The sequence below is a fragment of the Podospora pseudoanserina genome, chromosome 1 (assembly GCF_035222485.1).
Source record: "Podospora pseudoanserina strain CBS 124.78 chromosome 1, whole genome shotgun sequence".
NCBI classification, from domain to species: Eukaryota; Fungi; Ascomycota; class Sordariomycetes; order Sordariales; family Podosporaceae; genus Podospora; species Podospora pseudoanserina.
Window position 1 is genome coordinate 6,089,480 of NC_085920.1, and position 466,650 is coordinate 6,556,129.

The 466,650-nt window shown below is 52.3% G+C and overlaps 139 protein-coding genes and 11 non-coding genes across 150 annotated transcripts; 85 read left to right on the top strand and 65 right to left on the bottom strand.

Annotated features, from left to right (window-relative positions):
- Positions 1–1,518: 1,518 nt before the first annotated feature.
- On the bottom strand, positions 1,519–6,059 carry QC764_117260 (uncharacterized protein). The gene is made up of 10 exons (XM_062942986.1): positions 5,837–6,059; positions 5,631–5,665; positions 5,310–5,394; positions 3,742–5,169; positions 3,536–3,660; positions 2,586–3,482; positions 2,486–2,526; positions 2,190–2,429; positions 1,913–2,134; positions 1,519–1,852 (listed from the first exon to the last, which is right to left on the bottom strand). Exons 4-10 carry the CDS (start codon positions 5,112–5,114, stop codon positions 1,700–1,702), a joined length of 3,051 nt encoding a protein of 1,016 aa, XP_062806036.1. The 5' UTR covers positions 5,115–5,169; positions 5,310–5,394; positions 5,631–5,665; positions 5,837–6,059; the 3' UTR covers positions 1,519–1,699.
- A 1,197-nt stretch (positions 6,060–7,256) lies between these two features.
- Positions 7,257–10,215, top strand: QC764_117270 (uncharacterized protein). The gene is made up of 6 exons (XM_062942987.1): positions 7,257–8,023; positions 8,087–8,322; positions 8,411–8,776; positions 8,833–9,090; positions 9,138–9,635; positions 9,698–10,215. Exons 1-6 carry the CDS (start codon positions 7,981–7,983, stop codon positions 10,028–10,030), a joined length of 1,734 nt encoding a protein of 577 aa, XP_062806037.1. The 5' UTR covers positions 7,257–7,980; the 3' UTR covers positions 10,031–10,215.
- Positions 10,216–12,153: 1,938 nt separating this feature from the next.
- QC764_117275 (uncharacterized protein) lies at positions 12,154–12,642 on the top strand (the record flags this gene model as incomplete). Its single annotated transcript, XM_062942988.1, has 2 exons — positions 12,154–12,283; positions 12,413–12,642. The coding sequence occupies 2 exons, from the start codon at positions 12,154–12,156 to the stop codon at positions 12,640–12,642; spliced, it is 360 nt and encodes a 119-aa protein (XP_062806038.1).
- Positions 12,643–13,421: 779 nt separating this feature from the next.
- On the top strand, positions 13,422–15,707 carry PDH1 (ATP-binding cassette transporter CGR1). Its single transcript, XM_062942989.1, has 2 exons — positions 13,422–14,160; positions 14,235–15,707. The coding sequence occupies exons 1-2, from the start codon at positions 13,870–13,872 to the stop codon at positions 15,627–15,629; spliced, it is 1,686 nt and encodes a 561-aa protein (XP_062806039.1). The 5' UTR covers positions 13,422–13,869; the 3' UTR covers positions 15,630–15,707.
- Positions 15,708–15,883: 176 nt separating this feature from the next.
- PIN3 (protein that induces appearance of [PIN+] prion when overproduced) lies at positions 15,884–17,322 on the top strand. The gene is made up of 2 exons (XM_062942990.1): positions 15,884–16,095; positions 16,159–17,322. The coding sequence occupies exons 1-2, from the start codon at positions 16,033–16,035 to the stop codon at positions 16,906–16,908; spliced, it is 813 nt and encodes a 270-aa protein (XP_062806040.1). The 5' UTR covers positions 15,884–16,032; the 3' UTR covers positions 16,909–17,322.
- A 71-nt stretch (positions 17,323–17,393) lies between these two features.
- On the top strand, positions 17,394–17,464 carry QC764_0020500. Its single transcript has one exon. It is a non-coding gene; the product is annotated as a tRNA-Gly (tRNA).
- Positions 17,465–18,237: 773 nt separating this feature from the next.
- QC764_117300 (uncharacterized protein) lies at positions 18,238–19,680 on the top strand (the record flags this gene model as incomplete). Its single annotated transcript, XM_062942991.1, has 1 exon — positions 18,238–19,680. The coding sequence occupies one exon, from the start codon at positions 18,238–18,240 to the stop codon at positions 19,678–19,680; it is 1,443 nt and encodes a 480-aa protein (XP_062806041.1).
- A 340-nt stretch (positions 19,681–20,020) lies between these two features.
- SOG2_1 (RAM signaling network component) lies at positions 20,021–23,709 on the bottom strand (the record flags this gene model as incomplete). Its single annotated transcript, XM_062942992.1, has 3 exons — positions 23,368–23,709; positions 22,506–23,245; positions 20,021–22,453 (listed from the first exon to the last, which is right to left on the bottom strand). Exons 2-3 carry the CDS (start codon positions 22,986–22,988, stop codon positions 20,021–20,023), a joined length of 2,916 nt encoding a protein of 971 aa, XP_062806042.1. The 5' UTR covers positions 22,989–23,245; positions 23,368–23,709.
- A 378-nt stretch (positions 23,710–24,087) lies between these two features.
- PCL5 (PHO85 cyclin-5) lies at positions 24,088–29,925 on the bottom strand. Its single transcript, XM_062942993.1, has 3 exons — positions 27,810–29,925; positions 25,853–27,754; positions 24,088–25,662 (listed from the first exon to the last, which is right to left on the bottom strand). Exons 1-2 carry the CDS (start codon positions 28,249–28,251, stop codon positions 26,175–26,177), a joined length of 2,022 nt encoding a protein of 673 aa, XP_062806043.1. The 5' UTR covers positions 28,252–29,925; the 3' UTR covers positions 24,088–25,662; positions 25,853–26,174.
- A 1,963-nt stretch (positions 29,926–31,888) lies between these two features.
- On the bottom strand, positions 31,889–32,431 carry QC764_117323 (uncharacterized protein; the record flags this gene model as incomplete). The annotated part of the gene is made up of 1 exon (XM_062942994.1): positions 31,889–32,431. The coding sequence occupies one exon, from the start codon at positions 32,429–32,431 to the stop codon at positions 31,889–31,891; it is 543 nt and encodes a 180-aa protein (XP_062806044.1).
- Positions 32,432–37,166: 4,735 nt separating this feature from the next.
- On the bottom strand, positions 37,167–38,791 carry SUB2_1 (Suppressor of the cold-sensitive snRNP biogenesis mutant brr1-1; the record flags this gene model as incomplete). Its single annotated transcript, XM_062940056.1, has 3 exons — positions 37,167–37,675; positions 37,730–38,348; positions 38,407–38,791. 3 exons carry the CDS (start codon positions 38,789–38,791, stop codon positions 37,627–37,629), a joined length of 1,053 nt encoding a protein of 350 aa, XP_062806045.1. The 3' UTR covers positions 37,167–37,626.
- Positions 38,792–39,475: 684 nt separating this feature from the next.
- On the bottom strand, positions 39,476–39,703 carry SUB2_2 (Suppressor of the cold-sensitive snRNP biogenesis mutant brr1-1; the record flags this gene model as incomplete). Its single annotated transcript, XM_062940057.1, has 1 exon — positions 39,476–39,703. The coding sequence occupies one exon, from the start codon at positions 39,701–39,703 to the stop codon at positions 39,476–39,478; it is 228 nt and encodes a 75-aa protein (XP_062806046.1).
- A 551-nt stretch (positions 39,704–40,254) lies between these two features.
- QC764_117340 (uncharacterized protein) lies at positions 40,255–40,728 on the top strand (the record flags this gene model as incomplete). Its single annotated transcript, XM_062942995.1, has 1 exon — positions 40,255–40,728. The coding sequence occupies one exon, from the start codon at positions 40,255–40,257 to the stop codon at positions 40,726–40,728; it is 474 nt and encodes a 157-aa protein (XP_062806047.1).
- Positions 40,729–41,174: 446 nt separating this feature from the next.
- Positions 41,175–41,801, bottom strand: QC764_117343 (uncharacterized protein; the record flags this gene model as incomplete). The annotated part of the gene is made up of 3 exons (XM_062942996.1): positions 41,531–41,801; positions 41,347–41,468; positions 41,175–41,265 (listed from the first exon to the last, which is right to left on the bottom strand). The coding sequence occupies exons 1-3, from the start codon at positions 41,615–41,617 to the stop codon at positions 41,175–41,177; spliced, it is 300 nt and encodes a 99-aa protein (XP_062806048.1). The 5' UTR covers positions 41,618–41,801.
- A 685-nt stretch (positions 41,802–42,486) lies between these two features.
- Positions 42,487–46,738, bottom strand: QC764_117350 (uncharacterized protein). The gene is made up of 5 exons (XM_062942997.1): positions 46,470–46,738; positions 45,980–46,100; positions 45,844–45,884; positions 45,307–45,739; positions 42,487–45,246 (listed from the first exon to the last, which is right to left on the bottom strand). The coding sequence occupies exons 1-5, from the start codon at positions 46,504–46,506 to the stop codon at positions 43,521–43,523; spliced, it is 2,358 nt and encodes a 785-aa protein (XP_062806049.1). The 5' UTR covers positions 46,507–46,738; the 3' UTR covers positions 42,487–43,520.
- A 3,002-nt stretch (positions 46,739–49,740) lies between these two features.
- QC764_117360 (uncharacterized protein) lies at positions 49,741–50,797 on the top strand (the record flags this gene model as incomplete). The annotated part of the gene is given in 6 exon segments (XM_062942998.1): positions 49,741–49,770; positions 49,817–50,009; positions 50,102–50,285; positions 50,294–50,375; positions 50,409–50,512; positions 50,572–50,797. Coding segments are annotated over 6 exon segments (819 nt in total).
- A 2,467-nt stretch (positions 50,798–53,264) lies between these two features.
- QC764_0020610 lies at positions 53,265–53,378 on the top strand. Its single transcript has one exon. It is a non-coding gene; the product is annotated as a tRNA-Ala (tRNA).
- A 300-nt stretch (positions 53,379–53,678) lies between these two features.
- Positions 53,679–55,245, bottom strand: CAB2 (Phosphopantothenate--cysteine ligase cab2; the record flags this gene model as incomplete). The annotated part of the gene is made up of 5 exons (XM_062942999.1): positions 53,679–54,304; positions 54,354–54,657; positions 54,717–54,763; positions 54,930–54,982; positions 55,050–55,245. 5 exons carry the CDS (start codon positions 55,243–55,245, stop codon positions 53,747–53,749), a joined length of 1,158 nt encoding a protein of 385 aa, XP_062806051.1. The 3' UTR covers positions 53,679–53,746.
- Positions 55,246–56,189: 944 nt separating this feature from the next.
- Positions 56,190–58,129, bottom strand: MRS2 (magnesium ion transporter; the record flags this gene model as incomplete). The annotated part of the gene is made up of 3 exons (XM_062943000.1): positions 57,342–58,129; positions 56,646–57,274; positions 56,190–56,589 (listed from the first exon to the last, which is right to left on the bottom strand). The coding sequence occupies exons 1-3, from the start codon at positions 58,071–58,073 to the stop codon at positions 56,190–56,192; spliced, it is 1,761 nt and encodes a 586-aa protein (XP_062806052.1). The 5' UTR covers positions 58,074–58,129.
- Positions 58,130–58,212: 83 nt separating this feature from the next.
- Positions 58,213–58,283, top strand: QC764_0020640. The gene has a single exon. It is a non-coding gene; the product is annotated as a tRNA-Gly (tRNA).
- A 161-nt stretch (positions 58,284–58,444) lies between these two features.
- Positions 58,445–65,417, bottom strand: TUS1 (Rho guanine nucleotide exchange factor). Its single transcript, XM_062943001.1, has 2 exons — positions 60,464–65,417; positions 58,445–60,405 (listed from the first exon to the last, which is right to left on the bottom strand). Exons 1-2 carry the CDS (start codon positions 64,169–64,171, stop codon positions 58,747–58,749), a joined length of 5,367 nt encoding a protein of 1,788 aa, XP_062806053.1. The 5' UTR covers positions 64,172–65,417; the 3' UTR covers positions 58,445–58,746.
- On the top strand, positions 65,113–67,314 carry QC764_117400 (uncharacterized protein). The gene is made up of 4 exons (XM_062943002.1): positions 65,113–66,333; positions 66,564–66,743; positions 66,818–67,066; positions 67,130–67,314. The coding sequence occupies exons 1-3, from the start codon at positions 66,064–66,066 to the stop codon at positions 66,923–66,925; spliced, it is 558 nt and encodes a 185-aa protein (XP_062806054.1). The 5' UTR covers positions 65,113–66,063; the 3' UTR covers positions 66,926–67,066; positions 67,130–67,314.
- A 632-nt stretch (positions 67,315–67,946) lies between these two features.
- QC764_117410 (uncharacterized protein) lies at positions 67,947–71,415 on the top strand. Its single transcript, XM_062943003.1, has 2 exons — positions 67,947–68,671; positions 68,739–71,415. The coding sequence occupies exons 1-2, from the start codon at positions 68,458–68,460 to the stop codon at positions 71,174–71,176; spliced, it is 2,652 nt and encodes an 883-aa protein (XP_062806055.1). The 5' UTR covers positions 67,947–68,457; the 3' UTR covers positions 71,177–71,415.
- A 319-nt stretch (positions 71,416–71,734) lies between these two features.
- On the top strand, positions 71,735–73,919 carry TAL1 (Transaldolase). Its single transcript, XM_062943004.1, has 5 exons — positions 71,735–72,181; positions 72,360–72,390; positions 72,550–72,833; positions 72,886–73,269; positions 73,331–73,919. The coding sequence occupies exons 1-5, from the start codon at positions 72,143–72,145 to the stop codon at positions 73,565–73,567; spliced, it is 975 nt and encodes a 324-aa protein (XP_062806056.1). The 5' UTR covers positions 71,735–72,142; the 3' UTR covers positions 73,568–73,919.
- A 206-nt stretch (positions 73,920–74,125) lies between these two features.
- On the bottom strand, positions 74,126–75,983 carry QC764_117430 (uncharacterized protein; the record flags this gene model as incomplete). Its single annotated transcript, XM_062943005.1, has 2 exons — positions 74,126–74,638; positions 74,698–75,983. 2 exons carry the CDS (start codon positions 75,981–75,983, stop codon positions 74,284–74,286), a joined length of 1,641 nt encoding a protein of 546 aa, XP_062806057.1. The 3' UTR covers positions 74,126–74,283.
- Positions 75,984–76,655: 672 nt separating this feature from the next.
- Positions 76,656–77,114, bottom strand: QC764_117440 (uncharacterized protein; the record flags this gene model as incomplete). Its single annotated transcript, XM_062943006.1, has 2 exons — positions 76,656–77,029; positions 77,087–77,114. 2 exons carry the CDS (start codon positions 77,112–77,114, stop codon positions 76,656–76,658), a joined length of 402 nt encoding a protein of 133 aa, XP_062806058.1.
- A 380-nt stretch (positions 77,115–77,494) lies between these two features.
- QC764_117450 (uncharacterized protein) lies at positions 77,495–78,318 on the bottom strand (the record flags this gene model as incomplete). The annotated part of the gene is made up of 3 exons (XM_062943007.1): positions 78,029–78,318; positions 77,662–77,977; positions 77,495–77,608 (listed from the first exon to the last, which is right to left on the bottom strand). The coding sequence occupies exons 1-3, from the start codon at positions 78,088–78,090 to the stop codon at positions 77,495–77,497; spliced, it is 492 nt and encodes a 163-aa protein (XP_062806059.1). The 5' UTR covers positions 78,091–78,318.
- A 542-nt stretch (positions 78,319–78,860) lies between these two features.
- QC764_117460 (uncharacterized protein) lies at positions 78,861–80,181 on the bottom strand (the record flags this gene model as incomplete). Its single annotated transcript, XM_062943008.1, has 2 exons — positions 78,861–79,978; positions 80,145–80,181. 2 exons carry the CDS (start codon positions 80,179–80,181, stop codon positions 78,861–78,863), a joined length of 1,155 nt encoding a protein of 384 aa, XP_062806060.1.
- A 790-nt stretch (positions 80,182–80,971) lies between these two features.
- QC764_117465 (uncharacterized protein) lies at positions 80,972–81,769 on the top strand (the record flags this gene model as incomplete). The annotated part of the gene is made up of 1 exon (XM_062943009.1): positions 80,972–81,769. One exon carries the CDS (start codon positions 80,972–80,974, stop codon positions 81,767–81,769), a length of 798 nt encoding a protein of 265 aa, XP_062806061.1.
- A 690-nt stretch (positions 81,770–82,459) lies between these two features.
- Positions 82,460–84,382, top strand: QC764_117470 (uncharacterized protein; the record flags this gene model as incomplete). Its single annotated transcript, XM_062943010.1, has 1 exon — positions 82,460–84,382. One exon carries the CDS (start codon positions 82,460–82,462, stop codon positions 84,380–84,382), a length of 1,923 nt encoding a protein of 640 aa, XP_062806062.1.
- A 651-nt stretch (positions 84,383–85,033) lies between these two features.
- On the top strand, positions 85,034–85,142 carry QC764_0020750. Its single transcript has one exon. It is a non-coding gene; the product is annotated as a tRNA-Glu (tRNA).
- Positions 85,143–86,287: 1,145 nt separating this feature from the next.
- QC764_117475 (uncharacterized protein) lies at positions 86,288–88,516 on the bottom strand (the record flags this gene model as incomplete). Its single annotated transcript, XM_062943011.1, is given in 2 exon segments — positions 86,288–86,443; positions 86,463–88,516. The coding sequence occupies 2 exon segments, from the start codon at positions 86,895–86,897 to the stop codon at positions 86,288–86,290; spliced, it is 591 nt and encodes a 196-aa protein (XP_062806063.1). The 5' UTR covers positions 86,898–88,516.
- Positions 88,517–88,790: 274 nt separating this feature from the next.
- On the top strand, positions 88,791–92,016 carry QC764_117480 (uncharacterized protein; the record flags this gene model as incomplete). The annotated part of the gene is made up of 4 exons (XM_062943012.1): positions 88,791–88,896; positions 89,022–89,905; positions 89,965–90,249; positions 91,399–92,016. The coding sequence occupies exons 2-4, from the start codon at positions 89,855–89,857 to the stop codon at positions 92,014–92,016; spliced, it is 954 nt and encodes a 317-aa protein (XP_062806064.1). The 5' UTR covers positions 88,791–88,896; positions 89,022–89,854.
- Positions 92,017–93,592: 1,576 nt separating this feature from the next.
- QC764_117490 (uncharacterized protein) lies at positions 93,593–97,132 on the bottom strand (the record flags this gene model as incomplete). Its single annotated transcript, XM_062943013.1, has 4 exons — positions 93,593–94,230; positions 94,289–94,509; positions 94,546–96,924; positions 96,984–97,132. The coding sequence occupies 4 exons, from the start codon at positions 97,130–97,132 to the stop codon at positions 93,593–93,595; spliced, it is 3,387 nt and encodes a 1,128-aa protein (XP_062806065.1).
- A 1,019-nt stretch (positions 97,133–98,151) lies between these two features.
- QC764_117500 (uncharacterized protein) lies at positions 98,152–100,333 on the bottom strand (the record flags this gene model as incomplete). Its single annotated transcript, XM_062943014.1, has 3 exons — positions 98,152–98,923; positions 98,987–99,845; positions 99,895–100,333. The coding sequence occupies 3 exons, from the start codon at positions 100,331–100,333 to the stop codon at positions 98,152–98,154; spliced, it is 2,070 nt and encodes a 689-aa protein (XP_062806066.1).
- An 812-nt stretch (positions 100,334–101,145) lies between these two features.
- Positions 101,146–101,237, top strand: QC764_0020800. Its single transcript has one exon. It is a non-coding gene; the product is annotated as a tRNA-Pro (tRNA).
- A 129-nt stretch (positions 101,238–101,366) lies between these two features.
- GPI2 (glycosylphosphatidylinositol anchor biosynthesis) lies at positions 101,367–103,340 on the bottom strand. The gene is made up of 2 exons (XM_062943015.1): positions 102,810–103,340; positions 101,367–102,748 (listed from the first exon to the last, which is right to left on the bottom strand). Exons 1-2 carry the CDS (start codon positions 103,099–103,101, stop codon positions 101,442–101,444), a joined length of 1,599 nt encoding a protein of 532 aa, XP_062806067.1. The 5' UTR covers positions 103,102–103,340; the 3' UTR covers positions 101,367–101,441.
- Positions 103,341–103,365: 25 nt separating this feature from the next.
- QC764_117520 (uncharacterized protein) lies at positions 103,366–105,862 on the top strand (the record flags this gene model as incomplete). The annotated part of the gene is made up of 2 exons (XM_062943016.1): positions 103,366–105,686; positions 105,742–105,862. The coding sequence occupies exons 1-2, from the start codon at positions 105,208–105,210 to the stop codon at positions 105,860–105,862; spliced, it is 600 nt and encodes a 199-aa protein (XP_062806068.1). The 5' UTR covers positions 103,366–105,207.
- Positions 105,863–107,119: 1,257 nt separating this feature from the next.
- On the top strand, positions 107,120–109,507 carry QC764_117530 (uncharacterized protein; the record flags this gene model as incomplete). The annotated part of the gene is made up of 2 exons (XM_062943017.1): positions 107,120–108,784; positions 108,843–109,507. 2 exons carry the CDS (start codon positions 107,120–107,122, stop codon positions 109,164–109,166), a joined length of 1,989 nt encoding a protein of 662 aa, XP_062806069.1. The 3' UTR covers positions 109,167–109,507.
- Positions 109,508–109,530: 23 nt separating this feature from the next.
- On the top strand, positions 109,531–109,664 carry QC764_0020840. The gene has a single exon. It is a non-coding gene; the product is annotated as a tRNA-Leu (tRNA).
- Positions 109,665–112,454: 2,790 nt separating this feature from the next.
- On the top strand, positions 112,455–115,236 carry FCR1 (Fluconazole resistance protein 1; the record flags this gene model as incomplete). The annotated part of the gene is made up of 2 exons (XM_062943018.1): positions 112,455–114,248; positions 114,310–115,236. The coding sequence occupies exons 1-2, from the start codon at positions 114,027–114,029 to the stop codon at positions 115,234–115,236; spliced, it is 1,149 nt and encodes a 382-aa protein (XP_062806070.1). The 5' UTR covers positions 112,455–114,026.
- Positions 115,237–125,826: 10,590 nt separating this feature from the next.
- QC764_117553 (uncharacterized protein) lies at positions 125,827–126,166 on the bottom strand (the record flags this gene model as incomplete). Its single annotated transcript, XM_062943019.1, is given in 2 exon segments — positions 125,827–126,053; positions 126,070–126,166. 2 exon segments carry the CDS (start codon positions 126,164–126,166, stop codon positions 125,827–125,829), a joined length of 324 nt encoding a protein of 107 aa, XP_062806071.1.
- Positions 126,167–128,189: 2,023 nt separating this feature from the next.
- Positions 128,190–128,476, top strand: QC764_117555 (uncharacterized protein; the record flags this gene model as incomplete). The annotated part of the gene is made up of 2 exons (XM_062943020.1): positions 128,190–128,264; positions 128,411–128,476. 2 exons carry the CDS (start codon positions 128,190–128,192, stop codon positions 128,474–128,476), a joined length of 141 nt encoding a protein of 46 aa, XP_062806072.1.
- A 4,007-nt stretch (positions 128,477–132,483) lies between these two features.
- Positions 132,484–134,401, top strand: QC764_0020880 (uncharacterized protein; the record flags this gene model as incomplete). Its single annotated transcript, XM_062940058.1, has 3 exons — positions 132,484–132,580; positions 133,889–133,910; positions 134,341–134,401. 3 exons carry the CDS (start codon positions 132,484–132,486, stop codon positions 134,399–134,401), a joined length of 180 nt encoding a protein of 59 aa, XP_062806073.1.
- A 399-nt stretch (positions 134,402–134,800) lies between these two features.
- On the top strand, positions 134,801–137,604 carry QC764_117560 (uncharacterized protein; the record flags this gene model as incomplete). The annotated part of the gene is made up of 3 exons (XM_062943021.1): positions 134,801–135,267; positions 135,346–135,992; positions 136,095–137,604. The coding sequence occupies 3 exons, from the start codon at positions 134,801–134,803 to the stop codon at positions 136,229–136,231; spliced, it is 1,251 nt and encodes a 416-aa protein (XP_062806074.1). The 3' UTR covers positions 136,232–137,604.
- Positions 137,605–140,015: 2,411 nt separating this feature from the next.
- QC764_117570 (uncharacterized protein) lies at positions 140,016–143,590 on the bottom strand. The gene is made up of 6 exons (XM_062943022.1): positions 142,166–143,590; positions 141,839–142,052; positions 141,625–141,658; positions 141,493–141,551; positions 141,077–141,141; positions 140,016–140,520 (listed from the first exon to the last, which is right to left on the bottom strand). The coding sequence occupies exons 1-6, from the start codon at positions 142,849–142,851 to the stop codon at positions 140,475–140,477; spliced, it is 1,104 nt and encodes a 367-aa protein (XP_062806075.1). The 5' UTR covers positions 142,852–143,590; the 3' UTR covers positions 140,016–140,474.
- A 141-nt stretch (positions 143,591–143,731) lies between these two features.
- QC764_0020910 lies at positions 143,732–143,827 on the top strand. The gene has a single exon. It is a non-coding gene; the product is annotated as a tRNA-Ile (tRNA).
- Positions 143,828–144,175: 348 nt separating this feature from the next.
- Positions 144,176–146,464, top strand: QC764_117580 (uncharacterized protein; the record flags this gene model as incomplete). Its single annotated transcript, XM_062943023.1, has 1 exon — positions 144,176–146,464. The coding sequence occupies one exon, from the start codon at positions 144,176–144,178 to the stop codon at positions 146,462–146,464; it is 2,289 nt and encodes a 762-aa protein (XP_062806076.1).
- Positions 146,465–146,668: 204 nt separating this feature from the next.
- DIP2 (beta transducin) lies at positions 146,669–149,852 on the bottom strand. The gene is made up of 2 exons (XM_062943024.1): positions 149,735–149,852; positions 146,669–149,679 (listed from the first exon to the last, which is right to left on the bottom strand). Exons 1-2 carry the CDS (start codon positions 149,749–149,751, stop codon positions 146,811–146,813), a joined length of 2,886 nt encoding a protein of 961 aa, XP_062806077.1. The 5' UTR covers positions 149,752–149,852; the 3' UTR covers positions 146,669–146,810.
- Positions 149,853–149,857: 5 nt separating this feature from the next.
- ARC35 (Arp complex subunit) lies at positions 149,858–151,498 on the top strand. Its single transcript, XM_062943025.1, has 4 exons — positions 149,858–150,163; positions 150,252–150,916; positions 150,969–151,118; positions 151,174–151,498. The coding sequence occupies exons 1-4, from the start codon at positions 150,102–150,104 to the stop codon at positions 151,251–151,253; spliced, it is 957 nt and encodes a 318-aa protein (XP_062806078.1). The 5' UTR covers positions 149,858–150,101; the 3' UTR covers positions 151,254–151,498.
- A 2,489-nt stretch (positions 151,499–153,987) lies between these two features.
- Positions 153,988–159,124, bottom strand: QC764_117610 (uncharacterized protein). Its single transcript, XM_062943026.1, has 3 exons — positions 157,783–159,124; positions 156,455–157,312; positions 153,988–156,403 (listed from the first exon to the last, which is right to left on the bottom strand). The coding sequence occupies exons 2-3, from the start codon at positions 157,240–157,242 to the stop codon at positions 155,338–155,340; spliced, it is 1,854 nt and encodes a 617-aa protein (XP_062806079.1). The 5' UTR covers positions 157,243–157,312; positions 157,783–159,124; the 3' UTR covers positions 153,988–155,337.
- A 4,643-nt stretch (positions 159,125–163,767) lies between these two features.
- On the top strand, positions 163,768–164,194 carry QC764_117618 (uncharacterized protein; the record flags this gene model as incomplete). Its single annotated transcript, XM_062943027.1, has 3 exons — positions 163,768–163,839; positions 163,867–164,042; positions 164,185–164,194. 3 exons carry the CDS (start codon positions 163,768–163,770, stop codon positions 164,192–164,194), a joined length of 258 nt encoding a protein of 85 aa, XP_062806080.1.
- Positions 164,195–166,008: 1,814 nt separating this feature from the next.
- NOC4 (Maturation and nuclear export of 40S ribosomal subunits interacting protein) lies at positions 166,009–167,951 on the bottom strand. The gene is made up of 2 exons (XM_062943028.1): positions 166,332–167,951; positions 166,009–166,257 (listed from the first exon to the last, which is right to left on the bottom strand). Exons 1-2 carry the CDS (start codon positions 167,829–167,831, stop codon positions 166,102–166,104), a joined length of 1,656 nt encoding a protein of 551 aa, XP_062806081.1. The 5' UTR covers positions 167,832–167,951; the 3' UTR covers positions 166,009–166,101.
- A 130-nt stretch (positions 167,952–168,081) lies between these two features.
- ATP4 (atp4 subunit B of the stator stalk of mitochondrial F1F0 ATP synthase) lies at positions 168,082–169,409 on the top strand. The gene is made up of 4 exons (XM_062943029.1): positions 168,082–168,207; positions 168,292–168,743; positions 168,805–169,027; positions 169,085–169,409. Exons 1-4 carry the CDS (start codon positions 168,177–168,179, stop codon positions 169,105–169,107), a joined length of 729 nt encoding a protein of 242 aa, XP_062806082.1. The 5' UTR covers positions 168,082–168,176; the 3' UTR covers positions 169,108–169,409.
- Positions 169,410–170,294: 885 nt separating this feature from the next.
- On the top strand, positions 170,295–171,725 carry QC764_117640 (uncharacterized protein; the record flags this gene model as incomplete). Its single annotated transcript, XM_062943030.1, has 1 exon — positions 170,295–171,725. The coding sequence occupies one exon, from the start codon at positions 170,295–170,297 to the stop codon at positions 171,723–171,725; it is 1,431 nt and encodes a 476-aa protein (XP_062806083.1).
- A 469-nt stretch (positions 171,726–172,194) lies between these two features.
- QC764_117650 (uncharacterized protein) lies at positions 172,195–172,660 on the top strand (the record flags this gene model as incomplete). Its single annotated transcript, XM_062943031.1, has 2 exons — positions 172,195–172,218; positions 172,283–172,660. 2 exons carry the CDS (start codon positions 172,195–172,197, stop codon positions 172,658–172,660), a joined length of 402 nt encoding a protein of 133 aa, XP_062806084.1.
- Positions 172,661–172,830: 170 nt separating this feature from the next.
- Positions 172,831–173,733, bottom strand: COQ4 (Ubiquinone biosynthesis protein; the record flags this gene model as incomplete). The annotated part of the gene is made up of 1 exon (XM_062943032.1): positions 172,831–173,733. One exon carries the CDS (start codon positions 173,731–173,733, stop codon positions 172,831–172,833), a length of 903 nt encoding a protein of 300 aa, XP_062806085.1.
- A 456-nt stretch (positions 173,734–174,189) lies between these two features.
- Positions 174,190–175,703, top strand: QC764_117670 (uncharacterized protein; the record flags this gene model as incomplete). Its single annotated transcript, XM_062943033.1, has 2 exons — positions 174,190–174,309; positions 174,536–175,703. The coding sequence occupies 2 exons, from the start codon at positions 174,190–174,192 to the stop codon at positions 175,604–175,606; spliced, it is 1,191 nt and encodes a 396-aa protein (XP_062806086.1). The 3' UTR covers positions 175,607–175,703.
- A 1,495-nt stretch (positions 175,704–177,198) lies between these two features.
- Positions 177,199–177,609, top strand: QC764_117675 (uncharacterized protein; the record flags this gene model as incomplete). Its single annotated transcript, XM_062943034.1, has 1 exon — positions 177,199–177,609. One exon carries the CDS (start codon positions 177,199–177,201, stop codon positions 177,607–177,609), a length of 411 nt encoding a protein of 136 aa, XP_062806087.1.
- A 120-nt stretch (positions 177,610–177,729) lies between these two features.
- QC764_117680 (uncharacterized protein) lies at positions 177,730–179,838 on the bottom strand (the record flags this gene model as incomplete). Its single annotated transcript, XM_062943035.1, has 1 exon — positions 177,730–179,838. One exon carries the CDS (start codon positions 179,836–179,838, stop codon positions 177,730–177,732), a length of 2,109 nt encoding a protein of 702 aa, XP_062806088.1.
- A 309-nt stretch (positions 179,839–180,147) lies between these two features.
- On the bottom strand, positions 180,148–180,720 carry QC764_117685 (uncharacterized protein; the record flags this gene model as incomplete). The annotated part of the gene is made up of 1 exon (XM_062943036.1): positions 180,148–180,720. The coding sequence occupies one exon, from the start codon at positions 180,718–180,720 to the stop codon at positions 180,148–180,150; it is 573 nt and encodes a 190-aa protein (XP_062806089.1).
- A 1,213-nt stretch (positions 180,721–181,933) lies between these two features.
- On the top strand, positions 181,934–188,921 carry QC764_117690 (uncharacterized protein; the record flags this gene model as incomplete). The annotated part of the gene is made up of 9 exons (XM_062943037.1): positions 181,934–182,428; positions 182,485–182,630; positions 182,686–182,944; positions 182,999–183,124; positions 183,189–183,960; positions 184,024–184,198; positions 184,251–184,744; positions 184,809–185,973; positions 186,035–188,921. The coding sequence occupies 9 exons, from the start codon at positions 181,934–181,936 to the stop codon at positions 188,919–188,921; spliced, it is 6,519 nt and encodes a 2,172-aa protein (XP_062806090.1).
- Positions 188,922–189,094: 173 nt separating this feature from the next.
- On the bottom strand, positions 189,095–191,619 carry QC764_117700 (uncharacterized protein). The gene is made up of 5 exons (XM_062943038.1): positions 190,999–191,619; positions 190,908–190,948; positions 190,683–190,857; positions 190,222–190,561; positions 189,095–190,148 (listed from the first exon to the last, which is right to left on the bottom strand). The coding sequence occupies exons 1-5, from the start codon at positions 191,238–191,240 to the stop codon at positions 189,162–189,164; spliced, it is 1,785 nt and encodes a 594-aa protein (XP_062806091.1). The 5' UTR covers positions 191,241–191,619; the 3' UTR covers positions 189,095–189,161.
- A 135-nt stretch (positions 191,620–191,754) lies between these two features.
- QC764_117710 (uncharacterized protein) lies at positions 191,755–193,923 on the bottom strand. The gene is made up of 3 exons (XM_062943039.1): positions 192,726–193,923; positions 192,619–192,674; positions 191,755–192,528 (listed from the first exon to the last, which is right to left on the bottom strand). Exons 1-3 carry the CDS (start codon positions 193,514–193,516, stop codon positions 191,981–191,983), a joined length of 1,395 nt encoding a protein of 464 aa, XP_062806092.1. The 5' UTR covers positions 193,517–193,923; the 3' UTR covers positions 191,755–191,980.
- Positions 193,424–195,408, top strand: QC764_117720 (uncharacterized protein; the record flags this gene model as incomplete). Its single annotated transcript, XM_062943040.1, has 4 exons — positions 193,424–194,430; positions 194,489–194,759; positions 194,815–195,002; positions 195,058–195,408. The coding sequence occupies exons 1-4, from the start codon at positions 194,164–194,166 to the stop codon at positions 195,406–195,408; spliced, it is 1,077 nt and encodes a 358-aa protein (XP_062806093.1). The 5' UTR covers positions 193,424–194,163.
- A 625-nt stretch (positions 195,409–196,033) lies between these two features.
- On the top strand, positions 196,034–196,933 carry QC764_117730 (uncharacterized protein; the record flags this gene model as incomplete). The annotated part of the gene is made up of 1 exon (XM_062943041.1): positions 196,034–196,933. One exon carries the CDS (start codon positions 196,034–196,036, stop codon positions 196,931–196,933), a length of 900 nt encoding a protein of 299 aa, XP_062806094.1.
- A 628-nt stretch (positions 196,934–197,561) lies between these two features.
- Positions 197,562–198,867, top strand: LCL3_1 (putative endonuclease lcl3; the record flags this gene model as incomplete). Its single annotated transcript, XM_062943042.1, has 2 exons — positions 197,562–198,206; positions 198,338–198,867. 2 exons carry the CDS (start codon positions 197,562–197,564, stop codon positions 198,599–198,601), a joined length of 909 nt encoding a protein of 302 aa, XP_062806095.1. The 3' UTR covers positions 198,602–198,867.
- Positions 198,868–198,921: 54 nt separating this feature from the next.
- Positions 198,922–200,006, top strand: LCL3_2 (putative endonuclease lcl3). Its single transcript, XM_062943043.1, has 2 exons — positions 198,922–199,397; positions 199,455–200,006. The coding sequence occupies exons 1-2, from the start codon at positions 199,032–199,034 to the stop codon at positions 199,920–199,922; spliced, it is 834 nt and encodes a 277-aa protein (XP_062806096.1). The 5' UTR covers positions 198,922–199,031; the 3' UTR covers positions 199,923–200,006.
- Positions 200,007–200,837: 831 nt separating this feature from the next.
- On the top strand, positions 200,838–202,397 carry QC764_0021130 (uncharacterized protein; the record flags this gene model as incomplete). The annotated part of the gene is made up of 2 exons (XM_062940059.1): positions 200,838–201,047; positions 202,356–202,397. The coding sequence occupies 2 exons, from the start codon at positions 200,838–200,840 to the stop codon at positions 202,395–202,397; spliced, it is 252 nt and encodes an 83-aa protein (XP_062806097.1).
- Positions 202,398–202,685: 288 nt separating this feature from the next.
- Positions 202,686–206,402, top strand: QC764_117750 (uncharacterized protein; the record flags this gene model as incomplete). The annotated part of the gene is made up of 1 exon (XM_062943044.1): positions 202,686–206,402. The coding sequence occupies one exon, from the start codon at positions 202,686–202,688 to the stop codon at positions 206,400–206,402; it is 3,717 nt and encodes a 1,238-aa protein (XP_062806098.1).
- A 1,046-nt stretch (positions 206,403–207,448) lies between these two features.
- QC764_0021150 lies at positions 207,449–207,550 on the top strand. Its single transcript has one exon. It is a non-coding gene; the product is annotated as a tRNA-Ile (tRNA).
- A 584-nt stretch (positions 207,551–208,134) lies between these two features.
- On the bottom strand, positions 208,135–208,565 carry QC764_117752 (uncharacterized protein; the record flags this gene model as incomplete). The annotated part of the gene is given in 3 exon segments (XM_062943045.1): positions 208,135–208,385; positions 208,444–208,465; positions 208,480–208,565. The coding sequence occupies 3 exon segments, from the start codon at positions 208,563–208,565 to the stop codon at positions 208,305–208,307; spliced, it is 189 nt and encodes a 62-aa protein (XP_062806099.1). The 3' UTR covers positions 208,135–208,304.
- A 1,838-nt stretch (positions 208,566–210,403) lies between these two features.
- Positions 210,404–211,347, top strand: QC764_117755 (uncharacterized protein). Its single transcript, XM_062943046.1, has 2 exons — positions 210,404–210,522; positions 210,578–211,347. The coding sequence occupies exons 1-2, from the start codon at positions 210,430–210,432 to the stop codon at positions 210,926–210,928; spliced, it is 444 nt and encodes a 147-aa protein (XP_062806100.1). The 5' UTR covers positions 210,404–210,429; the 3' UTR covers positions 210,929–211,347.
- A 5,314-nt stretch (positions 211,348–216,661) lies between these two features.
- On the top strand, positions 216,662–222,481 carry QC764_117760 (uncharacterized protein). The gene is made up of 4 exons (XM_062943047.1): positions 216,662–216,979; positions 217,040–219,820; positions 219,880–221,961; positions 222,034–222,481. Exons 2-3 carry the CDS (start codon positions 218,728–218,730, stop codon positions 220,020–220,022), a joined length of 1,236 nt encoding a protein of 411 aa, XP_062806101.1. The 5' UTR covers positions 216,662–216,979; positions 217,040–218,727; the 3' UTR covers positions 220,023–221,961; positions 222,034–222,481.
- A 6,900-nt stretch (positions 222,482–229,381) lies between these two features.
- prp10 (U2 snRNP component prp10) lies at positions 229,382–233,278 on the bottom strand (the record flags this gene model as incomplete). Its single annotated transcript, XM_062943048.1, is given in 3 exon segments — positions 229,382–232,863; positions 232,872–232,928; positions 232,984–233,278. Coding segments are annotated over 3 exon segments (3,612 nt in total). The 5' UTR covers positions 233,057–233,278.
- Positions 233,279–233,290: 12 nt separating this feature from the next.
- On the top strand, positions 233,291–235,180 carry QC764_117780 (uncharacterized protein). The gene is made up of 2 exons (XM_062943049.1): positions 233,291–234,206; positions 234,534–235,180. The coding sequence occupies exons 1-2, from the start codon at positions 233,565–233,567 to the stop codon at positions 235,098–235,100; spliced, it is 1,209 nt and encodes a 402-aa protein (XP_062806103.1). The 5' UTR covers positions 233,291–233,564; the 3' UTR covers positions 235,101–235,180.
- Positions 235,181–235,290: 110 nt separating this feature from the next.
- OGG1 (8-oxoguanine glycosylase ogg1) lies at positions 235,291–236,831 on the bottom strand. Its single transcript, XM_062943050.1, has 2 exons — positions 236,602–236,831; positions 235,291–236,542 (listed from the first exon to the last, which is right to left on the bottom strand). Exons 1-2 carry the CDS (start codon positions 236,672–236,674, stop codon positions 235,344–235,346), a joined length of 1,272 nt encoding a protein of 423 aa, XP_062806104.1. The 5' UTR covers positions 236,675–236,831; the 3' UTR covers positions 235,291–235,343.
- A 102-nt stretch (positions 236,832–236,933) lies between these two features.
- Positions 236,934–239,330, top strand: QC764_117810 (uncharacterized protein). The gene is made up of 6 exons (XM_062943051.1): positions 236,934–237,095; positions 237,154–237,188; positions 237,245–238,423; positions 238,474–238,732; positions 238,792–239,003; positions 239,060–239,330. The coding sequence occupies exons 1-6, from the start codon at positions 237,068–237,070 to the stop codon at positions 239,084–239,086; spliced, it is 1,740 nt and encodes a 579-aa protein (XP_062806105.1). The 5' UTR covers positions 236,934–237,067; the 3' UTR covers positions 239,087–239,330.
- Positions 239,331–240,034: 704 nt separating this feature from the next.
- Positions 240,035–241,282, top strand: RPS13 (ribosomal 40S subunit protein S13). Its single transcript, XM_062943052.1, has 4 exons — positions 240,035–240,454; positions 240,525–240,557; positions 240,774–240,805; positions 240,861–241,282. Exons 1-4 carry the CDS (start codon positions 240,253–240,255, stop codon positions 241,047–241,049), a joined length of 456 nt encoding a protein of 151 aa, XP_062806106.1. The 5' UTR covers positions 240,035–240,252; the 3' UTR covers positions 241,050–241,282.
- Positions 241,064–242,354, bottom strand: SDC1 (COMPASS (complex proteins associated with Set1p) component). The gene is made up of 3 exons (XM_062943053.1): positions 242,110–242,354; positions 241,725–242,059; positions 241,064–241,655 (listed from the first exon to the last, which is right to left on the bottom strand). The coding sequence occupies exons 1-3, from the start codon at positions 242,203–242,205 to the stop codon at positions 241,568–241,570; spliced, it is 519 nt and encodes a 172-aa protein (XP_062806107.1). The 5' UTR covers positions 242,206–242,354; the 3' UTR covers positions 241,064–241,567.
- Positions 242,125–246,630, top strand: QC764_117830 (uncharacterized protein). Its single transcript, XM_062943054.1, has 2 exons — positions 242,125–243,122; positions 243,173–246,630. Exons 1-2 carry the CDS (start codon positions 242,611–242,613, stop codon positions 245,253–245,255), a joined length of 2,595 nt encoding a protein of 864 aa, XP_062806108.1. The 5' UTR covers positions 242,125–242,610; the 3' UTR covers positions 245,256–246,630.
- A 1,330-nt stretch (positions 246,631–247,960) lies between these two features.
- On the bottom strand, positions 247,961–249,034 carry QC764_117840 (uncharacterized protein; the record flags this gene model as incomplete). The annotated part of the gene is made up of 1 exon (XM_062943055.1): positions 247,961–249,034. One exon carries the CDS (start codon positions 249,032–249,034, stop codon positions 247,961–247,963), a length of 1,074 nt encoding a protein of 357 aa, XP_062806109.1.
- Positions 249,035–249,387: 353 nt separating this feature from the next.
- QC764_0021270 (uncharacterized protein) lies at positions 249,388–250,551 on the bottom strand (the record flags this gene model as incomplete). The annotated part of the gene is made up of 3 exons (XM_062940060.1): positions 249,388–249,483; positions 250,330–250,395; positions 250,462–250,551. The coding sequence occupies 3 exons, from the start codon at positions 250,549–250,551 to the stop codon at positions 249,388–249,390; spliced, it is 252 nt and encodes an 83-aa protein (XP_062806110.1).
- Positions 250,552–257,787: 7,236 nt separating this feature from the next.
- QC764_0021280 (uncharacterized protein) lies at positions 257,788–260,287 on the top strand (the record flags this gene model as incomplete). Its single annotated transcript, XM_062940061.1, has 3 exons — positions 257,788–257,841; positions 258,092–258,387; positions 260,248–260,287. The coding sequence occupies 3 exons, from the start codon at positions 257,788–257,790 to the stop codon at positions 260,285–260,287; spliced, it is 390 nt and encodes a 129-aa protein (XP_062806111.1).
- Positions 260,288–260,814: 527 nt separating this feature from the next.
- On the top strand, positions 260,815–261,738 carry HAP2 (Transcriptional activator; the record flags this gene model as incomplete). The annotated part of the gene is made up of 1 exon (XM_062943056.1): positions 260,815–261,738. The coding sequence occupies one exon, from the start codon at positions 260,815–260,817 to the stop codon at positions 261,736–261,738; it is 924 nt and encodes a 307-aa protein (XP_062806112.1).
- A 1,654-nt stretch (positions 261,739–263,392) lies between these two features.
- Positions 263,393–264,432, top strand: LSM2 (U6 snRNA-associated Sm-like protein LSm2; the record flags this gene model as incomplete). Its single annotated transcript, XM_062943057.1, has 4 exons — positions 263,393–263,406; positions 263,679–263,826; positions 263,890–263,992; positions 264,063–264,432. 4 exons carry the CDS (start codon positions 263,393–263,395, stop codon positions 264,092–264,094), a joined length of 297 nt encoding a protein of 98 aa, XP_062806113.1. The 3' UTR covers positions 264,095–264,432.
- Positions 264,433–264,682: 250 nt separating this feature from the next.
- Positions 264,683–264,794, top strand: QC764_0021310. Its single transcript has one exon. It is a non-coding gene; the product is annotated as a tRNA-Met (tRNA).
- Positions 264,795–264,977: 183 nt separating this feature from the next.
- On the bottom strand, positions 264,978–266,870 carry pso2 (DNA cross-link repair protein PSO2/SNM1; the record flags this gene model as incomplete). Its single annotated transcript, XM_062943058.1, has 1 exon — positions 264,978–266,870. One exon carries the CDS (start codon positions 266,868–266,870, stop codon positions 264,978–264,980), a length of 1,893 nt encoding a protein of 630 aa, XP_062806114.1.
- A 1,329-nt stretch (positions 266,871–268,199) lies between these two features.
- Positions 268,200–270,639, bottom strand: QC764_117890 (uncharacterized protein; the record flags this gene model as incomplete). The annotated part of the gene is made up of 3 exons (XM_062943059.1): positions 268,200–268,719; positions 268,784–270,020; positions 270,111–270,639. The coding sequence occupies 3 exons, from the start codon at positions 270,637–270,639 to the stop codon at positions 268,437–268,439; spliced, it is 2,049 nt and encodes a 682-aa protein (XP_062806115.1). The 3' UTR covers positions 268,200–268,436.
- Positions 270,640–270,971: 332 nt separating this feature from the next.
- QC764_117900 (uncharacterized protein) lies at positions 270,972–277,693 on the bottom strand (the record flags this gene model as incomplete). Its single annotated transcript, XM_062943060.1, has 4 exons — positions 272,236–277,693; positions 271,759–272,175; positions 271,145–271,552; positions 270,972–271,059 (listed from the first exon to the last, which is right to left on the bottom strand). The coding sequence occupies exons 1-4, from the start codon at positions 272,448–272,450 to the stop codon at positions 270,972–270,974; spliced, it is 1,128 nt and encodes a 375-aa protein (XP_062806116.1). The 5' UTR covers positions 272,451–277,693.
- Positions 274,144–275,664, top strand: QC764_117905 (uncharacterized protein; the record flags this gene model as incomplete). The annotated part of the gene is given in 3 exon segments (XM_062943061.1): positions 274,144–274,521; positions 274,540–274,645; positions 274,704–275,664. 3 exon segments carry the CDS (start codon positions 274,144–274,146, stop codon positions 275,201–275,203), a joined length of 984 nt encoding a protein of 327 aa, XP_062806117.1. The 3' UTR covers positions 275,204–275,664.
- RIM15 (rim15, signal transduction response regulator) lies at positions 276,764–285,391 on the top strand. Its single transcript, XM_062943062.1, has 2 exons — positions 276,764–279,669; positions 279,728–285,391. The coding sequence occupies exons 1-2, from the start codon at positions 279,190–279,192 to the stop codon at positions 285,080–285,082; spliced, it is 5,835 nt and encodes a 1,944-aa protein (XP_062806118.1). The 5' UTR covers positions 276,764–279,189; the 3' UTR covers positions 285,083–285,391.
- A 561-nt stretch (positions 285,392–285,952) lies between these two features.
- Positions 285,953–290,085, top strand: QC764_117920 (uncharacterized protein). Its single transcript, XM_062943063.1, has 2 exons — positions 285,953–288,181; positions 288,239–290,085. The coding sequence occupies exons 1-2, from the start codon at positions 287,521–287,523 to the stop codon at positions 289,666–289,668; spliced, it is 2,091 nt and encodes a 696-aa protein (XP_062806119.1). The 5' UTR covers positions 285,953–287,520; the 3' UTR covers positions 289,669–290,085.
- Positions 290,086–290,307: 222 nt separating this feature from the next.
- On the top strand, positions 290,308–290,379 carry QC764_0021380. The gene has a single exon. It is a non-coding gene; the product is annotated as a tRNA-Trp (tRNA).
- Positions 290,380–290,903: 524 nt separating this feature from the next.
- On the bottom strand, positions 290,904–294,829 carry QC764_117930 (uncharacterized protein). The gene is made up of 8 exons (XM_062943064.1): positions 293,450–294,829; positions 293,278–293,390; positions 292,371–293,195; positions 292,279–292,309; positions 292,167–292,222; positions 292,038–292,112; positions 291,785–291,981; positions 290,904–291,730 (listed from the first exon to the last, which is right to left on the bottom strand). The coding sequence occupies exons 1-8, from the start codon at positions 293,558–293,560 to the stop codon at positions 290,949–290,951; spliced, it is 2,190 nt and encodes a 729-aa protein (XP_062806120.1). The 5' UTR covers positions 293,561–294,829; the 3' UTR covers positions 290,904–290,948.
- Positions 294,830–295,719: 890 nt separating this feature from the next.
- Positions 295,720–296,514, top strand: QC764_117940 (uncharacterized protein; the record flags this gene model as incomplete). The annotated part of the gene is made up of 1 exon (XM_062943065.1): positions 295,720–296,514. The coding sequence occupies one exon, from the start codon at positions 295,720–295,722 to the stop codon at positions 296,512–296,514; it is 795 nt and encodes a 264-aa protein (XP_062806121.1).
- Positions 296,515–298,839: 2,325 nt separating this feature from the next.
- QC764_117943 (uncharacterized protein) lies at positions 298,840–299,298 on the top strand (the record flags this gene model as incomplete). The annotated part of the gene is made up of 1 exon (XM_062943066.1): positions 298,840–299,298. The coding sequence occupies one exon, from the start codon at positions 298,840–298,842 to the stop codon at positions 299,296–299,298; it is 459 nt and encodes a 152-aa protein (XP_062806122.1).
- A 769-nt stretch (positions 299,299–300,067) lies between these two features.
- Positions 300,068–302,719, bottom strand: QC764_0021420 (uncharacterized protein; the record flags this gene model as incomplete). The annotated part of the gene is made up of 2 exons (XM_062940062.1): positions 300,068–302,010; positions 302,101–302,719. 2 exons carry the CDS (start codon positions 302,717–302,719, stop codon positions 300,068–300,070), a joined length of 2,562 nt encoding a protein of 853 aa, XP_062806123.1.
- A 6,817-nt stretch (positions 302,720–309,536) lies between these two features.
- QC764_117970 (uncharacterized protein) lies at positions 309,537–310,462 on the bottom strand (the record flags this gene model as incomplete). The annotated part of the gene is made up of 2 exons (XM_062943067.1): positions 310,339–310,462; positions 309,537–310,285 (listed from the first exon to the last, which is right to left on the bottom strand). The coding sequence occupies exons 1-2, from the start codon at positions 310,376–310,378 to the stop codon at positions 309,537–309,539; spliced, it is 789 nt and encodes a 262-aa protein (XP_062806124.1). The 5' UTR covers positions 310,379–310,462.
- A 545-nt stretch (positions 310,463–311,007) lies between these two features.
- QC764_117980 (uncharacterized protein) lies at positions 311,008–312,710 on the bottom strand. Its single transcript, XM_062943068.1, has 3 exons — positions 312,096–312,710; positions 311,405–312,031; positions 311,008–311,343 (listed from the first exon to the last, which is right to left on the bottom strand). The coding sequence occupies exons 1-3, from the start codon at positions 312,181–312,183 to the stop codon at positions 311,126–311,128; spliced, it is 933 nt and encodes a 310-aa protein (XP_062806125.1). The 5' UTR covers positions 312,184–312,710; the 3' UTR covers positions 311,008–311,125.
- A 4,501-nt stretch (positions 312,711–317,211) lies between these two features.
- On the top strand, positions 317,212–317,672 carry PTR2_1 (peptide transporter ptr2; the record flags this gene model as incomplete). Its single annotated transcript, XM_062940063.1, has 3 exons — positions 317,212–317,283; positions 317,324–317,497; positions 317,520–317,672. 3 exons carry the CDS (start codon positions 317,212–317,214, stop codon positions 317,670–317,672), a joined length of 399 nt encoding a protein of 132 aa, XP_062806126.1.
- A 3-nt stretch (positions 317,673–317,675) lies between these two features.
- PTR2_2 (peptide transporter ptr2) lies at positions 317,676–318,695 on the top strand (the record flags this gene model as incomplete). Its single annotated transcript, XM_062940064.1, has 2 exons — positions 317,676–318,063; positions 318,118–318,695. The coding sequence occupies 2 exons, from the start codon at positions 317,676–317,678 to the stop codon at positions 318,693–318,695; spliced, it is 966 nt and encodes a 321-aa protein (XP_062806127.1).
- Positions 318,696–322,414: 3,719 nt separating this feature from the next.
- QC764_0021470 (uncharacterized protein) lies at positions 322,415–326,806 on the bottom strand. Its single transcript, XM_062940065.1, has 9 exons — positions 326,150–326,806; positions 325,986–326,073; positions 324,671–325,929; positions 324,442–324,593; positions 324,255–324,377; positions 324,107–324,186; positions 323,841–324,002; positions 323,351–323,748; positions 322,415–323,275 (listed from the first exon to the last, which is right to left on the bottom strand). The coding sequence occupies exons 1-9, from the start codon at positions 326,600–326,602 to the stop codon at positions 322,514–322,516; spliced, it is 3,477 nt and encodes a 1,158-aa protein (XP_062806128.1). The 5' UTR covers positions 326,603–326,806; the 3' UTR covers positions 322,415–322,513.
- Positions 326,807–327,643: 837 nt separating this feature from the next.
- QC764_0021480 (uncharacterized protein) lies at positions 327,644–330,176 on the top strand (the record flags this gene model as incomplete). Its single annotated transcript, XM_062940066.1, has 5 exons — positions 327,644–327,992; positions 328,060–328,090; positions 328,182–328,742; positions 328,829–329,571; positions 329,785–330,176. The coding sequence occupies 5 exons, from the start codon at positions 327,644–327,646 to the stop codon at positions 330,174–330,176; spliced, it is 2,076 nt and encodes a 691-aa protein (XP_062806129.1).
- A 592-nt stretch (positions 330,177–330,768) lies between these two features.
- QC764_117995 (uncharacterized protein) lies at positions 330,769–331,743 on the bottom strand (the record flags this gene model as incomplete). Its single annotated transcript, XM_062943069.1, has 1 exon — positions 330,769–331,743. One exon carries the CDS (start codon positions 331,741–331,743, stop codon positions 330,769–330,771), a length of 975 nt encoding a protein of 324 aa, XP_062806130.1.
- Positions 331,744–333,102: 1,359 nt separating this feature from the next.
- On the top strand, positions 333,103–333,846 carry QC764_118000 (uncharacterized protein; the record flags this gene model as incomplete). Its single annotated transcript, XM_062943070.1, has 1 exon — positions 333,103–333,846. The coding sequence occupies one exon, from the start codon at positions 333,103–333,105 to the stop codon at positions 333,844–333,846; it is 744 nt and encodes a 247-aa protein (XP_062806131.1).
- A 2,580-nt stretch (positions 333,847–336,426) lies between these two features.
- Positions 336,427–339,789, top strand: QC764_118010 (uncharacterized protein; the record flags this gene model as incomplete). The annotated part of the gene is made up of 1 exon (XM_062943071.1): positions 336,427–339,789. The coding sequence occupies one exon, from the start codon at positions 336,427–336,429 to the stop codon at positions 339,787–339,789; it is 3,363 nt and encodes a 1,120-aa protein (XP_062806132.1).
- A 22-nt stretch (positions 339,790–339,811) lies between these two features.
- Positions 339,812–341,933, bottom strand: QC764_118020 (uncharacterized protein). The gene is made up of 2 exons (XM_062943072.1): positions 340,634–341,933; positions 339,812–340,559 (listed from the first exon to the last, which is right to left on the bottom strand). Exons 1-2 carry the CDS (start codon positions 341,301–341,303, stop codon positions 340,168–340,170), a joined length of 1,062 nt encoding a protein of 353 aa, XP_062806133.1. The 5' UTR covers positions 341,304–341,933; the 3' UTR covers positions 339,812–340,167.
- A 579-nt stretch (positions 341,934–342,512) lies between these two features.
- Positions 342,513–344,755, top strand: QC764_118030 (uncharacterized protein; the record flags this gene model as incomplete). The annotated part of the gene is made up of 3 exons (XM_062943073.1): positions 342,513–343,172; positions 343,222–344,334; positions 344,591–344,755. 3 exons carry the CDS (start codon positions 342,513–342,515, stop codon positions 344,753–344,755), a joined length of 1,938 nt encoding a protein of 645 aa, XP_062806134.1.
- Positions 344,756–345,400: 645 nt separating this feature from the next.
- QC764_118040 (uncharacterized protein) lies at positions 345,401–347,592 on the top strand (the record flags this gene model as incomplete). Its single annotated transcript, XM_062943074.1, has 4 exons — positions 345,401–345,893; positions 345,962–346,275; positions 346,325–346,488; positions 346,543–347,592. 4 exons carry the CDS (start codon positions 345,401–345,403, stop codon positions 347,042–347,044), a joined length of 1,473 nt encoding a protein of 490 aa, XP_062806135.1. The 3' UTR covers positions 347,045–347,592.
- Positions 347,069–349,392, bottom strand: QC764_118045 (uncharacterized protein; the record flags this gene model as incomplete). The annotated part of the gene is made up of 11 exons (XM_062943075.1): positions 347,069–347,184; positions 347,273–347,521; positions 347,579–347,686; positions 347,739–347,955; positions 348,012–348,411; positions 348,471–348,591; positions 348,640–348,737; positions 348,797–348,879; positions 348,937–349,016; positions 349,078–349,133; positions 349,193–349,392. The coding sequence occupies 11 exons, from the start codon at positions 349,390–349,392 to the stop codon at positions 347,069–347,071; spliced, it is 1,728 nt and encodes a 575-aa protein (XP_062806136.1).
- A 247-nt stretch (positions 349,393–349,639) lies between these two features.
- Positions 349,640–350,646, top strand: QC764_118047 (uncharacterized protein). The gene is made up of 2 exons (XM_062943076.1): positions 349,640–350,190; positions 350,248–350,646. The coding sequence occupies exons 1-2, from the start codon at positions 350,102–350,104 to the stop codon at positions 350,609–350,611; spliced, it is 453 nt and encodes a 150-aa protein (XP_062806137.1). The 5' UTR covers positions 349,640–350,101; the 3' UTR covers positions 350,612–350,646.
- A 97-nt stretch (positions 350,647–350,743) lies between these two features.
- On the bottom strand, positions 350,744–351,947 carry QC764_118050 (uncharacterized protein). Its single transcript, XM_062943077.1, has 2 exons — positions 351,198–351,947; positions 350,744–351,139 (listed from the first exon to the last, which is right to left on the bottom strand). The coding sequence occupies exons 1-2, from the start codon at positions 351,532–351,534 to the stop codon at positions 350,772–350,774; spliced, it is 705 nt and encodes a 234-aa protein (XP_062806138.1). The 5' UTR covers positions 351,535–351,947; the 3' UTR covers positions 350,744–350,771.
- On the top strand, positions 351,752–352,154 carry QC764_0021580 (uncharacterized protein; the record flags this gene model as incomplete). The annotated part of the gene is made up of 2 exons (XM_062940067.1): positions 351,752–351,968; positions 352,129–352,154. Coding segments are annotated over 2 exons (243 nt in total), but the record flags the coding sequence as incomplete, so codon positions are not given.
- A 1,172-nt stretch (positions 352,155–353,326) lies between these two features.
- On the top strand, positions 353,327–354,745 carry QC764_118060 (uncharacterized protein; the record flags this gene model as incomplete). The annotated part of the gene is made up of 2 exons (XM_062943078.1): positions 353,327–353,854; positions 353,905–354,745. 2 exons carry the CDS (start codon positions 353,327–353,329, stop codon positions 354,616–354,618), a joined length of 1,242 nt encoding a protein of 413 aa, XP_062806140.1. The 3' UTR covers positions 354,619–354,745.
- On the bottom strand, positions 354,739–355,844 carry QC764_118070 (uncharacterized protein; the record flags this gene model as incomplete). The annotated part of the gene is made up of 2 exons (XM_062943079.1): positions 354,739–355,676; positions 355,742–355,844. 2 exons carry the CDS (start codon positions 355,842–355,844, stop codon positions 354,739–354,741), a joined length of 1,041 nt encoding a protein of 346 aa, XP_062806141.1.
- Positions 355,845–356,063: 219 nt separating this feature from the next.
- On the bottom strand, positions 356,064–359,228 carry GLN1_1 (glutamate--ammonia ligase). Its single transcript, XM_062940068.1, has 9 exons — positions 358,008–359,228; positions 357,800–357,835; positions 357,662–357,717; positions 357,513–357,549; positions 357,131–357,447; positions 356,920–357,068; positions 356,664–356,860; positions 356,330–356,598; positions 356,064–356,276 (listed from the first exon to the last, which is right to left on the bottom strand). Exons 1-9 carry the CDS (start codon positions 358,008–358,010, stop codon positions 356,258–356,260), a joined length of 1,083 nt encoding a protein of 360 aa, XP_062806142.1. The 5' UTR covers positions 358,011–359,228; the 3' UTR covers positions 356,064–356,257.
- Positions 359,229–360,995: 1,767 nt separating this feature from the next.
- On the top strand, positions 360,996–362,491 carry QC764_118090 (uncharacterized protein). Its single transcript, XM_062943080.1, has 2 exons — positions 360,996–361,382; positions 361,442–362,491. Exons 1-2 carry the CDS (start codon positions 361,274–361,276, stop codon positions 362,185–362,187), a joined length of 855 nt encoding a protein of 284 aa, XP_062806143.1. The 5' UTR covers positions 360,996–361,273; the 3' UTR covers positions 362,188–362,491.
- An 11,857-nt stretch (positions 362,492–374,348) lies between these two features.
- QC764_118110 (uncharacterized protein) lies at positions 374,349–374,513 on the top strand (the record flags this gene model as incomplete). Its single annotated transcript, XM_062943081.1, has 1 exon — positions 374,349–374,513. One exon carries the CDS (start codon positions 374,349–374,351, stop codon positions 374,511–374,513), a length of 165 nt encoding a protein of 54 aa, XP_062806144.1.
- Positions 374,514–379,719: 5,206 nt separating this feature from the next.
- On the top strand, positions 379,720–383,352 carry QC764_118120 (uncharacterized protein). Its single transcript, XM_062943082.1, has 2 exons — positions 379,720–382,509; positions 382,571–383,352. Exons 1-2 carry the CDS (start codon positions 379,792–379,794, stop codon positions 383,270–383,272), a joined length of 3,420 nt encoding a protein of 1,139 aa, XP_062806145.1. The 5' UTR covers positions 379,720–379,791; the 3' UTR covers positions 383,273–383,352.
- Positions 383,353–387,593: 4,241 nt separating this feature from the next.
- Positions 387,594–390,125, top strand: QC764_118130 (uncharacterized protein; the record flags this gene model as incomplete). The annotated part of the gene is made up of 1 exon (XM_062943083.1): positions 387,594–390,125. The coding sequence occupies one exon, from the start codon at positions 387,594–387,596 to the stop codon at positions 390,123–390,125; it is 2,532 nt and encodes an 843-aa protein (XP_062806146.1).
- Positions 390,126–390,653: 528 nt separating this feature from the next.
- QC764_118140 (uncharacterized protein) lies at positions 390,654–391,283 on the top strand (the record flags this gene model as incomplete). Its single annotated transcript, XM_062943084.1, is given in 2 exon segments — positions 390,654–390,888; positions 390,907–391,283. The coding sequence occupies 2 exon segments, from the start codon at positions 390,654–390,656 to the stop codon at positions 391,281–391,283; spliced, it is 612 nt and encodes a 203-aa protein (XP_062806147.1).
- A 1,097-nt stretch (positions 391,284–392,380) lies between these two features.
- Positions 392,381–394,066, bottom strand: QC764_118150 (uncharacterized protein; the record flags this gene model as incomplete). The annotated part of the gene is made up of 1 exon (XM_062943085.1): positions 392,381–394,066. The coding sequence occupies one exon, from the start codon at positions 394,064–394,066 to the stop codon at positions 392,381–392,383; it is 1,686 nt and encodes a 561-aa protein (XP_062806148.1).
- Positions 394,067–394,848: 782 nt separating this feature from the next.
- QC764_0021680 (uncharacterized protein) lies at positions 394,849–396,940 on the bottom strand (the record flags this gene model as incomplete). Its single annotated transcript, XM_062940069.1, is given in 4 exon segments — positions 394,849–394,899; positions 394,996–395,545; positions 395,561–396,587; positions 396,817–396,940. The coding sequence occupies 4 exon segments, from the start codon at positions 396,938–396,940 to the stop codon at positions 394,849–394,851; spliced, it is 1,752 nt and encodes a 583-aa protein (XP_062806149.1).
- QC764_0021690 (uncharacterized protein) lies at positions 395,071–396,693 on the top strand (the record flags this gene model as incomplete). The annotated part of the gene is made up of 1 exon (XM_062940070.1): positions 395,071–396,693. The coding sequence occupies one exon, from the start codon at positions 395,071–395,073 to the stop codon at positions 396,691–396,693; it is 1,623 nt and encodes a 540-aa protein (XP_062806150.1).
- A 349-nt stretch (positions 396,941–397,289) lies between the features above and the next one.
- CSN4 (COP9/signalosome complex subunit Csn4) lies at positions 397,290–398,552 on the top strand (the record flags this gene model as incomplete). Its single annotated transcript, XM_062943086.1, has 1 exon — positions 397,290–398,552. One exon carries the CDS (start codon positions 397,290–397,292, stop codon positions 398,550–398,552), a length of 1,263 nt encoding a protein of 420 aa, XP_062806151.1.
- A 15-nt stretch (positions 398,553–398,567) lies between these two features.
- On the bottom strand, positions 398,568–400,203 carry QC764_118180 (uncharacterized protein). The gene is made up of 4 exons (XM_062943087.1): positions 399,642–400,203; positions 399,494–399,557; positions 399,239–399,436; positions 398,568–399,184 (listed from the first exon to the last, which is right to left on the bottom strand). The coding sequence occupies exons 1-4, from the start codon at positions 399,850–399,852 to the stop codon at positions 398,893–398,895; spliced, it is 765 nt and encodes a 254-aa protein (XP_062806152.1). The 5' UTR covers positions 399,853–400,203; the 3' UTR covers positions 398,568–398,892.
- A 955-nt stretch (positions 400,204–401,158) lies between these two features.
- QC764_118190 (uncharacterized protein) lies at positions 401,159–402,853 on the top strand (the record flags this gene model as incomplete). The annotated part of the gene is made up of 4 exons (XM_062943088.1): positions 401,159–401,186; positions 401,244–402,566; positions 402,627–402,700; positions 402,761–402,853. The coding sequence occupies 4 exons, from the start codon at positions 401,159–401,161 to the stop codon at positions 402,851–402,853; spliced, it is 1,518 nt and encodes a 505-aa protein (XP_062806153.1).
- A 1,511-nt stretch (positions 402,854–404,364) lies between these two features.
- Positions 404,365–407,000, top strand: QC764_118200 (uncharacterized protein). Its single transcript, XM_062943089.1, has 3 exons — positions 404,365–405,563; positions 405,628–406,171; positions 406,230–407,000. Exons 1-3 carry the CDS (start codon positions 405,415–405,417, stop codon positions 406,584–406,586), a joined length of 1,050 nt encoding a protein of 349 aa, XP_062806154.1. The 5' UTR covers positions 404,365–405,414; the 3' UTR covers positions 406,587–407,000.
- A 356-nt stretch (positions 407,001–407,356) lies between these two features.
- QC764_118210 (uncharacterized protein) lies at positions 407,357–408,994 on the bottom strand. Its single transcript, XM_062943090.1, has 2 exons — positions 408,418–408,994; positions 407,357–408,361 (listed from the first exon to the last, which is right to left on the bottom strand). Exons 1-2 carry the CDS (start codon positions 408,481–408,483, stop codon positions 407,570–407,572), a joined length of 858 nt encoding a protein of 285 aa, XP_062806155.1. The 5' UTR covers positions 408,484–408,994; the 3' UTR covers positions 407,357–407,569.
- PRE4 (Proteasome subunit beta type-7) lies at positions 408,700–410,050 on the top strand. Its single transcript, XM_062943091.1, has 3 exons — positions 408,700–408,948; positions 409,015–409,162; positions 409,226–410,050. The coding sequence occupies exons 1-3, from the start codon at positions 408,919–408,921 to the stop codon at positions 409,873–409,875; spliced, it is 828 nt and encodes a 275-aa protein (XP_062806156.1). The 5' UTR covers positions 408,700–408,918; the 3' UTR covers positions 409,876–410,050.
- GFA1 (glutamine--fructose-6-phosphate transaminase (isomerizing)) lies at positions 410,006–414,178 on the bottom strand. The gene is given in 6 exon segments (XM_062943092.1): positions 410,006–410,597; positions 410,657–412,239; positions 412,303–412,534; positions 412,699–412,769; positions 412,837–413,488; positions 413,497–414,178. Coding segments are annotated over 5 exon segments (2,112 nt in total). The 5' UTR covers positions 412,842–413,488; positions 413,497–414,178; the 3' UTR covers positions 410,006–410,376.
- A 1,465-nt stretch (positions 414,179–415,643) lies between these two features.
- Positions 415,644–417,235, bottom strand: RPT4 (26S proteasome subunit rpt4; the record flags this gene model as incomplete). The annotated part of the gene is made up of 4 exons (XM_062943093.1): positions 415,644–415,973; positions 416,033–416,489; positions 416,552–416,938; positions 417,028–417,235. The coding sequence occupies 4 exons, from the start codon at positions 417,233–417,235 to the stop codon at positions 415,853–415,855; spliced, it is 1,173 nt and encodes a 390-aa protein (XP_062806158.1). The 3' UTR covers positions 415,644–415,852.
- Positions 417,236–417,661: 426 nt separating this feature from the next.
- QC764_0021780 (uncharacterized protein) lies at positions 417,662–421,019 on the top strand. Its single transcript, XM_062940071.1, has 3 exons — positions 417,662–420,217; positions 420,275–420,474; positions 420,585–421,019. The coding sequence occupies exons 1-3, from the start codon at positions 419,700–419,702 to the stop codon at positions 420,839–420,841; spliced, it is 975 nt and encodes a 324-aa protein (XP_062806159.1). The 5' UTR covers positions 417,662–419,699; the 3' UTR covers positions 420,842–421,019.
- QC764_118250 (uncharacterized protein) lies at positions 417,668–419,543 on the bottom strand (the record flags this gene model as incomplete). The annotated part of the gene is made up of 4 exons (XM_062943094.1): positions 419,289–419,543; positions 418,885–419,236; positions 418,403–418,779; positions 417,668–418,324 (listed from the first exon to the last, which is right to left on the bottom strand). Exons 1-4 carry the CDS (start codon positions 419,340–419,342, stop codon positions 417,668–417,670), a joined length of 1,440 nt encoding a protein of 479 aa, XP_062806160.1. The 5' UTR covers positions 419,343–419,543.
- A 3,316-nt stretch (positions 421,020–424,335) lies between the features above and the next one.
- QC764_118270 (uncharacterized protein) lies at positions 424,336–428,361 on the top strand (the record flags this gene model as incomplete). Its single annotated transcript, XM_062943095.1, is given in 4 exon segments — positions 424,336–424,399; positions 424,455–425,834; positions 425,847–427,619; positions 427,736–428,361. 4 exon segments carry the CDS (start codon positions 424,336–424,338, stop codon positions 428,359–428,361), a joined length of 3,843 nt encoding a protein of 1,280 aa, XP_062806161.1.
- Positions 428,362–429,652: 1,291 nt separating this feature from the next.
- On the top strand, positions 429,653–429,998 carry QC764_118280 (uncharacterized protein; the record flags this gene model as incomplete). The annotated part of the gene is made up of 2 exons (XM_062943096.1): positions 429,653–429,832; positions 429,894–429,998. The coding sequence occupies 2 exons, from the start codon at positions 429,653–429,655 to the stop codon at positions 429,996–429,998; spliced, it is 285 nt and encodes a 94-aa protein (XP_062806162.1).
- Positions 429,999–430,600: 602 nt separating this feature from the next.
- QC764_118290 (uncharacterized protein) lies at positions 430,601–431,118 on the top strand (the record flags this gene model as incomplete). The annotated part of the gene is made up of 2 exons (XM_062943097.1): positions 430,601–430,790; positions 430,841–431,118. 2 exons carry the CDS (start codon positions 430,601–430,603, stop codon positions 431,116–431,118), a joined length of 468 nt encoding a protein of 155 aa, XP_062806163.1.
- Positions 431,119–432,386: 1,268 nt separating this feature from the next.
- QC764_0021830 (uncharacterized protein) lies at positions 432,387–433,814 on the bottom strand (the record flags this gene model as incomplete). Its single annotated transcript, XM_062940072.1, has 1 exon — positions 432,387–433,814. The coding sequence occupies one exon, from the start codon at positions 433,812–433,814 to the stop codon at positions 432,387–432,389; it is 1,428 nt and encodes a 475-aa protein (XP_062806164.1).
- Positions 433,815–434,849: 1,035 nt separating this feature from the next.
- Positions 434,850–434,923, top strand: QC764_0021840. Its single transcript has one exon. It is a non-coding gene; the product is annotated as a tRNA-Asn (tRNA).
- A 633-nt stretch (positions 434,924–435,556) lies between these two features.
- On the bottom strand, positions 435,557–436,787 carry QC764_0021850 (uncharacterized protein; the record flags this gene model as incomplete). The annotated part of the gene is made up of 4 exons (XM_062940073.1): positions 435,557–435,944; positions 435,993–436,123; positions 436,174–436,500; positions 436,563–436,787. 4 exons carry the CDS (start codon positions 436,785–436,787, stop codon positions 435,665–435,667), a joined length of 963 nt encoding a protein of 320 aa, XP_062806165.1. The 3' UTR covers positions 435,557–435,664.
- A 212-nt stretch (positions 436,788–436,999) lies between these two features.
- On the bottom strand, positions 437,000–437,873 carry QC764_0021860 (uncharacterized protein; the record flags this gene model as incomplete). Its single annotated transcript, XM_062940074.1, has 2 exons — positions 437,000–437,207; positions 437,242–437,873. 2 exons carry the CDS (start codon positions 437,871–437,873, stop codon positions 437,000–437,002), a joined length of 840 nt encoding a protein of 279 aa, XP_062806166.1.
- Positions 437,874–439,005: 1,132 nt separating this feature from the next.
- Positions 439,006–443,352, bottom strand: QC764_0021870 (uncharacterized protein; the record flags this gene model as incomplete). Its single annotated transcript, XM_062940075.1, has 2 exons — positions 439,006–442,315; positions 442,385–443,352. 2 exons carry the CDS (start codon positions 443,350–443,352, stop codon positions 439,006–439,008), a joined length of 4,278 nt encoding a protein of 1,425 aa, XP_062806167.1.
- A 166-nt stretch (positions 443,353–443,518) lies between these two features.
- QC764_118360 (uncharacterized protein) lies at positions 443,519–445,225 on the bottom strand (the record flags this gene model as incomplete). The annotated part of the gene is made up of 3 exons (XM_062943098.1): positions 443,519–443,902; positions 443,955–445,076; positions 445,136–445,225. 3 exons carry the CDS (start codon positions 445,223–445,225, stop codon positions 443,519–443,521), a joined length of 1,596 nt encoding a protein of 531 aa, XP_062806168.1.
- A 254-nt stretch (positions 445,226–445,479) lies between these two features.
- QC764_118370 (uncharacterized protein) lies at positions 445,480–447,008 on the bottom strand (the record flags this gene model as incomplete). Its single annotated transcript, XM_062943099.1, has 2 exons — positions 446,429–447,008; positions 445,480–446,371 (listed from the first exon to the last, which is right to left on the bottom strand). The coding sequence occupies exons 1-2, from the start codon at positions 446,638–446,640 to the stop codon at positions 445,480–445,482; spliced, it is 1,104 nt and encodes a 367-aa protein (XP_062806169.1). The 5' UTR covers positions 446,641–447,008.
- A 431-nt stretch (positions 447,009–447,439) lies between these two features.
- Positions 447,440–450,643, bottom strand: QC764_118380 (uncharacterized protein; the record flags this gene model as incomplete). Its single annotated transcript, XM_062943100.1, has 1 exon — positions 447,440–450,643. The coding sequence occupies one exon, from the start codon at positions 450,641–450,643 to the stop codon at positions 447,440–447,442; it is 3,204 nt and encodes a 1,067-aa protein (XP_062806170.1).
- A 1,586-nt stretch (positions 450,644–452,229) lies between these two features.
- Positions 452,230–454,366, bottom strand: QC764_118390 (uncharacterized protein). Its single transcript, XM_062943101.1, has 2 exons — positions 452,778–454,366; positions 452,230–452,720 (listed from the first exon to the last, which is right to left on the bottom strand). Exons 1-2 carry the CDS (start codon positions 453,751–453,753, stop codon positions 452,425–452,427), a joined length of 1,272 nt encoding a protein of 423 aa, XP_062806171.1. The 5' UTR covers positions 453,754–454,366; the 3' UTR covers positions 452,230–452,424.
- A 571-nt stretch (positions 454,367–454,937) lies between these two features.
- QC764_118400 (uncharacterized protein) lies at positions 454,938–456,604 on the bottom strand. Its single transcript, XM_062943102.1, has 3 exons — positions 455,924–456,604; positions 455,597–455,869; positions 454,938–455,531 (listed from the first exon to the last, which is right to left on the bottom strand). The coding sequence occupies exons 1-3, from the start codon at positions 456,170–456,172 to the stop codon at positions 455,364–455,366; spliced, it is 690 nt and encodes a 229-aa protein (XP_062806172.1). The 5' UTR covers positions 456,173–456,604; the 3' UTR covers positions 454,938–455,363.
- A 4,781-nt stretch (positions 456,605–461,385) lies between these two features.
- On the top strand, positions 461,386–462,540 carry QC764_118418 (uncharacterized protein; the record flags this gene model as incomplete). Its single annotated transcript, XM_062943104.1, has 4 exons — positions 461,386–461,779; positions 461,835–461,877; positions 461,927–462,105; positions 462,170–462,540. The coding sequence occupies 4 exons, from the start codon at positions 461,386–461,388 to the stop codon at positions 462,538–462,540; spliced, it is 987 nt and encodes a 328-aa protein (XP_062806173.1).
- A 918-nt stretch (positions 462,541–463,458) lies between these two features.
- On the top strand, positions 463,459–465,312 carry QC764_118410 (uncharacterized protein; the record flags this gene model as incomplete). The annotated part of the gene is made up of 1 exon (XM_062943103.1): positions 463,459–465,312. The coding sequence occupies one exon, from the start codon at positions 463,459–463,461 to the stop codon at positions 465,310–465,312; it is 1,854 nt and encodes a 617-aa protein (XP_062806174.1).
- Between the last annotated feature and the right edge of the window lie 1,338 nt (positions 465,313–466,650).

Genomic DNA, 466,650 nt, shown 5'->3' on the forward strand with positions numbered 1-466,650 from the left:
TGATAATAGGACTTAAGCCGATGGCACCAAAATTATAAGGTCAGCAGTGCTCACGAGGATAAAATCCAGCATCCACCCGCATTCAGACATCAATATAGCATGTATTTATCAATATTAGTGGCAGGTGCAATGGGCCTACAGTTCATGCTTTAAATTTGGAGTTCCTGGTGGCAGCTCATAGCTCATAGAAAACAACCAAGATTTCCCCTTTAATTTGATGATTTGCTGCTACATACCTTGCGACATGAATCCATCCAACTGACCTGCAATATAGTCCGGGAGCATGGACACATATATGTCTTTATTGTTTCTGACAAAAGTGTTTATCAGCATTTGCACATACCTAAAATTAAACCTCAACAGCGCTTACAAACAAATATCTTTATCGTTTAAAATCAAAAAAAATGAAACTCAGCAGCACTCACACACAAATATCTTCATCGTTTATAAACGAAAAAAAATGAAATTTAGCAGTGCTCACAAGTGCAAAATGCATAATCCAGGAGTGCTTACACATAAATGAATGTTTTAAATCGTTTAAAGGCAAAGAACAAAATACTACTCACCAGCACTCACACACAAACATCTTCTCCGTCTACAACCAACAAAATAAAACTTAGCAGCGCTCACAAGTGTAAAGTTTAGAATCCAGCAGCGTTTACATATGATGTCTCGATCGTTTGAAAACGAATAATAGCGCTCACAAGTGCAAAACGCATGTTTAGGCAGCGTTTACAAATGATGTCTTAGTCGTTTAAAAACGCAAAAACAAAAACTCAGCAGCTTTCACAAACGATCTCTCATGATAAAGCTTGGATGACGATTGTTCAAACATATTTACCTTTAAAAAATCTATGCAAATTCCATGTAGACTTCAGGCAAAAGACTTCAAATGCAGCATTTTTGACCAGTTTGGGGGAGGCGGGGAGGTAATGTAGGGCTTTGCAGGGCTGTGTGAGACCCCTTTTGGCCCCCATGTCAAGCAGGCAAAACTCCATTTTGGTCGACTCTTACAGCCTCAGTTGTGAACATGGCGTGTTTGAAGCTTGGTATTGAGGTTTTTGGGCGTTGAACTGAGGTGGAAGGGCTGTATTTCTGACTGTGTGCAATGTTTTAATAGCCTCGAAGAGGTCTACCATATGGGATTTGAGGCTCGGGCAATGCATCATCCCACACAAGAAGGCCTCAAAAGCCACTAAAATATGGATTTCTATGCATTAATATGCAACGTTATGTTGTTGAAGGACATCCAACTACCTCTTTCTAGCCTCCCCTAAAGCGGAGAGAACAGATTTCTGTGACGTTTTCAGACCTCGGTTGTGGAAATCCTTGGATTTGATGCCTACAATCGACAATAACGCCCACAGCCAAGGATCACAGGTCTCAAACGTAGGACTGGACGTCCAAATAGCTACATCAAGTCACAAAAAGACCTCAAAAAGTCATAGATAAATGTCCACATGTATTTGAATGTCTACAACGCTATGAATTCCCTCCCCCCCAAAACTCCTCGCCATTTACCCCCTATAAAAACAAAAGCAACATGTCCACAAATATTGCGCCCAAATCGACGTGCAAATTACCCCCTAAGATCTCCACGATATCCTCCGAGGCCTCAGAATGAAACTATTATGCATGGGAAAAACGAAAATTGCACGAGAAAGCCCAAAAAAAAAGGCGACAACAACTTGGAAACGGCTCAGAAGCCGTCGTACTCGAAAGCCGCGGCGTATTCGGGGATGGTGCCCTTCATAAGGGCGTCATCTCTGTCCGCCTGAAGCTCCATCTTCTCCGGGTCGATGAAACGGGCGGTCAGAGCGAACCGTCGCTTTCCCTCGGGGGTGACGGCGTGCTGCAAGGCTGAGTGTTAGAGATAGGTACACAAGTTGCGGTCAGGGAAGGAAGAGCGCACCTCATACAGCTTCTGGATGGTGCACCCAGCCATCACCATCATATCACCGTGCTTCATCTCCACCTCCAGAATATCCTTGTGGTTTTTCTTCCCACCGGTTTTGGTGAAACCATTGGTTCCGAAACCCTTGTTTCGCTTGGGGCGAAACCTCATCGTGCACGGCGACCCAAGTGATAGAGCGGCGACAACAGGGCCAAGCTCCTTTTCACCATCATCATGATACTGTGCAATGATAGGTTAGTACACTACAGTAAAGTCGCCAGCAACGATAACATACATTAATCTTATCATCCTCCATATAGCCCAGGGCGAGCAGCTCATTGAAGCTTTGGCTATGAGCGTCAAGCTTGGTGATGGAATCATCACCAACCTCATGATCAGCCGGGAAGTTTGCCGTGGCAGAAGACACGGCAACATTCTTGGCCCAGTTAAGACGCTTGAGAGCCTTGAGAATGGCAGCGGGGGCCTCGGCGAAGCCCTTGGACTGTACCGAGACTCCAAACTTGTAGCGGGCACCCTTGGAAATCATTGTGAGTTTGATACCCAACAATCTGACATAAGTGTTGGACTTACAAAGTTTTGCTGGAAGTGGCGGGTCAAACCTTCAAGCTTGTCTGGAAGAGGATCAGTATGATCTCCCTACTGGAAACGACATGGAATGAGTATGACTTACGACCAGCGACGGCAGCGGGGTTCCTCTTCAAACCAATATCCTCCACCTCCAAAGACCTGAATAGCTCATCTGGGCCACCAGGCCTGGCATTGATGACCTCATTCGACTGAAAAATTGTGAAGGAGCCAATAATACGTTCCTGGGCGTCGGTCAGGAAGAACTGACGAACGTTATAGTCTCCAAGGCCCATAACAGATGATCGAATGGCATATTTCTCAAGCCAGATGGTGGTGAGGGCATCGTTGGCTTGATGGCGTGATCTTCTGGACGCCATCTGCTTTGTGAAGGCCTCAACCTCAGCCTCAAGCTCTGCCTGAGGGAATGGAGTCATGGGGGCTGCCTTCTTGAACCCGCACCCTGGGATCTCGCACTGCAGCCAGTTCCAGTACCGACGTCTGCAGGCATGATGGCACTGGGGGCAGACAAACCCTCCACGAAGACCCAGCTCTGTGCCGTGGTGCTGAGAATTGACGGCGGGCAACTCGGGCATGAGCGAGGGAATGGTTCCCGTGAAAGGCTGGCGCTCGTCAAGAAAGGCTTGGCTGTAGGCCAGAGCATCGAGGTCGACCAGTTGGCCGGGCAACATCCGATAGTACATGTTGCAGCCGTATTGGAGGCAGAACCATCCAATGGTAAAAATTTGTTTACTCTCCTGGTGACAGGAAGAGCAAACTCTCATGGGACAAGTGACCGGAGTTACGATCTCCTCCTGCCCAGCAGGAATCCACCAAGACGGCGTGAAGGGGTTGGCTTTTTCGAACCGAATACGCCAGACTGAAAAGATCCTCTGAGTCTCAGGGTTTCTCAGAATTTCTTTCCACATGTATGTGATGTGGAACCAGTCGAGAACAGCGTAAGGGGCAGGCGGCTGGCAAGGGTAAAGCGGATGATTCTCACCTTCAAAGTGGGTTAGCATGCTCTGGTTCATGGAAAACCTGAATTTCACTCACCCGCAATGATAGCAATCAAAGTACGTTGCTCGTAAGCGTTCTTGATGGATCGAACGTTGGTGGCGTTGTCATCGGCGTCGCGACCACGAACCATTACGCTTCCTTCTCTCACTCGGCCACCCCCACTGTACCTAAGTTAGCAACCATAGTAAACACTACAAGGGACTACGGACCCAAAGAAGGTGGATGAGGATGAGAGTACTTACACAGTCGAAATGACAACGCTTTGGTCGAAGACATCGCCCTTTTCGACCTCCAAGTCAATCAGAAATCCCTTGGCAAGCAGACCGATGTTGTAGAGACTGCTCTTGTAGGACTTGTAGTAAGGGAGGGCCTCGCATAACCCCCCGCGGAACCTCGAGTGAATTGGAGGCGGGCCACGAGGGGCAGGCCTGGCAACAGGGACACGAGGGGCGAGCTTGACAACAGGGGCAGTCTCTTCATCCTTGTCGGCGACAGGCGCGATAGCCAGGTCAATCTTGATGTTGGCGGCCTGGGGGATGATGTCGTCAATGTATGGGTACTGAGCCACGTCCAAGATAGGACTGTAAGGGTCAATCGCGGGTAGGCCGACCACGGGAGAGCCCACCGCAGGACGACTGGCGACAAATGGGTAGACACTCGAGTCCCAAATTGGGATCTGAGAAGCCAGAGCACCACTGTTGTGGTTGTAAAAAGACAGCGGCTGTCCGGCCTGATGGGCGAGCTCGGGATGGACGAAAGGGTCGACCATCGGAGGGTTAACCAATGGAGAGTTGGCCGTGAGAAGGTTGACCACGGGCGGGATAGCGACAAAGGGGTAGGCGGCGGGATGATAGCTTTGGGTGTGAGGGTTGTACCAGTTCTGGTCAAACACCGGTTCATTCATAAAAAATTGCTGGTGGGCCAAGAAGGGGTCGACGGCACCATGGTGAGTTGCGGCTTGATGGTTAACGATGGCCCTCAGGTTAAACATGATCTTTTCAACGTAGTATTCCGAGGGCACATTGGCCAGCTGCATGTCCATTACGTCTGCTTGCATGTGGAACGGAATGACGGACTTGGCCTCGTGGTTTTCGGCTGCAGCTGGGTAGAGAGGCACGTTTTCGCGCCCCAGGTTGGGGTCAATGTTATTCTCGACATTGGCGCCACACTCGGCATTGACGAGAAAGTCAGCGTTCATGCCATTCCTGACGACAATCTCATGCTCGACGTCAACTTCGTGTTCGGCATCAATTCCGTGCTCGGCATCGATGTCAGTCTCAGCCTCGTCATCGACATCCTTGGAGTGAATCTCAGAAAATTCCCGAGTCCGCAAGCGCTTGCTGATAGATTTGGTAACCGCACGCGAATCCTCAAACTCGGGAGTGTCTTCCCGGGACCGCTTGTTGGCCCGCGGGAAGTCGTCAAAGGCACCAAACCCCTGAATAATGCTCGTCAACTTCTCTGTGGCTCGCAAGGCAGCCTGGCGCTTGGGCCTGCCAGAGACAGGCATGACAGGAGACGAGGGAGCTGAGCTCAGGGGCGAGGAGACGCCGGAAAAGACACCGCCAGCCTCAACGGAGCTTGTGCCGGTCACCTCGGTGGTCATGTCAGACATCGCTGTCAGATGTGTGCAAGTCAGCTCTGCGAGGTCAGCGAAGTAGGTAATTGGGCTGGATGGAGGTTAGTATATAGACTCGAACCAAAAAGGGGAGCCAATGAGAGGAAATTCAGGTGCTCGCAGGCATCGCGATGAACCAAAAAAACACTCTTCGTTGACGTCCCCAATGTGAAAAGAAGAACCAAGACTTGCCTTGTGAGCCCTATCACGGGTTAAGAATAGGGAATAAGACTGATTGCTGGGCAGTCGGGGCTTGATGGCTGTTTGTTTCTTGCTTCTGCTGGCTCTTGTCAAAACAGACTCTGAACAGTACCAATCATTTGGCAAAAGCAGAAAAAAAAAACTGAGACTTTCGCAAGATTTTGAACCGCTCCACGCAGGGAGAAAATCCTGAGTTGTCATGTAGTTGCTCTGCCCATCTCTGGCCATTTCTCATTGGCTGAGGTCTTTGAGATGATATTGGGATGGTATAGAAGGTGGAATGAGGAGTTTTCTCGAAGCAAAATGACTTACCGCAAGGTCCGATTGGGCTGGGAGGATCTGGGGGACTGTAAGGTTGCGCCGTGTTAGCCGCCAAGATCAACTGTGGCTTAAATACTGTTGTGCAGAGAGTACCATTCACAGAAGTCAAAATGAACCGTCGAAGACATTTTGAATTCACGATTCTTTGTGACGACGCGCGCGATAATCGTGGAGGAGTGTAGGGGAATTCAACTTACTCGACATTCACGAACGGTGCTCGCAAGCGAGCAGGCGGAGGTGGGAGGGTACGGTGGTGTTTAGGAGAAGAAGTAGAAAGGGAAAGGAAAAGGAATCAAATGGGTTGGGGAGGGTAGAGGAGCAGGGAGGTGGTCCAGGCCCCAGGTCCCAGGCACCACTCGTGCCTTCCGTCTTCACTAGCAGATAACAATGAAGAAAAACTCTTCGAGCCTCGTGGATAGCTGTGGGAGGTGGAAGGGAAGGAGGATGGACTCTGGTACCATGTAGACTAAGGGCTGGGGCCTGGCTATCTATCCTATGGACGGCTGAGGCAAGGTTTGCTCTTGCTATTCGTCCCATCCTGAGCATTACAGGACAGCAAATCTCTTCAGCAGATATGTCTATCTCGGACGCGTCTTAGAGACTGAGAAGATTAGACGAGATGATACTGGTGCTGTGATGTGTTGTTTGAAAGTGAATAATAATGACGAAGGTTGCTTGTAAATATATTGGTTTAGCTGATCTCTGTTTGATTACTTTGAACATATTGAGTCAGTTTCCTCATCAATCACCCCCCAAAGTGTCTCCAGGCCAAGTACTCCTGCGTCCTCTTTGATAGTCTTGAGTCTATGGAGACACGCAAGAAGTCGAGCATAGGATCACCCGTCCTCTACGCGCAGGGAAAGAGGTGGGTTCTTCCCAAGGTATTTGAATTGTGTGCACTGTGCCATGATCGCCGACAAAGGACCGACCCCTTCCCTTGAACAGGGAGCAAGAGCGACTGGGCTCAGCGGCACCGAATTACGTCATTCCGCTCTTTACTTCGCCAGGCAGCCACGAATTGCAATGCGCTTTTGAAAATCGAGTCAAGTCCCAGAATCATTCATGTATATCTATATTATTGTCTCTTTTCAGCTAGGTGCTGTGAGAAGACAAAAGATAATGAAGGGAGTATGCGAGAGGAACGGACTGCCTACATTGTAGGTGTTGTCTGCTCTGTGAGACATGACCAGAGCGGAGTTTCAGGCACATGGAAGCCTCGTGTGAGAGGAGTCGTCTGAAACCGTAGCCCTGTAGGACTTGAGGCTCTGCGGGAGATCGAAACCAAGCTTTTTCATATCTTGGATCATCCGATGTGGAAGGAGAGATGGAGCCCTGCTACCAACTCACCTCATATGTGAAGTTTGCCCTCTTGGTGAGAGCATACCAACAACTCACTTGTTATCTTCTTTCAAAACGGTAGAGCTTGAGAATCGGCCCAGTTCCCACCAGCTCAACTCTCTACCTGGTTTTAAACCCAATCAGAGAACCACAATAGTCATGGAGAGGTGACGAGGGTGGGCAATTGTTTGTGAATTGTACCTGCCTGGCAAGTTTTTTTCCCCAAACAAAGCGGCGATGACGTATGTTGAGAGAAATTAGGATTACGGCGACGGAAGGAACGGACTGAGGTGGCACCATTGGGGCATCTTGTGGATTCGAACACGTAAATTGGCCATCTCACTCCCACATAGTTTTGTATGTAATTCTGAATTGCCCAATAACAAACCTATTGTTCCTGAAAACGTCATCCAAGTGCCACAGAACACCGGCAATGACTCGATGTTAGCCAAATGCCTTCCGAAAGACCTGATAACCGAGGGGAGACCGGAAGTTGAGCAGTTGGTGGAACTGGCTCGTGCATGTCTCGCGGTCAGCTACCCCGCATGTCAAACAGCGCTAGAAGGGGGGTTTACCGAGGAGCTTGGGGCAAATGCGGGGGAGACTGCGGGGAAGCCTTGCAAGCGAGCAAGCGTTGGTGGGAATGGAAGCGCCAAGTCCTCAATCATGGGGAAAGTGGGCCAGAAACGGGATCGTGAACGGTTCGGGAACCCTTGTCAACTGTGTCCAAGACGGTGTAGAAGGGATCGAGGATGGCTGGGTCGTCGCCTTGTCTCAGCATTCGCATGTTATCACAGCATTGCGTGCTGTCAAAAACCCCCTCTCCTTTTCTTTTACCTCACCGACTGTGCTACGCTGAAAACCGGTTTCGTTGACGCCGAGTGGTTGAGACAGCACCACTGATCAAACACTGTTGTATCAAGAACAACATTCCCAGCCAACAGGTTCGGCTGTGCCAGTTTAACAACTAAACACACTACAACCGTGACAAAACTGCGTCAAGATGGTCTTTTACCCCCCTCCTTGGGTCCCGAAGCTCCCATTCGGTGAGGCTTACCCCAGAATCCGGTTGAGATGTAGGCAAACATGGCTAACTGGTTCATACCCAGACCCCCCTGATTCGATTACCATTGGAGAGTTTATGAAGAATGAGATCTACGGTCGTCGCCCAATTGCAAAGAGCCGGAATCCCTTCACCTGCGGCTTGACAGGCAAGACATATGGTGTAACCGAGCAGCACAACCGCACCGAGCTTCTCGCGAGGGCCTTGTCTAAGGTTATGGGCTGGGAGCCAAATGTTGATTCGCCGTGGGACAAGGTCATTGCTGTTTTCTCTGTCAATACTGTAAGTAAACGAACAAAAGGAGGTCAGGGTGCAGAATCAGGGGTGCGCGCCGAGCTTTTCGCTAACTTATCGCGTGCGTCGCCGACAGATTGACTACCTGTCTGTGCTTCATTCAGTCCACCGACTGTCCGGTATCGCTACACCTGCCAATGTCGCCTACTCAGCCGGAGAGCTTGAGCACCAGCTTCGTTCTTCAGGAGCCAAGGCACTGTTTACCTGTGTGCCAGTTTTGGAGACCGCCTTGACGGCTGCAAAGGCGGTAGGGATTCCAGATGACAAGATCTTTATCATGGATGCGCCAGTGCATTCAAAGAAACTCCCCTACAAGACTGTGGATGACTTGATTCAACTGGGTCAATCCGTACCTGAGCTCGAGCCTCTGAAATGGGTTAAGGGTCAGGGTGAGAGACAAGTGGCATTTTTGTGCTACTCCAGCGGTACTTCTGGTCTGCCAGTAAGTCGAAACAGTTGAGTCTTGGTTGGATATGGGTTCAGCTAACTGGGGCCCAGAAAGCTGTCATGATCTCGCACAAGAACGTTATTGCGAACACCATGCAGTTTTGCATCTACGACTCAGTCTCAAGAGAAAAGTTTGGGGTGGAAACACAAACGGCTTTGGGATTGCTGCCATTCAGCCATATTTATGGGCTGGTGGTCATCGCTCATTCTTCAGTTTGGAGAGGCGATGGCGTCATTGTCCTCCCCAAGTTTGATTTAACAGAGTATCTCCAGGCCATTGAAAGGTTCAAGATCAACTATCTTCCTTTGGTGAGTGTGCTTTTCGCTTCGTTTTCGGCATCTGTTAACAAACGTAGGTTCCTCCAATCGTCATCCGTATGTTGAGTAGCAGAGACATCCTCAAGAAATATGACCTGAGCAGTGTCAGACTTCTCTTTACCGGAGCAGCGCCTCTTGGAAAGGAGACAGCTGAGGAGCTCCTGAAGATCTATCCAACGTGGCATGTGGGTCAGGGATACGGCATGACTGAATCGGCTACCGTCGTATGCACCACCAGCGAACACGATATCCACCAAGGCACATCTGGGTCTCTGGTGCCAGGCACACGGGCCAAGATCATTGATCAAGACGGCAAGGAGATCACTGAGTACAACAAGCCGGGGGAGCTTTTGGTTCAGTCACCCTCCATCACTCTCGGATACCTGAACAACGAGAAGGCTACCGCCGAAGCTTATGTCTGGGATGAGGATGGAAGATGGCTGAGGACCGGCGATGAAGTCATTGTCACCAAGGCGCCCAGTGGGTATGAGCACATTACCATTGTGGACCGGCTCAAAGAGTTGATCAAGGTCAAGGTGAGTTCATCATACCCCCTTGAAAATATCGACATTGAAACTCACAACGTTATTCTGAACAGGCCCACCAAGTCGCCCCAGCCGAGCTCGAAGCCCACCTCCTCACTCACCCAGCCGTCGATGATTGCGCGGTCATTGCGGTTCCTGATGAGCGCGACGGCGAAGTACCCAAGGCTTTCGTGGTAACACCGGCGTCCATGGCCGGACGGAAGGACGAGGACATGGCGGCTGAGATTCTCAAGCATGTCCAGGATCACAAGGCGCACTACAAGTGGCTCAAGGGCGGTATTGAGTTTATCGATGCTATTCCCAAGAGCCCGAGCGGCAAGATCCTGCGTCGCTTGCTTCGGGATAAGGAGAGGGAGGCGAGGAGAGCGGCGGGCGCGAAGCTTTGAGTGGTGGCTGTTTTTGGATATTGAGTATTGTTTTGGAAAGCCATGGTAGTGTTTGCGTGTTGGATAGTAATGGAAGCTAGTATTTCGGAGAATCTTCAACCTGTTAGCCAAATTCTGGAATGCTTGTCGTTCAGAGTGGTTGAGGACTTGATCTCTACCTACAAATCATGTCGCCATCATTCAACGCCGCAGCTGATAAATCTTGCTTGCCGGTAGAGAGAGACTCTGCACAATGACTCCACAGAGCTACAAAAAGGAGATCTGGACGAGAGAGGCATTGCATGCTGAAAAATTGCAGTTGCTTTACTGGGATTTTTTTACTTTAGGCCAGTTCCCAGAACAGAGCACATTCCATCACCTAAGCACCACTTACACGACGTCTCCACCTTCCCAATTCGACCACTCAATCTCACCTCTCGCCACAGGTACCAGGTATCTTTCGACGACGTCTCGTAAGGTAAGCTATGCAAGTTGACTACCGTCCTCCTCATTAGGACTTGGCTAATGACTGGCTTGGTATGGTTGGTGCAGGAAACATGTTGCACTGCCTCGGGTCCGGTGTGCTTTTTGTCAGACCATTAACAACCGGCCACCCTTGCCCAACCCTCTACGCCAGCCAGCAAGATTCCCAAATATAAGATTCTTCACCATGCAGCTCCATGTCTACCAGGCACTATTGCAGTCTTGTCAGCATCTGATGGGGTGGATTATCTGACGGGAGAGCAATCAAGCTACACCCCCGAGGCCATGGAGACTTGTTTAGCTACTTCACAGGGTGGGGGAGACGGGGTGAGATGCCTCTACAGGGGATTTCCATCGGCCGGCAAAGAACAAGAGTGTGACAGGAGGGATTAGCCGGCGATGCTGCATGAATTCATAAACGATGAAGAGTAGGAACCGGCGACCTCGGCTGGCTACCTCCCCGGCCTCGCCGTTGACTCCCCTTCCGCTTCGGTGGCGAGATCAGCAAGGGGTTCCCGTGTAATAAGCTGGAGGATTTCTCGATTTTCGAAGGGCAAGGCAGTGTCTTGTCATCTGCCATGCCCTTATCACGACAGGGATGAGATGGGGTTTTTGAGGATGGCCATCGGGGGTGTGATCTTGACTTGGTGGATAGAGGCCGTCCAAATCACCAGGCAGCTCATAGTCATCAGGAGGTTCACCTCCTAATGTCGTGGAGACGGGGTAGACAAAGGCATCCTTACATTGAAGGAAGGCAAGGAGAGAAAGCAAGCATAGTTGCTTGGAAGGATCAGTCGGTGAGTGAAACCGTCGAAGAGCAGGTTTGAGAGGTTGTATCGGAGGGTGCAAACGAGGGCTGCTCGACTAAGTACCCCTTTGTGACGGACCTCAGGAGTGATATCTCCGGGAGATATGGCCCAAAGCCCCCTGTGCTCCCCAGCAAGAGCAGTTGTGATTGGCAGAGAGGGTCTTTTAGGTTTCCATAACTCAGCCAAAGGAACGTCACCCACCTCATTGCCCGGCGCTACCCTTAGCACCAGCCAGACCTCACTCCCTCGAGCCTATATGGTATGAATTTCTCCGGACAGTTTCCGTGGCGCGGTAGTATAGCGGTTCTTACACTCCCAAGCTAGAGCGAAGATTCAGGTTCGACTCCTGGCCCGCCACACAGCCTTTGATTTCTCAGGAAAACGTTTCCAGCGTTTCCTTTTTTTATGAGCAATAGTTTTGGTTTTATTTGTTCACCACCGCCATACCCAAGGTATAGATATTGAGCCATCCAAAGAATAGATAGCTTTTGCCACATCAACAACACCCACACAGTTCACTCATGTATCGGTCAGGGGTATATGACAGATCCGCTCTCCACCTTGGTCCATTGCAAGTCCAGAATCTTCCTCAACTTCTCGTGCGGCCCGACATCCCGTGATAATCGCCTTACATTTTGCAAATCCTTCGTCGCGAAAAAAACATTTACATCCTGGTCTTGGCTATGTTGTCGCTAGTCGCGTTACATAGTCCTGTCTGTTGGTAGTTGGGCGGCCAAAGTCTTCTTAAAGCCGTTGTAGTTGAACAGGCATGTCTGCGGCAAACCAACAAACCACAGCCAAGGGTCACGATCCTTTTCATATATCGCTTCACTGTTGTTAGGGAAGGTAACAATGCTCCTACTCGACATTGTTTCATTCGACATCACCAAAACCTTCACCGACATGCCGGATAACCGTCGAGGGAGCCATGACACGCCACGGGCAGGTTTTGCCAGAGTTGTGGTACAGGAGCCACTGCATCGTGAGTTGGTGATCGACTGATCATTTCGAAGGAGTAGGTCAGGAAAGTGGGTATAAGTATCGCGACTCGTCGGCCTCAACTCCTGCTCATCTTTCACCATCATCCCCCCTCATCAACAAACCTCAAAAGCCAAATCCAAAATCCCCTCTGCAAAGATGCAATTCTCGGTCACTCTCATTTCCTTGCTGGCTTCCCTGGCCATGGCCGCGCCTGGGAACAGTCCCGCCCCCGACTCCATCCACCTCGACCTGCCCGCTCTCAATGATGGTCTGGGATACATGATCAGCCCGGAGTTGAAGCCCGAGACCAACCAAACCATTGTCAAGAGACGCGAGGGTTGTGTTGCATGCCAGTGGTGAGTGCTTCATCGACCCATCACACCAAAGAGAAACTCACTGACAACAAACCCAGGTGCGGTGGATGTGGTGTGAACCAGGGAATGTGCTGCATGCCTATCTGCTGCCAGAAGAGCTCTATTTCGAAGGAGAGCTGCTTGAGCAGCGGATGGCACTGGTCGACCAACTGCTAAAGTCACGGGACATTTCCACAGGGGGGGTGCGAGCTGGGGAAAGGTATGGTGGTTCATCCTTTCAAGGTGTTCTGCGATATCGGTGTTATTTCGGTGAAGCAGTTTGAGCTAGAGATAGGAAGAATACGTAGGAATAGATCCTGTGATCACTTCAGCCTCCAGCAACCCAGATCATCACCCTGAGAAGAGGATCCACCTCCACTTGGAGTGGAAACTGGGATTTGCTTGTGTACTTCTCTCCACAGGTAGCTGACATTCGCGGGGGAACGCGATTCGTGGACGAACCGGTGGATTTGAGGTGACGCAACCAAGATGTGTGACAGAATTACTCTAGCTGAAGCTATTTCGGGTTGGATGTGTTAGTATGGTTCAGGACAGGAGATGAAGAAATCTGGGAAACCGGTATCGAGCCGCTTGAGACTTTGCATGCGACAACAGCAGCTATATGGCCCGTGCAGTGCTCTGCTATTCCATTATCAGTAATATGAACATATCTAGTATGAGGGCACTCTCCCTAGGTAACCCATGCTGCAAACGGAGCTGCCAAGATTGGCCTTGCCAAGCGCGGGGTGAATTGCAGATCCAAGCATCTTCCCTGGGCGCACAAATGTTGAGAAGGCCGAACATGTGCTCGTTTCTCAAGCAGTTGAGGCTTGGAGGGAGAGGGTAACGATCAGAGCAACAAAACACCAAATATACCGATTCGGAGATAGAGAGTAAGGACATACGATGGAGACGGATCTACGAATCTCAGAAGCTCAGAAGCTAGGAAGAAAGGGGATTTTTTTTTCCCCAGGGTCTCCGAGAGTGGCAAGCCCGGAGGACGAGATGCTGGATGCAGTTGCGGATGCGGGGGTGGTTGGCTTCGGCATGCCGCGGCAAAACAACTGACAGCCTCCGCTCGAGCGATGGTGTAGCTCCCTGTGGCAGCTCGCGGCTTACTTGAAGAGAAGATCTCCTGTTGCATTTTCTTTATTTTTTTCTCTCTCGAGTTGTCCCGTCCCTAATCAACAAACCCACCGTCAGCCATTGCCAGGTGCCATTGCTGCCATTGACGATGTCTGCTGTCAACCGTGGGTTGCGCCAGGCCACCAAGTCCCTGCACACACGCCTTCCCCAGCGCATCTCGCAGCGCTCCGCTCTGCCATTGTTGAGCAGCACATTTAAGACGGCCGCCCCCCTCACTCCCGCCGCCCTCCACGCCCGCAGAAGCAACTTCTCCACCATGGCCTCTCTTCAGTCTGCCGCGACCACGGCCCCTTCCCCCGCCGGGCACAAGGGCTACGATCCTGAGATCCAGGACATCGCCGACTATGTGCACAACAAGCCCATTGACTCTGAGCTTGCCGTGAGTTGAGCCTCCCGGAGCTAACCCCGCTTTGTCCCATCTTTGGCTGATGCTGACCTTTCCCCCCTGAACAGTTCGACACAGCGAGATGGGTGTTCCTCGACACTCTCGGCTGCGGTCTGGAGGGTCTCCAGTTCAAGGAGTGCACCAAGCTCCTTGGCCCTATCGTCCCAGGGACCGTCGTGCCCAACGGCACCAAGGTTCCCGGCACACCCTATCAGCTCGACCCCGTGAACGGTGCCTTCAACATTGGTGCTATGATCAGATGGCTCGACTACAACGACTGCTGGCTCGCTGCTGAGTGGGGACATCCCAGTGACAACCTGGGCGCTATCCTGGCCGTGGCTGACTGGATCACCCGTACCAACAAGGCCGGTGGTAACCTCGCTGGCGGCAAGATCTTCACCATCCGCGATGTTCTCGAGGCTATGATCAAGGCGCACGAGATTCAGGGCTGCCTTGCTCTGCTCAACTCGTTCAACAAAGTTGGTCTGGATCACGTAGTTCTCGTCAAGGTTGCCAGCACGGCTGTTGTCAGCAAGATGCTCGGCCTCAACGAGAAGCAGACTGCCGATGCCATCACCCAGGCGTGGGTTGACGGCCAGAGCTTGCGTACCTACCGCCACACCCCCAACACCATGTCCCGCAAGTCGTGGGCTGCCGGTGATGCCTGCCAGCGCGCCGTCAACCTGGCCCTGAAGGTTCTCAAGGGCGAGAGCGGTGTTCCCACCGTTCTCTCCGCCCCCGTCTGGGGCTTCTATGATGTCCTCTTCAAGGGCAAGAAGTTCGAGTTCCAGCGCCCCTATGGCAGCTACGTCATGGAGAACGTCCTGTTCAAGGTGTCCTACCCTGCCGAGTTCCACTCTCAGACCGCTGTCGAGGCCTCTGAGAAGATCCACGCCCAACTGAAGGCCATGGGCAAGTCTGCCGCCGATATCAAGGAGATCACCTGCAGGACACACGAGGCCTGCGTCCGCATCATCGACAAGCAGTTCAAGCCCATGGATAACTTCGCCGATCGTGACCACTGCATCCAGTACATGTGCTCCGTCATGCTCGTCTTCGGCCGTCTTACTGCCAACGACTACGTTGACGGCAGCGAGGCTGCCACCTCCCCTCTGGTCGAGTCTCTTCGCAAGAAGATCAAGTGCGTTGAGGACCCCCAGTTCACCGCCGACTACCATGACCCCGCTCTCCGCACCATCAGCAACGGCCTCACCGTTGAGCTCAACGACGGCACCGTCCTCCCCGAGGTTGTCATTGAGGCTCCTCTCGGCCACCGTCTCCGTCGTGAGGAGGCCAAGCCAGTGATCATGGCCAAGTACAAGCGTCACTTGGAGCCTCACTACAGCGCCGAGAAGGTGCAGGAGCTCCTTGAGCTCGGCCAGAACCCCAAGAAGCTCGAGGCTATGGAGGTTGACCAATATGTGGATTTGTATGTTAGCGAGAACAGCAAGTTTGTCAACTAGAGAGTGACAGACAGGCTCAAAATAGACTTTACTAAATGTAAATACAAAAAAAATTAATTTTATTTATATATACCCTCATGTTGACACTGTATCGCTGACTCGGGACGTTGTTTCGGCCCGCCCCACTGTCGGGACGGGGTTGCACAGCCCCTGGTTGAGTCCCTTGACGGTTCGGGTACCGGCACACAGTGCATCCCCGGCGCCCGGGCGCCACTGGACTTTTGGTGGGGCTCCGGACTCGTCACAGCACTGCGCCACCCTGTAACCTTTCTTGCAACCTTTGACCAACACCACAATACTTCTGTTGACTGCAACGACAAGCGCCAGACTTGAGACGACATTTCCTTTTACTGCAGAACGAACCCTAACGATTCTCCAGTAAACTTCACCGAACTCAGTCATCATGGTCTCCGAAGACCGCCAAAGAGTCATTGAGACCAACCGGTCTTTGCGCAACATCAAGAATGTAGGCAACTCTCCCCTCAACCACATCACAAACGCCCATCTAACCTGTGTTTTCTGATTATAGGAACTCGAATCCCTCCTCGAAAAAGGTGTAATCACCGACGAAGCCTACGACACCATCTCGGGCCTCCTCCCCGCCGAGTCGTCGTTCAACTCGCGGTCTACCCCCGCCCCTCGCACCAATCCCTCCTCCCTTCCCACTCCAGCTGCCACCCCATCCGCCGCTGTCCCTCCCACAGCAGCAATGGCAGCCCTGTCAGTAGGCGGCAACCCCAACCCTCCCCCTTCATACGCCCAGTCTACCGGCCCCCCTGCCCTCCCGGGTCGGAACCCTCCCCCTGCTAGTGCCCCGACCAAACCGATCATCGCCCACGCGAGAGCGCTTTACAAGTACAATGCCGCCGACGCGAGAGACTGTAGCTTCGACAAGGACGATAGGGTTGCTGTGTTTGAGTATATGAATGCGGATTGGTGGATGGGGAGGAATCAACGGACGGGGCAGGAGGGGATTTTCCCACGGTCTTACGTTGTGGTGGAGGACGAAAAGGCTGCTCAACCTGCGGCGGTTCTTTATCCTCCCCAACAGCCGGTCTATGGTCAGCCTGCTCCGGGGGCGTATGGAGGGGGTTATCCGGGTGCGCCACCGCCCGGGCAGCCGTATCAGCCGCATGATCAGGGGCAGCAACAGCAGGGAGAAGAAGGGGGGAGTAAGATGGGTGAGCATGGGAAGAAGTTTGGGAAGAAATTGGGCAATGCGGCGATTTTTGGAGCGGGTGCGACGATCGGGTCCAATATTGTGAACTCTATCTTTTAAGGGGTGGGATTGGAGATGGATGGGTCTCAATGGACAAGAGACTGTGAAGGGGAAAGGATGTATCTTTCTTGACTTTCACTTATCACCTTTACACCTGAAGCCTTTTTTTTTCCTTTTTTCTTTTTGCGTCTTTGGGACTCTTCATCATATCATGTTAAGCCACGCCATGTTCAGAGTAGGGTTTGGGAGTTTGGGATTCATGTTGATTTCTTACGCTAGGTTGGGATAATCTATCTTTTATTTTGTGAGAGATGCGGGAGTGGTATTGGTTGAATGTTGCTAGACATGGAAAAACCAGATAAAACAGTATTCAAACGTTATGGTTCCTAAAGCGGGATAGATCGTTGCCGGGAGAAGTGTGAGAATATGTCTGTAAGGAAGTACTGATATGATGGTTTGCCAACTTGGTAGTGATTCGGTTTCTGACTGTCACATGTCATCGACATGTAACCTAATTCTGTTGGTCAAAACATGAACAAGTAACAGCATCAGTGGTTTAGTGGTAAAATCCATCGTTGCCATCGATGGGCCCCGTGTTCGATTCACGGCTGATGCACAACAGCTTATCTTTTGTTCTTTCCTTGCATTTTTTTCTTCTCCACTTTGCCCAACAGAGAGTGTCTGATTATTTTTTTGGGGGGGACAGATTGGGGGTTTGATGTGATTTTTGCTGGATTTCCACCCATGTAAAGTTCGATTTGTGAAGGTTGTGGGAGTGGACAGATGCCCGTCGTCGTGGTCGAGACCAATTCAAATTCTCCGTTTTACCCAGCCACAAAGGATGGTGCCATCTGGAGAAGCTATGTTGTTGTTGGTGCGTCGTATAGGCGAAAGCACCTGCTGGCAGGGCGGGGACCAGTCCAGGGGAAGGGGATGCACGCTGTCGGTCCAGACCTTACCCATACCAGAATAGCCCCAACCAACCATTGGAATGCTACTGGGCGAACTCCGAAAAGGGTTGTTGCAAGCACCCTTGTCACATCACCAACCCCAGGTGGAAAATGTGTGTACACAGTCAGCCGTCTGCGGCAGTGCCTTACTTTGGCTTGCCGACAGTTTGGTCTCTTTTATTTAAGAAAGTGAGATGGTCTGAATTCGGCCCTCCTCCTCATCTCAGCTGACAGGTTGGTTTCTTTTTGACATACAACCCAAGTTTTGTTAATCTTCCCTCTCCAACCTTCTCATATGCACTGTTTCGGAGGGCTGTTGTTCTCTTTGACGCTCACACAACCGACATCCCACACTTTTCCAATGTGGATTGTAAAAATACCACTGTGACAAACGAGACAACCATCATCACCCGCTGCAGGGCGTGTGAACCTCGCAGCAATGTCTCGAGATCTCTCCCCGGCGCACTCCGGCTTGTCCTCCGGCGCCGCGGTAGAGTCCGACGTCAAATCAACCCTCACCACCGCCGGCAGCATCAGCAAACGCCCCTTGATCGGCAAACGCCACGCCAGCACCCGGTCTGACGCCTCCGGTCTTCTACCATCAGAACCAGGATCACACCCCGACTCCCCATTATCACCACCCTCCCCCGGCTCCGACTCGGAAGAAGACACCTACCCCGAAGGCGGCCTCCGCGCCTGGCTCGTCGTCTTCGGCAGCTGGCTCGCCCTCTTTGCCTCCCTCGGCCTGATGAACGTCATGGCCACATTTGACACTTACCTCTCGGCGCGCCACCTCGTCGACCACGACAACGGCACCGTGGGCGGGATTATTTCTCTGTACACCATCCTCAGCTTCACTCTGGGGATATACGTCGGTCCGGTATTCGACAAACACGGCCCGCGGTGGCCGATTGTCGGGGGGAGTGTTTGTCTTTTCGCGGCGTTGATCGTGGTCAGCATATCGACCAACTACTGGCATTTGCTGGTGGCGTTTGCGGTGTTCAGCGGTCTGGGGAGCGCCTTGCTCTTCACGCCGTCGATCGCGGCGATAGGACATTTCTTCAACGAGAGGAGGGGGTTAGCCACCGGGGTGGCGACTACGGCGGGGAGCGTGAGCGCGGTGATGTTTCCGTATGTTGTGCAGGAGTTGTTTGTCATGGTTGGGTGGCCGTGGACGATGAGAGCGTTGGCGTTGATTTGTCTTGGGGTTGCGGTGGGGGCGAACTTCTTGATTAGATCGAGGTTACCGCCGGCGAAGCATGCCAAGATCACTCCCAGTGTGAGGGTTTTCCAGACAAAGGGGTTTGGGTTGACGCTGGGGGCGGTTTTTCTGATGCAGTTTGCGGGGTTTGTGCCGCTGAGTTATCTTTCGGGGTATGTGCTTGCCAAGGGGTTCGGGCAGGAGTTTTCGTTTGATGTTGTGACGGTGTTGAATGCCAGTTCGGCGTTTGGGAGGGTGGCGGGTGGTTGGTTGGGGGATTGGGTTGGGGTCTATAATGCGAATGTGGTGTTTTCGGTGGTGGCTTCTATCGCGTGTTTTGCGGTTTGGTTGCCTGTTGAGGAAGGAAAGGCCGGGATGATTGGGTTTGCGGTTTTGTTTGGGTTTACGTCTGGGAGTAATGTTAGTTTGATGCCGGTTACGGTAGGGAAACTGTGTGGGACGAGGGAGTATGGGAGGTATTATGGGACGGTGTATACTATTGTTAGTCTTGGGGTTTTGGTTGCTATTCCTATTGCTGGGAAGTTGGTGTTGGGGAGTAGGGGCAGTTGGGATGGGTTGATTGTTTTGACGGGGGTGGCGTATCTTGCTTCGGCGGTGGTGTTTGCGGTTGCGAAGATGTCGATTGTAGGGTGGAGATCGAAGCCTTGGGTGATTTTTTGAGGTGAAAGGAAGGGGGTGGTGTATGAAGTTATGATCTTGCTTTCGGCTTTTATTTCATTTCGGGAAGCGGTGTCACTGGCCGCAAGCTTTGTAACACGCTCAGAAGGGGAGCTAATCTACGATACCACAGCATGGCATGTATATAAAGTGCGCTCACACAGCGAGTCTACAGTTTTCTTGCATACCAGTCAGGTTGTTTGAACAGAGATACCATATCAAGTCCTTCGCGCGAAGATACACATCAGAGACCTTCCTACTCAGCGAGTTATACACTGGGAAATCCAAATTACTACCTTCTACTGCATGAACGTGAAACATTTCATACCCCCACCTTCATCGCTCAAGGCGAAGAATATATTCCCCTCGTCCCCTCCCCCATCCCCGTAGCCAAGCTGACACTCCTAGGCGTAACTGGCAACCCCATCTGCCCCCTCCTCTTCATGGTATTACTACTACTCCCCCCAAGCCTCTGCCCAGGACTCCCCAACCCAGGACTCCCCAACCCAGGACTCCCCAACCCAGGACTCCCCAACCTAGGACTCCCCTGCCCACCACCAATATCCAACCTCCCACCACCCCTCGAAGCGCAACCATCAACTCCATACACCCCTGACCCCTTATTAACCCCCCTCAATCCCTCCACCATCCCCGGCCCAAAGCTCAAAATCTTCTTCCCTAGCGCCTCCCTGATTTGTATCCCCAGGTTCGTCCACTTGTTGAACAAGCTCTTGCACGTCGACCATATCGGACCATTTTCACTGTAATTGAGCGGCGATGAAGAAGACAGCATTGAGCGCAGAATGTCCGTTTGCTGGAGGACAGAGCTCGTTTTGGAGATGAGGTCTTCGAATAGGGGTACCATGGTGGATGATCGCAGTAAGTCGGTGGTTGTGGCGTTGTTGATGACGGATGAGAAGAGGTTGTCGAGGGACGGGAGGAAGGTGTGGATTAGGGTTGTGAGGTTGCGGAGGGAGGTGAGAAAGGCGGTTAGCTGGAGGGTTATGGGGGTCGTGACGTTGAATGTGGTGTTGGTGGATGAGGGGGTTGGGAGGCTGGGGAGGGGCGTTGATAGGGGTGGCGGGGAGGCGAAACGGCGGTCGTCGCTGTCGTCGTCGTTGGAGGAGACGGCGGAAGTGAAAGAGTCGGCTGATTTAGCGGTTTGAGGGATGACGGCTATGGTTGTTGTTGGGTAGCTTTGGGAGGTGGATCGCGATGATGAAACAGAGACGGCCACAGAGTTCGACTTGGGACGGTAAGGGATATCGGTGCGGACTTGCATAGGTGTCTTGGGGGTGATGGCCGCTCGTTTTGCACGAAGAGACGATGGCTGTTGCGGCTGAGGCGTTTGGGACCTGGGCGTCATTGGCAATGGCTGCGATGGTTGCCGACGACGGACAGAAGGAGGTGTCACTGGTGGTGGTTGGGAAGGACGAGCAGTCAGGATGTTGTTGCGGTTATTCAAAGGCCGGCTGGAAATGGCCACGCGCAGCTCCATGATGCCATGATAAACCTGCATGAGAAAGGTGCGCATATATCGGGGATCTCCATTGTCGACCAGTAAATCAACATTGCTGGCCAGCCGAGCACAAATCTGGACGTAGGCCAATATCAAGGCTGTGTAAGCGCGTTGCATAGGCCCGTAGTCTCGTGCTGATGTCCGACCGCCTGACGACAGTTCAAAATCCTGGATTGCCTGCTCCAGCTCTTCAAAGTACTTGTGGGTGTTGTAAAAGATCATCTCGAGACTGGAGCGCCGTGAAGTCCCGTCGTTGGTCAAACTCATTAATGTTTGTACGCACAAATGGATCTGATAAATGGAATATAGAACCCCTTTGAAAAACTCCAAGACCGGGTCTGGAATTTGAGATTGATAACGACGTATTGGCAGAGCGGAAAGCTCGCGAACACACAGCGGCCTCTGTAGAGACGGTTCTTCCGGACTGAAAGGATTGGAGAAGGTCGGCGCACCACTGTAACTGAAACCGCGAAAATGACTGCTAAGCCGGTTCATATTGGGCACATCTGTCGAAAGGCTTGAAGCCGAAGACGGCGCAAGAAAAGAGCTTGCTGATCCAGGGGTGATAGTCCTAGAAGAGATGGTAGACTCTGTCGTGCGAGAAGATGCCGTATCTGGTCTCTTCGGCTCCGGTGATACGGCCGGCTGCTCAGGCGGGCTCCGTAGATCGTCACTCGATGCCGTCATTGTCAGTGGTATCATTCCCGACGGTCTCCTGGTGAACCCATTGCTGTACTGAGAAAGAGACCGTCTGCTGGAAACCCTCGGTGGTCTAGACAAAGATGCAGATCTCGATCCTGGCGAGGATGCAATTCCGGATCCATTTACCTTGACCGGAAACCGGCCGCCTCGGCGTGATGGCACTCGCGGTGTATCAGCACTCTCACTCGACTCATCCCCCGTCTCTGTATCAGCCATCCCTTCAATGATACTCACACTGACACTCCGAGCTAGGAATTTCTTGATACGCTCAGTCACAACACGGTCTGCCTCGCTCTCGGCCAGAGCCCCACTGGACTGTTGATCCTGGACCGTTGGTAGCTGCAAGACCTCCTTGGGAGGGTAGATGATCGGATTGCCCGTGAACCTCAGCCGCTGAAGGGAGACCATATTCGCCATGCTAGCGGGAAGTCTTGTAATTTGGTTCTCCTGAACCGAAAGCGCCTTGAGCGAAGTCAGCTTGGAAATCTCGGGAGGGAGCTCCCTCAACCGATTCCTTCCCACATCGAGGAACTCCAATGATATTAGATCACATAACTGTAGCTGTGGTCAGCATTAAGGCCTCAGATCCAGGTCAAGCAGTACTCACTGCCAAAGGAAAGACCTCGAACGCATTGTTCCTCGCCGCGAGGTACCTCAAAGATGTACATTGCGAGAACCTCGGTGGAAGTCCCTTCAAGGCATTGTGTGATAGCGCGAGCCTTTCAACCCCTGTCCTCAGGATATCGACAACCTCATCAGGTAAAACAGGAATGTTTTTCCCAATCAAATCTAGCGTGATTCCCGAACCAGTTGCCCCAGTGGTCCCTGACACCGGCGTTCTTGTCTCCTCATCTTCAATCGCTTTTCTCCTAGCCTCCCGAACGAGAGCAACGACCTGATTTGGCGAAAGCAACGGCCCAGTGTTGGCATTACTCGCATTGGGTGATGTACCCCTCGATGTACTCTGCCCTGTCGACAAAGGCGGGAATCGCTGCTGCTGCTGATGAAGTTGATGTGCTCTCGAAAGCGGCATCCCACCTCCAGAGACCGACCGGGCTGCCATCGGGGGAGCCTTGCGATGGGTGTCCATTCTTTATCAATAAGTCAAACTCGATTCAGAAATTAACAATGCAAACCCCAACTGAAAATTTCATCAGTGGCAGTATCAACGGAAACGCATATCTCAAAACTGAGAACCACTGTGTAAGAAGAGAGCTGACTGATCGATCCCGTCGCTGTGCTGTGTGCTGCCGTGCTTACCTCCTGCAGCACCATATCTCTAACCCTTCTGTGCCAGCCTGCCGCGCTGTACAACACAGCCAATCCTGGCACATCCTCGCGTGCTTGCTGCAAATCCCGCCAGCTCTCAGCCGTGTTTCTTGCGTTGCGTTGCCTGCCGCTGGGCGGGTGACGAGCAGCCCCCAATTACACACGAGGGCGCGGCCAGTGAACTGTCATGAATTCCATACCATCAAAGCTAAAGATCACCCACTCCACCAAAAATATACATGAAGCCCCTCTCGATTTGTGTTTGGATCCAAAGCTTCCATAGTGGATATTTCCGATTATTCTTGTTATGAGAGTTTAGCAAAAAATCATAGTTTTGAGTTCGTGGAAGACATCTCCAGCCGAGTCTGCATTATTCTGTAGCCACAGAAACTCACCCATGTGCACGGGCCAACCATGGGTAACTAACCATCACCTCCATCCTCCCACTATCCGTCCGCTCACAACTCAATGACATGAAACTCGGCAACAAAATCACCCGAACACATGTCACTATCATGCGTGTCACCACTTCTTCAACTCATTCGTCCCAGCTCATAATTTTGAGCATTCTATGGGAATCCCTCTCACAGGGGAAGCTGCCTCACTTACATGTCCCATGAGCTGTAGATATGTCGTGCGACGATCATTTTGCCTTTGTGGTGTGTGTTGGCCCCCTCTCACTCGCTCATGTTGTGACCAGCAGCCTTGTGAGCTGGCCCATCAGTCAGTCATCGGATGTAAGTGAGATTACAGCTGTCATCTCATCATGTGACCTCGCTCCTGTTGTGTTGCATGAGGTAGGGTGTTCCAATGACGATGCCCGAGGCTGATCACTCATTATTGAGAGTTATGAGAGGTATGCTTATCTTCATATTGAAGTTGAGATGGTTGTCTTGAAAATATCTTCTCACAAATGAGAACCGGTAACTCTGCACTACTGCGTCGCATCGCATTATAAAAGCTTGATGAGTTGGTAAGCATTTATTGAGCCAACCTTGTAAGTGATGAGTCAACCCAAGACAAAAGCTGAACGTAGCCATCACCACAACCACAAGCGTCAGCCTCTCCGTTTGTGAATTCTACTCATTCACTAACCAGATTTCCAACAGTAGAAACCTGCTTTCTAACCCACCTTCATCAACCCTCCCTTTCCTTACTTACACTGTGTACTTCATCTTGAGTGACAAATATCTCCTCTCCCTTCAACCCAAATAGCCACCAATACGTAAACCACCACCCAAAAACATCACCCCTTGACACTTCACCAAACAACACCATGTTACGGCAAAGCTCAAAATTGATAATGCCAAACCCGAAATAACGTACGAATATTGTAACAGCATTCACATACCAACCAACCGAATGCCCTCTTATACTCCCAAAACCAACGTCTCCACTTGAACACCAAAACTCCCGAAACTCCGCTCATAAGCTATCTACTGTTCTTTGGCGTCATGTTCATCAAGGTGCTTACCTACCTCACATCGGTACCTAACCTACCTGCCGTCCGTCACCCATCACAACAAGATCACGATCGAAACACCCACCTTCCCCTAACATGGAGAGCCGTGGCAATATGTTATCCAGGCAGTCATAAGCATAAGCCAGGCAGAGGTGGGCCCAGATCTCCCATGCCATGCCCATCCTCCCTGTCGTCACCCTTCTTTGTTCCATTCTCCCCGATGAGCGATGGCGGCGGCAACAAATGTCAACCGTCCCTTGTCCACAACTGTTAGGGTAGCCCCGCCAGTTCCGGAACGGAGAAACGGGATTTAGAAAATTGTGTTGTGTCCTGTCTCTTGTTGTGGTGGTGGTGTGGTGTGGTCCTCAGTCCGCCGAATGACTCACTCTGGAAGAGCGACCAACCCGGGAAGGAAGGAACCCGGGCCCCGGAATGCCGCCATCGTGATTCGTGACAAACCCAGCTGGTTGGACAAGAAAATTTAGGTAAGAAATCGGTTGACTTTGGAACGCATTGCATTGGGCTTGGAATTTTCCTGGGATCGGACCAGTTAGAAATGCAAAATGGGAACGCGAGAAAAACGCTGCAAAAAACTGGGGACAAAGGGACGCAGCAAGCAACCAGATCGACCCCCGTCGTTACCACACCAACGATCCCATCTCCAAATACATGGTTGTGGCAAGTTGCTCGGTTGCCTGACCGTCGCTCATTTGGGCGCCCAAACAGGGGGTTGATGGTAAGCGCAGGCAGGACACGTCGGAGGCACGATTGCTTCGGTTTTGAGACAGAAAGGTAGCTGCTAGCTCCGATGATTTTGGCTAATAGCATGGTATTTGTGCGGCTGCTAGTCGCGAGTCGGAATGATTTCCTTGAAGAGGATCAAGTCTGTCCGTCTTGGTCCCTTTCAGGGCCCGAAGGTCTCGGTCTTGGTAGAAAACCTACGGCGTTCCTATAAACTCCGTTTGATGCAATAAGCCTCAGGCCTAAATGCAGAGAGAATTGTTCTGGCGGTTGCAAATCGTCAGTCTCGTTGCTAAACGAGAAAAGGCGTTAGCAGCTGTCCAGCTCTCCGCTGCCCAGTGTCCGTCCATTATGCTCCTAATAGTTCCCAACGCCCCCTCTCTCTGCGCCCTCGGACGCGAGATACTGTGTCCTGGTATGTAATAACGACTTAAAAACAGAAAAAGCACGACAAACAACATCGTACACAAAAAAACACCCACCACCGTTCGCCATCAAAAAATGACCAAGATTCCCCGCCTTCGCCTGTCGCCATTTACCCCAAATCCAGGATGTCGCATGCAAAAAACCCCCAGAACACGCTTTTGCCCATTTTCCTTGAGCCATCTCCAAGCCCTCTGCTAGGGACTTGATCTCTTCCGAGAATTACCACTTCTTCTCCCTCTAGCGAGGGACTGACAAAGAAAGAAAGAATGGTGTCACAGCGAAGGGTTTGGTTGATTGATATGATCGTTATGTGCAGTTGGCGTATGAAACGCAAAAATAATAAACAAGGTGTTTGTCGAAACGTGTGGTGTAAAAGAATTACTGCAGAATTCCCTGCCACATCCCTGGACCTCCTGGTCCTCCGACTGCTGGATGAAGCGAAGAGATCATGTACGGCTGAGCCGCCTCGGTTGAGCAACAGACTCTCTTGTGACTTCCTCGAACCATCGACTCGGGCCAGGCACCGGCGTTGGTCGAGTCCATTGAAAGGTATCCACGCACACTCTCCTGCAGCTGGGCATTGTCCATTGAAAAGGTCCGGCTTCGCTTGGTTCCGATTCTGACCGGGGCTGACGAAGAATCGACCGCTTGACGCTGCAACTCTTGAAGGGCCATGGCCGCATCATTCATCTCACGCTGCCTGCACGCATATTGAACATCCAGCGTGCCATCGTAAAAGTCCTTACCCGCCGGGCCGGTGTAAGACTCTGGCGACGCTGTCAGACAATGACCCTCCTCATAGACTTCGGGAACCGAAGCGATGGTGGGCTTCAGGCTCATCCTCTCACTGAACGACCTTCCATACCGGCATCGCGCCTGAGCATCCAATTTGGCTGACGGCGCGCTAACCGAAGAAAGAGACGAGATCGAAGAAGAGCGAGAAAGACGAGAAGAATCCGATACCATTGACTCGGGCGAGGAGGCGGTCGAGACCGAGTTGGCAAGAGATGACCTGCGGGGAAGGTGATTCATGGGAGACGAGGTGACAGCGGGGGGCCACCGATCCAAGGTCTGAGCAACAGACGTGGAGGAGGCTTGGGCCATGGCGAAACCCATTGATGAACTTCTTCCAAGAATGTGGGAAGCAGCACTCACAGCAGGAGTGCTGAATCCACGAGTTTGGGGAGTCATGCGTGGTGTAGGCAACAGGCCTAATGCAGGCGCAAAGCGGCCAGGAACGTATGCTGAAGGAGGACTTGGCTCCATAACGACTGGTGCCAAACGTGGCTTGAGAGCCGCATCCAGATCGCCCCAAGGATTGGCACTCTCAGGGGAGCTGCAGATGGCCTGAATAGATACCTCCCGAGTGGCCCGCAGCCAAGGAGCCAACTCTTCCAAGTTGTCGAGCGAGGGCGTCAGGTTGAGAATAAGCCGTTGAAACTGTTCGCACTGCTGTTCGTAAACGCGCTGTGCTGAGGGGCTGGGAGGTGAAGGAGGCTGGGGTGTGAACTTGAGAACTGATTCAGACCACTTCTTGTAGGTTTCCTCTGTGATGTGCAGGTTCCAGTTCACAGCCAATATGAATGCCATCTCGTTTTGGTTGATCTCGGATGTTTTGAGTCCAGAGATTCTGCTCCAGGCACGGGCCGAGTAGTTGCGATCTTGCAGATACTTGGACGCCAAGATGAGAGCTGCGAGGAACATACGGCGACCACATTGGAGGGCCTGGCATTCTCGGTTGCTGTCGGGCTGTTCCATGGTGAAATCATGGCTCGGAACGTGGGGTCTAATCAGGACAAGGTAGTACAAGGCAACTTGAAGGGTCGAGTAGCTGGTGCGGGACCGGCGCAAAGTTTCTTGAATAAAACTGCGCAGCGGGAGCACAGCACTGCTGCCCACCTCTTTGCAAGCTGGCGATGACGTAGGCCAGATGGCTTCGACCATGTGGGTCGAAGTGTCTAGAACAACATTGTTGAGCATATATCCGTTACATGAAGCAAGCGCATTCCTTACCGACGAGGTTGTCAACGAAATTGACCTTCCGGTCAGCCTGGCGCACGAGCGCAGGGGGACGCCCAGTCCTTGAAGTCGCAGAGTTGGAGGTTCGGCGGGGGTTCTGGCGCAATGGCGCGCATGATTCGGGCTGAGAATACTGTTCATGTTGCTGGCGAACCCAGGGATCGCAGCTCTTGATGACTGGCTCGCAGTAGCTTCCAAAGGAGCTTACTGAGCTCTGAGAAGATGTGGGCGCAATAGAAAAGCAGGATTCGCTGAGTTCGGAGTCCGAAGAGGGTCCGTTGGAGGTATTGTCGTCTGAGTGCTGGGAGGATGCGTCGGACCAGATCGAGGTGGTAGAAGCGGATGCCAACGCGGCTAAGGGTTGGCTGTAAGTGGCATTGTGGAGGGAGGTAAGGGGGTTGATAAATGCGGGGGACAAGTATGTGTCGAGCTTCATCTTGGGTTATGGTGGGTGGAAGTGCTTCCAACAACCTCCAGTCGCCGTCACGCCGTGATTACCGATTAAACCAGTGTGCTGAACAGATCGTGAAATTAACGAGATGCAAGTCCTGCAGCAAATCTTGAAGATTGCTGCCAAACTTTGAATGTCGAAATGGACAGAAGACTCCTAAAACAGGGTGCTAAAGAGAGCCAACTTTTCACGAACGAGCAGACCGGTAGACGGGACGGAGACGGCGACTGGAGTAGAGTTATTTTTCGCAAGAGGCATCGTGTGTGTGTCCCTTCGCTTTGTTGGAGCGAAAGAGCGGTGGTTGAGGCTATATGGCAGCTAGTTGCGTACCATAAGGGGCGGGAGGCGAGGTGTTGTTGATGGTGGTTGGTGTAAGGGTGCAATCGTGTGGATGGCTAACAGCGGGTCGAGACTCGACGATCGGATTCGCAATAGCTGAAGATGCAGGCGTGGTGGACTAGATGGTCCTTGACAGTGGCAGGCTATGCAGGTACCGATCGGCTGTCTCTCTCCAACTGCGGTGCGGCTGCGAGGCCGACGGACTCTTTAAAGTGAGAGTATGGTGATGGCGACGGCCTGAGGAGAGCGGCAATGTGACTCCTATGAAGCGCGTGTCTTCTGGGGCGACCTAAGATAAGCTGCTGGCTACGGGTGGCCCCCCTGGTCTGGATGACTCTTCCCGTTAGATTCAGAGTGGCGAAGGCCTAACCGACTGTTGCCGCTAGGTGAAAACAGGTGGCCCCAACTGGCAGTGTGCCCCCTGGGGTCTGTGTGGTGTGACCTGGCGCTCAGCAACGGAAGCCTGAAAACGGGTCTTTCAGAAGGGCTGTGGCGACTTGGTAGTCACCGGGCTGGTTAAGTTGCCTGTGCAGCTCAAAAGGGGAGGGGAAAAAATGAGTGGTTAGGTAGCGTTCTCGCGAAGCTCCCTCTTTTTCTCGCCTTTGTTCGATAGGCGGCGGATTCCTTGTTCTTTTTTGACGGGATGGTGTGGTGTATACAGTATTGGAGAAACACAGAGCCAGCGGGGTGAGTGTGTGACGGTTGCTGGCTGTTGTTGACGAGAGCGGCGCAGAGGCTGACTCCGCGGGCTGCTGAAGAAAGATGATGAACTCGGTGGAGGAATGTCTGTTGGTCCTATTTTCCTTTGTCGCAGAGTGCAAGCGAATGCCGCGCGAACAAGAGAAAACGTTGCTAGACAAACAGGCAGGCAATCAGGAGAACGGAAAGATACCAGAGAGTAGAGATGTAACAAATTAAATTAAGAGTAGTGAGGAGAGATGGTCCGTCCAGATCTCACAAGCAGACTGCCAAAGAGTCGCTTCTTCCTAGATCTTGAAGTTGAGCATGATGGCTGCTCGATGGGGAAGAGAAGAGAAGGGAGCGTTTTGGCCTGGCTCCTGGGTGCCGAGTAGTTTTGAATGGGACTCCCTAGGGTCACTGGGAGATGCCCACAAGTGCCAACGAATTGCCAAACCGCCAGCAAGCCCGTCGCATGCACAAGACAACCTTGCTCCCCACTTTGTTATGCACGCTCCACCCCTTCACCAACTCCACCCTTCGAATGTTCCCACCTTTTCCATCGACAGCCTGCACGAGCCACTTTGTTCTTCACTCATTCATGGACAGAACTTCCTTTCACGACGCATTCGCACTTTGTCCCCCCTCCTTTCTGGCTGCAGCAAGACGGCAAGCACAATTTGCCAACATCGGTGGCTGTTCCTATGCCCCGTCATCCCCTCCTCTCCCCTTCCCTCGCCGCCATCCTCAGCACATTCAAACACGGAGGAATAATAAACTATGATGTACCCGATCTTATCGCCTAGCGCCATAGTTTACTTCCATTCTCGTGCAGCCAGGCCAACCTAGAGGTCATCATCGCGAGGATTCGAGTGTCCATCATCAGTTCCTAAGTCCAACCCCTCGCCCCTCCTCCCTCTTCACAAGGCCACCAACTCTCTGCGAGACACTCTTGCAGTTTCAACTCGCCCGTAGGAGGGATGAGATGGCATCGCCTATCTCCTGATTGGCTATGTTACTGCATGGCAGAAGGGGGGCGGGAAATCTGGGTTGCAGGAGCGTGGCCAGTTCATCCATCCAAGTTGCTCACAAAGCAGATTACCCCTGTCTAGCGCCTGGACTGTTCTCAAAACAGCTAGCCCGTAACCAAAGGCGCAGGATGCATCATCACTCATCAGCACGGTGTTGATCCTGCCACACAGTCATCATTTCGTTCATTTCTCAACCCTCCGCCTTCATCAAGCTCTTGATCGAGGCAACAACCTCACATCAATGAAGCTTGTGGCATGAGAACAACATCGCGATGGTGACATCTTACAACGTGGATTTGAAATGCTCGGGGCTTTGGTTGATTCACCGCAGTGGAGGGAGTGACCGAGAGGCCTCATGAGTGATGAGTGAGGGAGTCTTGGCTGCGAAACATCGTCGACTCACTTTCACAGCTGAGTTCGGAGTGTTGCACAGCTGACAAGGGTTGGTCGGAACGGCAGTCTCGAACACCACCAAGTCTTTCGCGACCACCGAGAGGTGTGTCAGTGAATGCGACACCCCTCCTTCATGGAGATTTAAATGATGCCCAATATGGGTGAGAAGAGAGGCATCTGTTTTATGATTTGGATGTTCGTAAATCATTCTCTAAGAGACGTAAACCCTGGCATTGCGGTCAGTCATAATTTGGGCCCGCATTTCCTACCATCGACTCGGAAAACTGGATGGTCGGCGACCGGCAATAGACAGAGTCCGTTTCTCGTTGGCCCAGTGCACGCTACGGAGAAACCCTCCAAGGCAGTGACGCATGTTCATGGATCGCTCGCGCTCACAGCCGCATTACCTCCTCATCTGTTCAGTGTCCCTAAATTTGTCTTTGACCAGGCATTTACACAGCTAAACTCCATATCCCGTTAGTAACCTACCCAGCAATCATCTAGGTCCATGATCACATCACAAGTCTAGCCTGTTCTCAAGATTGCTTGAACACTTGCAGCTTATCTGCTACAGTTGCGCAATCGTATCGGTGCTCTCCCGTCCCGTCACTACCGGCGCCCAGACCTTCTAGAATGAAGTCGCTCCACCATGCTACCACCAGGGCATCTCCGGGAGGTCTGGAGACCGTTTCATGCCTCCGGACAGGAATGAAATCTCCAGATATTCAGAAGCCTCGATACGACTTCCCAAGTATGACTCTCTCGGGTCCTGATACAAATGTTTGTCGATCATGTGTTGAGTCCAAAAATGGCCATGTCCTGGGTTCCCCGCAAAAGGCTGTGCTCGGGAGTCTCAAGCCCCATCAATGCCCCCTCACACAGCCAGTCGGGGTACTATGTACATGATCAACCACTTTTTACGACCGAGAAACAGGAATATCGCCTTGTCTGGACGAACGAATGCCACCGCTACCTTGGAGAGTTATGGGCTTCATGATGGCTTCGTTCATCGTGGGTCGCGCAAGTCGGCCGTGTCCACTTACACAGTGTCCACTGGCTGTTGAAGGTGTTGGCTCCCTTTGCCAACCTCAAGATCTGCCTCTCATTCGTCGCCATATATCGCCATATAACCCTCCTCCACTCATAGCTGTACCAAGTGATGCAGTGTTGTCCTGCACACATCACCAAACCCCCGCCGAGACACTCGATGGCCAGACGACCCAGCTCCTTCGTCGACGCCTATCTGCCTTCCATCCAGCGCTGTGTTGGCACAGTTCGCATGGATGGATGGCCTGGACGCGTAGCACAACCCTCAAAGTTTTTCTTTCTATCAGGCCTGACCGCAAGATTTGGCCTTGTCGCACCTCAACCGTTGCCCAATCACAGTGGGAACTAACTTTCACCCCGCCCCTCAAGGCTGTCACCATGACACCAAAAGAGAGTCGTGAAAGTGGCTCGCGATGAGACGCCCGTTCTTGATGCAGAGCAACCCAACGTCCAAGCACTCCACTGCCAGCGCCTTCTCGCAAGGCAGAAGGACCAGGGGGAATCATCACAAGTGTTGCTTTTTCGCACTTCACGCCGTTCTCGGCCATTTGCTTGTTGCGTACGCTGATCACGCCTTCGGCAGGTTTTATCTTTGCTTCAGTTAATGACTGGTTCTCAAGAGGTCGAGACGAGCTGGAAACCTCTGGTTTAGCCCCGCCCAGACTTTCCTCCACCATGACTCAACTCCAAAGATCACAACTTCCTTACCAAAAGTCAACACATGACCGCGATATCGGATCTTTTGTCTCGGTCCCTGTCAACACTAGAGGGCTGATGCGATAATACACTATGGAATCACCGGCACCAGCCGTTCATGTGTATGGAGATCCAACATCTCGGTCGCCGATAGGATGAATTGCTCTCGGCGACATTGTGGAAATCGCGTTGTCGTCAGCTGTTAAGCATCTCACGGGATCAAACCCGCTGCAGAATTCCCATGCTGCTGCTGTTCCCGTCTCCGTGCGGCGGGTTCTTACCGCGCGGCCCAGCGGCTGAGTGTCTTGTGTGATACCCGGTTGGGGGCGCTTGTGAGGCGGTCACAGCTAGCAGATCAGTCTTGTAGGTTGCTGATCTCGAAATCATTCCACATGTGCACATATTGCCATACCTACTCTTACGAGAGCCTTCCCCTGTAGGTTACCTGGACAATAACCACACGGTAACAGTCTAGAGATATTGTCGCGGGCGGCGCCGGGCTGAGTTTACCTGCTTCGGGTGCCTCGAATAACCGCCAAGGCTCAGATCCGACTTGCTCATCATTGTGATGCTCCACACCAAACAGGCTCTCTGATGGAAACACCATGATGGCCAAAGAAGCCTTTCCAAGGCGAAAGACGGGAGAGATCTAAGCTGAAGCTGAAGGGGGGGGCTCCGCAACAATTATTGACTCGGCTGGCCTCGTCCGGGCGACAAGAGTCACCACCTGCAACACTGATCATCCCCTCGACCAAGACCTTCTATTCAGCTCTTTGCCCGGTACTTGGCTTGTCAAAGACAAGCCAATAACACTGCTCGGATTTCCCGAGGCCGGAGAGCAGCACCGTGAATGGGAGGGAGCTAAAGGATGGTGGTGAGTGGTAATTCAAAAGGTTTGAGTCAGCCGCCGACCACGGAGACCGTGAGATGATGATGATATGGAATATTGCTCTTGGCTTTCCACAGGGTCCTCCTCCTCCTGCTCCTCCTGCTCCTCCTCGGCTTCGTCATAAATTTTGAGGCTGAGTATTTGTCAAACAAGTTATGGGGGGAAAACCTTCCCAGTCTGGTGTTGTTGCTGTGTGGTTTGCTTGGGAAAATTGATGCCCCACATTCTTCTCGGTGGTTCGGAACCTGTCATCGTTCATTCGCTCTCTCTCGGCCGAAGGATGACGATCGCGGGGACGGGGATGGGTGAGGGACCCGGTGAACTACCGACCAGCTTTCACATCCACCATCAATTTTCCAAAAAAAAAATGAAAAAAAAAAATACAAAAAAAGGCTTGCATTGCGGACTCACCGATCGCGCTTTGTCTTGCCGAGGGAAATAGTACAATTCAAAAGGACACTGCCGCCTATTTTGGATGGTGGTTGGAGGAAAGAGAGCATGAGATGCGGTTCATCAAACAGGCACAGGCAACAAAAGTGTGGGGCCAAGGCAGCAGTGGGATTTGGGGGTTGGTTCCACTTTTGACCTCGTTCGTACTGCAGAGCAACACCAGTTATTCTTGACCAGAAACTCCGTCGGGAAGATCGGGACAGGTTCAACTATGGGATCTCGGATGTGAGGCTGTTGTCTTGGTTGTATGGTAGCCAACGTGACAACTGGCCTCGACGAGGGCCATGATGAACTACACACATGAGAAATAGGGCTGGAAACCGGAACCAACGGGGAGGCGAATCACAGATAGGGGATTAGATATTACGAACTTGAGCCATCGGAGATTTGAGTCGAAGGGGAAGGTAGGTGATCCTTTAGCAGCAGTTGTGGTACAAGCTAAGTGAGGCAACGCCAAAGGGCAGGTGAGCTACACACCATTACGGGCTTGGTCATCCAACCATCTCTCACGAAAAATTAGCAGTGGGTTTTGCCCACATTTGCCCTTGAGCGTAGGATACGAAGAATGTGGCGGTTGAGAGCCTGTCATTCTCGCTCAATCTTTTAACCTTGATCCCTACCTCCTTGGTTTCTGAGGGGATGGGTATCTCATGTGATTTCAAGCTTTGAAATTCTCACGAGGGGCGCCGAGGGGGGCGTTGAGTATGAGGATGGGAGGGGAAGGAAGGTAAGCCGAAACTTACCGGAGCTGCTGTTGGTGGAATTTTGGCCCGATCGATCGGAAAGCTCTTATTTTCTGGGTTTGGAAAGTGCGAGAGTTTGAACGCGGCGCAGTTGTCTTACGACAATAGTGAGTGAAATTTCGAAGGTGAGGTGAGGGGGGTTAAGGTGAGGTGGGGGAATGGGCTTGCCGTGATTTGCCTCCGTCACTAGAGTGAAGTCACTTGTTCACTTCATTCATCACAGCTAGCTTATTGCCACATCGGAACCTTGCTTGTGATGTGGGATCTTGCCATTCGCGGCGTTGTGCACGTATCTGACCATGAAGGACACGATGGTCACACAGAGGACACATTGACCTGCGGTCAAGCTCGCATACGAGCTCGCATCTGATCGAGCCTTGCTGATGATGATAGCGGGAAGTTGTGAGGATTTCACTTTACACATGAGCAAGAGCCTCATTCGGTGCGGGCTATTTACTTCGTCACAGTCATACAGGTGGCCAGTCACTCGCTCGTGCATAGTTTTTCGTTCACTCAGTCATACAATCTGCCTTCATTCTGTGGCCCTCATGTGTAGGCCTTTCGATCTGGCTTCACTTTTATTTCCCCCATATCTCAACTGCCAGGCATGATAATCACGCTCGAGATATGAGATGACAAGCAGGCAGACAGGCAACAAGGTGAGGCAAGGTGAAGCAAGCTCACCATGAGGCCTCACACAAAACCAGTCACATACTTCATGACGTTTTCAACAGCCCGCCTCAACCCGAGTACGATCACCCTCACACAGACTGCCTCACCTGCCTTGCCCATCTTCCCGCTCTGTGTCCTCCACAACAAACATGCCGGTAGTTCACAACCCCAGCCCTGTGATAATAAACAGGTTACATACCTCTGGCCCCCTACATTGCCCTAGATCGTAGAAACAGCTCGGCAAACATTCTTTGCCTATTGGCTCCCGGTGGAATGACAGCACTCGACCAAGAAGTGATACCCATATCACCTCACACAAACTACCCAGTGATATGGTATGGTATCATGGTGCCACAAACAAACAAACAAACACTCTTTCCATTCGGTAAGAGTGTTATGTATGAGGGGGTCGTAGACAGATCGGCCGCCTTGCCGCTGCTGAGCCGTGGTGGAAACATGGGGGAGGCCATGTTCGTGACCCATACACACTTTACAAGTCGGCAAAGGTAGGGTCAGAGAGGCCAACCATGGGGGCCAAGGCTCATCATTTAGATGGAAATGAGTGTGCTTTGTTGACCGTCAGTCTGAAGGCCATGTATGATGATGTGGTCATCATAAGGCTTTGCCAACAAGACACATAGGCACGTAAGAAGGGTAGATTACTGCACTCAGATGTGAACAAGCCTGTGTTTGGATAAGTATCTAATATTGTAACTCAGAGCTTGTGAGGATGATTCGGTGAAGCTCTGCTAGGGTGGAAACAAATCATGATGATTCTGCAAGGTACCTTAGGTAGCTATGAATCATACCTGCCTCACTCACCCACATCCTCACTTTGTAAGGGGTAGCTACCGGCAGGTGATCCCACAACTAGAATAAACATGTTATCATCCAAAGTACCTTGTGGCTGCTTAAAGTCATCGTGGATATGTTTACTCACTCATGCTTGATCTCCATGTTCTGCTTCCTTGCCCAAGTCATGAACGAGCAGCTACCATCATCAACCCAATGACCAAGAGTTTGATACTCGGGGTAAGTTCGGTTCATCGTAATAAACTTGCATGACATCCACACTTCAATGGAGGTACACCAGACCCCAAAAGAAGTACACCGTTCTTGCTCGCCGTGACCAGCCAAGTAATGATATCGTGCATATGCCCCCCTCACAAGGAACCAAAAGGGGTAGACCGACTCTCATTCCATCCGGCCAGCCAAAAGTGGAAAGAAGCCTAATGCAATGTTACAGATCATCACCCCCCAGACTTGAAACTGCAATAGTGACATTGTTTCGGGACAGTCTTCTCAACACGACATAATCCACAAAGTATAGACCAAGTTACTCGACAATATTTCCCCCTGACCACAACACCTTCCTTACCAGCTCAGAGTCATACCCCCCTATTAGTCTCTGCCAATTCGCCAGCAACATGTAGATACATCAAGGAGGGGTATCCCGCAAGGCATAACCCGCGAGCCCATACCTAGGTGCTCGAAATAGCTTCCCACGATCAGATACCTACCTACCAAGGTAAGATGGAGACAAACACAAGCCCCCGGATGAGTCAAGCTTGTGTGGTCACAAACATTCGCCATCATCACAGTTACTCATGCTTGTATGACGCATACGGCGTAATAAAAAAACACCTACCTATCGCGATTGAAAGTCGTGATCATTATTCACAAGACTTATCACTCCCAGCTGACTGCTGTTGGGTTGTTGGGCACCGACGCCGAGACTCGCTCCTTAACCACGAAAGCTTCAGGCCAAAAGTAGAGTCAAAACAACAATACAAGACGGGGGTGGGGAGGTTGGGGGACTTGACTTATGATTGACGATGAATCATCCCGACAAGGAGTTACAATTGGGCAGCTCAAGGCCAACAAACACCAACCGTCATACCACATGGAGAAAATCTAGGATGGTGTCAGAACTCTAGTCGCCAACAATGTAACAATCATTGCCAGATAGGAGAACAGAACATATCCATTGAGCAAGGTAACTAACTACCGAGGATGTATACGAGCCTCCCAACCCAAACCAGTTCGGCCACCCCAAGACGAAACGCATCCCACCACCCCTTTACTTGAGACAAAGCGATACAATGCAGTGTTCCAATAACAACCAGTGGCGATGTGTCTCCCCTCATGCAGCAATTGATGTTGACACCAACTCAGCATGAGCACCAGCAAGAGAGAAGCTGTTTCTGAAAGCATGGCGATAATCGATGGTCTGGTACTAATCATACAAAACTAAACCACCTATTGGGCCCTTGCTGCATATATTCTGCCACTTTTGATGCTTTTCCCTTTGCAACCATATCCGCCGTTTCAGAAAAAAAAAAGAGGAAAAAGCAATCGCCAAACTAATTAAAAGTGAGAAGTGGTATGCCAGGGCCAAGCTCAACAAACACCAACAACTCGTCTAAGAGGCCATGTAAGTGGAGGCATCAATACCCTCCTTGGGGAACTCACTAGTAAACAGTTAGCAGACAATTCCGGAAGTTGACTAGGAAGGTATTACGTACGGAAGAGCGACCTCAAAGCGTTTCTCAATGGCTTGGAGGACCTCCTTGTCCTGCTCGGTGGTCACGAAGGAGATGGCGAGACCCTTGGTACCGAAACGTCCAGCACGACCGACACGGTGGAGGTAGGAATCGGCATCAGCGGGCATGTCATAGTTGATAGCGAGGTTGATCCGCTCGATATCGATACCACGGCCGAAAACGTCGGTGGCCACGCAGATACGCTTGTTGAACTCCTTGAACTCTTTGTATCTCTTGATACGCTCCTCTTGGCTGACACCGGAGTGGACGGCAATCGAAGGGAAGTTGCACTCGCGGAGGAGCTTATCCAGCTCGGTAGCGCGCAGGGTGCTTTTGACAAAGATGATGACCTGGTTAAACTGGAGGTCGTCCAGGAGCTCGTTCAGCTTACGGTTCTTCTCCCTCTCTTCAAGGGCAAGATAGTACTGCTGTAAGCCGTGGAGCGTCAACTTGGTATCCTCATCGACGTAGTGCTCGGTGGGGTTCTGCATGAACTTCCGGCAAATGGGCTTGATCTCGTCGGACAAAGTGGCCGAAAACATCATCACCTGCTTCTGCTGAGGAGTAGCACGGAAGATCTCCTGCACGTCACGGCGCATGTCTGATAGATCATTAGCGGTTTGGCCCAAAAAAAAAACCACAAATGATAATCGCCTTACCAATCTGATCAAGCATCTTGTCACACTCATCGAGGACGAACATTCTAACACTGCCAAGACGGAGGTGCTTGTCGCGGACAAGGGCGTTCAAGCGGCCAGGTGTGCCGACAATGATGTGGGGGTGGGTATCCTTGTTCTTGAGTATCTCGGCATCCTTCTGGATAGGAGTACCACCGTAGAAGACGCCGGTCTTGATGTCGGGCATGTACTTGCTGAAGCGGTTGTACTCGTTGCGAATCTGGAAGGCCAGCTCACGGGTGTGGCACATAACCAACACGGAGCACTCGCCGGCAACAGGCTCGACCTGCTGGAGGGTCGTGAGGACGAAGACGGCAGTCTTACCGAGACCGGACTTGGCCTGGCAGATGATGTCACCACCAAGCATAGCCTGGGGAATGGTGGTCTGTTGAACTGTAGTCGGGCATCGGATTAGAACTGGATACGCAAATTTGGACAGAACGATGTGTGGGAAGGTTCATCAGAAGCCCGTCCATCGTCGCAGCAAAGACATGTCGACCACTCCTCCTCCTACACCACCAATCTTCTCCTTCCAAACCAAGGTGTGCCCCGAGACCAGCTGAGCGAGATGCGGAAAACGCGACCACCTGTCACGGCAACGACGTTCCCACGCATCCGCGAAAACCACGACCAAAGGCCAATGGATGATGGAGACGGGGGAACAAGGTCCCTTTGTGAAACCTCCCGAAGGAGTTCGAGGTATGGAGCTCGAGTGAGCAATGAAGCAACCTTGTCGCTTTCCAAGCGCCGACTCAACCCAAGCGCGACAGCCGAGGCCATCTATGAGAGGTTTCTCTTGCGCAAGAGCTCATTGGATTTTCCAGAAGCATGGTTTGCCGCTCGGGGGCGACCCCGAGCGGTCTGACGGTCGCATGGTGAAGAGTCACCAGGTGCTTGCGCAAAGCGCGTCGACGGCGCGCCAACCAATAGCTCCATCCGATGATAGTCTTGTTTCAAAAATTGCTCTGCGTAGCTTTGCCTTTGCTTGCGAGATGGACGGACCCGTGATGATAGGAAGGAATAACGGGATGCTGGGGATGAGATTTGGTCACTAACCCTCCGAGGGATGTTCGAAACCGCAATCGGCAATCGCACGGAGAAGTTCAGGCTTCAACAGAAAGTCGCGGAAACCAGTCGAGTGAATACCGACATAGGAACCCTTCTTGTCGACATTTTGGGCAGCAGCAGCATCCGCCTTCTTGCCGTTGGAAGCGGGAGCGGTGGTCTCCTGGTTGAGCTCGTCGTCGGAGTAGTCGATGAGATCCTCCTCAGCAGACATGTTGGCTAGTTATTTGGCGAAAACTGGAAACGGTCGCAAGGCTTGTCGTGAAAACAAAAGAGGCGATGGCGCCAAAAGTCGTCAGAAGAGTCGCGTCTGGTGAAGAAAATAAATCACCGAGTGGAAAGTCGCAAGGTGAGAAGAAAGAGGCGCGCGTTGGTGATGAATACCAAGACTGTCAGATGGCGAGGGGTTGGCGCGTTGATGAGAAGAGGATGTCAGAAAAGGAAGGGAGGGAGCAGAAAGGCGAAAATAAGGTTGGAGGTCAAGCAGCACGCACAGCCTCAAAACCTGACCGCAATCAGCTCTAACCACGAGTGGCTTAGCCAGAGCCGGAAAGGTGCCGCTTGGCCCGTGCACTGGGCGCTGGTGGGGCCAACGGAACCGTCAGAGCACAGGCCACCCTGTGACAGTTCCAATTCACTTTTGATGTCTTTTTGATTCACTTGGCCTTCTTGGCTGGGCAAGCTTTTTCTGTGTCAGTTGACATTCACAAACGATCGTGATAAAAAGAAAAGACAACTCGACCTTCATTCCGATTTCCTTTCATTATGGCAAAGGCAAAAAATGGTGGCGGCGGGGTGCAAAACAAGGCCATCTATTCTCGACTATCATTTCTTCAGCAAGCAGCCGTTTTCCTCTCGACAGCAACTCTGGACGGTGATGGTTCCAATATCTCAGAGCTCAACAGGGATCAAAACCCCCCACTTCAAGGTGCTGGAAGACGTCTAGCCACTGACTTGCGCGCTGTGTCCCTGAAGAGCCGGATTCGATTGAACCCAGCAGTAAAGCAGAGCATCTGCAAGTTCTGTGACTCGGTCCTCATTGACGGGGAGTCTTGCACTTCGGGAATCGAGAACAAGAGTAAGGGAGGTAGGAAGCCATGGGCCGATATTTTGGTTCGCAAGTGCCATGCTTGCGGCAAGGAGAGAAGGTATCCAGTGTGCACCAAGAGGACAAAGAGAAAGACAGAGAGGCCGGTTGCGACCCCCGATGAACCAGACATGATGGACCAAACTGGATGAAGAATTCCGAACTTGAATGTCAGTTTATAATTTCCTCGGGGATGCATTGGCTTGCTCCTTGTAGATGAGGGACATATTCAAGGCCTAGGTGCCATGTCAGACAGCAAAACCGATGAGGAGATGTCGTCTCGAATCCCCAGGTGCCCTCGATATCCTTCAACATGGTCCTCAGAAGCACCAGCATTGGTACTACCCAGGTGATCAGACCAGAAGCTCTCAGCGTTCAAGAACACCAACTTTCCAGTGCCACCGTCAACAAACTGCAAGGCATCGGATATCAGTCGTTCCACCACCAAGCACCTGCTATCATTCGTCTCTATCTACACAGCAGTAACCATGCTGCCCACCAAACAGTCGAGCCACGCGTCTTCTGTCGCCATATGACAGAACCTCATCCCAGCAAACCACCCGCATTGTCTCAGAACCTGCACCTACCCGCCGGTCCTTCAGTTTGGTCCGCCGCCGCCTCCTCCTCCTCCCTGCTGCTGGTTCTGTTGCACCGACTCCTCCCCGAGGACTTTACTCGCGGCCATGAATCTGTGATCCGACAACGACGGGCGGGTGTCTGTCAGTTTCAACCGTATGTAAAGTACACCAAAGCCAAGTAGGGTTACTCACAACCCCGCATGCCAACTTCCCAGTCCGCGCATGGACTCGGCCTGTACGCTGGTCATACGGAGGAGGTTCTCAGTGTCGGCGAGGTTGTTGGAAAGCTGGGCTAGTTGTTGTTGGAGTTGGGCCTGGGTGGTGTTAGTATCAGCATCAAATATCACAATATCAAGGACAGAGAATGTAAACAAACCAGTTGTCTAGCTTTAACAGCCCCCCCAGATGAAGCCATAGACTGGCGTGTTTGTGTGGGGGCGCTGCCGTAGCCTCGTGATGCCATGGTGTGTGCTGTTGTGGACTGATATGCAGGTGGTCTGATGGCTAGGTAGGCAAAGGACGAAAGGAAATAAAGAATTCCAAAGTGGGCCCACCGCTGTATAGCGGGTTACGTTGTGATATTTCAATGTGGGATTTTGTATGGATGGGAATCCCAAGCACGCGTGTTGTTCAGTGATGCGGATGGAACAAAAAGCCCTTAACACGAGAGCGGGGCCGCAGGGCGTTGTCAAACGCGTTTTTGGCGGGGTAGCTTTGGGGGGTTATAGCAGCAACAGCACTGCCTGGGCGATTCAATGCCTTGGACTTACGGAGATAGATAGATGACTTGAGAGAGGCTTCAGTCTGGAGGCTCGGATTTCGACTGAGAGCATACTCAAGATATGCCTCTTGTTTTCGATCTGGAAGAACCCTATCATCCATGACTTCATCACACCTGAGAATTCAGACGAGACACCACACAATGGAATCCCGAGGAGATCATAGCAACTTCCCATGCAGTACTCTTCAACACAGCATAACAACATCAACAAAAACAACGCCCTCTTTGCTCCCGTATCTGCTCCCCCGCCTCATGCCCGTCTCCCGAGGCGGACAACGTCAAGCTAATTCTTAGTTTCCGTGGCATGTTGCTGTTCTATGGCAGCAGCAATTGATCCCCTCAATGATCAGATCATACGCTCAGATCGCTTCGTCGTCAACCAGCCAACCTTGGTGGGATAATGAACCCTTTCAACAGACGTACCGAGCTGGCTCTACACCTACTTGTTGATTAATTTCTGAGTTCCTGAGTGTTTGGAAGCCTCTCGCCACAGGATCAACAGCACCAAACACATATCAACTCAAAATAGCTAGAATCCATGATCAGTATGTGTTTCAATCATCAACATTGTAATGCTTTGTATTTACCATCCAACTTCTTCGGCAAGCCCTTCCTTCCTCCTTTTACTTCTGTGTGTCCACACACTTCCCTCCTCTCCCCCCCGGCCCCTTCTCTGGGTAGGTATTACATCCCTCCTTGAATCAAAGACCCCAAAAGACAAACTACCGCCCTCTGATAGCCCACAACAAAACAATGCTCGTAGCTGCATAATGAATTTACCACCAATAAACATTGCATTATCGTCCTCCCTTTCCCCCTAAAGCACCCACACCGTTGAAACACACAGACAGAAAAAAAAAAGCAACGTCGACCAAAAGGAAAAAAAGTTGTCATATGTACTTTGTCTCTTTCACTCAACTCTCTCTCTTCTTCTCTCTTACACAATTTCAACCCAACCTCCCGCACTCTTCATCATTTCCCCTCCACCTCTCCTCCTCGTTTTTGTACCCCTCTTCACTCTCTTCCTTCCCATCAAAAAATGCGATACTAGAAACACACAAAAGAAAAAGAAGACCAAAACACAAAGAAAAACTAACATTAATTTGATTTTTGTACGCGCGTTCGCCATGTGTGATTGAGAATCTGAGTGTTGTGTGTCAAAAGAAAAAGTCAAAGAATAGTCCAAAAATATTTCCCACTTCTTGCCCTTCCCACAACACGACATACACACACACAACACGGGTTCTCCCGCCACTCCCAACTCTCTAGACCATAGAAAAAATATGTGTGTATAAAACCTGTAATGTTCGTATCATTTCCTAACCCGTGAGAACGAATTCCATCTCGAAGCTTTGCTCCCCTCCCCGTTCCTTTCGCTCGCTTAATATGTTGTTGTTGCAATGTTGTGACTTTGTGTGTCGTGTGTAGATGTTCAACTTCTTCCTCCCGCTCTAGACCAAAACTGTCTTCTTCCCTCCGATCTTCTTGCCTCAGCTCGGCTCGTGGGTTCGTGGGAGGTGACGCAAAGGTGAGGAGCTTATGTGCCCCATTGGATGGGTGCTCCCTCATATCCAACACCAGCCTCTTAACGCACTCCAATCGGAGGACGGGGGCCTAGGCTGCTCTGACTGCTGGCAGCTGATGGCTCTGAATCAAGGTGGGTGGAATCACCACTGCCCGCGCTAGCACTCGCACTACCGGTCAGACTTCGCACAGTTTTAGTCTTTGGCGGTTGGAGGGCGCTCACCCCAGCGTGCTGTTCCACCTGTTGTGGCGCAACCATGTTTCCGTGACCGGGTGGGTATCGGGGCATGGGTTGTCGCACACCATCCGGAGGTGATGGTCTTCCGTTGATTGGCGGTCCAGCATAGCCATTTGGTGGTGATGGTCGTCCCTTGTTGGTCCCGGCACGCACCGATGGGGTGTAGGGGTTTCCTGGAGACTGGCTGGCACGCCGTACGCTGCCATTCATGCCCATAGGTGGGGGCCCTCCCTGATTGTACTGCAATTCATCGAGACGAGCAGCCGTCAGAGAATTGGCCCTCGAACCTGCGTGCATGGCCCCTCGATCCACGTTACCGTAGCGGTTAGACGTAAAGCCCAGCAGAGGATCGTCTAAGATGTTTTCGTGCAAGTTCGAAATGGCGGGTGTCATGACTTGACTTGAACGGTTGCGTCCAAAGCTAGGCCGGAACCTGCTGCGGGTTGACGGTATTGAGTCTGCCTCTGGGTTTTGGCGGAACTGGGCGGCATTGCTAGGCGCTTTCCTATTCTTCTTTGACGTGACGCTCATCATGTCGAAGTTATCAGGATCGATCATGGGGGCCATCGGCGTGGGGTCGAAGTAGTCTTCTCCGTCCTCGTCATCGTCATCGTACATGCCACCCGGAGGGGGCCTTTGTGGTGGTGGCGGCCCTCTTCGGGGGCCGGGGCCAGGTCCGGGTCCAGGTCCAGGTCCGATACCAGCGGCAGCGCGCCTAAGTCTCATCTCCTGCTCCCTTAACGCAAGTTCCCGTTGCCGAAGCTGAAGCTCTCTTTCCCTGATGGCAAGGTCTTGTGGTGAAGTACCAGAATAGCCATTTTCGCTCCCCTCGGGGATATCATCATAGACCACCAAGTGGCTGAACTCTTCCAGATCCGTTCCTTCCATCGAACCTCGCCTCGAGGGCACACGTGAGTTTGGCCCCATTCCATTTGGCGGCATTCCATTAGGCGGACGTCCGTAACCGTTTGGTGGACCTCCGTTCATGGGCGGTGGTGGCCGGCGCATTCCAGGTCCGGGAGGGCCCATTTGCGAAGGAATTCTTGGACGTGGCCGGCCAGGAGGCATACCGTTCCCGTTGGGCATACCGTTCGGCATCGGTCGGGGTGGACCTTGAGACATCCGGGGCAGTGGGGAAGGCGTAGCAGACGGTGAGCCTGGCTGCGCTGGCGCCATTGTGGCGTCACCTTTCGGCCGGTTGCGATTGACCAAGTTGAGATTGTGGAGGATGGCGTAAAGCGTTTCAATCCGGGGAACTGCGACTCCAGTTTCTTGCGACAGCCTCATGGGCGATCCAAGATACGTCTCGATTTCCATGGGACGTCGTGCAATGTAGTCTTGCCACATGATGTTTTCGGCCCCATTTCTGGCAAATTCGTCGATCGTGCTCTGCTTGAATTCAGGAGGGAACTTACAGCCCTGCGCGTCCGCGAGCGCCAACATCTCGTCGATAATGTCGGACACCAGCTTGGCCACCCCAACCTTGTCGAGTAACGCGGCATAGTTGGGCGTTTCGAACAAGACCGTCAGTGGGTGAAATGCAATCGGGCTACAACACAGTTAGTCACCAACTGATATGCCTGCAGCTCATCAGCGTCCCAAGACTTACCCAATAACTCGTTCGTATTGCTGCTGTCGAATATTAGGCGACACCTTGCAATCGACCTGGCCGGTGCTCAAAGTCATGGCCAGAGCCTGTGCCATATCCTCTTGGATCGTGGGCGGAATGTTGGGGTTCTTGTTGGCAGGACCAACCCATAGTTCGGCCGACCCCTTGTGCTCGAATTCGCTTCCGCCAAGTTGGGCCAAGTCAGCGCCGCAAACGAGTGAGAGCACTACGTTTGTCGGGAACCGTTCCTCTATAGCCGATTCGAGTCCGAGTGCGTGGGTTGTGTTCACGAGGATGCAGGTATGTTGAGGCGTCACAACTGAATCGATCACCGAAGCGAGGTCGTAGACATCGGGGAGAGCTTTAATACAGAGGATGACGTAGTCGAAAGCTCCCTCCCTGCGTGTAGCAGCCTCCTCTGGCGTCCGGACGACTGTATATCAATTCCACGTTTTAGCAAATGAAAAACACACTGGTCGGTCGCTGGTGGGGAGCGCTCATCAATGGGGTGGAGCGTAGAAAAAAGAAGTTGCATACCATGACGGGGCTTAAACCGCTCGTTCCCAAAAACGAGAGATCTGGGCGCAGGACCGTTAGCATACACATCATCGCACGCATGCGTCAAGCAAAGAGGTTGGCAGGGCGGCTGCGTGGGTGAGAGGTAGGTGCTTACTTGAACGAGATGCCGTATTGCGACACATGCTCGTAGCCCGTTTTCCACACGAGGGTGACGTCGCAGGCATTAGTCGCTTGGAGCCTCCATGATAAGAAGGCAGAAACCGGATTCCCACCGACTGTGACAACATTCATCAGCTCATAGTCCGACATGTCTGGCTGCTCTGGCTAGAACACATGTGCAGCAATCCGTTGGGCAGTCTGTTCTTTTTGTTTTTCTGGGAAGAGGGTCGGGGGTCGGGGAAAGAAAACGAGTGTGGTGGTGGTGGTGGACAACGGGAAGGGTGTCAGGGGGAAGAAAGCTGGACGAGGGGAGCGCCAGAGAAGCGATGCCCACTCTTTTTGGGCTCCCGTCCCGGGAATTGAGGTGACACTAGGCTGAAGACGGGGATGGGGTGCACAGGAGGGGAATGGAGACAGAGGGACAAGAAACAGGACGAGACGGCGCAGCTCCAATTGCAACTGGCGCCGGTGGATGGGCTACTGACCTGATAGGATCTTGAGTCGGGGTGTCATGGGTGCCATGGTGGAGGCCCGATTCGGGATAGTGGGTAGGTCAAGTTTCGAAGCTGCGAGACCAGCAGCTGTGTCTGGCGGGCAGTGATCGACCAGCAGAACGGGACAAGAGAGCCAGCAGTGTTCTGCGAGCTGTGGTGGTGGTGTGTGTGTACAGGTGTCCCACCAAGCGCGACCAAGTTCCCCTTTGTGGCTGGCTTGTTCTGCGGCTTCCAATCAACAATTTTTGTTTTCTTTTTGGTCTCTCCCGCTGTCGACTTCGAGATCTCGTTTCCGCGGTGGATCTTTAGTTTCTTTTTCCTCTCTCTGCCTTCTCCAATCTCCCCCACACAAGGCGGTCTCACCCACGAGAGGCCCTCTCGGCGCAGACTGTCGCGAAGACACCGGTCGTTCCCGAGATTTCGTCCAACGGGGCTTGCAGATCGGGGACTTGATGATAGAGCGATTGAAAGATATCACACAGACCCTTCGGGTGCTGGCTCAGCAAGCGAACGAGCTCCCCTCGGGCGCAGTAGTTTAGCGGCAGTGACAATTCGACGATCGTACGTGCGCGCTTCGCAGTGGCGCCGGGGGATCTAACTCTTTGGCTAGCTTCAGGCAAATGCAGACGTAGTGCAAAATGTCAAGCGGCGGGCTGGTCTGTACGCCAGCAAACGAGCGTGACGCCTTGACGCCCAGAAGGCCCCGACACAAAATCTAGGGTATTCCTGGGTTTCGATATGGCTGGATTCGGATGTGTGGCTGGCGGCGGCGTGGGCTGCTTGTGACGAAGCCGGTGATGATAGGCCGCAAGAGTTGAAAAGGACCGTCTTTTCCCCCGTCTGTTGCGTGTTGCAGGCCTCGCCGTCTCACACTGTTCTGCTCAAGAAGATGCGGTACAGGATGCGGGATGCGGGATGCTGGGACAGGTATTCTGTAACGAGCGGACGAGCAAAGAGTCGGGGCGGTCTGGGCAACGATCGAACCACGAGCCACGGGGAAGACGCCTGCTGTAGAGAGACTTTCGAGACACTTTGGGGGTCGGTGCCAAGGTATGTGCCGTCGGCGCCGGTAGCAGCTTGGGTGCAAACTGGAGCGACTGGAGCGGACTGGAGCCCGAAAAAAAGGTATTTGCAGCACACAAGACAGGCAGTCCCGTCACAGAGCAAAACAAAAATAAAATGGCGATAGGATTCGTAGGGAGGGGACCGGATAATCCGACAGAATCGCAGGCATGGAATTGACCTTTCTCGCAAGGTTGCGTGTTTCGCCCGTCGGGAGTGGATTCTCTCTGCTGGCTGCCCAGGGCTCTCGTGTCGTCTGCAACGGGAGCGCTTTCTGCCCTACCCAGCAGTTGAATGCTCCCTGGCCACTGCTTGGATGGATGCTGCGATGGCAGGCACCGTCCGTCTCCATCCCCTCTGTCAATGGTAGACAGCCCATTCGGGTGCCAGGGGTGCTTTACGGGTAGGAAGGCACGCACGCATCAACGCACCCGACATTCTACTGTTGTGGAAATGTGCATTCGGAAGCCCGTGTAGGTAGGTGGGTAGCAGCCACCAGCCACAGCCTACTAAGATGCCTACCTTGCCGCTTGAAAAGAAGATAACAATCTCACTGTCCCTGTCTTCCACGGCGTCGTGGCATTAAACAAAACCAGAATATCTATATTTCTCAATGGTACGGTATCTCGTGCTTTGAAACGCCAACCACCGACCGAGAGGCGTCAGATGTCAGAGAGGAGAGCACCTGAACCGCCAGCTTCGTTGTCAACGCTCCTGATGACAATCGATATTCTCGAACCATCGCCAGCTTCTGAAAATAAAAAAAAGGCTCGCCAGGGGCAGACCCCCACCTGTGGATAACTGATCGCTTGTTCCGCAAGCCGATGCGACCGACAAGACTTGTTCGCGGTCGGCCCTGGACAATTTTGCAGGTGGATCGGAAGGGATGTGAACAGCATCAACAGGGAACAGGGGCCCATTTGGCCTGTGCCTGATCGGTGACGCGGTCTTAGGCGTGTGGCTTTGAGCGGAAGCTAGCCCGTGTTCAATGTCAACATGCCTTTCCAGTGACGTGGGAGGGGCCAAGGGCAACTGAATTTTTTCTCGACCGCTCTGACGCTCTGGGAGGCCGAAAATAGATTGGATGATAGGAGACGGTTTGAGATGGCAGTTTGGCATTTCTCGCCGTCCGAATCCTTCACTCATCAGAGTGCGAATGGCCCGGAAACAGATGTTGGAAATTCCACCTGCTGGACGTTGGATAAGATGACAGCTGGTGTGGTGGGAGAGGCAACCTGCCAAGGCCAGAGTGGGTGGGGGTTTCCCAAAGCCCGGATTTGGCTTCTTACCACGACTCTGTCGCTGTTTCAGGCCAATGAAGAAGCTCCAGTTGAGGGTTCCTGATGGCTCTCTTCGGTGTCCGCTTACCGTCCGGTGCTCTTCGGAATTGAAAGCAACCTCAAGTCTGGCCGACTTCCAAGAAAATCTTGTAGGCACTGTTCTTCCATGGAATTATCCTGGCTTTCATATGGACACAATCTCTCTGCTCGTTCAATAGTCCAATGGCCCAAAACACCTTGGAATGAAGTGGTAGTGCACTAGTTGTCTCTCTGATATCCAGACACTCGTCCTACGCAGATGGATACACGCAGAGGATCCTCTCAAAAGGCTCAAACCAACCCAGACCAAGGACAGAATGTTTGTTGACCCTGGGGACGGCACACCGCTTGTGGATTGTGTCAATTGTCGAACGATCTGATGACACGAAGCAATGCAATGGTGCTGGCTTTTGAGCTCTGCATTTGCTGCATGCATGTTTGGGATAAGTATCGTATCCGTACCTATGTGTACTTGTCTTTTTATCTGGATGGATGACACGGAGTCCTTTTGCCATGTCGATGTTTGGTATCAAACGATAGGCGAAGTCTCAGACATTTCCAAAGGATTGTCTCCTAAGCCGCATATCAATATTGTAGCTCTCACCAGAATAGGATGAGTCTCTGAAAGAGTTCAAGAATTAGAAGTCTATAGTGTAAGACCGCTTATCGAAACATGTTCGGTATTTGCGCCTTCTCCAGCCCCTTGCTGAGCTGATACTGGGCAGTCGCGCTTGGCCGGGTCTGCGGCTTGGCGCCACACACCTGGCGGACCCCTGTCTGTGATTTCAGAATTTCAGATGAATGACGCACGCTGATGGAACCCTTTCCAACTTTCCCAGCCTCAATCAAGCGGGGTCAATTGGCGAATTCAAGAACAGCCAATGATCATTCCAGCCTCGCGACCACTCCTGGTGAGACGCGACCATACATCTTCTTCAGTTTGCTTCTTCAACCTAGAATTTCGATGCTCACAGACATCCCAAAGAGGGACTCCTTCACGTCCGAAACGGGGAGCATGCGAGCAACTCGGAGTTCGGTACTGCAATGCAGCCCCTCTCACATCATGGAGCTTTCCCCATGAGCTCCTCTCTTCATCACCGAACACCCATCACAAAGCCCCATATGCATCTCGATTTGTATTCAAGGCCAGGTACGGATCCTACCTCAACAAGATCCACCGTTCAAGATGGCAGCACTCCTCTGGCAGGTGCTAATTCCGCTGCAAACGCTCCGTACCAATAGCAAAGTTCTATCACTATCCCGCTATCTCTCAAAAGCTGGGTGATAGATTCCCATCTGCGAAACGCCATCCTCCCACGTCTTCCCGCGTCTCAACAGCCTGGGGGTTTGGCCGTTACGGCGCAAAATCTCCGGAAGCAACCCTCGACGGACAAGCCCTCGATGCCGAGCGCTTGATGAGGCCAGTGTGCCCAGCCTCAACACCGAAGAGAGCCTCATCTTGGCAGGGCATCACCACGAAAAGATGAGGATTGGCATGGACAGAGACAAGCCCTCAGTCGACAAACGCCACGGCGGACACCATTGACAGAGCCCTTTCCAGACTGACATCTCGGTGCTGCTTTCCTCTGGCCCCGTCAGCCCGTCCGTGGTGGGTCAAAGCGACACTCGAACCCTGCAGGATACAGGGGGTTCGTCCAGGAAACCTGAATGATTTCCAAGAAAATGGAAATTTGGGTCCAGCTTTCACTCAGTGAATCCGATTATAGATGCAATTGCACCATTCACTGCACGGCAGTATTGCCCTCCTGCAGTTGGGTCACCCATCATTTCCTTGTACAGTTTGATGATCAGGGCACGCAGGACACCAGGCTGCAGTTGGGAACCATTTTGCTGGCACTTCTGATTATCATCTCTTCGGACGCCCAACCGAACTCGACATGCTGCACAGCTCGCGGTCGAGATGGGAGCGGCCAATGAAGAGGCTGTTGGTCAGATGTTTGTGACACAACAGCAACCAAGTACACACAGCGAGAACTCCCCTTGGCAATCTTTCTCTGACACAAAGTTTCCGTGATGCATTTCCGAGCGTCTTACCAACTGTCCGAAGCCTCGTGAACTGGGCCGAGAGTCGTAGGCACCACGGCCGAGTGCAGGTTCATATTGACGCTTATTGCCGCCGACATGCCCCTATCGTCAACATTGGTCCATGAGCTCGTAGCGTACGGCTAATTGTGCAAGGTGCATGAGGGTAAAGACGGCATTGAGGGGGCACGGGCGAATCGGCTAGATACCAACGATCCATCCACAAGTGCCCGTTGTTCGGGACGGCCCAGGAAGTGGTAGTTTGTTCGTCAAGTGTCAAGCAAGGCTTGTTGTTTATCTGCATTGCTGGGTTGGGTCTGGTAGACCAACCAGAAGACGATGCTATGTAGAAACTGGGAGAACATGCCTTGGTTGCTGTTGATGAAGGCACCACCATGAAGGTTACCGGAGCAGGCGGCTAATAGCTGACCATATGTCAAGTCTGCTTTTTGGCCATGATATGCGCTGTCAAATATGGTCAATGTTGACTTTTTTTGCCTCCCTGCTCACCATTTTGGTTCCCTTTCAGGAAGCTGAGGGAAGAGATGGACATTGATTGACAATTGACAGCCAATTGTCGGCATATGGGATTATCGGATGGGAAGCCACCCGTTCCAGCCGCTGCCTCCCCCTATTCTCAAAACCTTGATATTGAGCAGTCTGCTTTCACACGTGGCGCCACTGCAACGTGGTAGAGAATTAGACTGGAAGGAGAAATTCAGCTCCGTGGCTGTTGGGCGTTATTAAATCAGGTAGGTAATATTGACTGTAGGGGCGTGTGGGGGATTGATGACACCGAAAACGATGGCGGCGGCTTTTTTGCTTCTTCTTCTTTCTTGCCGTGTTGTCTATGGCTCGGCCCGTAATTGCGTGGCGGTTTGGACAGTAGGATTGTCAATGGAGAATGGTTAGGGGTACTGTGCTTTGTTTTCGTGGGCTGAAGAAGCTTGACTTCTTTTAGAGGGGGGTGTAGGATGTCTCAGATCAATATTGAGCTGTTGACGTTCAGCCCTGCCCGGTTTTGTAGAAGGATTTACAGAGCCTGCAGAGAATCATGGGAGCCGTTGGGGGGATTGGGGATAGTCCTGAAAGGCGGCTGGGGGGGTGTTGATATTTGTCATTCCGTAGTAGATATGTTTCAATAAGGACGGTAATACTCACTGCCGAACCGAGAGACAAGGTGGCGTGGTGGATTTTGAGGGTCGTCGTACGAAAACTGCCTGCCCGAGGGGGGGAGACATTGATAGGGGGGTGCAGGAGGCATGTCTGAGATGGGAGGAGGAGGCTTAGAAGGGTTTAGAGACATCGACTGCAGATAGCCGACCGCGGAGTCCGAGGGTTTGTCTCTGGGAGCCCCTTTTCTTATCATGGACTGCCTTGGAATTTGAAAGGGGTTTGAGTGGTTGTTGATGGGTGTTTGGTGAGTTTTGGGTCTTTAAGCTTTCCCCCTTTACATGGAGAAGGGACGCATGGTCTGATTTGCTCTGGTTCGTACACCTTTATACTGAGGCTAGAGGGAAGTTGAGAATATCCTGTGTTGATGCCGAGCTGGACTTGCTTGTGATATTGTCTTTCAGTGAGAAAGGGCGAAGAGTGAGTGTGAGACTCCTGGTTGGACATGTGCTTGATCAAGTTGATTCTGCCAATCTTCAACAGCAACCGCAAAAATGACTGGTTCTTCATCAACAGGAGTGTTTTTTTCCAGCTCTCGTCGGCCTCGTGGGCATCTCACCTTGCCGTTTCCAAATCAAACCCCCAGGACTGCAAGTCTTCAGTTTACGGTGAAAGCAGTCCCTCTTCTTCCACTTGTGCAACTGCCTGTTGACAAAAGACCTTCATAGAATCCCATCCCAGTGACTAACTCTCTCCAATCACGACGAGAAAGTACGAACCTATCTGCTCCTGTCGGAACCCCCCTTGAAGTAAGCCAGTTAGCTCTGGACTGACAACAAGTCTCGTCATGAGAGGTTGTCGATAGCTCTAGGTCTAGTCCACTCATGTTAAGGTACCTCATCACACCATATTTCTCACGACAAAACTCTGTGGAGGTAGGCAAACCTGGTACATGATGACTTCGGGAGGCAAAATCAGACAACACAATACCTTATACCTACAGAAGTTTTGTTAAAGAAAAAAAAAAAAAGCCACGATCCTGCAGCTCATACAAAAAACGAAACCTCCTCAACCTCACCACACCTCATCTGCAGGTTTGTCAGAAAGACCTCTTCGAAAATGTTTAACATCGTTCATCATGCACCAGACCATAACCACCTTGCAAAGGGCGAGTAGTTGTGGCTGTCTCCCCCTTCAACTACACTCGAAACCTCTATTCCCAACTAACCGCAACAGCAATAACAAAACAGGGCGTGTGGCTCAGTTGGTAGAGCGTTCGCTTAGCATACTCAAGTCCCCTGACTAAATGTCAGGGATACCCATTGTATGCGAAAGGTCCTGGGTTCGATTCCCAGCTCGTCCAATGAAACTTCGTCTTTTGCCCACTCTTCCCCAGTGGTGTACATCTTTTTTTAGTTTGTGTTGAAATTTCGCCTGTACAAGTCAGCATGACGCTTTACTACTGCGTTGGGGGGTTAGGGATATGGTTAGAGGGGGTTAGTTGGTGAAATTCAGGCATGAGGCTGTCACCAATATCTTCGACCCGGTCATCAGAAACACACAATGGGTGTGATTTCTGTCGCGGAAGCACGGCTAACCTGCGTATACTGCTGTAAATTTCATGCTGATGTAAGAACAGAAAGCCGCCATGCATAATACCCAATTGCCTGCTTCTCATGCCTTGCCGTCTACGTGCCTAAGCCAAATCATACACTGCTTTCTCACCCTTCCCTAAGCCTCCAGCTTCTTCCCCTCCATCGTCTTGATGTACTTCGTGTGCAACTCTGCCACAGCCGGAATAATCAAGCTCTCGATTTCCGCCTCCGGCTCCTGCTCCGGCAAGCTCTTCGGATCCAACGGCTCGTCCTTCTCCGCCTCCTTCGCATCATCCAGCTTACCCCCCTGCGGTATCCGGATCCACTTGTCCGGATTCCCAGGACTGACAAACACCACCTCCCACTTCCTCGTCGACAGCAAGTTCCCAATCACCAGGTGGTGCTGATACCGATCCAGCGAGTACTTTGCCTTGTGCACAAGAATCTTGGGGTCAGTCTCCAACTTGAAGGAGACGATCATCCCCTCTGGTGACCACCCCTCTACCAGATTCTTGAGGAATTTAGGGACGGGATCAAGGTCAACAACGAGACGTTTGCTGCGTGGGACGGAAGGGGAGGAGTCAAAGTTGTCAAAGGTTTCTTCCTCTTCCGAGGCTGATGGCTTTGACGGCTTCTTGCTGAAGGCCTCAACTGCGTCGGTGGATTGGATTTTGTGTTCGGACATACGTTCGGGCTTGGGGTTTGTCAGTAAAGAGCAGAGGATGAGGATAGGGAGAACGTACAGGTACAAAGAAGTCGCTGACTGCCGCGGCGAGATACAGCAACCCTTTAGGTCCCAGTGGCTTCATCAACTGCGCGATGCCGCGGAGCTCATGGAGGTAGTCAGAGATGCTGACAAAGGGGAGGACAAGAAGCATGTTCTTGTCACGAGCCTCACGGTATTTCCGGAGGACGTTGAGCATCTTGCCGGCATCCTCGTCACGGGCTACCACGCTTCCGTTGGGGCCTTCGCGGAGGAAGTCGAGGAAGCAGTCGGTGGCATGGCTGTAGTGGCGGGAGTAGGGGAGGAGGGAGAATTGACGGTGGCTGTTGGGTCTTAGCTTGACTTATACATTTGGAAGAAGATGCAACTGTAGGTTACCCACAGGAAGAGAACCGCATAACCAGCTTCTAGGAAGTACTCAGCGCTAGTCTGAGATCTGAAGTCAGTATTCTTGTCCGTCAAGTTCCACCACATCAACTTTTCTTCAGAGACAATGTCCCTAGGGACAAGAGTGGGAGGACCCCTAAACACCATCCCACAATACGCCTCATCATTCTGTAACAACACCAAAACAAATAAACAAAAAATCACTTACAGCTCCTCTCGTACCAGCCGAAAAGTTATCAATAAACCGCACAGTCTGCTTCTCTGTTCATCACCTCGTCAGCACTCACTCATCTTTCCCCGATTCTCACTCGTCCAGACGTCAACATACCCAAAGGCACAGTAGTACCCCCCGAAGTAACCAACACTAACCTCCTCCCCGCCTTGGAGTGAAACTCGATAAAGTCTTTCGCCAGCTTCATGTGCTTCTGCAAGTCCTTCGGCGGCGGGTTGGCGCTGAAATAATGATCCTCCGCCAACGCGGCAAGGTTGGAAGGGGGAGACTCGGAGGGGGTGTGAGGGATCATCTTGGCTATTCTTTCTTCTGCCAACTGACAATGCTGTGCAAGTGTGCGTGGAATGAGAGCTATCCTTAAGTTAGCTTTTTTGCAAAGGTAACAAACACATGACGCTGCCATGGGAAGTATATATCCCCAAATTTTGATCATGACCCCCAAAAAGTGGTCTGACACTGACTGACCTTCTTCAATCCTTCAACCACGGGATCAAATCAACAACAGTTACTGTCCTTGTCCGAATTGGAGTTGGGATAAAATAAATCTGTGTACAACCCGGGACTGCCGGTCGGTGTAAGCAATGTTGTGTCTGCTCTCTCGAGTATACAAATTGATGCAAGGTGTGTAAGAGATCCAGTCGAATCAGATAAAGCTGCGCTGCGGCAACAGAGGGGCGGCAAATGCGTCACTTTCGGAATATCCCTGGGAAGAGATGCTCGCTCGCTCTGGGGATAGTGGGGTAGGTACCCCATGAGTGGACTGCGGGGAACGCCTTCAGCAATCGACTCAAGTGCCCTGGCTGCGGATGAAAGGGGGGATCAATTGTTAGGTAATTCGCACGTACATTACAATCGACCGACCCGAATGAGCCGAGTCAGTCCCGTGAGCTACGGCAGGTGCATATCTGCATGCTTTTGTTTTGTTCTTATGTCCTGTTCCTGTCCTTGATCATACATACATCAATCAGCCCTTCTCCCCCGCCGGCTCATCCAATATCTGTACAAGTCCTCTACGTCATGATAATACAAAAATATATGCTTGTCCTCCCTGTTGAGATGAGATGTCAAAGAAAATGGCCAATACAAGAGGATATAAAGTGGTGCCTTTCCTTGTCCTCCCTCCAACGCCCCTGTCTATTACTCGCTTTTGCCCCTTTTGTATGCCCCCAAACGCCAATGCCAACAGCACAAAAAGTGAGCAGTAATAATCGCACATGTCGCTCCTCCTTTTCATCTTCAGAATGGCCACTTCTTGGCCTTGGGCTGCTTAGCGTTCTTGAGCATGTTCATCCTCCTCAACCGTTCGCGGTTGGTAGGATCAAGGAGCACGTCGGTGCCGTCCTCACGGTACCAATGGCTCTGGCCGCCTCCTCTTCGCACGTCGTGAATGTTCATCTTGACCCGGCCGATCTTGCGGAGCTTGACCAATCCATACCAGCAGACAATGAGCGAGGCAATGGATGACACTCCAGTGACGGCCCCGAAACCCCAGTTGGTTTCCTCTATGAAATTCTCCAGGTTCATGCCGTACAGGCCTGCTAGGAAAGTGCCCATGGCAAGACCGAGAGTGCCAACACTGAACTTGAGGTCGAGAAGCATGAGCGAGTTGCGGTTGGCATCGAGAATAGCACGGATACTAGAGCACTGTCAGCTGGGTTCGACCAAGAACAAAAAGACCCGATATGCACATACATTTCTTCCGTGTTCCTGATACTCGAGACCAAGTTGCTCGCCTCCTGCACCACTTCGTCGCAAATCTTGTTGTACGATTCCAGCAGCAATTCAACCTCCGTGTGATCGTCCTCCCCACGGAACAAATCATGCGTCTTCTCAGTGAGATACATAGCCGCAAGATCATCATCCGCCTCAAGCAACTCCTCAATAGCGTCCCTGACCAACTTTGCCTTTTGCTCAAACGTGCTAACCCGCTTGGACAAGACGAGCAAAATCCGGAGCTTTTCCCGATCAATATCGTCCTCCAGCTCGCTGAGCACACGAATAACGGGGTCCCGCACCGACTCAAAGTCAGCTTCCAGCTCCGAAGTAACCGACATCAGCACCGCTTCCAGCGCCCTGAACTCGTATGGCAAGCTATTCGCCCCGGCCGCCTGCTTCTGCTGAAGCTTCCCTTGCAAATCATACATAAATGCCGACTGGGGATACGACGACTTTGACCCGTACACATCAAACAGCAGCACCCGATCATGCTTAATCAGCACCTTCAAGTGCAGCAAGTTGAGCAGAATCGCCGACGGTCGAACGAGAATATGTGGCAGGTTGGACGAGTCAATCTTTCGGAGATCGCGAGGTAAGAGGCCGTACTATTTCGCACACAAAGCCGTTAGCCTACCAATTCCCCCTCCCATTTTGTCTTCTAACTTCTCATACCTTCGCAATAAGCTCACTCTTCTTCAACTCGCCATCCACCATGATAACATCCCCATTCCCATCCACCTCGGTACACCTCAACCTCGGATCCAGCGCCGCCTTGCTCGTCAGCGCCCTCCTCTGGAAAATACTCCCCGACTCCTCCTCCAACTGCACCGGCAAGTCATCCTCCTTCAGCAGCTCCCTCGCCTTCTTCGGCGCACTCCCAAACAACCAATCCTGCCACGACCTCTTGCACGCCACCTCTTCCCTCCCGACCGGTGATTTCTTTTCCCCACTACTACTACTCGAAGCCCACCTCTCTTTTGTCGCCCCCGGTTGTTTCCTCAGCTCCAGCTGCGGCAATAACCCGCCCTGTCTCTGTTCCCCCACACCCCGACATCTCGTAGAGACATTGCGCCTCGTCGAAACACCCAAGCGAATAGTATATTCAGCGTAACACAAGCCCTCGGATTGGGCGTGCAAATATCGAAGGAGACTCCGCGATGGCGTTGCTACTGCTGCAGGTCTTAATGCCGGAGGCATCGCAGCTCGGAAAGGGGGGGGGAAGGTCTGGTGCGGCGGTAATGTTTCTTTCTTTTCGCTGTCGAAACTTGGCGAAAACAAAAAAAAAAGATTCCCCAAAGTCTGAACTCTCGATGATGCAGGTCCCCGCAGGGTCGGTCCGTGCGTTGCTCGGCAGACTGTAAGGGTATCTACCACAACAGTCAGGGTTAAGTGTAGGAAGAGCATCAATCCTCGTTATTTTCCACCCTCAGGTAAAGAGAGCTAGAGAAAGAGGTGAACATCTCTGTGTTGCAAGATGGGAAAAGAGTGGTTCAAATTCTGCATAAAGAGATGAGAAAAAAAAAGTGCAAAATGTAAATTTTGATGCATCAGCCGTGAATCGAACACGGGGCCCATCGATGGCAACGATGGATTTTACCACTAAACCACTGATGCTGTTTTATTGGGTGATTGTTTACTGCAGAAGCTGGCACTATGTTTAAATCTGTTGCATGCAGCCCCCTTTCCTCGGGATGACCTGCAAGCACACAATATCTTTGACTACTCTCTTCCCTACAGGAAACTCCCATGATTCATCCACCACGATACACGAAGTTAATACGAAGCTCTCGTACCAGTAAATAATATTATGCATTGTAATAATAACTATGAAAAATGAAGAACCGGGGAATCACTAGAATAAAACCGACGACTGAAGACAGTAAAGGCTCACCTCTGTGGTAAACCCATCCATCCTCTTCGAGAAACAAAAACCATGACACTGAAACGTCTGAGGGAAAAGAAGAACCCTTCCAAAGTACCCCGTTCCATCCTTCTTTTCTACTGTCTCCAACTTGTAACTTTAAAACACAAAAAAGAAACAATACAGCCACACCATCATTACACTTCGTCATCCAACTCACGCACTCTTCTCCGTGTGCCCATCATTCAACAACATCTCCAACACGATCTGACCGCCGGGAACCTCAGGGTGGCTCATGCAAATCTTGACCGTCCCCTTCGAATCCGGCTGCCCGCCATTAGCTGATCCCACCAGCCCGGGTGGCAGACCGCCAGGACCGTTTGCCATGCCGCTTCCTGTCGGCCCCCTAAATCCGTAATCCAAACACCTCACATCTCTACCCGCAATGATCTGTCTCAACCTCCCATTCTCCGCATTCCTCACTTCCACGTAATCATCATTGAACAATAGCAAGTACTGTCCAAACATGGTCGCCGCCTTTGCCTTCTTTTGCTTGCCCGAGTACTCCATAATCAGCGTCCGGCTGATTTCTCCATGCTTATCAACATAGACCGCACAGTCCTCGTATGTAAGCAGGAACTCTTGGTCGTTGAGCTTGAACATGCCTAGCGGTCTCTGATTGATTCTTGAGGCGATGTTGGCAATCGCTGGCGCGCTCAGGTCTCGAGGAATCGACTGCGTAACCTTCTTGTCGAGGGTCAACAGCTCAAAGCCCTTGGCCGAGGCAACAGCAATGTAGGACTGGAAGAGATTGAGAGAGAAGCACTCGGCGGGGATGTAAAACTCGTCAAAATCGCGGAATGATTCTGTGGAGCCGGCGCCGCCCTTACGGCCGCCAAAGAGCCGGGATCTCTTCTCAGTTGCCTTTTGGAAGACCGGCTCGAGAACCTTGAACGTGTTGTGCATGCCCTCCTTGCGCTTGTAAAACAAGAGAGTCCTATCCTTCATGCGTGCCGTGGCGAAGAAAGCGACGTCCTTGGCCAACCGCTGAGGTGCCCGGCGGGGGTTGTCATGGGATGGTGCAGGGAAATTGGAGACGGGGGCAACCACGTCGAGAGGATATGAAATTAGCGATCTGTCGGCGATGAGGAGACAGACCGAAAAGTCTTCCAAGACGGTGATTTGGGTGACTTTGCTGATTTGCACCGTCCTCGTCCAACCGCGAGGATTTGATGACTCCGATATGTACACGCCATAGTCCGTTCCAATGGCGATCATCGACTTACCAAAAGCAGTGAAGGCGCAGGCGCAGTTCACGGTAGCTCTGCAGACTGGTGGAGGTCCCCGACCTGGGCCATACACCTGCTCCATCTCTCTGATGGCTCGATCCAAGGGAGTACCCCGAATCGATACACTCGGTTGCCTGCCCATAAGTGAGATAGAATCATAGGCGAAGGCACCATCAGATAAGATGCGCAGCCGGAATGGTTCCGCATTCTGCGCATGCAATGCTCGTGCGTGTCTGGTCTTTGCTTCAATAATGGCTGAGCACCAAGCCGCCCTTTCCTGGGCCGACGAGGCATAGAGGGTGTAGATCTCGTGACCGAGATGCTTGATACGGAATGGGTAGATGATCTTCCCGTCGTCTGTGCCACCAGAGCCTAGGCGAGTAACCGTACTCATAGATCCCATGGAAGAACTAGTTCCGGCATGCTCAAGCCCAGGACGCTCTGCCCCATTAGAGGCCACCTTATTCAGTTGCGTACCCGAACCAGCTGCGACCGTTGTTCTGGTCAGCGGTGCTGTCAAGCTCTTTTGTTTGGCAACCGGATCGTCATTCAAACTCTCCAAGAAGAGCAGCGGCATTGGAATTGGCTACATCAATTGTCAGCATCAGACATGAGTTGTAAATAATGCCAGGAACATTACTCACCTCCTTTGAAACATCGTACTTCTTGTCACCCCTCCCATCCTTTGAGGCGACACCCTTGGCCAGGATAAAATAGTGATCAAAAAGAAACGCGTGTGTATCAACCCAACGGACGCCTTTTGAGCCCTGTCTCTGTAGCTCGCCCTGCTTGAGTAATTCTCGGCCGAGATGGTCGAGGTTCAGTACTGACTGGAAACCTGGACGCAGCACTAATTGTCCTTGAAGTTCAATCAACTCAACCTTCTTCGTCATCTCAGCAACCTTCTCATCACATTCGTGAGTGACTGCTTTGATTTCCTCCAGAGCCTTGACAAGATTGGCCTTCTCCTCGCTTTCGCCAAGCATGTTCTTTTTGACTGTCTCCAAGAGAAGGCCGTATCGTTGTAGCCGGGTGATGGGTGCCTTCACGAATGTGGTCCATTCGAGACGCTTCGAACGCTTGTGATCTCTGACCACGTCGAGGAACTGGCGGAACAAAAGATTTCTGCTCGCCTCTCTCCTGATCAAGTATGTGGCGTGTGGGAATGATGAACAATACTCGATGTAAATCGGCCTAGCCTTTCTGATCCACTCCCTGAACAGATCACTAAAGCCAACAATCCACGGCCCTTGCTCCTGTTGGCGATACTTGAGCTGAGAAAGGAGGTGTTCTTTGTTGATTTGCTGGACGGCATCGACCTTTCCAAACACGGCCTCGAGGAACTTCTCGAGTCTGTTTGCCGCGATAATCGGTGGCTGGTAGACCCGAAGTTGATCCCTGTAAAGCAGCCGGAGAACATCGAGCTGGTTCATGAAGTCTTCCTCGCCCGTGACAATTTCGTGCAGAACGTTCTGTCTCTCGACTTCCTTCTTGTGCTTAGATTTAATGTCTTCCATGGTCACGCCGTGGAAAGTGGCCCAGTCAAGGGTGGGCGTGTCGTCCTCGGACATCATGTTATCCAGGTTCACTTTCTTAAGCGTCCGGCCGCAATGCTGGGAGTAGCATCTCACAGGAATGCCATCTCCATGCAACCTGGGGACCATGCCCTCATCTTCATGCAGCTTTGGAGCGTAGCACCCAGAGCCAGTAAGTTGCCACAGCACACCGGACAGTTGACCTTTGCCGAACTTGACCCATTCTTCCTCAGGTATCAGGATTCCAGCCGCAAACATGGATTCGACGACGTTGGCGCTCAGAAGCTCAGCGTCGGCGACATTCATGGTCGGAACTTTAGCACAGAAAAGCTTGAGAACGCCCTCTTCGATGGTCTTCCTTTTCAGATCTGGCTCGCCCTCAGCCATCTCGCGGATCCAGGCAGTTATGCCACTAAGAGCCCATGGCTCTGCACACCGCTTAATATCGGCGGCATTAAGCTTCGAAGGAACAAATTTCTTCCGTCTTCCAGTGGGCAGGGTGATCATATCATAGCCAGCCATGGAAGATGGAGTACCCGTCTCATAGCCTTCATATGCGGCGCCTTGTGGGTAGGGAAGCTGGTGTTGCTGCGACATCTGCTTCTGCGCGCGCCTCCGCTCCTCGGCGGCATCTGTCCTAGACCTTGCAGGTGCCACAACGGGAGGGGTATTGCTGTGGCTCGACAAAGATATCGACCTTTCAACTTGTTGTTGCTGGATCGCATGTTGACCTGGATACATCTCGTGGTTATCAGGCGGATAAGGAAGTCGAGAGTCTGCACTCAGAGAATGATTGTGCTGATAACTGGCTCTGTTTACCAGATCTGGGGCAAGGTGGGAGCCACTGTGTTGTCCTTCTAGACTTGGAGGGATGGCAGGCAGAGGTCGGTTAGACAGGCCGGGGTGCCAAAACATCTGATCGTACGGATACTCCTCTTTGGAAGGGGAGTCACTGCTCTGCCGCGAGTGAAGTGACACCCTCTCATCACCCTCATCAAAGCTCAGACGGTGGACCTGGGGCTGTTGGAGACCACCAGTGCCGCCATAGTCTACCGATGCTTCGGAAAAGGGTGCATAATCAGGGACTTGTCCCGGAACTGGGAGCGGTCGTGGTCCGTCATGAGCTGTAGCTGGCGGCGAGTTGATATCGTTTCCATAATGAAGATTCCCAGCATAGCCGCCGCCATACATTCCTAGATCCATTCCACCATAGTCGCTATCAGTGCTAGGCTGCTCCTCCGCAGGCGTAGAAAGCTGAGATCCCAACGGAGCAGGGATTGGCGTGCCTGCTGAAGGTGCAGACGAAGACGAGGGTTTGTAATCAGGATATCCAGGGAAAGACATTCCGCCAAACCTTCGGTCGTCAAGATCATCTTGCATAGCCTGGAGCCCCGCGGCGCCCTCAGGGTCGCTTTCCTCGGAGTCCCAGTTATATGTCGTCGAGATATCATTATTGCTAGTCAGAGCAGAGGAGGCATCGGATGGGTGTCGATTCAACAGGGAGTTCGTCGCAGTTTGCATCGTAGTGCCAGACGCATTAGAGCCATAACGCCGCACCATGTCCAAGTTATTGTCAGACAAAGCGCCATTAACGGGCAAGGGCCGCTGCCCACGGGAAGGAATCCCAAGGTCAGAAACAATATCCTGGATCAAGCTGTCCTGAGTAAGCCGCGTGTCGCTATTACTTCGTCCGTTCGCTCTCCAACTTGCTCCCTCCGTCAAGTTGTCCAATGGGCGATTGGGAAGAGGAGCATTTGTTGGGTGGCGGGATATCAGAGAGTTTTGATACCCATGATTTGGGGGTGAAGGTATTGGCGATGTGTGCGAGTTAGATCGAGAGGCCCGGTTGGCAAAAGAGGTGGGATCTGGAGAGTATCCTGGACCAACTGGAATTTGGGAATGCGTTGGATAAGGTGCTTGTGAGCTCGAGGCAGAGAGCCCAGGGCTCTGTGGGATGTTGGCTCCATTGGTAGCATAAGAATTGGAGTATTGCTGTCCGCCAATATTTGCCGGGTACTGTGATTCACGGGGAGAGCTAACGGATGATGGAGTTGGTGCTTGTTGGGCATACTGAGGACTGTGAAGTGTTGGCTCAAAAGAAGAGTTTGGAAGCGCCGGAGAAGTAGTGGCCGAGGGCTGTTGAGCCCCCCCATAACCTGAGGGCGGAGGAGGAACATAGGCCGCAGACACATGAGGGACCGTGGCTGAACTGTAATTATAACCATAGTTGTTGTTATTGTACCCTGCAACAGTAGAGTGCCTTTGCGGAACCACAGCAGTGGCATTCGCATACGCAGCTGGGTTGTACGCTTGGGGAGTGTAGTTCTGAGGGGGCGCGTTGTAAGTTGGGCTCGCTGTGGGCGTATATCGGTTCGCCGCTGGTGATGGGTGGTATGGAAGTGAGGTGGATTGCGATCGAGCAAAATGCTGGGGATTATACGTAGAATGTGATGGGGGTGGAGGCGGGACGTTGCCCTGGAACTGTCGTTGATAGGCAGTGTTGGGGGTCAGCGGAGGAGGTGGCATGTAGCTTGCTCGGTTCGACGGCGGCGGCGGAGGTGGTGGTTGAGAATCCACCGTCGGACTCGTTATGAAAAGCTCGTCTTCACCCCTTCCCACATTGTTGTTACCGATGTAGAGGGGCTGAGGTCTGGGTGCGGCCACATCCTGATCGAAGAAACTCGAGTCGTCCCCGTTATTGAAGCTCGGTTGTCGTTGAGGGTATCCTGCCGGCTGTTGTTGCGCACCGCCGGCAACAGGATACTGCGCGGGGGGCACATGGCCATAGCGGCGCGACTCGTCCCCGCGGAATGACATGGTGATGATTGTAGAGACAAGCGCCGGCTGGGAGATATTTCTGACACTGGAGAGAGCGCAAAGGCTGAGAGAGAGAAAAGGGTAGGCGCGGCGATACCTCGTCCTCTCGCGCGCAGAGTACTACCGAGCGGTTTCGATACAAGTGGACACCTTCGCGAGGGTGACCTGGTCAAACGACGGCAACCTGGAAGGTTCAGTGTAGGATCTGAAAGGCGAACGGGCCAGGGGCAATGTAGATAGGGTATATGGAGCTCAAGAGTCAATCGTAAGACTCAACCGCGTGGAACCGGCCTCCGCATATGTGCGCTACAAAGCACGGCGCTCGAATATCGATTATCGGCGACGGTTGGAAGCGTCGACGAAGTTATCAAGACATGGTTCGGATCCCTCGTGAACAGTGGATCGATGCCCTGGGTCGTGGGTCGGCAAAGTGGATGCAAGAGGTAAGACGCCGTTACAAGGCCTGCGTGCCTTGTGCCTGTTCGCCGGGCGGCGTGTGGGTGTGTGGAGGTGGAGTCCTCTGGCTCTGGCAAGGTCACAGTCAACCCTGGGCCTTGTCACTGGGCAAGTTGCGAGGTGCTGTCGTCAGATGCTGTCGGGTGCTTCTGTAGCACACCAGCAGATGGTTGAAGAATGGCAAAATGAAGCGCGAAGCGCTGTGGTGCTAGGTTCTCGTGATCGCCCCGAGGTTTGGGATCTCAAACAGCGGCGACCTGTGTGAGGATTGAGTTTGAGTTGTTGACTGCAGGTGAGCCCAAGCCACAGATGGCTTGAGCCTTTTCCTCTTCGTAGCGTCGCAGACGGAGACGGGAGTCAAAAGAGGCGCAAGGCCCGAGGCAGACAGTCAGGCTCGATGGCGACAAAAGGACGGCAAAAGAACCCAACAAGACACATATAAGTTGACACGAAGAACTGCTAATCTTGGCCCTTCCCGTCATTCGGTGTTCCCAAGCAATGATCACTGCAGTCTCCTCGGCTCTTCACCCTCTTCAAGTCACGTTGGCCTGGCGAACAATGGCTTTTGTCGCACAGCCAGCACTTTTTGGCTCGCATGGGTCGGAGTTCATCCTTTCGTGTTGAGGACTTGGCTTGGGACCTCCCGTTCCAATAGCCACTTATCACCATCTGGCTGTTGTTCTCCGTCACATCAACGTCTACAAACCAATAAGCCTTGAATCATGACGGATAACGGCATGTAAGTCTACGTGAGAGACTACAGTCACCAGTCGAATAGACAATCTACCTGTATTGAGCACGTATGTCATATATTTGCCCAGATTGTAAGTCGGGCGCCTCTCGACCACTTATGATTACATGGCGACAGCTTGATGTCACAAGAAAACGGTGTAGAAAGCAGCATGATCCTCGGCACGAGGGCACTCAAAAATATTCGAAAGGGTATTTACTACTCTCCAAGGTCTTGATTCTGCATTGGGGTCTACATTACTTTGTCCACATCCAACGTGCCATACATACCATAGACAGTGGACAGAATCTAAATCAGCATGCATGTACCAGATCTCAGTATGCGCCACATCAAAGTTTGCTCAGATATACATCAACCCAGGTCCTGCGAGCCATGTGGTATTCAAAAATATAGACCAAATATCGGGCCCTCCCACGCTCATCCTTCTCGCGAGATGTTTTGAGGCGCATCTCGAATACATACATCACTTTCCCTGTCGCAGCATTAGGATGAGGGGCACAGAGGGGTTAAGTGCCAAGCCAGGCACTGGCACCTTCCATCTAACACACGACCGGGGAAGCATGGGAGATTCCCAAATACCTATCAGAGGGCCCAGAGAAATCTTTGGGTTGTTTTCCGTGTCGCAGTGCCGCATTCGAAGTTTCGAGATGCTCTGCTGGTAAGCGCCGCCCTCGAAATAAGGGGGATGACGGCAGTGCGGGGTTCAGCTAGGTCTCCGCCGCGGGAGCTCTCTCGTCATCCATTTGGACCCCACTTCACCAGCGATCCGATCCTCGGGTTTCCGAAGTGTCCCCCGCCATTGCTCCCGCGTGTGTCTGGATTTTCCCTTCTCAAATATCGCGAGCTTCCCCGAGTATCTTGTCTCTTCCGTCCAGCTCAGGCACTCCCAATCGATCACTCAACCTCAAGTAAACCTCCAACCTTCGAAACAAAACCGTCAAAATGGTCAAGGCTGGTATGTAGTTTTTGAGTCTGTACAGATTTACCCCACCTTCTGCACACTCCTCGTCCTCCAGAGCTGCCCATCCTAACTGAGCAAGATCCGACAACCTTGATGGGCACTTTATCTGGCCGGAAGGGTTCTCGAAGCCCTGGGAGGAGGGCTGGCTGGACCCTGCAGGAGCGGCCCGGTGCAGAGGCGCTTTGGTCCCTGGACATGCTGTTGCTAACACTGGGGATGTATAGTTGCTGTCGTCCGTGGTGACTCCAAGGTCTCCGGCTCCGTTGTCTTCGAGCAGGAGACCGAGAACGGTCCCACTACCATCACCTGGGACATCACTGGCCATGATGCCAATGCCAAGCGTGGCATGCACATCCACACCTTTGGTGACAACACCAACGGCTGCACCTCCGCCGGCCCTCACTGTAAGTCATCACATATTCATACCTTCAGCCTTGGACTCTGGGGAGCCACTTGCTAACCACCAATTCCTTCACAGTCAACCCCCATGGCAAGACCCACGGCAACCGGACCGACGAGAACCGCCATGTTGGTGACTTGGGCAACATTGAGACCGATGCTCAGGGCAACTCCAAGGGCACCGTGACCGACAACCTCATCAAGCTCATTGGCCCCGAGAGCGTCATTGGCCGCACCGTCGTCGTCCACGCCGGCACTGACGATCTTGGCAAGGGTGACACCGAGGAGTCCCTCAAGACTGGCAACGCTGGTGCCCGCCCTGCCTGCGGTAAGTTTTCTAACTGGAGAGCAATACCCCTGATAGGCCATAAGCTGACCTGTTTTGTTTCAGGTGTCATTGGTATCTCTGCTTAAGTTATTTCGTAGCACTATGTGAGTTGATAAGTCGGTGTTTATGGGACGTGGACCAGCCGGACAATATTACTTCTGGATAAAACCGTAGTAATTGATCCTCTTGGTTGCCTGCCTCAAAGTCACTCGAGATGGCACAAATAAAAATAATAATTTTCCCAAAAGCCATTGCCGCCCTGTATAAGTTGCTTGGAATTACGTATGACGAAATAGGGCGGGGTAATCACGGTGCTCGTGCAGGTATCGACAGATCCCAGGTCTAAGCTCTACTTGACCTCAAGCAGTTTGATACAGCTACTCATAAAATGACTGTCGATAGAAACAACTATCATGGTTCAATGTGAAAGCTCTCCAAACATACTTGCTGTCGTCCAAAATTAAAATACCAGCCATTGATCAGCCTGTGTTCATCAGCTCCTGCACTGTGTTTGTGCTCCCCGCACTTCACACGTCACACGCACTGTGTGGTGTGGTTTGACGGCCCCGAGTCACCTTTGTGCCAGATAATTTTTCGGGAAAGAGCAATGGGCTCGACAACCAATATAAACAAAACATAAGAACTCCTGTAGGCAGTTTATTCAACTCCAGAAGCTAGATACATATGATGGAGTGAAGTTAAAAAAGAGATGCTTCGGTTATCTGGGGCGGCGACTTGCCTATTTTTGCCTAGCTCGGGTGGTTCAAGTTACACAAGCAGCTGGGAGCTTGAGCCCCTGAAACTCGGACGAGTCCCTTGAAGCCTACCCCACAATATGCATATGGAGCCAATCCAAATTAATGATGAAAGCTGTCAAATAGCCACCACCTCACCTCTCACCACGCACCGCCTGTTGAAGTGTAACTTAAGCCTTCTTCAACTCTTTCTGAACATACTCACATTCTTCTTTCTTGCTGATCATCCATCAGCTTTCTTTCGGTATGTACACAGTCAACCCTTCCTGGGACTGGGCATCTCGGCGCCCACCATCCTATCCCATCCCATCCCCAACATCAGTTCTAGGCATTTTAGTGGGGGGCATGACACGACGGTGAGGGCTGCCTGCCCAACGCCTTCGAACTATCACCAAGCCGTTATCATGCTCCGAACTCCTCATCCCAAGAAACAACAAAGAACTGTTTGATTGGAATACCGCCATCTGATGGAACTGTCGACAAGTGATATCAGCTGTGAGGAGCGGTTCAACTGACAATTCACTATATAGAGGTGGGATCGTTGGCTCTCTTGCCACTTGCTTCCCTTATAATCGACACTCCGTTTTCCCACTCACCTGGCCATTGGTTTTCTAAACAACACACAATTCCATCATCATGGCTGCTCACTTCGCCAACGTCAAGTCGGTCCTCAGCGGAGACACCTTTGTTCTCTCCAGCCCAAACAACCCTTCGCAGGAAAAGACATTCTCTCTTGCTTATGTCTCTGCTCCTCGGCTCAGCAAGGACGGTGATGAGCCGTACGCTTTCCAGTCCCGCGAATTTCTCCGGAATTTGACCGTCGGAAAGCCAATCAAGTTCACTGTCTTGTGTAAGATCTCATATCTCCTCATCATGTACCGTTGTCACTGTCTCGCATATTGGCTGACACATCTCAGATACCATCCCCAACTCGGGCCGGGAATACGGTACTGCTCAGCTTCAAGACGGCACCACTTTCCCAGAAGCCTCTGTCAAGGCTGGTTGGCTCAAAGTTAGAGAAGATGCTGGCAGAAAGGAAGAGTCCGAGGCTGCCCTGGCCATGATCGACACTCTCCGAATCTACGAGAGCGAGGCCAAGGACGAAGGCAAAGGTCTTTTTTCCGGCTCTGGCGGTGTTATTGAGGTCCAAAACGATCTCGGTGGGCCTGACTTCCTCAACAAGTGGAAGGGAAAGACGGTGGAGGGCGTTATCGAGCGCGTTATTAGCGGCGACCGATTGCTCGCTCGCCTACTCCTCACCGAGAAGAAGCATTGGCAAGTAATGACTCTGATTGCTGGCATCCGCACCCCATCGACGGCCCGAACGAACCCATCCAACGGACAAGTCCAGCCGGCCGAGGAGTTTGGAGATGAGGCCCGCGCCTTTGTCGAGTCTCGCCTCCTTCAGCGCCAGGTCAAGGTCAAGATTGTGGGTGTGAGCCCACAAGGACAGCTGGTTGCCGCTATCTTGCACCCCCGCGGAAACATTGCCGAGTTCCTTCTTCAAGAAGGTCTCGCTCGCTGCAATGACTTCCACTCCACCTTCCTTGGCCCCGACATGGCTCCTCTTCGGGCCGCAGAGGAGCAGGCCAAGTCTGCCCGTAAGCGCCTCCACAGAGCGTTTATTCCCAAGGCTACCGACAACAAAGAGGCTGAGGCCACCGTCACGAAGATTGTTGGCGGCGATACCATCATTGTTCGCAACAAAACCGGTGCCGAGAAGAGAATCAGCTTGAGCAGTGTCCGCGGGCCCCGTGCCGGGGAGGCTTCAGAGGCACCATGGAGAGAGGAGGCCAAGGAGTTCTTGCGCAAGAAGCTCATTGGCAAACATGTCAAGGTGTCTGTCGACGGGACAAAGCCTGCTACTGATGACTTTGAGGCTCGTGAGGTTGCCACCGTTACCCAGGGCGGCAAGAACATCGGTCTGCAGCTTGTCGAGGGCGGTTACGCCACTGTTATCCGTCATCGCAAGGACGATACTGACCGCGCTCCCAACTACGATGAGCTCTTGGCCGCTCAAGAAAAGGCTCAGGAGGAGAAGAAGGGTATCTGGTCCGGCAAGTCTCCCAAGGTCAAGAACTACGTTGATGTGTCAGAGAGCGTCCAGAAGGCCAAGATCCAGGTTTCTACTCTTTCCCGGCAAAAGAAGGTCCCTGGTATCATCGATTTCTGCAAGTCTGGCTCCCGCTTCACCATCCTCATCCCCCGCGAGGGCGTGAAGCTCACCCTCGTTTTGGCCGGCGTTCGTGCCCCCCGTGCGCCTGGTAGAAATGCGCAGGAGAAGGGTGAGCCCTTTGGCCAGGAGGCCTTGGACTTGGCCAATAAGCGTTGCAACCAGCGCGACTGCGAGATTGATGTTCATGACATCGACAAGGTTGGCGGCTTCATCGGTGACCTCTACGTTAACCGTGAGAGCTTTGCCAAGATTCTTGTCGAGGAGGGTCTTGCCTCCGTTCACGAGTACTCTGCTCAGAAGGCCGGCAACGCTACCGAACTGCTTGCTGCCCAACAGCGTGCCAAGGAGGCCAGAAAAGGTCTCTGGAAGGACTGGGATCCGTCTCAGGATGCCCAAGAGGAGGAAGAGACCGCCCCTGCCGAGTCTGCTGATGCTGATGTCACCATCGACAAGAAGCCAGAAGACTACCGCGATATTGTCATCACCAATGTTGACTCCAACGGCCGGATCAAGGTCCAAGAGATTGGCAAGGGCACCGCTGCTCTTGAGACGCTGATGAACAAGTTCCGCAGCTTCCACCTGAACCCCAGCAACAATGCTGGCCTCAAGGACAGCCCCAAGGCTGGAGACTTTGTTGCTGCCAAGTTCACTGAGGACGGTGAATGGTACAGAGCGCGCATCCGCTCCAACGATCGCACCGCGAAGGTGGCTGAGGTTGTGTACATCGACTATGGCAACACCGAGAAGCAGCCATGGTCCAAGCTCCGTCCCCTGAGCCCAGAGTTCAACACCCAGGCCTTGAAGGCCCAGGCGATTGATGCTCAGCTCTCGTTTGTCCAGCTTCCCGCCTCCCCCGACTACCTCAACGACGCCATCAACTACATCTACGAAATCACCGAGGGCAAGCAGCTTGTAGGCAGCTTCGACTTCATTGACTCCAAAGAGGGCGTCAGCTACATCACGATCTATGACCCCAAGGCTGAGGGTTCCCACAAGGTCACCGAGTCCCTCAATCGTAGGATCATTGAGGCTGGATGGGGCCTTGTCCCACGGAAGTTTAAGCGTTGGGAGAGCAGCAAGGCTTTCGAGTCTCTGGTGAAGAATCTCAAGGAGGCTGAGAAGGTGGCGAGTGATGCCCATCGGGGTATGTGGGAGTACGGTGAGCTCTATGAGGATTGAGAGGAGGTGGTTCTGGGCATGGGCATGGAGAGTGTGGGGGTTGGTGCCCGTTAGGTGGGCGATGACCGGGAGCTACTCCACGGGTTGTGGACGGACTACTCTTAGCAGGCAGGTTCGGTTTGCTTAATGCTAGGTCATTATCATTATCATCATCATCAGCATTGGTAGAATAAAAGTACTAAGTTGTGTTTAATGTTCATATAGCATATGTCAGGAGTCGGTGATAGTGTTGTAAGACAAGATATCCATTATATAAGCTTCTCCGCGCCGAGGAGAATAAAGGGTGAGGTTGAAGGTGGGTAGCGTCTTTTCTGACTTTTGGCTATTTGAGGAAGTGGATCTGGCCTGCAGGATCCAATCATGCCAATGGCTCGCGGCACGCCCGATGCTGGTTGTTCCTGGTCATGGCTGAGTAAGGGGGGGTTCTTGTTAGTGGTCCAAAACCCCACTGTCGGAGCTATGTCGGATGGCCGGGTCCGATGACAGCACTCGCGCGATTCCAAAGGTCTGTCTGGTAGCTGCTGAGCTGAGCTTCTTGCCTCTGCAGTAGCGGGAATAGTTTGGATGGTTGTATGAGTGATCGCCATGTCAAGTCAGCCAACAACGGCCACCCTTCTCATCTGATGTTGAGCATGGGATTGGCTTCTCCGTGCTAAGTTTGAAGGAGGCGGCAGCGGCGAGGGGCATTGACTGCTTGGAAGACAAGGGGGGTGGGGGGGCGATGTCCGGGGCGCTCATGACGAAGATGCCCCGCTAAAAGCCGTAGAGAAAGTAGGATATTATCCGCAACGGTTCCCAACACTCCCTTGGGCATTCTTTCCATTGAACTCTTTTCTGACACATACCAACCTGCGACAAATTCCCTCTCCGTCTTCGTTCTTGCTCCTTTCATTGCAGCAAACAACTCAGGCGTAACTCGTTTTTTTTTTCTATATCGATACCCCCTCAAATTCTAATATCATCAAAATGTCCAACTCTCTTGAGCAGCTCAAGGCCACTGGCACCGTATGTTCCGTCCCTCCCCCGTCCAAATTACCCCGCCAAACCTTCCCCTCGTTGGGGATTGAAGCTTGATGAGCCCAACACACTTCGTCTGGGCGGTGTCGCGAAGCTGGTCTTTTCTGAAGCGGAAGCTTTGGTTTTGAGGACTGGGCTAACATGTTTGCTATTCGTCTTGCTTTAGGTTGTTGTCAGTGACTCTGGTAAGCTACCCCCTGGATGATGCCTGTCTGGCAAGTCTCAACAATGCGGTGGCTAACATTGCTTCTCTAGGTGACTTTGCCTGTTAGTATTACCCTCCATTGCGTCTTCCTCGAACGACGACAACTACCCCTCCGCCTTCCTTTTGGATACAATACTCACATCTCTTCCAGCCATTGCCAAGTACAAGCCCCAGGATGCCACCACCAACCCCTCCCTGATTCTCGCTGCCACCAAGAAGGCCGAGTATGCCGCTCTCCTCGACGCTGCTGTCGAGAAGGCCAAGGCCGAGGGTGGTTCCGTTGACAGACAAGTCGACTCTGCTCTCGACCACCTCCTCGTCGAGTTCGGCCGCAAGATTCTTGAGATTGTCCCCGGCAAGGTCTCCACTGAGGTCGATGCCGCTTTCTCTTTTGACACCAAGAAGTCCGTTGACAAGGCTCTCCACCTCATCCAGGTATGAATTCTTGAGGTCAGAACGTCGCCACGGAAAGCTAATGTTCCCCCAGCTCTACGAGAAGGCCGGTGTCTCCAAGGACCGCGTCCTGATCAAGATCGCCTCCACCTGGGAGGGTATCAAGGCCGCCGAGATCCTCCAGCGCGACCACGGCATCAACACCAACCTTACCCTCATGTTCTCTCTGGTCCAGGCCATCGCCGCCGCCGAGGCTGGCGCTTTCCTGATCTCCCCCTTCGTCGGCCGTATCCTCGACTGGTTCAAGGCTGCCCACAAGAAGGAGTACAAGAAGGAGGAGGACCCCGGTGTCGCCAGCGTCAAGAGCATCTTCAACTACTACAAGAAGTTTGGATACAAGACGATCGTCATGGGTGCCTCTTTCCGCAACACCGGTGAGATCACCGAGCTGGCTGGCTGCGACTACCTTACCATTTCTGTAAGCTATCTCCTTGTCTGTTTCCTAGCAGACTTGTGGCTAATACGTTCTGTGCCAACAGCCCAACCTCCTCGAGGAGCTCATGAACTCCTCCGAGGCCGTCCCCCAGAAGCTCAACGCCGAGGGTGCTTCCGCTCTCGATATTGAGAAGAAGACCTACATCAACGACGAGCCCACCTTCCGCTTCGACTTCAACGAGGACCAGATGGCTGTTGAAAAGCTCCGTGAGGGTATCAGCAAGTTCGCTGCTGATGCTGTCACGCTGAAGGATATCATCAAGGCCAAGGTTCAGGCTTAGATGGTTGAAGAGAGAAAAGGGGTAATGATTAAAAAATGAATAAATACACTCGGGTTTCAAGCACAATTGCGGGTTAAAAAACTGGGATGGAATGACTTCTTTGATGAGCAATGGGCTGTTAGTTCAGTAATTGATTAATGGCTTTTGAGGCAATCTTGATGTTTGTGTGTGGTGTGGTCAAGGCGGCGTGAGAGATAAGATTAGTGTGGTGGTGGCTGATGACGTATAAATGCGTTTTGAGGTCGATGATCTTGATAGTCTAATGAGAACCTTTCGGTATTACATCTCATACCTATATGTATCATGCTGAAGACAGACAATGGCGACATCGTGGAACATCACAGAATATGATTGATAATATCTCTCTCTCTCTCTCTCTCTCTCTCTCTCTCTCTCTCTCTCTCTCTCTCTCTCTCTCTCTCTCTCTCTCTGTGTGTGTGTGTGTGTGTGTGTGTGTGTGTGTGTGTGTGTGTGTGTGTGTGTGTGTGTGTGTGTGTGTGTGTGTGTGGGTGGGTGGGTGGGAGAGAGAGAGAGAGATTGTGTGTTATGGGTATGTACAATCTACTTATACCCAACTTGCTTGCCAAACCTCCCAACCCAATAGCCAAAAGCCAAAAACTCAACGCCGCTATAAATGCGCAATGCTTTGCCTGTAAGCAATAAGCCAGACACCTAAAAACGCAGTGACCGCTTTTCTAATGCATGCAAACAACCCTTTACTGAGCATCATTCCCCGTGCTCATGTCATCACACCCCACCTGGACAATCTCATGCTTGATCTCCCCTTGCCCTCCTTCGGTAGTAGTCGTAACCGGGAGATTGATGACCAAAGCAGTCAACTTCTTCCCGTGCCCACACCCACTGTCCAACCCAAACGCATATCTGATGCCCCTTTCCTTTTTGGGCCGGTTACCTTTCTTATTGGAGCCCTTTTGTTTCTGGAAGTAGGGCGTGATATCCACATGGGGATCGACCTGCAGTCCGCGCCTAGCGTCGTGGCCGTAGATGACGATTGTTTTTTTGGAAGTGTCGTGTGAAGAAGAAGGGGATAGGTGGTTTTGGTAGCGGCTCCTGGGGGGCATTGTCAGTACACACGCTGAGCGAGGGGGCATCAAGGGGGCAAGACAAACCAGGCTTTTGACCAGGGCTCCCCGTCGTCGGTGCTATCTACCGGTACGGGAACCTCTTCTTCTTCCTCCTTGTCATCATCTTTGCCGTTGTTGTGGCCGTTGTTGTTGTTGTTGTTGTTGTTGTAAGAAGGGGCATATATCAAACTCCGCATATTCATCACCGCCCAGGGGTCTTGCTTTTCAAGGTCAAGACCTGGTACCAAACCACCGTGGACAACGACAACTTCGTTGAGGGGGTTCCATGGCTGTTGCGGACCTTCATCCTCTTCGCCGCCATTGCCGCCCTTCTTTTTCTTGCCATCTTTGTGGTGTTTCTGCTCTGTCGATAGCTGGGGGAGGTGCCCCAGCTGGCCAACGTGCAATATCACAGGGCGTTCTGCCAGCCACTTTAGTTGTGACTTTGATAGGCTTTTCGCGACAGACTTGGCGTGCTCGTCCTTTTGGTGCTCCTTTTGCCTGTCACGCTCCTTTTTGCCTTCTGTTTCGACTGAGTCGCTGTCGTCCTGTTGCTGAGGCCAGTAGTCTAGCTTTTTGAGACCGTGGGCTGCTGCTAGGACACGGTCTTCGTGGTTTCCTCTCACTGCTGAGGCGCCGATGGACATGGCTAGGGCGACGACGCCTTTGCTGTCTGGGCCTTTGGTCACTAGGTCACCGACGAAGATGGCGTGGTCACCAGAAGGGGGGGAGAAGTTGAGTTTGGAGTAGAGGAGTTTCTGGAGAGGAAGCAGGTGACCGTGGACGTCGGAGATGATGATTAGGCGGCGGAGTGGGGGGTAGGAAGGGGGAAGGGGGGAGATGAGGTTTAGTGGTGGGGGAGGGGGGTGTTTGTGGTGTTTGTGGTTGCTAGCCGTGAGATCCATTTCTTCCTCCTCCTGACTGTTGGCGGAAGCACCGCCCATGGGGTGCTGAGAGGGATTCATCTTAAGGTTGTGATTGGTGTCCATGTCGATGTCGTGGGATGGTGGTGGTGGTGAGTGAGGTCTGGGTTGGGGTTCAAGGTGGGGTGCACCTATCGACCCTGAAGACGTCATCCCGCTTTGCCCATCTTCTTGCCCCTGCGTCGGTGGTGTCACTGTCACCACGACTTCTCCTGCAGCTTCTAGGTGGTGGTGTGGTTTGTGATGCCCTCCTCCAATCGTATCAAACACTCGTAGTGTAGATAGCTGGTTGAGGATTGGGAAGTGAATGGTGAACATGCATAATGTCAAAAATGACAGGGTGCCAAAGATTATGAACAGTGTCCGCCGTGGTGGTTGGCGGTTGAAAAGGTTGGTTATTGCCGGCATCGTGTTTTGGTCGTGTGACGAGCTGTTGCAACGGGAGTGCTGTTTCTCGGTTTGCTGAAGGAAGGGTTCACGGAACCCCCATTTTGTCAAGGATCAATTGATGGAACCAAAAACCGTTTGAAAGGGGTGATCCAAAGTTGAAGTCGGTGAGAATAAGTAGCAGGTCCACGAGTCACTGACCATTGGCCATGATGCGCAAAAGTCGATGGTGGATATCTGATTTCTGTGCCACGGTCAATCGCTCCGGGGTCCTATTTTAGTGCTGCGTAGCAGGGGTCTCTTTTTTTGACTTTGCGCTGTCACGTTGCACCACCATTGGCTCTTGTTCGTCTGGGTGTTCAGACCGGAGAGGCCAAAGACTGTCGACTACCTGAAGTTTGTTGAAGAGAGTGTGCCTCCTTTGTCTGATGAGTTCTGAAGGGTAGAAGGAATGCTGTACCGGATGTTTGGAAACGAAAGAGCATGCCGTCACCTGCCGCTGACCTCTACCCCCAACAACACACCCAGGTGACAGTCATGCCTCTTTGCCCAGAGTCTGATTTTGTTTTTGCCAAAACGCCTGCTATGCCCTAATGACCCAATTCAAATATAATACAGCTATCGCACATATGTTTTCCTTATCCCATTACATTGCGCAACCCCGGTATCGTCCCATGCTTTCCCATAGGTCTGCTATGACTTCTTCCCAGCAGCTTCCTGTGCTTCTCTGTATTTCCTGTTCTCAGCTTCTCTCCAGTCCTCTGGCGCCTTGTTGGTGCCGTCTGTCTCGCCGCGTGTCCCTGCGAAAGCAGACTTGCCCGCATACAACTGGTATCCCTCGCCGGTGTCCTCTGTCTTTTGGATCTTCGTGAAAGCAATGGGCTGGTTGCCTCTGAAGCGCTTGCGCATGTCGACCATGCCACGGCGGCATTCACCGAAGCCCTTCTTGAGTTGCTTGCACTTGAGCGGGAGGGTATCGACGAGAGGTTCGCGGAGGCAGTCGGCGGCCGAGTTGCGCTGCACCATGACGCATTCAGACTCTTGGAGGCACTGCGCCAAGGCGTCTCCTGGATACCAGAGGTTAGTTTCGAGAAGGCTGTAGCAATTGACAACGTGGAACACACGAATATCTTTACATGAGCTGGTCGGCATCTTGAGGGCTGTGGAGGGGTTGTTGTATTGGTGATCGCTCTTCTGATGCGGCAGGCAAGGAATTAGACGGTGCTCGGCAAAGCACAGGCCGCGGGTGCAAAGCTGGCAGCTCAACCTTGATAAACACCATTAGGGTTAGGGTATCTGCAGTCTCACTTACACAAAGGTACAGAGTGAGTTCATGTATGTTCATATTGCAACTTGTTTATACAACTTTCTTGTGGTCATTGTATCCCGTAGAACTGCCGCAATACTAACCCACCAAAAACTTGTTCAACAACTAAACAAAAGCTCACCCAACCGCTCACTCACCTCTGTCTGCAAGGAATGGACGTCATCAGCAAGACACCATCACTTTGGAGTCTTGGTTTGTCTCATGATTACAGCTCCTTCACCCTCCTTGTCTTTTTCCTTCCCCTGGTGTCCTCTTCATCTGACCCATCGGGTCCGAACACCCCCAGGAAGTACAAACTCCTTACAGTGAAGAGAAATCCCTTTACCCACCGCACGTGTCAGCGAATATACCACAACAATGGATTGAACTTACAGTAGCACCTAAGTTTCCCCAAGTCATCTCGTTCCACCTCAACATCCCAACCGACTCTTCCCACCCAAGAATACGGCATGTAACAGCCATGTGTCCAATGTCAGCCAACCACAGCGCCCAGAGGTAGCTCCTCACGACTTTAATCTCGGTGGTACTGTGAAGGACAAAGAGGCCGAGGAGGAAGGCGAGGAAGTACATGTTTCCTAGTTGTTGGGAGACCAGGAGGGATTGTTCTGGAAATGATAGCATGGGGGTTGGTGTTTGAGCTGCGAGGAAGTAACGGGGGAATACAACGGCGCCAATAGTGCCGGAGATGCTGAGGCATGTGGTTAGTGGGTGACGTCGAGAGCGACCAAAGAGATCTTACAGTGATATTGGCTCTGCTATTGTAAAGACAAATCGAGGGAAGGCTGGAAGTTGGGAGGTCATTTTTGGGAGAGTGTCGTTGTCTATACAGGTTGGAGCGTGTGTATCAGAACTGAATTTCAATGACGCTGTCAACAAACTGAAGTGCTGCAGTTACAGGATGCGAGTTTGAGGGAAGAGCCAATCGATGCGCAAAATGAGAACAGTATGAACTCGAACATAAAAAGTAGTAATATATCAGTCAAGGCTTGTTTTAAACACTCAAGTCATGCCACGACTCCTGAGATCAACCGGCTTTCATAACCACGTCCCTCACCGTCGCGGGTTCTCCGCCTCCGTTCAGGTAACTAGAGGGTTAGGGTCACACCGACACCTCACCTGGCCAGTGCTCACCAGCGCACAGACATTTTGCAGTTTCCCCAGATTTTGCAGGCGTGCACAGACCACTCCCACTCAAGTACAAATTCAGCAAATCCCTACCAGAATTTCAACTCTTGTTTCTCTTTTTCTTCTCCATCCAAGTGCAGGGGTTTTACGCGTATCAGTGAGGATTCGTCCGAGATCGCGTTTTTGCTAGTTGAAAACTACATACCTGACCGCTCCTGCCAGGCTTGTACTGGTAGGGAATTTTTGTAACCTCTCTCTCCTTGTGGGATTTCTCATCTCTTCATTGCTGTCGGTCTGCGGATCGTGGTGAGGAAGACGTTGGTCATACATGACATGTGAAGCACTGGGCCGGGTTTGAAAGTTTGTCCGAACATATAAAGTCTATTAAAATCAAGTCTTGCAATTGGGTATCACATTCTGCTTGTCTGATCAACAGCCAACCATGCCTACGCGGTATCCAAAACCACAACCTCAGCCTCGACTTCGCCAACACTTTCCACCCAGAGCTTATCTCCCTTGTTCACTCCTTCGATGAACGCTCCATCTCCCTCCTTCAATACAGCATCGTCTCTCCCATCCAACCTGATACTCGCCTTCCCTCCCTTGGTCATGGGCAAGTGAACAAACACCTTCCTCTTGTTCTGCTCCGTCACATTCCCTCTTCCTCCCACAATCCATTCAAACTTGTCACCACCAGTGATAATCCCCGCCCCCATCAAGAAGTCAGCATGAATAGGAATTGTCCCTTCGACCACCGCCTCCGCCTTGGCCTCTTGCTCAGCAGTAGCGTCCACACCCCCCTTCAGCGGACTTAAAATCGTCACAAACCCTTTCCTCTTATCCTCCTCACTAAAACGCCTGGTATGATACCTCGGCTTCAGCCCTCTCTTCCAAGGCAAAGCCCAAATCTGCAAGAAGTGGACAGTATCCCTCCTGTGCTCGTTGAACTCTGAGTGAGCGATCCCCGTTCCGCCGGTGGTGAACTGGATGTCACCGCGCTTCATGCGGTAGAACTGATCGGGGGAGACATTGTCACCCTCGGCGCCTTTGGTGAGCATGGAGTCGCGGTGGGTGAGCTCGCCGGAGAGGATGTAGGAGAAGATTTCAAAGTCGCGGTGGGGGTGGGTTGGGAAGCCGGATTGGGGCTTTACGCGGTCTTCGTTGAGGACGCGGAGGGAGCCGAAGCTGGTGTAGGAGGGGTGGTACCAGTTTGCAAAGGAGAAGGAGTGGTAGGTGTTTAGCCAGCCGTGGTCCGAGTGGCCGCGGGTGGAGGAGAGATGGGGGGTGATTTTGGCGTGGTGGAGGGTGCGAGACATGGTTGTTTTGGCGGTGTTCATGTGTGATGGGGTGGTGATGTTGGGGTTGGTGGTTAGGCTTGTGAGGTGGGTTGTTAGGGTGAGGATGGTGGTGCCTGTGTATGTGGTCAAGATCTGAAGAATGTCAGGCTTGTAGTATGTGAGGATGATTGCGAAAAATGCGATGAGAATTGAGAGGAGAAGGATAGGACGCCTCATATAGATTATAGGATTGCTTCTCGATGGAGGCGAGAAGAAGCTGGTAGACACTGGATTGGGAGAGAAATCGTGACACGATGCTTAAGTGAGATTGAGTGATCATATATTCATGTATTAGAGACCTAGGGTTCTAGATCATCATTTTCCGATCTCTGGATTGTTTTGTCTTCATGATGGTTGAGGGTGGTGGAGAGTTGCCTGCCGAGACTTGCTGACCGACGATTACCTCATGATTATCCTTCAGCTGCGGCATCGCGCCTCGGCTTTTGACGGCCCGATGAGTAAGCGTTCAACATAACAACATCAACGTTTCCTACTTGCAGGCTCGTCCATTCTCGTGAGGATCATGTTGAAAATCAACCTTTTGGTTTCGTTACGTCGCAGTATGGGACATTATCTGAACGAGAACGGAGGTGCCACCTGCCCACATAATAATTGACACACAAATAAGTTGGCCTATATTTTATCTACACCTTAAAGGATGACTACTAGGCTTTTAAATAAAGTTAATAGGCTTTCGAGATAATTAAAGGCCTTTAAAGGTATTTAAAAGGCCCTTTAGTTTACTTTCGATGCATGGTTTACAACATCATATGGGCCAACATACTTATGTGTATCAACTATTTGTGGTGAAGGAGGATGCTTGCTCCAAAATCCATTATAGCCACTGCCTCACCTGTTCGCTACTCTCACCCAATCATTTTGGTGACTTTGAATAATACCATTATGACCTCTTTGTCCCTGAAGTTGCCAAGTTACTGTCTGATACTAACGCTCACAAGAGAACTGATGCCGGAACAAAGCCATTGTTTTGACTACTGTCAATAATTCCTGACTACAATGCAGTTATATGCATCAATGATGTTGGCTTCATCTCGTGTATTTAAGGCCAATGCTGGTCGTGATGGCACTACAACAGCATCGTTTCACATCCCACATCTCAGCTTGCTTCAACATTCGTGCTATCGTAAAAGCCTCTCTCAATATCGACCTACTTAACCTTTTGAGTATAGAGATAAAGCTAGCCCTTTTTGACCATCAAAATGTGTCAACTCGAGCACAAGGTTTATACGGTGTGTACACACGTCTACGAACATGCTGTTCCGTGTACGTTGACTTCGAGGACGCGGGCTCGGTGTGACAACCCGGAGGTGATTACTAGTGCAAAATTCGGTTTCTGCCGAGAGTGCCGTGATTTCTACGCGCCTCTTGTAACTGACAGCCCTTACATCATCTTGAGCTACTGGGCTTACAAGGCTGAGCGTGGCATTAATTATGCTGTTCATCCTTCGTATGTCCCTAGTGCTGAGCTTTTCTGGGTATCTTGTGACCCTGCTGAAGAGTACCGGAAGCGTGTTCACTCTCCCCGTAATGATCTTTCCACCCTGGCCAAGGTCCTTCCTCGCTACAGAGGAGAGACACGGGATGAGTATCTTGAGCGCCTTCAGTATATCCGCCACGCTACATTGGAGTGGGCTGGGCGAAGGCGCAGGGAGTGGATTGAGAGTGAGGAGGTTGTCTACCCGCCGGCTGAGAACTCGCCCTCAAGACCGGGTCTGAGTGAGTCGTCGAGGCAATCTTCTCAGAACTCCATCACTGATCGAGAAGCCCCACAGGTTCATGATGAGACTCTGGCTCGATTATGCGGAACCTGGACGGGCATCTCTTCGAAGAACAACATCGCTGAACCCGAGCGAGAGGTACGCTGGACACAACTGAGCGTTGAGTCAAATCAGGCGAGCGAGAACCTTTTTCCCGAGTCCGCTGGGTTTTCTCAGAACAATGATTTTGCTCAGTTTTCTCCTGGAATACAGCCCACTTCTCGGTTTTCATTCGACTAGGTGAACAAGTCTCGTTGTCTGTATTTCTTTCAAGGTGAGATAACAACAAGAAGTGGGTTTGGAGTGAGCTGAGCGTTGAGTTAAATCAGCCTACAAGATAGGACTAACTTGTCTTTCTCGTAATCACGATTCCGCTGAGCTTTCTCTTTGCACAAGCCTCTTCTCGTTGTTCATTTGACGAAGGCAGGTGAGCCGTATTTAGTCGTGTGGATCTCCCTAGGGTAAGGTATATCGGTAGGCACCAAGTGGTGTCTCGATTCTAATAATTGATATTCTACTTTTGTTTTTTTTTTCAATTGAGCCCTCCTCCCTCTTATTAGTTTTATGCAGTGAATCGTATATAGTTTTCTGAATCTTTTTTGTCTCTTTCCAGTGCTAAATCACTGTAAGGGTTAGGGTCCGTAGAGTGACGTATCTCGGTATGACTCTTATCAGTGTACCACTTGGCGATAAGGAATTGCCCCGCGCCACCATTCGTGAAGCTTTGAAATAATGATTTAAAAAGATTGTGTGGGAAAGCATACTATTACTTGGAGCGGGAGATAGAGCCAGGTTTCTCTCAGTCTAATTGTTCCCATAAAAAGACTGGTGTTTGATTGAGCTGCGATCCAAGTCCTCATTCCACGAAACCTCCAACCATCAACGCTCCCTATTATCGCCAGTCGCAAACGCCCCGAAACCAAGCGCGCAATGGCAAAACCACAGGACGAGCTCCTGCGGCGGCCACTTTACCTCTACGATCTCCCACCAGACGTTATTACCACTCTGTCCCTCAAGACCGATGCCGATGCGAGCGGTGGACTGGCAGTTCAAGACGATACCACAACAGCGACCCAAACTCCAAGCCCCGCGACGGCCGACAATGTGATCGGATCGCAAGCTTGTTCCCTTTGCAGTCTGTCGTTTGTCACAGTACAAGAGCAGAGAGAGCATCTCAAGACCGATCTACACCACTACAACCTCAAGCAAAAGCTCCATGGCCTCAGCCCAGTCTCCGAGGCCGAGTTCGAAAAGCTTGTCGATGAGCTCGACGAGAGCATTTCAGGTTCCGAAAGCGAAGATAGCGAAGACGAAGAGGAGGATATCGGGCGCAAGGAGACCACTCTTACCGCTCTGTTGAAGAAACAGGCCAATCTGGCGGACAAGCGCAAACCGAATGACGAAGGTGGCGACGTGGATACAAAACAGAAGAAAGGCACGGGCAAGGCACCATTACTTTGGTTCGAGTCCCCCAAGCTGCCAGAAAAGACATACTATGGAATCTACAGAGCCCTTTTCACCGCCGAGGAGCTGGAAAATGAGGATGTCATCGTGGAGGCGATCAAGAAGAGACAGCTTGCGCCCATCTCCATGCCCAAGCCTCCAAAAGATGCGCAGTCTGTGCCGGCGAGCTACAATGGGCAGCACATATTTATGTGTATGATCGGAGGTGGCCATTTCGCTGCTATGGTTGTTTCACTGGCACCGAAGAGGAGCAAACACGGCACTACAGGCCCCTTGAACAGAGAAGCTGTTGTCCTGGCGCACAAGACGTTCCATCGGTATACCACTCGTCGCAAGCAGGGTGGCTCTCAGTCGGCGAACGATAACGCAAAGGGAACGGCCCACTCCGCTGGTTCGTCCCTTCGTCGTTACAACGAGCAGGCCTTGGTTGAGGATGTTCGAAATCTCCTGAAAGACTGGAAGAACCTCATTGATACCTCGGACCTCCTGTTCATCCGCGCAACTGGCATGACGAACCGGAGAACCCTTTTCGGTCCATATGAAGGCCAAGTTCTTCGCGCCAACGACCCTCGGATCCGAGGCTTCCCCTTCAACACGAGAAGAGCAACCCAGAACGAACTCATGCGGTCGTTTATCGAGCTCACCAGACTAAAAGTCAAGGAGATTCAGCCAGAACCAGAAGCACCGACTGCTGAGCCATCCAAGATTACAAAGTCAAAAGAGTCAAAGCCAGCGGCGCCGAAACTATCAGAAGAGGAAGAGGCGGCCATCTTCCACACCACCCAGCTACAGTCCATCATCCGCCGGTCAAAACTCCCTGCCTTGTTGTCGTATTTGACCAACAACAAACTCGACGCCAACTTTGTCTTCCAACCAAAAGACACCCAACAAAACCATCACACTCCCACCCCTCTACATTTTGCCGCCTCGCAAAACTCGGCAGCGGTAATAGTAGGTCTCATTACCCGCGCCGGCGCTGATCCAACGATTCTCAACTCGGAAGGGAAAACTCCCTTCGATCTTGCCGGTGATCGCGCCACGCGGGATGCGTTTAGGGTAGCGAGGTCAGAGGCAGGCGAGAAAAAGTGGGATTGGGAGGCTGCGCATGTTCCTGCTGCTCTGAAAAGGGAAGACGCAGATAAGCGAGCGGAGAGGGAGAAGAAGGAGGAGGAGCAGAGGAGGAAGGCAGAGGAGGAGAGGCTGAAGAAGGAAGGGCCGGTGGTGAAGGAGGGTAAGCCCAGGAAGGGGGGCGTGTTGGGAGGGGCTCCGCTGAATCAAAGGGAGGAGGAGACGAGGGGGTTGACGGCTGAGCAGAGGATGAAGTTGGATAGGGAGAGGAGGGCGAGGGCGGCGGAGGAGAGGATTAGGAGGTTGCAGGGGGGTGCGTGAGTGAGTGTGCGGTGGATGAGGTGATATGAATAATAGACCAAGATCTGGAGCTTCTTTGATGACATTTTGATGTTGACTCGGTGGTGATTGTTGCCCTATTTTTGGTTGTTTAAGCAATGGGATTCTTAGTCTATATCCAGTCATCGATTTCATCCAAGGGTTGCATAGGCAGTATGTGAAAGAGATTGTCCACAGCACTGAGAAACTTAACGAGATGTGCCTGGAAGCCATGACATATACCACCACCGTCGACTTTTTACGGAGGATGCGGCAGATAAACAGCCGATGTGGTATCCCTGTATGAAATGCGTAAGATATGCCATGATTAGACAACAAATAGCAACATTTTATTTATTATGACTTCTCGCCGACGACTTTCCCGTCAGGTGCTTTCTTACAATACATGTACCTCACTAACGTTCGAGAAGAACTGATAGTTACTGTTGGACAGAGAGCAAATAGGTGCCATGCCGTTTGCCGTATTCATCTTCTGGAGGACTAAAATAATGAAATCCATTACTTGTTGTCGCTCGACATGAGTCTATTGGGGTTTGTTTATCAGGCCTTCGAACGGTGACATACCACCAGAATAATCAACCATCATCACAATACGGAACAGAAAAGAAAGATGGAGAAGCCAGCAAAACGAATTTCCCATACCGGGAATTGAACCCGGGGCTCCAGGGTGGTTCAGATTCCTCTTGACTGTTGGCAGTAGGTAGGTGAAAGCCTGATATGCTGACCACTACACCATATGGGAGTTTATTGCTTGTTGAGGGGAGGTGTGGAAGGAATGGCTATAAGCTGGAAGGAGGGGAAGGAGAGAAGGAGTTGCGGCTGGCAGACGAGGAAGCAAGGGGTGGATTGGATGCTGGGGAAGGAACTAGGGCGGTGGGAAGGAGAAAGGGTTGGTTGGTGAGGAAGGTAAGGAGGGAATATGTGTGAAGGGAAAGAAACGTATGATGAGAAGCTTCAAGCTACGCCGGTCTGTTCAGAATCTCGTCTGTAGCTGATGAGCAGATTTGACTGTGTCATTATTTCTCCACTTGTAGTTCTGATGAATGGCTAGGGAGATACTACGGTGGCAGGCACAGACATGCTTGTCTTTATGAAGTTTTACATGACGTTGAACACACCAGTTCTTACCTAGTAGCCACTAATGCAGCTTGCAAACTGATAGCTTCATCAGATAAGCGGCCTCAAATCAACCAACTTCACGTCGACAAAAGTACCGCTCGACCATAAGCAGGCCCGAATAAAGTTTCCGGAGCGCAGTTATCAAACTTGACCGAATGAGAGGGACATGCTTTAAGGTTGTGTAGGTGGTCCCAATGCCTACAGATCTACAAGGTCTACAAGGCCGGCGGGATTTCAATGCTAACCCCCCACTGAATAGAGCTAAACTATTCTATCTGATGGGTGTGGGTGTGGCGTCTTCCTAATTGTCCTCGTACATACGCCGGAAGACAATCCGGCCGTGTCGACAGGACACGGTACCTCGAACACTTGGCTGAAGGCCGAGACTCGCTTGTATGGATAGTAAAGCTTACAGCATGTTTATGATGGCCAGTTTACCTGATACCAAAGCTGGTTCTTTTGCCTAGCAGTGGCCGGCGGTCACTCTATCAGACCAGCCGAGGTAATACAAACGCCGGTATAATATCACCTCAAACAGACGGAAACGGGCCGGCGTTCAAGCAGACGGGCAGGCAGCTGTCGTTGGACGTTATGTATACAAATTAAGTAGTTAAGAACGAGGCCAGTCGTCCGGGCCGGAAGGAAGACCCGGAACGGGACCTGAAAGGCGGTGATATGCGGCCATCTGGTGTGTGCCGCATTTTTGTGCCCCCATCCAACGTTTGACAGCCGGTGGAGGGAGGATAAAAGCGGCCGATTCGTCTCTTTTTAGGCAGTCCAGATGGTCGGGTTGGCTACGCCGTGCCGTGCCGTCCGTCTTTTGAAGAGGTGCATTGAGCTTTGGATGAGTGATAAAAACATGGTCGAGGACCAGAGGTCTGGTGTAACGAGGTGGGCACGACTGGTTAGGAAGGGGGTAAAGATCTGATCTTTGTTTACTTACAATTTGATCGACCTGGGCAGCGGGCCGGCGCATCAGGATGAATATCCTGCCATGGGTATGACAGATGCAAAGTAGGATTGTAAAGGATCTTGGTGTAGCGTATTCGCCGTTCGTGTGGTGTTGCTTTGTTTCATCCAGACCGCTGGGTTCTTGTTCAGAGCTTTGACTTGGTGTTATCGAGCCGGGCTGAGCTGGGAGGGATCGTGATTTTCCCAACCCAAGAGACGATGACACAAGAAATGCCGAAGTCGCAGCCACGAAGTAGGATCCCCATATCCGTATGGCTGGAATCGCCGCCTCGGTCTCATCAGACATCGGTGTTACCGGGTCTCCAAGACGCTTGAAGACTCCATACACCATGAACTTGTCCAGCGCACGATAACTTTGCGCTTTGAACCAGCTGTTGGTGGCTCGGGCCTTGGGTAATCTCAACATGACTTGGGTGATGGACCACAACTGAATGGTCTCTTTCTCGCAGGCGAAGCTATCTGCACATTCTTGCGGTGGCCAGAGCTTTGGTTCATGTGTGTTCCAGCGTTGGATACGAATGTGATGGCTTCAACTCGAAACAAGACTGAGGAACCCCTGAGCAGAACACAACAAGGGGTTGTGCTTGGCATAACTCTCCACTGTTGCACCACCTGTCTGAACTTGGAAAGAAACGCCTGGCGATGGTTGCTCTTGGCAGTGCGTGCTCCAAGCGAGTTGTGGGGTTTACACCCTGTCCCTGTCGCGATGTCTCGGTCGTCCACCAGTTCTCGTCAAAGTGCCCGGACACCGAGCTATCAGCGTACCATTTGTCATTAGCAAGAAGTTATTCACAATTACTGCGTATGCGAGAAGAATGTCTGTGATGAGCGTTTTTGAGAGTTGTGTTGACACTGAAGGCGGCGTTTCGGGCGGCTCCTAGACGCCTTCAAGGGCTGGGTGGGCGGTTGTCAGAAACGGAGGCTGCCGATCAACCCGATCTGACGGGGCGATTCGCTGGCGGCAGCGCCTCGTGGACCCAGGAACCGCGAATTTGGCGAGCGTCAACCGGGATTTTCTGGCTGGATCGCTCCTATTTTGGGACTACACTAAAACGGCACCAGCGCTTGATATGAACGGCAAGCTATGTTCGTTTTTCGATGATGCCAGTTGAACCCGTGACAGCTGTGTTGAAATTGCAGACTCCATCTCGTCGTCAAAGCGGCCGATACTAGAGGAATTGGCCGTCCAGCAGATATTGGAGATCGGCAGCTCGATGAGTCCGTGGATACCGTTGCAATGTGATCCAGTTTTCCCTATTTCGTTGAAGGTCGTGACTGTGAAAAGCGCACAGGACGCTCCGTGGTCAGCCGTCAGTGTAGCAGTGCATATGATCGTTTGGCCTCTGCGAAATTGAGTTCACGATGCTTCTGGACATCAGTGACATCGTGGAAAGGGAACAATGTTTTAGTGGAGACGTCGGTCCGAGAAAAGCGGCTCATGTTGATTGGTCAGATATCCCCGACCCAGACTCTGATGGGCTGGTCAGACCTGAAACATGAAACTGCTGGCGCCAGTCCAGGGACAACTGACAGCGGGTGCGGTGAAACGCGGCACTTCGATTCTGCGGACACCCGTTTGATTACGGAGTACTAGGTAGCGATTCTTTGTGTTGACTGCACTCACAGACACAGAAATAATACCAGCTCAGCTGACCTCAATTAACGAGTGTATTTTTGAAGTTATTCTGAGCATTGACAATATCTCTTAGCAGCGGAGATGAGGCGACGACTCGGTTGCGAGCCCCCTTTTCCATCAATCGATAAACTCGGTCGATACTCCCGGCGTGGACAGATCGGAGGTCCGGTTGTTGGAATGACGAACAGGGTTGACTCTTGAACAAGCAAGTCGGGCCGTGATTGAGCATCGTTTTGGGAAACGCTTCATTGTGGGGAATAACGAACCACAGCCGTTTTGGGCGGGGGTGGAGTTTTGATGATCGGTTCCTGGTAGCCAACGATCCCAGAGCCGAACGCTGGGGAAATCCAGGAACATCGCTGAAGCAGAGAGGGCTGCCAGAAGTCGAACAATGAAAGAAGGATCAATTGGAAGTCAGCAGCTGCAGCCCAAAATGCATCGTGCGGGAATGGCTTCGTACCTGCAGTAGCGTCACCGTTCGAATGTGGCTGAGCAGCCTGAAGCAGACAGCCACCTGTTTCAAGCTTTTGGGCAAGTCCCCATTTTGCCTGCACCATCAAGGTGCCATCCGCGCGCTCATCACTGCCTTCTTTTGCCGGAATCCCTCTGTGTACGGTGAAGGCACAGGACGTAAAGGGGTGCGTGCTCGTGCTCAACATTCAATATCATCACAGAAAATGGATCCTATCTCGTGTCCGGCAGCATGGCTTTGCTTACCCAGCAACGAGAATAGGGTTACCGACATGAAGAATTCCCGGATTGTAGCACAGTGAGCTGTGACAGAGAGGCAACAGTGAAATGCTCATCGCATTCGCCCTTTTTGCCGCAGGCAGGCCTCTTGCCGCTCACGCAGAGCCATTTATAATTGCAGTGCCTGAACTGACCCTTTTACAGGACAGCAGTGAGAGAGTAAGACATTCCCTTTCCGTTCAGACGTCGAGATGTGTAACCGATTGGGCCACATCGATGGGCAGCTTTCAAAGCCTTCAGCCAACCCCTTGACCAGATCTCTAGCGCACCCCTGTCGCTTACCAGCACCCCCTGCCTGCCGCCCCTGGAGCCGCGCGCCACCAAGAGACAGCAGCGCAACATCGGCCGGGCATTTTCAATGTGGAGACGACTGTTTTCGTGAACTTTGGCCCTGACCTCACCCCTCGCCAAACGTCACATCGCCAAAGGAGCAAAGGGTCCTAGCGCCCACGAAGCCCTCACTGGCTGCCATGTTGGGCCGTTCTGCCCGTTCCCAACGACACAGGGTGTGAACGCAGTTGCTAGGGGATGCTGGTCTGGCTGGCCCACGGCCTTGTCTGGGCCAGACTCTCCACCATGAAGTGACATGAGTTCTCCTTTGCATGGGGGTCATGGACCCGATGTTATGCCCTCATGTTGGTATAAACAGAGTCCTGCCCTCGCCTCCGTTCCCGCTCTTCTCTTTCTCGGTCAGTAGTGTTCAAACGTTTTGTGGTGTGGCATTTCCTTTACCTTACTCTAACGAACAACCGACGGCAAAGTCATTCGCTTCTTTGCCTCAAGCTTCTTTTCTTTTCCAACCATTATTGGATTTCCTTGTCGACACAATCGTTCAGACGACATCAACATTTTAAGCCAGCATTGTATCTGAAGGCGCAAGGTTCGCCCGATATTCTACCGGCATTCATTCAGCCCACCGCCATAAACTATACCCGGTCTATCGTTCTACTGTCTATATTGACACGCAGCTCGTCACCATGAAGAGCTATATCCCCCTTATCGCCCTCGCGGCCGGCGTAGAGGCCACTGTAAGTTGAAAGATCGTCATCTCTTCCACACCTTGCTCAGTCGCTTACACCTCCAACAGTTCAAGAAGGCTCCTGCTTTCACCTGCCCCGAGAACATCGACAACAAGTGTACCCCCAAGCAGCAATCCGGCTTCGACTGGGCTGATCTCATTCCTGGTCCGTTCGCCAACTACGGAGACTTCACCTTCAAGGGTTTCGAGTGCGGCAGTGACGGAAACAAGGGTCGTTTCGACTCTCGCCCCGGCAGCGGCAAGTTCATTGGTGGTACTTGCCACCCTGAGAAGAACAAGTCTCCATCTTTCGGCTGCGGTCCCGTTGTAGACAAGTTCTCCCTCGGCACCATTGTTGTCCAGCCCGAGTTCGACTGCGATCTCGAGTTCCACTATGACATGCCCAACGGCTCTGTCTGCAAGACTCGCCACGCTTGCAAGAAGTCCGGTACCACCATCAAGAACAAGCAGTGCGGTGGTGCCAAGAATGTCACCATCATCTTCCCTCCTCAGAACAAGCCCAAGAAGAGCTGCGCCATCAAGGTCCCCACTGTCTCTTTCGACTGCAACACTGCCTCCAGCACCAAGCCTGTGACCACCAAGCCCGCGACTACCAAGCCTGCCACCACCACTGCCGTTGTCACCACTCCTGCCGATGTGACCAGCACCGCCCCTGTTGAGACCTCGCCCGCTGAGACCGAGACTTCTACTGCTATTGTTCCCGGCGAGACTTCCACTGCTGTCCTTCCCGAGACCACTGCCCCTGCTGAGGAGACTTCCACTGTCCCTGCCGAGGAGTCTACGGCTACCGTCCCCGCCGAGGAGACCTCCACTGTCCCTGCTGAGGAGTCCACCGCCACCGTTCCCGCTGAGGAGACTGCTACGGTCCCTGCTGAGGAGACCACCACTGCTCCTGCTGAGGAGACCGCTACTGTTCCCGCTGAGGAGACCGCTACTGTTCCCGCTGAGGAGACCACCACTGCCCCCGCCGAGGAGACGGCCACCGAGCCTGCTGGTGAGACTACTACTGAGGTTGCTGGCGAGACCACCAGCACTGAGCCTGCCGCCATCACCACTCCCATCACCACCGTGATCACCACCGAGTTCGAGACCATCTCCACCATCTTCACCACTCAGACCGAGACCATCACCCAGTGCGAGCCTACCGTCCCTGACTGCCCGGCCAACTCCATCAAGACCACAATCGTGACCGTTCCCGTCTCCACCACCATCTGCCCCGTCACCGAGACTCTCACTACTGTCATCGAGACCCCTATTGTTGAGGAGACCTCTGCCCCCGCCCCTGTCGAGACTTCTCCTGCCGCTGGCGAGACCACCCCTGCTGCTGGCGAGACCACTGTCCCTGCTCCTGGTGTTACCGAGACCCCCGCCACCACCGTCATTGACATCCCCACCACTGGCATTGTCACCTCTGTCAAGCCCGTCGAGACTCTCCCTTGCCCTGAGGTTGTCCCCTCGTGCTTGAACACCTTCCTCTTCCAGGTCGGCTGCTCTGACAACACTGATGCGGGGTGCTACTGCCCCGATGCCCTCTTCGTCAAGAACGTCTACGACTGCTTGTACGCCCACGGTGGTTCCGATCAGATCATCTCCGAGGCCGTCATCTTCTTCCAGGGTCTCTGCGCTCCTTGGGCTGGTGGCAACCCCGCCGTAGTCACGGCTCCTACTGTCACCACCTACCTCACCATCACCGCCACTCCCACTGTTGCTCCCATCTACACCACCATCACCATCGACACCACCACTGTTGTTCCCTGCACTGATGATGCCGGTGTTGAGATCCCCGGTAGCAGCACCACCGTTGTCATTGCCACCACTGTCCCCGTTCCCGAGATCGGCTTCACCACTGGCACTGCCGGCGTTGTTGATGTTGTTCCCATCACCGCTGCTCCCATCGTCGACGGCGGTCTCCCCGGTGTTCCTGGCAACAACGGTGGCGGTGCCATCATCACTGCCAACGGCACCACCATCTCGGTCCCCACCGGCACTGAAGGCCTCGTCCGCCCCACCCAGAGCGTCGTCCTCGCCGGTGGTGAGCGTGTTGCCGCCAGCTTCGGCCTTGCTGCCGTCGTCGCGGCTTTCGCCGCCTTTGCCCTCTAAATCTTTTGATTTGAGCGGCTACAAAACGTGTACACTACAAACCCCATTTCCTTATTTTTATCAAAAGTGTCTTTTTCGGCGCCCTGGTGGGTTCAGCCTTGATATCCAATTCGTACGATCCTTCACGAACACATAGCATTACTGCATTGCATTATTTGGCGGCTATTTTGGGGGCGGGATTTTTTTTATTTATTTTTTGGCTTTATCGCAAATACCCCCCATAATCTCGTCACCCCCTTGAGTTTTCTTTTTGAAAGTTTACATGATCGGAACAATTGATGGGCTAAAGAAGGATATGCATCTTGGGCAAAGAGAAGGTGATGAGAAGATTCATGGGAAGGGTTCACTTATTATACATGGGACAGCTGGGAAGATATACACGGCAAAACGTATACTGTACATAATAGTTAATACCCCCAAATGGAAAGACCACAATGTTCCGATCAAATACTGTTCAAACTTTGTGAGTTTTGGTGGACACGTGATGCATTATACAATTTTCGGTCAGATCGAACATACCAAACCACTTCCAATCCCGTGAATGTTGATACTGACGTATTATTCACCGTGAAGAGTATCGCAATATCCTAACTTCTTGATACCTAGGTAAATGATTGCCATGAAAGCTAGCACCTATTCGTTCATTCCTCATATCAACCTCAACCCTTTCCTAGAAAACCCACACAAAACCTCCAAGTCTGTTCAAACAGTTTGTTTAGTCTTGGACGGCCCATGTCCCACCTGCGGATATCTCTAATCACCGGTGAGACTTGCCCGTCAATCGTCGAGATATGTCCTCCTATTATCGGGGCAGGTCCGCCGACCATCCACAGAGAATTGCACCCCCTTCCATCCAGCAATCACCCCCCTTGTGCACACCGTACCTATCAAACAACTGCAGGGCACCCAAACACTCTACCCAATGGCATATTTCCTCAAACTGAGAATCAATCGCATCCTCGCCCTCTAAGAGCTCTAGCCACCTCATGAACCGGGGCCCGTCACGGAAATTGCAGCTCTCTCTATCGGGATGAGGGGCTTCCACACGGAGCGAGCGGGCGCGCGAATCCACCTCCCAATCCAGTCCACAACCAACAGTACCTTAGGTATCTCACCCAAACTTTTGACTATATGATCCAACTCGGGCTTGCTTTGGTGTTGGTTGATTGTTGGGGGAGGGGGCCAATGGGTGGTCATTGGTGAGGGTTATTGATATTTACTGGGGGAGTGGCGTCGAAACAAGTCATTGACAGAGGAAGATTTTTGGGACAGGTTTACTTGTGTCGTATGGATGTTTCGGGATATAGTTCGTTGGCTTTACCATACTAAATCGTTCGATTCTTCTTATTGAGAAAAGAGCTGTCGGACCAAGTGGTTATAAGCTCTTGAATACTCCGTGGGCTGTATCACTTTGCCAGATATCGTTATGCTGGAAAGACTTCAGATGGTCGTGGTGGAATGATGTTCACGGTTTAACTGATGCAACATGTCTCATGCTTTGATATGCCTGGAATCGGCGCCTCATTATCATTATTTCATGCCTTTCAATGCTATCATATGAGTACACCAGCCCCATCTACCCCCTCCCAACTCCATACTCCCCAATACCCACCCTCATACCCCCCGTCTGAGCCTCCGTCACCTCCCCAAAAGTAACATATCTCCCCCTCTCCCCCTCCGATCCCTCCGTCTTCTCCCCTCCTTGTCCCCTTCCCTTCCACCATCCCCAAACCCCACCCCTGTTCTCAACCTCCTGCCTCCTGCTATAAACCTCCCCCAACTCCGCCCTCACATTCGAATCGCAAAGATAATACACCCACCCAACCAACCCCATCCCGTCACCCCCCGGATTCACCGGCATATACGGGTACCTCACCGCAACTAAATTCCACCCAAGCACCAAAATCATCAACACCAACGTCCCCACCACCGACCAAGCACACACCTGGTGAGTCTCCCACGTAAGCCAAGGAACAAACGGTATGTTGGACAACAACGGCGGGGTCAGCTTCGACAACACCGTCACAGCCGCCACGGCAGGGACGATGAATGATCCATCCTGGAGGCTGTAAAAGATGCTAGAGGGGGTGAGGGCCTCAAAGACGTGCAGGGGGGGAGGGGTGGTGAAGAAGCGGTTGGATCGTCTGGTGCCGTCTGTCTGGAGGAGGCGGGGGTGGCGGGAGAGGAGGCGGTAGGGTTCTCGGGTTGCTATGTCTGTTGGGAAGTGGTTAGCTATCTGGTTTTAAAGAATAGGAGTAGGTGAGGTACTTACTGAAGAAGTAAGAATCCCAAAACAGCGAGATGATGAAACCCAAACCGGCAAATAAGGCGCGCACACCGAGGTTCTGTGAGTTCATAAAGATCTCAAAGGCCGAGTCGTGAAAGCTTGTGAGCTCATAGTATAAGATCATGATGAGAAAGCCGATGATGGTGAGGAGAAAGAGGACCTGGGCAATGTAGTCTTGTGCTACTGGGTTGAGAGAAAACAGCTTCTTGGTTATAGAAGAAGACACCTCCTCGCTTGTCTTCTTGTCGCTTGTCTTCTTGCTCGCGCCGGGCTGTTTCTGCCCTTCGTTTGGCAGTGTAACAAGGGCCAGGTGTGGCCTGTTTGTGTTCGACCGATTCGTCAAGTGCCTCACTGTGCAATACGGACCATACTTTTTCTGTGACGACGACTGTGACGAGGACAGTCCCAGGGATGTCTCGCTGGATATGGACGTTGCTGTTGGGGAGTGCCTCGGGCTGGGCGGCAGTAGTGGTGCCTGCGCCACTTGACGCAGGGCAAACCTATGGTCGCTCAGTTCCTTGATCATCTTCTCTCTTTCGACGTACTTGTCCGTGATGTTGACTTTGGCCTTGTGGATGGTTTCTCGTGTTGTCTGCTCCGTAAGGAGCGCAGCAACACCAGCAATACTCCTCATATCCGATCCGCAGTTTCTGTGCCAGTTCCACATTGCGAATATCAAAAAGACAACCACAGCTAGACTTAAACTCAAAAAGACCTGTACAAGACGACCCGGCGCCCGGAAGATAGCAATCTCCATAAAACAGCCAGCAAAGCTATCGACTGTACAACCTCCATGGAGTTTAAAGCCAATAGCTTCTGTTGCGAACGAGGCGGTAGCAGAGGAGACAAGAATCAACATCTGCGAGAGCAGCAAACCTGGCTCTCTTGAACGAAACAAGAGACGCCAACTGGTGAAGAAACCCTTGATGCCACCTGTTGTAAGAAACAATGAGTCCTCGGCCGATGACCCATCGGAGCGGCGCGACATGGCTTTCAAAGGTAGTAGCGCCTTGACGTGCGAATCGATGATTTGCGCCAGGATAGTGAGCGGTAACGTGATGATGATGGGCAGGAACGATGCCAAAAGATAAGCACCCCATGAAACCGTGTCCAAGGTGGCGGGATTCCCGTCGCTGTCATCGTCCCAGGCGCGAAAGATACCGGCGTCATCTTTGGGCCACACTGTGGCCACAGGTCGACCGTTGGAATCTGTAATCGTGACCCCCCAGTCGTACGTTGTGGGAACCTGCGTGGTTACCGTTGCCGTGGGAACCCCGTTAGAATCACGCATAGTGATGGTCTTGGGAACAAGAGGAAATTTGCCCGTCACAGTCGTCAACACTCCTTTATCGTCATACCCAGTGACAGTGGCAAACTTCAGAGTCGCAAAAGCAGTGATCGTTGCGATCGGTGTAGTCCCATGCCCACCTGTCATTGTTCTTGTCCGCCATACCCATCGCCCGCCGTTCACAATGACTGTGGCCGTAGGTTTCCCCTTGTCATCGAAGAGGGTTCTTGGTTGGTTCGCTGAGCTCCTCCCATGTCCGGTGATTGTGGCGGTCGGCCTGCCATTACTGTCTGTCAAGGTCATGACGGTTGTTGTGTATACCGCCGTTTCAGCAGGCACCCAAACGGGCGTAGTCACCGTAGTGGTGGGCTTTCCGTCAATATCACTCAGAGTGTAGGTCGAAGGAACATATGACCCCTGGCCCGGTCCTGTCACCACGACATCTTCGTATATGAGCTCAGTGGTTGTGACTGATGGAAGAGGGTTAAACAGAGTAGCAGTAACCGGTCTGGTTTCCACAATATCTGGGGCGACCTTTGCACACGGCCGAGCACCGTCGAATTGAAATTCGTTGTACTCTACCATGATCGATGGATTGAGAGCGCGCATGTCGCGTTGGGCTGTTGCAACCCTTGACCACTCAGACCAACACGAGGGCTCCAGAAAGACGAAGGCAGGGCCGTCGCAAATGATCGTACAGTCCGATTCGGTTGCTTTATCCAGTGGAAAGAAGTTGATATTGCTGATAAACTTTACTGGGGTGCGGACGTATGGTATGTCCCCAGGCCGAGAACTTTTCCAATATGCAATATGCCAGAAGGATAGCCTGATTCGGTATCCCGCTATTTGCCCATACTTGTCCTTGGGCGGCACTCGACGTTGTATCCCATAGGGGCTGGTTCTGTTTGAGCTCAAAGTTCCGTTGGTCGGAACGTGTATGACAGGATATCCGATACGCTCACCGAATTCCATGGCCTCTGTTGGCAGGGCATCCCATCCTGACATTGCCGTTGACGTTGACGCTGAAGTCGACGTTGAGATCAAGATCGGCTCCGGGGTGAACACTGAGCTGCTGGTGTTTTGCGGGAAGGATGTGAAGACCGGAGGAGCCGTGCTTGTTGCAGATGGCGTTCCAGTGGACGAGAATCCAGTGGTTGTGGACAACTGGGACGAGTCTTCCTCTGCTCTAGCCTTATAGAGGCGTGGTGCCAGGAAGGGGCCGTAGGCTCCAGTACCGTCTTCGTACCCGTACTCATTAAGGACGGGCAATCGGTTTTCCGCGATTGTGATTGTTCGAAAACCATATTCGAGTGCCACAATGAGGCCAATGATGCTAGCACAATGAGTCTTGTTAGCGAACCTTGATCATGAAAGTGGAGAAGAGGCACCTACTAGAGACCGATTGCAATCAAGAAAGGAGTTCTGAGGACCAAAGGCTTCGTGTTGTGAAGATCCTCGTCTGGTTGTTGAGACTGAGTATCACTCGATGGCGGCAACCTAGTCCGCAGGGCCTTGAAAGGCGCCTTCAAAATTCTGGACATGGTCGGCTTACAACAAGCACGCCGACTTCCGCGAGATCCAAGACAGTGAGAGAGTCGTGGTCAGGCGTGAAACTCGGGGTCAGGCGGGGGAGAAGCCCACTCCCTTGTATACCCATGAAGAAGGGAAAGCCATCACGTCGATCTGAGTCGTCTGCGGGCCATCTCTAATGCCGTTGCTCAAGACCCTTACTCATCTGTTCATCAATGCAACGACACCATCGTGTCTCAGCGACCAGAATGAGACCCAAGAGCCGCGAGGTGCCGGCATGACCTCTATGCATCCGGCCGGTTAGGGCTACAGTTTTCGGGTCAGTACTAGCCAAGCGTGTGCCGATATTTCTGTTGCCTACCATCTGAGAGGCACAGCCTCGAGATATACACCCATGTATCGTTGCCGTAGTGGCTCGCTTGGGTTGAGTAACCCCTCGGGTAAAAAAAAGCTAGTTCAACAGACAAGGTCTAGGTCGGCGTGCAACTGTGACTCCAGACAGCCTTGCAGATTCGGGAAATGATTCTCGGCGCCGACGACTCATCGTCCACCTATGGAATGCTACGCTTACCGGACGACTAGACGTAGTAAGCTTAGCATAAGGCGCAGCACCAACAAAGGTACCTACTTTTAGAGGTAATTCAGACAAAGGTACCGGCATTTGAGGCCGTTGAGAAGAATCAAGAGGTGATAACGTGATGGAGTCTTTGCGCAAGCCTTTGGGGGCCATGGGGGCAAACCTCCACTTCCGTCCTCCCCGCCCCTTGTTTAGCCCCCACACACTCGCGTCCTCGAACGGCCGACCTGAGCACCTTCCTGTTAGAACATTGGGACAAACTTTGTTCATCCATCAAGATCGTGGGAGCAATAGAGTTGCTGTCACGTTACCAGATACCCGAAATGTAACAACTAGATCATGAAATCAATCGATATCCTAAACCGTCCAGAACAGTGTCATAGGCATCATACACATCATCTCAATTTGAGCCTCCCAATCCAGCCATGCAACGCCGAAACATCATTCAACTTCTTACATATCATATCTCTGCCTCCAACCTCCAGTAGCCACCCGCGGGGCATTTAACTTTTCATCCACCACTCTCCCCATTGCCATCCCCTCATCCTCACTCTCCTCCCCATCATCATCGTCAGCCTCGTTGTACCCATGCACGCTTGCCGTTCCCGTATCATTCGCCGAGCCGTTCCACGAACTAGCGACCAGTACCGGCGCATTCGGATGCCATCCCACATCTCTCACAATAGTGCTCCAGTCATTCTCGAAGCTATGCAATCTATACCGCCTCATCCTGAGTCTCGTGTTGCTTCCAGTGGCTGACTCTGTGGCTTTTTGAACGTCAATGGTCTTCGCGAGTGTGGCGTCCATGTTCCAAATGTATACATGCCCATCTGCACTTCCAGAGTAGACGTATCGACTATCTGTGCTGTTGGGTGGCGAAAAGTGGCATCTGATGAGTGTCCTCTGAACCTTGTGTCCACGGAAAGTCACGACTGAGTTGTCGTGGGGGTGCTGATACCATCGTGAGTCGTCATATTCTTGCCAGCGGTAGTCGAACTGATAATCTGGAGATTGAGTGATGGCCGTTGGGTTTGTTGAAAGGAAGGTGGAGGTAGACATTGCTTTGCGCAAGTCCCACAGTTTCATCGACTGGTCTTTACCATTGGAAAGGATGTAACGACCATCCTGCTTGGAGTCGATATAGGTAAGGCCTTCGGTGTGTCCTACAAAGGCCCCGGCTGGGCGGCCGTCACCAATGGAACGGGTGTCCCATACTTTAATCGTACTATAGAGACATGGCATCAGTTACCATCTCAAGACTTTCTGTGCAGAAAAGAAGAAAACCTACCAGTCATCTGAGCCGGAGTACAGGATGTGAGGCGAGTTCTTGTCGGCAAAGCAAACGGCGTTCACATCGTCGTTATGCCCATGAACGTGATGTAATGTTGTGCGTGTTTCGATGTCATACACTACCACGGAGTCGGTATTCGTGCCCGCGACAAGCTGACGCCCATCGCCCGAGAACCTCACGGAGAAGATAGCAAAGCTCCCACCATACCCAGGCTGACTGTGCCCTCCGGCAAAGTTAAGTGTGTATGAATCGCCGGTATCCTTCGGGTCGGTGGGAGCAATCGCAACTTCAGGCTGCAACGACGTAAACGCCAGCCAGCGGTTATCAGGGCTGAGGTCGGCATCGGTCATCGTCCATTGACCAAACGGGTAGTCGAACGTTTTGTAGTACTTCCAGTCGTAAACATTCGAGGTATCGTATAACCGTACTTTAAAGTCTTTGTTGCAGGTGTAAAAGAAGTTGCCATCGTCGGAGAACTGGCCGCAACAAACGGGATCGTCGTAATGGATAATCATCTCTGGCTTGGATACCGGTATCATCTGTTGCAGCATCATTCCTCGATTCCTCAGCTGCTCAGCCTTGCCGCCCAGACCTAGCTCTCGATCGAGAATCCTCCTCGAGATATCCTTATACCTCCGATCACGGATATCAAACGACCCAAACGCCCCCGACTCCATCAGTTTCCTCCCCTCCTCACTCGGTACCTTGGGAAACCTATCCGGGTCTTGTCTGTTGGTCCGCCGCTGATACATCATCTCATCAACCTCGGCATCATCAAAAATCAAGTCCGTAAGATCATGCCCTCTCAGCAAAGCAAGAATCTGTCGCTGGCTCAACCCAACTGCCCCCGAGGCACCTACAAATCGTCAGCCGGGTCTCATCAATCACCCCCAGTCAACACTCACCATTCCCAACAAGTCTCACAATTCTCCTCAGTAGCTGACCCCCCTCCCTCTCCTCGGCAGTAGCTTGATTATCATCATCATCTTCTTCTTCATCTTCTTCATCTTCTTCATCTTCTTCATCTTCTTCATCTTCTTCATCTTCGTCATCTTCTTCATCTTCTTCATCCTCATCATCCTCATCATCCTCATTACCGACCGGAACCTGCTCCAACACAACCTCCAACTCGAGTCCCTCGGCATCGCCGGACGCATGAAGCCGCTCATGTTCTGCCATTTCTTCCCTCAAAATTTCATCATAATACTCCTGGTCATATTCCTCTCCGTCTTCGACCCGCTCGCGAGTAGCTTCATGCATCGAATACGGGACGTAGGAGGTCCAGTCGTCGGAATCCAGCGGGCCGCCATCGTTGGGGTCACCGCGGTAATTGTCGCTACTCATTGTGGTAGACTGAAAAACTGTTGAAACGTCGACGCTGAAAGTCCAAAGTGTTGTTGTATTTCGACCGGTTGAAGCCAGCTGTGGTGAGAGGCAAGTCGATTGATAAGCCACGAGGGGTAGTTCAAATGCGCTTTAACAGATCGCTTTTCAAAAGCGAGAAATATCACTCGTGACAAGCAAACGAGTTCTCAAAAGCGCATCATGAAGAAAAGAGCAAAGCAATTGTTTCATTGACTAAATGGATGACACGGGCATGGCACCTCACTTCGCCGCCGTTGTACCAGAGCCACAAGCTATCTCACCCACCCTTCTAGCACTGAACACCGGCCGATATATACTAGTGACGACATTACTGGGACAAATCGGATGCTGGGCTCTGGGGAGGTCGCTATCATGCGGAGTTTAGCACCCGGAATTAACTTGTGAGGGGAATGAGTGAGGGGCAATCAATCGGCTGGGTGGGGCGGTGATCGTGCTGACAAAGCACATCTCAACATCACTTTCATCCGAAGATATGATCAACCCTAACCCTTCACTTGAAATCAGAAGGGACAAGTTCACCCAGGTCAATAAACTTTCATCTACTTTATATGTCATATAGAAGATATATTTTATGCGTTTTACACAGCCGGCACTCATCAAAACCACTCTGTCTCAGTATGTCTGTTGCCCCTCTTGACTCACCTGCCGTGCCCCCATAGCATCCAACCCCTTATCGGCATGGCTCCTCTCCTCAGCTGAGAGCTCCCCACATATAATCCAATAAGCTGATGCCACATCTCACACAAACAAAGAACTCCATTGTTCCAAATGGCCGTGTGGTGTAGTGGTAGCATACTTGCTTTGGGAATTCCCTCTCATAAGCTGTTGCAAGTGGTCCCAGGTTCGAGCCCTGGCTCGGCCCCAATGTTTTGATGTTCATTCATCATTATCATGATACCTTTTTGGTACATCATGAGATTCGACTGCATAACCTCACAATTATGCACAAGAGTAAATGTAAAGGGCCATCCATCACACACACAGCATTCATTCCGATAAAATCAAAATCTACTATTTTTCATCTCTATCCAAATATTTACTCCCCCAACCAACATATCCCTTCCATCTAATCATCATCCCAATGCCTCCTACTGATAATGATGGGCCTCGCCGGATCCCACGGCCCATAAATCTCATTCTTGTACTTTTGCATCCCAATCAACCACCAACTGCACCCCCCAATCGCAACCGCACTGATCAAACACCCAATCACCATCCCGGCCAGTCCTCTCTTCCATGGCCACGACGTCGCCGGTGCCTCCCCTAATATGATCCCCACTCCACCCCCCGCTCCCAAAACCAACAGCACAGTCAAAAGAAAATGATACCGCCAGCTTCGGTGCCTAGCGTATGATCTGAAAACAGGAAACAGGCCAAACACCTCGATGCTGAAGAGCGTGAGGGAGAAGACTTGGCCTGTGGAGGGAAGGCGGGAGGCAAGGACGGTGGACGCCATGAGAGCGGCGTTGGTTGACAAGGAAGCGACCGGCATTTTCTTGGTTTTGTGCGGGCCAGAGATGTGGGAGGGGGTGCCGCCTGAGTAGTCGAAGAAGAAGATGTTGATTGCTAGGAGCCAAAAGGACATGGCCCAGATGGAATCGGAGGAGGTGGATCGGGTGAGGGACTTGAGGATGGGGGATAAGCCCAGCAAGGTGAAGTAGATGAGGATGGCGGATTTGATGGTGGATACGCGAAGGTACGCGCGTGTGTTGGGGAGGGAGTCTGGGTCGGAGTCGTGGGTTGGACCCCTGGTGCTGGTTGGGGAGTTGGCACTGTTCTGCGATGTTACCGAGTGAACTGAGGAGACAGAGTGCGAGTGTGAGTGTCCTGGAGTCAGGAGCTTAGGTGCTGTTGAGTTGTGAGAGGTATTATCATGATGCTGGTGAGGTGTCGGATTTGGTCGGTGGTTGTATTGGAGGAGATTGGTAGTCGAGCTGGCTGCTGATGGTAGGTTCGAGGTGCTCGATATGCTAGCTGTACTGATGTTATTCGGCAATGGTTGGTGAAGACTTGGCCCAGGTAAAGAGTCTTGTCGCCGAGGGGGTCGGTATTCTCTGTAAATTCGCCCATCCCGCATGCTCCTTGTCATGTCACCGCTTTCGCCAGCACCGGTCTGGTCCTCCTGTGTCATCCACCAATCCCATAGCAGCCAACCGAGAAACGTCGCAAAGCTCCCCCATCCGACTACCGACACGGGGCTCACCCTCTCCTGAAATATGCCCACAAAGCAAACAATGAATATTATGACGGAGCAGACATGCTGCAAGATGACAGTCGAATCGGCGACCAGGGGCCAGAAGTCATACGGCTGCACCCGTGGGTTGCGCTGTAGGTTCTCGAGAAAGGTCGCTTGGTCGGTATAGTTGTCGGGATCTGCAATGCGCTCGTGTTAGGTCAGGAGCAACCACAAGAGAATGGCGTCCAGTATGCGCACATGATTGCTTCACCCATAAGAGCTTCTGGAAGCGCTTCCGCCTTCTACTACGACTCCTGCTCGTGTCATTACGCCTGATGTGCCGTGGCCGCGTATCGAGACCGGTATCGAAGAGGCCAGGCTGTCTGGGTGGTGAAATAGGGGTATATGCGTCCTCGGGGGCCAGATGGGATGGGTCGGCGCGGTGCGACTTGAGGCTCGCTGGGACGGTCGAGGAGCGCACCAGGGCTGGGAAGGGCTTCTCAAAGTCGGAGGGAATGGCCGATTGATGGAGGCCCGACGGAGGGGCCATGGGGTGGAGTCACTGCTCTCCCATATGCACAATGATATTGTCGATGAATGCCACAGCAGTGCTAAACATGTAGGGGAGGAATCTGATGTGTTCGCCAGCAGCAAAGCCGCATTGGCAAGCCATTGCACTGGCGTGTGGCAGGCAATAGCTGCCCCTTGGCACCGAGCACGCTAAAAAGCTTGGGCCACTTCTTGATTTGTGGGGCCCTCAGGTCCCGCCATCCACCTTCCGTCTCGACCACATCAAACCTCAGGAGAAAGAGTACAATTTTCTGTCATCACTCAGTCCCTTGCTTGTCGTATTTTCTGGACATGCTGTACACGTACGCATGCTCCCACAGACATGGGTAATCAGGGCGATTTAACATGAGCGACTCCTACGACGCGTAAGCAATGATCATCGTCACCAACATATCTCCAAAAACAGCTGGAGCTTTTCACGGTTCCATTCACTTCAAAGATTAAGCATGCAACCTTTCCAGGCACAGGACCAGGATCCCGCCTTCGGACCGCATGTGTAACCCAACAAAAGGCCTGATAACCACCCAAGGTGTACCTCATGCATGAAGGGGTCAGTCAAGCTTTTTCCTGTTCTCCTCCCGAGCGGCATCCGGGCCATGGCTGGCATCGTCAAGCTTTTTAGGTGTTGGCCTCGATCGCTCCAGCCAACGAGTTCCACTGTTTTGGATGCGTATTGATGCGGCGAAGATGTAAGTCTTCAGGGGCTGCATATTCAATTGCATTTCTCGGCGATGGATATACCCTATTCTAGCTCAACGGCCGTGGATGAGCATAGGAGGCACCCGTTGTCAAAGTGGGCCATCAGCAGCTCAGAAGCTCGTGTTACAGATGCAGACGGGCCTTTTATACAAGTGGCGCCTTGCTTCCAGTTCAGAGCCATTGAAACACCTACTGGGGCAGCTGAAGATGCAGAACTTACTTGCCCCCATGAAGCCAAGACAAAGATCGCATGAACGGCGGCTTGCTGGAGAATCAACACGATGGTCAAACGGCGTCGTTTTGGGTAACTCGTATGATGGGTCGTTGGTCCGGAACGGCGACCGATTATTGAAATACGAGATTCTCTGTGTCGCTACGCTTCCCCCCTCCCTTTTCAGCACCCCGCAAGAGAAGGACGAGAAGGACAGGGCTGCCAAGTTGACCCAATCTTTTCCGGCACCTACCGATATGCATGCAACGTGCCGCTCACAGCTTGTCTCAGCACACGCAACTCTCTCGCTCGTCCTCGCCGTCGTCTGGCACATGGCCATTTTCTAGCGTGGGCCGCTCCATGATCGGCTTCGCCGTTTGCCCACCGGTGGCATAATGGTCGCGAAAAAAAAAAGCTGGGGATCCGTTGGACGCCTTCGCCCACAACAGCCGACTGGCAACAAGTCAGCGCATCATCACATTGTTCCAAGAGGTGGTCACCACAGTATAAATCCGATACACCACAGACTGCCTGCCTTGGACCAGGCGCCAAGAGCAGATTGAGATGCACTGCGGCGCAGTGGTTCGGTTGGTGTAGACCCTCCGGGTGCATGGCGGCGTCTAGCACACGGGGGCCTGTTGGCCTGGTGCGCCCTGCTTATGGACGTCGTCCTATGTGAGCTCGACGCTATCGTGAAATGCCCTGCTTGGTGGTGGCTTCCCGTCTTCATAAAGACCCAACCACCCACACTACCTTCGCGGGGCCAACACGCCGTCCTTTTCAGCTTCTCCGACTTCCCCTCCCGTGTAACGGCGTTTGTAAGCTCAATTTCTGCTCTTCCTCCATTTAGCCTGCTGCATAGCATCTGTACTCGGTGTTTCTTGTCTTTCAACATATTGCGCTCGGCATATTCAGCTGTCTGGGCCTGCCTCTGCCAATTACCCGGCCTCACTGACTTTCGAATTTCCTCATCGCTGCGCATCATTGCGCCTCGGCAAGCTCCTGCTCCCCTTCCTTTGTTTGGATTATTCCACTACCGCCCCCTCGGTTTCGAAGCCCGACGTCACTCTTTGTTCTTTGTCGCCGGGGTGCTCCTTAAAAGGACGCAAGAGCGACCAACCCGTGAGTTCTTGGATTTGCCCGAGTTAAATTGTCGCACCTTGGTCACATATCAAAATGAGGTGGTACATTGTGCTTGGCCTTGCGCATATGGCGACATGCTCGCCTGTGCCTGTTTTGTTGAAGGAACGATTGGAAATCTTCTCGGACGCTGCCAATGGAGTGGTGACTGTCCTCCAGTCCCGGTCGAGCGAGCTCTCCAGTGTTATCACCAAGAGGAGTCAAGATGGATCTGCGCAAACACCAATAGAAGTCGCTTCACCGCAATTGCGACCGCTCACAAAACACCGGCCTGCCGCGGAAACATGGGAGGACGAAATGGATGCGCCTGTCGTGACACTGGGCGATGAGGACTTGCTGGAGGTTACCGAGACCGACGTCGATATTACCACCTTTGCGTCGTTCGCCCGACCAGGAATGCCGTGTCGTCATGGGAGGCTACTACGCGAAAACAACGATATGCTCATCATCTATCTTGCAACATCTTTCCTTCTTGTGGTGGTAATGGTGGAGACTTGGGGTAGCTATGTGAGGAGGTAAGTCATAGTTGACAAAGTATGGATGAAGGGCTTCACTAACGATACATGATAGACAAGAGCAAGGCACGATCAGGTTAGAAGAGAGCCCAATTCGAGAGGTGTGCTCAATCCAGTTAGAAGCTGCTCCGGATGTCCCCAAGGATGTGTCGGATGAGAAGAAAGCCTTGCTGTGAAGATGAGCAGAGCATAGCTCGAAATTCGCCTCGATACCTCTTTTCTGATGGCTATTAGGCCAACCTGAAGCTCGACTGTGTGTCAGCATATCATCAGAACCAAGAACGAATGGCCTCAAGACCAACATTCGTGAGGACTTGATAGGGCATGTTCATGTTCCGTTGCCATCGTCTGGCAACCGAGCAGGTGTTGCTTACTTGAATATATCTCGCAAAAAATATAATTATCATTAGGCTCCCTCGTGCACTTGCTTACCGAACAATTTGTGCAACAACACTCGAGCACGTGTGCAATTCCGTATGGTCACTCAGGAGTGGGCCGATGTGAGCTCCAGAAGGCCTCACTGCAGTCCAACGAACCGAGCCCAACGTGTTCCGCTTCCATCCCTCACCCGCCTCGAGGAGATCTGAAAGAGCAAGTTACCTATCTCAAAGGGCGATATATTAGACATCCTATGACGTTAAGTGCGGCTTCTACACCCGTGCCAAGGACCATGGAGGCTGAGCCGGCCGCCCCGGGATCCGCCTTTCTCGCATATCGGCGCCGGAATGCGGGGTTCGGAGGTCCCGACTGATCATTCCTACCCCGTGATGCCAAGCATTCCATCGCCAAGCCCTTGCAACTCCATCTTTGAGGCTGTTCGCTGTGATCACAAGCCACATCGGCAAGCGGCTCATGAGCAAGTCGACACCACTGACTGTATTCATCGCATAAGTCGAGCTCGGGAATGCAGAGTGTGAGAACTAAGATTACCAACGAATACATCGGCGAATAAGACCTCTTGATTATCGTCAGGATGCAGAGAGAGCGGCGTGGTAAATGCCCACTGATGTTTCATGGCTTATGGAACTCTCATGCAGCCCAGCCTCTTCAACCCAATCACGAGCGATCCCAGAAGCCCAACTCAGCACAAACCCCCCTCCCTTGATACCCATGCCTTGCCTCAGGCCTTCAGCCTTCCTTTCCCTGATCCTCATCCGTCAGCCGCCCCCCGACCAACATCTTTTTGCTCTTCTTTTCTTTCAGATAAAAAGAATTCGGTTTCCCTCTTCCTGCAGAAAGTCGAGTCCGAAGCTTGCTGCAACCGCGTCACCTGTATCTTACGCCAAGACCAACTCACACTTGGTTCACCCCGCATTTTGGGTCTCATCCGAACTCCGGGTCGACAAACAGTTTGCCGTGTGAAAGCTCAAACCCGGCATCTCACAGCTGCAAGCCAGCCGCGAGCTTACTTCCAGAAGTAGCAAGACATAATAATGTCTCTGCAGGTTGACGATGGCGGCCGGCGCGCCCGGTCCCGTTCTCCGGGCCGGCGCGCCGATGTGGTGGAAGCGTCACCGTACAGCTCTACCGACCGCGGATTCACGCCCTCTACGGTGACGGCATACAGCGAGTATGAACGGCTCTCACAGTGGGGATCCGCCGCCGATGAGGACTTTTACGGCGCGAGACCTCCCTCGGTGGTGAACCTCCAGGGACAGGGTCATATCTATGGTGATCCTCTTGAAGCTGAGTACGGTCGATATAGCGGTAGAAGAGCAGACCGCGACCGGGACTCGGACAGCGACAGCCAGAGACGGAGATATCCTGAGATCAGAACCGCCGAGCCCTCGTCTTCGCCGAGAGACTCCCGCGATTCTTTCGGGAGGGAGTCCGATAAGGAGCGCCGCCGCAGGGAGAAGAAGGACAAGCTCCAGGATGATCTCGCCTATGGGAAGCTGCCGGGGCAATCCAAATATGATGCTCCTGTCCCCCAGTCCATTCCGATCCCGATCCCCAACCCTTCTGCCTCGGCACCATCGTTCAACTACGCCCAGCCGAGGCCTTACGAGTACGGTTCCGTCTCCAAGACAGACCGCTACGGCGCCTCGCTCGAACCTGCCCCTCGCCCCGGCCGTTCCCCCTCTCCCGGCCCATCATCCCCCTTGAAATCCGCCATGAAGCGAACCTCCTCCCCTCTGCCCCCAACGAATCGCATGTCAACCCTGTCGGTCCACAGCCCCCACCACTCCCTCTCCCTCTCCTCCGCCCCCCCTTCCCCGCTATTGGAAGCCTACCACGGAACGTACCAATCCATGTCACCCATGCCCTCCCCCCTGCTCATGCCCTCCTCTCCCGGACATCATATCCTCGAAGCGCTCTCCCCCCTCGGTTCAGACTCTGAATCCGAACAGAAGAAGAAACGACGCGCGAGGTTCCACGACCCGGTCGACGACGCTGCCAGGCTGGCAAAAGCCCTAAAGGGCGACCGCCGCCCTCCCGAAACAGAACCCCTCATCGAAATCCTGCCAGGCATGTCCCACGAGCAAATCATGGAGCTGCGCCAGGAATACAAGCGCCTTGTCAAAACCGGCACGGAAAGAAAGGGAGTCAACATTGCGAAACATATCCGTGCCAGGCTCAAGGATGAGGATCCCAACTTGATGAAGGCGTGTTACGCTACTGCGCTCGGCAGGTGGGAGAGCGAGAGTTACTGGGCTAATTTTTGGTACCATGGGGATAAGACGCGGAGGGAGTTGCTGATTGAGAGTTTGATGGGGAGGTCAAACGAGGAGATTAGGCTGATCAAGGATGGGTTTAGTGACAAGAAGTATGGGAATTCTCTGACGAGGGCGATGAGGACGGAGCTGAGGGAGGACAAGTTTAAGAAGGCGGTGCTGATGGTGCTGGAGGGGGGGAGGCAGGAGGATGTTTGGGATGGTAGGGAGAGGAGGTGGAGGGTTGATGCGGATTTGGTGGAGCAGGATGTTAGGGAGTTGTACAAGGCTGTCAAGAGCGAGAAGGGCGGGGAGAGTAAGATGTTGGAGATTGTGGTGGGGAGGGGGGAGGAGCATTTGAGGGAGGTGATGAGGGTTTATAGGGAAGTTAGTAGGGGAGGGAACTTTGCCAAGGATGCGCTGAAGAAGAGTGGGAATTTGGTGGTAAGTTCTCTCTAGTCCTGCAAGTTTTGAGCATGATGTTGACGCGTGACGAATATAGGGCGAGGTTCTAGCGCATATCCTCAACGGGGTGATCAACAAGCCCATGAGAGACGCCATGTTGCTCCAGCACGCGCTCAAGGCGTCCAAGAAGGACGAGCTGAGAAAGGAGCTGTTGATTTCGCGGTTGGTGAGGTATCACTGGGATGCCAATCACATGCAGCAGGTGAAGCGGGCGTTTAGAGAACAGTATGGTCAGGATCTGAGCGACGCTGTAAAGGAGGGCACCAAGGATGAATGGGGTGCTTTCTGCAGGGCGTTGTGCATCACACGTATGCCTGATGCGGAAAAGGTTATTGCGAGGGTCGATATTCATCGGAAGTGAGAGAGACGTGATGAGCTGTTGAATGCAGGATGATAAGGTTGGATGAGATCACGTTGGAGATGATGGTTTTCTACGTTTGGTTGTCTATTTCCTTGTTATACCATTTATCCTCTTTTCTTCTTTACAGAAATCGCTTCCTTCATTCTCATCTTATACCATCGGAATTTGCTTTGAAGATTTGCCTGGATTTCAATCGATTTACTTTTGCCACATAGCATTCTCAATACATCCCCATACTATTAGCCAAGGTGTTCAAATCCCTTACCTTCAAAATAGCGCCATAGATATTCATACTTCACCACACAAAACACACACACAAAAAAAAGATATTTATCTTCCGACATGTAGTCTGCTTTGCTAAAAATGACAAGGGTGAGATTCGAACTCACGCCCCTTTCGAGACCACGGAACTTGTTTGCTTTCCTCAAGAGAAGTATCCAAGTGTGGATTAAGGGAAGATCCTTAACGTGGCGCCTTAGACCGCTCGGCCACCTTGCCTGTTTGTTTCTGATGTTTGCCGAGGGCTGGAAGAGGCATTTTTGCACAGGGCGTAGTGGTTGTGGTGGATATGGGGGATCGTGGTGAGGGTTTGGCTGGGGTAGCCCTTGCTGTATGGGCTGTGGGTTGAGTGAAGCCGATGGAAAGCCGATAGCGTGCAGACTCAGCCTCGACACGACCGAGGGTTCTGTAGGTACAGAAAACGTTGAATGTACCTAGGGTAGCTAGGGATGAGTGTAGAAAGATCCTGTCGTAGATCTCCCCCAGAAAATCCTTGTCTGGCTTGATATTGGGAGCTGAGAGTAGACGGTGAGGAAGGATAGGCAAGCAACCTAATAGTGAGGCGGATGAGATTTCTGAAGAATGGCACGTGGAGTTTTGTCTCATGGGGAGCATACTGTGATCGGTATGGAGGATGTTGGATCTCGCTTCTCCCTGCTTCGTGGAAGCGAAGGCGCAGTTTGATGGCTGGCTGAGAGACTGAATGAACCAGCAAAGAGGCCCTCAAACTGGAACGATTCTGCAATTGGACGTTTCCCGGGGAAGTATATGAGCTTGGCATCTGTTATAAATAACATAGCACAGCAGTAGAGTGGACATGTACATGTATGACCCCAGATAAGCGTGTTTCTGCCAAGAGACGGCAGGCGGGAGCCATGAGAATCTTACTCGCATGTTTCCTTGGCGAAACTGTCTCTCCGATGATAGATGTCATTGTTGTCATGGATTTTGGCGATGTCGAAACTCGCTGTCTCGGGCTTGCCGAACGGTGTTGAAAGATGCAGTTCAGATGGCCGATGCTTGGCTTTACCTGTGGGTCCGGCATTGTTAGTGCCAAGCATTACCGGCTAACGCCCACCAAGACGGGATGACGTCAAGCCTATGCGAAAAAGAATTTGGCGCGTCGGCGCCAGCTCCGAGGATCATGACGGCTCGTAATTTGCTTTTTATTCGAAGGTAGCGAAAAACTCTCTACGTATACGCTTGACTCTACGATAATCTATCCTGCACTATACTTCCAACACGATCTACAATTCGGTCGTTCAAATGAATAGGCGGTGTCTTCTCACGTTCGCTGGTTCGCTCTTCAGGGATGGTCACGCCACGAGAATGATGTTTCTCCACTCGATACAGCTTCGAGGCTCGGTAAAGTCTCGCTCGCTCTTCGGCATAACTTCAAGTTTCTATCGATGGGCCAAATCCTGCTCTTTTCAACACGGCGATGAGGATGTGGGGGAGGTCGAAGATCTTTGCCTGATGCCATGTTGCACAGATATACGCTTCACATCATGAATCGCTATCAGTGCCCATAGCGGCAACAGCTAAGACTTTCGTTGTAGGACAACCGTTGTTCCATCAGTATCTCAAACACTCGGATGTGCCAACCGGAGAATACCATTCTCGACGTTTCACAGCGCCGGCAAACATGTTTGGGGCCCTGAAGGGCTGACTCATGCTGTACGCTCGCACTTAAGTGCGAAGTGAACAGTTGCCAGCCACATCGATCGGCAGGCTCTGTTCCCATCTCAGGGTATCTCTTGAGCAGATTACCCCTCACCTTACGAGTCTCATCTTTACCATTATCCAAAACCACTCAGGTTCATGACACCAATCACGAGGGAGCAAATGGCGTCGCTGGTCCAACTTAGTGTCCTGTAGTGCAGTCCCACAGGCCCTCGTATCGCGCAGATTAGTACTGAACCCCGATCTTAGGTTGCCGTTTCCCCGGTCATCTTCTACAAAGACAATCAAGCAATTGCCAAGGCCCGTCAACTCATCCCTTGGGCCTGGAGATGCAAGGACATCATGCTCAAGGGGGACAATGCAATATCGACAAGGCTGTGGCGTCCCGCGCCCTGGGCCAGGATCCGGGGACGGGGACCAGAGATATCGCGACATTGTTATCGTTGTCTCTGGTTTATGGTGGGTACCCTACCCAACTGTTGCAATGCCGAGATTCAGGAAGGCACGGGTGAGGCCAAAACGAAACAAGACTTGGTGATATCTACCAGCTTCGGTGGCTCCAATACCGAGCGACCGCCTTATGGTGAGCGTCAGCAACTGCAACGCTGTCCCCTAATAACGGCGAACAGGAGAACCCCTGGGCGGTGTGAATAGTCTGTCTTAGTCTGACCAACGAAAACGGAAGATGCCGTGCTACCCTGCTATATTGCCTCCTTCCGATACAGGTATCCCACAAGGCTAAGGATGCGGCCGAGGAATGTGACGATGCTGAACAGGCCAATGACAGGTAACGACCCCAGTTTAAGGTAGCCAGCGCTCTCGAAATAGTAGGCTGCCTAGGTCCTGCTTTGCTGAAGCTGAGCTCTTCGCCATGATCCTTCAAGGCGATGCTCGAGCTATGAGTTTGCCGATACATCTGGGCACTTTCATACGGGGACGGACTCTAACAAAGGGGACAGCAGGATCTGTATCTAGAGGACTTCCCAGTGGGCCCATAAGCATACCCAAGGCGTGTCTCGAAAAGGGGCATCACCGATCTGATGAGTGACTGATAATTGGGCTGTTTTTACTTGAGAAATACTTTTTTTGATGGCTTGGTCAGCCAGGCTCAACTCTGTTATTTGGTAACAACATTGTTCCAGTCGGGATTCGGCGAGAGTTGGGCTGTCAACACCGATCCGACTGCTTCTCGCGCGATTAACAGGGCCCTGGTGCTTGCAAAAGAAGCAGGACGTCTGGTGGACGGGTTTCGGGTCTTCTAGGCTTCTTCCATAGCTTTCAGATGCATCGTGTCAAGTCGGGATGAAACAGCCAAGCGGTTGATTGGATCGAGTCAAGAACAAGCCCCTCGTCCGCCATGTGGGAAAGCGCATACAATATCTTCCGTTAAGGGTTCGGAGGTCGGCCTTTGGCACACACGAGCTCCGGGAGGACGACATGGAAAGGCCCCACCCGTACCGAGCCAGCGAAACAGAGAAACCCCCACTAGGGCAAGCCACTCACAATTCGAATTCGAGAAGCACAGCAGCACATCACCAACCCAACATCACCAACAATCGTCATGAACACCACAAGAGGCATGTCAGACGCACAAAGGGCAATTGAGCTGCATATCTTCTCAGACACAGCGACAAGTACCGCCGGCGACACATTTCGACAAGAGTATTTGAATTCTTTTTCTCAAATGATATATCGACACTACTTCCCAGTTCGGTCGGCTCTCGGTTGCGGGAACACCCTGATCGGAAACATCCCGTATTGTCTCCGACCTTGATCATCCTGGTCTTGTCTGATAGCGAGCAAGCACCTCAGACTTCTCCACGTTGGGATCTCCCTTGTCGCCCTGCTTTTCCACTTTCTTTCAATTTCTGGTCTTGGTTAATGGTTTCCCTTTTTTTTTTTTTTTTTTTTTGGCGTCGATTTGAGGACATCCTGACGAATCGAGCCTCACACGGCAGCGGATCAAATTCCCCTGGCCGCAACGGAGTAATCATGTTGAAATGCAGCAGAGTGAAGATCGACGCAGGAGCCAGAGGTAGTGCGGCCGCAGAGGTTCTTTTTGAAGGCCAACAAAGTTGTTGCTGCATGTCATGAAGAATCTTTTGGCTGGCCCTAACGAGGTGTCCACAGTCTTTTCTACTTGGGAAAAGCATCATGAAGTTTGCGCGCTCTCGGGGATAACTAAGAGACCGACTGTTGAGGCCGTTTAAACACCGTCCAATACCACATTAAATCCCCCCACACACACACCCACCACCACGAATACACAAAATCGAACGCCGCAAAGTGATTCGATCATACAGACAAGGTACTGTACGAACGGTATGATTCCATCCAGAAGAGGTGTTAGACCCGGCGCGTGGGCTTTGCCGGGTACACACACTCAACGAGTACATGAGACCTGCAGACATCGCCTCGCGACAAGAAGTACTTGTGCTCCCAACCCCAGTCCCCAGTCTCGAGTCCCCATGTTCCTCATGCCCCTGTCGGTCCCCTTGAACCTTGTCAGCATACCTGATGTACCCGTCATCCATGTCATCCATGTCAGTTCACTCACAGCTAAGAGAGGGCCGCGCAGCCCTTCATCTTTATGTACATTAATAATCCCCTGCTCTCTCCTGCTTCCCTCTGCTTATGCACCCACTCCCCCCTCGTTCTCGAACACTGGTCTTGGCCTCATCCGTGCAAACCACCCCGATCTCATATATTATTTCTTCATCCCACCCCCCCCCTCCAGAACTAGCTCACCATTATAAGACCTCATCTTGCCACCATCGTCTTAACACCTTCTCGGTTCTAGAAGACACGAACTTTGACTTGACAGCTTGACAGCTTGACAACCAATTTCACGGACGACATCAAGCTATTGCCACACAATACCTACACACTCAGCATACAATGGACGGCTTACCAACACCACCCAACGAGGACTTCCTCGGTCACAAGAGACACCACACCATCTCCAAGTCAGTCAAGGCCGTTCACAGGACATCAAAACGCACCAGCTATCACGGCCACCCGCCTTCGCCTGTCCATGACACCCACTCATCACACAGCGGAGATGCCAGACATAAGAGAGTGTGGAAGGCCTGCGAGAGGTGCAGAATGAAGAAGACCAAGGTTGGTTTCAACTACCTACCAACCTGATCTCTCTTCAGCTATCTGACTAACCACTTTTCAGTGCGACGGAGAGTTCCCCTGCAAGAGGTGTAAGGACGACGGCCTTGTCTGCACAGCTGGAGTTCGCAAGAAGACCGAGTACAAGCAACTACCGCGCGGTTACGCAGAGGTGCTCGAGAACACGCAGTTTGCCCTCATTGCTACGGTACACAAGCTTTATGCTATGGTCCGAAACCACCAGACATGGGATCTCGGCGAGCCAGATCTCAACGACAGAGGCCAGCCGGTGATTCACAATATTGCGTCCAAACTGGGGTGTATACGACCCAGCGGGGACATGGACCTGCCTCCTCATGCTGTTTTCCCCGAAGACGAAGCCGGCCTCACGGAACTTGCCAGACAACTAGAGGAGCAACAGAGGAGAGAAGCCATGGCCGCCCCATTATCCAGCAACGGCACCACCACTTCCATCCCCCAGAGCCACCACAGTAGACAAAACACGATCGACTCGCGAATCGACGACCGGGCCAGCTCGTCCTCCCCCGAACTCGACCACTCGGACTTTGAGACTAGCATGGACAACTACCGAAAAGCGACCTTTGGCACCACCACGGGAGCAACCTCAGCGATCACCATGTCACCCGCCAGCCTGTCCTATCACGACTTTGACATGTCCGGCTGCCCTACGCCTTCGGTGGACGGCAGGTTCCCACCGCACACGACGCAGTCACCTACCTCGGCGGGGAGCATTCCCACCAGTCTGAACTGGCTCAACGCGGCAAGGACTTCTTCTACGGCTGTGATGGACGCGCTGGAGTTTACCTCGCAGCCTGCGGCGCACTACGGGGGGTATACGTTGGACATGGACATGCTTAATCAGAATCTGCTAGAGTCCGCGTTTGGAGTTGGAAGTGGGGTGGGGATGAAGGGGTTGGCTTGTGCGGCGAATCCGGATGTCACGCTTTTGGGGGAATGGGGGACACGATGATGTACGGGGGGTGTATGGGGGCGATGATGGGTTGAGGATGTGAGTGAGATTGTGGGGAGTGGTGACGGGACTTTTTTTGGGGAATTTCGGATGTCATGGGGGTCAGTCAGTCAGGACAAAGGTACAGACGCAAGAGAAGAGAATGCAGATTATCGGGTTTCGGTACACGGGTTGAAAGGGTTTTTCCATCCATCTAAACTTTTTTGTGAGGGAAGCGGTGGTGCGGCGGGACCGGGGACGGAGACGGGGAGAACCGTTTAGTTTTTGTGTGGATGCATGTATGTGTGTGTATGTGTGTGCCTGTCAGGGGGGTGTAGGATGTGTGAGGCTGCGGCGGGGGGGGGGTGTTGAGCGGCGGGTTTTTGGGTTTGGCTTACCGTTTCTTTTTTTTCCTTCTCTACACGGGAGGGACATATGCAACTGTTCGGGTTACCTTGTTTAGAACGTTCGTTTCTGTTGTTTACATATTTATCCTTTTTTTTTATTTTTTGGGGTTGGATGGGATAGGTAGGATGGAGTTCACTTGGCGCCTTGTGGGGGTTAGGTAGGGGAGGAGGTATGGTTTGGGTACAAAGGGTTTTAGACAACACAACAATACTCTTTTTCTTTAATTGTTTTCTCTCTCATTGGAGCCGGTTGTCTTTCTGTTCGGGGTGTGTGTACTTTTGCTGATGGATGGTGGGACAAATTGAGGGTTCATTTTTATTACGTTGCAGTGGCTTTTTCGGTCAGAGAGGGCAGGGCTGAGTGTTGGGAGTGGTACCGAGGGGGTTGTGATAGTGAATTGAACGATGAATGATGATTACCACGCTTATCCCACCGTATCTTGTGAAGTCAATATCATCACCGAAGTGTTTCAAGATGAACGTGTGGAGGTATCTACTCGGGTACGTACGAACTGGGGGGGTGGTAAGGCATTTGATTTGCTCCCCCATCTTATCCCGTCCCGTCTTGTGGAATCGTTCTAGAAGAAAAAACTTCCCCGGTTCCTTACCTACGGTTCATTCCCAGCCACGTTGTACGCTCGGTCGGTTAATCATCCACGTTTCTCTTTTCCACCCGCTCCGGTTCAGTCCACTAGGCTTCATCCTACCCAAATTGCTTTGTTGCTTAGCGGCTGGGGGGAATGGGAACGCCCACGCTAGAAGACCGGCGACCCCTTCTAGAAGGAGGTTAAAAAGCCACTTGAATAAGGCCGAAGCCGCTCAGCGGCGGATGTTTCCAGACGAAGGAGGATTGCAGTGTATAAGGCTCAGGCGAAGCCAAGGTATTGGTCGTCAGGTTGGGGTGGTCGTCGGAATGTCTCACCCCGCCTCTTGTTTTCTGTTGTGAACGCAGGCGTTGACTGTTGTGCACCGTCGTCTGCCTTGCTTGTACGCTTTGGTGGGCTGGTAAAGGAACAGAAGGACTCGGTTAATTTAGATTACACGCATCACAGGGGCATGACAGGATTCCGGGTAGGCACTGGACTATTGTTTCTTTTGGTAACCTAGGTAGGTACGTACCGTGAAGACGAAAGAGACGGGCTGAGATGAAAATGCAGAAAACACCCCGATGGACATCACATAATTTTGATGATGCTGAAGGACTTTTTTTTTTTTTGTCTGGGATGTTTTCAGGTTTATTTTTTATTTTATTTTTTTTCCTTGGCCAGATCCTTCGTCACACCCCTTCGAATGGCATGCGTACGGCAACGGCGCGATTGTAGATCCCCGAGCGCCCTTTCCATCACGCTGAAGAAAGGTACGCAGATGCTTCGGTGGTATCCCGCGTCCTTGAGGGAAGTGATCGTCTTTTTTCTATGTGCCTACATATCTAATCACTGGCGATGTAGGCTTTACATCCGCCCGTCATGTCCCTTGTCTCCCACGCAGTCACATTGTTCTATCCTGATCTAGATCCCCCTCCCCCACGGGCATGTCATGGCATACCACACACTGTTGACTGACGCATCAACTCTGGGAAAAGATCGACGCTGTCAGATAAGGCACGTAGATGTTTGTTGTTCGCCCCTGATGCAGATTGAGTTGTAATGGTTGACGGGAGGAGCTAGTGTCGATATCTCCTCAGAGCTCCTTCGGGAGAGAACCAAGATAGGTTGCCAAATCTGACAAGGGCGGAGGTGCTGGTGGTGCGTGTAGATTAGGCACGTTGAATCACGTTCCTTCTGACGACCTGCAGGACCTGCATGTGTTGTTTATCTATCTATGTAGGGAGTTGGTTTTACCAACTTAGGGGACTCCGACTGTATCTGATAAATGTTGGTGGGCTGGCTTTTGATAGGAACGGCTACTGGAGGTTGGAAGATGAGTGAGATCCTACATCCTACATTCGGTAGACCTACGGCAGAGGAGGGAGATATCTTACGAGAGAAAGAGCTGGTAGTCCTTCTGTTCGGGTATTGAGAGGGTGGGTACAAGGGCGAAAAAAGGAACATGTGGTGGTAGCTGGTGTTGGTAGGAGCGGTCCCACTATCGATGATACAACGCAAGGGTTGGTGATCAATGGTCAGATTGACGAGATAGTTTGGGAGCTTTGCTCTGTAGATCAAGGGTCCATTGGTGGAGGCCTTCGCGAGCCTGCGAGCCGATGCTACAACGGCCTCGTGGCTCGGGGATCTGTGTATACTGTAGTCACCACAAATCTCATCGCTAGAGCGGTAGAGGGATGAAGCGAGTGAACGAGCTGTCCAATCAGTTTGGTGACGATTTCAACCCAGCCACCCGGCCGGCCGGCAAGCAACCTAGAAGGGCAGGGTTTTGAGAGCTCCCGTGTATCCTGCTCATATCCAGGGTCTTCAATGAAGTAATAGTTGAGCTTCCGTATCCGTAGAAGGCTTCAGAGCCTGGCTGGTGCTTACTGTCTTGCCATGAGTGCGAGAAGCAGAGACTCAGACAGTGTTACTGCTGCGTTCCAGGCAGATGTCACAAGCATCCAACCTGCCACGCAAGGCTAGAGTACTTTTGTCCACCCGTGTCCGTTGTTGTATAGGTATCCTGTATGTTGCTCTCGAGTCAAGCGGCGGGACGTGCGTATGCGCCATGATCTACACTGTACGTCTGCGGCCGCTGCTTGTAGAAAGTGCTGTGCCTGGTAAAACCGAACTGGGATGTGCGTTGTGTATCCTGTGCAGCTCCATCTACACGGATTTGGAACTTTTAGGCTAACCTGCCACTTCAAAGCGTGTCTTGCTTTCTAGGTAGTATCTATCGTTCAGGTAAGGGAGGGCATGTGTCACTTTGCTACCCGCTGTCAGCAATGCAGAAGCCAAGAAGTTGGTATGCACTCGCAATTAATTTGATGGGGGTGTCATCTACGACCTGATAGGATAGGCGGTGTCCTTTTTGTCTCAGCTTAGTAGGTATATGTTCGGTTCGTCTCTGTCGGGTGCTGTTCTCCCGTTGGCAGGGTTCAAGACATTTTGTCTTCATACAGACCACCCAAGTCAACCTAGGGGTGTGTCTTTACCACATGAGGGAGTGTATCGTAGGCACGTGTGGTGATACAATCACAACATCACAGTATCAGTATTGGCCTTACTGTTCCTTCTTTGTACAGAATGTAGGGACAGCATTGTAGCATGTGGTACGTACACCGCCTCGTCTTTGATCGATCAACCCTTCTCCAGCGGTTGGCTTTGCGGCGCAGAACGGGCACCGTCGATTTCTGCCGAGAGTAGTCCCGAAGTGGGAGGATGACTGGACCAGATTCAACTCTGCGGTTGCTGGTGCTGCGAAAAAATGGATGGGGATTTCACAGAAGGATCATAGGCAAATGTTCAGAATTCCCGTCCTCGTTTGCCGCGCCCCGTCTCCGCCATGAGGAGAAGTCCCGACCCAAAGGGTTCAGATGTCTCAGCATGGCGTAGCCGATGCTCGTATGTGTCTGAAAAATGCATACACCCGCACACCAGCTACAGAATAAGCATAATATATGGTTGGTCTATTCTTGCAAGAATGCTTCTTCAGCCTTCGGCTCACCCGACCGTTGAGACCCGGGAGGATGGGGAGGAAGCTGTCTGTCCCGTATCAGCGGCAATGACAGAAGTCGACTTGTAGAATCAAATGGACTTCAGAGATCCGTGTATATGCACGCTTACCTTCTTGGTCTTGGCCCCATCTTCATAGAATGTCCTTCTTCATTTGGAGGAATGTTTCGGCCACTCGTATAACCTTTCCCACTCACGTCAAGGCTCGGCGTCAAGGATGATATGGTTGATATCGCTGCTGTGGTTGAAAAACCTAGCCTCATAATCGGCTGCGGGGTTGAAAGTTGGGGAAGTTAGTAGATGAGGCGTTGTCATGTTTTTAGAGCAAAGCCACAATCTGCAATTTCCAGCGGACTGGGCAACGATTGGGCGAGCCCGACAAGGGGCCACGCTGGGGGTCAACGTGGTTTGTTTCCAGCATGCGAAAACCGACGTGAGGTTCTTTTCTACCCCAAGAAGGAAAGATTAACAGTCAGACCAAAGCGTTTGTTCGAGAAGATTTCTCATCTTTGCAAACATCATAAAGATAGATGGGCCTTGGGGTTCAAGGCCGGACCAACAGCAGGTCTTGTCACCGCTGTCGTGGTACCCTAGAGCGCAAGTTCCTTAATCGCCGGTTTTATTTCCACCCAGTGATCGCTATTGGACGCAGTTCGCGGGACCACAGAACTCGGACTCCTTTCGTCGTCGGTGTCTCAATCCGGTAGGCGCTCACCTCCACCATCTATTACGAAACTGTGCTCCATACCAAGCTCGCCCAGGGTCGCTCGCTAGGCTGAGATGTCACGATGTCCGCACCTGGAGGCCGAACGGAAAACGGAGTGGTTGATCGACCCGGAGCTCCGATGCCGAGAAGTCGACGGACTTGAAGAAACAACGGGGATGGCCCCACAACGGGCGCCGATTCGATCCTAGTTTCGATCCCAGCAAAAGAAAAGTGAAGCTAGCAAGCATGCTTAGCGGTCCCGTTTTAGCGGCGGGTTTCAACGTCTTGTTCGAGAATGATTGTCTTGGCTCGATACCAACCTTCATCCTACATCGCCAGCGGCGAGGCAGAAGGGGATGCCGTGTGCTGAAGTGAGTGCGCGCAAAAACGGTTGGTTTCCTCAATCATGACATCTTCAAGATGACATGTTTTCGGCAAGGCTGCCGAATAGGTTTATGTCCCACGCCAGTCACTCCCACATAAGCCCGCTGCCTATCTCTGCCGAGTGCTGGTTGCGTTTCAGGGTGAGGTGTGTAACGTGCTTCAAAAGGCGTCGGCCTCGCTCATGATGCACAAGGCTCGACCGCCGATAAGCATGTTGGATCAGCGGGGGCTCAACAGCGCCAACAAGGAGGGTGACGGAAAACCAGCGAAATTGTAAAAAGATCTTGGCATCATCAGGTGGGGGACCACAGCAGAAGTGCCCGACCCTTGAGCTCGGTGTGTTTGGGAGCCTGTGCTGCAGTGATGCGGCGGCATGAGAAGTTTGTGTAGACAGATGGAAGATATTGCCAAGATATCAGTTGATAGCTAGCAGAGCAACCCAAGCCAATATGACAAGCCGTGGTAATCCAGCTCACGGTCGACACTGATGTGACAATATTTGGGCCTCATGTTGCCAACGACCGAAGAATGATTTCAGCGAAGGACGAGATAATAGAGGCTTATACCTAGTCATGCTGCAGAGAACGGCGGTAAGCTGATGCCTCGAAAATAAACTCACTGTTGGCGCAATGATCGCCCACGGGTCCAGATCTCGCTTACCGGGAGAATGAGTTGGTGGAAGATCCATATCCATAGGGCTCAAGACACACGTCAGTAAGCAATTACTGATGGGTGTGAGCTGCTCTTTTCAGCAATGGCCAAGGTCCCCTTCGTCCGCATTTGGAATGAAGGCAATAAGAGAGCACTCCTTGTCATGTTGAACAACAGTCAGCCTCACGGAGTTTTGAGCGGCCCAACAACCGCCCCCGCTTCAACGTACCTATCGTCAAACCCCGTAGGACCCTTTGCCTTCGGTGCGCTTGATTCAATGCAGAAGAGGTCTTGGAAGAAACTCGGCAGTTCATACTGTCTATTCCAATAGGTGGGTAGATAATACTCGGCGTAAAGCAACCCACTCCAACCTCCTCACGACGAACACAAAGCCGCCCGTCAAGACCATCCACTAATCTAGCTTCAGTCAGCGTCGCTGCCCTCGGGCGAATTCACCACCTTCCATCACGGCAGTCATTCCTCGACGACCTCGTAGCAAGTCATTTCCTCACTGTGCTGGCGGCGACGGAACATATACTCCGCGATTGTGACCCTGCCAATATCAATAGCTTTGCAGATCTTGTCCTCTCTTGTCCCGTCCTGAATCCATATCTCTCAGTGAACCTCCCGACTCAAACGCGTGGGTGCCTTCACTATCGTAGGATGTGCGAGGAAGATATATTGGTGGTTGTTGGGCCATGGCACGTTGTTATCTAATGCTGATGCAAGCAGATGTGGTTGTAAGTGGGCCGTCTGGTTTGCGTTGTTGTTGAGCCATGGCTGTCACTATTCGCCTCATCAGTATTCTCGGTGCATCCGCTCTCGTCCCTCATAAGGAGCCGAGCCTAAAGTGAAGTGTAAGAAGGGGAACCCGCTCGAGATTGCTGTGCCCTCTTGTGATTCGCGACCTGGGCGGTGAAGCTGCAACCGAAGGAAGGGCTGTCGAATGGTGCCGATGGCAGTATTGAGTGTTCTGACAAGACGGAGCTCTCGATTTGTCCCGTCTACCCGCCTGCCGGATGGCTGGTCGCCGTCCGGGCGAGGATGTCGGGGGTGTCGTGACGTCGGGGGAGGGACGTGACTTGCATTGCGTGCTCGGGCCTGCTAAAGGATCTGGTTGCTTCCAGAAATCCCATAGGAGCTGGGGGTGGGATGAAAAGGTACCTTCGCGACCCGGCCCGTCATCCAGCGAATCATCAACACACCCCTTCTCGAGCTCCCAGGAGCGGTGTCGGTGCCATCGAGGTTCTTAGCTTACATCCCACGCTCTTGATCTGCTATCCGCTCCCGTCGAGATGTGGCTTCTCACCAGCGCAGGACAGCCGGAGCATCGAAATGTATGGGTACGGCCCGTTCGTTGGATCACAGTGTGTGCTCTTCTAAGCTGTAGAGGAGCCACGTCTGTCAGCCAATGCCGGTTAGTGCAAGTCGCAATCCCGAAGAAGATCGCACCACGAAAGCTGTCTGGGATGCGCTAGCCACTTACCCAGTGTTCTCTGATTATCTCGCTATTGGTCATAGTTGACCTGCGGTCTCGGTGTAATTGTTCCCTATCAGTCGGGCAATGAGGGTAAGCTGCTTTATCGCAGCTCTTGTCCATGCAGAAACAAAGGTACCACCCTTACTGCCCATATTGCACGTTTGATGAAACGTAAACCCGCCGATCAATCCCTGAACAGGTCGTTCGAAGGAGTCTAGAAAGGTTCTTTTCGAGTGCCGAATCTCGTGTCAAACACAAAAGGACCGGCAATATCGTCCTTCAGACTTCTGCCAAGCCATTTTGGCGAGCAGTGCGGGCACCGGGCTGGGTGGCTGGCCACGGTGGGTGGTGGTGTGTGGTGGCATGACGAAGGCCGGACTCCTTTCCGGACGGAGCATCCTCTTCTGGACATTGCTCCTGGATGGGCGCAGAGCTGACAGGTTGAGCGGTTCGGACAACTGCCGACGGGAGGGCTAGCTCGCCAACTAACAACAAGCTTAAGTCAACTCTCGTTCCAACGGTAGTGCTGCGTACCTGTCGATGGTATGGACGGGCATGGCTTCGAGGGATTTGTGAATATGGATATTTTGGACATGGCGCTTTTCCCAAAGCGAATCACGCGAATCAATTTTCGACGCAGTTGACACCCCCAGCCATGTGCTTAGGTGGCGCTTTCCTTATCAATGAACTACCAGTCCGGAGCCGGAGCGTTTTCGCAAGGTCACCAAACCCGTGCCTCGTTATCCCGTTCTATCTCCGCCATTACCATCTCCTACAAACCGTGAGAAAACACCAGCAGTGAAACACCTTTGACGGCGACGACGGGAAGCTTCTAAATTAAATGTCGCACATAACCTTCTTTTCACACAGAACAGAACACACTCGCCGCCCATCATCACCAATGTCACAGTAAGCTGCAGCTAGCTCTCTTCAGCAACAACAACAACAACAACAACAACAACAACTACAACCAAATATTGAAGCCCGAGAGTCTGGGTTGGTGTATCTGTGATACCCACCATAATCTGATCTCCGGACGGTATTCCGTTGCTTCGCTGACCACCATCGCCACCAATCACCTCCCTTCCGATACCACCCTCTCCAGGACCCTGAACTCTTCAGACCGCCGAATCGATCTACACTTCCCCTACTCTGCAGCAACGCCCAGCCTTTTCTTTCTTGCACAGGTCAACTTGATTAGGGCTACTGTGCCTGTTGAGCCTCGTCTTTAAACGGCCACCCACCAGTAGTCAACGCAGTAAAAAGCCACATAACCAAGGTTAAACATCCATGCCCAATCCTTTGCCCCGCCCGTAAACCGGCTGCGGTCGCCGACAACGGGCATTGGGGCGAACCGCAGAATCAGCACAGCATCCGTCCAAAGCCCATCATCCTCTTGCCAACATTGCAGCACACACACCCCTATCCGAAGGGGTTCCGGCCAGCCGGCCGGGGAGGCAGTGCTCTGCACCATGGCGGGTCCCTCTCTTCCATCCCATACTGTCTCTTCCCCCATCCATCTGATATCCGACTATCCCTGTTTCTGTCCCTACATGTCAAATCTGACGGATGATAACAGACGACAGCCTTACAGAAATTCTCACAGAAGTTTCTTTTTGTGAGTGTGTGTGTGGCCTTCTATATGCAAGCCACCTCATCATCTCACCACTCTGTTTTTGTTGTTCTCCGGCTCCGATTGACGACTACGGAGAATAAAATCCTAGCGGGGGAGAGGGGAAAGTTTGTACGACTACCTTTTGGGAACCAACGAGAGGTTTGTGTTAGGGTAGTGGGTTCTCAGTACCTGGATTGGGAATACAAACCCGGTGTTTGGGAAGGGGGATGGTATGATGGCGGCGGTGGTGGGACATAGGTGGAGGTGTTCATCCCATGCTGGGGAGTAAAGGTAGAGATTGTAGAGAATGGTGGGGATAGGATGATCGTGCTCCTGAGGGGAAACGTAACACGGTGCTGAGGTGTCGAGAGGATCTGAGTCGGCAGGGCTGGCAAGGGAAACCCGGAAAAAGCCTCAGAGTTAATTAAATGTTAAAACTGAACTTTGTAGGAATCAGCGCGATGTAACGGGAGGGGAGCTGTGGGAATTGAGATTGTTAGTTGGGATGTAGGAATGTATTGAAGTGAAGATGGATTTGGTCTCCGGGGCCGGTTGTTGCGGTGATGCAAATGGGACTGCAGAGTTGCTGTTGATGTTGATGTCGTTTAGGCCCCTATTCGAGTTGATTCCAATGTGATTCAAGGTTGTTGAACGGAGCGGGCGGAAGAAACTGTGCTTGTGTTTTCATGAAAATGCGTACGGCATGTTGTGCGTATACGTCTGCCTCTGCAATTAGCATGTCCTGCCGCTCGGAAGAGTACCTATTTGGCTTAAATCGTGCGATTGTAGTTGTATTCCTGGCAGGCTCGTGCTTGTTATGATATATCTTGGGGTTGTAGTTCCTGGCTCTGGGTTGCTCTCGGCGCCTTTTGTTGTACCTAGTCGTCGGCTGGTTCCGGGCAGGCTCTCATTGTTGTTGTCGTTCCTTGGTGGGCCCCTATTGTACCTGCTTGTAGTTATAGTCGTAGTTCCTGCACACGTTGGTCAAAACAGTATATGGGCAGATACCTCTCGGCGGCCTTGTTGTAGTTGTAGTTCTCTCAGGATTCTACTTGCAGCTGTGGTCCTTGGCCAGCTGTAGTTGCTCTTATGCGGGTCCTGGCTGTCTCAAATTGTAGTTGTTTTCGGCAGCATCTAGTTGTAGTTGCTCTCGGCGGTCATAGTTGCAGTTGTAGTTGTAGCCTTACTGGTCACAGTTGATGTTTCTCCGAGCACAGAGCGCCCGATGTTGTGAGATTCGATGTAGCCACAACCCCTTTTGGCAAAGTGAAGTCCAGAGCTACAGTGGTATAGTCTGGTCAGAACCCCTTTTCTGTACAAGATGGAGTTGTGATACCCTTTCCATCCCTTTCATCCCCTGTTTAGAGGTTGGCAGCAGCTGTCACGTAGGTATCGTATCGATTGAGCTAACAGGTTGGTATGATCCAAAGGTCAGGTCGGTAGCTTGAAAGTTTGGTCTGGAGATGTCGGTCGTCTTCTCGGGCTCTTGTTGGATTTAGAAGTACATATCAGTGCCAACTCGAAGATATTTTCCACAGCAAGGCATACCTCCAAATCTTGTCTGTCTTCATGTCGACCTAATGTGGTTGGCGGGCAGGAGAGAATACGACGAGCCAGGGATGTTGGTAATGGAAGATGAGCCAACGATGGCGGTGAGATAGGAGTGGTGACTTTTGCCGTCGAGTGCATTGTGGGTTTTGTTGATGGCCGAATGACTGTTGACATTGCCCTGGCCTCTTTCGATACATGTACTGAATGCTGGTTGCTCAGTCATGTGTCTCGGTGCCAGGAACCGAATAAGGCTGTCCGGGACCCTCTATCAATTCGACATTATCTCTGCGGCTTTCCTGGAGATTGCTGAGATATTGGAAGCCCGAGCTCCCATCCAGTTCCGCGCCAGCAGGGGCGGATCCGGAAAGAAGACGGGAGCGCTGACTGTTCGCAATGATGCGGAGCCGGCGCCGAGCTGGCCGGAGCTGAACTGGCCGGAGCTGTGGGTATCGACGTAACGAGAGATTCCAAGTCCAAGGGAATCTCACCAAACTCGCCTGGCAAGGACAAGCAGTTCGCCGGCTCCTCTTCCATGACCATCTTCTTGTACGACATCTTCACCACCAACTAGCCTCCCACATATACCCCTTCTCCCTGGAAGGACGTGACGCCAACTACCTCTAATAAAACTGCATCATCAAGAACTCAGCGGCAGAAACTCCGATCTCTCCCCTTTCAGAAAACCTGTCTATCTCTGGACACACAGGCTGCAGAACACCCCTTCCATGGCCTCACTGATACCACCGCCTGCATCTTAAACGACTCGAAATTAGCCTTGTAGACAACACATGCCTATCAAGCATTGAATTAAAGGTAAGTCGATATCGAACCCAAGCGCTCAGAATAGCTGAATTTGCAGAAAACCCAGTTCCGCTAGTTCCAATACGATCTTTCCTCGCAACATCCATGCCCATGGCACAACGATCAATTACCAATAACCCACGAAGGAGGATATAAAACAGCAGAGATGGAAGGACACACATTCCCTGGCTATGGACTGTAGAACGAAGTCTCCAAACACCAGAAACAATAGACAACCGCAGTTCACTCCAAGTTAGTGTGGGACGGTAGACCGTTCGTTATCCTATGACAACTGAGGACCCTTGATTCGCACAAGAAGGACTCAGGGGGCCATGCTTGATTGGACCTGTCTATTAAGACCAGGCTGTCCAGTACTGAGGTAGAGAGTTAGTTAAACTGTGGTCCTTTGGTGATGCGTGGTACGTGCTTGCCTGAAAATAAAACGAGCTCGTTTGGCACTAAATGAGCTCTTTAACTTTAATATGAGTTTGCTTAAACATTGAACTAAGGTGTGAAAGAGACTACTTTGTCTCAGGTCTCCATGAAGCGGATCACATGTATATTATCGCTGCCTTGAGCTTTTCCACCTCGTAATGCGACGGATGCTAGTGCAACAGACATAAGTTGTGAGCCATATGTACTTGCCTAACCTCCACGAGGCAAAAGTTGTTCCATCAAAAGGGTACTAGTAAAGAATACAGCCCACGTGACGTTATTGGATTGCGCATAGTGGTCCAAAGAAGACGAAAAGACATGGATCCTGCGCACGCTATCCCAACCACAGTCACCAGATAAACAGCAGACCAGATAAACAGCAGGCCAGATAAACAGTAGAGGCGAGACTACCCACCAGACAAAAGAGAGAGAAATGTGATGATATGCAGTCTCGAAGCTACCGGCTTGATATAAAGCCGCAGTACGATGAATGTTGGAAGAATAATAACCGCAGAGGCAGCCCAGGGATTCCATGTGCCAATATCATTCAACCTAGAGTGCCATCGAGGGGACCATGCCATAATGACTGACTGGTTCGAGGTGCCCACTCAGTTCAAGACATGCCCGGGCCAGATATCAATGGATGCCTCAGCAGCAGTCTCGGGCCGCCGGCATAGAGACTCGCACCAGCAGTTTCGCGGAGCCAAAGGTGCCCCGGCGGTACCAGAGACCGAAAGTGATGCTCAGAAGGAATGCAAAGAATTGCAAAGGCGCATAGTAGGCAGCATAAACGATAAGAAAGAGTACTCAACTCGGCCAAAAGATATGTCAGGAGATGAGGACTTTCGTCCTCAACCAGGAGCAATAGTGCCGTCTGCGAGGTTGTACATATCAAGATTCTGGGGTACTTACCGGGAGACCCGCCACCATCTCGGACCCGCGGTCCTGCCGCCGCCGCCGTCGACCTCACCGGGACTTGGCCCCCGGTTCATGGAGGTAGCCAGACAATTTGCAGCCTGGCATTGAAACATAACTTCCCATCGGGTCACCAAACAGCCTTCCTTCGATACCCAAGAGGAGTCCCAAGTAACCGTAGATACCTTATTTCACAGTGATGATATTCCCGGAAGTTTAGGCAGGGCCCAACGCCAAGTCTCGGGTAACACAGCGCTTGGTAAACCTTGTGTAGCTTATCCCTGCCGCCGCCAAACCCGCGTTTTTGCCGAAGTGACCTAGCGCGCACGGGTCAGCGTTGCTTCGGTTGCTGGTGGTGCATGCTTGGTTCAGCCTCGTGTCGCGCCAGTTGATCCATCGCCAACTCCCTTCAACTTTCAAGAGACCTATGCGACGGTCTGATACTCGATCCATACCACTTCTCCCAAGTCTTTACGTGTGCCGGCACCTCTCAAAGAACCCGGTAAGCTGCTTTGATGGACATTCCGGCTCTTCAATGCCCTGTTACAGAGCCCCTTCACTCCTGGAAGAACATGCTTTGTCTACATAGCCATATCTACATCATGGCGCCTGGCCTGGTCTGCCTGCTAACCTGATTGATATCTCCAGACTCTACACAAGACTGTACCCCGCTGCGGACGACGACGAGCCCCGAACCGATCGAATACCGAATAGTAACCAAGGAGGAGACAACTTCAAGGTATGGACATCTGATTATGGTCTTGTTTTAGTTTCGTATCTCTCCCGTCAAGCCGACCGCCCGGATTCAGGGCCATCAACCGAGATACCCCCACCCCGTTCCCGAAGTCTAGCACCCACGATATATGTTCTACCCCCAAGCCCGTCGTCCCCGATTGCACCCGAGAAGGATACACTGCCCAAGACTCCCGCTGAGCCGGCCCCTATTCTGTCAACCTCATCCCGCCGGTTCGTGTGCCTAGTGGTATCAAAGCAGGACTCAACAGGTCTCAGCCCCACTCGCCAGCCAGTGGCTGTGAGACTATTCGGAGGAATAAAACGTGAGCATAGGCATCATGGATGCTTGTTCAGTCTCTAGTGCTTGACTTGCTGCCTGGGAGTCTAGTCAGTTGTTGAGCTCGGTAGTGTCAAAAGTTTGCCCCGAAGAGCCTTTGGCTTATTAAAGCCAGCCCGTGGTTGAGGAAGCTTCATACAAGAGGAGGGAACAAATGGCCGGCATTGATGGACAACCAGGCTCGCCAGCGGCTCGACGTCGTTTATGACTGGGCCAGAAGCTTTGTTGTCTTTGATAGGGGAAGGTTCCCAGAGACATCCACAAGGGCCGAGGACATTGGACGCCTCCACATTTCTATACTTCTGGGGACTATAGTCTGTCAAACTTCGGTTGCTTGCCAGAAGTCCAGGTAATGGCTGGAGGAGTGCCTTGTCACCCAAGACTACTCACCTCCTGGTCTAGGGGTTCAGAGCGGTGGTCCAGGGGTTCAGAGCAGATGACTGGAGGAAACCTGACGGTCGACCCCTCGACGCAAACCCAAGCGCTTGAATTTTCAAACGGCCGCCCTATGTCACTGCTCGTCCTCTGCCGTTGTGGACGACCACCCACACGATGAAGATTGCCCAGCTTTCGTCGACTGGAGCTCGTCGACCCTTCACGTTAGAAGGACTCCTTGGCTTTCATACGCATCTTGTCTTGCTTGGCCGGCTACTCGTGGCTTCGGGATGGGATTGCCATGCAACAGGCTACATCGAAAGACAGGTTTCGTTCGTCAGCGACTCCCCGTTCTCGAGTCGAGTCAACTGTGGTTAGCAACCGCCCTGCCATACGATCCGTCCTCAACTCGCGCACTTAGCCTCTACCTTCGAAAAGCTCACCGCTGGCCCTTCGAGTAGCCACGACATCGGTAGACTGCGACAAGACAGGCGGAGATCACTGGGTTACCACAGGCTCCTCATACTTGTTGGTTTTGTTGCCTCTCGCCAACTACAGCCATCTCCGTGCCAACCAAGAGAATAGGGGAGTTGAACTACACAGACCAGATATATCGTTGGACGTGTTGCCCACACCAGACCACCGAGCAATTTTTGCCAACCTCTCAGCCAGATGCTTGTCGTCGACCATGATCCTTCTCCAGTCTACCAGGAGTACAGACTGCCCCCCAGCAGAAACGACACTCCGCCTCGAACCCCCGCTTTCACAGCACTACCATACCGGCAACTCCCAGAAGGCTTGTTCAAGGCGGGTAGCAAGGACCAGATTCCCAAACACTCAAAGCTCCTGCTCTACTACCTCCACGGCAGCTCTCGATCCTGATCTAGTCCCAGACCATCACCAAGGCTACGCTGCGCGAACTGTCAGCTACATTTGCTTCGGCTCTTTCCCCGTTGCAACCCATGAGGCACTGGACACTAGAGACCCCAGACATGCCTTTGAGGACCCGTCTGCTGCTGTCTCATTGCGGTATCCGCCCCCGAATTCCTTGAAGTCCAACCCAGTCAAGGAGCTCATATCTCCGCCCACGTTCGACCGGAGCTCTTCGTTTTTCAATTACTTCTTGTCCTCCATGGTTACAAGCCAGTGATGCAAAGAAACCAGCAAAAAGCGGAGAAAAAACTCAACCATGTCTGGGGCGTCGACAAGCTCCATGCTGCTTGTTTGAGATTCCACGCCTTCACACAAGCCAGCTTTCCATCTGAGCCTCTAATTGCTTCACAGCAGGACGAGAACACGCCTGATATGTCACATAAGTCACCCACATGATAGTGCTATCTCTCTGTGCTGCTCTCCCTGCTTGTGGTGCCGCTCCACTCCGCTAGCCCGAGCTCGCCTGAGACGCCCTACGCAGCCACAGACATCCTGTGCTCCGTAGACAGCACGTTTCAAGATTGGAAAGAAGATGGGAGCAGGATAACATAGTGTTCTTGGTGCTGGAGGCTTCTACCAGTGGGCATTGGCAGTATGCGGCGCTTCGCGCAGTTCCGCTGAGAAGAGTCCAAGAACCCCCTTTACAGCCCCACCGACCACAAACAAGAGCTTGGCCGCAGTAGCCACATGCCTGGCTTGGCACAGGCGCCTCTTTTACAAGGCTGAGAACCCCTTTCCAGACGTATTACTGGTCATCAGATGGAAGAGTCCGCAATCACCACGAGAAAAGGTCACCAAAAACTACTCTGGGAGGCAAATGAGATGCCTATCAGCCTACCTACCCGCGAGCGTCCACCTTGGCCCAGTCAACCTACCTCTAAACAAGAGCCTGTCAAGCAACCCACGTCTGCCTGACCATCAATTTGAAGGATCCATTGTAGAGCAGAAACAATTACCACCCGACAGACCCGAAACGACTTCAGGCAAGAGTAAAAAGCGGAGATGAGAGACAAAGCTATATCAGACGGAGTACAATGTAGGCACAGAACTAAGGAGACAACGCCCCACTGTCGGTCTTTAATTGCCCTTCGGTCCTACCGGTCTTTTCTTGCCTGTCGGGGCCGAAAGGCCGAAGGTAGCCACCAGAGGCGCGCCCTATCTATTGAGGCTCCTTTCTCTGGGATCTCTTCCCGCTCTCTCTCTTCCTGGTACTGAACCACAGTCAAGACGTCAAGAGAACCCAAGCCGCCAAGGACATCCAAGCCGTCAATAATATCCAAGTCTAAGTACCGATAGTCATGCTGCCAAGACCATTCAGGCCATCAAGAACCCGGGGAGAGCCAGGGCCTAGCACTTGGCTTGCCCTCCATGTGCTTTTCCGTCGGTAGACGGTTGAGCCAAACAAAGTTCATGGAAGTAAGTAGTCCTCCCCGTCATGCCATCATCTCCAGCACTGGCTAACCGTTCTTTCCCAGGCACTCTTCTGAGATGGACATCGTCCTATTCCTTTGGACTTGCTTTGCTACCTCATAGTTCTCACAAAGACGCCGCCCTTTTCACGATCCACCGAACTATTCCTCAACCTACGGCGTGAACACATCACTGGTCCTCCATCCGACGAAAGAGATGACTCCGAACAAACCCAAAACGTCTCTTCAATCAGGATCCCTCCGATCGAACCCTCGACTGTCAAGCCAAACTCTATTCAAAGGCCTCGAGCAGGCCCAAGGCGGCTTGAAGCCAAACTCCCGGAGCCAGTTGCACCGCACTCTAGCTCGATCGATCCGCTCCACGGCAGGGCTTCAGTTCGCATCAGAAACTAGCCAGGACGGATGGGAGGATACTCGAGACGGTACAGAGCCGAGAAGGATTGGCATGCCAAAACGCCCATGTTCTTGGATCATTGCTCTACACGCCGCGACAACCGGACACATTGGAGCGGTTTCGACCGGGACTTCTCTCTGCTTAGGGGCTTTCGGTGGTCCTCTGTTTGTTGTTTTGTCCACAGCCTCCGAGATTGCTTCAACCAGGAACTCTGGACTGGCGTGCTTTTGCCTGTTCAAAGTTGGCAACACTTCTTCTAGGACGGGACCTTGACCTAGACGACGTGGAATACTTCGAGATGGTTGTAGCTGCCCTTGACCAAAGTTGGTTTGCTGGGTGGCTCAGCTGTGTCTACTGCTTGGTTTCTTGTTGTTTCCAGATGATTATTGGAACACTTCTAAGGGTTGGATCGTGCGTCTGTTACTCTGCTTCCCGATTTCCCTGGGGAATTGGCTATGGAAGACTGGACACCTACTTGGGGGTAGTTCACCGCCTGGAATTTTGGCAACAGTGCTAGATGACCTGTCTCTGGACCCCTGTGCTTGCACCTCCTGCTCTCATTGCCTCTGTTACTGGACTAGACACAAAAATAACTGGCCATAATCAACTACTAGGTGTGCTGACCCCCTCACAGGTACGCCACACCGCCCACACCTTGCCCCGAGCTCCCTTCCTCCACCCAGGATTGTTTATTTCTGCCTTGTGGTCGCTCCTCACCCCACACTACCAAAGGCTTTTTCTTCCTGCAACCTCGTTCGCATTCTTCGTGGCATTTCCCCCCCACGAATCACTCATCACCAGCTCTCGCGACCTTTTCTCACAGGTTACAGCAGATTCAGGACTACGACCACACTTGAACCATCATATCAGGTATGTATTCACGATTCTTTGCCATCATCTTTTGGTTTTCCCTTCATCCCCAACTGTGGTCGCGGGCGAGGACTAGTTTGGTCCGGTCTCTTTTGACCACACTGCCAGTAGCAGTAATTTCCTACCTCACCTCTGCTTTATCCTTCTCAAGCTCCTCAGATGTGTTTTCGTCCACCTCTCATTGTATCTCCCCAATCACAGATAGCACCATCGTTCCCTTCCCGGCTGGATTCATTGTTGTTCGTCATTCCTGGGCTTGTTGGTGGTCAGGGTGTAAACAAACAAACAATCATTGTATCATCCTCTTCCAACACCCATTATATCTCATCTGAATGTCGGTTTCCCTCTGTCTTTGAAACACTGCTTTGTTAGCGTGGACTGGACACACATCGGACAACTTTAATCTTCTCAACTTCTCCCCGTTTATATACTCCCTCCACATTCAGCACCCTTCTATCCTATAGCCTACCTATCCACGCGAGCACCCATACTCTCTCGTGGTTCCCTTCAATAGCGATCCCGTACGTCGATGACGTATACAGGACACAACAGTATCGCTTCTCAATTTGCCTCGACCTAACAGTCAGCCCTATCAGCGTTGTCTACCACAACACCCATCCACCATTCAGGTATTTGGAAACCCCCTCTTGTTTCTTTTCCCCTGCACCAACACCTTTTCTTCCACAGCCACAGTTGGACTTGAGAACCCTTCTTCAATCACATCCTGTTCTTCCACCCTATGCCTCGTTGATCTCGAGTACCCTTCACCTTCGAGTCACTTGTCTACTCAGTCACTTCTTCATCAAGCCAAGCACAACTCCAGCAAGCGACTCTCCACCGGGTCTGCTACCTTGACTGTCCTCCCCGTCCGCTGCCTTCATCTTCTTCACCTCCTCGCTACACCCTCCCTGTTTGTCTAGGACATTACTAACACTTGATAATAGTTCCTCATTCCCGTCTTCAAACCGACCGCTTAACTCAGCCATAAGGTATACCATCCATCTTCTATTCACTTATGAAAGACTTGAAGCTAACAAGTATTCGGCTCCCAGATAGCACCGATCTGATCGCAACGTAAGTCTACCACCCATCACAGCCCGATCTTCTAGATCTATCGACATCAAGCTTCAGTCCAGCCAAGACGTTATGTGGTCGTGAAACCCCATCATCCTCTTCACCTTGCTTCTACACACCACACTACACCCCTATTACAGCTGCTGCACTGGCCACGCCCAGTCACTCTTGGCAGACCCGCTTTTCCCACCCCTTTCCCCATTGTTACTTTGGGTGGGGTCGGCGAAGTTGCTCCTAATGATCAATGCTCAGGCAGAAGTCACAAGGAGCTCACTAGGTTTCTCCTTAGGGAGTGTCCTATGTTCGCCCTGCACTCGTCCCTCATTTCCCTCACTTTATCCTACCTTCTCCGAGTGATTCCCACTGACTGCACAGCTCTCACTTTGGTTTCACAGCTTTTCGAGGAGAACAGACAATAACCATGATCTAGGGTTTTAGGCAGGGGTTTTCAGAGTTGGCAGTTCAAGAGGAAGCAAATCATTGGGATTTAGTCCTCATCTTTCACACCTGTATCTCCAAGAACCACACTTGAGAGGGAAGAAGGGCAAACAAAAAGCCAGCACCAGGAGTTCACAAGCACAGAGCTTGACTCCTTGATTTCAGTTTTCGTCGATCGCCACCTTGAAGGTTGATCGAAGTGTACGTATTACAAACTCTCTGCCTTTGTTTTCCTATCACATCTTTATGGATCATCCTTTTCATCGCATCATATTTGCACTTTCACTTGGTCGGCGTTGAAGCTGGGACATGCTGTCTCTAGCCAAGGGTGCCGATTACGAATCGCAACCGTACATTTTTGTTTCCGTTTGGGCATGTATTCTAATCTAATAGCCAGGGCTTAATCATATCTGATTTCAAAGCACACAAGAACTCTCACACAAGCATCCACAATGGCTGAGAACGACGATTTCGTCCTCGACGTCTACGGGGATGAGAAGAATGACCAGGGCGGTAACGATCACCAAGAGAACGGCAACAGCGGTCACTATGACAGAGAGGATGCCCACGCCGGCAATAGCCAGGGCAACCACGAGGACTATGACTACGCCGGTGAGAACGGTGACGAGAACCGGGGTCAGGGCCACAACGGCGCCGACCTGTACGACATGGGCGAGTCTGACGGCCAGGCCCAGCCGCGTCAGAGCCCCCAGCCCAAGCAGGGCATCAAGCGCAAGGAGGGTGAGGGTTCGGATGAGCGCCCTGTCGACCCCGGCGCCACCACCGCGCTGCTCATCAATGAGCTGAACTGGTGGACGACTGACGACGACATCCGCGGTTGGGCTGTTCAGGCCCAATGTGAGGCTGAACTCAAAGACATTACTTTCAGCGAGCACAAGGTTAACGGCAAGAGCAAGGGGTAAGTTTTGTTTTGTTTTCTCTCGCACATCAGATAAAAGCCTTGGAGCGGTTTGCTAACACCAATACATCGGATTAGACAAGCTTATGTCGAGTTCACGTCCCAGCAGGCCGCCACGGCGGTCAAGCACCGCATCGAGTCGCTGGCCAACGAGCCGAATCAGCCGGCGTCGAAGCGTCCCACGGCGATTTACAACAATCCGTCGTTCAACCCTTTCCGGACGCTGCCCAAGGACACCCCCAACCGGGGCGGTGCTCCCAGAGATGGCCAAGGTGGTGGTCGTCCTCCTGTTGGCCCAAACCACAATGATTCGCAGCGCCCGAACAGCTACCAGGGCGGCAACAACGGCTTTGGTGGTGGCGGTTACCGCGGTAGAGGTGGTTACACTCCTCGTGGTCAGATGAACCGCGGTGGTTATAGCAATTACCAGGGCGGCATGAACAACCAGTTCAACCCCGGTAACAACATGGGCTTCAACGCTGGCGGTGGCGGTGGTTATGGTGGTGGTGGCGGCGGGTTCAACAACAGAGGTGGAATGGGCATGATGGGTCGTGGTGGTGGCATGCGCGGTCGCGGTGGTGGCGGCGCTGGAAATGCCATGGGTATGATGCCCATGAACCCCATGGCTGGCGGTGGCATGATGGGAATGGGTGCTGGTATGAACCCCATGATGATGGGTGGTGCTGGCCCAATGGGTATGGGTGGACCCATGGGTGGTATGCCTGGTAAGGACCCCGGAACTGACTTTTCCCCTGGCGGCACTGGGCCGTCTCGACTTTTTCTTTTCTTTTTTTGACCGCCTGCTAACGCGAAAGGACCCATCTCAGCCTTCCAAGGGATGGGCAACCAGTTTTCCCAACCGTTCGGGTTTGGTGGAGGTTCGGGTGGTGCTGGTGGGTTCGGTGGCGGTGGGAACAGCCAAGCCCAGAATCCGCATGGTGCGAAGCGTCCCCGGGGGGAGTAGGACTCCTCTCCGGGCGTTTCTGGACAACAGGGTCGTGGAGGAGGTGGTGCTGGTGGTGCTCCTGGCGGCAACGGACGTGGCGGTCAGGGCCATGGCCGTGGTGGTGGTGCTGCCAGTGCTGGTGGTGTTTGTCCTCGCCGTCAGAACTAGGGTTAAACACCTGGCGAATTGAGGCTGCTGGAGATGGAAGTTTGAGGTTGGAACGAACTGATCATCGCGACTTATTCACAGCACAGCACAACGGGGTGGTTTTTTTGTGGGAAGTGTATCAACATATTGCAACATGGGCTTCTTTCTTCGCGATCTTTTTCCGGCTTTCCCCCTTCACCATCGCCAAATCTCCAATCAATCTCTCGACTTTGCCACCCGACCCCCCTCGTCATCGCCAAACCTCCTCCTCCTCTTATGCCCTATGTCGAACGGTGTTCTCCCAAATCCGGGGGAATAATTAGTAGAGTAAGGGAAAGGAGGAGTGGTGGTGCGGCAAGGGGTCGTTGGTGTTTTGAGATTTGGTCTTCGACATGGCAAGTTCTTTCATCTCAACTTGGCAAAAATTCGTTTGCCAACGAAAAAATCGCTCGGCAACGAAGAAGATTTTGAAGTTTTTTTTCGCTCGGAAACAATCGCTCTGGATGGTTTGCGGGCGTGGCATTCTCAAAATTTTGCGTTTGCAAGCGCTGGGGTTGGGGATAGCTGGGATGATGGGGGAAGGATATGTTTTTACGTTTCTTTTTTCGCTTTTCTTTTTACAATAGCTCGACACACAGTTTGAGAACCAGGGCCATTTTTTATTTATTTTGTGGGTTTTTGTGAAATATGGGGAGTTGGAGTTGGGAAATAGTTGGCTTGAGAATATTAAACTGTTCACCAACATACGACATTTGCCTGGCAACCATAGCCCAAAAGATCGAAAAATGGAGTTGGTGGTAGGGTGGTTAGGGTTGAATAAACTGGTTAATTTGTTTTATTTTTGTGTTTCGCTGTTTATCATTGGGATGAGGATGAGAGATGTGGTGAAGTGCTTTGGATGTGTTTTCATGATTATTGTTGCTCACGGATGGCGTTGTGTAAGCAGTGTGGTTTTTGATGTGGTGGGAGTAGCTATATGTTGGGTGTATGATTGAGTGGAAGGCAGGACCTTAGAATGTGAGTCGAATATGACCGTTGAAGTATCAAAAGGAGATTGGGTAAATGGATAGGACATGTGGGATATCTTTTCAGGAGGTGCTTGGAGTTCAGTTGACAATTATAGAACAGGGGGCCTCAAGAGATGTGGAAAAAACAGCACTTGTTGTTATTATCTGCACTGTAGGTAGGCTCGGTGATGCAAAGGCATATTAAGTGAGCGTTCAACGGTGCTTATTCCATGGAGCCAATATGTGTTGAGAATGTTCGTGGTTGTGAGTCAGTGTTCTCAATACTGTGTCGGTTGATATGGACTACCGATTAAAAGTGATCATTGAAAGTTAGAGCTCATGTGTCAATACCATGGGCTTACCACCTGACTTTGTTTCACGCTGCAAATATGCTTCCACGTGATGATCTGCTTATCAAGGTTATATGTGTCGTGGCTCAAAAGCTGGCTACACTTAGCCTGTCGTCCGAACTTTCGTCCCAGACTTGCCGTTTAGTCATCTATTTCTATCCGTAAAGCTTGGAGATTATAGATTCATGGACGTTAGTTGTCTTTGTGCTCGCCGGTGTGGCAAGGATATGTATTCAGTCAACCGTCCCAGCTTGCACTGCGAAGCACGGTGTATGGGGGTGCAAACTGTAGTTCACGGCTTAGAGATGTGATAATCACAGTTACAGCCTTTACCGAGTACTACTTCCAAGAAATCGCTTACAGTTTCCCTTATTTAAAGCAGTCTTTTCTTGCTTTCAGATGCGGAAAGCAAACACCGGAGAGGAACCGGGGCCGGGCACCAGTGACACGGAAGGAAGCACGAGCCCCGGTCCCGCTCCGGTCCGGCATCGGCCGTCAGGCACAGTTTCAATCTAACCCACAAACCGGAGCCTAGGCCCAAACCCCATGTGACTCCGAAACTTGAACAAGCCTGTGTTTGTGATCAGCAAAACCGCCGACGGATGCCCCAGCCGGGATGACCTGAGACAAGATCGAATACACACGAAAATAGGGACTCATCTATAATCACGCCACAAAAGGGTTGCAGCCAAGTTCTACTACAGTTTGTGGCACCTTACGGGCAGTGTTGTGCTACATTCTCTTGTCATTCTTAGGTTCTATCGGGGGGTTTACTTCGCACCTGGCCATTTAGGACGATCGCCTCTGTCGTAGGGGCGATATTCAGAGATGATTGACAGGGGAAATCGTTTACACCATCCCACCACAGCAAGTCACGAACAAAAAAGGGGTCTAGCCCAGAGTATGACTTGAGTGAGGTTGCTTTCGCCACTCCCAACCTTGAAACGCTGCTTCTGGGCCTCTTGAATGCAAGACCAAGTCCGTTTTTCAAGGTTCAAGTCCGCAACTTCAAGATACTTCCTCTCGCTCGGTCCGTTTACTCCTCCTTAAATGCATACATCCTATTATCTGAACCCCCTCTCCACCTTGGACCCAAACATCGGGATGGGATGAGACGATAGACGGGACCTAAACTCAATTCTATCCTAACCATCATCCGAACCTTGAAAACGAGCTCCCATTCGAAACAGCAACTCTACCTAGTCTCTTGGTAAACTGTCTAGTCTATACCAACAGAAGCAACACGGTCAAAAAACTCCGAAACTAGCACAAGACCAAGCTAATGCTGCATGCCTCTCTGCCCAAAGTAGGTATATGCTGTCAAGCTTAGCCTGGGTACGGGTTCCATAACGTGCGATAGGCTGGACGAGTAGGAATCCATGCCCAGTCTCCTCTTTTTCTTGTCGTCAACTCGCTGTCAGCAAATTCCTCCTCTCGCTTATGATCATAACATCGACAGAGCTTCAGTCATGTTGCACTCGCGCTTTTGCGCCGGTGCTACATAACCTGTCTTTCAACCATCTATGTAGGTCTAGTCCAATACTTGTGCGCCTACAATCCACACATAATACGATCTGGAGTTCCAGACCCGGGCCATTCCGTCCCACTCGAAAGGAGCGCCAGCACCAGAGTGGTATTTCATGATGGCAAAAAGCAGTTTCCCGTCTCACATTGATGTCAACACCATACACAAGGAGTAAACAGACATCAAGAAACCAAAATCCACAGTGGCAAACCCCCCAAGCAGGTAAAGCAAGTCATCATCCATGTTAGCCACATTTAGTGCCTAATCTCTTCCTAAATAAAGCATAAAAATCAATAAAGCCATTCCACTTACCAACGCTCTCCATCAAAACCAAGAAATCTCAAACGAAAATATCACGGAACTTCCAACCAAACCCAACGAACTCCTCCTCTGTGCCTATGAAACGTCCCCGTCTCTCCCCAAAGAAGTGACAAAAGCCATGCAAAACTCATAAAATAGTAAGGCCAAAAATGCCTAAGGGTAATGACCAGACTGTTCAGACCAGACGAATCTGCCTTATTGCAACATGATAACTCCTGTCGCACAACGCCCCTTTCCCTGCTTCAAACATTTTCTCCCGCCTCAAAACTTTCCACATGGGCATTTTTCTCAAAGCAGCATCCCAAAAATCTCACGATACCCGCGCCTCCCCCACCCCATCTGACCATATAACCCCCCCTTGCCTTTAGGTTCATCCAATACCGATTACAGTATGCACTCTGCACCTCCGTGGCAAGGACTGCCGAAACGACAAGGCCATACCAGTGGTTGTTGTTGTTCGGTACCTTTATACAATGTCAATCGCGCCCATCTACCAAGAAACCCAATTGTCCACTCCTTTTTTTTTTTTTGTTTTTTTTTGTTTTTCTCAACAGCCGCCCTCGCCGCCACCTACCACCACTGCTCATCGTCTGTGTATCAGGGTCTCGTCCCCTCAGATCACAGCATATCCTCATTGTATGGTCTGTCCGGACTCAATCAATTATCGCGTGATCCAACAATTGTGATTATAACGGCTTGCCACCTATCCAAAAGGGAATCCTAAAACACAAAACTCCAGACGCAAACCCCCTGAGGATATCCAACTGTCCAGTAAAACCAACCCAGCAAACCTCCCATTTCTCTCCAAGCAACACCAAAAACACAAGGCAGAAAGAGACACAAACCTCCTCCATTTACTAGTCCCACTCCCCCCCCTTCGCCCCAGTCCCGACTTTGTACCACTCTCCATCTCACTTCTTCTTCTGATTCTCCGGGTTGTACTTGTCCTTCCAAATCCTAAAAAAACTCGCCGTCAGCTCTCCAGTCTCCCCCAAACCAAAACCAAACCAGAAAATCTGCCCAACCGATTCCCGCTTCCCTTGAGTAACCGTACCACACCACAAATTACACAGCATCCATCCGCATCTTACGGGCCCGCGATACAAAAATGCGGTGATAAGTAAACACAGCAAGAGGGCAACACACCACGGGTGGGCGTACCACCGGCACTTGGCTCCAGCAAAAAGAAACGGAGACCTGCACCACCCAACCTTACACCACGCCCCCTCCATAAAAACAACCCAATCGGACAAAGGTACATATCAAAGGATATCAACCTCTCAGAATCCAAGACGGTGGAGGGGGTGTGGTGAGAGAACAAAAAGTAGGGCGGACAGAAAAACGTATGGCTATCGAGACAGAAAGAGCAGTTTTGCTCAACCTATCACGCAAACAAGACGCAAGTCATATCTGCAACATTGTTCTGCCGTTGCATAAATCACCACACACTGCGTAACTGCAGTCTTGTGTGGGAAAGAAGAGAAGGAGAAAAAAAAGCCGGATATGTGCTTACCAGGTGTTTCCAATAATCTTGTTTCCGTTTTCTTCGGCTCTCCGGTAGTACTTCGCTGCCGTAAACTGTTGTGTTCATGCAGTTCAACTGTCAGCCTCATGCGATGGACCTTAAAAAGAGTGTGGTGCTTTCCCCCCCCTCACTGAAAGAAGCTTGCGAATTGTGATTCGTCCTTTTCAGGCAAAAAAGCCCCGTTGATGCCCAACTGCTCTTGATTCGACAGGAAAGCCACACTTCCAACCGGCATCACTTGTTGACAGACCGACCGGAAAGTGTGAACATGGGAAGTGTGCCGCTGCTGCTTGTCCAGCTGGCATGGTAACGCCCAGGCAATCTCGATGCCGGCCTTCATGTGTGTACAAGCGACCAAAAAAAAAAGTTGACATCTGAGAAAATGTGAGACAATATTTACTGACCTTGTCCTTCTTAGTGCCGAACCCCTCAAGATAGCACCATGCGACTTCGTTCATCGCGTCTGTAAACAGCAAAAGATGAGCTGGTTAGCTTGCTCTCCACGGGCTTAGTCCAGAAATGGATGGCCAACATACCAGTATCGCCGAGATTCGCTGCCGTTTCGTAGTACTTAGATGCATTGTCAGTATCAACAAAAGATGTGTTCAACCCACGACCCTTCAGGAGGAGCTCTCTCGAGCACACTTGTGCAAAACTGGATATGCATACCAGCCACACGTTGAGACGTCACCATTAACCGTTCGCCGTTGCATTCAAATCAACAAGCAGCAGCAAGAAAAACAAACCTACCTGCTTTGCAGCAATGGGGTCCTTGGCAATACCCCATCCGTGTCGGAAGCAATTGGCCAATTCGAATATGGCCAGAACCAGCTCGCCCTTGGCTGCTCCTCCTTTCTTGAGTCCTGCTTGGAGGGCCATCTGCTCAATCTCGGCGGCGTTGGATGCTGCCGCGGAGAGATAGTTGACAGCGGCAGCAGTGTTCGGTTGGCAACCCCATCCGTGTCTGATATCCGTTAGCTTACGAACATAACCATCACTGGACCAGCCCGCCATTTTGTTGATGCTTTGCGAGATGGACACTTCTGTCTCTAGTGCAGGCATGGCAGAGGCACATACCTGAGGGCGAGACCATAGAGAACCTGGCTAAGGGGGTTGTTGGCCCCCTTAGGATCCGCTAACCGGCCAAACAACGCCGTCGACTCTTCCAGTTTTCCTGCCTCATGCAACCTGATAGCCTCCTGGATATCCTCGTCGATGGCCTTCGATGACACCACCTTGACCCTGGGATCTGGCGCCTCGTCCGCGGACGCATCGCCTAAGCGCAACTGAGGTAGAGTCGGGGGAGAACTTCCGTGATCGGGGGTCCCTGGCCGGCTGCGATGCTTCTCGTTCTCGCGAGCAAGCAGAGTGGCTCGCTTCTCCCATTGCGACTCGGTCCCCTCCTTGTCCTCGACGCCCCCCTCCGGAACCACGATCTCCGGCAGATCTTGCGGTACGATCTCGCTACTGGCTGGACTGCGGCTCAGGTGTAGCCGTTGCGATAGGCGCTTGTGGCCACCGCCTTGGTTGCTCGATGCAGATGCGCTTCGGCTGCGGTTACTTCGGAAGACGTCGAGGCTTCGGCGGGACTTCTGGGGTGTTTGCGGGCCTGGACTGAGGAACCCGTCGTTACTAGCACCAACGGGTTCTCCTGGAGGCTGGATCACCTCGGCACTATGGGTATCGGATCGCACAAACGTGAAATCGAGGGTGCTGTTTCCCTCCTCCTCCTCCTTCTTCCTGAACTTGTCGCGGAAACCCATCTTGGTAACGATTTGTCGACACGAGGCAAGCTAACGTCAGGTTTGGCACCGGGATATGTTTGCGATTTGAGTCCTACGGTAAAACAAAATGAAAGTCGAAGAGTTGGTTTCTTGGGAAGCCGAGGTGTCCGGCAAGGTGGGTTGGGTTATGCTGGGTACGTGTGATTGCCTATAATCTTGCCAAATTCACAATGCGACAGCCACGCGGGGTACAGATATCGACGTAGTTGAGGCTGGCAAAGGAGAAGGAAGGATTGTGGTATTAAAAGAAGAGCAAAACGAAAGAGAGGCTGACTATGTATTGGGACAGTGGTTAAGGTATGTTCTCAGTTGCACTTGGCGCCATGTTTGAAGTCCTCAGCCCGACGGCATTCTTCCTGGAGATTGGATGTCGTCCGTTTGAGATTCAGGCCTTGGGGCGGGGCGGAGTCTCCAACGCGGCGGAGGCTGCGGAGCGGGCTGTGGCACACCCGTGGACCCCTCATCGTCCCCAAGACAAGGGGGAGAAGGTTGAGCGGGCCGCCATAGCATGCCATTGGTACATCAGGTAATTGACTGCGGTGATGCTGCTATGTGATCGGACATATGATTATATACCTAGACGCCATGTAGAAAGCGAAACTGTGAGAACCGTTACAAGCTGCCTCTCGCAAAGCCAAGATAGAATAAGGAAAGATGACGGCTGCAAGAAGAGGTCTGTTTCAGTGCTTCTTGACAGCTGATGTCAGAGTCGAAAAGCTGAAGTGGCTGACAACCGGAAGTTACCAACGCGAGGCAGCAACTATTCCTGTATGGCCTGTGCTTCTTTCATCATAATGCCTTGATTGTTTTGGGCCACTCATGTACCCAAAACGCGACCCCATTTTCAACAAATCATCAAGCCCGATTAGCTCAGCTGGTTAGAGCGTCGTACTAATACTGGTACACACCTGTAAATGGTATGCGAAGGTCAACAGTTCAATCCTGTTATTGGGCATATTCTTATGTGTGTTTTTTTGTGAGCCTGCTCACTACTTTCCTTCTCCTTTTGCCTGCGTCAAAATCCACGGCCACTTTTTTGTCGGATATGGTGGTTTGGGATGTCATGCTGTCAATGTAGCCATGTGGAGCAAAGCCCATATTTGGCGGGCTCTAACCAGGTCTGGAGGAGGCTGTTCTTGCTCACAATAAATTCGGCGCCAGCACGGACCTCATGTTCACGGCCCTGAGCTCAATTGACAATTGGACAAGAGACCGATAGCATCGCAATTGGTTTTCGTCTCATGGCCGATTCTTTTGGATTTGGCCGAGGCAGCGCGTCGGCATTGCCTCCCACGGAACCACCATGGCTCCCACGCCAAAAACTACGCCAATTCGCCGGCCCCTGACCTTGAAAGGAGTCGAGAGAAAGAAGCCTGGGCCAGCGCCGAAACCCTTGTCCGAGAAGCTCAAGGCGAAGGCCCTCAAGCAGATCAAACGCGTCGAACGAAGCTACACCCGCGAGCGCAAGATCGAAGTATTGCTTTATCTCCTTACCCACCGCGTCCCGGACTCTGGCCCCCGAAAAACACCACGCCGCCGGATTGGCCAGCCCCAAGAAGATTGCTCAACACAACCGGTTGTCGAGAATGAGAATGGGGAACTTGTTTGGTACAGAGCACCCACGTACGCCGAAGCTTCGGACTTTTGGAAGATTCCTACGCCAACGATTCAGGGATGGTGGGATTCACGGGACAAACTACTCGAGGGGACGGGTATTGAAGTCCCCAAGGTCGGGCCAGGAGGTGTTCCAAAGGCGTTGGAAGGCTGGAAACCACTGAGCCAGCGTTCAACATTTCGAACCAAAGAAGGAATGCAGCAAGAGGAACCAGTGGTGACGGTTGCGAACCCAAATACGAACGGTGCCACTCCAACTCCCTCGTCATCTGCTGGGGCTTCGTCTGCTGTACCGATAACAACAGCACCGATGACCCCGTCCGTTCGAATCATAGGTCGTGTGAATCCACAACCGCATTACAAACCACCTCCGCCAGCACCTCGACCACCTGCCCCATTAGCCCCCGCTCCGGCACAGCAAATGCCACCGGCTCAAAATAGGCCAGTGGCACAGGCCCCTCCGGTTCAGACCCCTCCCGTCGCGCCAGCAAATCGGCTGGCAGCCCAACCAGCTCCGCATCATGCTCCGCAACCCGGAAAACCTGGCCTCCAACCCGCCGCACACCAGGCTCCGGCGTATCCACAAATACCGCCGGCTTTTGACCCTTCAAACTATGTTGTGCTATACACTGGGCCTCATCCCGGACCTTGGAGCTATCCTGGGCAGCATTGCATACCGCCGGGCACGGTGCTGCCCATAGTTTACGCCGGGCAACCAGTCGAGCTCGGGCCGCCATGTTTTGTGACTGTATATCCCGGCCCACCTTCGTCTGCGCTTACGCCGCCAGCTCCGAGTGGCATGCACAACCGGCCTCCACAACCGGCCCCGCAAGCCGGTCAACATTCGGCAGGTCAAGCCCAAGGCCCACCACAAGCTCCGCATCCCGGACAACAGCAAACTCCACCACCACCACCCGGTTATCGTCCGCCACACGTATCAAATGGACCTCCGCCTAATGCCCAACCTCCACAAGGGCAAAGATCAACTGGACCGTCGCCGCCAGTTCCATATGTAAGACCGTCAGGATACATCGGCCCATATGCGCCACCTGGGTTCGCACCAGCTAACCAAGCCGGTCCACCCCCGCAACCACAGAAGGCCGTATCCCAAGGCCGGTCCTCATTACGGACACCAGGTGCGAACATCGGACGTGCCAGCAAGCCGAAGTCTCGAGTCCAGTCGCCTCCGGCCGTGCCCAACGGTGTCAGTACCCAGCTTGAGTCCGGAAATAATGGTCAAACTCCCGTTGCAGCCCAAGACCCATCTGCGGCCGGTTCTACTTCTAGCTCTGATGCGTCTGTCTCTACACCTGCGGAACCTCAGGTAACTGGTTCGGTCGATGTACAACATCAAGACGCCAGCAACGACAAAAATCGGCCCGACAGTCATGTTCACGATCAGGCCGGTGAACCGACGCCCAGCACTCAGGCGCCGATGTCGCCAAGTGGTGATCAAGATGGGGTGGTGCCAGCAAATACTGTCTCAGGGGAGTCAGCAGCAATAGATCGAGATTCCTCATCTGCGGAGGCTGATTCAGAAAAGGCTGCGGCAACGACCCTAGAAGAAACTATGCAAGACGCCACACCACAAGAAGAGATGAACGTCACTCCCACAACGGCTGAAGACGATACCGCGATGGAGGAGGCGCTGGAGCATGTCATGGAGGAGGCGATGAAGCAGGAGGCGATGCTGGAAGACTCGGCTGGTGGTGAGACACCTGCTTCTTTGTCGGGGTTGTCCTCGCCTAATGATGGCGCGGATGAGACGCGGATGGAAATCGACAGTGAAGAGGCAAAGTCCTCGTCACCGTCACAGAACGGGGAGGCGTATGAGACACCGTATGAAACGCCTGCTGTTGTTGAGACTGACGGTGGTGATGAGGGTGATGAGGATGATGTCATGGTTGATACACCGCCCGAAGACAATGCACAACCTGCTTCGTCAGAGGCGGAGGCAGTGGAGAGTGAAGAGGAGTAGTGGTCCTGATTAATTTGTAAATAATGTGCTGGATGTGGGTGGTATTTTGTTGCCGTGGAAACACAACAAGTTTAGCGTTGATATTCACTAAAGCGAAAGTGATTCAAGGGGGACTGGAAAAAGGGTAGGGGGAAAGATACCATGGACTGAGTCGCAAAATAATCATAATGACAAAAACTGCCAGAGCAGTACAAAGTATCACAAAACTTCAAAGATGTTGAACTTGACATTTTACTCAAATTCAGAAACACCATCTCTATCTACCATGCCATTTAACAAGCCATCAGAAAGCTCCCCACTCGCTTTTCTTCACCACACATTTGCCCCAAACCATCCATTACCAAGTCTAAGAGAGACTAGCAAAAGCCCTCTTCCTCACCTCCTTCTTCTGCTTCTCCTCCTCCTCCCAATTCTCATCCACGAACCCCTTGACACTCCTCTCCTCAATCTGCATCCCCACCACCCTCAACGCCGCAATATTATACCCCATCTCATCCTTCTGCTTCCTCAGCGCCTGCCTCAGATTGACTCTGATCCCGTCCAGCATCTGGCGCATCGTCCTGCTGCTGACAATCTGCTTGTGGTGGGTTTTGAGCATGAAAAACAAGATCCTGCAGGTGAGAGGGATGTTCATGCTCCGTAGCGCGAAGAGGTTCAAAAAGGTGAACAGCATCGGCACTGACGCAAAGGGAAGAACCAGAAGCGCATCGTGGAGCGCGGACGCTTTGATCTTGGAGAGGGTGTTCATCACGTATTGCTCCGCCGTGATGTTCCCCAGCGCCATGAAGATGGCGTGCCGTTGCGGCGGCGCAAGGTTGGGGTTGGAAGCCTTGGCTACTTCCCACTCTTTCACCACGTTGAGGTCTGCCAGGCCGAGCTCGAGGGCCTCGGCTATTCTCTCTCCTGCCATCAACGTCTCAACCGTCTGTTTTGATGCTGCGGCAACCTCGCGGTTTTCATCCTGGGCGTCGGCGTCTTGCTCCAGGGAGGTGGTGAGCGTAGATTCGTAAAGCTCTTCCAGTTCCTTTTCGCGCTCTTCCTCGAGGAAGATCTGCTCGTCCGTTTCCTCCCATACACGAATAGACTTGTCATGAGAGGCGGACACGAGGAAGTTACCCGCGTGGGAGATGGCAAGGGCCCAGATCTCCCCGTGGTGGCCGTCGATACGTTGGATTTGCTCGAATTTATCCCCGTCCCAGTATTTGATCGTGCGGTCTTTGGACGCAGAAAAGAAGTGATGTCCGTTGCCGTCCGAGTTGTGGGGGATGAAGGCTACTTGGAGGATCGAGTCTTGGTGACCAAACAAGGCTTTGTGGCAGTCGCCGAAATCGAGACCCCATATTCTGATGTTCTTGTCGGCGGAGGAGGTGATGATTAGTTTGCTGTCGAAGGAGATGTCCATGCTTAAGACGGGGAGTTTGTGGCCGTAGAGGTTGAGGTAGAGTTTGAGGGAGTCGACAAAGAAGACCTTGACTGTGCTGTCGAGGAGAGACACAGCCAGGAGCTTGGAGTCGGGGGAGAATTTCAGACTGAGAATGTCGTCAGATACCTTGAGTATCCTCGACTGGACCAGCTTGAGTTTTGGTGTGGTTCTCGTGGTGCCAAGAACTTGCTCCTGGACAATCTTGAAGTCCCAGAATTTGGCTGCTTTGTCGGCACCTCCTGACACCACAGACTTGCCATCTGGGTGGACTTGTAGCGCCCAGATAGCATGGCCCTCGTGTGCATTCACGCTCTCCAGCAACGCCGCGGAAGCCACATCGTACAGTTGGAGCTCTCCCTCCTTGGTTCCCACCACTACCACCTTGTCACCTGGCAAAAATGCGCAGCAGAGCGCATAACCACACTCAAATGTTCTAATGCAGGCTTGTGTCTTTACGTTCCAAATCTTCAGCGAACCATTGGCAGCAGATGCCAGCATTTTGTCGTCCGAGCTGAGTGATAGCGAGCGGATGTCTGTGCGATGGCCTGGGAGATCAACACCCAGTGCCTTGTTGTAATCGGCGACATCGGTCTTGGACTTGAGCTTGTCCTTTCCAACAATCGTATAGAGCTCCAACAAGTTGTTTGTGGACCCTACAAGTAATTGCAGGTCCTTGCTCCCTTGTTGTATCGCCCAGTCGACTGATCTGACCTTGCCCGTGGTTCGTACGATAACGTGCTGCGCAAACACATCAGAAATCTCGGCCTTGTTGATGTCGTCGGCGCCCTCATCCTCCATGTCAACATCGGCGCCCTTCTTATTTTTTGCCAGTTTCTCCTTTCTTCTCTTCTTTTTCCTGGCCAAGCTCTTCTTGACCTCTGATTCCGTCCGTATCCTCCAAATTTCAACGTTCTTCTCGACTCCGTGTACGGCGAAGTAATCCCGGCGGGGGTGGAAAATAACCTCGACTGCGCGCTCTTTGCTCGATCGGTGTAATGTGCCTCTGTCGTGGAGGAAGTTTACTGATTGTGAAAGGTCGACTCGTTGCGCCGAGGCAGCCAGTGCCACGACATCCAATGCCCACACCTTCATTTCGCCATCGTTCCCAGCAGTCACGCAGCCGCTCAGATCCGGCGAAACTCCTAGCGCCCAGCATTCGCCATTGCTTTGCGCAACGTGTGTCTCGATACAGTGGCGGGATGAAAGATCCCAGAGCTTAATCAGCGAATCTTTTCCTGTCGTAAGAAGGAATCCCTCTGCGCCCTCGTTGTCCACCGCCATCAACGCCTGCTCTCCATCTTCTTCCTGCACCACCGGCTCCGGCTCAATGAACCTCAGGCCGGTAACCTGATCTTTGTGTCCTCTCAGCTTGTACTGTCCCACCTCGGCCACCAGATCCCAAACAATAACGTCGGTATCCTTCGAACCGGAGGCCAGGCGCACACCAGTCTTGTCGAAAGCGAGAATAGTGACGGCCGACTTGTGGCCGTTGAAGCTCACTACGGAGGTGGCGATCTTGCTGTCCCAAATGCGAATACTGCCATTTTCGTAGCCGACAGCGAACAGATCGGGGTCGGTCTTGCTTTGCGCGATTGCGGTTACCAGAGCTCTGTTGTTCTCTTCTTTCCAGCGGCTGAGGAGTTCGCCCTTCTTGATATCCCAGACTAGCACCTCCTCATTGGCGGCGACGACAGCTTGGCCGGCGCTGCTTTTCGTCTTGTCCTTGGACGACCAGACAATGTTGGAGCTGCTGGATGCGACGACGCCGAAGGACTTTGATGGCTCGAATTTTCTGAGACGGTTAGGGGTGTTATCGAACAGAGCGATGGTTCCAGACAAATACTTACAGGTAGGACTTGACCATATTTGCGACTCGAGATTATCCAATGCAGGCGCACCTCTCAATCGTTGTGGAATGTCCTTGCGCTTCGAGGGAAGTGCTTGTCTTGCTCAGGACTTTTTTTTGGCGGCGATAAGATAAGAATTACAAAGGTGAAAACACCGACACTAGCCACACCCGTCGGCAAGGGTTCAGTGGCTGCGGCTCCAGGAATTGCGGGGCAGTAGCTTCAGGGGAGGGGCCTGGTCCGCAGCTTGTCGCAAGCCGAGCAACGTCAGCCTTCCCAGTTGCAACTGACAGGCCCCACTAAAGCTTTCCCCCAACTTCATCATCAACACCATAGCTACCCGTCGAAGCCGAAACCAGGGGACAAGATGTTGCTGCTCGATTACCAGAATGTGCTGATACAAACGGTGCTCACGGAGCGTTTCTCCGGGTGAGTGTTGTCTTGTCTCTACCAATCTCACCGCCAAGCCCCCCCTGACCATCACCGCCATAGCTAACCAACAATGCGCCCAACACAGAGCACCCCCCGTGTCCATCGACCAGACCGTGTCCGACTTTGACGGCGTCATCTTCCACATCTCCACCCCCGACACCAAGACGAAGATTGTTGTGTCTATGCAAATCCGCTGCTACAAGGACCTTGTTCGTTACGGCGCTGAGGAACTCCTGGCTGAGGAATATGGCCCGTATGTTATCCCGCCCGAGCCGGGTTATGACTTTTCCCTCCAGATCGACCTCGAGAATCTCCCAGAGGACAAGGAAGCCCGCGATGCGTTGATCATGAAGATTGCTCTGTTGAAGCGCAATGCCATGGCTGCCCCTTTTAAGCAGGCGTACGAGGAGCACTACCACCTGAAGGCCGAGGCGGCCAAGTTCACATCCGAGGAAGCGCCACAGGGTGTCAAGGAGGGCGGGTCCGTGAAGGCTATTCAGTACCGTGAGGAGGAGGCGATCTATGTCAAGGCCAGTCATGATCGCGTCACTGTTATTTTCAGTACCGTGTTCAGGGAGGAGACGGATCGCGTGTTTGGAAAGGTGTTCATCCAGGAGTTTGTGGATGCCCGCCGGAGAGCTATTCAGAACGCGCCTCAGGTGCTGTTCAGGAATGATCCGCCATTGGAGTTGCAGGGTGTGCCGGGTGTGAAGAATACCGGCACCGGGGAGATTGGTTATGTTACTTTTGGTATGTCTCGACATAACCGGCGTGGGATAACATGTGCTAACATACAAACTAGTTTTGTTCCCTCGCCACTTGACTCCTCAGCGTATGAATGATGTTATTTCACATATTCAGACCTTCCGCGATTACTTCCACTACCATATCAAGGCCTCCAAGGCTTATATCCACACTCGGATGAGAAGGCGGACGGCAGACTTCCTCCAGGGTATGTTTGTTCCCTACCACTGTTCCCTGAGTATCATCCTAACGCTTTATATCAGTCCTCCGGAGAGCGAGACCAGAGAACGAAGAAAAGGAGCGCAAGACAGCGAGCGGGAGAACCTTCAAGGCTGGAAACTAGTTTGTTTGGGGCGTGTTTTGGAGTTGAGCGTCTTTTATGGATGTTGTGTATAGGGTGGAGCAATGCAAGCAACGGTCGGGTGACTAATTTACAGACAAGACCTTGGATCGCTGCTCCTTCCCACATCACTGCGTTACCGCATCAACCACTGCCACATCAACACGTTACCCCTTCATCATGTCAACACACTACCCCTTGGCCACAGTAATCCATTACCCTTTATAGAATTGGCGCATTGCCTCTTCGCTATCTTATCATACCACTAGTTCTAGTCGCTTTGAAGACTCTCGCTTGTTTCTTTTCGACATATTGACATATCAATACAGGGTAGCGTACCTTGGACATCTTACCTTGTCTTGTCAGGGGCACTTCAACCGCCAGCTGTACTTCCCTTCTTTTCATATCCGGCACTGTAAAATTTGCAAACCCACCAACGCTCTTCGTTTACTCCTCCTTCCGTCTTCGGAATCCCCTCAGTTTCACTCATCTGGCCATACCCCTTGACCCAGAGGGCCAGGTTTCACAGCATCCACCTGGCGTGTTACAGCTTCAAGTCGTGCCCACCGCCGGAGCCGCATGTCCGCTATCTCTTCGTTTAGGGTTTTTTCCTTTCCTTTTACTTACCTACCTACCTAGGTACACGCCCCTCCCACAGTCCCGTCCGCCCCGCCTCGTACTGCCCGTTGCTGCTTGATGCGGTGTTTGCTTTTTTTCTGGTGAGCACGACATACCCTAGCGGTGGTGGGTGGGGGGCGGACACGACATGCGCCCTTCCCCCTTCCCTGGCTGACCTATGCTGTGATCCCTTCATGGCTGGAAACCTACCTACCTACCTTGTCGGTTTCGCCCGTGCTTTTTGGGCTTGTGGTCGGCGGTCTCCGCGTGAGGTATGGGGTTGTGGGTTACAAAAGAGGGAGGACAAAAAGTTGAGAAAATAGATTAATCCGACCCGGGAGTTTGGGGAGGTTGAAAGGGGGGAAGTCTCGGTGGACGGATTGGGAAGGGGATGGTGGTAATATGACGGGATTGTAGAACTATCTGTTTGATAGGTGACATGGTGAGGTTATGTTTGGGGTTGTGGATTTGTTTACCTCTATGACAAGAGGTGTGTGTAGAGGGGTGACGTGATGGATAAGATGAAGCTTTTGATCACGTTATTGACAATTGGTAGTCGATCCGGGCCGATCCTACCGGTTGCCGTCCTCTCTCTCGGTCATTCGAAGAACGTTTGGGGGTCATGTCAGCTCCCCTCTCAAGTTTCAGCCCCCAAACTCCCCCCATTCCGGAGTGCATTTCATCTGCCGAAACGTGCATCCCCCAGGTTTTGATACTGGCTTGCAACGTCACCAGGTGTGAGTGGGCTCTTTTGCAGCTACCATCTCGATGTCAGGCAGGTGTCCCGGGCTCTGTGTGTTCAGGTGTGTTCCAGAAGGGTGGTGTGATCGCTATGGTGCCCAATTACCTCACCACTTTCTCTCTCTCACACACACCAGTGGGTTGGGTATCTGGTGTCCTGGCTTTCGGTCCGGCTAAAATCGCTTGATTGCACACACTTCCCGACCAAAATCTGCCGTCCCCAGGTATTTTTTGTCCAGTCCGGTAGTTTACTGCGTGCAATATAGATTACAGCTGGAAAAACGGCTGGGTCTCGTTGGAAGATTCCGAGACTTCCTTTCGGTCCCGAACAATATATGGTCGGCAGAAGTGGTTGCAGCTGAGGCAGTGCAAAATACTACAGGTCAATAAACCAACTTGAAGCAAAAAGATTATGCTGTGTCTGAAACTAGCAAGTTTGAGAATTCGAGTCTCCTCGTATCTTTTCGTGGGGGATGGAAAGTGAAGGCGGGGGAAAGTTTCACTTGACTGGTGGAAAATGCATCATCGTGAGGGGATACATAAGCAGAATAAAAAAAATGGTGCAATCATTTGCTTGCTCACCCTCACACACACACCAACTTGCCCAGTTTGTGTGTGGGTGAGAAGAAAAGCAGGCTCAGTTGCGTGACCAACATATTGGACTTACGTCAATCTTATGCCTCGCTCAGCATCCCGCTCTTGAAGCCTGTGATGAGTAGCTACCTTATGTCTCGGACTCGGGAGAATACTTCTTATCGAGCCAGTTACAGGCGCCCTTCTTCCCCTCTTCAGCCCTTTTCGTCACGAGCCTTGGCTGGCTAGCTACCAACCTACCCAACTCCATCCAACAGGCTGAACTTCTCTTCCCCATCCCGTGAATGACTCTGACTCGAACCAACCCCCACCGGCCCGCATCCCGACAGGCAGACTGTCAGACTCCGTACCCGGAGCATCGCCCTGAAAATAACCAAGCGCTGACTTCCACAGCGGCCGACAAGGCAGGTCCGTTGGGTGGTTGGTAAATACCTACCTAGGTAGATAGCCAGCCCGAAATCCAGCGAACCCGAGCAGAATCAGAACTCGTCATCAGCTCGGTCGGTCGCATCCCTTTGGGACTAATGCATGAGCTCAAGTCTCGGAAGAGGCCTCCACGGGAACAGTCACTGCAAAAGATGAAGCTACTGTGAAGAATATCACGAATGCAAAAAAGACCAAGGTACAGAGCAGTGTAAAAGTATGTAAAAGGTGTACTGAAAATTTAATTCGCTTTCCTAGCTACAAGAAATATTCCCAAGAGAGTATCGATCGCGGTATCCATATGGTTGGGCGTTCCAGCAACAACCGGACCATGTCCGAAAGAAATGTCTCTCCCCCTTCTTCCCCCCCCACTCCTCCTCTCACTGTTCAATTCCATATATGTCTGGTGGCCGTGAAAAGTATATCCAAAAACGAAAAAAAAAAAAAAATGTATAGAAGAAAAGAAAAACCGAAATCCACAATATGTACCCAAATCCGTCAAATCAAGTCCCCGTTTTCTGGCATCGCAAGGAGGGGGTGACTGCTTGTGGGCGATGGTGAACAGGGTCGGGCGTGTACTTCTTGATGCGACCATAAAAAAAAGAAGACTGCCCTTTTCTGTCACTCCTACCCAATTGGAGTCCCCCTCCTGCGAGGGATGCAAAGTCAGTTGAGCCATCGCCGTGTTACCGGCGACTCGCTCAGATATGACTCCCATCCCTTGCCGCTGTGTTCCGACCCATTTTTCTCCTCGGGGGGCGCTGCGAAGTCCGGCGGTGTGTGAAAGACAACCGCGGGGAGGGCAGGCCCAAAACATGTTTGTGAAAAGTTGGCGAGTGAAGGTGTTGGAGACATAAGAAAATAAAAATCGTTCATGAAGATGGTGTCGTCGTGACTGTGGTGTCCAGGTCGCAGCACGGCTCCGCGTTGCCGGGGCTCTTCCTCCCCGCAAGGGGCTTCCCGCGCAATGTTGACAAGGACAAATGCTCGCCGTTTTCCTTCTCAACCCCAATTTTGTTGTGTAAATTGTGTTGCCAGTCTGACTGTCTGCGAGAGATTTCTCCGCATCGCTGACAGGCCCGCGACGGCGATCCTCCAGTGTACAAAGGAGAAGGAATGATGTCGTAACAAAATAATCAATCCAAATCCGCCAATGTTCGCCGTGTTCCGCCCGCCGACCTCGCAGCAAAAAGCTCTGCTGGAAACAACCCAATACCAAGCGCCATAGGAAATACCATATGAAAAGAGAAGCCGTGTCCGAAATAGTAGGAGAGTAAAGAACATTAATCGTAGAGGAGATGCGTCCAAGAAAAATCAAAAAAGCCAATGCTCGCTTGCTAATTTTGCCAATCGAAAAGACCAAATACAAGGACAACGCAGAAAATCAGGCTGGGAAAATGTCCAAAAGAGAAGAAGAAAAAAAAAAGGCGGGCAACTCCTGTTCGCACAAGAGCGCAAAGAAGTAACAAATGTCGGAGAGCGTGAGCTGGTAGATATCTGTTTTGTGTGTGTGTGTGTTTGTGTGTCGCGGGAGCGGAAGAATTGTATGTGTGGTGGGTTTGAGAAAAAGTCATCCCCGAGGAAAAGAAAAACCGAAAATGCTGAAAGCGCCCAACGCTATGCATGTCGTGTGTGTTTCATGCAGTGTCATTCGTAGGCCGTGAACCTCGTCTCTCGTGTCGTGTAGTCGTCATCAAAGGTGTTCCATAGCTTATGACCGGTCGTTGCCGCTGGAGGCTTGAGCAGAGTTGCTCTCAGCAATCATCTTGGCAAACGATCGGACGACGTCGCTTGGAACCTGGTCCCAGAGCAGCGACCGAGTGTAGACTTCGGCAGCCGACTGCTTATTGGCATTGCGCATGTTGGCGAGAGCCTCGGCGAGATTGCGTCTGCCCTGGCTCGTAGTCCTTTCGGCACCAGCACTAGGGAGGAAATCTTGCGAGGTCAAGTCATTATATTGCGCAGCCGTAAGCGAGAAGATCTGCTCGTTGGTCTGCTGTTCGGTGGGCCGCGTCAGGGCATCGGCCATCTCACCGAGCATCGATGGTGCGACGTTGTCCACCATCGGCGTGGCAAGCGGGAGCGATGAGCCTGAGGCCTGGGTCCAGCTGGTGCCGGATGGCTGAGGAGCCATCGCAACGACCCCCGAGGGGGCCTGGCCGCTGACGCCGGCATCCTTGAGCACGTTCTCGAGGAGGGTCGCGGACGCGGCGCGGACATCCTCGGACACGCGGGGAATGCTGGGGGTCGAGCGGCTCGAGAGGACGAAAGCGCCGACGAGGAAGAGCATGAAGAGGAGGCCGCCAGGCTGGGCGGGCTTCTCGGAGTCGGTCGGCAGAGCGATCTCGGGCTTCTTGGTGGAGACGAGCTGCATCTCCTGCTTGACCTCGGCAGTCTGCTCCAAGGGGAACTCGCCAAAGACGGGCATATTCTCCCAGGAACCATCCATGGTGATGCCGTCCATCTCGTTAAAAGCGCCGGGGAAGCCCGGTGCGTTAGAGGTGGCACCCTCCATGGACTGCACGTGGTTGGTCAGGACGCCGATCTTCTTCCGCAGCTCGCCCGATTCGATCGTGTGCTTGCTGATCAACTCGTCACGCTCTCTCTCGAGGTTGTGGGCATAGGTCTGGTAGTCCTGCTTCTCCATCGAGAGCTTCTCAAGCTCCCTCTGCAGATCGGCGATGGTGTCCTCCAGGGAGGAGATCACCTCGGTGAAATGCTTCTTCTCATCCTCAAGACGCTCAGTGTGAAGCTTCTTGCGTTGTCTGGAATCAAGGCTGTGAAGATGGTTAGTCATTGTTCGCTTGCATGGGGATCGAGGTACATACGCAGCCTGTCTGTTGCGAAGGAGTCGTTTCTGCTGCTTGAGCTCCTTGATCTCTTGCTCATCGGTGGACTGGGCAATCAACTGATCGATGTTGGTCAAGTTGCGCTCAGCGGGGATGTCGAAGCGTGCGTTCTTCTTCCGGATGCCATCACCCCTCCGCAAGTCGTTGTGGGAGCGGATCAAGGGGCTGGCGGGCCGCGGTCGCTTCAAGGCCTGGCTCTTGACATCGTGGGTCATCCACACGTCCTTCTGGGGGGAGGTGGGCATGGACTGAGGGAGCTGCTGAAACATGGCGGGCTGAGGTCCGGGATTGCCAAAGGGCGTCGCTTGCACCTGGAAAGGGCTGGGCTTGGGGAACATGTTCATGGGAGCCGAGTCATATTCCGCTGGGAGGCCGTCGAATGTCTGCATCTGAGGGGTGGCGGATCCAGAGCTGGTCATGGGCCAGGTCTGGTTCGCGTAAACGGCGTGCTGGCCTCGGTCCATCTGCAGGAAGGGGTTGTTGCTCTGAGCGTCAAAGAAGGGGTTGTTCGACGGGACGGCCTGCATGTCCACTTGCTGCCAGCTCTCAGTTTTTGGCGAGAAGAGCGAGGGGGCGACTGCGAAGGAATCCCTTCTGCTATCCGTCATAGAAGGGGAGTTCTCGAAGCCCGAGTCAATGCCGCTCTGGTCAAGAATGTTGTCGTCGAGTATGCTGTCAGCCTCCTCCTCAAAGTATTTCTGAGCATGGTTGGTGTCGACTGATAACGGTCCTCTGTAGAAGTTGTCCATTGGGAATGCTGAGACCATGATGGGCCACAGGTGTGATTTGTGATTTTGTGTGTTGGGTGTTGATATTAAGAAGTGTGTGGACCAATTCCTATTATATGTTTGTGTTAGTTGTTGAGCGGACCGGGGAGCGGTGAGGGCGAAGCCACCGCTTTTTATTTCTGGGAGGCGTTGGGGGTCTGAGAGCAGGGGAGGCTCAGGGCGGCATGGATATGCGGAGAAAAAGAAACCAGGAAAAAATCCCGCTCAGGATCATGCATACCGGGTAGAATTTTCAAACTTCTGACATTCAAGCGGAACTGTTGGGGTGGTTGTGTGAAGAGGGCTTGGAGGGAGTGTTAGGTGGTGTTGTTGTTGTAGGAGGTCAAGAAGAAAGGTGAGAAGATATGAGAGAGAAGATCAAGTGGAGGAGGATTGATACTGGCTTTTGTGGGGGATGTGCTAGAAGAAGAGCGGGAGGCAGGGGTGGGCAGGTTTAAGAGAACCAAGAATTCATGTTGTGATCCATGGAGGGGTCGGAGGAGGGGGCCTTTGGGTGAGAGAAGTCGAAATGTCACTCACTCTTTGGGATCCAAGTCACACTGTCGTTTTTCTGGAAGGAGGGGTTATCAGACCTTGACTGGCAGTCTGCTGGCGATGATGGTTGGTGGTGTGGGTGTGTAAACGATGGTAGAGATCCTCGATCTTGCTTTCTGTGAAGATGAGGAGAGCATACAATGTTCAATGATGACAATGAGGATTGTGGATGGAGAGTGGGATGAAGTGGGTTGTCCTTCCCTCTATGTTATGTACTTGAAGGTGATCAGGGCCTGACTCTCTGCGAGCGCCGAAACAGAGCAGCCCAGGGTACGTACCCGACTTTGCCCAATTGAAGAGTGATGGGAGTGCAGACGGCTGTGGTACATGGGAGTGGATGTTGCGGAGAGGGGGGCATGTGCATGGGGGGAGACTTTTTTCGGAGAGGGGGAAGGGAGGGGAGGGGGTGGTGCATTGTGGGGGTGTGTGTTCGAGGCTGGGGAGTGTAGCGAAGAGAGATCCGATTTGAAGGACCACCCAAACGTGCCGGGGGGTCCAAAGTACTCTCTCTGAAAACTCCCGGAAACGCAACCAGGAAAAGGCAGACTGAGCGTCGGACAAGAAACCTGCCTGGCGGGAAGCGCAACGGCGCAAACCAGGGAAGAAGCTCACCAGACCAACCGGCCTTGCGATTGACTGATGGTGATGCCCTCTGCCCCTCTCACAGTCCGTTTCGGAAGGGTACCTCTTGTGACCGCCCCGGTACTTGCATTCTGGAACGGCAAAGCAGATGCTAACGGTTCACAGGAACGAACGAGAGGAAGGCTAGAGTGGAGATGTGGACCAGTCGAACGGAGCCAGGGAACCTCCCAAATAGGACTGTATGAAAAGAGGAAGATATCAACTGGGGATAGCGGCCAGTCCCGGGCACGCAAACCGTAGCATCTGATATCAAATCAGTGATCGCTTGCTGGACCCGGGCTTCTTCCTGGGAAGCCGCCCCAGCTTTGTCCAGCCTGGCTGGTTCTGTCAGCCGATGTTCCAGCGGGGGCTTTGCCGGAGCCGAGTGATAGGTCGATTTTCACGGCATGGGGAGCGCAAAAAAGGGAACAGGACTCAGCACTGCTGAGTACCCAGGGAGAGGGCCGCTGAAGGGTGGGCGGCAGAGACGCCGTTCTCATGATTGGATTGGGCGAACGAGTGGTTGTGAAGGACCGCCTCGACAGGTTGGGCAGCGATGGCCATATGGCATCGATACCCAAAGTGCTTGCAGAACCAGTCGTCTGCCGCAGACATGCAGCTTCTCCCACACCCCCAAAACGGGTTTGCCAGGGCTCGCTCGAACCTCGTGAGCAGAGAGTGTGCCCCCGTGAGAGTGACCCCCCGTTTTCCGGGCAGCACCATCTGATGGCTCCGGCAAGGCGGACTATCCTATTGCTCGGAGGGGTCAGAGGTGGGGTGATGCCATGACAGTAGTGCTGAAGATGATGGCGACGGCGACTGTGATCAAGACATCGAGATATGAAATCTGGAACGACATGGCGCCGCGGAGGTTCTGGCCTAGCGGTACTAGTAGCTAGCACGCATTGAGAACCCTTGAGGCTATTCTTGCGCGGGGTGTTGGTGATACACACAGTAGGCCGAGGTGGTGCTTTCGCGGGGGACAGGTAAATATCGCAGCGCCTACACTACAAACAATTCGTCAATGGCGTCAGGGTACTGTCACCAGGCATGGGATTCCTTCGTGCGACTGCGAACAGGTTCTCGTCATCGTCTTCAGCTTCAATGGGTGCCGCCAAGCTCTTTGCTCCGCGGCAGAAGCATGAGGGCCACGAGGCGTGGATGCCGTCTTCTGTCTGGAGAATCTGAAGGCTAGAGAAAAAGAGGCTATTTTGGACGAACGGTTGTGGATAAACGGGAAGTAGCGAGAACGGAAGTCTCTGGGTCCCTTTGCGGCACCATCTGTGAAGCTCCGCGGTTCCAATCATGGTCAGTCGCTTACAACGTCTGTCTGATAACGGTACGGTCACCTGACCTGCCTGGCCGAGATTCGAGAAGGCATGCTCATTTCCCCGGTTTTCTCACCTTCGATTCTTCCATTCAGCATCCTAAAACGCGCCCCTCGCCGCTACACAGCATCTCCACGCCCCAACTGACACTTGACAGTCCAATTGTGTGCTCTGTATCACCTCGAACGGTCTCCACGCGCCCTGCTTCGATGGCCAGCATCTGATATCGAAGCATATCGTTCTATCCGCACCCGAGTTGTGGCCCGCAGCCCACAACCTGGCGGCAGTCCAAACGCAAATAGAAAGATACCAGGCCAAAACGGATGGAATGGTAAAAAGTCGGTGGCTGGTATTTTGGAGTTTGGTTTGGATTGCAGCGCGTCGTCTCCACTAGACGGCGAGCCCGCAGGTGCGGAAGGGAAGCTGGCCACTCACGAGAGCTGCCCAGATGCATTTGTGCACCCGGCCGCATATCTCGAGGCCCGCGCCATCTCGACCCAAAACAAAGAGTCCTTTCGTCTCTGCCCAACCGTCGGCCTGTTTCTATTCTCTAACGCGCGGAGGAGCGCGTCTGTCGGATCCAGAGCCGGTCGCGAACGATGCACGAAAACCCACTCTATTCACACTTTTGCTCACTTGTGCTCTTGAGCCTCAGTGGTTGACTGTCAGGTGTCAGCAGCGTTTCGCGTCTCAGAGCATCATCGGCAGCCAGCCGGCAGGCATGGCACCCAATCGATTGTCTAGAGTGGTGACGGCGACATTTCACCTCACTTCACTTTACAGGCTCTTGGTCGGCTGCCATGAAAACATGAACCCCGAACCGAGTGATGAGCCATCAGCTAACTGTGAGATCAACACAACTAGGCGGATTGGAGGGCTTCCCGGCGAGCTACTGCAAGAGCAGTCCCCGCCGTGCCCTTCCTGAGGTGCCATCAGCACTTGGTCTTTGCTCTGGCTCTATCAGTCTGCCTATGCTTTGCCCGCACACATGTGCGGTTCGAGATGATAGGCAGATTTCTCGGTGTTTTGATTCCTGCCCTGCTATCGGGACGACGAGTGTGGGACGACAGCAGCGTTCCGGAGCGGAAGCGGCTGCTGCGGGCCCGTTGAGAGATGCGGCAGCGGACCGGACACGGCCAATCACCACCTTGAGGCGACCGTGCAGTTCTGGGGGCTCATTATCTTCCCACTAAGCCACCGTCCCGACGTTGTGGGAAGTGCCCCTCATAATCCTTTAGGGGCCCAGGCCATGCAGATGGGATCGAACAATGTTGTTTGTTTTTGTCACGAGCAAAGCTATCATTTGTTGATTTTCAGCTTCGGGTCCCACGCCCAGCTCTGGTTTGAGAGACCATGGGATTTGCCCGTCAGACCTGCCCGCAATTCGTCCATATGACGGGACTGTCAGGAGCGGACACGCTCCCGGCTTGCTTGAGCATCTGCAGCCGTCGTTATGCAGGCAATATCTTGCGTTGCGATGAAAGAAGGCCTAATATGCAACCTAGCGAGGCGGTCCCTTTGTGTCGGATCGATATCTCAACATATGCACTCCCACAAGCAAGCAGTTGACGATCACTGCCCAACGTCTGTCCGGTCTGCCAATACGAGCCCATCAGGATACTGGTTTTGAGCAGGTCTGCACGTATGCCTGTGGCAAGTTGACTATCTAGGCCCCTTTTCGGGGACCGTAGCAACCATCCTATTCGTCGCCGATATCTGGGGCAGGTTTTCTCTCGCCAGTCGCGGAAATGACCCCTCAGCAAAAAACGTGACTGACTCATAGGTTGATCTCGCCGATGGCAGAACATCATCAACTTCCTGTCCCAGTCGCACACTGTTTCGTGTTGCTCCTCTATCTCCTACACAAAATCTGCTACGCCATAACCAGAATCGAGTCTTTCTGCCTTGCCTATCACCTACACGGGCATCCGTTCCGCTCTCGGCCAGTGTTCTGGATGGTTGAAAATCTTGAAGATATTCACAGTCGCACGATACATGACGCCAAAGTGGCACGTTCCCTGTTCCCTCTGCTCTGCTCCACCGCGTCTCCGTCGGATTACCCATTCTGTTACTAGAAGCAGCAGAGAATGCCTCCATACAAGCAAGGTGCAGCCATTCCGAAGACGCCAAGAGTTGGGATATTGCACAGTTGAGCGGTGAAAAGGTCACGATGCTGCCTCGGCGTTGCAGAGAAGAGAGATTTTCCAAAACATACCCCGCCGCTCCGAGGCATTATTATTCCTACCTTCCGCATGGTTCGGGATCCGACGACTGAGGGCCGTACGGACGGGCTCATTCTCGGCCGGCATCGCTGAGAAGGGAATGGCATAATGCAGCTATCACGGTCAAGACTTTCGAGAGCTGCATCGTCTTGGAGATTTCTGGTGGAACCTGGTGCTTCAAGAGGCGGATGCTGGACCTCGATCCGGAAGTCTGGGTCACTCGATGTGTGCAGGGTGCAGTAGTCCACAGGCTCTATCAGGACTATCAGGACATTTTGGGTCCGCCGCCACTGCTTGGTCCGGGTTGCTGCATCATAGTAGCACGCAACATGGGCACGAGACGCGAGACTAAGGTGGTGTAAGCAGCGGTGTTGCTTGGTCTCTGTTTTGCATTACATCACATTAGGGGGGTAAAAGAGGGGGAGACCGGCTGATGTTTTGGAGGGGTAAAAGGAGGGACAGAGGCGGTGTCTAATTTTTATTTTTTTGGTCGGCGTCTTTCTCGCGATGTCAAGGGCGGTGTTGAAGTTCAGCTTCATCGTCCTAGTGAAAGCACCTACTCTATCCTACATCACAGATGCAGGGCCAAGCTGTTGATCTAGGCCACGGGAAAAACCTGCTACGGAGTTTTTGTTCCCCGAAAATTGTGCAGAAACGGAGACATTACGACATTCTGCCTGGAAGACGTTTGAAAATCCCCTTTTAGATGCATTTGAGATCCAGGAAAACGGAAATCTACAGCCAGAATCTCAGCAGACAATGAGTAGCGGTGAGGAGGTCGGCACGTTTTACCCCTGGTCGCCAAGGAACCCGCGAATCGCAAATCCCCCTGCCCGCCCGGACTGTGGATTTTGGACTATGGACTTTTGCACACCCTACCCATATCGCCGATCCTGGTGCAGCTGCGAACAGGCCGACCGTGCGGCGATATCACGAGCTTCCTGGAGTGGGCGTTCTTGAAGTCTTTGGTGTTAGTCGATGTTTGTAACACGAGTCAGAGTTTAAAGCCACCGGGTTGGAGTTTTTTTTCGGTCTCAGGGCCGTCTCCAGGTGAAGAACGGCACTCCGCAGGCCTCCGCGAAGAATCACGGAGAAGACGGGATCGATCGATAAACCATGCGAATTTTCATACACACCGCCGATGCAGAGACCGGGGATCAAAACGGTTACCAACACGCTACTCGCAGAGAGCCGAACCAGACTCTCGGTTTTTCTAGTCAACGAGGTCCCCATGCCTGTGTCCGGGGGAGCAAACTTTTTTTTTCTCCTGCCTCCTTGTCCCCGTTTGATTTTTGTGGGTATGATGGGAAAGCTTGGTAGGGAGCGTCATCCATGTCTAATATTTGGGAAGCATGACTTTGCCCCTGGTAAACATGGCCATTGCTCGCTATCGGTGTCAGCACAGCGTCGTCGCGGCTCTCTGAAACAGCCGCGCATCCGATGGATTCCTCCCTCGGCGTGTTGTTGACCGCTAGATCCGAATGACGTTCTCCTGGACGGAGGACTCTGGTGGGCTGGCGGGCAGGAGACGAAGTGAGCTGCGATGAGCTGAGCGGGCCATAGAGTGGCTTCACACTCAGATGTCGGGGGTTTGATGGATGGCGCAGCACATATCTTGATGCCGGCGTATGCTCTTTTGGGAGGTATTTCAGTCATGGATTTCCACCAACAGTATACCATACTGTCGAAAAAGCGAGTCAGGTACTATCTCTGCAGGCATCAGCCCAGAGTAAGGTGATGAAGATGGCAGCCTGTTGCGTGAAAAGATCTCATATCTATAAGCATATCAGAAGGATAGGATGACATCGCTCGTGCAGCGGGAGGAACCATTCACAGCCATGTCAGACCGCCCAACGACCCATCCCATGCAAGTTGGCTTGAGAGAAGAGCTCGGATAGGTAGACAGGTCCTGGCGCTTACTTACGTGCACGCAGACTTCAGAGCCTCCTTTGACCATCGTGCTACGCGGCCATCAGCTTAGCCTCAGCGCTTGCGAGGTTTTTCAAGTAAAGGAGAAGATGGAATGGAACTCGATACTATCAAGGGCTGCTAACACACACACAGCCTCCTCATGGTAAGTCAAACTAGCGAGCGGTTGGCGTTTGTACACAGCCTCAAGGGTCAATCGGTCAACTCCATGATAGGATGTGCTCCTGACTTTCCCCTCCCTAAGCTAGTTCTTGTGGTCAGTGAGCAGTGATCAATCAATCTCACAGCACGAGGTGAAACCAACCCAGGCAGCCCCAGACCAAAGGAGCTCTTACACTGTGACCGCATGAGCAGCTGCCACAACGCTTCCCCGATCCTGATGACATTTTACCACCAGACCACAACAGTTACATGTGTGGATTACACGGTTCTGGTTTCCCATAATCAGGACCATCCAATCTTCTCGACTCGATATTAAAGGGGGGCGTACCGAGGTCTACATCCCGAGAATAGACTGGCTGCTCGCCTGCCATGATCGTCCGGCGTCGGGATGTTTTGACCGGTTTGGATTGCAAGCTGTTGTGGTATATTCTCCTTGTTGGGGTGCTCTTGTGGCTATGTTTGGGATGGGGGCAGGTCTACCGTTTCTGTTTTTGCCTGCCACAGCCCATCACGATGAGAGACGGGAAATAGTCTGTGGAACTTGCACGCCGGTTTGGTTTGCTTGGCCTTGTAAGGTTGAGATCTAGACTCCGATTTGCGCTCTTCGCCGTTTTTAGTTTGTAGGCGCACACCTGGCACAAGCTTTCCCTGGTTGCTTGTGTGATGATGATAGAGGGATGCCACTCAGGAAAAGCTCCGGATCCAATAACTCCTAAGATAAAAAGGAAGGAATTTGAGATACCTGCCAAAGCATACTGTCAGCTCTATCCTCATTTCTGGACACCACTTGACAAAGATATTTCGGACAGAACACTTGTCTGCAGTCCTAAGTGGGAATGAGAATATAGCTCTGTGTTCACGTTGATCATCAAGTCACACAACCTCGGTCTGTTGTCACCCCCTTACCTTAGCCAGGGGGTTACTGGTCCACCGCTATCCGTCCCATGGCTGACAAGCGCTCATGCTTGCTTGCAACAATGACCTTCACACGCTGTGACCGAACCACTCTTTCTCCTTAGTATAGTTGGTTTAACCTACCTAGCCTGTGTCATATTTGCACTTTGAGCCTGGCTTGTATGTTTTGATATCCTTTCATGTGTAACTCAAACATGGTTGAAGAACATCCATATGAGGTAGAATTGGCAAGTGGCAGCCGGCAGACGCGTGTGACATCCATTCTTATTTACGGAGAATTTTTTTTTTCATCGTGTCGTAGTGGTGAGAGCCGACAACCGAGGTAGGCTAAGGTTTGCTGTGTATCACCTCATCGCGAAGAGGTCTTTCGAAAGCAAAAAAGGGAGGATAGTGGTTTAAGTGATCTTCCAGGTTGCATAGGATACCTCTGCTCCGTCTTTCAGCTCGGGGAAACATACCACAGCATCACAACTGTGGCTCGATGATAAGAATCCCGACCGCACGAATATCGAGCAGAAGACAAGCTGCAGTGGGATTTCAGATCAGGACTTGATCACTTGATTATTGGTCCTTTACCCGTGAAAACCCGCCGTCTGAGCTAATGTCCACATTCCAAGCCCAGAAACTGGCTTTACACACATCCCAACAAACAACCCTTCTCAATGGTTGATGGTCTACACCAACTTATCCCTGCATCTCTCCCCACCAGAGTGAAGTAATAATGTACAACCAAACCCGTGCAAAAACGGGAACCGCGAATACGACTGTCATTCATCTTTTTGTCCGCTTGTCTCTTCACCCCTATCACAACAGGCTTGCACAAACGGGCCGGACGACGCCCATTTCCCCTCCGCTGTTGATGTATCCTCCCTCCCGAGCAACCCCTTCCCATCGTCTCGTCTTACACAAACAAGGATGATATGACGTCCTCACGTTGCTTCATCAGCCCATCATGGATAACCCACCCCTGCCAAGGGTAAAACTCCATGATGCGAGTAAGGTAGGAATAACAATAAGCAAATGAACGCTCGGAACCAATAGTAACCTGCTCAATTACTACCTCTCAAGTATGGTATCTTCATCGTGATGGTATCTCGAACCTAGCAACAGCCTCACATCTCTTCCATCTACGCCGTCCCAAAATCCCACAACCCCACCACCAGCGAATCCTTCAGCCCCTGTTTCTCCTCCTCCTCCGTAACTTTTGTAAACACCCTCTTCGGGATCATAAACTCCACCACCGGCGGCTTCTTGATCTCCTTGCCCATCTCCGCCTCGAACAACTGTTACCCAAATATGTTAGCATCTTTACCCCATTTTTCCACAACCACCCCCAAATTAAGAAAAAGACACTTACACTCCCATAACTATGATCCAAAAAGTCCTCCACATTGTACGCCTGCTTGGTAAACTGCTCACTGATAATCTTCGCAATCGTCGCCACATTCGGATGCCAATGCCCCTGCAGCTGCACCACCTCCCAAAGACAACTCTCAATCGCCCTCGTCTCCATCGGATCCCTCTCCCAAGCCAAAAACACATCCTCCACCCATCCCTCCTCAATCTTCTGCTTCTCCTCCTCCGTCCTCGGCACCCTGTGCATCATGAATGTTGTCAGGGGGTGCTTCTTGAACAAGTTGTAAAACCAAGGCACAATAGCCACAATCGCACTCGGGGGCGCGTTGAGTGCCAACCTGGCCAGCTTCTTGATAAAACTTGCCACCATTACCGCTGGCAAATGTGATGAGCCGAGGAAGGTATCAAGCAACCGCAAAAAGCGGGAGCGGTGCTTGGAGTGGAGCATGTCTGCGTCTAGCAGGGAGTAGAGCTTGGTGTAAAACTCTGGGTAGTCGAGGTTTCGTTCCTGGATGAGATAAAAGACACCAGAGAGGGCCAGTAGAGAGATGGACCCGCCGGCGTTGTAGCAGTCTGTTAGGAAATCCATCAGGAGTTCTGGATTGGTGAACCAGGGCGCGATAGAGTTGGACATGACGCTGAGGATCTTCTTGCGCTGGTCTTTGCTCAGACCGAGTTGCATCAGGGCTAGCCAGGCGTCTTGGGCTTGACTTTTGTGTTGGGAGAGGGAGCGGACGGGGTGCCTTTTCTTGGTGGTTGGGGGTTCGATGTAGAAGGTGTCGAGATCTTTGTTGGAGGAGGGGACATCATCGATGTTGAGGAGGAGGTTGAAGATTATGGCGCGGACTGTTTCGTTGAGGTCGGCGGAGGGGTCTCTAAGGAATTCACTGATGGCTGCGAAGGTGTAGAATCTAATGTCGTCAAACTCGTCGATGAACTTCTCGGTAAACTCTTCCCGTAGTTGCTCGACTGGTGACTGGATGATGAAGTATATGACTTGGGTGAAGAAGTATCGTGGGAAGGCGGGTTGGTCCCGGCCATCAAGGTGCTGAGCTTCGACTTTGAGGAGAGACATGGCCAACAACAAAGCTGGGAGTGCCAACTTCTCATTGTTGAACATGCGTAGCAAGACTTCTCTAAAGTCTGCTAGGCGCTCCCGAAGCCATTTTGTGACTGTCGCATCCTTCTCTGACGCTTCCCTTCTCTCCACCAAGCAGCCCATGGCAAGTAACCGCACGAAGACGCGGCATAGTGTCTCCGAGGCGGCGATGGCGGTGGGACGATCCTCGTCGTACTTTTGCGCAAGTTCGAGGAGAGTAGCGATGTTGTTGTAGTGTTTTCTGGACTCGAGGATCTCGGCTTCGAGCTGTTTGAGTTGGGCCTTGAGATCGACACCCTCGTCGCCGCCGGATTTCCTCCGTTTCTTGCACTTGTCTCCATTCTCTTGACGCTTCCTCTTCCCGGCCGAGGCCGACGACGGTTCCTTTGTAGCTGCTGCCATCTTTTATGTGGTTCAATCGCAATATTTCGCGCTCTTGTTGCTTGTTTCCTCCAAATTCCCTGCTCAGGGCTGCTTCGCGGCCATGTCCTCCAGAAAATTTAAGTGGGGCTGTCGCAATGGAGCAGTGGGTTGTTGGAAAATGGAAATTTCACAGCAGGGATCCGGAGCACCGGGTCTTGGCAAGGCCAAACTTAGAATTCAACATCAGCTGCGCTGGCACGTGACCCCGAGCTCTACGGCAAAGAGCCGGGAAGTACGCATTTCGTTAAAACCTCAATTCGCACTTGGCACTTGAGAGCTCCGTCAACGTCGAGCCGTCACCCACCCGATATTCCCATATTCACAATGGCCTCCCGCTTGGCGAGAAGTGCTCTCGGTGAGTTCGAGACCGGCCAACAGTTGCCTGCGAGGCGCCAATTGAGACGGCAATGACAAAGTGACTGACCACCGAGCGCCGCAGGGGCTGCCCGTCTCCGGCCTAGCATCGCTCCCCGCGCTCTGCCCGCCCTCTCGACCGCCATCGCGGCGCGCAACAGCTCCGGTGTCCCCGCCCAGGACCCCAAGTCCAAGGCCCAGTCCCTCATCGATGCGCTTCCCGGCAGCAACCTCCTCTCCAAGTCGGCCATCCTCTCGTCCTTCACCGGCCTCTCGATCTATGCCCTGAGCAACGAGTACTATGTCGTCAACGAGGAGACCGTCGTCGCCTTCTGCCTTCTCAGCGTCTGGGCTGCCCTGATCAAGTTCGGCGGTCCCGCTTACAAGGAGTGGGCTGAGGGTCAGAACAAGAAGATCCTCGATATCCTCAACTCGGCCCGCGCCGACCACACCCAGGCCGTCAAGACCCGCATCGAGGACGTCCAGCAGATGTCCGGCGTCATTGACGTCACCAAGAGCCTCTTCGCCGTCTCCAAGGTAGGATAGCTGGGTTATGTTTGCAGGGAAGAGCTGGAATGGGTGCTGATGCCGTGTACAGGAGACTGCCAAGCTCGAGGCTGAGGCTTATGAGCTCGAGCAGCGCACTGCCCTTGCTGCTGAGGCCAAGACCGTTCTCGACTCGTGGGTGCGTTACGAGAGCCAGGTCAAGCAGCGCCAGCAGAAGGAGCTTGCTGCCACCATCATCGCCAAGGTCCAGAAGGAGCTTGAGAATCCCAAGACCCTCCAGCAGATTCTCCAGCAGAGCGTTGCCGATGTTGAGAGTGAGTTGGCTCAGATCTCCGTGCTTGGAACGAGCTGTTGCTAACAACATATTGCAGAGATCGTTTCCGCCAAACAATAAACAGCTAAATAGCTACCCCAGTCGAGTTTTGACCCAGATCGAGATCCCCTTTGTTGTACCAGTGTCCATACACACCCCTGTGCATTTAGCCAATTCAAAACTTTTGACTTGTTCTATTTTTGATGGCCTCAAGGTGCGCTTTTCGCTTATCATGAGCTTTTGTAGCTGTGGAAGAAGTTAGGAAAGGATCGGCAGGTCCCTAAGGGTTGAGACCTCACAACTACAAAACTGCAAGTCCATGTATTATTATGCTGGAACGCTGTCTCTAGTTGCACAGGGTCGGGTTAGATCAGACTTCTAGCTTTCGTTTCTAGAGACGTATGAGACTGCCCCTCATAGCACGATTTACATGGGATATGCGGGGGTTTTACCCTCCATGTGTGATGTTTTGGAAAATAATGACTTCGTCCCAATTCAAACTACTTCGCAACCAAAGCTTGAGATTCCCACGAGATCAGTGAGCTGTTCCTAAGCTCTTGAAGCTTGTGCCAGTAGTGCCCGTTATAAAACATGGGATTTGCCTTGCAGTCGGGTTGTTCAAGGTGGGGCTCTATGACCCAGCAATTGATGACGGGTCCCAGCACCGGCCAGCCAATCAGCTTCCAGAAGATTTTATTTTTCTGACTTCTTCAAAGTCCAAGCCGAATTGCGCCGTCTTCGAAAAAAGTTTGAGCCCACCCACCTCCACGACGCCCACGACAAGCACGCCACGATAAACCAATTTCTGGATCGGAGACACCAGCAACGACATTGCTTAAGCACTTCTCTACGGCGAAAAGCTCTCCAAAGCCCTATTCAGGCAATACGTCGTCGAACTCACCCAATGCCGTGCCGCATGTCGTAGACAGCGCGAGCTTCCTGCGACGGGTCTCTTCCCAGAGATTGCGACGACGTACCATGCGATCTCCGCAGTCTCCGTGAACACCGGCAACCTGTATCTCCTTTTGGGCACCCGCCCGCAGCTGCGGGTGTTTGCTCAAATACCCTGCAGACACACACCATGGTTTCTCAATAACCATTTGGCGGGCCGGGGGGCCAGCCCACGGTTACGGAGAGGGGCATCGTCAAAGTCCCCGCCTGGGCGAGGATTTGACCCCAATACAAACCACAGACGACGCCCAGCGCCTTTTTCTTCGGAACCGCCACCACGTTATGCGAAGCGTGCTGTTCTCCCAACACATCTTGGAATGCGGCCCGGCCCTTTCGCCGCCGGAAGACTGAAAATACCTCCAGCAGCGAAGCCTTTCAAACCGAGCGAGGTGGAGGAACCCTCTGCGACTGTTGTCGAAACGGAAACGGCCGACATTGAGGAACATAAAGAACCAACTAGCCAGACAACCGACCATGACGAGAACATAAAAGGGGCCGAGGTTAGAGTGGCACCTACGGATCAAGAGGTCCAAGAACAAGACGTGGTAGCAGAGTCGAACCGAATCCTATCTCGAATAGCGATGTGGGACCAACAAGAACAAGCCGTGCCGGAATCTACGCCTGTGCCGGCAGACGATCTCGCACCGTCAGAACACATCCATGTTATGGGACTTGACCCTGTTGGCCGCTACATCACGCATATTTTGGCCAGCTGCGACCACATCCCTCCGGTGCGCTATGTGATGCACACCCCTGGTGTACACAATGTTTTCAAGCAGAATGATCGAAAGTTGACCCTTTACCGTGGCGACCAGATGGTCACCACCAATCGTATCATCGCTGTGAATTTTAACCAAGGCGGCGATTATACGAGTCCGAAGCAATATGCGCTACCAAGCCTCATCAGTAATCTGATAATCACCACTCCAGCCGCTGACGTTGTTCGGATTTTGGAGCCGATCAAGCACAGGCTCGATCACAGGTCCACCATTGTCCTGATTAATGATGGCTTGGGTGTCGTCGAGGACCTCATCAAGACGTATTATCCTTCGTCCATTACTCGCCCAACTTTTATTCTTGGACAATTCACTGGAAAGTTGGGCTATACGGGCGAGCAATTCTCGGTGGAGGAAGTCGAGCTGGGCAGACTTCGCATGTCAATTTACCCCCAGCAGATTCAGCAGTCCGGTGTCCGCATCGTTCGCCACCCGCCGATCGAGCACACGTTGAAGCCAACGCGCCTCCTGAGGACACTGAGTGCGATACCCGACTTGCGGGCGGCAGGTTTCCCCATGGATGACTTCTTCAAGAAGGCGTTGCCAACCATTGTCTTTCGATCCATTGTGGACCCTCTGACGGTTGTTCTCGACAGCACCTACGATAAGCTGCCGAAGAATGCGTACGCGAGGCTGGTCATGGACCAGCTTCTTAGTGAGCTCTGTGGGGTAATCTCCAGACTCCCAGAGGTCAGAGACTCCCCAGACTTCTCTCGGTTGACTGTCACACAGAGGTTGAGGAAGGAGATTTATCACAAGCTGGTGAGACAGCAGACTTCTAGCTCGAGGATGCGGTCGAATGTGGCTCGGGGCTGGGCTACCGATATCGATTACCAGACTGGCTACTTTGTCGAGCGTGGTCGGCAGCTGGGGTTGCGGGTCGAGAATCTCAACTCGCTCATTGCCGAGGTCAAGGCCAAGCAAAAGATCCAGATGGACAGGCAGAACATGCAGATACCTTTCCAACTGTGAGTTCGCTCTTAGGTTAGAAGGGTAGTAGGGCGTCAAAATGGGGCCATGTACAAATTACTAAAATGTATATTATTGCATTGTATATTGGGTATAACTGTGTGCACTTACACAACAATTGGGAGGTTAGATGTTAAAACGGGGAAAGGGGTTTCCACACTGCATATAGGGGGGTTTAAATAGCAATGAATTGGGTTTCTACTGGTTAAAACCTCGCAATACCTTAGAGTTGTTTCATAAGGTGCCTCAACTGCACAGCTGTTGGGAGCAACCAGTATACCTAATTGACTTTTACGTATTAATGGGCTTGGGTGATTGAACCCCACCAAAATCTTTTGACCCCGCGATCGCGATAAACTGCTGCGCTGCTACCACCACCCCCAATCCTGGCATCATACCATTCGCATCCTTGCCCGCTCTACATACCTACAGCTTCATAACCAACCCGAATCCATATCAAACCACTGCCGAAATGGAAGACGCCGAGCTCGAAAAGGTACCCTTTTATCCCTTTCTCCCACCGTCGCATCAACCGACTAACCCCCCTACCCGTCAAACAGATCCGCAAGGCTCGCCTCGAACAGCTCAAATCCCAAGGCGGCGGCCCCTCCTCCCTCGGCAAAGCTGGCGGTGGTGGTAACGCAGGTCCCAGCAAAGAAGCCGAAGCCGAAGCCCGCAAGTCCATCCTCAACCAGATCCTCCACCCCGAAGCGGCCGACCGGCTGGGGCGAATCAGACTAGTCAAAGAGCAGCGCGCGACCGACGTCGAGAACAGGCTCATCATGCTCGCTCAGACGGGGCAGTTGCGGTCCAAGGTGACGGAAGAACAACTGAAGGAGCTGTTGAATGCGGTGGCGGACACGGAGAAGGAGGAGAAGATTGTTGTTGCGAGGAGGAAGGGGTGGGAGGATGATGATGATGATTTGTTTGATCTTTAAAGGGGGACAAGGAGAGAGAGACGGCGGGGGGTGATGATAATGATATCCATTCGGTTTTGCCTCGACGGCATTGTTTGCGAATTCAACAAAACTTGATGATGATTTGAATTTCACAATGCTCATACAGTCATATATATACAATCACACAAAAACACCATAATAGTACACATCTACCCCCTCGCCGCCGCCTCCCGTCTCTTCTTCTCCTCCCTCTCCCGTCTCCTCATCTCCCTCAGATCAGCCGGCACCTCCACCCCCAACTCCTTCCTCAGCTCCCCCACATCCTTCTCGAGAACCTCCTCCCAATAAACATTAATCACCTCCTTCGCCCTCAGTCCATTCCTCACCGCCCAAGGCCCATACACGCCCCAGAACCTCTCCCGTTCCTTCTTTTTCATCCCCACAAGACTAAACACGCTCAGGCCCGTCATCGGCAGCAACGTATTCGCAAACTCGAACGCCTTTAGCGCCACCTCACCCTCCCTCACAACGGGGAGTCCTGTCAAGGCGTGGTAAAAGTCGTGACATTCCCTGTATCGCTGCATGACATAGGCGCATTCCTCGTCGTCAATGTAGCGAACTGGCGAGCGGGTGTCGGGGGAGACGCCCTCGCGGTCAAGCCAGGAGATGTACGTGTGGCCGACTGTGTTGGGGGGCAAGGAGCGGAGGTAGGGGAGGTTGAGGGAGGTGGAGGTTATGCGGGGGCGGTCGCGGAGGATGCGGCGCCCGGTGGGGGAGGAGAGCATGGCGTTGCGGAGGCGGTAGATGAAGTAGGGAGTCGAGGTTGTCTCGGCGAAGGTGGCGATCAGGTCGCCTCGGCGGGGGTTCTTGAGGGAGATGAGGCCTGAGCCGATGGCCAGGGCGGTTTTCTCGACGAAGGAGAGGGGGACATGGCCTGGGTAGTTTGGTGGTGGGCGGGTTAGGGAGGAAAAGAGGGAGTATGGGCGGCGTTGCTGGGGGATGGTGTTGTTGTTGTTGTTGTTGGAGGGGTAGGTTGCGACGGGTCGGAGGGGTCGGAGGAGGGGAGCGGTTTGGCGGGCGAGGGCCGCGGATCGTTTGAGTGTCACCTCCATGGCGGGTTGAAGGTGTAGAACCAAATGCGCATACTGGACTCCAGCCGGCGCAATCGGTGACATTGGGGACGGGTGGTTCGATATCGGGAGCTGTCCGAAGCTCTCCGGAAAGTAGGACAGGGGTGTCTTTATCGATAAGGATCCAAGTGGTGATAGCGATAAGGTTTTGCTAACATGTGGACTTGTGGAGCGATTCTGGGTGACTTCCAGGCTGAGACAAGACCCCCGAGTTCATGGTTGAACCGGCGATTCTAGGCCATAAGGTATTGACAAAAAGAGCAAAGGGATATGGAAATGTGTTCGGTGCTAGTCGGGAAAACCCAGATGCATGTTTATGTGATTGTTTCACGTTCCCTTTCTTTTCGCTAGTTTGTTAGCATCAATGCAAAAAGCATTTCAGCCCCTGGCATTCCGAACTTTCTCACTTACACGTTGTAACCATCGCAATTCATCAACATGGAGGCCTACGACGAACTTCTCCGCTGGGCCAGCAAGCAAGGGATCGAGGTTCACGGTATCGAGGCCAAGAGGATACCCGGCAGGGGAATTGGCATTGTGGCTTCGAAAGACCTGAAGGTACTATTCACTGACCTCCTAACATCATGGCTGAGAAGACAAAGGTGTAACAGCCATACGGGTTGATTGGTTTCTAAGCATTGTCGATTGGCATGTATCATTTGAGCCCAGTCGACTATCTTCAGACGTGTTACTATGTTTCGGGCCCTCACATAAGCAAACAGTTTTCCTCCTCACGTCTACGCATTTTACCTCACTTTATACACACCAGGCTAACCTCTCCTAGGCCAATGAACGCCTCATATACGTTCCCGCCGCCTCCCTCCGCACCCTCACAACCATCCGCCCCGAAATCCGCAAAGCCCTCCCTCCACCAGCCCCCAAATACAAAGGAACCCCCGTCCACGCGCTCCTCGCAGCAGAGCTACTCCTCGAGACCCCCACCATCAAGAAGAAATACGCCCCCTGGCACGCCGTGGTCCCAACTCGTGACGATATCCTGTCCACCCTCCCATTAGCCTGGCCAACATCCGACCATGAGAAACTACACTCCCTCCTCCCCTACGCAGCCCGCGCTCACTTGACCAAGCAAAAAGCCAAATTCGAAAAGGACTGGCAATTGACACGTGATGTCCTCCTTCCAAAACTGTCTCTCTCTCCCAAGGGTCGATATTCCAAGCAGGAGTTCCTGTATCATTGGCTGCTTGTCAACACGAGAACGTTTTACCATGAAACCCCCGCGACGGAGCGACTGACAAAGGATGACAAGATGGCTCTGCAGCCGGTGGCGGATTTGCTCAATCATTCTGATGAGGGGTGTGAAGTGGTGTTTGATACGGGGTGTTATACCATTTCGGCGGATAGGGAGTACAAACAGGGGGAGGAGGTGTATATTTGCTACGGGACGCACTCGAACGACTTTTTGATGGTGGAATATGGGTTTTGTCCGGAGGAGAATAAGTGGGATGAGGTTTGTATTGATGAGGTGGTCCTGGAAGAAATGTCAACCGCAAGAAAGAAGTGGTTGGACGGGAGGGACTTTTTGGGCAAGTATTTGATTGATGAGAGGAATTTGACGGGGTGTTATAGGACCAGAGTGGCATTGATGCTACTGTGCACGTCGAGGGGTCAATGGGAGAGGTGGGTTGATGAGGGAGAGGATGGGGGGGAGGAGGTGCAAAAAATGGTGGATCGGATTATGGTAAGGGTGTTGGAGAAGTATCTGAAAAGGTGTATGGAGGCAATTGGGGAGTTGGAGGGCTGTGGGCCGTCGGGGGAGATGGTGTTGAGGAGGTGGAGACAGATTGAGAGGTTGGTCGAGAAGTCTTTGGAGGAATTAAAGGTTGAGGACAACTAATAGAAAGGCAACTCTGATGTATATAGTTTACCTAACACGCAGTGTTGCGGGTACGGTCCCCTTTGGGCAGCAGTTCAATATGAGTTCAAGGAAATGGTTGGAGGTTCATTCATGCATTCAAGGTGAAATTCACATGTATTACAGACTACCAAAAGCAGATTTAAAGAGTCAGTCAAGTGACCCCCTGAGGACTTTGTCTCTCAAAATGCTTTCTTCATATAGCCAAATACTAATCAAACCAAGCACATACGACCATATGGCGCAGAAAGCTCGGGATCCCGTCCGCTCTCCCCTAGATAAGCTGTGCACAGCCGGACTAGTACTCAGGTGGGTGACCACTGGGGAATCCCCGGTGTTGTATGTTTTGCATCTTTTAATAACTTCTTTTTCTATATTCTCACAAGAATCAGCATTTTGTTTTCGTTGGACACCTGCTCTTACGTTTTGGTGAACTCCTGGTGGCATCAAAGCAGTCATCTGTAGGGCACAGACCAATCCCATACCCGGCCAGGGGGGAATCTCAGGGGCAATCGTACTTTACTCAGCATTCAGTCCACAATAGAAAGGTCTTTCATTAGGTATGCATTGGTAGTAAACGTGTGGGAGGTAATACTCCTGCGGGATTGGGCAGCCAGGTTGCTCCAAGGATTTGGTCTGGGCCAACACATCTGGGAAAGGATAAGGAAAGGTTTTTGCTCTCCGGAGTTGTTCGTTTGATACTTAATAATATCATCAACTATTACAAATCCTCGCTGCCGTACAGCAAAACGTGTATGAATACTTGATTCATTTGACTGTGTGACTGTTTGACCTCCATAACATCATGATTTCCGCAGATAAATAGCAGATGGGCATTAACTCAGTACTGGACTTTACATGCAGCACATATCAAATTAAACTGTTAGCTCAGGAATCTCAACTGAATCGAAGCAAAGTCCATTTCTTTAAGCCAAGTAGCTGAAGAGAGGGCTCAGCAGACAGGTATATTTGTTGATTGTAGGCTACCATTGCATCTCTGTACGGCACAGCCCGCATGGCAAGGTGTAAAGCAGGCACATCAAAATAGAGTAACTCGATATCGTAAAGAGCTAGGCAATGGGAATTTACCCACAGGGTAGTAGTATAACACTGGCTCGTGATGATTTATTCCCTAGTCCCAAACTTCGTTCAGCTCTCTAGTAGTTACTTGGGAGGGAACAGCAAATACCACGATGACGATGGGACCTTCCCAAACAAGAACCGAGTGGTGGCTAATAGGTATCTATCCCAGAAACAGAATCGCCAAAATTGTAGGTAAATTTTAGAGAAAAGATACAGCCCTGTCCACCTAGGTAGGTACCTATCTGGGGTATTTATAATGAGGCAAACTCCATGGAAAAGAACACCTCCTTTATTTACTGATCTTATCATCCAGCTAGCTCTGATACTCTTTTCAGAGCGGAGTCTCGATTTTACAGCACTACTCAAAAAGCTGCCCATCATGGTAAGAGCAACCTCTAATGGCCCTCTATATAGAACGCTAACAAACCACTTCACCACCCCTAAAGATCACTCCGATCATAACCTTCCTCGCTGCCATTACCCCTGGCACCATGTCTGCTCCGGCAACAAACAGAACCGCCGAGGGCATCAACGCACTTGAATTCCTCACCAAACGACAAGCCGTCAGAGGCGACTGGACGTGCCAATTCTTCTTCGATGGTCCAGGCCATGACGCTCCCAGAGCCGATCACGCAGCCTTCAACAGACTGTTTGGCGGCCCTCGCCTTACCGCTCGTGGCGGACAGTGCTATGTTGGGAGGTGCAACGGACGCGACTTTGCGTGGTGTAACATTGCTTCAAACACACGTTCTGAGTACTCCAATCAGAGGAACCTCGTTGCGGATACAAACCCTTATAGCGGGATCAACTGCGTGTATGACTATATGCCTGCTTATGAGTACTACTGGTGGGGATGGGAGGGCGCTTTGCGGTTTGATAACAGTGACATTCGCAGATGCTGAAGGATGGTCTGTGGTTGACTTGTAGCTGGTCTTGTTTTGATGCTGAGTAGCCTAGGTGCAACTTGACGTCAGAGAAATGTAGACTCCCCCCTAAACCCATTAGCTCCCCTCAGGTATCCTTCATGTGCTCCTCGCATCCGTCAAACAGTCCGCCAACAAGCCCCTCGCCTCCTTCTCCCCTATAACTCCCACCTTTGGCATCCCCTTATCCAACCCCCCCTGCCCCGGCCACTCCTCCATCTCCCGTTCAAACTCCGTCATCCTCCTCCAAACAGTATCTCCATCCGCCTTAGAAAATCCTAGATCCACCCGGTACAAAAACCCCTCCAAATCAACAATCTCCACATCTCTCTCCTTTATTTCCCCATCCTGATCAAGCTTTACCCCCCCAGGCTTGACCACCCTAACAAGCGCATACCTCACCCAAGCAGCCTTCAAATCCGGCATCCAACTCATCCCCTCCCCTTCCGGCCCTTTATTCCCGACATCAACATGTATCCCTCTCTCCACGATCACGTTCCAACTCTCCTCTGGTAGTTCCCTCACTTTTGGTGGGTCAGGAGTATGGAAAGGGAGAGGGTCAACCTCCACCCTTGTTTTCTGGTCGACGGTTAGGGTGGGAGGACAGCAGGCGAAGCCCCATAGGGAAGTGCGACTATGGTGTTGTATATCGGTGGAGGTGAGCAAAGAGCGGAGATACATCAACAACCCAGCCGCAAACTTTTCAGGGGTGAGGAGGAGTGGGTTGAGGAAGTGGACTTGGGAAATGGGGGGTTGGCGGGGATGGTGTTGGGTTTGTTGGCGGAGGAAAAGATATTGGAGAGGATAGGGTGAATGAAGCCATGGGCGAGATACAACAGGGAGAAAAGGTTCGCCGATGAAAGGGGAGGAGTAAAGGCCGGAAATGTGTAACTTCTTGAAATGGGCTAGGGGTTTGCCTGGGTGGGTGGCGAGGGCGGAGAAGAAGGTCCTGCTGGGGGTGTCGGAAGTGCGGGTGGGTGATTGGAGAAGGTAGAGAGATTTGAGGGTTGGTCTTGTGAGGAGGGCGTCGATGATGGTGGTTGAGCTGTCGTGAAGGGTGTCAACGTTGAGACTGAGGGAGACAGGTGGCGCCGGGGTGGTTTCGAGAGCAGCGATGACAGAGAGGGAGGAGAGCTTGTTAAAAGATGCTAGGTCGAAATGTAGTTCGTTGGTAAAGGCAAGTCCGAGTAGTTGGCCTGTTTTGGGTAAGTGGCCTATGTCTTGGGAGCGCTTCTGTAGGTGTTGGCGAAGTATAAACTTGGTGTGCGCTGTTCCGGTAAGTTGGGTAAGAAGAGTCTCGGATATTATATCAAGGTTTTGACTTTCAAGCAAAGCGTCGATGAGAGCGGTCAACTCAGCGTCTTTCTCGGCCGGAAATAGGGAAAGGGCAGGCAAGGCAGCGGTGGTCAGCGGCCATATCAGGTCCAAGACTGTCGGATCAATAAGTTCAACTTCGTCGAGCTTCTTCACCAGGTCATCGCAAGCCTCGTACTCAAATTTAGTCAGATACCCAGCGGCGGAAAGGGGTTCCCGTGTCCTATTTTCTTCTAGACGAAGCTCGCGCGGCCCTGAAGGGTCACTGTCTCCCCAGTCGTTGTATTCATCCACTTCTCGAGGGCGTTCTGATACGTGAATCATTATGGTTGACCGAAAGGCAATGATCCCATACCGGATTGCGTTCAAGTCAGTGATGTCCACCACAGCCATCGCATACTCCATGTTTGTGTTGCTAAACATAGTACCCAGTGGTGCAGGCAGGACAGACAAGCCTACTCCGCGCTCCCTGTCAAAAGCCACGCCGAGCACAAGACATGTCGAGATAAACGGGAACTCGCGCACACCGCATTCCCACTGCGGAGAAATGGACTGCCTCATCCATGTTGGTGTGTTGGAGAGCTCTGTTCGATGCAGCCCATTTCGGGGATCTTGGTAGAACTGGGCGGCGAGCGAGAGTTCAGACTGGATACCGATGTGGTTCGATGGGTCAGAAAAGACAGTGACAGCACCCAGAATGGCTGAAAGAACATCTCTGCCTTGAACGGCATCCAAATCTACTAGGCCGCCTTCGCGTTTGACGACTGCCAGAGGATAGTGTTGGCCTGTGCCGTTGGGGCCGAGTTTTGCGACGATGTAGACGACCAACGCATCTGGTGCTGCTGGCGTCTGGCTGTTGGCTTTCACCCAGTACGGTTTGAAGTTGGATGACATTGTCGAAACGCAGCAGTTTCATAAACACTTGCAAGGTAAATAGTGCAGATACACTATTTCGGGCTGATGAAATCGTGGGGTATTGAAGTGGGCGTCACATGAGCAGTCGTTGGTTGTTGGCAAACAAACTGCACAAGGAAGGCGCGAAACAAACATGGAATTTTATCAAGCAAGGTAAGGTACAAAAAAGCAGCAGCGCCTGAGTCGAACGAGTCGAAAGGCAGAAATACACAAAAAAGCCCTGATTTTCCTCGTCCGTTCATCCTCTTCGTCACCACCACTGATACACTGGCAATACAGCCTCCTTCCTCACTGGCCGCTCGACACAACCTTGATGACGATTCCGGTGGGCGTGTAACGATTGCTGACATAGGCAGTCGAATTATACATGGGGTTGGTTCTGTTAACCATGACACCCAGCGAGCCACCGTCTGACAAGCACCCAATAATGGCTTTCGCCTTTTGAGCATCCGTCGCTCCCACGCCGCCGTCGATCGTGGTGGCGACATCTTCGAAAAGGACGGCCGAATTGGCCGTATCGTTGAGGTGCTTGGCCGTGACCATGACGGAGCCACGTTGGTAAAGCGTCCATTCGTCACAAGTGCCGAGCTCAGCCGGGCCCATTGTCAAGAGCCGGCCAGCGCGGACCTGCCGACCATACGAGCGGAGGTAGGAGGCGACATATTTGATATCGTCTTCTGACACCTCTTGAGGGATGCCGCCGTGTTCCTCGGTGTAGCAGTAGAGGTTGGTGGTTTCACCTTCGTAGCAGACACGTCGATGAAGAGTTGGCTTGTTGCTGGGTGGGAGGGAGGCTACCATGGTGCTGCTGGCAGTGAGGAGAGCCAGGCTCAGCTTAGTAAGAGTGGTGACAGTGAACATTGTCGTGATTGAGGAGACAGTACTAAGCACAATAGCGAGTGTTTGGAAGGTGATGAGGTGGATAGGATGATTTGAGTGCTTCAATGGCGCTTCTTCACGGTCATCTTATACCCACTCATTCACCAGTCAAGCCGCCATATAAGCTAACCCAGCACAAGTACATTGTAATAGGGGAGGGTAATTTCTGCCTTGAGTGTTCTCTAATCGGTTCGAGCCATCAACGAGGCCATCGTCAATTTGCCATGACCTCCTGGGTGCCTGTTGCCACTCGGATCTTCCACCTCAAAGAGACTCTATTTTCAAGCGTTGGTCATTCATTCTAGTTATTTACGAGCTGTTGGGACATGGTTAAGTCCAATATTTCAGCCCCGAATGAAATTCTATCAAATTGGTTTCCATACTAGGTGGGTTCTTTAGTCTTTCTGGAGATCATCCATGCATGGACAGCTGCGGTCATCTTGACGCAGGAACATGGCGCAGACGGCCAGTATGTGAGGCCAACAAGAAGAGGCCCATGGTTTCGTCCGAACTTCAGAAATTGTAGTTGAATCAAGCATTGTAGATTGCTTGGAAGATCTATTCACCTACCGGGTATATGACTACTGTCAGGTGGCCAGGCCGTTGGTAGCCCAGGGCATGAAGCAGCAATTTGCCACAACAACTGATAATGAAGGTTAGATGGGCTTTTTTGAAGTTGGTGATGATCTGAGAAGCCATTGGGTGATAAACTCAACTGAATCTAGGGCGCCATTGGGCCAGAACACGTTCAAGGCAAGCCATCTCATTTGGCCACGAAAGATGTATACCGAATCAGTATACACCGGCCGAAGACCTTGTGGCAGGATCATGATAGCCCAAGGCAGTTTCTTGTGAGGTCGTGATGGTGCCAACCATTATTTGGCCTGGGAAGGGTTGAGCGTCAAGATATCCCATTGCTGGCCACTTATAAGGAGCTCTTGTCCCTATACGATGATGTTGTGCAGTCTTTTTGGTCACCGCAACTCTCTTCACCTGTCACTCCTTTACAACGGTGAAGATGCTGCTCTGCACGCTCTTTTCTCTGTTTCTTTATTTCAGATGTCTGAAAGCAGAATGGACCTATGCGGATCCAGAACGCTTTCCACATGTACCTGAATACGGACCCCAGGTGAGGGCTACCATTCTTGACAGTTTTGAAGCCTCTGACTAACCACTTCAGGCCAACTTTCCTTACATGGTTGACAACCAAAAGAATTATTATGGAGTAGCACCAGACAAGGGCAAACAAAATGGCCCAGTCTGGAGATACAGCGAGAGCTTTGCCAAATACATGTCCAACCTCCGAGCCAACAAAGTCATTCGAGGTGGTTATGGTAAAGGACTAACACCCGGAGCCGGGGACCGCCCTCAAAATCACCTCAATGGCACTCTAGGTTCAAATAGCGCCCTATATCTCAACAACACCCGGACTCTGTTGAGTCGTGGCTCGGCCCCACTTCACAAGCGGGCTTCCGATTACTGGCTTACCACACTTGGTCCCTTGGGAATACAACCGCATGCTGGCGGAAACAACTACAAGTTCTACCGTGATGTTGTTGCTGATTACGGTGCTGACAACACTGGTGAGAGCGATGCTTCAGAGGCCATAAATGCCGCCGTAGAGGATGGCAACCGCTGTGGGCTGGAGTGTGGCAACACTTTCACTCAGGGAGCCATCATCTACTTCCCCGTGAGTACCTCGACTTCACCACTGATATCAAAAGATGGGAGACTGACACAACACAGCCGGGCACGTACAAAATCTGCAGCCCCGTTGTCCAGCTATACTACTCACAGTTCATTGGTGATCCGCACGATCCACCAACCATCAAGGGATGCAAGTCGTTCAAAGGAATTGCCCTCTTCGATGCTGATCCGTATATTCCCGGAGGGTATGTTGATATCCTTGACTCTTCGCTCCCAGCACATGAACTGACCGCCATTTAGGGGCGGCCAAAACTGGTACATCAACCAAAACCAATTCTTCCGTCAGATCCGGAACTTCATCTTTGACCTGACGGAGATGCCCATCTCCACGGCCGACAATGACCAGCCCCTGGTTCCCACTGGTATTCATTGGCAGGTGTCGCAGGCAACTTCGTTGGAGAATTTGGTCTTCAACATGCCCAAAGCCACGGATGATGAAACGACAACTGCCGTGGGAATCTTTACCGAGAACGGGTCTGGTGGTTTTGTTGCTGATCTGGTATGTTTCGTTTGCAATGATTTCGGGGTGACAAAGCTGACACCACTTTTTTAGACCTTCAATGGAGGAGCTGTTGGTTGGCGTGCTGGGTCTCAGCAATATACGGCACGCAACCTGAAGTTTAACGGCTGCCTGACAGCCGTTCAGATGATTTGGGATTGGGGGTTTAACTGGCAAGGGGTAAGGCTCCCTCCTTTCTCAAGGCTCATTCCAGACATTCTCCAACTAACATTGCCCACCTCAGATTGAAGTCAAAGACAGCGCCATTGCCTTCAACATCAGCGGCCGTGGAGGAGCCACAGGACAAGGCATTGGCTCCATCTCGGTAATCGATTCCTCCATTACCAACACTCCAATCGGCATCCTGACAAACTCCCACGAACAATCCCCCAACATCGTTCTCGATAATGTCAAGATCTCCAACGTCGCCCAAGTTGTTCAAGTGGACAACGGTCCTTCCCTTCTCTCCGGCACATCTGACACCACAACCATTGACCTCTGGGCCCACGGCCGCCGCTACAATGGGGACAAGGGGTCATCCGAGACCGGACCCGTGAAAGCCCCTTCTAAAGCCGCCGGGTTGTTGGGAGACGACAAGAAGCTGTTCACCAAGTCTCGCCCTCAATACGCCGACTTTAGCCCCGAAAACTTCCTTGTTGCTACCAAAGAAGGCATCAAGAACGATGGCACCGGCGATCAGACCCTCGCTATCAACGCCTTCTTGCTCAAAGCCAAGGCCAACAGCCAGATTGCCTATTTCCCGGCAGGTATTTACCAGGTGGGCGGGACAGTGTTCATCCCCACCGGCAGCAGAGTGGTTGGTTCCAGTTGGTCGCAGATACAAGGGAGCGGGTTTTACTTTGCTGATATGAACGCCCCGAGGGTGATGGTTAGGGTTGGGAACAGGGGAGACTTGGGAACGATGGAGATTACGGACATGCTGTTCACGGTCAAGGGGGCGACGGCGGGTGCAATCTTGGTGGAATGGAATGTTGCTGGGGATGAGCAAGGAGCTGGTGAGGATTCCTCCTTTTCTACCTGGCGATGTCCGTACTAATCTAAACTTGGTATGTTGATAGCTGGCATGTGGGATTCGCATGTGCGTGTGGGAGGCGGCATAGGGACTGACCTTGACATTGACAACTGTCCCAAGGGTGGTTTCAACGATCAATGCATATGCGCGTCTATGCTCCTCCATGTGACTGCGCAGGCCTCGGGGTACTTTGAGAACGTCTGGGTTTGGGTAGCAGACCAGTGAGTACTGATCTATTTTCGGATGGACACTTCAAGACTAACCGACGTGCAGTGACAATGACATGGTTGTCTATGACTCTCCTGACAAGCTCATCAACCAGATCAGTCTTTATGCCGCGAGATGTACCTTGATTGAGTCCCAAGAGCCGACATGGTTCTATGGCACTGGATCAGAACACTGCGTCATGTATCAGTACCAGTTGAACAAGGCGAAGAACGTCTACCTCGGCCATATTCAGTCGGAGACGCCTTACTATCAGCCCAACCCTGTGGCACCTTACCCATTCGATGGCGCGAGGCCCATGGCGGCAGACCCGTCGTTTTTGGAATGCACCACGGACAGCTGTAAAGCTGGCTGGGGTCTGCGCATCATTGACTCGGAGAACATCACTATTCACGGGTCTGGGTTGTACAGCTTCTTCCAGGACTACTATCAGGACTGTCTCGAGACGTTTGACTGCCAGGACAAGATTCTTGAAGTCAAAGGGTCGAAAAATGTGGCCATCTTCAACCTCTTCACTGTAGGGACGGTCAATATTGCCTCGGGTATTGAGTGAGTCTGTTGGACCTGATATTGCGGTCGAGCTTCATACTGATACCACTCACCTAGCGACACGAATATCTTTAGGAATGAATCTAACCAACGGTAAGTCAAATTCGTCGGCTACCCAACAAGAAGGAAATATCAACAGGCTAACAAGAGATAGCGGCTTCACCACCGAGGTCAGTGTTTGGCTTCCCTTGGACGGCTCTGACAATATCAATGTTGTATATGTCGGTCCGGAGATCTGGGACAGACCAACGGCTGCCTGCTCGCCGCCTTGCGTTCTCGTATTACCCACGAGCACCCTGGGCCAAGACACCACCATATCTCCGTCTGAATACACCACATCGCTGGAATACGGTCGCCAGGGCTCTTCAACCGGCCCCGGGGGACAGGTTATCACGACTTTTTATACCACTACAACCACCATTACTATCACTGTACCGCCCATTACCATCCCGAAAAATAGTGGCCTGCCTTACTCCAATGTCAACGTCACGCGAGGGCAGGGCGGAGGCGGCTTCATAGCGACCCCCAGAGTTGAGATCCCGCCCATTGGAGTTCCTCTCCCTGATGGCAATGGCGGCACCACCACCCGTCAAGTATTCCTTCCGCCCTGGCCTGATGTCAACCGCGGTCCGCCAGAGGACTGGGAGTATGATGGACCATGGGGTAATCCTAGCCCTATCCCGAGTGGCGGCGTCGGCCAGGCTTTCCACACCCCGTGGTCGACGATGGTAACGGCCTCCGCGGCCACAGTCACGACCTTGACATTTCCGGCCATTGTACACCCACAGACATACCAGTGTCCTCCGTCAAGCGAGATATCCTTCAACACACCTCGCATGACTCTCACGGTAGACTGTCCTACTCCGACAGAGTTCAAATTTGGGTTCTCGTGCCCAACAACAAAGGTGGTGACGTTTCTGGGACCGTCAGCGGGTGTGTTTACAGTTGACTGCACTGTATCATCAGTTTGGGACTTTCCTCGATTCCCGGAGCCAACACCTGGCCCTTCGGAATCAACAACCAGCGATGAGCCTCTCCCAGTGTGGACTACGTGGCCGCCTGGAGAGATCACGCCCGTGGAGAGAGAAGTCGAAGAGTCAGAGCCCGAGGATGACGGTACTTTCACATCTTGCAAGCTTTGGTTTTTCTTTTTCTGCATTCGCTGGGATAATATCAAGATTGGGGGGTGGAAGTGGACGTTGCCGCCTGGTATCTATCCTCCGTAAGTTGCTTCTTCATATCGAATCTCTAGACGAGATCTGAGAACTAACATGGCAAAACAGAGGGCCTCCGCCGCCCTTCATAAAGTTTCCCTTCAAGGTTGAAGGCACACTGCCGCCATGGCCAGAAATCACCATTGGCCGTGACAGGAAACTTACATACTCCAACGAACCTACGAGCTGCACCACCAAGTCGGCATCGCTCTGCACGACAACAACCATCTTTTCTGTGACCAAGATTGCAGAAGACTCAACCCGGACAACAGCCACTGCCACCTCGCGACAGTGCGAGACGGTCAGGGGCTGCGATGTGACGGACCAGAACACGAGGACCGTGTCGACTGCGGTAGAGTCGTGCACGCCAAAGCCGAGAGTAAAAGCTCGAGACGGCGATGATCCCAGTCTTTTGAACCCACGACAGAACGGCAACGGCAACGGCTGCGGCAAGAATGCCATTGTGTATCCCAAGGATCCCAAGAGCGCGGGCGATATTCCGTCCTTGCTCAGCGCGTATGCCGGAAAATACGAGACGATCGGCGTCCCGGAGTTGAACATTGTCGGTTACTGGTGGGTGCCTCTGCTAGACGAGGAGACCATGAAGAGGTTGAAGAGTTCACCCTTTGTGAACGACGCCTACTATTACCAAGACTGGAACAATGCTGGCAATGGGCCAGACAGGTCAGGGAATATCAACGGTGAGATGGCGCTACCCGCTCATTCCGAGGGTATTACTCATGATGATGACGGTTGGACGTCGCTCGCGTCTCCTCTGTTCAAAAGAGCCCGCACGACTACGGCCACGAATTTTTGGGCGTCATCTATCGTGTCGCTCCCCAAAGGCTGGAACTGGCGAGAAGCGGGTACAGATTCATACGACTACAGCAATCTTGCCAATCCCTATCTGTATCAGTGGGATGACCAAGGAGGAAGCACGGAACACACCATCTACGTGACGGGCGAGGCGAGGGTGTGGACCGATCATCCCGAGTTCAAGGCATCCGAGGGATTTCAGGGTGAACTCGATATCGTGCTTCCAGGAGGCAAATACGACGTCGAAAACGACAAGGCAGATGCCTTTCATGGCACCTGTGTCGCTGCATATGCCATCGGAGCGAAGCTGGGCATCTGCAAGAAGTGTCGAGGTGTTTGGTTCGAGACGAAGCTATGGTCTACCGATGACCCCTATTTCAACCCGAACTTTGTACGCGAGCGCGGCATTGCCCATCTGATGGCCGCGTTTCGAGATATTCATCTCAGGGGAAACGCAAAGAAGGCAGTCATCAACATGTCGTGGTCGTACCCTCCGGGGAAGGCCATTCCGGCCACTCTCCAATCTACCCACTGGGTCTTGACCGAACTGGACAAAATGGGTGTTGTGCTTGTGGCTTCATCGGGTAACCACGCACACGATGAGGGCAGGGAAATCAGCCGGTTTCCAGCTCGCTTCGCCAGTTCAGACAAGGGAAGAAACCCTTACGGAGAGATAAAGAACCTCATTGTGGTCGGTGCCACTCAAAACATCGGTATCGAATACACCAGGGGCCAGACGTCCAATTACATGACCACCTTCGCCCCGGGCGAAAACGTCCCATGCACCAGCGACCCCAACGCCGCAGGCGACAAGTATTCCAGAAATATGGCGTCTGGCACCTCAGCAGCAGCGCCTCAAGTTGCTGGTTTGGCGGCCTACTGGCGCTCCCTTCCGTCTAAGTGGCAGACGCAGCTCGAGGAGCCAGCCAATGTCAAGAAACTGATTCGGCTTTTCCACCGACGATATGGCTTCTGGAACGCTCAGAGGGAAAAGAACTTTCCCATCTTGGCTCAGAGTAAGCCGGTAATCTGGAACGGCCAAGTCAAAGACAAGAACTGTCTTGTTGATTATGACACTCGCCAAACTTGGGACACCACCAAGGCCTGTCCAGACATTCCTGACCGGCTCAGCACCCTCCCTGAGAACCCTGGTGAGTCGGTAAACTGCAACAATCCGGCACCTCCACCCAACAGCAAGAGACAAGCCGGCAGCGGTGGTAGCTGTCCTTTTACCCCCGGCGGCTCCGGCGCAGAAAAGTCCATTGACTACCAGCCCAAACCCACACCCTCCCCAACCTGCCAGTCCAACAACTGCGGCGGCAAGCTCTGTACCGGGTTCTTCTGCCGACCAAAGCCATCCGGTATCCCGCCCGATTATATGGACCCCAAAGATCCCAACGCCGGCAACCCCGTCCCTGTCACCCACATCCCGGGTCCTAACAAACCGACCACCACCCGTGGCGGGGGTGGCACACCTACCCCTTCCCCGGAATGTGACGACAAGTGCAAGCTTGACCGTGGCAACCCCTGCCGATGCGGCGACACTGGTTGCGATGAACAGTCTCCTGCGTGCTGCCACAATGCCTCCTGTCCCAAGTGTGACTGTCCCAAGAACGGGGATGGGTGCTCCAAGAACTCGCCAGCTTGTTGTGCGAGTGGGACTTGTCAGTGGCAGTATACCGGTGGCGGAGGGGGCTTGGAGCCAAACCCAGTTGATGAGCCCGACAGTGGCGCCAACAGAGTTGCTTTACCACCATCGTCGACGGAGACGGTGACGGAGGATCCCGAGCATGTTGATGCCGTGTATGAGATTTATTCGGAGAGGGATGCGAAGGGAGGGTTTGTGGTTAGTGGGTTTAGCGGGGATGTTAACGGGACGGTTGTTGGGATGGGCGGTGTGGAGCCGGATTGGGTGATGAGTGGGAATGGGACATCGGGATTGGAGACGAGCTATAAGGGGGTTGTGGCGTATGGGAGACGGTGTGACTTTTTGGCGGGGAGTGTGAATGGGTATGAGGGAATGGAGAGGCCAGGGATGGTGGTTGGGGCGCTGACTTGTGAGGGGGTCGCGCCGGCTGTTTGTGTCAGGGGAGAGGGAGGAGGGGAGGTGAGGGAGGAGTTGGTTTGTAGGTGGGAGTAGAGGGTGTATGATATTGTCAATCTGTATGATGTTGATGGAGATGGGGGAATTTTATAGATTGAGATGTAGAAAGAATGGATATATAACTTTGGTTTGTTGAAATGGTTGTGAAAGGTGAAAAGATGGGAGCAGAAAGGAAAGCATCAAAGAGGAAAGAGGAAGTAACCTAGAAGCAAGACGGGAAGGAGCGAGGGCATTGTATCAAAAACCAGGTGACAAGAGAGTAGGTATGAACCACCTCTAATAGCTCCAAGGCCTCCTCCCCAACCTCTCGTTCTCCTCCGGCCTCCCCTCTTTGGGGATCTCAGCCTCATCCTCATTCAAATACCAACTCGGATCACCCCCTCTCTTCCCCTCCTCCGTTACAGTCTGGGTCACACTCCACCCATTCCCCAACCACCCCAGTCTATTATTCCCATTTTCCAACCCCTCATAATCATAGTCCTCCCACCTCGGACTCCTGAGCGTCTCCAAAGCATGGAGCGTGCTCCCCGGCCAGAGACCGACGATCCTATCCCCCCTTTTGTACCAGGAATGGCACTTGTCCATGTAGACCGTGTTCTTGAAGTAAGCCTGGGTGTAGGACTCGAAATCGGCGACGCGTTTGGGTTTGGGCTCGATGGAGGCGTAGTCTTCTTTTTGGAGCTTGCGGATGTAAGAGGTTAGGTAGTCGACTAGGGCTTCGAGGATTTTGGTGAGGGAGCCGAAGCCGATGGCGGAGTTGGGGCCGAAGAGGAAGAAGAGGTTGGGGAAGTTGTGGGTTGTGATTGAGAGGTAGGTTTCGGGGTGGTGGAACCAGTGTTGGGATAGTATGAGGGAGTTGCGCCCTAAGAGGGGGAAGGGGGGTGCGGTGCCGACGTTGAAGCCGGTGGCGCAGATTATGGCGTCGAATGCATGGTGGGAAGAGGGAGAGGTGACGATGCCAGTGGGGGTGATGGATGCTATGGGGGAGGGGATTACGGTTACGTTTGGCTCGAGGAGGGAATCCAGAAATCCGGGGCCGGGGGTTACGCGACGGCAGCCGGGGGCGAAGGTGGGGATTATGAGCCGGAGTAAATCGGGGCGGGAGGAGAGTTTGGCTGTCATGGACGAGTGGAAGAAGGCTTGGGAAGAGATCTGGTCCGGGTGGGAGAGGAGGGTAGTTGACTGGATTGTGTTGCCTAGGTCTTCAAAGACTTTGCGGAATTTGAGGAAGAGTTGAGGGTCGGAGCGGAGGGTGGATTTTTGCTCTTCAGAGACTGGAAACATATCAGAGCTGGCCCAAAAGGGGGGAGGGATCGATGGATATACATTTTGTGACCTTGGGGTCGAAGCCGAGTGCTGCCATGCCTTGGTCACCGAATTCCGGAGAAATCCACGTTGGCGAGCGCATGAAGCATTTCAGCTGGGTGCCCGGGATCTTTTGGAGTTGGGGGATGATTTGAATCGCGGAGGAGCCGTTGCCTATGACTCCGATGCGTTTGTTGCTAAAGTCATAGCTCGTGTCCCAGGCCCCAGAATGCATTATTTTGCCGGTGAAGGTGTCCAGGCCGGGGATGGAGGGCCAGGAGGGTTCGCTGAGCTGGCCGCGGGCTGTGACGAGGATGTTGGCGCTGTCGGTGAAGGTCTCGCCGGTTGTTATATTGTGGACTTTGACGTTCCTTTGCCAAACGTTAGCAAGGTGATCGAACCGGAAGGGGAGGGCATTTTGTCAATCTGCTGATGCGGCGAAAGGGCAATGTGTGAACGTGCTAATGTGGAAAAGGGGGCAAAAACACAAACCATTTTTTGGCCACGTTATCCCATTCACCACCTTCCACTCGATGACTGAGTTTGATGAATCTCATTGCCCCAAAGCGGGTAGCTACATCTTCAAGATACTCCCGTATCTCGCTACCAGGGGCATAAAGCGCACTCCAGTTGGGATTTGGGGCGAAGGTGTACTGATAGGAGTATGCTGTCTTTTGTTGGCTGCCATTCTTGGTGGTACGAGAGCAACTGACTTACAAGGAACATCACAGGCCACCCCGGGATATCTATTCGCATGCCTGGACTTGTTGGACAACAGAACTTGAGATCAGGTATATGGAGGACTTACCACACTCCCCCAACACCATCCGCCTTCTCATACACCACCAATTCCACATTTCTCAGTCGCTCGGGGATCCTAATCGCAGCCAGTATCCCGGAAAATCCAGCGCCAACAACGATAACTCGAAGCGGACGGAGATTTTCAACAGGTGTATCCTTCAAAACGAAAGGCCTAGGCTCATGACCATTGATGCCATTGCCATTGACGGCATGTCCATTCAACCCGTTAGGCTCCGTAGAGAGTGTCATTGTATGATATAGAAGGTTTCAAACAAACCAAGGTACCTTGAGTAGAGATCATCGACAAAAGCAACAATACAATCAACAACGCACAAGACACCATCTATATAAACTAGACTTCCATCCTCTGAGTGGGTGTCCTCATATATCCCTACATATATCCACCACCAACACCCAACACGCAGAAGCATATCCGACAGTTAGGTTCGGTACACAGGTTACACAACCGGTGACCCTCACATAAACACAATCAAACTATTGATGCGTCCCCATAACCAACATGGTGTGGCAACCAATGGAACTTGTGGGTGGTCCTAGATGCTTGGGATACCAACGGCCCAAAATGCTTCCTCATCATCGTGCCGAACAGTGCGTGACAGGTGATATGTCACCACCACCTTCATAGTCGTGCGGAGTAATGAGGAGATGAGGGGCCCTCGATCCATCAAAACTCGGCAGTCAATATCGTGCCGGCAACAGACAGCCGGGAATAAGCAAGCTTGCCACATGTAGTTGGAGACAAGGCTGGTACAAATATTCTTCAATTCCTCTCTAGCTATGTACTTTTGGTTTTTCTTGCTCTATAATCCAACATCATCACGACTCGAGGTCGTTGACGGGTAACTCCAGGCTCTCCTGAACAGAACAAAAAAACAAAAGGGTATCGATGCCTGCTAAGAACAAATTGCAAAGAAAAGAAATGGCGGGTGTAACGTATCAGTCAGAGCAGCGCAAGGCACGCATCATCATCATAGTTCGATGAAGTCCTTTTGCTCAGTGAAATCGAGACCACCAGTCTCATCTTCGCCAATGAACTCGTCAACCTCGTCCGAGTCCACATCATAATCGTCGATAGACTCCCCATCGTCGTCGCTTGAAACATCCTCCATCTCTACGTCTTCGCTCTTGGAGCTCGACGCTTTGCGAAGGACGCTTGCCCTCTCTCGGTGGGGGAGCTTACAACCCCGGATCTTACACGTGCCTGTGTTGCTAAAATCGGGGCACTCAAACACATGCCGCTCGGGGCATTCTGCACCTCCTTCGCAGTAGCCGTAGAAGCCAAAGGAGCGACATACGGGGGCAGCTGTAGACACTTTCACGTGAGCATACTTGCAATCAGACTTGGTGCAGCTATCTCGAGCATAGTGCAAACAGGCTGGGGTGCGCTCGGGGGTGGGGTCATGGGAGAGATCGCAGTCATCGCCGTTGGGGCAGCCGCCCAGCAAAAAGTCTTTGCAGATGGCAACCTTGTGGGGGTCGTGGGTATACCGGCACTGGGGGCCTTTGGCGCAGGAGCCTACAAGCATGTTAGATCGTTTCGCTGGGCTTACCGAACACCAATCAGGGTGACTTGGTCCACGGCGTCGGTCGAAGAATATAGAGTTACCCATCATCGAAAACTGTTTGCAAGGCACGTTGACTTTCTTCACGGTGCCAGATTGCCTGGATATGCTGTAAGTCAGCGGTCACACTTGACGGTTCGGGAAGACATACCGCTGGGCCTTGACAACGCCATGCCGATACAGGTTGCCGTTCTTGCTTCTGTAAAACTTGACACCGCCAACCACGGCCATCCTGGGGGTTGCCTTGGCCGAGTTTCCATCGCCTGCGCTAGGATAAGTGACTTCTCCGTCTCCAGTTGAACGCGAGCTTGACGCACCGGGAACCTTGACAAGCTTGCTGCCTTGTTTCGTCACGGTGAATTGGATGCCGTCAACGGTGATAACATATTTGCCGGCGGTTTTCTGATGGTTAGCTGTCTCATAGCCTCCATTGTTTGCCAATCGGTTGAGATGACTGATCAACTTGGCGCGCTCTTGTCTGTTTTTGGCGGCGAGTTGCTGTTGCCGAGTTTGTTCCATTGCCTGGCGACGTGACGGTGCTTCCTGCTGGTAGACCGAGGAGTTGATGATCTGAAGATGGCGGTCATTCTTGTGGACCCAAGAACTGGTAGAGGTATCTGATGAAGCTCCGAGATCGTCGACAGATCTGCTTGACGGAGAGGCGCCATTCAAAACCAGAGTCCTGTTACGATGAACAGGCCTCGGGGCACCATGGTAACCACGGTACGGATGTCCGCGGTGGGATCCTCGGTAGTACCCTGTATCTTTGGGAACATCAATATCGGTGCGGCGGGCACTCTTCGAGTCGATGGACATACGGTGCTGGGCTCGGAAGGGCGGGGGAGGGATGAGGCCGGCCTGCTGATTCTTGTGGCGATTAACGCGACTGGCCAGGCGAGCGATCCTCTCCATGACCTCGCGGTCCTCGGCGGAGGTTGACATGTTGTCGGTGGTATCACGTGTAGCGTATATTTCAAGGTTGTGAAAATCTGCAGCCAGTACCAGCAAGAGTCGAAAGTTGTACGCAAAAGCAAAGTTGCGGTGATGGTCGAGAATGCGAATTCAAGTGGGATGAAAGAGGGAAAGAAATCGGTGCACAGGGCAAGCGGGGAATTGTGGCCCAGCCAAATGGCGCTAAGAGCGACCAATGGGTTCTCGGGGTTTAGTGGCAACTGCCGCTGCCCTTGCGTCATCAACCGAGCGCGAGACTGATAAGAGCACGAAATATGATGATAAGCCCTGGAAGTTTCAAAGAGTAGCCGTAGTAAACTTTGCTGCGTGGGAGCTTTACTGCGATATGAAAAATGCTGTTGTTGGAGAGTTGAGGATAACAAGGCTTGGGGGCAACCCGATCCGTTGATCTCGGATCCGCATTTGTCCAGGGATTCCCAGCAGACAAAAGCCGCTAGAACCGCCCCACTTTCATCGCTACCGCTAGCACTACAGCAGCGCGTGCTTACCTCAGTGGCTGGCCAGGCAGGTCCTTGAATTCAAGCATCTTCTTTGTCTCGACATTCGAGACCATCAATTCTTGCGACATCTCACCGCAGGCAGCAAACACGACTATTCCAACTACATCATAAGAAGCCATGGCTGGATTTATCAAGACCGAGGAGCAGAAGCCAGTCAAGGCTGAGCCCGACGCGGCCAACGGCTCGCCGTTCATGGAGGACCTGCTTGACGAGTCGGCCGATCTCGAGTTCTACGACAAGTTTAAAGACTCTGCCGACACGTACGATAGGATGTACCTGGCGCGTCTCCCCAGTTATCTATGGGAAGCTTGGTCGAAATTGGATGACGATGACGAGATCGAAATTGGCAAGATTCGACAGTTCCAGGACAAAGACGGCAAAATGGTTGGTGTCCCTCTACTGCGCTGTCTCTCGCACTTTTACTGACATCTTGTGGTAACAGCAACTCCAGATGCTCCTTCACTCTAACATTCAGCCACATCAAGAACTTCCCAAGGAGTACAATCTCGATGTCCACAACCCTGACGTTCACAACACCTTCGTCTTCACCGAGCAGGATCTAGGCAGCTACGCGGCCAAGAACAAGGAGAGGGCAAAGGCGTTGGCTGCCGGTATTCCGGCTCATCTTTTGCGTCAGCAACAGCAAAAGCAGTCAGGAGAGTCGTCGGACCGAGGGAGAAGAAGCGGCCCATATACGCGGAAGGCGATTCCAAGTGAGCAGTCCCGCTCTTTGCTTGTAGGTTTTTGTTTGCTAACCTTTGTTTGCAGAGAAAACCAGAATTGCTGGCAGAATCAAGCACGAAGTACTTTGCACGCCCGCCGCCAACCCCGAGACCGAAAGATTTCTGTTCTCTCGCACGAAGAAGACGCAAGAAACGAAGAAGGAAGTCAAGGTGTACGAGGCTGGTACCAACCCTCGAGGCTTGTCTGGAGACAAGGAGTGGGCTGGATATCTCGTATGTTTTCTTCGATGGCGCCCTTTAACTCGCCGCATCGCTAACAACCTCACAGAAAGTTACCGAGAAACCCACCAAGGCCAAGAAGATGGAGAACAAGACCGCGCGCTGGCCCGAGAACCAACTCCTCGATGCCATCGCCGAATGCTTCGGCCGCCACAGATTCTGGTCTATCAAGGCTATCCGCGCCGTCATCCCACAGCCAGAGGTTTATTTGCGGGAGACCCTCGAGAAGATTGCTGTGCTTCATCGTTCTGGGTCTTTTGCCAACCACTGGGAGTTAAAGGCAGAGTACAAGAGCATGCTCAAGACGGCGCAGCCGGAGGACGGTGCGGCAGCTCCACCACCCGATAGCAACATTAGCGACGAAGAGGACGAGGACATCAAGATGGAGGATGTGATTTAGGAAAGACATCAACGGTCAAGACGACACGGAGGATTTGTATAAACAGCCCTGGGAGATGGGAACTGGAGAAAGAGTTTTCGATCTTCAACGGCAGCAAAATCTCGCCGTCGCTGCCGCCTCAAGGACGCAAGGCGCCGTCCTTAGGCACGCAAGTATGGGTAGAGAAAAATGAAAACGAGTGATACCCCTGAGGTGAGGAGAAGGAGTGGGTCTGTTTTTTGTCTGCTTTGTACATTAATGCTGAAAGGGCAGGGGAGGGTGACACTTGGGCGTTTGTTGGGTTTGGCAGCGAACAGCTGCAATGCCTTTGAACAAGGCAGACACACAGAATAGAGATATCTGGCATGGATAACACCAAGCGTGTGTTATGAAAAGTAACCATGTAGTCCAAGTGGGGTCAAAGGTTTTTTGAGTGTGTCTATAAATTGATCAACCCGTTTCCCGCTTTACATGCAGGCCAAGTTTGATTCTGCCGTCATCTCGCATTTGCTGCACATACAACGTCTCACTACTGACTGACTATCTAAAACACTTTGTTTTTTTGTTTCGTTCTGAATCTTATTCTCTTCACAATACCCAAGAAACTTTCACCGCAACCATATACCCCGCATTTTGTCTGGAGAAAATGGCAGGCATAATCATCCTCGACTTTGACGGCACCATCACGACTGCTGACACGATCAACACCCTGGCTTCATTGCCGACATCTCACCACCCGGGGGAAGTGACGGAGGGGCATGAGAAGCTGTGGGAGGAGATTGTGGAGGGGTATGTGGCTGATCATGCGGAGCACACCAAGAATTATGTGCCCGAGGCCAAAGGGAGGACCACGCTGGGGCAGGAGTTGGAGTATCTTGAGAGTTTGAGGGGGCCGGAGGGGGTGTCGATTGGGAGGGTTAGTCGGGGATCACTTTTTGCAAACCTTAGAGAGGAGGACTTTCGGGTGTTTGGGCAGAGGATCGTGGAGAATGGGCGGGGAGGGGAGGGAGAAGAGGAGAGGGTGGTTTTGAGGAGGGGGTTCAAGGAGTTTGTGGGACGGTGTCGAGAGAATGGCTGGGAGATTGGGGTTGTGAGTGTGAATTGGAGTCGGGATTTTATCATGGGGGTTATAAGTGAGCAGTGCGGCGGGTTGGATGGGGTTAAGGTGGTAGCGAATGGGATTAGATACCCAGAGGGGACGATTGAAGGGCCGAAGGAGCTGGGGAGGGAGGTGATGATGACGGCGGGGGATAAATTGAGGGGGATGGAGTTGTTGTCAAAGGAAGGAGGGGAGAGGAAATGGGTGGTGTATTTTGGGGATTCGACCACGGATTTGGCTTGTTTGGTGGAGGCGGATTTGGGGGTTGTGGTTGCTGATGAGGAGGAGGGGAAGTTGTTGGTTACGTTGAGGAGGATTGGGTATGGGGTGCCGCATGTGGAGGGGGAGTATAGGAGAGAAAAAGATGGGAAGAAACAGGGGATGGTGTGGGCGAGGGATTTCGAGGAGCTCATGAGGAGTGGTGTGATTGAGGGGCTGCGGAGGTGAGGTGGTGATGTTGAAGGTGAAGGTGCCAATAGATAAAATATACGGCCGTGATGAAGATGTGGGAACTGAATGTTGAAAATGTGTCAATGTCTCACACCACAGTTGGTGTTGAAGGCAGCTGGAATGTGAGCCATCCAACTTCCATAATATCTCCCTGCTGCTTCCATGACAAGAAAAACCCTTTCAATGCCTCCACAAAAAGTCCCACAACAACCAAAGAATCTCACCTCGCCATCTCCTTACGGGCTTAATTGTGGGCGTTTGCTCGCTCCTAGCGCCGATAACCGACAAAGGGACCCTATCACTTATCACATCGTCCAACAGTCAGAACAGGCGAAACAACAAGAGCTTCAATGCCTCCCTTGGATTGACACATCGTCCATCCAGAATATTCCACCAAAAGCCACATGTTGATACCTCATACTGCTGCACCTTAATACCTGCCCACGACGCCAGCGCAGAAACAACCTTCAACTAGCCCACCGCCTCAACCAAACTCCCATATCTGGAGCAAATTCAACGGCCGCACACACACACACACACACACACACACGCCGTCCGTCATCACACCTTCTCACGTTTTTTTTGGACTTCATGTCACCCCCACACATCACCACAACAAACAATAATGTGCTTCCACAAACGCATCCTCTTCGCCTGCAGCCACTACGCCTGGCTCACTACGCCCGAAGCGACGATTCCTTGCGAGGTCGAGAGGAGGTTTCTAAGGGGTGGGATGCCCGAGTCTGATAATGATAACGAGCATGAGACTATGAGTGAGACTGGAGGTGGTTTTGACAAGCAAAATCTGCTGCCGGAGGAGGGGTGTAACCAAATGTGGTCTCATGGGTTTCACACCGTCAAGGTTGGGGAGGATTGCAGAAGTTGTGTGTACAAACGAAGGAGGAAGGAGTCAATGATCGGGGAGGTGAAAGAGGTTATCAAGAGCTTGAGGGTGAACTTGGAGAGGATAACGACAGGTGCGGAGCTGGGGCAGGAAATTGGTGATGAGGAGAACAACAGTTTTGACGAGGAAGATGATTGGGGTTTGACTGTGAGAAGTAAAAATTCTGACTCGACGAGGAATTCAGCTGGGACGACGGGGTTGGAGTTGACGTCTTCGCCTGGGGGGTCGAGTGAGACTACAGGTACGGGTGATACTTCACTGTCACTGGATGGTGAGAGGGATCATGGGTTGGTGAAAGAGCCTCTGCTGGGAAGTGATGACGGTGATGATGATGATGGTGAGAGTGAGCACGAAAGGATGGAAGAGGTAAGCTTTGTGTTTGACCCCCAGCGGTGCGCCTTGGTGTTTTCTCCTGCTGTCGCTGCTGTTGGGGTGTGAGAGTTGAGAAAGGCTGCGGGTTTTTCTTTCGAGAGGACAGGAGGCTAAATGAACGGCAGGCAATTATGAAGAGAAGGGACCAGATGAGAAAGAGTGAGCTATTTGTTGACGGGATGGAGATTGCGTCGACAATACCAGGAAATCTGAGGAGAGAGTGGAGAGAGAGGTGGCGCGAGACGGGTAGTTGTGGGTATGAGCATGATTACAATAGGAAGTTGATGACAGGGAGGAGGGAGCCGCTTTTGCCCATGTTGGTTTCTATTCGACGACGGCGGCAGACATTGTTGGGAACTGGGTTTTACAGCTCGGTAAGAAGAGAATAAGGCTTTGGGAGGTGGCGCAACATTGATCATGGTGTGCGCGAAGCGGTTTTGCATTGCTGGCGTTCGGTGGAGCGGGTTTTCGTGCTCGAGAAACCAGGATTCCTATATTTCCGATGGTAACTTCTTGGATTTACGGCGTACAAGGGAAAATTTAGCTCAATCCCATGGACAGGGGAAGGTTGGCAAAATATCGACATTTTCAATGTCTAATGAAATAATCTTTAAGTAGTGAAGCTATCGCCAAATCCCAAACAGGAAAACAATAAATAATATGGCCCGTGCACATCCCGCCAAACCGGCGCTGATCTGCCGCTCCACCTGACAAAGCTCGGCACCCAGCTAAGCTCCATCAACCCCGAGTCCGCTGCAACCTCCAACCCGCCACCACTGTTATAACGCGGGGAAGATCACCAATTTGACCGGACTGACCATGCCATGGAGTCTAGGGTCCTCTTCGGCGCCGTCAGGCGACAAAGACGACATTAAATCAAAACTATCCTCGTGGACCAAACCTATACGCGATCACCTCAGCGAAGGCGGCAACTGGATCGCACCTGTCATTGCTGCTGGCGCGACTGTGGGATTTTGGAGCTTCTACAAGACCTACCTCCGGCGCATCCCCAACAGCGCCCATGTTTCCACGCGATACTTTCACCGACGGAGCTTGTTTGGCAAGGTAACTAGTGTTGGGGATGGTGATGGGTTCCACTTGTATCATACACCAGGTGGGCGTTTGGCTGGCTGGGGCTGGCTGAGGACGGTGCCGAAGCTGAGGAAGGAATTGAAGGGGCAGACGGTATTTACTTCCTTGCAGAACGGGGTCTGAATATTTGGCTCATTCTGTGCGTCACAGATCCCCATCCGCATCGCCGGCGTCGACGCCCCCGAAGGCGGTCACTTTGGCCGAACCGCTCAGCCCTTTGCTGCCGAAGCACAAAAGTTTCTGGACAGCCACATCCTCAACCGCCGAGTCCGCGCCTATGTTTGGAGACGCGACCAATATGACAGAATCGTGGCCACCGTTTATGTCCGACGGCCGCCATTCTTTCAACGAAAAGACGTCTCGATGGAGCTGCTCAAGCAGGGATTCGCAACTACGTACGAGGCCAAGACGGGCGCTGAGTTTGGCGGGCCGTCCAAGGAGATCGAATACAAAGTTGCCGAGGAGGTGGCAAGACAGAAAGGGAAGGGGATGTGGTCCCTGGAGAAGGGAGGCGGGTTTTTCCACCCGAGCAAAAAAGCCCAGGCGATTGAGAGCCCGATGGCATACAAGAGGCGAGTGAAGCTAGCGGAGAAGCAGCAACGCAATTTGGATCCGTGAATATAGCGGAAGGCATGATGGAACGTTTTGATACCCATAACGAAGATATGTTGGTTCTGTTTCGAATAGAGCTGTTCCGCACAGCGATCACCATGAACCTCTTGCCGTCACTCATCAGAGTGGATTGTGGTGGTTTGATTCTCGCGAAGAAACGGTTGCTACCTCGAACACAACGAAGAGCAAAGCTGGACATGTAGTCAAGAGGTTGTCTTATGCCGGGCTATACTATGCCATCCATGGTTTTATGGCCAGAATCTTATGACAACTGGTAATGTTTGTTTTAGTGCTGTTTATAGCACTGATGCTCCCCGCCCACAAATGGTAGGTTTGTGGTTGTAGTAGAAACGAATCGACAGGACCACAGCTTGACATTGTTTTGCATTAACCTCCCAATGCGCGTCCGCATCCCGGGTATCAGATCGTGCTTGACAGGCAACGCACGTGTGATCAGCACCGGAGATCTGTCAAGGCGATGATGAGTGGTTCCGGACGACAGAGTACAGATCTGATAGAGCGGTATAGTAATAATGGTATGCTTATATTTCTGAGGTATAGAAACACTTCCCGCTTTCGATTACCAGGTTGACGGCAGAACCACTCCAGTGGTCTACGACAGCTGCTGGGTTGCGGCGGTTGGGCTCACCGCCGAAACAACCCAGAAGCTTTCGGAAACACAAGTCGCGCACTAGCTGCCGGCGTGTGCGCAAGAGTTGAGGTGAAGCTTTCCAGATGAGATGACATCGAGCTCTGCAGCACAGTGGATCTTTCAAGATGCAAATCAATACCAACTCATGCCATTTCGAATAAAGGCCATCAAAAAAGACTCCAAAACCACATCGCGATGATGCTCAGTTGTAGCTGAGGGACAAAGAAGTGGTTGGGTCAACCAACCCCTGCCAAGCCGCATGTTGATGCATGTCGGCCAATGAGATCAACGGTGCCATGTGGGAGCATCGAACGAACCCCGGGAACCCCCTGAGTCCGGCAGCGTGGAATGGCTCCAGTCGACAGCAGAGGACAAGCAGCGGTTTCCCCTCACCCATCCCGTTGGAATGTGAAAATCTTCCTTTTGTCTCCCAGGACGAAGAGGGGTTGAACAAACAAAACAAATCGGGGGGTCACCTAGTGAGGACGACAGCGACACTCTTTTTCTCTGCGGCAAACTTCCGGCTTCCATTCGTTCTTTTCTTGTTACATGCAGCCGGTCGGCACCCGAAACTTCAACTGCTCAAGCGACTCCTCACCTCACATTCTTTCGACGTGTTTTTTCTGCGCTCTGTGTTTGCGTTGCCGCTCATTCTGCCCCAATCGAAACCTCACACAGTAAGGGTGCAACCCCTGATCACCACCACAAGACACAAGTCTCTGACAAGAGCACTCGCAACCCAGGACTTTGCAACCCACGGCCCTACCGTTCGTTTATACCTGGCCAAATTGTCGTCACTCTCAATCGCGATCCGCAGTTACCGATAATCGACGACTGCTACGCTCTATTTGAGGTGTTGAAACCACCCAACCCACGGTCCACCTCCGACAATCATCTCTGAATAGCAACACGTCCCTTCTCAAAGGCAAAAGAGTGTATGACTCGGAGGCTTCTTTTTAGCCAGCGCGTACTTTTGTTGTTGGGCGGACGGACTGACATCTGATATCTGCTATCCACTGTGGCAGTCCCCCCACCCTTTCTTTGGGCGGTCCGAAATCCAAATCATCGAGTCGGAAAGCGATCAGCAAAAGTCCTAGCAAAACTCTGAGTGTTGGGTTGCTAGAAAATCCGAAGGTTCGTGCATCTCTTCAGGTTTTGCATTTCCCCGCCATCACCATCTTCAAGCACGCCTCCAAGACCCTCAAAACACGGAAGGCGAGGTACCTAGCGTTTTTGCATCAGTGCAGCGTTCAGACCTCTCTCTACCCGGGACCTTCACCTTGACCCTCAGTGACCCTGCAGGAGCAATATCGAGCCGTGCGGGTCCGGTTTCTCAAGAGCGACCTCCGGATATCCACGGGGCTGGCCAGCCTGAGCTTGTTTTTCGCTGGGGAAAAGAGGCGGACAAGTCTCTGGAGACATCTCAAGCTGTGAATGTTATCTCTTGTGAGAACAAGCAGGCTGCTTGCTCACTTGCGATCTCATCCACTCACAAGCTGCACTTATCTTTTCTGGAACCTCTTGGGTACCTGGACCTTGCCTGTTGGGGTCTAGCGGGATTGCGCTGGCCAGTAGCAGCGCAGCAGCTCAGGTACAGCGAAATTTGAATCCTCCACCCGAAGCAAAGCAGCGCAACCTCGTTGGCAACGGTAGGCGGGGACCAAGTTTGGTTCAGAAAACAGGCTGGCGCCCCAACACCTCCCACCCCAAGCTCCCACTCACATCCTTTCGTCGCGACTTTTGACGTCGTCATTTTGGCTTACCCCGTGGCCTTTTTAATTTTCTAGTTTCCGCCCTTTGTCACGCTCATTCCCGCAAGTTACCTTTGACTTATTCTGCGACGATTCCGTTTGCCGCCGATTTCAACCTCCACAATTCCTCTCGCGCTCTCGGCCGGGCCCTCGTGCGACAACCTCATTTAATTTCGACGCGCACCCGATTTCACAACGTCACCGATCGACCCATATACCCGCAACAGCACCTTGATATGGCCCCTCATCCTTGACAGCTTGGACTGCCCACCGATTGACCTCGAGCACATCGCCTGCTCGCCGGTCTCCAAGCACATTCTTACTTTTCTTCCTTAAATAATACTCAAATCACCAAATCGATACGAGATGCGGTTACCATCACGGCGGCACCATGCCGCGCCACGACGAATGACCACGACTTCGGCCTTTTTACTTCTCGCCTTGTCGTCATTGTCGAGCGCCATCACATTCACCCCAGCTCCTGCGGCAAACCTCGACTTCTCCAAACTCGGCCGAGTAGCTCTGGCCGGTGACTTCTCGGGGATTTCGCTCTACGAATTCGAGGGGCAGAATGAGAGGCCATACAGCACCAATGGCAGCGAACAGCTCCTCGCGAGGATGCCCAATGGCGCCTTCGCCCTAGTCGCCAACACCGACGCGACGATCCGAACAATGTGCGCCTTCGAGGTCGGCGGACGTACTGTTGTGATGGTTGGCGGGAATTTCACGAGCATTGGAGCGGTTGACTCCGAGGTTCAGCAGTCGCCTGGCATGGCACTTTTCGACCCAGCGACAGCCGAGATTACGCCCTTACCGGGGCTCTCTGGCCAGGTCAATGCAGTGCTGTGCGATCAGCAAGCAAATATTGTGTATGTCGGTGGAAGCTTTGTGGGTGCGAACTCAACCAATGCGATTGCTTGGCAAGGAGAATCACAAACATGGACGAATCTCCCATTTGCGGGGTTTAATGGACCGGTAGCGTCGATAAGCAAGGCGTCCAACGGGAACATCATCTTCGGCGGCAGTTTCACGGGTCTGGGAAATGCGAGTGCTCCAAGCACGCCAGATGGCCAAGTCATCAACCTGTCGACAGCAAGCATTAGCAGCGGTTCTTCGACTTCTACCCAGGGTTTCAATGATCCGAGGAATATCATTTGCAAGACTGGCGGAGCTGACGGCGCAGGAAGCACCTGGTTGCTCCAGGACGGCACCCCGGGCTTCTGGTCCGCCAAGTTCGGATTCGGATTCCAGCCCACCAAATTACGCCTTTACAACACTCGCCAGGATGGCAGGGGAACACAGACATGGCGGTTCACGGCTCTGCCCATCAACGGGATTATGAACTTCACCTATATCGACCCAGCCACCCAGACAAATAAGAGCTGCACGAGCGAATGCCCACTCAGCAACAACCCGGATCTCAAATTTCAAGATTTCCACTTTGTCAACGTCATTGGCATGAACGAGTTCCGCATCGACATTTCGAGGTTCTACGGCAGCGGTGGGGGTTTGAACGGGATTGAACTGTTCGCGGACGATATCTACTCGTATGCCATCAACGATTTCAACGAGCCAGCATGCGCAGGCGGCGAATTCCCATCGGAAGCGACTATCACTGGACCTTGGACAGCTACGCCTTCTCAACAAAGCACCTCTGAATATCTTACTGCCCGCCTTACTGGACCTATTACTAATACTTCGGCGTCTGTGGTGTTCACTCCGGATATTCGGGAATCCGGCCACTACTCGCTCAACCTTTACACCCCTGGTTGTTTGCAGGACAACACGTGCTCTACCCGTGGCCGTGTCAAGCTTACCGGACAGATGACAGCTGATAGCACCAAGAGTGAGCCAATCGACCTAGATCTCTACCAGACCAACAACTATGACAAGTACGACCAGATTTACTTCGGCGCCGTCGATGCTAGCTCAGGTAGCTTCCGCCCCCGTGTCACCATGACCCCTCTTGCCGGACAGTCCTTGGACGAGATGACGTTTGTCGCACAGCGCATTGGCTTCACCTTGATTAATAGCACAGGTGGTCTGAATGGGCTGTACGAGTACACGCCTGGCAGAGCAGTCAATGCGAGCGATTTCATGAGCTCTGCTTTCAACCGCTTGGGAGCTAGTTTCAGGACCGGCTCCGTCGTTAACGCTCTTGCGACGTCAGGTGACACCACCTATATTGCTGGCAACTTTAGCGCCGGCAATGTTCGAAACATCGTTGCACTGCAGGGCAACGACGCCAACCCCAGACAGCTCGGTGGCACTCTGAATGGCGAGGTCGAGTCGTTGTTTCTTAACGGGACCAACCTCTTTGTGGGTGGCAGTTTTAACGGCACTGTCAGCGGCTCCTCAACTGGGCTAAGCAATGTTGCGGTTTACGATACCTCGAGCCGCACCTGGCGTCCCCTGGGCGCTGGCGTCAACGGAATTGTCCAGCACGTGGTTGGTATGACCATGAACATCACCAGCTCGACACCTGAACTTGTGGTTGCCGTCAATGGAGATTTCGATCAGCTGCGGGCTTTTGGCAACAGTCCGGCTGTTGAGGTGGAGGGGTTTGGCATCTGGGTTCCCTCTCAAGGGAATTGGTTGCAGAACTTGGACCTGCCGGTTGAGTTGATTGAAGGAATATTGTCAGCCTCGATTCTCAATGTTGACAGCGAAACCTCCCTCTATGCCGGCTCGCTTGTCTCCAGGGCTCTTGGCGCCTCGGGAGCCGCGATCCTGGGCGAGGATCTCAGCCGCTTCCCTGTCAAGATCCGTCCTACTCCAACTGCCTCCAGCACCAGTGCTCTGTTGAAGCGAGATGATGCCCTGGCGGATAAGGGTCTGTCGGGCATCGTCACTGGCGTTTTCGACTCTAGCAACAGCAGAAACCTCACCATTCTGGGCGGGCACTTTACTGCTACAGATAGCGACGGTTCCGAAATCCACAATCTCGCCATTATTGATGGCGCTGATGGTGATAAGGTCTCTGGCTTCGGTCAAGAAATCGCCCAGAACTCGACATTTGTCGCCTTGGCTGTGCACGGAGATACTCTATTTGCTGGTGGCAAAGTGAGGGGCAATGTGAACGGTGTCAATGTCAGCGGGCTTGTCACCTACAACCTCGCCAGCAAGTCCTTCAACACCCAACCCCAAGCCTTGTCTGGCGATAATGGCACAGTTTCTGCTATTGCCGTGCGTGGTACCACTGGCGATGTGTACGTCGGAGGATCCTTCAGATCGGCTGGCTCTTTGGGCTGCAACGGTGTCTGCTTCTATAGCACCGCTTCGTCTCAGTGGATTCAGCCTGGTCAGAACATGGCCGGTGCTGTTCACTCGCTGATGTGGATTTCCGACAACATCTTGCTTGCTGGCGGCAACCTCACAGTCAACAACACCGTCTCGACTTTCCTTGCCACCTACAACACCGAAACCCAAACCTGGGACAACTATCCCGGCGCCAGCAACCTTCCTGGCCCAGTCTCGGCCCTCACCAAGGGCAACAATGAGGGCACTCACATCTGGGCTACTGGCATCAATACCAATGGCGCAGTCTACCTGGCCAAGTCGGATGGCACCACCTGGCGCTTCGCCGACGAGTCTCTCGAGGCTGGCACAGATATCCGTGGTCTCCAAATCTTTTCTCTCACCTCTTCTCACGACAACACTGACCTGATCGATTCCAGCGAGGCTCTGATGCTTACTGGTTCTATCGTCCTTCCCGGCTTCGGCACAGCATCCGCCGTCCTTTTCGACGGTCAAGATTTCAGGCCATATGCCCTCACCAGCAACCGCGGCAACACTGCCGGTACCATTTCCCGCATCTTCACTGAGCACAGCAACTTCTTTGACAAGGGCGGTTCACCACTGCCGCTTGTCTTTGTCGTGCTCATCGGCTTGGGCATCTCCCTGGCGTTGATGCTGTTGATTGTTGTGGCTGGCTTGCTTCTTGATAGGCTACGCAAGAAGCGCGAGGGGTATGTTCCTGCTCCAACATCCATGTATGACCGTGGGAGCGGCATTCAAAGGATACCGCCTCATGAGCTGTTGGAGAACTTGAGCAAGGGCCGGTCAGGGGCTCCTCAGGTTTAGAGAAGGTTTAAAAAGAGAGAGATTTTCATGCCGCGCATATCTAGGTCTGGTTTTGATGGCGTTACAGCGTTTACAAAAAAGGGGTGCAATGCAAAGGGTCCTGATACCACTGGTTTCTTTTTTATTTTCTTTTTGTTTTAAAGACGGGGGTTCAGCATTTGGCGTTTGGAATTTTCGTATTGATGAGCATCACATCATACCAAGGTCGTCTATGAGAGGGGGTACACCATCATAGGAAGGAGGAGAAGGGGGAAGATAATGGTAGGAGGGGGGCAGAGCAAAGTGGGCGTTTATTTCGTTTCTTACCCATCATTTGGCGTTTACGTCCAGATTTCTTTTTGACTTTCGATTCTTTACATCTTACAGCACTTTACCTTCTTTCTCTTGACGAAGCAAATGTCTTGACGATAGCTGTTTGTCGATGGGGAGGGTGGATGAAGTTTAACAACGGCTTTTTTTCTTTCGATTCTTAATGTTTAACCTTGTAACTATACTACCCACATACCCTACCCTCTCTGTACCATTTTCCCGACGCCAGAGAAAGGAGCGAGATGAAAAGGGGAAGTGGGAGAGAGATAGGAGGGACAGGACAAATTTTGAGGGAAAGGGAGGGGAAGAACTTATGTGTTATTATATTATTTGGGGCTTTGTAGATAGCTTTTTTGGGTGTGTGTGGAGGTGAAAGGGGTTAGCTCTGGGAGGAGTAGGAGAGAATAGAAGATGGTGTATCTTACCTGCTTGATGCCTTTGATCAGTGCTTGTGGTCTTGTGTGTGCATTTCAGCATTTACTTGGGATCTCGCCGATGTCTACCATTTGGTCAAGTCTTTGTCGCGCACGCCACCACCTCAACCGACCTACACAGCATCGGTTCCATTGTTTCCACCTTGTGCCATGACTCAAGTGCTAGGCAATTCTGGACAGCTTGTTCTTTTCATTGAAATGTATCACGAAAATGTTTTTTCAGCCCTGAAAGAAGGTTGGTCGCTGACCGAGTCATGAAACACAAAATCACTCACCAAACTCCACATCAACAACACCCACAAAGCCCGATTAGCTCAGCTGGTTAGAGCGTCGTACTAATATTGCTCTCTCAGAGTCAATATCAAGTCTATGCGAAGGTCAACAGTTCAATCCTGTTATTGGGCAATTCCACTCTCTTTTGGTAGTGAATGTGGGGTGGAGTTGGCTTTTTTTTGAATGATGATGTTTAGGGGTTCCCTTGATGTGTTGGGTAAGGTAGCTGGCAGTTGTGAGAGATACATTGAGGAAGGGGCTTGATGTATACATTGTTAGCTGCTCCAAGAGCTTTGCTCTGTTGTCTTGCTCAGTTGGTTCAGTTTCTAGTGCTGGTCTTTAATCGGGTAATTGTGATGGGGCAAACTGCAGTTCAACAAGGTGGTGAGGATGGGTGAAATATTTCAATACAGTCTTTGACGGCAATAGCTAGGTAGGCTTTTATCGAGAGATAGCTGGCTTTGTTTGCCGAGTTGTGGAGTTGAACTTGGTGGAAGATGCTGGGATTCTCCCATCATGCTCACACAGAACCTGATGTCTTGATTTAAAGCATGGAGCGATAATTGTATCTTGGGTAGCTCTATACAGGATGGTGGGTTAAAGTGGTAATATGTGAATGTGGTTATTTGTGAATGTGCTGATGGACACTTGTGTAAATCTGTTGAAGGGAACAGGTTTACCGCCTCTCTTCCCGAGAGCAAATAGACATCATGATACGGGTGAACTCAGTTTCCATTATCCAAAAAAAAAAAAAAGCAGATTCAAGTGGGGAGAGATTCTTCTTTGCAGCTCATATTACCTCTCGGGTACTTTTACTCTCCTCTGTCGTTGACCTACCATGGCAAAACCTGGTGTTGAGTATCTGGGAGGGGTGGAGTTACTTGAATTACTCTTCACTCTGCTCTCTCTTTACATGATACATCAGGAAGATACTGTATGTGAAGAGAATCGCTGGCGGGATGTGATACTGTGAGGTGGGCATCTGTCAGCGACCAGGCAACTGGGGCAGAAATGATTGCTCCTACCAGTTCGAAGTCTTTCTGGGCACTTGGGGAAAGGACTATTGAGACAGAAGAGCTGTCGTGACAAGAAGGCAGGAGCCACTGTAACAGGAGGCAAAAGCCATCATGGAGTGAGGAGAGGTCATTCTGGTCATTTTCTTTATTAGGCGTGGATGAAAATCGCAAAAGGGGTTCTGTTAAAGCTGGTTTCCCACAAAGAGGTCAGTCCAAAGAGGTCCCGCCAAAAGGGGTCGTGTGAAAAGGGGTCCTCCCAAAAAGAGGTCTGTTAAGAAGGGGGCCCGTTCAACTGAAGTAAGCTATCAATCAATAAGGATCAATCTAGACTGGTTCCAACCAGAAGAGGTCAGGCAAAAAGAGTCAGGCAAAGGGGACTCAGTATAAGCAGGTCTAGACCAACAAAAAAGGTATTGTCGATTGGATGTTTGTCCAGTCCTTGCTACAAGAGGGTCACACCCAATAGGTCCGGTCTTTACTGGTAGATGGAAGTTGAGTGAGGTAATTCTCAAATCAACACCGCCTGTTCACCTTTCATGCTCTGCTTCCAATACAGATACTGCCGACAGATACCTACTCTATTCCCAGGTATCAAGGTGTTTGGTAGTTGGGGTCCTCTGCAAATAGCAGCTGGTATCCAAAAAGATGTTACCTAATCTTTTACCGCCCCCATAGGTAACCATCCTCCACCGTCACCATTTTCCCACCTCAGACAAGACGCAGTAAGCTGTGCAGACACCATCCCACACTAACCCACCCCATTCAAGCCCTGCGCAAGATTTTCATATCCCAAAAGATACACCCCAAATCCAGGAAAGGCAGGTAGACACAACCTTCGAGCAGGCAAAGAAAACTCCGGATTCGTCCTTGTCACACAACACACACATCATCACCGCGCAATCATCCTCTTCGCCACCACGCCAGCCCTGCCTTGTTTCCGTCTGGATGTCGTGATATGCCTCGATGTCTCAAACTAAATCCTAGAGCTAAGCCTCACATGAGGGATAGAGGCTTTGGTCTTACTCATTCTTTGCTCCTGAATTTGGTGATCTTCCTCCCCACTTCAACACATTACCTACCTTTTACTATCTTGGCTGCTTGAGGGTTGGGGCATAATCACTGACGATAATTATGATGACGATGGTGTGGATACGACCCTTTTCCAAGTCCAAGTCTTTGTTCATTGGCCCCAGTTGCTGTTTCCCAGTTTTTCACCTCCCAGTTCCCAGTTCCCCTTTTCCCAGATTCCCAGATTCCGGCAAAACCACCATAAAAAAAAAAAAAAAAAAAAAAGGGGGGGGGGTGTGTGTGTGTGTGTGTGTGTGTGTGTGTGTGCACAGCAGCAGGAAGTAATTTCTCTTACACTCCCCCCTCCCCCTCGAACCGAGTCAGGGGATGTATGATGCTGTAGGGGTTCAGATTTGGAGCTCGCTCAACTCAGAACTAATTTGTCAACCCACACCCACTCTACATTAGATCCAAGACAATAACCGTTATTAGGCCGTTGAGGTTATTATGGTCCTCCTTGCTGGGGTGTGTGAGATGGGGAGGGGGGGCTATGGTATGCAAGCTTGGGAGTAACTGGCATAACGGAAGGATAACCAGGCACAGCAGGCACAGCCTAAAAAGGGGGGGTCGGGGCTGGTGATGGTGGACTGACTCTTGCCGAGCACGAAGGGCTGCATATTCCTGCTGCTGTGCGTGGGTAGGGTGTCTACGGAAGGGGAGTCGGGGGGCAGGCCAAGACGAAGACGACACAACAGTCACACGGCAGTTGGTGTTATCGTTGGTTGGACGGGGAGAGTCAGTGAGAAAGGAAAGATGCTTCATGTACTGTGACCTGGTGTGCTACTGGCTGGCTCGTTGGGGGACGACGGGTTGGATGGGCTGGGCAAGGGAACGGTGGGATGTAAGGTCTATCTGGTGTGAAGGGCACCCCGAAAAGAGGCGGGGAAGGGTCATGCCAGCAGGCTGCTTGGTTCAGTGCCTCTGGCCATGCCAGCGAGAGTACGGCCGCTGCGAGCGGGCCGTACTGCTGACGAGGGAGCAGTAAGCTTCCTCCCGACATCCTCCACCATCACCGCCCAGGTATCATCACCATCCTCACGACCGCGGGATACGAAAGAACTGACTTTGGTGTCAGCACACAGTGATAACGAAAGTACACTTGCATGTAGGCAAGACGTGTGACCGGTCGAAAGTCTCAGAGTCGTACGTTTCTCGCCCGCTCCCCGCGCCCGAGCGAGGAGAGGGAGGAATGGTGAGGAGGTCGGATGGCATCCCACCTCCATCGCGACCATTCATCACATCCCATCCCATCTCATCCCCGCCGTCGACAGTTCCACAAAGCAGCATGATCCGGTTCACCGCAAGTTGCTGCTCTGCCCACCCGTCCAGCAAGCCCAGCCATGGTGATGAAATATTAGTAGGCGATGGACCCCGAAAGGCGTGGTTGATTGGTTTCCGGAAGTGTCCCGGCGGCATCTTCCTTTAACCACCTTCCTCTCTCGTCCTGGCGAGGACGCCGACCAGCTGGAATGATGTGGTGGAGAGAGGTTGGCGGTCGATGTCGTGCACGCGAGTAGGTAGCGAGTGAGCTGACTGGCATGTAGTGTATACATGCCATGCTGTATTCCTGCGCGGGACCCGGCGGGCAGGTTTAGCTACGCAAGACAACAACGCAATACTCCTCCACAGTCAGAGAAATGGCTGGCATGTTGAGCTATGCAAAGAGACCCTGAGTGGATAATGATGTGCAAGATCATTGACGAAATCTTTTGGAGCCACTGGTCAGGTCACCCGACAGTTGGAATGCTGTCGTCGTCGGGCGGTCTACAATCACTTGGCCAAGGCGAAAAGGCGAACACAGTTATGATTGTCGCAGTTTATTGTGCTATTGACCCACTTAGCCAGCTTTGCCTTGTCTTTTGAACTGTCGTGGATAGCGCCTTTACCTTGCTGTCAACTCTTCATCGCCAACCAAAGAAGCTCTCGGTATCAAAACGGGAGAAGCCGCTATTCACGAACTTGCCCATGCGGCTCTCAAAAGTCTCGGTAATTTGTGGCTCTTGCCAAGCGGCCGGTGATGCTCATCATTGCTGCCATCTTCCGAGCATCTGGGGGTTGGAAAGAGATGGCCGGGGCGGTTGTGCTGTGAGGCGTTGTTGATCACTTGCCAGAAGGAGGTGTCACGGCCCCTGTCCACACAACTTAGACGATTGCCGCCCGCGACCGCCGCCTGGCGATACGGCAGTCCGGCTGACCTCCTTCACAACTGCCATGTCTCCACCCCCACAGAATGCAAGCATCCCCAACGTCGTTTCGAAATGTACAATTCGCAGCTTATTTTCCGGGAATAAACGCTGAAACAAGAAAATAAAATTGAGGTCCCATTTCATAATGTAGGGCTCGAGATATCAAGACTAGGGGCCTGCAGTGGTGGCGTCTGGTCGCCTGCAGGAAGCCCACAACAGGGGCCAAAGTAAACATTGTAGACGACGCCCAGCCAAACAGATGGCTGCTCTCCTGTGTGCGGTTCTTTGCCTGCCGCAAGATCGATTCGTGGAAAAGGTAAGATACCGAGAGATGGTTGAGAGAAAAAGAAACCGTCCAAGCCTCGGACGCCCTGCCGCAGCCTTGACTTTCTTTTTCTGTTTTTCAACTCGGCCCGGTTCGTGACTTTTTCGACAAGAATGTCTCAAAGGAAGCTCTTTCTTTGGTTGAGGTTCAGAAACCAAACATTAGCCCTGCATCCAGTACCGCGGAACACTCCGCGCATCCGGCCCCATGCACAATAAAAGGGGGTGTTATTTTTTTCCCTTTTTGCTTCGCCCAAGGAAATGGGGAAAGCACACAAGTGCGAATAGCGGAGATAAAACACATAATAAAAAGAAAGAAGAGTACGAAACGAAGTTCCATTACGGTGACGCCGGCAGCAATGTAGCGTTGATGGGAAATGAGAGTCTGTTTGGGAACTGAGATGATGTGCGCCAGATCCATCAAGAGCCATCTTGCTGCACGACAGATCTTGACAGATGCGCGGGGCGTGTCGATCACGATGCGACGGCATTTTCTGGCGTCGCACCCAGTGCCGGCTCTTGGCTGGTGGTGGTGGTGGTTGAAAAAGGAAAGGTGACTTTTCTCACCTTCAGGGGGGCCAAAGGGGCGCATCAAATCCCAAGTCCCCGCGATTCGTCCATTTAGGGAAACCCGAAGGTTCTTCCAAGATTCCCCAAATCGATATCTTGGATATCTTGACGTCCTCGACGCGTGCACCGACGTCAAGGCTGGCTTGGCTTTGTTAAACAGATGTCTGTATTGACGTCGAAGGGCCGATTTGGGGCGGCTTGATGCAGGATGGCGTTTTTGGAGGCGTTCGGCAAGAGGTTGGATGAACGGCGACCACTTCAAGATGCCAAGAAGCCCTTGCGAGATCCCGTTTGCGGAGCTAGCCGGAGGTGCCGTCCGTCCAGTTGCCAACGACACTGTTGAACATACCCGAAGTCTCAAGCCGAGCGCGGTTCGGAGCCGCGCTTGTCCTCCGCTGTCCTTTTACCTAACCTCAACAAATGCCCTCCGCCCCGTATTATGGCCTCGATAAATATCCACCCATCAAGCGTCTAAATCATCACGGGTGAGTGCTTGTGCAACCCCGCAAGCGCAATTGATGGCCACGGCCCGTTCCAGAGCGCCGTTATACGGAGTACATGATGGGGAAATAATCATCAAAGCGGCACCGCCAAGGTTAACTAAAGGCCCAAGTTGTCGAAGTGGTGTCAACGAGGGGCAGTTCAGCAACAGCACGAGAAAGCTTTTGTCGATCTTGTGTGTGTGTGTTGCTTGACAGCATTGCCTCAAAAGATTGAAACCTTGAAGCCGTAAAGCATAAATGCCATAATCTTGTTCGTATTGTATCGCATCTCAGCATCGATGATTTCCCCATGTCTCGCTCGGGCTTCAACGGCGGCGGATCATTGTGCGCCATCTGAAAAAGCTCCGGTGTACAGACCTGGACTAGCGGGTCCAGCTCACGGTGGAGATAATGGCTTTGAATAGCGGTAGTTGTGCTGTGTGGCTTCGAGTCTCATTGGAGTGAAGGAGGATGCCAAGACTGGAACAACCGCACCGAACCTCGTGATGCTTTGTTTGTTTGTGTGCCAGACGGCTCTTCTTCGCTGTAATTTCACTCAGCCAGCTGCACTCTCGACGGCGAGGCTGTCAGTGCCGACCACCACCCTTGGGCTGCGGTTCAGCATCCGAGTCGGGTTTATCTACGGGTGTGGTAGCTGGTGTCCGTTTTGAGGAAGCCCCTGTCGAATCTGTAACGGCCCCTTGCTTGTAGATCCTGGTCCGTGTGTCTTCCCGCCAGAAGTCACTTGCTCACCCAAACCTCCACGCAAGCTCCTGCCAATTTTGTTTCGGCACTCATTTTTATGAGTTTCTCGTATGCGGACCTTTTCACCCTGCTTGCGCCGTTGTGCGTTTCTCCCTTCTCCGCGGGGAGAATAACTAAAATCGTGGAGTCGAAGTCCCCGAATGTGACCCTCTTGTCCCCGACGGCACCCGTAGTCAGCGTCAAACAACAAGTCAAGTCAAGTCAACCACGACTCGGGTCTCCCTCCCGTTGTCGGCTCTTGACGACAACTGCAACCTTGTCATCTCTCGTACCCAGGCATAGGTAATCTCAGACGCCAGAGAAGCAGGGCTACAAAGAGATGCCAGCCATGCCACGTGATGGCGATGATCTTCAGCATAGGGAAACACTGTCGATGTAGAGGCTGGATGTGCATCTTGATGTACCGTTCGACCGACGATCAAAACCGTTGCATATTGTGGCGACCTTTCGTTCCTGATCCGCATCTGGGTTCCTGACTATCATCCGCCATATGAAGCCAAACAGACTTCGACTCTTTCAGTGTAGGCTTTTGCAAAGTCATGTGAGCGTCTTGTTCTCGCATTATTGGGTTGAGTCGTCCTGGAAAGCTCCGAGACATCTCCGTCTGCAGCCTGCTAATTTGACGCAACTGTCAACCATAAATTTGATGTTCTCACCACCACAACTTTCATAGTTGAGATCGCCGACCTAACCACTTATACAACAGGGGTTTCCGGGGAAGTTGTGTTTCGTGTGGCCCAGAACGGTTTAGTTTAAGCGATCGCTCACTTTACATGTACAGGGTAAGTTGAATGTTCATATGTGAGCACCTGGAAGCGAATATGATCGCCTCAACTGTACCAGAAACAGCACAAATGCTTGATGGAAACGGCAGGGCCAACTCGTGGGTAACTCAGAGCTGCATGTTTAGCCCATAACCCTCGGTTAGCAGAACAGTATCGTGGTATCGTGGGGGAACCAACTTTCTCGAGCGATAAAGGTACAGAGGCCTGCCAATACTTTTATGCAAGCCACTTGAGCCGGTCGACGCCAAGAGACTGGTTAGGACAATGAGTTTTTCTGATCAAAATGAACCTTGCTGCTGCTGTGGTTGGGTTGACAGATCCAGCAGGTGCGTGGTGTCTCTCGAGCCTGGCATAAACCATGGTTCTGTGCGGGTGGACCGACCAAAGCACTCGACAGAGGCTCCGGGCAGCCCAGAATGGCAAGGAGCAGCACACGCACAAATTTTTGAGATGCAAACCCAGCCGGTGTTGCATCGGGCCAGCTCAGCTGGTCCAGAATGTTTGCTATGTGGATATGTAGAGGTCGGCGGACAGAGGAGGCTGAAGGTCGTCTCAAGTAGGATTGTAATATATCCAGCCGCGTCCCGTCAAAACCTTCTGCAGCCTCCGGTAGAATTGTCGCTCTGTGGTTAGAGGAAAATGCCACTCCCCAAGGCTGAAACCTAGAGCAGCTGACCGTCTCTCCAGACTCTCCATTTCGCCATCCCGAACCTCTCTCCCGATGCCCAACTTGCGGTGTCAGAATGGGTGTGAGGGGATTAGGGCCCACTGACTGTTCATGGGGAGCATGAAGGCTTCAAGCCCCATCCGATGTGCCGCCATTGGCTGCGGCTACCGCTGACTTGCAGGGGAGAAGAGAAAGAGCAGTCTGTTGAGCTTTACCCCCCCCTGCTAACCCCGCTTAGTAGGAGCAGTGATGGATGGTGGCTTCTTGCTTGGGGGGGTTTATTCCCGGTCCTCTTTGCGGTGAGTGGCCGATGTCCAGTGCTGGTGGTGGGGTTGTATCCTAAGATGGTCGCCGGGAACGCAGCCCAACTGGCGGAGAGTGGAAGCCATCATCCTCAAAGCAAGGAAAGAGAAGAGGGCAGCAACAGCTCATCTACCGCTACAAGCGCGAGCCAAGCATGTCGACTGGTGCGGTGAAAGTTCTAGGAAGAGTCCAGTGTACAGTTGCTGGTGATGAAGTCCTGGCTATGTCAAAGGCGGAGTGTTGATATCTCGGAATCCGATGAGATGCTCTATATTGCCTGGCTGTTATTGTTTACTTGTTCCGTTTTGGCAAAACAATGGCGTTGATATCAAGGTCGGCACGTCAGTTGAGGAAAGGGTAGGAGGTTAGGGATAATGAATGGACCAGGGTAGTGGCCCAGGTATCTCGCTCGGTGTCGTGTAGAGTTTAGGGTGGTGTAGGGATACGCCATCCGTTTCTGGGACCGTTTCTCTGCGCTGTCGTCAGTTAGATGAACAGCGTCATACAAAGCAGAAGCATGTAACCTCTGACCCAGTGCGAGCCTCATCCCTTGAGCAACTGGAAAACGGCGGGGCTCAGTGATGTCACGTCCCCCCCAGGATGCGATAGCGACCCCTAAAATCGCTGTGTTTAGCACTGAAACACAGGGTCTTGATATCTTCCATTACCCATTCCGAAGAGAGTGACCATAAACACAGGCGAGGGTTGGACAAGAGACGTCACTGGGCCTAAAAATGACCCGCGATCCTTCGATGAAAGAGAAAGGCAAAGGCACAAGACGGCGGCAGTTTGGTGCCCCACTTTTAACATCCTTGCTGGCTCCGCACCTTCCGCCGCCACACCACCACACCACCACTGAAATGGCGGAATGGTTCCCCAGCGTCATCAATTCCACTTCAATGTCACCGACTTGAGGGGTACGAGGGGTAGTTTGCGGTTATACCGCTGAAGAGGTGCGCTGAAGTCTTCTCGCTCGACTTCAGCTACGACCTGACCTAAACCATAATACCCTCAGTGCCTCGCTTTTTCTACACCACTATTACTGCTACTACTACTGCAGGATCTCGATGTAGATTAAATGTTTGGTTCCTGAATCCACAGTGCGTGGGGTTGGCTAGGCAGTGCCAGGACAGTCCTAGTCTGCCTAGTTAACTGCGGACAACTGGAATCTGCAGGTATTGCCTCTTTTGGCTAACACACAGTCTGTCCAGCATCAGCGGTGAGTGGGTGGAGCCCCCAATTGTGCTTTGCTGGCTGGCATGCAATTCCGCAGAATTCGATCCCACCAACTCCGTGCCTGGTCAACCAAAGGTGCCACACACCTCATTCACACCCTGGCATACAGCCCATCCCGTCACAATACATACAACAAAAGCATGATTTGCCCCTCTCTGGGTACCTACCGTCACCTGTTTTGCCAATGTTTGTGATGTGTGCTGATATGGGCGTCAACAGAGAGCGTATGAATTCGAATAGCGTAGCTTATAGGTGACTAGCAAGCAGAGGAAATCGATTTGACCGAGCAAATTAGCAGGTCAGAATGGAGTACACTTGGATTCGGCTTTTTAACAGTCCCTGCATCACGAAGGCCCCCCATCGCAAGTCGTCCTCCACAAAAAGCACAGAAACCATCGGTGGCGTTGTTAGCCGGAACGCCAGGGCAGCACTACCTGTACCTGAAAGCAACTGTACTTTGCATCTTGAACAGGCCGCTCGCTGAAGGGTGAGCTTGAACCAACTGTTCACCGACCCGAACCCGTCCCCGAAACCTGAACGTCATCCTTCACCTTGAAAGCCATTGATGCCATGCCGCTTCCCGCCTCATTCGCAGCTTTTCATCGTGGCCTTCCTCGCACCGCCAAAAGTCATTCCTGGCAACAAAGCAGCCCTGCTTGACCAAGCCGGGACAGACGGACACCTTGAAAGAAGCAATTCTGGAGTCTAATATCTTGCGTCCCCGCCAGCAGCAGGGGGAGCAAGAGAGACAACATTTCTCCACCCCCGTCCCCCGGCAGCCCCCGTCCCCCGTTTCACCGCAGCCCCAGTCGTGGCAGAGACGGTCCCATTCTTTTTTGCCTCTGGACCCCTGCTGCCAGGTCATCCTCGATTCCGTATTCCTTGCAACCTCCACCGGCTCACCCTCCGCTGCACCACACACGCACAGCGAGCTGCCGTCCGGCCTGTCCATTGACTTCATTGCTTTCCCCCTGTGGATAAGTGTGGGAGGGGTTGCTTGTTTTGTGCTTGGCATACCCTTCTTTCGTCTTGACTCCTCTGTCCCATACCCTGCCCTTCTATAAGACCGGTGCCGGCACTGACAGACGGTCTGTTGGAGAGAGAGCATTAAGCATTATCGTGCAGCCATCACCGCCGCCACATCTTCACGCAATTCTACCCTTCAAAAATTTGACCGTTATTAGACCGGATCGTCACCGTCACGGCCCGCTTCTGGACTGTCTCGCAGCCCACGCTCACCTAGCCTTTCTAGTTCAGGCGTGATTTTGCCCATTATCCCACGCCCTCAGGTACCAGCTTCGAACACCACCACCGGCTGCTGATCCTGCCCGCCCAAGTGCTCGTTTTGCCCGATTCAAACCAAGCACCTGCTCCCCACGCCTAACCAGGACCACGGCCGTTCAGAGGAGACCCTCTTGCGGCATCCATCCCACTCGTTTCATCCCAATTGAACCCGCCCTGGCAGGGCCCTTGGGGGACCATAGGGATATTTTGTGCGCAGATCCCTTCTGCCGGAAAGTCGTCACTTGTTGCTGCGTCTCCACCTGTCCCGCTGACCAGAGAGGGCAATAACGTTCAGACGACTTGTGAAGCGATTGGCTTAGCGTGCAGTCTGGGAACTCCATCCTCGCAGGCGCAGGGCTGCTTGCTTGCGCATGCCATCTGTGCTCATCTCTTGTCACACTCAGACCCCCCCTCCCCTCCTCCCAACCCCATACACACCCAGACACCTTCAAAGACACTTAAGGACGCTGATCCGTCCTTCTCGACTGCCCGTGGTCCGATCTTCTTCTCGAGTCCGACCCAGCTTAAAGGAATCACACACCTGATCAGCACCACTAGCATCTCACTTCCAACAACGCTTCGGAAAGGGGATTACTTACACCAACACACCGTCCCATCTCATCATGACTATGACCATAGACACACACAACCAACACCGCTTCGGATCCTTAAACTTCGACCACATGTCTTCCTACTCGAGCCACCCGCACTTCACCAACCCTTGGGTTTCGACGTCGGCCTCTGCTGGCCCCGGACCTCAGGGTGGGAGTCAGAGCCTCTACGTGAGCAGCCAGGACAGCACCAGCCTACCTCACCTCAACCTCAACGGCCTCTCAAAACACCAACATTCCAACAGGCCCAGCGGCAGCACGTCGATGGCGCCATATGCCCCCCTTCCCGTCTCAGCGTCATCAGCCGGAGATGTCTACAGCAGACAACACGATATGATGCCCATGTCCCAAGATCTCCTCAGCATCAACCGGTTACAACACCCAACCACATCGGCTGCCCCTTACGACACCTCGGCCTACACAACATCGGCGTCTCCTGTCACGGCATCCTACGCCACATCACCAACAGCTTATGATCAGCTTGGCTACGCGCCAGCGCCTATCAGGGGGACATATGCTGCGCTCGCGCCTGAAGACAGCTCCAGGAGGTACTCTCAGCAGTCAGTCGCTTCCAGCCTCATGAGCCTCCACTCGTCTGGCGGCCCAGAAGGCCAGTATCAGCATACTTCAGAATCTGACTATGATTTCAGGGGACTTCAACCGGACGACCGGAGAAGCTTTCAAGATGCCCTCGAGGCAAGCCATGGCATGATGTCTCTCAGCCAGGACACACCCCGCAACATCTACGATGTTCGTGCTCGGCAACGAGGGTCGACCGAGTCTTATGGGTTCCCATCCACCCACTCAGCCACCTCGAGCGTGTCCTCGACCGGCTTCAGCCCTTACTATGGTGGTTCTGTGGACGGGTCGGTAAGCGACTACTCGACGACGGGTTCCGACATCGAGTCGCTGTCCGGGCGCACACTCCCAAGGCCCCAGGGTCTCATGTCGAGCCAGCCACCAGCGCCGCAGTCGATGATGGGATCATTCAGCTCCAAGGTCTCCTCCAGCACACAAAAGAAGCACAAGTGCAAGGTCTGTGACAAGCGATTCACGAGACCAAGTTCATTGCAAACGCACATGTACAGCCACACAGGAGAGAAGCGTAAGTCTTGTCGTTCTTTCCACATAGTTGTCTATCCGCTCTAACAGCTTTTCCTGCAGCATTCCAATGTGAGGTTGAAGGATGCGGTCGCAACTTCTCCGTCGTCTCCAATCTTCGTCGGCATAGAAAGGTTCACAAGAACCAAGGAGAGCCCCAGACACCATCAGAAACTGGTTCCGAGGATCACCAATCAGACGAATAAATATGAATCACCTCACTGTCCGATCCCCTATTCTCATCATGTCCGCCATCACGACCTCGCCACAATCATTCAACAATAGAACTACAACCTTGTAATTTATCGTCACTTACACACAACACACATACCACACCATACACATATGAGCATTCAGGGGATCACATCCACCACATCGAACGCCATACTTCTTCATCTACGGACGAGTCAACATCTATCGCTTTTAATCCTTTTTTTCTTAATCTCTCATTGGTCAAAAGAGCGAAGAGCGGCATCTTCCAACAGGAAATGAGGCAGGAGATGTCTCCCTTGGACGATACCCTCATGGCATCGGCGTTACGGGTTGTGTTTTTTTCTTTTTTGTTAAAGGCATGCAGCAAGCTGCATTTGCCCTTCTGTACTGTCGCTTGCGTGTCACACTATACGGATTTTCATTGTCACAAAACGGATTTGGAGCGGACGGCGGGGTTTTTCGGAGGTTAGGTCTCCAGAGTTTGGGACACAACATACACGAGATGTACCCTGGCACGACATGGTAGATATTTTCTAGCGATGAGGAACGAAAGCAGAGCAGGGGCGGCATCACTATCACTCCTCTCCCTGGCCTTGTTGTATTTTGGGTGGACGGTCTGTGGAAAGGCGGGGAGAGGGGAGCACATTTCACACATTACATACCTACACACCTACCTAAACATAATCATGTACTATTAGCACACCACGTGGTCTCTCTAGACCCTGCCTCGCTCGAACCAGTTCGCTGTACGACGTGGCAACAAAATCGATGAACCATCAACCAACCTTGCCATTCATCCTCCCGAAGCTTCGACCCCATATTCCATGTGTTCTTATTCCAATAGTTTAGGCCTAATCTGCCAACGCAACCCGAACACAATGGCCCTGAAAAAAAAATAGCTTTATTCTCCGCACTCAGTTTAAATGCTTCCAATTAACCATTGACAGGATCATCATTCCCTCGGCACCATTTCGCAAGTCCCATTACCCACACTTCATCTAGACGCAGTTTCAGGACAATTGTCTCCCCAATCGACAAGCCTACCCGACAAGCACCGCAGATTCTGTCTGACCCGGAACGACTGCGACGCCCCGCACCCGATACACGCAACCATGCAAAAAGCATGTCAGCATGGTTCTCTGCGTGCACTCGCACGAACAAAGTTTCCACACCAATGACACACCAAAGAGAGATGGATGTACGCGAGCAGGATGAGGAAGCAAGCGTCTTCCTTGGAGCCACCATGGTTGGTTGACTTGGGGCGCGCGATCGACAAGAGACATGCTGCCTGGTCATCACGCCTGCCGTCACGACAAACGTTCGCACTGCAGTACCGACGATCCACTCTATCTTGTACCGCTTCAGATTAGTTACTCGCCGCCTTGTTCTGCGCACCTTCCAACAACAAGCGGTGTTTTCTTGGTACATACACCTCGTTTCTGTCCCGTCGACGACACGCACTGAACAATCAACCAGACATCAGCACATACACGTGTCATCCCAGACCGCCCGCCCCTCGGGACACCTCGAGGCAAGACGGCGGCAAGGTGGACCACGGAGGGAAGAAGGAAGCCCGGAACCGGAAGGAGATCATCGCCCTCCCCCCGGCGTGGCGCCAACCCGGTCGGCCCTTCCACAGCCTTCGCCAACTGGGACTGATGCCCAAGAACCCCAACAAGGCCACAAGGCAAAGACGTGGAGCCCTATATTGACGCCTTACCTTGGGGCGAACACCTCAAAAGGGTGTGGGACAACAAGGAGGAGGCGAATAAGATACTTCGGCGACAACTTTCCTCTCTTGACCAAAGAGGAAGATAACCAACCTTGTCGAGGAACCTTGAGGGCTACGCTATGTTTCAAATCTGCAAATCAGTCTCTTCGGCTCCAAGCCCAGGGCTGCTGAGGAGATGGCTCTGATCATTGCCCTCAATGGTAAGTTCCAATCACACGGCCATCGCCCAGTGGAAGCTTGAATTTGCTGAAGCAGTGCTGATCCGGGGCTAGAAAGCGGGGGTATAACCACCAGAGAACCAAGAAAATCTGAACATGACACCCTCTACGCGCGCTCTCGTTTAACATATAGATGGAGACCATCTTACTCGTCTACCACCGAGGACATGTGAACACGGCCTTCATCTAGCACACTATGTCTGGAACGGGGATGGAGGGTGGGGTTGTTGATGGTGATGATACTGCAAGTCCCTACCGTTCGCCATCGCTTTTCCCAACCGGGTCCCTTCCCTTCACAGCCACAATGGACACCTCCTGATCGCTCTTCTCATCTATGTACATACAATTCAAACCAGGACAATGAAGCGGGACACGATGGGGCTGCAAGATGATGAAGCATAAGAAGAAAAACTGGGAACAGGATGGGTTCCTATTCGACAAAATGACGCAGTCGGGAAGACCTGCCTGCGAATGCAGAGTTCCTCAAGCCGCCCGGCCCCCACAACCATCAACGTTGTTTCGGCAGTGGGAACACACGGAAAGAAAAACAGACGAGACCCAGACACATGGCGAGGTCGGGCAGATGGGAACCTGGAACTCGGAGGAAAGCACCACAGGGTGAGACATTGGGATGTGGGCTTTTGGTGTCAGATGGCGTAGAGGGCCGAACGGTAACGGCTACTGTCAAAACTGCGCCTTCTTTCGGCATTCAGCTTTTGTAGGAGGCTGGAGACTGACATCAATAAAGGGATTATGAGAGAGGCAGGTACAGCATGATTTCCTGCTTGGACCAAAATGTTGTGTTGGCAAAGCTGTGGTTGATATCATCGTCAAACGTCACGACGTGGTGTCGAATGGATGCTTGTGTGTGGTCAATTTGTGGAGTGACCCCACAAATGACGTCGGCGTGCAAGGCTTGGCCCTGGCGACCCAATTGAGGCTTGGGAAGGATTCCGCACTCACATTTTCATGAGCTGAGCCACTGGACTATTATCTCTGATTGATCTATTGCCTCCTCAGGCTGCGACCCGGTTTCCAGTAGCATTATTCGCCGAAGGGCACGCAGCAAAGAGCTATGCCCGCCTTTCTACCTATGTTGATGGTGGGCTGCAAGATGGCGACAGTTTTCCCCGCGGCATTATTCCCCGCCAATCAGAACGGCCCCGCTAACAACGACGGATCTTCAGGGTCCTCCTCCATTTTGTTCACAAAAAAAAAAAAAAGCTGGAAAGCTGCCGAGGCGTGTCCAATGAGTGCTTGATCTCGAGCGGCACAGGCACCAGATGCCTCCCACTGTGCCTTTAGCCTTTTTCAGCTACCTCAGCTTTTGGACAACACGAAGGAAGGCCCACTAGGCTCATTATCAGATCCGGAATCACAGAATCACATTGCATAACACCACCTACCCATGCCCACCAGGACAAGACGGTCTGTTTGAGCTGGCGAGCCAGCAACCAAGTTCAATGCAGTCTAATGCAGTTGCGTGGAGAAGAGGGGGTCCCCGTCACTGTGGAGAGGCAGATGTGTTCGCCGACCTCCAACATGTTCCCCCTCATCCAACCAGAGTATGTACCCTCTTCGTCATGATCTCGCAACTGGAAAAAAAAAACAAAAAAAAAAACCTGGATGCAATAAGGTCCTCGGCCAACATGACATGATGGCGCCACCTTACGCCGCGAGAGTACTGTAAACAGCAAAAAAACCACTCCCAAACAGCACTGGGCAAAAATCACAGGGAAGACTTGACGTCGATTCAATGCCGGTATACCATGACGTCATTAATGCTTACTTTTGGTCCACTAATGGGGAGACGGCCCCACTTGGGCCGTCAACTAACCAACGGTGGACTGCACCGTTTTTGAGGGATGACAAAGGCTCCACGAAACGCTTTCTCGAGTCATGTCGGGCAGTTCGGTTCGTCCTGTCGTTGTCAACAGTTTGACTTTAACCACTGTTACCGCTTCAGATAAGCAAATGTGCTTGGAGTTTGATGGGACCCGTGGGAACAGTTCCAAATCGAAAATTCCCTCGCTAGCAGGGAGAGACTGTCTTAGTGTGCCTGTATCCCAGTATCCCCCTCATTCCGGAGGCCATGTCCCTGCGAGTGTGGCCGGCCCCGCTATTCACATCCAGGGTCCTTGGCTCTTTGAGTTTTGAAGAATTCAGATGACACTTGGATGCTCTCCACGGGGACACCTTTCACCTCAGCAACAGCTTCTGGTAACGTTGTTCCTGAGAGATTCTGCACGCCAAGTTGTTTGTGCATGCTTGACCACAGCAACAACATCCACGGGAGAGTTATCGAAAAGAACGCAGTCGCATTGCAGCGCCCGCTCACGGCTAAAGCACCAAAAAAGCCAGCAACACATACTTTTTTCTACATGGTCTTTTTACGTCAAAAGAGCCCAACAAACACCACGGTTCCATCACACCGTTGCTTTCTGATCCACCGAGGCGCAGCGCCCAGAGTGACCCAAGCAGAATCTGAAACAGTTGATGATCTCACCAGAACCAAGGCCAGCATCATTGCAATTTACCGCACATGCTGTTAAACACCCGGCAAGGACAGGCCTGAGTGCCATTTTGTTGCATTTCCCGGGGTACGTTGCCACGACACGACTGTGCCTCTTATCCCTACGGCTGAGTACTGGAAGGGGATTCGTCCAACTGAGCACATTGGGCTTTGCTAACGACACTGTCATGATTTTTTTTCTTTCTCCCTCGTCGTCTACACAGTGTATTTTCAGCCTCTTTTCCGCCGCCACCTCGAGAACCGGTTTTTCAAATTGCCATAGCTGCTGGCTCAAAATCCCATCTTTCGTCTTTGTCAATCAATGTCAGCTCAGCGGATCTGTGCATGAGAGACCCTGAATTTCATATCGTGCAGAACCGACATGACATTATTCCTGGAACTTTAGGACACCGGATATTATTTATCTCGTGTTGACAGTTCTGAATCCCGCGTTTACATTTCATGATGCTACCACGATGGTAACTGACTACACTGCTGAGTCCGAGAGGTACCTCGGTACCTATACTCTACACCGTCCGCTTACCTCATTTGCCTTTTTCACCCACGACTTGTACAGCCGAACAGTAGACAGGTACAAGATTCGCACTTTTCGTTGTCTGCAACTCTCATTCGATGGGCCTCACCCACGTCAAACACACCCGGTCTCCCGTCATGCCCCATTCACACACAACATGCACACCACCGGCACCACCACACCTTACCAAACTCAGCTCCATTCTGGGGCGGCAGATGGGCGGTGTCGACGGTTATCTACCTAATGGAGGTCGGTGTCATGCACGTGTTCACAAAAACTGTGTAGTTCCTCATCCAGCCTCATCGCCTCAGGGTAGGAAGTGGCGAACAAACTTGTCCCGTCCTTCCCTCCTGAGCCCAAATGGCCGAATACAACCCCCTCATTATGGTTCCCGCTCAGCAGTCTGCTGTGTCTACACCTAACGCCTAACGCCGCTGGCTGACTGGCTGGCTGGCTGGCTGGCTGGCTGAGATGCGAGGCTACACTACACTACCTACCTACGCATTGCACTGCTGTACATTTACACAAATCCAGACCGCCCCTTTTCCGCGCCCCCCCTTTTCTGTCGCGACTGCGTAGGCTGTGGACGTAGACATGGACGGACTGGGCTTGGGATACCTTCCCGTTTGGGATTTTTATACAGCAGTGCGGAACCAACCGGACTGGGTGGGCAGACAGGGAGCAGATCAACAGATGGATGGATAGATGTCGAGGAAGGGAAGAAAGATGGTCCCCTTTGCCCGGTTGTCAGCTTCAATGCTGCCCCCCCCTCCCCTTTATGCCATTGCTCGCTGCTGCAGGCGGTAGTCTCGTCGGTAGCCTCGTCGGTAGCATGAAAGTGAGAGCCGATCATCATCCAGCGATGGTGAAGCGCAACATGGTGTCGTTTACCAACAATAATCAAGAGCTTGAGAGGAGGGACTCGACATTGCAAGGGCTTGTCTATCCAATCTTATCTTGCATCGTGGTTAATGAAAGTTTATCTACACTAGTGTAGTAGTGCTGGTATATGAAGAGTGTGTGATTGGGGGCCAGAGAGGATGAGAGGGTAGGGGGAACAAAAGGAGGAAAAGATCATCGATCTTACTGCTTTTGTTGATCAAAGCTGAAACACAGAGATGATCGATCTTTTGCCTATTTGGTCGACCGCGAGCTACCCACACCATCTTTTGGGGGGGTTGCTGGGTATCCGCTGTCAATGGCACGTGGGGACTCGTGACACTTTTTGTTCGGGGAGGGCGATATTGAGGTACGGAGTTGGGGGACGCTGAGAGAACAGGCAGGGGATCCAAGCGAGTCAGGGTACAGAGACTGGGGACAAGGAGGCGAAGGCCGGAGTATACTCCGGCGTTGTTGGCGGAGGCGATCTACTTCCGTTGGGGGTTTTTGGACGGGGTTATCGCTTTTCGCTGACAGGTACAGACCGAAGCTTGCTTTCGGGGCCACGGGGAAGGGAAAACGGGCATAAGCATACCCTCCGAGGGTCGCAGATGATGGGTCAGAAAGGGGGGCGGGAGGCCATGCTCGGTAGAGAGAGCACCGACTGCATTTACCAACCGACTTACCGGACCAATGTCTGGTGTGAGGGAACTGTCGAAGGGAATAATCACTGAAGGACCGAAGACCGAAACTTTCGGTCCTTGGGTGAGGATAAGGGAGCACCTTGCCTATGTGGGGGACAGATGGAGGGGGGGGACCATGGTTGTTGATGATCCCCTTTCATTTCTTTCATTGGCGGCGGCGTCAAGGGCAAGTCATGTCCTGTCGGCTGTGCCGGGTAGGGAATGTGCAATTGGTATACTTTCCCTTCGGGCCTACATACCTACAGGATCTAGCCTCGCCTGTGAGTGGTATCCCGGGCTGTATTTGTTGAAGAATGTGGGTGAAGGTAACGGTTGTAGCGATGGCGTGCGTTGTCAACTTGAGACATGCAATGGTAGGGTCTTGGGGATGGTGGCTGTGTGGATAAAGGGGGTGAATACACATCCACAGCTTCGAGAAGGGGACAAGGAGTGAAGAGGTCGAGGGCCGGGCCGTGAGGTGCATGCTGCACTTGGATGCTATCAATGGTGGGTTTTTGGGGTGAAAACTCTGATCGATCAAGGCTGTTTGTCTGCAGGTGGAATGCAGCCACATGGTTATGGATACTTACAGAGAGCAAGCCACCGCGCCCGAAGAGGCAGTTACAGGCTACATTTGATGGCTGCTGAGCTTCGGGAAATATATCCGTCGGCCGTTGAAGCCGTTCGTCTGTTCTTTTCTTTTTTCTTGCTTTCTTCTTTTGGGGGGTCTTACTTGCCTGCCTGATGTGAGCGGGAGAACAGTGGTATAATACGCAAACAGGCCCCGGGAGACACTCGCCCGAAATTCCCGAAGTCAAGAAGCCAGTGGCCAGGGACTTGGGAACGGGCCACACAAAGAGACCCTGTAGGGAGGGAGGGAGCGAGGAAGGGAGCAGATAGGGCTTGTCAGAAATAGGGGCTGGAAATCATGACGATTGGTTTTGTGTGACTGTTTAACGGTATTGATGTTAGATTATGGTTGAGGGATTGGGGCTCAACCCCTGAGACCGGACAGGTACAGTTCCGGATAGCAACATCACGTCGGACCGGGCGGTTGTGGGCTTGGACGGACGGGGTGATGCGTAAAAGGGGAGAGATGTTGTGATACAGGACCACGTGGTGGTGTTGACACCGCAGAGGTGAGGAAAACAACGAGAACATGTTGTAGAAACAAGAAGAGCTGAAGATTGAGAGCATGACTAACAGTCTTTCCCGCCAACTCCAGCGAGAGCTGTCCTGAGCGATGAAGCTGTCTTGACCACTGTGTGTATTTGCCCCTGAATGCCAAGCCCACAACACAACACTGTTAACACAACACAACACACCTCCCCATGATCTCTTCCCATCAACAAGCTGTTGACGTCGGTGACCAAAAATAACATGAACAAATCCCCTGGGTAAGTACATTCCAAAAAAAAAGAAAAGAAAAAAAAAAGACGCGTCACACCGTCCCAAAACAGCCACTTTTCTCCCTCGTCTGTTGTGTAGCCCCGAAGCCCGTTCCCGAGTTCGTAGAAGTATCCAACAAACCAAAAACACTCCGGCCCGCCTATATCTCGTCCCACAAACAACAGCGCCCTGGAATGGGAACATTGCACAACATCCGGACTGTACCGAAGTGTACTTAGCAGTAACTACCACTTGTCCTAACACAGTATACCTGATGTCTGTAGTGGGAAAGTGTTGTATCACAGAGCCCCCGTTTTCCCCATCTCCGTCGCTCGGTCTAAGTGGGTACCTTGTTTGGAGCGAGTCCAAAGAGCCCGATCGTCGTATGTTTTATGTTTTTGATTGGTGTTCGGTCGAGTAGATAGGTGGCGTCAGCCCTACCCGTAAGCCCCTCCCGTAATGTCTGCCTATTGATCGATGTTGCTTGTGGATGATCGTATGCTTCTGCTGTCACACCTACAACTACCGGAGCTGCCGGCAAGCTCGGGAGTTGGAGTTGAAAGGGAGCGGGATGTGAGTTTGGTCGGCGGAAATTCACCGAGTCCGAGGTGGACGGACGGGCTGGCTGTGTATATTGTCATAATACCTTACTGTTGGAAGACCGCAACATGGGAAGTGGCGGTGTTAGAATTGGGGAGGGGACTGCTCTTGAAGAGACAGTGGGGGAAGGAGGTTAAGTGGGCTAGATGATGGGAATTTTCGAAGAAGAAATGGTGAAGCGTATGCTGTGTGACTGCAAATGATATATGCCTGGGTGCTTATGCTCCGTGGTGGACTGTTTGCTGGTCAGGCAAATGGGCTCAGGTAAAGGGTCCGGCTTGGTTGAAGTGAGCATTTCTGAGATGGTGCAGTTGGAGAAAGCCAATGAAGCCTGACTGTCGATAGTGGTAGATGTCCAGTTTAATCAGCAAGTTGGCCTGCTGTGTTGTGCTCTATCCCGTGGCTTGTTTGTTTATTGATGACAATCGGAGAGGACCCAACCCCTGAATGGATAGCGGCCCATAGCAGCATATGGCCATTCACCTAGGACAGTTGAAGAGCAGAAGTTTGATAGTAGTCACCTTGATGAACACAACATCAGGCAGTCACGAGACTGTAAACGACCATGACTTCAATCCCAACACATGAACACAAAACTTGTATCATTACATCTGTAAATACGCCTTCAACACCCACCATAGCCAACAGAAGCCCCCATCATCATAATATTTACTTCTTTCCATTTCTTCGACTCGCTTGCTTTTGTTTCCTACTCCCATCCTCTAAATATCACATGTCAAGAAAGCAAAGCCAACCACCACCTTCAACTACCAACCCCAGCACCACTACCACCCCGTCATCCCTTTACAAAACAATCGCCAACTCCCCCCTATCAACCCCCTCCTCCGCCAAATTAGGATAATACGGCACCATCGCATCCGCAGCCTGCACATACGCATCATTATACAACCTCCAATACGGCGTCCTCACCTTCCTCGCTGGATGGAAAAGCCCAGCCCAGACATAATTCAGCACCAACCCCGGCCCCACCGCCATCCTCACCGCTTCAATCGCTTCGACAATCCTGTCAATGACGTGCGGGCTCGTCTCAAACAGATTAGGATACAGCAAGTTCAGCAAGTGAACCATGGCATCTTCACACCCCAACCCTACCACGCCCAGCGCAATATGCTTGACGACTGAAGCGGCAGTTTGCCGATGGACTTGGTCACGGTCGATGAGGGCATCCTCCAAGAGGGGTGTAACAGCGTAGACATAGTCCTTGGCCATTTCGCCGATATACTCAAAGAGGAAAGAGAGCGACTTGAGAACACCGTTCTGAACGTTGAGTTCCGGCACCCGGTACTCGTTCATCAAGGCGGGGAGGACAGTGAAAGGAGCGCAAGTCTCGGCAACGATACCAATGGCAACGGCGGTATTGACACGTGACTGACGCTCCTGCACTCTGAGGTTGTTAAGAAGGGTGGCCAACACATCCTGGGGGCCGATGGCTTTGGCGATGAAGCCGAACGTGTTGTTGGCCGCGCGACGGATGCCCTTTTTGTGGGCTTTGAGCATATCCAACAGCTCAAAGCAGATTCTCATCCACTCGCGAGCGTTGACACTTTCCGGTCCGCGGTCGGCGATACGGCCGACCAGGTCAATAGTGTTTTCCTGGACTTTCTCATGTCGGTTGCGCAGGATGGGTGTGAGGCGTGGCAAGAGGTCCTTGATGGGTGGCTGCATTTGACTGATGCCCACCACAGTCACAATGGACCTCAGAGCACCAAGGATGGAGCCGAGAACTTCAGGATATTCTTCACCGAGGTATTCGTAAAGAACAACACCGAGCTTGCCCATCAAAGCGTCTTCGCCGCATTGCTTCATCACCATAGCAATTCTGGAAACAAGATCAGCAGCTTGCTGGCGAACTGTGGCAGACTTGTTGTTGAGACGCCAGAGAATTGTGCTGACGATCTGGGGGAGGTATGGCTTGCAGCGAGTGCCCAGAGCATTGACCACGGAGCCAAAACCGTTGAGCATGATGATGTCTTCAACGCTTTGCTCTTGGAAGGCGTGCAGGATACCATCGACAAGTCTCTCTTCCAACCGCTCGCCAATGTCTGCCGCACCCAGAGAGGCTACTATCTTTTCCACTGTCTCAACAGTCATTTTCCGGTAGGCTTCGCTTTCGTCCTTGAGGTTGACCACGATTCTCTCGAGAATCTCACTGACACCGACCTTTTGGCCGATATCGACCGTGGTCTCAACCACTTGACGGTAGTTGCGCTTATCCAAAGCCATACGCCGTACCCAGAAGCTCTTAAAGAAGTCGTCCAACACATGTTCCTTGAGATAACCAGCTGTGACACCATCCGTCGCGGCGCATTGAGAGATGACCTTGAGCACGACCTTCTTCATCTCCTCATCTGGCGAGGCAAACTCTCGCAAGAGAATCTCCATAATCTGACTTGTGTAGTAGTTTGCGTAGTCCTCGTCCATGAGGGGGATGATGTAGCCGACGGCCTTGAGGAACCCCGCCAGGCCCTTGCCTCGTTGCTTGCGAGCTCCCGTCCACAGGGGATTGAGGATATCATCGAAGCTCTCAATACCATATGGGTTGGAGGCTTCGGCAAGAGCAGCAATGGCCAAACTGGTGACTGTCCGTACCTTGGTCTGCTCATCGTTGAGGTTGGGGCCAATGCAGTCTACGAGCTGCTTCAGGTGTGGCAACACTGCACAGCCCATCAAGATGGGAATCTGCTGGACAATCTTCACACCGGTATGGCGCGCCTGCCACGACTTCTTGCTGCGGCACACGGCTCCCAGGAATGGCAGCAGGGCCGGAATACCCAAGGCCGAGGCCACCACAGCAAACGCTCTGGCAGTTGTGTTTCGTACGTATTCATCTACGTGATCGATATCGGGCCGCATGACACTGATCATGGTCGCGAGACCAGCGGCTTTGCTGAGGTTAGAAATAATCTCGCGACCTTCGACTCGTGCATAATAGTCCTGGTCAATGAGCAATGGCTCAATGACCACCAAGATCTTGTGGACATAGGGCCGAACCATATCATCCAGCTTGTAAAGGATACGGTCAATAACCTTGACAAGAAGATGGCGTTCCTGGTCCTCAAGGGTCTTCTCCATGAGTAGCGGGAGAATCTGGTTGAAGAGGGGTCCGGCGCCGAAGTTTCGAGCATTATCTGTAAGCTGCCTGAGTGCAGTCTTCCTCATCGGGGGAGTACCGTTCTTCACCTTCAACAACAGGCGCATGATCTTCCTCTCCTTCAGCTCTTCGACAGTCAGATCGTCTTCATTGGACCCGTCTGTGAGCTTGCCAAAGTACGCCATGTCCTCAGGCTTGAAAAACTGAAGATCACCAACACCGGGGATTTCCCTTGGAACTGCTTGCCCAGAGAGACGTGTGCTCTCAGGATCCTGCATCATGAAGCCTGTCTGTGGTGTTGGTGGCACTGCCAGCTTGTGCGTGGGCGCCCGGGTAGGGGCATATCCCGGGGGAGGCTCGAGAATCTTGTATCCATCGTCAGGACCAGGAAGCATAGCGTCGAGCTCCTCATCGCTGAGTGGCATGTACCGGCCGGCATCGGGGCCGAACGCAGTGGGGGGCAGAACAGCAGTTTGTGTAGGGTGCATCGGAGTGGCGAGACCAATGTTTCCAACGGGGGTGGCAGACGGCGCTTGATCCCATCTTGACTTCTTCTTTGCTTCTACTACAGTTCCATCAGCGCCAAGAACGGGCACAGAAGGTGCCTGATCCCAGCGCGAGCGCTTCTTGGGCTCTGCGGCTGCTGGGGCAGCCTCGGCGTCTGTAGTAGCAACATCCCATCTCTTTTTGCGCTTGCGGCCAGCGGCTGCTGCCTCGGTCGAACCGGCATCACCGTTCTCCTTGTTTCCGGCCTCCTCAATCTGGAGTGTAGGCTTATGTTCTTCAGTGGCACCGTCTTTCATCTTCTGTTCGATAGCTCGGCGCACGCGCTCCTCCTCACGCTCAATCTCGCGACTCTCCATAATCTCGCGATAGCTCATTCCATCCTCAGCAGCGGCAGCCTGGCGATTGGCGGCGAAGGGGTCGGCGCGGGTAGGGGTCAGAACGCGATCAAATCGACGCTTCTGGTAATCGGTTTCGCGATCTGTGATGCGGTTGCTCTTCTCGCCACGACCAGCGAGAATGTCGTCTTCTTCCACTCCATTTCCACGCGCAAACTCATCTATCTGGGCACGGGTAGCAGTGTACTGTCCGACGAGGCGGCGCGAGCTATCGGCGTCGGCCATGTCCTCATCGTCGTCACCATCTTGAGCGGGGAGGGAGGTGTGATAGCCTGCAAACTTGTCGGCGCCGTTGGCACTTCGATCGTAGAGGTCGGTATCCCAGGCCTCATTAAGGCTGGCCTTGGTTGACGAGTCAGCACGCTGATTGGCCGGGTCGAAGGTCTTTGAACCTTTTTTCGCAGCGGCAGCCGCGTTTCGCTCGGCCTGGAGCTTGCGAATCTGATCAAATTCCGCGTCCGACATGGTACTGCTGCCCACACGGCACTGTGCTCATCCCATTCGGGTAGGTTGTTGTTGAAGTGAGGAAGTAAGTGACGACGCGATCGGTAGTGGATGGCTCGTTCGTTCTTGGGGCGATGGGGAGGGAGTATCGCGATGGTGGTCGTTGTTGGATGGACGTTGAACGTGGGTCAGGACGTGGACGTGGACGTGGACGTGCGGGTGAGACTGGATCGTGGATGGAGCAAGCACCTTTGCCTTGTTGAAATTTTGGCGGCAACCGCAGCCGCAGGCCAAGAGCGAGCCGCGCTAAGATCTTGGCAGCAGATCGCTGTTACATAAGCTGGTCTAGGCTCACAACCTCACTTTACTTCACTGGGGCATTGGAGCTCCAATTCATCAACCGCGACTCGATTTCTTTACAAGTGCTGGGTGCTGTGGCCCATTGTGTTACAACTAAAGCGATGGAGATTTGTTCGACTTGAATTCTTTTTCTTCTTTTCGTTTTCGTTTCGTTCTCTTCGTACTTACGATGTCATCTTCCAGTCGCTGCTCGCTTTACGCAGAGCTGCTAGCCAATATCCGCCAAATTTCACTGGTCGCTTCTCTCACATCGCCCAGTGATGCCTCCACCAGAGTTGCTGTGGCTGCTGACGGAAGCACCATCGAGTTGACACATCATGGCGAGGTTCACAAAATCAGTTTGCCTGCCAAGATACCTCTTGGCAGTACACTCCTTCCCATCGATCAGAGGCAAAACGGGACCACGGCTCTGTCATGGCGATTGCCACTTGATGGCACGGTTCCCCAACCGCATCTCTCTTCTGATACCCCCGCCTGGTCAGCGACAGACTTCGACGTCGGCGTCCAGGTCGCTTGCAGGAATTGCAATACCGTCGTTGTGGAGGAGGGTACAGTAAAGGTCTGGAAAGACTTGCCAAGTGAGAACTGGGCCGAGATGATGGAATTCTGGCATTGTCACAAGCCGGATCACCATCATGAGGATGGACACGAGCACGGGCATTCCCGTGATGAGCACTTTGGCAAGGCAGATGAAAAGAGCCTGGCTGCTCGAGGCTATGGGGCTTCATCCATCATCTCAGCTCAACCAGGTGTCGGTTTTGTTGACTTGACAACGATCCTTTTTACCGAACGCGATTGCCAGAATATCACGGTAAGTTCTTGACATGACAGCATGAGTATGTATTTGTGTGGGTATGAAGAAGGTAACCCGGCCGGCTTTGCCTCCCAATGGCGTGGTTACCGATACAAGTGCCCTAGATGAAGCAACTATCGTTCAACCTGTTCAACAGAAACCACTGGATTGTTTACGAACCTCCTTAACAGGACGGATTGTTTCTTTCTGGTGGTGAACGAACCTCTGCATTTCACCGGGTGATTCATAAGTCGAGAATACCCCGGGATACCACGAGGGACATGCCATTCCCATTCTCGTTTCGTTCATAGCCAGTCGGCCAGTAGCTGACACACGTGTATCTAGTACTCAAACTCAGCCTTTGAGCAAGGGTCATTAAATAGACAAGATCTGCCATTGACCAACAACCGCAGCTTGAATGTTTTTTGCTCTTCCTGCCACTCTCAACTCGGCTTCTACGTCTTTCGGACAGCAGCTGTCACCCTTCTAAAGTGGCAGATGTCTTGCAAGTCCGCATCTGGTTCAGCACCAGGCATCACTGATTGCCTGGCCGCGACTATCATCTCCACCATCTCGCGGTCTGCCTCGTCAAAGTCGCTCATCATGCCCATTAATGAGACAGAATCGGAAGTCAAACAGACGGTGATTTACGCGTGGGTGCTCAACGCTAATATTGTGTACTCATCGAGTAATGGGGCGTTGGGAAGACCAGCTATCAAGCTGTTGTATCAGAAGATACCGCGAGAGGAAGCGGACAAGATGTTGGAGGCGGTGACGTGTGAGGCGCAGGAGATCAACCTGCCGGCGATCGCTATTGAGAAGGTGGTCGAGCATTTGGATGAGAGTAACTGGTTGTTACCGGAGAAGGAAAGGGTGTTTAGGGAGTGGAGGGTGGGGTTGTTGACGAGATGATTTGATGGATTATTAGCAAACGAAAAAGAGCGCCCCGTTATACCATTACGCGATGCCACCAGTTGAAAGCTCCTCAAAACACTCCGCAACTGTAGTCCCAGGTGTGCCGCATTGTGTGTCATCCAAATATTATGTAACTACACCCGGACGCTCCTGCGTGTTCTATTCCAAGTTAAACGAGCAGGAGAAGTCGCTGAAGATACCATCCTACATCCCGTTGTATCGTACACCACTCCCCCCTCATCATTGACTTTCCCTCGCCTTTATCCTCTTACTCACCCTTCTGGTCGTCGTACTCGTCGTCGAAACCTGCGACACCTGCGAGCTAAGCGTCAACCCATCCATTACATCCTCCATTTTGACATCTTCATCCCTTTGCTGCGACTCCTCCTTGACAGCCTTCCTTTTTCTCGTGCTCGAAACCGTCAACTCTTCATTTTTCACCACTCTTGCCACTTCTTGCTTTACCACCTTCTCCTTCTTCACAACCACGCCGGCATTTTCCTTGTCCTCTTCTTCTTCTTTCTTCCCCTTCTTTCCTGTCTTCGCCTGCTCAGCAAACGACTTGAGGTTAGCAGTGAAAAGAACACTCTGCGCCCAACCCGCGTACTCCCCCCAGATGTTCCTGAAATGATCCCCTACACTCTCATACATCCCCTTTGTAAAAGTTTTGCTTTTGGACTTTCCACCGAAATTGTAATCTCGCTGTGCGATCTGCCAGACGTGCGTGTCGATTGGAACAGATTCCCACCACCCCAACCCCATCAAACAAACACAATCAGACACTTTGGGTCCAACACCTGCTAGTTCAAGCAATGCCTCATGTGCCTTGCGATAAGTGGGCTTCTCCCCAGGTTGAAACTTGGGGTTATCCGCTGGTGGTACGGCCGGGTTGCGAATTTGATCCAACCACCCTTTTGGTCGTTGCTGAGAGATGATTTGCGCGGTATCGGCGATGTATTTGGCGCGGTAGCCAAATCCGAGAGAGCGGAGGTGGGATTCAACCTCTGGTCCGGAGAGGGCTTCTGGTGAGGGGAAGTCATGGAAGGGTTCCCCTGATATGGTGGTGATGTAAGGGCCGTAGTGGAGGCAGAGGTTGTTCACCATGGAGCTGATTCGCGAGATGTTGTTGTTGGAGCTGCAGATGAAGGAGATGAGGGTTTCCCAGGCGTCTTGGTTCAAAATGCGGATGCCGGTGAAGGAGGAGCAGCGCCGAGCGAAGTTGGGGTCGGTGGTGGACCATTGGGTGTAGAGCTGGGTGAGTGGAACGCCGAGGGAGAGGTAGGATTGTAAGAGGGGGAGGGTGGTTTCATGTGGGGGTGGGTTGATGGCGGGGAGGGTGCATTTGTATGAGAGATGAGTTGGGGATTGGGTCAGGGTGATGAGGCGGTTGGAGAGGACGCAGTGCCATTCATTGTTTATTTTACGCCAGCGGAAGGATTCTAAAGGGGGTATGAGTATGGTGGTGATGAAGTGAATGGATGAGAGCGGTGATACATACGTCCACAGCGAAGGGTTGTGTCGATACAGAGCTCGGCTAGGCTCAGGGGTAATTTTCGCCATTCGGAGGCCATTGTGAGATGGTAGATTGCTCCACTGAGCTACAGTAAGGGATGAAGGAGAGTTTTGGACTGAAAAGTGAGGAATATTCAAAAAACCTCAGGAGTGAGCTTTGAATAGAGATGTACCAAGCTCGCACTGCCTGCCTGCCTGCCTGCCTGGAGATGTTGCTGGTTGAGGAACCAGGGGCAACTGCAATTGGAGCTAGGCCCCACTCGGCTTAGTGCAGCTGGGGAGTGTGCCAAGCATCCGCATGGTCCAGGTTCGCCATCCCAAAAAAGTTCCAGCCTCGCGACAACCTTTGAGACTGACTTGACGACTCGCATCACAGCTTTTTTCGGCAACCATTTTTACCGAAAGTCCTGCACCCAAACATCAATTCTGGTTTACCGGGACTGGCAGCAGAGATGAACGGAGATAACTACTCCTCCAGAGGTTTGTTTTTTTTCTGCTGTCCAATTGGGCAGCTCCGCAGCTAACCGACGCGCAATAGACAGTGGTCGTTACGGCTCATCTCGCGATCATCAGGTGAGTTGGCTACATGCATTACAATTCTTCTCGGCGATAGTGCTTACAATTTATAGTCCTCCAGACGTGATCGCGACGATAGACGCGACCGTGGTGACCCCCGCGACAGCAGAGGTAGCAGGAGACGGTCCAGATCCCCACCAGATTATCGTAGCGGCGGTAGATCTCGTCGCGACGAAGGTGCTGGCGGCGGAGATGTCGACGCATATTCTTCCAGCCGAAGCCATCGTGATAGAGAGCGCGAGGACCGATACACTGGAGGACGGGATCGCCGAGGAGGGGATCGTGGCGGTGATAGGGAATGGGACCGGGACAGAGGTGGCCGAAGCAGGCGTGACGACGACGATGGGAGACGCGAGCGCCGCGGGGAGCGCCCTGATCGGGATGTTATCGACGATCGCCGGGGTGGTGGAAGACGCGGTGGTGGCGATAGGGACGCCGACAGAGAGAGGGAAAGGGAACGCCGTCGCAGTGCATCGCCGCCCCCCAAGAAGCGCGAACCCACTCCCGACTTGACCGATATCGTGCCGATCCTCGAACGCAGACGACGTCTTACACAATGGGATATCAAACCACCCGGATACGACAATGTCACGGCCGAACAAGCCAAGCTTTCGGGCATGTTCCCGCTTCCAGGAGCCCCCAGACAGCAGGCCATGGATCCAACGAAGTTGCAGGCCTTCATGAGCCAGCCAGGTGGAGCGGTCAATAGCGCTGCTCTCAAGCCCACGAACTCCCGCCAGGCCAAGCGCTTGATTCTGTCAAATATCCCCGCCTCAGCAACCGACGACAGCATCGTCAACTTCTTTAACCTACAGCTCAACGGCTTGAACGTCATTGAGCAGACGGACCCATGCCTTCTCTGCAACATCTCCCCAGACCGGTCGTTTGCTATGCTTGAGTTCCGCAACAATACAGATGCGACGGTGGCGCTGGCTCTCGACGGCATCACGATGGATGCTGATGATCACCAGGCGAACGGAAACGGTGCTGCGGCCACAGGGTTGAAGATCCGTCGGCCGAAGGATTACATTGTCCCTGCGATCGTGGAGGACCCCAACTATGACCCCGACTCCAGTGTGCCATCAACCAATGTTGTTGATGGCCCGAACAAGATCAGTGTTACCAACATCCCTCCTTATCTCACCGAAGATCAGGTTATGGAGCTTCTCGTTAGCTTTGGCAAGCTCAAGTCGTTTGTGTTTGTGAAGGATAATGGCACACAAGAGCCAAGGGTAAGCATTCTTGACATGTCAGTTGAATGTTCTACTCTAACATAGCATAGGGCATTGCGTTCTTGGAGTACGCCGATTCCAGCGTCACGGATGTTGCAATCAGTGGTCTCAACAACATGATGCTTGGAGAGAAGGCGCTCAAGGTTCAGAAGGCCAGCATTGGCATCACCCAGGTTGCTGGTGAACTCAGTGTCAACGCCATGTCTATGCTTGCTGGTACTACTCCCTCGGACAATGACGCCGGTAGAGTCCTCCAGCTCCTAAACATGGTCACTGCGGATGAGCTCATGGATAACGATGATTACGAAGGTTTGTCGCTTCTTCTGCCTTGTATCATTACTTTGCGGGTTGCTAACGTCATGAACTAGAAATTCGTGATGATGTACAAGAGGAGTGCGAGAAGTTTGGCAAGATCGTCTCCCTCAAGATTCCTCGGCCGGTCGGTGGCAGCCGACAGTCAGCCGGCGTGGGCAAGATCTTCATCAAGTTCGAGAACCATGAAGCCGCCAACAAGGCTCTCCGGGCTTTGGCCGGGCGGAAGTTCGCTGACCGGACTGTGGTGACGACATATTTCCCCGAGGCATGCCCTACCAACTTACTGAGCCCATCGAGTATGAATGCTAACAATGACCACAGGAGAACTTCGATGTTAATGCGTGGTAAGAAGGCACGGAAGGGGAGGATTGGTATGGTTGTAGATTGCCAACTGGCGGGAGGGTAAAGCGGTCACTCAAAGGGTTCAGCAGTTCTCTAATCACGGTAGAGATGCAATGTACAATTATCTAGCGAGGTCTGGGAAGGAGTGCAATGCATTTGAGTCAATTAGAGTCGGTGATACAGTACGGTAATCATCTTGTTGCATTTGGACACACCGATACTACGATGTTCTGTGCAGGATTTGTGATGACCGTTCCGCCTACCAAGAGCTGGATGTGTTCGATGAGATTGTGGATTGATCTTAAATACCCCCAAGCTATGATCTGGAGGGAATATCATAAGAGAGACATCAGGCATTGATTCAGGCATCAAGAAGTAGTGGACAAATGAATTATTACATGTTAATATGCTAAACAGCCATGAAGGCTTAATCATCTATTTTGCAAACGCCAAGTCATAGGATCTATTGTCATGTTAGCCATGTTCAGAGAAAGGTGATAAGAACATGATATGATGAGAGCCAAAATCAGAAGTCCTGTTAAATCATCGAGCCCCGAAGGACTCTAGCATAAGAGGTACCAGAATATAATTGTAATGTGTTTGATCATCATGTAAGGCTCGGGGGAGGTGCAGATTGTGCAGTGATAAAACGTACCATGATGAAAAGTGTGTCGAGTCGACTGCTGTTGTGAGTTCCATGCAGGACCAGTCCCTGTGTCGAACCCAAAAAATCATGCCTTATCCCCGTACATTCTGCCGCAAGTATCACGTCGCAGTTGGGAGGAACGAGACATGCTTTCTCGAGAAGACCGAGCCGCAGTGGTTGTCGTGTGGTGCAGAACAAGAGGAAGTGAAAGAGCTGCGAAAAATTTCCAGATTTAAACATCGAAGCTCCTGTCTCCACCAGCTCCGAAGCTCCGCCAAGAGTTCGGTGGGACATTCACTTCACGTGATCCAGGATCAGCTGCCTGGCCAATCACAGTATGACCCTAAGCTTGGCGGTCCCAATTTTTCCGCCCACAGAGTCCGGAATATCCATTCAGCCTGGGGTAAATTTCACGAACGTCTGTTGAAACCTCTTCTTGATTTTCGAGACCGACCAGCCAGCGCCAAATCCGCCCAACGAACGATCCGTCAACAGTCGATCACCACCTCAAAAACCACCAGCCAAAATGGGTCGTCTTCACTCCAAGGGAAAGGGCATTTCTGCCTCCGCCATCCCCTACTCCCGCAACCCCCCCGCCTGGCTCAAGACCACCCCCGAGCAGGTCGTTGATCAGATTTGCAAGCTCGCCAAGAAGGGTGCTACCCCTTCCCAGATCGGTGTCATCCTCCGTGACTCCCACGGCGTTGCCCAGACCAAGGTCGTTACTGGTATGTTTTTGAACGATGGGAAATACTGGAGAAGCGAGTGTAGAATATGGTGCTGACTTAGAGACCATAGGCAACAAGATCCTCCGTATTCTCAAGAGCAACGGTATGTCGTGAACAGCACTCACCCCTCCCAGGAATACCTCTAGACGAAAGCGCAACGAGACACCGGTCTGCTCGAGACGTCGTCCTCGGCTTCCCCGTCCGTTCGATCGAGACGAGCAGCGGCCTCGGTTGACGCCAGGTGGATAAAAGACTACAAGAGATGGAAATATATTATGCCTCTGTTTGGTCATGTGCTGACAGAGTGATGGAATTGCAGGCCTTGCCCCCGCTCTTCCTGAGGATCTCTTCGTAAGAACCCCCCAAATCCCTAATATGTATAGATTTTACTGACTCTCCCCTTCAGTCCCTGATCAAGAAGGCTGTCGCTGTCCGCAAGCACCTTGAGCGCAACCGCAAGGACAAGGACGGCAAGTTCCGCCTTATTCTCATCGAGTCCCGTATCCATCGTTTGGCCCGTTACTACAAGACCGTCGGTGTCCTCCCCCCCACCTGGAAGTACGAGTCCTCTACTGCCAGCACCCTCGTCGGTTAAGCGATGAGACGGTGATTACGGCCGAGCCGAGAAGAGTTGAACCTCTCGGTGAGGTGGTATTGGGTGGTGATATGGATCTCTTGGTTGGGAAAATAACAAATACCCCTTGTGTATCTTTTGCAGGTTTGGTAAACCACACGGCCATACGGAGTCGGGGAGTCACGGGGAATGGAAAGGAAACTTGCATTTCACGGCTAGATCTTTTTATACAAACTGCGAATTGCACAGGAGGGTATCCAAGTTCATATCATGTCAAGTGTGGTGTCTGAATTGCATGTGCCATGCCGAAGTCAACCTTGATGATAACACGTCGCAATGCTTTGCTTTTCATTGCTGCAGTCCAAATGCCAATTCGGTGTCTCCTATGTTCGAAATTGCAATGACCATTCGCCCGAACGCCATATTTCCCGTCCATAACCGCCTTTTCCTCTTCATGAAGTTGAACCTTGTCCATTTCCCGCAGTCGCCTCTTATTTTCGCATTTCTTACAGCGCGGTCGGTGACATCGCGAAGAAATTCTACTCCCCCTTTTGCCCTCCCTGCTGCTCAATCTCGTTGCTTCTCTGGAGGAGATACTCCCCCAGGACTCTCAATGGGTCTTTTGGTCTGTCATTGTACTATCAGTCACTTCGCCCTTCTCGCCTGCCATACATTCAGTGGGACAAGAGGACTTACTGCTCCCTGGCAACGAGCTTCATACCCTCCAGCAAAACACCCGTGATCTTGGAGTTGATGTACTGCCTAACTGGCGCGCCGTGGAGAGGGGGTTCAGAGGGCATCGGGATGGTAGTTGTTTGAGCGGTGGTGTTGGTTGGAGGGGGGACAGTAGCTTGTTGTTCTGGTGGGTGAACGGAGGTTGCGCGCGAGTTGGAGGCTGTTGCTGGCGCGGTGAAGCCTGGGATGTGGGGGAGAGGGATTGGGGTGGTTGTTCGGGGTGTTGGGGTGCTGCTGTGGGGAAGCGGAGGGGGTTGTTGTTGTTGTTGTTGCTGCTGCTGCTGCTTGCGAGGGAGAGGCATTGTTAGAGATTTGTCGCTGTAAGGGGGTGAGAAGGGAGACGTACTGGGGCTGATGGCGCATCGGTCATGGGGGTGTCGATTGATGGGTTGACAAGGCCATTTGTGGCTTCTGGGAGAGGAGGTTGTTGTTGATCTGCCATGGTTGAGATTTGTGGGGCGGGTGTATATAGGTCTTGAACAAACAGAGTGAGGGTTGGCGGTGACAAGCCTCGGCGACAAGGTAGCTTGTCACGATGCGATTGCGATTTGCGATTTCGGTGGAGGAGCTCTCAGTCTGGAAGCTCCAGCTTCGGTTCGTGCTTTGCGCAAATTGCCCCACCTTTGTTGACACGCAGTCACGGGATTTGGTGTTAGCTTGGCTTTTTGGCTCAATGATTTGGACAGGGGAGGTTCGCGCTTTCGTCCTTCTGCCTGGTTTGCATTTTTTTTTTTTGGTGGAATGGCTACCGAAAATGCACGGCTGGAGTGAGGACATGCAACCTTCTTTCTCTTTTTATCCGCCATGATACCACAGAGCCTTGGTTCTGTTTCTTCTCTTATACGCAATGGATCGTTTTGTGCAGCGATCCAAGTCTAGCACGAGCCGGTCACCGCTTGCCACTGGATCCGGAAATTCCAACAAGAGGCCTGAGGGAGCTGCGCAACGGACTACTCCAACGAAACGGAGAAGGGTTGCCGAGCTGAAGGAGAGCGGCGATGAAGACGATGAATTTGACTTGCCAACCTTGACCAAGAGTATCAGGGACAGCGAGGATGAAGCCCCCAAAATGCCACCACGCCAGACAGCAATTGAGAGCTCTTTGCCGGCTGTCCCGATAGATAAAGAAGCGATAGAGCAGTATGAGGCCATGCGCTCCTCTCAACCACAGATCGATGAAGACAATACCACTACCAGGTTCGAAAAGCGGCAATGGGTCCCAGGAAAGAGCTCTATCTATGTCGATGCCTTCAACCTTGCATTGGAGACCGTCTTGGAGGATGAATCGCCTTTGTTTGATATCAAAGAGAAGCATGTCTTTGAGCAATGGCGAGGCTTGAGCTATGAGACTCAGTATCTGTGCGTGCAATTTCAGTCCATCATCCATACCACGTTCTGACAAGGTACAGGTATGTACGTCTCTTTCTGCGCAAGACTGCCTCTTGGCATCGCGTGGAACGGCTGCATTCTTCTTACAGCAACGATATCACCGATGTTGATCTTGCTATTGAGAACCTTTTGGAGCCCCGGGAGTTGCCAGGTGACAGCAGTAATTCTCCAGAAGAGACACGATCTGAGGGTCTCGAAGTGTGGTCATTGGGCGACACTTTTACCTTTGCGGATGACTCTCAAGAATACATCAAAACTATGGCAGACGCCACTCCGTTATTGAGTCTTGACGAACTCAAGGCACTTGCAAAGGATGCCAAGGTTAAGGGGAAGAACAAAGCCGATCTAGTCAAAGCGCTCTGTCACACAAGTGCTCGACAGGCCGGCTTGCTGTCCTTGGGTCTAAGTCGGCAAAATACTAATGAATCGATAGCCTCGCGAGACCAGGAGCCAGAAGACAATCAAGAAAAAACGGAAGTAAACAGGGATTCTCACTTTCTCAGGAAGATACTTGCTACCACAGGGCCACTCATCAGGCTCTCCGAGCCCATCTTCAAACTCTTCGAGCGTGTTCATCTGGTCTTCTACCGGTCAACCGAATGGACCGAGAACTCACTGACGGCGATCATCCTGGCTAAGATTGCACGAAGGAACTACCCAGACTATATCGTCTGCAGATCCTCCAACATATTCGACTCCCGCCAGAGCCTCCTGGAGTTCGAGCTCTCGATGCGCAAAGACTTCGAGGTGGACAAGGTTCTCGAGTTCAATGGCCCACCAGGTGAAGCAGGGTTCCTCAAGGTCCTCGAGATCTTTGAGGGCATAGCTGAACGATGGAGAGAACTTCTCAGGCAGGAACAGCACCGCGAAAATCATGTATACGAGTTTGGCGAAGGGAGTTACCTTCGTCGGTTCAACGCAGCTCACGCCTTCACTCGGGTCGCTCACAAAGCTGCCTACGTCCTTGGCCGTCTACACCGATATCGGGAAGAACACGCGCTTCTCACCGAGTTGCTCAGTCAGCATCTCTTCCATCCAGCCCGCCGCGGATCGTGGTATCAACGCAAGGCCTTACTGGAGGAACGGTACATGTGGGAAGTGGATCCAGACCCTGTATCAACCAGTCCCGAAACTCAGAAGAAGCACTGGCAACAGATTGCTCTCATCACCTGCGAGACGGGACTGGAGGATAGAGACTGTCACCTGATCTATCACTACGACCTCCAAAAGCGCCTTCTCAAGCTTGAAAAGAGATTACGGGTGCCACGTCGTCTGCAGCATGACTTTGGTCATGTAAAGCTACGGGAACCGGAAGAGCATAACGTTCAGGGCATCCAGTTGGTTCGAGATGACCCGGATCCCAAAGGCAAGAACGGCCGCGGCCTGAGCACCAAGACGACGTGGCTCGACGAACTAGGCGAGCTTGACGAGGATGGAGAACCAGCTCATGTCAGTGTTGAGGAAATGTGCCTATCATACTATCGCCACGAGGGCTGGAAAGGCTACCACAGTGAAGGTGGAATTCTCCGAACATTGTTTGCTTACTTGTTCTTCGACATCTTATTCGTCTATGTTCCCAATGTTTTCCAGACGGCTTTCCAAACATGCCCCCTCGATCTCCACACGGATGCATTCTACCCAGCCCGGGCCAGTCAGATCAACCATCGGCTTGTCGAGATTGCCAACGGTGGTGGCGAGAAGATTTTGCGGGAGGTTTACGAGCGGGAGCATGAGAGGCAAACCTGCGTGGTAGGCTTGAACTGGGACTTTGAAATCGAGGACTTGGTAGAGTTGGTCTCCTGTTTCAACAGGGCTGCCCTTGCTGCCGTATGCAAAGTCATGTCAGAAGACTATAGGGCACGCGGAGGCGGCGTGCCAGATCTCGTGCTGTGGAGGACAGCCGGAGACGAAGCCCAAACCAATCGAGATGACATCATCAACAACAACATTGACCGAAAAGGAGAGGTCATGTTTGCCGAAGTCAAGAGTGCAAACGACCGCCTCAGTGATACACAACGACTATGGATCCACGTACTCACAGGCGCAGGAGTGAGGGTTGCGCTGTGCAATGCCGTGGCACGAGAGGTGCGAACATTGCTGTGATGGAAACATCACATCACATTGTTTCTCGGCCCTACTGGAGGACATCACGCTCCTCCGTCGAAGTGTGACAAGATGGAAATAGCAACATGCGTTCCTTGGTCCTGGGTTCGTCACGGAAATACCGAGCAATATCATATGGCTACTAACCTCAAGCACTCCATGCGGCACAGCTTCAAGGGCTCTGGCGGAGAGACCATCGCCGGGTTAGAGTTGGGATGCATGGTAGCACACGTGGAGGCCTAGGAAACACAAGATCAAAGAGTCCCAATATAGGAAGTTCATCACGACGGTTCGTTTCAAAACGTTCTACCCGCCTTCGAAACATGCAGATGCAGAGATCCCGTCGGCGTCAGGATTCAAGGGATTGATTCGACGTGAGAGACCCCCGGATTCGTTTCAGTTTCAGATTGTGGGTTCCGTTTCAGTCGAATTATCCCTCTTGCCCTTCCACTCGGCTACGGCTTCGTCACATTCTCTCGAGATTAACTTTGTCCTTGGGTAAAATACGCAAAAAGATACAATCTAATCTCTTTCGCTTGGGTGGGCTCTCTCGAGGGCAGACTCCCCCGATCATCTTCTGCACGGTCAATTTGGGGGGAAGGGCCAATGAGATGCGGTAGCTGGGAATTTCCGGAATGCTTTGCTGACGCGCGCTGCGCACACCGAGAGACCGCATCTGCTCACCCTGGCTTTTCTCCAAGGTGGTGTCCTTCTCAAAATCAGAGCCGTTGCGGGAGATTGTCTGTCTCTGGGCTAGCTTCCTCAGCCGAATTCCGATGCAAGAGATGCCGTCAACCGCTCTCTTGCAGGAGGAAAAAGATGCCTACCTACGGAGCAGGACTTCGGGGAGGAGGGTGCTTACTACGCAACAGCAAGCTCTGTGATATCTCGATATGAGCCAGATCACCGGGACAGCGAACAGGAAGCTAATAGCAGCAAACGAACACCTAGAATCTAATCATTCTTGATAAACCCCTCTCCCGATGATCATCAGCATTCCAGCCCTTTCATCCTAGCGGAAAGAAAAAAGTCCATCTCAAACAGCCAGCTTCAAAGATGCGGTCCGGACGCAGTCCCGCCGGGCGCTTAACTCCCCCCCATATCCAGCCAATCACGGCGTCCGCGCCAGGGGGGATAAGCTGCAAATGCAGTGACGACACACACGGAAAGAGGAACAAATTTTGGAGAGAGAGAGAAAGAGAGGAGGGCAAAGATGCTGCCCCACTCTGCCTGTTGAGTTGAGCGCTTAGCTACCCTGGTTGTTACTGGGGAGCGGACCAGTCACGGCGGCCCGTGGGGCATGACCATGTGGGCGGATTTTTATGGGGATTTTGCGCTAGGGGGGCAAGGCTAGGCTGTTCTGGGGTAGGTAGGGGTGTTGCTGCTTTAAGAATTTGGGTTGGGGGGGAGGGAGGAGGCAGCTTGGGATGCTCGCTGCCGAGCACTTGGTACCGCAGTTTTGTTCTCATCACCTTCAAGAGAAGATCATAAAAGTCCTAAGAATAGTTTTGTGTTTGACGAAGGAGAAGGACTCTTGAATGAAGATGATCAAAAGCAGAAACTACACCTTGCGTAATATAACCGCCTTGCTGCTGCTGCCCCTCATCAAACCTCAAAGCTCCAAAATGACACCAACCACTTTAATAACACCATACGTAGCATCCAGCTTGTCACCTGCCTGTCACTTTTGCTTGTCTGCTTCCTCCTCGACAAGCAAGCAAACCAACATGTTGAAATCTGGGCATTGCATGTCTAAGAAAGTTCAAGATTTTCGCCTAGACATTAGTAGAGAGATTAGATCCCGCAAGTTTAAAGGTAGGTAGATGATGCACATGTGCGCAATACACACCTGGTCGTGGGATCTGGTCGGCCCTGGAGATCATCACCACCAGCACCGCCAGGGACCAGCATGAAAATCTGGAATCAGTGTAATTTTAGGCTTTTGTTTGTATCGAAGCTCCTGGGAAAAAATTAATGTGTGAAAAAGGGGCGGATGGAGAAATGGACCAAACAGCTTTTGCTACAGGCAGTCGACGCCCGCCCATGATCGATAACACACTTCTCACACGAAAGAAAGAAAAAAAAAAAAATGGAAACAGCAGGTCACAAAGTATCTACTAGGAATCTCAACTTCATTCCCATTTCTCTTTCTGACAACCCGTGTGTCATACTCGAGGAAAGCTAGACAGACCTAAAGCCTAAGCTACATCCATCCGGTCCAGTCCAAAGCACAATCCCGGAAAATTCCTACCCCTCCACTCCATATATCTTCCTCCTTCTCCCAACAGGTATTGGTATCGATAAAAAAAAATGACGCCGCCCTGCAACGCCAGATTGTCCGCCCCCCGTCTCCCTTTCTTTGCGCCTGGTGACCCCTTTCCATCATAAAGTAGACTTGTCCTGTCCAGTAACTCCGACTAGATAGTAGTACCAATAGTGTGTTGTCCTCCTTGACGCCAGTCAAAAAAAAAAAAAAAAAAAGGAAATTTTTGTAACTGTGTTCGTCCATTCGTGAGATGATGAAGCCTCCGCAAAGCGCTGTTATGTTGTGGTGTGTGGTAGTTGTGTAAAACAAAAGAGATGGCGGCGGTGGTGCTAATGGCTGGCTTGTGCGCAGCATCCGTGGTATTATTCTAACATGGTCCCGGTTCCTTGTGGCGGTAACATCATGCGGTTGGTTTCCATAAAGTTTCGCTCTTGGGACTTCATGATTTGGCGGCGGTGGTGCTGGCTTCTGGGTCGATCTTTCTCCTCTTGCCTTTTGGCGCTGGCGCCATTCTTGGTGTGTATGTCACTGTCCTTGTCACGACCTCACGAATATGTCGCACGCTCGATCTCGAATCCTTCTTTGCGTGTTTATGTGGGCTGCTCGTACTCGCGGCACCACCAGCAGGTGCGCTAGCGGCGGTGGTGGGCGTTTCTGGTTCTGCGGGGCGCTTCAAGCCAGGAGATAGCGCCAACCGTCGAGACTTGAGCGCCGCCTCCCAGTCAAACGCTGGTGACCTGACTGAGGCAGTGCTCAGTGGTGATCTTGGCGAGTAAAGGCCTGCGGTGGAAATGGCCGGAGAAGCAGGGAGCTTCATGCTTGGGAATACTGTTGCGTTCGCCCCAGCGGCGGGAGCAGAAAGCGGGCAGTTCGAAGAACCTCGTGGGGCGTTGGACAGCTTGATATCGATGGGAGCAGGTCTGGGAGTTTTTGTCTTTTCCACCTCCTCCTCTTTCACCTTGACTTCCTCGTCACACCCGCAGCTGAGATCTGAGCGTGCTGTTGATGGGCCACTGTCGATCTGTTCGCCCTTGTCCTTCTCTGAGTCATCAGAATCGGCTGTTTCGCTGCTGCTTGTGCTGCTGGTGCTGAGATTGCTGCTGGCGGTGCTGACAGTGCTGGTTCGGTTCAGAGCGGACTTTCCTGTCTGTGGTGGTGAGGCGAGAGCTGGTGAGACCATGGCCATTCCTCTGAGAAAGTCGGTATATGCTACCGGGGGTGTAATGGGCGTCTTTTGGAGGTCATGCTCAAGCTTGATGGTGGCGCTAAACGGAGCAGCGCTATACGGACCAGCAGAAAAAAGAGCGCTAAAGGGTCCGGCGGAAGGCAAACCGGCCGATGGGAGCGCAGAGGAAGGAATTGGGTCCCGGAAAGCTGATGTCCTGGAGACGGCCGACAGAGGAGTAGCTGAGGGAAGAGAGGTGGCAGACCGAAGCTCATGAGGCGGAGGCGGGATGTGTGGGAAGTTTGCCGTCTTGGGCGTCGATATCGTGAGGGTGGGTTTGGACGACATGATGGCGATGGTAGATGATCTGGCTCCGGGTGGGATGTTGTGTGTTTGGCGACCCGTCAACTCACCTCGAGGACCAAAGGTGAGAGAGAACTCCGGCAATGGTGAAGGGAAATCGGAGGTGCAGAAAGGGTGCAGGAGGGTGGGCAGGCAAATGCCTAGTATATGAAGACGGTGAGGCGAGCCGGGGGAGGGTCAAACGGACGAGGGTCCGCCCTCGAAACAGCAGGCGCTAAGAGCAGCTCCCCCCGCGCAGGTGTTTAGGAGTTGTACCCCTGTATATTTGAATCCCAGAGCAGTGGTCTGGGGACTCGGGGGCTGTCTTTTGGGCTTCCCGGCTCACAGGTCGGCGGGAGCTAGGCAAGAGCCACTGTTATTCGTTTGTTCAGGTAGGCCGGCCCGCGATGAGGCCTGGTGGGGTGCGTGTTGAGAGTAGGGTTGATTGGATTGGTCTGAATAACAAACAAGACACAACGTGTTAGCCAGTGATGATCCGGGAAGTTGTCGTTTTGTGTATCCTTCCGGCAGAATCGTGGTGTAAAGCACCAGGACAGAAGGCAAAAGCTCAGAGAATGGGAAAAAAGGTGAGGTGAGTGAACAAGCACTGCTGTTGGACCAGCCCAATGTGATAGTTGCTTAAAGCAGCGCCAAATTAGGGGCCGGTCAGAGTGGGGCTTCCTTTGACAAGCGAGAAGCGACGAGTTGGACAGGGGCCGGGGCGGCAGTGATGTGCTGAAATGTGGGATATGCTTTGGTGTGACAGGGTTGCAGGTGAATGTCCGTGTGCCCTCTGTGTGCTGTGTTTCTCGTCCGCGCCTCGACGATGGAAAGAGAGAGAGAGAGAGATATCTAGGAAGGAAAACTCTGCTCACCTTCTGAGTGCGGATGAAAGGTAGGCAGACACGAACTGAAACTGAAAAGCAGGAGAGGGCAATATGTGATGCGTCTTTGGGTCGGAAAACTATCTACTTGAAGGGGGCCAAAGGCAGTCAGCGGTTACTCCTTTTGGGGGGCTAATTTGTTGCTTTACGGGCACTGGAAGCAACAGCTGGGTAAAACTCACAGAAACAGCTCGTCTGATCAGCCCGAGCCCCCAAAATCCACTTGGCAGTTGAGCGTCTGCGGAGGGAAAAGAAGAAGCACCAGAAGAAGATCGTGATGGCGTCGGGACTCAACCGCCTGGAGGTTCGAAAGACCGCGTGTGATTGGTCAAAACAACTGGAACCTGCAGCAGGGATGGGCGCTAAAGTTGTATTCTTAGCCCAGTCGTTTGTGATTGGTCAGAACTTGCCGCTTACCAGAACGACGTCAACCACAGCAATGGCAATGAGTATCCAGACGACAGTTATCGTGGGCCTCTTCCTCTAAGTAGTACCGGACCGATAACGACAACTATTCGATAGAGTGAAGCGCCAGATCAGCAGATCTACCGTGAGGGGTGGAATATGGTCCTGATGGCGCCGAGGTCTGATGTATCGATGCTCCAAAGGTGGTATCGTTTGTGAAGGGTACGAAGGCATATGCTAAGTATGTTGGACAGGAACACAAGGACTCATCTTTGGATGTAGCGGGAGCCAAATCCGTATATGTATGCGCGAATCAGCCTTTGTTTTCCAATAGCCGCCTAGTAGAGACTACGACCCCCATCTGAGAATGCTACGTGCTGTATGCTCGATGGAGCGCGCGCCACGAGGTTTCCCGTCATGATTCACCATTTCCCGATGGCCAACTGGCGGCTCTTCTGAGATTTCGATATAGAAGCCGCGCTTAATCTTTCTCTGACCACCTTGTGGACCTGCCTTTCTCCAGGCCAACCGGCGGCGCGCGACTGTAAACGCGCTTACAGTCGCAAAAGCTGTCTAGAATATGTCTGTTGGTTGGTGTATCAGAGACTGAGAGCTGGTACGTATCCTTCGCCGTTGACTCTAGTGAAGCTATTGGATCAGCAGTCAAAGGTCTTGGTGCTACCTTGTCCCTGCGAATATAACCTCGACAGAGCGCGCGCCTGCTCCTCCGGCAACCCTTTGGCAACTGGGCCTCATGGAGGGTCTGGACAACCTTTGGATCCTTGAAGCGGTTTCTGGTGCCAGCGGCTCCCGTCGTCCTTCTTTTTTCTTGAGGGTATGCTTCGGGCACACCATTACTCCCGCTCATGGACTGAGAAGATGGTGGGCATGGCGAGTCCAAACACCGAACTTGAACTAGAATTGGTTGGCAGGATGTAATGGACACTGTTGGTTTCCCTGTTAGATCGAAAGCGTAGCCGCTATTGACTTTCCAGCAGCTTTCCAAGTTCAAGGAGGATGCGGGTAGCCGCGTGAACCACCCTGTTCGACATCGCTGACCAGGTGGTTACGCCATGCCAGTGATACCGATGGTGCCGGTATTTTTCTCCGAGGGGGTCTCCATTGTAGGCCTGTGTCATGACGCTCGGTGCATTTCCATCCGTCTTTGCTGATGTGACCTTCGAACATTGAGTTGAGTGTGAGCAGGAAAAAGCATGGGACTCACACCAAGTGCTTGATATACCCCGTCAAGTAGTTGACGCTCTTGAAACAGGAGCCAGCTACGCAAGATACACCGCTCTCCTTGGACAGAAACACCTGTTATCGAGACTCGGTTGCAATTTAGACTAGGGTTGCGGTCCTCTTCGCTTGTGAACAACTATGGTTTCCCAACATTCATGGCTTCGACCAACGACTATGCTCGACACACGCCACTTATGTGCGCTCGCTCCTTCTCTGTGCAAGCCTGTATGTTGCTGGATCCTGCTGGCGTTACGAGCGCCTCACTTTCCTCTCGAAGGGGACCATCAGAATGGCCAGGCCCACCTGATACCCTTTGCTATGTAGGTGAGCGACACCATCCGCTCATCGGCCGAGAACTCTGCGGTTTAACCTCACATTTGACCCATGGTGATGGGTGCTCATGACTGTTCTGAGCGGAGGTGTTCCCAACATGATGCAGCCCAGCATCACAATGACCCTGACCGCTTGTCCTGTGCCTTTGACATATGCCTCCAGAGGCCTTGCCATAAGGTAACCTGGCAGTAGTTCATGCACAAGGCGCAGTATCACTTCAGACCCCGGTCGTCCCGGGTAGGATTGGTCCTTGCTAATTGTGTGTATGCCTGCTTGATTCCATTCTTGACTCAGGAGGAGCACTGATTGTTGTGCGACACCCTCGGCGAGGGTCAGACCCATTGTCTGAAAGACAAAGGGGCGTAAGGTAGTGTCGGACTTGGCCGGTGTTGTGACATCCAATATTATCGGCTGGGTCACCGCGCGGAACAAGGAGTTTGTAGGAACAGATCGGTTAAGTCGATGTCGTGGTACGGGCTGGCATCGAGGAGAACTTGAAGGCGGCAGCTCGGTTGCTCGAGCAGTATCTCTTGAAGTTAGAAACGGCTTCCCAGGAGGCGCAATATTGTGGACTTGAGCGTACATGCCTGTTTGCAGTAGCGGCTGGTTTAACAACTCCTGGCCGAGAAGTTTCGATAACTGCCGACAAGCCGACCAAAAGACAAGTAAACAAATTGAGCGTGAATATAGTAAGCGGTTCCTGCCCTCATTGAGTTTGGGAAGAATCCAGGCAAAGAAGGCCAGGCACGGGAGAGGAGCGCCTTCCTCAGTCAAGTTTTTAAAAGGTGTTGATAAAGCCTCGAGCTTGCACTTTGACAGGTCGCTCTTTCATCATCAACATTGGAAGGCCCTGACTCTTGCAGTGCAGGATTTTCTTTTGCTCTACCTTCCAGATCAAGCGCAGCACCGACCCGAGCCCTTTCCCTTACCAAGCAGGAGCTACGTGCCCACAGAACCGTATCTCCATGCGTAGAGACGGGAGCTATGGATGATTACATGGTTCTGATCGAGCTCCGTGTGTCTAGCAATTCTACCTCCTCTCATTGCCCAGTATATCATAACGTGATGGCAGCTATTCGCTGACAAAGCCCACCGACCACCCAATTCCTACTCATCTTTTGAGGGACCACTCAGTCGACCTTGAAGGATGCCTGCCAGCCTTACCCTCTGACAAAACCAGTTCGAAGTGGCGTTTGAGCAGACCCTATCATGCCCCATCTTGTGTTCTCAATGCGTTTCCGCTGTGTGAGTTGATTGGGCAGCAAGGCAATGATGCCCAATCGTCACAGAGCTCTGATCGGCAGTCAAACCACATCAACACCAAAGCTCATAGCCTGGTAAAACTCTCCAATTCCACAACAGGGCATTGCGTGGACAGCAACTCAGGTAGTTGGCATCCATGTCATGGAGGGTGAACATCCGTTGAATGACGATTCCACAACAGGGGCTCACAATCAGGACCTATCCATTTGTGTCATTATGGGCGCGAAGCCAGAAGCAGACTTGCCACTTGGGGCTTGCAATTCCAGCTGTTCATCTTGCTCTACCGTCTCCGTCTCGTCATGCGGAGGAGACAGCACGCTGCGATGTTAGACTCGGTGGCAGCTCAGCCGCCGGGCCTCGATCATCTCTCCATCCCATGACATCGGATCATCACAAGCTACGCTTAAGTCACAGTGGAGGTAGAACGAGCATATCACCCGGTGATGCCGTAACAGTTTGGTAACTGAACCGGGCGGAAGTAGTACACCAGGTAAGAATAAGCCAAGCAGGATCATCTCATCATCAGCCCGAAATGAAGCCGACATCGTCGTTCCGCCGTCAACCTTCATTGCCCTTCACAGTTGTGAACCATGGAATGGACCGCGCAAGAATTCCCTTCAGCCTCATCTGAGCCCAAGAACGATAGTCATGTTCTGGAACAAAATGGATTTCCACAGCTCATCAATGGCTGGTCCTGCTGGACTCATCCTGTCCAACCAATACGATAAGCCAACACCACCACAAGGCTTCCAGGTAAGCTCTAACGGGAAGATGTAAGAAGATAGATCTGGCCCTTTACAATACCTCCCATGTTTGACCCCAACCTCCCCGTTTCCTTGTCTTTTCGTCGTCAAGGACGTAAACAATCCCGAACTGTCGATATGGTCAGGAGGTGCCAGGACCAATCTGATAACCCACTCTGACACTCCAACCAATAATCTCCCCAGTATCCCCTCTTCAAATAACAAACATCTGACATTGCCAATCCCCCGGAGTACCTCCCCCTGTTTACGGTTACAAAAGGCACCTTAAAACGTGGAAACCAAGATATCTCCCCGCTCTCGCTGTCGAATGAGAGCCCAACGATCATCCTCTACACTTCTATTCGCTACACGGAAAGCAGCAGCTTTTCAGACGCCCCCCGTTGCGGGGAACCATAATGGAGGGAGCTTATTACTGGATGTGGAAAGGCTTTCCTTTTGACGATGAGAGTGAGGCTTGACGTTGGGTTATCAACATTCGTGATGTAAGGTTCTTGTGAAGCCCAAGACCTAGAGTCACGGGTCGACTGATGGACAGGCAGAAATGGATAGAACAGGAGTCATACCGACAAGCCGGCCAACACAAACCCATGGCAATAGCTGCACAGAAAGGGTCAAGTGATGCCATGCTATGCCAGCCTCCGAGCTCTTCGTCCTCAGCTCCGGCGTCTTACATACATTACATACAGACTCCGCCAAGCCACATTCTATATGTTGTGGTATGCCAAAAAGAGCAAGATAAGAAAAGAAGTAATCAGATATCACGCAAAACACACACGCACACACACACACACAAAAACCACAGCCCTCCGAAGATGTTACCCACCTTCCATCGGCATCACCACCATCCCCATCGGGTAGAGTTCCGGTATTGTTTCAGCAGTCGAGAAGAAGCAAAGTACTAAAGCCTACGTAGCAAGCGAGACATGAAAGTAGTTCCGAGGGTGTAAGAAATCCGGGGTAATCAGCCCGTTGCCTTTGTGCAACCTGCTCCCGACCTTGAAGGTCCGTCCATCAGTCGAGTGTGTTCTCAAAGGCCCCTCATTCCGTTGCGCTCAAGGAACTTCTCCTCGCGATACGCCACGCGACCCGACCCATATCAAGACCAAGGCGCGGTATCAGATTGAAGGGGTGCAAGCAGAAAACATTATCAAGATGTGAAAAGCGAAATTGCATTACCGGCATCACAGCGTCTGTGTGTTTCGAGTTATCGCGGCAGAGAAGAAGAAGCGATATCATCATCATGGTGGTAATTTCTACGCGCCCTGTGGGAGATGAGAAACAGGCTTGCCCACGGGGGTTGTGAATCTGGTCAAGCGCGACATTACACATTTACAAAATTTGACCGGGGGGTTGTGGCGTGGTCGTCTTCCAAGAACTCTTCTATGAACTTGAGAATGACCCGCTGGTGTGAGTGTGTGACTGGTACTGTAGGATGAAACCGATAGGGCTCGGAGAGAGTGAGAAAATTCACCCAACTGCCAAATGGAAAAGGAACTTTTGGGAGAATGCTGACAGACCTACAGATTGGAACTTCCATGATGCAGGTCTTTCATCATTCCTTTTTTCTTGAAACACGGTACAGCTGGATAGAAGCGAGCGAGAGCGCCTTCCTATCCCGGAACAGTGGTAGGTGGTTGGGGGCACGGGATAGATGGAGGGGGAGGTGGACATGACCGAAGAAGATGGAGGGGAGTGACAGCTTTCGCGTGATTTGTTGTTCATGTTCACCAAGAAGTTCCGCGATTCGTCCCTCAGAAACGAAGAAGCCCAGTAAAATTCCTGAAACACGAGGGAAAATCGCCCGTTACGGGTGATTTCTAACCAGTCAGCACACAACTTTGTGAGCCATTCTTGTCCAACCGACTCATCTACTCTCTGTTGTGAGAGGCTGTGTCTGGTCGCATGCACCGCCTCTTTTGCCCACGCCAAGCCAGCGTGTCTGCTCACTTCCGTGACGCGCAAGAGAAAGATCCGCCAGCAGCCGAGAGAGAGCTGCGAGAAAGTGGCGCAGCTGCAGGCTCTCCTCAAATCTTCAACAAGAACAAGCAAGAGAAGGCTCCCACACCACATCCAGCCAGAAGAGACAACACATCTTGCGTTTGATGATACATTGTGTCGTCACCTGATCGGATTCGGTTTAAGGATTCATGCGGAAGATTGGGTGTGGGAGCCCTGCATCGAGTATACGATCCCTTCGTGTTTGCGATATATGCCTCTTTTCTTATTCTGTAAGAGCAACCCTCATTGCCGACGTTATTAATAAGACCATCGAGTAAGTGCAGAAAACCATGTTCTCTTCGTTCACGGCCCAGTGATTTGCCAGGCCTGGGGTGGGAAGGGCTCGGTCAACCTTTTCGCAGCGGAACTATACCGAACCTACGGCGCAGCGTTGCGTTCCACCCGGCACTGCGGGGGGAGGGGTAGTGTAGGAAGCGACGATGAAAACTGATGAGATAATATCATGAGAAGCTGCAAAAACCCGCATGGGAATTCCGTGGATGTGTGATGGTGATCTGATGGAGGGGCTCGATCTTCAATGTCATGACAAACCACTTCCCGGTTGGCTTCGGACCGCTCATTCTCGTTTCATGGAACTTTGATGTTGATGTCGGTGGGTGCCGGGCTGTTTGTTCCAGCACCGAGATGCGAAGACGGCAGGCAAAGTGGAGCCGTGACAAGGCCATATCCATCACTGGCCCACACCGACTTTTGGGCTTGGTGGTTGGAGCGCCGAGCGTCTTGCCTTTTTCTCAACCCGCGATGCGTTGGCCGCCAGTGGCCTCGTCACGCCTCCATCTGGCGCCGCTCCCTGCATCCCCGGCTCCTTGGGCTGGCGCCTTTCGCTGCGGGCCAAGCTTTCCCATCTTGACTGCATGTTTGCCTAATCCGGTGCTGTCAGTTCCCAAGTGCGTGGGAGCGTGCCATCATGAAGTCTGGAGCCTCTGTTGTTTTCCATGAAGCCTCTCGCTTGGATCGAGATAAGACATTGGCATCTCGTGCACGGACTGACGGGTGTTTATTAGTCGATGCTTGACAACAATTGACAGCCTGTCCAGCTAGGCCCCCTCCGTGCTCCCGCAAGGCCTGGAGAAAGACCGAATTTCTTATGTGACGTTGCTTGGACTAAATATAGTCTTGTCGAACAACACAGCAGTGTGTGTACAATCGAAGCTGGGAGAGTTGACTTACAGGTTCACGGCGTCTAGGTCTTACGAGTGAGTGAATCTCCGTCATGCCGATCGCTGGTCAGAGCCCAAAACACCCATCACCTGCTGGTCCCAGCCTGGTATAGCTTGGCCAGTTCCGAGCTGTCTTGAACCTCACAAGACATTTGTCGACTTTGGGTGCCGTCACCGGTCTGCCTCACCAGCTGCCGATGACGAGGACACGCATTAGAGAAGTGCTGTTCCCTGTGATAGTCCGGCTGGCCCGTTATCCGAATATGCTGGCGTATCGTATCCGAAGCCGAGGACCCTCTCTTGAAGCTCTCAGTCTGGGGAAATAAGGTACTGCAGATTAATATTCGAAGAACAGTTCCGCGGCATCGCTCTGTGTCCACAGCTGGCCTGCCGTGGCTGACAGTGGTGTCTCGCTTGACGGGCCGCCCACCGCTTGCGTCACGTCATCCGCAGTTCAAAGAGAGCAGCAGAGCAAGAGTCGAGCGAAGTCGAAACGGACCGGATTGCTGCTTGATGTTTGGGACCTTGATACTGCGCCGTCCGTACCTCGTCGGGTTCAACCGCTGTCGTGCAAGGCCAGCCAGGCAAGGCTCTACACAGTACACGTCGAAGTACGGTGGTCTCATGGAATCGACGCGTCGGCGGTCGCGCCCAATCCTTCGTTGATTTTTGATTTTTTGTACGGGACAATGGAACAATACAACAACATCCAAGGTCGCAAGGCAGCCCGGCAAAGTTACGAGGTACCTTCCTGCTTCAACGCCCCTCTTCCCCGTTCGGAGCTGGACCCCTCTTTCAAGTGAGGAGCACCCCGCCAGCCACAGCAAAATGGGCTGCGGGCCGCCCCACTTTGCGAGCTGATTCATCCAACCAAATCCTGCAGTTAAAGAACTCTGACCGCGCCCTCAAATCATCTTTCGGCTCTCCCTCGTCTCTCCTTCCTTTCCCTCGCACAACCAATCAACCACCCAATCATCCTCTCCACTTGTCAAGCGTTCCAGTGAGGGTGGGAAAAGCCAATCCAAGCCAATCCGACGAACCCAAAATTTCTATCAAATCAACGGCCGCCCTCGACCGCAAAAGCCAATACGGAGACAGCCCAATAAGCTGTCAAAGAAGAGAGAGCCGCAACCTGGCTCCCAAAGTCTAAATCGCGTTCCCTTCCCGTACGGATACCCCGCGCACCGCCCGTGGTGCAAACGCCCCGGGGCCACCAAGCACCAACCCGCCGGTGACCGCCCGGTCGCCCGCCAGAAAGCCGGCGCTTTGCAGCCTGCCGATTCCTCCACGTCTCTACATATATCCCGTGCCCATTGCCTTGCGCGCAAAGAGTCAAGAGGCGCAGCTCAGCCCTGCAACTGACCTCCCACAGTACGTTTTGTCATTCTTTCTGAGGTTGTTTCATGGCCTTCATCGGCTCGTGTCGCTACCATGGAAAAGCAGTGTGCATTTCCACCACAACATCCCATACTCATGGCCCAATCCCATCCTTTCCCTTCCCATCCCGCATTGTAGTGCCAAGCTGGTGCACAATGGCTTCCCCTGGTCCTGGCTGTCAGAAGATCGTCCTGTTAGGTTGTGATGCAATGCGCAGCCCAGCCCCCCCGTCAAGGCAGTCAAGCGAGTCTTGCACGCATCAGACCCCCCCCCCGGGGAGAACAGGATGAGGATGGCGGGTCATCGGAACCGGCCCTGTCCCCCTGCTTGAAAGAGGCAAAAGCCCACTCACACACTTGCCACAGGCCATCGCTTGGGATCGATTTTTTTTTTTTTGTTTTGGGGAACGCAAGATCGTCTGGTCCCCACCCAGAGTTCCCAGCCCAGTTTCTTAGTTTTCTGTTTTGCAGCCAGTCATCGATCGAGCGCAAAAAGGCACCCAGGACCTAGCAACTAACACGAGCAAATCAGCTTGCGCCTCCGAATGAGTCCAGGAACTGAAATCAACACCATCTGTCACAGGAGACCTATCACCGTCGTCGTCGTCGTGATCACGCCCACCATTGGCCGTCGCGAAGTCCCGTGATAATTCCTATCTGCGGAGCCCAATTAACCCGGATCCCCCAGGCGTTCAATCAACGACGCTCCCCTTCAGGTCCATCGCGGTTCTTACCACTAGCTGCGACAGCTGCAATCTTGGTTGCTGCCGAAGCGGAGTGCAGCCTGTGAAACTACCTATCAAGCAACTGTAAGTTCATCTTGGACCTACCACGATGCCGTTCCGGTGTGTTAGTTCGCGGGGCTTCCCTTTCTTCCCGTCGGACGGCGCTTTGGTCTTCCCGCAGCTGCATACCACACCGTCGATATCTCTCCTGGCAGGGCAGCAAGGTGCTTCATTCTTTACCTTCGCGTGACCCCAAAGCTGCTCCTGTCTCTCGCACTTTTCTTTCTTTTTGCTTCAAAATGAAACTCTGAAAACTGACACATTTGCCAGTTCGGACAGCCGACACAGTAGCTTGCTCATCCGACACCCAACGAAATCGTTGGATTTGACCGGTATGTACACGCCTCTTTCTTCACTGTCTTATCCCAGTGTCACTCATGATCGATCCGGTCTGGCTGGCAACGGACGGCACGCCGGAACCCCTCAAATTCTGGCACACACACACACACACATACACACGTAATCACCGTAGCTCGGTAGGGTCAAAGACCTGTCTAAGTTTAGACAGCCGGTCAATATCTTCATTGATGTTACCTGTTTGCCTTCCTTGTCAACTCTTTTTGAAACACACCACCGCCCTGGACAGAAGAGGTAGATCGAAGTTCAGGAGATGGAGGGTGTTTGGAGAGGGGTAATGACATGGGGGTTAGCCTTCCCTTTACCACCAGCCCTCTGCTTCCCAGCCCAAAGGCTTGCAGCATCTCTCTCTCCTGCCTGGGATTCCCCTACCGTTCCTTCACCCCTTCCTCTCTGGCGCTGATAACCCTTGCTGGGCTTTGGGAGCGCGCTGAGTTGGTTGGCAAGGTGGGCCCTTGGGTCGTGCATATTCCGTCATGCATGCCAGCGCATCAGACTGGCACTGGCCCAAGGCGCCAAAAAGCGAGACTTGACCACCACTCAGGCGCCCTCCTCCCGTCGAATCATCTTGGCCTCTCACTTATATGCCTTCTAGCAAAGACCCCCAGCACTAACATTTTTGATTTGGTAGACTGAGAGCCTGCACCAACGCTGCGTCGTGCTCCCGTTGACAAGCTACCTGTCTCTTGTTGTTCAGACCGTTGGGCCGCGCGAGTCGGGAATTTCCCCAGGCTCACCATCACAGCATCGCAGAAAGCGTTCTCACGTGGCTGCGCTCACCCACGCCATCTCCCGAGAGGCCTTGGACTGAGCCACCCAAGTTTTGCCCCGCGACTACATCAGCCTGCATATGCTGTGGTGCAACCAATTGCACGGCACCCCTACCTTTTAATCGAGTGCCAACGCATCACTCCCAATAGATTGGGTGCACATCCAGCCCAATCCACAGGTACAGAGTGACTTTGGAGCTTTAACCCACACAGTGAGCCCAAATAGATCAAGGGCCTGGCTTCTCTATCACCGGCCTTGAACGACTTTTGGCATCAACCCGAGTGGTAAACCAACCTTTCACAGCGCAACCGACACCTCTACTCTCTCATACCGCCCCACTATAATCGGATTCCTTCTGTCCCTGCGCTACTGATTATCGCGATTTGTTGCGATTCGTCTCGGCTTCTCGTCGGCACATACTCACAGGATGATGGAATACGCACAATATCAACAACAACCACAAAGCGCGCATTCGCAACCACATATTCAGACAGGTTACCCGAGCTCTGCAGGCGGCAACAGCATCACCTCTCCAGCTCACGGAGTTCAAACATCCCCGATACTCCCATCTCAGCATCAACAGCCCTCGCCCACGCAAACCCACAACATGTATCAAACTCAGTATGCCATGCCCCAGCACAACATGCAATATGCTGTGCCGGGGATCCAAGCAGCTGCCATGGCCGCCACTGCTGCTGCTTCTGGATCGTCATATCCCTACATGTCCTCGGACCCAAGTCTGCAGCAGTCGCCAAGGATGTCTGGTGTTAACCCCAAGAAGGATGGCAGGACAGGCCCTCGTTCGCCTCAGCAGATGAACAGCATGCCGCAGCAAAGACGACTCAGCCAGGTTAACAGCCCGGGTGTTCCCAATGCGCCAGCCATGCTCAACCATGCCGGTCCACGCTCTACCATCCCGCCCCCGATGACTGCGGCGCAGCAGATGCCCCCGCCACAGTCCCCCGAAATCGCTTCCGGAGCCGTTGAGGAGTCGCCATTGTATGTCAATGCCAAGCAATTCCACCGGATCCTGAAGCGCAGAGTAGCCCGGCAAAGGTTAGAGGAAGCGCTGCGTCTTACCAGCAAGGGCCGCAGACCTTACCTCCACGAGTCTAGGCACAATCATGCCATGCGGAGGCCCCGTGGACCCGGTGGGCGGTTCCTGACAGCCGACGAAGTAGCCCAGATGGAAAAGGACAAGGCAAATGGTGTCGAGACCAAGTTCGAGGACACGGCGACAAAGACATCCACGGGTGCCTCGAAAAGAAAATCAGACGGAGGCTCTGCGCCTGCGGCCAAAAAAGCGAAAAGAGCCAACTTGACTCCCGAAGATGAAGAAGACGAGGAGTGATAGGGGAGTGGTGGCGTTTTTATTTGGCGTGGGCGAAAGAGAAAAAAAGACGGGATGCGTTTCCCACTCTATACCCAGTATTTTCTTATGTTGAAAGAAAGGTCATGATGTTATGACAGCCAACCTACTCTTGTTTACTCGAAATATTAGGATTGCGTGAGCAAACAACCGGACTGGTTCTGTTTTTTGGCGAGGAGTAGGAGTCTTGGGGGGGAAGGGGGGGTGATGTCGTGTGTTTTACACTTGATCCTTCTTCAGATTGGGCAACGATACTTCCTTTTTATTTTATTTTTCTTATTGGGGTGTTTTATAAGCGCTTTTGCATCGACACACCGATGGGGCCTTTTAGTCCTTCCTGTTTCCTCTTTTTACTCTTCGAATACACTTCGCCTCACAGCAGCAAACCAAAGCATAGCGTTCGGTCTCGGTCGGTGGGAAACTCACGGGGTGTGGGACGGGTCGGGGAGAGGCAGGACAGGAGAATGGGAATACCGGTGTTTTCACTTTTTTCCTATTCTCTGAAATCATCTGGAATGGAAAGGAAAGACTGCACAAATATTTTATGAAATGGGTCACGACGGGATACCCCCTTTTTTTTTTTTTTTTTTTTTCTTCGCAACATTGCGCCCGCGCCTTTTTGTTACTTTATGTTCGCAACACATACACACACACTTATACCTTCTTTTCAGCGTACTCTATATCTGTGATTTACTTTGTGTTGTTTTGATTTCATCATATCACTTGAAGCGGATACCTTTTCGTTTTCTTTTGCCTCGATTAGAGGTTTGTGGGTTTGCGGGTCGGGTTACCCAGAGAAGCCTGGGGGGATTAAAAAAACTTGACGAGTACGTACACATGGAGTCTTTCGAAAGAGGAACGGAATTTAGGAGTATGGCACAGTTAGCTCAGTTTCGGGCCTGTTTTGGTTCGGAATCGCGATGCGTTTATGCCGTCTTTACCTTTGATGCTGTAGACAATGTACCAACAGCCAGTCCTCTGGCTAGGTCGGATCTTGACTCTCGTAAAAGAAACAGTGAACCAAGCAAATTGTGCAGAGAAGCTTATTTTTGCTAGCTCCGATCTATAAGATTCAAGAGATATATTGCATGTGCCTCCTTATTGGATCAGAGAGTGATATATCCTCCTGCATGGCGTCGTGATTTGAAGGGGGTTTGCTCGTGTTGTGGATTGGGCCCCCCCGGGGTGGAGTGGGCGGTCAGCCGATTTGATGGATATGCATTTCAAGGGGGAAGAGAGGAAGGTGAGTGGTCGGTCGGAGGTTTTTGGTCTACCCTTGTCCAAATGGTAGAGGGTCACAGAAGATATGGGATTGCTTCGAGAAGATTAGATTAGATCGGTTGTCAGATGGTGGTGCTGGGTTGGGTGAGCGCTGGTGAGCAACCTACCCACTGACTCTTGCCAATTGTGCGCCTAACCTATCAGGCAGCAACAACACCCATCACCGGGAAAAGAGAAATGTGGGGCAAAACTGACAGCTTGGGAGCCGCACCTCGCTGTTGCTGCTCATTCACCCATCAGTCCCAACGCAAGAGAGACGACAGGAGGCATAAACCGGGAAATTGAACGACAGCTTCAACGACGAAAGACTTGCATATCGCGCGAATTATTCGACGAAACATAACTATCAAGAAACATGCTCTTCTTCAGGTATGCATTTGCCCCTCTTGGCTTTCAGGCATCGACGTTCTGGGGTGTGTTTTCATGAATTTGGGGAGGGAAGTGAAGTGTGAATGACGGGAAGGGAGGGGGGGAAATCACAAAACCGCATCAAAACTCTCATCCATCAAGAGAGTCACCATCATGACCCAGACAAATGCAGCAATAAGGCATCCCAAACACAGGGCCTCCCCTCATTCCCGACCACCACACCATCCTCATCCCATACCCGATTACCCGAATGCTAACATTTACCTGAAAAGCTTCTTCAAAACCCTCATCGACCACGAGGTGACCGTCGAGCTCAAAAACGACATCCGCATCCGCGGCGTCCTCAAGAGTGTCGACCAATACCTCAACATCAAGCTCGACAACATCCAGGTGGTGGATGAGCTCAAGTATCCTCACTTGGTACGACGCCCGTCATACCAGTTATCTCTTGCAATGGAGAGTCAGCTGACAAAGGAGATGTAGAGCGCTGTCAAGAATGTCTTTATCAGAGGCTCGGTCGTGAGATATGTCCATCTGCCTTCTCAGTCGGTGGATATTGACTTGCTGGAGGATGCTACGAGGAGAGGTATGCTACATCTTGCCCAGCTTCTGCCTGACGATAAGGGTGCTGATGATCGAAAAAAAAAAAAAAACAGAGGCGGCAAACCAAGCTGTGAAGGCTAAGTGAGGAGACTGCTAGAAACGGCGCGGGGAGGTGAAACGAAGAAGAAGGTAGAAAAGCCAAAGCTACTCGTGGCATAAAAAGTATGGCACTAACAGCCATGACGAAAGGGGAGGTGCGCAAAAGACAAGTGGTGTATTTGTTGTCCTTGCATCTCAGAGAGGGATTGGATCTTATTCACGGGAAGAAGAGGAGAGGTGGAAATTGCCCAAGCTATTATTATTATTGCAAATGGGTCAAGAGTATCTTGGTGGTAAAAACATTGACACCGAGAGGAGGATGAAGGGTCATGCAGAATGTGGAATAAAATAAGTGCGTTTAATTCCCCATAACTTTGAAGCGTGTGTGTATCTTCGCAACCTTTGCATGTCATTTCCCCACTGTCACCTCTTCAACAAAGCCAGCACTGTGTGCCCATGTTTTCTTTACCCATTCATCAACAATCGTGCTCTCAATTGTGAAGTTACTATTGTCTTCCCCTCACCCCAAAGCCAAATCCAAGACTTTCGATCGCATGAGGTTGAGTCATGTGTGGGGTCAAGAAAGACTTGCATATTAGCCGCTTATCCACCAACTCATTCCAACACATCAACAGGGAGCTTGGCTCAGTTGGAAGAGCGCAGGTCTCATACGATTGCAAGTATGATCTGGCTGTCTTAACACCAGAGTTATCCTGAGGTCGTGAGTTCGAGCCTCACAGTTCCCATCTTCTTTTGCTTTTTGAGCCTGCTCCCCCACCGGCTTGGCCTTCTTTTTACTTAACACTATTTTATTACATCGTAAGTCTTCATATTTTGTTTCAACTGTTACATAATGCTATGACTAAACTACGCTGGACTCTTCACCCATCCCCCTATATCCCGACCTCTTCATATCCCAGTCAAAACAATCACCAATACACCACCCCCTCCTCCTCCTCCTCCTCCTCCTCTCTCCCATCTACACCCTCCTTCACCTCGAGCCGTCCGCCCTTTAACCTCCCCCTCTCCACAATCCACCGATCAATCCACCCCTTCATCCGTTTCCTGCTCTGTTCGCTCCCCACATTCACTGTCGGCACCACCCTCCCGATCCTCAAACCCATCACAAAAATCGCCAACTCCCTAAAGCTAGAATGCTCGCTATACGGCACCCCCAATAACACTCCCTCTTTGGTGCTTCCCCTCATGGGTATCAAATCCGCCTTGCGAAACCTGCTCCTCCACGCCTTTCCATACAAGAGCTGTTCCATCGGTACGCTACCCGGGGCCATATCCGCCTTGATGTTTAGGCTCTTCAAACTCGGGGGGCGGTAGTTCCACCCCGAGGGCTTGAACCCTACAATCCGGGAGAATCCAAACCGGCGATTTTCCTCGAGGTAAGAGATGAGATTCTCCTTGTTGAGGTCAGACAGCGAGGCGAGATGGACTTGCGCCTCTTGGGGGTTGGGAGTAAGGAGGGAGATGAGCTCTGGGTCGTCGAGTTGGTTCACGATTTTGAGTTTGTAAGGTGAGGCGTAGATTTTGGATTCGAGAGCGAGGGCGATGCCGACGCAGATGCGCTCTTTGCCTATGGAGTAGGTGCCGCAAAGGATGAGGAGGCGGTTTCTCTGGGAGGGTTGGGGGTTGCCTGAGAGGGCGGTGAATGCGTTCAGGGGGGCAGTGGGGGTAGGTGGTTTAGAAGGTGGTGGCGGGGGGTCATTTGTGGTGGTGGTGAAGAACTTGCTGACTGAGGTGGATGGGGCGCCGCCTTCTCGGCGACGGAGGAGGGAGTCCCATTCTTTGTCGTCGTTGGAGATGAGGGCTTGGTTGAGGAGGGACGACATCTCTGCGCAGGTGGCGATGACGTCTTTTTGCGGAGGGAAGGAGTATTTTGGGTTGAGATAGGTGGTGTCTAGATAACAGACGTCAATTTTCTGGTGCTTTGTCTTGCCTGTTACGGCGTCAATTGTCTCTGGGCTGAGCTGAGGGTGCTCAAGGTGAGCTTGACAGGCTCGGAAATCCCCACAGTGCAAGATCCGATGTGTCTTGCCTCCTCCCATGGCCTTCTCAAACAAGAATAGAGAGCTACCGGGGCAATGGTTGGCGGGGATCATTGTTACTGTGACCCCCTTTGTGTGCGGGACTGGAACGGTTTTGTCAAACTCAAGCTCAACGACATATTTAGCTGCTGTCTTTAGCTGTGTCTTGACGAGTGACCCCGTTACTTTGCTGCAATAAATCGGGCCGTGAGTCCAGTTCGCCGTGAGGCCAATGTAGTGATCACTGTGAAAGTGACTGAGAAAGTAGGCCTTGCAGCCCTCCACAGCACCATACCTGAAGGCATCAACACAAATCGAGAACCCAGGCATAATCTTGTAAAACGGACAAGTCCGCTTATACGCCGGCATTCCTCTCGAGGCGTTCTCTGCCGCAGCAGCCGCTGCCCAAGCGGTATCCTCAGCATGTCCAGACATGAGCTTAGCAAATGCTGAGCCCGAGCTGCCAGGTGAAGTCTTCTCACCGAAACTGATAGGATTCGCCTGTCCTGGTCTAGGCACAGCCGCTTTTGCAAACCTCTTTCCCACCTCAGCACCATCGATCTCTTTATTCTCTTCGAGTGCCGCTGGTGGCTTGGGCTGCGGTAGCGGCGTCGGATTCCCATCCAGACAGGCATTGACATGCTCCGAAGCCACCTGCTCTGACGCACCCGCCAAACTGCCCCCGCATATTGGACATGCTTCCATCATCTCTTCATCAGTACGTCTGTCCATACCAAACTCTTCATAACCCTCCAGCATGGCTTGCTCTTCCATGTCCCGCATAGCTTGGAGTTCTTCGCCGGTGAAATCCTCGTCGAATTCCTCTTCGCCTAACTCATCGATTGGCTCCTCTTCTGCAGGTCCTTCATTCGATGTCAAATTCGCTCCGGAGGTCTCATGTCGCAGCAGCGGCACCTTGCCCTTTACTTCTTGATCTTGATCTTCGTCATCCCTATCTGTTATCCTGGTCCCGTTGGTAAGTCTGTCGCCGGTAGTAGTCTCGCAAACATTTTCTGCGGGGTCTGCAGACGCAAGGGTAGGTCTCACCCTTGATGGAGTCGTCGAGTCGTCATCATTGCTCGTTTCGTTTTCATCCCCGTCCTCGTCAGAGGAGGAGTCGTCCAAAAAAGGATTTGGAACCTTCTTCTTCGCAGGTGGCTTCCTCGGCTCGTTCTGCTCCTTTTTGACTGTCGTCGACTCGACATCCACTGAAACCGCCCTCGATTCCTCCCCACCCTCCTGCAAACCGAAACTCAACCTCCTCTTCTTAACCGACCCCCCATTCTCATTATATCTCCCCCCTCCCCCTCCTCCTCCACGGGCCTCTTGACGTAATCATCCGCCCCGTACATATCTTCCTCGTCCTCTTCTCTCCCCCCCTACCCCCCCCTTCCCCCCCTTCAACCCCCAATAAACAAGTCCTCATCCTCCGTCTTCTTAAAATAACTCAAAATGCTCGCATTCGGCTTCGTCGTCACCTTCGGCCCTTTCGTCACAGGTTGCACCTTCATCCGCGCCCCAGGCGCTTTATTCGGTGTGATCGTTTTTTGCTTCAATTTCGGCTTCGGTGTCGCCGCCGTCTTTGACTTGGCTTTTGATATTCTTGCGGGAGCCATTTTGTCGACTGGGCCGTGGGGAGGGGGGAGAAGGCAAAGTCGATCGGAGTTGGCAAAAGTGCAACACGCTGAGAACGCGACGAGTGTTGGAGGGGTGGCGTAAAATGTCCGCCACTGCGAGGGGAGCAAAACGCTAGGTCTGCGCGGTGTCACGTGCCCTGCACTTAGAGAACGAGCCAAGGGGGTCAAGGCAAAGGAGACATGAGAACAAAGAGAATATTGATTTGTCCTGTGCTATTGGATACAGCTGGTGCAAGAGGCGGGAAGCTCAGCTAGTCGTCCGCCAGGGCCAAACTCTTTCCTCGTTCTAGACCCGAGGTGTCGAAGTAGTCTCATCCTATTCGCGTCAGAAATAGGGGCTTCTAGGTATGGCTCACGGGCCTCAAAACATTGTCGTAAGCCGACGAGAGGTGGCAGAGACTCTCAACAACTCCAACGGCACATCACTCTTTCGCATATTCACATTTGGGACCGACGTCCGGTACGCAATTACAGACATTTGGTAGAAAAGTTCATTGGTATTGCATTTGACGCTATGGTCCCGCTTTTTACCCCCTTTATTGAATGCTGATCCGGAAAAACGCTGGCTTTTCATAACCACAGAGGTATCCCGTATCCGCTTCCGTTTCAGTAATATTGCTCTTGAGCGGTATAATACCCGGTGTCATCACATAGTCCTCCTTCTTGTCCTCCTTCTCGCCACCGACGGTGCTCTACATTCCCTAGAGGTACGCTACTCCTCCGCCTCCTGAACCGGCTCGGCGACCTCCTCCTCCTCGTCATCCAAGCTCCCAGCGGGGACCTGGTAGAGTCGGAGGATGTTCTTGTTGGGGTCCTTGACCAAGATGTACTTGCCCTCTGGCTGCTGAAGAACCATGTCGGCGATGGTACGAACGATACCCCAGCCGTTGGACAGCTGGAGGTTCATCTGGTTGGCAAAGTCCTTAGGCTTCCAGCCAACAACGCCGAGAATGACGTGCTTGTCATTGGTCTTGGGGTTCGCGCGAGACACGAAACTGGTGAAAGCAGAGTTAGCCACCACATGTTCCAACAGATACATAGAATAGGACAAAAACATACCCAATCTTCATGACATCAGCCTTGGCAAGAATAGACTGAACAGTCCATCTGGCGAGCTTGCAGCTGTTGTTCTTCATCTCAGTGGCGACTACAGCACCACGCTGAGACACAAGCTTGGTCCTCCAGTCAAGGCCACCACCGCTGCCTTGAGCCTTGCTGTCAAACTCGTTGAGAGCGTGGACAGTGACGAACTGGTTCTCGTTGTTGAGAGCGCTCTTTTGCACCGCATCCAACTCGGTGCGGACGATAAGATAAGTGGGGCTCTCCTCGGTGGTGGAAAGATCGAACCGTCTATACTTGTAGGCCTTGGACGCAGGGGGCACGGACTCCTCGGGGGAGTAGAAGGGGTTCTCGTGAGCCATGCTGACCTTGTGCTGCTCAAGCACAACCTGGTTGGCAAAGTTGTGGTTGATATAGGTAGCCTCCTCCGCGAGCGCGGTGGGCTGGTTGATAGAATCCTTGGATCCCTCGGAAGCCTCGAGCGGCGCATCGGCGGCGTTCTCGTTGACGGTGACCATGTCAAGAGCGGCGTTGTCGCGCTTGTCAAAGAAGACCTTGTTGCCCTGTCTGACAATGACGATATCCCAAGAGTAGACGGAACGGGGGGCGCACATCAGCATCGAGAGAATGCTATCAGTGGCGAAGATGGTCGCCTCCTCCTTGTCAGCGAGCTCCTGGATGATAGGATCCACAGAGGTCGTGACGTTGTAGGCAGCACGGTCAAGCGCAAGAAGCTTGCGCTCCGAATTCTTGACTGGTGGCTTGTCGTAGGAGCGGTCGTAGGCATTTACGAAACCGTAGCTGTCGATATCCTCACCCTCGTCCGTCTCGAGGTTCAGCTTGCTAAGACGGTTGTAGTCAATCTCCTCAAGCAAGGTCCAGTTGGGCTTGATGTTGATCGAAGCATCACGGTTACGAGCAGGCTTGTCGTAATCCTTCCAGCCAAAGCGACGACCGCCGCGAGCATTGCCGCCACCGCGGGCACCGCCCCGGCTGTCATAGCCTCCGCCATATTGCCCACCGCGACCGGCACGCTGGAACTGTTGACGACCACCGGCGGCTCTGGCATCTCCCCTTCCACCGCGCTGGCCACCGCGGCCACGGGTGAACACGGCACCACGGCCGAAGCGGGTCTTGGTTGAGTCGCGAACGTTGGAGACAACGGAGAAGGAAGCCTCGTCCTCGGCGACAGGAGGAGTGAACAGAGAAGCGGAACCGGCACCATAGACTTGTTGGTCTGGAGAGAGCAGATGTTAGTACGCATAGCAGATACAAATCGCACGTATGCGAGCGATGACCCCTTGCGACAGGTCCATCCAGCACCCACCTCTAAAGTTCCTGTTGAATTGCTGTCTGCCACCACGGCCGTCTCTGCCATCCTTGTTGTCGGTCCAGTCAGCCATGCGACCGAGCTTGTCGCTCTTGGAGAATGGGGCGTAGGGAACGCCGTTGAGGGTAGTCTCGGTGGTAATCGGGGGGCCCCAAGTGCCCTCATGCTCGGGCAACGAGTTGATCAGGTCGACCAGGGCCGATTCGCCTGGTGGTGGGACAGCCATATTGGGTTGTGTTGATGTGGAATAAGAGTTGGGCTGCTGAAGGTATGCTCCGGATGATGTCCAATAAGTAGTGATCGTAGAGTGAGCCGAGATCCGGTGCTGTGGCGGTTGCGACGTGAATGCGGAGTTGCAGCAGTTTGACAGAGGGCTATTTTTCAAAAAGTGAAATTCTCGTGGTGGGGTGTTGTGGGTGTGGGGCAACCGCTTGCGGTAGCACAGTGCGGAGGGACAGGAAGGTCGGTGACAGAAAAGCAGGTACCATACACGTCTAGAACACGGTTTTCTAGAGGTCAAGTACATCCAGAAGCATCTTCCACACCCTCTGATGTCTAATAGCTTCTGTTGAAAGCTCACAGATCTTATAATAGGCCGTGAAAGGCCTGTGGCTTGTCATCCGATACGTCGTAGCGGTAAAGCGATCCTATTATTCTGTCCATAACAAGTCAGGAGACAATACTAACCACTCCCACAAGGACAAACACTGGAACCATGTCCCCAAAACACTATTTACTTTTCTACGGACTCAAATACCTTCAAAAGTGACAAAAGGGACATCTAATACAGTGCGCCGTCCAAGTTACTCGATAACACCTGAGAAATAAACATCAAAGCTCTGTAGATCCCAACCAATGTCAATATCCCAGTACAAGCTCCGATTTCGTCGAGAAAACATTCTCCAACGCATCTCGAACCTCGAACTCCTCCATCACAGAACCAAACCTGCGTGAATGTCAGCAAACATATTCTAACAGCACCGTAACTAGCCGAAGGCAAGCGACCAAGAAGTACTCGAGAGTCAACATACCCATAACACCTAACCTTCCCAGCCAACTCATCAGCCAGCTTTCTAAAATCTTCCATCCTCAACATATGAACACCCGGGTGCGTCACCACCATCCCCCACGCCATTACAGGTGTGATCTCCCCCTCAAGATTTAGTTTCTGGCTGAGGTCCATCAACGTTGCCAAGTCGGGCTTTGCCAAATCCCATGTACGCGGCTGCTCTCCAGTACGGCCATGATCGGTGACACCATGATTGTGTGTCTTGGTTTCTCCACTGTCGTTGTGTCCAAACGGGACCTCAGGGGCCATCTGGGTAAACGACTCGGGTGGGCACGATGCCATCAGAGCATGTCCGCAGGGTTCGACTCCGCCCGATTCGACAGTTCGGTCAAGTAGCCATGGTAGGTGTTCCATGCAAGGTCTCTCGAGCCTATTTTCTTCTGCCGAGAAGGTGTGGCGGAGTGGTTAGCTTCACGTTCTTCTCCGCTACCATATCTTCACGTCATCATCCTTGAGCCTCCGCCCTCCCACTGGTCGCAAAGCCATATGGCAAGGTAAGTGGGGGCAGCACAAGGAACAGAAAAGCGATGTAAACAGGCAAGCACACATGGATACAACATGAAAGGGATATCCTACGTTAACACAAAATCGATCCCAAGTTGCTCGTAATCGAGGTTCGGATTCGGATTCGAATTCGGTTGGTTCTCGAACCCTCCCATACCCCCATTGTTTGGTGACGGGCCGGTCTGGTGTCCCATTCCGCCGGTTGGGAGGGGCGACGCAGTGAAGTTGCTTGTATTGCTCGATATTGGCGCGTAGCTCCCGGTGATGCTGGCGGGACCGGACTCGTAGCCTAGACTTGGGTTGCTTAAAGAATCGTCCAACAAACTGGGACCACCCACAGCCACCCCTTGGCTTAGGAGCGCTTTGAGCTGGCGATTTTCCTCAGCCAGCTGGTCTTTATCCTGGGAGGCATGAGTGAATGCCTGTTTGAGCCGAAGGACTTCGTCTTCGAGGGCCTTGATATATCGTTCTTTGCGCTCTCGGTGTGTTCTATAATTTGACAGTGGTCAGAGACTGTGTTGCTAACCATGGATTCTAAGGTACACCTACCTTTGCGCTTGTCGGTTCAGCTCTTGTCTTCTGGTCAGCGCAGGCTTGCTGTCGGGCTTAGGTCCTCGACGCTTTGGAGGCTGCCCAGCCTTCGTTGTCGACTTGTCGGTGATATTTTTCAGAAATTCGAGGTTCAGTGAAGACAGCGGGCCTGTGTCCTGGTCCGAGGGTCCCGCATCGAGATTGTAGTCGTCTGGCGACAACGATGAAGACATGTTGTTACTGTCGTAACTGTTGGTGTGGAAGACTGGGAAATGCTATTCGTGGCCCTTCGGAACTGGTATTTTTTGGTGCGCCGGAAGCGCGCCGGCAGTGGGAAGATTGACAATACACAGATATGCGATCTGGTCTAGACGAAGATGTGGGGGGGGCCGAGGCAAGCTCATGCGCCGACTTGAACGCCGTCGAGTTTTAGGAGGAGGAGGGCTATTTGGGAAAACAAGACACGCACGTATTTTGTGTTGGAAAAGCCTTGGGAAGTCATGCAGAGGAATCGACGCAACGGGAAATATGGTGGTAAACAATTCTGCGAACTTGTTTCCGTCGTCAACGACGGTGGGAGGCGCCTGGTGATGATTGCTGCGCCTACTTCATGCCGGGTCCATTTGGAATGGCGAGCTGGCGTGCTTGAGCTTGGCAGTCAATTTGGGGGTGCAGTTTATCTGCATCTAAGTAATCATGAAACCGGTGCCGAGGGAAAGATGTTAGAGGCCAAAAAAATCAACCTGATTAGCCTCGATCAAGGCCTTCAGAAAGAATACATGTCTTGCGACACAGACAAGTCCTCGGTAAGTCTCCTCATAGTAGATGATGAGACGATTGGATGGTTTTGGACAAGAGACCGAAGCTGACTTCCAACCAAGCTGTGGGGAGGTATCACTGTCCAGTCTCCAAGCTGAAGAGGACCCGAGTTTGGTGGGGTTAAGATCCCACTGTGGGCAAGGCTGGCGGATTCCTCGCTGAGGCAGGGATTCCCAGGCCAAATGAATTATGGAGTTTGGTTGTTTCTGTAGGCGAGACCGAGCTCGAATCCATACAATTTTGAAGAAGGCATCGTCTTTTTGTGTTCGAAAAGCAACATGATGTGAATCACGAGATTATTGTTCTGGAAGCCAGAGAGGCGACCCCCACGAAGCGCTAGAAAGCTTGGCGATGAGGGTTGCGTATCTCCTTGGCATCGCGTCTTATCGCTGGAAGCATGCACAAGGAGAACACCAGTGTTTCGAAAGGGAAGACAGTACGGTGAATTTGGTATTGATGTGTTGGTATATAATAAGTTTTCTACTCAAGGTTTGGAAGCAATTCTGCTGTAGAGAATGGAGCAGATGGCATGGGAGCCTTGAGCAGATCACACGAGGTCAATCGTGGAGTCGGACAGGGGTTATGTCTGGTGGCGCTCCCGCAACGATCAAACACCAAGCTTGTCACCTAACCCACGGCCAAGATATCGCCGTCTCAAGCTAACGACCGGCCAGGGTGTTCCTGAGTCTCGACGGACGTCATCTCATTTGGATTGATGAAGCGGCGGCCTTGTAGATTCCAGCTAAAGTCATGACGGCCGCCTTTTGGTGCGCGTGCATGATGCGTCGTAAATAACCTAGTGGATCTACACTTCTTCATTGACGAACTTCATTATTTTACCTTGGATGCCTGGAAGGTCAACTACCTACCACTTGGGAGTTCCTGCCCTTGCAAAACACACGTAACTTAGCCGTGCCTTCCTGAGCTGTGCTCTTCCCGCCCATGGTCGAACACTTCATCATGATGAAAACAAAGGTGCTCCGAGCATCGCCAAACCCTCTCCCTTCACCCAGCCAGCTTGTCTCAAGCCTGGTGACAGCCATCTTACCTTTACAATAACCTCGCATCGTTCATTGTTAGCATCCATACAGCCAACAACCCAACACCATGACCTGCCTCACCAACCTCTTCCCCCATCCCCTCCGTGGCCTCCTCCTCGTCACCCCCTTCCTCCTCTCCACCGGCCTCGCCAACCTAACCCTGTTCCTGCTCCCCTTCGCCAAACTCCTCCTCCCCTCCTCCTTAATCCATACCCTCTGCTCCCTCATCGCCGGCACGCTAGTCTACCGCTTCGTCCAGCACATCTTCACTGCGATCAACAGCGCCGAAATCACCTTTTCCGGCGACACCCCCTTGCCAAACGAGTCCGCCATCGTCATAGCAAACCACGTCGCCTGGTCAGACTTTTACCTTGTCCAAGCTGCTGCTGATAAAGCAAACATGGGAGGCCGCACGAGATATTTTGCAAAGGCGGGGTTGAAGTGGGTTCCGTTCTTGGGTTAGGGATTATGGGGGATGGGTATGCCTATTGTTACGAGGGAGTGGACGAGGGATAAGAGGGAGTTGGAGAGGGTTTTCAGGGGGGTGAAGGAAGAAGGGTGGAAGACTTGTGAGGTTTCTTTGGGGGGAAAGTTGATGATGATGAGGGGCTAATGATATGTTTGTAGGGCTGGTATCCTTTTCGGAAGGGTCACGGTTTACACCGGAGAAATACCTCCAGTCGCGGCTCTGGTGCAGGCAGAATAGCAAACCCCAACCGGAGTATCTGCTCTATCCGAGGACGAGGGGATTTATTGCTACGGTGCAGCATTTGAGGAAGGCGCCGCATGTCAAGGCGGTGTATGATTTGACGTTGGCGTATCAGTGTGGGGAGGAGTTTCAAAAGGCGCCGACGATGTGGGAGACGATTGCAGTCCCGAAATTGAGTCTGACTAGGGAGCAAGGGGGGGTGGGGTATCGATTTCATGTACATGTGAGGAGGTTCCCCATTGAGGAGTTGCCGGGGGATGCGGCCGGGCTGGCGAAGTGGTTGGAGCAGAGGTGGGTGGAGAAGGGGAGGTGGCTTGAGGCGAGGAGGTTGAGGTGGGCGAGTGTGGATGTGCTGAGGAAGACTGACGGGATTTTTGGGGGGATGGGGAGGGTGGTGGATGAGGACTCTCGAACGTGAGCGTGGGGAATTCTTGACTGTCCTGGATTATTGAAGGTGTTGGTTCACTTTTGATTGGTGTAGCCTACAAGCTGTATCATCACAACCATTGCTACCAGTTTGCAAGATGGACTGAGGCCAGCTATGAGATGAGCATGTGAATGTGGTGAATGTGATGATGGGGTGACTTGGGGTTCAACGAAGGTATGCTGTGGTACAGTACGTTATTGATCATGACGCCCCCAACTGCGAGCCCAACGTCCTTGAGCGGGGAAAACTGTCCGGTGAGCTATGCAATGGGAGATGTGATATGTCTTTTTGGATGGCATTAGGGCCCCTAGAGACCGTTGTGATCCAGCAACTCCCGGGAAACCTTTCCGTCTTGTGGTGGTCTGAAGCCTGACTACCGTGTGTCCATGGCTTTTCATTTGCCAGGACACGAAGCTGAAGCCATCGTCAAACGGGAAAGCCCAAAGCTTACAGCAATCTTGAGACATTTATAGCATCCTGATGTCCCACAACAGCACCGAACAGCAAAGCTAACCAGATAGCTGATTCTGCTGTGAAAAAGGCCGCCGGGACCACAGCTTTGCTTGGCCCAGTAGAGGTGGCTAATAAGCAAGAGGAGTTGTCCGAGCTTGGGGTGGGCATTCGAGGTATGGTGGCACTGCAGCTTCCAATAGCTGAAGTTGAGCAAACAGAAGTGGGGGATCACGAGGGGAGGCCGTCGATGGGGATCAGATGTCTTGCTATTACCTACACAGGGTCTTCGCTTGTGGCTTGTCAGGTGTGTAACAGGTAGAGACAAGGGGAATCAAAGTTGTTTGAGTGTCTGACAAGCGTATGTGCAGCAACGCCTATCACCTTTTATCCCGCAATGATCGTCAAAGAGTGACGGTTAGTCGGGAAAGGGTCTGGAACCTTTGGGGTTGCGACAAAGCCCAGTCCGCTTAGGTTGTCCGCGGACCAACTACGGGGAAGAGCCCAGTGCAAGCGGGCGATCGAGATCAGGGTTGAGGGGGAAGAGGGGTAAACTACGGGGAATAGGAGTCAATTGCACCGTCACGTGGTGGTGATTATTAGTAGTTGTGGAAGTTCTGCACTTCATTTTGAGCGATGTTGAAAGAGGGCTGGTGGCGCTAAGGGATGTGCAGTCCTTTTGAAAAATCGACTGTTGAGATGTCTGTCGTCATATCGTCGGAGACAGGGAGGCCAAAATAGAGGAAGAGATAGGAAGAAAGATGTCGGCTGAAGTCTCGAATCTCCAACGGCTTCCGGAAGAGCAAAGCCGTGACGACGGAACGGGGTGAGGTCACCCATCCAATGCTCATAGACAGCCGAGTCGTCCCCAAAGTTTGACAGAGCCGTCTGTGCTGTGCTTGGGTAGCGACGATCCAAACTGAAAAGGCGTCGAGCGGATGAGACCGTGGTGGGATGGACGAGAGGGCCCTTCGTATGCCATGTGTTGGGTTGCATTGTGTATGCAGACTCGTTCCACCGAGACACACCATCAAGCCGCCTCAATAGTATGATGGCAACGCAGCTCAATAGCCTCAGGAGGGGGACGCTGCAACAAAACGACGATGACTCTTTGTTGCTTGCTGCGGGCACCGCTGGAAACTCCGCATCAGACTATCACCCGGCGTGCTTGCATTGCTGCAGGGAAATGCCACCTACAGGAGCGGTGACCGACCTCTCATCCCAACAATGCACTCAACTTTGCTGCTACATCAAGCATGCTGCATCAGCAGTGATAAGTTCTTGGCTCCAGATCGGGATGCTCTCCAACCCCTCCCTACTGGCCATTGTGCGTCCCAAGACATTCCACCCTGAACTTCTTCGATTGGCAACGCGGAGGGGTCCGTCTGTGGGCTAACTTCGAGTTCGACACAGCTTGAGGAACGCCTATGAAGTCATCTGTGGATGCGTTTGTCTGAGGATCGAGCGATGATCGAGGCGGTCTAGATGAATTTCTGGGGAAAAGGAGGGGTCTTCGGGTAGCAGAGCCAATCTAGAGGAGCAAGTGACGGGAGCTTGTTCAATCGGCCGAGATATGGTTATTGCCAGCGGGAATGGTAAAGAAAGCAAGCCATGGGCTGGATAGACGTTGACTGGGTCTGATCCGGTGTCATTTGGTTGTCTCGTGCGACTAAAAGTCATGCAGGATAAAGAGAATCAGCCAACGAGTGGCTTGATGGAGGGGGTGACGTTTGTTGTGATGGTAGATCTGTTTCCTCAACCGAGTCGTTTCTTTTGATCGGCCCACAGCAATTCGGCAAACCCCAGGAGAGGGTAATCAAAAACTGAGCGATGACATGTTGAACGTTTCAAAGACACAGGAAAACGATTTCTCAGAACTCCGAGTCTGTCTGAAGTGCCCCCAATTGCTGACCACACGTGTGGTCAGTGCTCCTGTTGTGGTGGGAGATCCAGATCATGACCAAATCCACATTCGGGTTTGGGGGACTTTACCCCGCCAAGTGCCAAACTGAGTGACCACTCCAATCCGACAGCCAGACCCTGGGCATGCAAAGCATGACAGGAAAAAGGGGTCGAGACAACCTGAAAAAACAGCCGTGTTATGGCTATCTTAAGCTCCTCCTTCAGACCACGGCAACGGGCTGAATTGGCATTGTTGTTTTGTTTTTTGAGACTGAAGCTGCCAAATTGTAGCACTACCTTGGTTCGCGGAACACCCGCTAGCACATAATTGGTACTGATACTGCCAGGGAACATCCTGGAAGCAGCAGCTGACGCACTGCTGATTGGACAAGACCGGCTTCTTCCCCGCTTTCAACGGTACCCCACGCATACGCAGGGAAGAGCAAGAGAGCCAGTCAGTCCAATTCGCTTCGTCAGGAACTGCTTCTTTCCTATCTCTTGGAAAGAAGATGGCAAGCAAAGCCGGGGACAAACATTCTGGATGGGGATAATCTGATAGAATTTCCTGAGCCACAGATTGAAGTGAGAAGCGAGTGGCACAGACAGATACCTGGTACCTAGACAGACCCAGACACAGACAGCACCGGTGCCGGACAGGTCGGTAAGGTTGCTTTTTTTCGCTGACCACGCGCACCCATCAACTCGCCAATCACCCACAGACAAACCTGCCAAGGGCCAAGGAAACAAAGGACCTCCCCACTTAAACTTTGGCTGGGACAACAAAACCCACCTGAGCCCGAGTCAACGACGACGACACCTCTGGACAACACAGCCAGCACAGCCAGGCCGTATCCTTGCCGAGAGACTCCTCCCGCAGCTGTTTCGTGTCTTGCTGCCCGCCTTGTCTGAGAATTGTCGCGTCGAACCGAATCACAGCCCCGCGATCGAGTCGTTTTCCCGACAGTCCCTTGGGCCTGTGCCCACAGCAAACCGTGACCGAGGGCGTGCGAGCGGCGTGCGTGCTGTACGTGCTCTAGCTGCTATCGATAACGAGGTCCCGCGGTCGTTCTGCTCCACAGTTGCCCGCCCTAGAGCCGCCATTGAGCCCAGCCTGTCTTCTCGGGCAAAGCGAGTGGTTCTTTGCTGTTGTCCATGCCCCCAGAGTGAGCACTTCCAAGCCAGCGCGAAATAACGACCACCTACTCCCGATCCACGGCGGCGATACCTTCACGTCAAGAACAGCATGTCTCAGGCTTGTGCTGGGTTCTAGCTTTTGGCATCTTGGGCCTCTACTGCCCTGCTCCGGCCCCACCTGCGAGCATTTGCCTGCTCTCCAGTTACCAGCCACACGCCGAGAAACCTTCGACGACCAATTTCACCGTCTGCTTGACAGACAAACAACGTTCTTTGCCGGCCAGAAAAAGAGACAGGTTGCAACGGAAAGTCCCTCGATGCTCAGCCTCCCAACCGCCAGGGGATACCCTTGAGTCCATCCTCTCGCCTGTCGTATACATCTACATCCGCCACCAGCCCTTCAGATTACCTTGTCGAGGGATATCACCCAGTCTACAATTGTCCATGTTGTCGAATGAATAAGGAGCCGCCAGAATAGCCACTTTACTGCAATGGAAGAAGAGCCTACCCCACCCAACATGCTGGCCCCGCCGGCCTTGAACTCGCTCCGGGCCGGCGGCATGGAGAGATCGTTCAGCGAGAACATTCGTGAGGAGAGAGAGGAGCTCCGAGAGGCTGCCGAGCAGACTCTCAATGTCCTTCTGGATCTTAACCTCAATGGGACGATTCGATGGGTGAGCCCATCCTGGGTTGATGTGATTGGGACACCACCAGAATCCGTCATTGGAACACCAATTGCCGACCTTGTTGTCAGCGAAGACCCGACTATCTTCTCCAAGGTTGTGCAGGACATGAAAGACGATGACCGGCGCAGCCAGTTTATACGATTTGCTGTCAAGCTGGGGCCCATGGCAAAGCTTTACCCGGTCGAGATGATTGGAGAGCCTGCTGAGGAAATGCCCCTCCCTACTGTTGAGCTAGAGGCCCAGGGTATCATGGTGTATAGTGGTGCGTCTGAGGGAGAAAGCCATGTGAGTTGCATCAGATGAATGCTATTTCTCGACCCAGGCGCTAATGCTTTCTCTTCAGAGCATGTGGATGATCAGACCCTGGGTAGCCCCACGAGAGATCAAGATTGATTTACCACCGGTTATCGTTGATTCTCTCGGGTCCGGCGCTGAAGTGTTGGCGAGTTACCTGACCCAACTCGCAGAATCCGGACTTGACGATCCAGCCCTCCATCCCCCGCCCCTTCCGGTTCTTTGCCGAATTTGCGAACGTCAGATTTCCCCGTGGTGGTTTGAGAAGCACACAGACCTCTGCTTGCAGGAACATCGAGCTGAGATGGATGTTCAGATGGCGCAAGAAAATCTGACCGAGCACAGGAGCGCGATTGTCAAGGTTCTCGACGCGTTAGGAGACACTCGGCGAAGTCGCTCCTTGGTAGGGGAGCCATCGCCGCCATTGGCTGCTGAATACAAAGGGTTGCTTATTAGGGCGCCTACATCGGCTACTTCTTCCCCGGGCACATCATCGCCAATCCTTGGCGCAGGTCGGTCGCGAGAACGATCGTCTGGATTTGGACATGCGCGAGCGCGGTCCTTCGCCGTGCGCAGGCCGCAGGTCCGGATTGTTGAGCTCTTACTGGATCTTTGCGATACAGCCATTGAAATCAGCACGCCGGCCATCAAGGAGTCGCCCCAGCCAGACGGTGAAATTCGCACGCAGTCCCCTCAGTCGGAAGGGCATATCACGCAGGTTTTACAGTGGGAGACCCCAGGAACCAACACACTGGAACAGGAGCAGGGGCTTGCCCTGCTTTGCAGTGATACAGAAAAAGTAGCTCGGGACAAGGTGGAGGCCGTATTCCGTCACCGACGAATCTTGGAGTATGCCGAGCGAATTCGCGTCGAGTTTGCCATTATCGTTCAAAACTGTATCGATAAAGCCTTGCGTAGTGCGGCTAGGATTGCCTCTGGACATCCCCTCAGTGACACGACCGAGGATGAAGACGAGGCTGCCGTCATTGCGCCATCTCGGGGGGAGGAGGATATCTTTGTGGGAAGTTTTGATGAGCACCCTTCTGGTTTGGCTTTGGCATTAGAAAATGCAGATATTGATGAAGATCCTGAAAGACGGCGTTCGTCTGCTGTCCACTCTACGAGATCAAGCAGTCCCCGAGAGTGCCCAACGCCGCGATCTCACCGAGGTGCCACAGCCAACTTTTCGGGTGCGAATCAGTCTCGACGAGAATCAATGATTTTTGAGAGCGATGCGGGTGCGGACAGCGATGGAAGCTTGCGATCAGCATCCGTGGCGTCAAGGCCGCCACCGCGGACAGACTCGCCCATGTCCGAGTTCAGTGATCTCCGCCGGCAGGCAAGTTCGCGACAACATCATCGCAGAAGCCTGATTCTCCCCGGAGCCGTGTCTCCGCGGCGGCAGGAATCACCATCACGTATGGGTCCGCCGTCGTCCCCCCTTCGGATTCACAAGCCCCGTAACTTTCCCTTCTCCTCGGACGCTCTTGTGTCTCCTGAGGCGTCCCCGTTGCTCACACATAGCGAGTTCACTTCGCCGAGCGTTCCCCATCATGTTCACCACAGAAGACAATCCTCGGCTGCTGTCTCGGCATCCACCGGGGACTTGCCCCTGAGCATCAAACCGCCTGTATCGCCACGACTAGCGCCTCAAGCCAAGGCCGTGCCTCCATCGATCAGAGACTTCGAGATCATCAAGCCCATCAGCAAAGGCGCGTTTGGTAGCGTCTATTTGTCCAAAAAGAAGTCGACAGGCGAGTACTTTGCCATCAAAGTACTCAAGAAAGCTGACATGGTCGCCAAGAATCAGGTCACCAACGTTAAAGCGGAACGGGCCATCATGATGTGGCAAGGTGAAAGCGACTTTGTTGCCAAGCTATACTGGACCTTTTCGAGCAAAGACTACCTGTACCTCGTAATGGAGTACCTCAATGGAGGGGATTGTGCGGCACTCATCAAGATTCTGGGCGGTCTATCTGAGGAATGGGCAAAGAAGTATCTGGGCGAGGTTGTTCTCGGTGTTGAGCACTTGCACAGCCGCGGAATCGTTCACCGAGATCTCAAGCCTGATAACCTGCTGATTGATCAGAAGGGCCACTTGAAGTTGACCGACTTCGGTCTTTCACGGATGGGTTTGATTGGTAGGCAGAAGCGGGCACTGAACAGCGGCACTGATGCTGCCCCCGACTTGCTCAAGCAAGGACCGTTCGCTCGGTCGACATCCATCGCATCATCCAGGTCGACTTCCATGGACCTTCACGGCCGCAGCCACTCGCCTGGCTCCACGCCGCAAATGACTCCTAGCGATTGCGCCGTGAGCCTAGGACCACCCTCCTACTTCAACCTTGGCACATTGTCGCAGGAACCACGTCGTGTGTCCACTCAGCGCAGCGACAGTGGCGGTAGTGAAGCACTGTCGCAGATGATTGGGAATCTATCTTTGGCTGATCCTCAAGTGAGCTACTCATCATCGGCCATTCTTTCCCCTGCCGAGGGGAGTGAAGTTGAGCCTGGCGCATCCCCAGACTTTGCCTCCCTTTCCCACGTCACTTCACACAACGGTCTCGAGTCCCACAGGGGCACTCCTCCGCAGCCATCAATGGCGCCGCCAAATTGGGCTCTGTTTGACCCCGAAGATACCACCCGCCGCTTCGTTGGCACTCCGGATTATCTTGCTCCGGAAACAATCAAAGGCGAACCTCAAGACGAAACCAGTGATTGGTGGTCCGTTGGATGCATCTTGTACGAGTTCCTCTACGGCATCCCGCCGTTCCACGCCGGTGAGGCCGAGCAGGTATTTGAGAACATTCTTGCCCGGAGAATGACGTTTCCTGAGATGGACCCAGAGATATCACCCGAGGCCAAAGATATCATCAACAAGCTGCTTTGTATGGATCCCAGCCAACGACTGGGTGCTAACAAGGACGATAAGTTCCAGAGCGGAGGCGAGGAAATCCGTAATCATCCTTGGTTCAATGGTGTGAACTGGGACACGTTGCTTCAGGATGAGGCCGAGTTTGTGCCCCAGCCGGAAGACCCTGAGGATACCGAGTACTTCGACTCCCGTGGCGCCACGCTCCAGTCTTTTGTGGAAGAGATGGAGGATCAGAGCTCGCCCCCTCCCGGTGGCCCCCTTTCCGACAATTTTGACCGACCGCACGATGCCCTGTCTCGGGTTAGATCCCAGGTCAACTCCATGAAGCGTGGTTTGATGCCTCTGCACATTCCTCCGCACGTTAGAGACCACAAGAGTAGCCGGAGGCTCAGCGAACCTGTGGCCGCTGATGACTTTGGGAATTTCACTTTCAAGAACCTGCCTGTTCTCGAAAAGGCGAACAAGGATGTGATCCAGAAACTGCGCGCAGAAGCTCTCGCGGGCTCAAACAAACCCATCAGTCCCGGCGGAGCGAGCAACAACAGCCTTACTTCTCCCGGAACAGGCCTTGAGGGTAGTCCCATCATTGCCAATCCGGTTCAGCGGACGCTATCCAATGCCAAAGCTACTCAACGGCCCCAGTCGCCCTCTGGTCTGAGCCACGCCAACTCGTCTCCCAGTCGTGCTTCCCAGCCTTCGTCGCCCCTATTGGTCTCTTTTGTGGCAGGCCAAGGCGAGAACAGACGCAAGGCCTCTGCGAACTCGAATACATCGCAGCCCTCAACAACGACAAGTTCACTGCAGCCGGGAAATTTCTTCGATCTACCCCGCGTTCCGCCTAGTCTGCAGAAAGCGGCCACTAGTGTTGCTGCTTCCCCGTCCCCGGTGAAAAGTCGTGGGGGAGGGTTGCCCCCGCTGCCGCTCTCGTCACCGTCAAAGCCAATGCCGAATCACCTGATGTCTACTCCCAGGCACAGCGGAAGCTCCGTCGGCGGACGTTCCCGTTCGTTGACGGTGGGCTCGCAAGAAGGTAGCCCGGTGGCAGCAGATCTCTTCTTGGCGGCTGCTCATAAGAATCGTCGCAGCCAAGTATTTGACATGTCACCATCATCCTCGGACAACGAGGGCGACAAGGCCAATGCGCTGCTCAGAGTTCAACGACGGCGTCAAAGCTCGAGACGCATGTCATATATCGCGGCAAATGAGGGCATTCCTATTTTCCGTGCTCTCGACGTTTTGATATGCGATGATCATCCCATCTCCCGCATGGTGATGGAAAAACTCCTGGAGAAGCTGCGGTGCCGTACCGTTGCCGTATCAACAGGTCCTGAGGCCATTCGGTACGCCATGAGCGACATCAAGTTCGACATCATTTTCCTGGAGTTTAGGTTGCCGCAGATTTCAGGTTGGGACGTTGCCCGTATGATACGCGAGACCAAGCATGCAAACACCCATACTCCCATTGTTGCGATCACAGCCTACTTGAAGGATCTGAACGGGCCTTATCTCTTTGACTCGCTCATCGAGAAACCGATCAGCTCATCAAAGTTAACCGAGGTTCTTTGTTCGCTTTGTCAGTGGAAAGCGCCCATGCCCGGCCAGCTGGTCAACACAACTCAAACATCGTTGCCGCTGCCGCATCCTGTTCCTTCGGGTCTCCGACAACAGGAAACCTTTCGACTTGAGGACAGCCCCACCTCTAATTCGTCTGGATATGCCAATCGTTCGAGCAGCAGCTTCCGGGAGGACTCAATCGCATCTAGTCTATATGGAGACTCGGAGTCCGTCATGACAGACGACATTCCGGTTCTGATCAGCAGGAAAGCCACTGGTGACTGGGAAGAGGGCGGCGGACTTGGCATCTCAGGTGGCGAGGAGATATTGTCGGGCCAAGGCGAGCCGATGAGGTCTCCCACGCTCCCTCATCTGGTGACTCAGCAATCAGCACCAAGCCAGATGGAACACTCGCCGCTCCAAAAGAAAGGACCGATGCCTCAGCGTTCCTTTGAGAAGTTAAAGGCGAGGCGCGAGTCGCTCGAAAAACGGAGGTTCGAGGGCAATGTTGATTCGGCTGATGACGAAGACGACGAGCTGGATGCGGGGGGGACTGGCCGTACCCCGGCCTCTCCATCCGCTAAACACTCGCGCGCTAAGCAACAGCTGCCCTCGTCCAAGCTTGGCATCGAGATGATGAGGGCAAACAGCCACGACAGCATGCTAGAGCCTCAGACACAAGTAGCCACGCCGAATCATGAAGGTCAGCTTGAATTCCCCGAGAGTATCGCGCCGGAGATTGCCCCAACTCCTATCACGCCGCTTTCCAAGGTGGTGGAGGATCTCAACGAGGGAGTAGAGACGCCACCGGCTGCTGAAGGAGAAAACGTCGACAAGGCAGATATCGACGTGGATGAGACTCCCCGTCCCAATTCGACCCTGGCATTCATGGCGTCCATTGACGAAGACCCGACTCCTCGCCCCCCTGCGCGGGTAACCGATAGAGACAACGTCTTGCCTTTTTCTGGGATTTAGATTGCCGCTACAAGCCCCAACCACAAACACACACATACACATAACACATACACGAACCCAAGATTTCCTTTCATTGTCTTGTCAACATATCATCGCTCAATATTTCATTTTGAGTCAGCGCGGCGTTTTACTGGCGGGAAGGAAGCTTGATGGAAGCTGAAGACTGCATCACGAACCAACTCTTTGCTTTTGCTCTTTCATTTGTTATTTTTTTTTTGGCATAGTGTGTACGAGTTGATTAGTCGAGCATCAAGAAGTGAAGTTGGGATGAGGAAGATGGTAGTGTTGTTTCAGATATGTTTTTTTTTTGCAAGCTGACTTAGGCACATGTGTTTGCCCGACAAGGAAGGAGGGATTGAACGTTGTATTGCACAGCAGATACATTTTGGAGTGTGATATTTTGGCGATGAAGATGGTTCGTTTGAACAAATTGATTTGAGATGAGTTGAGCTTTTGCGGGTTTTGTTGTGTGCTTCTTGAATGTTGTATGTCGCATACCCCCCGTTTTTTTGAGCGTGCTTTGCAGAGCGATTTGTGGGATGATAGTAAGCACGCTTTTGCAGAGGATGTAACCTTTTGTGGGATTAGGTCACAGGGCTTGGGGGGTGAGAGTGTTAATATAAGATACTAGATTGCAAAGCGGCTGTTCTCATGATGGTGATATATCTGTGCACTGAGATGGCCTGTCCACGAGAAGCTGGCGAGTTAGTGTAAGGTTAAGACAGGAGGATAGGAGGCGCTCTCCTTGAGGGTTGGGTAGCGTGAGGTGAGCTGTGACTAGCCGGCCGGGCTTCTCCGTATGCGGCTCGGGGTCCTTGTGGCTTGCAGCAGCCGAGACATTTTTTGACTGCAACACGACATGACTTCACACAGGGCTTCTGCTGTGAAGTGTGTGCCGACTTCCGTTGAAGTTTTCCGCCTTTTCGTCTTCCCCACAGGCCAACAACCATATATTATCCACCTTCTCGAAGTCCACCCACGTGTGTAAACTATTGGATCAGAATAGCCCCGAGGGTGCCCGCTGTTGAGTTTACGGATGGTAGGGATGTGACCCCGAACATGCTGTACATTCGGCCGCATTCATGGGAGCTGGCGGACAGCATATTCCTGTGTCGCGTGCTCAACATCCGGATCAGCATTGCACAGTCTGCCCTATGAGAACAACCTGAGTAGCACAGAAAGCCAAGCACAAATAAGCTCACTTGGCTGTATTGGCATCATTGGCATTGCATTGGCAAAGCATTGGCGACATTGCTTGTTGTTGTCTTGGGAGCTCTTGGGGGTGGCTTGACTGTCCTAGCTGCGGGTTCAGTCCTAGGACCATCCTTGACCCCGCGAGCCCCCACCAGTGTCAAGAAGTGTCCACGTGCACGGGACTTGCCTCGACCGCCTCGAACACCACAGGAGCGCAGGCCGAGCAAGAGTCAGCAATATTCCATGCGAGTTTGTCTAAAGCTCTGACTCTTGGAGGCGAAGGTAGGGGCCGGTGCTTAGGCGAAGCTCGGTGGCAGACCAAAGCAGGCTCTTCAAGGGGTGCGGACCCCTGAATGGGAAGATTGGACGATGATGGCCTTGACTATCAGTTTCCAGCTGATCGGGCGGTAAAGACTGATAAAGATGGATCGAGTCACCGCCGAGAGAAGTGTTGGTGCCGAGGCCTGAAAGCAAAGCTTTGTGAAAGCTTTGGAGCTTCACATCAGTAGCGACAGGCAGCTGCCGCCTGGCTGCTCGTTGAAAAGCGGCCCACGCGACCACTTTCCGTATGGGGCAGAGCACAAAATATGGGGGGAGTGGCAAGGTGGCCGGCAGTCGAGCAAGTTGTAGAAATTGCTGAGAGGGCGATACCACGCCTCCAAACTCGCCAAAAAGTGACCAAACGCCCCTCTCTTTAGACTCCATGGCGTTGTGCCACTGCCCGCTGCGTAGATTCCCGTGACAAGACAAACCCTGTCCTGCGGTAAGCTTTCTTTCGTGAAAAGAGAAAAAAAAAACCACATCCCCACCCCTCCTCACATCGGCCATCGTCGCTGCTGGCCCCGAGGGAGTGGACGTTTTATCCATCAAGACCCCTCTCCCGCCTCCCGTGCTCCATCACACCTTCCCCTCTACAAAGTACACAACACCCACACCTACCCACAGATTACTTTACTTAAAAGGAAGTTGAAAACGTTTTGACCTTTTCCCCTTCTTCCCCTTCTTCCCCTTCCCCTCTTCCTTCCGCAAGTCTCAACGAACGACTAGTGGACTAGCCGGGACACTGGCTCGGTTTTAAACTTTACCTTTTCTCCCCCTTCCCACTTCCCTTATTTTTTTCTTCTACACCCTCCCCTACAACTACCCTTATCTTCGGTATCTCTTCCTTTTTATCACCAGCTCGAACCTGAGCATCTGGTTTGTTTGCCAAAGCGCGGGGGGATTTTTACGTACAGAATCGGCAGATGGCCGACCTCCTCCGTCACCATCGTCACCACGCCCCCGGGGCGGGAGAGATCCCTGTCCCCCACGGCCCCTCCACCGGCGACGAGCACGAACACTACCCCAAATCCGTCAGCATGGACCAGCAACATGCCATCTTCTCGTACCTCACCCACCCGGACGACTGCTACACCCCCGAGGGGACGTACTGGGCCGACCTCCCACTCAAGGAGCGGGTCAAGTTTGTGAACAATGTGCAGAACAAGGAGGCCTGGGAGGAAGTCAAGGCGATAGGCAGGATGATGAAGGAGGATCCGCTGAGCCCGGTGTCGTGGTACTGGACGAATGCGGTGCTGCCTGGTGCCGGGCTGGGATTGGAGGGTTATGTGTTGTTCAGTATTGGGAATTTGGAGCCGCTGTTCAGATCTACCTGGCCGCAGTGCTGGGGGAAGAACGCGACCGAGTGCAGCGCCAACTGGGTTGCTTCGGTGACGTATTTGGAGGTTATTGGTATTATGGTTGGCCAGATGGCTGTGGGGGTTATTGGAGATTGGATTGGCAGACGATGGGGGTTGATTCAGGATGCTGCGATCATGTTTGTGGGTTTGCTGATGATCACGGCGAGTTGGGGCCTGGATCTCAATGGCTGGGTTATCTGCTATGCTTGGAGTTTGTCCTTCTATGGTGAGTTTGGGAAGAGAACCGGTGGGAGTTTGGACATTGGCTAACGAGTGATCACAGGTTTCGGTGTTGGTGGTGAATATCCTATTACTGCTACTTCATCGATGGAAAACGCGGTTTCCGCCGGCAAGCTGTCTACGAGAGAGGACCGTCTTCACCGCGGACGCAAGGTCACCATGGCCTTTTTGATGCAAGGTTGGGGTCAGTTTTTCAACCAGGCTTTGCTGATCATTCTCCTCCTGATTTTCCACCACGGCGACGGCAACCCGCCCTACGGCACAACGACCACCCAATGGCTTTGGCGCGTGTCGTTTGCCATCCCTGCTGTCGGTACGCTATGGCTTGTGTACCACCGTGCCTACAAGATGCCGCACGCGGGCCGCCAGCTCGCAGCTGTCAAGAAGAAGAGCAACGTCACAGGTTACGATGTAGATTCCCTCCGCCTTGCCTGCAACATCTTTGGCGGTCGTTTGCTTGCCACCGCTGGCACATGGTTCTGCAACGACGTCTTCTTCTACGGCAACAAGCTTTTCCAGGCTCAGTTTATCGCTGTCTTGAGCGGGCCGACTGAGTCCGTCATGACTGGATGGATTTGGAACTTGTACAACGTCATTGTATCGCTTGTTGGGTACTATCTCGCCTCTATCCTCATCGACAACAAGTTCTATGGCCGCAAGATGATGCAGCAGGTCGGTTTCTTGATGTGCTTCATCATGTTCGTCGTCCCCGCCTTCAACTACGAATATTATACCTCTCCGGCCGGTATCAAGGCGTTTCAGGCCATGTACTTCCTCTCGAGTTTCTTCAACCAATTCGGTCCCAACAGCGTCACTTTCCTCGTGGCTGGCGAGGTCTTCCCTACGCCCATCCGCGCCTCTGCCCACGGCTTCAGCGCTTGCATCGGCAAGGCTGGTGCTTTGCTTGCTTCAGTTCTGTACAACTACATTGACACTCAGACAAAGTTCTATGTCGTTCCATGGTTCGGTCTCGCGGGTATGCTTCTTACCTGGCTTTTCCTTCCTGACACCACCGGCCTCGATCTTAAGGAGCAAGAGCGTCGCTGGGCCTACATCCGCGCCGGTCGCGACCAGGATTACCATGGCATTGCCGTTCACCCCAAGCACCTGTCTCTCTGGGAGCGGTTGAGAGGTGTAGGCAAGAACTACAACCCTGAGCTGGACCGCAGGCAGAAGATTGAGGACATTCGTGAGGAGTGGGAGGGCAAGGAAAGAGCTCGTGCCCAGAAGGAGGCGGGTGGTGATGCGACTGGGATGGATGATTTGAGTGACGATGAGTGGACAGATGAGGTGCATCATTACTTCAGAAACACCCGGGAGCCATCGGAGAAGGAGAGAGCTGCGGCTGTTACTGGCAAGGGTGGAGAGATCATGATGACACCGGCGAGCATTTCGACGCCTTCGAGTGCGGCCATGACCGAGAAGGGTGATGAGGAGAAGCCTGGTTCTTCATCTGCGTCGTCGGCGAGGTAGCAACGTTGGTGACCATGGGGTTTGGTGGCTTTTTGATGTTGGCTGTTTTTTTTGTTGGTGAACTGGTCGAACCGGGATTCGTGCATGATACTTGTGGAAGAGCAATGGAGTTTAGGAGTCTCATGGGGTCCTGTGTCGAGCAAGGAAGAAAAGCACAAGTTTTATTGATCATTCATTTTTGATGCTTGACTGTCCTGCTTTCCCATGTTTCGTGATATCTCATGTGCTTAGCTTCTGACGGTGGTATTTCATTGGGATACCAGAGGTAGCGAGTATGGCTGACAGGCGTGTAGAGGATAGATTGGCGGTGGATATTTCGGATCAGCTAGATGATTGAATTTAATGACAAGGTAAATTGAAGGAAGTATATTTGTTGGATAGTATCTTTGACCAAAATAAAGACATTTCGAAGACGCAGAATACCTCCTCGCTTCCTCAGCAACCCCTATGCACCCCAGACATTTGTGCATTGCATACCCGTTCCGAATATGCAGCACCTTGCCTCTCCCTGCACGTCTTTGACGCTATTACTTAAGAGAAAAAGACCCTGATTTGTCAACGCATTTCCAATAATTCGTGAAGCCATCACTATGATGGTGATGGTGGGGATTGCAAAAAAGGATCTGACTCCAAGTTGTATGACCCCAACCCGATTTGAACGGATAACCTTTCGATCTGGAGTCGAACGCGCTACCGTTGCGCCATGAGGCCTCTTGCTTGATGTGGAGTTGAGTACGAATGTCGGTTTATGAAAAGAGCAGTTCGGAGGTGGCTGCTCCGAAAGCGCAGAGAAAAAAAAAAAAGTGGACGTGGTTTTCCGACAACAAAACAACAACCGGCTAGGGGAGGCGGAAAGGGGTCCGAAAAGGGGTTTGAATAACAAGGCGGTTAGTCAGCATTTTTTTGGCAAGGTGGGGGGAGGTTTCGGGGGGTGTCCGGGGAAGATGATTGGGTAATGCTGCATGGGGCTCCTTGGCGTTTTATAAGCGGGCAGATAAGGCTGTCGGTGGTATTGTTAGGGAACAGGCAAGGAAGGCAATGATCCAAACAAGCTGTTTGGTGTAGGACAGGAAAAGGGTGGTGTCAAGACAGGAGGGGGTCGATCACTCGTCTTTATACTATACAGCTGTGTCACTTGATCCCACCACTCAAACAACGTGATGGTGATGTAATAAATATCCAATTCATCCTCTACTTTGGAGTCCATTCCACAATAAGTCCTCGCTCCCCCTCTCCCCCCCCCCCTTCTTCCCCTTCGCGGTACTTACTTAGCTAACCGGCTAACCGCCCTCCAGACCATAAATAACCCTCACCACCTCCCAGTGCCACGCCGTCCCCCCGTCGATAGGCTTCAAGTCCCTCAACCAGTCGAGATACAAACCCACCGTCTCCCTCGCGTCCATCTCAAACCTCTCGCCGCAAAGCGTGCTTCTTATCCTCCTCAACAGCGGCACCGTCGTGCTCAGATGCAATAACAGCAAGATACCAAAGAAGTTCTGGGTGAAGAAGAACATACAGGGCACGAGCCGCTTGTGCTTGCATGTGGGGGACATTGCCACTGGCCATTTCAGCGAGGCCTTGAGGCACTGGGCTGCGCCCAGGGCGTCGTCTTGGGTCACGCTGTCGGGGTAGTGGAGAGCTTTGTAGAGGAAGGGACGGTGGAGGAGGTATTTGGTGTAGTAATAACGAGAGCGGAGAAGCGCGACTTGGACGTCGAGGACGTAGGGGTATTGAGCCGGAGGGGAGTCGAGATCGGTGGAGTACATCAGTGGTGGTGCTGGTGTCGATACCGCTGGTAGTGATGATGGTTGACTGGTGTGAGACATGGACGGGGAGATGGGCGTGCTGGCTGGGGTGTGGGTGCTGCCGCCGAACATGTCGGTAGTATTGCTGGGGAAGGCTCCTGGGCAATCCTCTTGCCAGCGAAGGTGAGGAGGGAGCATGCCGCGCCATTGTTCCAGTTGAAGGGCCAGCTGCTGGATCGTAATCTGGCTAAGGCCAGGGCTGTTGTTTGCCGAAGTAAAGGGGGTGGGAACACCGCCTAACTGGGCGGACATTGGTGCTGCTGTCGTAAGTTAGCAAAGGCCGCGGAAAAGGATCGGGCAGAGGGAAGTACTGTTGCTGAGGGCGTGGTGAAATCCCACCAGTAGCCGCCTCAGGACAATCTGAGAGGCGAAATGCTCTTGGAAATGAGACTGTTGGTTGCTGATGACATCGTCTTCACAGAAAGGACCGCTAAAAGTCGGAAGTCCTACAGTGTTCTCCATCCTCTCAAGACCTGTTAGCGGGAACCCCAGCTCGAGATTGAGAGAACTAGACGGGCTCTTGTCAGTGAACCATTTGAGCTTTACAGACACCAGGCTACTTACGTCTCCAAGATAGAGCAATGCCAAAATGCTCTCCTGATCAGGTCCGCCCTCGGTGAGGATAGCTCTCCGGGGTTGCTACCCACTTTAGCAGCGATTCCATCAAATTGACCCAAAGCTAGGGAACTGTACCTGGTTATGAGAGCCTGAAGTGCCAAAGAGGTGGAGGCAGTCATTCTCCAAAAGTCCTATGCGCCGATTAGCAATTTGCCTTCCAACAGGTTGCAGTTTAGGAGAGACACACCATCGGATAGAAGCAGCTCCCATAATATGCACTAAACTATTGTTAAGAACTGGCTGGAATGCTTACACACGACATGGAGCAGGGCGTCCTACCTTGCGAGGGCGAATATCTGAACGTTTTCCAGACTGCACTCCGTGAGATCAAACCCCATTCTGCTTCTCGCCTCGTTGAACAAAGCAAGCCCAGGGGGTTGCGCTTTCGAGCCCCCTTTCACCCCACTCGCTCGTCCGTTGTAAACGTGCACAGGTGGCCCTTCTCTTCCTTCTAGCGATACCTCCCCGAGAGCGAATACCAGCAGGGCGATGGTCGAGGATATCGAGTTGCTGAAGCCGCTCCTGTAAAGGGATGGCAAAGTCTCCTGCATGAAGGACTGGCGATCTAGAATAGGGTAAAAGAGGTTGGTAGTGTCGAAGTAAGCCTGGCTCCACATCCGAACGTTTTCCCAGGTCAAGGTCGTCAGAAGCCCAGGCGAACGCTCAGTGCGCATGGTGCCTTCGGAAGGCAGCCCTTGTGACTCTGGGCGATGGACTCCTAGCATGTGCGAGACTCCATCGCGCTCCAGCGAGGAGAAGTTAACGTGTGGCAACCGCGCCTGGATCGAAGCAAACAGCTGCTGTACCGCTGGCCAGCCTAGCATCTGGTGAACAGAGGAAACATATTTGTACTGGTCCTGACCCACCGGTGCGTTTCGAGACAAATCGTGCTGCAAGTTAAATGGTGCTGCTGTCAGCGCTGGGTCAATCATCGCAGCTCCAGCCTGACTGGCATAGTCGGGTGCCTGAAGATGGGGGAAGCCAAGGGCGGAAGGGCCGGCGCTTCCCCGATGGCTTAAATCGTCCACTTTCGTTTCCAAGTTCAGCAACCGATCATCGAGGCCCTTCAACCGTTCGAGAATCTCCACTAGAGTCTTGTCTTTCCTGCACCACGCGTTAGTTGCTCACCGACACAGGAAGCAGGACAGGGCAAAGAAGAAAGGGGCAGGGGAAATGCCGAGCCTACTTGGTGGGAACGGGCTCTCGATAGTTGCATTCGAGCCTGAACTTTTGACAGGTGCCACATTTGGGACGCTGTTCATCGCATCGTTGCTTTCGACTGCGGCAGGTATCGCATGCCTGAAGACAAGGTCAGAGAACATACACTGACCAGTGATAGGGGGGATGAGGGTCCGAACCTGTGCGGCGATGGCGCCTCTCTCCTTTCTGATATTGGAACTGGATGAGGATGCTATCGAGGGGCTGGCATCGACGGAGGCTGATGTCGGTGTTGCTGGAGGGTCGCCCATCTTCTTTAAAGAAGGGCTGACCGCGATCCAAACCGGCCTCGGACACTACGGTCAATCCAGGATGCCCGGTGATCGGTCAAATATGTTGGTTTGGTCTCTGGGGTGCTGACACATGGAAGCAGGCCGGCAGCGGAAGCGGGGATGGGTCGACGATAGCTATGCCCAACCAACACCGACGAGGCCGTATTGGCGGCGTATGGCCCGTCAGCCCAAAGCTGGCTTGGTGGACAGGACTCGCATCAACCATTTCCCGTCCCCCACCTTGTCTTGGGGACTAGGGCTTGGAGGGTTCAGCGATGACGGAGCAAAAGACGGAGCAGAAGACGGGAGGTACCAAAACACAGCGCATGAAACGGTAAGATGGGGGGTGGAACGGAGACTGATGCTGGGCACGGGAGTTATATTTTTCGGCTCCAGCAATGACTCGTGACGTGAGTGGCCAGCCGGTCTTTTGGCTCGCAGCAATAGTTGAGGTTATGACAGGAGCGGGAGGGGGAGGGGGAGACGGAGACAGTTTTGGACACGACGAGGAGGGGTGTAGCATCTAGGGGAAGGGTTCCGTACGGGGCCCTTCGGCGACATCCACGGTATCCAGGTACAGCAAAGAGGTAGGAAGAGAGGGCGTGGGATTGGCCCGGGGGTCATGGAAGATGGAGTCTTCAGAGGGGGCTGGAGAGTTTTCCGAAGCGACACCTCTTTGGGAGGGCCCGAAAAAGTCGGCATGCGCAGGGCCTTGGAACCGGCAGGACGCTACGTCATCGGGCAGGGTGTGTGCAAAGGTGCCAAGCAGTTCCGTTGGCCGTTCAGTCAAGGTTTTCTTCTGCTCGTCCCTCCATCACCATCTCAACTGAGACAGGCGTTCATCCCATGCGGTCAGCCACCATCGACATCGAGATACATCGACCCTTGAGCAGCGATGACCGGTTGCGCTGTCCGCCGTGAAAAGATGATAGCTGCTTGGCTGAGGTAACCGTGTCGGAGATAACTTGGGATCGAGCCTCGCTTGTCGTGCTATGTGTCTGTGTATGTCCAAGGGTTGAAAGGGAGCCATGCCGCCCCGCTTGACTGCGGCTCCTCCCACACCCTCGGGGACTCGACAGCTGGGGTGCTTTCTTCGATGAAGATCATTTCCGCATAGAGTCAAAGCCTGAATGGTCGCAGAAGGCTGTCGAATTGGCGGTTCCTGAGTATCACTGCACGACTCGGTGTAGTGTCACCATGGGGCTCTCATCTTCGCTCTGGAAGTTGTTTCGACGTCAGCGATAGGTTGTCGCCCGTTAGAGGTGCATATCGAGACATTGGTAGTCGGAACAATTTGTTTTTCCGTCGACTTCACGTCATGGACTGCTAAACCTGCCGTGCACGGACCCCTGCATTAGCCGTTATCTTATCCATCTTATCAAACAGTGCGACATCGTGAGCTACGCTGTCGACACGGAGACAGATTCATGCAACATGACAGGGCTGACCACAAACAACACTAGGTTTCATCATGGTTCCTCCAACGGCCAACAGCCCAACAACGTCCCAATCCGCCGGCTAACATGTGCATAGCGATCCAATACTCGGAATTGCCCACACCTACTCTGTGGTCGAGCATCCAAATCAGTGGCGGGTGGCCATTCCTCGATTGACAACACCGCGATTGTGCGTGGCCAATTAATGTGCGGCGGAAGACAACTCTGCACCTCTTAACCATGTTGCCAAGTGGCTATCTTACAAACAGTCTTCTGTCTCAGTCCGAGTGCTCGGAATCTGGCTTGACATGTCACAGTCTGCCAGACCTCATAGGGCTGTAGGGCTGACCAAAGAATTGTCAACATCTGTACAAAAGAACTGGAGTGGGGTTATGCGTCCGGTCTTCTCGGTCTCTGGCGTTCAATCTCGCTCTTGTCATACAAATATTGTTCCTTTCCCACGCCCTACCTTACGCCTCGCAATACAACACTGTTATTCGAGAAGATGCGGTTGGGCCTTGCTCACTCAAGTAGTCATCATTGGCCATTAAACGATAATCCTGGGTATATGCGAGTCAGATAGAACCGTGAAACTTATATAAGCCGAGGCTTGTCCCCTTCAAAAAATGAAGACACCGACCTCGACACCTCAAACGACATACAAAGTCCCTGCCTATTTCAGTTAACGCTCTCAACACCAACATGGCTTCAACTCAAAAGCCAACCATTGTGCATGTCAACGGCGCTTGGCACACACCGTCATCAATGACTAAACTCATCACTTCCCTTCGAACCCTCGACTACGAAGTCCATTGTCCTCGCCTGACGTCGGTGAACGGCGCACGGCCTCCCAATTCTAGCCTAGCTACTGACTCCGAGCTTCTTCGGTCGTACGTCTCCAGCCTTGTTGAGGCAGGTCGCGAAGTCGTCATCGTTATGCACTCATATGGAGGCAAAGTAGGCACCAACGCTCTGCATGGGCTCAGCCGTGAAGCCCGCTCAAAGAAGGGACTTGGAGGCGGCATTGTCCAACTGATCTATGTCTGTGCTTTTGCGCTAGCTGAGGGGCAATCCATGGCAGCGCTTATTGCAGAGTTCGGGCATGAAGAGTCGATGCCTGTTGTATTTAATATCGACGAGGATGGCGGGCTCAGTTTCCGGGATGCGAAGGGACCACTTATTGGGGATGATCTCGGCGAGTCAAACGAGGAAGAGGTGCAAGCGTATCTCGACTCACTAGTGTCGGTTTGGAATGGACTTTGTACGAGGGATACCGTTACAGGTCCGGCTGCTTGGAAAGAAAACCCGGTTGCCTATGTCTATTGCACGAAAGACAACATGGTGCCATTTGAATACCAGAAGTCATTGGTGGCGAATATCGAGAAGGAAGGGAGGGAAGTAAAGACGTTTGTTTTGGAAACTGGTCATTGTCCCAACGTCACGGCCACAAAGCAGCTGGTGGGCGTGATTGATGAGGTCATTGTGGGAGCAAACTGATGGTGTTTAGCTGCCATCTCTGGAGTTTGAAGAGCAGCATGCAGTACTATTATGGTATCACTCACAGAATCTACCTTAGCTCTCATTTGTTTGATGCCCTGGTTTGTGTTCCACAAGTTTCTAGACCGGAATTCACCCGACCGACACAAAATCGACAAATGACTCTCGAATTAAAGCCATAGTCTTCCGTGTATATTTACACTTCATCTTCAGCCAACAAAATCAAGACACCTAAGTCTTTCTGAGTTGCTCCCTGCCAGGTCACTCCAATTCAAGCAACGCCCCATAGTGGAATATGAATGGGCCATTGCTCCGAGTTCAGATTCAGGCTAGAAGATGCCTGGATTTTGAAATAACTATCCTACCCTATTGCACTCAGTCAATACTGAAGAGTTACTTGTGTCGTTTACGTAAGTGACTCTGAGCGAGAGCAATGCATCGACAGCAATTCACCGACATGTTCACTTGACATTAGCATATTGGGACTGTCTCAAGCCTTCACCAGATACCTTGGATATCCACGATGATAGCATTGCTATCGGTCTAGTTGGGTGAATAGCTCATGCTTTATTCTGACAGTCAGCCAACTTGCTCCTGAGTCCCTGACATAAACTTATAAAATATCTCTTCTCGGAATCAAACCCAGATCTTGAAGTCTTCTCTTCTTCCTTTCCATCAAGCTACAGAATACCAATTATCACTTGGTAACGACATCGCACCGAGTCTAACCCTCTCACAATACCAGTGTATTCTAGCAGCTCTACTCGACTCGGGAGGATGTTCACCATCGTTATCAACATGCATGTTGCCTTCAATAACCTTATTGAATGCAGCGGAGTTCACACATTCAAAGACAGAGCTGAGCTTTTCGCCGAGTCCGAGTATGTCACATAACCTGAAGCTGTCACCGAGCCCTGGGGCATCTTAACTCAGGCCAAGAATTGTCTCTCGAGGGAGACTTGGCAAGCGAGATCATCGCTAAGCAGACGGACAGCACGATTGATAACGCTCCAAAGACTTTTGCAGCTGTCAACCCAACAGGTGGCCACGAGACTCTGGCCACCTCCACTGACAACACTGGGGGCGCCAAGAATGCCGGGAGGACAAGAAAGACCTGCAAGACTCGTCCCACCAAAAAGACCAGGAATGCCCGAATGAACCCGGAGTATGTACCTATTTCAGGTTTACGATTCCAACAATCACCTAGGTACCTACTGACACAGGTATATTTTCACCAGGCCGATTACCTACACTAACGGAACCACTCCCTATCGAGTAGAGAACCCGATGCCCGAGGGGGCACTCGGTCTGGCCGCGCCCCGCTGGGCGAAGAAGGATTATTCCGTGTGTGTCACTCTTTATAAGACCACACTAGATTCAAAAGCTGATTCATCACGCTGCTCTCAGATCATCACCGGCTGCCTAGAGCCCCGATGCAGTGGCTGTGTCTACGAGGAGCAAAGCTTGACCGACTCAAGATGGGCTTATTTGGTTAGCAAAGTTTTGATCACAGGGACACGCGTTCGCTCAATTTGAGTAAACAAGAGGGCATATGATAGATGATATCACTTCTAGGGTAAGAATAACGAGATGATTATGATGACGATAGCAGTTATACCTAGGTACCTAAGGCGGTTAGCTCAACAGAAAATGTGCTTTCTCTTAACACCTTATACTCTAAGAATCTTTCATATGGAGATGCTTTCGTATCTTGGGCAAGCACAGGTTATACTTGTTTGAGCCAGGGATCAACCCGTGAAGTTTCCTGCACTTTTAGCACGTTTATTCATCGCTGCCTTACCTTACACACCTTACCTAGAGATCTGTGGGTGCCCTGAAAGGTGATGAAGCGTCCAAGTAATGCCATTGGTTACAAAAGATTCATCACCACCTGTTGAGCAGGCTGTGCTTCAAAATCTTGCTTACCTTGTCATTGTCCGGTTATGGAGAAATGAGAGTAGGTACCTGACTCCAATATATTTTTCTGGGCTCCAGGCTCTTATTCTCACACAAAACTAGTGTGCTTTGAGACCGTGTTCATCTGGATCACCTACCTAGTGAATGTTGCATCTCACCTTTCTAGTGAATTCTCTATCTCATCTTTCGGTAGTGGGCTACTCGAAACTCGGCTTGCCCCCAAATATGGACCAACAACCAGGTATAAAATCTTTTTCTCCTCACACAACCACAAAAATATTCCCTTGTTTTATTCACCAACCGAGAAGCATCTTGAAGTCTCCCCTACGCCCAGAGATTTTGTCAAGATCTTTAGAGCTCTCTCCATATTTCCCCAAGCCATATCACCCACACGGATTCGGAGCCATGATGTTTACCATCACTATCATCATGTACGCGGCCTTCAACAGCGTCTTCGATATCGATGGCGCCACCGTGGTGAATAACGGTGCTCGGATTGACTATACGACCAGTTCCAGCGAATCTGTTGAGCCCAAGAGCGCTATCAACAACGGCGATTTGAACTTTGCCAACAGCGCCCCCACGTTCGACAACGGATCCAGGTCCAAGTGCGCTGTCAGAGGTGCCAGAATCACCAAGTTCGACAATGTTGCCATAGCTAAAAACACAACCAAGCTCAATAAATCTTCGACTGGAACCACCAGTAAGCAGGGCAACACGACCGATGTGGCTGTGCCTTCTGCTGCCGATTCCTGCAAGCACTGGTCCAAGTCGCGCACCAACTTCCGAACCTTAACCAACCGCTGTCCCACGAAGACTGCCAAGTCGACTGGCCACTGCCAAAATTGGCCAAGATGGAGTGCTTAGCTCTACGCTCAATGCCGAAACAAATGTTTTATAAGGCATACATCATCATTCCCAATAGGGAAACAATCGATAACTACTACGTATCACGATCACGATCACCATAGCATAGATATTTACGTTCATGACGATATCGCGTTTTCTAATTGCCTTACTGCAGTGCGCATCGAATCCAGTTCAGGGGCTCGACCAAATCCTGCGATTTAGTTGGTGTAGAGCCTGGACTATCAACAATGGTCATAGATTTTGTTCACGGTTTTCAGAGCATGGTAGGAAGATGTTTCGGGGTCATGGAAGCACGCGAACAGGACTAACTTTTACTTTGGAGAAGGAGGGATATACTTTAATCAGTCAAAATCGAGGTTCCTATCTTTATATATTAGGCTGCCCATTCATTCTGTCCAAGGTGTACAGTATCTCTCAACAGATGGGATGGAAGTCTTATAAAACCTAGGTATCCGTTACGGAATCATTCGAAATATAAAAATGCACATAGAATATCCAAAACGTATGAGCAAGGGCCAAAAACAGGACGCTATACCAGCTGCCAGTCATCATCAGCCTCCCCTCCACCAACATCATCAATATCCACCTGGTCCCAATCCCCTAGACCATCCTCACTCGTTTTGGCACCACCTTCGTCTAGGCGCGTCTCACCCGGTGGGTTAGCGTCCCTCTTCTTGTCGAATACCTGCAACGCATCTTTGCTTTCCTTCAAAGGTTCGTAGTGCAATTCCGTATGCATGTAGTTCATGTTCACCAAGATGTCGTCCTAAAGCTTTAACCGCCTCGCTGAGGATTTCTCTCCTTTGTGTCGTCGCGATGTCGATGGGTCATCAATCCCCAACGACGGTTGCTGCTGGTCTTGTTGTGAGACGGTCTCCTTGCTGGGTTGAACTGTGCCAGATTGTGTGGTATCCTTGCTCCCATTTGAAGCCGAGACTTTCTTCTCAATGCGATGGCATGCGTCTCCATATGCATCCTCTGCCGATATCTCCTGCGGGTTTTGTTTTTTCCCTTTGTGCTGTTTTTTACATTTTGTCGGATTATCCTTGCGAAGCTTGAACGATTTGACGACATCTCCCGCCTGGACTGGCTGTTCCTCTCCGTCTGAATCATTCTTGTCGAAGTGGCGGTTCTTCTTGACACTCTCCGGTTTTTGGAGCCCCTTATCTTGTTCTTTTGCGGTGTGCTCTCCCCTTTCTTTATCCTTTTCGATACGATCGCCTTGCTGGATTGCCTCGTCTTCCTCGGCCACATTATAGTTACCCGAATCTTCATTGTCGAATGGTTTTGGCCGTTTGATGGATCTATCAAATTTACTCCGACGAGATCTATGTTTCACCTTTGACCGTTTGTACTCTTGCACCGGGCGAAGTTCCTTATCATGATGCTCCTCGAATCCCTCAACCAATCCGTTCGGTTCGTGTCGTTCTTGGACTTCGCCGAGCAGCATGTCTTCCTCATTTCTTATATAGATATCATCTTCGCGCTCGCGGAGACCAAGCACCCCTGTATTGACTTCGTTGATGATGGCAATGTCATGTTGCGGTGGCAACAAGCAATCGATCCTCGCCACGGGAACAGAGGCCGTGGTGCTTTCTACCCACCTCTCAATTTGTTCATCCCAAAGCATAACATCCCCTTGACAACGATACCACACCCACTGTTTGGAGTTCTGATCGTATACAACGGATGAACCAGTGTCAGGGGATACCTGGATGTCGTGCGAGTTGGGGGATTGGTCGTCTTGTAGCAGCTGATCGTCCGGTTCTTCCCAAAAATGAGCTGGTTCTTGTGGCTGTTCATGCTCCCGTACTGTAGTGTCTGCAGGCGTTGGGCAGGTAGGGTTCTCGTGAAAGAGTAGCCACTTCCCTGCTTGCCAGTAGGGTTTGCTTATGGTAACACTGAGCTTTTTGATAGCAAGTGTTAGACATACCCAGGCAGAGTTGCCAGTGGGCCCATGGGCTCTGTCTACAGCGAGACCGACCCTCAGGGGAAAAAAAAGCCGGTCCTCATCAAGTCTCCCAAGTGTCAAGATGTATGCAGAACCTTTCCGGATGGCGTCTTCAAATCTGCGAATGCTTTCAAGGTCTTCTTCCGGGCTGGCATAAGCTTCAAAGATCGGAGCTTCAGAAACAAAATGTGAACCTGACTGCCCCGCAGCCGTCATCAGCATCCGACGATTCGCCCCTCTGCCGAAAACATTTTGGATGTTGTAGGCACACCAATAGCCTACCAAACCATCACCAGTCCACAGAACAGGGTTGGCAATCTCGTTGTTTCGCATACCACTCAAGACTGCTGGAGCCCATCCAAGATGCTTCGCTCTTGGCGGTCCATGATACAAGACCAACTTCATAGCTTCTGCCTTTTGAGACTCATAGATCATTTTCATACCGATTTCAAGGGAGAAATTTGGGCGCCATTCAAGGTTGAGAATAGCGAAAAGAGCGCGTGCGTAATCCAGCTTGACACTGGCTTGTCGGTCCTTGCATCCCACCACGATGTCTGAAAGCGTCACTGGGTGGCAATCGTTCCGTTCGAGACTCTGCATTGTATGGGCCAGGAAGCGGTATTTTCGGGGGTTCTGGCGAGCCCTCGAGGTTAACTCTGTAATGATGGTCGAGAAGTTCACAGAGCCAGCGCCGGTAATCACGATGGCGTCGGCTGCAAACTTGATTTCTTGATATGTCCAAAAGCGTGTAATCCACTCTGCCTCAATTGAATAGTGTTAATTATCTCAATAAACTATTTAAAGCAAAAAAGGAGGGGCGAGGTCAGGTTGGCAGTGATACTCACTTCCGCAACATAGAACCACCGCAGTATCGACAGGGTCCACCGATCTCAACCTCAAGACCAACGCATCCATGACAATGACTTGTTTGGCCTGTCGATATATGGAAGCCATTGCATTGATAAGGTTCGTCTTAATTTGCAATCCCTCCTTCCTGAACAGATCTGCAGGTCCTGGGATGGACAGACTGTCAATCCACAGCCACCGAATGCCCAATGGTTGGATTTTCATGAAAATCTGTTCGAGCAAGCTTCGGTGTAGGCCTCTCTCATAGTCATCTGTTCGCAGCCCTTCTTCCCACACATGTGTCAAGGCGGCGTAGGAACCAGGTTGCCGAAAGCTGAATTCACCACGGCCGTTGACACACAACGCGCCAAGTGTCCTTCCAGATTCCTGAACCATTTTCCACGCTGGCTTGAGAAAGTCCGTTTTATCTCGATCATTATGGTACTTCACGGAGAAGGAGCGAAGCGTTTGGGCCGCGATCTCGCTGTTGGTTGCATCGATGCGTGAAAAGACTCTGTCCAGATCCTGTTCACTCCATGAACGGAGTTCATGTTGGGAAAGGCCGCGGGCCGTCTTATTCGAGAACCCTATCTCCTGAAGATATACCCAGACGTTGTTCATAGCTGTCGATGCTGTGCTGCGTCTCTCGTTTGATCCGATAAGGAATCAGAGTTTTCGGCAGTAGATGGCCTGGAAATTTCAAAGATGGCCCAAGGAGAGCATCGATGGTAAAAGAGAAGAGTTCAGGAATTATAACCGGGCTCAATAGGTATTAATTTGGCCTTTTGGGAACCCATACAAAGCAATGTTGCAGCGGGGTGCGATATATGCAGGTGAGCCGGCAGACATACCTCTGCTGACCGATTGGATATGGTTGGGTCGTATCACACACGTTTCCTGATAGGCAGCTTACTGTGGAACGGAGGCGGAGTGATATCTGCATGCAAGCCATGCAGATCAAATTGCAATCAAGGCATACTGAAGAGCCTCCAAATTGGTAGCCCTCTAAACAATGCATCTACCACCTTCAAAAATCGTGCAACTACCTTCCCTCCCCATAGGTAACCCGCGACGAACATGATTAATTTATTTCTCAGGTAGGTACGCTATAGTTTTGACTCCACGAGATAGCGTACCTAGGTGTTCGATAGAACCTTCTGTTTGTTCAGCCATCGGTTCTCCAAGCTAGTATGACCAACATCACTGCCGTCAATCACGGGAACTGAAACCCGAAAGTGCAAAATGAGGTAGTGAAGGAGCCCTCGGTTCAAGTCTGCCGTGCCGCACAAGGCGATTGAGAGCCGTGGCACGCATTTGTCACCAGTCAATGAAAACCGGACAACCGTGTGTGGGCATATTGGAGTCGAACACGTTGAAGTGGTGGCGTCTTGGATGCAAGAGCTGATTTGGTATCCAATCAACGCTCTTCTAAATAATTGGCATGAATTCATGTCTCTTTTTGAAAATTCTCGAAGGCCTCCAAAGCTCCGCTCTTTGGTAGGTATTTTGACTGTCTGTCGCCTCATAGGCATGTCTCTATCCCTCACTGTCTCACCTTCGCCGCTTTCCCCAGCCACCATGGTAGCTGATTTTCCAGTGTGTTTAGGATCTGCATGTGGCCCGTCAGTCCTCCCAAACCCATCATTGAACCATCATTTCTGCAGAACTCCGTTGTTTAAGTATAGGATCCTAGATCTTTTTGGTTTTGGATCGCTCCATTCGGAGAGCAGGCTACATACCTACTTATAAGGTCCGAGATCGTTCGAGTCCGCAATCTTACACAGTGAGCCATTGCTGGTAAACACTGGCGCCCTACTCCAAACTCCTAGACCACTGAACTTGACTAAGTTACCTACGCATTAATTTACATCAGATCACCTTACTTTCTGTGTTAAGTATCCTGGGTTAGCTGAAGTCATATATGGCGCATAAGTACCTACTAATTGCAGACGGTTCTTTCTTCTGTTACTTCTCTCCATGCCGTCCCACGCACAATCTTCTAAACACCTGGCTGTCCCACTTCAGCTTCCTTCTCTTCATCCACCTCACCCCCCGGCCTCGTCTCGGCGACCGTCTTCCACTCCCCAGAGCCGTATATCTTCGCCCACCAATCCTTCAGTCTTCTCCACCGCTCCCTAAGTGTTCGAGCTACCCAAGTGCTCGCAATAGCGCTGCTGCTTTTCCTTGTAGCGCCGAACCACCACGTTGCGATGGCAAAAAACGTCACAATTTCAGTCACCACTATCCGGCGATGGAGAATGTTTGAGTCAGCAGTAGATCTAGGCGGCGCACACAGATTCCGGTTAAGGTATGTGATGAGAAACGTACAGCTGCCCGCAACGACTTGCCACCATGACCATCCGACGTCATGCCCATCTTCTGTCCGGGGGAAGTCTATACTAGGGACTGCCAACAGCGTGGACACAAAGGATATCGGCGTCTTTGGTTAGGTTTAAAATCTCATCAGAAACAATGTGCTGCTCTGGGGATGGAAGGAGGGATACGCACAAACACAATAGTGACAACGGTAAACACAAAGAGAAGCTGGTTTTGCTTTTCACTTGCTCGGCCTCTCCGATCCGCTTCATCGGCTAAGCGGCGACTGTCCCGGGCCTCGTTGAGGTTTCCCTGCTTTTGTTTCAGATCCAGTAGGTGATTGAGCTTCGTGTTGATGTTAGATGCCGTGTAGTAGATGGAGTAGAGGAGGGCATTTCACTTAGTCTTGTACTTACCGAACTCTCAACTACCTCGGCATCTTTGGTAAGACGCCGCACCTTGGAGAGTCGAAAGTCCAATGATTGCATCAAGGGGGTGAGTTTGTTGAATCCTTCGGCAGGAAGATCCCCTCGGCTCTTGTTATACTGCGTGATGACGGTCATCTGGTCCTCTAAAACGCGTTCAATCATCTTCAGTTCGTCCCTGATGTCCTTAATCTCACGGAGATGTTCAATCTCTTGGGTGATGTCGCACATTTTCTCTTCCTCCAACATTCTATTCTGATTAAGCAGCTGTGCTGTTGCCTCAGAAGCATCAGTATATCGTATTCTGACGTCTTTTCTGGCTTTATAGAATGCATTGTAGCATTCTGATTCACCGTGAGCCTAACAATTTGTCACCGTTAGCCTTGTACACGTTGCTCGCTTTGCGGGATTATGTTAGCATCTCGTACCCTGTACGCAATACTCTGTTCAAAGATGTCAAACAGGTTCTCGTCAAGTCCCGCATTGTTTGGCGCGTCGACAAACCCGACTGCGAGTTGCGAAAGTTGAATTATCATGGACTCAAGCGAAGGCGGATGATTTTGTCCCATAACTTGGGAAATATAAGCGAGTAGATCAGGCTTATCGTTGTCGTTGCACCGATCCGGAAATGCGGTGATGAAGGTGTCTGCGTCGATTTTCCACAGCCACAGTTGTTTGACCATCACAAGGTTATTTTTCTGATGTCGGTTGTCTTCGGTGCCTGAGGCAGAGTGTGCCACAGAACTGCCTGTAATCTCACAGTGTTGACGTTGGAAATGCTTGAGCACAACTTGGGTTTTGTCACGCTCAGTGGAGTCTAGGAGAGATAGGTAGTAGGATTGGTCGAGGGTGCATGGCAAGTGCAGGTCCTTGGTCGTACTTCCACCTTGATGGTATTCTTTTTTAAGTTGCTGCATTCTACGGTGGTTTGCGTTGGGCTTGTCACTGCGGTTCAGGTATTGATGAATATTTTCCGTGTCGAAGTAAGGAAGCTAATAGCCTTAGCGGGAAAAGCAAGCATGATGTTGAACTGTTTCGGGCCGACTTACAACAAACGAAATGTTTTCAGACTGTGAACCGAAGGAGCTGGTGAATAGACGCCTGCGTAATCTAGCATGGGGAGCTGAGCCCCGAACCTCATGGTAGGATTCATCAATGAATGCCTCAATCTGTGTCATGTCTTTATCAAACTTGATTCCTGACTTGTTCGTCAAGGCATGAAGTATATCCTAAGGTTTATTAGTAGACGAGGTTAGTGTCATGGCTAAGGTAGGTACCTTCCCGTCACAGCCGGCGCGGGGAACTTTATTCGTCAAACTTACTCTCGCCCATGATTTCTGCAGAAGGTGTGTCAGCAGATCGAGCTTCAATAGCGCCATGTAGGGGCTGCAAGTAGGAGCTTGCAAACTGTGGTGTCACAGAAGATGTCTCACGTTGTTCGCAGGCAAGTGTATCCATCTCCAGTACTTAGTTGGAACAGCTCCGGCGTTCCCTGAGGCTCTTTCTTTCGCCCAATTTTCTAGATCTGCAGCTCGTTTCTTCTCCATAGCATCTGACACACGATAGATGAAATTCCCAACTGCGAATTCTCGCGGGAGAGAAACACCCGGCAGATGATATTGGATGCGAATGTTGAATTCATTGCACACCTCCCATGCGGCGTCCGGTATAGTTGGGGGTACATAGGTCTTTTCCACTATCGTTCTCGATTCGGCTGATGGTGGGTTGTTGACGACGATTAAAATCTTTTGCAGAAACACCTGCGCCTGGTCATCCGCAGATAATGCTGAAAGCTGCTGCGCCAACAAACCCTGAACGGTAAGACCATCCAATCTCTTCAGCCCCGGAACTGCGCCATATTGCAGCAGTAGCTTCACAACATCAACATGGCCCGAACACAGCTGTGGAGGCTTCTGTCTGCCTGACTCCTCTTCGTAGAACAGCCGATGTTGTTGGTCTGAAGACGTAGCAATGGTGACGTGAAGCACAGTGTTCCCACCCAGTGTAGTTTTGGCATTCACGTCAGCTCCACACTCAATGAGCTTCTTTGCCACTTCAAGGTTCCCAAAGCAAGCCGCCTCGTGCAAAGCTGTATATCCCAGTCGATCCTGGCCATTAATACTGGTGCCATTCGCCAAGAGACGGTTCACAGCATCCATATCTCCCTTGGCTGAAGCTGAAAGAAGCGCCAGGCTATTGCTCTCGAGGTTCGAGACAGGCGATGCACCGCCTTTCAGAAGCAGAAGGGCCATTGATTGGGAAGTCGAGTCTTTGTTAAAAAGGGCAAATTCCAATGCGGAAATGTTGTTTTCATCTAAGGCGTTGATGTCAATGCCGGCGTTGATCAGAATCTCTGCTGATTCTCTCTGTCGGCCTTCAATCGCCTTAAAAAGCGCTGTCCTCTTGTTTGTGTCTAAAAGTGTGATGCTCTCTGGCGCATCCCTCAGGATATCTCGAAGTAGAGAAGAATCGCCGTTCCTGGAAGCTTCGTGCACATCAGGCTTCTTGTGATGCTCATCGTGAGTCGTACGGCTCCCATACAATCTACTCGTATGGACAACCTTCATATCAACAGCCATCTCGCGACCGTGATCAGTAACAACGAGGACCCAGACGGAACCACGGCCAGACTCGAAAGCCTTCTGGAGGCGGTTCCAGAGCGAAGACTGGTCAATGACGGGGAGGTTCTGCTTGACATCACCGGTCTCGGTCAGGGCGACGATGGCGCCATCCTGCATGTCAGGACGCGGTACTGCTTGAAGACGGGGCCGAGCATGGTCTGGACAACGACGCTGGGGGCGGGGTTGGAGACGAAGCTGGACTCCTCATGGAGCTGCTTGGTGAAGAGGTCAACACCGAGGTAGCGGTGCTGGCCGTTGGCAGCAGAGGTGCTGATGCGGATGACCTGGCACGGACGGCCTCCAAGAATAAGAATATCGCCAAGACGGATGTGATGACAAGGAATTGGAACCGTGAGAGGGCTTGGGATGCTAGCAGAAATCTTAAAATCAGGCTGACGAATGAGTGCTTCCTCATGAGAAGCCATGGTGGTTTCCGAGATACCGCTTCCGCGAGTATTGATGCTTCTAAAAATGTTCTAAGCGACGAGGTCAGCAGATCGGGACAAGCGTTGATTGTTTTGGCTACCTACACGTAAGATGTTTCTTCCTTGCTCGTCGCGATAGCGGTTGGTTTAAATAGGCAAGCAAGTTGGGCAGCAGTTGTCTCCCAATGAGCCAAGACCCCACAGCAAAAAACCGCGCCAGCTGAACGGGAAATCCTGGTGGCCACTTGCCATCCAAGTGGTCCCATAGGTTGGAAGATTCCGCTATCACTAACTCGAAAAGGAGTAGATGCGCATAACGGAATGCATCTGGCATACTTGTAGTGCATAAATCTTGACAAAAGTGAATTAAAAGGAGCTGAGAATTTCACATTTTATGTGAAGAAGATTGGACTGACAAATCGACGATGTCACTGGTAAACAGTAGTGTTAGGGCTTAAAAAGGTGTCAATTCCGGTATCATATGCGGGAGAACCCCTAGTACCCACATAGCTCAGGGAAACTACGGTAGGTTTAATCACTTAAATTCGAATATGGCAGGCAAAAGGTTTGGTGCTATAATAAAACAAAGATAATGTGAATGATAATGCCCCCTTAGTAGGTCTCTAAACATAAAAGGTTCAAATGATCCTGAACATTACGACTAGGTTTCTCCTCTTCATCACCTCATTATCATAACACACACACTACAGACCGTCAACTTGAAGTTCAGCCATCAAACAACTACCATCATGGAGTTCTTCGACTCCCTTCTCACTCTTATCACTCTGGCCACCAGTGCCATGTCCTCTCCCATTTCTGTTACCGAGAACGAGATTATCGCTCGTCCAGTTCGCAACGATGACCTCCAAGAGTAATTTCATTATTAATTTACGATGACGCCGTCTTACACACTCCATCTCAATTCCCAGCGCCGACTTTGGATAACATCACCCGTCGTCAGAGCAGCAACCCCAATGCCGCCGCCACCTTGCAAGCCTGGCGGTTTGACAGATTCTGCTCCCCGGATGATGCCCAGGACTAGATCTGGAATCCCGTCAGCTGGACCGGCGGTACCAACCGCTCTGGTGCTTGCCTCTCATTCTGGTCGGACGGCGTGCTACAGGACGTGTACTCTGTGCTGCTGATGGGTTTGTGGGGATTGGGCTGCCGGTTGATGGTGTACGCTGGCACTGGCTGTTTTGGAGGGTTCTCGAGCTTTCAGGTGAACAGCTGCGGAAGTCGTAATGGGGCGTCAATCAAGAGCTTCAATGTTGTCTGCTGAGCAATTTATTGAATGGTCAGCAATATCAGGACCATGAAGGGTCCAGAAATGGGCAGAGGGTGGCGGAGCCTGGTGAGAAGGCGACTGTGAAATTCAACATCTTCACGTCGTCCTTTTTGTACATGGGCTCTGGATCACTGATGGGGGTGCCAGAAGGCATTCAATTCATTGCTCCAGATCATTATCATGATTTCTTTTTGACGGATATACATCATATAACATTTCAATGAAAAACACAGTCTCTCGTTACTACCTCCAGTCTATAAGAATACCACCTGAAAACTCAAATCCCCCCTACAATCCCCCCATTACCATCACAACCACCCCTCAAACAACCTCAGCGCGTAAACACCCACCCCTACTTTTTGATCACCAAGGCCTAACCCCCCCATCCAAATACAAAATCCCACTCTCCTCCCGTGCCTCTTTATCCCTCTTCCCATTCACCACCTCCACCAACGCCCTCGCCGGATCCTCAGCACTCCTCGCGCCCCCCCTTTCCCTCATAACTCTCCCCTCCTCCCCCGTCAAATTCGTCACACACCACCCCGGATTAAAACTCGTCACCTTTCCCCCCCAACTTCTAAAACCATACCTATCACACGCGGCCAGCATATTCAAGGCCGCTTTGCTCATCCTGTACTCCGTGCCCGGGACGTCACGCCAGGGGTACTCTGGGTCCAATCTGAGTGTAATACTCCCTTGTTCGGACGACACATAAATTACCCTCGGGTTCGTGGACTTCTGCAAAAGGGGGACGAGGGTCTCGGTGAGGACGCGGGGGCCGAAGACGTTGGTCTCGAAGGTGAGGCGGAGGTTCTCGAGGGTGGTGCAGGGATGGTGGACGATTATGCCGGCGTTTTGGATCAAGATGTCGATGTCGAGGCGGGAGAAGGTGGACTCCAGGTAGGTTTTGGTGGCTTCGATGGTTGAGGTGGAGGTGACGTCCACCTCGATGGGGGTGATGGGGGAGAGGAGGGCGGGGCCGTGGTCGGCTTGAATTTTGAACAAGGCGGCTTGCCCCTTTTGGAAGGAGCGGGAGCCGAGGAGGAGATGGTAGGAGGGGGAGGATTTGGAGAGGGCGACGGTGGTTTCGAGGCCGATACCGCTGTTGGCGCCTGTGAGGAGGGTTAGGAATGGGGTGGGGCATGGGATGATGGGGAAGACGAACCGGTGATGAGAATGATGGTCTTGTCGGCAGCGGTGGACATGTTGATGGTAGTTGCGGTGGACTGGTTTGAGTAGGTAATGTTTGAGATTCAACTGATGATGCTGATGAGTTACAAGATAATTCAATACGATAGACAGAGCTGGTTATGTAGATACATGTCATCAATCTGAATGACATAGAGGAGCCATTGGCATCGCCGGCATTAACGGCCTTAAACATGACGCTCGATTCACTTCTATCTTTCACGATCTCAGAATTGACGTTACAGATTCATCTTCTACCTATTGTTATTACATCTTTCGGTCTCGTTAATGCCGACTCGAATTTCATAGGATGTAAGCTGTCCAACCTGGAGGAAGAATGCCAAGATATTCAGGGTCCAAGATATCCCCCATTCTTGGCAAGCAGCCGGAGCTCCTCCGCCAAGACAACACTACCCCGCCAAGCCGCAGCTTCTCTCTGGACCATATCTGCTCCAGACGCAATGCGTACTTCAAACCGCTCAAATAGTCCTCGGAAGACATAATCAAATCGGGCTTTCAGGTTTCTTGGAAGAATGACAGTGTCAGAGTTTAAGGACTCAACGGAAAGAGCCGTCAAATCACCACGTCTGCCCAGCGCTCCATTCCTGAGATGATGTCAAAAGCCGCAGGCTAGGGGTGACACAAATGCGACAAGAGTGATAAATCCTATTGCTGTCTACCTATTCGAAAGATCAATTGTTTGCGTGTCTATGTATTCCACCGGGCATCTGGGTGTAACCGTTACCGTTACCCTGACAGCCAAATCAGTAGCTCCCAAGCATGACAGCCAACCGGCCCCCATCGTTCACGAGCACCATACCGTTGCAGTAACTTCCAGCGCGGCTGGCAAGATACAATATCGTGCCCGCCATCTCCTCCTCCCCGCCAAATCTTCTGGCGGGAATAAACCGCGGGTCGTCGCTGGATTCAGTGCCGGGGTCTCGACTTCCAATCAGCCCGGACGCGAGCTCAGATGGGAACACTGTGTTGCGCGTTTCTTGTCAGCCTCCCTTTCTCTCCCACAAATTACGGGCAAAACTCACATCCAGGTGCAAGCGCATTCACCCGAATCCCAAACCTCGCCAAATTCGAGCTGGCCTGCTTGGCAAGGTGCAAAACCGCCGCCTTACTCGCCGCGTATGCCGGCTTGGACGCTGGGTGACGACTGAAAGCAGCAATGCTACTAGTAACAATAACTTGACTCTGCACACTCGGCACATCACTCCCCTGCTTATCCCTCCGTCCAAAGACCTTACTTCCCTTCCCTTCAACCGCATTCTTATTCCCCATGTCCAAGAGTTCCAAAAACGCCACAATGCTGAAAAACGCACCCGTAACGTTAACATTCAAACAATCCGTCATTGCGCTCATTGTCTTCTCATCGAACATCTTCTGCCGAATCTCCGACAGGGACATGGAGGGGTCAAACCCGTTAGTGGGTCCAAGCACGCCGGAGTTGGCAACGAAGAGGTTGACGAATCCGGACTGCTCAGTAATGATATCGACTGCGGACTGGAGGGATGACGCAGAGGTGACGTCGCATTGGATGGGAATGAAGACGGAGGGGTTCTGAAGGGCGGCGGTGTCGAGGACGGATTTACGGCGGCCGAGGAGGTAGATCTTGGAGGCGCCGTTGGCGGCGAGGGCTTGGGCCATAGTGAGACCGATGCCTGGATAGAGGAGGATGGGTCAATAAAAGAGGGAAATGGAGAGGGGCGGACAAGGGGGAGGTACCAGTTCCGCCGCCGGTGATGACGGCGACCATACCCTCCACGCTGAAGAGCGAGGCGGCGTTGAAGTTGTTGGTGCTGTTGGATCCCATTTCGAAGTATTTGCTTGCGCGTCGCTTGCGTATCGAAATTGCGGAAAGACAGGAAAGGCAGGAGAAATCAAGAAGTTAAAAACAGATTCAGGGGCAAGAGTAAGTAATGTAGTTCGCAGGAGCTATGGCGCTTTCCAATAATGTCAGTAGTTAGCGTAGGGTGTTGTCAACATAGCATGACTTGTTAAACTCAGGGGTAGTCGGGACGTAATAATACCGTTAATTGTAAGATCCAAGCTCTATTCAGGGAAACTTTAGAGCTTCATTCTAACGCTTCTCCCTTTTGTCGTTCTATTCCGGAGCTAAGAGATGGAAAGCCCGATCCTTGTCCGGAACGCCGATGTGTCGGCGAAAGAGTGGCATCGTAACAACAGAGACAATCATTATGGGATCGATGAAACCAGCGTTAAACACGTTTCCAAGTTACTCAGCATCGGACTTTATTTTGCAGTTGGCTCTTCCAAAATTTCGTTGTTCAACGTGTGCGACTGTCGTTGATTCAAGCTTTCGGCTCACTCCACCCCCGGAGCCGAGTGTGTGGGGATTCCCGGACCTCCGGACTTAGAGCCCCACTAACTCCGACCACATGCCGGCAGCTGCCACCGAGCATGCAGGAAGGGGATTCTGACGGCTGTTGTCCGATGGCGGAACTGTCAAAGAATTCACCTGGATCAACAAGTCCAAATGAAAGCAGGTATCCAAAACATTCAGTTTCTTGCAAAGTGTTCTACGTAAACCAAAACCATCACTCCTGCGAGGGCCCATAGGTGGCCGCCCATGCATCGTACATTGGGGAAAGCATCAACTGCTGCAAGTGCCCCAACAAGGCCAAACGTCCGGCAACGATGGTCAAGGTGACAAGCCCAATGACAGCAACCAGAAGGATGACCCGATCGTCCTGACCTCTGACGAGTCTGACTCGTCAGAAGTGGAGGAAGTGGCTGCTCCCACCCCACAGAAGCGCACTGCCAGCCAGATGGGAGCATCGGAGAATGGAGAGACTGCCAAAAAGCAGGCCGGCCCTTCCCGCAGTAATCTCTCTGCTCCTGCGGCCGATGCCGCCTCGGCTGGCCATAATCTCGGCACTCCTGCGTCCGAAGCCGGCCCCTCCTTCGGCCAACCCGGCTCTTCACGTGATTCGCACTCCCCCCTTCCTGCCCGCAGCCAGGGACAGCACACATGAACGATTTGAGTATGGAGGTTTTCAGGAAGAAAGACCAGATTGAGAAATTCCAGGAGCAGGTTAATGAGTTGCTTGACAAGGCTTTGGCGAGGGAGTCTGAGATTGAATTGTTACAGAAGAAGGTCGACACTCTCACACAGCAAAGGCAGGATGATCAGGCAGCGGTTGCGGGCGAAAGGACGAGGAGTGCTGCCTTAAAAAAAGAGATTGACACTCTGCGCCAGCAGATGTCTGATCAATCCCAACAGCTATCAACTGCCACCGGGGTGCCAGCTGTCCGATCTGGCATGACAGCAGATGCTACCGTTGGTGAGGTGAACGAGTTGAAGCACAAGCTTGCTGAAGCCCAGCAAGCTCTTATCACGGCTAGGAGTGAGCAGGGCTCATTAGCACAGTACAAGCGGCTCAAGTCCATTATTGACGAGTCGACTGCCACCAAGACCGCGCTGGCCAAAGAACGTGCCAGGGTGGCAGAGCAAGAAATCACGATCGACAATCTTCGTATGGAACTGGAAATCGAGCAGAGCATGTCGACTGCCAACGACAGCACCATAACGGAGCAGCAGGGCACAGTTGCGGCTCTCAACAGCCAGCTGGCGTCCCTCCAGCGTCAACTTGCGGACGGTGTCAATAATGAAGTGTCTTATCCCAGCAGTGTCTCGTCTGACAACGATGTCTCCTCCGGCAACGATGCCTTGAATAGTGTGATTGAGCACCAGGGGAACCTCATTCAACAGTTGAAGGGTGAGGTTGCCACCCTTGAGCAGCAACTTATACAACGTCCGGCCACGTCCGAGGAGATCGACGAGTTGGTAAACAGGATTAATGAACAAGAGGCGAAGGTCAACGGCCTGAACAAGTCAAACGACGACTGCATACAGGAGATGACCAACGTTTCTGGTGACCTGGTTAGCACTCAGAACGAACTGCAAACAGTCAAAGCCGAGAGATATGAGGCCATCAAGAAGCTCAACAAGCACCCAGATCAGATCGCGAGCTGAAGAAACAGACCGCGAGCCAAGAAAGGTCTGCCAACACCACTGACCTCGAGAAAAAGCTGGCCTCTGCAGAGAGCAGCTTGGACTTGGCCAACCACCAGATCGAGGAGCTCAACGACAAGCTTCAGGAAGCGGAGGTCACCAATGGAGACCTTAGCACTGCATATCAAGACTTACAGGCCCTGGCTGATGGTCTCAAGGCTCAGCTTGAGACACAGTGGGAGAACGACCCAACGGGTAACGCTCAGCGCGATCCATTGAAGAAACTCCTGTCAAAGCAAATAGATCAGACCAAGCGGCTAGAAGGCGAGCTGAAGAAACTCAAAGAGACCTTTTCCATGGCCCAAGCCGAGATCGTGGCTCGAACTGAGCACTTCAGGGAGAATGCCGAGAAGGAAAGGCAGGCCTTCCGAGACGAGAAGGATATATGGAAGCACGATAGGACTCAGTTGGAGGCGACTATTCAGCGCATGGCCAACGACCTCTCGAGTCTGCAGTCGAAAAGTGATGGGCTCCGCAATCAAGTCGACAACCACAACGGCAGCAATGGTGCCGAAGCCGAACAGCTGTCTCCGGCCAAGTTCAAGGCCCTCAAGCAGGCCCTCGATATTTGCCAAAATCACATGAACTCCGTCCAAAGCGAGCTCACAACTTCCAAGAAGAAGATTGAAGAACTCGAGGCCAAGATCAAGGAACTTCAGGAAAGGCTGCTGGCTGCGGACAAGAAAGCGAAAGACGCCGAGGCAAAGATTGTTAAGGTGACCCAGCAGTTTACCAGCTACAAAGAGCAGGCGGCTTACCTCAAGGAGCAGGAGAAGACCCAGAAGGACAAGATCCCCGAGATCTGATCTCGCAACCCTGAGTCTGGAAATCCACTGCAAAAATACCTCGACGAACGGCATGAAAGTGATCAGGACACGATCTCCAACCTCCGTCAGGTTATCCACAAACTAACCCAGCAAGTTAAAGAACTGCTAGACAAACCGTTAAGCAGGAAAAACTCGAATGCTAATGCCATTTCTGAGGGAAAGTGTGGTCTGACCAAGCTAAGTATGGAGAACGCAGACCGGGTGTTTGACAAGCTCAAAACAGAGCAAGTTAGAGTCCTCTAGCTCATGGATGAGAGACAACAACTTAACGTTCAAATGCAGCATCTAAAGCAACAGCCGCACAGCAAGGGCAACGTAAAGGACAAGGATAGAATCTCCCACCTCGAAGCGGAGCCCCACGCCAAGTCCCTGCAAGTCTCTTAACAGTCTGTGCAAAGGGCTATACAGGTGCAGCAGTTGTGTGCCCAACTTCAACAGCAAAAAGCCACAATCTCGCAGCTCCGGACGCACAACCAACAGCTTTCCCTTGTAGCTCAGAAACTGCAAGTACGGCTTGATACCCTTGGCAATGACCACTCCAAGGCCAAGGAGCGAATCACCGCCCTCGAAGCGAAACTTCAAACCAATTCGTTGCAAGTCTCCCATCTGACCAACCTCAAAGCCATCCTGTGTGACCAAGCCGACGCCCTCAAGGCTGACGTTACCGAGCTCACCAAGGAGCGCGACGACCTCCACAAAGATTGGCGCGCCGCCGCTGACGAGCTGAACTTCGTGACAGAACTGATGGTCCTGGTCGACAAGGGCGGACACCTGGACTTTGCGCACATGCAGAATACCTTGGAGCCCAAGATAAAGGGGCTCACGTCCAAACTTTCTGAGGCTATCAAGGAGAGGCATACTGCTGTGAGGATAAAGGCCGCGGCGCTGGAGAAGCAGGTGCAGGTTCTGGAGGGGATTTTGAAAGAGAAGAATAGGTTGGTTGAGCTGGCGCTTGGGCTGGCGTCGGGGGGTAGTGGGTTGCCTGAGGGTGATGGGGGTGAGGAGGAGTTGCAAGATCCAGATGATATGGATGCAGATGCGATGGAGGTCGATGATTCAGACATCGTCAACAACCCAGCCGTCGAGACTGATGATGTTTCCCAACACACGTCCGCCCAGAAGCTGTTCAGGTCAACTGCGCTTGGTCGTTCGACCCGCAAAGGTGGACCGACTCACTTTGTCTTTTCGTCATCAAGAATGCGGTTACGAAGGAGGCCAATCCGTCAGCTGTCTCGAAATTCCCCATAACTCGTCAAAGGGCCTGTTCTCGACGGTTGCTGGATGTCGCCCCGGACTTGTAGGGAAAGATCTTTCCTGTCCGTGTTCCTGTCACTAAGTCATCTTCGTAAACAATGGAATCCCACCTGGTTTGCTGCAGGGAGAAAAAGACGGGACCCTCGAAACTGCTAGATACGGCCGGAATGGACGGCTAAATGTCGGAATTAATGGTGGAAAAGTATAGATAAGGACGAGGGAGCACCTGCCAACCTGAGGTCTTTCGACCTTGGGGAAGGTGCAATCTCTCACTGCTCCAGCTCAGACGACGTGAGGAAGGTCGCACCTTCCTGCTCCACTCTCTCGGTCGATTTCCATTCCTCTTTTTCCCTTTGCTGCATGTTGTATAACTGAAGGAAGCGACACCTGATACTCCTTCCCCAAGGCGAGATCGGAAACAGCCGCTACGATCATCAAAATGGGTACATGATTCTTCTTTCTTCCTGCCACTATGATCCGACTTCAGAGTCGCCCCCCCAAAAAAAGAAAACAGATTGATAATTGACAAGCCGCGCAACAGCTGATACCGCCACCACGGCCATCCGGGCCTCGATCGGAGACATTCACAGAGTCAGCACCAAAGACGTACCCCAATACGGCCCCCCATATGATGCTATCCACGATCAGGTCAGAGAGACGGTCAATGGCCTCGTCTTGCCCACCGAGGAGGAAAAGGCGACCCTGCCCCCACATTGCAGGCAAGATGCCGGCTTCCTGTTACTACCTCTGCGTCGTCGAGTTTGCCGAACGCGCCTCGTACTATGGCTGTTTCCAAGTCTACAAGAACTTCATCCGCGCTCCCATCTGTTTTACAGTATGGCAAGACGTTGATACCCTTTGCCATTTCTCTCTACATGTTGGCCATCGGCGCAGGTAAGGAAGTAATTGCACAAGATGGCCCATTCCAGGACTGCTCATGTTTCGTAGCCCAGTTTAAGCCCAACATCTCCCCTATGGTCATGGACCAAAGTCCGCACAAAGTCGCACATGTGATTGAAAATGATGTGCGAGAGAGTCATTGTGGACCCTGAGGCTTCCTTCAACAGCGTCATGCTGTGGTTCTACCTTCTGATCAACATCGGCGCCTGCTTTGGTGTTCCCACCGTATACCTGGCCAAGATCGTCGGCTACTGGGTGGCCTACCTTGTCCCGACCATCTTGTAACTCATGCTTCCCCCGCTCCTGTGGTACCTCAACCCGAGGCTCATCAAGCAGGCACCCGGCGGCTCTGATCTGCCCAACGTCTTCAGGGTGCTCGGCGACTGTCTTCGTCATGGTGGCATGAAAAGCATCGGCCGCAGCGGCTTTTGGGAACAGGGCAAGCCGAGTGTGCGTACTGCTGCTGGCAGCACAAAGGAGTACGGATACGATGACGAGTTTGTCAACGATGTTAGACGAGCCTTTCAGGCCTGCGGGATCTTTGCCTTTACGCCCATTTATACTATCAATGATGGCGCTCTTGGTGCGGCTTCCAATGCTCTGACGTCTAGTCTGGTTACCTATGGCTTGCCCAATGATTTGCTCGACAACCTGAACTCGATCAGTATTGTCGTTAGTAAGTTATCCCCTGCAGTTTCCCGGTTACGTTGCTGTGCTGACACCATTCTAGTGGTCCCCCTCATGAACCACGTCATCTACCCCATTCTACAGAAGCGAGGCATCTACTGGGGCCCCATCAGCCGCATGACTTTTGGCTTCGCGCTGTGCACCATTGGCTCCTCGGGCTTTGCCATTCTGCAACATTACACCTACCAAGGGTCCCCTTGTGGTTACAACGCGACGACATGCGCCGAGATCCTCCCCAAGGGTTCGAAGACAATTTCCGATATGTCCTATCTGTGGCACAGCATACCCATTATCCTGACGGCCATCTTGGAGATCTTTGTCAATGTCATGGCTTATGGAATTGCGTACAGTCGGTCGCCCAAGAACATGAAGGGGCTTGTCTCGAGTATTAATCTGTTGATGACAGGTGTGGCTCCTATTGTCGGCTTGCTCTCCGCGCCAGCGATCAACGACCCAAATTTGGTGGGTGTGTTTGCCGCGCCGACGATTCTAGGGGCGGTGTCGACTGTGGTGTTTTATTTTACGCTTAGGTATATTGACAGGGAGGATTTTGTGCTCAACACAGGAGATGAGCTGGGGACAGGGAGGCAGGGGCCGACTGTGGACACTGAGAAGGTCTAGTTCGGGCTTGAGATGGGAGAAAGGTTTTTTGGTAGGATCGATAGGGTAGTGTTGGGGTTTTGATGTTTGTTTAGCCGCGAAGATGAAAAGTCATGAATGGATTCATAGTTGTATTGGGAAGGCGTTGACTTCTTTTGTATAATAGGTTTTCATTGTATATGTCAACATGAGTACTGGCTTTGTCATTAGAGGGAGGGTTGATTCAGAATCTAATGTGTACATACATGATACAGTGCGGCGTTTCATGATGGCTGAAGATGGCTGATGTTGCATTTCTTTTAATTTATAGTTATTGAGATTTAGTGACTAAGCCTTCTCTTGTCTTCCTAGGGGTCATCCAACTCAACCAACTGCTGTTCTGCAAAGTATACGCAGCGTGAGGATGGCAAAATGGAATAAAAATACCCCTTACTGAATTTATTATCGCGTGAATGCAGCCCGTGGTCTTGCTTTCTTTCCTTTTCTCCTACCATAGCGCCACATCGTCCACATCAGCCATGAACATCGTCCGTAGCACTTGCCTTCCATTGCGAAGTAATGTTGGTGCTATAGCTACTCCGCTGTTACGATCTCTTTTGCGCCGGGAATTTCACGGGCTACTCTCCCAACAAGCAAAACAAGCAATACAACCACACAACCGCTCCGTTAACAACACTCCCCTCACTTACCTAACCAGCCCAAGCATATCCAACTCCATCATCAGCCGTGCCTTTACCTCCTCGTCACCACGGCGCAACGACCTCCCCAAAGAATACTACGAAGACGAGAACTAGGTTCCCCCCGTGGGGATTTGGCACCTTGCCTCCATCGCCCGACAGATTCACTGGGTCTTGCCCAAAAAGAATCCCGGTGCGAAATTGGGATGGGTAGCGTTCAGGACGTGTTACAACCCCGAATATGACGAAACGTGGGAGAAGCTGTGATCCTTGATCGTGGAAAACAACACACGCTACGTTCTCGAGTCCGATGCACCCAGCATACTGGACAAGATGGACTGGGCTTTTGTGTCTGACCCCGATACCCTTTCTGGACTGAGCAAAGACGAGTTACGGCTGTAGTTCCAAAAGTGGGCGGGCGCCGAAATGCCGCCCGAGTTAGTGAAATGGAATACATATGGGTGGGGAATGGGGTCGAGGTATGAGTTCTTTTTGGAGGCGGACGAGGAGACGCTGAAGAGTACCGCGATGCTTCGCAATGGTGGGAGGGCGAAGATGATCAAGGGGTGGGATGTTGAAGGGCTGGAGGAAGGGGGAGGCTGGATGAGGAGACCGGCGAGGTGATAGATACAAGGGACGATTGGTTGCGGATGAGGGTGGGGTCAATCGATCCAGATGTGTGGTTGGCGCTGGAGGATGTGGAAGATTGGCGGATTTATTGTAAGGGGGGGGGAGGAGGGTGGTAATTGGGAGACTTATTAACATAGGTGGTATATACGCAGGTCTCTGAAGATGTTAGGGTTCTTTAGGGGGGTATACTTGTTGGGCGAAGTTTTTATTGTTGTCTAGCTATCTGAAACTGTTTCGGCTATCTTGCTTGCAAAAGCCCAATCATGTCGAAGTTCAAAGCACCTTCCCCTCTAATACCCCTTTAAACACCTCATACCCCCCCCACCCACCCGCCTCCTCCCAGAAACAGCAAACACAACATCACTCCACCAGTCCCCTCTAAACTCCTCCTCCAGCAATACCTCCCCCCAGCACTCCGCTTGCACCCGCACCCCATCCCCATTCCCATCACACTTCAGCACAGCTCTCAAATGCCGTTTACATGCACTCATCCTCAACACCAGTCTCATCATGTCTTTTACGCTTTCCCTCTTCCACACATCTCCAAGGATCCTGACAGTACTCACAGTTACAGCTGGCAGCCCCCTCCCCGGCCACCTCTCCCACAGAAGTTGATACCCACCGTCTTTGTCTGTCCAGAAAACGAGCACGTATTTGCTGTACAGCAGTTCACCCTCTGCCCGCGGGACCTCCCCCATCAAGCTCATGGGCAACAAGCTCATGGGCAACGAGCTCCTGATATCAATCTCATCCTCCTCCTCTCCTCCTTCTTCCCCACCTGACCCTCTCCCCTCACCCAACAAACCCCCTCCCCCTTCGCGTGCTAAATTCAGGACAAAAGACATCCAATTCCTATCCCTCACTTCCGCTGTGGGCAGCGTTCTCGGTCTACCAAGCACCTCAATAGTAGCGATGAGTGGTTCAGCGTTGACGACGCGGATGATTGTTCGGGACACAACGGGGCAGTATTCTGACCTTAAGGGGAGAAGGTCGGCGAGGGTTTTGGTGAAGGAGGCGCGTGCGTGGCGGAGGGCGCCGAGAGAGAGGATTTGGGGGAGGAGGTGGCTATTTTGGGTGTGGAGGGGGTCAAGTTAGTTGGCTGGACCTGGTCCTGGAGGCGAAGGGGGTCTTCGCTGGTGGTTGTCGTTATGCTTTGGGTGTGATAGAATGGTGATGGGTAGTGTGAAAGCGGCAGGGCAGGTTGCCTACAGGCTAATATCATCCATTGAAGGCGATGTGGTGGTGACAGTGGTGTGTAAAGATGACCGGTATTTTGGATGGTGGAAGTTGCGCTGGGCTGGGTATAAGCAGCCCGGCGAGGTGTACAAAGAGGTGCGTGGTGCAACGTAGAGCAATGTATCATGAGGCCATATTGACGTTTTGTTAATGTGCTAATGTATTAATCTGTTAATGTGTAGATTATTGCGGCTTTATGATATAATATTTCGGAAATATTCTATTGCTATGATGGATCATGGAACTAATTTTTGTGATATGCTGAGATAAGACATTCCGCCGCCCTGGTTCCAAGAAATCTCCCATGTCAAGCACTACCAGTCATCCTCCTCCAGATAAAACCTCGGCACTGGCTTCGCGGGCGGTGGTGTTGGTAGCGCGGGCTCCTCCCCCGGCTCATCCTTGATACGAATCACAAGATCGCTGTGCATCTCTTCCGGCTCTGCCTCCACCATCACCGGCGATGACATACGCCCAACCGTCTCTTCTCTGTAGTAACCTCCTTCCTCCCATTAAAACTCTTATTCCATCTCTGAACCAACTCCTCCCATCTTGGAAGCTGCACCCAATCCTCGTCCATCAAGAGATACAAGCTCTCGCAGCGTGAATGATCCAGCCGGCCCGCGGACTCGGTGAGGTACGTCATCCGGTTGTCGTTGGTGATTAGGTTTAGGACCGGGGTGTCGTACGGGGGTTTGAAGCTGATGATGTCTGCTGCTATGAGGGTTGGGGCCGTGACGCAGGCGAGCGAGGCGGAGGAGGAGGGGTTGGGAGTGCTTTGTGTAGACGCGCCAGGCGGGAGGGCAGGCGGCGAGAAAGCTGAAGAGGGGGGTGGTGGAGTGGATGCATTCGAGGATGAGGAGGAGGATCTCGGGGAAGAGGTGGGAGAGAGTGTGGCGGCTGAGAATTCTTTGACGTTGAATGTGGAACCCTGCAGGCGAAAGAACTCTCCAGCGATGCGAATAAACAAAGATGCGACCGACAAAACGATGAAATGTGGAAGGTACAGCTGGAAGAAAAGGCGCAAAATGCAAAGTTTGGGACAAGCTGTGATCAGCTTCAGCTTAATTTTCTGGCTGGCGCTTTTGAGTTTCTTGACATAACGTCTTTCTTTCCACAACACCACTGTGCGATAGCTGGGCGAAGCCACTGCAACACCACTGCAACACCACCACCTCGTGACGCTATACGACCACCAGGCCCCGAACAACAGAAAGATGGAGTTTGCAACAGTTCCAACGGTTTTCAAAAAGTAGTGCAGGTCCGTATTTTTCTCTTTGGTACCTCCACAAGCCCTCAATCTTCAAACTTGTACTTCCAATCTGGAATGCTATCTTCAATCTCCTTGAGCTCCTTTAGAACTTCATCTCGATATACAGTATCTGGATGCTCGTCGTAGTACTCACGGATCGCCCGAATATGGTCTTGGGCCCATATCCGCGCAAATTCTGACACCTGGGAAAAGTAGTGCGGGTAGAACTCGTTCCAATGAGCCGTCAGCCCCTGCGCTTCCAACACATTCCGTTCAATCAGGCCGAGCTGCTGATAGATGGCCGACACGGCACCGTCTAGCTGTGTCACAACTTGATCATCCCGCACATACTGGAAGACGCCACGAGTTTCGCGCAGCGGATTGAGGAAGCGATTAACCGCCGTCTCGTCGCCGTCTTGAGCGTTGTCCAAATACTCTTCAAGTATTTCCTCAGACATCGGACGGACATATCCCTCGATTCGCCCCTTTTGTGCATTGACGGCTGCGTGGAGGAAGGTGAATGGCGCCGGGTTGCGGTTGGATCCTATTGCCTCGTAGAGACGCTCAACAGGCCGCCTTATATCCGAAGAGTTGGGTGTAACGGGAGGCAAGCCGGCCGGAAGCCCGTTCGCGTTATTCCAGACGTTCTGCCAGAACTCGGCTCTTATGCCAGGCGTCCTGGTTTGCGGTCCTTCGGGAGTGAGTTGCCCAATAGGTCGACCGTTTCTGCCCATATATCCGGCGCGTCTTGGATTCCAGTGTTGACCGTGGTTGGCAACTGCTGCAAAACGGGCTACTGCAACAAGCTGTTGTATTTGGCGTTGTTAGCAAGTGGACTGATTATGACACAATCACAGACAATCCAAATCTGAACCCCTCACCGGCAGTGGGTGTTCCACTTGGAGGTTAGGGGGCAACGTCAGGTCACCACCCTCCTCAATGGGTCGAGATTCGACCCTTGCATTATCGCAGTTTTGTGAGTGTACATCGTAATAGCGATCCAAGAATCCCTGCTGAGCAAGCCTCCATAGTGCCCTTCCAGTGACGTAGGCAAGGGACCACTGGGTGATCTCTGCTCCGTTGGTTGTCCACCAACTGAACTTTCTCGGTGCGGTTCGCTTTTCAAGAACCACAATGCCTCGCCTTTGTGTGATGAGGTCAAACTCCCCATCATTGTCAATGCAGGCAGCAGGGTCCAGGTCGCAGGTTGTCTTATCACAAACCAACGGTGGTGGTAGTCGCTTGCTGACTTGACAGCACATGGACTTTTTTCTACCCCCTGAGTGGTTTCCCTATTGTGAGTATCGAGCCATAATTTCCCCTTTCCTTTTTGTACGTGGCCTGTTGTTAAGGAAAGGCGTGTGGACTTACAGCTACAAAGGTTCCACGAGCTGCCGCCCGCATGGGAATCCACCTGTACCTCCGCCAAGTCCTTACCATCCTCTTGCATTTTGCAGTTGCTATCTACACACTCCGGGGCACTACCCCTCCACGTACACGAATGCAAAGGTGTGTCATTTGGGCAGCAGTATTCTTGTTGAAGATGCCGTAGTACTGGTCAGTAAACCAAAGACACCTGTCATAGTGGTGATGATATGATGGGCTTGCTGAACAGGCAAGGTAATGAATGTACTCACTGGGTTCACCACTCATAGGACAAGCCCCCTTTTTGGTAGCCAGTTCTTTAAAGCCAGTACCACAGTCACCCCCACCGAAGCTTTAATGTTGAAGCGATGGTCAGACCATGACATTGGAAACGGAAGCTCACAAATGAGATCTACATACCACGTGGTCCAGTAGCACCCATCGATCACTGTTTTCCAATCACCGGCCTCACAGCAAAACACCTTGTTGCCCCTGGCGCAGACGTAGGGGTCGGACTCTCGATCCTTTTCGGGCCCGCCGCCCCTGAGATTCTGGTCAGACAGGTCGACAGTCAACAAGACGACTGAAAGTACACGTAGGCACTTACCATCTCGAATTCAACACCCTCGCCTCGCCGGCATGACACTGACCGTTACAGTCACCCCATATCCCTCCATCATTCCCACTGCCACGCCACACACACTTCTGAGGTGCCGTGTCCTCGGGGCAGCAAATCGGCTTGCCTTCATCTTCCTTACCCTGGAGATCGGTAACGGCGATTAGTATAGTAGCTTACAGACCAAGGCCAGTTTGAACAATGGAATTGCAGAACCTACACAGCCATCTCTATCCCAACCAACCAAACTCTCACCCTTCAAACATCTTAGGTCTCGGGCCGGCTTGCAGTCATATTCCTTGATGACCCTGCACCCCTGCCCGTTCTCGCCTTGCAGGCTGTGGGCAACGTTTTTGGAGGTCTGCGCCAGCGCCACAACGCCGTTCAAGGAGGTGTCCACGTGAGAGACCTGATACCCTACCAGCCCACTCATGGCAGAAAACTTGTCGTCGTCCGTATCAACAGCCCAGATCATGCTGCCACCGAAACCAATCCGGTTGGCCCATTCCTTCTTCAGCTTAAAGGTCTCGGCGTCATCATACGAGATCCACTGGTCCCTGTCAAAAGTAAAATACTTGACGGCCGCCTTGCGGTCGAACACGGGCTTGATGTTGGGAACCTGCTTGAGGATGGCCTGGATCTCGTAGTACATGAGGATCCCGGCCTCCTTGGAGCACGGGCCTTGTTTCGCGCCGCCGCTGAATGGGCAGCCCGGGGTTGAGCACCTGGGGTTTTCGAGCTGGAAGGATCGCCCATAGAAGCCATAGCCGAGGACTACCTGGTCAGGCCGGACGCCTACACGCCAGAGAAGCTGGGCGGCGAGATTGATCTCGGTGAGATTGGTGTGGGCCTGGGCGATGGCGCCGATGGGGTTGTTCCGGTCCCAGGTGCCGTGAAGGTCGTAGCTCATCATGTTGGCCCAGTCGGCGTACTGGAGTAGGCCGGGGAGGTCGAACCATCGAAGGTACCAGAACGAGGAAGGGATGGTGAAGGTGATGCCCAGCCGGCGCGGGGAGGCATCAAAGGTTGACCGCAGGGTCTTCAGCAGCAGCACAAAGTTTGGGGTGTCTTCGGGCTTGCCACCTCTGTCAGGGGCTCCCGGATATTCCCAGTCGATGTCTAAGCCGTCGAATCCGTATTTGTTGAGAAACTTGACGACGCCGTCGGCAAACTTTTGGCGGTTCGATTCCGTGCTAGCGATTTCACCAAAGAGTGGTTGGGTGACCGTGTCATTGTCTGAGAATGTCCAGCCTCCGACTGCCACATATACCTTGAGGCTTGGATTGAATTTCTTTGCGTCGACTGTCAACTGCCACAGATCTTCGCTAGTTTCGTCGTCCATGGTGGTAAGTGCATAGCTCCGCGGTTCGATGAAAGCAAAGGCGTAGAAGAGGTGTGTGAGCTCCGTCAGAGGGAGATCGCTGGGGGATTTCTGGTTGCATTTCGATCGGTAACTCCAAGACTCATAGTATCCGATTACTGGCACATCGTCAGTCTCCAGTCATTCTATTACTGGTATCCTAACAAATTCTTACAGATATCCATGGATGCATTCTTGGGAGAGCCGCCCGGTGGTTGCGGTTCCAGAACACAATTTGACTGACACCCAGGCCGACAAAACTCCTAATTAAGTCGGATACTCTATTATCAGCATCCGTCCTCACAGAAGACGAGAAAGGAGAGGCATTAGTCCCTGTACCTCTGTCGTCCCACAGAACCCATGCTCGCTGCAACAAGCATTCAGAGGGCAAGTGGTTCCGGGTATCTTTGCGTACTGCCCGCATGGGGCTTTCGCATCACAATTCGAAAGACATCCTGTGCCGCAATAAGCAGGGGCGTAACCGCAGTTTCCCGATGGACCGCAACACGCTCCGTTGGAGCACGGCCGACGAGGACCACATGTATAGGGGTCATCAACGAGGACTCGTGCAAAGCCGGCGGGAGGCTGTCCAAATGCTTCCAAGTTGTTGGAACTAGCGGTCGAGCGTGACGCTGTGGTGTCGTTGCCGGTAACGGGCAAACGTTGTCGAGCTGTCAGTTCGGAATGACTTGACCGGTCCTTTGGGGCGTAGCTCCAGAACTGAACGCTGACAATAGCCAGGAAGAGGAATAAAGCAAGCCATATGTGTTGCTGTGCGTTCAATGAGCGCATGATAGAGTCGATTACGAGCGTGTCTGCGCCTGATAAGTGTTCAGTCTACTGACGGGAGACAAGCTGTCTAGAGGGTGTAGAAACTGATCAATAGAAAAAGGTAGAATATAGAAAACCACGAACACAGGGAAGATTCATGTGAGTGGCTCAGATGTCTGGGTGTCATGGGGCCTTACCAGACTCTCAGTTTGTATCTGGCTACTCTGAGCTACGGTCTATCACTTACGAGTAACCGGCAAATGGCTGTTCTAACGGCAGTTATATGATCAGATCGCTTAAGGACATGGAGGGTCTCATCAAATACACAGTGTCTTGGATTATCATCAAATTGCCATCCATGCTCGCCTAACCATGGATCGATTGCTCTGTAATGTTCATAGCCATGACAGGGTAAAGATGATTGGTCAGCTCGTATTTTACTTATCTCTGGTTTAGGTCATTCTCCATATGATCACTATACACTCGCATTTGTCGCTTTCGTGGTCAACGAAAAGTATCAGCTAATATGGCATGAAATTTTAGGTATGTCTTACACGGATAATTCAGGGTCAAAAGGGGTTCGGTGAAGTGAACATCATCTCTCTTTGCATTCTGGACAGTGTGTGTCACGGGGCGCGCCAAAGGCTGCATGCGCAGCGGATGAAAGCTCGAGGAGCATTGGGCAAGGGATGAATTAAGGGGATATGCGCGGTTCCCCTCTTTCTTACATGATCTAACACATGCACGGCAATGGTGGCATCCCGTCATGTACCACAACCCACAACTATGCCGTATCTATTTTACATTCCTTTTTTCACCGGTCGGTTACCGGTAGAATTCCGCTAGAGGTATCAGAGTCCGAAGGCACTACCTCGTGTTCGACTCCCCGACATCCTTGTGATCGTCCAGACCGACAGATGAATTCTTCAAAGCTCGTTCAAGTATAGCAAATGCACCCTGCGAGAAGACGCTTTTTCAGACCATATAGAACATCAGCCCTTCAAGAGCTATCAGTTTTACTAGCTACTTATTTGAGCTTGAAGGTTCCAACGACGGAATAACATGGTCATTTCACGATCAGGATCGACTGCGAATACACTCAGCTGGTTCGTTGGTCTCCTGTCGACCTTTACCATTGCAATCGCTCAGCAATTCAGCGATGGGCTCCTCGGCTACCATGTCTACCCAGGGCTGAGTGACCAGTGTGCCGAAGCTTTGAACACAACCATCACAAATTGCGCAAGCTTTCTGGCCACGGTTGCTGTCGACATACCCCGTCTTGACTCGAGGTCTCTTGAGATTCTGTGTACCGCGACATGCAGGTCCTCCCTGTCTTCCGTCCGAGGGACAATCGCCTCGCGCTGTCGAGGCAATACCGATGTCCTCGAGATAGAGTCAATCGTTTATCCTGGTGCGGATCTCTGCTTTAGGGGCAAAACCTCGAAAAAGAGCTTCACTAAGACAGGATTCTCAAACAGCCACGTTCGTGATTGACAGGTTTCTCTATGCGTATGATATTTCTTGCGCAAAAGACAGGTGAGAATTACTGTCGATCTTATTGTGTAATCCGGATGATGATATCCTGCTGACCTCGTGACAGAATCACCGGCAGGTTCTGCGATCAGATCTATATGGACGCCCTCTCAAACGGCACGGCGTCTAATGGCTGCTCCGACTGCGCTTTGGGTGTTGTGAGTAGACAATTGAACTCGCCTTTTGGGTATCACCCCGATTTTGCGAACGACTTTCGTTCCAAAACGTCGGAGTGCGGTGCCACGGGTTATACCTTTACCTCGCCAGCACCATATGCCATCAGCACGAAGCCCAACACGAGCCCGACAGAAATCCCAACATGCGTGTCGCCATACACCGTCCAAGCAGGAGATACGTGCGACTCGATTGCGGTGACCAGGGGTGTCTCGACTCATAGCGTTGTCAAGGCCGGCGGTACGGATCCCGACTGCACTACCTTGCAGGTCGGCGTGAAGCTGTGCTTGCCAGAGCCGTGTAAACTCTATCGTGTTCAGTATGACGATACATGCGAGCGTATTCTGGCGTCTGTCACTGGTTTGCAAGCGCATGATCTTCTAACTTGGAACCCCAACATCAACCCACTCTGCACCAACCTGGGATCGATGGCGAAAAAGCTCATTTGCATCAGGCAAGTTCGGGTTCACCCCCCTGATCAGGATGTACAAGTTGATTGCTTTATGGACCGAGTGGCTGACAGTTGGTTTGCTGCTACAGTCCCCCTGGCAGGACTTTAGACGAAGTTACCAGGATAACGACCCTGCCTCTAACCACTACGCAACCTCCTGAAACAGCCGTCCCTCGCCCAACAAACGCCAAAGCCGAGTCACACACCCGGTGTGGCAGCTGGTATGAAATTCAAGAAGGGGACTACTGCCAAGCCATCTCCATCCGCCAGGCCATCCCCCTCCAAGACTTCTTCTTTCTCAACCCATCCATCAGCAATCCCGACTGCCTCAACCTCTGGCTCGAGACTTCCTACTGTGTCAAGCCAGTGGGCGACATCAACATGTACAGCGACTACCCTTATTCCACATCCCCGGTCTACACGCTCACTTCGTCCAACTACGTCACAACCACCGCTTCTCTGGTTGACAGGGTGCCGCCCATCCCCACTCCCATCATCTCGCTGCCTCTAGCACCTGGCTCGCGGACAGCAGCCGACGGCTGCCTTGGGTTTGTCAACCATCGGGTCGTCGTTCCACAGATGGATCAGTCCCTGCAGACGGATGTGCCCCCCTTGACCAACATGATCAACAGTTGTGACTACGTCCTAGGGGCGTATGAGGTCCACCTCGACGAGTTTCTGTCCTGGAATCCCAGTCTGGTGGCAGTGAGTCCTTGCTACCTGCAGGCTGGGTACAGGTATTGTGCTGCGCACCGAAACGCTACAGGCGAGTGCCTATTTTATGACCAGCTTACACCAAACCGACAGAACAATTTGCTAACATTTACGTCTCGTTTGTAGCCGAACCGCCAAGGGCCAACCGCACTTGTATGGAGGTGGCAAGTTCTCATCCCGGAACCATTCCGTCCTGTTCTTGCTATACCGTCTTGAGAGGCTGGGATGCCAAAGGTTAGTTACAGTAGCAGTTTTTTGCTCGCCTTTCCCCGTCATAAGAAAAATATGATTGGTAATCCAAGAGAAACTCACTATTCTCCCACTATAACAGTCTACCCTTGCGAAGACATCGCCCTGGACCACAACATCACAGTGAGCGACCTCATGACCTGGAACCCCTGGATAGGACCAAGCTCGTCCGTCTGTGACACGGGCATATACGCCAATCTTCCCGAGTCTAGCGAGCGTCCGATCTGCGTGGGGACAGGGACAAGAAGCAACACCAGCTCTGTGACGTCAGCACAAAGGACGACGACGACAACGGCTAGAAGCACTACTCCTAGCCTCACAACCTCCGATAGTCCAGGCGCTCCTACGCAGACGGGAATCGTGGCGGGTTGCCGGAAGTACTACATCGCGCAGGCAGGAGATGGTTGTTGGGCCATCGCCAGCAGCAACAACATCAATCTCGATGACTTTTATGGGTGGAATCCAGCAGGTTAGTACTCACAAGCTTGCACTGGAAACAACAGTGGAAACAGGACCCGTTAACGTTTAAATTCGGTAAATGTGCATTTTAGTCGGCACAGACTGCCTAAACCTCTGGCCAAACTACGCGTACTGCGTTCAGGGCCCAGCCTCCATGACTTCCCCCACTCAAGTACCCACAACGACCACGGCTGGCGGGGTGCCGCCGCCGGGACCAACGCAGGACGGGGCTAATCCGGCGTGTAAGAGGTGGCACACGGTCGTTTCTGGGGATGACTGCGCTGCTATCCAGCAGAGATATGGCGTGCCGGATTTTGCAACGTTTCTTCGCTGGAATCCTAGCATTGGGTCTAACTGTGAGAATCTATGGTTGGGGTACAGTGTCTGTGTCGGGGTTTGAAAAGAGGGTTAGGATGCATGTAAAGATGTGATTCAGCCTGCCTTGGCCTGAAAGGTATGCTCAGATATGATTCCCTCTAAAGGGTATTAGAGCACCTACGCAGTGTAGTGGATCTCAATTCGGAAAATAACAGGAGTTATCTACATCCACCACCGCATAACACATAGACCACTTTCCCCAGAAACTGCCCAACCCCCCCGAACAACATCAAGATGCCCACACCCTCCCACACTCTGGCTTCGTCCAATATATATACCAATTGTCGGGATTGTCCATCTCCACCCAACTCGCCGGCCCAACCATGCCCACACTGATTCTCATCCAATCGTCCAAATCCCACTCTTCTCTCTCCTCTGCGCTAGCATCCTCCGGAGGCATCATGCGACTGTCCACCCACCCTCTCACAACGTTCACATACGCTCCATAATCACCCCCCTTACCTGAATCCATCCCCAAGCAACTCAACAGCGCCTGTTCATCAGCCTCCAAAAAGACCTCATACCTCGACCCTTTCGTACCCAACCCGCCGTCTTTTGCCACCACCACCCCTGGGTCTTCTCCCTCTACGAAGGTTTTGAACTTCCCCCTCAGTTGATCTCGATCCGCACCGTCGAGGGTCGTGGGGTCGGAAACAAACCGCCAATCCATCTTGTCAAGCACCTCCGGGTCATCGCCAACCTCGTCCTTGCAATTCGCAACGATGATCCGCTGCAGCATCTCCCACGGGGCGTCTAGCTCGGGCTTGTAGCAGGTTCGGTAAACCACCCATCCCCATTTGGACCCCTCAGGACCGAGGAGCCACTTGATCTGTTGGGCGGGGGAGGCGTCCTCCCACTCCTCTCCGGAGATGGCCTGCTGCCGCTCCTCCTGTCCTTCTCCTGGGGAAGAAGGCATTGCGGTGCTTACAGGTGATGTTTTTGTGGTGAAATGCCGACTCGGAGGGAAGAAGGCAGGATTTGTTGCTCCTGCTGCTGGCGATGGTGCACGTCCTGCGAGGAAGACTGCCACTTCGGCTGGGAAGACCTGGGGGTGATTGATAAGGAGAGGACGATTGCCGGGGTGGTGATGTGATGAGACACCAAAACGAGAACGAGACCCGTGTGGAGCGCTGGGAGGGACGAAACGTCGAGCGAGTGCTGTCTGGATGGTAGCGCGAGTCCGAGAGTGACAGTGGCTGCGCATCTTTTGCTAATGCCAATCGAGAGTTTGCAATGACAACGGGGAGTCGTTCGCGTTCTTTTTTAAAAGGGGAGAAGGGGGTTTATGTGTCTCGGATAAATCCAGGAGGGGTGAGCTTTCCCGGCATTTATAGAATTTATCATGAGGTCACTATCTCTTTCTCTCCTCAGGTTAACACCCAAAGCGGAGGAGCACAAAGGTGGACAATTCAATTCAGTGACTTCATTAAAGGTAAACTTCTAAACACTTGATTCGCTCAAACCCCATGAACCTCACGATTACAAAGTATCCATTTCAACTTTGATCGATACACAACATCTTCATGGCCCTCTTCCCCCATCCAAAAATTCCAACAGCCCAGTATTTGGCTTACCGGGCATTCAGCGCTATATTACAGGGCTTACCTCACAAAAACAGCGGCGCGCAGCTCGCTAGTTGTACTTTTTGCCAGCCAACGAACCACCACTTAAACCACTACCATGGTCACATTTCTTTATTTACATCACAACGCCGATAATCAACAATTGTTTTATGCTCTTTTCCTCACCATCACGCACGCGTATGATGAGATTCACAATGATGCAACTCAAAACCTACGCTACCTGGCAGAACGATGAGAGCCGGTCAAATATCTTAAAACATAAGCTAATACCAAGTTTGTCGACGTTAAATAAAAGAAAACATTTAAAAGCCCGTATTCTTTTGGTCTACCTAGGACGCGGCTGCATAACTACGTTGAACGGTCAATTCCTAGCATCTCCTCAAAATCCCAACTGAACCAAAGTACCATCTCAAATAGAACAGTAACAAACATTGAAGACCTATTCGAGCTTAAATAGCATCAAAAGATAGACGATTCAAGAAACTCAATAATCCTAACAACATTCCTCGCCCCTTCTTCTCGACTTCAACTTCTCCAACATCCCATTGGCTCCCGTTCCCATTACCAAACCCGCCCCCAAGCCGTCAGTTCATCATCCTCAACTCTTGGCATCTCATTCCGAGTCTAGAATGCGAGAGCGCGGCCCACTACGCCGATCTGGTAAGGCGCACTCTCCCAACCCCTGTTGTCTCCTCGTAAAGATAGGGATAATACGCCCAAATCCCCTGCTAAATTAACGGGTTCCAGGCAGTTGGTTCGACGTTGTTAATTTCCCATATTTTTGATACATAAAACGAACGACCTGCACCGCCCTGTTCTTGCATTGCCACTACCACTCCTCGCATCATCATCTGTCATTCCTTCTTGTCGATCTTTTTGGTGTATTTCATTCTTTTATTTCCCACCCACAAACATTCCCCCAAATTCAACTACAGTTGCCCAACGCATATTATCAAAAACAACAAAAGACCAAAATCAAAATGTTCACCAAAAGCCTCCTCATCTCCGCCCTCGCCGGCGTCGCCCTCAGCACCCCGGCCCCGGCCATCACTCCTGCGCCCATCTACCAGCGCCAACAACAATCCGACTCCTCCCTCACCCTCGAATGCCAAGCCCAGTATGAATCCATGATAGCCCGCGCCCCCAACCCCTCCAACGACTCCCCCGTCATCCAATGGCTCAACTCCGAGGACATCCTCCGCATCGTCGACTCCGAGGACGTCAACAGCCTGTGCTCCGCCATGTACGGCGACGGTGGCCTCAAGCCCCCCGCCTCCGTCGCGTCCGCCTGGTCCAGCTACATGTCCGAGGCAAACGACTACGCGAGCTCCATGGCCGAGCCGGCTTCTAGCTTGAAATCCAAGTGTCCCGCCACGATTGGTGCGGCCATCGCGCTGCTGGCTATTACCGACGAAAATTCGTGCAAGACGGCGTACGCGGCGTACTCGAATGTCCTTGATGGGACTACGGAGGGTGGCTCCAGCCCGACGACGACGACGGGTCCGGCGAGGACCACGACGTTGAGCCCTGTGCCGACGGTGACGACTGGCCCGAACCCCGAGGATGAGGATGAGGGGGGAAATGAGAATGAGAATGTGGAGGAGGGAGGAAATGCCCAGACGACTAGCACCTCTACGGCCGGCGGTGCTAGGGAGACGGGATTCGTTGTGGCTGCCGCTGCGGCGATGGCGGTGGCGGTGGCTGGTGGGATGGCTGCTCTCTAGAGAATGTTAGTGTTTGTAAGATAAACGAGACGATGGTGGAATAATAGAGTCATACCTAATATCAGAGAATTACACAACACTCTCCCTCCTCCGCCGCAGGGGCTTCTGAGTCAACCTCAACTGGAGGACCCAACGCTGTAGTCGTCCGATAATACCTAGCCCATGATGGGCTTATCACCTCCATGCCGCCTTGCAATCCCCATGTAAGGTTTCTGTCGGTTAAGTTGTATCACTGAGCCCGGTTCATCAACGCACAACTTGAAGGGGAATACGTATGATGCCGGGCGAGACATGAATGCAGCGACCAAGTCCCGGTCTAGCATCCTCAGGTGAGTGACGTCGGTCCACCAAGGCGCGGGATTCATCTTGACATCTTGGCTCCACAAAGAGCTTAGGCCAACCTGGGCTGGTTTATTTGGGTCTGCAGGATTTCTCGGTTTGCCTTTCCGTAGTTAATATCAATCAACACTTTTATACCAACATATAATTCACTTGTACTATTCGCCTAGGTGGGCGAACGCAAATAGGACCCGCCCGGGTCGAGTTCGAGTGAGCAAGCAGGAAATTCAAGCGCGAGTGAACAGCTAGAAGGTTTGAGCGAGAGTGAACAAGGTACCAGGGAATTTAACTGGTACTAGGAAATTTGTAATATAAAATCTTCTGGAGAGTCAATCCTTCCTCATCTTTTTCGCACACTATCACTCCCGCTTCTAGAGATTCTTTTCACCTCAGTCAACCATCAACTCAACCACTCTGTGAAACCGTCAAAATCCACAGCCATTCCCTCAACATGACTGCGATGTCTTCTTCGAACAATTTTGCAAGCGAATCCGCCCAGAAGACCATTGAAGTCATCTTCAAGAGTGGCGTTGCCAGCTCTGGCAGCTTTAACGCTGCTTCAAGTCGCACACCTCGTGCCCTTTCTGACATCATTTTCAACCCTAAAACTAGGGGAAAGTCTGCCAATGAGAAGAAGTACGTGATTATTTAGAGCCCTAATCTACTTACACAATATGTGTCATCAATGCTGACTGGTTGAAATAAAGTGCTGGCGAAAGTAGAGCCTAAACGCGAATTTAGTGGCGTAGGGCCTTTTTGAGAAAGAAGCAAGACATTTCGACTGGGATCCAATGGGATAATTGGTCGGCAAAAGCGAGAGGATAATGGCTTTGGCGAAGAGATATCAATGACAGTAGGTCATTGCTTGATGGGTGATACCTTGTGAAAATCAAGCCGTGCGTAGAAGAATACCTATTAAAATGGTATAAAACTACGCGAGTGATAAAACTGTATGTAGTAAATCCAAGAGAAAGCAAATGAACGTAAGATTGAACCGAGCCTGATTATCTACATTCCATTCTCATACTTCTCATATGCTCAAAACCAATCTCGTTGACTTCCACTCCGTCGCAGTACACATAGTCATTACCCCAAGCTTCACAACCCCCACTAGTCAATGCACCTTGGGGTTCCACCCGAGCTGGTGCAAATCGCAGTATCACAGTCAGTGATTTTTCCATACACCTCTGACCCTAATGTTACCGTTGGCACAGTACCCCCTATCATGAAAGGTAAAGCTGTCCACATCGCCGGTCGAGATTCTGCCCGGGGGATTAGACACTCAGTTTTAGTCTGCTTTGAAGCTGGATAGTGCGAAGTACTGGCCTCATCAGTCATTGGTGTGCTACCCTCGCCTCAAATGTCGAGGCGAAGCAATTTTGAGGCATTAGGGCCGCAATGATTGCTCCGTAAAGGATAGTACCCCAATCGCATCGGACAAGACGTTGAGGCTCAAAGCTCTTGCCATATCCATTTGACTGGGCATTTCTGTCAGTCCCTGCCTACCTTAGGTTAAGCTTCCCTCGAAAGAGAAGGCAGACATTGTTGGCCTTTAATCCTCTGGTTACTGACTCGCTCTGTGTACGATGCTGCCAGTGCCAACTGGTTGGTCATCGGACCATTGGAAACACTGCCAGCTTCCAGCTGGGAATCATGCAGTTGCACAACAGTGCGCTGCTCTCCGCATATGAGACCGGAGGAAGGGTCCGTGGTAGGCTTTTGTCATTTATCCCAGTGTCAGTTCGCACCCCAATGAGTTTAACACTTGTGATAGCTCCGTTGGAGTAAATGCTAATTATTGATATTATAGATCGCAGATCATTGAGTTTCTTGGCGGGATGTTCATGATAAAAAGGCCCATTTGCAGACCTCCCTGTTCAGCGACCTTGTTATCCACCCGAAACACACCCCCTGACATCTTCACCTTAGCACATTTGCTTCCTTTCACAATCATAAATGCGGCGAGACGGCTAATGACAGCTTCTTCAAGGCATTTCCTCCATTGGCTATCTATCTGCACAAGCAGACAAATCTCTCCAGCTTGCGCATGTGGGGGTGAGGCCTACTGCAGAATGCTTGGAGGCCCAATAGGAAGGTAGTCGGGCGTTTGTATCTTCCAATATGTGTTTTTCACCAACACTGCGATCACTTCCTCCATTCTAACTCTCCACTCATCTCCTCTGCTCCAGAGCCCTTCGCCGGTTTCAAACACCTCTTTCACTTAGGAGACTGGAGCTCAACATGGCAACTCTCGATACCCTCAAAAAGGCCCTCGTGAAGAAGGCAGCGGTGACCACCACGGCAAAGCAGTCATTGTCCGACGAGCAATACAGTGCCGGTTTTGACTTTTTCTTGAAGGATCCGGCATGGAAGACTTATCAGGACTTCATCATACCTCAGCTATCGCAGCTTTTGAGTCCGCTCTTCCAATCCCGCCTTCGCATATCTGTGCTGGAAATTGGACCTGGCCCAAAGAGCGTGCTTGGACACTTGCCCGACGACCAAAGACAAAAGATCACAAAATACGATGCTTTTGAGCCGAATAAGCTGTTTGCTTCTAGATTGGAAGAATGGCTTCGATTCAAACCCTTCCCAAATCTGGAACACGCCGCCAGCGTCGACCGTTCTGCTTTCACTTCGCGTGTCGATGTGTACAAGACTCCCGGTTCCCAGGAGCAAAGATTCGATGTCATCCTCTTCTGCCACAGCATGTACGGCATGAAGCGGAAACATGAGTTCATCAACAAAGCCGTGAACATGCTTCCTGACCGGCCGGGAGGTGGGATGGTTGTGGTGTTTCATCGTGACAGCCTTCAAATCGAAAATATGGCCGCTGATCGAACCTTGACCTTCCCCACAGGTGTGGTAAGCGTGCCAGACACCGACGATGATCTCGACTCTTTTGCACAATTCATCGCTGCGTCAGCTTCACATGATGATTCCCTTCGAGCTTCCTGGCGAGAAGTTTGTCGTGGGCTGGGACTTCGCGACACTGTACACTCAGGAAGGATATCTTTCAGCACACCTGAAATCATGACCGTCTTCACTCGAGATCTGGGCTATAGCGGGTACTTGACGCTAGTGCAGGAGATGAGGGCAGTGAAGAACAGACAGGCTGGCCGACGCCATCCCAGGGGAATTAAACAGCCTAAGAATATCGAATCTATTCAACAATGCGTGAATTGGGCACTCAAGAAGAGGACGGGTTTGACTGTTTTGGGTGGCGGTCATAGCGGTCATTGTCTCTGGTATGGCATCACGGCGATTGATATGGGGATCCTGAAGAATGTGTATGTGGTCACAGCTGGGAATACCATGTCAAGTTCCCTGATCGTCGCTGAGTCGGGTTGCAGCACTGGAGATATCATCCGGAGATGTGTTGCAGACGGTCTCACGGTACCTCTTGGGGCGCGACCCAGCGTGGGGGCAGGGCTTTGGCTACAAGGCGGTATCGGCCATCTGTCTCGGCTCTATGGACTGGCGTGTGATGCAATTGTCGGTGCGGTAGTGGTCAGTGTCGATTCCGGGAAGGTTCTCAGCGTTGGTCATGTTCCCGATCAGCATCGACCTACCCATGCAGTGCAGGTGGATGGCAAAGATTTGCTATGGGCTATCAAAGGTGCTGGGACCAACTTTGGCATTGTCGCCAGTGTCACTTTCAAGGCCTGTCCAGCTCCAACATATACTGTGCGGAGCTGGGTCCTTTCATTCAACGACTTGGTTTCAGCCAGGGCCAAGCTGAGGGAGTTTGACAACCTCTTTGCCAGAACCCTGCCTAGGAGCTGCTCAGCGGACGCCTATCTTTTTTGGAATCAAGACCGGTTGCATCTTGGCGTAACAATGTTCGAGACCTCCACTGCCACTAGTTGCGTCCCATTGATCGCTTTGACGAGGGCTTACACGATTTTCGGACCGGAGAGAGGCATTCAGACTGTGGACAGCATGGGTGTGTTCGATACTGAGATGTACATGTCGGAGATGCACGGTGGTCATGGGGGTGGCAAGACGTCCTCTTTCAAGCGATGTTTGTTCTTGAAGAATATTGGAGAGGATACTATCACCACCATCTTGTTGAAGGCCATTGAAAGCCGGCCTACGCCACTATGCTATCTTCATCTCCTCCAAGGTGGTGGTGCCATCAACGACGTGCCAGCAGACGCCACCGCGTTTGGGTGCAGAGATTGGGATTTTGCATGTGTGATCACTGGTGTTTGGCCTCGTGATCAAGATGGGAGTAAGCAGGCTACAGCTGCTGTGTGCTGGGTGTATGAAATTGCTGAGAGATTGCTGCCTCTCAGTACTGGCGCCTATAGTACCGATCTTGGGCCAGACCCCCGTGATGCAGCTCTGGCAGCCAAAGCCTTTGGGCCAAACCTTCAGCGACTTGCTCGTCTCAAACAGCGATGGGACCCCAACAACGTATTAGCCTATTCCTACCCACTCCCGGCACCGCCTAAAGATCCAAAACTCATCGTCCTCGTCACCGGTGAAAGCGGCGCTGGTAAGGACTTTTGTGCTGGAGTCTGGGTCTCTCTCTTCACCAAGAACAGCATCACGTCGAGTGTCTCAAGCATAAGCGAAGCGACTAAACGCGCATATGCCACAGCCAGTGGTGCTGACTTGAACCGCCTCCTTGAAGATCGTGACTACAAGGAGCAGCACCGAACGGCATTGACGACGTTCTTCCAAAACCAAGTTAACGAACGGCCTCAACTCCCACGGGAACATTTCCTTGAGGTGGTGCATGGTGCAGATTCCGATGTATTGTTCATCACGGGCATGAGAGACAAGACGCCTGTAGTGGCATTCTCCCACTTGGTGCCTGGTAGCAAGCTTTTGGAGGTCAGAATCGAGGCCAGTGAGAAGATTCGACGGGTTCGCCGGGGATTGGAGACGAGCGGTGACACTGATGAGAGAGTTGAGAAGCACACGCCCAGCATCACGATCTCTAACAATGCAGAAGGGAAGTCTGCTGCGATAGCCGCTTTTAGTAGGCACTTGCTGCCCCTCATGCTTCCATCCCTCCAACGTCTGAGAGACATAGTCCGCCAGATCACTGACTTTCCAAAGACTGACATCAACTTTCGTCATATCCTTGGAGTCTCCCAGACCCGTGGTGGATTATCGCTCTGCACATCTCTTCTACAGACACATTTCACTGGTGGTTGGTCGCAAATCTCGTCGATTGTATGTGTTGAGACTGGTGGTTTCATCTTTGCTTCTGCACTGGCGTTGAAAGTGGACGTCCCGCTCGCTCTGGTGCGTGAGAGGGGCAAGCTGCCACCGCCAGTTGTTTCCATGGCCAAGGACGTATCGCATATCTCAGGTATAGCTGGAAATAAGGAGCCTAATGAGGTCATGATTGAAATGGAGGTCGGTGTCATCCCCAAGGGCGGAAAGGTGGTAGTGGTGGACGATGTGCTCGCTACTGGAAAGACACTTTGTGCGGTACTCAAATTATTGATCAAAGCTGGGGTGGAGATGAAGAATATTTCTGTGATGGTTGTGGCCGAGCTTCCGTTTCACAAGGGCAGAGAGTTGTTGTACAATGAAGGTTTTGGCAGCGTCAGCATTCAGAGTCTACTGGTTTTTGGGGGTGCTTAGAGCACAAATAGAAGCATAGCACGCGGGTAAAACGATTCATGCTAGGTACTAAACTTGCACATCTTCAGACTATTTAATCGCAAGCCAGAGTCATTCCATCATAAGAGCAAATGCAAATCCACAAAATCAAATCCGCCCAATCCCCCCGCGTCCATTCTTCGTATGTCCAAAAGGTCCGCTACCGCCCCTACTATCCTTCCCCTCATCCCAGTGAGTGGGAATGCCGTCGTCATCTCCAAGCCAGTCATCACCCCCATCGTCATCACCTCCATTCCCAGGCCAACCAGGGAAGCCACCATTGTCCCCATCATCATCACCGCCATCATCATCCCCACCAGGATTCCCATCATCACCACCGTCAGATCCAGAGTCGGATAGTCAACTGTTCCCTGCGGTCAAGCAGACACCACCATCGACGTCCCATGCATCAACACCTCCACTCTTGGCAGTCAAAGTCGCAGCGAAGACGTTGATCTCCTGGGTGGTCTCCTTGACCGGCTCGTAATGCAGGAGGTAAAACAAAACGATAACATCAGGACTGCCCTTGACAATGATGGAGGCAAGAGAAGACCCCGGGATGGGGTTGTTGGCCAGCACAACCGGCTGCGGCTGGGTCACGGCGCCAGATGCATCGACTTTGAGCCGGAAGATCTGGTTTTGGAGGTCGGTCGTGTAGAAAGCCCAGAAGTTGGATTTGTCATCGACGGCGGTAATGGCTGAGTGAGCGGAGAGGGTGATGGTTTTATCGTTGATGGAGTAGGTTGCGTAGTCTGTGAGCAGGATGTTAGAAGAAATAGGGTATGTACAGAAGCTAACAGAGTCGGGGGTAAAAGTGGGGACTGACCGTTGGGTCCTTGATCTTGGGAGGAACCAAGTTCGAGTTTGTCATACTGGAAGAAGACGACCGGGTCGTCTGTGTCGGTGGGGTTGTTGTAGCGGATGACTTCGATTCCTGGCTGAGGGGGCACGGCAGTGAGGGCTGTGCCGACGAGAGGGGGGTCATCCAGGGGCGGGTTGCCAGTCTGCCATTTGTAGGTAGGGCTGTGGTTGACTAGGACGATGTTGCCTGTGTCCGATGTGTCCTGGTAGTACAAGCAGACGAAGTCGTAGCCTCCGTGGCTGACAAGGCGGACAGCGGCGAGCTTGGAGTAAGGGGCGCACTGCCATCTCTGGTCGTAAAGCTCGCCTTCAGCCCATTTGGTTCCGTTGAAGTATATGTCGCGGAGGTAGTTTTGCTTGTCGACGAAGAAGACGAGGCGTTTGGCGTTGTAGTAAATGGATTTGGAGTTGATGGCAGCGAGGGGAGTGAAGCGCTTGGCGGGAGCGCTGCCGGACTCTTTGGTGAGGCCTATGCCTGTTTGGTCGCCAGTGACTTCGTAGGTTGCGGGATTGCCAGCGAGCTTTCCCTTGATTTCAACAAGCTCGCCGTTGTAGGTTTGGGCGTAAGTGAAGATCTCGCCTGCATCGTTGACGCAGGCTGCGAGAGCAGTGTTTGGGAGGAAGTTGAAGGACATCTTGATGATTGGGGATTGGATGGTATGGAAAGATTCTTGACTTGTGATTGATGCTGTTATTTCAGCTGACAGTTCTTGCTGGATTGTGAGTCTTTGTATACTTTTTGACCCACGGCGAGGAGCTCACTGCCCTCAGTACCTAGTATGGCTGTGTGCTTCATCGATTTCTACGTCTGTCATCCTTTTAGTGTCCCCGTTCTTCAGTGAAGATATCAAAACAATGGGTACATGCAAGAGGAGACTTCCCATTGGGCTTTGGGCAACCTGCAGATTCCCCTCAACACATCCCGCAATTTTCCTTCCGTCAAATAGCATCGCCTCACTACATCTGAGCAGTCTTCGGGCCTCTCGCTCAAGCCTTGGCATTCAGTCACAAGGTCGCAGTATTGCCCTCTGAGATAGGATCAGCCCTCAGAAATGAAGCTGAAAACGTCGCCAAATTCCTTCAGATTCACCGAACCCAGCTGAAAATCCCTAAAAGGGAAAGATTCTCGCTTGTAAAGGTTGTGAATAAATGCATGCACTAGGAAACAGGGACAAGATCACCACCCGGCAGACATGGCATTGGAGTTGACAATTTTGTCTCAGCTGGCCACAATTGCGAGCATCATGAAATGATGCCGTTTTTCATGACCGTCATGTTCTTGGAAGTAACACCGCATATTTGACGAGCCGGAATAAATGTCCTGAAGCACGGGATTGGTGGCTTGTTTCTCGGCCCGTGTCTACATCCCTTTTGACCCCTCATCATGGTGCATAACCGACGGGCTGGACAGCGGCTGTCCCGTTGTCAGAACTTTGTGTCCAGTAGGTGGTCAGAACTTTGTGTAGGAGTGGATTGTGGCGCTGCTGAAAGAAGGATGCATGACAACTAGGTCGAGTTCACCGATGGATTCTCGTTGAAGCTTAGTCTCTACATGTTGGTGTGTAGAGTGGTTGTGAATACGGTAATGAATGATGGAGACAATCACTGAGGGCGTCTGCTGGCAAGGAGACCTACTTCTGACGCGTAAGCAGTGAGAACATTTCAGGGGCATAGATATGATACTTACTACCTTGGGAGAAAGAAATACTCGCAGTAGAGACTTGGGGCTTTTGCTATAAGAGGCTGAGTTTTGACGCTCTTCCCTCTCCTACAGACTGCAATAGATAAACACATTCGCTGAACATCAAGACTTCTAAATCTGGTTTCTCCACTCATCGATTGCCATGTCTCCTGTCTACCCTGTGACGGGCATCAAAGCCGGCGTTACTGGTACCACAGTCCCCCTCCGTCTAGAGGTGGACACCTGGTATCCCGGCCAAACACCCGAACACCTCATCCAGAACAACCTCTTCATCTGGGCCCTCCGCTTCCTCCAAGAGCGTGACCCCGATCACAAGCTCTCCTTCTTCCAGATCGCCGGCATACATGGCATGCCATACCAACCATGGGATGAAGACACAGACGCCATCACTGCCAACGAGGGCTACTGCACCCACGACAGTCTCCTCTTTCCCTCCTGGCACCGCCCTTACATGCTTCTCTACGAGCAAGTCTTGTACGAAATCATGGTCAAGCAAGTAATTCCCCAGCTCCCAGAAGATAAGCAACAGGAATGGACGGACGCTGCTGCCACTTGGCGTCTCCCCTATTGGGATTGGGCCCAGAAGAAGACGCGAGAGGGGCAGGATGAGACCCTGTACGATGTCCCACTCATCACCAAGCAGCCTAGAATCAGTGTCATCGATCTTAAGGACGGGGTGACTGTGTTTTACATTGATAATCCAATGTATAAGTTCACGATGCCTGATGAGGAAAGGATGGGTTGTTTCGGGATTGGCGACATCCAGGACACTGACGCCAACAACAACATCACGACCATTCCGGTATGACTTTTGTCCCAGTCAAAGATTTCATCACACTAACAACCGCTAGTTCTCCAAGGCTCAAGCAACCTCTCGCTGGGCCACTTACGAGCCCGAATCCGACACCGTCTCCACCCAATGGACCGAGGGCACCGTCCGCAACTCTCTCATCACTTCCACACTCAACGAACATCCTTGGTACGGTAAAGGCATTGACAACGTTCCCCTCGCTGAGATGGTCTACCGCCTCTACGTCCACGACTACATTGCCTCCTACACCCAGTTCGCGACCACCAAATTCCGCACCTCCCCCGACTATGACCCCGGCTCACCAGCCGCCTACCTCAACCTGGAGTATATCCACAATAACATCCACAACTGGACCGGCGGCTTTGACAAATACGTCGGCCACATGGCCGAGCCCGCCGTCGCGGCCTATGACCCCATCTTCTGGATGCACCACGCCAACGTCGATCGCCAATTTGCCCTCTGGCAAGGCATCTCCCTCTTGGATCCCACCAAAAACTGGTTCGAGTCACGCAACGAGCAGCTGCAAGACGACGGGAACTGGTACATCAGAACCGGTGACCTCGACACCCCCTCCACTCCCCTCGCTCCTTTCCACAAGGATGCCGAAGGCAACTACTACACCTCGGACGACGTGAGAGACATCCACAAACTAGGCTACACCTACCCTGAACTCCAACCCTGGCTAGACAAGTACAAAGACACTCACGGCAACTTCGACGCGAGCCTCTATGTGGCCGACATCAAAGCCATGATCAAAGCCATCTACTCCCCAGGCGAAATCGGCGCCCCGACCGAGATCTCCTCCATCCCTCGCTCCTTAACCAGCCCCCTCGGCCAACCCGACTTCAACAAAGACATAATCGTCAACGTCACCTACAACCGCTTCGCCCTCAACGGGATCCCCTACACAATCTACTTCTTCCTCGGCGCCCCCTTTCCCCTCCCTCCTACTCCGACCCCCTTCACACCCACCCCCAACACGTCGGCTTCATTTACACCTTCTCCAACCCCATCCACCGCAACCGCGCCGCCCCCGGCTGCGGCAACTGCCGCCGCAAAGCCCTCACCGACACCAAATCCCGCGCTCAAGTCCCCATCACCGGCGCGCTCATCGCCCGACACCCGGCCATCCACAACGGCAACTTGCCTCACGGTATTCATGAGCTGCCCAGCTTGGAGTCCGACACTGTGGGGGAGTACCTAGAAAAACACCTGCATTGGAGCATCCGATCTGTAAGTTTTATCGTCCTTTGTTTACTCTGTTTCTTTGTTGGGGTTAGTCTCGTTTGTTTAGCGCACCCGTTGGCCCCTTTATTGCCCCTATCTAGCCCCTGAGCAGGGGTTGTCGGGTGGACCCACTTTGCCCGCAAAGCGTCTGTGGTCAACATGCTGATGAAAATGGATGATAGCACACTGGAAGCGATATCGATATCCCAGAGGAAGCTCCTTTTGTCGAGATCTCTGTGTATCACCGCAATGCCAAGTTTGATGATGTGGGCAACGCAGCGCGGTATGAGCGTGTCGAGCGGGCTACTCGGAGCAAGCCAGGGGGGTATCGCTCTGTGACTGCTTGATTTCTCTTTGTGCTTTTCTTCTTTCTTTGGCTTCCTAGGTGCTTCCTGATGTGTGGGAGATGATAGGGGTCCAAGATTGCCAGCTGGACACAGATGATGGAAGCTGGTGCAGCCCAACTGCGCGCACGGCTCAGACGGCTGCGGGATCATCACCGAAATGACTTCTTAGCAATGCTGCCTCGCACTTCCAATCATGCAATGTGACCATCCTTCTGCCACCTCTTTGCTTTTCCAACCCACTACCATCATGTTCCTTGTCGCTCTCACCTTCCCCTCCAGCTCTCCGCATTTCCGTTTCCTGCCAGAGTTTCCATTGCACGCACCTCCCCGTTCTAGCTCCCATCTGGAAAAGATCCCAGGATGCAACACAAACACATCATATGATGGCTTCATCCTTCCCCTTCTTCGAGAATCTGCATCCCATATCCGGTTTCTGACGGCCTCAAACTGCACTTCTCCCCATCCCAAACCGAAATCCTTCACGAGAAGGCCAAGAATCCCATTTGATGATCCCTTGCCTGCCCGAGAATTGGTACAACCAGCGATTACAAAAGAATCCATCATTGGTTCCTCCACCAAGCTGTGCAGCCCGATAATGTGCAGATCCATATTGATATTTGCATCACTCCCACCAGTAATCAAGAGATGCTGGACACCACCTCCCCAGGCTTTGCTGCACTCATCCCACGTTCTGTTGTCGCAACCCCAACTGTGAACCTTGATCAGAAAGCGGGGTCAATAGCGGCAATTGGGGTAACAGAGCCTCACCAGGCTGGGGGCATCGAGGTACTAATAGATGGCGATGACTCTCTTTCGACACGTATTTTGAAGAGAAAGACGACGCAACCAGACAGGCAGAGACGAAGGCCGCCTTGGCTTATGAAGATGGCTGCTATCACTGCATCAGCTCCCGGTCGCATAGACTACTATGCACAGAGCTTGTGCCCCAGTACCACCACTTCAGTGACTTTCAAGAGAGGGACAGGGGAAACTCTACCTGGGTTCCCCTCTCAGTACAAGGGTGAGAGGGTGTGGACAGGATCCAAGTGGTTAGACCCCAACCTTGAGAAGAGTTACATCGTGCAGATCGACAAAGACGACTTGCTTGAGGTGGAGAATGCTCTCCGCCATTTTCAAGGTAATGGAGCCATGAACCTCCCGGCCCCTTGACCTGTGTTGATGAAGCTGACAGAAAGTGGTCATCAGGTCTGAACGTGCCGCCTGGTCTTTTAAGTCGCGACACTTTCCCTCTCCCCAAGGGGCTGAGCAACAGGCTTCGGAAGGTATCTCAAGACTGCTACAATGGTCGTGGGTTTGCCATTGTTCGTGGTATCTCTCCTGATCGTTTCACCGACGAGGAGAATGTGCTTGTCTTTGGCGGCATATCCTCGTACATCGCACCCACTCGCGGATTCCAAGATGTTCACCGTGAGCTTGTCACTTGCCATGTCCTGAGTGAGGATATGAGACCTGGCTCGAAGGAGCAGAATTTGAGACCTGCATTTACCAATGGCCGACTGGTGAGCCTCTGCTCCGGAACGTGAGAAGCAATTGGCTAACCCGATGAAGGCGTTCCATACCGACGTCGGCGATATTCTCGCTCTCCATACGCTGGGCGTATCCGATACAGGTGGTGAAACGATGATTGCCAGTGCTTGCCAAATCTACAACGAGATGGCAGAAAGTCGACATGATCTGATTCAAGAGCTTGCCCAAAACTGGGCTTTCTTCCAGTAAGTTGTGCTCTGAATACTTCAGTTTGTTGCAATTTGCTGATATGAGAATAGCTCCCAGGACTACTACACCGACGGGACTCCTCTCCTGACGAACGCCCCGGGGGACAAGTTGGTGTTCCAGTTCTCAAGGCTGCCCATCACAGGCTTTCGAAGCCAGGGTGCGAACCCCACTCTCCCTCCGCCCAGTGAGAAGCGTCTTGAGGCCATGGCCAAGGTGGAAGAACTGGCGTGGAAGCATGCTTTCCCGTTGCCTCGGGAACCTGGAGATATGGCGTACATCAACAACTTGTGTCTGATGCATGCTCGCAGCGCCTTTGACGTGGACAAAGAGGGCAACCCACTGCCCTCAAAGCGTCATCTCGTCAAGCTAATGCTGCAGGATCCAGAGTTGGCGTGGGAACTTCCTCAACATCTCGGCTGGTATCTGGAGCGTGTCTATGGCCCGAACCAAGAAGACGGGGGCAGGACTGAAAAATGGCAGCTCAGTGTGAAGGACGAATCATTGCCCGATGGTCGGATCTGGGCTGGCTCTGGAGCCCTCTCCAATGGCTAAGAGCATTCCCAAACTTTTCCCCTCTTAGTTGGTTGGTGCTATTGCCTCGTTGTCACTCCTTTCAGGATTCTTGTCCAGATGTTTGATGTTCATGGCTGCAGCCAGAATGATTACCATTGCCGCCAGTGAACAAGGCACAACTTCCATATTAGGTATTAGCAGGACTTCCTTTGGTCTCTTAGGTATGGAGATCATAGGGTGGCAGCAAACTCAAGAGACAGTACTCACAGAATGCGGTATGCATCCCATTTTCAAAAGCCACCAGAACTGCCGTGCGTGCACCTGTGTTGAGTCTCCTGACACTTTTCAAATCTCTCATGGCATCAAGAATAATTCTCTCCGTGGTCTTGGAATCACCCAGGCTGGAGCGAATGCCAATCTTTGCGACCGACCGAGTTATCGTAGACATAAGCGCCATGCCCAAGTCCGCTCCAAAAGTCTCGATGAGGTAGTACAATGCTAGTGTTTGAGGCCACCCTAAGATAGATATGTTAGCGCGTGAGGTTGTATGTCTGTGGACACGATAGGCAATACATTTCTTTTCCGTGCTCGACAAAGTGGCATAGAGCAGACAGCTCTGCCACAAGCCAGTACTGATACCAAAAACAACAAGCAATGGCGCATGTTGCGCTAGTTCGGGTTCTTTGACTCGTCAGCATTGGCATTTGTCCAAGAAAACAAGACATCACCTTACTAATTAATCGCATAGCAAACAGAGAGCAGCATGCTCCCAATGCCATGGCGTTTGCAAGCATTATACGCTGCACTGGGAGGATATCGTTCTTAATTAGATACCCGCCAGAAATGGCACCGATGGGAAACCCAAGAAACACACAGGTCAAGGCCCAATCCTCAAGCGATGGGCCATCGAAGGCGCGTACTTGGATGTAAGGTGGTATGATGAAAACAATCTAAGTCTCGTTAGCAGCTAGCCAGACTGGATAAGGTACGAAGCGAGTAATCACACCGAATTCAAAATGGAAATAACTCCAAACACTTGAAACAGGACACTCAGATACTTCTTCGTGAAAATTGGTGTCATGTCAATAACGGGGAAAGAGGCGATCTTGAGCTCGTAGACCACGAATATCACCATAAACAACGGACCGAGAATGAGGAGGGCCACTTCTAGAGGATCTGTCCAGCGGAGAATATTGTCGCCGAGCGTGAAGGCAACGAGAGGTGTGGTTACCGCCAAAATGAGCAACAGCCAACCTCCTCCATCTGCGTGGGATGGCAGCTGAGAGGGATCGCCGTGCTTGAGCAAAGTGGACTGTGAGTACCGTGCGTGACAGGCAATCTTTTTAAATGACCAATGAAGCACGACCACTCCAGTGAGGGCGAATAAGACCTCTAGGAGAAAGGCGCTGGTGGCCTGGTTAGCACGTGCCATACGACAAAAGGTTGCCTGAAAGTCGAGACACACGAATGCCAACCAAATGACCTGTACATCCAAGCACCCAGAGGCCCTGCTGCCATGCTAGTTCCCATTTCGATGCATGTAACAAAACTTTCCCAGATTGCGAGCTGTTTGACGCCAACAATTTCTACCCTTCGTCAGCACTTTCACTGTGTTCAGGTGTTGAATGACAAACCATTGATGACGATCATGGAGAGCAGAGTGATCCCTGATGAGCCAAAGCCCACGACAAATCTGGAGCCCAGGAGTTGCCAAAATGATGTGCTAATGGTGCTGTATGCCATGTCAGCGGCAGCTGAATCATATGCCTCAGTAGGTAGGTAGGCACATACCAAAGGGTAAGCCCGAACGCGAATGATCCATACGCAATGAACATCATCCGTTTGATCCCATGATATGCGAGAAGGTAAGAGTACTGTGATGACATCAGCTTCGTGGACCTGAAAATCTAATGCTAGGTTCAAATGAGTACCACTGGCACAAAGATGGCTGAACATATCGACGCCGTAAGCATAACCCAGGATGCATCCTTGAAATGTTGAAGGTCAGAAGCTAGATTCAGTTTTTTTCGTCAGTAAGAGTCGTTCAGGGCTTGTTGTACGAAGACGCTCACCGAGACGGGAGTAGCTCGTGGCTAGAAACGCAATATCAAAAGCTTTCACAAAGATGCTTGACCGTGTTAAGGATGTTCGGTTGTGGTAAAGTCTGAAGATGCAAGGAGGACACACCCAGCCAGTAACGCGGGGCCCATCAACCACAAAAGACCGTTTTCAGAGGCGGTCGATGCCTCATCACGAGGACTTGATAAGGGGAGAAGCGGGTCCTCTTCATTCAGGTTGCTCGAGTTTGTTTCGTCGATCTGAGCATGGTCGGCAACTGCTGAGAGGAAAGTGCCCTCCGGCCTTGCATTGTGGTGGGTGGCAGCCATGACGCAGGATGGAGGGAGGACACACAATGGAGTGCTTACGGAAGCAGGGTGGAAGGAGGACAGTGGGATGCGTGATTTACATCGAACGAAAAGAATAATAACCCTCACAGATTCAAGCCTCAAAGCCCATCGAACCTTTTCACGTTCTGCCCAGCTTCGTGTTGCCTCTTGACCCGACGAGTGCTTGGAGATATCTGGGGCTGAGAAAGTTGCCGTGTGGTCGGATGTGTTGGCAGGTGGCAGATTGTTGCACAGCAGGCATGCCAGTCAGCCTGCAGGATCAAACTAAACCATTTGGGGCACTCGGCCTCGACTCTGCGACCCCTTTTCGACATTCGGCAAGCGTGCAACATGTGATTATCATCTTGATGGGCGCTCCCCGGGCGAGCCAAGAGTCCAGCAAGCCCCATCACACTATAAGTGATGAATTCTGCGTGTGGCCCAGGCGGGTTTTCAAAGCCAACAGTTCCAAAAACTGACTTCTCATAGGTACCGACTTCCCGTTTGGGCATTCGGGGGAGGATGATGACCGTGTAGAAGTTATGTAGAGCTTTGACTGTGAAATGAAGAGTCAGTGATAGCTCAAAGATGGGGATAACATTTTGAGGCGCGTTCGGAATGTTATAAGAAAACTTCCGTCCGGCATCTCGGTTGAATCATATGTCCCCTTTCAGACAAAACAGATGCATCTAGTGTCTTGATACCTACCATGCAAAGTCCGAAATTTCCAACAACCTGCAGTCCTGTGGAGGGAGCCCATAGTCAGCTAAACAGAGGCAACAGTGTGCATGGTGACAGGTATGATCTCTACCTATCTGTGGCAGTGAGTGAGCAGCCACTAACTTTATATCAAAGGTCTCGTTCGAGACAGGCCTCACCGAAATCGGCGGGAAACACTATGGAACACGACCTCTTGGGAGTGGGTGCTTGGGTAATACCCTATCATGAAGTCACAGTCCCGTCTTCTGTCGAGATAGGCACGGCACAGGGTGGCAACAAATTCAGCTTGAGGGCCAAGTCAAAATTATGCAAACGATACGTCCACGCCATCATGCTACCCCCCGACAGTTCCCAACTTTGCACCACAGCTACATCCTATAATGCGAGACGAAGGATTAGTCTAGAGCACCATGTGCAGTTCGAAAGAAGGAGAGCCGAATATGGCATGCTGGAGCGATACTTGGAAGAGATGAACCGTCCGTTAATCTTTTCCCAATAGCGAAGCTGAACACAAAGAACCAAATCGTGGGTGGAGCATTTTTGTATAGTATATGAACGCGCTTGACATTCGGGAAGCGCCGTTCTGTGTTCGTGGGGGGCTCGGAAACCCATAAGTTGGAAACCTTACGAATGACGAAATGCATGATATTTCTGCTGTGTTAGATAGTGGGTTGTGAGAACGGCTTCTCCAAAGCGTCAATAACAACATGCTCTTCTTCTCCACCCACTCGTGCCGTGTCGGTGCCGACCAAAACGTAACCAAGTTCCTCATAAAGCTTCCTGCCCATTGGACTGGCCATAACAGTCAAAATCCAACCACCTCTTCTCACGGATTCATCAACACCCCAGTCACACAGTCTGGTTCCAGCACCACGCTGGCGAAAGTCAGGGTGCGTTACGAGCATCCAAAGGTGAAGTTGCTCTTTCCCATACGACTCAAAGCATTTCGCAAATGTCCGTTCCATAGCGGCTGCGTATGCCTTCATGTGTTCCCGGTTACCATCCCGTCGTTCGTCAATGAAGAGATCTACTCCAGGTTACACAAGATCAGTCAGCCAGCTGGCACCAGAGTACAATAATCTTACCTCCGCCTTTGGCCTTGATGTGAACAGCAATATCCCAGACACCAATAGCAATGGGGAGGTCATCGAGTCCTGCCTCCTCATTGGTCACTGTGACAACGTTGAAGGCGAACTTTTCTGGCTGCTCTAGGTACTCCTCATACTGTCGGCGCGTGTACTTCCAGAAGTCCTCCGGGTATTTGTCGCGGTATGGAAACTTGTAGTTGCAACCTGGGTCGTCGGGAAAACCAGCCTGGATGACCCGAGTGATGGCGTCGAGGTCGTTCTTGGTGGCTTTCCGCATGACGAGAATCTCGGCACCATAACGCTCGCGGTACAATTCATAAGGTCCACCGCCCATGGTTGGTAATGCCGGATACTATCAGGCTCGGTCAGGCAGGGTGAAAGGTGTGGATGGCCCTTGCAATCGTCAGAGATGATCTGGAGGCTGAGCTGGGTTGTACAGAGCGGGACTCAGACTTGGGTGGATTCTGCCTTACGCACCTTGACGGCCAAGAGAGAGTGTCAAATTCCAATTCCTTGATTGAGAACGTTTGAAATCTGGGACTGAGGCGCAGGAACGTGGCCGCCTAGAATTGGATCTCCTGGAGCCTTCTTGTATCGCGGTTGCCTTTGAGGTGGGCTGGATAGCGGGGTGTTGGGGTAGAAGTGTGATTGGTTCGTCCTGCAGCTGCCCGTCCGGTCACCCAGAAGGAGGCCGATTACCCAATTCGGTAGTCGGCCACTCCAAGCCACACAATTCCCTGTTGAAGCATTCTGGGAGTAAATGTGACCGTATGTACCGATCTCCCCCCCGTGCTTACATACTCCCCTGTCACAACAGCTGGGCAAACTGAGGGGTTTTGTCACCCTATTTTGATGAGAAAATGCACTGATATCTGAGTTACACAGGCAGACCATGGAGCCATCGCCCCGTTTACAAGTCTCCCTGCAGCGTACACACTGTCGATATCCTCTTGACCTTCCTCGTTTGTACGGCTCAACGTTCCGGCCACAAATATCTGGGACACACACCCCACCCTGTGCTATCACGCGGTTTTATCCCTCCCAAACTACCGGGCCTCTTTGTAGATTCAATATCCAAGTTACATTTCGATAATCCACAGCCCACGCTGCGCAACATGTATCCCCAGGCATCACAATTCGGTCAGGTTGAAGGGCGCGAGGAATACTGGGAGGAGAGATGGCCATCATGGCCAGGACCTTTCCTTCCACTCGATGAAAGCATGGCCCTGATTGAGGCTTCTGTGTTTCCTCCTTTTCCGAGCCCCCTTCCTTTCTCGAATGCTCAGGCTCCTCTCCCGCCCGCAGGGTTGGAAGAGCTATTCCCTGAGATTCACCACCAAGTGCTGGTGAATGGCTTGGACAAGAATGGGCAAGACGAGCCTATCGTATCTGAGGTGGAGTTCTTCGGTCTGTCTGATGGTGCGCTGGGTGGTCAGGACTTTCTCGACTTGGAGGCCCCTTTGGAATCTTTCGCTAAGGAACCTGGGCTTGGTCATATTCGGTCTTCCCCACTGCCGCAAGTCCAACCAGTTACCCAACTATCGAGCCCCGACACATTAGGTTTCTCATCCCAGACTCTGTCTATATCCCCGAAGACAGTGACGTCCAACCCCTTATCAGAATCGCCCAAGACTGTCGCCTCCAAGACACTGTCACCCGTTGGGAGTCCTACGACCACACCCACCCAGCAAGTTCAGTTTCTTCAGTACGATCCTGCCAGGCCCACAAAGAGGATCCCAAAGGCAGCCCGTCCTCACAATGGGAGACCTCCGACCACAGAGAGAAAGCCACGTTCTGTGACCAAAAGAAAGAACGTGCTGCTGGAGAATGAAGTACGACCCAACCTTCTCAAATAACATCGATGTATCGTAACTTACTTTTCCTTTAGGCTTCCGTGATATCGAAGAAGAAAGACGCAAGTGGTAAACTGCAGTCAGTCGTGGAGGTCTGGGGGAAGCATCAAACGGTGCGCAAGGAAGCAAGCGAGGAAGAGAAACAGAACACTCGATACAACCGGCAGCATGGTGCCTGCGAAAAGTGTAGGAAACAAAAGCTCAAGGTGAGTTCTTCCGACCAGTGCCCATTTTCCCGTGCAACTTGCTAACTTCGGTATCAAGTGTGTCCAAATGGAACTGCAATACACACCATGCGCAAGATGCCTAAATTTGTACTTGAATGACCTCAAGAGGATGCAGAATGGAGGCCCTTTCAAGGTTCAGCCCTGTGTCAGAATCGAGATCCTTGGCCTTCCTCTGCACCGAAAGGGTCCGACAAAATATTCAGAACTCGATACCTGGCTTCCTCAGAAACAGGCCCAGCTGGAATGGCACACTTTTGACAACACCACTCGAGTGTTCAAACTTACTCAAGGTTTCGGGGAGGGAATGGACAATGCACTGCGTCTCCGGGTGTCCAGATTCAAGCCTGGACCAGGAGACCGCACTGCGTACTTCTGGACTGACAAGAAGACCGGGCTACTGCGTTCTATGGAGATGCCGCCCTACTTCATCAGCGACATGGATGCCGCCAAAGCCAGTGTTGTCGAGTTTCTTCGCAATGCTCGCTCCGTCTACATTGACACCCTACTCGGTGATGCCAGCCCGATAACTCGCAAGACGTTTGAGTCTGCTTTGAGATTCTCAGCTTTTGGTCAGGTAAGCTAAATTGTGACTGCTGGGGGAGGCCTAACTAACCAGAGGTACAGAGCAAACTGGTATCTCTTGCCCTCGACACCTGGGTTGCCGCACGGTTCATTGAAAGTCACTGGCGTGTCTTCGAGGGTGGTGAGGAAATCGGGGCTCACCCCACCGCCGAGGCCGGCCATCCTTACGACGGCTTCATCCCCGTAACACCAATCATGGATACGCAGCTCGACAACTTGGTAATTGCAGATCTGCTAGCGCCGATGAGAGAAGAGCTTCTCAAGCGGCTCAAGGCAAAGATTGACGAGAAGAAGCGCTCCAACTGGCTGGAGATTTACCTCACGCTTTTCGTGATGATGTCTAACACCGGTTGGATCATCAAAGACATGATTGCCATGACAACGTGGAAGGGCCTCAAGATGGGCAATCGTGGGGGACAACTGACAAGAGGTTACATTCACGCCTCCAAATCTCTGCTCTCATGCTTTCACTACGCCTGCTCCGGGTCATTCCCTTTCACCATACCGGAGAATGAGCTGAAGACAGGAAACCACAACATGACCAGCGACCAGATTGAGTACATGGCCTTTGTGCAGCAAGAGCTTGCCCGTGAAGGTTCCAAGCATGCCAACTGGAAGAGTCTGGACATGTACAAGGACGATGAATACTGGACCCACCAGCTACTGTGCAATGATTGGAAGGGAGACGCGCCTTACACAGCAGGACCAATCGATGACTTTACCGAGGATGATTTTCTTTCTTCTTCTACTACATGATTGCGCTGCTTCAGGGGCGTTTTCGGGAGAGTTATCTGGATTCAAAGGGCTTTGCATACAGTTGCAATGGAATTTCCATCCAAAGAGATATATCTATGTGAATATAACCAGAACATCTGTTCACGGTAGTTGCTGTGTCTCCTCTCTGATAGTATACACTCCCGTACTTACATCATGATACCCCAACTTCCCCACCCTCCCCGTCAACTCACTCCTCCAGTCCTTTCCCTCCTTCACCTTCTTTACTGCCCTCTCAAATGTATACACGGCCTCCCACCCCAGCTCCCGCCTCGCCAAATCACTATCATAAACCCTATCCACCCTCTTCAAAAACTTCCACCCCTTCCCTTCAAAAACCTCCCTCACCCCCTCCACCGCCTTGCAATACTCTTCCCCAGCGTCCCTATCTAACCCCTTCAACACTAGTTCCTCCCTTTTGAACACCGTCGGCGCAGAAATGATGTACTTTCCCCACTTCCCTTTCAACCCCGGTCCCTTTTCCATCGCCTTCACGCAAGCCCCCACTACATCAGCGATATCTACCCTCCTATAGCCCAACTCCAACACTTTCAAATTATCATCCCCCATACTCCCCCTCCTCTCCTCGTCATCATCCCCCTCGGGAAAGAATCTACTCGTCCTCAACACCACAACCGGCAGCCCGCTCTCCTTGTTAACCAACTCGCACACATCCTCCGCACTTATCTTGGTAACCCCATAGACGTTCTTCGGTTTGGGAACCACCCCCTCATCAATCCACACGGCCGGTAAGCCAGGTCTAGCCGTCAGACTGCCCCCAAAGGCAGAGGTGGTGGAGACAAAAACAAAAGTCTTGACCCCCCCTTGCCTCGCAACGCTCGCTTCAAGCAGATTCAACGTCCCCGTGATGTTTGTGGCGATGAAGTCCGCCTTTGTGTGCGAGCAAATGTGCGGTTTGTGCAACGTGGCAGTGTGGATTACATATTCTAGGTCAGGATGGAGCGTCGTGAAAACGGACGAGACAAAGTCCGGGTCGGCGATGGTGCCGACGTGGGTGGTGAGCGGGCTGGGCTTGATGTCTGTTTTACAATCAGTATCAACTTCTAAAAATAAGGAGTGGATCAAAAGGGAAGAGTGGAATCACCAATGCCAATCGGAGTGAACCCGTAGTGTGACAGGGTAAGCATGAGCGCTTTGCCCAGATGGCCGGACGAGCCAGTGACCAGAACCTTTGGTGGACTAGACATTTTGTTGTTGATGTTGATTTGGTAATCGAGTTTGAAAAGATGAAAATCCGGAACATACAATTAAGAATCTAGAAAAAAAGCTTATATGGATAATCCCCGGTGACTCATGCCGGCACTCAAGGTGCCAAGCTTCCATTGACAGCCCTGGTCCATGTTGACATCAAGGGATGGATACCGTCCGTAAAAGGAAATATATCACCGACTTATACACGAAGAGCAGGGACACGAAAGGTTGTTCATCGCTAAATTGTCATACTACCTAGTCATTCTACCTTCAACCACAACGAAAAGACTGCAAGATCAAATGAAAAGCCTCAGCTTGATATCCCGAACGCCAATAATAATATCCCTCCTGTACAGTGAAGTGGGCAGTCAAATCGAAATGGTATCGTTGATAGGTTGATATGCAGCGTTTATACAGCACCGAAGCAACTGTGACAAGTTAGCCTGTGTCGTTCACTCGGAGCGGAGTAGGGGGAACATACGTCTCCATGATGATGCCAGTAATCTGGTAAGGGTCAGCGTTGGAGGCTGGGCGACGATCCTCGAAGTAGCCGTAGCCCTTAGCGGCGCATTCTCTTGGAATGCGGATAGAGCAGCCACGGTTGGCAACACCATACGAGAACTGATCGATAGCACCAGTCTCGTGTCTGCCGGTGAGACGCTTCTCGTTGTCCTCGCCGTAGACGGCGATATGCTCTTGGTGCCTCTTGCCGAGCTTCTCGATAGCAGCCTCGATGTACTTCATGCCGCCCTGTAACCAAAGTCGTCAGTATATGCTCACGAGTGAGAACCACTATGTCCCAACAATCATCGTACCTCTTGACGCATCTCCTTGGTAGAGAAGTTGGAGTGGAGACCAGCACCGTTCCAGTCGCCAGGAATAGGCTTGGGGTGGACGGAGACCTTGGCGCCGAACTCCTCGGCAATGCGGTGCAGAAGGAATCTGGCAAGCCAGAGGTGGTCACCCATCTCGATACCAAGGCAGGGGCCGACTTGGAACTCCCACTGGGCGGCTATTGTGCATGTTAGCAACCTCGGGTCCAACCTTACACTGAATCACAGGAAAACCTACGCATCACCTCGGCATTGGTACCAGAGATCTTCACGCCGGCGTACAGACAGGCACGGTAGTGAGCCTCGACGATGTCACGCTGCACAACCTTGCCGGCACCCACACCACAGTAGTAAGGACCCTGAGGGGCGGGGAAACCGTTCTTGGGCCTGGGATCCAATCAGCATCTGTCTCACATCGTTCCAAAACACACGTGGGTGGAAGCACATACCAGCCATAGGGACGGTCGTTGAGGTCGAGGAGAGTGTATTCTTGCTCAAGGCCGAACCAGGGCTCGTGAGCGGCGTGAGCCTCCATCAGCTTGGCGGTCTCATGACGGAAGTTGTACTTGTTGGGGTTGCCATCGTTGTCGATGCACTCGGAAAGGACGAGAATGTTGTTGCCGAGACGGAACGGATCGGGAAAAACCGCTACGGGCTTCAGGTAAACGTCCGAGTTGTCGCCGGGGGCCTGGCCGGTGGAGGAACCATCGAAGTTCCAGATGGGAAGATCATCCGGAGTGTAGCCGCCCTCCTTCTCGTCGAGTGTCTGTTTGCAGGAGACTGGTAAGTATGCGTCGGATTTGGGCTTTCGGTTTCGGACTCTTTGCTTACTCTCGACTTGGAACGGGTACCACCTTCAGCATCAATCCTAGACACATTCTGTTAACAGCCGTTTTCCCCTCATTGGCCCTCATTGGCTGCGGTTCCAGGTGCAGGGATGAGCGGGATACTCGGGGGGGGGGGCCGCGTGGGGGACTCACCAGATGTACTCGGCCATGATCTTCCCCCTTTGGTCCAGAGTCAGGAACTTCTGGAGCTGCACGCCAATCAGTCAGCACGAGTCGCAGAAATAGCGGCGGCTTGGCCGGCGCCAAAAGTCAGAGTCGGGTCTTGCTCACGTTCTGGGCATTGGAGAGGAAGGACTCGGTAGTCGCCTGCAGTCGTCGTCGAACATGGTGGTTAGCTCGGCTCTCCAAACAGCGACGCAAGAATGCCATCGGCGGCATTGTACGCGCACATGGGAATCTGCGGAAACCTGAAGATGGCAGGGCCCGAAGGGCTGTACGCCAAGCAGGCCGGAGTGTTGGTGTTGGCGGGGTCACATACCATGATTGCGGATTATGTGAGGGCACGGTGGGAGGACTGAGCTCAAACTTCAGAAATCTGGAAGAGTCTGAAAGGACAGGGCGCAACGGTGTTCCCTGGGGAGGTTTGGGGATTTTAATAGAGACTGCAGAAGGGAGGTTTCATATGAAGGAGGGTTTGTCTGTCAGTGGCGATGGCGGGGATCGTGGGGTTAAAGCTTCAGCACCCGATAACGGACAGCGGCGCAATCAAACGCGGCGGCGCTGGCTCGCGACGAGATAAGGTAAGAGCCCAGGCCGGTTATCTGGGGGTGGCAGGTGGTTCACGGGTGATCGCGGGGTGAGAGCCGTGATAATCTATCTGACAAAGACGCCCAAGAAACGCATTCAAACACCCATTTGGGACTGGACGCGGTCGCATTCCAATATCTGGGGCTGAGTTCCCGAGATAGGACCACCATCAGGACAAACGAGGGGCATAGGGGAGCAAGCTTCCCTGGAGCTTTCCCCTCGCATGATCCCACCCACAGGAGCCGCCGCCGAGAAGTAAGCTTATCGCTGCCAGCCGATTGGCTCCCTGCCCCGCGCTGCATAATACCTCCTCGTACAACGACGAGCGCCCGACAAATGGGAGCCGCCGAATATCTAATTGTGATTTGTCTTTTTGTGCTCCAAATACTTTGCTCGGCAGCAGTTGCAGACGAGTGCAACCCGTCTCTTTTTCTACCGCGGTCCCCGTTTTTCTTTTACTCGATGCCATTTGTTACGTTCAACAAGAGTCGCACCCGTGGCCTCGATCCCGTCGTCGAGTCAAGAGTTTGTCCCACCACCAAAGAACCCCCAAAATGCCCCCACTGTTCATCGTGAATATGGCGGGCCATGTCGATCTACCCTAACCCCATAGGGATCCATGGCAATAAGGGTCCTGAATAGAGGCTGGTCAAGATCCCCAACCACAAGTGCCAAGGTCGACGGCAGACCACCATGAGGCATATAGTTGCAGGCAGCCAATGATGACCGTGACGGAACTGCAGAGCAACAGCCAAAATAAATTTTCTCATGTGCCCTTTTCCTTTTTCATCCCACTCTTGATACTGGGACATGTGCCAATCAAGGACAGCCTCACCCACCTTTTTTCAGCCGGCTTTTGCCACTCAATATCAACCTCCTGACGCCAGCATGCATTTCAATCCAACACAATCCGCGGCATGACGGCAACCTAGTCCAGAGCTATCGTTTCGATCCCAACCCCCAGGCCGATGTCCTGACCTCGTCTTGTTGGTGACCTCACGTCCTCAATGCCCTTCAACGTCAGACGCGCTGCAGAATGACCGCTGCCTGACCTTATTGGAGGCATAACTAGGCGAATGATGCAGATAGGCCACTTCAACAGCAAGTCTCCAATCAACCAGGGCTCGTATGCTGACCATCCGCCGGTGACATCATAAATGCGGATTTGAATATTCTTTTGCGTCCGACTGGAAATATTGGGACAGTTTCACTCTTTTTTGCAGAGCGAGACAATGGTAGATTTTGATTGAAAGCAGCTTCAAACGAGATGGGGTTCAGTTATGAGGCTGGTTGCATGGATTTGGTTGGTTTCAGCTTCACCTTCACAAGGCCGACTCCCAGAGGAATTGCCAACCAAGGTACAGTGGTCACTCTGTGAAAGCGTGATAATACTCATTCATCAGGGGCGTGGATGGCGAATCGCGCTTAACTCACGGTTTTTAAGACCGGATATGTCAAGTCTTGAAAGACGCAGTCTAATTCCTTTGACGCGGATATCGTAGTTTCAGTCCCAGACGAACGTTCCGACCAACACCCTAAGTCCACACAGCATTTCAACATGGCGACGGTTACTGGGATAGCTTGTTTTGTTCTCTATGAGCTGCGTAGCCAGTTAACGCTTGAAGGGGCTGCCCTTACGAATGTCCTCGCCAAAAGATGGCTTACCACTAACAGCACAATCAAAGTTGGGGTGGATGTTGCTATCAACTCAGTTGTTGGCATCACGCTTGTCTAAAATCAATGCCAGTGCTGCAAGGGCCTGTTGCCAACACATAAGATATGCTTGAATATGCTCCTGAACACAGCGTGACTGAGCAATTCCCTGCGGAAAGGTGAGACCAATTCCAAGATAGTGTAACTATAGCTTCGGGTCATTTTCTAGCTAGCCCTCGATACTGTAGCCATTCCCTGTAGTTATGTTGAAGTCCGTCTTGTATCTCAAGGAATATTGCCGCTTGATAAGTGAAAATCGACCACTTGGAATACCAGGTAGACAACACACTGGACCGAGGAGCAGGAAAATTTTATCCTTAACATCATAAGACCACCGCGGCTCTTGGCCTCCCTCGATATGCTCAGAGTTCCGTGCGTTGGAATTTGACTTGGGGCTCCTGTAGCCCACTGCGGGCGACTTGGTCAGAGGAGAAAGATCTTACTCGTTAGCACCGGTCGAGGTGCACCGTCTTTCAGCGTTTCCGCATTGCACATAAACCCTCGGAATACCATGCAAGGGTCAAGAGAGTCGCTATCTATGCCAGATTCGTCTTGCTCGTGAGGTTGAGGTCGAAATCAGAAGTGCAACTCAGATCCCATTCTGTCATCATCTTTCCAGCGGTGTATGAACCCAGTGCAAATTGTCCAGCGTGACTTCGGGCTTGTTAGTCATAATCGACAAGCTGAGTCTCTGGTTGATGTACCTAGTTGATGTGAGGCAAACAAGTTGATGTTGAGGTTGTGGACCGTGGCGTGCTGAAAATGTATCGCTCCCTACTGTATCTGGCCGATGGAAGGTACCAATTGCTGTCGGTCTACAGCGGGAAAACTGAAATCCCATAAGAGATCGCACACTATCTATGTATTCATTCCCAGGGCGAGAGAGCGCCTGTTGACACTGGGGCTCTTTCCATTTGTGGTGTAAATGGCCCCAGTGTGACCAATCAGGTGTCGTTAATTAGGTCCGACACCAAATGGTTCGATGTGGCCTTCAACATCACACCACCTTGAGCCCATGCGTCATGGTCACACCACGCAACACCAAACTCGTGACTAGTTGACTCGATGGAATGCTTGAAAAGCTCAGTATCTCCTCTTCCCCTTTGATATCTTGACCTCAGCATCATTTGGTCTTCTGAGCCTCATCCTCCCACTCTGCAACCACCCCTGTTCGACCCCAGATTTCGGTTGTCTCCACTTACACCGACTATCCCTAAACGGCAACCCTCCGAACCTCTATCATTCTCTCCTTCCACTCCACAAGACATCCGCAACCATATCACGATGCCAGCATCACGAAATCGTCCGATGCAGCACATTGACCGCAAGAGTCTCTACACCAGTCTGGAGGCTCGTGTCAAGTACTTGCATTCTTTTCTTGACTTTGGTGTCAGTGAGTGTCTTCCTTATGCCAGGCTATCCCAGCATGAGCAACACTAACGACTTTACCAGGTGACATCGAAGCATTGAAGAGCGGCAGCAAATATATCCAGGCCCTCATTCCAGCGGTTGTCAACATTGTGTACAAGAAACTTTTGCAGTATGACATCACCGCCCGGGCTTTTACGACAAGATCCACAGCCTTCGAAGGTCCCATGGACGACACGCCAGACGAGGACAGCCCCCAGATTCTTCATCGCAAAATGTTTCTCAGAGCATATCTTAAGAAGTTGTGTTCAGATCCTGCGCAGATGGAGTTCTGGGAGTACCTCGACAAGGTTGGCATGATGCACACAGGCATTGGCCGAACGCACCCATTACACATTGAGTACATTCACATCGGCGCCGGACTCGCTGTTATCCAAGATGTTCTCACCGAGGCTATCCTCTCCCATCCTCGTCTACACATCCAACGCAAGATCGCCATCGTCAAAGCCCTTGGCAAGGTCATCTGGATTCAGAACGACCTGTTCACCAAGTGGTATGTCCATGATGGGGAGGAGTTCACCGACGGCATGGACTTTGGCGAAATCGAAAAGGAAGGCTGGCTGCACGGAAAGAAGGTTCTTAACGAGCAAGATGCTATTTCTGAGGGCAGCGATGACACAGCAACAGCCTGCCCCGCCAGCGGACAAAAGGGCAAAGATGGTCCGACAGCTGGTGTGTGTCCATTCACAGGGATATCGTCAGACATGAAGAATTTGAAAGTGCAAGATGACAAGCCCAAAGTGGAGGTGACGGCGACTGGACAGCAATAAGCCTGGGCGGCATTGACGACCACTGGTTTCACGAGAAATGATTGGCAAGGAGTTCAAAGGTTCGAGAGGTTTTTCTATGTACATACTTTTTCTGGCAGTGTTTGGCTTGTTGCGTTTCGGAACCAAACGATAGACCGAGGTGGTCGTTTCTTACATGGTCATTAAATATCACCATTCTTCACTCTGTCTATCACATGTGCTCCAAAAGATGTGTGTAATCAAGGAAACAATCAGAAAACTACCCACCTTATCATACCTACCTAAAACCTCCTATATTGTGTAATGTGGGACAGGTGCATGACTGGCCTGTGGAGGCCTGGAAGGCAACCAAACACACTGCCACCTCGAATTGGGGGCGATATCGGTCCTTCCTTCCAGAGTTCAAGTCGAGGACTACCCAACAACAACAACACACGTCTTCATCCAAGTTTGAGTTTCTGGCAATATGGAAGCTGCAGCCGCGATTGTCGGATTAATTGATTTCTCTCTCAAGGCTACATCACGGATTTACGAGTTTACACCGTATACAAAGATGCGCGCGCCATTACTCTCCTCATCATGGAGAGAAGTGACAACCCTGTGGCAACCTGCTTCAAGGAAGTCTCGGCTATCCTGGACCTTCTGGATACGAAACACTGAATCTTGTGGCCTCTGCGGCAAAAATATGTGGAAAAGCATCTGGACAACATGGAGCGAATAAAGACCCAGCTTGGATTGGCCATACAGTCACAGTCCATGTCGGTTTTTCTTTCATCTATAACGTACATTATAAGCGAGTGCACCATATAAGCGAGTGCACCACTTTTTAAGCGACGCACTATCCTTCCACCCAACATCGACTTTTTCTACACAACCCAATATGCCTTCTACTTTAAAGGAAGCCAGGGTGATCTTAGCCCTCGAAGCTCTTGAAAAGATAAAAATCTCAGCCTCCGAGCCGCAGGAAAGATCTACAACGTCCACCATACGACTCTCTTACGACGACGCGCTGGCCGGCCTGCACGACGCGATACCACGCCCAAATCGAAGAAGCTTACTCAATCCGAAGAGGATGCTATTGTTCAATACATCATTGAGCTATGTGCGCGAGCTTTTCCACCAAGATTACGTGGTGTGGAAGATATGGCCAACCAACTGCTACGCGTACGCAACGCGCCCCCTGTTGGCAAGCTCTGGGCACACAACTTCGTCAAACGCCAGCCACAGCTCCGTACGCGTTTTACGCGTAGATACGACTACCAGAGGGCTAAGTGCGAGGATCTAAAGGTTATTGCCGAGTGGTTTGCGCTTATACGGAACACTAAGGCCAAGTACGGTATTATAGATGACGATATCTACAACTTCGACGAGACTGGGTTTTATAATGGGTATTATTTTCGCGGGTATGGTAGTTACGACCTCGGACGGCCTTAGCAAGGCAAAACTGGCCCAGCCTGGCAACCGCGAATGGGCAACGGTAATCCAGGGAGTTAATGCCCTCGGCTGGGCTATCCCTCCCTTCATTATCTTAGCCGCACAGTACCACCTTACTAACTGGTATACCGAATGCAATTTACCGTCCACCTGGCGCATCGCAACCACCGATAATGGATGGACTACCAATCCGGTAGGCCTAGATTGGATCAAGCACTTCGACTATCATACAGCGTCCCGTACAAAAGGCAAATACCGGTTATTGATCCTCGATGGCCACGAAAGCCACCACTCGACCGAATTCGAGCGCTACTGCCAGCAGAACAACATTATTACGCTCTACATGCCTCCACACTCCTCCCACCTCCTCCAGCCACTCGATGTTGGCTGCTTTGGGCCGCTAAAACAGGCGTACGGTCGCCAGATCGAAGACTTAATACGTATGCATATTAACCATATAAGCAAGCTCGAGTTCCTCTGTGCCTTCCGCGAGGCCTTCTTCGTCTCTATAACAGAGAAGAATATATAGGGTGGCTTTGCGGGCGCTGGCCTTATACCGTACGATCCAGAGAGGGTGCTTTCTAAGCTAGATGTGAAGCTTCGTACGCTAACACCTCCAAACTTACGGCCCGGCACTGTACAACCTTGGGTCTCCCAGACACTACACAACCCTCGAGAAGCCAATTCACAATCAACGCTCATCAAGACTCGCATTACTAACTATCAAAATAGCTCCCTAACTTCAATGCTAGCTGCGGTAGACCAGCTTACTAAGGGTATAACGGCTATAATGTACCAGGTGGCTCTCCTTCGTGCAGAGGTCTCTTCGCTCCGTAAGGCCAATGAGGCACTAAGCAAGCGCCGGAGAGCTAAAAAAACACGTGTAAGGCTTGGAGGGTCACTTACTATACAAGAGGCACAGGATCTATTGGATCAGAAGGCCGTGGATAAGGAGGGAGTGCAAGAAACGCAGCCGGATAGTAGTAATGCAGGGGGCTCGTACGAAGGTTCAGTGCTGTAGTGTGTGCGGCAAGCCTGGCCATAATGCGCGCACTTGCCAGGAAGCTGCAGATGCCTCAGATTCAGCTGTTTCTGATGTAATTATAGTTAATTCCTTGTGCTGATGTGGTGTAATTGAGGATAGTATTCGTAGGGTGGTGGAAAGTGGTGCACTCGCTTATATGGTGCACTCGCTTATAATGTACGTTATCGCGCTTTGCTCTTACAAACTGACATTCTTGCAATGTTGCACACACTGACAGGGCGGTATTACTGGGCATTGACAGTGTTGTTGCTTCGCAATCTGCCATGTTGGAGCAGCGTGTCCAAACTGAATTCCGCCGACAGTCACTTCAATGGCTTAGAGCGCCCGATGTCTGGCGCAATCTCCGCAATGCGCTCGCGAAGTGGGAGCCGGGAACTGGGACGTGGTTCCTCGAGTGTCCCGTTTTCAAGGATTGGCAGCAGCGTGCAGAGTTTCTTTGGCTCACTGGCATCCCGGGTGCAGGCAAAACCATCATCAGTTCAGCCATCGTCGCAAACCTCCTTCGCCAAGAAGATGGGTCCTCAACGCCGGTCATTTTCTACTATTTCGACTTCCAGATCGAGACGCAGCAACACGTACACGCCATGCTTCGGTCGCTATTGGCGTAGATGGCGGCTTGAAGTCCCGCATGCCTCAGATCGCTCCAAGCCCTCCATGATAAAACCATTGCTTCCAGTGCCAAAGATCCATCTCTAAACGACTTGCTCGAAGTCGTTGTTACGGGCCTCGGTCATTTCCCCAAAATATCTGTGGTAGTAGATGCCCTAGATGAATGTGTGGGGAGGCAGACCCTTTGGAAGCATATCAAGACTATTTCAGAAGTCTCTGGCGTGCATCTTCTCGCACTCAGCCATCCAGAAAGGGATATTGAACTTGTACTACAAGACGTTCCCACCAGGACAAGACTATTAGGTGTCGACGTCGATGCAGACATCGGTCTGTATATTGACCATAGGATGGAATCCTCAGATGACATGAAAGAATGGGATGACATTGTCAAAAGAAGAGTTCGCGAGATTCTGACTTCGAAGGCTGCGGGCATGTCAGTATTGTTGCAAGACATACGACATCCTGAGCGCGGTCTTTAACTCATAGTTGAACAGGTTCCGCTGGGCACAATGCCAACTTGACGCCTTGGAAATTTGCACCAGTTCCGAGGAGATTGACGAAGTGTTGTCATCACTCCCACAAGATCTTCCCCCCACGTATGAACGAATACTGGCACGACTGGAAACAAGAAGTCTCAGAAATGTTCGACTGGTACTGCTAGCCTCTCTTTTGCGAAGCGAGACCTCACAGTCGGCGAGCTCTCGGACATTCTTTGCATCGACCCCAATGGAGGCCTTCGCATCTAAAACACTGGGATTTATTTGGAACCGTCTACTCACTTCTTGTTCAAGCCTTGTGTCACTCTCACCGATGTCTTCCTCGTCGGAGATTGATAGCAGAGCTTACATACGGCTGGCGCATTTCACGGTCAAGGAGTATCTGGTATCCAAAGAGATAAAACTTGGAAAGGCCAGCAGATTTGCACTCAGTGCTGGAGAGGGGAGTCGTGTCATGGCAAAATTATGTCTTGCCTGCCTGCTCTATCACGACAACCTCATATCGTTTCAGCCAACAACACTGAAGAGGTATTCCTTTACTGTCCATGCGCAGATATTTTGGGTGACCCATTCAAGAGATGCAAACGGCGAACACGCGGGGTGAGACACGCTTGATACCTCTTTGAATTTCTCAGCGGGGATTTCGCGGGCGCATATTCGAATTGGCAACGTGCGTCATTCCAAACTCGCGCCAACCACTCCAGGTTTGTGATACCGGAGGGGTTGGAAATATTGCTTCGCAGCGGACAAGTTGATATCAACTTGATCCTTGACAAACGCTTGTCGCTCAGCTTTTCGCCACTCCATATGGCTCTGCTATCACGCCGAGACGAGTTTCACAAAACAATGGACATGGTAGAATGGCTGTTGTCGCTGGAAGCTGATACAAGGCGACAGTCATACTTGGGAAGCCCTCTTCAATTTCTATGTCTAATTCAAACTCACAGTGATGCCTCCACCGCTCTAGCAACCTAAGCTACTCGAAGCAGGGGTTGATCCTAGCGAGGGCTTTGAGTTTCAATATTTCGAGGTTCAGCTGGCTACTCCCCTCCAGTGTGTAGCTGCGAGTAACAACGGCGATACAGGCACAGCACTTATACAAACTCCCCTTCGGCACGGCGCAAATATCAACCTTGTGAGGGGGGAAGCCAGGAACATGTCTTCATGCAGTGGCTTTATCCCGTTGCGCGGATCAGTTCGCTTTTTCTGTTGGGAACTGGCGCAGATCTCCACCTTGCTAGTCCAAAATACGGATTTGTTCTTGCTTGCTACTACATATGCCAGGGCAAAGGATATAATGAGAATCTGCATCGAAAACGGACTGGGATGGAGCGAGTTCGTCGACGACTCTGATGATAGAATCTCTGGCATCTCACCCGACCAAGCCTGGAAGCAAATGAGTGGCGAGGCCCAAGCCCCGGTTGTTGAAGGATATCATTCTTTTTCTTGCGTCCCAGCCAGGTGATTGAACGTCGCCATCGGTCGGATTGCTCCCTGAAGATTCTCAAGACCGTCTTAGCCTACGGTGCGCCTATCAAGCACCAGGTCTCTCAAAGGCGTGGTTACATATAAACCGGCGGACAAGCCCGACATTGCGAGATTCATCGAGTACTTGGAGACTACACCAGAGACTGAGTGGAATCTTGAATGGAACGACGTCGGCTACAGGTTCAATGTGGCCAAGAGAGTATTTGAGAAGCGAGATGACAGGCTAACTGACATGACGGACAGTTTGGAGCGGATCGTGGAGGCAAGCTTGAATACATCCACCACGTGTTCTGCTATGGACTAGTAAGTAGCATTGCAGCCTCTCCAAATAGGTACTTTCAGTGTTGAACTTTTCTAGAGCTTTTGAATACCTCCCAGGTGACTTTTACACATCAAACTTCACAAAACAACAGAAAGAACCGTCCGTGATCAGGTGGGAGTGACATCTGAATAGGTACCTGTAGTGATATTATTAGAAGCAAAAAACCTCCAGATGTATGGGGACAAGGAGGGATATCATCTCCAATTTGTCTCATAGCTAATCTCAGGTGTGCATGCTACCAGTAGTAAGACATACTTTCTCATCCAACCCCTTCACCCATGATCAATCTTTACCTATACCGACTCTCAGCCCCCGAGAACGGGGTCCTCGGCTGATGCATGCACGTTCAGAAACGTGTATTCATATGTAGATTACCCTTTCAGCGCGTCTGCCTTGTGGGGTTCTGGTAGCCTACTACTACCCTGGTTACCTGTCTGACATCTGCTCACAGATACCGTTTGTCATCTCAGAATATATCATGAGCAACGCAGACGAAAAGAACTCGTATGAATCTCAATCATCACCGCCTTTCGGCACCTCGGTTAACATTCGCAACGCTAGCCCCTCAAAAACCGCCGGCTTGACTGCCACGGGTGACCGTCTATACTTGCCAAATAGAAATCCCCACGGAAAGCTCCGTGATGCCAAAATTCCTTTTTCCATCCACCTCCGCCGAGGATCACCAGATCAGGTACCTACATTTCGTACAAAGTGGAGCAAAGGTGTGTACGCAACAAAAAAAAAAAAAAGTCGACGTCCACGAAGCAAACAAACCGAATACGACCAAGCCGCGGGAGTGACGTTCTTTGGAGTAAGTGGAGGACCAAGCCCACGCGGCATTTCTCCACGTGAAACCCACCGTTTCAGAGAAACAGGAAAACGACGGAGAGAGGAGACAGAGAGCAGAAAACGGCGAGCTGCATTCCTAGGGTGATGGGGTTGGCAATGTGGAACGAATCACACCTTGGGCACGTGGCATTTTTTTCTCATCAATCTCCGGAAGGCTTGCTTCCATCCATTTTCTTCCTTCTCTTGAGCTCATCACAAGCCGGCGGTGAAACGCTCTTGGGGCGGGGGACGAAGTAACCTTGGCCAATGCGTCTTGTTGTGCTGCATGAAACACAATTCTTGTCGACTGGTGACCGGGCCTTCGTTCGAGCGGAGGGGGAGCAATGACAAGAAGAGTGTGGGGATGATATGATGGAGAATGGTGCATCAGGAAAGGAATCTCGTCAATGCAATTGCCCAAAGACTACCTACATAGTACAGGAACCCCCACCAAGAGGAGACAACGTCGTATTGTACCCCACGTAAAAAACGATGGAGATTTTTGTCTCCAAGTCGGCGATCTCGTACATTTCCTGGCTCCAAAAGAGGTTTAATGTGCGAGCAGGGGTCCGCTGCCGAAACTGCGAAGGGACACGACGAGCGATGCCATGTTGGGCTTTCAACTCCTGTCTGCTGCAGGAAAAAGGGAGACTGGCGTTCTGACAAAGCGGCGTGGCAATGGATCCTGAGGTTTGATATTATATTGGTAGCAAGCTAGGCTTGGAGGAGAAATCTAAGCGGATGCGGCGCGCTGTCACAACAGGACGACCGGCATCTTGCTGGGTGCGGGAAGCATTGCCAAGAAATATATCGAGGGAACCTGGTTTGCGCGCATCTGTGAGAAGAGAAACATGCACTGCATATGAACATCTTCATGCACGAGAAGAACTGACTTGCAGTTGTGACTTTCCCTTGGGCTCGAGGATTGCCATCGAGGGGGGGGGGGGCTGCTCAATCACCGGTCCGGCATGGGTTTCGGGTTGCGAGGTCGCCGATCGACCAGCTCCGGCTTGCTCCGGAAACCCCGGCATGTCTCGAAGATGCCACTGCGTTAGACTCGGCGAGCTCGGCGGTCGAGGTGGATTTGGACGGCCCACTCGGCAGCGATTTGCTGTTGCATCCTGTCCCAATGTCCGCGTCCCGTCAGAGCGCTACATGCATCCCGACGCAGGTGATAATTGGACGGGTTCATCACCGCATATCAGACGACTTTGGTGGTGAAGGCTTGAGATTATCGCATAGTATCAGCATATTATGACACGGTTATTACTCCGATACCAGGTCGGAAGATTTTGAAGCAAAAGGGGAGCCGTCCCAATGCCGGAGATCTCCCGTCTGGTGACCTGATACGAAGTACCACCTCATCTCAAGTTTCTTGAACAACATTTCGGCCTGATGGGATGTTGTAACCAAGAATTATGGCGCTGTCGCCCCACCGTCTATCGTATTGATGCATCTGTTCCGTTACGGTAGCTTGGGCTTGGGGAAGACAAGACTGAACAAAGAATGCCTGAGCGTAGGTAAGGTATGGATAGCGTTTTGATGCTGGCTTCGTCAAGTGCCAAGCGCCAGAGATGCAGGCTCTTCTCCAAACAACAAACAATATGTGTTTTGGCGGCGGCCACAGATGTTTGGGAAGATGTATGGAGATGAGTTGATGAAGGTGTCGTTGCCTTCTGCTGGCGGACATGAAGATGATGAGCTCGGGCCGTTCCTTGCCCTGTGATGCGGGCAACAGGATGGGGGGCAATGACTGGTGTTTCGCTCTTTGACGAATGCGGAATTCCCTGCAGATGGTGGGGCTCAAGTTGTGGGGTCCAGGAACAGGGGCTTTTTCAGGAACAGGAACCAAGTCGTCACCTCAGTGCTCGCAGAAAACGTGTTCGGGCTGCATTGCAGGTCTTCCTCGCCATGCCATCATCTGAGCGTCCCAGCGCCTTCTCGATCCCATCCTTTTTTTGGTATCCCTGCCGCCCGCGTCCGCCGTGCCACCGTGTGTGTGATTCCGTATGCTGGCCATCATTGGAAGCTCTGTGCACTTCCCTCGGGCCCACTGCAACGTCGTCTCAACCGCCATTGCCTACGACGACGAATCATGGACAGCACAACGGCTGCCATTCCGGCTGATCAGTGACCAAGAGACAGGGCACCCCCCCTCGCAATCCAAAACAGCCTCATCCGAGTCCAGTTGCGCATAACGACGACGCTCCCACGCTCCCACGCTCCCACGCACCTTCCTGATTCCGCACGAGGTGCTCGACGTTTGTGATCGTCGCGGAACGTTGTGGCTGCATCCGCCATCGAGATGTTTATGCGCCCTCCCCTGGGCCCTGGGAAGAATGGGTGGCAGACCGGGGAACTGGACCGTGAAGCGTCGAGACCTTCCGCCTCGACTCTCTCAAGACATTGTCCGTCCGGCCTTTGTCGACTTGGCGGAAGACGACACCGCTTAGCCAAGCGACGAAGCTCGCTGATGTTACATTCGGTCGCCGTTGTGACGAAAAAAGATACTCGCCAAATCGGACCCGCAAACGCATGACGGAATGCCCCATTCCCATCCATGCAGCACGAGGCAAGCGGGGTTGATAGCAAGCAATTTGTTGACCATATTGACCATTTCCCACGACTACCCAAACGAGACACGCTCCGCTCACTGTTGATCAGTCACATCTTGAGGCTGGGTAGGTATCAGAGACAACCACCGAGATACACGTCTCTACCTGTCCACAATGATAGATATCCTCGCATCGTGCCGTGTCGTGGGGGTTCGTCCCAGCTACAACTGAAATATGGGACAACTGATGAGAGAAGTGCTAGGCAAGGACCTAATATGCTAGAAATAGCCTCAGGACAACCTCCTCGGCCATATATTAGCGCCCTTTCACCTTACCGGCCCTGCTATTGACAGGCAAAACCTTTGTTAAACCGGAAGAATCGCCAACAGAGCGCTTATCGGTTGACAACCAGCAGGCAGATTCACCAACGTGCCGTCTTCATCAACAGGTTCTTCTCACTGAGGCTTCCCTCGTGGCCCCTGCGCAGATCAACCGACCTTGCGTGCTTGCTAGAGCATGGAAGCTTTCCCCGCAGCGCGCTTTCGGCGAGCTTGACGACGTGCTCCGTGGGAAGTATCTTCAGCCGGCAGATCGCATCTCCGTTTTGGGCAGCCCGGATCAGCCTCCCACGGCCAGCCTGAGACATCGCTTCAGAGCAGAGCGCATCTCGAGCACCGGCAGTTCACTGAGATCTTCCGTACTGGTCTAGATGCAAGCTTATCATGGACCACAACTGCAGTCTTAGCAGTCTGTATAGTTTTCAACAAGTAATCCGGACACACAAGCGGAATCAGCAGCTCTGTTCAAGGTTCTCCCTCGGGCTGTTTAATATTGTCGACTTGATTCGCAAGCTGGGCGACGTTGCATCTTTGGATACTACCACAAGCGTCTGTGGGTGTTCATCTCAAAAAACCAAAAGCGGTTTCGAATCTCCCGGAAGGGAAAGCCAAGCTGTCAAGCTCAAGCATCCTTATTGTCGACAGCCCAGATCTGGATGGACCTTGCGCCCTGAAGCCTGCGTGCATGAGTGTACTGGGCGATGTTACGGTACGCGAAGCGCGCTCTTGACACCATCGCTTTGACCTCGCCATCGGTTTCTCGAAACTGTCTGGCAAATGGCGGTCCCACTGTCTTGTGTCCCGAAACTAACTCCCATAAGTCCGCCTTCAATGGAGTTTTTGTGTGTCCAATGGCGTTCAAAAGAAAAACGATGGACAGTCATGTGGAGCTGGTACTTTTAACGGCTCAATGCGATGTGCCTCATCGCTGCCTTCTTCGCGACCTGTGACCCAATATCCAACCCAGCGAACACCGCCATGTGTATGTACAACGCACATAGACATCCCTGGAAAGCTAAACATCAAGCTCTTGCATTCGGGTCCGCAGAAACGCAAACTCGGGCAAGATGGTGGATATTCATGCGGACTGTTTGTCTGATATTGGACCTGGTGTGGTGCCAATCTCGCAGTCGAACATCCCCACGACAAAAAAGTGTCATCTGCTCGCTTGATGCTACACTATAGCAGCTCCGAATTATCATGGCCTCTTTGCCTCCTGTCCTCCAGAGCTCGATTACCGCCCCAATACGGTCGCCCGCATATCACCAAGTACCGGATCGTCCTTGGAGCGGCGCATCAGTGGTCCAAAGCTTCTGGAGATGTCGCGGATTTGCTCGGCATCGTCAGTGCGTGGACCAGGGCCAGCTTTTCGTAGCAGCACACCACACACCCTCGCGCCCAGGTCTTGATGACTTCTGCGCACAAGCCTCCTGCTGGCTCTTTGTTCTCTCCAATCCCTTCTCATCAGTCACGTCTGCTTCTGCCCAAGAAGAAGATGGGATCGGGCATACTCCGGCTGAGAGCTGTCGTCCTGCTTCTCATCACCTTCCGTGCACCTTCTCCACATCCCACCTTCCCGTCCGTCCACCCCCTGAGCTCTGCTCGTCACCCCACCACCCCACCAAAACATCCCCTTGCTCCGGCGCTCCAAGCTCTGCCCCTCAGACGCAGGCGAGGGGTCGTCTTGCTCGCGAATGCAAGGGCACACACTCAGGAATGCTTCTGCGAGCAGCGGTCGATTTACCTCGCAGCATGCACGCGTCGCTTCGAGACGGAGAAGGCCCTGAGCCCCGGGCCCTGGCTGGGCTTCCAGGCACGAGATGAAGGATGACGTCCATCAAGGTGCACAGTCTCAGGAGCCGGACGGTTGTGCTGATTTTTCCTTTCGGGACTTCCACTCAACGCGGTGCCCGTTTGTTGGGTAGCCCGCTGCCCGTTGTGCAGTAGCCGGAGTTGCACTTGCACCGTCCTCTTTTGTTTACCATTTTCATCAAAGAACCTCCATTCCCGATCCCCTGTTCGAAAACCTCGACGAAACCACGCATCGGTGCGATGACCTGCATGGATAGGGACCATTCAGCATCCGTACCCACCATCGCCGCGCAGACCGTTTTCTTTTCTACCCGCCCCACATGTGACGGCCAAACTACCTTGTACCCAGGACCAGGGCAGGGCCGCTCCGAGTGTCCTAGGCCGGGAGGATGTTCCTCTTTGACCCATCATGTCCACTACCTTTTCTTCTTTCTTCTCGGTCTTCTTGTTGGTTGACAGGATGAGTGAGCCCGCACGGAGCAGGGCTTCTTCTTGCCTGTGTATCATGGAGATGCATACAGACAGGCATTGGGCCAAGCCAGAGCTATACTTCCTTGTTTCCATCAGCTCTTAACATGGAAACACATCCTTCCGCGTTGTTTCCCATCACTTCACCTACACACAATACCCCAGGATATAATTTCTAGCGGGGCTCCTCATCAAGCGCTTGCGAATTCACAAGCATACCACACACACCAGGCGAACACCCACACCTCTCATCAAAGCTGTTTCTTGTGAAAGCCACTCAGCTCGGACCAACTGACGTTTCTGATATCTATTCGGGTTATTTGTTTGCAGTTCCCGCCCGCAACGGTCAAGACAGGGGCCCCGTGGAGACATTATCTTGGGGGGCGTGTTGAACGCTTTTTTCTTTCTCCATACCACTCCCGCTTGATTCGCGCCTCAGCCTTTTTTTGACCTTGTTCTTGTCTTGACCCTTTCGTCTCTCCCGAGTGGGGTCCATCTATACTGGGTCTCGGTTGCATTTCAAGTATACCCCCATCCACAACTTGGTCCTTTTTTTTTTTTTTTTTTTTTTTCCTTTTTTGTTTATATAAACTCGGGTCACCACCTCGTCTTCTTCCATCCTCATCAACTATCCCCTTCAACAACATCAGCCTGACCTCCACAGCAACACATATCGGCCAACACTTGGCTATCACCTACCAGGTAATATATCTCCCCGTTTGGTTCTTCTGTCGTGCCACTCAAACTAACCGTCGTCAAGGTCACAACTTCACTCGAGCACAAAAAATGTGCGACTTCACCAAAAACTACTACATCTACACCGGCTGCATGGACCCGGGGGTACACTTCTTCCGTACCTCGGTCGACGGGAGCCGCCAACGCTCGTGTCCCAGAGGCCCTCACGAGCGCTACATCATGCAGCCCGGACAGTGCCCTCTCTGCTACGGTTGAAAAACCATCAGTCCCGTCGACCAATGTCCTTTTTTCCTGGACTTGCCGGAAAACCCTCACCTTTGTACACCACCACACCCCGACAACGATGCCAGACCCTGATGAATGAATGACCAGCTTTTTCTTGTATTTTTGTTCGGGTGGGAGGGGGAGGCGAAAGGCGTTTTTTCTTTTTCCTCTTTTTTTTTTTTTTTTTTTTTTTTTTCTCGAGTCATCATCATTATCATCATCATCAGCGGCCTCGTCTTTTTCTTTTTACTAGCATTCTTTCTTTTCGGGAGCGGAAACCAAAATACCCCTTTCAGTCATTACCAATCTTTGTAATTCAATTTTTTTTTTCTGCGGCCAATCAGGCGGGGAGAAGACTACACCAAACGAATCCGAGGATACCACCACCACCACCACCAGAATACAACGCCTATGCAGGAAGACAACCAACCGGGACGGATAGGACGGGAGGAGGTGGTGAGGGAGAATCCAGCGCTAGAGCTGCGCCGAATGTTGGATGGAGGAAAGAGGTCAGGGGCAATGGAGAGAGAAGGGGGGAGGGGGGGCGGATACCGGTCTGCTTCGGAGGGAGACCTCAAAGTGGGGAACGGAGGGAAGGCTTTTGGTCTCTCGGTGGGGGTCTGCAACTTCCTCCGTGGCCTGATGGCATATGTTAATGGGAGAACAGCTGTGGTTGGTTGACGAGACCCATACCAAATTTGTGGCCACCCATTTTCGAGAAAGAGGAAGGCAGGGCTTGGTGTCTGTATCTACCATGTAGCTGATTTGTGTGTTGTGTTGTGTCAAGTGTGCATTATCTAGCAATTATACCCCCCCTCTCTCTCCTACCGTTCCCTTGGCTGTTCATCATCATCATATCAGATATCAGGTGTGACAAAGATGGTGGAAGGCATAACGGCACTGAGGACAAGAAGTAGGGAGAGAAAGGAGCGCTGCTGATGTTATTGTCGTAACAATATGACCGTCATCCATTCCCAACCAATCCATCCATCCAAGATTTTGCACACAAAAACGTGGCCTACCACGTCTCGGATCCCCGTGCGGTTAGCGCAGCCGGTGATGGTGGTGTGGCATGGCTGGTGAAGTGAGACTATCTTCTGATCCCAGATAAACCGCGAGAATAAATGAGACAACTTCGGCGCAAGGCTATCGCCGCCTCCTGGGGAAGGTCCAAGAGAGATCAAGACAATCATGGGGGCATCTCCGGTCTGGGACCGTCGCCGAGGATGGGTCGAAAGGAAAGTACTGGATGGTGACTAGCTTTCTCGGTAAGATCCTCGGAAGCGGAGGGAGGGAAATCAGAGCGAGACCAACCAGCATCACCACGGCCACCTTCCCAGCCCTCTCTAGCCAGTGCGCGGATGGATGGGCGGCCATGCATGCATGTCTCTCCTTACGCTAACACTGATCATCAGGTTGTTTTTCTTCAACAGCAAGGAGAAACACGCTTGGGTCCTGCCGAACGAGGCCTCTTATTGCATATCTTATGCTTGTCTAGACCCAAAGGCTGCAGGCGTGTGCGCGAAGGGGGTTAGATGGGGGTGTGATGGTGGTGTGGAGATGAGGAGGGCTTGTCCTTCCTGTTTGTGCTCGCTGTCTTCAGATAAGGAGGGGAGAAGGTATATATGATGGATAGTTTAGTCTAAATTGGGCATAACATATAGACGACTAGGAAAGGCGAGACGAAGGACTGCCATTGAAGCTTGTCCTGCCCTTCACCAACTCCTAGCTCGTCAGGCTGGCTGGGGCTGGTGTCATCATCAGTACCAACTTGGCTTGCTGACTTCTAATATCGCGAAAGATTCTGCCTATTCAAGGTATGGTCAGCAGCTCACGTCGTAGCCCAGTCGGATTCCACCGAGAACCTGGACGCTCCCCACCTAGCAACATCGTTGGGATGGCGGTATGTGACATCCAGCTCATGCAGAGAAACTATATGACTTGACAAACAAGAAACCGGAACGAAGGGTGGCGTGGTCCAGCGGCTGCCGTGAGACGATAAGCGGCTTGCAAGGGGGGTGGGTGAGGGGGCAAAGCTACTCCGCTCGACGGCGACCGAGATGGCACCTGTGAGGGGGGAGGAGGGGGGTGAAAGAGTAGAGAAGAGAGGGGGGACCCATGACTGGTGATACCATGATGCGTTGGCAACACTATCTTGTTCTTGGAGGGCGGCGGCAGCAGCGATATCGACTCTATCGAGGCCTGAAGAGGCGACCAGAAGGGAGTATAGCAGCGCTCCGATATAGCCTGCTGCCCAGTTCCCACGTTCCCCTCACAGCGGACTCATTCTTGAGCTCTTGTTCCCCTCATCATAACGAGACCAGCTGCCATAGAGGCCACTTAACTCTGCCGAGCTGACCTGGAATATTAAGCATGATTAGGTTCCACCAAGCAAGCGTGATAACTCGTTAAAGAGCAAAGCAACCTGCTCACCTCCTCCCACAAACATGTTGAGTGAGTGGCTGATTTAATGACTAACAGAAACGTTCCTTGTATCGGAGCCAACTGATTTGAGGCAAGCAGAGAGCGGTATCCGTTTTCGTCCCTCTCTTTCGGTACATGTAATGGCGCAATTCTGTCGATCTTTCGAGGAAACAAGCGGGATTTTCGCGTGAGGAAAGATGTATCTTGAAACGAAGTCAAGGGCAAGATGGGAGTGACCTGAGTTGGTGTAGCTCTTCTGACCAGCCGTCAACTGTCTCGGCACAACAGCCAGCCCTCCGCCTAGCACTGTGGTTGATAGTGATGCATTGTGTGCCAGCACCCCTTCCACAACGATCTCTTCACGGGTGGCTGCATGTAAGGAATTTGGGCGAGAGTATTGCGCCCTTGGCATCACTGCACATCGCCGTGACTTGAGGTTCCCCCCAGAGTTATCTTGCCCACTTGCTGCGTCTAGTGGCTGTGGTCTTCCCACACCATGACGAGAAATCGCAGCCACTTTGATAGAGAACAGTCAATGCGTTAAACTTGGAATCGATACAGCGGACATGCCAGAACTTGACAGGCCAACACGATGTTGGCACGAGATATCTCCCGCATGGCTGGCAAGCAGAGCCTACCACGTTGAGACACGAGGTAAGCAGGGACCGATGTCCACGACTGGGGGAGACGTCCTTGGTTGATCCGCCATTCAACAGTTGGTGACAGAGCCGAGGATCAAAAGCTGGGATATGGGACTGTACAAGGGCTCAATGAACTGGAAACCAGGCTCGAGCTCCAAGACAGCCCTTGTGGGTGTGGTGAACTCGTGGCAGATTAGCGAGGTGCCGCCTGCTCTCCCGATGGGTGTGTATTCTGGGACACGGGACATAGGGGTGATCGGGTTGAGATCAGATGTATCGCCCCGCTCGTAGTACTGGCTAGACGCCTGGCTGGCGGCAAGAGAGTGTTCGACGACTGGAGCCAACTTGGTCCTCAGAACCATACCCAAAGGATCTGGGGTACCCTTGACGTCGTAGATAGGATTGGGGGCCAGAGCGCGGAGAGAAAACTGTCGAGCTGACCTGACCTTTGAAGGACACACCCCTGTAGACTCCCTTGTGTCTGACTGCCGCAAAAATGTTCAGTTTCAGGCGCCCAGGACGTATCTGATGAAGCATTTGCATTCTGTTTCCAGCGGGGAGTGCACTATGCATAAATCTCGTTTGAGGGCACTGACCCTCACCTGTGTGAGAAACGGCTGTGAGGGACGTCGATCAGTGAACCAAGCAAGTACTCCTGTCCAAATCGGGATAGCCACACAGACCTTCTGTCGTCGGTCCGGGCCCTCGGGTTGATCTTGGCATAGAACCGGATGAACAAGCGCCAACAATCCACCCATGTCTTCAGATTTCAGTTCCTGAACCACAGGATTATCTGTGTCGGTAGAGCAGTGGCACAAGTCATTCTTGGCCAGAGTGGTGTTGATATGGTGTTGATGTGGTATTGATGTGGTGTTGATGTGATGATGTTGCCGCCGGGGAATGCGTCAAGACAGACAAGCGATTCCCAGCAAGGCATCGGTACCACTGCCGACCACAACAATCAGATGCCATTGTGTACACCACTTGTAGAGTCCTCACTGGAGGTGATGTTGTAGGTGACAAGGTAGCCGGGGCGCTGAGATAAACGGAGAGCAAAACCGCATCTTCTCCCCGATTGAAAAGATGGGAGTGAGTTTTGCTTGCGTAGGTGTTGTTTCGGGATGCAGGGGGGGGGGTGCTTGTTTTGCATGTCTGCGGAAGGAAGCCACCGAACGCCCAGCACACTGTGCCCGTGGAAAACGATGCGGATGACACGCCGTCCAGCTAGATTGCTCCCACCAGATTCCCCGCAACCGGGTCCTTCCATACGTGTGGCTTAGTGGCACTTTTCATCATGCAGATGAATCCCAAGACGGTGTGCAGCTTACACAACAAAGTTATGCGATCTTATGTGTCCCCCCCCTATGAAAGCCACTCGGCTTTATATACAGGAATTTGTAGTCTAATCGTCGAGCGACAGACAGTTAGCAATGAAGACACGCTTTAACCGCTCAGAGCTCTGTTGGAGAACGTTACCATGACCATCTCGAAGATAACTTTTGGCGCCACCATAACTCATCAAGGAAATTATGTGGTTGGTGCCAAAAAAGAAAGGTGAAGGATGCTCCGGGAGGACAGACGCGTGAAGTTGGGACATTGCTGTGGGTTCACTGGAGTTAAAAAGATCCGATCTGATGACGCCTCCTCAGCTCAAGAAATTCCATGAGTGAAGTGTGTTAAACATCAGGCCAGGCGTAGTAGCTCTGGGAAGGAATACCGCAGGATGGTAGGCAGTGGTTCACCTGAACTTTCCAGCTGTGAACTGAACACGTGAGGTTTGATGGTGGCTTGGAAGCATTGACGATATGAAGTTAGCTAGAAAAGACAATCGCATACCATGATGTGGGTATTGTGTATGGTCTGTTCCAGAGGACGCGCACGAGAGAGGCACATCTCGAACAACCTGTCTGACGAAGAATGGGAGATGGGAGGTTGCCTGTCAGCGGCTACAGGTCGTTCCGCAGAACGCGACCCTGGCTTGGCACCGGGTTCCTGAGCCCCACACCCCGCAATGCCAAGCTGTCAGCCAGCCACAGGATCCACCAGTGGTTCTGAGCTTCAGCCTCATCAAACGGACCAATCCCAGCCCTGCAGTCCAAACCTTCAGGCAACCAACCAACCGCGACTTCAATATCGACATTTCTGGCATGTTGTTGAGTGAGTGAAGACGAGCAACCTCTTCTCCAATCTACTCTCTGGAAACTATGAGTGCCGCGTTTCTGGATAAGTTTATTCCAGCGGGATGCATTGTCCTTCAAGAAAGACTGCGTCCGGTGTGTCCGAAGGAACTCCAGGTCCAGGATGAATGGCTTCACTTCCGCTCAACTCCAACCGACGATAATCCTGAGGATCATAGCTATCTCGAATCGCTGTCACGAGACACATTGATCACTTCAATAATAGGACTGTCGAAAGTGACAATAGACTGCCGGCGTCTGCTTCGCTATGGCTGGATTCACCTGACCTACAACCACGGCTGCGGTGTTGTTCGAGTTTACGTGTTACCTGACGACGTGGACAACGTGACCATCCCAAGGGCTAGCTCCATCTTGAAGAAAGATCGACAAAGTTTGCTAAGTCAGTTGGACTATTCGACGGCAACCTGGCATGGACGGCCTACTTGTTTCTTTGTTCCAACCACTACCCATCCTCCCATGTTTGAGACCGCAGCGTCAAATGCAGAACTGTACCCACCGAACCAGGAACAGTCCCTTCTCGGGATCTTCAGTAGGATTCCACCCCCAGATCCAAGGCCTGAACAAGTCGAAGATGCCGATGTTTACGACGCTATGTGCTCCCTCCTCGACAGCGATGTTCCCGGCCTGAGGACTACCCTCTATCCATATCAACGACGATCTGCTGCCCTAATGCTTCAGCGGGAGACACGATCACAACCAGTATTGGACCCACGATTGGTCAAAGTTGTCGATCAGTTTGGAAAGTCTTGGTACTACGATGCAGTGACTGGCTCCGCCTATCGTGGGCCACGGTACTATGACCGCCCACTTGGAGGAATCCTTGCTGAAGAGATGGGCTCTGGGAAAACACTGATATGTCTGTCTCTCATTCTTGCTACCAAACATATCCCGACCCGAACGCCAGAAATCTTTCACTCAGAGGCGTCGCCGGTTCGACCAACAGTGGGCAGCATGATGGATATGGCTGCAGCTTGCATCACAAAACATTCTATTCCCTGGAAACACCTCTTTGGGAGTGACTCATCAAGCGGGCTTCAGTTTGCAACCTGTTCTGCTGCTGTTAGACGGAACCCAGGTTTCTACCAACTCCCTCCCCAGGGTGGACCTCGGTCAGCACGCCAAAGGGGTTCGACCGATACCTCCATGCGGAAAATCTTCCACAGCAGTGTGTCGCTTGTTCTTGTTCCTCTCAATCTATTACAACAATGGAGGCAGGAAATAGCCAAACACACCGTGGGACTTCGGGTCATTGTGTGGTCTTCTAGCGAGAACCAGCCTTTGCCCTCTCTGGAAGAGATACTGGACAGCGACATTCTGCTGCTGTCCACCACGCAGTTTGAGAACTTGCGGAAGACGGAAAAAGCGGCTTCTGCGCTCAGTATTTTAAAACAGTTGCATTTCAAGCGCTGTATAGTTGATGAAGGTCACACATTGGGTGGCGCGACAAACTTCAACAAGCGAAACATGCAGCTCATCATCGACGAGCTGCAAATTACAGCAAAATGGATTGCTACGGGCACGCCTTCGAAGGGACTGTATGGTCTTGATGCTTCTTCTGACACAGCCAACGGGAGCCGGGATCAATCTCTCGAGAAGATCGACCTGGAGCGGATTGGTTCATTGGCGACGTTTTACTTGAAGATGCGACCTTGGGCGAACCAGTCGTCTGAGACCGGCGATACACCTGCTCAATGGGCTCGTTATGTTACTGCGCGCTGGCCAGGCTTGATTGCCACAGTGAACAACTGCCTCAAGACTACGCTTGATTCGTTGATAATCCGGCATCCGTTATATGAGCTCGGGAATATCCTTCCGGTGGTTGACAAGAAGGTTGTATTTTTGGAGGGCTCTTATCAGGACAGACTGACACTCAACCTGTTCTCCATGATGATCATCTTCAACGCCGTGCAGTCAGAGAGAACTGATCAGGATTACTTCTTTCACCCCCGACAGCGAAAGGCCCTATTGGAGCTTGTTGGCAACTTGAGACAGGCAAGTTTCTTTGGCGGCTCATTCTTCTCGCCGGCGCAAATCAGCAAGTCGATAGAGACTGCAGAGGAGTTTTTGAAGGAAGGCAAAGTACAGGTCAGTGCCGAGGATCGTGCTTTGCTTGGTGAGGCTATCAGCTTTGGTAGATTGGCACTCGGAAACACCATCAAGGAGTGCGCAAATCGGTTTCGGGACCTCCCCATTTATGTTCAGGACTTTCCGTTTGCTGCAGGTCGGGATTGGTCCCTCGATGATGAGGAGGGCGATCCAGTCTGTACGGCTTCTGCAATAATACTAGAGCTACAAAGGTTTCTTCAGCCGTTGTTGGATGCACCGACAGCTCTCCAGATGATGTTTGCGAATGGACGTCTGGCACTGCGTGGCCAGGAAGGAAGGGCAAAGTTGATCGAAGCTCAGATCCCAGCCACTTCGACACCGAACAAAGTACTTGCCGGCAATACGGAACTTGGCCAAGATAGCAGTAGCCCCGTCAAACGGCGCGCTACAATATTGGGGAGAAACGTCCAGATGCAGCAAGCGCCTTCACTTCCAACAGCAGAGGTCAAGGGGACAGAAATTGCTGCACCGCTTGCGAAGACTCGGCTCATCTCAACCGCCTCCGCAAAACTGTCATACCTGATCGACCAGGTGATCAAGTACCAAGAGCATGAGCAAATCATCATTTTCTACGAGAATGACAATGTGGCTTACTATCTCGCAGGCGTTCTGGAAATTGTAGGTCTGCCAACACTCGTCAAACTAAAAGGCGTTCTACTGACCCAAATACCCACCACAGCTTCAAGTCCAACACCTCATTTACGCGAGAGGTTTGAGTCCACAACGACGCGCAGACTATGTTGCAACATTTAACCAAAGCTCCAAGTTCAGAGTCTTGCTCATGGACATCACCCAAGCAGCTTTCGGTCTGGACATGAAGTCCGCTTCCAGAATTTACTTCATCAATCCGGTTCTTAACCCGCAAGTCGAGGCCCAAGCCATTGGTCGAGCACGACGTATCAGCCAGCAGAAACCCGTCACAGTCGAAACGTTGGTTCTCAAAGACAGTGTGGAGGAAGTTATTGTTCGACGCCGCAAAGAGATGACACAAGCAGAGCAAAGAAAGTGCAAGTCTATTCTAGACGACAAGCCCATTTATGAATGGATCCTGAATGCCAAGATCCATCCATTGCCGGGAGGTGATGGCCAGCCGGTTGGAGGACCGGATCAAATGGCGAGGCTGCAAGAGCCGCAGTTCTTGTTCGGGAGAGGTTCCGGGAGGGAACTGAACCACCCTGATGAAGACATTGTCAAGGCAGATGATGCTGTGGTGCCAAAGAAGATGGATGCCCCGATCTATAACGGGGTCAATGGGGGTCTGAAGAGAAAGATGATGCCGGTCCAGCCGGCGACGGTTTTTGAGACTTCCAATGGCGTTGAGCGGCCGAAGAAGAAAGTTCGGGTGGCATTTGTCGAGCTGGACGGTGGTGAAAAGACTTGATCTCTCAGCTGCCTGCTTCATGTTTTCGCGTTGCTGCCATCTCTGTGAGCCGCAGGACTCACTTCGTCTAGACGAACCTGAAAAAGGCTTTCCAGGTTCTTTCCAATAAAGCTCAGGCCTAGTAGCTAAGTTAAAAAGCCACACATGGGCCAGTACAGCGGCTGGCCGTCCAATCAACACATCATTAGCAGCGCCTCTGAGGCATCGTGCACCGTGGCTAAGCAATATGCGCCAACAAAGAGCGAGGTCAGAGAATCATCAGTTCAGCTATGTTGATGGGATTAAAGGGACATCTTGGTATGGGTAGGGCCGAGCTTTTTTCAGCCTGGTTCGTGGAGCACACCCCCAACTTGGAGAGGCATGATGCAGTCTTGGATTGGGAGTCACCGCGGCATGACACCAAACCTATGACTTCGGCATTCAGAAGAAGCTTACTTCTCGTGTAACCCCTCGGGCATCGTTCCACTGGGGCGAGGGAGCTTCCCTTTTGAGTTTTGTCAGGTGGACCAAAGACTTGTAAGACTACAGAACCAATGGAACACAACCCCAGGTTTTTCGCTACGCAAATGTTATGACACTCGAGGTATACACAAAGCCCCACGAGACGAGATGGAGGTGCAGAGTACCATCTCAGGTGTGCATTCATTCCCGTCCCTGACACCGTCAGGTCCCGTCACCGCGTCTGGGGTTGCAGTTGATGATGATGTTTAGGTTCAGCCTTTCAGCCACAACCAAGTTGCCACATCCATCCCGTCACCGCTGTCGCTTTGTCGCCAAGTTGGTTAAAGATCGCAGAATTGGCCCCCTAGATCGACCCATGCATTAGTGTAGTGAATACGAAGTGTGTGTGGGCGCCTGCCGAGTCTCGAGTCTTCCCCAACCTCTTGTTTGTTGCGCGCAAACAGAATTTCCCGTTACAATTTGTAAATTTGTTTTTCTTTGGGCCCGTCGAAAAGGTCCCAAACCTGATTCTTGTGCATCCACGTTTTCGTGGTGGACCCCACCATCAAGCCCATTCACCAGCCCCTCCTTTGGTGGGTGGATTGGTTTGATGGTGAGAGGCACGTTTGGGAAGGCTTCGCAACTGGCGCGGATGCCGTTGCTTCAGGTAAAGTTTCTTCAGGAATCTGAAGAAGGGCTAGAAATAGCTATGCTATTCGAAACAAGTCAACAAACAACCTTTAAAACCCCCCTGGCGAGTTCCCGGACACCAAGCTCGATCTGGCGAGCTCGAGTGGAGATCCCCCGTACAGCGCATCGCAAACCATCCCATCTCACCGTGCAGTAGCACTTGCTTGCATCGCGGCGCTAGACACAACAGACAACACAGGGCCCTATTGTCTTCTCATCACCACATCCACTGACAGCAGCATTGCGGCGACACAGGGGGCAAAGAAGCAGCCAAGTTGAATTCAGCCGCCCCAGGGTCGGGGTGCTGCAAGTGTGGGTGGTGCCTACCAACCACACGCCCCCCCACCCTCCTAATACCGGGCATACCCCATTATCCAAGATCGGGGCAGGAGCATAAGGCTCATGATGACCCCGCCGGTCCAGTAACGCAGCAAGAATGAGATGCATGTGGACTGTGGACAGATTGTTTCGCATCGCGTGGTGTGCGTGGGAACCAAGCAATCAACACCTCCTTCCCGAGCCGAGCCAGCAAGCAAGGACACAAGCGAGGACAAGCATCTCAGGCAAGGTCGGTATTTGGGTTTTATGAAACCGTATTCCCACTACCTTTCTCCTCGCGCTCCTTTTGTGGTTCCAAAGGGTTTGTGTCCTCCCTTGTCCCTCCAACGACCCGGATATTTTAATCGAGATCGCACAACGGGAAAAGAGAAAACTGCCGACGCTTCCATGGTGGTGGTGCAAAAGCCGCGCATGACAACAGAAACTCGGTACCTTATCCATTCACATTCAACGACCCGGCGACACAAGAAGCTGGACTTGACTCGCCTGCCTGCCTACCTGACTGACTGACTGACTGACTGACTGGCTGGCTGACTGACTGACTGACTGACACCCACGCGACCGAGCCATTGCGCAAACCAGGCACAAAAACCGTCTCTGATTCATCATCATTATTCTAACCCACCTGTTGGATGCATGAACGGCTCCGGTGACTGACCGACATTGTTGAAGAGGCGGGTAAGGTGGGAAGAAAGTTTGGAGACAACACGAAAAAGGAGGGGCGGGAAAGAAGCGGGGTGGTGGGTTTTGTGGAAGAAGCAGGAAACATCTTCAACTCGGGATATAATATTCCTCGGCCGTCGACCTCTCTTCTTTGCGCCCGCGCGCGCTTCGATCTTTGACGCCAGCCTGGGGCGCGATATACGAAAACACGAAACTGCGGCTGAATAGCATCGGGTTCTCTCTCTCTCTTTGTTGGGCCCGGACCGGCAACTCTGTGTTGTGGCGTTTAGTCCGTGTGCATATCCAACGGTCCGATCAAGAGTGCGAATAGGGGGACAATAAGGTACTGACCAACATTATCGAGACCGACGATTTCAACAACCGGGCAAACCCATGATACGCCCACGGCACTCGTTTGAGGTCCAATCTCATAATCGTTGCCAATATGAACGGCAATGATACACCAAAATCACGACCGCGGTCATCGTCGATATCTTCGATAAAGTCTTGGTCGCCGTTCAAGAAGAGACGCAATAGTGAAAGCGAGGCTCCGGTTATCGTTCAGGATGTCGAAAAGAAACCCAGTGCCGGGACAGGTAGCCGCAGGAGCTCTTTTTCCCTTTCCCGGAGCTCCTTTTCGCTGTCCCGAAGCAATACTGCCGAAAAGACCATAGTCACAACGACCATGGCGAAACGACAAGAGCTGGCCGAGCTTTCGAAGACGCTGACGAATTCATATGGGTTTTCGACGCCCGAGACCAAGACCGGGAATGGGAGTGCACGTCCTGAGATGGCAGCGGGTACCAGCGCGGGCGCTGCAGCTGCCAAGAATAACAACCGCAGGTCAGGAACTTCTCGGTGAGTGCGGTTTTCTTCTTCTTGCTGTTGTTTTCTGTCGCTTTCAGCCCATCAGCTTCCATTTCGTATCAGCTGGTCATTATCTCCCCCCTACGCAAAGTTGCAATCGATATCACTCGGCGATGTGGCGTCTGGTGGACGTTGTGGAACATGCAATCGTCTTATGGAAGAACAATAGGGAAAACCCTCCGTTGGGCATGGTGTCATCATTCCTCTCGGCACTCGGAAGTCCCCCTGTCGCTGGGCCTGGGGGCTAGTGCCCCACGCTGGACTTCCAGGTTTGGGCGAAACCCCAAGCCGGCAGGTCGGCAGCCTACTTCAAAAGTATTTTTACATTCTTTGTTGCTCTTTGCATGTTTCACAAGCCCATTGAGCCTTGCATGTTCTATTGGCTTTCTTGCTCGGTTTGCTGTCAAGGCTGGCTTGGTGACACACCCCCTTTTCATCTGCTATCCAGCGATTCGAGCACTGATGCCGCAGCAGCGCAGCGTGTGAACGCTTCCGCGCGCAATTTCCACCATCTGGCTAGTGGCGCCATGTCGAGCCTCTGAGTGCCCAGACACAATCCCACCCCAAAAGTTCAAAGCGGTTAGCGCTTGGCAGGGTCCTCAGCAAGCGCTGAAGCTGACCGTCTTTCCTGACTTCTCGATTCGGAATGCAGCGCTCTTGGTTCTTGGTTCTTGGTTCTTGGTTCTTGGAGCCTTGGAGCCTTGGATGTGGTGGTGATGGTGGGATGGATTTGGAAGCACATGCAGGAACCGCTGGGCCATCAAAGCCGCGCTTCTCCTCTTTGTACCCACAGACAGCCGGACAGGTGTTGGATCTGTTGATCCCACGCTTCTCTTGTTTCTTTCTTTGACCGTTCCCAACGCCTGTCATATCCTTATTTGTCCGAGATCTGCATGGTTATCCTTCCCAAGTGTTCATTTTAAACGCGCGACTTGGCCCACTACCAGCCTTGCCTATGACCTTCTTGGCTGATTTCCCCTTTCTTCGCTTGTACTTTCGTGGAATATTATAAGAGATCATTGTTGTGCCGATTATTGACTCCTGTAGACCTCCGCCTTCCTTTTACAACAGACCCTACAATCAGCGAATCGTTTCGATTACGCCCGTCTCCTCCCAGCGGCCCTCCCACCGGTCTTTTCACAGCTCCCCAGACATTCTCACGCAGGCGGATAAGTCGGATAAGAGGGACAGAAGAGACAAGGAGGACACGCCAGAGGATGATGATATTCGACTGAAACCACCTGCTCCGCGAGTCAAGCCAACAGTGGTAAACACGCCTTTACCACCTGTTTCTCAGCCCAAGCAGTCTGATATTTATCCGATGACGACAGCCGCCCCGATATCGCCAAGTCGACCGTGGGCAGGAGGGATGCCCTTGGCGATGTATCCGCCAAACGACCAGGAGTTCGTTCTGAGGACGCAGAGAGCAAGTGCAAGGATACAAGAAATTACCAATGGAAACGGGAAGCCCGAGGTCGGGGCCTATATTAGCGGCTCGCCCACGGATGGCGTACCCACGACCCACAAACCGACAGTCCAGCTTGGTGGCAACGCCAGCTCAGTTTTGAATGGTACGGCGGAACGATCGGGGTGGTATGATCGACCAAGACGCCTGTCCAACAACAGCGAGGCCAGCAGCACGGTAGCCAGCAGTGCTGTTTTTGACGGTGAGAGTTTTGATGGACGGATACGTACCATGTCGATGAGCAGCAGTCATACGAGCGTCGATTCTTATCCGATCGGAGGTCCACAGTCACCAGCAGCTCAGCCAAGATGGCAGACACCGTCAAACACGCCGCTCATCATGGGAGCTGGAAACGCTGTGCGGCCATGCGCACAGTCCTACCCGTGGCAAAAACCAGCACCAATCAAGCAGTATCGAAAAAAGGCACAGGGAGAGCTATTTGCGGCATTGCCGGGCGAAGTGTTGGAGCTGATGCTGGAAGAGTTGCGCAAGCTGCATCTTGGCCAGGGCCGGAATAGTTGTGCTACTTGCTGGATGCGCGATTGCTGCTCGGTTGCCCTCAGCGCTCGCAAGTGTCTCAAGTATGCTCGGGAGGCCTTGTATGGGCACATTCACATTGTGGGACATGAGGGCCCGGCCATCAAGAAGCGGACAAAGACGACGTACGGGTCGAGATTGATCTTGCTGAGGCGGACTCTGAGGTCAAACGCTCAGATTGCGGTGATTGTTCGGTCGCTGAAGCCACCTGCATTGCCTCAGGGGGTTGGGTTGACAGAGTACAATGATTTGCTTGCGTCGGTGATCATGGCATGTCCCAGCCTGGAGCGGCTTATTGGATATTACCCGACGTTCAACCACTCTTTCCAGAGGATATTCCAGGCACTCTCGACGCGGCCCAAGCTGAATGAGATGAACTGGATTTTGGAACCGTCACCGTCACAACAACAGCAGCGGTCACGACCGGGCGGTCCAAATAGCCACTGGGGCCCGGTAGATCTCACACGGCAGGAAGCCCAGGGATTCTTGGATTTCAACGTGAATTGGAAACACCTCACCACACTGGTAGTTCACTGCCATCTCGGTGCCACGCTCAGCCCACCCGACCTCCTAGACCGCACCGTTAGATGTCTTCCAGCCCTCCAGAATCTGTATCTCTCTCACCTGCCACACTCAGCGTTCAATGACAGTTCTCTTCTGGCCCTCCCTCCACTGAAGACACTATCGTTGGCTCATTGCACAGGCGTAACCACCAACGGCCTCTCTGCCCTTGCAACTCGACGCAACAGCAATTCCCTCCACACGCTCACCCTCATTCACATGAACATCGAATCTCTCCCCGCCATCGCCCGACTATTCTCGTATCTTTACTGCCTCGAAACCTTCAACATTGTTCAGACAATCGCCCCTGCGATACCACCAGACGAGTTCATCATGCTCTTTCCGTATCTCGCGTGCCAAACCCTCAAACGACTGCACTGGGACATTCCATACCTACCAACACAGTCCACACCCTCGGATACCATCCTCGCAAAGTCCATCAGCGCAGGGGGCTTCCCCGCCCTCCGCTACCTCTGCGCGCCGAACGACCCGGAAGGGATCTTCCAGGCTGTCTGCCAGCCGAGAGAAAAGGTCGATTTGCCAGGTGACCGCTTCCGCGGACGAGCCCACAGTTACGGGCACGCACACGCCAACAGCACTTCCTCTCGCCGCCCCAGCTCATCCCAAGCCTGGCAGGGTTTTGGCTCGGGCCACCACCGCAACTCGTCCACTGCCTCGTCGCAGCGGTCCGGCAGCGCGCTGGGGTTCTGGGGGAGCAGCAACCGGTCTCGAAGCGGGAGCCGGTCGGGCAGCAGAAATGGAAACACCCCACCGCCGGTCAGCCCGCTCTTCCCGCCGCCGGATGCGCTGGATATGATGGCGCGGGATAATAGCGATTTGCACCAGGCGAGGATGGCGGCGCAGGCGAGGATCGACCAGGCGAAGAAGTATCCGAGGTTTTTTATTCAGGTTTTTGACGAGGGGGGCACCATGAGGGAGAAGTATGGAGTTGGGGCGTTTGTCGGGACGGTGGGGAGCAAGGTTAGGTATGTGCTGACTCCGAATGAGGGGTTGGGACAGACGGACGAGGGAGGGGGGTTGGTGACGGTGGAGGATATGATTAGGGATGATGGGGGGGAAGCGTTGGTTATGGGGGGAGGGGAGGGGGATGGGAGAAGCAAGAAGAAGAAGGGTGCTGGGGTTGGGGAACGGGAGGAAGGGGAGAAGAGGACTAGGGAGGGATGTACGGGACGGTGGAATACGTATTCGGGCATGGTGGTTGATAAGAAGGACAAGGAGCGGTGGTGGCATCAGGAGCGGGGGAGGTGGAGGCAGGCGGTCCCTTCTTGAGGAGAGAGAACCATGTTGTACATTGAGCATATTTTTGGACGAGTTGATGATCATGTTGGAAATGCTTTGGCAGATTATCTGGGGTACAAAGTAGGTAGCCAGTTTTTAATCATGAAGCGATGACATACAAGCACACACATGAAGACTGTACGATGTAGTCAAAATAAGAATATCCCCGGCAACTCAACGTCGGTTTAGAGCAATTTCCCTATCGGGCGATCGTGAAGGATGGCTGGGGTGTCATTAACGTTTCTGGGTTAGGGTTGTTACCTTTTGTCGGGATCTGCCGGCTTTGAGCGACAAGGGTAGTAGCTTATCGAACCGGCGGAGATCGGTGGTAGCGCCGACGTCATTTTTCTCTGGCTGGGAGCCGCAGCGGATCTCGGGTTTTTTTCCATCATTTCACTAATATCTTGAGCATAACTATCAACAATTACGCGCTTTTAAACACTAGGCTATTCATCTTTGCGAACCTGCACCCTGGACTTACCGGTTTAAATCCTCAGAAAAAAGAGCACAAACGTCAGAATGCGGTCCTCGCTTGTGTCGTCCTCGCGGCGCGCGGCATCACAAATGTGCGCCTCTTGTCAAAGAGAGGCGAAGAACTCGCTGAGATCGAGAGCAGCCTTTTCCAGCCTGTCTGTAACCCCCAGAGAAAGATCCCAAACATCAATGTCAGGGAGTACACCCAGAATATCACTCCTCCAGCCCCGACAACAGCGGTGGTCCTCCTCCTCCTCCTCCTCCTCCTCCTCCTCCTCCTCTTCTTCTTCTTCTTCTTCTTCTTCTTCTTCACCATCAGAACCAACACCAGCCTCAAAAGACGGGAGCAAGAAGACGAAAACCCCCATTCTACGCCCTCTTCCCCAGACCCTCCCCTCGGCCCACCTCCCTCGGGACCCTTCCACATCCCCCTCCGCACCCTCCGCAACGAGTTCCTCAAGCTCCAAGCCCTCTCCCACCCAGACTTTGCCCACTCCTCGGCGTCCGCCAGTGCCAAATCCGCCGCGACGACCAACTCTGCCATTATCAACACGGCCTACAAAACGCTATCCAACCCTCTCTTGCGCGCGCAGTATCTCTTGCATGAGCTGTACGATGTCGACTTGGCGGGTGATGAGGCGGGGACGCATGCGGAGCCTGACCCGGAGCTGTTGATGACTGTTTTGGAGAGTAGGGAGATCATTGAGGAGGCGGACACGGAGCAGGATCTGGAGGAGCTGAGGGAGGAGAATGAGAAGAGGATTGAGGAGGCGGAGAGGGGGTTGGAGGAGGCTTTCAAGGTGGAGGATGTGGAACGGGCGAAGGAGGAGGCGGTGAGGTTGAGGTACTGGATGAATATTAGGGAGGGGGTGGATAATTGGGAGAGGGGGAAGGGGGTGGTCTTGCAGCATTGAAGGGGGCGGGTAGAGATGGGGGAAGAGTAAGGGAGGCTCTGCGGTGCAATCAATGGCACTTGCGAAGTCTTGTGAAGGTGAAAGAAAAAGGGGAAACCTGATGGGAAGGGGACATTGAGGCTTGTGTGTGTCTTGCCAAAAAGAGCAGCGTATGCGTATATGTAGGATTATTCGCAAAATATAGGGAAGAACGTGCCGCAGGACTGCCATGTTTGAAGCAAGAGTTCAAAGTTCACGGGGGTGCGGTCACTTCGAATTTGTTTTGTGCGGCCAGAGAGTCGGAAAAATCGTACGATCTTGACGTAGGCCGCCAGTGCCAACCAGTAGGTAGGCACATCTGACAGCTGCATCACTTTACACGCGCTGATGGAGGTCTGCTGAGGACGCGGCTGATCAGAAACCCCCAAACAGGCTCTCGATCTCAAAGTGCATCACTCGACCAACCCATAGCCGAGAGTAATCGTTGATAATTCGTGTACACCAATCTGAATACTTGTGCCGTAATGCACCCCAGATATGCATAGATAAGGATGCATGATTCCCCCTTTACTACCACCCGCGCTACCACTCTTCCGTTCGTCCTATCATTCATTGCACACTAGCATCAGAGCCGTCTCTCGGTGATCCTCGGTATTCAAGTGACCCAAACCACCGGTATCTTCATCAGATTAGGCAGGGATGAGACGGTCCAATCGGAGGATTTTATCTTGGACCGTATGGGTGGGAGCCAAAAGCTTGGGTACAAGGCGAGTTGCTTCATTCATGCTCAGGTATCTAATTACATACAAAAAAAAAAGAAAATTAAATATTGTGTTTTGTCTCGTCATCATAATTATCATTCTCCAATCAGCACGCCCTTCAGGGGAGGGCAAGAGCCTCCTGGAGGGCAGCCAGCGCGCCAAAGAGCTCGTTGTCATGATATTTTCTGGTGGTAATCTGCAAGTTGATAGGGGCGTTCTCAAAGTCACCCTTGGCCCACAGTTCCCGGGTGTGCTTGTCTTGCTCGCTCAGAGGAGTGGCGTCCTCGGGAGCGTAGTCCTCGGCACCCTTCTTGAGCGCCTTGATGGGGGTGGGGAAGACAACACCGGGGTAGTCGAGGTAGTTCCACAGGGCGGTGTAGTTCCAGTAGAAAGCAGTCTCGTGCTCACAAGCTGGGCCAACAAAAACGGGAGAGATGACCACATCGACATCCTGCGCGTTCCAGTCCGCGACGAACTTCTGGCGGTAGACATCACGGGCAACACGGTACTCGAGCACCTTGGAGACGGGGAGCTCTTCCTCGCTCACGGCGTCCTTCAGGATCCACTCCGTCAGATGGAACATTGGCTCGCCCGTGGCGGAAAGGTGAGCTCTGACGGCGTTGCCACCGTCGGGCCAATAAGCCTTGCGGATGTTGACCATGGCCTCGGCCGCTTGATAAGGGACGAAGGACTTGACCTCGAACTTGCCAGGGAACTTGGTCTCTAGCTGCTCCTTGGCCCAGGCAAGAGCCCGCTTGACAGGAGGCTGAGGGATGATGGCACCGTCATTCCACATGATGCCGACCTTGAGAGGAGTGGTCTTGGGAGCGGTGGCAGTGCCGGTCCACGGGATAGGGATGAGTGCTGGGTCCTCAACGTGCGGGTTCGAGGCTTTGACGACGGAGCAGAAGAGATCCATATCCCTCAAAGAGTGGCCCATGGGGCCGGTAGAGCAGAGCACCGTCAGCTCGGCAGCGAAACCACCAACAAGGAAGTCCTTGGTAGGGAGATAGTACGATGTCGACTTGTAGCCATAGATACCGCAGAATCCAGCCGGCCCGCGAATCGAACCGCCAATGTCGGTACCGATACCAAGAATGGAGCCGCGAATGGCCAACAGGGCCGCCTCACCACCGGTAGATCCACCAGCCGACAGATCAATGTTGTGAGGGTTGAGGGTGCGACCAAGAGGAGAGACGGTCTCAAGGTGCATGATGCCCTGGGGCTGGTTGGTCTTGCAGTAGAAGACGGCACCTGCAGCACGAAGGATGGCCACCATTTGGCAGTCATAGTCATCAATGTGGCGCGTGTCGAGGAAACCAACGGCTGTGTAGTGACCCTTAATGGGCATGTGCTCCTTCAGACTGATAGGAACACCATGAAGAGGACCAACGGTCTTGCCGGTCTTCTCCAGATGCTCGTCAAGGGCCTTCGCCCTCTCGAGGGCCTCGCCTTGGAAGTACTCTACCAAGCAGCCGGTGAGCTGGTGGGCGATGGCAGCACGCTTGGTGAAGGCGGTGGTGACAGCCACGGCGCTGAACTTCTTGGAAGCGATGGCAGCGGCCAAGGCAGTGGCATCGTAGTTTTCGGTAATGTCGATTTCCTCGGCAGTCAGGATACCGCACTCTCTTGGTACGGAGGTGACGTCCCGTGGAGGGTTGTCAATCAGTGACTGGGGTAGGTAGTACTCGTCAGGAATGCTGGCCTCGAGCTCGGAAAGATACTTCTGGCGCAGAGCCTCGTACTCAGGGGTTCCTTGAGGCAAGGGTACCCGCTGAACAACAGAAAGCGGTCTGGAAGACATGTTGAAAAATGACAAGGGGTAGATCGTTGAGTAGATAGGGTTGAAAGATGATGAGATGAGTTGAACTGGTGATTGGAAGCCAGGTGCGAACGGGCCTTCGACATTTATCGACCTGGGAACTGCTGTATTACTGTTGGGAAATCTGTCCTCTGGATACCGAACCCGGTGATACCATCGTGATACCTGACACAACACGCGTTGTTGATGAAACTTGGATATCTCGTTCAGTTGGCTTATCGTGAGGGGGTATCAACCAGATAGGCACGGTGGAGAGCTGGGCTGGAGCTGTCCCGATACCAGCTGCCCGAAAGCCAGTCGAGGGGACGATGATGATCCCCTCCCGAGATATGCAAGCACGGCTGATGCTGGTTGGTTCCCTTTCAGTCGGGATCGTGGTGTGTAGTTCACTGCCAAGAGCTACCGGCGGTTTAGCTCCATGATCCTGCTAGAGAAGCCGACATATCTGATAAGAGGGAGATGTCTCGGAATTTAAGTGGAGATCTGGGGAATCCTCACATGCCCTGGATTGTAAGCCACTAAAACGTAGAATGATTGTCAACTTACACATCTTCACCAAAAAAATAGGCTTTGAAAGAAAGGTAATAGACGTCAAAGGATAGTAAGAACGCCTATTATCCATCTCCGAGCTTCATTAATTATCTTTTGACGTGTATTGAAGATACGGTCCTCCGTTGACTTACTTTTGCAGTGCCAGTTATTTTGTTCCTAGCGTGCCTCGTTATCCGATAACAGCGGAGAATAATTAGGTTTCCAAGACGTGTCTAAGTGGTCAGCATGGTTGACAGCAGGATCCTAGCGGTAGTCCTGGAGGTCTGTGTAGCTGTCAGTGTCTGACAAGTGCTGAGATAACGGCGGGTGGTTCCCATGTCTCTTCCAAAGAAGGTAACATAAATGCAGTTTATAAATACATTACGTCTTGTCCCCAATGAAGATTGTGATTCTCCAGTCAACGCCCGCTCATCCACCTCGACACACACCTCAGGATGGCTATTCAGCATACGGCCGTGGTGCCCGGCACCGTCCACCTCGTCGATGTTTCCGGCGCGGCGCCTGCAGGCGCAAAGATGCGGGACGGAATCCAGCTTGTTCCCCGTCCTAGCGATGATCCCGAGGACCCTCTCAACTGGAGCAGAGGCCGCAAGATGTTGGCTCTCGCCATGGTTGTGGTCTACACCTTTGGCACTGGACTTCCTATGACCCTCCAATACTCGATTCTCGCCGACATCACCGCGGATACCGGCATCTCCACTGCAACACTTGTCGAGGGTACCGGTTACGCTTTCTTGCTGCTTGGTTTCGGCTGCTTGTTCTGGCAGCCCATTGCCTTGACATATGGCCGCCGCGGTGTTTATCTCCTTTCGACCCTTGCTACCGTGCCCTTGATGGTTTGGACAGCCTATTCCAAGTCGGGCGGCGAATGGTTCGCTCACCGTATCATCATTGGGTTCTTCTGTGCACCTATCGAGGCCTTACCCGAGGTCAGCATTCCCGACGTCTTTTTTGCCCATGAGCGCGGTGCCATGATGGGCGTGTACGTCTTTTCGCTCTTCGGCTCCAACTTCCTGGCTCCCTTGATTGGCGGCTGGTTCAACGAGGCGTATGGATGGAAGTGGACCATGTACTTTGGTGCCATTTTCGCTGCCGTGGCCTTCATCATCATGTTTTTCTTCATGGAGGAGACCATGTATTTCCGCCAGGGTTTGGAGGGTCTGGAGGATGAGCAGGATGAGATTGCTGCTGCTGCTACCACCACCGATGCCGGAGAGAAGGGAGAGAAGAGCAGCAGCTCGAGCCAGACCGTCAGCGAATCTCCTGCTGCCATCTACGTCAAGCCCACCCTCGCCCAGAAACTCGCGTGGTTCCGCAAGATGGACGGCCGACCAACCTACCAACACATGCTCAAGACCATGTATATGCCCTTCATTTACCTTTACCAATTCCCCATCGTCCTCTGGGCCGGTTTCATCTACGGCATCAACCTCTGCTGGTACCAAGTCCTGAACGGAACTGCCAGCCCTGTTCTCGCCAACGCTCCTTACAACTGGTCTTCCGGTCTTGTCGGCACCATCTACACCGGTCCCATCGTCGGCGCGGCCATTGGCTGCTACTGGGCTGGTTCCATTGCCGATAAGTTCACCTTGTGGCTTGCCCGCCGGAACAACGGCGTCCGTGAGCCCGAGCACCGTCTCTGGCCCCTTCTTGTGACGGCTGTCTTGGGAGCCATCGGCCTTATCATGTGGGGTGTTGGTGCCCAGCATCACGCTCACTGGGCAGTTTTGGCCGTCGGTCTCGGTATTCTGACTGCCAGTGTTGTAGCTGGTGGCTCGGTTGCTCTCTCGTACAACATTGACTGCTACAAGGATATCTCGGGCGACACCACCACCGCTGTTATCCTGGTCCGCAACCTGATGGGTTTCGCCATTGCCTATGGAATCACGCCCTGGTATACCAACATGGGTCTCCAAAACTGCTTCATCATGGCTGGCTTCCTTGCCTTGGGCTGCACTCTCACCTTTTTGTTCATGACATGGAAGGGCAAGGATCTCCGTAGAGCTTCTGCCGAGCGGTATTGGAAGTATGCCGCCGAGAGCTCTTCTGCCCACTAATTGTTAGGGGGGTTGGCGGGTGGGCGGAAGCCCTAATGTTGGATCTGATGAAGATGAATACCTAATAATACATAGAATATGAGTATGAGTAGTGAGTCCTTGTTTCTCATCAAGCTTGCTCACCAAAGCAGCGGCGGGTGGAAAGTCTCAAACGATAATGATAGATAAAATGAATATAAAATACCAAGGGAATTTTCTTCTCAGACAAGATTCCCCTTTGCGTGACGTGGCTGTGTTGTATGTACATTGGAAAACGGAAGCCACCTTCCTTTTCCATTGGTGGACCCAAATGCGCATGACAAACCCCACTCCCGGTGTTTGACAGCTCTGGGCTTGGCGTTCCCCACAACCCCGCCCCCCCCCCCCACTCAAGCGGCCCAAGGCTGCACACTCCAGCACACAGCTTCCAGTCCCCCCACTGTCGGGCTGGCTGAGCTTCAACTTCCATCCATACAATGCTCTCAGCCTTGCTGTCACCAACCAATTTCAGGTCCGATTTATCACAGCCAACTTATCATACCCAACATTTCGACCTCGTCATAAGGCCCAAACCAAAGTAACTTCGTCATTCCAGCTACCCAATTCGACCTCCGAACATGGTTTCGCCCAAGGTCCAAGAGGCCCTCGCAAAGGCCCAAGAGAACCCCGTCATCGGTTACAAAACCCTCCTCAACAGCCTCGACGACTTCTCCCCCCCAGAAGCCCGCAGCACCGACCTCAAAGCCATCACTGACGACCTATTCGCCGCCTCCCACGGCGTCGTCACCACCAAAGCCGTCCTTAGCGACCTCATCAACGTCCTCACAAACTCCCAGAACCACGAGTCCTGGATCGACGTCGGCACCCACATCGTCCGCGCCATCTCCTCCACCCCGTCCCTCTCCTCCTCTCTTGTCGACCAAGCCTCGGCCCTCCGCGAGCTCATCGCCACCGCCCACGAAACCAACGAGGACTTCCTCGCCGCCGCCAAGATCCTCGCCGAGATCCCCCTCGACTCCTCCCAGCGCCGCGTGTCAGACCGCGAGAAGGCCAAAATATGGATCAGAATTGTCAGGAACCACCTGGAGGAAGATGACAGCACCACCGCTGAGACATACCTCAACAAGCTCAAGAACGTGATGCACAAGGTTGGAGACGCGGATCCGGAGATGATGCTCCACTTCAAGCTGAGCGCCGCTCGGATTCAGGATTCCAACAGGCAGTTCTTGCAGGCGGCATCGAGCTACCACGACATCAGCTTCTCGCCTTCGATTGCTGAGGAGGAGAGGCTGCACACGCTCAGCATGGCGATCAAGTGCGCGGTCTTGGCGCCGGCTGGTCCGTTGAGGAGCAGGGCGTTGGGCAGGCTTCACAAGGATGAGAGGTCAGCGGGGCTGGAGGAGTATGGGATTCTGGAAAAGATGTTCTTTGATAGGCTGCTGTCGAGTGACGAGGTGGAAAAGTTTGCGCAGTCGTTGGCGCCGCATCAGCTGGCCAAGACGTCGGACGGGTCGACGGTGTTGGCCAGGGCTGTGGTGGAGCACAACTTGTTGAGTGCTGGGCGGTTGTACACGAATATTGGGTTTGACGAGTTGGGGCTGTTGCTGGGGTTGGATGGGGACAAGGCTGAGGAGACAACGGCAAAGATGATTGAGCAAGGGCGGTTGACTGGGTCTATCGATCAGATTGATCGGATCATCTACTTTGAAATGGCTGAGGCGTCTGGTGAGCATGGTAGCGGGCACACAACAGCACAGGTCGGAAAGGAGATCCGGCGGTGGGACATCAATGTGCAGGCCTTGGCCGAAGATGTCGAGCGTGTGACAGACCTCCTGCAGGCAGAGTTTCCAGATTTTGTGGCCACTCAGATCGCCGTATGAAAGGGGGGATACAATGTCAGAAGAAGCGCATCTGTCTATAACAAGCGAGCCGCATCGTCCCCCTGTTTGGGACATGTAGCCGGTTGAATTGTGTACTGACATGCCCTGTCTGTGGGCAAATTGTCTAGATCATAGATGAATAATGAAGAATTCGAATATAAAACACATATTTACTTACCCCCGAGATACCTATCCAACCGTTGCCGTAACTCGAAAAACGCCGATGCCAAACCTGTTCTCTTGAGACTAGAAAGCCAAACGCTGTCCGCCACTACCATGTATAACCAGAAATAGAAGTCCAATCCAAAAATAAAAAGAAAAAAAAATAAAAAGCAGGCGCCTAGTCCAGATCGGTTCGCCGAACCACGACATAGCCCCCGTCGAGGCTCTCTGGATTGCCGGTCTCCTCCTCGAAGAGCTTGTCATCGTTCTTGAATATCCGCCGTCTCTTTGCGGGAGGAAGATCCGCCACCCTCTGCTTAACCAGTAAGCTCACCAAGGCCATGCCCACTTTGTTACCGATCAGGTCATAGCCCTCTGGGGTGAAATGGATTTGGTCGTCCCTGTAAGTCTTCCTGTCTGTCGAGGACATCTTCGTCAAGCTGATAGCATCGTGGAGATCGTATACGTGCCTGCGCTAAGTCAGCTAGGTAAGACAACAAAAAGTGGTAGACGATTGAACCCACAAGTTAGGCTTCTTGTAACCCATGATCAGCTCGTTGAGCACTTTCCTATCCGCGTCGCCCCTCATCTTGAATTTGCCGTCGCCCACCACATCGGGGACTGTTAGGGCCAGGACTTTACATCCACGTCGAAGCGGTATATCCCAGACCTCAGTCAACTTCTTGAAGATTTCCTGCGGTGGTACTTTAAACGCGATGTCGCTTGATACTCCGTCAGCGGACCTCATCAACCAGTCTATCATAGGGACGTAGACATACTTTGTGCCTCCCAAAACAATCACCCAGTCAAACGGACGCTTATCGTCCTTTTTAGCAGGCGGGACTATATCTCAACCTTGAGTGTTAGCTGTGTGTTCAAGTCCATCCATTTTGGCAATTGGGAAGCATTAACGAAAGAGCAACTAACAGCACTCCTGCATCCTCGTCAGAAACCCATTCCTGACCATATCCCCGCACTTCCCCCGCTCGACGGTGGTTATTTCGTAGTCGGGAAAGGCCATCGCCAGCATCTGGTCCATCTTGAAATGGTACGGGTGGTAGGTGGAGCCTAGGTAGGAATAGCCTGCTGTAAGACTGTCCCCAAAACAGAGGATGCGCAGCTTCTGGCGGGCTGCCATCTTTGCAAGGGCTTTGGAGATGCGATGGCCCAGGTTTGTTTTCGGAAGGGGGGGAGTAGCGATATCAAGAGACACGTGTTCGAGGGGTTGTGAGGTGGTGGAAGTGGAAGCTGATGCTTGATTGATGGTTCGGATCTCGGGGGCAGAATGCGGCGGAGGGAGGACTGACGGGGTGATGATGACGCGGGGATGCGCCTCCTTCGTTGGCTATCCAGCCAGCTTGTTGAGCGCTTCGTTGAAACTGTCGAAAGGATGTTCCAGAGGCAAGTTTATAATCACAGTTTGATGCACCGTAAAAAGAGCAATGTCTGATGATACGCGCAAGATTGCAAGTTCCAGATTGTTGATGGCTGTTCATGTGGTCCATGGTCTGCTGCCGTTGGGAAGGGTGGGGGCGGGGAGCTAGCTGAGGTGTCGGCCTCGCGCTAACAGCGGAACCCCTGCCCAGCGAAGTGGGCCTATCTGCTCACCAAGCACCAAGGTCCCATTTTCATGGCAATTCAAAAGATCTCGATGTTTCTGAGCCTTATTTCTCGGTCTCTTGCTTTCGCTGCTTGTAGCATGTCAATGCCTATTACCGTTCACATATTTACTTGTATATCATCCTCCAGAAACTCCGGAGATAAACTCGAGTATCCACATGGTCAACTAGGTACATCACATGAGCAGTTTTATGTTTCCCTGAAACAACCCGGGGTTGGAGATTCAACTTCAACAGTGTCTAGATGGGACTACATGCTGATAACGTCTGCTGAACTTTCCCCAAGAGCCCCTAACCATGAGCAATAGCTCGGTGACAGGAGGACTCTAGTCACAGCAGAAAGACAATTTGCACTTAGTGTCGCCACCCAGCCCTCGTTATGAATCATTCAACCTTGACGGCACCTGTTGTTGATGCAAGGGAAAAGAGTCCCATCTACTGCGTATAAAACAAAAGAATACTGCACTTTGATATCGCCAAGCCGCAACTGCAGCTTCGGCCAAGCGTTACAGCGAACTGTCGGTCCGTCCGCCGTTGTCGGAGTTCTAGATGTCAACCCCGGACCGCTGTCCGGTTCGTCACTTTCCCCAGTAAAAGCAACTGTCGGGTACAGTGGGGTCCCCTAGAGCAACAGCACCCGTCCTCCAATCACTCACCACCGCATTAATTGAGCCAGATATCGGGTTTGCCCGCTCCCGCGTGACATTATCCCGTTGGCGGTTGAGGGATGTTGAGATATAAATAATAAAATCTTCTCCGTATAGTTGTCAACATTGCTATTTGCTTTGAAGTCATTCCACGAAGCCCAGAAGGCGAGTTGTCACAATGGCCAAAGTCTTCAGTGCAGAAGAAGGCATGTCTAAACAAATCAACCACACACAGGCAAATGCATTGCTGACCGCTGATACAGTTGCCAAGCACAACACCGCAGAAAGCTGCTGGGTAGTCCTCCATGGCGCTGTTTACGATGTAACAGAGTTCCTCCCCTCCCACCCAGGAGGCTCCAGAATCATTCTCCAGCTCGCCGGCCGGGACGCCACCGCCGAGTTCGACCCTATCCACCCCCCAGGCACTCTCGAGGACAACCTCCCACCCACCGCCAAACTCGGCATCGTCGACCCCGAGAGCCTCAAAAAACTCCAACGCCAGTCCAACACCGCCAACCCAGCCCAGGAAGCAGCACGCCCACCCCCGCCACTCCACCACCTCCTCAATCTAGACGAAATCGAAGCAGTTGCCAAAACCCAGGTCTCCAAGAAATGCTGGGCCTACTACTTCTCCGCCGCCGACGACCTCATCTCCAAGACATACAACAATACCGTCTATCGCAGCATTCTCCTCCGCCCCCGCGTCTTCGTCGACGTCACCAAAGCAGACACCACCACCTCCATCCTCGGCGGCGCCTTCAAGCTCGCCACCCCCTTGTACGTCTCCCCAGCAGCCATGGCCCGGCTGGCTCACCCGGACGGAGAAGCTGGAATAGCAAAAGGCATCTCCCGCTTCGGGGCCATGCAGCTCGTCTCCCACAACGCCTCCATGTCGCCGGAGCAAATCGTTGCCGACGCCAAACCGGATCAGATCTTTGGCTGGCAGCTCTACGTACAGAACGCTCGTGCTAAATCCGAGGCCATGCTGGCGAGGATAGCCAAACTGCCGCAGTACAAGTGCATTGTTCTTACTCTTGACGCACCTGTTCCTAGCAAGAGGGAGCACGACGAAAAGGCCGCGTTGGAGGCGGAGCTACTGATTGAGGCATCGAAATCGGAGGAGGAAAAGGAAAAGGCAAAGAAGAGGCCGGATTCGAATAGTGGTGTGGGACAGCAGCTGTTCTTTGGCACGGCGGCTGATTTGACGTGGGATACGACTTTGCCGTGGTTGGCGAAGCATACCAAACTGCCTATTGTTTTGAAGGGGATCCAGACGCACGAGGATGTTTACCTGGCTGCGCAGTATGCGAAGAAGCATCCGGGGACGGTCAAGGCGGTCATTTTGAGCAATCACGGGGGTAGGTCGTTGGATACGGCGCCGCCGGCGGTGCATACGCTGTTGGAATGCAAGAAGTACTGTCCGGAAGTGTTTGATATCATTGAGATTTGGGTGGATGGGGGTATCAGGAGGGGGACGGATGTGGTCAAGGCTTTGTGTCTAGGGGCAAAAGCGGTGGGCGTAGGCAGGGCTGCACTCTATGGGTTAGGGGCTGGCGGGTGGAAGGGGGTGGAGAGGACTTTCGAAAGTGAGTTTGCCTTCATTGCTGCGGATTCTTTGGTCGTGAGGGTGCTGACATGATCATCAGTTCTCCAAGGCGAAATTCAGACGTGCATGAAGATGATGGGCGCAAAAGACATCTCGGAGCTTGGGCCACGCTTTGTGAGTTTGCCCGGATTTCAAGGGGCCCCTGACGAAGAGCTAATAATCTTGTGATCGCAGATCAACAGCAGGATGGTCGAACGGGACATATTCGATGGCGGGGCTGGTCTCGACAGAACGGGGTTGTGGACGTCTCGTGCTGCCAAGCTGTAGGCGATTTTGCGGGGGAAGGTGTGCCAAGCTGGGTTGAGCATGTCGTAGATCCTTTTGCATGACGATCTCGTCCTAGCCGAGGCGGCATGTGGTTTGACGGGTGTTTTTGGGTTCTAGACAAATTACCTGGAAGAAGAATGTTTCGAACAAGCACGTTCGTTTGGGAAGTGTGTGTACAACGCTGGTTTGTAATGCGAGATATTCAGATGGGTGTTGCAAAACCTCGCGATGGCCTTCTCATGGCAGCTATTCAAAGTCAGTCGGTCAGTCCGATGTTCACATGATGTCAATTCGATCAAGCAGTGCCGTCGGGTTGTTGCATGAGGCACAGATGTAGCCAAGACGGCTGTTCGAGGCTCTGCGGGTGCCAAATCTGCAAGGATTTGAGCTGGTCTCATGATGACCACCTCCTCCCCTTTTCCACAACAGCTTCCAGATCAGCAAGGGCAGATGAAAAGGTGACGCCAATATTTGCTATCAAAATTCAAGCTGGAGACCACAGGATCAAGTTGATTGGCTTATCTGCACCCACATGGATAAGAGGGAGAATGGGAAGTGTTCAAGGGAAAACCCAAACGCCACTTGAATCAACGGCATACCGCGTATTTGCGTATTTGAGAGACGCGAATTGCCAAAACCACAACGTTGCAACCGGGTTTTCTGAGAGGACAGGAGTCGAATCGGCGGTTGGCTTCGTGCGTGCCATCAAAGAATTTCGTTGTGGTTGCATCACTGGAACCGGGCCGACCACTCACAGGCTTCCATCCTGGAAAGAGGACTCAAGCTTCGGTGTCAAATCTCCCAGTGGATCGCGTGGACACCTCTCCACTGGTCCACTCTCAACAACACAGACGGTATCGACTCGCAAAAAGCGCTCCACGGATACGCAATTGTTGAACTCTTTCCGTGGAGTCGCTAGAAAAGTGGTTGAGAATCGGCGGTGATGGTGATCAGGGCGAAGAGAAAATAGTCGAGGGAGCTGAAGGAGAGATTCACATGCAAGTTTGGACAAAAATGATGCTCGGCCCCTCATCTGATAAATAGGCGAACGTTTGACCAAGAGATTAATTACTCTTGGAGAGGATTATTGGAGAAATAGCTTGGCTGTGCGACTCCAAAAGTGCCTCTGTACCCAATAGTGAGCACTGCTTGACGCCTCTCGCGGCCAAATGCAGGTGTTGAGCTTTGTCGCTTTTGGTGGAGTAGACCCAAAATTTTCATGTGCTCCATCCATGCCGAGGGCCTTTCCCTGTCGAGCAGGGATCTGCAGACGGGGAAGGAGGTCCCCCTTGACGCCTCTCCCCCAGAAAATGCGGGGGCAGGCCACGAAATGATCTCTTGGCATCATCCTCGTTTTGGCAGTCACGTCCGTTGTCGTTCAGATTCTCGACCCTCAAAGCTCGACAGTGCCACCGTTTTTGCAGAAGAAGACCCTCGCCACGATAATGCCAACCACGACGGATTTGAATAGTTTTTCGGCCGCTCTTGCAACGGTGTGTTAGGGGTGCCGAGTAAGGAAGACTCCCTTCGAGTCAAGCCGATTTAGATAGACGTTGCGCAAACTGCCAACACAAGAGCTGCTGCAATCTCGTCAGGTCTGAGCAGCCTGCATATGCAGAGCGTTGCTAGACCTCATGCAGTTAGAGACGTCTCCTCGTGAGGCTTTTCCCCACTGGTGCTCGCAGGTTCCAATCCTTTCACGCTGTCGACGGCAGCAAGTACGGATACGGAAGCAATCGCCTCAGCATGTCAAGCTGGCCTGGCCCCGTTTCCTCCACATTCCCCGCATTGTCAGTCTCGGGCCAAGATCTCTGGGCATTGAGAAAAACCCCATTCTCCTGGCGACGGTGACAATTGATGGGGAGGCCCAACCGACTGTTCAACGCGAAGGAGAAAGCGTCCGGATTTGGACAAGAAGAAGGCCTCACTGACATCACAAACCGAACCAGCTGATGTGTTTTTGTGTTCAGATCAAAGAAACGTCGGTGAGGTAGGTGGCTTTGATCTGATCTCTTGGCTCTCGGTATGGTTAGCCATGTCCCACGGAACATTTCAGGGGCGCTGGCCATCTTGGAGCTGAAAAGGGTTAGGGTATGAAATGACGGGCGCGACAAGGGCGCAACAAAGACTGCGGGGGAACCAGGTCAACTGGGCAATAGCTCGGGGGACCTACTTGAACAGGCTAGAGGAGTGGTCAAGACGAGACCTACCAGCGGGGGGTGGCAACCAGGATCCATTGTCCTCCAGACCAACGCACCTTGCCATCACGGGGGAGCAAGCGACAGAAAGCGACGATGGCCCCGACCCTTGCTCTCCCGACTTGCAAGCTTGCCCGCCGACAGGCAACTCCCCTGTGCGGCGTCCCCAATTCTCTTTGCGACCACTCAGAGCTCTTGTGTTCATGACACACTTATAAGTGGTCAGCCCTGTCCTCCCGCGTCTCTTATACCCCCTTCTTTCCTCTTCATACCGTTTCACCCTCCCGTCCATCCACCCATTCTGCATCTTTCTTTCTGCAGGCTGAGGAGAACCGGTATCGAGATCCGTCACAGACTTCCGACATGGCCGACGCCGACAAGCCCATCGCTACCACTAGCGAGAATGTTGTTGAGAAGCCGCGGAGACGCGGATGTGTAGGACACTGCGTCAGATTCTGGTGGGTGTACTTGATCGTCCTCATCGTTCTTACTGTCATTCTTGTGCCAGTCATGTAAGTGTTTGCCCATTCTCCGTCGCCAACATTCGCGGCGAATTCTTACTGATTCATCACCCAGTCTCCTGGTCGCCGTTCCCAAGATTGCTCAGTCCAAGCTTGATGACGCCGAGCTCATTATCAACGGCATCACTGTCACCGATACCCAGACCAAGAAGATGACCATGTCTATCGACAGCACCATCAAGAGTGATGGCAAGGTTCACGCCACCATTGAGCCCTTCCTCGGGGTCATGTACCTCGAGGATATCCCTTCGCACATTCCTTTCGCCAGCATCAACTTCCCCGAGACCACCAGCGAGGCCCTTCAGCAGGTCAAGGTTACCCAGACCCTCGAGATCAAGGATGTGGATGCCCTGACCACCTTCAACACATGGCTGCTCGCCAACGAGACCCTCAGAGTGACCGTCTTTGGTGAGACTGGTATTCACGTCAAGGGCATCTCTAGACGCTATCCGGTTACTTTCAAGAAGACCATCGAGATGCCCGGCCTCCAGATGCTTCGGGGCACTTCTGTCAACGAGACCACGATCAACCTCGATCCCGTGTATAACTTCAACGCAACAACCTGGATTCCCAACCGCTCTCTTGTGTCTTTCGAACTTGTAAGTCTTGACCGAGTCATCTCTACCATCACTTGAGCGTTTACTCATCCTTCATCAGGGCAATGCCACCTTCCACAACTACCTTGACGGCAAGGAGATTGGTACCGTCTATATTGACAACCTCTTCCTCAAAGCCGGCGAGGTCACCAAGGCCGACATGCGCGCCACCATTGAGAATGCACCCGTAATTGAGGCCCTCGGAAAGTCTCCCGCTTGCGACAAGGACAATGGATGGCTCGACTTCGAAATTCGTGGCAAGACCGTCAACAACAAGGGCCAAGACCTTCCCTACTTCGCCGACGCTTTGGCTGCAGACACCCAGACCATTCCTATCGATATCGGCGGCACGATTCAGCGGTCTTTGGGCCTCACTATTCCCTGCGGCGGCCTCGGCGGCGGTGATCATTCTGATTAAGTCGCAGGCCGTCATGAGTCCTGATGAGCACCTTGCCATATATCGAAACTTGTAATGACCGGGCGAACGGATGGAATTCTGTGTTAATACCTTTCTGCTTTTTTTGTTGATGTTGTTTCTGGGAGCCGAGATACCACTGTATGGTTTTTTTTGCTGCGATGGGATGAGTAATGTGGAAAAACAAAGATACCAAATGAAGTTCATGAATTGAACTTGGAGAAGGGAGGCTCAGTCTGACTGTAGCTATGGGAAGATAGGGGTCTTGGGGCGGGGGGTTATGTACAGTACTTTTGGATGGGCTGGCTATATATAAGTCGGCAGTCCTTGTAACACTGCCAGTCGGTGGGCGACATTGACTGACCAACAACATGACGCCTTTTAGGCCTTCAAGATACGCATGCTTTCTATCTTTTACGTGACCATCAAAGATTTGTCCATCTGAGAACTAATATGGTCTTGCATCAGCTTATATCACCCTGGCTGCTCACGTTATCATTACCTAGGTGTGCAGTAGAGCCGAAGCCAACTTTATAAACTCGCTCTACCTACCTGCCTACCTCCGGACCAAGTCTTCATGCTGAATGCCATCCCTTCCATCATTGACCCCGCCTGATGTTGACGGGAACGGGACAATGGCAGGAAGATGATGGTCCTCGTTGCCAGGAAGAAGACATTACCGTTGAATAGCCACCGGTTTCATCACAAGTCACCGAGGGTGCCCAAATGATATTGCTGCAACACTTTTACTTTTATCACTCCACAAATTTTCATGGAATTGTGCAGAATAACTGGCCCTGACGGCTAGGATTACGATGACACTTCTGTAACCGAGCAGCAGTTCAGGCTCTATTTACATATGTCGGACGTATTGGCACCTGATCGTAATTTCCCTTCCCTGTATATCAATTCCTCAATCCTCGCACACCGATGCTTCTCTTCAGTATGCACAACTACCTATCACAATCCTTCATCCCGTCGCATCATCAATACCTCCCCTTCCTCTTCCTCCCAAACCGTTCCTCCCCCGACAAACCCGTCCTCAAATCTGGCAACACCCCACTATCACCCCCCGCCGCTGCTGTCCCAGCGCTCACAAACTCAACCCTCTCCCCTTTCCCCCTCTCCCTCTCCTTCCTAGTCTTGATCTGAGTCTTCCACAACGCATCCTTGTACGCCCACCCGGGAAACCCCGTCAGCGGATCCCAGAGCTCTTTACTCAGGGTGGTAGCATACTGCTCCGTTCCTTTCCCTCCGTCATCATCCCCGTCAAAACTCGTCCCGATCCCCGCAAACGTCAGCAGCTGCTCCATCACTGCTGGGTTTCTCAGGCCGTGGGATTGCGCGATACGTTCGTTGAAGTGAATGTTTTTCTCCCGTTTGAGTTTGAGGAAGTTGTCGAATTTGGCAGTTAGGGAGTTGATTTGTGGGAGGAGGGCTGGGGAAAGGGGCGGGGAGGGAGGGATGGAGGTGTCGGGATTGGGAGGGAGGGTAAGGCTTTGGATTAGGGCGCGGTTGGCGGAGTAGGGGGATCGAGGGGGGGGGGAGGGGTCGAGGGGGATGGTCATTTCCATGTCTTCTGGTTCGGGGAGGGTGTTCGATGGTGGGAGGGAAGGGCCGAGGGCGGGGCCTAAGACGGGGCCGAGGGGTGGTGACTGTTTTGATGGCTGGGGCAAGGGTTGAGGTGGTGGTGAGGGTTGTTTGGGTGGGAACGAGGGTGCTTGTTGGGGCGCATCTTTTACTTCTGGTGCGATGGGTTTGGCTGGTGGTCTTGTGACCTTCAAAAACGCGTGTTAGTGGAAGTATGCATGGTTGCGAGAGTGTAAAAACTTACCTGAGGCTCGGGGAGCGGTTGGGCTTCCTCGTCCTCGTCACTACTTTCGTATACTACCAAACCCATTTTTTGGAGATAATATGCGGCCAATTTCGTTTAGAAAATATGAGTCTTCGTGTTTTGGGAATAATGGAATTGCGGCTCAACTTGATGGTTCTCTTGTATGTTTGAGAAGAAGGGTATCACGTGCAGCCTTGGCAGATGAAGTTAAACCTGAGCCATCCAGCCTCAGGCTGTCAGCCACCCACCCTTGCCTTGGCAGCGCAGGCCCGCACTGACCAAGCAGCACCCGCCAGGAAGGCAGCACTTGGACGCGAAGCTACAGGGAGCTCCAGCCCCAATCCAACATCTTCGAACAAGCTCCCCGTATCAACCAACCCAACGTAATCACCGACGACGAAACAGACTCCAACCGCTCTCGAGAAACGAATCGAAACCCGAATTCAATAGCCGCTCCCCAGACCACTGTTGTGTTACTACCCTCCACAACCCACCGCAGCCATGGATCACCGCCCGCAAGCCTGGGGTCGTGTATGTCCCCTCACATCCACCACTGCCCACCACGGCAACAACTAACTAACCTTCCCGCTCTCAAAGCCCAGAGATGATGTCTACGGCGCCTACGATGCCTCCTACCTCAACAACAGCGGTCCCAGAACCGTCACACAATCACCCGTCGTAACAGGCACCTCGGTCATCGCAATCAAGTACAAGGACGGCGTCGTTATGGCGGCCGATAACCTGGGTATGTTTCGCCTCCTCAACCCACCCCAGCAACCGCCCAACTGACATCCCCTCCCCAAACCAGCCTCCTACGGCTCTCTAGCCCGCTTTACCGACGTCAAGCGCCTCCGCACCTTCCTCGACACAACCGTCATCGGCTTCGGCGGCGACGTTTCCGACATGCAGTTCCTCGACCGCCACCTCAAAGAGCTAGCCACCGACGAATCCTACGAGGTGGAACCAACCCTCGACGACGAAGACGACGAAGAATCCTCCTCTTCCAAACCCGGCCACCTCAACGCAGCCAACCTCTTCAAGTACCTCCAAAAGCTCATGTACCAACGCCGCAACTCGTTCGACCCCCTCTGGAACCAGATCCTCGTTGCCGGGCTCGACTCGGACTCGAAGCCCTTCCTCGCTTCTGTTGACTTGAGGGGAACATCTTTCACTTCCCCGTCGTTGGCTACCGGGTTTGGCGCGGCGTTGGCTCAGCCCATTATGCGCAAGTACGCTGGCACAGAGGAGGACGCTGCCAAGCTTACGAGGGAGCAGGCGGTGGAGGTGGTCAAGGAGTGCATGAAGGTGCTTTTCTACCGTGATGCTAGGTCGCTGGATCGGTATTCCATTGCGGTGGTGAACAAGGATGGGATTGAGCTCAAGGAGGATGAGCAGCTCGAGAAGCAGAGTTGGGCGTTTGCTGAGCGGATCAAGGGGTATGGTACTCAAACTGTCTAAGGCTTGGGCTTGGGCTGTAGCAATGATGGGAGCATGGGTTCTTAGAAATGGATGGGCAAGTCTTCGCCTTGTACTATCAGCAAGCATGTGCAAACGAATGAATGATTCTGAGCAAAAAAGTAGCTTGTGCCAGCATGGCTCACCGGTTCAAATTACGACTAACCTTGCATCACGAGAAATGTTAAGATTTGCTCTCCAAGTTACTGTTCATGTCTCTTTATTTCGACTCGCTTTCCTAGATATGTATGCCACTATCTTGTAAATCCCTAACAAAAAATCGACATGGGGCGAAAATAACACAAAAATACGCTTTCTTTGGCACGCCAAAACCAGTGCAGACGACAAGTCTTTGAAAAGCATCGGTGTACCACCCACACCTGATATCCTTTTTGGGTACCCCCTTCCGCCCAACGCCAGTTGGCTTGGGAAATTAACAGACGGTAGCATCCGTATTCTTACACACATACAACTCCACCCCCAGTGCCGGCTGTTGCCAACACTCTACTCGACAGTAACCGACTTAGCCAGGTTACGAGGGAAGTCAACGTTGAGACCCTCGAGAACAGCGAGCCAGTAGGCAATCAGCTGCAAGGGGATGACATTGAGGATACCCTGGAGAACATCAACCGTCTTGGGGACCTCGATCTTCTCGGCCTGGTTCTCGCTGAACTCCTCGTCGCCTTCGTTGCAGATAACAATGGGCTTGCCTCCACGAGCAGTAACTGGAAATGTGACGTCAGCATGAGAAACGTGAATAGGTCATGAAAGCGGGTTTGCAAACCTTGTTGGTAGGCGTTCAAGCTCTTCTTGAAGAGATCATCACGGGTGAGGATCATGATGATGGGCAAGTTCTCGTCCACAAGGGCGAGCACACCGTGCTTGAGCTCACCGCTCATGACGGCCTCGCAGTGCAAGTAGCTGATTTCCTTGATCTTGAGGGCACCTTCCAGCGCTGTGCTGTATTGGCTGCCACGACCAAGCAGGAGCAAGCTCTTCTGGTTTCTGAAGGTGCTCTCGCAGAGAGCCTTGATCTTTTGGTCTTGAGAGAGGACGGACTTGATCTGGTCACTGATCTTAGAGAGGCCCTCCATAATCTCCTCTCTTCTCTTCTGCTTGGAAGCGCGGTCCTCGCCCAATGAGAGAGCGAACATGATCATGGCAATGAATTGCGAGGTGTAGGCCTTGGTGGACGCAACACCGATTTCGGGGCCGGCGTTGACGTGCACACCGCAGTGGGTGAGGAGGGAAATGCTGGAACCAACAACGTTGACGATACCGACAGTCAGGGCACCGCGGTCGAGGCAGTATCTGAGAGCCATCAGCGAGTCGGCTGTTTCACCAGACTGGGACACAAAGACGCAGGTGTCATCTCTGAATACTGGCGCCTGGCGATCCAGGAAGTCGGAGGCAAGCTCAACGGCAATAGGAATTTCGGTAAGCTCCTCAAAAACACCCCTGACAGCCATGCAGCTGTGGTAGGAAGTACCGCAAGCAATGAAGATAATGCGACGGGACCGGCGAATGGTGGCGATGTAGCTCCTCAGACCACCGAGTGTTACTGTCTGGTTGCCGATGTCAAGACGACCACGCATAGTGTTGACAACCGACTCGGGCTGCTCGAAAATTTCCTTTTGCATGAAGTGGTCGAACTTGCCCTTCATGATCTCCTGGAGCTCGAGCTCAAGGGTCTGGATGGTACGGACATTGCTGCTTCCATCGGCCTTCTTGAGGCGATGGATGTGGAGAGAACCCTCGTGGATGTGGGCGATGTCATCGTCCTCGAGGTACATCACCTTCTTGGTGTGCTCAACAATGGCCGATGGATCCGACGACAAGAAGAACTCGGTGGGCATTGGGAGGCCATCATCGGTCATGAAGGCGCGGGACTGCGATCGGTGAAGGAGCGACTTGTCGGGGGCTCCAAGCAGGCCGTTAGGTGAGAGGAGGCCACCGGCGACAGACGACTTCTTGAGCGCAACATTCTGGGAGGCGGCTTCGGCGGAGAGGGGAGTGTTGTCGTCCGAGTATTCGACATCGACGAAGTCGACCTTCATGCGCTTCTGCGTCTTGACACCGACAACCAAGGGAGAACCCTTGCGAGCGGCAATCACCTCATGGGGATAGTGCACGCTCTTGATGAGCAAACCGTAGGCGCCCTCCAGCTCGCTAATAACGGCCTTGGCGAGATCGGTGAACCCAATGCCCCTGTTCTGGTCGTAGAGATACTTTGCGAGCTTCGCAATGCATTCTGTGTCCGTCTCGGTCTCAAACCTGAAACCCTTGGCCTCAAGGAGAGTCTTGAGCTCCTTGTAGTTGGTGATGATGCCGTTGTGGACGATGGAAAACTCCCATGTGGGGTCGGACCTGAAGACGATCAAATGGTCAGGTCAGGGTCAAATCAAGGCAGAGGGGTTGCAATGGACGTACCTGTGGGGGTGGCAGTTGAGACGGGAGGGGGGACCGTGGGTGGCCCAGCGAGTGTGTGCGATACCGACGTGGGAGTCGAAGACCTTGGAGAGGTCGGGCTTGCTCTCATCAACAAGCTGCCTCAGCTTGGCGACCTTGCCTACCTCCTTGAAGGCAAGGACTTCCTTCTTCTTGTCGCCATCGACGGCAAAACCGGCCGAGTCGTACCCTCTGTACTCGAGACGGGAAAGTCCTGCATTGGCGCAACAAGTCTAGATCAGCCACAGCCCACTCTCTGACGGATCCGTTGAATCCTGTTTGTTGTGCCTCGTTGCTGTTTCTGGGTGAAACGCCGAGGTGGGGGAAGCAGCGGCGTCGTATTCCCGCCCAACCAAACGAAGGACCAGAGACACATACCGTTGATGAGTGTGTCAATGATAAACTTCCTGTCCTTTTCCACCAAGTAATTCACGTAACCGAAAATGCCACTGCGAGTCCGGAGTCAGTGTATGGTAAGGTAGGGGCGGGGCTGGCTTCGGGAAGGGGGCTGCGTACCACATTGTCACCGACTGCCAGCAAAACGAGGGGATCGAAAGTAAAAACCGGAAATTGCGAAGATGAGAATGCGCGGGGTGAGCGAGTGGGTATCACGGGATGGTGCTTTCACAAGCCTCCAAAGCTAAAAGCAAGAACAGGTGAGTCGAGTTGATGATGGGAAGGGGAATGGAGTCAGGAAGGCCACCTGTATCTGCAGCCTCTGGGGAGCTTGACTTTATGGCTGGCCCTCTGGCACCGAACTGGCGCGAGGAATGCTGCAGGGTGTTTGGAGTGGGGCAGCTAGCGGCCGGAGTCGACTGGGAACAGGGGTTGTGCTGGGCGCAGCATCTGCCATTGACCACCGTCGTCACTGCCCACCACTCGTTTGACCTTAGCCCGTCGTGTTCACCTCTTTTGCTTTCTTTGGAATAATGGAATACCACTTGGAAGCGCAGTTACCCGGCCCTTCCTAACACCCTCGCTTTATCCAATTCGCCCGCCCTGAAATCCCGATCGACACACTGCAGAAAGAGGCACTATGTGTTGCACTTCAGGTTTCTTGTTCGCTGACAGCGCCGCTGTCAACAGGGGATCCAAGAGCTCCCACCGACGGAGGCGTCTCGGTGGCACCCTGAGTCCTGACCGCAAGGCCTCATCCCCGCGCACCCCCCTTCCCATCCCCAACTGTCTGCTCTGCTCCTCGCCGTCTGATATCAAAACAAACCCGGCGTTGTTTGCGTCGCTCGTAATCTTTCACAACACTTGGACTAGGTTCCGGATGTCTCACGGGTGCCTCAACTTTTACAAGAGGAAGGGGCGACCAAAAGCAACGACATCATTCCAATGCAACTGTTCTCCGAGACGGTCTCAGAATTGGACAGGAAGGAAACCAACAGCCTTCCCATTGGAGAAGACGAGGAGCCGCCAGCGGGCTGCATACTCTTGTCAGCTCATCGCTCATCCTCAACTCCGATCACCACAGCACCGCTTGCTAGTCAGCTTGCCGCTTGTCGGTCCAACACTTTGGCTTTTGTCAGTTACGTGGTGCTATCTAGCCTCAGCAGTAGCTCGTCCCGTCAGATCGAGGCGGTTGCTCTTAACGCCCTTTTGCGAGTCGACTGGTCTTGTCTCGGCAGTCGACCCTCTCAACTTGTTTCTCGGCAAGCTGCCATCGTTGTACGCTCGCTTTTCGGCGCCAAGAACGCTGCTGCTTGAGCCTGTCGTCTCACCGCCACCCGAATCCTGACATAACGGCTTCGGGCCCCTCAAATAGAGCAACGATGTGTCAATACAGTTCCGACAGGAGACACTCCGACCCTCTGCCCAGCAATACACGTATTGTCTGTTCTTCGTGCCCAGCGCCGACAATCCGGAAGGGGCAGCCACTCGGATCGGTATACAATTTGCTCCAGGGTCCCTCTATAGCAACAGTGGAGCATCTTCGTATCACGACGGGCCAAGCTGTTTCCCCGTGGACGAGTGGATATAACCTCTAGTGCTTCGAGGCAGAAATATAACACAACATACAGTCTCGTGGCTCTAGCGGTCCCCCAATTCTCTAGCTGCGTCCCTGTGCACAGTAGTTGGGTGTTGTCATACCAAACCCCCTCGTTCATCTGCCCTATCGCTGTGCCTGTGAACATGACGTCTGTTTCCAGGTTCTCCGCCAATTGCCCATGGACATGGCATCCGGCTACGCTAGGCCAGGAACCGCCTAGAAAGACCAGAGAATGGTTCTGAATGCAACCCTTCCAACCAAGAAGCTTCCAAGATGATCGCCTCCCAGGTCCGGCACTGATTACCGGGAATGGAATAACTATCATCAATCAAAACAAGCAGGAACCGCATCAAAAAAGGGGGGCCAAAAGAGGTGAGATCGCGTAGCCCACTTTTTGAGGCTGTGAACTGGTTTTCACACCCTGGTTTGTTGGAACAAAGGGATGGGTCTCTTCTCTCTCCCACAGGCGCCCCCCTGGGCTTTGCGATTTCTATTCTTAGAAATACCTAATCTTGCTGGGTCCCTGGCGTGGGGCTTAAACCTTCCAACTGCCGGACACGATCATCTTGTCCCCTGTGGACGGTATCGTAACGACAAACGGCTTGGTGGGGGTGGAGGGGGGAAAGAGAGAAGAGAGGGAACCAGGTGCAAAAAAGTGCTACGATGCAATCGGGCCGCCCATACGCAATACGAGGAAACAATTGCCCCCTTTTTCTATGTTTATTTATGCGATATCGTCACGGGCCACTGTCAGTGATATGATGATGATGAGCAGTCGGATGCCTTGTCGCTTCGGCTCGGACACGGGCCTCGGAATTCCTTCCGAACATACGGAGCACGGGACAACCGAATGCGTTGGGTGTTGAGAACAATGCTGATGGAAAATAGGAGGCAAGCGTCCCCGGCCAAAAAAGATGTCTTGACATCAATGTGGTCCGTTGGTCCTTTCGATGTCCTTTCATTGACCGTCAACCAACACAACCTCCTGTCCTGTCAAGACCTTGTGTTCAGAATCCTTCCCATGCAAATGCATGTCAACAAGAGCGCTTCCTGCAGAAAGAATGATGCGAGCAACTGTCTGTTCTCTGAGACCGAGGTGAACCGACCGGATCCAATGAATGCGAAATCCTTCAGCCTTATCAGCCTTATACGGCATGCTCTTTTGACGAATCGGACTTCCAACGCGCCAGACTCTGCATACTGTTATCTCCAAAGGCGTCTCCGTTGCTTGCTCTGAAGGTGTTATATGCCATACCTGCATCAAGGCTTCTCATAGGCTTCCATCCAGGACACGAGGAGCGCGAACGGCACCAACAACCAACAAGAGTAAATACAAGATGTGATTGGTCACTGGAAGCAATTCCAAATACATCGTCATCATAATATCTTCCCTATCGGTGCATAGTATTACAGTAAAAGTAGTTTCAGTGTGCTCAAAACGCTTGGCATGAATTCATGCGCTCTATCCGCGTCTTCCTGTAATGTGATTCGTCATTATCTAACCCCCTTCCGCTCATCACCAACACCAAACCGTCTCTACAACTTCTGGTACTCAAGCTTGCCCTCCAGCTTCTTCGACTCAGCCACCTTGCGAACTGCCTTGTTGAAGTCATCCTGATTAATCGCATCTCTGTCGGCCTTGATGGCGAAGAGGCCGCTAGGAAGAGAAGGTCAGCATGGTAATCTTCCAGTGTTTGTTCCTGTTGGTAGACTTACGCCTCGGTAACCACGTTTCGCAAATCGGCACCGTTCAGCCCATCGCTCATCTTCACCACGCTCTCAAAGTCAATCTCCCCTTCCTTGGCCACGCCCGCGGCGTGAATCTTGAGAATCTCCAGACGTCCAACCTCATTGGGGAGGGGAATCTCAATCTTGCGGTCTAGACGCCCGGCACGTAGCAGCGCAGGGTCGAGTGTGTCAGGTCGGTTCGTGGCCATGATGATCTTGGTTTTCCCGAGATAGTCGAAACCGTCGAGCTGGTTGAGCAGCTCCATCAACGTCCGCTGGATTTCACGATCGGCACTAGTACCTTCGCTGAACCGGCGGCCACCGATGGCGTCGATTTCGTCCATGAAGATGATGCAGGGTTCGTGCTCCTTTGCGTATCCGAACATTTCGCGGATCAACCTGGCAGACTCGCCAATGTATTTGTCGACGATAGCTGATGCAACGACTGTGGAGGTGATTGCGTGTTAGTAAACTTGTCGTCCAGAATAAAGCATACCGATCACCTACCCTTTAGAAAATTCGTCTCTAGACTGCTAGCAACTGCTCTGGCAAGTAAGGTCTTGCCGGTACCTGGTGGACCGTACAGAAGCACGCCTTTGGGTGGCTTGATGCCTACTCGCAGAAACAACTCTGGGTTCTTGAGCGGAAGCTCAATGACTTCTCTGAGCTCGCGAATCTGGTCGTTGAGACCACCAATTCCGCCGAAGCTGACCTGGCCCGGATCTTCCAAAGACATGTTGTAGACGAGGGGGTCGACCTCGCGGGGAAGCATGCGCATGATGGTGAGTGTCGTCATATCAAGTGCCACACGGGTTCCTTGCTTGAGCTTCGCTTTGTCGACCTTGGAGCGGCAACCGACGACGTAACGAGGACCTGACGAGGCCTTAACAATGACTGCAAGAGGTTGGAATGTTAGCGGCGTGGTTGCGGGAAGTCAAATAACCATGAGCAGAGGGAAATGGACCGGAGGACGAAAAACATACACCTCTCCTCGTCAAGCTGCTTCAGTACCTCGCCAATAATCTGCCCGACACTTTGTAACGCCTTGATGTGATCCTCTGTGTTGTCAAAGTCCTTCTGAAGACCCTTGATTTCGAGCCGGAGGTTCTTGAGCTTGGTTTCCCACTCTCGCGACTCAATCAACTTCTTCTTGAAGCTGGCGAGAGCATGCTCGCGCTCCTGGTCCGACATGATGGCGGCGTGGATATGGTAGCTGTTTCGATGGTTGTGAAGGGCTGGATCTTGTGGCTTGATGTTTAAAGTCGCAGCGGTGTTTGTGATTTGGATCTTTCGGTGAAAGAAAGGACGTTGTTGAAGGAATCGTGGTTGTCAGGCTGGGGTTGAATAGCGGCTTTCCCAGCTCCAGTTGCGATGCGTGTGCCACTCTGGGAGCTTATTCGTAGCTCTTGTTGCCTTGCCAGAGTGGGTCTGCCGCCCAAGTTGCTAGCCGCACGGGGCGAGCTGTGGCTGGTGCGACAAGGGTAGTTGAGGCTGATGTGACATTCAGCCAATAGGAAGCCGGCAATATTTTCCGATCCATCTGATGAAGTCACCAACCATCCCCAATTGTATCGCGAAAGTACATGGTTCAATTACTGTCATAACCCTCTGCTCCGTATTCTGTTACACGTCTCCTTTGAAAAAGAGAGATAAAAAGTGCTTTTCTCCAAGAGCTGACTCAAGTATCTCTTTGCAGCAAGCGAAATCCCTCTCCGTTTCGGCGCCTCCAGCCTTCAGGGTGTCATACGCCGTTTGGAGGGGGAGGACAATGGATGTTGGCCCAAAGAGCTTCATCTTGTCTTGCATCAAATACTTGGTGCTCCGGCATATGAGCATCGACATCCGCCTGGTTTCTTGAGAGACCATCCCTCGCGATATATGAGCAAAGGGACGCAGGTCTGGAAATAAGCCCACAATCTTCCCGACACATGTCAAGCAAATCACATTGAATGCCCAGCAATGCGTCAGGCCGTTAGCTGTTGTGAGGCTGTCAAACCAGATGCAGTCTCCATCATACCAGAAACGAGGGGCCTCAGGAGTGGCCTGGAAGCTTGTTTCCCACAGCGCAAGTCGGTCAAGCAATGCTTCGAGCTCCGTCAATAGCCTGTCAGGAGTCGTGATTCCAGCCTCCTGGCTCATTCTTTCGATGATTCCCGGAATAACAGTTGCTTCGTTCATCAATGCTTGCATTGGCGAAGGAATGATCTCTTGGAAAGGAGCTGTTTGCCACTCTTCTGAGGCAAGGAAAGATGCCTTTCTCGACTGGATCTTCAGTACAATCTTAACAACATCGACATGGGTCAGCTACACATCGACCGAGACACACATCGAACAAGATGGAAGATCTTTGATGCTTACCAATGCCGGTCTTGCCCCGACAAATAGCCTGTGGGCGATGCCTGATGCGTAGAACTGTGGCTCTCGCGTCTGCATCAACTCCCCAAGTCCCTCTAAATGAGCGGTCCAGCTTTCAAGGCTTGTTGGCAACACAAGCTCAGCAAAGAGCAAGCACATTACAGCAGCCATTAGTTGAACCAACGACGACTTGTTGGGGATCTTGAGCGAGTCGTTGACGGATCGTAGCGCTACGCTATATGCTTCAAGCGCCGTCGCCATGGGGATCTTGCGTTGCGTCTCGCACACGAGTATGGAGAAAGCAAAGGCTTTGATGGCAGCATTCAAAGCTGTGTTGTTACCAGCTTTGACGAGATCTGGTAGTACTTCTGCCCACGCCCCTTTACGAGTCAATTAGCCCTTATCTTTCCATGACGCCCTGAGAGCAGACACTTTGAAGGGGGAAATCGAGCCCCTTGACTTTTGAAGCCTCAAGCTATACATACCGCATATTCGAGGAGTAGACGCACTGGCGCCTTTTCGAATCGCTGCAACATCAGTACCTGGAACATATCCCTGGATGATGATTTCGATCAGCTTGTCAAGCGGTAGGTCTTCGTGGTAAAGCGACCTGAGACTCCCATTCGGCTCATGCGTTTTCCGGTTCAAGAGTATGCCTGGAAGCTGAGAGGGGGGATGCTTGGTTACGCCAGAGTGACCAGCCACTCTAGCAAGTATCGGCTTTGTCTGAATGTTAGACGGAGCGAACTGAGAGATGAATATCCAATCCGGTGGATATCCGGGGCAGGTGATGTTGCGGAGGAGACATTGGCCGCATGAAGGCTTTCTCCCGTCACACTAAACGCGCCTCGTCAGCAATGTGGAAGGTAGGTACAATCGGATTCCGTACACTGATCTTCTTCTGCCTGCAGATTTGACATGTCGTCCTCTGTCGAATCTTCATCCTGGGTGCTGACACAGCAAGTGATGTTCAAGGCTTGGCGGGTTATGTTTCCAGGAAGGGAATAGCAACATCAGATGTGAGGGTCGCGGGGCTCCATACTTTATGTACTCCAACTCACCAAGTCGGGGTATACCCCTCGGCGTCATGATCTGGATTTGTACAGCTCTCGCATTTCCCCGTGGGATTGATGTTTGTCGTTGCCATCTCTCCTGCGCTAAGCCGAATCGGGAGTCATTAATCGCCAAGACCTGCGCCATGGATTACAAAGCGGGGGTTAGTAACCCCCCCTGTAAAGCTTATCCTGAGTGCATCGACATCAGGCCCTTGCGATGAACCGCAGAGATCTGGGGGGTTCGAATGGAGAGCGTTGCTCTCCGTCATAGGGAACTCGTGTATATAAGACGATGGAATTTCTCCAGAATTTATCTCGACGAACCATTCCGTCCCTTCAATCTCCAAGCGCCTGTCACTCCTGAACTTCTGCATTTGACTTACACACTTGTTGTGAACCTCTCAATCATGACCTCCTCGATCAAACTCTCGGCCCCTCTGAGCCTCACCCACATCGGCACTGCGACTGCCCTCATTCATCTTGGGGACGATAGCAACCCTGTCACACTCATCACCGACCCCTTCTTCTCTCATGCCCCATTTGAATTCGATATGGGTCTCCTTGTCCTCAAGGCATCCATTGAACCCGCTCTAGGCCTTGCCAATCTCCCTCCTATCGATGCTGTTCTCCTGAGCCACGAGGACCATGTCGACAATCTTGACGAGCCTGGCCGCCGTCTTCTCGAAGGCCGCATCGTGCTCACCACCCCTGACGGAGCAAAGAACCTTGCTCCTCGGCCTGGTGTCAAAGCTTTGCAGCCTTGGTTGGTTTTTGTTTTTCCTCTCAGAGATAGCTGCAGAAGCTGATATCGAATAATCAGGGAGACTGTTTCTATCAAGCTCCAGGGACAGACTTTTGAGGTTACTGGAACCCCTTGCGTCCACCTTCCTGGTGGTGAGGTCACTGGCTTTATCCTGACAACGGAATCGTTTGGAAAGACTGATGGCAAGCCAAACGCGATATTCTTCTCTGGGGATACAATTTACATCCCTGAGCTGGCAAAGATGAAGGAGAAGTACCGTATGTTTCATGTTCCTTCCCCTCCTTCACATCACCACATTACCACATTACCACAACAGCCGTTTCTTCTTTCATCACCAAAAAACCAACCAATATCTAACAACCTCCAGACATCTCCGTCGCCTTGCTCAACCTAGGCAAAGCAACAGCCCCTCTCCCCACGGGCCCCCTTGTCATCACCATGGACGGCGCGCAGGCAGTAAAGCTGTTCCGAGAGCTGGGAGCTGACGTGCTGGTCCCCATGCACTTTGAGAGTTGGGATCACTTCAAGGAACAGCGGGAAAATTTGGCGCAGTCGTTCAAGGCCGAGGGGCTGGACAAGGAGGTTTTGTGGTTGGAGCCTGGGAAGAAGACCAAGCTTGTTTAGGTTGATGTGAGCATGGAACGTTTACTAGGTATCTTTCAAGGTCTGTCCAAGAAGGAAAGAGGTCCATAAAGGCGGATGAAATACATGTGGTGAAGGACATCTGGGTGGCTCCAACAAGGCTTCCTTTCAAGACTGTGATACAGCAAAGAGCGACACAAGGTAGCTTTTCCGGCCCGCATTCTCCGCCCAAGTCCGATCATGACACTGCCAATCATACGCCCTCCTGTGGCACGAGGCGCACACATTGACCCTGTCGGGGAACCTCCTGATGCAGTACTGGTCCATGTTGACGAAGTAATTTTCTCCTCTGAAAACACACGACCAAGTGTTGCATGCCTCCTCCCACCCCACGCGGGCCTGGGCGCCGTCGCCGTACTGCTGCTGTCAGGCTTCCGGACGTCCACGTTGCTGAGCCAGACTCTGTTCTCTAGGGTGGAGTCAGCTGCGACGGCAGAGATGGGTGTTGTAGATGCGGCAAAAGGGCTGTGAGAGCGGGGGAGGGGGGGATGATCATCTTGAAGACTGTTGAAGTGAGAGAGGTTAGTGGAGGGCCAGAAGGAGAAGATCAGGCGAGATATAAACAGAGACTTTTCAGTGCCGGCAAAGAGGAGGTAAGCTAGGCAGAATCTACAAACTTGTTTTTCTGGTGACGATGAATCTGGACTGTCGAGAGCTGAGTTCAAAGGTGTTGGGGGTTCTTATAGGGTGATGGTCTGGGGAAGGTTCAAGATCGTGGTCGTAGAGGCCTCTTTTATAGAAATTGGGAGCTCCTTCCATCTCAAGCAGAAGTCTCGAATGACTTCAGACTTGTTTACAGAACCCTTCCTACAGCCCGGGACAGAGAAGCTGCTTGAACTTCTCCGACTCCTGTCTGCCGACCGTCAAACATGAGACATCCAAATTCGGGCATAAGATGGAAGTGCATGTGATGCTGTGAAAGTGCCTGCAACTTGCTACCTATGTTACGTTGCACGCCTAGATCATTCGATACTGTACCTACTTCCTACTGATCGAATTCGTAGTCCGGTGGAGGTTGACATTTTGACACCCTAATCACCACCAGATTCCCGGTTTGTATTCCTCTCTATAGGGTCAAACAAGACAACGGTTTGGGCTTAAAAACGAGCTCTCGCACTCAGAATTCAATTCTTGAGGATTTCAACGACGCTGCATTCCGGGGTGTGGCACCATAGTTCCTTTCACTACTGGGACTGCGAATAACACGAGTACTCTGGCTCTGGAGATGCTATCACGTTGGTGCAGCTGCCCATACTATTGGCAATCTTTATGAGTACTGCTGCTGGAAAAATACCGCCGTTTAGGTGTCTGAGCCGCGACAACCTTTGGTACCGCCAAATCAGTTGGTCAGCCTTAACCGCGATGTAAATACCCTGGTAGCTTCCTGGGTGGACGTTTACAGAGTGGACGCACAAAGTAGGCAGCCTTTTGGACTTTACCCTCTCATACTGCTGTCTGGTGCCAAAGGATACCGGGTCTATAGATGAACCTTGAAGAAGATAAGGAAGGCACCTAGGTAGGAATGCAGCACGGAGCCGGGCGGAGAAAAAAGAGTACGATCACCGCTTGAATCCCTGAAAAGCTGGAACTGTAGTTATCATCCGATTGAAGACCCTACGAGCCTCCTTTAAGAATCTGTTGTCAAAATGATAAGATAGGAAATTTTGAAAATGTTGCCGCAGCTCTCAATACTTTTCGGTGAAGCAGGTAGCTGCCTCGGATGCCAGCTACCTACATAATTGATAACGCACCCCGTTTACTGATGTGGGCGGATGCTGTAAGTCGGTGTTTCCTACATGTAAAATCCTAAACGCGGATTGTTTTCTTTATGCTCCTCATTGCCATCGAAAAATGGACATACCACTTGCGTAGTACCTCGTTCCGTTTGAAATCAAGCGATTCATCAAGGGCAAGCTCTGGCAACCGTGTATCCAATATAACGCCGAAAGAATCACGGTATATTTTGAGTCCTATTGCGACTACCTTACCTACCTATTGCTATCTTCCAGTTGTGACAATCGACTCTTCCCAAACGGGTTTGTTGATGAACCTTGCGGACCTTGGTCCTTACACTCCCGCAGAACCAACAAAAAGTCATGTGCCTGGACACATAAGCAGATTGGGCGTCACCAACCAGACGCCTGTGTTTGGCAACCTGTGGCAGTCTACGTGCGCATAAAAACGAATGTTTTTCATTCTGGCATGACAGACTTGTGGTTTTGAAGTAGGCCTACGATGACTCAAGTCCAAGAGGAATGACAGTCCTGTTTCTGTAGGGCTGCACCACTAGAGGATATGGAGCCGGGAATCGAGAAAATGCACAATGGTAGCGAGGAAATTGGAACCACAATAGCAGTCATTGGGTTTTGTAGCAGCTTGTTCATGGTGGCATGCTGTTGAAGCTGGAGCTGAAGCTGTGTCGCTGCGGTCCATGATTGAAACCAGTCACTGTCTGCTTACCCACGGAGTCTTGACAAAAAAAATGCCGAAAAGCATAAAAGAGCAGTAATAGGGAGCAAAGCTAGATAAAGATATCCAACCCCATTTTTTTTTCTACAACGCGCCATGTTCCCCACGTTTAAAAGTTAATATGTCCAAAACGTCTCCCATCTACCATATCTTCAAAACATACATCAACTAGCATTCAGCGTCTATCCGCGATCTTTGAACATCTACCAACTGTCGCCAAGGGCCTATAAACTAAGGTATTGTGAAAGCCCCATCAATCATTTTCAAGGGCTTAATCAGGTAGTGCTATGTTATACAGGGTAGTTAGGGTAATCGACTATCTTTGGAAACCCATCATTTCAAAGAGATAACTGTCACTGCCCTTTTTATCCGAGAGTAAATGCAGTAATCACAAGACGGGGGCCTCTCTGCTGTAAGTTTTATTACTCTCCAATCACAAACCGCTCTTTTATAGGGCTGAAACGGCCGCTCGTTCTCTGCTTCAATCAAGCGCCTCGCAGCGCTTTCCCAACGGGGTGGCAGTGTACCACCACTTCACCTCCAAGCCCTGGAATTGTCGATGTGGGAGACCTGGACAGTCAGGTACGCAAGACAATTGGCCGTTCGGGTGACGCAAGGTCAAGTGAGTGCTGCACGTCTGGTTCTTGGGAAGCGCGTTCTAGACCTCTGGATGGTCAGGGTTTCTTCGGGGTACCTTCAGCCGCATGCATCCACGTTCTTATCCCGAGAGAGATGCGCTCCCTGCTGGTAGGCATGCAAAGGTAAACCACAGCACTGCCATCGACGGCGTCCTTTTCCAGCGACGGGTTCTTCCGCTCTGTACCAGGCATCCTTAAAGTCTGTCTATTTGCCAAAAGTTTTATCATGGCGACGCAGTTGGTCAACAATGGGAGTCTGAGTCGATTCCTGTTCAACCTTTACCCTTCACGTCCGTTTTCCTTTTCTTTTCTTCACTCTTTAGTTTGTTGCAACCCTGCTCGCGTGTTGTCTTGTCATGAACTGGAACAATGGCGTCCCTCTCAGAAGATCGACCTTTGAAGAAAAAGAAGAGCAGAAATATCAAACTCTCTAGTATGTTCTGCGGTAGGCTCCAAGATACACAGCACTTGCTAACAGGATACCCCAGAAAATGGGAATCCAACATCAAGGCCCTTCTTGTCGAGAGTTTTTGGAATGGCTACAACTTTGGTGATTACATTGGGGCTTGTTGGCGTTGTCATCTATCTGAGAAAGACTCTCCCGGACGGTTCAAAGCCAAGCTATGCCAGCTCATCCACACTGCAAGCGCGAGGAGGGGGAGCGGAGGGAGCAACAATAATTGAACGCCAGAGAAACTTGTTTACTCTAGCGCCAGTCTTCACGGCTGGACCGCCAATACTGCCCGGAGACTTCCCGATCATTTCAAGCACTGTAGACTGCACAACGGTCATGGTTCCAGCGCGTCAAGTCAAACGACAGGGATATTGGCACACATACTGCTCGACAAGCTATTTCACAATTACTCGGACACCGACCGTAACTTTGACAACAAAGGGGCCGCTCTTCACTCTGAGGCCGACGAGAATAGTTACTTTTAGACTTCCATCCGGCTCTCCTGTGGTAGATTGTACTACCTATGTTATCCCAGATAAGCTCAAGCGCGGCGAGGAGGTTGACTGCACGACTAGATACGTGCCTTTCACCACATCCACCAGGCCAACAACAACTGTAACGACAACCCCAACAGAGACCCCTACAGAGACCTCGACAATAACGCCTCCAACAACACGGCCGCCCACATCGATGACGATCTCGACCAGCTCAACAGTCTTCTCGTCCACAATATCAACATCGACAACGACAACAACAACAATAGTGGAAGAGATATCCACTATGCCAACCGTTGTTGATCCCTGCGCTACGACATGGATGGACTGTCAGGACCGCATCGAGGGTAGATGCCTCACGTTTGCCTTGACACTTTCAGATTGCCCTTCCACCTCGACCGAAACTGTGACAACCACCACGCGGATAGTTACGTCAACCGTCACTGCACCACCCATTGTCGATACATGCATGGCAACTTCGGTAACCTGTACAACCATACCAATTATTCTTGCAAGGGGTCTGAGAAGGGCTGACAGGATTGACTGTATGACGTCTTTTTCAACTTTGGAAGAATGCATCTCCACCTCAACAACTACCACCACTCCTTCCACAAGCTTGCAGACTTCGAGCACTCCGGGAAATGCAACAACAATTACCATCTCGCCATCATTCACTTCTATTAACTTGAGTACCTCCACCCCGGGTACGGAGGAAACTACATCCGCCTCTTCATCAGAGCAGTCAACGTCCGCCGAAGTCAGTACTACAGATCTTCCCGAGACACTACCATCCTCTGAGATAGAGTTTCCAACTACTGTTATAATTCCGCCTTTGACTACCTCAACAGCCACCTTTGCATCCATCCCAACAGCTATCTCTATATCCACCTCAAGAAACCCTCTTATCACCACTCTAACAACTGCTCCAACAACTGCTCCAACAACTACCTCAACTATTACTCCAACTACTAGTCCAACGGCCTCCTCAGCAGCCATCACAGCGGTTATTCCATCGACTTCTGCGACCAATACTTTGACAACAACACCCTCTGCAATGTCAGTAACAACCACCCCGATAACGACTCCTACTACGACGCCAGAGACTCCATCAACGGTCTCACCAACGATTTCGACAAATACCCCATTGAATCCGTCATCGGTTGTGTCTTCAAATGCCGAATCCAATCCAGGCTCAACAACCTTAACAAATGTGCGGATTCCCGGAGTAAGCACTAGCCTCCAGACCGAGACGACAAACACGGAGTCGACCAGCTTAATCTCTTCAGCTTCAGGTGGAACTTCGACGCGGAATGTGCAGACCACGGATCCTACAAACACAGCAACGTTTTGGGGGACTGAAGCAGCGACAGAGACAAACTCGGACCCATTTGTTATTGCCCAAGTATCGTCTCAACCGGAGCCCGATTCCACAGCATTGACTGTGAGTGGTTCTAGCTCGAGTTCGGTGACGTCAATTCTGACAACAAATACGGAGACTGAGGAAGCTGCCAAGTCAACTTCTGCCCAAGAATCGACAATTGTCACGGGGTCAATCTCGTCCGTCGTATCATCTTCTGAGACCAATCCATCCAGGATTTTATCCTCCACGCTGTCTAGCCCCGATACAACCCATTTTTCATCTTTCTCCTCTGCTCAGAAATCTTCTGGGGCTTCAACTGAAGAACCCACACCGATAGCCCAAACAGGTCAAACAGCGACCGGCTCAGCAACCGTTGGTCCAGGTGAAACCACAGCAACATCATCACCAAGCCCAGATACAGGCGCCCCAGCCCTCATGTCATGGCCATATTGGAAGATCACAGAGTCCCTCACTGGAAACCATGCCCCTCTGATCGTAGGGCGAGGTTTCGTGCTCATGATGGGTGCCTTCTACCAACAGGTCATCACCCATGACCCAGTCAGGCAGCTCACAAGCGGGGGCATCTCTGCCACAGAACTTGTCAGTCCCCCGATCGGAGCTTCAGAGTTTGGTCTCTTTGTAGCTCAAATTGGCACCATCTTCGTAGCCGGTGGGACGTACGTCGATACCAACTACTGCAACGACCTCGCATCTCCCACCAACATCAACCCCTGTCCTCCCAAAATCACCGGAAATCCATGGGTTCTCGACATCATCATTACCATTCTGGTGATCCAAGCCGGGGTGGTAGCCTACACGATGAGCAAGTGGTTCCAAAAGCCAGGGCGCCTCTCGGCTGACCCTACCACCATTGCCGGCGTGGCAGCCGTAATGGGCCATCCACAGATTGAACAGCAGTTTTCGTCTTTTGGCGGGGAGATCACACAACAGGAACTGCTGCATGCCCTTAAGGGGCAGGAATTCAAGCTCGGGACTTTTACCACCGAGGATGGGGTCACAAAGTATGGGATTATGCCTGTGGCTTTGTATGAGAGGAAGGATAGGAACCAGAGGGGGTGGTGGGCGAGGACGAGAGACACCGTCCGGTCGGGGTTCAACAAGGCGATGTTTTTAAGGAATTGGAAGCTGAATAGGCTGTTTCTTGATGTTGTTTTCGGACTGTTGCTGGTGGCTCTGCTTGGGCTAACGCTGGCTTCGTTGGCGAATATTGACCAGCCGCAAAAGGTATTTTTGCCGACGGCTGTTGCTAGTGGAGTTGGGATGAAGATTTTGTTTGCGCTTTTGGGGGTGCTGATCTCGTCGAATTGGGGGAGGTTGTTTCAGGGTGAGTTGATATCTTGTTCTCTTTTTCCTTCTCCTTTTTCTTCCATTTTTCCCTTGTTCCCTTTTGTTCCCCTCTGTCTTATAGAACCGGACAAGCAGCTAACAGCACGCGAAAAGATACCCAAACCTTCAGCCCCTATTTTCCCCTGAGAGACGGAGAAGCACGGCCAAACCCAACCATTCTCCTAAACCGCCACAGCAGCCCCATCTGCGCTTTCATTCCCCTCCTACGCAACAGACATCTTGCTGCAGCGTCGGTGGCATTCACCGGGATCATCGCAGAGTTTCTCATCATCGCCCTCGCTGGCCTGCCTTATCGACCGGGTCAGCTTCGGTCCGAGTTCTTGTTTTGCAGCATCGCTAGTACCATCATCCTCTGCGTCATGCTAGTGCAGTTGGCACTGGTGATTATCTGGCGCAGAAAGCTGCCTCACTTGCCCCGCCAGCCGGATACAATTGCTGCGGTGATGACATACGTCGCTGGCACGAGCATGGTGAGAGACTTTTATGGGTTGGAAGAGATGAAGACCAAGGAGAGGAACAAGGCCATTGTCCGAATGGGCAAAGTGTATGCGTATGGGTGGAGGCAAGAGCCGGAGGGTGGGATAAGATGGATTGTGGATGAGGTTCCTGACGCGGAGAGGAAGAGTTTCTTGTCCGGGACGAGAACGAGTGCAGAGTCGTCGGCCGGAGGGAGGGGTTGGTATAGACCGAGGGGCCGGGAATGGAGGAGGGACGTATAGATGTGATATGACTGGATGGTATGGATGAACTGCTGGACAGCACATTATGTATACCTGCCTCGCCTAGGTAGATAGGAAGATGGCACTGCATATAAATGGAATTTTACACAACATATTGTCCTTAACCACATCTTAAAAGACAAGGTGATTAATAACACTTGGAAGATAAGGTGGTTAAAGGTCTCAAAAGATAGTTGGTAGGCCTCAAAAAATGGTCAATAGGCCTCGAAAGATGGTCAACAGGCCTCGGGAGACACTTCAAAGACCTGCTTCCAACTAGAAAGGGAAAAGTTGAGGGTCATCATACGTTTCACTGACTTACTGGTATTTTTTTTTTCAGGCCGTGGATGGCTCCTGTCATGATGATATGCAATTATTTGGAACAAGTCACACCAATAGACGGAGGAAAAGTCAACCTCTGTGGGGGTTTTTTGTTTGACCTGCCGTGCTGCCCCCCAAAGATGAATTGTGTCCACTGCCGATAATACAGCCTGCTGACTGGACACAAACAAGCGCGTCGATCGGACGATCAAGCCGATCGTATTCATGAGATTTGCCTTTTTCTACCTTTCATTTTTCGTTTGCACGCCAACATCCAGGTTACATTCTGGGGGTGGTGTCAATTCGAAACGGGGCTATTCCCTGCGGTGCGCCTATCCGAGACAGTGGGCGCTATCGGACACTAACAGCGTACCACTGATTTCTACAGGCTGCAAGATAGCAACTCATAGCACTGCCATCTTGTACCGGAAAGGCAACACAGCCCGATCACCAACTCCGCAGCGGCAGTTTGAGACTTGGGAACGCCCCGCAGAACCATTCTTCCAGCATGACAAGAGGAGTCGTTTGCAGCATCGTGTTTGGTCAGTTTACCAGGGAGAGGAACAACCTTGGCCTTGGCAGGGAATGCCGTTTCAGCTTCTCTTGGGGGGAATATGGATACTTGCAAGGCGGCCATTTGAGATGAACATGCATTGATAAGTAAATACAAAAGGCATCCTTCCCTGGTCGTGGGTGGTGGGCGTTTGCTGGTCGGCTTTTTTGGTTTGTTTGTTTTCGTTCATTTCCTGCTGTGCTTGTGAATACCTGCAGCTTGGGGGGCCTGCAGTGTCCCCTTTCACCACGCGGTTTTTTCTTCTGCTTGAAATCATCATTTTCTTTTTACTGGCATCGTTTCTCTTGGGGGTTGCTTGATTCATTCATTCATTCTTTCCAGGCAGGCCTGATTAGCACCGGCAGCGCCGTTACCATCGTTGGAAAATCATCCAGCAAAGACAAAAATACTTCAAAAATGCGAGCCTTCATCCAGACCATCATCTTCTTCCTGCTCAGCCTGCAAATGGTTGCTGCGTTGGTCATTCCAGTTCCTCTCAAGACCTCATCTACTCCCCGGCGACGAGATACATCGAAGGAGTCTGATTCAGCGTTGCCGCCAACCCAATACAAGATCACCGACTTCTACGGCCAGGCAGTAAGAAACCATTTTCCATCGATTCTATAAGAGGAATTCAAAGACTAACAGTCATTGACAGGCATGCCACAACGTCTTGACATCGTGCCGCGCGGATTCCGACTGTTGCTCCGGGCTGCAGTGTGGAAACTTTGAAGGGGAGATGCTGTGTACGCCTCGAGGTTGAGAAAGTCACCACGGACGAGAAGGCCTTGATGCACAGGAGCTACATGTATGATACTGGCAGTTGTCTTCTTCAACTGTGTATGCTTGTGGTAGTGTGTACCCACCCCGCGAACAGTTGTCTGGAACAGTTGTAGGATAGCAAAAGAGAAACAGATCTTGCATCACACTATGGACTTTTGCAAAATTGCAATACTGCCTCTATTGGTTGGAAGCAAGAAGATTTGGAAAATGTTCGTCCGAGCGGCATTGAATGAGGGTGGGTTCGGTGACAGCAAACTTAACATCGCTGTCAGTTGCATGGCAACTTATGACATCTTATGGCATCTCATGACATCTTATGACATGGAAGGTACGGGACTCCTTGTTGCGCTTCTGACAACCGCAAAAAAGGCATGTGCCTCTGACACCAAGCGCCCCAGCCTTACTATTACTAATTCTCTTCAGGTTTCGGTCACCAGTGCCTTCGGTCGGTTTCGGATTTTTGAGTTGAACGGACGTCCGGTGGGCCGGCGTCTTACGAGGCCGTTATCAACTGCACCCTCCAAACATCGAGATTCACTTTTTCCAACTCCGCTGTCCCTGCCGTTACTCACCCTTGCAAAAATGCATATTTCTCCACAAGAAGCCCACCACGTCGCCGTTCTTGCCGGTCAGGGAGAATGCGCCAAACTGGTGACAGCCGTCAAAGCTCTGGCGTTGCGAGAACATGAGTCGCCTGCCGACATCCTTATTGCTTGCAAGGACGACTTTCAACAGACAGCTGCGCATATTGCTGCAAAATCGGGGCAGTCAAGTGTGCTGACGCTTCCCTCTTGTCCGCAGCCGATACTAATATTCAAACAGAGTCCATCGACACACTATCCGATCTTTTGGATGACAATGAGAAAAGAGCACTCTATTTCAACATGGCTAACCGTTTTTCCGGGGATCGGCCCATCCACACAGCCATGCGCCATGGGTATCTGGATGCCTTCAAAGCCTTGGTCAATCATGGCGCGGACCCGACCCTGAAGAATCGCTTTGGAGATGTCGTTGAGGATTATCCAGGTGACTTCGAGCCAGAGGAGGTATCACGAATTGTGGAGGAGTATAGGACTAAGGTGGACAAACTCAGGGCATAATTTTGTATTGAGAACTTTGATTACTCTCTAATCTTTACTGTTATCACAGCCACCAACTCCCGACAAAAACAGCCGCAACATAACCCATGAACAGGGTATACAGTACCACAAAGTCCACCTCGAACAAAGACCACCTGACATGCTTTGCCTCCTCCGTTGGGTAACGCGCACCGTTTTCCTCCCGCTTTCCGAGCAGTCTGTCCCGCTCAGGTACGCTAGGTGGCCGGAGAGCGTACCTCAGCGGCGTCAAGTATCCCAACATTGTCGGAAACCAAAGATGTGATGGCCACGCTACTGTCTTGAGCAGCTCAATCCACATGTCCCTATTGAAAACCCAGTTGCCAGACATCCAATGTGGTCCGAGTACCCGGAATGCCTGCAGGGAGGCACATGAGGCAAATGCCAGCACGACGCTCAGTTGAACCCAGACACCACAGTCGAAAAGAATATGGCGCAGCCGCTCGCGGAAAGGAGCACGGCGTGCAGGGTTCCGCTCTTGGAGGCTGTTGGCAATGCTCCCCGTTGGGGTGAATCCATCAGGCTTACCCAGGAAAAACGTCTTGAACCACGCAACAGTGTAATCTGTGTCATGTTAGCCGACGGTCCTTTCAAGAATCTGGCGGACTTACAATGAGACATGTATCTCATCATACCCGTCTCCATGATTGCAACCCGGTACCCAGCCATCACACCGATGTGGCAGTCATGAAGATAGCGTGTCAGGACAATGGCACAGTAAAGTCGAAGCAATAGCTTCATTTCCGCCTCGTCTCGCCAATACATCAGGTGCGTACCAGTCAAGAACACAAAGGGCGTCAACAACATGAATACTGTGGCTAGCTGAGCCTTGGCGTGGACGTTGATACCGCTGGAGAAGCCGACCAACTTGGCAGCAAGGGTCATCCGCTTGGTCAGTTTGCTGGAGAGATATCCCTTGAAGTTGACAAACATCTGAGCTCCACCGATGTACTGCTCTCATCATTAGGACAGATGATACCACACGAAAGTATAGAGGAACGTACCCATCGAGCAAATTGCTTCACATGAGCAGCATATGTTTCGGGAACCAGACCATACTGAAGCGACTCGGCCAGATAGGCAGAACGCCACCCCTCTGCCATCTGCAGCATGGAGCTGTAGATATCCTCGACAAGGCAGTCTGTAGGAAACCCACCGATATCGTCCACCGCCTCTCTTCGGACGACCCAGCCAGATCCGAGATTCCTGTGCAGTGTCAGTCGCTGGGCCCCAAGGCTTCGAGGGATTACTTACCAGCCGAGTCCGGCATGGTCCCTGATGATGTCCATACAAAGCCAGTTGATAGAACTCTGCTGATTCAGCGGGTCATTGTCCGGCACATTGTAGAACAATTGGGCAGGACAAACAACTCCCATCTTGGGATCCCTGATCAGATGTGCAACACACGCCCTCAGCCACCTCTTTTTAGGAATCATATCAGCATCCAACCCAGCTACAAGCTCAGCCCGCCCACCAGGAAGGGTGTCAGACACAGTAATTGCATGATTGAGGTTGCCAGCTTTGTACCCTGCCGGCCCATACTTGACACGCGCGGTGTAATACAAGTTGGGCGTGTCGGCGGCCAGCTGCAAAACCCAAGCCTCCAGCTTTTGATTCCGGCCATCATCAGACACGATGACTCTGAACTGATGAGCAGGGTAGTCGATGTTGAATGTAGCGCGAACGGTATCTTGGATGATGTCGACAAAGACACCATTAGAATCCGTCCAGGAAGATCTCAGTGATACCCAGGCGCCCCTGGGGTCGGAGAAAGCCTTGTCCAGAGGCAGATGATCGTGCCATTCCCCCTTGAGAGAAGAATCATACCAGAGCATTGACAACGGATCAGCCGCATCAGGCCTGTCCCTCTGAAACAAACCATACTCAGGAATGCCGTACTCCCTCCCATAAAAGAATAGCGAATTCGCCGTAGCAGTGATCTTGGACGGACCGCAATCCCCATAATTGAACTTCTCCGTCATCCCCATATTATGAATATGAAACATGCCCGTCTCCCGAAACTTGGGATGGCTGTCCAACATCCCAAAGGTGCTCCCCAACGATGTTAACAACCCCGACGAAAGCTGTGCATGCGCCTGCGTCCCAAAATGCCAATAATCCGGCGTCTCAGCCCACGTCCCGCTCTCGTCAACACTCTTGCCGCAGTGCTGCTCTGCGTTTTCCACCGCCCTCCCCAACAAGCTTCTCGCCACACCACTGGTGTCATCCCCCAACACCGCCAACGCCCCCACAATCATCCCACCCGCAGTAACACAGTTCCAGTTCCCCGTCACCCCCAGAAACCACTCCTCCCTCTCAAAACTCTCCAGCCCCTTTCTCAGGCCTAAATCAACAACACTCCATCTTATCCCCTCTCTCTCCTCAGCTGTCCATGCGTCATAAAGCCAGTCATACGCAATCCCAAACGCGACCAGAAACTCGCCTACATCCAGCCAATGATCCGTGTTCCAGCTGTCGCCTTGCGTCCCAAACGAAGCACCGGTAGAGTTCCCGGCTGTGTGGACGATTTCTTTCCAAATGCGATCTTTCCACTTGGGGTCGTTGGTCAACCGGTAGGCGTAAGCCCAGTGCTTGATCCTGAGCTGGACCGTCCTCGCGATGTCGAGGATCCCACTCGTTCCGTCTTTTTTGTAGTCTGGGGGAGGTAAAGAGAGCATCTCGTCGGCTTGGCGGAAGATGGTTCTGTTCCACCTTGAAAGGTATCCATCACCTGCTATTTGGTCCGGAAGGGAGGCCCATTTAGACGTGTTGGCGAAGAGAGGCGGGGATGGGTGGGTTCAAGATGGTGGCCAAGAATCTGGATGGTGGCCTCTTCGTTGGCTGTGCTGGCGGCGGTGGGCAGTGGCAATGGTGTCTGCAAGGTTGCGGTCACCAGCGACAACCGCAAACAAAACGTCAGGGTGATGATGGTCGACATCGCCAGTGCTGCTGCCCACAACGACTGCCCCCGGTACTCGTGCGCGCGGAGAGGATTGCCAAGACATGGTGATAGCTTCACATGGGTGGGCCCTCAAAAAGCAACCCTCTCAACCCCCTTCAGCACCAGCCGGGAGATGACCGAAAGAATAATACAAAACTCAACAGGGAAAAAGAGAGAAAACAGGCTTTTGCTCACGATCCGGCCATCCTTTCATCACGCGATTCGTCCATTTTACGACCCCTCTTGCCATGTCGCTTCTCAGCTCTGCGCGAATAGCCCCGTCTGTACTGCAGCAACACGCCACCCCCCGGAGCCGCACCCCGGACTGGTGTAACCGAACTTTGATTCCTCCCATCCCCACTCGCCTTGACACCACGGGAAGTGGCGGTCACACGATCCCGCGCGAACAAACAGTTTGCTGATTCCGAGTTCCGGGAACAAACGGTCTCGAGGTGCATCGGAGGATCGCATCAGTGGCTGGCTTGCTGCACCGGACACGCTCCCTAGCACCTATGACGTGGCCGAGTGAGTACAAGTCGCGGGGGGGGTTCGTCTGCATTGTTCTACCATCGCGCCACTAGAAAAATGGGTTGGTGCTGGGAGGAAATAACGCCGAGCTCGGCTTCAGCGGGCCAACGTGGGAACGACATGGAGAGATCTTCGCGACGGCAGCAAAATGTCCCCCGAGAGGATGGTGCAGAGGTCAAATATCATCAAGATGGATACAAAAAAAAAAAATCAAAAATCAACTGATTAAAAATTAATCACAAATCTCCTCCGGGAAGGCTCGAACTTCCAACCTCCTGATTAACAGTCAGACGCGCTAGCCAATTGCGCCACAGAGGATTATTGCTTTGCTTTGGCGACGAGGAAAATAGCCTCAGGTGTGGAGCATGAAGCAGTTACTGCCAGCTCTAAACCTTCAAACATCAACTATGATCAAAGAGCGAAACAATAACCCCAAATACATCTGCAAATTTAGAGTCGTTTTTGCTTTGTTCTTTGTTAGGGCTATATATCTGTGATACTCGTTGTCCGGTCAACAGTGGAGTCGTTGATTACCCCTGAACAAGCCACCGAGTCCCTGAATCCACCTTGCCTCGGGTTGATATTGAGGATGCAGAACAGCAAAAACAGCTCGAAGAGCATGTTGGATGCCGAAGGCTGTGAGCACTTTGGGCATCAACGGCAGTGCCAACCCGTAGCTGCAATTGCACAAACACCACAGCTCTCGTGCTAGTATTCTCAACAAACAAAACCGTGGTCACCCGATACTATGGTTCCCAGTCTTGCGGTCAGCCAAGAGACAAGTAGATAGAAACGCACCACGCTTCCATGCACGTGTCGTGAAACCAATGCCCGGCATAAATAGCTTCTCTACATCGTTGATTCGCTTCTGTGCTTCGTCAATGACGTACAAGTATGCGGGGAAAAGCAGTGGAAGTAATAGTACCTTCCTCATCAAGCTCACAACCACATGGCTGGTGTCACAAACGTGAGACCTGTAGAGCTGGTTATCTCATAACTCACTGAACATTACTTTATGCTGCGTAATAATACCATTATCAATATGAATCTCTGCCCCCCTCAAGCCCGAGCTGCCGCAGCGTCGTACAGCGCCTGTATGTCGGCTTTCCATTGCGTTACATCCACACGCACCACGCGACGGTCGTAGGTCACAAGCCCATTGACCTCCCCTTCCACGTCCGACGTTTGAGTGTACACAGCACCACTGCATGCAAAGTGCTCAACCTGCTGTCGTAGCAAGTCGAACAACACATGTGCACGGTAGTTGTAAGATGCCTCATCGGCATGCATCTCATACGTTTCATTGATCGTCCTAACGGCCGCTTGCACTGGCCAGAGACTGCGTGCATGTCAGATGGGAAGTCATTGCAGCGATGGTGCCACTCACTGTTCATCCAACGGTCGGTGGCCGAGTCCTCCATACTCTCCTTGGAATCCAATCCGGCTGGAGTCATATGGTGTGTTTGGCAGCGAGTAGAATGGTGTACCGCACTGGGGATCGGCATAATGATGATTATCCTGGCTCGGAATTAGAAAACGGATGCAAAGTTACTCGGGACTTCGCTCACATGATAATCCCCAGCTCCGTGATCATGCCACCCTGTTACGGAATTAATCAGCCGTGTTGGATCAAGCTGTCGAATGCGGTCCGTGATATGAAACTCTGGATAGCGATCCGTAATTTGGCCCCAGCCTTCGTTGTAGATGACCCAGGTGACAATGCTTGGGTAATTTCTGTGTTCCTTGATCATGATTTCGAGCTGACGTTCAAACTCGGCTTGTTCGGCATCAGTTGGTCGAGCATTGGTGTGGACCCTCATGGAAGGCATGTCTTGCATGACCAGCAGACCGAGCCGATCACATGCCTCGTAAAAGAGGTCCGGCTCAATTTTGATCTGGCAATGTCAGTCATGCCTGAAAAGTTGCCCCCGTACAGGCTCATCTCCCTCATGCTTACATGTTTGCGAACCAAGTTCATGCCAAGACTTTTGACAAGCTCCAGATCGTACACCATTGCTTCGAGAGTCGGTGGCAGATGAAGGCCATCTGGCCAATATCCCTGATCAAGAGGTCCGAAAAGGTAAACGAATTTCCCATTCAGAAGAGGCCTTTTGATTCCATTGACGACTCCTGTGGAAATGGTCCGGAATCCCGTGTAACTCTCAATCAAGTCATCACCCATTTTGACCGTGACATTGTAGAGAGTAGGCTTTTCAGGGGACCAGAGTTGTGGGCCAGGGACATTGAACACAAACTGCCGGTCTGACTCTGCATCGAATCGCCCTACCACTTCCCCTGATTTTGTGGATACCTCAATGCTAATCGGGGTGGATTGGTTCTGGGAACTATGTACGGTGAAAGTTACTGTTGAATTTCATCAGCCGCTGTCAATTTTCAAGGTGTCATCAACCCGTCGGACTTGCCGTCGCCGTTCATGTTGGCCGTCAGATCCAATGACTTGATATGATTGTTGGAAGCGCTCTCAAGCCATACTGTCTGCCAAATACCGCTGCAGGGCGTGTAGAAAATGTGCGAGAGACGTTTTGTCTGCTTCCCTTGTGGGATGCTTTGATCGTCTGTTGGATCGAAGACAAACACCTTGCTATACCACAGGTCAGCATCAACTTCTCAAACACCGCGATTGTCCGACTTGCAGCTCGTTTGGTCCGTCAAAGTTGATCTTCTCAGTGACATCCAAGCTGAACCGAAAATATCCACCACGATGAAACGCGAGCTGGACGCCATTGATAAACACCGTTGCTTCGTAGTCCACTGCTTCGAAATTCAACAAAACACGTTTCCCACCTCTCCACTCGAGAGGGATCGTAAAGGTCGTGCCAAACCACATGTGCGTCACGCCCTCGGTCATGATCCCGGAGATGCCACTTTCGATGCAAGAGGGGATCAAAACCTCCTGGCGAAGGGGCAATCGAGGCGGACTCTTGACATCCTCAGCTCCTTGAGCTGCCTGGTAGGTCCATATTCCGTTCAGCGACCGCCATGGCTCGCGACGGAGTTGAGGACGTGGATACTGCGGCCAGGGGCTTGTGCCAACCTTGTCAGTCCATGGTGTGTCAAGGTGAGGGCGTAGGAGCTGGTACGGAGCAGCTGCATGGGCTGAAGGGGCAGGCGTCGCGTTAGAGTCTCCAATCGTTTTCGTCGCTGTCACCAAAACTGTCGTAAAGATGGTGTAGGCATCCTGAGGCCTGGCGGTGACAGCGAGTGCCAAGAAGACCAAACAGAGGTGGGCGTAAAGTAAGATAGGCATGTTCCTACAGCAATGATGAAGTAGTGCGGCTGGCGGCAAGCGTCTCTCGCCGGAGAAGAAAAGTCAAGAGGACCTTTATAGTGCTCGAGTCAAACCCACAAGCGGGCCGTTGAAAAGCGAGTCGTGTCATCTCAACGTGGTTCGGTCCGTCGTCGGGAGCTTAATCTAACAATTGGGCCGACAAGGTCCCCACAAGTCAACTCCAAGAAGGTGTAAACCCGTCACAAGACCACCTCACTCATGGATGAGGACTGTACTCTCCCAGATGACCGGCCAGTCATGCGGCAACATGCCGTGTTCTAAAGCGGCAGGGACGGCATGTGTATCTTGCCCATCTCAAGTACATGGCATGGCCGGCCGCGTGCTCGATGTTTGCTTCTGTGGGTGGCGTACCGGATTCACAACCTCCACTCAGACTGTTCAGTTAGCCCAATTACGAGTCTTGTGTTGGGGTCAGCCTGGTATAGCCCGCCAACAGCGGGTTAGGTCGTATCAGTCCCACCACATTTCTGGTGTACCCTGAGGGGTTGCATTGCCATGAGGTGAGACAGCACGTATGACAAGCCGGCCGCGGTGAGGATGGAAGTCGGCGCCCCCAACCACGACCGCGCGCGCGATATGCAGGCTCAGGCATTGCCGTCTCGGAAAAAGCAAGCAGCTTGGATTTTGAGACAGCGCCAAGATTTGATTGTATTTCGGTCAACAGGTCAAGAACGACGCTGTAGGGATGGAGCACCTTGGAGGCTGCGCCAGCAATCGACGGCAGGCCCGCATGGCACGTCTGATGCTGGGGCCCAAGGGCCTGCCAGCAGCTGCATCTCGCCAACTGAGACAGATCCACCGACCGCTGGGCAGTAGGTAGGCACGGATGAATAAAAAATTCGAGGATGCCATGTTGGTCACTGGTGGAGAGCAGTGTTGAAATATCAGACAAATAGGTAACCGGTAGTAAGTTTAAAAGACGATTCCCAAGGTATATCACCCTCGCCTCATCCCCTGGCGGTCGTGTCTGGTGGCCAGCACACTGCTTGGAGAACTTCATCTGATATTTCAAGCGACATGGACCTGACCAAGCTCCTGGTGGTTGCTATGCTTTCACGCCATGTTTAGACAGATAGCCCAGTTCCCTTGCTCATCTCAGAACCACCATTTCTGGCGGATATTCCGTGGGCCGCAGCTCACCCAGCATCACTCCATGCACGTAACAGCCCCCCATCAACACATGCTCATCTCCTTCCAAAGGCCCAACTATCGGTGCTTGTTTCCCAGGCTCTCTCAACAGCAGCTCTTGATGTCGCAACGCCGATCGCATAACCAGCGGCAAAGGGGTGCCCCATGCCATCACAATGCTATCGCCAACCCGACTCCTTGGAGGAACGATCCCGAATCTCCCGCCCTTCGTGACGCAGAAGCTCTTACCCCCAATTGACCGACCGAGCTCGAAACCGAGCTTCTCATGAGCCTTGCCGTCCGCCTGTCTTGGGTATCCCTTCGCCGCGAGGAGAGCCTCACAAGTAGACACGTGTTGGAAAAGAACGGACGTGTCCATCGGGGGCAAGGACCCCGTGGCACAATCGCAAAATATCGTCCGGTACAGCGCCTCTACCAATCCATCCTCGGAGATCGGTTCTTCGCGCGCGAGCGCATCCCTGTGGAGCTGAGCTGCGAAGCTCTTTGCCTCTAGAACGAAGGCACGTATGTTGTTTAAAAAGGTTGTTGGGCGTTCCAGCAACTCTACTACCGTCAAAAAGGGCTTTCCCAGCAATTCGATTTCGTCCACGATAGATAATGAGGCTCGTATGCAATTGGGTCGACCCGGGATCTCCTCAAAGAGTTTTGTGCCATGCGCACCAGCATTGTATCCAATAGGTTCCATAGCAGGCAGTTGAAATCTGCTCAGTGTCCAGTGAGGCACCCACGACGGAAGACTCAGCAGTGATGCAGGCGCTTTCCACCACAGCACCCGCCTCATCCATAGCACAATGAACGACCAGGGCGAAGCCGCCCAGATATGGTCATCATCAACGTCAAGCCCAGATAGCTCGAAGCCCCAGCCGGCGAGACCCAATCGTTCGGCAGGCTCATGGCGACCAGTCAAGATGTGCTTGGCACTGTCGCGCAATAAATCTCCAGCAGGCAGAATCGTGTCGTCGTACTCGATATTGATATGCTGGCGGGTTTCTTGCTGCGTCAGGCCAAGGACGGCATAGATCTTGTCCTTGATATTCGAAGCCGAGAGGTCCGTTGTCAGGCCAAGCAAAGTATCCAGTGGGAGACGACCGACACGGTCTTGATCCCACTCCTGGCTGACAGGCTCGGACCGGGGATTTCCTTCGGCGTTCCACCCGGCGACTTGGTTTCGGACCAAGCTCATCACATGGGCTCCTTTGACGCCAAGGATGGTGGTCGGAAAATTGTACCAAACGGTCCAGAACCCAGGTTCGTGAAGGAATGGCTCACCATCGCTCCCCATCATGAAGTTCACGAGGGGAGAGATATCATCCCAGTCGGCTTCCTCAGCTCCATGCTTTACCACGACCTTTCTCCCCAGGGCTACTTCCTGCAACATCCACATGCGGCGAAAGTATGGCTGCTTAAACAGCTCAATAACTCTCAGCCAAGTGGTAAGGATCGTCCACGGCCATAGTTCTACCGTGATTCTCTCATATTCGAAGTTGTCCATGGCTTCTGGGTCTCGACAGGCGGTCTTGTTGATGAAAGAGAGGGCACCTCGTCCATTGGCCGTACCCCCAACCCAGGCGATGACTCGGCTCGCATTACGGTAGATGGTCCCCATCAACGCAACTTGGTTGGACTTTTCATCCAGGTCTTCAACGGAGGCAGGCTTGTCGGCTGACGCGTGTTCATGACCCTGGTTAATGCAGATGGCATCGATCCAGACATACCTACCCTTGTCCTTGGTCTGCAGGGCGTGGAGAAGCTCAAAGACGGTTCTCGTGACCAAGAAACGCTTGCCGTCAATGACAATGGCAAAGTTTCGTCCTTCATTTCCCCACCGGTATGAGATTGCCTCGTATGCTTCCTTGCTGCGGTGCTCTCCTAGCGGTACGCTCACCAGCCAACAGCGAACGAGGTTGTCGCCAGAGATCGGTTCCAGCCGCAACAGCCTAAACTCGGCGTTGTTGGCGTCAAGAGGCGTGTAAGTGTATTGTCCGAGGCCCCGAGTCTTGAATTTACACATCAGGCGCACAGCATGCATTCTGACTGAGGCTTCTAGATCAAGAATGAAAACCATAAACCGTCGTACCTCTCGAATAACGGGTCTAGGCCAGTGCGCAACACTCTGGGCTATAGTAGACTGGCAGTTGTACATTCGATGGTAACAAACTCCAGCAGTCAATGCGGAAACCGCGGGCAGTCTGAGCCAAATGCTGGGGAAGATCCAGCGAATGGTTTCGTAAATAGCTCGAAGGAACAACGTCACCAGGATGAACGGGGAGGCGGTCAGATACTTCAGCCAGTGTTCCAACTCGAGGTCAAGCGTATACTCCTCGACAAGCTTTGCCAGCGGGATCTTTGTGGAAGAGGCATCAGGCCATGTGATAGACGTTGCTTGACGCAAGCCAAGGAGGAAGTGGATGGCGTTCAATCCTCCTAGCGTAGTCACCAGTGGGAAGATGAGCATGCCCCCAATGGCGCGGTAAAGATCATCTCCAGCGTAGGATATGATTGCATGAACATAGAAATCCAAGGCGTAGCGTGTCTGCCACTTCGGGCCGAGAAGTTCCCACAACAACAAGTCCCCCGGGAAGGTAGTAAGAGCTCTGTAAACATTTTCTCCGATGGTGACCAGGACTCTGATGTCACGGACTTTCTTCGGCTCAAGCGGAAGCTGAGTTGGTTGCTCGGGGGCAGGATTGAAGGAGGCCAGGATGTTTTGGTGGAACTGCGAGCTAATCCTGTCGAAGATTGCAGCGTCGATGTCAGGAGGCAGGTCTTCGTGGGACTGGTTTGCCGAGTGCAGTGATTGGAGGAGGAGTTGATACGCAAGAGCCTGCGTGTCCCTCCAGCTCTCTATTTGTTCACTAGATAAGATGTTAGCCAACTGCTCTCGCGGCGCAGCAATCTCGTTGTCGTCGTCGAGGGGGTTGTCATCGTGCTGATCCCCCGGCTGGTCGGATATTTCCGTTGGAGGATGCGATGGGTCGTGCGCTTCCTCCTCCTCACTTCCGTTTTTGCTGAGGTGTTCTTCCTGCATTCTGGTCCGAGTCTGAGTTGACACCGTCAGCGAGCGGGGGGATGGATGCGGAGTCTTGGGGAGGAAAGAATGCGACGCAACGGCGGAGATCACATATACATAAACCTGGAAGCCATGCCTCAGGATGTCGGCTGACTGGGACATGCAGGAAAGCCCAACATTACTTTCTACAGTGCGGCTGGACTTGAACGCAGCGCTAAACGGATGGGCAGTGCAGGATGCCCTTGGCAGCCCTAGACAGGGGACAATCCGGAGAATCTGTTCCCATTGCCAATAGAAAAAGAACCCTCACATGTAATCTCTCGTCCTCTCCTCACACCAGTCCCAGAACTCTCCTGCAAGGCCCAGTCCGCCTTCCTCTTTTCTCTTTGCTCCTTCAACAATGTCTTGTCTCAAGTCCGCCAGCCTCCCAAAAGGAACGACATAACACCCACTATTGTTGACCGTTATATCCGGGGAGATGCCGGCAAATAGTTGCGTATGTGCTGCCAAGTTTGCAGTGTACATGAGTGGCCACGCCAGGTACGGAAGCAAAGGTGTGTGGCGAAATAGGTTCGTGGCAGCGGCTCCTGGGTTGAGCGACACGCTCACGATCCCCGACGTGCTGGCTGGATGACGATGCGCAAGCTCGGCAGACAAGAAGATATTTCCTGTTTTGGAGTTGGTGTAATTCCTGCCCTTGTCATTCGGTGGTGAACGTATTTCGTCCATTATGAGACCCCCCTTGGGGGCGCTCAACTCGGCCATTTGGCTGCTGGTCCATATGACGCGGACGCTTCCTGGTGCTGCCGAGGATGCGGTCTGCTGAAGAAGGGGGAGTAGAAACTGAGTGAGTAGGAATGGTCCCAGACAGTTGGTTGCAAGCTGCAATTCAACGCCCTGCTTTGAGACGCTCCCTAGCGGAGGCTGCGAAACACCTGCATTGTGAAATAGGAGGTCGAGGCGCGATTCCTTCGCCTTGAATGCGTCGGCGCATGACTTGATCGTCCTCAGGTCATCCAGTTCAACGTGAAGAAAGTCGAGGGTGCCGGTGGACGAAGGGTTCGCTGCTTGGATTGCTTGAATAGCATCGCGTGCGTTCTTTTCTGACCTGCCTGCGATATACACGCGTGCATTCTTGCGGTAAAGCATGGTAGAAATCTCCAAACCAATTCCTGAGGCGCCTCCCGTGATCAAGATAACCCTGCCATCTTGTGTCACAAGGTCGGCCTCGGTGTATGTGGGCTTTGGCGGGAAGAACTGTGACCATTGACCACCCATGGTGGGTTGATGATGCTTTGAAGTTTGTTGTGAGTTGTGGGAAAAATAAATTACGAGCAAGCTCCTCAAAAATAAGCCCGTTGGTAGTCGTTGGTTGTGTCAGACCCATGCTCCTGAAGTCCTGGGCCTGTTGGTTGTCCCCAGTGCGACGCTGCGAACTTGTGTACTAGGACGAGGCCGAGGATTTCATCTCCGTCGTCCACAGGCCTTCCTTCAACTTGAAGTTCACAAATATCTCGTTCTTCTCAACCAATATAAAAGTCCTCAGCTTTTCCCATTGGGTTTTCCTGTGTTCTGTTGGCGGCTTCAAATCAAATTCCCATACCAATCTGGCCAAAATCAAACGCATCTGGGCCATGCCGAGATGGAGACCAATGCAGATCCTGGGCCCCAAAGAGAAAGGATGATAAGAATGGCGCCGGTCATTGAAGAAAGGCGATTGCGGATCAGTTTTAGCTTCGGGAAGGTACCGCTCGGGGACAAATGACAAATGATCGTGGAAATTGTTTGGGTCACGGCCCATGGCGTAGGTGAGAATGGAAACGGCGGTCTGAAAACTGTTAGCAACGAAAGGGCTTTCACACTCTCGGCAGTTTACTTACACGCCCAGGTAGTGGTATCCCACAAACAACTGAGCCCCCATTGGCCGCCACTCTGGGTGGAAGCCAAGGAACTGGCGGACACAGGCGCAACCCCTCGTCGATCACGGCATTAAGATAGAGCATGCCTTTCAACCTCTCCAAAGTCATCTCGTGTGGGTTTGAAAAATGGCTGCGAATCTCGTGTGTGAGGATAGAAAGCTTGCTAGGATTCTGAGCAAGATAATTCACAATCCCGCACAAGGTGGTTGCGACCGTCTCACTACCAGCAATCGTGAGCACCATAAACGTTGCGTTGACGTGGTCCATGGTAAGTCCCTCCAGGCCATCACTTTCTATCTGGTTGATCACGTGGGACATGATGTCAGATCGTGTGGACTCCAGGTTCAGTCGACGCTCAACTTTCTCTGAAACGACTCGGACGTGATCAAGAACCTTGTTCTTCAGCGATGCCGGAATGAGATACTTGAGTGCCGATGCGAAAAGAGGATAAAACAGGGCAGCAGCAGCAAATGCCCCTGCTTTTGGTGTGTTTGTTAGGAGCTCAATCCAGGAATGATACCGCGATGTGTGCAGACAATCGAATGATTCTCCAAATGCCAGATCACCCAGCATATCGAAGGTGACGAAGTTGAACCACGGAACGACATCGATCTCAACGCCGTCTGTGCTGTTATTTTCGGTTGTGACAAGGTCTCGAAGCCGATCCATCAACAACGTGATGTATTGTTGTAGGATGGGCTCTTGACCTCTTAGCGCCGACGTGGTAAATGCTGGTGCAATCAGCCTTCGAACTCGGCCATGGAGATCAAGGTCAACAATGTTGACGATCCCTTGGGCTTTTAAGCCAGGAATAGACCACCGACCATCTTTGGGTAATGGCGGTGTGCGACCTGGCTGAAGAATGTCGGTCCAAGCATCGGGTGTTGTGAACGATAACTCGCTTGGGGCAACGCGAACAACCGGCCCATATCTATGATGAAGTTTTTCAAAATCGTGAACGATGGTCCCGCTCACAAGTGCCCAGACGTATCGGAGTCGAAGTGCTCCCCAGCTTCTGGGACCGGGCACTCCGGCAAGTGGATGAAAATACAAGTTGTAGATGATGGTAAGCACCAGCCAGATCTGCTCGATGGGTCAACACAGCATTTTGGCAGTGCCAGTACCAGCAAACATGTACGTACCATGGGAACTGAGAATGTCCACATCATAAACCAAGAACTTTCTACTCCTGCCATCGGCGCTAGAGTCGTTGACGGTGTTTGAGATGACATGTTACGCTCAGTGTAGGGTCGGAAGGAAACTGAAACTGACCAGGCTCTCGTTTAGTTTGATGTTGCAACTGCCTTTTATGCCACCGACGAAGCATGTCAGATGAGAGACCATGGATGCGAGAAATGATTACTAGTATTGGTGACAGGACCAAGCCTGTCCTGGGCCGCCAACGTAATCCATGCGAAGCGCACATTGTGATACTAGTATTCCAGTGGGCTGCAGGGAAGGGACTTCTGAAAATGGCATCACCTCCTCAGCCCCTCCTCAGCAACCCCTCCACCGCATTCGTGATGTCGGGAAACGGGAACAGGGTCCGATTACCTGCAACCATGCCCGGAATGAAAGGATCGATGTTCCCAATGACCATGTACAGAGAATTGCTGCCCATCTGCACCGGAGCCACAACCGCCCCATCAATCACCAGGCCGTTCAACGTCGGAGGCTTCGAAATCGTCCCCAAGTTCTCCGCCTTCCTCCACGTCCTATCTTTACTTCTTAGCACCTGAATCCCCTCAAACAAATCCGCCACCAACAGCACACTCCCCCCATACTTTGGCGGCAGGTAGATCGCATCCAAGTTCAAGCGCAGGCCCTCCCCCAACAGCGGCACATTCACCGGCCTCCCCCTCTCCTCCCTCAAATCAAACCGGTACAACTTTCCATCACCATCGCTCGCCAGCATAATATCACTCCCCTTCACCACAGCCAATCCGCTATACCCCTTCCTCGTCGTCGGCGACAAAGGCCGATGCAAATACCACTCTGTAAGCTTTCTTCCATCCTTGTCCACGCGAATAATAACCCCAGGGTGAGTCCCGACAATGTAGGTGTTCCCCCGTTTATCATGTTCCACATCCTGAAACCCGCCGTATCGATCGCGGGAAATGTCCGTCATGTTCCTCGCCCAGAGAACCTTTTTCTTCTTGGGGTCATATTTCATGAGTTGGCGTTCGCCGGTTACATCGGCTCCACCGGTTGCCCAGGGGTTGCCAGAGTTGGAGAGGATGGAGATCAGCCCCGAGTAGGGATCGCGAGCGACGCCGCCGATGTGGGCCAGGGTCAGGGAGATGCCGGGAAAGAAGAGGACATCGAGCATTCTGTCACGGTAGGGGTCGTAGATGCCTACCGTGGCATTCCAGAGGCAGCTACATACAGGTCAGCGATTGGTGTGGGACAGCCTTGTCTGTGTGCAAAAGTGGTACCCAATCCAGAGGAGACAATTCTCCTCGTCCCAGTCGGCGTTTTCGGGGTAGAGTTGGAAGTAGTTGACGATGAAGCCGCCCCTGTTCAAGGGCGGGCAAACCTTCTTGCCACCGCCGCGAGGTGTCAGGTCGGATGCTTCGCTGTCACGATAGCCTTGGACCGCACTGCTGAGAGCAGCCAGGAGGCCACAGACAAAACCAAGCCGAACCATCCTGATTCTTAGTTGCTATTATTTCATTTCAAAATGACACACAAGACCTAGGCCCTGAAAGGCTTCCAGCGAGCCTTATACCTCTCTGGCTTTGCTGCACCCGAACAAGAATGGCAACTCGTGTGGGCTTCTTCTCGACACCTATCTTGATGAGCTTTTTCATGGCACCAACATCAGTACCCCGAGCCAACAAAACAGAGGTTCGAGGTGCGGCGGTAGCGATCATGCAGCCACCTGCGTCTCAGCTCCTCGTTGGATCTCACTTGCATGGTGGCCTAATGCTTACCCGCATTTATTGGTTTTTTCTCCTGATAAAGCACATCGGAGAGATCAGTCATGGTGGGTGAGAGACGGTCGATTGTGACTGAATAGCTGCAATGCAACGGTGGAGACAATACGGACGCCGCGGCTGGGCTGCCAGAGCAAAGTTCCCAGCAGGCAGTGTGGTCCTGGACCAGGCGTGCGTGATCTCGGCATGTAGATTGAAAAGCCGAGCCAGACACGGAGACGCAGACTGAACATGGTACATTTGGATTTGATTGTCAGCACGGCAGGGGGGAAAGAGTATTGAACAACCATGGTCGTCATTGAAGCTATCTAACCTTTTTTTTTTTTTTTTTTTTTTGTGATGGTTGAAACTATCTCTTCTTTTCATTCAGAAGCACATCGCCCATTATTCCACCCAACAAAGTGTCTTTGAATGAAACACGACGAAACGAGGCCGGATCCATTTTCATCCATTTCCAAACACAGAGACTCCCAGTAGTTGAAATCCACCCAGCCCATCTCACACACCACTTCACAGCAGCGCATCAAAATCCACTCCCTGATCCTTCAGCCAAAGCTTAGCCTTCTCCGCCATCATCTCCCACTCATCCTTCCTCTCACCCAACTGAGTCTGCAAATAGGCCAATACCAACGCCGTAGCAATCACGTCATCCCCCTTGTCCATCAACCCCAAATCCTTAATTTTTGCTGCCACCGCCTGTTTGTCCAGCCCAAGAAGCGTCAACAACTCCTCTGTCCCTTTCCACTGTCCTGAAAACTGCTGCAGCGCCACAATGGCTTCCAATTTGTCCGAGCTTGATTTTTTTCCCTGGGCCGACGCTTGTGCCATCGGGGCCCCCTCGTCGCCGATGTCGTCCTCGTCGGGAAGAGGCATCGTAGCTGCCTGGTTCATCTCCTGCTCGTATTGCGCTAGCTGCTCCGACGTGATGTAAACCGTTGGCCCTTTGTCTGCACTGGAGGCGGGGGTCCATCGGTAGGGTGCCACAGACGGCTTCGCAGGGCTGGCCTGGGGCGCAGGTGATCCGAAAGGTGAGGGTTTGCTTCCGGTGGATCCAAAGAGATACGATGCTGGTAGGGCAGACGAGGCGCTGCCGAAAGCTGTTGTGCCAAAGAGCCCTCCTGGAGCCGGGGGAGGTGGTGCTGCAGATCCGAACAGGGGAGCCGGAGCAGACGGAGCAGGAGCGCACGCTCCGAAGAGTGCACCTCCAGAGGGCGGAGGTGGGGGAGGGGTCGAGGCGTTGCCGAATAGTCCTCCTCCGGATGGTGATGAGCTTCCGAACAATCCACCAGCTGGATGCATGGCGGCTCCGAAGAGGCCACCCGACATAGCCTTGGCTTGTGCACCAAAGCCGCCTCCTCCCGAGCCGCTGTACTGAGCGCTTGCAAGACCTTGGGCTCGTTGGGCTTGTTGGAATTGCTGAGTGCTTGCGGTAGCTTGGAATTGCTGACCAAAAGGAGATGCTGTCTTTGTCATCGCCCGTCGAAGATGTTGTTGTTGATAAAGCGCTTGATGGAATTGGCCACCCTGCCGCACATTGTGTTCTGCTTGCGCGGTCAAGTCTCGAGACATGTTTACATCCTGGTCCTTCTCTACCGCTACAAAACTGCACCACTTGCCTCCAACCTGATACTCGACCCCAAGCCGGACAGCCTCACGTTCCACCATGTCAGAGAAGCGACCAAAGTGCTTGGTACGAAGAAGGGCAGCATCCTTCTCCTTGGAGTCCCTGGCGTGGTAGATCCAACCGCGACCTTCTTCAAGTTCTCTGACTGCCTTGCGAGCAGCGAGCTGATGGATTGTCTCTCCGGGCTCAGCAAGAACAGTCACAGGAATCTCAAGCTCGAGTGGGCCACTGGGACAGGTGCCGCGAAGGACCACTGATTTGGGAGTCCTGCGGCTAGCCTCCGGGGACAAAAGCAGGTAGACTGACGTTCTCGAGAACGGAAACAGGGGAGGGATGACGAAGGGAGCCTGGAGAATCTTGGGCTCTGCGACCTTGGGCACGTGAGAATACTTCCCACCAGCAGAGGTGTCGAGTCCCGGTTCCGTCGTCTCAGTGTCAAAGTCAGCCGCCTCATCAAACAGGGAAATCGGTTGCTTTGGCGCTTGCTCGGGCGCTTGCTCTGGCCGTGTCTTCTCCGAGTCAACTTCACCCACATCAATGACAAGGGCATCTTGAACCCTCTCAACAAGCTCAAAATCGTCGTCAACCTCGGTCGTAGAGCCTGACTCATCCTCTTTACCATACTTGATCTCCAGGGTGTAGTCCTTCACATGAGGCGTCAACGAAGCTTTGAGCATCCTGATAACTTTGCTGTTCATGCTTTCGTCATCGGCCACCGACTGTGAGAACCCGTTGCCCGCCTGCGCGATACCTTCAATAAGAGCATGGCTCACATCATTACCGATACCCAGAGAAAAGACACGGATTGCACCTTCGCTCTCCGCCACATGCGTGTTGATCATCCCGAAGACTTGCTGTTGGTCCCAGATCTCACCATCAGTCAGCATGAACACTTCAAGATCCATATCTTTGTACCGCCTCTTGAAGGTGTCCTGCAGGGGCATGCGCATCTCGGTACCACCATAGTTGGCCGAGATGCTGTTGACATACTGGGTGGCATGGGCCAAGCTACTGGCATCGTAAGTACGGGAGCCCTCCGGAAACATGAAGTCCCAGTGGGAGCCGAAAGAGCAAATATTAAACTTGACACCAAGCGGCAAAGACTTCAGAAACAGATGTAAAGCGGTCTGGAGGTTCGGAATTCTCTTGCCGTCACCCATGGATCCGGAACGATCACAGACAAACACAATCTCAGGCTTCGAAGAAGGAAGATTGAACTTGGGCACAAGCGTCGCCATCAGGGCTCGGTGGTTGGGCATGGTGGGGTGGGTCTCAAGCACAGCGACAGGGTTGGCGGTGTTGGTGGCCACCACATGGAGAATGAAGTCTTTGTCCAGCTCGGAAGTGCCCAGGGAGAGAGTTGCTGAAGCTTTTTGGAGAGACATCTCGGCACCCTTTGCGGCGCCAACCGAAGTGTTGCCAACGGCAACGGCAATGGGGTGGGACGGGGACTGGACACTTTTGATTTGGGAACCACTGGGCATCTCGGCATCAACTGTGATGCTGATCCCTTTTGTTGCACCAAACTGGGTGCTTCGGAGCAGATCACCAGGGTAGCTGCCATAGCGGGGTGCTATGCTGGTTGGGATTGTGAAGCGGATTCCGTCAACTTGAGCGTCGTGCTTCAGTTCACCCAGGTATGTGATCTCGACCTTGAGGCTTGCATCGGCTGGTATGTTGCCAATAGTTGTGGTGAAGACGTCACTGGCCTCGAACGACTGCTCTAGCAGACCGGCGACCTGGCCTTGAGCTACGGCGTCGTCGTAGGTCTGGCGTGCCTCAGAGCGTTCTTGGACGACTCCGTGGATGACGCGGTCGTTGTTGACGGTGCAGACAAAACCCACAACTGAAACGCCTTCATAGAGAGGAAACGCATATTTCAGTTCCTTGACCGGGGACGAGGGCGATCGAAAAGTCTGGGTAAGAGTTGTCCGACTGGTGGAGGCGATAATGGTGGCATGGGCGTTGATCGAAAGGGGTGCCAGAAACCGTCGGCCAGGTCTGTCATGAAAGGTATGATAGAATCCACACACGTGAGTAATGGGATTCTGCTGGTCCATCTGCCATTGCTGGCTCCCAAACAGAGACATGGCGAAATCCTGTGAAGCCTGGCAAGGTAACCTGTGAATGGGTGAAAAGCAAGGGCTCAGGTGTTGATTGATGGGGTTGGAGTTGTGATGAATGTGAGAAAGTGTCAGAGAGCAAATGGGAAGAAGGAGCCGGCTTTATAGCAGCTGGCTTCCTTTCTAAGTCTCCATGTTTGTTGCCTATGTAAATCGCAGGCATCTGTGTTGGAATACGAAAAGAGTGGTGGTAGTGTTGGAAGGTCGTCACTGGAGTCACCAGCTGCGGCTGCCTCTTAAAGGCTGACCAATCAGGTATTGTGCAGTAGTTGCGACCCACACCATCAAACTTCCCCGCCCAACTGTGCAATCGTCCCCGCAATTAATGGCAGCGCCTTCAACCTACAGCCGCAACGCCTATCACCTCTGTATTGACTGAGCTTTCGTCACACATAGCTACCTCTGTCCTCAACTCGTCCTTCTCGAGATGCAAGACCAAAGGCAGGCAGTCCAAATGAACCGCCACAGAGTTGACGTCTTTCACAGAGCTTGCGCGTCTCTGCTCTGTTTGCCAATTTGGTTCAGTGGATTGTCACTGATCGATTATCCACCCACTGCAGATTCAACAGGCTTGGCGTTCGGTCTCGAGAGCTGAGTGCAATACGGCATTCGCGGTATGGTTTCATCTCTTGGTTGTCTTTTCCGTGCAAGGTTTTTACAGAGCCGTTGTGGTGTTCTGGTATGGGGCTGGAAAACCAACAGATACAACGTCAGATACGGTACTGTCCACAACCAAAGCCAGCTGCCGGATTATTCAGCATCCGATGACTCATCTCCTTGAAACCAATAGTCCAGCAGAGCTTTTGCTGCCTAACCCCTGAGGTTGTGAATCTATCTGTGATTACCAAGGGGGCTCCGGGTGAGATCCGTACCAAGCCCCCGGAGAGGGACACCAGCCGAAAGTTTACCGGCGCCGGACCGGGCCGGATGCAACGCACGATCTAACTACATAAATGGGTGGTTTCATCCGTGCGAGTAGTTTGTGGTTTCATTTATCAAGGGCATGGGCACAGGTCGCAAGCCTGTTCCTATTTTTGGGACAGCTACCAGGCCTGACATCATATCAACAAGTTTGTCCCGCTTGCATGTCCCACCACTGGACAAACAAAAACATCCCTTGGCCAACCGCTCAAGACGACTTGACATCTTCGTGTTCTTCAACATTTCCTATTCAAACCTTCTCATGTGCAAATTCCGCTTTCCACGAGCCTCTATCTAGCCCCAACTTGAGTGGCCAACCTGGAATATGGACCCAGAAGATGAATCTCATCCTTGGTCAGCAGACAGCTCGCCATCGAGCAAGGGTTGAACCTCTGGCAAAGAACAAGTTTACATTGACTAGAAACTGCAATTGGTATTCCGCTGGCACCCCGTGTAACTCCCCAGGAAGTAACGAGAAGCAGGATCATGAATAGAGTCATCAAAGCATTGCGGAGGCCGATAAAGACATCAATCAGAATGATGATGAAAACAGCAGCTCGGGGGCTGAACAAGAAACAGAGATGAATGAGTCTTTGAAGAACCGGAGGGGCAGAGGGGATTTGGTAAGGGAAGAGGGGGTATCAAGTGTATATGTATTAATAATACTATGGTTGTCTTTGACCACCAAGTCATCCAATATGCTGGTACTTGGTATTCGGGGTGATTAGTTCGGTGTACTGTATAGATGGAATCCAACTGCTGATCGGTCGGAAGGTATCCCAAGCCCCATTGTGCCAACGCTGAACTCCAAGTTCTTCAATCCATGCTCAAGGCTTGGCTATCCTGACAGCCCTCAAAAAGTAGTCCTCGACTGGCAGGAGGTTGAGGAGCAGACCGTTGAACTTCCAGGCAAGAAGGCAGGCAATGGCACCGGCAACGGCGTCCAGGATGAAATGGTTGGCGGTAGCAACAATGGCAGTCAGGATAATGCCAGGATAGATCATGCCGATGGCAACAATGGCTAGTCTCTTCCACCCAAGCTTTCCAGAGCGTCTGAGGGGAACGGTGGCGATGGTGAGTCCAACAAGGAAGGAGTAGCCGAAGTGAAGAGAAGGCATGGCAGCTAGTCAAGTCAGTGGATTGTCTCACAGGCGAGAGGAATAACACGTTGGGAACTCACCATATTGATTGCAGAAGCGGTTGGTGGTCCACACACTGCTGTCACCATCGGCGCCGTGGACAGTGTCAACAAAGCCATAGCTCTTCGCCTCCTTGGCAAACTCGCCAGTGTAGTTTGGGTCGCTGAGCAGTCTCGGTGGCATGCAAGGCCAGAAAGTAAATACGATGAAGGCCAACAGGTTGCAGAAGGCCATGGTCCTCCTCCTCTTCTCATAGGTATCAGGTCCGAATCGGGGGGCCAACTTTCTCCAGTTTCCACTAATCGGGCGACCTCCGTTCTCCTCCTGAATCTTCTGTCTGGGACGGGCTGTCGTGACATAGTAGAGGACGATCAGGTAAAGGATCGTGCCGGGAATGTGGATGAACGAGTATGTCTTGTTCGTCCATCGCATAAGCTCGGGTCGCTGAAGAAACCAACCTTGCACGGCAGGCTCAATGAAAATGCCCAGTCGCTGTTCCATGTGAATAACCTGGAGGGCATGTTCGCGAGCGGTGTCGACTGTTGACTCTTGCAGAGTGACGGCTGTGAAAGCTCTTCCAAGCTGGTAGACCCAGTAGATCAGAGCCCAGTACCAGACCTCGGCCAAAAAGGGAAGACGCTGAAGCACGCGACTGAGGAAACGGTCCTTGAAGATGGCGGTATTCGGCGTTGTGACCTCACGCTCCCACCTGAAGACCTTCAGCTGGCGCTTCCGCCATGGTGAGTTCGATTCGTCGGTCAAGGTGCCGTCGGAGCCGATGCTGGATTCGCTGACTGGTGACCGCAAAAGGGCATTTTCGTCGTCTGTGCTGGGCCGTCCCGATTCCAGCTCATCGTAGTCGGGGTCCTTGTCGTACTTGAGATGTTGCCAAGGCACGGGCCTGGATGATCTGTATGGTGATGGAGAGAAAGTGGCCGACTTGTTGCGGTTGACAATGGTACCAAATGTCAACAGACTGACCACAATGAGTGGTTCCAAAATGGCCCCGATCGCCATCTTGGTGAAGGAGCGAAGTGGTCAGAGACCGGGTGTTTCTCAAAAGGAAAAGTGCCAGACAGGCGAGCCCAGAAGTGGCTTCGTCACAGGCAGAGGGAGGAGCTTCAGACCGATATGCAGAGTGCAGACCGAGAACTTGACAAGCTCTCCGCTGAGGTCCCGGGGGCTCGGTTTTAACAGACGACCACCCCCTGACACCAAGAAAAAAAAACCCCTTCAGTTTGTGACTTTTCCCTGGGCCTCTGGAGATCTCCACGTCCGACATGCCGCGGTAGGGCGGCTTCCCGTATGGCTAGCCCCTGATAGAGTTCGACACCAAGGCGGGATTCAGCTTGGATGCCACTGACCTCCAAGCACAGCCCTTGCTATCTCGCAGGAAGAATCCACCTGTTTTCATCCAGAAGCGTAATAAAACCCCACATCCTGACTCTTCAGTCTCCAGTGTCGCGTGAGGATTTGCTGAAGGCAGACACCGGCTGGGCAGTTGCTCCGGCCGCATGTCTAGTCGATACCAAGGGGGGTTTCCATGGCATGAGGAAAGATGCTGCTCTTGTTGGAGGGGGCTACCACATCGCCTAGAAATCCCAAGGCCACCGGCACCACCACACGTCCCCTTGGCCCCCTCCAGCAGAAACCCGAGCCCGAAAACTTCACCCGGCCGGCGACCGTCGTTGGTCATGGCGGATATGTCGGAAACAATTCGGCACAAGGGTGGCATCTCGATGTTACAGCACGGGGGCTAAGGAGACACTAAACGAGAAAATGCCTTGGAATTCCACACCCATATCGGGCACTATCCCGCCCGATAAACATCTCGGCGGCAGAACCCAGTCGGGGTATGTCAATGACGACACATTGACAAAGCAGGCAGGTTTCCGCGTACTGGTAGTTATGTGTACACGTACAGGTTAGAGACGGAAGTTCACACAAACAAACCATGACATTCTTTAGACAAAAGCTTTCATCCAGCGGCCCTCGGATATGGTGATTGGCTGGTGGAGAGAATCAATTAAGGTGTATATCGGCTGTTTCCGTTTCATGATCAGTACTTTTGCTTCGGGATCTAAAGAGGAGAGTACCTTTGCAACGGGCGGACGGGGATTCGATTGCACGATGGATCCACCTCGTCGGGCTTTCGGGACCCGACTTCTTTGCACCAACTCCTGGGCATTGGTGATCGAAAGTTGCAGCGGTTCTTCCATCTGTCCTGGATCTCCGGTACAAGTGAGAACTTTATTTGCACCCGAACACTATTGGTGATCCAAACTACTACATAACCTGACTACAACTACAACTATGAGCGCCACTCCTGGCCGTCGGCATGTTCTCGGATCTCTCTAAGTATAAAACGTTCCATCTTCGAGGCGTTTGGTGCCTGGTTTTGTGAACGATCACTGGCAGGATATCCGGACACAATCCATGCCCCGATCTCCGCCCCTACAAGTGCGGCGCTAGGGAGGCTTGGCCGAGATTGGCCTTGCACCCGACGACACATCCTTCCTCTCTTATCTGTTTTAACCCATCACTGCCCGCCGAACCGTTTTGCTAGACGTTCGAGACGGTGGTGTCCGCGACTCTGAAACAGCGCGCAGTCAGGCATCATGCAAATGTCATCGAGCTGCCGACTGGGATTCAGAACCAGACCCGTGCCTCCGGCTGCGCTTTGCATACAGCAGCCCGCACACATTGCAAAGCGTTGCTGGCCCAGCAGGCCCTGTTCGCCATCGAGGGCTATCCATCACACCACACTTTTTGCAAGCTGTCATGCTGATGTCGCTCTGTCGGTTTCCTCGAGTCAGCATTCATCCTGAATCCACAAGGTAGAGGGACTGGCGACACTTACATCTCGTCTCCTCGACCGTTTCCGCCTCTTCGCATTTGACGGCTTGTCGTCTTCGTGCATCCATTCAAGGGTTTCGGTTGCCTTGCGGCTTTGGACGTTGATGTCGCCAACAGCATGGAGCAAACCCCATGATAGTTGGGTCATCGACACGAGGTCAATCTGTTTCGGCAGCGCATGGAGGACGAACGAATCGTCGGCTGGTGTCATCTGGGAAGCTCGGTATTGGCTGTATAATTCAGCGAAGCGAAGCAGTTCTTGTGCTCCTTGACGAATCTATGCTACATATCAATAAGAAGACCTGGCAACAGCTGCTCAGGATGGACGTACCCTCCAGAACCCCTTTTCCATACCATATGAAAAGGATTGGTCATGGGAAATTTCCGTGGCGATGGATAGCGCTGAGGAGTCGTCAGACAGTCTGCTTGTGCTCATAGGGCTATGAGTATGGAGATTATGGCCATAGTCTCGTTGGTCCGCCCCAGTTTCTTTTTCTAGAAGACTTGATGCACGAATTGGAAGCTCGTGGGTGGGTGCTGTATGGAATACTGGCCCGTCGAGTTCAAATGCCGACGCCATTGGAATGTTGAGGGCGGTTTCCACGACCCGGTGGCAGAATGTGTTAAAGGTGTATGTGCGATGTGCTCGATAAAGTCATGTATCCCCAAACGGCCCCCGTAAATGGTACTTTTTGGCTGGATATCGTGGCAGCTCTTTTGTGTAGACCACGGTGGCAAAGAAGGCGTTGCAAAATTCACGGGTATAAGGTCACAAAGCCGGGAGATCGACCCTGCCAGTGTAACAAGCACTACCGGCATCTTCCCGGAGACGACTGTCCGCAACCTGGCCAGGCCATTGGCGCGTGGCGACGGAGAGAGCGATGGGCTGAACCACTAGCATCAAGGTTCCAAACTTTCTCCAGAACGTGCCCAGCAGCCATCGCCATCACATCAGGCTCACTTCCAATTCCGCTGTGGCCATTCTTCTATTTTTCCTCGGACAGAATTGCTGCTTTTTTTGTTGGGTCAAATAGGGGCCTCGCCTTGGAGTAAAGTCGACTTTGATTGGATGAACGCACCCTGTTCAGACAATGTCAACATACGTCAGCCCCCTCCAGTTTGAGAGTCTGCTGGAATCTAGCTCGAATAGTCCTCAGGGAAGTGCCCCTGTTGGGTGATTCCACGCCTCCCTCTTCCATCATTGTCTAGAAGAGGTCCCATTGATTTTCGAGAAATTCATCGTCCTTGGGGTGTGATGAAACGATTTCAAGGGGAGACAACTTGAGAGAGATTGATGGGTCTACTTCAACCGCAGTCTGACAGGGCGACAGTGAAAGTTGCTCCTTGGAGTTCTGGTGAAAGAGCACAGAGGGATAGTCTGTCCAAGGAGCCCAGGGTGCACCCGCGCGGATGAGGACCTTGGCGAGATCGTAAACTTCGCATACAGACGTCGATGGCAAAGTTTTCTTCCAGTTTCTGATTTGCTCGGTATCCGTGGGGAGGTTCGTCAAATGATATATCCGTCGTTTTGGCGATACCCGCCAGTAAGGAGCTCAAAAGACGCACCTCGATTCTTTAGATACGTCTTTGATTTCGAGCTTGTAGAGCTGTTCGACGAGAATCGGGTGGTTCCCGCAAACGGTGAGTAGGTAACCTGGCCAAATCCAGCATGCTGAGCTTCTCAGCAATAATGCGGACCAGTTCCTAAAGCAGCTTGATGAGTCCGAACCTCCTGTTGGGCGTCATGATGGTCATCATTTTCCTCCTTAGAGATGAAAGTCGCAAGAAGAAGTCGGAGATACTGGATCAATGAGCTAGTCCCAGTCGACCAGTGTGGTGAATACCTAGACTGTTACTTGAATTTGAAATGGATGTTGAGCGCCAGAACTGAGGGAGAGCTTGTGGAACGAAAAAAAAAAATGAATGAATGAAACTCATGGAAAAGAAGAAGTAAATGGGTGTCGAGCGGAAGATCAGTTCCACCCTAAGATCTCAGTCGTCTGGTGGCCATTGCGATGAAAATGAAGGAAGAGCCGTCATTGCTACAGGAGCGTCGCCTCGAGAGTAAGCTCAGGCTGTGGCTCAGGATACACAGACCACTGCTGTTATTGACAGAATGTGAAAAGGATGGGGCCTATAAACCAACTGGAATGGGCCCTATTCACTTGCTGTAATTTGATGTATTTATAAGTGATAGCGTTGGCAGCAGGTCAAGTTTGCTGTCGGACCCTTCACCCACCTTTTCACCTTTTCTTTTCTTTTCATCGCCCTCTCGCAACCTTTTCTGCAACCCTTTCCTCAAGCTTTTACGTCCTTTTCTTCGATCTAGGTTTTCCTGACCTCTTTTTCGACCTTCTCCTCCACCTTCAAGTTTCCCTCGACGTTTTTCTCAACGTTTCTACCGACTTTTCATCTCGTTACCGACCAACCATTCTATGCAGAGCTCATGAGTTTCACATCTGGGACTTCTTCAAGTCTTGCCTATTTTCCTCACCATATATATCCTACACCATCCAAAAGAAAACTATGGGCGGACCGCCAGCCAAAAGGCGTAAGGTCTAGAACCCTTCCAGCCGCAATGATCACAAGTCACGGTGCCAGGGAGAGCATCTCGCCAGAGCCGACGACTACGCACACCCTCAATCGCATCAAGAAGCTACCCCCAGAACTCCTGCTCCAGATCAACGAGTCGCTTGAGTCGTACGCAAGGGCCGCGCTTGGCTTAACCAGCCGCACGATGCTGGCCAAAATCAGCTCACACTGCCTCTGCCTCTCAGGAAAGGACCTCTACAACCTGTTAGCCCTTGTTGAGAAACAGGGCATCTACCCAGACGACATTCTATGGCCCACATGCGTCAAAGTCCATTCGTCAATCTCACCCACGGCCCATGCATTGCGAGCCTGCGGAAAAGACATTTTCAAGCCAGCGTGGACAAGAGGAAGCGCAGAGCTCCCAGATCAGCCTCGGTTAGCTCCCAGCATCATCAAGCTCCGATGTGTCGTCGCTATCCCCTTCAACTTGGCGAGCGCAGTGATGCGCTCCCACAATCTCGGCATTCCGACCTCCTGTGGTCGTAGCCAACGACCTTGATTGCCAGTTCAACCGAATATCATCGTGTCCCAATAGATCTTTCGAGTGGAAGTTCGACACCAAATGCGCCTTTCGCGTCGGGAGAGTCACTGGCCCAGAAACCGGGTCAGAAGAATCACGCCTCTTAACGAAGCAAAGCACATACGTCTCCCCGGTCGTTGTGACAGCGGCTCACGGCTTGGAACGCGCTAGCATCGACCGCTTGCGACAACTTGAGGGCGAATTTAGCGGCGACACAGGAAGGTGCTCTTGCTGTTCTGCAATGCACCTCCAAAGAGACCATCTGGAATGTTTTTTCAAATCGAAAGTCCCGCTGAAATGAGCTGCCCGTGTTTCTGGGATGAAGAGAAAGATTGCAACCATTTTCATCAGTCCACCGGATGGAAAGAAGCCGTTTCCGCACACCATCGACACATGTGCTTCTTGTGGCTCTAACTGCTGGTTCAATGCCGAGGTGCCTCCCGACGGGCACAAGATGGTCTGCAAACTGGTTACATGAAAGGATCTCGGAGATTGCAGAACGTGGGATAATAGTGTTTAGGAGCTGGATGAAGATAACGACTGGGTAGTACGTGAGAACATCGAGATTCCCAGGGCTTACGAAGCCTATGAACGAGAGGCTGAGAAGGAGGAAGTGCAGGAGGAGACAGAGCAGTGATCAACAAGTTCAGGGAGAGGAGGATCTGGAGAGCTGTTCTGAGTATCCGATTCAGCCATTCAAATACTTATTTTTCAACAAGGCACCTTGCTTGATACACAGTATTCCGGACATGGGTCTCGATGGACACACCAGACAAACTGCCCATGGAGGAATGAAGGTCGCGTATCGACGTCACGAACTACGGCATCTCATAAAGATTGTCATGGGAAGATCAAGGGGAACAACGGCCCAGTGTTGTAGTCAAAACACGGAGCTTTTATGCGGCTAGACAACATTGCAATCCGTTGATAGCCTGCAATAGCTTTATTCGCCGACCCGTCAAAAGTACCCAGGTGCCTAGGAATCATCCTTCAGGACTTTCGGTGTGCAATGCCGATTATGTTTGCCCTTGATGTGATAAGATCAGCCATGTAATATCCACAACCAGGCATTCAAGCTGTCCAAATGCTATTGTCTTGTTGGACCGAATCGGTCAAGTCTTCGAGGTATACGCAAAAAATGGAAAGATGAAACTCAGCGCCGGACTTTGACTCCACGGCGGTATACGTTCACACCAAGTCCTCAATCTAGTCATGCCCTCCGCTGCTAACCTTGTTATGGTGTTTCTCCCGGCATACCTCGCATTTGCCTCTGACTAGGTAGAGGATCCTTTTCCATGTTCCGTCCCACGGCACGCCCTGGACAAAACAACTGCTATTGCCAGCTAGTAAAACACGTGGTGACTGTCAACTCACACCTTTTGAAATAGAAACCAGGCCTCTTGGCTATCCATTCAAGGCCTACTGACCATCCTTTTGGGCTTGTTGGCTCAGTATCTTTGAAAGAGTTCCGGTTGTTTTCTGAAGCGTGGTTCGGCATGTCAGCTTGTGCTGACTTACTCACCAGTCTCAGTGTGTTTATCCACAGCGTGCATGATTACGTACAAGCTACAGATATCACTGCAATAGTCGAACTAATTCTGCCGTGGGAGGCACTCATGCTTTCCACTAGCCGTTGCTAGCTCTATTTTGAGGGTTGAAACTCCGACCCCAGCATCATTCAGTCCACTGCTTTTTGCGTACCTTGAACCACATGACCACGAAAGCATGAGGTAGTGCTTCAGAATGACCGGTTCGAGGATGTGAGGTGATACGGAACAAATGCCGTCTAGCCGTCTGACATGAAGCATTTTGTCAAGGTTGACTGAACCCTTCCGGGAACGGTGATTTGAAAACTCCTAGAAACCAGGTAGAGTCCAGGGGTCAAACTTCCCGGTTGGGGCCAAAGCGCCAGCACTTGTCAGCACCATTGCCTCTTGGCATCCTTCTGACGCCCCGGGAAGTGCTCCTCTGGTGTGCACCAAGCTTTCTAATTACGACGGTATGGGCTTAATGCGCTGTATGTAAGGCTGACTTCCTGGCAGCCAATTGTCATAGCCGCTACCAAACTTCCGTACATACCTAGGTAGATGCCTAGATAGGTAGGTGTATTGGATGTCACTGAGGAACATTGGAGTGGGGGCCCATAGCAGTCAAGATCTTTCACCTCTGGTATCAACTGTTCTTGCTGCCATCCATGTGTTCAAGAACATGTCAGAGTATACTCGACGGCGTGGAGGCATACGTACGTGAATGGCGAACTAAATCTCCGACCCCTTGGTGATACAGTAAGAACAGGGAGCATGTAGCACGTCTGCGTACACTTATACAGAGCCCTGTAAGGTATAGTTGGGTAACATCAAAGGATCCGACTTGTCATCCTCAGTCCTTGTTGCCGAACCTTACAGGTGCTGATCACCGGGGTAGGAAGCCATCGTGAGTGGTTAGCTACAAGTCACTAGGGTCTCCGTATTCGTGATGCCTTGGTGAAAGTCCAACCATGCACACACATAACCACTTAGACAGGAATGGCATACAGCACACCTCCACCATGATCGATCGGACGATAAATAGGAGCGCCATCCCGCCATACCCATCGTCTCAATCGCTCACCATCCAGCCTTCACTCAGCCCTTCCCGTCATATCTTACACTCTTCGCCTCCAGAAACAAGTCTCCATCACGATGGCCCCATCCAAGTCCCAGTTGCTGACTTCAGCTACCGCCGCGCTCCTGGCCAGCCAGGGTGCTTTGGGCCAGCAGCTCACCAAGCCGATCCTCAACCCTGAGTACGACCTCGGTGCCATGTCCCAGGCATTCTTGCCCCATCTCATTGCACCGGCCGCGACAAGCATCAACAAATGGCCCTGGGGGAAGCTTCCTGCATTCTGCAAATCCGAATCCATCCACGAGGGCTTTTCCGCCTACGACATGGAGGTCTATGAGGTTACCTTTGCGGACTGTAGCCAGCCTTGGTACATGTGCCGCCACAACGGGTCGACAATGTCGGTGGGCGGTATGATCAACGCGTTTGGGTCCCTTCCTGTGGGAACCAGAGACTTCATCCGTCATATTGTTGGTGAGTTTCTGGTGGTTTTGGCAGCCGAATAGGAATAACTCTGACATCTGAATAGTCTTCCCCGATTTCATGACACCCGGTGTTGCTGCTCACGCCAAGTAAGCTCCTCTCTGTCTCTTCAACGTACAGGACTGACAAAGGTCAAAGATCTGGATCGGGTGATCTCATGTTTGGTCACAACTACCTCGACACCAGTCTCTGGATCCACGAATCAGGCCACATCTTCGACCGCCAGCATGGTGGAAACGGCGACTATTCCGCCACCTCTGCCTGGCTCAACGCCTACAACTCCGACTCGCATCTTCCCACCGGCTATGCCAACACCAGTAAGCCATGCCCGTTACTGTCTTTGGAAAGTTCTGAGAACGAGTGTACTGATTGAAACCACAGACCAAGCCGAGAACTTTGCCGAACATGTTATTCTGGCCACATACGACAACGTCGTGCCCGGTGGTCTGGCCGGCATTCCCGCGCCCACCCCCAACCACCAGGCTGTCCAAAACCAGTACACCAATGTCAAGAATCTCCTGGGCAACAAGATCCGCAAGGTCACTGGCGCGACCTGCAATCGCCAGCCCACCCCCCTGATCGGCATTACCAGCCCTGTTGTCTGCATGGGACCTGATGCTTTGGCTCAGGGTGCTTGTGTCGGTACACCCAACATGAAGAGGGATGAGAACGGCCATGACGCTCTCATTGCCGCTGCCGAGAAGGAGCCTGGCATCTATGAGCCCGCGAGCCGCTGGACCGAGTCGGCTTAATTGTTGTTGTTGTTGTTGTTGGTGGCTGGGATGGGAGGGGTTTGAAGTGTGTGAACAGACTGCAGTTGATAGCTTAACCACCGGGTGGGTGACATGGTGGGATGGTGTTTGTCAATTGAATCAATCAAATCTGTTGGATGACTTGTTATGTTTGCCTTTCTTGGTGGTGAGCCATGTTGCGGCCCAGGTGCGATAAGTTTGAACCTTGCGGTGTGCTGGCTGAGCTTGCGAAAAATGAAGGCTTTGGAGCACCGAGGCAGTCATAGATGCTGGCTTTGGAAAAAGCAGAAGCAGCTCTGGCCAGGCGGCGTGGGCAGATGACAGACATATTATCAGCTCTGGATGGGAGGAGTGATATGAGATTCATCAACGGGCAATGCTGCTTGTTCTTCTTGCATAATGACCGCATACCTTGCTCTCTGCAAATACCTCAACGAGAACTAAAATATTCACATGTGAGCTGCGTTCCAAAGTCCCAACAAACCCAATTCCCGCCCACCTCGGTAATCTATCTCCTGGGGAAATCACTGCGATATTGGTGGTGGCCAAGTCGACCCAGCCCTATGGGCGGAATGGGCTCTGCCTTATCACGGCCCTTGGATGCATGGGTTGAATTTGTTGTCCGGTTATCCTCTTCTCATCTTTGTCCTCTTGTTTGCTCATGTGCTAACTGGATGTAGTTAGGCACTCATCAGCCCTGTGCACGGGGATAGCCGACGCCATCATGAGGGTGTCACAGCCAAGACTGCTGCGGCCTCCAAACACACCTTTGTCCGATTGGGCAAGGCGTCCTGTGATGTAGCTATGGCGCGTGTCATAAGAACCATGGGTTGCGGCTGGGATTTCAAGTCGACGACATTGCGGACCTGATCTTCGGGTTTTGTCAGTTGCCTTTCTGAGAGGCATTGCAGCTGTTCAATGCCCATGATGAGCGACAAACCCAAGCCAGCCGAGCTGCTGAGTGCGGCAGCAGTTGAATCCCAGTCAACAACTCAGCCAGCAACTGGTTTGCCACATGAATCGCAAACAATCAAACCAACAGAAGCAGGAAAAGAACCACCAACCGAGCCATCAGCAGTGCCATCACCAGCGCCATCAACCGAGCCACCAGCCTACACTGACAATCCCTACATCACCCATGGAAATACCAACACTCAAGCTCCCACAGGGGAGATCGACTTCCCCATTCTAGATCCCGGGACTGCCCGTCTCAGAATCGAAAACCAGAGCCTCTACGCCATGGATCTTGAGCACCAAAACCTCCACGCCCTTCTCGACCGCTTCCTCGTAGACCCAGGCTTCTCCCCCGACGCCCCCCTCCCAACTTACACCCCACTCGACTCTGCCTTCATCCCCTCCTTCCTCACCCACCTCCCCTCCCTCTCCACCCTCCTCTCCCTCCCCCTGACAACCTACCCCTCCCCCCCCTACCCCTACTACTCCTCCCGCGACCGGCGCACCATCCACCCCTCCCGCACCAGCTCCCCCTTGGCCGCCTTGGAAGACGAGGACCTCAGACGCCGATACCACACCCTCCAACAGCAAATCATCTCCACCTTCTTCCACGCCATCGCCCACGGCAAAAACACCGAGCTCGTCACCCAGTTTGTCAAGTCCGGTTTCATCTCCCCCGACTGTCCCAACGCGCTGGGCGCAACCCCCCTCGTGGCGGCCATCGAGGCCGGAAACGGGCAGATGGTCTGTCACTTGATCTCCCTCGGTGCGCAGGTCAACGGGTACGGGACGCTACCCTCCGGCAGCCTCCGCGGCAAGGGAAAGCACGGGGGCTTGATGCTCGAGCGGACACCGCTCATGGTGGCCGCGAAGAATGGGAACCTGGCGTTGGTGAAGCTGTTGGTGGAGGATTTTGGGGCGGACGACGGGGTGATTGCTCCGGACGGGCAGCTAGCCCTGCGGCTGGCGGCGGAGGGGGGGCATAGGGAGGTGGTCGAGTACCTGCCGACGAGAAGGGGGGGCGCGTGGAGGAGGTGGAAGACGCATCACAGTGTTGCTGTGGAGAGAGTCAGAAAAGCAGGGAGGAAGATTGTGAGGTTTGTGTGGTTTTTTGTGTGGGATCTGCCGAGGTTTCTGGCTTGGAGTGTGCCGAAGCATACGATCATCAGACCGGCGGTGAAGACGGTGAAGTATTGCTGGGAGAACAAGGGGAGGTTCGGGGGGTGGGCGAAGAGGCAGGTGAAGGAGTTTCCCGGGAGAGTGAAGAGGGCGGGCAAGGGGGTTTGGGAGGGTGTGAAGAAGTTGCCGAGGGGGGTTTGGGAGGTGATGAAGGAAATTCCGGGAGTGATGAAGAGTTTGGGGAAGTTTATCTGGAAGATTGTCAAAAAGATTCCGGAGGTGATGAAGAATCTGTGTATTTGGATATGGACGACGATGAAGAGGATGGGGGTGGCAGTGGGGAACGTATTTTTGAGGGTGGTGTCGGTTCTTCATACGGCTGTGGCAGCTGTGCTGGGTTATTTTAGGAGTATTTCTTTGAAGGATGTATGGAATGGGATCAAGGCTGTCTTTCGGGCTGTTTTTGTCGGATTGCCAGAGGCAATTTGTAAGGCAGTTGTTGGCTTGGGCAAGTGTGTGGGTATAAGTATTGTCGCCTTGTTTGGGCTCACAGGGCAGGTGCTGGTTTTCCTGTTTGAAGCCCTCTGCTGGGTGGCCGCATACATCCCGAATCAGCTTGGAAAGATCGTCAGCGCGATATGGGCGTCGATCTCTAAGGGATACTATGAGATCATGGTGTGGATCAACCCGAAGCATTGAGTCTGGTATCATGAATCTCGAGAGTGGGAGGACGGTGGTTATGGACCATAGATACATACCCTTTTTATTTTGCAAAGATTTTTTTGAGCCTCATGTATCATATCACGCCTCTCATTGTGTTAATCAGCCCCTATCTCGTTCGCGTCACCTCCAAATCAAAAGTATCAACCCTCTTGTAAACAAAAGCCAACCAACGCCATGGGTATCTGTATGTGGGTATCATTTAATGCAACCGAAACCAATGCAACCCACAGATCCCCTGTGTTATTCCTATATTCCCCCAAATCCAAACGCAGTCTAGGAACCCTCCTCATCATTCAAATCAGCCCAGTCCAGCCCTGGATAGTATGCCAAATCCACCAGCTCATGCTCACTTCCCTCCGGTGTCGTCAACCTGATCACTGGCGCTCCACCACTAGTGGCCGGGTCGGCCCGAGTGGGGGGCGCGGAAAGCTTGTGCCAAGTGCACTTTGACAGTGTTTCAGCTATCCCATTATTGATCTCGTCCTGCCGCTCCTCGTTCTCGAAATCCTGGACGACGCCAAGTTTTCCATCACAGACGGCTGTCTGGTCGTTTGGGCGGAAAGCAAAGGAGAGGATGATTCCCGTGCCAGTGGCAATGCCGGTGACGGTTGTTTGGTTGGAAGAGTCGATTGTGTCAGCGGAGGGGGTTGAATCGTCAACAACCTCGGGTTCAGAGTCTTGTATCTGAAGCTGTTGAAGGTCGGCTTGAAGAAGGGACTCTGACTCGGGCTGGCGGTGTTTGTTTGGAGCAAGGGATTGCGGAGTCTGCCTCTGCTGATGGCTGACGACTTGATGGTCCGGTGGAATATGGTGTGATGGTTGATTTGTGAAAGTGTAGTTGTTCTCAAAAGATATCTGAGAAGATCTGTCCTCTTCCGTGGGCTTGTTCTCTGTTACCAGGGTCTCGGGCTCTTCTCTCTTCTCAGTCCCGAGAGAATCTTGTGAGAAAGCCTCGGCAGGACAGAGATGATGCTCGATCCCACACCGACGAGCAACCCTGGGAGCAGTTCCATTGTGGAGGTTGTCCGGAGGGAGAATCGTCTGTTCCTCATCCGCAGATCCCTGGCTGGTTTTCTCTGTTGTAGGGGGTTGAACATGTCGCTTTCGGACGGTTCCAAAGGGGCTCCAAGTGCGACCGCATTCTGATGAGCTCCAGGAGTCTTCGTCGCCATACGGAGCTGACTTGGCTACCATCTCGTGAAGCTTGGCCATGTGCGGCGCGCTTGCAGCCGCCTTCATGTACGCCTCCTTTAGTCGCAAGCAGGCGTCCAGGGCTTCAACGTTGGCAGTTGAGGCATCTGGGGGCGTGATGGT

Bases quoted from the DNA above. Each gene is read 5' to 3' on its own strand.
- OGG1 (XM_062943050.1), bottom strand. From the start codon at position 236,674: ATGGCCTCCGAATGGCGAAAATTACCCCTGAGCCTAGCCGAGCTCTGT. The intron at 236,543-236,601 runs GTATGTATCACC...TACCCCCTTTAG, and splicing joins CACAACCCTTCGCTGTGGAC to AATCCTTCCGCTGGCGTAAA.
- GPI2 (XM_062943015.1), bottom strand. From the start codon at position 103,101: ATGGCCCCTCCGTCGGGCCTCCATCAATCGGCCATTCCCTCCGACTTT. The intron at 102,749-102,809 runs GTGCGCATACTG...AGCGCATTGCAG, and splicing joins CTTATGGGTGAAGCAATCAT to ATCCCGACAACTATACCGAC.
- RIM15 (XM_062943062.1), top strand. From the start codon at position 279,190: ATGGAAGAAGAGCCTACCCCACCCAACATGCTGGCCCCGCCGGCCTTG. The intron at 279,670-279,727 runs GTGAGTTGCATC...CTTTCTCTTCAG, and splicing joins CGTCTGAGGGAGAAAGCCAT to AGCATGTGGATGATCAGACC.
- ARC35 (XM_062943025.1), top strand. From the start codon at position 150,102: ATGTTGCTGCTCGATTACCAGAATGTGCTGATACAAACGGTGCTCACG. The intron at 150,164-150,251 runs GTGAGTGTTGTC...CGCCCAACACAG, and splicing joins CTCACGGAGCGTTTCTCCGG to AGCACCCCCCGTGTCCATCG. The intron at 151,119-151,173 runs GTATGTTTGTTC...GCTTTATATCAG, and splicing joins GACGGCAGACTTCCTCCAGG to TCCTCCGGAGAGCGAGACCA.
- QC764_117610 (XM_062943026.1), bottom strand. From the start codon at position 157,242: ATGGTCTCAGCATTCCCAATGGACAACTTCTACAGAGGACCGTTATCA. The intron at 156,404-156,454 runs GTATGTACCTCG...CCATCTTCACAG, and splicing joins CTTCGCAACAGACAGGCTGC to CCTTGATTCCAGACAACGCA.
- NOC4 (XM_062943028.1), bottom strand. From the start codon at position 167,831: ATGGCAGCAGCTACAAAGGAACCGTCGTCGGCCTCGGCCGGGAAGAGG. The intron at 166,258-166,331 runs GTAAGTGTCTTT...TTTGGGTAACAG, and splicing joins TGGATCATAGTTATGGGAGT to TTGTTCGAGGCGGAGATGGG.
- ATP4 (XM_062943029.1), top strand. From the start codon at position 168,177: ATGGCCTCCCGCTTGGCGAGAAGTGCTCTCG. The intron at 168,744-168,804 runs GTAGGATAGCTG...TGCCGTGTACAG, and splicing joins GCCTCTTCGCCGTCTCCAAG to GAGACTGCCAAGCTCGAGGC. The intron at 169,028-169,084 runs GTGAGTTGGCTC...AACATATTGCAG, and splicing joins GAGCGTTGCCGATGTTGAGA to AGATCGTTTCCGCCAAACAA.
- QC764_117980 (XM_062943068.1), bottom strand. From the start codon at position 312,183: ATGGGATCCAACAGCACCAACAACTTCAACGCCGCCTCGCTCTTCAGC. The intron at 312,032-312,095 runs GTACCTCCCCCT...TCCTCTATCCAG, and splicing joins CATCACCGGCGGCGGAACTG to GCATCGGTCTCACTATGGCC. The intron at 311,344-311,404 runs GTGAGTTTTGCC...CGCGCAACACAG, and splicing joins GAATGCGCTTGCACCTGGAT to TGTTCCCATCTGAGCTCGCG.
- PRE4 (XM_062943091.1), top strand. From the start codon at position 408,919: ATGGATCACCGCCCGCAAGCCTGGGGTCGT. The intron at 408,949-409,014 runs GTATGTCCCCTC...CCGCTCTCAAAG, and splicing joins GCCCGCAAGCCTGGGGTCGT to CCCAGAGATGATGTCTACGG. The intron at 409,163-409,225 runs GTATGTTTCGCC...TCCCCAAACCAG, and splicing joins TATGGCGGCCGATAACCTGG to CCTCCTACGGCTCTCTAGCC.
- QC764_117410 (XM_062943003.1), top strand. From the start codon at position 68,458: ATGGCTGCTCACTTCGCCAACGTCAAGTCGGTCCTCAGCGGAGACACC. The intron at 68,672-68,738 runs GTAAGATCTCAT...GACACATCTCAG, and splicing joins AATCAAGTTCACTGTCTTGT to ATACCATCCCCAACTCGGGC.
- QC764_118090 (XM_062943080.1), top strand. From the start codon at position 361,274: ATGCCAGCATCACGAAATCGTCCGATGCAGCACATTGACCGCAAGAGT. The intron at 361,383-361,441 runs GTGAGTGTCTTC...CGACTTTACCAG, and splicing joins TTTTCTTGACTTTGGTGTCA to GTGACATCGAAGCATTGAAG.
- PDH1 (XM_062942989.1), top strand. From the start codon at position 13,870: ATGTCTGCTGTCAACCGTGGGTTGCGCCAGGCCACCAAGTCCCTGCAC. The intron at 14,161-14,234 runs GTGAGTTGAGCC...CCCCCTGAACAG, and splicing joins CCATTGACTCTGAGCTTGCC to TTCGACACAGCGAGATGGGT.
- RPS13 (XM_062943052.1), top strand. From the start codon at position 240,253: ATGGGTCGTCTTCACTCCAAGGGAAAGGGCATTTCTGCCTCCGCCATC. The intron at 240,558-240,773 runs GTATGTCGTGAA...ATGGAATTGCAG, and splicing joins CCGTATTCTCAAGAGCAACG to GCCTTGCCCCCGCTCTTCCT. The intron at 240,806-240,860 runs GTAAGAACCCCC...TCTCCCCTTCAG, and splicing joins CTCTTCCTGAGGATCTCTTC to TCCCTGATCAAGAAGGCTGT.
- QC764_117760 (XM_062943047.1), top strand. From the start codon at position 218,728: ATGACTATGACCATAGACACACACAACCAACACCGCTTCGGATCCTTA. The intron at 219,821-219,879 runs GTAAGTCTTGTC...CTTTTCCTGCAG, and splicing joins CAGCCACACAGGAGAGAAGC to CATTCCAATGTGAGGTTGAA.
- QC764_118180 (XM_062943087.1), bottom strand. From the start codon at position 399,852: ATGGCAGCCCGCCAGAAGCTGCGCATCCTCTGTTTTGGGGACAGTCTT. The intron at 399,558-399,641 runs GTTAGTTGCTCT...GTTGAGATATAG, and splicing joins GACGAGGATGCAGGAGTGCT to TCCCGCCTGCTAAAAAGGAC. The intron at 399,437-399,493 runs GTATGTCTACGT...CGGAGTATCAAG, and splicing joins ATTGTTTTGGGAGGCACAAA to CGACATCGCGTTTAAAGTAC.
- GLN1_1 (XM_062940068.1), bottom strand. The intron at 357,718-357,799 runs GTGAGCAAGACC...ATTGGCGTGCAG, and splicing joins TCCTCTCCAATGCCCAGAAC to CTCCAGAAGTTCCTGACTCT. The intron at 357,448-357,512 runs GTAAGCAAAGAG...TCCTGCAAACAG, and splicing joins GTACCCGTTCCAAGTCGAGA to ACACTCGACGAGAAGGAGGG.
- QC764_118120 (XM_062943082.1), top strand. From the start codon at position 379,792: ATGAGTGCCGCGTTTCTGGATAAGTTTATTCCAGCGGGATGCATTGTC. The intron at 382,510-382,570 runs GTAGGTCTGCCA...TACCCACCACAG, and splicing joins TCGCAGGCGTTCTGGAAATT to CTTCAAGTCCAACACCTCAT.
- QC764_117710 (XM_062943039.1), bottom strand. From the start codon at position 193,516: ATGTCAACCTCCGCCGAGGACCGCGAGGTCATGGAGAGGATCGCTCGC. The intron at 192,675-192,725 runs GTATGTCTTCCC...CAGCATATCCAG, and splicing joins GGCGTTGTCAAGGCCCAGCG to GCAATCTGGCACCGTGAAGA. The intron at 192,529-192,618 runs GTAACTCTATAT...ACATGCTTGTAG, and splicing joins CAAACAGTTTTCGATGATGG to GCTCCTGCGCCAAAGGCCCC.
- QC764_0021780 (XM_062940071.1), top strand. From the start codon at position 419,700: ATGGAGAGCGTTGCTCTCCGTCATAGGGAACTCGTGTATATAAGACGA. The intron at 420,218-420,274 runs GTTGGTTTTTGT...TCGAATAATCAG, and splicing joins GTCAAAGCTTTGCAGCCTTG to GGAGACTGTTTCTATCAAGC. The intron at 420,475-420,584 runs GTATGTTTCATG...AACAACCTCCAG, and splicing joins AAAGATGAAGGAGAAGTACC to ACATCTCCGTCGCCTTGCTC.
- QC764_118020 (XM_062943072.1), bottom strand. From the start codon at position 341,303: ATGTCCTTCAACTTCCTCCCAAACACTGCTCTCGCAGCCTGCGTCAAC. The intron at 340,560-340,633 runs GTCAGTCCCCAC...TCCTGCTCACAG, and splicing joins CCAAGATCAAGGACCCAACG to ACTACGCAACCTACTCCATC.
- QC764_117780 (XM_062943049.1), top strand. From the start codon at position 233,565: ATGTCATCTTCCAGTCGCTGCTCGCTTTACGCAGAGCTGCTAGCCAAT. The intron at 234,207-234,533 runs GTAAGTTCTTGA...ACGTGTATCTAG, and splicing joins GCGATTGCCAGAATATCACG to TACTCAAACTCAGCCTTTGA.
- PIN3 (XM_062942990.1), top strand. From the start codon at position 16,033: ATGGTCTCCGAAGACCGCCAAAGAGTCATTGAGACCAACCGGTCTTTG. The intron at 16,096-16,158 runs GTAGGCAACTCT...TTCTGATTATAG, and splicing joins CTTTGCGCAACATCAAGAAT to GAACTCGAATCCCTCCTCGA.
- QC764_117260 (XM_062942986.1), bottom strand. From the start codon at position 5,114: ATGTCTGACATGACCACCGAGGTGACCGGCACAAGCTCCGTTGAGGCT. The intron at 2,527-2,585 runs GTAAGTCATACT...ATCCTCTTCCAG, and splicing joins CCCCGCTGCCGTCGCTGGTC to ACAAGCTTGAAGGTTTGACC. The intron at 1,853-1,912 runs GTGCGCTCTTCC...TCAGCCTTGCAG, and splicing joins CCATCCAGAAGCTGTATGAG to CACGCCGTCACCCCCGAGGG.
- TUS1 (XM_062943001.1), bottom strand. From the start codon at position 64,171: ATGTCATTCCGCGGGGACGAGTCGCGCCGCTATGGCCATGTGCCCCCC. The intron at 60,406-60,463 runs GTGAGTAATGTT...CAATTGATGTAG, and splicing joins AGTACGATGTTTCAAAGGAG to CCAATTCCAATGCCGCTGCT.
- QC764_118400 (XM_062943102.1), bottom strand. From the start codon at position 456,172: ATGGCGTCGGCATTTGAACTCGACGGGCCAGTATTCCATACAGCACCC. The intron at 455,870-455,923 runs GTACGTCCATCC...TATGTAGCATAG, and splicing joins TGGAAAAGGGGTTCTGGAGG to ATTCGTCAAGGAGCACAAGA. The intron at 455,532-455,596 runs GTAAGTGTCGCC...GGAAACCGACAG, and splicing joins AACGGTCGAGGAGACGAGAT to AGCGACATCAGCATGACAGC.
- QC764_0021470 (XM_062940065.1), bottom strand. From the start codon at position 326,602: ATGCGCTCATTGAACGCACAGCAACACATATGGCTTGCTTTATTCCTC. The intron at 324,378-324,441 runs GTAAGTGCCTAC...CCAGAATCTCAG, and splicing joins AGGGTGTTGAATTCGAGATG to GGGCGGCGGGCCCGAAAAGG. The intron at 324,187-324,254 runs GTATGTAGATCT...TCAACATTAAAG, and splicing joins GGGTGCTACTGGACCACGTG to CTTCGGTGGGGGTGACTGTG.
- QC764_117810 (XM_062943051.1), top strand. From the start codon at position 237,068: ATGAACGGAGATAACTACTCCTCCAGAG. The intron at 237,096-237,153 runs GTTTGTTTTTTT...GACGCGCAATAG, and splicing joins AGATAACTACTCCTCCAGAG to ACAGTGGTCGTTACGGCTCA. The intron at 238,733-238,791 runs GTTTGTCGCTTC...GTCATGAACTAG, and splicing joins GGATAACGATGATTACGAAG to AAATTCGTGATGATGTACAA.
- QC764_118050 (XM_062943077.1), bottom strand. From the start codon at position 351,534: ATGGGCGGTGGACCTTATGAATTGTACCGCGAGCGTTATGGTGCCGAG. The intron at 351,140-351,197 runs GTAAGATTATTG...AACCTGGAGTAG, and splicing joins CATCAAGGCCAAAGGCGGAG to ATCTCTTCATTGACGAACGA.
- TAL1 (XM_062943004.1), top strand. From the start codon at position 72,143: ATGTCCAACTCTCTTGAGCAGCTCAAGGCCACTGGCACC. The intron at 72,834-72,885 runs GTATGAATTCTT...ATGTTCCCCCAG, and splicing joins AGGCTCTCCACCTCATCCAG to CTCTACGAGAAGGCCGGTGT. The intron at 73,270-73,330 runs GTAAGCTATCTC...CTGTGCCAACAG, and splicing joins GCGACTACCTTACCATTTCT to CCCAACCTCCTCGAGGAGCT.
- QC764_117755 (XM_062943046.1), top strand. From the start codon at position 210,430: ATGCCAGCGAGAGTACGGCCGCTGCGAGCGGGCCGTACTGCTGACGAG. The intron at 210,523-210,577 runs GTATCATCACCA...CTTTGGTGTCAG, and splicing joins CCTCCACCATCACCGCCCAG to CACACAGTGATAACGAAAGT.
- PCL5 (XM_062942993.1), bottom strand. From the start codon at position 28,251: ATGAAGCTCGACACATACTTGTCCCCCGCATTTATCAACCCCCTTACC. The intron at 27,755-27,809 runs GTAAGGAATGCG...ATGTTGTTCTAG, and splicing joins TTTCGTTGACAACCTCGTCG to ACACTTCGACCCACATGGTC.
- LCL3_2 (XM_062943043.1), top strand. From the start codon at position 199,032: ATGCCATGGAGTCTAGGGTCCTCTTCGGCGCCGTCAGGCGACAAAGAC. The intron at 199,398-199,454 runs GTATTTACTTCC...TGTGCGTCACAG, and splicing joins AGGAATTGAAGGGGCAGACG to ATCCCCATCCGCATCGCCGG.
- QC764_118210 (XM_062943090.1), bottom strand. From the start codon at position 408,483: ATGGGTTTGGTAGTATACGAAAGTAGTGACGAGGACGAGGAAGCCCAA. The intron at 408,362-408,417 runs GTAAGTTTTTAC...GCGTTTTTGAAG, and splicing joins AACCGCTCCCCGAGCCTCAG to GTCACAAGACCACCAGCCAA.
- QC764_117830 (XM_062943054.1), top strand. From the start codon at position 242,611: ATGGATCGTTTTGTGCAGCGATCCAAGTCTAGCACGAGCCGGTCACCG. The intron at 243,123-243,172 runs GTGCGTGCAATT...GACAAGGTACAG, and splicing joins AGCTATGAGACTCAGTATCT to GTATGTACGTCTCTTTCTGC.
- QC764_117350 (XM_062942997.1), bottom strand. From the start codon at position 46,506: ATGGCACCCATGACACCCCGACTCAAGATCCTATCAG. The intron at 45,885-45,979 runs GTAAGCACCTAC...TCCTGCGCCCAG, and splicing joins CAATACGGCATCTCGTTCAA to ATCTCTCGTTTTTGGGAACG. The intron at 45,247-45,306 runs GTAAGTCTTGGG...ACTGTGTTGTAG, and splicing joins CAATACGAACGAGTTATTGG to CCCGATTGCATTTCACCCAC.
- QC764_117570 (XM_062943022.1), bottom strand. From the start codon at position 142,851: ATGGGTTTCCGCGACAAGTTCAGGAAGAAGGAGGAGGAGGAGGGAAAC. The intron at 141,659-141,838 runs GTAGGTTTGTTT...AATGCATCTAAG, and splicing joins ACCCCATTGCTGCAAAGCAG to TACTACGAAACGGCAGCGAA. The intron at 140,521-141,076 runs GTAAGCACATAT...GAGTTTTTTTAG, and splicing joins AAGATTATTGGAAACACCTG to GATTTGGAAGGACAAGTACA.
- QC764_118047 (XM_062943076.1), top strand. From the start codon at position 350,102: ATGCAAAGTCCGAAATTTCCAACAACCTGCAGTCCTGTGGAGGGAGCC. The intron at 350,191-350,247 runs GTATGATCTCTA...TTTATATCAAAG, and splicing joins AACAGTGTGCATGGTGACAG to GTCTCGTTCGAGACAGGCCT.
- QC764_117700 (XM_062943038.1), bottom strand. From the start codon at position 191,240: ATGACACTCTCTACGGAGCCTAACGGGTTGAATGGACATGCCGTCAAT. The intron at 190,949-190,998 runs GTAAGTCCTCCA...CAACAAGTCCAG, and splicing joins GATGGTGTTGGGGGAGTGTG to GCATGCGAATAGATATCCCG. The intron at 190,149-190,221 runs GTCACAAAATGT...GTCTCTGAAGAG, and splicing joins CACTCGGCTTCGACCCCAAG to CAAAAATCCACCCTCCGCTC.
- QC764_117400 (XM_062943002.1), top strand. From the start codon at position 66,064: ATGACGGCAGTGCGGGGTTCAGCTAGGTCTCCGCCGCGGGAGCTCTCT. The intron at 66,334-66,563 runs GTATGTAGTTTT...GGGGATGTATAG, and splicing joins CGTCAAAATGGTCAAGGCTG to TTGCTGTCGTCCGTGGTGAC. The intron at 66,744-66,817 runs GTAAGTCATCAC...ATTCCTTCACAG, and splicing joins CACCTCCGCCGGCCCTCACT to TCAACCCCCATGGCAAGACC.
- SDC1 (XM_062943053.1), bottom strand. From the start codon at position 242,205: ATGGCAGATCAACAACAACCTCCTCTCCCAGAAGCCACAAATGGCCTT. The intron at 242,060-242,109 runs GTACGTCTCCCT...CTAACAATGCCT, and splicing joins CCGATGCGCCATCAGCCCCA to CTCCCTCGCAAGCAGCAGCA. The intron at 241,656-241,724 runs GTAAGTCCTCTT...GTACAATGACAG, and splicing joins AAGCTCGTTGCCAGGGAGCA to ACCAAAAGACCCATTGAGAG.
- QC764_117270 (XM_062942987.1), top strand. From the start codon at position 7,981: ATGGTCTTTTACCCCCCTCCTTGGGTCCCGAAGCTCCCATTCG. The intron at 9,091-9,137 runs GTGAGTGTGCTT...TAACAAACGTAG, and splicing joins AGATCAACTATCTTCCTTTG to GTTCCTCCAATCGTCATCCG. The intron at 9,636-9,697 runs GTGAGTTCATCA...TATTCTGAACAG, and splicing joins AAGAGTTGATCAAGGTCAAG to GCCCACCAAGTCGCCCCAGC.
- QC764_118200 (XM_062943089.1), top strand. From the start codon at position 405,415: ATGGCCGACGCCGACAAGCCCATCGCTACCACTAGCGAGAATGTTGTT. The intron at 405,564-405,627 runs GTAAGTGTTTGC...TTCATCACCCAG, and splicing joins GTCATTCTTGTGCCAGTCAT to TCTCCTGGTCGCCGTTCCCA. The intron at 406,172-406,229 runs GTAAGTCTTGAC...ATCCTTCATCAG, and splicing joins CTCTTGTGTCTTTCGAACTT to GGCAATGCCACCTTCCACAA.
- QC764_118390 (XM_062943101.1), bottom strand. From the start codon at position 453,753: ATGGCGATCGGGGCCATTTTGGAACCACTCATTGTGGTCAGTCTGTTG. The intron at 452,721-452,777 runs GTGAGTTCCCAA...TGACTTGACTAG, and splicing joins CCGCTTCTGCAATCAATATG to CTGCCATGCCTTCTCTTCAC.
- QC764_117920 (XM_062943063.1), top strand. From the start codon at position 287,521: ATGGCCGACCTCCTCCGTCACCATCGTCACCACGCCCCCGGGGCGGGA. The intron at 288,182-288,238 runs GTGAGTTTGGGA...GAGTGATCACAG, and splicing joins TTGGAGTTTGTCCTTCTATG to GTTTCGGTGTTGGTGGTGAA.
- QC764_117930 (XM_062943064.1), bottom strand. From the start codon at position 293,560: ATGGGCGACCCTCCAGCAACACCGACATCAGCCTCCGTCGATGCCAGC. The intron at 292,223-292,278 runs GTGTGTCTCTCC...ATCGGCGCATAG, and splicing joins GGAGCTGCTTCTATCCGATG to GACTTTTGGAGAATGACTGC. The intron at 291,731-291,784 runs GTACTTCCCTCT...TTACGACAGCAG, and splicing joins TCACCACGCCCTCAGCAACA to CACCAATGTCCGCCCAGTTA.